At 47.3% G+C, this 558,273-nt stretch overlaps 2 protein-coding genes and 2 long non-coding RNA genes across 7 annotated transcripts; 3 read left to right on the top strand and 1 right to left on the bottom strand.

Annotated features, from left to right (window-relative positions):
* Positions 1–121,726: 121,726 nt before the first annotated feature.
* On the bottom strand, positions 121,727–123,299 carry LOC309533401. Its single transcript, XR_014220213.1, has 2 exons — positions 122,969–123,299; positions 121,727–122,509 (listed from the first exon to the last, which is right to left on the bottom strand). It is a non-coding gene; the product is annotated as an uncharacterized lncRNA (long non-coding RNA).
* A 553-nt stretch (positions 123,300–123,852) lies between these two features.
* Positions 123,853–424,724, top strand: LPP (LIM domain containing preferred translocation partner in lipoma). 3 transcript variants are annotated; one of them, XM_082224279.1, is made up of 12 exons: positions 123,853–123,953; positions 135,085–135,260; positions 190,978–191,076; positions 248,351–248,552; positions 302,608–302,726; positions 311,444–311,566; positions 335,941–336,597; positions 369,679–369,802; positions 383,022–383,191; positions 419,658–419,836; positions 421,339–421,459; positions 421,895–424,724. In XM_082224279.1, the coding sequence occupies exons 4-12, from the start codon at positions 248,360–248,362 to the stop codon at positions 422,021–422,023; spliced, it is 1,815 nt and encodes a 604-aa protein (XP_082080405.1). In that variant the 5' UTR covers positions 123,853–123,953; positions 135,085–135,260; positions 190,978–191,076; positions 248,351–248,359; the 3' UTR covers positions 422,024–424,724. The 3 variants fall into 3 exon arrangements, with proteins under 3 accessions (XP_082080405.1, XP_082080406.1, XP_082080407.1); XM_082224280.1 differs by lacking the exon at positions 135,085–135,260 and having other exon boundaries at positions 123,864–123,953; XM_082224281.1 differs by lacking the exons at positions 123,853–123,953; positions 135,085–135,260 and adding an exon at positions 156,138–156,342.
* On the top strand, positions 239,287–430,106 carry LOC309533369. Its single transcript, XR_014220176.1, has 2 exons — positions 239,287–239,626; positions 428,854–430,106. It is a non-coding gene; the product is annotated as an uncharacterized lncRNA (long non-coding RNA).
* An 80,657-nt stretch (positions 430,107–510,763) lies between these two features.
* Positions 510,764–556,096, top strand: TPRG1 (tumor protein p63 regulated 1). Of its 2 annotated transcripts, none has more exons than XM_082224635.1 (6): positions 510,764–510,916; positions 519,519–519,728; positions 521,726–521,817; positions 528,482–528,658; positions 548,276–548,429; positions 555,341–556,096. In XM_082224635.1, exons 2-6 carry the CDS (start codon positions 519,528–519,530, stop codon positions 555,533–555,535), a joined length of 819 nt encoding a protein of 272 aa, XP_082080761.1. In that variant the 5' UTR covers positions 510,764–510,916; positions 519,519–519,527; the 3' UTR covers positions 555,536–556,096. The 2 variants fall into 2 exon arrangements, with proteins under 2 accessions (XP_082080761.1, XP_082080762.1); XM_082224636.1 differs by having other exon boundaries at positions 510,780–510,916; positions 519,462–519,728.
* The last annotated feature ends 2,177 nt before the right edge of the window (positions 556,097–558,273 follow it).

The raw sequence follows: 558,273 nt of genomic DNA, 5'->3' as shown, positions 1-558,273 counted from the left end.
CATGTACAAAAGCCAATACTATATAGTGGGCATCATCCTCTGTTATGCTCAAGAGACGCTGGCTAGATTAGGGCAAGCCATGTGATATATAAGATGCTTCCCCATTGCTGTCTGCCCTGCAGCATCTGCCGCCTGAAGCAGCTGCCTCACTCTGCCTAATGGCAGGGCCTTAGGAAGGCCTTGGGCAGAATTTCATAGGAGTCTCTCTATTTCCCATTTTTCCAGGGTTGTCCAGCTCTCCACATTGCTTTGAAAATTAAAGCCCTCATGAAAATTGAGCAGCATTTTAGTGTGAATTCCCCCCTGCATGATCCGAACCCCTGCAATGCAGGAATCTTTTGCCCAACCTGGGGCTCAAACCCACAGACTTGAGATTAAGGGTCTCATGCTTTACTGACTGAGCTATAGAGACCATCTCAATCTTCTACACTGACTGCCAGTACGTTTCTGAGCAAAAGTGTTGGTGAGGATCTATAAAGCCCTAAAAGGCCTTGGCCCAGAAGGAGCGTCTCCACCCCCATTCTTCAGGCCGGACACTGAGGTCCAACGCTGGGGGCCTTTTGACGGTTCCCTCCCAGCAAGAAGAGAGGTTATAGGGAACCAGGCAGAGGGCCTTCTCAGTAGTGGCACCCGCCCTGTGGAACGCCCTCCCATCAGATCAAGGAGATAAACAACTATGTGACTTTTAGAAGACATCTGAAGACAGCCCTGTTAAGGGAAATCTTTAATGTTTGATGTTTTATCGTGTTTTAAGCCGCCCGGAGTGGCTGGGTAAACCCAGTTCGATGGGTGGGGTATAATAATAATAATAATAATAATAATAATAATAATAATAATTTCCTGAACTTTTGAAGAACACCCACACCCACCCTATGTTTTCTAGTTAGTTAATTAATTAGTTAGTTTATTTGCTTTTAAATTGCTTTATTGAAATTACAAAAGAAAAATATGTAACAAAATTATACGTAATAAATATTTTTTTTAGTAATTATTACATTGTATTAAATTCTTGAAATTCCAATAACTTCCCGCCAACCCCTTATGCCTCTAAACATTGTTTTACCTATCACACCTTTTATTTCAGTCTTCTTATTCATTATATTTTCATTATAAAATATATATTTTATTGTATTTTTGGTTTTTATGGAAGCCGCCCAGAGTGGCTGGGGAGGCCCAGCCAGATGGGCGGGGTATAAATAATAAATTATTATTATAAATTATTATTATTATATCTAATAATGGATTGAAGTTGAATCCTGACAAGACAGAAGTACTGTTTTTGGGGGACAGGGGGCGGGCAGGTGTGGAGGACTCCCTGGTCCTGAATGGGGTAACTGTGCCCCTGAAGGACCAGGTGAGTAGCCTGGGAGTCATTTTGGACTCACAACTGCCCATGGAGGCGCAGGTCAAGTCTGTATCCAGGGCAGCTGTCTACCAACTCTACCTGGTACGCAGGCTGAGACCCTACCTGCCCGCGGACTGTCTGGCCAGAGTGGTGCATGCTCTGGTTATCTCTCGCTTGGACTACTGCAATGCGCTCTACATGAGGCTACCTTTGAAGGTGACCCGGAAACTGCAACTAATCCAGAATGCGGCAGCTAGACTGGGGACTGGGGGCGGCCGCCGAGACCACATGACACCGGTCTTGAAAGACCTACATTGGCTCCCAGTACGTTTCCGAGCACAATTCAAAGTGCTGGTGTTGACCTTTAAAGCCCTAAACGGCTTTGGCCCAGTATACCTGAAGGAGCGTCTCCACCCCCATTGTTCTGCCCGGACACTGAGGTCCAGCTCCGAGGGCCTTCTGGCGGTTCCCTCATTGCGAGAAGCGAAGCTACAGGGAACCAGGCAGAGGGCCTTTTCGGTGGTGGCGCCCACCCTGTGGAATGCCCTCCCATTGGATGTCAAGGTGATGGACAACTACCTGACATTCAGAAGACATCTTAAGGCGGCCCTATTCAGGGAAGCTTTTAATGTATGATATTTTAGTGTTTTTTGGTTTCTGTGGAAGCCGTCCAGAGTGGCTGGGGAAACCCAGCAAGATGGGCGGGGTACAAATAATAAATTATTATTATATTATTATTATTATCTCATGTATATTATCTTTTCTAGAACCCATCCAATCTATCACAGGAGTTATTCTACAGCTGCCACAGACCTCATATTATTACGATATTCCTTAAGATAATTTTTGTACGTACTCCATTTTCTAATGGAGTTTGTTCCGTACGGTCTCTCAGTTTTTCTGTTAGTCTTGCCAATTCAGCGTACTCCAACAATTTATTTTGCCAATCCAATTTTGCCGGTACCACCCTTCCAGTTAGGGGCTATCAATATTCTCGCAGCCACCGTAGTGTAGAGAAATATTTTCCTTATATTTTTTGGTGTATCTGGGCCTGTAATCTCCAGGAGGAAAGCCTCTGGTTGTTGTTTTTTTTAAAAAATGATATCTGAAACATTCTTTTAAGCTCATTGAAGATTATCTCTCAGAATGCCTTAATTTTCTTGCATGTTCTCTAATGTAGACAACCTGCCCCCTAAAGAACAAACTCCACGGCTTCTCTTGCAAATGCTTATTGCCCAACTCTTGGTGGCTCGGCGGGTCGGGAACTTGGCAAGCTCCGAAGGGGTGTGCTGTTTTACGAGTCAGCAGCCAGTGCGCGCGGAGAGGGCTGTGGGTGGGTGTGCCATGGCTAACACACCTCTTTTTCTCTCTGTCTCCGGCAAAGCTAGTTGCTGATCAGAGCCCTTCTCTGAAGCTTCTCCTCTGGTGCAAAGCCTGCGTAGCCATTGGCACAGGCTCTCCGAGTTATCTTTATGGGCCTTGACCTTTGGCCGACGTGGAAGAACAGCCCCACCAGCTCTCGCCCCCAAACCCTAATCCTCGCTGTCTCAAATTCCAACTCCATTCCCTGCGGAGCAGATGTTTTGCTTCTTGAGGGGGAATAGGCAACGTTCTGCAAGGGACGGTCTGTGGCTCAGAGGCAAAGCGTCTGACTTGCTAGCAGAAGGTCCTGGGTTCAATCCCACCCACCCCCATGGCGTCTCCAGGTAGGGCTGGGAGGAACCCCTGCCTGAAATCCTGGAGCTCAACAAACCCCTGTGTTGCAAACATAGCACAACAAACAATACAGGCAACACGAAGACCAGTTTACTAGACAGCACTGCAGTTCTTATTGCATAGTATACATGATTTAGTACACCAAAAATGAAATATGTACACTGGGTGTCCATCAATATGCAGATGATACCCAGATCTACCTCTCTTTCAAATCAGAACCAGTGAAGGCGGTGAAGGTCCTGTGTAAGTGCCTGGAGGTTGTTGGAGGATAGATGGTGGCTAATGGATTGAGGTTGAATCCTGACAAGACAGAAGTACTCTTTTTGGGGGACAGGGGGCAGGCAGGTGTGGAGGACTCCCTGGTCCTGAATGGGGCAACTGTGCCCCTGAAGGACCAGGTGTGCAGCCTGGCAGTCATTTTGGACTCACAGCTGTCCATGGAGGCGCAGCTCAATTCTGTATCCAGGTCAGCTGTCTACCAACTCCACCTGGTACGCAGGCTGAGACCCTACCTGCCCGCGAACTGTCTCACCAGAGTGGTGCATGCTCTGGTTATCTCTCGCTTGGACTACTGCAATGCGCTCTACGTGGGGCTACCTTTGAAGGTGACCCGGAAACTGCAATTAATCCAGAATGCGGCAGCTAGACTGGTGACTGGGAGCGGCCGCCAAGACCACATAACACTGGTCCTGAAAGACCTACATTAGCTCCCAGTACGTTTCTGAGCACAATTCAAAGTGTTGGTGTTGACCTTTAAAGCCCTAAACGGCCTCGGTCCAGTATACCTGAAGGAGTGTCTCCACCCCCATCGTTCTGCCCAGACACTGAGGTCCAGCGCTGAGGGCCTTCGGGCGGTTCCCTCATTGCGGGAAGCAAAGCTACAGGGAACCAGGCAGAGGGCCTTCTTGGTAGTGGCGCCCGCCTTGTGGAACACCCTCCCATCAGATGTCAAAGCGATAAACAACTGTCTGACATTCAGAAGACATCTTAAGGCAGCCCTGTTCAGGGAAGTTTTTAATGTGTGATATTTTAGTGTATTTTTGATCTCTGTGGAAGCCGCCCAGAGTGGCTGGGGAAACCCAGTCAGATGGGCAGGGTACAAATAATAAATTATTATTATTATTATTATTATTATTATTATTATTATTATTACTTGTGAATACTCTAATATATTTGAAAGCGAATGAACACACGTCTGTCAATCTTTGAAAGTCCGTAGAAGCATAATAAGTCTGTGGCGGAAACAAAGTAATAGATGCTATCCTGTCGGCTAAGCGGTAAAACTTTTTAGGTGTTCATGGTGCTGAAGTAATAAGTGAAGAACAACGTAGGAAAGTGATCCCGGATAATCTGACTGTTTCGCTGGAATCTGTTGCCTGTATTGTTTGTTGAAATCCTGGAGAGAGCTGTTGCAAGTCAGTGTACTGGGCTAGATGGGAGCAATGGTCTGACATGGTACAGCAATACCTCCAGGGCCGTCTTTACCTAGGGGTGCAAGGGGTGTGGGGCACCCAGGTGCTGAATTCTGGGGGCAGCTTCAGCCAAAATCCTCCACTGAAGCCGCCTAAGCTCTTAATGATCTACCTGTTATGAAATAATAAATAATTTTGATTAAGCTAGAAAAACAAAATACATATATACCTAGGTATTACCGAAGTGCATACCTACTGTTTCACTAAAGGACTTTCGACTTTGTGCGCTCAATTACCAAAAACGCACTGCGCCAGCGGTGGTGCTTGTCATTCACAATGGCGGCGCTTGTCAGACTCAACAACGGCGCTTGTCACTCACAATGGAGCTGTGCACATGAAATTAACTCTTACAAAATATTGTGTTACGTATTGTATTGAGCTGCTGTGAGGCAGCGGGGTGAGGCAGCGGAACCTTTGACACGACTGATGTTTCTCCTAAGTAGGTGCCTAAACCATACTTATAAATTTAAGTGTGGTGGTGTTGCATACTTAAGTATAAGTGTATTGTAAAGAAATGAGTAAATAAAAAAGTTTGTTTCTTTTTCCTCCCTTCTTTCGTAAACGAGAGATATGGTGTAAGCGTGGTGTCTGACATAAGCATAAGTTAATTTGGGGGTGCTAGGCATATCTTTGTACCTTGGCGGCACATATGCTAAAGGCAGCGCTGGGTATCTTGGTTCTCAAACTTAATCCATTCCGGAAGTCCGTTCCAAAACCAAAGCATTCCAAAACCAAGGTGCTCTTTCCCATAGAAAGAAATGCAAAATGGATTAATCCGTTCCAGACTTTAAAAACAACCCCTAAAACAGCAATTTAACATGAATTTTACTATCAACGAGACCATTGATCCATAAAATGAAGGCAATGATCAATGTAAAAAAAGTAAAGGACCCCTGACAGTTGAGTCCAGTCTCGAACGACTCTTGGGTTGCGGCTCTCATCTCACTTTACTGGCCGAGGGAGCTGGCGTTTGTCCACAGACAGTTTTTCCAGGTCATGTGGCCAGCATGACTAAGCTGCTTCTGGCGAAACCAGAAATAACTCACACAAGGACATGGATATTGTTCTTTAGTCACTTAGTCGTGTCCACCTCTTTGTGACCCCCTGGACCAGAGCATGCCAGGCACTCCTGTCTCCCACTGCCTCCCACAGTTTGGTCAAACTCATGCTGGTAGCTTCGAGAACACTGTCCCACCATCTCGTCCTCTGCCGTCCCCTTCTCCTTGCACCCTCCATCTTTCCCAACATCAGGGTCTTTTCCAGGGAGTCTTCTCTTCTCATGAGGTGGCCAAAGTATTGGAGCCTCAGCTTCAGGATCTGTCCTTCCAGTGAGCACTCAGGGCTGATTTCCTTCAGAATGGAGAGGTTTGATCTTCTTGCAGTCCATGGGACTCTCAAGAGTCTCCTCCAGCACCATAATTCAAAAGCATCAATTCTTCAGCAATCAGCCTTCTTTATGGTTCAGCTCTCACTTCCATACATAACGCCTGGGAAAACCATAGCTTTAACTATACGGACCTTACACGGATATTAGGTTTATGTTATTGGGCAATTTTGGCCACAACTTTATTGAATTACAGAATGTGAGCGGTATTGGCTTCGGCATTGATTGGACCTGACTATATCTGACTCCTGCCTGCTGCGGTAAGTCCGGTAAGGGTAAACCACCGGAAGGGGGAGCCCTGTCAACACGTACCAACTCGAGCTCCCCCAGGTGTTCCCATCAGGGTCATGTCATCGCCCTAGCCCCACCCCGGGCTTTGGACAAGATCCATACCCCCGGATTCCTTTAACGGAATACCCTTAAGCATGGAGGGGCAAGTGATGGCCACACCTCCCCTCCCCATCACAAGGTCAAACAATGCCTAACCGCAACCCTAACAAAGTTGTGACGATTGCTACGAGGTAGGCGGAAACCAAATGGCCGGTGCCAATTTGCCAAGTGGAAAAATTCCTACCAGGCCCCTTGGACAACCAAGGCCACCAACCGAGGTCCATAGCAAGGCCAGTGCCTAACCTGCAAAATAGGGAGGGAGGGAGGGTGATTGAGGAAGCGAACCAAAGAGGAAGTCCTCCGGCTTAAATGGTCCTGGCCATGCCCCCCTGCTCTGACGTGGCCAGGATCCCCTGGGCAACGGGGGATGGGGAGGCCACACGGTCCACTGCAACTCCTCCCCACTGGGAAGTGGAATGGATTTGCCCACATCTCAGGAGCTTCCCAGCTTTACTGCTGCTCCATGAAGGAGTCCCAAGCCATTTATCTCCCCACCCCACCCCATCCTATCACTTCCCTTCCCTTCTCACCCTTCCGCCTCCTCTTTCCCAGATCCCTCAGATGGGCACAGAGTCTTCCTTCCCAAAGCCCTTGATGTCCCAGCCAAGCATCCCAGCAGGCACCAAATTGGCGCAGCTCTCTGGGTGGCAGGCTGCCAACTGCTCCCAGCCTTGCTTCTCCTCCTCCTCTCTTTGCTTTCTTTTCTCAAGCACCTCAACTTTCCCAAACGCCGGGAGAGCGATGCCAAGACCCCACCCAGGCTGAAGGGGGGGGGGGAAGACGGGAGCAGGATGGGCCGGTTCTGTTGCCAGAAGAAAGGAGAACTGGCCAAGGCTTCATCTGATCTGAGTTGACCTCCTGGAGCTGTCCTTGGAGAACCCAAAGCTGTGTTTGGAAGGTGCAGCTTCCCTTTGGGAGGTTAAACAAGGATTGCTAGGGGAGACCTGTCAAGTGGTGTTTGTTGCCCTCATCTCGCTAGATGGCAACGTGGCTGTCCTCCTTCAGCTTCTAATCTTGATCGGATGCCAACTTTAGGAAGGCAAGCATGAGGGCGACCTAGATATTAGCCAGCACTGACATAAATGTGTGGGGTACCCCACCCATGGAGAGGTTGGGTGTCCTCACACCTAAAGCAGCTCAATTCATTTCCTGTTTGCTCAGCGAGATTCTCAAGTGCCTCTGCCATGACACACAAACCCTGCTACTGGGCACCTCGAAAGCCCAAGATTTGGGAAGGGCTATAGCTCAGGGGCGGAGTATCACTGCTTGGAATGCAGAAGGTTGCAGGTTCAATCCCCCCTGGCTGCTAAGGTTACCAGATTTTTCTCAATGAATCTGGAGAGACTTTAATTAATTAATTAAATACTACGCATTCAGGACATGGATGCTGCAACGATGGCGGTGGCAGAGGGGCGGCCGCCACCTTGACCTCAACCGCCACGTTTCTCCTTCCTCCGAGGCTTCTATCTTCTTTTTCCATGAGCCTGGGCAGCCCCTGAGTTGTTGGTTCTTTGGTGGTGGTGGTGGTGGGGAAGCAGTGCGCGGTGGGTCAGGCATGGAAGGCAGAGAAGGAGGACCCAGAGCGGTGGTGGTGAGGCTTGGGCAGCGCAATGCCTCCCTTCCCACTGGGGCAGCCCCAATCCCACTCCTACTTGCACGCAAGCAGGAGGAGGCGGGGATCCCTCAGCTGGGAAGTATGAAGTAATGAAAACCACAAGAAGAGGCCTCTCTCCTCTTGCAATTGGTCTCCAGAAACATTGCTGTCTCCAGCTGCAAAGGCAGAGGATACTAACATGGTTAGTAGCCATCAAGAGCTCTCTCCTCCTCCAAGAATTTGTCCAATCCTCTTTTAAGACCATCTAGGTTGGCCATCACTGCTTGCTGTGGCAGCGAGTTGCTGCATGAACATGGACTTTATTTTTCTGTCCTGAATCTTTCAACGTTCAGCTTCATCGGATGCCCGCAATCGGAAACATAGCTCCTCAAGAGTCCACATTCACACGGAGAAAGCATTGCACCCCACATACAGTGGTACCTTGGGTTACATACACTTCAGGTTACATACGCTTCAGGTTACATACGCTTCAGGTTACAGACTCAGCTAACCCAGAAATAGTGCTTCAGGTTAAGAACTTTGCTTCAGGATGAGAACAGAAATCATGCTCCGGTGGCGCGGCAGCAGCAGGAGGCCCCATTAGCTAAAGTGGTTCTTCAGGTTAAGAACAGTTTTAGATTAAGAACGGACCTCCGGAACGAATTAAGTACAGTGGTGCCTCGCAAGACGAAAAGAATCCGTTCTGTGATTCTCTTCGTCTAGCGGTTTTTTTGTCTTGCGAAGCAAGCCCATTGACAGATTAACGGATTAGCGCTATTAGCGGCTTTTAGCGACTTATCTGCTGATCGGATCAGCTGATAAGCGGCTTAGCACCTTAGAAAAAGGGGGGGAGGGGGAAAAACCAGCAGGAACTTGCAAGACATTGTCGTCTTGCGAAGCAAGCCCATAGGAAATTCGTTTTGCGAAGCACCTCCAAAACGGAAAACTCTTTCGTCTAGCGAGTTTTCCGTCTTGCGAGGCATTCGTCTTGCAGGGCACCACTGTACTTAACCTGAGGTACCACTGTATATAGGTGCTCTGCAGACGTCTAGATAAATATTCAAAGGTCAAAGGATGGAGCTTGCTTCCATGAGGTCACACACTCTGCCCTGCCACCGCATCCATTCAGTGAGCATGTACAGAAGGCCCATCAGGGTCTTCCTGTGTGTTTCAAGCTTGAACTTGACTGCCTCAGTCACTGTCAACAAGGGTAGGAAAAACTGAGAAACCCAGATGCAGTTTGACTCTTCACTTGAAGGCTGAGATATCAAAATGAAAGTCAGTGTGTTTCATTTAGGACAGCATTCTGCATTGAAAAGATGAGCGAGTTTCGCCCACAGGGCCATTTTCCAGTTGTGGTGATTTTTTTTTGGGGGGGGGAGGGTGCAACTGTGCAAAACACAGTTTTAGAAAGGTTATGCTTTCATTCTCTCCCTCTCTCTCTGGTATGATGGCTTGAAATTTGATTTTCTGGGTCCTCTCATAAACATGATAAATAAATGTGCAAATCTCAGCATGAAAGTTAGCCTGTATATTTAGGACAAACTTCCTCTTTCAGTTGATGTCTCAATGTACTAAATCTCATTTGCGAATCGCTCACAAGAAACCTCTCACAAGCGATTTCACACTCTCAAAGGTCAGCAACGAGAAGATATATAGAAAACAATCTTGTGTATAAAAACAATTAAAAACAATCTCTAAATGTATGAAAACATGTTCAAAACTCAATTCTCGCCCCCGGTGTGGTTTCAAGAGGGTGAAGACAGCCCGTGGGTTAAGGACAGGAGAATCAATTTCACTTTCTCTCATTTTCTCATTATTCAGATCTTAAGTGCATTTGTCCACAATTTCACATCAGTTTCACATCAGTTTGTGATTTCAAAAAAAAAAAAAGTGCTCATGAAAATTCATCATTATTTTTAGTGCAAATTTCCCCTGATATACACTTTATTTATGTATTTATTTATTTATGTATTTATTTATTGAATTTATTTACCACTCTATACCCAGAGGTCTCAGGGCTGTTTGCATTCTTGCTTTAAGCATGTAGGCAAGCATTCTACCCTAACAGAATACATTTTTTTGTACGCTATAGAATCCTAGAATCATAGAGTTGGAAGAGACCACAAGGGCCATCGAGTCCAACCCCCTGCCAAGCAGGAAACAGTTCCACCAATTAGATGCATTCTTGTCCAGATTGCAGGACCGGAGAACTGCGTTGCAAAATTCAGAGAAGTGTGGTATCTGAAAGGATGGCTGTGCCTTCATTTGCCTGCTGTTTCAGAAAGTGAAAAATTGGGTGGTTTCACCTTTAAATGGGAACTTAGTTGAATTTCTCCTCCATCCATTGTTCCTTTGTTTTCCTAAATGGATTAACTTGAGAAAGAACTTAAACAGATTCGCCTTCCTAGATGGGAAAGAGCCCACTGTGTCTGAATGGGGGCAGCTGGAGCATTTGGAACAGGGCAGTATACTTACTCTCTCTCTCTCTCTCTCTCTCTCTCTCTCTCTCTCTCCTTAAAAAGGAAATACATATACCATCCTCCACCCCCACTTCCTAACATCTAAATCTAAGCAGGAGTGAATTCTGCTGCAAACACTCTCTGCTTAGGACTACCACACAGTTCATTGTTTGAGATGGCTGCAAATTGGCAAATAAATCATTGGGCGATTCTTAAATGCCGCACAAGGGGAGTGAGGCTTCCCAGAGGTAGAAAAAAAGCATTGCTGTGGGTGGGACTGTCCTGACAGCCTCTGACATGGCTAGATTCAGCTCATGGGGTGTCTCTGTCCCAGTGCAAGCACAACTTGGAGATGGTGTTTATGTGGTCCATGTTGCATAAGTGTACAGTAAGGTTGGAAGTACAACAGCTTTCTAAACAAGCATTTTGGTTTCCCTGAGAATGAAGACAGATGTACGAATGCCAGTGTCCTGGAAGAAGCAAAGATCACCAGTGTCAAAGCGATGATTCTTCAACACCAACATTTTTGGACTGGTCATGTTGTGCAGATGCCTGGTGATCGTCTTCCAAAGCAACCACTCTACAGTGGTACCTCGGGTTAAGTACTTAATTCGTTCCGGAGGTCCGTTATTAACCTAAAACTGTTCTTAACCTGAAGCACCACTTTAGTTAATGGGGCCTCCTGCTGCTGCCACGCTGCTGGAGCATGATTTCTGTTCTCATCCTGAAGCAAAGTTCTTAACCTGAGGTACTATTTCTGGGTTAGCGGAGTCTGTAACCTGAAGCGTATGTAACCTGAAGCGTATGCAACCTGAGGTACCACTGTATAAAGAACTTAAAAATGGAAAGCATAATGCTGGTGGTCAACAAAAGAGGTTCAAAGACTGTCTCAAGGCAAATCTTTAAAAATGTAGTATAAACACCGACAACTGGCAAACACTGGCCTGTGAGCGCTCCAGTTGGAGAACAGCCTTGACCAAAGGTGTCAGGGCTTTGAAGATGCTTGAACTCAGGATAAAAGGGAGAAACGTGCTAAAAGGAAGGCACGCTTGGCAAATCCACACCGTGATCAACTCCCGCCCGGAAACCCATCGTGGAAGGACGTGTGGATCCAGAATTGGCCTCCACAGTCACTTACGGACTCACTTTTAAAATCTTGTTTATTGAAGACAAAAGCAACTACTATACGCCATACTCAATAAAAGCGCTAAGAGGAAGGCACACTTGGCAAACCCTTACTGTGATCAACTCCCGCCCCGGAAACCTATCTCCCCACTGTGGAAGGACGTGTGGATCCAGAATCGGCCTCCACAGTCACTTATGGACTCACTGTTAAAACCGTGTTCATGGAAGATAATCATACTAGGCTATGAGGGATCACCAAAGAAGCAGCAGCAGCAGCAGAAATAAGGGGGGAAAGCCAGAGAATAGTAATAGTAATAGTAGTAGTAGTAATAGTAATAATAATAATAATAATAATAATAATAATAATAATAATAATAATAATAATAATATAATGCCTGTTGTCTTTGTCCATGGAGTTTTCTTGGCAGGGATACTGGAGTGGCTTGCCGGTTCCTGCTCCAGGTGGATCACGTTTGGTCAAAACTCTCCACTATGACCTGTCCATCTTGGGTGGCCCTACACGGCATAGCTCATAGCTTCTCTGAGTTATTCAAGCCCCTTTGCCATGGCAATGCAGTGATCCATGGAGGAGTAGACTCTTGAGACTGCAAGAAGAACAAACCTATCCATTCTTAAGGAAATCAGCCCTGAGTGCTCACTGGAAGGACAGATCCTGAAGCTGAGGTTCCAAGACTTTGGCCACCTCATGAGAAGAGAAGACTCCCTGGAAAAGACCCTGATGTTGGGAAAGATGGAGGGCACAAGGAGAAGGGGACGACAGAGGATGAGATGGTGGGACAGTGTTCTCGAAGCTACAAACATGAGTTTGACCAAACTGCGGGAGGCAGTGGAAGACAGGAGAGCCTGGCGTGCTCTGGTCCAGGGGGTCACGAAGAGTCGGACATGACTAAACGGCTAAACAACAACAACAAAAACGCCCCCCCCAAAAAAAACCTGCCAGTATTCTGGTGGCACTTAGCTCCACATTCAGGGGAAACAAGCAATCTCTCGGTTTCATGACTCGGGGTCCCACGTGCTGGAACGCCTTTTGCAAGTCAGGGAGAAACTATCAGCTTCCTTGATCAGAAAGATCATGCAAGACTCTGCGGGTAATCCCAGGACAAGCAGATCTTGCGTGTCACATTCAAAGGCTGAGGGTGGCGTCACTCTGATGGGGACCCAAACAGGAAAACACCTCTCTTGCCCAATCCCTTGGCTTCTCTGCTGCATGTGAAGCCTTGACCAGCCATTTCCCCCTCTGCTTTCAAAGGTTTTGTTTTTCCCCTTTCTATTTCATGTGCAATGCTTTGAACTTGTGAGTCTCGAGCCTTAAGAGGGGTGTTGTGCTGTAGTGGTTAGAGTGTCATACTAGCGCCTGATAGAGACCAGGGTTCAGGAACCAGCTGTCTGAGCTGCACATTTGCTCCATCCCAGTGGATCTTGCCCTAGGATTGCTCCCTTATTGAATTGCCTGGAAAGGTCAGTGGCAGCGGAATATACAGAATTACATTAGCTGCAAGAAGGATGCTTTGTTGGAACACAGAGTAGCTCACACACTCCCTATTTGAGAATATTTTGCAGCTCTCAGCAGATTGACACATCACCTTAGAGAACAAAAACCAAGGTGTGCAGGTTTTGTGGTGAGATGGAAAGACTTCGCTGCGTGTTGCAGGAAACAGACGGTCGCAACCCAACAAAAGCTACCCATTCAAAATGCATCGAGATCCTGGGAATGTAAAAAAGTAAAGAACTTCTGGGAAATGATATATAATGAGATGAAAAAGATATTGAACATACATTTTTTAAAAAACCAGAAGCATTTTTACTTGGTATTATAGGTCAGGACATTAATAGGCAAGATGTTAAATTGTTTTTATATGCAACAACTGTGGCAAGAGTATTGTTAGCCCAGAAATGGAAACTAGAAGAAATTCCGACAAAAGAAGAATGGCAGACGAAATTAATGGACTATGCAGAATTGGACAAAATGACAGGAAGGATTCGAAACTTGTGGGACCAGGGATTTACAGAAGATTGGAAGAAGTATATGAATTATTTGAAGAGCAAGTGTAATGAACAATTTACGCTAGTAGAACTACAAGAAGTTTTGTAAGGAGAAATATACGAAGTGTTACAAAGTAGAAAAAGATAGAGATATTGGTTATGATTTTGAAATGTAATAGGGAAGATAAGAAATGCATACTGAGAGATTAGATTGGAAAATTTTCAGACAGGATTGATGGAAGTCAAAAATTTGAATAAGATGTAAAAGTATGTTTAATTACTGTTGAAAATGATATATTAAAAAAACTAATAAAAATTATATATATATATAAAAAGAAAACAAAATGCATCGAGATCCGACGGAAACAGCTCTGGAAATATTATAATTCAGCAACTATTGTGTCTTCAACAGGGCAACACCGTTCTCCTTATGAGTATGGCGTGATTTGTCTGAGTCGGTGACATTTTGCAACTGATGGTGACCTTTGATAAAAACTATGCTGTATCAAGCATGTTCATGGAAAGAGTGGGTAGCTGAAAGATCTAGACACCCAGCATGGGAAAGGCTGTGGCTGTCAGCAACAATGGGGTCCTGCCAGGGCAGTGGAGCTCAGGTACTACTACTGTTGTTGTTGTTTAGTTGTTTAGTCATGTCTGACTCTTCGTGACCCCATGGACCAGAACACGCCAGGCACTCCTGTCTTCGTACTGCTACTACTACTACTAAAATATTATTTATACCCTGCCCATCTGGCTGGGCTTCCCCAGCCACTCTGGGCAGCCTCCAACAGAATATTAAAAACATGATAAAACATCACACATTAAAAACTTCCCTAAACAGGGCTGCCTTAAGATGTCTTCTGAATGTCAGGTAGTTGTTTATCGTTTTGACATCTGATGGGAGGGCGTTCCACAGGGAGGGCGCCACCACCGAGAAGGCCCTCTGCCTGGTTCCCTGTAACCTCACTTCTCGCAATGAGGGAACCACCAGAAGGCCCTTGGCGCTGGACCTCAGTGTCCGGGCAGAACGATGGGGGTGGAGACGCTCCTTCAGGTATACTGGACCAAGGCCATTTAGGGCTTTAAAGGTCAGCACCAACACTTTGAATTGTGCTCAAAAACATACTGGGAGCCAATGTAGGTCTTTCAAGACCGATGTTATGTGGTCTCAGCAGCCACTCCCAGACACCATGCTGGGAATGTAAAGAAATGGAAAGTACATTTTACCATATGTGGTAGACTTGTAGAGTAGCTAAAGAATTTTGGGAGATGATACATACAGTGGTGCCTCGCAAGACGAAAAGAATCCGTTCTGCGAGTCTCTTCGTCTTGCGGTTTTTTCGTCTTGCGAAGCAAGCCCATTAGCGGCTTAGCGGATTAGCGCTATTAGCGGCTTAGCAGGCTTAGCGGATCAGCTGATAAGCGGTTTAGCGGCTTAGCAGATCAGCTGATAAGCGGCTTAGCGGCTTACCGGATCAGCTGTTAAGCGGCTTTGCGGCTTTGCGGATCAGCTGCTAAGCGGCTTAGGATCAGCTGATAAGCGGCTTAGCGGCTTGGGGAAAAGGGGGGAGGGGAAAAAACCCGCAGGAACTCACAAGACATTTTCGTCTTGCGAAGCAAGCCCATAGGAAATTCGTTTTGCGAAGCACCTCCAAAACGGAAAACCCTTTCGTCTAGCAGGTTTTTGGTCTTGCAAGGCATTCGTCTTGCGGGGCACCACTGTAATGAGTTGGGGAGGGGGATATTTAAGACGACAATCCCAAAGAGACCTGAAAGCTTTTCTTTTAGGGATAACTGGGTCAGACGTACCAAAGAATGAAATGAACTTATTTCTGTATGCAACTGCTGCAGCGCAAGTATTAGGTAAAAGTAAAGGGTAAGGGGACCCCTGACCGTTAGGTCCAGTAGCGGATGACTCTGGGGTTGGGATTCTCTCATCTCACTTTACTGCCTGACGGATCCGGCGTATAGCTTTCAGTTCATGTGGCCAGCATGACTACCAGAACAAATTTCCTCTGACCATGGAGCGTCATGGTTGGGAATCAACTAGGAATCAACCCTGCCTGAGATTCACTAAACAGGGCAAGAAAATCCAGTGAGTTGAGGGCCACACAGGTGATTTTTTTTCTTGGGCAGACGAAAGTCTGCAAAGGAAAGGGTTAAACCACTCCTTGACCTCACTGGGTTCCTTCTGAGATCACACGCAGCTGCTTCATTATATGACCAAAGTAGTTTTACTCTCGTTTCAAAAATAGCAATCGGTATTTAAATTGGCGGCTTTAAGAACTGTGTATTTTTGACATACATGTGTCATTCTGGGGGGACCAAGAAGAGAGTATGCTTTTAAAATAATAATGATAGTAATAGTAAGTCATAATAATAACCTTTCATGAACACTTAATTATTGTCATTATTTCTTTCCCGTTTTTGTTACTTGATGTCAAACAATTCGAAGAGAAGGGAGAAATCATAATAGTAAAAGAACAAAAAAAACCAAAACAATCCACTAGATGAAATAATATTTGGGTGGAATTTGTCATCTGTGTGGCTGTATTGTTATTATTTCGATTTATTAATCACTTTCCGCCAAAGCCTCAAGGGGATCACACAATATCAAACATAGATTTTTAAACAACGGAAAGAACATGTGAATATAGGTTTTAGATCAATACAACACAGTTATATGCATACAGCATGTACTTACATTAAAATTCCTGTTGTTCAGATCTACAAATGGGGAAAAGCAATAGTTTGAAAGTGATGAGCCTAGTTTCAGTGGTTTTTTTGGCACACATTTTTTGCGATAAATGGGGCATTCCCCACAGTGCATGAAAAGGGGGGCGGGTGTGCAGTGGGGCAACAGCTCTCCATTAAGACAATGTCTGTCAGTTGCAGCGTTTATAGTAATCTGCTCTAGATTAAATTTTACAACAGAAAAATAAAAATATCAAAATTATATTTCATTTCCTTGAGCTTTTTTTTTTGCCTGATCAAATGTGCTTCCAATCAGGCTATTGCTGGAGTTTATTCTTGACTAAATCTCAGGGATGGCTCATAGAATCACAGAATTGTAGAGTATAATAATTTAATAATTTAATAATTTAATAATTTAATAATTTAATAATTTAATAATTTAATAATTTAATAATTTAATAATTTAATAATTTAATAATTTAATAATTTAATAATTTAATAATTTAATATTTATACCCCGCCCATCTGGCTGAGTTTCCCCAGCCACTCTGGGCGGCTCCCAATCAGTGTTAAAAGGACCCAAATGGCCCAGGAGAAAGCAGAACAGAACTTTCCCCCTCCTCTCCCCCTCCGCCTCCTTCTTCCTTTTGGGAGAGCTATTCTGAGTCCCTCATACAGGCTCGCTTTGCATGTCAGTTATGCTATTTCTGAATCTATTTATTTTTATTTTTCTTCCGGTGACCAGAACCCCATCGCCAGCTCTCGCTTCGCTCCTTTCTACTTCCTCTCACTTTCTGGCTCTGAAGCTTCCTTTGCTGCGCAGCTGCCTCTCTTTCTCTGCAATAAAATAAAATTAAAAATTAAAAAAAAAAGATTGGGTGCTGATTATTATATTTTTAGTTCATTTTCCAAAATATGTGTGTGTGTGTGTGTGTGTCAAGCTAATAAGGGACACCAGCGGCTTAATTTGTGTTGGCGGTAATGTTTTGTTTTGTTTTGTTTTTAAAAGAAGAAGAAGAATAGAACAATTAAAGAACCACTAAGGAAAATTAGCAGCAATAATTTGAGACTTTGAAAAAATAATAACAACAGTAGACTTCCTAAGCATCTATGAAGGCTCGTCCAAACAAGTATGTTAATAATAATAATAATAATAATAATAATAATAATAATAATAATAATAATAATTTATTTATATCCCGCCCTCCCCAGCTGAAGCCGGGCTCAGGGTGGCTAACAACGATAAAATAATACAACATTCTAAAATCATTTCATTATAAAATTTCAAGTGCCGAAAAGAATGTAGGGAAGTCTCCTGTCTGATATCAACAGGCAGGAAGTTCCGAAGTGTAGATTTTGTCACACTAACAGGTTGAGTTCTTATAAACGCAGAATGAAGTAGTTGAGGGGTCGTATATTGGATAAGGCAATCTTGCAAGTTTTTTTTTTAAATGATATTTATTAGTGTTTCACAAACAATAAAAACAAATTCCAACATTTAAATTAATATTTTCAAATCTTATATTTTCTTCACTAGTTTCTTGACCTCCTCACACCTCCCATTTTGTATTCCAGTTCAAATATTAGATTCAGCAAATCCTTACCCTCTAACATTTATCCTTACTCCATATATTAACCTATTATTATAAATATCCGTTTCCAATTATCAATCCCTATTTACATTTTCTTAAGCATCTCTTTGCCAGTACCACTTCTTTTCAATCAAACGTCATTTCAACATTCCTTAATTTTACAGTGCTTCTGCAGGTAATCTTTAAACTTCTTCCAGTCTTCCTCCACCGACTCTTCTCCCTGGTCACGGATTCTGCAATCTCGCAAGTAAACTGTCTTTCTTTCGTGGCTGAGGAAAACCCCTGTGTTGCAATACAGAAGAATCTGAAAGCAACACGTGGCTAAAAATGTATTACCAATCATTTGATCATGCTATAAAATGTACAAATCATAAACATCCACATATGAGACATGCATAGTTATGCAAAAGTTCATTGGAAAGAAATACTAAGCGTAATCAATCGCTATAAGGGAGCAAGATGCCTTTCAATAGTCAATATCCAGCAATATTGCAGCAATATTGTAGGCCCTCAAAACGTAGGAATAATGTACAGTGGTACCTCAGGTTAAGTACTTAATTCCGGAGGTCCGTTCTTAATCTGAAACTGTTCTTAACCTGAAGCACCACTTTAGCTAATGGGGCCTCCTGCTGCTGCTGCGCCGCCGGAGCACAATTTCTGTTCTCATCCTGAAGCAAACTTCTTAACCCGAGGTAATATTTCTGGGTTAGCGGAGTCTGTAACCTGAAGTGTATGTAACCCGAGGTACCACTGTATTCGAAGCGCTGTAGGATGCAGCAGTAAACAGCAAACAGAACGGTTTTTCCAGGATAAGTAAACTTGTGAGTACTGATCCATAGTCATTATTTGTACCTGAGAGGACAATTTGTTTGGAATTTGTGAAGAATCATCCTTGAAACCCGATTTACTGAACAGCTTGTTTTGGACCTGGAAAGGGAACTTGGGGGTCACGGTGGATGACGGCTCAATCAAAATGATGACTCAGAGTGCGGCAGCTGCAAATAAGGTGAATTCTATGCTGGGAATTATTAGGAAAGAGACTGAAAATAAAACTATTAGTAACGGCAATTCCCTTGCAGAAATTTACGAGGTGGGAGTGCCGTCAAAGGACCTAGAAGTGAAACTTGCCTCTTCAGAACTATGGAAGAATTGTCAACGAGAGCAAACATTTCACATGCAGATCTCCAAAAACAAAACAGAAAGCAGAATAAAGTATTGTGACATTCAACCCTGTTCAAAAACAGTTTGCGGCAGGTAGAAAAGCAATTCCGAAGAATTTACTTATCATGTCGTGGATCGAAGAGGAAAAGATAAATTTAGAAGTTTCTATGTTTGGAAAAGAAGAAGAAGAAGAAATGGGATGCTCAGCTACCAAGGCTGCCATCGAATAAAGATATTCAAACAATCATAGAAAAGTTGAAAGTTAGCCCATTATTCTTTCACTTTTGATAAATCACATTACCTATTTGAGTAAGATAGCAAAAGGAATTGAACTGAAAAGACCGAATCTGGAAGTGGGGGAGGTGTCAGAGAGAATGGAGGAAAAAAATATTTTCGAAATTCTGTCATATATTGTCAAAACAGTATTACTAATGAAAGCGTTGTTATAAAAATAGAGCAAAGATACCGAAACATTGGTTACAGAAGAAGTGTGATTTTTTTGAGTGATAAAAGAGCAACTTTCATGGCACTGTAAAGAATCTGTTAAGAAGCCGCCAAGATGGTGTTGGGCCCCTGTGGAAAGCAGAGCAACATGGGAGATGCATAGAATCGTTGATTTGTAGAGTTGAAAGGGAACCTCAAAGATCATCTAGCCCAACCCCCTGACAAATTGCCTTCCAACCTCTGCTTAAAAACCCCTAATGAAAGGTGAGTCCATCACCTCCTGAGGGAGTTTGTTCCACTGTTGAATGGCTCAAAAAGTGCTTCCTGATGTTTAGTCAGAATCTCTTTTATTGTAACATCAATCCATGAGTTCGAATCCTACCCTCTGGAGCAGCAGAAAACCACCTAGCTCCATCTTCCATGGGACAGCCCTCGAGATATATATATATTTTATCACACTGTATATTTCATAAAAATTTAACATTAAATTATGTAATTTTATTTGAGACGCACATAGTTATAAAAGAGTTCACTTGAAATAATACTTCCCCCCCTTTTTTTACACAGTATCAATACACAGTTAATGATTAAGTTTACAAGTTAGCCACATGATAAGTTCACATTATCTGCCGGAGCTTTTCCACTTTAGGCTTTTGGAGTATTGAGAGTATGTGCTTCACACGTGGCAGAAAAATTATGTAAAAATTAGGCTCCTCTGGATCACGCTTTATTTCTCAGAATTTAGTATGTCTCATGAAAATTGTAAGTTCAAGGGAGAAACATGATCTTTGGGCAGAAAAAAATATTCGTAAGGCCATAGGAACACACTACAAATTCCCCAGAAGCTAGGGAAACTTATCTAAGCTGTTTATCAGCTCCATCTGGTACGCAGGCTGAGACCCTCCCTGCCCACAGACTGTCTCGCCAGAGTGGTGCATGCTCTAGTTATCTCCCGCTTAGACTACTGCAATGCGCTCTGCGTGGGGCTACCTTTGAAGGTGACCCGGAAACTGCAACTAATCCAGAATGCGGCAGCTAGACTGGTGACTGGGAGCGGCCGCCAAGACCATATAACACCGGTCTTGAAAGACCTACACTGGCTCCCAGTACGTTTCCGAGCACAATTCAAAGTGTTGGTGCTGACCTTTAAAGCCCTAAACGGCCTCGGTCCAGCATATCTGAAGGCGCGTCTCCACCCCCATCGTTCTGCCCGGACACTAAGGTCCAGCGCCGAGGGCCTTCTGGCAGTTCCCTCGCTGTGAGAAGCCAAGTTACAGGGAACCAGACAGAGGGCCGTCTCGGTAGTGGCACCCGCCCTGTGGAACACCCACCCATCAGATGTCAAAGAGATAAACAACTATGTGACTTTTAGAAGATACCTGAAGGCAGCCTTGTTTAGGGAAGCTTTTAATGTTTAATAGGTTATTGTATTTTAGTGTTTGTTGGAAACCGCCCAGAGTGGCTGGGGAAACCCACCCAGATGGGCAGGGTATAAATAATAAATTATTATTATTATTATTATTATTATTATTATTATTACTAAGAAGCTCTGTATTGACATGTATTTTAAAATGAAAGGCATAAGACTAGAATATGGTGATACCAGACATACTGTTAGCCCCTGCACTCAGGGCTGATTTCCTTCAGAATGGAGAGGTTTGATCTTCTTGCAGTCAATGGGACTCTCAAGAGTCTCCTCCGGCACCATATTGCACTAGCCCTTGAGATATTTGAAGCTGGCTCTCATATCTCCTCTCTTCCAGGCTAAACATTCCCAATTCCCTCAACCGTTCCTCATCAGGCTTGGTTTCCAGGCCCTTGCTCATCTTGCCTGCCCTCCTTTGCACGTGTTCCATCTTGCCAATGCCCTCCTCAAAATGTAGCACCCAGAACTGGACACAGGACTCCAGACATGGTTTGACCAAGGCAGAATAGAGCAGGACTCTTCTTCCCTTGTTCTGGACACTAGGCATTAGACCAGGCATGGCCAAACTTGGCTCTCCAACTGTTTGGGGACTACAACTCCCATCGTCCCTAGCTAAGAGGACCAGTGGTCAGAGATGATGGGAACTGTAGTCCCAAAACAGCTGGAGGGCCAAGTTTGGCCATGACTGCGTTAGACTGTTGATGCAGCCTGGAATAGCATTTCCTTTTTTTTTTTTTTTTTTTTTTTGCTGCTGCATCACACTGTTGGCTCTGTTGGATCAATCCACCAACTTCTGATGGACAATTTAGAAGGATTGGGTCCAGTATCACTGAAATATACTCCGAATCGAGTATGGATTTCATGCTCTTTATTCAGCTCATTGCAGTGAGGAATGGAATTCCCCCCAGAATGTCTGCCTTATATACATTATTTACACAATGGGCCTCACGTGATTGGCTAATTCCGGGATTCTCCTGTAGGCCAATCAGGTTGCCGATTCATTTCCACCTGGAGCTGGATTGGGTGGCTCCTGCGGACCAATCAGACTGCTGCATTCTGGATCCTATTGTTCTAGGACCAATCAGACTGCTGCATTCTGGATCCTATTGTTCTAGGACCAATCAGACTGCTGCATTCTGGTTCCTATTGTTCTAGGACCAATCAAACTGCTGCATTCTGGATCCTATTGTTCTAGGACCAATCAGACTGCTGCATTCAGAATCCTATTGTTCTAGGACCAATCAGACTGCTGCATTCAGAATCCTATTGTTCTAGGACCAATCAGACTGCTGCATTCTGGATCCTGTTCAACTCAGTGCATAACAATCCCTTTTGCTGTGCATGTGTGCCAGTAGCCATATTCAGCAGAGTTACATCTCACCGCAGCTCCTTGTTTGGAAACGTCTTCGGGGTGAAGGTACACACAGTAGACAATAAACACTCATCGACCCCATAAAGTCAAGTGTGGAGGTTTACTTGACAGGCATAAAAGCATATTGGTAGCAAATATATACAGACATTCACCACTGCCATCGCCAAGGCACGCTAAGAAGAAGAAGAAGAGTTTGGATTTGATATCCCGCCTTTCACTCCCCTTCAGGAGTCTCAAAGCGGCTAACATTCTCCTTTCCCTTCCTCCCCCACAACAAACACTCTGTGAGGTGAGTGGGGCTGAGAGACTTCACAGAAGTGTGACTGGCCCAAGGTCACCCAGCAGCTGCATGTGGAGGAGCGGAGATGCGAACCCGGTTCCCCAGATTACGTGACTACCGCTCTTAACCACTACACCACACTGGCTCCGACAAGAGTCCGACAAGAGCCTAAGACTCTCTCTCCGCTTCTCTTAACGCCAAAAAAGAACAGTTTTCAAAGAAAACATCCTTGCACAGACATAACAATCTCAGCCTTCTGCTGCTTCTTCAAACTCCTTCTCTGTTCTTCCCTATTTCTGGAACAAATGCTTCTCTCTCACACAGAGCGAATATCCAACAGACTCATGCTAAGCTTTTGGTCTTTACTGAAGATGTCTTGCTCTCCAATAGCAGTTGCCCACTCTGGGAAGCAGGAGGTTAGACAGCCATGGCTCAAGGAAAGGGGTCTCCTTTAATGTTCTTCTGCTCTGGGCAAAATTTCAGAGCATACGAGGGCCCTTGAGAAGCCACCCCAGTTTCGGAATGAGGCATTTCTGACAAAATTTTACTGTTTGTGTTGCTAGAGTGCTAGCACATGTCAGCGAAAGGTGGAGGAGAAGGAGAGGTGGGGGCGGATGGAAGGAAAGCTCTCCAAAGCTCACAGAAGATTCAGCAAACTTAAAAACTGTGTGCCGATGTTTGAATTTATACTTCAACCAAACATTTAATTGCCCAATTTTTAAGCCAACCCTACTGTTGCATAAAACGGTTCTTAGAAGAGTCCAGGGTGTGCAAGAATGGGATTTCAGTTCCTATGTCCTTGTTTCTCAAGACGAGCTGAGAACAAGGTTCTGTTTTCTTCCTCTTTTCGGTCTGTTTCTCAAAACCACCTTGCAATATGTCCAGATTTCAAATTGCGGTAACACCGCCGGGATTTGACACTCAGTGTTTTGACCCTTGGCATGAAATATTTGTTTCATAAAGATTACACACTACTTGATTGCTGAAGAACTTCAAAACAGTTTACAAACAGATTATTATTAAGTATTATTATTATTATTATTATTATTATTATTATTATTATTATTATTATTATTTCTTCTGTTTGCATCCCATCTTTCCTCTGAGGAGTCCGAGGGGGCTTTCATACATAGAATCATAGAATCATAGAATGATAGAGTTGGAAGAGACCACAAGGGCCATCGAGTCCAACCCCCTGCCAAGCAGGAAACACCATCAGAGGAGAGTTAGGAGCTCTCCTCTGCACTGCAGCCCCTCCCCAAAGCAGAACACAAGCCTATGGTGTCAGATTTCAAAACTAGTCATTTACTAACCTCTTTCAGCAGGTAACTCAAAACTGGAGAATCCTCAACCATTTGGATTTTAAAGAGAAAGAAACATTTGTTAATTAAGTTGCAACAGAGGACCTTATTACAGGGAACCAGCTTAGCTCGGCTCTGGAAAACGTTAAACTCATTTTGGCAACTTTTGCTTTAAGATTTGACTGGTAACACCTTCCCACAGGGAACTCCCCAAAGTTAAGCAGAACAGGATGCTGGACTAGATAGGCCATTGGCCTGATCCAGCAGCCAGACTCTTCTTCCTAGGCTCTTATCTGGTTGTGCATAATACCACCTGCTGAAGCCCATTCAGCGACTCCCATTGTCTGGAGTGAGGGCTGATCTGTTTGTGCATTTGCAAGCCAGCAACTTTTTTTTTAAAAAAAGGCATCCCCTGAAATAGAGACAAAAGTAGGAACAGGAATTTACTAGGGAGAGTAGGCAAAACAAAGAAGCAAACAGGGAGAGTCCCCTGCTAAACTGAAGCATGTGTGATTTGCATGGACACCAATACTTCTGGTTTCTAGATGCAAAAGCTCAGGGGTTTCTAGATGCTGGACCTCAGCATCCAGGCGGAACCTTCCCCTTAAATAAATTCAGGCAAGACTCAAAATTTTGGTTTTGTTTTTGGCAGAATTTAGTCCGCAACTTTATTGATTACAGCAAGTGAGTGGTTGCATAGGTTCTGGATTGACTAGCTCCCTGCGCCGTAGCAGGTAGTGCTGACCCAGGGCACCAGCATAGGTCAGCCTAGGGTGAACACCCAGATAGCCGGAAAGCCAGGAACAGGCTATGTCCACCACCCAGATTGTTAAGTTGTGGGTGAACATATCAGATGACACAGCAATTCTTCAAACAGCTCTTTTTTATTCACAGGCCAGAACAGAACTGGGCTGAAGGGTTCAGCCAACCTGCTTATATAGAGCTCAACTACAAAGCAACAGTAACAATTTTCTGTAACTATCCAATCACTGAACGTCACTTGCAATTCCTTATTTGCATATGTGGACCTGAGTGAAAACTATCTACAGTATCCCCCTGCTGGCCCACTGTGAGAACTTCAGTACATAACACAGATGTCCCCCTGGACTCAGGCACGGGCACAACCTTCTCACAGAGTTGACCAAACCATTGAGTCCCTGGATTCCTTTAATGGAATACCCTTCACATAGGGATGGCGAGAGCGTTCTCCCATCCCTATCACCTGAACCAGAGCCTTTCCAAAACCTTACGAGCTGTGTCAATTTGGTACGCGGCAGGCAAAACCCGAATGGCAACAGCCAATCAGCCAAGTGGGGGAAATTCCTGCCTTGCCCCTGTCCCAACGACAGACGACACATGACGGCATAGCGAGGTCAAGCGCAAAACCCTAAATATAGGGAGAGGTGGGTGGGTGTTCCAATGCACTGGCCCAATGAGGAAGCTCAGGGTCATGTCCATGGGCATATATAGGCCCATCGATCTGTTTGACTAGCATCCCATTGGCCTGATTAAACCCTGCATCAAAGGACCTACCAACTGGGTCTTGTGGCTATCCAGTCATACCCACCCACAACACAGGGTTTGGTTGCCAGGTCGCACCGCAACACGTGCCCTCTTTAAGGGAGGACCCGATTTGCTGGAAACGGCAGAAGTGGAGAGAGTTGCTCTCGTGCTTGAATCCTGCTTGCCATTTTCCCTGGGGCATCCGGTTACCCTCTGTGCAAACAGAGGTCTGTATGGGCCACTGGCCTGATCCTGCGGCAGGCTATCCTTATGAGAAGGAGATTCCCCCCCTCCCTTTCTCATACCATTAAAATTGAGGAGAGGAGATGATTTGCCAACAGGCTGAATTGTGGGGCAGAGGGAGCTGTTTACACAAATCCCATTAATTATAACCCACTAAGTAGATTGCAGGGGAAACCCCAGAGAAAGAGGGCGCTGATTTGCATGCATTTTGCATTTGAAATTTATATGCAGAGCAGCTGATTTGGAAAACCGTGACAAAGAGGGCGTGAGCACGTGCTTTGCATGCAGAAGGTATGAAGCATCTCCAGGCCGGGCTGGGAACCTCTCCTCTCTGAAACCTATTTTCCTATTATGTTAAATAGAAATTCTGCACAGCCTAGTGGGAAAGACTGTGTGTCCACTGAGATCGCTACTTGGATAGATGGGCCACCTCTAGGCCAGGGGTCTGCAACCCACGGCTCCGGAGCCGCACGTGGCTGTTTCAGTGCTACCATCTCCACAGGGGCAAAGACGTTTCTCAGGTGGGATTTTTTATATATATATAATTTTTTATTGGATTTTCACAATTTATATTAACACAAACAATACACAATACACAATACAAACATACAAACATAAAAAACAAACATGTATAATTTCATATCCAATTTTCTTAAAACTTATTTCACTGACTTCCCCATACCTCCCCTTTCTGCATTCCAATTTCCAAATTTGTTTCAGCAAATCCTTCCCCTTAATTTCATCTAATCGTTTCCTTTCCTTTTCTTTTACTTAAACTTTTTCAGTTGTAATCCCTTACTTTCTATAACCACAACATTTTAGCACTCATTAATTTTACAATATTTCTTAAGATAAATTTTAAATTTCTTCCAATTTTCTTCCGCTGTCTCTTTCCCCTGGTCTCAGATTCTGCCAGTCATTTCCGCCAGTCCCATGTAGTCTATCACCTTCATCTGCCATTCTTCCAGAGTGGGTAGCTCTTGTGTCTTCCAATACTTTGCGATCAGTATTCTTGCTGCTGTTGTAGCGTACATGAAAAAGGTTATATCCTTCTTTGGCACCAATTGGCCGACAATGCCCAAGAGAAAGGCCTCTGGTTTCTTAGGGAAAGTACATTTAAGTACCTTTTTCAATTCATTATAAATCTTTTCCCAGAAAGCCTTAATCTTCGGGCACGTCCACCAAAGGTGAAAAAAAGTACCTTCAGTTTCTTTACATTTCCCTCAGGTGGGATCTTTTGGAATCAACCCTCAAGTATCGCAGATGGCAAAACATCCAGTCTTGCAAGTGTAAAAGCATGTCTGCATTTTGGGATATTAAGTTTGTGCAGATATGGGGCCAGAGAATCAAAATGGAGAGGTGGAAACTGAACGTACCAAGGGCAGAATTTCCATATAGTGGCCAGGTTGTTCTGATGCTCGATATCTTTTGAGACATTGACCAATTAGACTGTTTGCTTTAGTGGGGCCCATAGTGAGTAGGTATTGTGGGGATAGGCCACAAGAGTGAAGTTTTTGATAGACAGTTTTAAGCCAGGCACTTTTATGGGAGTCTTGAAGTACTAGGGATAGTAAACCAGGGAAACTCTGGAACATGTGGGGAAAGAAAGGGAGGAGTTCTGTTGCCAATGCAGAAAATTTAAGGAAGTGTTTAAGAGACAGCATGGGTTTCTCAATAATCAAGTCATGCCCGATCTCTTTATTTTTTAAGAGTTACAAGCTTGGTGGATCAGGGGAATGCAGTGAACATAGTATATCTTGATTTCAGTAATGCTTTCGACCAAGTCCCCCATGACATTCTCATGGAGAAACTGATAAAATGTGGGCTGGATTTGTAGATTTGTAGCTGGTTGACAGACTGGATGTTTTCCTGGGGGAAAGTGACAATTGGGGTACCACAGGGTTTTGTCTGGGGGCCTGTCGTTGTTCAATGACTGTACAAGCAACTAAGATGAAAGAATTGAGAAGATACTCAACCAATTTGCAGATGACACCAAACTGGGGGGGGGTAGCTAATGTTGCAGAACCAGAATTCAAATGACCTTAACAGATTGGAGAACTGGGCCCAAACTAACACAATGAATGCCAACAGTGACAAATGTAAAGTTCTGCACTTAGGCAGGAATAACCAGCTGCATCAATATAAGATGGGGAACACCTGGCTCGCCAATAGTACATGTGAAAAGGATCTCGAGGCCTTGGTGGACCACAAGCTTAACACAAGTCAACAGTGTGATGCAGCAGCAAAGAAAGCGAATGCTATTCTAGGCTGCATCAAAAGAAGTCTAGTGTCCCGATCAAGGGAAGTCATAGCACCACTCTGTTCTGCCTTGGTCACACCACACTTGGATTACAATTTCCAGTTCTGGGAACCACAATTTAAGGATGTTGAGAAGCTGGAACATATGCAGAGGAGGGTGACTGAGATGATCAAGGGTCTGGAAACCAAGCCTGATGAGGAATGGTTGAAGGAGCTGGGTATGTTTAGCCTGGAAAAGAGGAGACTGAGAGGAGATATGACAGCCATCTTCAAATATCTCAAGGGTTGTCCCCTGGAAGATGGAGCAAGCTTCTTTTCTCCTGCTCTAGAGAATACGACCCCAACCAATGGATTCAAGTTACAAGAAAGGAAATTACGACTAAACATCAGGAAGAACTTTGTGGGAATAAGAGCTATTTGACGGGGGGGGGGACTGTCAGGAGGTGGTGGGCTCACTTTCCTTGAAGGTTAAAAGCAGGAGGTAGATGACCATCTGTCTTGGATGCTTTCGTTAGCATTACAGGGGGTTGGACTAGATAACCCTTGGGGGAACCTTCCAATTCTAGTAGTAGTTGTAATTTGGTGATTTGATGTTTTATGGAATTATTATTATTATTATTATTATTATTATTATTAAATCTATTTGTCTTTTTGTAAGCCTCCCTGTGGCTTGGACAAAAGAGGGCCATAGAATAATCTATATAGATAATTCCTTGCACTAAAGGAGCAAGATTATTATATTTTTTTAGCACTACTCTGCATGCGCACTGATATTTCTAAACTGCACCTATACAGGTAGACTGCCATGTCTTAACTGGCTTTAATTTCAGGCAGACTTTGAAGTCCTCGGCGAAGCAGCCTGAACGGTTGTTTATGCACTTGAAAGTTTGAGTGGGGGGGAAAAGAAGACTAGAAAGCAAAAAGGAACTTGGCTACGAGAAAGTTCGGAAATGGACCGAAAATCTTGTGAAATGCCCCTTTCTCTAGAGGGGAAGAAGAATACTGGAAGAGAACAGAGGGCTTCCTACTTTTGCTGGTGACGAGGGGGAAGTGGGATGACGAGATGCAAAAGAGGAGAGCCCATCTGGAACCTGAAGAATTACGCAAAAGGAGATTTTGCAAAAGCAGAATGCTTACCATTTATCTAGCTGTGATCCTCACAACGTTTCTGCAAAGCAAACCAAAAATTACACTGGCAGAAAATTGTGATTCTATGAATTTCCTGGCCTGGATCAGACTAGGGTCATCTGAGGACTGCAGTCTAGAACGCCGTCCAGTCTTTCAACGCAGAGGCACCAAACTGAACGACTCGCTCGTAGGACAAGCGCCTTGTGCATGAAAAGGTCTCAGGTTTAATTTCTGGCCTCTCTGGCTGGGCTGATCTGGTTACAGGAAAGACCCCTTCCCACACCCCGAGACCTGACCCCTCGCTGAGATCCACTGCCAATCAAATTGGCAAACATGGGCTAGGTGGACCAATGGTCTGATAAGGTACCTTCAAATATCACCTCTGCAGACTGGATTACTGCTTTGGCCCTTCTCGTCCACTTGGGCTCTCTTACTCTAACCCAAACACCATCAGCAGCAGTTTCCCTATCCAAAACTAAATCTGGTCACCTCACCTCAAAAAGGATATTTTGAGAAGGTTCAGAGAAGGGCAACCAAAGTGACCCAGGCGATGGAGCGACTATGGAGGAAGCTTGCAGCTTTTGGGACCTTTTATTTAGAGAAAAGGCGAGGGAGAGGGGACATGATAGAAGTTTACAGAAGTATTCATCGAATATCTCGTATTCCTGGAACTCATGAACATTCAGTGAAGATTCAGGGCAGAGAAAAGAAAGTAACCCCTCTATGCAGGACAGAGTCAATAAACCGTTTCCATTCCTCTATAAGAAGTGTCCTAGGATTAAGGCTTTCTGGGAAATGATATATAATGAATTGAAAAAGGTATTTAAATATACCTTCCTGAAGAAACCAGAGGCCTTTCTCCTGGGCATTGTCGGCCAATTGATGCCAAAGAAGGCCAGAACTTTTTTTATGTATGCAACAACAGCAGCAAAAATACTCATCGCAAAGTATTGGAAGACACAAGATCTACCCACCCAGGAAGAATGGCAGATGAAGTTGATTGACTACATGGAATTGGCAGAAATGACTGGCAGAATCCGAGACCAGGGAGAAGAGTCGGTGAAAGAAGACTGGAATAAATTTAAAGACTACTTACAGAAACATTGTAAAATTAATGAATGTTAGAAGGATGTTGGATAGAAATTAAGCGGTTTCCAGCTGTAATGCTTTAAGAGATATGAAAAAAAGAGGTTTCACAAATGGGTAAAAGTTTAATGGTAAGGATTTGCTGAACTAATAAATCGAACTGGAATACAAAGAAGGGAGGTATGAGGAGGTCTGAGGAAATAAGTGTATGGAAGTTATGTTATTGAAAATTAATGTGTGTTTTTAACTGTTTTTTATTTTGTATGCTTATTTTTCTTTTTTCTTGTTATATCTTAAAAACTTTTAATAAATATCTTTTTTTAAAAAAAAGAAGAAGTTTATCTGGATTTCTTATTCTTCCGGTGAGTTTCACCATTTCTGCATATTCCATAAGTTTTTGCATCGAATCTTCCTTTGCTGGGACTTCTTCTTTCAATTTTTGGGCAAGTAACACTCTTGCTGCTGTAGTCGCATACATGAATAAATTTCTATACAATTTAGGTAGTTCTATCCCTATAATTCCCAAGAGAAACGCTCCTGGTTTGTTTGTTTTTACAAATGTTATTTTAAACATCCTTTTCCTTTCATTATATATCATTTCCCAGTAAGCTTTAACCTTCCTGCAAGACCACTGCATATAATAAAAAGAACCTTCTTTCTCTTTACATTTCCAACACTTATTTGACTTAGCTTTATACATTTTTGCCAGTTACCTCGGTGTCAGACAGCATCGATAGATACGTTTAAAGAAGACTGGAAAATGTTTGCTGGATATATGGGGGGGGGAGCTGTGTACATTTGAAAACGTTGGCAGCATTAAGATAAATTCAACAGTGTAAACAAGTCTTGATGGATGCATTAATGGAATACTGAACGGTTTAGTTTATGTAAAATATGCAGGGATTTAAGATATGCAAACTCAACTGTGGAAAGAGAAGAAGGGAAGTCATTGACATTTTAAGGTTGTTTAATGAATATTTTAAATTGTAAAATAGAAAACTTAATAAAAATTATATACAACAAGAAAAAAGAGAGAGAAATACTGGTAACTAACTGACCAATCACATTGGTTCTGCCCCCGCCCCATATAAAATCCTGGCTACACCCATGCTGGACTCGATGGGCTGGTGGTCTAATCTAGCAGGCTATTCCCATGTTCTTATTAACCAGTTAAGCATTACACGAAGGAAGGCGGAGCACACCTGCTGTTTGTCATCACAGTGTACCCATCAGCGCTGGATTGTATCATCTAAACAAGTTATAGTTTAGGGCCCCACTCTCTTGGGGCCCTAAGCTAAAATTTAAAGGGGGGGAAACTGGATGTACATTTCCAAAATATAAGATAAAAACTGTTAAGTTGTGGGTGAACATATCAGACGACACAGCGATTCTTCAAACAGCTCTTGTTTATTCACAGGCCAGAACAGAACTGAACTGAAGGGTTCAGCCAGCCTGCTTATATAGAGCTCCAGTACAACGCAACTGTAACAACTTTCCGTAACTATCCAATCACTGAGCGTCACTTTCAATCCCTTATTTGCGTATGTGGACCTGAGTGAAAACTATCTACAGTATCCCCCTGCTGGCCCAGGGTGAGAACTTCAGTACATAACAAAAACAATAAAATAAAACCTACATCCAGCAAGAGTGTTTTGTGTTGTGTCGGCTCCTATGATGTAAGTCATGGGCCCTGCCTGCTAGCCTGCTCCCTCAAATATCCCTGGTTTGCTCTTTTCTATACCAATTACTTTGATAAAATACATATTTTGTTATGTGCAAACGGCTTGAGATACCTATGAGGTCCATCAATTACCATATAGGATATGTTCAACACAAAAACAGCGACTTTGTTCTTGACAAAGGACAGCTGGAGATAGAAAGGGCCCCATTACCTTCAGTAGCTTAGGGCCTCATCAAACCTAAATCCGGCGCTGGTACCCATGCGGGAGTCTGCCGTGCTGCAGGATCTACCTCCAGGTCTTGATGAGACCCAGGAGGCATCTTGGCCCGGGTTCAGGGAATGCAGAGGGGGCAGAAGAGGGTGTTTAATCTACAGCATGTCTGTGTAAGCTCCTGACTTTTACTGCTGTAATGTGCCTTTGGTGGAGACGCCTTTGAAGAGGATGCAAAGCTACAGCTGGTTTGAAGCAGGATGGCTCTCATCCAGGCAGGTTGGGCGGGTGAGATGATATGCTGGGTCTCTTTGATAGCTTTCCAGGCACAATTGAAGTTCACAGCGTTTTTCTCTCTCTTTCCCTCCCCACGGTGGCTAAAGGGTGGGTGCGTGGGGACAAATCGCCACCTTCGTTTCAGCTGGGTTCTACTGTGGCTGAGAACTTTCTCAGCTACCCCCCCCCCCCGCTAAAAGCTCTGCGGCGCAAAAGGCTCACTCACCCATCAAACGCATCGCCAGCCCCTGCGCACAATTAAATCCACACAATCTGGTCCGAGCTCCGAGCAGAGAACAGGTGCAATTAATCATATGGAAATATATTTATATGAATGAAACTGCTTTGTGCAGTTTCTGCAAACAAGGCATAGGTAATGTAGGGTTAACAGACATCCCCGTTTCCCGGGGACAGTCCCCAGATTTGTGAATAAGTCCCTGGACAAATTCCATCCCTGGAATGTCCCGGATTTCACCTAATATCCCCGGGAAATGCAGCAGCGGCAGTCTCAGCAGCCCGGAGCAGTTGGCTCTGGCTGGCTTCAGGAGCTGCTTGGAAGTCCCCATATGATGGTGGAGCAGGGGCTCAAAGGTTCAGCTTCCAGGCTGCCTCCACCTTTCCTGACCCCAGCAACTAAGGTGTGAAGGGAGGCTTCATGCTGCCTATCAGAGCAGCTTCCCAACTCCTACTTGCGTGCAAGCAGGGTGGAGATCTCTCAGCTGCGAAGGGAGGCTTCACGCTGCCTATCAGAGCTTGCGTGCAAGCAGGAGGGGCAGGTATCTCTCAGATAGGCAACGGGAAGCCTCGCTTCCCAGCTGAGAGATCCCCACCCCCTCCTGCTTACACGCAAGTAGGAGTTGGGATGGGGCTGCTCCGAAAGGCAGTGTGATACCTCCCTTCCCTTTGCCATCGACATCGCTGCAGCATCAACATCCCAAACATGTAGTATGTATGTATGTATGTATGTATGTATGTATGTATGTATGTATTTAAAGTGTCTCCGGATTCATTGAAAAAAACTGGTAACCTTAAGTTAATGTATAGGATTCACTGCCACAAGACATTGTGGAATCCTATACTTCAGACCCTCCAAGATGTCCCTGATTTAGAGAAGCCGTCCCGGTTTCTGATTTGATCCTGGAATGTCCCACTTTTCCTTAGGGTGTCCCTATTTTCAATGGAGAAATGTTGGAAGGGATGGAGTTATCCAACCCCTGAGCAGTCTGAAGGCAATCCTGTAAAGGGAAGTTTTTTGTTTTTTTTAAATGTTTAATGTCTTATTATGTGAGTGCGGCTTTCTCCTGATCGAAGTGCAGAGTGTTTGAGGACCGGGACATTCACAGAGAAACCAAAATGCTTGTTTACAAAGCTATTGTACTACCAACCTTACTGCATGCTTGTGAAACATGGACCATTTATAAATGCTATCTCTAACTCCTCGAAAGATTCCATCAGCAATGTATCCAGAAAAATTTACACATCACTTGGGAAGACAGGCGAACTAATATCAGTGTACTGGAAGAAGCAAAGATCACCCGTGTTGAAGCAATGATTCTTCAACATCAGCTTTGTTGGACTGGTCATGTTTTGCGGATGCCTGATGATCGTCTTCCAAAGCAACTACTCTATTCCGAACTTAACAATGGAAAGCGTAATGCTGGTGGTCAACAAAAGAGGTTTAAAGACTGTCTCAAGGCAAATCTTTAAAAATGTAGTATAAATACCGACAACTGGGAAACACTGGCCTGTGAGCGCTCCAGTTGGAGAACAGCCTTTACCAAAGGTGTCATGGGCTTTGAAGTCACTCGAACTCAGGACACAAAGGAGAAACGTGCTAAGAGGAAGACATGTTTGGCAAATCCACACCGTGATCAACTCCCTCCTGGAAACCCACCATGGAAGGACGTGTGGATCCAGAATTGGCCTCCACAGTCACTTACGGACTCACTGTTAAAACCGTGTTTATGGAAGACAATCTTACTCAGCTATGAGGGATTGCCAAAGAAGAAGAAGAAGAATGTTTTTATATATGTCGGAAGCTGCCCAGTGTGGCTGGGGCAACCCAGTGAGATGTGTGGGGTATAAATAGTAAAATTCTCATTATGGAATGGGATGTCCCTATTTTCATCGGAGAAATTGTAGAGTTTGAACGGAGACCCCAAGGGTCATCTAGTCCAACCCCCTGCAATGCAGGAATCACAGTTTAAAAATCCCCGACAGATAGCCACTCAACCTCTCTTTAAAAATCTCCAAGGAGAGGCCACCACCTTCAGAGGAAGTCCGTTCCATGGTCAAGCAGAAAGTTTTCCGTAATGTTAAGTCTTTGTGTGCCCCCTCCGCAAGAGGTCCAGAGGTGGCAACACGAGAACGGGGCCTTTTCTGCAGTGGCTCCCCATTTGTGGGACTCTCTCCCTAGGGAAGCTTGCCTGGCGCAATCATTGTATATCTTTAGTTGCCTGGCGAAAACCTACCTGTAACTAGCCCAGTGGGTGGAATGTTTTTAATGTCTTTTTCTTTCCTCTTGGTTTTGACGCATCTGTGCAGGGTGCATTGTCTGTTTTATTGTAAGTCACTTTGGGTTGCCCTGGGCAAGGTTTAAAATGAAATGAAATGAAATAAGGAAAGGAAAATAAATAATAATAAAATTAAGAATGACTTTCCCAAGTTTGATCTGAATCTGGCCTGAGCTTTTGCATCTAGAAACCAGAAGTATTGGTGTCCATGCAAATCACACATGCTTCAGTTTAGCAGGGGACTCTCCCTGTTTGCTTGTTTGTTTTGCCTACTCTCCCTAGTAAATTCCTGTTCCTACTTTTGTCTCTATTTCAGGGGATGCCTTTTTTTAAAAAAAAAAAAAGTTGCTGGCTTGCAAATGCACAAACAGATCAGCCCTCACTCCAGACAATGGGAGTCGCTGAATGGGCTTCAGCAGGTGGTATTATGCACAACCAGATAAGAGCCTAGGAAGAAGAGTCTGGCTGCTGGATCAGGCCAATGGCCTATCCAGTCCAGCATCCTGTTCTCACAGTGGCCAACCAGATGCTCAACAAGCTCCTCATCCCCTGAATAGAGACAAAATTGTTGTTGTTGTTTAGTCATTTTGGACTCACAGCTGTCCATGGAGGCACAGGTCAAATCTGTGTCCAGGGCAGCTGTTTACCAGCTCCATCTGGTACGTAGGCTGAGACCCTATCTGCCTGCGGACTGTCTCGCGAGAGTGGTGCATGCTCTGGTTATCTCCCGCTTGGACTACTGCAATGCACTCTACATGGGGCTACCTTTGAAGGTGACTCGGAAACTACAACTAATCCAGAATGCGGCAGCTAGACTGGTGACTGGGAGCGGCCGCCGAGACCATATAACACCGGTCTTGAAAGACCTGCATTGGCTCCCAGTACGTTTCCGAGCACAATTCAAAGTGTTGGTGCTGACCTTTAAAGCCCTAAACGGCCTCGGTCCAGTATACCTGAAGGAGCGTCTCCACCCCCATCATTCTGCCCGGACGCTGAGGTCCAGCGCCGAGGGCCTTCTGGCGGTTCCCTCATTGCGAGAAGCAAAGCTACAGGGAACCAGGCAGAGGGCCTTCTCGGTAGTGGCGCCCGCCCTGTGGAACACCCTTCCAGCAGATGTCAAGGCGATAAACAACTACCTGACATTCAGGAGACATCTTAAGGCAGCCCTGTTCAGGGAAGTTTTTAACGTGTGATATTTTATTGTATTTTTGGTTTTTATGGAAGCCGCCCAGAGTGGCTGGGGAGGCCCAGCCAGATGGGCGGGGTATAAATAATAAATTATTATTATTATATTATTATAGTCATGACCCCCTGGACCAGAGCATGCCAGGCACTCCTGTCTTCCACTGCCTCCCGCAGTTTGGTCAAACTCATGTTTGTACCTTCAAGAACACTGTCCAACCATCTCGTCCTCTGTTGTCCCCTTCTCCTTGTGCCCTCCATTTTTCCCAACATCAGGGTCTTTTCCAAGGAGTCTTCTCTTCTCATGAGGTGGCCAAAGTATTGGAGCCTCAGCTTCACGATCTGTCCTTCCAGTGAGCACTCAGGGCTGATTTCCTTCAGAATGAAGAGGTTTGATCTTCTTGCAGTCCATGGGACACTCAAGAGTCTCCTCCAGCACCATAAAGAGACATAATAGGAACAGGAATTTGTGAGGCACAGTTAGCAAAACAAATCAATCCAGAGGGGCTGTCCCTGCTATATTGAAGCAAGTGTGATTTGCATTGACCCCAATACTTCTGGTTTCTTGACGCAGACCACCAGAGCGCAGGGATCAATGCAGGGGGGTATTTAAAAGTTTGCTTTATGCCACAATTCACTCTCCACATGCTTGTTCTATTGTGCACCCATGACGATTTGTGCTCCCGCTTTCAATGCTTTTTCAGCCTGAAAATTTGTTTGGCGTGGCCATGCGCCTTCATTTCCAATCACCGTGCCTATTCTCAAACTTCCTGCTGAAATCCCGTAACTTTCTCTACACCACAAACGTCCCGGTTTGTTTTGGTTCTGCTTTCGTCGTACCACAGCTCCTCTGCAGAGGGATAATGCGGTAACTTTGGGGAAGCGTTGCAGGGCAATGCAGGGCAATGCTTGAATCTTGGGGAGGCGGTGGTTCGTATGTTCGGGAAATTGGCAAGTTCCCTACTCTGGATGGGGTTGGACACCCTCTGGGGGAGCAAGTGCATAGCTGGCAGGTGGTCTTAGATACACCTTTGTCACCAGAGGCCCAAAAATGCCTTCTGTGGCTAGGAGGACCTTTTGTGAGCTCTGTCTGGTTCATCAACTATGCCTGTTCCCAGCCTGACCTCTGCATTCCATGCACCATGCATGTCTCGATTTTTCAGGGACGGTCCCATAATGACAGAAGCCATCTCGGTTTCTGATTGGATCCTGTTGGAATGTCCCTGTTTTTCCTTTTCCCTCCATGTCTCAGAGAACAATTAAAAGTGGTGTGCAAAAATGGAGTCCTGTTTCTCCTGAAAATAAAATCCCTGCACCAAACAAAGGAAACAGTGAAGCTGGCCTACGAAGCCCTTCCTACGAAGTTGAAGGAAAAGGTCACCAATCTACTTTAAATTCTTTCACCGCAACGCTTCCACGGCCAGCCATTTTTTAGGAAACCCAAGGAGTGTTGATTCCTTGACTGTAAATGGAGCCAGACACTGTCTACTCAGAAGGAAGTCCCACTGTATTCAATGGAGCTGACTCTAAGGCAACTAGGCACATCCGACTCTGACAAGGAGACATCCAGGTAAAATCTCTGTTTCATCACCCTTCTTCAGGTTGGTCCAAGTACATTGACAAACAGACAACTTTGTTGAGAATTCAATTGCCTCCATCAATGTACTTGGACCAACATGAAGAAGGGTGACAAAGCAGAGATTTTACCGAGATATCTCCTTGTCAGAGTCCTCCTCGTACACAGTTTCTCAACTACAAGATTTAACACAAAGAATCTACACTCTGGTCTTCAGTACATTACAGCTGAACTCTTGAACCTGGTGACATTGAATAGTAATCTGTAAGATTGTATATATCTCTTCAAGACTGATCTGAGTGTGTGTTTGTGTACATCTATCATCTATCTATCTATCTGTCTATCATCTATCTATCTATCTATCTATCTATCTAATCTATCTATATCTCTATCTATCATCTATCTATCTATCATCTATCTATCTATCTATCATCTATCTATCTATCTATCTATCTATATCTATCTATCTATCTATCATCTATCTATCATCTATCTATATCTATCTATCTCTATCTATCTATCATCTATCATCTATCTATCTATCATCTATCTATCTATCTATCTATCTATCTATCTATCTATCACCTGTCAACTTCGTTGGACTGGTCATGTTGTGCGGATGCCTGATTGTCGTTTTCAACTACTCTATTCCGAACTTAAAAATGGAAAGCGTAATGCTAGTGGTCAACAAAAAAGGTTTAAAGACTCTCTCAAGGCAAATCTTTAAAAATGTAGTATAAACACCGACAACTGGGAAACACTGGCCTGCGAACATTCCAGTTGGAGAACAGCCTTCACCAAAGGTGTCATGGGCTTTGGAGACACACGAACTCAGGACGCAAGGGAGAAACGTGCTAAGAGGAAGGCACGCTTGGCAAATCCAAACCGTGATCAAATCCCACCCAGAAGCCTATGTCCCCACTGTGGAAGGACGTGTGGATCCAGAATTGGCCTCCACAGTCACTTATGGAGGGCACAAGGAGAAGGGGATGACAGAGGATGAGATGGTTGGACAGTGTTCTCGAAGCTACCAGCATGAATTTGACCAAGCTGTGGGAGGCAGTGGAAGACAGGAGTGCCTGGCGTGCTCTGGTCCAGGGGGTCACAAAGAGGCGGACATGACTAAACGAATAAACAACAACAAAATTTTCTTCAGAGAAATGTTGGAGGGGAAACATGCATTGGTACCCTCAATATTAGATGACTGTAGTGTTCTGTATGTGGCGTTGCCCTTGGGTTTGGTTTGGAAACTGCAGCTGGTGCAAAATGCTGAGCCCAGACTGCTGACAGGACCTTCTGGTCGAAAACATGTGGCACCAGATGGAGGCAGGGATGCTTCTGAATACCAGTTGCCGGAAACCAAAGGAAGGAAGAGCTGCTTTTGTGCTCAAATCCTGCTTGTGGGCTTCCCTTTCAGGCTGGCCACTGTGAGGAGAAGTTGCTGGGCTGGATGGGGGCCTCTGGGGGCTGATCCAGCAGGGACTTCTTATGTTCTTAGGAAACCTTCGAGTCCACCACCTTCCAAAGGAGTCCATCTCACTGTCCAATGGCTCTTACCACGAGAAGGTCCTTCCTAATATTTAATCGGAATCTCATCTCTTGTAGCTTCCAATCCATTTGTTTGAGTCCCTCATCTAGAGCAAGAGAAAACAAGCTTGCCCCATCTTCTTTGTGGCAACCAAACTGAACGACTCGCTCGTAGGTCAAGCGCCTTGTGCGTGAAAAGGTCTCAGGTTTAATTTCCGGCCTCTCTGGCTGGGATGATCTGGTTACAGGAAAGACCCCTTCCAACATCCCGAGACCTGACCCCTCGCTGAGATCCACTGCCAATCAAATTGGCAAACATGGGCTAGGTGGACCAGTGGTCTGACTCAGTATAAGGTACCTTCAAATATCACCTCTGCAGACTGGATTACTGCTTTGGCCCTTCTCGTCCACTTGGGCTCTCTTACTCTAACCCAAACCCCATCAGCACCAATTTCCCTATCCAAAACTAAATCTGGTCACCTCACCTCAAAATGGGTATTTTGAGAAGGTTCAGAGAAGGGCAACCAAAATCACCCAGGTGATGGAGCGACTTCCCTATGGAGGGAGGAAGCTTGCAGCTTTTGGGAGCTTTTATTTAGAGAAAAGGTGAGGAAGAGGGGACATGATAGAAGTTTACAGAAGTATTCATGGAATATCTCGTATTCTTAGGAAACCTTCGAGTCACTGTTGATTTTTCAGCAAGGCACATCCATTGTTGCACTTGAAATTCATGGAATCGTAGAAGAGCAGGAATCACAACTAAAGCATCCTCTTACTTTCTCATTTGTTTTGCCCCTTTTTGCATTTTTTTAAAAATAAAATAGCCTGCTTGAAATTTAATTGGCACACCTTGCAGTGCAATTCTCTCAGTGTACCCATCGTTATACGAAATACACACATTTCTTCAAGCAACGTTCCCTGATATGATGCATATTTCCATGTTATTCTCACTAATATATCTATTTTTTAAAGTGCACTTTCCCCTAATATATGCATTTTCAAACACACTACTGTCCCCCATCTAGAGCAAGAAAAAACAAGCTTGCCCCATCTTCTGTGTGGCAACCCTTCAGGTTTTTTGTGGGGTTTTTTGAGTCTTTAACTTTTTAATTTTTTTAAAAAAGCAAAGCCATAAGAATACATGGTTTTTAGAGTCTACACACATGTTTACATTTACAAATTATGCTTTAATCCATATTGTGACTTTTGAGTTTCCACGTTATTTGATTTTTTCAGACTTCATAGCAGCAGAAATATTCAATACCCCTGTTTCCACAGTAGTCAAAACACCATTTTTTTGAGTAACCCTTGATCTAGTCCATCCAGTCTTTTCCTTTTCAAATCTTGCTCTTTCAAGATGGCTCTCATATCTCCTCTCCTCTGTGGACGTATGCTAATCTGCAACCTCTGTAGCCCATGGATTTGAGATCTCCATTTGGTAGCTACTTGCGTCATATGACCCACGTGGAGTGGGAAGGAGCCCCCATCTGATACCCCCCTCCCCATGCTGCAAAGCTCATGTTGGGAAGGGTTTTTCCATGCCTCTCGTGACTGTCGCTTCCAAGAGAGGGAAGGCAGTGCCGTGACGGGATGGCCCCGGGCTAATTCCGACCTGATTCGACCCCACCACACGGCAGGAGACGTTCATCTTCCCCGGCAAGCAGAGTGGTGGCAGCAGATGGCTTTTCCTCTTCCCAGATTGCAACAGCCAAAACAAATCTGCATGCCCAGCTGAAGGCAGCGGGGAAGAGAAGAGAAAATAGACAGGTTGGGTGACTCAGCACCAGTGACTCAGCTGGGGAGCAGGAAGGGGGGGCTGGGAGGAGAGTGAGAGCGAGGAATCGGTGGGTTGCTCCTCTTCAATGAAGGCTGCCTTGTGTAGCCATCGCCCACACACTGCAAGGTCTTGGAGCAAGTCCTTTTGCACAATACTTGGAGGAGCACGTTTACAAGAGATTTAAAAAGTGTGGGTGGACATTTTCCATCTTGCATGCGCATATATATATATATATATCCATATCTATATCTATATCAGAAATTTTAATCTCTTGCAGCGAAACCTTTCAGCTTCCTCCGTCAGTTGCTCTGATAAGAAGCAGTTTCGAAGGTGGCTGTTGCAGATCTTTAAGAACATAAGAAGAGGTTCTGGATCAAGCCAATGGCTGATGTATTCCAGCATTATGTTCTCACAAGGGCCAACCAGATGCTTATTATGGGAAAGCAGGATTTGAGCATGAAAGCAACTCCCCCCTCCTTTGGTTTCCAGCACTGTTGCCTCCACTGTGGAGCCAGACCATAGCCAACATGGATAAAAGCCTTCGATGGCCCACTCCTCCTAGGTTAAGCTGTCTAATTCTCTTCCAAAGCCCCCCAAGTTGGCAGTTGTCAATGCCTGCTGCATTTCTCCCTCTCTAATAACACTACAACTCACTGGAAGATTTGAGACAGATAAAAGAAAGTGCATAGTTAGACTGGGGAACTCTTTCCCCCAGGACCCAGGGAAGGCCATCCATTTGGATGGCTTTGAAAGAGGATTCGACAAGTTCATGGAGTAATAATAATAATAATAATAATAATAATAATAATAATGATTTATTATTTATACCCTGCCCATCTGGCTGGGTCCCCCCAGCCACTCTGGGCGACTTCCAACAAAATATTAAACTACAATAGTGCGTCAAACATTAAATGCTTCCCCAAACAGGGCTGCCTTCAGATGTCATCTAAAAGTCTGGTAGTTGTTTTTCTCTTTGACATGTAGTGATACACCGATTCCACAGGGCAGGTGCCACCACAGAGAAGGCCCTCTGCGTGGTTCCCTGTAACTTTGCTTCTCGCAATGAAGGAACCGCCAGAAGGCCCTCGGCGCTGGACCTCTTGAAAGACCTACATTGGCTCCCAGTACGTTTCTGAGCACAATTCAGAGTGTTGGTGCTGACCTTTAAAGCCCTAAATGGCCTCAAAGGCCCAGTAGACCTGAAGGAGCATCTCCACCCCCATCATCCAGCCCAGACACTGAGGTCCAGCTCCGAGGGCCTTCTGGCGGTTCCCTCCCTGCGAGAAGTGAGGTTACACAGAAACAGGCAGAGGGCCTTCTCGGTAGTGGCACCCGCCCTGTGGAAAGCCCTCCCATCCGATGTCAAGGAAATAAACAACTATCTGACTTTTAGAAGACATCTGAAGGCAGCCCTGTTTAGGGAAGCTTTTAATGTTTTATTCTGTTGGGAGCCACCCAGAGTGGCTGGAGAAACCCAGCCAGATGGGCGGGGTATAAATTATTATTATTATTATTATTATTATTATTATTATTATTATTATTATTATTTATTATAGTTTTCTTGGCACAGGTGCAGAGGAAGGTGCCTTACACGGAGACAGACCAATGGTCCATCTGGGTCCACACTCGTTGGCAACAGTTCATCAGACTCTCCGGCAGGGAATGGTCTTTTCCATCTGATCCTTTTAATCAGAGACGCAGGGGGACTGAAGAGCTGGGACTTACTGTCCAAGCCATGGTCCAAGTCTTCTCCAAGCCCACCCACCCTGCTCTTCTCCCTGCATAGCCTCCGAGGGACAACCCCTGAACCGCAGCATCTTCCGGCTGTTGCGCAAGAGGGGAGCCAGGCACGATGTCTCACGCTCTTAGTCACACTCCCTTTCTTGCAGGGTAGTTTCTCTCTCTCTCTCCCCCATCCCCAGGCAAATGCTCTGTGGGTCATCGCTGACTTGTCTCTGTCGCCACAGGGAGCTTTTGCTCTTCATGCTCACGTGAGGGTTTCGCAACGCACCCACCCTGCTCTAGGAAAGAAACTGAAATCTGGGTCAATGGGGCCATTTGGCACGGATCCAAGGAGAGTTTAGGAGCAGTTCAGAGGGCGCATCAAGCAAAAGCTCAAGGCAAGCCCAGGCTTCAGGGCTTTAGCTGAGATTCACCTGCATTGCTGGTGGGTTGAAGCGGCTACAGGTGACTCACAAGAGGTTGTAACAGCCAGTTTGCATGAGGGCAGAAAGGGGGAACTCCCTGAATATCCCAGATGTTTTGCTCACCCCAAACAGAGATGCCTGCTGGGACAGGAAGAGGGGCGTATCCGTGGAAGGCAGAGATTGAATTCCAGTTTGCTTCATAAGAACATGAATACGTAAAACGAATCTGCTGAATCAGGGCAATGGACCGTCTACCTCAGCACCTGTTCTCTGTTTAATTTTTTATTGATACAGCAAGAAAGGAAAAAAGAGAAAAAACAAATACCAAATTACACACAAGAATAACAATAGATACTGACTTTTCTTAACAAACAATAAGACATAAATTGGTCTTAACACTAAAGACCCAACTTCCGGTCTATTCCATATTTCGATTTTATATAACTTATTGCCAGTACACACTTTTATCGTTATTAATTTTTTTCTTAATATATCTTAATTCTTATACCTGCCTTGCAACTATTACGGAAGTTCCTCGAATGCTGCAACCGAGTTTAAACTACTTTATTTATATTTCAAATATTCTTTGAAAACCTCCCCTTTTGAAACAAATTCCTGCTTTGATTTCTCACAGTGGCCAGCCAGATGTCTGTGGGGAAACCAGCAAGCAAGACCTCAGCACAAGAGCAAGTCTCCCATCAGGCCAATGGCCCATCTCATCCAGCTTCCGAGAATCCGAGAATCTTAGAAACATAGAACTGTAAAGTTGGGGGGCGGGGAATCCCATGGGTTATCTGGTCCAACACCCTGCAATGCAGGAATCTCAACTAAAGCATCCATTACAACCTCTGCTTTAAAATCTCGGAGGAAGGAGAGTCCACAACCTCCCAAGGGAGACCATTCCATGGTCTAACAGCGCCTACTGTCAGAAAGTTCTTCCTGACGTTTACTCGGAATCTCCTTTCTTTTCACTTGAAGCCATTGGTTCAGGTTTTACACTCCAGAGCAGGAGAAAACAAGCTTGTTCCATCTTCCATGTGACAGCCCTTTAGATGTTTGACGATGGCTATCATATCATATCTATTATGGTGCTGGAGGAGGCTCTTGAGAGTCCCATGGACAGCAAGAAGATCAAACCTCTCCATTCTGAAGGAAATCAGCCCTGAGTGCTGACTGGAATGACAAATCCTGAAGCTGAGTCTCCAAGACTTTGGCCACCTCATGAGAAGAGAAGACTCCCTGGAAAAGACCCTGATGTTGGGAAAGATGGAGGGCACAAGGAGAAGGGGACGACAGAGGACGAGATGGCTGGACAGTGTTCTCGAAGCTACCAGCATGAGTTTGACCAAACTGTGGGAGGCAGTGGAAGACAGGAGCGCCTGGCGTGCTCTGGTCCATGGGGTCACGAAGAGTCAGACATGACTAAATGACTAAACAACAACAACAAGAAGATAACTCTTATTAGAATAATTAGAATATTAGAAGAAGCAAGAAGCAAGCCTGCTCACAGGTGCCAGGCCACAGCAACTCTGTGTCACAAAGAGTCTGACACCACTAAACGACTAAACAACAAATCATATCTCCTCTCAATCTCCTCTTAGCTAGCTCCCTCAACTTTTCCTCATAAGGCTTGATTTCCAAATCCTGGATCATCTTGTTTGCTCTCCTCTGCCCTCTTCTGACAGTGACCAACCAGATGCCCTTAATGGGAAACCTCTAAGCAGAAGTTGAGCACAATGACGCTCTCCTCTCCCAAGGTTTCTAGCAACTGGGGTTCAGAAGCTTTAGGCTTCATGTGAAGCTGTTCTAATCCTTGGATTCAACAAGTGTTAAAATATAAGCCAGGCTAGCTTCCTGTGTTGAGGTGATAGCCTGGGTGATGGGCCATTAAGGAGAACAAAGGCACGGGGATCTGTGTGAGATGGCAAATGGTTGCCCTCAGCTCACGGTTCATTAGAAGGACAGCGTCTGAGTTTAGGGCTGAATTGCAGTAAGATGACCTAGAAGAAAAGCACCAAACTGGAGAGAGAGTCAGGGCAATGTTTGAGAGAAATGTCCAGTTTTTGTTTCAAACCAAGGCTATGGGAGAAACAAGACCCTCTTGGAGTGTTAATGCCGTCCATCATAGCCTCAGGTTGTATATATTTGTAAATAAACCATATATCACAAATATACCACAGTGTGTACTGAGCCTCATTCCCCCAAAAAACTTGAACCCCAGGAGCCTGGAAACCCTGGAATATCACACAATTAGGGGATTGGGGTGGTGTGCAACACTGGTGTCAGAAGTGGGATTTGTGTTTCCGGAAGGAGCACCAGTGAGCGAAGTTTGACTGAGTCGAAGTGGAGGGAGAAATAGCAACATTCCTGGGCCAGCTGAGGTTAATGAGGATGCAGAGTGTCAACGGGCAGCTGAGGGGCTGAAATTGCAAAGAGATGCAGTCAGCAGCTGAAGACAAGGGGGAAGATGATGCTTCAGAGAGGAGTGAGTTGGATAGAGCTGAGCAGCTTCTGCTGATTCATTTCTCCACTCTCTGTGAGCCTGCTGAGGAAGACGGGAGGCAATAAGGTTGCATGCATGAACAGGAGGCGTCGGAGGTCCTTGCCAACGCACAGGGGGAGCAGCCAGCACCTGAGGAAATGGCAGTGGAAGAAAGCATGCAGAAAAAGCTTGAGGCGTGTGCATGCACATGAGGAGCAGCCAGCAACTGCTGATTTGGAGAGAGAGCAACGTTTGACAGCAGTGTTTGATTTCTGTTTGAATTAATTTTTATAATGAATGATTTTAGAATGTTGTTTATGTTGTACTTTTGTACTGTTTTATTGTTGTTAGCCGCCCTGAGCCCGGCTTCAGCTGGGGAGGGCGGGATATAAATAAAATTTATTATTATTATTATTATTATTATCCAAGGCTACGGCTATGGGGTAAACAAGACCGTTTGGGGTGTTCATGCTGCGAACCCCTCTATTGCAAGGTCAGGTTGTATATGCATGCAAATAAACCACATATCATAAAGACGCCACAGTCTCCTCTATGCCTCATTCCCAAAGGAAACATGAACCCTGGGACCCCTGAAATCTCGCGCCACTTAGAGATTGGGGTGACATGCAACATGAGTCATGCAAGGCTGTAACAATCCATTTGCATGAGCGCAGAAAGGGGGAAATCCCTGAACATCCCAGATGTTTTGCTCACCCCGAACAGAGATGCCTGCTGGGACAGGAAGAGGGGCGTGTCAGTGGAAGGCAAAGAGTAGATTCCAGTTTGCTTCATAAGGACATCAATACACAAAAAGAGTCTGGTGAATCAGGCCAATGGTCCATCTCATCCTGCACCCTCTTCTCGCAGCAGCCCTCCAGGTCCCCTTAACAGGGTTCAAGCAGTGTCCAGTTCTGGGCACCACAGTTCAAGAAGGACACTGACAAACTGGAACGTGTCCAGAGGAGGGCAACCAAAATGATCAAAGGCCTGGAAACGATGCCTTATGAGGAACGGCTAAGGGAGCTGGGCATGTTTAGCCTGGAGAAGAGGAGGTTAAGGGGTGATATGATAGCCATGTTCAAATATATAAAAGGATGTCACATAGAGGAGGGAGAAAGGTTGTTTTCTGCTGCTCCAGAGAAGCGGACACGGAGCAATGGATCCAAACTACAAGAAAGAAGATTCCACCTAAACATTAGGAAGAACTTCCTGACAGTAAGAGCTGTTTGACAGTGGAATTTGCTGCCAAGGAGTGTGGTGGAGTCTCCTACTTTGGAGGTCTTTAAGCAGAGGCTTGACAACCATATGTCAGGAGTGCTCTGATGGTGTTTCCTGCTTGGCAGGGGGTTGGACTCGATGGCCCTTGTGGTCTCTTCCAACTCTAGGATTCTATGATTCTATGATTCTATAAGCACGAGAGCAACTCTCTCCCTTCCTGTGCTTTCTAGCAACTGGGATTCAAAAGCATTCCTGCCTCTCTTCTTTTTATTTTATTTAAGCCGAGAGGGAGAGAGTTTGTATTTTATCTTGCTTTTTGCTGCAGGGAAAGAGTAACAGGAGCTTCCTGCTTCCCTGTAGCTCAGCTAGCAAAATCCTAGAAACAGGAGAGACCGAGTTCTGCTCTGCTAAGTGTGTTGACAGAGCAGATGCTCAGAATGCAGGTCAGAATCAAGCGAAGGCTGATCCCGGGAGAATCCCTAGTGCTGAGCCTTTGCGGCAAAGGGGTAGGTCCCAATTCCCCATCTTTTCCTTGCCAACAAATGTCTGTATAGTTCAAGCTATGGTTTTCCCAGTAGTGATGTATGGAAGTGAGAGCTGGACCATCAAGAAGGCTGATTGCCGAAGAATGGATGCTTTTGAATTATGGTGCTGGAGGAGACTCTTGAGAGTCCCATGGACTGCAAGAAGATCAAACCTCTCCATTCTGAAGGAAATCAGCCCTGAGTGCTGACTGGAATGACAAATCCTGAAGCTGAGACTGCAATACTTTGGCCACCTCAGGAGAAGAGAAGACTCCCTGGAAAAGACCCTGATGTTGGGAAAGATGGAGGGTGCAAGGAGAAGGGGATGACAGAGGACAAGATGGTGGGAAAGTTCTTGAAGCTACCAGCATGAGCTTGACCAAACTGCGGGAGGCAGTGGAAGACAGGAGTGCCTGGCGTGCTCTGGTCCAGGGGGTCACGAAGAGTCGGACACGACTAAACAACTAAACAACAACAACAACAAAGACACAGACTGGAATTTCAGACTGGAATGTGTGGCTCTGTGTTGCTGAGATTGGTGATGCATCAACTGAGGGCTTATACACAACCTGCAATTGCTATTTGTTGCACTTCTGCTTTTAAAGAGTGGGGTTGTGTTTTTTTACTATTATTTTTTGGAAGATCATAGCCAGGTTTCTTGCAACACACAGTGAAGACTGGTGAATGTTACATGACAGCATTGCAATTGTGGATGACATACAAACTGCGGGACAAGGACAACTGTGACTTTAAGGAAGAATGGGAGCTTTTTAAAACTTATCCCAAAAGACAACAAAACGAATTGGACTCCTTGGCAGGTTTTGAATAAACAAACACAAATTTATTAGTTGATAACATGGTAGATAGATAATGTAAGGACATGTATAACTTTATAACATGCAGAGAGTAATATGTGTTGAGAAATCAGAGAGAGGAGCTGGGGAAAGTCTTGGGGGGAGGGTTTGAAGGGAGGAAAGGTGGAAAAAATAAAGAATATGATATGTTTTGACAATTTGTTATTTGGAATTTGTTAATAAAAACATTTTTTTTTAAAAAAGCATTGCAATTGTTGGATGCAGATTTTTGCTGAGTGATTTTATTCTGCTATAAACCTTTCGGAATTTTGTCTATATGCCAATATAGTTTTGAGAACGATGGACTGAGCAGGTTATTGTGGGTGACGCTACAGGAGGCTGGGGAGAGAGAGAGAGAGAGAGAGAGAGAGCTCTCAGACATGGAGTTTTAAAGCAGAGACCTGGGCCTGGAAAGAGTAGGGCAGAAGTTAAATGTGGATAAGCCCTGAGAGAAGAACAGCTTCTTGCTTTGAAAAACCCTGACTTTCTACCTCTTTCTGATGCTTCCCATATGCCCATTGACCTTGCTCATCTGTTTTTGCTGAGAAATTCATTTGTGAGCAGGGGAAAGGAATGCGCTCACACGCACATGCGGCGTTGCAGCTGGGATTCTGTGTTGGCCGAGCTCAGCTCAATGCAACACACACACAAAGAAAGATTTCTTGGGAGTCCTGGGCGGCACGCTTTGGTCGGAAGAGAATGGAAGGGGGGAAAGGCCACCCAAATGATCCAGGGTTGGAGCGAAAGGTCGTAGCGTTTTGACTTTTTAGTTTAGAGAAAAGGCAAGTAAGAGGCGACATGATAGAAGCTTGTACAATTATGCCTGGCATGTGGAGAGTGGATGGGGATTCCCCCCCCCTCCTTCTCTCATAACGCTGGAACTCCTGGACATCCAGTGAAGAAGATGGTTGGAAGATTCAGGACGGATAAGAGGGAGGACTTCTTCACAAAGTGCATGATGGTTAAACTGTGGAACTCACTGCCACAGGAGACAGTGATGGTCACCATCTTGACTGGCTTTGAAAGAGGATTAGACAAATTCAGGGAGATGATGATGGTGATGATGATTGTTAAGTTGTGGGTGAACATATCAGACGACAAAGCGATTCTTCAAACAGCTCTTGTTTATTCACAGGCCAGAACAGAACTGGGCTGAAGGGTTCAGCCAACCTGCTTATATAGAGCTCCACTACAAAGCAACAGTAACAACTTTCTGTAACTATCCAATCACTGAGCGTCACTTTCAATCCCTTATTTGCATATGTGGACCTGAGTAAAAACTATCTACAGTGTCCCCCTGCTGGCCCAGGGTGAGAACTTCAGTACATAACAATGATGATGATGATGATGATGATGATTTATTTATACCCCACCCATCTGACTGGGTTTCCCCAGCCACTCTGGGTGGCTCACAGCATATATCAGAACATAGCAAAACATCAAACAATAAAAGCTTCCCCAAACAGGGCTGCCTTCAGATGTCTTCTAAAAGTCAGATAGTTGTTTTTCTCTTTGACATCTGATAGGAGGACGTTCCGCAGGGCGGGCGCCACTACTGAGAAGGCCCCCTGTCTGGTTCCCTGTAACCTCACTTCTCGCAATGAAGGAACCACCAGAAGGCCCTCAGAGCTGGACCTCAGTGTCCGGGCAGAATGATGGGGGTAGAGACGCTCCTTCAGGGATACAGTACCAAGGCCATTTAGGGCTTTCAAGGTCAGTGCCAACACTTTGAATTGTGCTCGGAAACGTACTGGGAGCCAATGACTGTCTTTCAGGACGGGTGTTATGTGGTCTCAGCAGCCGCTCCCATTCACCAGTCTAGCTGCCGCATTCTGGATTAGTAGTAGTTTCCGGGTCACCTTCAAAGGTAGCCCCATGTAGAGCGCATTGCAGTAGTCCAAGCAGGAGATAACTAGAGCATGCACCACTCTGGTGAGACAGTCTGCGGGCAGGGAGGGTCTCATCCGGCGTACCAGATGGAGCTGGTAGACAGCTGCCCTGGACACAGAATTGACCTGCGCCTCCATGGACAGCTGAAAGTTCAATAGAAGGATGTTGATGGCTCTTAGGCACAATGGCTGTGCTTGTGTCTGAATACCAGTTGCTGGGACCCACAGGAGTTCCACTTGTGAGAACAGGATGCTGAACTAGATGGGACACTGGCCTGATCCAGCAGCCCCTTCTTATGTTCTTACATTCTATACAGACAGAAGTGGTCTACCAGAAAATCATAAATGCAGGGAGCAAAAGTGGAAGAGTTATGTGCCACCCTGTCCTTGTGGCAGTTTCTGGCTGTTAGTGCTTTTTTGGGGGTGGTATTCAGTCAGTTTGGAGTTCCTGTGCAACAAAGCCACTCCCCCCCTCCCATTGGAGTTTTTGCAATAAGGGGGGGGTGATGGTGGATGCACTGGGACACTTGAGAGAACAACACTTGCAGGACCCAACTTTGTCTAAGCTCCCCACCAACAAGCAAGAATGGATAGGAGACCTGGACATACCCATGGTCTGGTATAACTGTAAGTTTTCAGTCTCTGCTGAACTTCATACAATCTGTGCTTTATCGAATCCTAGAACTGTAGAGTTGGAAGGGAACCCGGGGGTCATCTAATCCAACCCCCTGCAATGTAGGAATCCCGGCTAAAACATCCAGGACAGATGGTCAAAATCTACAGTTGTTCCTGAAGCAGAGTGTTTTCTGCCACCTCAGTCAGTAGCAGTAACTCATCTGTCATCATCAGCAAGATCCCCCATCCCACTGTCAAATGCTTTGACTTTTGTGTAATCTCACTGTATACAAGTTGTACAAGTGACAATAAAGTATTTCAATTCGAGCTGTTAGCAAAGCATTGGTTATGTATTCAGTGTTCTGTGTTTGCCTGAGATTGAGTCTGGACTAAGGAATCTGAGCTCCTGATTCGATCCATGTTGTCCAGTCACAGAACATTTCAGGATTTGGGCCTCTGCCATTGGCCCTTGAACTCTGAGCCGTGATTTGCAGCTTGGAAGTTTAGACAGCCAATCACGTTGGGCATGGGAGTGGCCCAGGATTTCAGGAATGTATATAAGCTTTGCCCCTGTTTCCCAGTTATGTAGTTAAATAAAGGTTCTTGCTATTATCACTGTGTCTTGCCTCGTGGGAACCCACCTACATTTCAGCGTTTTTGCTCTCAATTCTTTTCCCCCACTTCATTTCCTGTCTAAGGACCCATCTGCCCTATATGTTCAAAGCTGTAGCATGCCACTTCAAAGAGCCAAGGCCCCCCACGAAAGAATCCCAGGAACCTCAGCCCATCACGGGTGCCACAATCTTCCAGAAAACCCTCCTATTCTCACAGAGCTACAACCCGTGTTATATTCTTCGTTGCAGAGTGCCTGGCACTCCAGTGAAATAATAAACAAACATTAGGCCAACCCATAGCAACCACAACATATGGGATTTTCCAGCCTTTGTTATCCAATGTTCTGTGACCCATCCCATGACTAGAAGAAGCCAAGTCCGTTGTGCAATAAAGGATATTTGATTTATGTCTTTAATTCAGATCATAGGATTGAGTTTTTCTTGGCTCGGAATCTGGGTTCCTTTCGTGCAATTTTCTAGCTGTGGCGGCAGTTGTTCGTTTTGTTTTGTAAAAAAAATCATTGAAAGTGCCCTGCATTTCACAGGTTTTCTTTCAGAAATCTTTGCAACAACCCTCTGAGGAAGACCAGGACAATTATCCTCATGTCCCCATGACTTGGAACGCTTCTGCACATCAGAGAAGGTGCGTGGCCCAGCTGAACAATTCTTTTTCCAAGACCACTTTTTTCCAAGCAAAAGACTTGGAGGGCAACCAAAATGATCAAAGGCCTGGAAACGATGGCTTATGAGGAACGGCTAAGGGAGCTGGGCATGTTTAGCCTGGAGAAGAGGAGGTTAAGGGGTGATATGATAGCCATGTTCAAATATATAAAAGGATGTCACATAGAGGAGGGAGAAAGGTTGTTTTCTGCTGCTCCAGAGAAGCGGACACGGAGCAATGGATCCAAACTACAAGAAAGAAGATTCCACCTAAACATTAGGAAGAACTTCCTGACAGTAAGAGCTGTTTGACAGTGGAATTTGCTGCCAAGGAGTGTGGTGGAGTCTCCTACTTTGGAGGTCTTTAAGCAGAGGCTTGACAACCATATGTCAGGAGTGCTCTGATGGTGTTTCCTGCTTGGCAGGGGGTTGGACTCGATGGCCCTTGTGGTCTCTTTCAACTCTAGGATTCTATGATTCTATGACTGAAAAACAAAAAAAATGTTGGCAGTGGTAAGGCTAGAAACCACATGATGCATTGTAACAGCAAGAAAAAAACCAGCCTACATGAACATAGGGACACAGGTGGCGCTGTGGGTTAAACCACAGAGCATAGGACTTGCTGATCAGAAGGTCAGCGGTTTGAATCCCCTTGACGGGGTGAGCTCCCGTTCTTCGGTCCCTGCTCCTGCCAACCTAGCAGTTCGAAAGCACATCAAAGTGCAAGTAGATAAATAGGTACCGCTCTGGCGGGAAGGTAAACGGTGTTTCCGTGCGCTGCTCTGGTTCGCCAGAAGTGGCTTAGTCATGCTGGCCACTTGACCCGGAAGCTGTACGCAGGCTCCCTCGGCCAGTAAAGTGAGATGAGCGCCGCAACCCCAGAGTCGGCCACGACTGGACCTAATGGTCAGAGGTCCCTTTACCTTTACATGAACATACCTATAGTTAAACTGACAGATGCCAAACCCAGGCAACACAGACAGAAGCATTGCTGATTATTGATTTAGATACAAACAATCCAGTTGAATACTGAACTGAATTCAGTCATACTGAAACTGCTCTCTTTTGGGTCATGGCAATTCTAGTTCACTCCAGAGTGTCCCTGATTTCCAGGGGCAACCCCAGATTTACAGAAGCCGCCCCGGTTTCTGATTTGGTTCCAGAATGTCCCGTTTTTCATTGGGACGTCCCTATTTTCAGTGTTTTTCTTCTTCTTCAAGGGTATGCAGTACCGCTACACGCCTCTCTTTGATTAAAAAGTGTAGCACTTACTGTAACAACTTCATGGTGAATTCCGGCACCTATTTTTCTAGAAAAAAGCACTACTTATTTTCATTAGAGAAACGTTGGAGGGCATGGAGTTATGCAACCCCCCAAGGAGATAAGTAACTATACAACCTTTGGAAGACACCTGAAGGCAGCCCACTATAGGGAAGTTTTTTAATGTTTAATGTTTTATTAAATTTTTACATATGTCGGAAGCCGCCCAGAGTGGCTAGGGCAACTCAGACAGATGGGGGGGGGTATAAATAATAAAGTAATTTTTATTATGGAACAGGACGTCCCTATTTTCATCAGAGAAACGTTGGAGGGTATGTGAGAGTAGTTCATAGTTGAATGTGCTCTGTAAGAAAGCCAGACAGGCTGTATCCAAAGTGTTGTAATTACAAAGTTCAGCACCATATATGGAGGACACCAGGCTAGGGAGGAGAGGACATTGGCATTGCTCATTAACAGCTCTAGCTTCCAATATAGGGCCTGAAATAAGTGGCTTGAAATGTGGCTATTAGTGGGGGCAGAAGACCCACAGCCTTCAGGACCTGTTGGGCTGCAATTTGCTAAGGACATTCCCCTTTGGATGGAATACCACGTCTCTGAGTCTCGTGCACTTATGTGAAAAAAGGTTATGAATATGTTGGTTTTGCAATGCAAGTTAATGGGAATACTGATGAGTCAGATTTTCTAATCGCAATTCAGATCTGGGGTCTGTACTTGCAGCGCAGGGGGTTGGACTAGATGACCCTTGGGGATCCTACAGTTCTATGATTATCTGCTTTGAGTAGAACTTACTTGGTTGTGATCTAAAGTGGCTTTAAATTTAAAACAAAAACAAAACCAAAAAAGGCAAGAAATTCACTCTGGAAGGATGTAATCTTTCTTACCGGTCAATTTTGCCAAATTCCAAGGTTCAAAAAATTCACTGCGCAGAGGCAGGGACACACACAGAAACACAGAGACACCTGTTGCCATTTCCTGAACTGTGTTTGTGTTGAAAGACTTTGCACTTTTGTTTCCTCTGTGGCGGGTTTGCCAGCCTTGCACATTTGAAAAGCGTCATCGAACCATTTCCTCATCAGATAACATCATCACACCTTAATGATTTCGTTCTCCACGAGTCATTGTTGACAGTTTTGTCAGCTTAGATTCATACCAAAGCAGAGAGTCAAAGGGGGTATTTTCTTCTTTCTTTCTTTTCCGCACCCTGGAGCTGCCACACAATAATATATGTTGCTTAAAAGTTTTTTTAAAAAGCAAAGCAAAAATTGGGAGTTCCTGCTCTGTCAAAACATTTGAGGCGTTGGGGAGAGGAGAGAGACAGGTCTGATAAAGGGAGAGAGGAGTTTCAAAGAGTAGGATTTGGGATTCCTTGCAACCTTTCACCTTCCTTATCTTGAAATGATTAAAGTGAGATGGTAGCGAAGGGAGATGGTTTGAGGGAGGAATAGCAAGAGCAAGATTTATAAATGGCATCTTGAGTAAGATTGAAAATATGAAGAAGCCTCGCTCTGAGTTGAAACCTTTGTTGCTGCTCCTTGGGCTGCAAGCAGCTCGCCAGGGCCACAGGGACCTCACCTGACCCTTTTACCTGGAGGTGCCAAAAACTGAACTTGTATAACCTTGTATAGGTAGAACACCTGTATGATTTGGACACTGAGCTATGACCCCTTCCAAGACCAGCTCTGCATCTCAGAGACATTTTCGGTAAAGCGAAATTGATGACTTTTCTTTCCAATTTTGGAGATCTTCGTTTTTCTTAGCCCTCCAACAAAAGAAGCCCACTTTGCAAGATAGTCTCCAAATTTTCTCCACGTTCCCTCCCATGGGGCCTGCCATCCTGCACTCCCACAGACAGATAAAAAGAAACACACACACACACACAGAGAGAGAGAGAGAGAGCGCGCGCAAACTTTGGTGAGACCCAACTTCAAGAGAAACTGTTGGAGAATTTCTGCTCTCCCTGGAGAAATTGAGTACAGTGGTACCTCGGGTTACAGACGCTTCAGGTTACAGATTCCGCTAACCCAGAACTAGTACCTCGGGTTAAGAAATTTGCTTCAGGATGAGAACAGAAATCATGCTCTGGTGGTGCAGCGGCAGCAGGAGGCCCCATTAGCTAAAGTGGTGCTTCAAGTTAAGAACAGTTTCAGGTTAAGAACGGACCTCTGGAACGAATTAAGTACTTAACCTGAACTACCACTGTATAACAAACAGGTATATTGGGCCAAGGCCGTTTAGGGCTTTCAAGGTCAGCATCAACACTTTGAATTGTGATCGGAAACGTCCTGGGAGCCAATGTAGGCCTTTCAGGACTGGTGTTATGTGGTCTCGGCAGCCACTCTCAATCACCAGTCTAGCTGCCGCATTCTGGATTAATTGCAGTTTCCGAGTCACGTTCAAAGGTAGCCCCACGTAGAGCGCATTGACATCCGGTTGGCCACTGTTAGAATAGGATGGTGGCCTAGATGGCCCATTGGCCTGATCCAACAATGTTCTTCTTAGGTTCTTAAATAATAATAAATGGAAGCCCAGGAGCAGCCCACAGAACGGTATAATAATTTGTGATGGTCTTTCCAGGAACTGCATCTTCTGAGGAATTCAGAGAAGCTAGGGGAATGCTTTGCATGGAAGGCCTTTGCGTCACTCCCTGGCCCTCTGTCTTCCAAGGACCCAAGAGCAGATCACGGTCTGCTCTGCCCCTGCAGCCCATCCACCCCGGAGAGCGATTTCCCAATGTGGTTAATGTGGCAACCATAAATCACAAAGGCGAGCGTAGGAAACGCAACTGCGGTTGTCTTAGTCACCCACAGTTAAGCAAGCGGTGGTCAGTTCCCGAGCGCCACCAAACGGAATGTGCCCAGCGAGGCCTGGAAAGTCACAAGACAGGAGTCGGCGCCGTCAGGGCTGTGGCTTGGTGGCGCAACAGGGCTTCTCGTCGCCTCTTCCCCACAGACTGCTGCTACTGTCATCCCACAGCCCTGTACAATATCTACAGTATTATATAACAGCTGGCTTGTTGTCTTTGTCCATGGAGTTTTCTTGGCAGGTATACTGGAGTGGCTCGCCGGTTCCTGCTCCAGGTGGATCACTTTTTTTGTGGGAGAAAAGCAATGACAAACCTAGACAGCATCTTAAAAAGCAGAGACATCACCTTGCCAACAAAGGTCCGTATAGTGAAAGGTATGGTTTTCCCAGTAGTGATGTACGGAAGTGAGAGCTGGACCATAAAGAAGGCTGATCACCGAAGAATGGATGCTTTTGAATTCTGGTGCTGGAGGAGACTCTTGAGAGTCCCATGGACTGCAAGAAGATCAAACCCCTTCATTCTGAAGGAAATCAGCCCTGAGTGCTCACTGGAAGGACAGATTCCTTGCGCCCTCCATTTTCCCCAACATCAGGGTCTTTTCCAGGAAGTCTTCTCTTTTCATGAGGTGGCCAAAGTCTTGGAGCCTCAGCTTCAGGATCTGTCCTTCCAGTGAGCACTCAGAGCTGATTTCCTTCAGAATGGATAGGTTTGATCTTCTTGCAGTCCATGGGACTCTCAAGAGTCTCCTCTAGCACCATAATTCAAAAGCATCAATTCTTCGGCGATCAGCCTTCTTTATGGTCCAGCTTTCACTTCCATACATCACTACTGGGAAAACCAGAGCTTTTACTATACCGACCTTTGTTGGCAAGGTGATGTCTCTACTTTTTAAGATGCTTGTCTTCATAAGCTTATCATCCTGGTCAACCTCTTCTGCACTGTCCCAGTTTTTCAATATTCTTCTTAAACAGGGGTGCCCAGAACTGGACACAAGACTCAAACTGGGGCCTGACCAAAGCAGGATAGAGTGGGACTATTCCTTCCCTTGAACGCTCAGATAATACTCTATATCTTTCTGGTTGCCTCACCTCCCGAAAGGTGTCATAGAGTTGGAAAAGCTTGGAGAAGGACCACCAAAATTATCAAGGGTGTGGAGTTGCTCCCCTAGTAGGAAAGGCTGCAGCGTTTGGGACTTCTTAGTCAGGCAATATGATGGAAGTTTATAAAACGATGCATGGCCTAGAGAAAGAGGCTAGGGGAAAGCTTTTCTCCCACCAGAACCTGTTGACACCGCTAAGCTGAATGTTGGAAGATTCAGGACAGATAACCTCTTCATGCAGTTAAACTATGGAACTCCCTGGAATGATACAGAATTCAGTTTGTAAGTGTTGTCCACTGACATGCCTTGAGCCACCTGAACTCATGAACCACGGGTGGTTTGCGAACTTCAGACCCTCCAAGTGTCCCTGTTTTTCCAGGGATCGTCGCAGATTTAAAGAAGCCATCCCAGTTTCTGATTTGATCCTGGAATGCCCCACTTTTCCTTAGGTAAAGGTAAAGGGACCTCTGACCGTTAGGTCCAATTGTGGACGACTCTGGGTTTGCGGCGCTCATCTCACTTTATTTATTTATTTATTTTAAATGATATTTATTAAAGTTTCAAAAAAGGTTACAAAATTAAGAAACAGAGGGGGGAAAGGAAAAGTACAAAATACAGAAAAATAAAAACATTTAAAAACAAATCAATCTTTCCATATCTTGTCTTTCATTTACTTGTTTCCCTGACCTCCTCACACCTCCTTTTTTTGTATTCCAGTTCAGTTTGTTAATTCAGCAAATCCTTTCCCTCTTTGTTTTTATCCTAATCCTTTAATTTAATATATTATAACTTTGAATTCTCACCTGTTAACAAACCATTTTTACATACTCCTTTGTAACAGTGCTGCAAAAACCACTTAACTTCATTCTGACATCATTCTAACATTCATTAATTTTGCAGTATTTCTGTAAATAGTCTTTAAATTTCTTCCAATCTTCTTCCACCAACTCTTCTCCCTGGTCTCAGATTCTGCCAGTCATTTCCGCCAGTTCCATGTAGTCCATCACCTTCATCTGCCAGCTCATCTCACTTTATTGGCCGAGGGAGCCGGCGTAAAGCTTCTGGGTCATGTGACCAGCATGACTAAGCCGCTTCTGGCGAAACAGAATAATAATAATAATAATAATAATAATAATAATAATAATAATAATAATAATTTTTTATTATTATTTATACCCCGCCCTCCCCAGCCAAGGCCGGGCTCAGAGCGGCTTACAAGCAATAATAAAAACAAGATGAATGATTACAACTTAAAAACAAAAATAAAATACAACATTAAAATAATGGAACATTAAAATATTAAAATGTAGCCTCATCGCAGGAGAAGGAAAAGAAAAAAGAAAATGGGGGGGAGGGAATCAAATTGGCTCCAAGCCAAAGGCCAGGCGGAACAACTCTGTCTTACAGGCCCTGCGGAAAGAAATCAGATCCTGCAGGGCCCTGGTCTCATGAGACAGAGCGTTCCACCAAGTTGGGGCCAGTGCTGAAAAGGCCCTGGCTCTGGTTGAAGCCAATCTAACTTTCTTAGGGCCTGGGACCACTAGGGTGTTGTTATTTATGGACCTTGAGGCTCTCCGTGGGGCATACCAGGCGAGGCGGTCCCGTAGGTACGAGGGTCCTAGGCCGTGAAGGCAGCGGCGTAGCGTGAGTTCTCAGCACCCGGGGCAACGCAAGTAATTTGCGCCCCCTAACCCGGGGCAAGGCAAGTAATTTGTGCCCCCCCTAACCCGTGAGTTGCCGCTGGCGCTGCCGCCCAAACGACGCCGCTTGCCCGGAGGAGGAGGGGGGCAGAGAGGCGAGGAAAATGCAACTGCCCAGCAGCTGCAGCAGCACCGGCGGAGGCGGGGCTGTGAGGAGGGGCTGCCTGGCGCGTCCTCCGCGGCGAGCGCTGAGAGCCGCTGCCTGCCGGGCGCCTTCAGCCCGGACGCGCGCACAGCTCGGCGGTTCCGCGAGACATGTGGCTCCGCTACAGCCTGCGCCCGAGGCTCTTCGGCGACTCCGGAGGCAGCGAGCGCCCCCCCCAGATGTTGCGCCCGGTGCAGCCGGCACCCCTGGCACCCCCCACGCTACGCCACTGCGTGAAGGGCTTTAAAGGTCAAAAGCAGCACCTTAAATCTGACCCTGTACTCCACCGGGAGCCAGTGCAGCTTGTAAAGCACTGGATGAATATGCTCCCATGACAGAGACCCCGTGAGGAGCCTTGCTGCAGCATTCTGTACCCGCTGGAGTTTCTGGGACAGCTTCAAGGGCAGACCCGCGTAGAGCGAATTACAGTAGTCAAGCCTGGAGATGACTGTCGCATGGATCACTGTGGCCAGGTTGGGGCGGGAAAGGTAAGGGACCAACTGCTTGATGCGGTGAAGGTGGAAAAATGTTGCCTTGGCTGTTGCTGTAACCTGCGCCTCCATGGAAAGGGAGGCGTCAAGGATTACACCCAAACTCTTAATGGAAGGCAATGGCACTAATTGGGGCCCCGCAAGAGAAGGGAGTTGGTCCCTCATCCCCATACCATCCCGACCCAGCCAGAGGACCTCTGTCTTCGAAGGATTTAGTTTCAATCGGCTCCCACGAAACCATCCAGCCACAGCTTCCAAGCATCTGGTCAGTGTGTAAGGGGCTGGGTCGGTGTGGCCATCCATCAGCAGATAGAGCTGAGTGTCATCAGCATATTGATGACAGCCCAGCCCAAAGCTCCGGATAATCTGGGCAAGGGGGCGCATAAAGATGTTAAAAAGCATCGGGGAGAGAATTGCGCCCTGTGGCACTCCACACACCAAGGAGTGGCGTGACGACATTTCCCTCCCTAGTGCCACCCTCTGTCCCCGACCAGAGATAAAAGAGCACAACCAGTTACGGGCTATGCCCTGTATCCCCACGTCTGCGAGGCGATGGTCCAGAAGATCATGATCGACCATGTCAAAGGCTGCTGACAAATCTAAAAGGATCAGCAGCCCTGACCCGCCTCAATCCAGTTGTCTACGGATATCATCTGTTAGGGCAACCAGAGCCAGAAACGCCGTTTACCTTCCCACTGGAGTGGTACCTATTTATCTACTTTCACTTTGACGTGCTTTCGAACTGCTAGGTTGGCAGGAGCAGGGACCGAGCAACGGGAGCTCACCCCATCGCGCAGATTCGAACCGCCGACCTTCTGATCGGCAAGCCCTAGACTCTGTGGTTTAACCCACAGCGCCACCCGTGTCCCCTTTTCCTTAGGACGTTCCTATTTTCATCAGAGAAATGCTGGAGGATATGAGACCTCCGTTTGCAAACCCCAGATCCTGTTCACCTGGATGAAGCTTGCAGCGACACCAGATCTAAGCTGCTTTCCTTCACGAAGGGAATATGGGGGGAGAACAACATGCTGAAATGTCTGAGAGAGGTTGTGAACGTGAGCAGCTTACAATGTCTGCATCACCAGGCCCAAGTCCAGCCCAATTTCCGTCTTGAGAAGTCACTGGGTCAGTGTTCTGTAGGTGTCCCAACAGTTCCCTTTCCTTCATCTATGACTTCCTGGCTGTTTCTGGATCAGCAGTTCAAGACTCGCAATGGAAAAATACCTGGTTTGAGTTTACTGCTGGGAGCAAAGGGTGTGTGTGGCTGGGCAGGGGCGAGGGTGGGAGTGGCACGGCCGGCATTCCTCGGCCATTGGCTTCCGCCTTTGTACGGCGTCTTGCCTCGGTGTTTTCGAGCCACTAAGGTCATTCCTAGTTAATCGTTGGCTAGGAATCAATAGTCGTGGAGCGATGGCTGGGAACGATAAAATACATTTTGCACAATCAGATCTCTGCGCAGTTTATCTCCCGGGCTTCCAAGTCAGCGCAGCCGTCCGTTGTTTGGGCTGCAGCTGTGCAAATTCCCCTTTTGGAAAGCCTTCTCTGCAGAGGCGAGAAAGGCTGGCTCAAAGGGGATTGAGGTACCCCAAGCCTCCTTGACTTGGTGCCAAAATAAACCCAGCAAAGGCAGGTTACAGAAGAAGAACGGGGACTCGCCCAGTCCAAAATGCTGTTGTCACAAATGGGAAACCTGAATCGAGGACCTGAGTGCAGAGGCAACTCTCCCCAGTGCAATCACTGGGTAATAATAATAATAATAATAATAATAATACAGTGGTACCTCAGGTTACATACGCTTCAGGTTACAGACTCCGCTAACCCAGAAATAGTGTTTCAGGTTAAGAACTTTGATTCAGGATGAGAACAGAAATCATCCTCCGGCGGCGCGGCGGCAGCAGGAGGCCCCATTAGCTAAAGTGGTGCTTCAGGTTAAGAACAGTTTCAGGTTAAGAACAGGCCTCTGGAACGAATTAAGTACAGTGGTGCCTCGCAAGGCGAAATTAATCCGTTCCGCGAGTCTCTTCATCTTGCAGTTTTTTCATCTTGCGAAGCACGACTATTAGCGGCTTAGTGGCTTAGCGGCTATTAGCGGCTTAGCGGTTTAGCGGCTTTAAGAAAAAGGAAACAAACTCGCAAGAACTCGCAAAACATTTCGACTTGCGAAGCAAGCCCATAGGGAAATTCGTCTTGTGGAACGACTCAAAAAAGGGAAAACTCTTTTGTCTTGCGCGTTTTTCGTCTTGCATGTTTTTCGTCTTGCGAGGTACCACTGTACTTAACCTGAGGTACCACTGTAGATTTTATGAAATGAATGAATAAATTGTCTGCTCCATTTCCGCCCGGACGTCTCGGGGTGGAAGGATGACTTATAAATGAAATTGTTAAACTACGGAACTCCTTCCCACAGGAGACAATGCTGGCCCTCAACTTGGATGACTTTAAAAGAGGATAGGATGAATTAAAAGAGAATTGGCAATGAAGGCTGTCCAGGGGCGGAGCTACCTGCCCCAGCACCTGGAGTGGTGCAGGGGGCGAAGCTAGCCGGCCTGAAGGGGCGGGGCTAGCTGTCTACTGCCCACATGGCAAGCATGGGGGTGCGCTGCTAGCAGCCCGTGGCAGCATTGTCCCTAGCGGCCCACCGCCTGCGCAGCGAGCAGGGTGTGTGTGTGTCGCGTGGTGATGTCACCCACCCTCACGGCTGATACCAAGTGACACCCAGTGCCCGCCTTCCTCTGCCGGTGGGGCTGTCAATGACTACCGTATTTTTCGCCCTATAGGACGCACTTTTTCCCCTCCAAAAATGAAGGGGAAATCTGGGTGTGTCCTATGGGGCGAATGCAGGCTTTTGCTGAAGCTTGGAGAGGGAGAGGGGTCGGTGCCCACCAACCCCTCTCGCTCTCCAGGCTTCAGGAAGACAACCGCAGCCTAGGCAGCCCTGCGGGAGTTCCCGCAAGGATGCCTAGGCTGTGGATAGTAGCCTGTTTCCCGGAGCGCCGGGCGCCCTGAAAGCACACATCCACAGCGTGGGGAGCCTTGCAGGAGATAGCAGCCTACTGCCCGGCGGGCGGGGCGCCCTGAAGCAGAGCGCCCCTCGCACCGGGCAGACATCGGCCAGCCCCACAAGCTCGGGGGACAGCAGGGAGGCGCAGCGCCGCCATCCCGCTGTTCCTTGACCTTGTTCGGTTTCCCCGACCTGCTTTTGGGGGGGAAATAAAGGGGAATTCCCCCCCTTTATTTCCCCCCAAAAAAACTAGGTGCGTCCTATGGGATGGAGCATCCTATGGGACGAAAAATACGGTACTAGCCAAGATGGTTCTGCTCTGCCTCCACAGGAGGCAGCAATGGTAATGTTGCTCAGAATGGAATGCCCTAAAAGGTCCCCCACCTCTCTGATCTAGTATATTTGGAAATAAATCAACCACAAAAAGAAAAGCCCTGCGAAGTTTCCAGAGGTCTCTTCTCCAAAGGCAGTCAAAACCTGGCAAGCGTTCTCCCTACAATACTTCACTCCTCATGGAAGTGGGGAGCACGCAAAGATATATGATGTTGTTGTGGTTCTTGTTGTTGTTGTTTTTGTTGAGTCGTTTAGTTGTGTCCACCTCTTCGTGACCCCCTGGACCAGAGCACGCCAGGCACTCCTGTCTTCCACTGTCTCCCGCAATTTGGTCAAACTGGTAGCTTCAAGAACACTGTCCCACCATCTCGTCCTCTGTCGTCCCCTTCTCCTTGTGCCCTCCACCTTTCCCAACATCAGGGTCTTTTCCAGGGAGTCTTCTCTTCTCATGAGGTGGCGAAAGTCTTGGAGCCGCAGCTTCAGGATCTGTCCTTCCAGTGAGCACTCAGGGCTGATTTCCTTCAGAATGAAGAGGTGTGATCGTCTTGCAGTCCATGGGACTCTCAAGAGTCTCCTCCAGCACCACAATTCAAAAGCATCCATTCTTCGGCGATCAGCCTTCTTTATGGTCCAGCTCTCACTTCCATACATCAGTACTGGGAAAACCATAGCTTTAACGCAAAGATAAACTACAACTAATCCAGAATGCGGTAGCTAGACTGGTGACTGGGGGCGGCCGCCGAGACCATATAACACTGGTCTTGAAAGACCTACATTGGCTCCCAGTACGTTTCCAAGCACAATTCAAAGTGTTGGTGTTGACCTTGAAAGCCCTAAACGGCCTCGGTCCAGTATACCTGAAGGAGCGTCTCCACCCCCATCATTCTGCCCGGACGCTGAGGTCCAGCGCCGAGGGCCTTCTGGCGGTTCCCTCATTGCGAGAAGCAAAGCTACAGGGAACCAGGCAGAGGGCCTTCTCGGTAGTGGCGCCCGCCCTGTGGAACGCCCTTCCAGCAGATCTCAAAGTGATAAACAACTACCTGACATTCAGAAGACATCTTAAGGCAGCCCTGTTCAGGGAAGTTTTTAACGTGTGATATTTTATTGTATTTTTGGTTTTTATGGAAGCCGCCCAGAGTGGCTGGGGAGGCCCAGCCAGATGGGCGGGGTAGAAATAATAAATTATAACTATAAGGTGGGGACACCTGACTTAAGGCAGTAAACGATGTGAAAAGGATCTAGGGGTGCCAGCGGACTGCAAACTGAACATAAGCCAAAAGAGAGCAGTAATAATAATAATAATAATAATAATAATAATAATAATAATAGACCCTTGCAGTAGCACCTTAAAGACCAACTAAGTTAGTTCTTGGTATGAGCTTTCGTGTGCATGCACACTTCTTCAGATACACTGTGCATGCACACGAAAGCTCATACCAAGAACTAACTTAGTTGGTCTTTAAGGTGCTACTGGAAGGAATTTTTTTATTTTGACTATGGCAGACCAACACGGTTACCTATCTGTAAATAGACCCTTGGTTTAACTTCCAACCCTACTTTGCCAATTCCATGCAGAATCACAAAATCCTGGCTTTAAAATGCAGCATCGTAGTCACACTGAAGCTGCGGTCAAAGGCAGGAAAAGGTGAGAAGGTTATTTGCCCGTCTTAGCTTGCAGGTGGGAGCGCTGCATCCTCATGTTAGCAGCCCAGCATATGATGGTATTTGGATTCTCCCCTCCATTGCTTTGGCACGTGCGTGTGGGGGTTTTGTGTGTGTGTGTGTGTGTGTGTGTGTGTGTGAGAGAGAGAGAGAGAGAGAGAGAGAGATGCATTTGCATCCTGGCATTGCGCCTGACCTGAAACCAAAGGCCTTTCTGGGCTGATAATGTGAATCATGTAATGAGGCGAGGGACACTGAGCGGTCGTTGCACTTCCGGGCAGGAGGCGATGCCAGCTGGTTCACGAGTGGAGAGGGGTCATTTGGGAGATAAACAACTGCACAGGAGTCACACAGCCTCCTTGCATGAAGAAGACGCCCCTTCAATTCTCCATGGAGGTACAAACTTAATAATAGCAAACTTAATAATATTAATAATTTCATTACAGTGGTACCTTGGTTCTCAAACTTAATCCGTTCCAGAAGTCTGTTCCAAAACCAAAGCGTTCCAAAACCAAGGCGTGCTTTCCCATAGAAAGCAATGCAAAACAGATCAATCCGTTCTGGACTTTTAAAAACAACCCCTAAAACAGCAAGTGAACATGAATTTTGCTGTCTAACGAGACCATTGATCCATAAAATGAAAGCAATGAACAATGTACTGCAGTCACACAATCAATCAATCAGTCAGTAGCTGAACCGGGTTCCACACAGTCACAAAAAAGAGCCGCAAAAACAAAAATGCAGAATAAATAGGCACTCAAAATGGAAGCGTAACACTCAAAACAGAGCACGTTTGGATTCCGAAATAAGTCTGCAAACCGGAACACTTATTTCCGGGTTTGCAGTGCTTGGGTTCCACGTTGTTTGAGTACCAAGGCGTTTGAGAACCAAAGCACCACTGTATTTATACCCCACCCATCAGGCTGGGTTGCCCCAGCCACCCTGGGCAGCTAAAACCCCTTTAATTGTTATTCCTGCTTCTCTCAAGACTGCTGTTGCGTCTGTGAAGGAGAAGAGGCATCCCTCACTGAATTCTCAACCGTTTCACCAACCTGCTGGCCCCTGATTCTTTGTGAGAGGCTGTGATCCTCTCTGCATGGTATTTTGTGTTTGTGCTTATATCCCACCTTTACATTATAGCAGTTCCCTGCATGTAATAAACTAGCAAGTCAGCATTTCCCATTGACATGAAATAGGAGGAAACAGTTGGCAAAAATGAGATTTCAGGAGCACAGTTCTTAAGCTAAGGATACCAGACATTTTTCAAAGAATCCAGGGACACTTTTTTTTTTTAAAGGGGGGGAAGTTATTTTAAAAAATAATTTTATTTTATTTTTTTAAAAAGATGTCATATCTTCTCTTCTGTGGTCTCCTCTGTCGGGCAGCCTTCCTCTGGGCCAGGGGTCTGCAACCCGCGGCTCCGGAGCCGCATGTGGCTCTTTTACACCTTTGCCGCAGCTCCGGGGCAGATACTAGCGAGGGGAGGAGGCGCATTGTGCACCCCGACACTCCCCACTGTGGCGGGCGTTGTATGACTGTGACGTCGCATGGGGGCGGTGCGTGTGTTAGTCACGCACCGTCCTGACGTCACCTTCCCAGTTTTGCGGCTCCCAGTTTTTTTTCCTTCGGAAACGGGTCCAAGTGGCTCTTTTTGTCTTAAAGGTTGCAGACCCCTGCTGTGGGCCCTGGCCTGCTCTCCTGGAGCGTTAGCCACAGAGGAGTAGACTTGGGTCAGGCCTGGGCTTGGCCACGTGTCCTTGTCCTCCCAGTGCTCTCCTACCTCTCCTCCTCAGCGGTGGCAGCAGCGGCACAGCAAGGTCGGGGCTCCCCTCTTTTTTCTCCTTCCTCTTCCTCTTCCTCTTCCTTCTCCTTCTCCTCTCCTCCTTCTCCTTCTCCTTCTCCTTCTCCTTCTCCTTCTCCTTCTCCTTCTCCTTCTCCTTCTCCTTCTCCTTCTCCTTCTCCTTCTCCTTCTCCTCTCCTCCTTCTCCCTGCATTCTCTCAGGGGTTTTCCTGGCCCCAGAACGCCACTGGGAAGTCAGCCGAGTGGCTAGGCGCTCTTGTTCCCGGCTCAATTTGGGTCACAGAGTGAGTGTGTCAGCGGTTCCCCCAGTTGACGTGCTGGGCACCCCCAGTTCCCCCTTGGCAGTGGCGGCAGCAGTCTCAGCAGCCCAGAGCCAGCCTGGCAGCGCAGTTGGCTCTGGCTGGCTTCAGGAGCTGCTCACTGCCATGGTACCCACCATTTTGCCTCGCCGGAAGTCCCCATATGATGTGTCTTGTGCAGTTGAACCGATCACACAACATTCATTCCCTGCTAATAAATCTACAACACTTAAAATATAAATCCAGGGACATTAAATGAGATCCGGGGACAGATTTGTAAATCCGGGACTGTCCCCGGGAAACGGGGATGTCTGGTAACCATATCTTAAGCACGATGGTGGAAGGAGGGACAGGCATGGAGCAAGAAAAGGCAGGAAGTGTCTGAGAGGGCAAGAATGGAAGAATATGAATGTAAGAAGCCGCAGAAGGAAGATGGCCTTCCCTGCCTTCTGTGGGAATGGGTTCCACAGTTTAAAGGGCTTTCCTTTATTGGGGTCCTGAATCTTCCAGCCTTCACCTTCACGGGATGCCCCCAAGTTCCAGTGCGGCCAGCCTCCCTTGCCCTTTCTCATTGCACTCTTGGCTCGAGGTTTAAAACGCAATAACCCTGGTTTGGCCGCTGTAGCTCTCAGCGAGGAACCAGGAGGAATGGAATTAAGGTCTCGGTTCATTAAGTGAACATGGAACACAAAGCAGCCGTTTAACTGGAGGCAGTAATCGTCAGCTCATTGTCATTAGCTGGCTAAGCAGAAAGAGGAAGGGCAATGGGAGGCACAGAGCAGAACTTCGCTGCAGCCTCACGGACTAGAGAGATAGAGGAGCCTCAGAATCATAGAATTGTGGACTTGGGAGGGACCCTGAGGGTCATCTAGCCCAACCCCGGCAATGCAGGAATTTGCAGCTGTCTCATATGGGGCTCAAACATCCTGTGTAGGGCAGAAACTGCTGCTTGCCTTCTATCACTGTGCCATTGAGAGCGTGCTCACTGATGGCTTATGTGTGTGGTACGGAAGCTGTACTGCCCAGGACAGGATGGGGTTGTGCAGGGTTGTTAAGGCAGCAGAGAGCATTGTTGGCTGCCCACTCTCCACCTTAGAGCAGATTTATGCCACAAGGTGCCATAGGAAGACACTGGACATAGTAAAAGATCCATCGCATCCTGGTCACTGTCACTTCGAGCTCTTGCCGTCGGGACGGAGATACAGGACGATGAAGACAAGAACGAGCCGTCTTAAAAACAGCTTCTTCTCCAGAGCGATCTCGGCCCTGAATGGGAAGCCCGGACTTTGAAAGTCATCTAATCTCCCTTGCTGTATTATACTGTATTGTTTAATTAGTGTTTTTATGGAGCAGTCAAGTAATTCCGTTGTCCCCGAAGGGGGCAATGACAATAAAGATTATTATTATTATTATTATTATTATTATTATTATTATTATTATGAATTCAGCATACAGTCATACCTTTGTTGTCGAACGCCCTGGAACTTGAGGTTTTGGCTCCTGAATGTCGCAAACCCGGAAGCGACTGTTCTGGTTTGCGAACTCTTTTTGGGAACCAACCGTCCAACAGGGCTTCCACAGCTTCTGAACATTTTGGAAGTCAAACGGACTTCCAGAACGGATTCCGTTTGACTTCCAAGGTACGACTGTATATTGGGAACAGCTTGGTCTCCTAGAACAGCAGCACTGGGTTCAACATAGGGATGGGCAAATCTATGGAAGAAGCTTTGTAAGTTCCTTTTAGATCAGCGGTGGGGACATTGAGTGGGGACCCCTAACGTTCAGCCCGGACACCGAGGTCCAGCTCCGAGGGCCTTCTGGCAGTTCCCTCATTGCGAGAAGTGAGGTTACAGGGAACCAGGCAGAGGGACTTGTCGGCAGTGGCGCCCACCCTGTGGAACACCCTCCCTTCAGATGTGAAAGAAATAAGCAGCTATCCTATCTTTAAAAGACATCTGAAGGCAGCCCTGTTTAGGGAAGTTTTTGCTATTTCTCGCTGTATTGTTTTTAACACTTGATTGGGAGCCGCCCAGAGTGGCTGGGGAAACTCAGCCAGATGGGCGGGGTATAAATAATAAATTATTATTATTATTATTATTATTATTATTATTATTATTATTATTATTATGATGCAACACTTCAGATTTTCCTGGAACCCCAGTTTATACTACATTCCTGCTAAACAGAGTGAGGATCCGACTAACTAAAACAGTGATTGGTACTCGAGTTTTTTGATCCGAAGCCCACTGGTCAAATACAAATGTGACAGGGTCAATATTAATGTGACATAATGTGACTGGGGCAAACAAAACACCAATTTCAATAAGTGGAGATACATTTTTTTTTCTTTTCATGGTCTGCATCTGTATTGGGTTCGAGATTGCTTTTATGCATGAAATTGTTACTGTGCATGTGCTTATGGTTGACGTTATTTTGTTAAATACCAATGAGAGGTTTCACAGGATGCTAAGGCCCATCCTGGGACAAGTGAGGTTGGGGGGTCATGATGCCGGGGTGTGGGGTATGGGGGCAGCCAGGAGGCAGAGCCTGGGAAGGTGAGAAATGCCATAGCCACAAAGGTCAAAGGCAATAGGAAGAAGAGTAGCAGGAAGAAGATAGCATCTCCATGCCTTTTCTTATCCTGCTCTGGGGACTTTTAGATAAAGCCACTTCCGCCCTTCAAAGGAGGTGGAGTTGCGGTCTTCATGGCCCCACCACGTTTGCAGCGACTGGGGGGATTTCCGGCCACGTCATCCCCTGGCCAGCCAACCAGATGGCTCTGGGGGCGTGGCCTGCCCTACTTAAGGCAGGACGCAGCCGGGGATCTCCCTCTTTCCCCGCCTGCCAGCTGTTCCTGTTTCCCACCCTCCCACCCTATAGGGTTTTCATTCCTTGACCTTGCTATGGACCTTGGTTGGTCGCCGTTGAGGGGCCTGGTAGGAATTTTTCCACTTGGCAAATTGGCACCAGCCACTTGGTTTTTGCCTACCTCGTAGCAAATCATCACAACTTTCTTGGTATTGGCGGTTGGGCATTGGTATTGCTCTGTAGATGGAAGAGGGGAGGAAACGCCATCACCTGCCCCGCATATTGAAGAGTAGTCAGGTAAAGGATTCTGGGGGGCGTGGCCCTGTTCGAAGCCTGGGGAGGTGAGGGCCTAAGGCACGCCCCCTATAGGTGACCCCGGGGGAGTTCCTAGTTGATGTGCATCAGCAGGACTCCCCCTACTGGAGATTGACCCTTTCCGGACTTCAATCGGACAGGCTGAAGATGGATATAGTCGGTTAGGACCAATGCCTAAGCCAATACCGCTCATCACCTGTAACCAATAAAGTTGTGGCCTTATTTAGCCCATTAACCTTAATAATTGTGTCATGTGTCATTATTTCCATGGGGAGGGGGACTGGTCATGCAACGCCACTCAGCACAAAATAAAGATACAGCTCTCCCTCTCCCTCTCTTGCAGCAACAGGTCACAATCTGGTACGCAGGATGAGACCCTCCCTGCCCACGGGCTGTCTCGACAGAGTGGTGCATGCTCTGGTTATCTCCCGCTTGGATTACTGCAATGTGCTCTACGTGGGGCTACCTTTGAAGGTGACCCGGAAACTACAACTAATCCAGAACGCGGCAGCTAGACTGGTGACTGGGAGTGGCCGCAGAGACCACATAACACTGGTCTTGAAAGACCTACATTGGCTCCCAGTACGTTTCTGAGCACAAGTCAAAGTGTTGGTGCTGACCTTTAAAGCCCTAAACGGGCTTGGTCCAGTATACCTGAAGGAGCGTCTCCACCCCCATCGTACTACCCAGACACTGAGGTCCAGCTCTGAGGGCCTTCTGGCAGTTCCCTCACTGCGATAAGCTAAGTTACAGGGAACCAGGCAGAGGGCCTTCTCGGTAGTGGCGCCTTCCCTGTGGAACACCCTCCCACCAGATGTCAAAGAGAACAACAACTACCAGGCTTTTAGAAGACATCTGAAGGCAGCCCTGTTTAGGGAAGCTTTCAATGTTTGATGTATTGTAGTATTTTAATATTCTTTTGGAAGCCGCCCAGAGTGGCTGGGGAAGCCCAGCCAGATGGGCGGGGTATAAATAATAAATTATTATTATTATTATTATTATTATTATTATTATTATCCACAGAGTACCAAACTGACCAGCCGCTGGTTGGAGTGGGGGAAGGAAGAACAGCCACCTTCTCAAACATCACTTTTAAGTTCCAAAGAGATGGCTGAATGGCCCACAAAGGCAAGGCAGAGTCCTGTGGCCCCTTAAAGGCTAATGCGTTTATCTTATCAGACGCCATCGATCGTGGGCACAGCGCAAAGAGGAGAGTGGAGGGCCTTTTTTCACAAAGTGCAGCCAAAAGGTCAGAGCATGCGAGGGATTACATTGCAGAGCATCGAGGGAATCAAGGTCGTGCCACATATATATATGATCTTATCTGAGGGAGTGTGACCTAACTGGCAAAACAAGATGCGTATAGAATACGAAAACAGCTCACAGGGGACAATGACTTTCTGTAGCAAAGCAGGCCAGGCCCAGCTCAGCCTGACGCTGCTGTATTTGAGAGATGAACTGCAACTCAGCAGATTTGCCCTGCAGCCTCCTCCCCAAAGCCGGTTGTTTGTTTGTTTTGGATCACACCTGTTACTATCAAGGACAGCCGTGATGCAAACCATTTAAGCTGCATCCCAAGCGCTCGTTTTCTCTCCCTTCCTGCACGCATGTGCAATTTAGTTTTTGTTTGGTGCTACGTTATGTAATTTTGCGGTTTTATATTGGAAACTGCCCTCTGGTCCTTGGATGAAGGGTGGGATAGAAATTGGAAGAAGAAGAAGAAGAAGAAGAAGAAGAAGAAGAAGAAGAAGAAGAAGAAATAATAATAATAATAATAATAATAATAATAATAATAGCCCTGGTCAAGCTTACTGGGTTGTTGTAAAGACTGGGGATGGATGAATCTTCTCGCTTCCACGGGAGACAGTGATAGCTACTCTTATGTTCCCTCACTTTCTCCTGTTTTCCCAATCTAAAATTCCATTCACCAAATTGATACATCAGCTTGTGAATTTTCTTCAAAATCCTCATGAAAATTCAGCAGCATTTCACTGAACATTTCTCCTAATATTCACATTTAGCTGTGCAATTTTGCATGATGTACACCTTTTCTTTGGGGCAAGCTATTCGCCACTAACATAATGGATTTCTGTAATTCATTTTCACTAATACGTGTGTTTTAATGCACACTTTGTGGCTGTGTTTCAGTTTGCATCTTTGGGGAAGCAAAAATTACCCAGGTTTGCATTAAGAAGCAACCTGTACCATCTTTCTCCTGCATACCTAGGAAGGATTAGCAAGTTATCTTTGTGAAGTGCTTTGACCATTCAAAAAGAAGGTGGATTGAGAGAGAGAGTCAGAGACAAACTCTTGTTTGATTTGAAAGCTTGAAAAACAGGCAAACATATTTTTCTCCTGTTCTGTGCCTGTATTGGTGTTCTACTCTCTGCAAATCGATTTCCTTATGCCTTCAAACTGGAACTGACTGCCCACTATTTCTAAATCCTCCCATTGCTCTGCTTTTGGCAGTTTGCAAAAGATGTGCCACTTTGCAAAAGACTGCCTTTCCTTGCTTTATCCTACATATCACATGCCTGCTTTAGTTTAAGAAGGCTTAGCCTGAAGTGTGTGATGGAAGATTAATTGAACAAATCTCAGAAATGGCTTTTTGCATGTTTTGTGTTTTATCTTGTTTTTAGAATCTGTATTCATTTTTCCTCACACTGGTTTGATAGCCTCTGGTTGTGAAGCTGGTTAGGAACAGAAGAACACAAGAACAGACCATGTACCCTAATTTTTCAGGGACAGTCCCGGATTAACAGAAGCCGTCCTAGTTTCCAATTTGATCCTGGAATGTCCCTATTTTCTTTTCTTTTGTTATTAATTGATTCCAAAAAGAAAACAGTCAACAAAAACACTTTAACACATTACAAAAATATATAATAGTTTCATATTACATATCTTCTATGGCGACTTCCCATCACCCCAGCATAATTCCTTAGTGCTTCTTGGTTTGTCGCACTTATCTTTATCACTAATAATACATCTTAGTTCTCTTAGATTTCTACGGTTTCCTACTTTCCTACGGAAGTAACTCCAGGCCTGCCAACGAGTTCAGGTTTTCGCAGTGCTCCCTGAGATACTTTCTATACATGTCCTAAAGGTAAAGGTAAAGGGACCCCTGACCATTAGGTCCAGTCGTGACCAACTCTGGGGTTGCGGCGCTCATCTCGCTTTATTGGCCGAGGGAGCTGGCGTACAGCTTCCAGGTCATGTGGCCAGCATGACTAAGCCGCTTCTGATGAACCAGAGCAGCGCACGAAAACGCCGTTTACCTTCCTGCCGGAGCGGTACCTATTTATCTACTTGCACTTTGACGTGCTTTCGAACTGCTAGGTTGGCAGGAGCTGGGACCAAGCAACGGGAGCTCACCCCGTCGCGGGGATTCGAACTGCCAACCTTCTGATCAGCAAGTCCTAGGCTCTGTGGTTTAACCCACAGCACCACCCGCGTCCCTGTCCTATTCCCTCATAAATGTTTGTTCAGTCAGGTCCCTTAATTTTCCCATCATTTTTGCTAATTCTGCAAACTCTAACTGTTTTGATTGCCACTCTGGTTTAGTCGGTGTTACATCTCCTTTTCAGTTTCTAGCTATTAGAATTCTTGCTGCCATGGTGACATAGAAAAATACATTCCTCCCCTTTTTGGGTATATCTGTGTCTATTTAAGGGGAAGCGGGAAATGTAGAACTGAATATTCCTGCATTGCATGGGGTTGGACTAGATGACCCCGGGGTCCCTTCCAGCCCTGAAGTTCTATGATCCTATGATACAGAATCATAGAATCATAGAATCCTAGAGTTGGAAGAGACCACAAGGGCCATCGAGTCCAACCCCCTGCCAAGCAGGAAACACCATCAGAGCACTCCTGACATATGATTGTCAAGCCTCTGCTTAAAGACCTCCAAAGTAGGAGACGCCACCACACTCCTTGGCAGCAAATTCCACTGTCAAACAGCTCTTACTGTCAGGAAGTTCTTCCTAATGTTTAGGTGGAATCTTCTTTCTTGTAGTTTGGATCCATTGCTCCGTGTCCGCTTCTCTGGAGCAGCAGAAAACAACCTTTCTCCCTCCTCTATGTGACATATAAAAAGGTCTTCAAGAGCAGCCCCTCTGAGCATCCCTTGTACAGTCATACCTTGGGTTACAGATGCTTCAGGTTGCGTGTTTTCGGGTTACGGATGTGCCGAAACCCAGAAGTACCAGAACGGGTTACTTCTGGGTTTCTGTGCTCGCGCATGCACAGAACCACTAAAATCACGCTTTGCACATGTGCAGAAGCGCCAAATCGCAACCCGTGCGTGCACAGACGCGGTGCTGCAGGTTGCAAACGTGCCTCCTGCACAGATCATGTTCGCAACCCAAACGTCCACTGTATATGATCTGATTCCAGAATGTCCTGCTTTTCCTCAGGATGTCCCTCTTTTCATCGGAGAAATGTTGGAAGGTCTGGAGTTATGTGACCCCCGAGCCAAGGAGATAAGCAACTATACAACCTTAGAAGACAGCGGAAGGCAGACCTGTATATTGTTTAATGTTCATCCACAGAGGCTAACCAGATACCTGTGAAAAACCTCCTCCTCCTCCTATTTTTGGTGCAACGTGCATAAAAGGATGGCAGTTCATCTTCCCTCTGTGCCTCCACACCTGAAAGAATTTTATCCCAGATTCATTAAAAATAACGGTGGTGATGTAGCTTACCCTTTTGCAAAGGTGTGCTGTCCTGTGTGCCGTCCTGCACCGACTGGTCTTTTTTTTTTAAGGAAAGGACTTTTAAGAGTGCTGTGCTGTTTTTGCCATTTGCATTTTAATAAATTTCTTTTTTATATATTGTTTTAATTCAATTAGAGTTTAATTACTGTTTAGTGTCTATATCATAGAATCAGGGATTTTGTTTTAATGTTTGAAGTTTTATTCTGTTTTAAATGTTCTGATGAAAGCTGCCCAGAGTGGCTGGGGAAACCCAGCTAGAGAGGCAGGGTAGAAATAATTTATTATTATTATTATTATTATTATTATTATTATTATTATTATTATTATTATCATTATCATCATCATCATCATCATCATCATCAAGTTAGAAGGGACCATGAGCATCATCTAGTCCAGGGGTGGTCAACTCCCAAGAGACTGCAGTCCACTCACAGAGTTAAAAACTGGCTGTGATCTACCCCTTTTTGGGGGGTTAGGGTCAAAGTTGCTGAGTTTTTTCAGGGAGAAGGTAAAATGTTGAGCTTTTTTTAGGGGAGCCACAGTTGTTCAGCTTCTTGTGGGGAATGATCTACAAGTGATCTACCGCAGATGTCCCGTGATCTACTGGTAGATCACGATCTACCTGTTGGACATGCCTGATTCTAGTCCAGTGATTCTGCAATGCAGGAATCTCTTCGCCCATTGTGGGGCTCGAACCCACCCCCCTGAGATTGTTTTTAGTTTCTTCTATTTTATCTGTGCTGTTTTAATTTGTGTAAGCTGCCTTGAGTCTATTAGTATTATTATAATAATAGTGAAAGTGAATTGAAGCAGGGGATCATGGGAATCAGAGTTTCTGCCGTGAGCACGAAGAAACAGAGAGAAAAATGGTGCCAATATCATTTCACTGGCTGCTCCAAATTTGTGGGAAACCAGGCAAGATTGCCATTGCAGCTGTTCACGTTGAAGCAATACCTCAACCATGATGGGACCTGATTAGAGGCCTCCCCGTGAAGCCATCGTTAGGTAACAGCACCTCAGGTCACCTGCGGTCGGAGAAGGATATTTGCGAGATAGTAAATATTTGAGGTCCACACTCTTTGCGGCCAACAAGCCTGGCATGGAAGTCGGAGAGGCCTTGACATTTGCAAGGGGAAATGCAAATCTGGGACATCTTTGGTTGTGTTTTGCATAGCGAATGTCAGCCCAGCGCAAATCCCCAGCTGCTTTGATTAGGAATTTCAGTGAACCCGAACCGCTATTCAAACCATGCCAGGGAGCCTGATACAGAGAGACAGGCACAGAGGAATAGCCTCTGTTCCTTTCATTTAAGACACCCCAGTGGAAAACAGGAGGGATGCAGCCAAAGAAATTCCACAGAGAGAGAGGAGAGCCACCTCACCAACCCCACCAGCTGCCCCGTCAGCTGTTTTAGGCAAGATCCCTCGCTGGCACCCCTGGGAATCTGGAGTCTCCAATGGGCAGCCAGTTGCTAACCCCCGATACAAATCAATTCGTGAGTCATCCACTCTGCCTTTGATCTGCTTCCATGTCACGGCCATATTTCTTGGTCCTTGGCTATGCCAGGACCACAAACACGATGGTTACCATGGCCAAGACAGCTGGCAAAGTTCATCCAGCAGCCTCTGCCCATCTCTAGACAAGATTTCTAATCCAATTCTGGGCTGCGTCAACAGAAGCCAAGGTGTCCAAATCAATAATGTGTTTATTCCTAAATATCAAAATGTTGTTGTTGTTTAGTCGTTTAGTCATGTCTGCCTCTTCGTGACCCCCTGGACCACAGCATGCCAGGCACTCCTGTCTTCCACTGCCTCCTGCAGTTTGGTCAAACTCATGCTGGTAGCTTCGAGAACACTGTCCCACCATCTCATCCTCTGCCGTCCCCTTCTCCTTGTGCCCTCCATCTTTCCCAACATCAGGGTCTTTTCCAGGGAGTCTTCTCTTTTCATGAGGTGGCCAAAGTCTTGGAGCCTCAGCTTCACGATCTGTCCTTCCAGTGAGCACTCAGGGCTGATTTCCTTAAGAATGGATAGGTTTGATCTTGCAGTCCATGGGACTCTCCAGAGTCTCCTCCAGCACCAGAATTCAAAAGCATCCATTCTTCGGCGATCAGCCTTCTTTATGGTCCAGCTCTCACTTCCATACATTACTACTGGGAAAACCAGAGCTTTAACTATACGGACCTTTGTTGGCAAGGTGATGTCTCTGCTTTTTAAGATGCTGTCTAGGTTTGCCATTGCTTTTCTCCCAAGAAGCAGGCATCTTTTAATTTTGTGGCTGCTGTCACCAAGACTCTGGTCTTGGAGGGGGGGCAAAACAGCCTTGCTGATTCTAATACCCGCAGCTTGTTCTGTCATCTCTTAGGCATCTGTTGTGCTGACAGCATCCTTCAGCCACTACCTGTTCAGCACAGAGCACCTCACACAAATGTCTCCTCACTTCTTTGCCAAGGAGCACAGTGCGATTAAGAAGGTCAATGGGATAACGCAAGAGCTGATCTGATCACCAGGAGAAGCTGTCATTACACTCACGGCAAGAGGAAGCAAACTGCTCTTCTGTCTCTGCACAACAAAGAGATTGCCAAAACCCGACTGTTCTTGTTATTCTTATTTTGGTCCTGCAAGAAGGGAGAACGTGGTCGATATTTATTCCTTGCATAGGAAGGCAGGAGATGAATCATAGTGTCCCACACCACCCCAATCTCTGAGCGTTGCAAGATTCCAGGGTCCTGGTACGCTTACCAGGGTCTGTGTTTCCTTTGAGCCTCTGAGGCACAGTGGAGTCTGTGGTGTCTTTAAGATATATGGTTTATTTGCACATATTTACAACCTGCATTAGATGGAGAAAGTGCAGAGCATTTGCATCTCAGGAACGTCGTGTTCCTCCCATTGCTGCAGCGTCAAATTCCAAGAAATGTCAAACATTATGTCTGATCTTCTCTGCGGCATAAAACAGGCTGCCCCAGCCAGCCCAGATCCTGCTCCGCCCTCCATCCAGCTCCCCAAAGCACTTGCAAAATGAACACTCTTTCCCTCTTCGCTTACATTATTCACCCTGAAATCCTAGCCCCTGTGGACTCTGCCCACCAGCGCACAGCTGGAGGAGGTAACGCTCTCCTCCTTGCCTGACAGTCTTCACTCTCTTATGATGGTTTGCTTGGTGGACCATCTTTGTTTCCTAACGCTCTCCATTCAGCTCACCCTGTCAGGTTGGCTCAGCTCCTTACAAAAACTGCATCCAGCAGCCTTTGGCACAGTTCAGTCAAACCTCAATGAATTCGAACTTTTACTAAACCCAAGAATTACGAGTGTCCTGCACCCACAAAACTCTGGCACCCCAAGAAATAACCATTTCTCCTCTCGTCATGCTAAGTTGAACTGGTTTCCTCCTTTCCCTGGAGGGTGTAAAAGAAGGGGGAGATGGAGGTGATAAAGTGGGAGGCTGGGAGGGGGTCCTGGGCCATCACTGTAAACGGTCTGGTGAACTTCCGGAGGTCTCCTCCAGTCAGCATTCTCAAAGGACTGTAGAGTTGGAAGAGACCTCAAGGATCATCTAGTCTAACCCCCTGCAACACAAAAATCTCAACTACAGCATCCATGACAGATCCAGCCTCTGCTTTAAAAACTTCAATGAAGGAAACGATGCCTTATGAGGAACGGCTAAGGGAGCTGGGCATGTTTAGCCTGGAGAAGAGGAGGTTAAGGGGTGATATGATAGCCATGTTCAAATATATAAAAGGATGTCACATAGAGGAGGGAGAAAGGTTGTTTTCTGCTGCTCCAGAGAAGCGGACACGGAGCAATGGATCCAAACTACAAGAAAGAAGATTCCACCTAAACATTAGGAAGAACTTCCTGACAGTAAGAGCTGTTTGACAGTGGAATTTGCTGCCAAGGAGTGTGGTGGAGTCTCCTACTTTGGAGGTCTTTAAGCAGAGGCTTGACAACCATATGTCAGGAGTGCTCTGATGGTGTTTCCTGCTTGGCATGGGGTTGGGCTCGATGGCCCTTGTGGTCTCTTCCAACTCTATGATTCTATGATAAGCAGAGCCCATCAGCTTTCAAGGTCGCATATTCCACTATTGTTCTTGCCATCAGAAAGTCCCAATAATGTTTAGCTGGAATATCCTTTCTTCTCATTTGAATCCATTGTTTTGAATTGTAGAGTTTTAAGGGACCTCAAGGGTCATCTAGTCCAACCTTCTGCAATGTAGAAATCTCAACTAAAACATCATGAGTTTGACCAAACTGCGGGAGGCAGTGGAAGACAGGAGTGCCTGGTGTGCTCTGGTCCATGGGGTCATGAAGAGTCGGACACAACTAAATGACTAAGCAAGACCAGAGTCCTCTTTAAGCCGATAGAAGAGAAAGCATCAAGTCAAATCTGGTGACAGCACCGAGAGTTCCAATCAAAAATGCAGATTGCATTCAGACATGGGAAATATCTAATTAGTGCTCCTGGTTTCAATGCTGGTGCGTCTGTCCCTAATGTTCTTTTCATACTGCAGTAAGTGGAAGTGTGGATTTTTGATTTTCTGCTAAAGGCAAATTCTATGCTAGGGGTCATTGGGTAAGGGACTGAAAATAAAACTGTCACTATCTTGATATCGGTATACAAGACGACGGTGCGACCGCATTTGGAAAACCATGTGCCGTTCTCGTCGCCTCGCCTCAAAAAGGATATCGTAGAGTTGGGGAAAGTTCAGAGCAGGGCCGCCACAAAGTTTGAGGGGGTGTAAAGACTCCTTTAGGGGGAAAAGTAGCAGTGTTTGGGAACTTTTAGTTAAGAGAAAAGATGAGCGCTCATCCAGGCTTGTGCTTGTCCAGCACCTATAAAACATGAGTTCAAGTGGTTTTTCTGCTTGCCTCATGCTTTCCAGGCATGGGTCCAAGTGGTTCTGCCCCTGGCCTGTTGCTCCCCCCCCCGGAAAAAGCTGCGCTTTAGCCCTAAGTCAGGGGGAAACGTCAATCCAGAGAAGATGTGGTTCACGTTTGCTCGCATGCAGAAGTAAACATCATGTTTCCCCAGGGGAAAGTGGTGGGTCAAAGGGGAATCTGGATGAGCCCTGAGAATAATAATAAATAATAAAATAATAATATTTTATTTATATCCCACCCTCCCCAGCTGAAGCCGGGCTCAGAGCGGCTAACAACAATAAAATAATACAGCATTCGAAAATCAATTAATTATAAAATCAGTTCAAATCAAATTGATGGCAACCATTGGGCTAGAGTTCTGTGAAGAATTACCAAAGAAGGGGGTCAGGCTGTGCCTTGGCCAAAGGCCTGGTGGAACACCTCCGTCTTGCAGGCCCTGCGGAAAGATGTCAAGTCCCGCAGGGCCCTAGTCTCTTGGGACAGAGCGTTCCACCAGATCGGGGCCACAACCGAAAAAGCCCTGGCTGTGGGTGTGGCCCGGGACCTCCAGGATGTTTTTGTTTGAAGACCATAAGAAGTGACATCATAGAGGTGTATAATATTAACCATGGCATGGAGGAAGTGGTTTTCATCCTCCTAGCACAGGAACTTTCAGACATCCCATGAAGTTGAAGGCTGGAAGATTCAGGATGGGTAAAAGAAAGTCCTTTGGACAGCACACCATTAAACTATGGAACTCACTCCCACAAAGCCCAACCTAAATGGCTTTAGCATCATAGATTCATAAAGTTGGAAGAGATCCCAAGGGTCATCCAGTCCAACCCCCTGCAATGCAGGAATCTCAACTGTAGCTGGAGTCAGTCCAGAATCTCAACTGAAGCATCCATGACGGATGGCCATCCAACCTCTGCTTATAAACCTCCAAGGAAGGAAAGTCCACCACCTTCCGAGGGAGACTGATCAACTGTCAAACAGCTCTTACCCTCAGAAAGTTCTTCCTTTTGTTGAGTTGGAATTTCCTTTCTTGTAACTTGAAGCCATTGGTTCAAGTCCTGCCCTCCAGAGCAGGAGAAAACAAGCTTCCTCTATCTTCCATTTGACAGCCCTTGAGGAGAGTCCCATGGACTGCAAGAAGATCAAACCTATCCATTCTGAAGGAAATCAGCCCTGAGTGCTCACTGGAAGGACAGATCCTGAAGCTGAGGCTCCAAGACTTTGGCCATCTCCTGCGAAGAGAAGACTCCCTGGAAAAGACCCTGATGTTGGGAAAGATGGAGGGCACAAGGAGAAGGGGACGACAGAGGACGAGATGGTTGGACAGTGTTCTTGAAGCGACCAACATGAGGGAGGCAGTGGAAGACAGGAGTGCCTGGCGTGCTCTGGTCCATGGGGTCACGAAGAGTTGGGCACGACTAAGTGACTTAACAACAACAATCATATCTCCTCTTGGTCTCCTCTTCTCCAGGCGAAACATGCCCATTTAAAACAGGATTAGACAAATTCATGGAGCCTATGGGTGGTTACCGGCCACTATGGCTATTCCCTATGCCCAAGGTCAGAGGCAGCGATGTTCCTGAATCCCAGTTGCTGGAAACCGCAGGAGGGGAGTCATGGAACTTTGAAGTGTCAGGCATAGCTCTAATGGCTTTAGCCCAAACGTAGCAGAGTTTTCCTGCACAGCGAAGAAGCAAGTCGAGGTGGAAATGACTAGTCAGCTAGACTCAGAATAACTATTTACAGGATTTATTAAAAGGAAAAATAAAACCAGCAGAGTTTCTGCATACAAAACAAAGCAAAATAAATCCTTTCTTTCTCTCTCTCTCTCTTAACCATACACCGCACTTCTACTCCTTCAACACACCTAACCCCAAACTGTGCTAGCATTCCTAGATAACAGAGTTGAGTGCTGGCCGTTAACCAATCAGAGTAAGTAGTTTCTAGGTCAAGCAGACCTTGGCTTTCTGCCAAGAGTAAATTGACACTGCCTTGAGTTAATTGTGTAAAGCCAGAATCTGTAAGTTCCCATGAGAATCAATTAACAGAAACTGAACAGGGAGAAGTTTCTTGTGCTCAGATCCTGCTTGAGGGTTCCCAACAGAGACATCTGGTTGGCCACTGTGAGAACAGGAATCTGGAATCGGTAGGCTGGCCTGATCCACCAGGCTCTTGTTACGTTTTTAAATTTAATTCACACCAGTCAGCGTGGGGTGACACAAAAGTGCTGCCAGTGTGGTGTAGTGGTTAAGAGTGGTAGACTCGTAATCTGGTGAACCGGGTTCGCTTCCCCGCTCCTCCACCTGCAGCTGCTGGGTGACCTTGGGCCAGTCACACTTCTGTGAAGTCTCTCAAGCCCCACTCACCTCACAGAGTGTTTGTTGTGGGGGAGGAAGGGAAAGGAGCATGTTAGCCGCTTTGAGACTCCTGAAGGGGAGTGAAAGGCGGGATATCAAATCCAAACTCTTCTTCTGCTTCTTCTTCTGTCCCTGAGCATCTCTCCCCGTGCCCCAGTGGCATCCATACACCGGTCCCTCCCAGAGTTCCCCCATGAAAACAGCAGGAAATAGAAGGCTGAAAAAAATATATATATTTACAAATAAAGCTGTATTCGAAGGATGAAAGGACATATGATTTCTGACATGACTGAGAATCGCAAAGCCAGGGATGGAGAACTTTAAAGCGTGAAGATCAGAAGGTGGAAAATATGAAAACAATGAGAAGAGGCAGGAATGAAGGTTTGGAGATATCCTTCAGAGGTCCAGACTATGGAGAGCCCAGAAAAATCAACAATTACAATTTGGTCGGTTTTTTTATTTTAGTTTATTGTTTTTAATTGGATTATGATGCAGATATGTTGACTGGCTGTTTTTATTGGAAAATCAATAAAAATGATTTTAGAAAAAGAAAAGAGCAGGAAAGAACTGTGTGCCCAGAGACCGCCCCAAATTTCATCACTTAATGCCTGCAATTTTCTGGGTTGATGGGCTGCAAAGAATGGAAGCAATGAACACGAATCTTCCACTAGAGTTTCGGAAGTGGCTCTTATGTCTTTTGAAAGCTAAGATGTAACGCAGAAATTAACAGTTAGGGAAATGCCAAGGGAATGGAATAAACTGTCGTGTATATCTCAGTAGCATTGCAACTAGCACAAAATGCTGCAACCAAGGTGCTGAGAAGTGCTAGGCCTCAATCTTCTGCCTATATATATATATATATGCTTTCGTAGATTTTCACGGGTACAGGAATGCAGGTTTTGGTGTCTTCGGGTGTCTTCCCGTGTAAGAGTCGGGGTGTCTGTGCGACGTTTCGACGAGGTCTCACTCGTCATCTTCAGGCTGGTGCTTTCGGCTTCTTGTTACTGGAACAGAGCAGAATCTGGTGTTTGAGTTCCTATAAATACTGTTGAGGGGTGTGGTGTATAGCCTCCAACGTTCTGGGCAGAGAGGAAGTTCCTAGATTAGTGTGCCTCTTCTTCTTTTGTTCCTTAATTACTTGAGGGATATCTTGAGTGATTTCATGAGTGATATTCTGAATACCACTGGGTGGGTCATTAAGTGTAGATTAGTTGCTAAAGCTTTTGTGTCTTGACCTCTTGAGCTTGTGAAGAGTTTTTCTGAGAAGATGGCTGTGCTGCATTTAGTTGTGCTCTGGCTTGGCTTCGTGTATAGGGGCGAGCTGTGGTTTTGTGCCTTGTGCCAGCCAGATCTGTGTAGGGATTGCAGGGGGGTGCAGCATCCGGAGGTGCCACTATAGTTTGGCTACTGGATGGAGTCTGTAATATGTCTGTGGAGAGGGTCTGGGTTTGGGTCTGGTGTGGTTGATTGGTGACGGCGTTCTGTGTGCCTCTGGTTCTGGTGTCGGTTTTTGTGGGGAGGGCTAATTTCCAGATGTCTGGCAGGCGGGACGTGTCGTCACGCTTGTTCATGTTGTGAGGGTGTTTCTCTATCTCGATGGCTTCCATGATTATTCTCTTGTGGTGATGTTCCATGTTAAAGAGCAATTTGGAATCTGCAAAATTAATTTCGTGTCCTGTTTCTTTCATGTGTTGGAAAAGAGAGGAAGTTTTTTCTTCTTTTTTGACGGCATTCTTGTGTTCTGCGATACGTGCATTTATTCGTCTGTTTGTTTGTCCAATGTACGTGGCTGGGCAGACTTTGCAGGGTATTTCATAGACCCCTTGGTTTTCCAGCTGGATTTTGTCTTTTGGGTTTCTGAGGATATTGGCTATTTTTTGGTTGGTGCAGAAGGCTGTTTTGATATTGTGTTTATGGAGGATTTTGCTGATTTTGTCTGTAGTGCCCTTGATATAAGGAAGGAGGGCCATGCCATTGTTTTCTTCTGTGTCTTGGTTTTTGGGGGGTGTTTCTTTTTGGATTAGCTTCGTAACCCTGTTTTTCTGGTATCCATTGGCGATTAACACATTTGAGAGATTCTGTAACTCAGTTGTCAAGTGGTCTTTGTCAGCCAGGCGTTTGGTTCTGGAGATGAGAGTCTTGGCTACGGAGTTTATTTGTGCAGGGTGGTGGTGTGATTGTGCATGTAAGTAGCGGTTGGTGTGTGTTTTTTTCTGGTAGATAGTGTGTCCTAGGGAGCCATCAGGTTTTTTGTAGATTAGGACGTCAAGAAAGGGGAGTTGGTTGTTGTCTTCTATTTCCATAGTGAATTGTATTTTGGGGTGTAGGCTGTTGAGATGTGTGAGGAAGCTATCTAGTTTTTCTTTCCCGTGTGGCCAAATTACAAAGGTGTCGTCAACATATCTGAGCCAAAGTTTGGGTTTGTGTTCTGACTTGTCTAAAGCATTGGTTTCAAAGTGTCCCATGTACAAATTTGCGATGACCGGTGAGAGGGGTGATCCCATAGGTGCTCCTTCTATCTGTTTGTATCTTTGTCCATTGTGGATGAAGTACGTGTTGGTTAGGCAGTGGTTGGTCAGGTCCAGGATGTATTTGGGGGGGTTGTATTTGTTTTGAATGGCTGTCAAGGCTTCATTAATGGGCACTTGAGTGAAGAGAGATACAACATCGAAGCTCACAAGTAGGTCATCGGGATGTAGGTATTGCTTCTTTATTGTTTCTATGAACTGGAAGGAGTTAGTAACGTGTGAAGCGATGGATTCTGCATAGGGCTGAAGTTGCTTAGCGAGAAATTTAGCGAGATTTTGTAGAGGTGAGCCTATGGAGCTGACTATTGGTCTGAGTGGTGTTCCTTCTTTGTGTATCTTGGGGAGACCGTAGAGTTTGGGGCATCTGGAAGATTTTTCTCTGGGGATGATTCTTAGCTGGATTTCTTCACTGATAGGAGAGGCTTTTATTTTGGATTTGGTGGTTTTTTCCAGATAGGTGGTGGGATCTGTTTTTATAGGTTGGTAGGTAGGGTCTTGGAGTAGATTTGATAGTTTTGCTTGGTAGTCCGATGTGTTCATCACAACAGTGGCGTTGCCTTTGTCTGCTGGGAGAATGATTATGTTGTTGTCTTTCCTCAGGTTGGTGAGTGCTTTCTGTTCTTCTTTGTGTAAATTGCTTCTGGGTGGTTTGCTGGAGCAAAGGATGTTGGTGACTTCAAGTCTGATTTTATTGGCTTCATCTGGGTCGATTTTGGTCAGGCTAGCTTCGACTCCGCATATGATGTTTTCCGTGGGGATGCGTCTGGGGGCGACTGCAAAGTTGAAACCTTTGGAGAGTACTTTGGTTTCAGTTGGGGTGAGGATCCTGTCTGATATGTTATGTACTGTTTGTTTCATGGGTTGTTGTGGAGGGTGGCTGGGTTTCTGGCGTTTCTCTAGTTTGTAGAGTTTGTTGGTGTGTCTGTCTGTCTTGTGTGAGGTCTCAGTTTCAGCTCTCCAGACGGCTAGTTGTTTGCATTTGTCCCAGAGTGCAGGGTGGATTTTGTTGCATAGTTTGAGGTGAAGAGTGAGCAGATCTTTGTTGGTTTGGTTTAGTAGGTATCTTTTCTTATGTATTTCGTTTCTGATTAGGGATAGTTCAGTTCGTTTCAGGATCCTTTCGGTAGCTGGGGTTTTAGAGTGGAATTTAAGTTGGAAGCATGTGGGAGTTAAGTTGTTGTCTCGGCAGTTGCGTAGGAACAGGAGATCACATAAGATGGTGGCTATCTTATGCAATCCCTACACAGATCTGCAATCCCTACACAGATCTGCAATCCCTACACAGATCTGGCTGGCACAAGGCACAAAACCACAGCTCGCCCCTATACACGAAGCCAAGCCAGAGCACAACTAAATGCAGCACAGCCATCTTCTCAGAAAAACTCTTCACAAGCTCAAGAGGTCAAGACACAAAAGCTTTAGCAACTAATCTACACTTAATGACCCACCCAGTGGTATTCAGAATATCACTCATGAAATCACTCAAGATATCCCTCAAGTGATTAAGAAACAAAAGAAGAAGAGGCACACTAATCTAGGAACTTCCTCTCTGCCCAGAACGTTGGAGGCTATACACCACACCCCTCAACAGTATTTATAGGAACTCAAACACCAGATTCTGCTCTGTTCCAGTAACAAGAAGCCGAAAGCACCAGCCTGAAGATGACGAGTGAGACCTCGTCGAAACGTCGCACAGACACCCCGACTCTTACACGGGAAGACACCCGAAGACACCAAAACCTGCATTCCTGTACCCGTGAAAATCTACGAAAGCATATATATATATATATATATATAGGCAGAAGATTGAGGCCTAGCACTTCTCAGCACCTTGGTTGCAGCATTTTGTGCTAGTTGCAATGCTACTGAGATATACACGACAGTTTATTCCATTCCCTTGGCATTTCCCTAACTGTTAATTTCTGCGTTACATCTTAGCTTTCAAAAGACATAAGAGCCACTTCCGAAACTCTAGTGGAAGATTCGTGTTCATTGCTTCCATTCTTTGCAGCCCATCAACCCAGAAAATTGCAGGCATTAAGTGATGAAATTTGGGGCGGTCTCTGGGCACACAGTTCTTTCCTGCTCTTTTCTTTTTCTAAAATCATTTTTATTGATTTTCCAATAAAAACAGCCAGTCAACATATCTGCATCATAATCCAATTAAAAACAATAAACTAAAATAAAAAAACCGACCAAATTGTAATTGTTGATTTTTCTGGGCTCTCCATAGTCTGGACCTCTGAAGGATATCTCCAAACCTTCATTCCTGCCTCTTCTCATTGTTTTCATATTTTCCACCTTCTGATCTTCACGCTTTAAAGTTCTCCATCCCTGGCTTTGCGATTCTCAGTCATGTCAGAAATCATATGTCCTTTCATCCTTCGAATACAGCTTTATTTGTAAATATATATATTTTTTTCAGCCTTCTATTTCCTGCTGTTTTCATGGGGGAACTCTGGGAGGGACCGGTGTATGGATGCCACTGGGGCACGGGGAGAGATGCTCAGGGACAGAAGAAGAAGCAGAAGAAGAGTTTGGATTTGATATCCCGCCTTTCACTCCCCTTCAGGAGTCTCAAAGCGGCTAACATTCTCCTTTCCCTTCCTCCCCCACAACAAACACTCTGTGAGGTGAGTGGGGCTGAGAGACTTCACAGAAGTGTGACTGGCCCAAGGTCACCCAGCAGCTGCATGTGGAGGAGCGGAGACGCGAACCCGGTTCACCAGATTACGAGACTACCACTGTTAACCACTACACCACACTGGCTCCGACAAGAGTCCGACAAGAGCCTAAGACTCTCTCTCCGCTTCTCTTAACGCCAAAAAAGAACAGTTTTCAAAGAAAACATCATTGCACAGACATAACAATCTCAGCCTAAAACCTGCATATATATATATATATATATATATATATATATATATATATATATAGCTACTGAAATCTGCATTTTATTGAAAGTGTTAAATACATGTTTGATCTCAAAGTATGCATTTCTGACCATGTTTCAGCCTAAAACAGGCAGTTCTTCATGCATTTTGTTTGTCACCACCCCACCCCCTCAAAAAAACTTTAGGGTTTATTTCTCCAAACCTGCTCAGACTCCATATACGATAACTGACATTTGGAGGAATTTAGTTTGCTATTGTGATGCAGAACCAAATGCTAGAAATTTCCTCAAAGGACATCTAGCCCAACCTGCTGGAGAACCGCTCTTTTGGTAGCCTCCTTAATTTTTTGTTTGTTTAAAACAGAGATAGAAGCTCTTCGAAATAAAGCAGAACTCGTGTCACCTGCTTCCCTTGCCTCCTGAGTTTACAATGCTGAGAATCCCATTATGTACTGGGTCCCTGGTAGGTTTGAAAAAATGCAGTGTGGGTTGGGGTGTGTGGAGGAGAGATGCCACCCACCCACAGAAATAACTTCTGCTTGAAGTGCTTTTGTGCGCAAGTTTGCCTAACGCATCTCTTGAGGAGCCTGAGATGTTCTCAGTGCCTTTGAGGCTCCGGTTAAGTACCAATTGCCATGTTCCTGAAACACACTTAGCAGATAGAAGTGTTTGTTTCCTTCCATCGCTGGCGGATTTTATTATCCTTCTGGCGTATAATCGCATCCCATTTGGGCCGTTTTCATCTTTCTCTTAGACACGGCCCCAAAAGAGAGAGGAAATCTATAAAGGAGGACAAAGAAAGGCGCTGCAAAAGAACAAGGGAGCCTCCAGGGATAGGCCTTCAGCCTCGGGGCATCAAGGATCAATGGGAACCTGTTGTTGTTGTTTTGTCGTTCAGTCGTGTCCGCCTCTTCGTGACCCCCTGGACCAGAGCATGCCAGGCACTCCTGTCTTCCACTGCCTCCCGCAGTTTGGTCAGACTCATGCTGGTAGCTTCCAGAACACTGTCCCACCATCTCGTCCTCTGTCATCCCCTTCTCCTTGTGCCCTCCATCTTTCCCAGCATCAGGGTCTTTTCCAGGGAGTCCTCTCTTCTCAGGAGGTGGCCAAAGTCTTGGAGCCTCAGCTTCAGGATCTGTCCTTCCAGTGAGCACTCAGGGCTGATTTCCTTCAGGATGAAGAGGTTGGATCTTCTTGCAGTCTGTGGGACTCTCAAGAGTCTCCTCCAGCACCAGAACTCAAAAGCATCCATTCTTCGGCGATCGGCCTTCTTTCTGGTCCAGCTCTCACTTCCATACATCACTACTGGGAAAACCATAGCTTGAACTATACGGCAAGGTGGCGTCTCTGCTTTTTAAGATGCTGTCTAGGAGAGATCAATACAGGTTAACCCAACCTTGTGCTTTCCAGGTGCATTGGACTACAACTCCCATCAGCCCATGCCAACGCAGGTGAACTCAGCATCATAGGAGCCAACTCCTAGGGGACACGGGGGCTTCGGCCCCCACAATAAAATATTTGAATATTTGAGGGGTGCGGCGGGTCCCCCAAAGTTGATGGGTGTTCAAATTCAAATGGTGTGTGTGCACTGCAACATGTGATTGATTAGGTATGTGGGGCAGGGCTTACCTGGGCGCCCACAATGTTTTATTCAAGTTGGCCAGTTCAGCAGTGCCAGTTTCTTCTGTGGCTCAGCTTCCATGGCTCTGACTGCTGCAGAACCAGGGGAAGTCCAATCGCATGGTCATAGAATCATGGAAGTTTTGTAGAGTTTTTAATAATTTGTTGGGAGCCACCCAGAGTAGCTAAGGCAACCCAGTCAGATGGGCTGCTGCTGCTTCTTCTTCTTCTTCTTCTTCTTCTTCTTCTTCTTCTTCTTCTTCTTCTTCTTCTTCCACACACACAGACACACACACACACACACACACACACACACACACACACATAACCTCAGATATGCAGATGACACAACCTTGATGGCAGAAAGTGAGGAGGAATTAAAGAACCTTTTAATGAGGGTGAAAGAGGAGAGCGCAAAATATGGTCTGAAGCACAACAGCAAAAAAACGAAGATCATGGCCACTGGTCCCATCACCTCCTGGCAAATAGAAGGGGAAGAAATGGAGGCAGTGAGAAATTTTACTTTCTTGGGTTCCATGATCACTGCAGATGGTGACAGTAGTCACGAAATTAAAAGACGCCTGCTTCTTGGGAGAAAAGCAATGACAAACCTAGACAGCATCTTAAAAAGCAGAGACATCACCTTGCCAACAAAGGTCCGTATAGTTCAAGCTATGGTTTTCCCAGTAGTGATGTATGGAAGTGAGAGCTGGACCATAAAGAAGGCTGATCTCTGAAGAATTGATGCTTTTGGATTCTGGTGCTGGAGGAAACTCTTGAGAGTCCCATGGACTGCAAGAAGATCAAACCTCTCCATTCTGAAGGAAATCAGCCCTGAGTGCTCACTGGAAGGACAGATCCTGAAGCTGAGACTCCAGTACTTTGGCCACCTCAGGAGAAGAGAAGACTCCTTGGGAAAGACCCTGATGTTGGGAAAGATGGAGGGCGCAAGGAGAAGGGGACAACAGAGGACGAGATGGTTGGACAGTGTTCTCGAAGCTACCAGAATGAGATTGACCAAACTGCGGGAGGCAGTGGAAGACAGGAGTGCCTGGGGTGCTCTGGTCCTGGTTTTTTTAGCCGTGACATTGTTTTGCAAGCCTGGCTAGTGCTGAATGATAATCCTGCTGCACCCACCTGGAACTGTCATGGTCACGGCGTGTCTGTGTGCGCAAAAAGATGACTCCCTTTGCCAAGGGTGTCTCTGGCGAAAAAATCCTAAATGAGCCGCAGACTAGAAGAGACTTCGCTCGGTGTTTATTTTTAACCAGCTGCAAAATTCTGCGCTGCACCATTCTCTGCACCCTGAATAGATCAGCTGCCGGTTTACTGCTGTAAGCTGGTTTAATTTATGGTGCTGATGTCACACACTTTGTTAGAGACACACATGATGGTTCTCCAATACGGAGCCGACAAAGTGGGTGCTGTGATTTCCCAGCGGTTTGACTTCACCCTCGGAGGTGCACTCCATTGTCTCTTGAGAGAGTTGGTTACCAACAACAACATCACCAGCCATCATCATCACCAGCTCCTTCCCCTCCCTCCACGGGCCGAGTTTGACCAGTGCACGGGGCCACCATGCTGTCAATCGGCTGATGTCATGGTGATATCAATCGGTCAGTTTTTATCCATGCACTTTGAAGTTAAGCAACATTGGTGTGGTGGTGCTTGGGAGTTCTGGCAACCAGCTGAACACTCAGGGAGGGGGTGAAACAGGGCAAGAAAAGTGGGTGGCTTAGGAGGGAGTCCTGAGAGCATTCAAGGGCCCCTGAGGCTGAAGTTCCTCAGTCCAGTTTTCTTTTTGCCCTGATCCCTTTAAGAGATGGATGAATGAACAGATAGATCAGATTCAAAACAGCCTCGTGTTGCCATAGTAAAGGTAAAGGGACCCCTGACCATTAGGTCCAGTCATGGCTGACTCTGGGGTTGCGGCGCTCATCTCGCTTTATTGGCCGAGGGAGCTGCCGTACAGCTTCCGGGTCATGTGGCCAGCATGACTAAGCCGTTTCTGGTGAACCAGAGCAGCGCACGGAAACGCCGTTTACCTTCCCGCCGGAGCGGTACCTATTTATCTACTTGCACTTGGACATGCTTTCGAACTGCTAGGTTGGCAGGAGCTGGGACTGAGCAACGAGAGCTCACCCCATCGAGGGGATTCGAACCGCCAACCTTCTGATCTGCAAGTCCTAGGCTCTGTGGTTTAACCCACAATGCCACCTGCTTCCCTAAGCCCTAGTAGGGTGGACTATAAATAAGTTTGGCAGACATCTGTAGGAGATGCTCTTAGCATCCAAGGCAGGAACTGGGCAAGATACTATTTCCCCAGGGAGCTGCCATCACACGCTGCCATTCTGCACGTCTGGCAAGGCTGACACCTTTCCGAGAAAAATGCAAAAAAAAAAAAAAAAAAAAGGAAGAAGAAAGCATACCAGGCCCTGAGCTATAATTTCTTCTGAGAGTGCCAAGTAATGGAAGGGGATGGCTGAGGAGGAACCAGCGCACCTGTAGTTGACAACGCCATCGCTGCCGCTTTGATGAGAAGATTGGCTGTCTGTGACAAGCGCTCTGATATGAAAGGCTTCAGTGAGGAAAGAGCTTCTGTGCAATGGACCCAGTGAAAATCAGGCTCTGCCTTGCCCTTCTCCCTGCAGGAGGTTAAATCTTCCCAGTTTCCCCAATCCGTGCCACCATGGCAGGTGCTCAGCAACTTTTTGAATGAGTCACACTAAGCTGGTGTGTGGGAAGGGAGGGGACAGAAAGCGAATCTTCTTTGGTGATCCCTCATAGCCGAGTAAGATTGTCTTTCATAAACACGGTTTTAACAATGAGTCCGTAAGTGACTATGGAGGCCAATTCTGGATCCACACATCCTTCCACAGTGGGGACATTGGTTTCTGAGCAGGAGTTGATCACGGTGTGGATTTGCCAAGCGTGCCTTCCTCTTAGCACGTTTCTCCCTTGCGTCCTGAGTTCAAGTGTCTTCAAAGCCCATGGCACCTTTGGTAAAGGTTGTTCTCCAACTGGAGCGCTCACAGGCCAGTGTTTCCCAGTTGTCGGTGTTTATACTACATTTTTTTAGATTTGCCTTGAGACAGTCTTTCAACCTCTTTTGTTGACCACCAGCATTACGCTTTCCATTTTTAAGTTCAGAATAGAGTGGTTGCTTTGGAAGATGATCATCAGGCATCCGCACAACATGACCAGTCCAACGAAGTTGATGTTGAAGAATCATTGCTTCAACACTGGTGATCTTTGCTCCTTCCAGGACACTGGTATTAGTTCACCAGTCTTCCTAAGTGATATGTAAAAAATTTCAGAGGCACCGTTGATGGAATATTTCAAGGAGTTGGAGATTGCGTTTATAAGTGGTCCTCTCTGTGGGAAGTTAAATCTTCCCAGTTTCCCCAATCTGTGCCACCATCGCAGGTGCTCAGCAATTTTTTGAATGAGTCACACTAAGCTGATTTGTGGGAAGGGAGGGGAGAGAAAGGGAGGGCCCCCTTCTCTGGACACAGGTTGTTCCATCATTTCTCTGTGCATGGATGGAAAATTAGATCTCCGCAGGATCCTTTGTGTTCGTGTGTCAAGAAGCAATTATGTTAAGTACTTTGAATAAAGCGAGGAGTGTCTGACAAACACTTGCTATTTTTCCAATCATGCGCCTGCCGGTGACTACAAAATGTGCCAGAACAGTGTTCTTTATGGGATGGAGTGTGCTCGCCTGGCAATATGAAAATAAGAGTTGGCTTTCGCAGTGGGAGGAATGATGTTGATTATTATTTTATGATGATGATGGCTATTTATACAGAAGGCATCAAGCCTGCACAGCCACCTAGCAGAGCTTTTCTGCAGGCAAGAGCTGACAGGTGTTTGGCGAAACGTAGTTTGCGAGTGCATTGCAAAACATTTGCTCACTTTAAAATAAGGGATAGGGGATTGGTTCAGTTTGGTTCTTAGCTAGATCACACTTCTTGATGCATTGCGCAAAATGAGCTTACAGATGAGCTGAGAGTTAAGAAGGGCATGTACAGTATGAGAAATGGAAGAAAGGAGGAATCACAAAGGAGGAGTATAAATGAGGAGCCAGCAGTTGCAGGGGAGGAAGTCAGGCTGGCTAAAGCTCAGAATGAGCTCAGGCTTGCAAGAGAGGATAAAAAAGGTTTCTTCAGCTATGTCCAAAGTAAGAGGAATGTTATGTACTGAGTTGAATAGGATCCAAAATGCAGCAGTCTGATTGGTTCTAGAACAATAGGATTCAGAATGCAGCAGTCTGATTGGTCCTAGAACCATAGGATCCAGAATGCAGCAGCCTGATTGGTCCGCAGGAGCCACCCAATCCGGCTCCAGGTGGAAGTGAATCCGCAACCTGATTGGCCTACAGGAGAATCCTGGAATTGCCAATCACGTGGGGCCCATTGTGTAAATAATGTATATAAAGCAGACATTGTGGGGGAACTTCCATTCCTCCTCACTACTATGAGCTGAATAAAGAGCATGAAATCCACACTCAACTCCAAGTTTATTTCAAGGAAGAACTTGCAAGTGGTTGGTCCTCTGGGTGGGGAAGACGGATAAATGCTATTGGATGACAGAGAAAAGGCAGAACTACTCAACACCTACTTGGCCTCTGTCTTCAAAGGAAAGCAATGCCCAGCCTGGTGATAACAAAATATAATAATGATGGCGATGCTACTATTTATACCCCACTCATCTGAATGGGTTGCCTCAGCCACTCTGGGTGTCTTCCAACATATATAAAAGCATAATAAAACATTAAGCATTAAAGAACTTCCCTATACAGGGCTGCCTTCAGATGGCTCGGGGGTCAGATAACTGCATACCCTCCAACATTTCTCCAATGAAAATAGGGACATGCCGCGGACAGCAAGAAGATCAAACCTCTCCATTCTGAAGGAAATCAGCCCTGAGTGCTCACTGGAAGGACAGATCCTGAAGCTGAGGCTCCAAGACTTTGGCCACCTCATGAGAAGAGAAGACTCCCTGGAAAAGACCCTGATGTTGGGAAAGGTGGAGGGCACAAGGAGAAGGGGACGACAGAGGGTGAGATGGTGGGACAGTGTTCTCAAAGCTACCAGCATGAGTTTGACCAAACTGCGGGAGGCAGTGGAAGACAGGAGGGCCTGGCGTGCTCTGGTCCAGGGGGTCATGAAGAGTCGGACATAACTCAACAACAACAACAACAACAACAACAAAAAGTGGGACATACCGGGATCAAATCAGAAACTAGGACAGCCGCTGTAAATCCAGGGATGTCCCTGGAAAATAGGGACATTTGGAGGGTGTGTAAGAGATGCTTTGGCTGATATTCCTGCATTTCTGGGGGTTGGACTAGATGACCCCGGATGTCCCTTTGTACTCTAGAATCCTACTTGAAAGCTGACTGGAGGAGGCCTCTGGAAATCCACCAAACCGTCTACAGTGGTGGCCGAGGATCCCCTCCCAGCCTCCCACTTTGTCCCCTCCATTTCCCCCTTCCTTTACACCCTGCCGTCCCCACCTCCAAGAGGAAGCCAGCTCAGCTTAGTGTGACGGGCAGGACGCAGAGGTTAAAGGTCACAAGGACCCCAGGAGAGGGAAAGGAGGGGTGGCGCCGTGTGGCGGGGGTAGCAGCCCACTGCTGCAAATGTGGCGTGACAGGACTGAGCACCGACACACGCACACAGACTCCTTGCCAACTCGGGTGTCGCAGGTCAGGTGCCAAGCGGTCTGCCGCCCGCCTGCCTTCTCCGGACCCCGTCCCCCCAGGTAGCGGCTGACCGCTGGCCTTGTTTCGCCAAGCCTGCGACTCGAGAAGAGAAAAGTTTCCTAATCAGCCGAGACAAGAAGCACATTTGCCCCCAGCAGTGACATTTTTAGCAGGGACACTTGACTTAAAAAAATAAATAGAAGCAAACGTGTTCTCTCGTTCCTCCCGCCAACAAGCTCTTTGCCTCTTGGACACTGCTGTTTCTTTGCTTAATCTCCTCTTTTCTTCGCCCCCTCTCTGCCGCCCTTTTCTGACCCCCTTCCCTCCTTTTTCCGGAAAATCACAATAGCCTTTGAATGCACAGCTTTGCACCTTGTGAAACACACCACGGCCAGAGAAGCCACACAGAGAATGGGTTGCACCCATAATCAGAGTAAATCACATTCAGAATAGGCTCGTTGGAAATATTGGAGCTAAGGTTGCCATTTTGAGCTGAGGATGCTTGTTACTATTATTCATTAATTTATTTTTCCTCTTCTAAACCACCGTCTCAAAGCAACTGTCCTGTTTTTTAAAGGGACATTTTTTTAACAGTGCTTTGATGTTTTTATTATCCTTCTCTTAATAAATTCATTTCCTTATGTCATTTAAATTTTATTAGCATTTAAAAGCATTCTGGTTGGTTTTTTGAAAAAAATATTTATTCTCTTTTCTGTTACACATTCTCCACTGATACATAGACTGCATACAGAATACATAAACTAAAACAATCAAAACTAAACAAATAAATAATCTTGTGACATTTGATAGTTTTCTAACAACTGTCTTTTATATCAGCTTTTGGCTTTTTACATATTATCTGGGTTGTTTTTGATTTGTGAAGACCACCTTGAGTTCTGCTCCAGGAAAAAGGCAGGATAATAACGTAATAATAATAATAATACATAAGATAACAGAAAACAAGAAGTGCATTTAAAACACACCAAAAACCCTAACAAGTTGACACTTGTGCTAAAGACTCATCCATCCATCCATTTTATTATTGTTCATTTCAATTGCGTGGACAGGCGGAGACCCCCCAACCCCAGGCCGGCTCCCGCATGGAATAAAGACACATAACAATGTGTTTGTTGTTGTTCTTGTTTAGTCATTCAGTCATGTTCGACTCTTCGTGACCCCCTGGACCAGAGCATGCCAGGCCCTCCTGTCTTCCACAGCCTCCCGCAGTTTGGTCAAACTCATGCTGGTAGCTTCGAGAACACTGTCCCACCATCTCGTTCTCTGTCGTCCCCTTCTCCTTGTGCCCTCCATCTTTCCCAACATCAGGGTCTTTTCCAGGGAGTCTTCTCTTCTTATGAGGTAGCCAAAATATTGGAGCCTCAGCTTCAGGATCTGTCCTTCCAGTGAGCACTCAGGGCTGATTTCCTTCAGAATGGAGAGGTTGGATCTTCTTGCAGTCCATGGGTCTCTCAAGAGTCTCCTCCAGCACCATAATTCAAAAGCATCCATTCTTCAGCGATCAGCTTTTTTTATGGTCCAGTTCTCACTTCCATACATCCTATTGTCTTTGTCCACGGAGTTTTCTTGGCAGGGATACTGGAGTGGCTTGCGGGTTCCTCCTCCAGGTGGATCACGTTTGGTCAAAACTCTCCACTATGACCTGTCCATCTTGGGTGGCCCTGCACAGCATAGCTCATAGCTTCTCTGAGTTATTCAAGCCCCTTCGCCCCGGCAAGGCAGTGATTGCGTTATGGGATTAAAATTGGCCACAACTTTATTGGGTGTTTATCCCTCCTTGGGCGTTTATCTCTCCCAGTCCCCGGCCAGGGAGCTGGGGAACATCAGGGATATCCAGATCGAGTGGGGATTGGGCTGGCTCTGGAGAACATCTGTTCAAGCAGAGAGCCCCCCCCCCATTCACCGCAACATGGGGGAGACCAATCAAAGCCTCTCGACTTATGGCCAACGACTCCCCTCAGAACAACCCCTTTAACGGGGAACCCTGGGATTGCCGCCATGGGGGGGGGCGTGGGTCCCTGCTTCACGCCCCCCCCCCATTTTAGGGAAGAAAGACTAAAGGATTCCACCCAGTTCTGCTGTCTGCTTGCTGCCTCCCCCCCCCCAGCTGTAAGGTGGCTGAGGCCCCACAGCACGTGGCAGTGCCCATAGGGACCGTGGCGCCGAGCATGGGGGCCTCAGCTGTCCTGCAGCTGGGGGGGGGGAAGCAGCAGGCAGGCAGCAGAACTGCTCGATATCGCCCTGCCCCCAGGCACGCCGCACCAGGCGCCCAGAAACTTTATTCCGCCGCTGGCAGGCGAAATTTTCAGAAGTCAGTTATATGGCAGCTCATTTGGGAAGTGCTGGTTATTATTATTATTATTTTGCGATTTTCCATAAAAAGATATTTTGCAACAGATCTGGCTTTTCCATTTGTTTGTTTGTTTGTTTTAATTTTTTATTAGATTTTAACAATAGAAAAGTGTAGAAAAATACAAAGACAGAGAAAATACAAAATCACAAAATACATACTACAAAATACAAAAATACAAACGTTAAACACGGAAATACAAGTTACAAAATACAAAAATACATACACTAAGCACAAACAATGAAAAAGAAAAAACACATATAAGAAAAACACAAAAATTCCCTCTTTCTTAATTTACATCTTAAGTTCACTTATTTTCCTGACTTCCTCACGTCTCCCATTCTTGTATCCCTTTTAGAAATTAGTTCAGCAAATTCATATCCCATTAATTAATCTATTATTGGTCTAATCTTACATTTTACCTTGTTGCTAGAACCCCAGCAGTTCATTTCAATGTCATCAGCATTCAAAAATTTTATAATATTTCTGCAAATAGATTTTAAATTTCCTCCAGTCTTCTTCCACTGACTCTTCTCCCTGGTCTCGGATTCTGCCAGTCATTTCCGCCATCTCCATGTAGTCTGCCATTCTTCCAAGGTGGGTAGGTCTTGTGTCTTCCAATGCTTTGCGATGGGGATTCTTGCTGCTGCTGTGGCATACATAAAAAAAATTCTATCCTTCTTTAACACCGATTGGTCCACTATGCCCAGGAGGAAGGCCTCTGGTTTCTTCGGGAAAGTATATTTAAATACTTTTTTCAGTTCATTATATATCATTTCCCAGAAGGCCTTGATCCTTGGGCACGTCCACCAAAGGTGAAAGAATGTACCTTCAATCTCTTTACATTTCCAACATTTATTATCGGGCAAATGGTATATCTTTGCTAGCTTGACTAGGGTCATGTACCACCTATACATCATTTTCATAATATTCTCTCTTAAGGCATTACATGCCGTAAATTTAATCCCGGTGGTCCACAACTTCTCCCAGTCAGCAAACATAATATTGTGACCTATGTCTTGTGCCCATTTTATCATTGCCGATTTTACCGTTTCTTCCTCAGTATTCCATTTCAACAGCAGATTATACATTCTTGAAAGTATCTTAGCATTGGGTTCTAACAATTTTCCATCTGTTGTTTGGACCCAGCACAGAGCATGCAGATCTCTGTGTCTCCAGCTTCCAGCTCAGCTCACAACCCTGACTCTGGCTATTGTCCTACCTAGCAGACAGGTGAGGGGGTGGAAGAAGAACCTGCCAATTGCCCGAGGGCCTCATCGCTTGCAACCTGGCTGTTGCAACGTGACACATTCTTTGGAGAAGCTTATGAGGACATCCAAGTGGCCAGCTGAGCCAGCTTGTCTTATAAAGAAACCAGTTCAGCAATAGAATCTGACCTTCGCTGGGTACAGGACCCCCACCCCCAAGAATTGGAAGGGATGCAGGGCATCATCTAGACTGACCCCCTCTCCACAAACCCACAGCATCACATCAGGAGCTGGCGAGCCTTCAAGGCTGTGGAGAAGCTAACCAGAGAGCTTACTGGCTATGGGTGGATTCGAATCTGGGGCTTGCCTGTCAATGCCAGCAGTTCCCTCCCTCCCCCGGCATATTCCTCACCGGCGCCTCTGTACCCAGCAGTTTCAACAAGGCAGCGATCTTTTACTTCCCGCAAAGCCCAGGAGGTGAAAGGCAAAGCGCAGTCCTTAAAAGTCTCCCTGCTCAAGAGCCCTTCCACAAATCCTTTGGCATTCAAGGACGCCGATGACAAGATGGCAGTGACTCAGGCTCTGTTGAAAGGCAGGCGATAAATGGAGGCGGTGATAGGAATGAGATCCGGCAGACAGGTGGATTGCCCCATGAGGCATCGAGAGAGTGACACGACATCTCTGGGCCAAGACGATAATCGCAAACATGGGATGGGTGTCTGGTTTCAATGCCTACCACACCTTTTAAACCAAGTAGGGGAAAGGTGCCAGACCTAGCATGGTGAAATATTCATTTGTTTGTTTTATTATACCCCACTTTTCCTCAAGCGCAAGGTGGCGTACGTGGCTTAACCCGTCCCCAGTTTATCTTCACAGCACCCCTGCAAAGGAGGCTAGGCTAAGAGAGTCACTCAATCAGCTTCCGGGCTGAGTGAGGGATTTGATTCCTGGTCTTCCTAAGCTCAACATCAAAAAAACCAAAGATCATGGCCACTGGTCCCATCACCTCCTGGCAAATAGAAGGGGAAGAAATGGAGGCAGTGAGAGATTTTACTTTCTTGGGCTCCATGATCACTGCAGATGGTGACAGCAGCCACAAAATTAAAAGACGCCTGCTTCTTGGGAGAAAAGCAATGACAAACCTAGACAGCATCTTAAAAAGCAGAGACATCACCTTGCCAACAAAGGTCCGTATAGTAAAAGCTATGGTTTTCCCAGTAGTGATGTATGGAAGTCAGAGCTGGACCATAAAGAAGGCTGATCGCTGAAGAATTGATGCTTTTGAATTCTGGTGCTGGAGGAAACTCTTGAGAGTCCCATGGACTGCAAGAAGATCAAACATCTCCATTCTGAAGGAAATCAGCCCTGAGCGCTCACTGGAAGGACAGATCGTGAAGCTGAGGCTCCAAGACTTTGGCCACCTCATGAGAAGAGAAGACTCCCTGGAAAAGACCCTGATGTTGGGAAAGATGGAGGGCACAAGGAGAAGAGGACGACAGAGGACGAGATGGTTGGACAGTGTTCTTGAAGCTACCAGCTTGAGTTTGACCAAACTGCGGGAGGCAGTGGAAGACAGGAGGGCCTGGCCTGCTCTGGTCCAGGGGATCACGAAGAGTCATAGAATCATAGAATCATAGAGTTGGAAGAGACCACAAGGGCCATCGAGTCCAACCCCCTGCCAAGCAGGAAACACCATCAGAGCACTCCTGACATATGGTTGTCAAGCCTCTGCTTAAAGACCTCCAAAGTAGGAGACTCCACCACACTCCTTGGCAGCAAATTCCACTGTCGAACAGCTCTTACTGTCAGGAAGTTCTTCCTAATGTTTAGGTGGAATCTTCTTTCTTGTAGTTTGGATCCATTGCTCCGTGTCCGCTTCTCTGGAGCAGCAGAAAACAACCTTTCTCCCTCCTCTAGGTGACATCCTTTTATATATTTAAACATGGCTATCATATCACCCCTTAACCTCCTCTTCTCCAGGCTAAACATGCCCAGCTCCCTTAGCCGTTCCTCATAAGGCATCGTTTCCAGGCCTTTGACCATTTTGGTTGCCCTCTTCTGGACACGTTCCAGTTTGTCAGTGTCCTTCTTGAATTGTGGTGCCCAGAACTGGACACAGTACTCCAGGTGTGGTCTGACCAGAGCAGAATACAGTGGCACTATTACTTCCCTTGATCTAGATGCTATACTCCTATTGATGCAGCCCAGAATTGCATTGGCTTTTTTAGCTGCCGCGTCACACTGTTGGCTCATGTCAAGTTTGTGGTCAACCAAGACTCCTAGATCCTTTTCACATGTACTGCTCTCAAGCCAGGTGTCACCCATCTTGTATTTGTGCCTCTCATTTTTTTTGCCCAAGTGCAATACTTTACATTTCTCCCTGTTAAAATTCATCTTGTTTGTTTTTGCCCAGTTCTCTAATCTGTCAAGGTCGTTTTGAAGTGTGATCCTGTCCTCTGGGGTGTTAGCCACCCCTCCCAGTTTGGTGTCATCTGCAAATTTGATCAGGATGCCCTTGAGTCCATCATCCAAGTCGTTGATAAAGATGTTGAATAAGACCGGGCCCAAGACAGAACCCTGTGGCACCCCACTAGTCACTCTTCTCCAGGATGAAGAGGAACCATTGATGAGCACCCTTTGGGTTCGGTCAGTCAGCCAGTTACAAATCCACTGAGTGGTAGCATAGTCAAGACCGCATTTTACCAGCTTCTTTACAAGAATATCATGGGGCACCTTGTCAAATGCTTTGCTGAAATCAAGGTAGGCTACATCCACTGCGTTCCCTTCATCTACCACGCTTGTAATTCTGTCAAAAAACGAGATCAGGTTAGTCTAACATGACTTATTTTTCAGAAATCCATGCTGACTATTGGTGATCACAGCATTCCTTTCTAGGTGCTCACAGACTGTTTGCTTAATGATCTGCTCCAGAATCTTCCCTGCTATTGATGTCAGACTGACTGGGCGGTAATTGTTTGGGTCCTCTCTTTTCCCCTTTTTGAAAATAGGAACAACATTTGCCCTCCTCCAGTCTGCCGGGACTTCACCTGTTTAGTCGTTTAGTCGGACACGACTAAACGACTAAACAACAACAACTTCCAGGTCCTAGTCCTTAATTAATCCCCACAACAGCCCTAGGAGGTAGAATAGGCTGAGAGGCAATGATGGGCCTCACCCAGTGAGATTAGGGGCCGAGCAAGGATTTGAACCCAGGCCTCCCAGAGCCGGTCCAGGCATTAGGCAGGGTGAGGTTGCTGCCTCAGGTGGGGTAAGCCCCCAGGGTGGCACCCTCACAGGCGCCCCACCTGCCCTGACGCTGACGCCATCGCCGCCGATTTCAGGTGAGATCGTTTTGGGCAAGATCTCGCCCGAGGACTTGTGGAGTGTGCAAGATCTCAGGGGATTTGGGGTGAGACTGGCATGATCTTGCCCGAAATTGCTGCCAGCAGTGGTGCTGCTTCTCTGCCAAATAGGGGGATTGTGAACTGATGCAGAAATCGGAGGGCTACGCTACGTCTGCAGCAAGAATCCTGGTGGCTAAGTACTGGAAAGAGAATCAGTTACCCACTAGGGGAGAGTGGCTATGTAAGCTCTCAGAATACTTAGAATTAGGCAAATTGACAGACATAATAAGACAAAAACCAAAAAGTGAAGTAAAAAAAAAATGGGAGTGCCTAAATGAATACCTCAAAAGTCAAGGTTCGAGGACAGAAATCTGGCTGAGTCTGGAATAATCTTGTGAAGCGAAAAGATATGAAAGAGGGATTCATATCTAGATGTTAGGATAGAGATGACAAAGAAAACAGGAAAACAGGAAGACACAATGAGCGATAAAGGAGGTGCTGTGGGATTGGTGGAAGTCAATGTCTTGTTGTCGTTGTTTTAGTGTTTATAATATTAACTTGTAAGATATGGATTTGTTTTTTGTTTTTGTTTTGTTGTTGTTGCTTTCTTTAGTTTCTGAATGTTGATTTTTGTGTGTTGTATATTGTTATTTTTCGATATCTTTCGTGTTATTGTTGAGTGGAAAACACTAATAAAATTTATATTTAAAAAGAAAAAAGGGGAAAAAAAGAAATTGGAGGGCTGACCCTTGAAAAAGGAAGAAGAAAACGAAACTCACAGACCTGTCATGAGAACATAATAAGAGTCTTCTGGATCAGGCCAATGGCCCATTGAGTCCAGCCAGCATCCCTTTCTCCCAGTGGCCAACCAGATGCCCATTATGGGAAACCTGCAAGCGGGATTCGAACACAGGAGCGACTCTCTTCCTCCAACTGTGGAGGGCCCAGCACAGCCATCCTTGCTAGTAGCCAGACAGACAGACATAATTTTATTTGCAAGCCACTGTTTCACAGTTCAAACCATGCTCAAGGCGGCTCACACTATGAAAAAAACCCAAGCGCAACAAAACAACAGGGGCCGTAAACAATAAACAAAATGTTTAAAAATACAAAACCAATCTGAACAATTTCTGCATGATTCTAGATTCAGGTAGGTAGCCATGTTGGTCTGACACAGTCAAAATAAATTTAAAAAATTAAAAATTGTCCAGTAGCACCTTAGAGACCAACTAAGTTTGTTCTGGGTATAAGCTTTTGTGTGCATGCACACTTCTTCAGATACCTGTGCAGTGGTACCTCGGGTTAAGTACTTAATTCGTTCTGGAGGTCTATTCTTAACCTGAAACTGTTCTTAACCTGAAGCACCACTTTAGCAAATGGGGCCTCCCGATGCCGCCGCGCCACCGGAGCACAATTTCTGTTCTCATCCTGAAGCAAAGTTCTTAACCTGAAGCACTGTTTCTGGGTCAGCGGAGTCTGTAACCTGAAGCGTATGTAACCCAAGGTACCACTGTATCTGAAAGTATCTGAATCTGAAGTATCTGAAGAAGTATGCATGCACACAAAACCTTATACCCAGAACGAACTTACTTGGTCTCTAAGGTACTACTGGACAATTTTTTAATTTCTGCATGAATAATAACAGAATCTAAAATAAAGATATTTATTTTTAAACCAACAGCAACAACCCTATTGCAACAAACTACCCCCCCCAACAACTGCCATCCAAAACAACAGCCTAGCCCAAGCATCTGTTCAAGCATCAGTCTCAGCTTTTGTAGCTGGAGTCAGTCCGGACCCCACCCTCCCAGGCCAGGTGGGAAAGACCTGCAAGGCAGGGATCAGGTCTTCCAGGACTCCCAGCCAAGAAGGTCTGCCATCGATCACCCTCCCCTAAGGTCAGACTTGGCCTCAGCTTTGCTGTTTTGCAAGTCCGTTGTGTGTCCTCGTTGCAGCATTCCTTTTCACCACCCTCTAGCTAATCTGCTCTACAGATCTTCCTCCATCAGGAACACCTTCTCTGCATTCCTGAGCCTGCCAGATACTTTTCACCTTTGTTTGGGAGGGGATGGAATGTACGCAGCTTACCTGAGCAGCTTACCTGAGAAGGCAGGGATAGAATGGCCTCTAATGATACGTTGAGGCAGCGCATGATTATTCCTTTTAACGTAATGATTGTTTGTGCTGACGGGACCAGCAGAAGATCTCCTGGGACATGCCGTATTCAGAGCAAAACCTTTTCTTCCTGGAGATCAAATCCACACTTGGGTATTCTGTTGTGTGTCAACTCCACCTCTATCTCTCTTTCAAATCAGAACCAGCGAAGGCGGTGAAGGTCCTGTGCGAGTGCCTGGAGGGGGTTGGAGGATGGATGGTGGCTAATGGATTGAGGTTGAATCCTGGCAAGACAGAAGTACTGTTTTGGGGGGACAGGAGGCGGGTGGGTGTGGGGGAATTCCCTGGTCCTGAATGGGGCAACTGTGCCCCTGAAGGACCAGGTGTGCAGCCTGGGAGTCATTTTGGACTTACAGCTGTCCATGGAGGCGCAGGTCATTCTGTGTCCAGGGCAGCTGTGTACCAGCTCCATCTGGTACGCAGGATGAGACTCTCCCTGCCTGCAGACTGTTTGGCCAGAGTGGTGCATGCTCTAGTTATTTCTCACTTGGACTACTGCAATGCGCTCTATGTGGGGCTACCTTTGAAGGTGACCCGGAAACTACAACTAATCCAGAATGCGGCAGCTAGACTGGGGACTGGGAGCGGCTGCTGAGACCACATAACACCGGTCTTGAAAGACCTACACTGGCTCCCAGTATGTTTCCGAGCACAATTCAAAGTGTTGGTGCTGACCTTTAAAGCCCTAAATGGCCTTGGTCCAGTATACAGTGGTACCTCGGGTTAAGTACTTAATTCATTCCGGAGGTCCGTCCTTAACCTGAAACTGTTCTTAACCTGAAGCACCGCTTTAGCTAATGGGGCCTTCTGCTGCCACCTTGCTGCCAGAGCACAATTTCTGTTCTCATCCTGAAGCAAATTTCTTAACCTGAGGTACTATTTATGGGTTAGCGGAGTCTGTAACCTGAAGCGTATGTAACGTGAAGCGTATGTAACCTGAGGTACCACTGTACCTGAACTAGCGTCTCCACCCCCATCGTTCTGCCCAGACACTGAGGTCCAGCGCCGAGGGCCTCCTGGTGGTTCCCTCCCTGCGAGAAGCCAACTTACAGGGAACCAGGCAGAGGGCCTTCTCGGTGTTGGCACCCGCCCTGTGGAACTCCCTCCCACCAGATGTCAAAGAGAAGAACAACTGCCAGACTTTTAGAAGACACCTGAAGGCAGTCCTGTTTAGGGAAGCTTTTAATGTATAATAGGCTATTGTATTTTAATATTCTGTTGGAAGCCGCCCAGAGTAGCTGGGGAAACCCAGCCAGATGGGCGGGGTATAAATAATAAATTATCATTATTATTATTATTATTCCTCCCAGCACAATTACAAAACTGAAGAGCGAAGACTGACATAAATTCTCTAGTGTTGGGGAAGTGGTTTGAACTCTCTCCTCCTCTGCTTTCTGGGTCATCTATTCTGTGGGGCAGAAGATCAGACCGTGTGTGGAGTTCAGCCCCTCTGCCTTTGAACACCTGCCTGTCTTCAGCTTTACTTAAAAGAGCAAACTCCCAAGAGTGTTTCAGCCACCGCAGCAACAGAGCAGAGAGTCCCAGGGCGATTGGTGAGGCTGCTCCAGTGTTTATCACTCACTGCAGTCGCTTCCTCCCCAAGGGCAAAGGGGGGGGGCAGGGAGCCGCAAGAGGAACAGTTGGCAAGGCTTTGAGCTGCCAAGAAAGTGCACATTAGGTCATCTGCGGAGATGCGCAGGTAGTTCTCGAGAAAGGTGTCGCAACGGTTGTTGATCCAGGTGAAGCTGCGAAACAAAAGAGTCCGATCCAGGAACGAAGAGCGAACAGAGAGGGTGTGTCTGGAAGTGCTGTCGTTTTAAGATGCTGTCACTCAACAGGCCTGCAAAACCAACAATGCCCGGGCCATTTCCATAGTTTTTATTTTCACGCTGTGCAATCTCTGTGAGTTTCTAATGTAAAACAGTGCCGTGATGTGCTTGCCAGGCAAAGGACAGCGGCTGTCAGGAAGATCAAGACACACAGGGATGACACAGAGACACAAGGATAGGTCACTTTTCTCTGTCCTGAATCTTCCAGTGTTCAGCTTCCTTGGACGTTCACGAGTTCTAGCGTTATGAGAGAAGGAGAAAAACTTTTATCAAGCCACTCTTCTCCAATGGACTCCTGCAATGCGCTCTACGTGAAGCTACCTTTGAAAGATCTACATTGGCTCCCAGTACGTTTCTGAGCACAAGTCAAAGTGTTGGTGCTGACCTTAAAAGCCCTAAACGGCCTCGGCCCAGTAGACCTGAAGGAGCGTCTTCACCCCCATCATTCTGCCTAGACACTGAGGTCCAGTGCCAAGGGCCTTGTGGCGGTTCCCTTCCTGCGAGAAGCCAAGTTACAGGGAACCAGGCAGAGGGCCTTCTCGGTGGTGGCACCTGCCCTGTGGAACGCCCTTCCACCAGATGTCAAAGAGAAAAACAACTACCAGACTTTTAGAAGTCATCTGAAGGCAGCTCTGTTTAGGGAAGCTTTTAGTGTTTAACAGACTACTGTATTTTAATACTCTGTTGGAAGCCACCGTGGAGAGACCCAGCGAGATGGGCGGGGTATAAATAATAAATTATTATTTTATTTTATTTTACTTTATTTTACTTTATTTTACTTTATTTTACTTTTTATTTTATTTTATTTTATTTTATTTATTATTGCCTTTTCTCTAAAGTAAAAAGTCCTGAATGCTGGAATCTTTCTTCAGAGGGCAGTCCCTTCATCCTGCTGAACATTTCAGTGGTCCTTTTCTGCAACCTCCTCTCTGAATTCTGGCCCTATATCTGAATGTGCCTAAGGACCGTCCCTTTCCAGACCCTAAAAGGAGCTCCCGGAGCCCATCCCCTGCTTGGCTCAGTGGAACTTTACACAGGCAGTGAAAACTGAGATGTCCCCATTTGCAAAGGGATTTTGCTATTTTTATGTAACGAGCCGAGCCCAGTGAGGAAACCTTTTGTTTCCTGGACAAAATGCCTGAATTACAGATGAGGAAATTTCAGCGGATAATCTCTAAAGCAAACAAGCCAGGATAAGGGAAAGCCAATCCCTTTGCTGAGCTAGAGAGGTGTTTTCTCCCACCCAAACTTAACACCTCTCCCTGCCGTTTTATAACCACAACCGTGAGCAAACAAACAAACAAACAAACAAACAGACAGACAAACACTTGGAGCCAGTTTGCACTCAGAAATATTTGGCTGGAGGATTTGTGTGGCAAACCTTGACTGGGGTTTCCGGCCACTTAAGAAAGACTCCCTTTTGTACACCTGAAGCATTTAAGGGCAAGCAGGAATTGAAGAACTGAAGATTCCTGCATTTCAGGGGGTTGAACTAGATGACCCCTGGGTCCCTTCCAGCCCTGCAGTTCTATGATCCTATGATATAAAAAGGTCTTCAAGAGCAGCCCCTCTGAGTGTCCCTGGTTTCTGATTTGATTCCAGAATCTCACGCTTTCCCTTAAAGGTAAAGGTAAAGGGACCCCTGACCCTTAAGTCCAGTCGTGACCGACTCTGGGGTTGCGGCGCTCATCTCGCTTTACTGGCCGAGGGAGCCAGCGTACAGCTTCTGGGTCATGTGGCAAGCAGGACTAAGCGGTTTCTGACAAATCAGAGCAGTGCACGGAAATGCCGTTTACCTTCCCGCCGGAGTGGTACCTATTTATCTACTTGCACTTTGACGTGCTTTCGACTGCTAGGTTGGCAGGAGCAGGGACCGAGCAATGGGAGCTCACCCCGTCACAGGGATTCGAACCGCCGACCTTCTGATCGGCAAGTCCGAGGCTCTGTGGTTTAACCCACAGTGCACCCCACATCCGCTTTTCCTTAGGACGTCTCTATTTTCATCAGAGAAATGTTGGGGGGTATGGAGTTATGCGACCCCTGAGCCAAGTAGATAAGCAACTATACAGCCTTTGGAAAACAGCTGAAAGCAGATCTGGAAGTTATTTAATATTCAATGTTTTATTATTTTATATGTGTTGGAAGCCGCCCAGAGTGGCTGGGGCAATCCCGTCAGATGAGCAGGGTATAAATAGTATTATTATTATTATTGATGTCCCTATTTTTATGGGAGAAATGTTGGAGGGCATGCAAGAGATGACTACACCAGGAGTTGGCTCTCCCTGTCACCTTCCTCCTCCTCCTTAGCCTCAGAAGTTGCCCTTGTAAAACTCAACAAAGGAGAGAGGAACAGAGCCAAAAATCGAGGATTAGCTGGCTCCTCCTCTTGTTGGCTGCGCCTAGCAGTGCCTCTGGCTCCCCCTGCTGTTTGCCTCCCTGCCTTCTCCCCTATCAGCCCCCAAAGGCTGCAGCTGCCAATGCTTTTGCGTAGCTGGAAATGATGTATCCTACTGACACCGGTGGCACTTTCCCTCCCTGGGGCGGCGTACTTTTGTTCCTCCGGCCTAACGCACCATTGGCACATAGCCACCGGAACGTTGTCCTGCAGGATGGACTATTGCCTTCCAAAGACTGGAACACACACTGCACCCCTGGATTACGACGAAGGATCACCACAGGCAACCACTTCGAGCGCAGCCTGTGCAAAGCGAACTAGCTGGCTATCCTCACCTCTGAAGCGACGAGAAAGCCCCTGGCAAGGGGGCGGGTGGGTGATAATTTTTCATAAACAAGGCTGAAACGCCCAACTCATTTCCCGCTTGCTCTACATTATTTTGTCAGTACATTTTGCTAAGAGCTCTGGGTTTAAACAGGGCCTGTCTGTTCCTTGGCTTCTCGCGGAGGTAATTTTCTTCTCTTGACAGCTTGTCCAACGTTCTCCGGTGCCAAGAGAGAGAGGAAGACGGGCTCCTTTTCTGCCGACTTCGCTGCTGTTCCAACAAGCTGCTGCCGTTGTTCATCTCCCTGCCATGCGAAGAGGCTGGCTGGGGCTTCCCAGATTTTTCCTTCCAGTTCCGGACCCATTTCCCCTGCCAGATATAATTCCTTGATTTCTGAATCAATACCCTGCCCTTCCTCTCGAAGGAGAGTGGCGAGGAAAGCGGCGATGACATGATACCATTTCTGAAATATTAAAAAGGTAAAGGTAAAGGACCCCTGACCGTTAGGTCCAGTCATGGACGACTCTTGGGTTGCAGTCCTCATATAGAATAGAATCATAGAATCATAGAGTTGGAAGAGACCCCAAGGGCCATCGAGTCCAACCCCCTGCCAAGCAGGAAACACCATCAGAGCACTCCTGACATATGGTTGTCAAGCCTCTGCTTAAAGACCTCCAAAGCAGGAGACTCCACCACACTCCTTGGCAGCAAATTCCACTGTCGAACAGCTCTTACTGTCAGGAAGTTCTTCCTAATGTTTAGGTGGAATCTTCTTTCTTGTAGTTTGGATCCATTGCTCCGTGTCCGCTTCTCTGGAGCAGCAGAAAACAACCTTTCTCCCTCCTCTATGTGACACCCTTTTATATATTTGAACATGGCTATCATATCACCCCTTAACCTCCTCTTCTCCAGGCTAAACATGCCCAGCTCCCTTAGCCGTTCCTCATAAGGCATCGTTTCCAGGCCTTTGACCATTTTGGTTGCCCTCCTCTGGACACGTTCCAGTTTGTCAGTGTCCTTCTTGAACTGTGGTTCCCAGAATGAACTGTGGTGACCAGAAATCACCCATATCACTTTACTGGCCGAGGGAGCCGGCGTACAGCTTCCGGGTCATGTGGCCAGCATGACTAAGCCACTTCTGGCGAACCAGAGCAGCGCACGGAAACGCCGTTTACCTTCCCACCGGAGTGGTACCTATTTATCTACTTGCACTGGTGTGCCTTTGAGCTGCTAGGTGGGCAGGAGCAGGGACCGAGCAACGGGAGCTCACCCTGTCACGGGGATTCGAACCACCCACCTTCCAATCGGCAAGCCATAGGCTCAGTGGTTTAGACCACAGTGCCACCCGTGTTTAAAACAATTGAAATCATCTAAACATAGGAATGTAACCCAAAAGCAGGAATTTGAGCACCAGAAACTGCTCTCCTACTCTGATTCAAGTGGGATTCAGAAGCATCGCTTCCTCTGACTGGAAGCGGAGCAGAGCCATGGCTAGTAGCCATCGATAGCCCTCTCCTCCCTGCATTTGTCTAATCCTCCTTTAAAACCATTTATGTTGGCGGCCAGCACTGCCTCTTGTGGCAGGGAGTTCCACAGTTCCCCTCTGCGCTGCATGAAGGAGGACTTTCTTTCCTCTGTCCTGGTTTCTCTGGTTGTGGGGTGTATGTGTATGTGTGTAAACAGCGACGTTGGAAGGAAATGGAATTCAAGTTCCCGCAGTGATAATTACACGGCTGTTCACACAGAGAAAACAGTGTTTGACAACATAATCTTGGGATTGATACGCCAATTAATTCGCACGGTAGTGTAATAAAACTCCATTGTGCAGATTCAGTGAACAGGTGAAAGCGCTGTCTCTCTCGAGGCGTTGCAATAAAACACCCTTAAGAGCTCACTTAAAAGGGGCAACGAGGCTTTCCCACGATTTAGGCACCTCACCCTAAAGAGGCTTTTTTGCACAAACACCCTTTTTTAACTCTACAAGTCGCACCATGGCTGGAGGGGGCACAACAAGAAAAGCCCTGGAAATGGGTGGCAATTGTGTGTTGATTCATATGAGAAAATCATTTTCAAGCTTGTTTAGGGTTTTAAGGGAGAAAATCAACTTCTCAAATGGAGCCCAGGAAATAGATTGGCAGATACTATTAGAGAGTAGCATCACTAGTTCTGTTTTTTTGTTGTGCACGGGCAATGATTTATGCTCATGACGCTATTGGGAGATTTATATGCGACCTCACTTTCAATACGGTGGGCGTCTGCAAAGGCGTCAGGGTGGGTGCCCTACACCCTTGTGCAAATTAGTTGAAACAAACAATGTCGTTTATTGTACAAAACTCACAAATACATGTACAAAACTCACATATACAGTCATACCTCGGGATGAACACGCTTCGGGTTAGGCAAATTTGGGTTGCGCTCCGTGGCAACCCGGAAGTAGCAGAGCGCGTTACTTCCAGGTTTCGCCGCTCACGCATGCGCACACCGTCAAAATGACGTCACGTGCATACACAGAAGCGCCAAAATGCAACACGCGCACACGCAGACGTGACGTCACGTCTTGCGTTCCATTCGGGATGCGAACGGGGCTCCGGAACGCATCACGTTCGCATCCCGAGGTACCACTGTACATACATTATTAACGGATATGACCTCCGCTATTTTTAAGCAGCATTTGAACACGGTTTGGCATGGAGTCTACTAGTTTTGAACAGTCACTGTTGATTTTCGGATCCCTGTACCACACTTGAATCAGCGCCTGAATGAGCTTCTCCAGAGTCGTATAGTCTACAGCATGGAGGCGACTTTTGCATACAGCCCAATTCTCAATGGGATTTACATCTGGGGAATTCCCTGGCCAATCAAGTACCTGTGTTTGCTGCTCTGTCATGAATTTCTTCACCACTTCCGATGGGCTAGGTCCTGCTGCAATATCCCAGTACTGTCAGGATACCTCTTTTCCAGCTCTGGAATAATTCTCTTTTGTAGAACCTCAATATATTGTGGTGAGCGCATCATTCCTTCTATTGGCTGCAGGCTTCCAACACCATAAGGATCAACCGACTTTTTGTGTTTGGTTTAAGTACAGGATTACGAGTAAGATAGAAAACATGTTTTGTTTCAATTAATTTGCACAAGGGTGTACAGTGGACGTTCGGGTTGAGAACGTGATCTGTGCGGGATGCATGTTCGCAACCTGCAGCGTTCGCAACCCATGTCTGCGCAAGAACGGGTTGCGATTCAGTGCCTCTGCGCATGCCCGAAGCGCGTTTTAGCGCTTCTGTGCATGTGCAACTGTCGAAACCTGGAAGTAACCCGTTCCGGTACTTCCGGGTTTTGGCGGTCCACAACCCAAAAAAAGGCAACCTGAAGCGGCCGTAACCCGAGGGATGACCCGAGGTTACAGACTCCGCTAACCCAGAAATAGAGCTTCAGGTTAAGAACTTTGCTTCAGGATGAGAACAGAAATCGTGCTTCAGCGGTGCGGCAGCAGCAGGAGGCCCCATTAGCTAAAGTGGTGCTTCAGGTTAAGAACAGTTTCAGATTAAGTACGGACCTCCGGAACGAATTAAGTACTTAACCCAAGGTACCACTGTACTTACGGTAATTTCCAATTAGCAAGTGTCCTGTAGCTTCCTGCTGAAATCCTGTAACTTTCAATCCCGCAAATATTCCAGGGTGCCTATGTTTTCTGTCATCTTTGTCCATGGAGACAAACCTAGACAGCATCTTAAAAAGCAGAGACATCACCTTGCCAACAAAGGTCCGTATAGTTAAAGCTCTGGTTTCCCCAGTAGTGATGTATGGAAGTGAGAGCTGGACCATAAAGAAGGCTGATTGCCAAAGAATGGATGCTTTTGAATTCTGGTGCTGGAGGAGACTCTTGAGAGTCCCATGGACTGCAAGAAGATCAAACCTATCCATTCTGCAGGAAATCAGCCCTGAGTGCTCACTGGAAGGCCAGATCCTGAAGCTGAGGCTCCAAGACTTTGGCCACCTCATGAGAAGAGAAGACTCCCTGGAAAAGACCCTGATGTTGGGAAAGATGGAGGGCACAAGGAGAAGGGGATGACAGAAGACGAGATGGTGGGACAGTGTTCTCAAAGCTACAAAAGTGAGTTTGACTAAACTGCGGGAGGCAGTGGATGACAGGAGTGCTCGGGTCCAGGGGGTCACAAAGAGGCAGACACGACTAAACAACAACAACGACGTTTTCTGTCCCACTTTTGCCTCACTACATAGGAAGACTGACCCTCCAGATGACAATAATGCGATAAGGTTGGGGACGCCTTGCTGAACAACCAACCAGGTGGAATGATGTGCATTATGATTGACACATGGCAGAACCCACAAACAAAAAACCTCACCAGCTTGGAGGGGCCGAAAAATGGATGTTGAGTCAGTGTGCAGCATCTGTTAAATGGATAGATCCCATGCTAGGAATAACGAGAAAGGAACTGAAAACGAAACAGCCGATATAATGACGCCGTTAAAGAAATCGACCACATTTGGAATACCGTGGGCAGTTCTGGTTACCTGTCTCAAAAAGGATACTGTAGAGTTGGAAAGGGTTCAGAAAAGGGTAGCCCAAGTGATTGATGGGGAGACTCCCTGATGAGGAAAGGCCACACAATTAATGGCCTTCAATTTAGAGAAAACATATGTTCAAAAATACAGTAAAGGTTTGCTATCTATGCTAGCATTTGATTGACATTGGAATGAGTTGAGAAATAAGACTAAGAGCACATATTGATATAGGAATGTATTAGATAAAATGTAAAGAAATATACAATAATAAGAGTACATTCATTTGTAAACAAGGAATATACAGCAGGATAGACAGGAAGTCTAGTGTGTTGGTATGTGTATGATTGGGGGGATTGTTTTTATTTTTTCCTATTTGTTCTATTTTTTTGTTTCATTTTCTTTCTAGGTACATAAAATTTGTATATAATTTTTGTATACATGTTGGAAATTATATTATAGTAAGTCCTGTAATGTAATATGACGTCTACCGATGTAATATAAGAATGTTAACAAATAAATAAAATGCAAATTCAAAAAAAAAAAAAGTTTAGAGAAAAGGTTGGACATGCATATTCCTGCACTGCTGGGGTTTGGACTTGATGATCCTCAGGGTTCCTTCCAAATCTAGGATTCTATGAAAATTATGCATGACAAGGAGAAGTATATATAGAGAAAACCTCCTCCAACGTAACAGTAGAATTTGTAGGAGTCCAATGAAGCTGAATGTTGGAAGACTCAAGGCAGGTAAGGGTACTTCTTCACACAGCCCACAGTTGGACTATGGAACTCCCTGCCACAGGAGGCAATGATGGGCGCCACCATGTGCATCTTTAAGAGAGGACTGGACAAATGAATGGAGGAGGGTATGGATTTTGGTGGCTGCGGGTGGCGCTGTGGGTTAAATCACAGAGCCTAGGACTTGCAGATCAGAAGGTTGGCGGTTTGAATCCCTGCGAAGAGATGAGCTCCCATTGCTTGGTCCCTGCTCCTGCCAACCTAGCAGTTCGAAAGCACGTCAAAGTGCAAGTAGATAAATAGGTACCGCTCTGGCGGGAAGGTAAACGGCGTTTCTGTGCACTGCTCTGGTTCGCCAGAAGCGGCTTAGTCATGCTGGCCACATGACCCGGAAACTGCCTCGGCCAATAAAGCAAGATGAGCGCCACAACCCCAGAGTCGGTCACGCCTGGACCTGATGCTGAGGGGTCCCTTTACCTTTTAGCTGAGCTCTGCCTCCACAGTTGGGCACAGCAATGCTTCCTATTACCAGTTGCTGGAAATTTCAGTAGGGGAGAGCGCTTTGGGGGATTGGGTCCCGTTTGCGGGTTTCCTGTAGGCATCTGCTTGGCCGCTGTGAGAACAGGATGGTGGAGTAGATGGGTCAAGGGCCTCATCCAGCAGCCTTTCCTTTATGCCCTTAATATATATCCCTGCCCTTTGCCCTGTGCGATTTCTCAATCTCAAACCAGGGCAACGCACCAACTCCACGCCCATTGCAACACAATCCCTCTGGCAATCTAATTGTCTGACAGGTTTCTTTTTGCTCCACATCTGTGACCTGGGAAGATCCTGCCTGATCCCAACGCCGGTGCCTTTGTTGGCGAGCACAGAGTGAGCGACACAGGAGAGAGGAAATACAGGAACGAGGTAAAGTGATATCTTTATATCAGGGCATCTTCTGTTTGTGTAAAAAACATTAACATGACACAGAGCTCCCTAGGCAGGCCTCAACAGCTGGGCCCAGGGAAGATTTCTGAAATATACTGGGAGTCGAGAGTGGATCTCATGCTCTTTATTCAGCTCATAGTGGTGAGGAGGAATGGAAGTTCCCCCAGAATGTCTGCTTTATATACATTATTTACACAATGGGCCTGACATGATTGGCTAATTCCGGGATTCTCATGTAGGCCAATCAGGTTGCGGATTCACTTCTACCCGGAGTTGGATTGAGTGGCTCCTGTGGACCAATCAGACTGCTGCATTCTGGAGCTTATTGTTCTAGGACAAATCAGGCTGCTGCATTCTGGACCATAGTGTTCTAGGACCAATCAGATTGCTGCATTCTGAATCCTATTGTTCTGGGACCAATCTGACCGCTGCATTCTGAATCCTATTGTTCTAGGACCAATCAGACTGCTGCATTTTGGATCCTATTCAACTCAGTACATAACAATTTCTGTGTAGCCTAGAAATACACCTACATACGTTCTTCTGGCAAAAGATGGCAATTCATTGTCCTTGCTTTCTTCCTCTGCCTTCAGCCATGCTATTCTTGAACCCCATCCCAGCTCCCCTTTGCCAAAGAACTTGGCTCATCCCTTCTCAAGAGCCACCTCCTAGTTTTGCCAAGGCCCTTTCCCGCTTTAAAATAGGAGTGTGTAGCCTTTGACCTGCCAGCTATTGTTGAACTACAATTCCCATGAGCTCTGATGCACCCTGTTTTTGTTTTTTCTTAAGGGGTGATGCCAGAGAAAGGGAACAACCTCATCCGGACTGATTCCAGCCACTTGCAGTTTTCCTAACGGCTTATATCGAAAAGCAATTGCATTCAAAGCAATGAGCAAACTGGGGGCGCTTTCTGAGACAAGCAAAGAGTGTTTTAAATCAGTAAAAAAGAGACAGAATTTTAAAATGAATGACTAACAACCTAAGGATCAGGCCAAAGGGGGCTAATCCAGTCCAGCATCTCGTTTCCCCAGTGGCCACCCAGATGCCACAAGGGAAACCTGCAAGCAGGATTTGAACACAAGATCACTCTCCCCTTCTTTGGTTTCCAGCAACTGCTATCCAGAAGAATCGCTGCCTCTGATTGCTGAGGGCAGAACTCAGCCATCCTGGCTACTATCCACCAAGAGACTTCTCCTCCATGGATATCTCCAATCCCCTTTTTGCAACCATCCAAATTGGTGACCATCACTTCCTCAATATAGTTAAAGCTCTGGTTTTCCCAGTCGTGATGTATGGAAGTGAGAGCTGGACCATAAAGAAGGCTGATCGCCGAAGAATGGATGCTTTTAAATTATGGTGCTGGAGGAGACTCTTGAGAGTCCCATGGGCTGCAAGAAGATCAGACCTCTCCATTCTTAAGGAAATCAGCCCTGAGTGCTCACTGGAAGGACAGATCCTGAAGCTGAGACTCCAATACTTTGGCCAGCTCAGGAGAAGAGAAGACTCCCTGGAAAAGACCCTGATGTTGGGAAAGATGGAGGGCGCAAGGAGAAGGGGACAACAGAGGACGAGATGGTGGGACAGTGTTCTGGAAGCTACCAGCAGGAGTTTGACCAAACTGCGGGAGGCAGAGGAAGACAAGAATGCCTGGTGTGCTCTGGTTCATGGGGTCAGAAAGAGTCGGACACAACTAAATAACACTTCCTCCTGTGGCAGTGAGTTTCATAGTTTAATCTAGAAGAAGAAGAAGAAGAAGAAGAAGAAGAAGAAGAAGAAGAAGAGTTTGGATTTGATATCCCGCCTTTCACTCCCCTTCAGGAGTCTCAAAGATCACTCAAGATATCCCTCAAGTATATATATATATATATATATATATATATATATATATATATATGCAGGTTTTGGTGTCTTCGGGTGTCTTCCCGTGTAAGAGTCGGGGTGTCTGTGCGACGTTTCGACGAGGTCTCACTCGTCATCTTCAGGCTGGTGCTTTCGGCTTCTTGTTACTGGAACAGAGCAGAGTCTGGTGTTTGAGTTCCTATAAATACTGTTGAGGGGTGTGGTGTATAGCCTCCAACGTTCTGGGCAGAGAGGAAGTTCCTAGATTAGTGTGCCTTTTCTTCTTTTGTTCCTTAATTACTTGAGGGATATCTTGGGTGATTTCATGAGTGATATTCTGAATACCACTGGGTGGGTCATTAAGTGTAGATTAGTTGCTAAAGCTTTCGTGTCTTGACCTCTTGAGCTTGTGAAGAGTTTTTCTGAGAAGATGGCTGTGCTGCATTTAGTTGTGCTCTGGCTTGGCTTCGTGTATAGGGGCGAGCTGTGGTTTTGTGCCTTGTGCCAGCCAGATCTGTGTAGGGATTGCAGGGGGGTGCAGCATCCGGAGGTGCCACTATAGTTTGGCTACTGGATGGAGTCTGTAATATGTCTGTGGAGAGGGTCTGGGTTTGGGTCTGGTGTGGTTGATTGGTGACGGCGTTCTGTGTGCCTCTGGTTCTGGTGTCGGTTTTTGTGGGGAGGGCTAATTTCCAGATGTCTGGCAGGCGGGACGTGTCGTCACGCTTGTTCATGTTGTGAGGGTGTTTCTCTATCTCGATGGCTTCCATGATTATTCTCTTGTGGTGATGTTCCATGTTAAAGAGCAATTTGGAATCTGCAAAATTAATTTCGTGTCCTGTTTCTTTCATGTGTTGGAAAAGAGAGGAAGTTTTTTCTTCTTTTTTGACGGCATTCTTGTGTTCTGCGATACGTGCATTTATTCGTCTGTTTGTTTGTCCAATGTACGTGGCTGGGCAGACTTTGCAGGGTATTTCATAGACCCCTTGGTTTTCCAGCTGGATTTTGTCTTTTGGGTTTCTGAGGATATTGGCTATTTTTTGGTTGGTGCAGAAGGCTGTTTTGATATTGTGTTTATGGAGGATTTTGCTGATTTTGTCTGTAGTGCCCTTGATATAAGGAAGGAGGGCCATGCCATTGTTTTCTTCTGTGTCTTGGTTTTTGGGGGGTGTTTCTTTTTGGATTAGCTTCGTAACCCTGTTTTTCTGGTATCCATTGGCGATTAACACATTTGAGAGATTCTGTAACTCAGTTGTCAAGTGGTCTTTGTCAGCCAGGCGTTTGGTTCTGGAGATGAGAGTCTTGGCTACGGAGTTTATTTGTGCAGGGTGGTGGTGTGATTGTGCATGTAAGTAGCGGTTGGTGTGTGTTTTTTTCCGGTAGATAGTGTGTCCTAGGGAGCCATCAGGTTTTTTGTAGATTAGGACGTCAAGAAAGGGGAGTTGGTTGTTGTCTTCTATTTCCATAGTGAATTGTATTTTGGGGTGTAGGCTGTTGAGATGTGTGAGGAAGCTATCTAGTTTTTCTTTCCCGTGTGGCCAAATTACAAAGGTGTCGTCAACATATCTGAGCCAAAGTTTGGGTTTGTGTTCTGACTTGTCTAAAGCATAGGTTTCAAAGTGTTCCATGTACAAATTTGCGATGACCGGTGAGAGGGGTGATCCCATAGGTGCTCCTTCTATCTGTTTGTATCTTTGTCCATTGTGGATGAAGTACGTGTTGGTTAGGCAGTGGTTGGTCAGGCCCAGGATGTATTTGGGGGGGTTGTATTTGTTTTGAATGGCTGTCAAGGCTTCATTAATGGTTTTTTCTAGATAGGTGGTGGGATCTGTTTTTATAGGTTGGTAGGTAGGGTCTTGGAGTAGATTTGATAGTTTTGCTTGGTAGTCCGATGTGTTCATCACAACAGTGGCGTTGCCTTTGTCTGCTGGGAGAATGATTATGTTGTTGTCTTTCCTCAGGTTGGTGAGTGCTTTCTGTTCTTCTTTGTGTAAATTGCTTCTGGGTGGTTTGCTGGAGCAGAGGATGTTGGTGACTTCAAGTCTGATTTTATTGGCTTCATCTGGGTCGATTTTGGTCAGGCTAGCTTCGACTCCGCATATGATGTTTTCCGTGGGGATGCGTCTCGGGGCGACTGCAAAGTTGAAACCTTTGGAGAGTACTTTGGTTTCAGTTGGGGTGAGGATCCTGTCTGATCTCTCTTCACTCAAGTGCCCATTAATGAAGCCTTGACAGCCATTCAAAACAAATACAAAACAGGGTTACGAAGCTAATCCAAAAAGAAACACCCCCCAAAAACCAAGACACAGAAGAAAACAATGGCATGGCCCTCCTTCCTTATATCAAGGGCACTACAGACAAAAGCAGCAAAATCCTCCATAAACACAATATCAAAACAGCCTTCTGCACCAACCAAAAAATAGCCAATATCCTCAGAAACCCAAAAGACAAAATCCAGCTGGAAAACCAAGGGGTCTATGAAATACCCTGCAAAGTCTGCCCAGCCACGTACATTGGACAAACAAACAGACGAATAAATGCACGTATCGCAGAACACAAGAATGCCGTCAAAAAAGAAGAAAAAACTTCCTCTCTTTTCCAACACATGAAAGAAACAGGACACGAAATTAATTTTGCAGATTCCAAATTGCTCTTTAACATGGAACATCACCACAAGAGAATAATCATGGAAGCCATCGAGATAGAGAAACACCCTCACAACATGAACAAGCGTGACGACACGTCCCGCCTGCCAGACATCTGGAAATTAGCCCTCCCCACAAAAACCGACACCAGAACCAGAGGCACACAGAACGCCGTCACCAATCAACCACACCAGACCCAAACCCAGACCCTCTCCACAGACATATTACAGACTCCATCCAGTAGCCAAACTATAGTGGCACCTCCGGATGCTGCACCCCCCTGCAATCCCTACACAGATCTGGCTGGCACAAGGCACAAAACCACAGCTCGCCCCTATACACGAAGCCAAGCCAGAGCACAACTAAATGCAGCACAGCCATCTTCTCAGAAAAACTCTTCACAAGCTCAAGAGGTCAAGACACGAAAGCTTTAGCAACTAATCTACACTTAATGACCCACCCAGTGGTATTCAGAATATCACTCATGAAATCACCCAAGATATCCCTCAAGTAATTAAGGAACAAAAGAAGAAAAGGCACACTAATCTAGGAACTTCCTCTCTGCCCAGAACGTTGGAGGCTATACACCACACCCCTCAACAGTATTTATAGGAACTCAAACACCAGACTCTGCTCTGTTCCAGTAACAAGAAGCCGAAAGCACCAGCCTGAAGATGACGAGTGAGACCTCGTCGAAACGTCGCACAGACACCCCGACTCTTACACGGGAAGACACCCGAAGACACCAAAACCTGCATTCCTGTACCCGTGAAAATCTACGAAAGCATATATATATATATATATATATAGCAAATTTAACTAGATTGAAGTGTCCTGGAGGGGGAAAGTGGGATTTCATTTTTGCCCCCTTTCCCTTTTGTTGTAATTGTTATATATTGCAAATTAATAAACCAAGCCCTCAAGGAGGGGGTGTTATGGGCCCTGGAGTCACTCCCAAGGCCTGTCCGCAAGGCAAGGAGGCCTGAAGTTCTCCACAAAGGGAGTCCTCCATCTCCAGCTGTTTGGTCCAAGCATCTGACACCCGAAAGAGATACTGCCACTAAACTTGGAGGTTCCATTGAGCCATCATGTTTGCTTTGCAAGCTCGTCCAATCCATTTGAAAAGCCACCAGAGCCCATTGTGGCTTCTCAGGGCAATGAATAATAATAATAATAATAATAATAATAATAATAATAATAATAATAATAATAATTTATTTATACCCCACCTATCTGGCTGGCTTTCCCCAGCCACTCTGGACGGCTTCCAACAGAACACTAAAATACAATAATCTATTAAATTTTAAAAGCTTCCCTAAACAGGGCCGCTTTCAGATGTCTTCTTTAAAAGTTTGGTAGTTATTTTTCTCTTTGACATCTGGTGGGTGTTCCACAGGGCGGGTGCCACTACCGAGAAGGCCCTCTGCCTGGTTCCCTGTAACTTGGCTTCTTGTAGCGAGGGAACCACCAGAAGGCCCTCGGCGCTGAATCTCAGTGTCCGGGCAGAACGATGGAGGTGGAGACGCTCCTTCAGGTATACTGGACCGAGGCCGTTTAGGGTTTTAAAGGTCAGCACCAGCACTTTGAATTGTGCCTGGAAACATACTGGGAGCCAATGTAGATCTTTCAAGACCGGTGTTATGTGGTCTCGGCGGCCGCCCCCAGTCACCAGTCTGGGTGCAGCATTCTGGATTAGTTGCAGTTTCCGGGTCACCTTCAAAGGTAGCCCCACATAGAGCGCATTGCAGTAGTCCAAGCGGGAGATAACCAGAGCATGCACCACTCTGGTGAGACAGTCTGCGGGCAGGGAGGGTCTCATCCTGCGTACCAGATGGAGCTGATAAACAGCTGCCCTGGACACAGATTTGACCTGTGCCTCCATGAATAGATGTGAGTCCAAAATGACTCCCAGGCTGCGCACCTGGTCCTTCAGGGGCACAGTTACCCCATTCAGGATCAGGGAGTCCTCCACACCTGCCTGCCTTCTGTCCCCCAAAAACAGTACTTCTGTCTTGTCAGGATTCAACCTCAATCTGTTAGCCACCATCCATCCTCCAACTGCCTCCAGACACTCACACAGGAGCTCCACAAGGCAGTTATGCATGGGTCATTTTCAAGCAGAACATCTCTCTCTATTTGTTGAATTCCCTCACACTCTGGACAGAGCAGTCCAAGAATTCTGCCTGCCTCTCTGGGCAGATCCCCTTGCCAGAGGGTTTCTGGCATTCCCCCTGCCTGTTTTCCTCCAGCGAGGTTGATTTGCCACGCTCATGCCTTACATGGTCAAAACGGCCTTCGGGGAAACATAGGAATTTTGGGTCCTGACGTCAGCCCCGCAGCCAGGGTTTTGGGTAAAGTGCAGGAGGCTAGAAGTGGGTGGGGAGAGGAATGGGGGGGGGAGGCATTAACCCAAGAGCAGGAGCTGCAGGCACATTTCACATTCGCTTGGGGGGCAGACCTGGACGCCCCTCCCTCCCTCCCCCTCATTCCAGGGATTCACCTGGAGGAAAGGAAGCAGGCCAGGTAAGGTGTGGTGCCAGAAGATGCTGGTGAGGGAGGAGATTTTAATTGGGGGGGGCTAAGAACGGTGGGATGTGGTGATTCAGAGTGGAAAAGGAGGAGAGGAAAAGGATGAAGGAGGCAGGCAGGGACAAGGAAGGAGGAGAGGCGAAGATGGAGTGGTCCATGGCAGGTGAATGAAGGAGAATGAGAGGCAGGGTGGTGTAGTCGTTAGAGTGTAGGACTAGGACCTGGGGGACCAGGGTCTGAATCCCCCCACCCTTGGGGTACCAGCCGCTGCCTCTCTCAGCACAGCGTACCTCGCAGGGAGACCCCTGGAAGAAAGCTGCTATGTATGTAGGCAATGCTTTGAACAGCTGCCGAGATGCAATGCAGTGGTACCTCGGGTTAAGTACTTAATTCGTTCCGGAGGTCTGTTCTTAACCTGAAACTGTTCGTAACCTGAAGCACCACTTTAGCTAATGGGGCCTCCCGCTGCCGCCGCACTGCCAGAGCACGATTTCTGTTCTCATCCTGAAGCAAAGTTCTTAACCCAAAGTAATATTTCTGGGTTAGCGGAGTCTGTAACCTGAAGCGTATGTAACACGAGGTACCACTGTATTTGATCATGTCCACAGTCTGGTGGTATTGCTTTAGTGGCAAAGCTAGAGAGGTCCCTGACCCCAGGAAACTTACTATCTAAAGTGAGACAGCAGGCAGCCCAGTGGAGACGAGGGAAGGAAAGGTTCAGAGGGGCGAATGAGTTTTGTTGCGTTAGATGGGGATAAGGACCGGGATGATGATGTGAAGGCTTCATGAGCCAGGCCTCACTGCATTTTTGTGCCAGTCGCTGCCTCTCAGCTGACCCTACCTCAAAGGGTTGTTGTGGGGAGCAACTGAGGAGTGGGAGACCCATGGACGCCATTTTGATCTCCTTGGAGAGGAAGGTGAAGACATAAATGCTATATAAACAATACTACGCAAGCGACTCAGTCTCGACAGCTCAGCAGGTTAGGGTGTGGGGCTGATAACGCCAAGGTTACAGGTTTGATCCCCGTATGGGGCAGCTGCAGATTCCAGTATTCCAGGGGGTTGGACTAGATGACCCTCAGGGTCCCTTCCAACTTGACAATTCTAGGATTCTATGAACTCAGTAAAGGCAGAATGTCATCTGGTCTCCGTTGTAAGCATCGCGCAAGCAAACCGGGATGGAGGTTGCCCGCTGTGAGAACAGGGTGCTGGACTAGTAGGGCGGCTGGCCTGATCCAGCCAGGCTCTTCTTACGAGAAGGGAGACCATGGAAGAGGAAATGAGCAAAAGGAAACTGGGGCAAAAGCAGAGCAGGGCAAAAAGCAGGCTGGATTTTGAAAGCGGGGAAGAGAAGAAAGCAGGGAGCAGGAGGAGAGAGAGAGAAGGGGAGGGCAGCACACCGCCATAACTCAAGCATGGGCTAGCTAAGTAGAACCTCCATGCATAGGCACAGTCTACCTGCCACAGTCCCAGGAGGCTGGGAGTGGTGTGGTCTTCCCTAGACTAGAGGCACCTGGCTCCCATGAATGTTAAAGGGATGTTGGATTGAAAACCAGCGGTGTTGGTTAAAAGATTAACAAGAATATGTAAATATGGATTGATAATGGTGGAAAATATATATTTATTATAGGTTAAGATGTTGAGTAAGGATAAATGATAGAGGGTAAGGATTTGCTGAACTAACTATCTGAACTGGAATACAAAAAGGGAGGTGTGAGGAGGTCAAGAAATTAGTGAATGAAGTATAAGATATGAAAATACTAATCTTTTTTCTGTTTTGTTTTTTGGTGTTTTTTCTTCTTTTTTCTTTATTCTGTTAACTGTTCTCTATTGTGTACCTCTATGTGTTGTTTTGCATTTTCTCATTTTTGTAGTTTTTTTGGTTTTTGTATTCTATGTTTAAACTTTGAAGTTTTTGATTGTTTATGATATGTTAATAAATATTACTTTTTTAAAAAAAAAATAGAGGCACCTGCCTCCCAACCACCTTGGGAAGTGCAAGGCTTGGGTGGGGTGACCCCTTCTTTGGTCCTACCCAGCAGGGCTCATTGCGGGGTGAAATGGGGCTGGACTGAGTGCAGAAGGCGAGGGAGCAGTAACACCCCCCCCAAAAAAAAGAGGCTCTGTTTTTGAAACAGGCAGGAATGCGAAGGGTGAAGCCTCTGCTTGATGCGAGCCAGCCGTTTTCCCCCCAAGGGGAAGTAAAAGTGGCAAGCGAAGTGGGGCGAGGAGCTGGGTTGGGGGCTGGGGTCGGGCGCCCCCCTTCCCCCTCGGCCCCAGCTTGCAGGGAGAAATGGGGCTGGGGTTCGCGGGGGGGGGGAGGGCAGCAGAACCTCCCACCCACCCCCAGGCCCTTTCCAGAGGCTCTGTTCAGCCGCTTCAGTGGCGTAGCGTGGGTTGTCAGCACCCGGGGCAAGGCAAGTAATTTGCGCCCCCTAACCCGTGGATTTGCGCCCCCTAACCCGTGGATTTGCGCCCCCTAACCCTAACTCCCAGATGTTGCGCCCGGTGCGGCCGGCCCCCCCTGCACCCCCCACGCTACGCCACTGCTTCAACCACGCTGGCATCTCCGGAGGCTCCCTGGTTGAAACCCCGGAGATGTAGTGCGGGAAATATTGAGCTGGATGCAGCTTCCACCGTTGCAACAGGCAGGAATCCCACCGGTCGAGCGTTCCCCGGCGGCGGGGAGGCGGGAATAGGGACCGCGGAGGCTGCGTCCCTCCATCCTTCCAGCCTCCTCCTGCGCTCGGCGGCGGCGGCGGGCGGAGCGAAGCGTCCGCGGGGCGGAGGCTGCTGTGCCGTCCGGGCTGCGCTGGGCTGTCTCGTCCGCCGGCTCCTCCTCCTCCTCCTCCGCTGCTCCGCCGCCGCCTCCTCCTCCGCCGCCGCCCGAGGCTCCCTCCCCGGGCCCGGCGCCGTCCGCTGCCCGCCCGCGCAACGCTCCGCTCCGCCCGGCGCAGGTACGCCAAGCTGCCGCGCCTCGCGGGCGCCGCCATCGCCGTCGAGGGCGCAGCAGCGCCCGCTTGGGCTGCTCTCCCTGCGGGGCCGCGGACGCGGGTGGGGGGGGCGAAGGGAAGGGGTGGGGTGGGGGTTCCCCAAGCTGTGCGCGCCCCCTCCCACTTCCCCCTTTCTCCGTCTGCGTGGGGATTTTGGGGAGGGGGAAAGCTTGGGCGCTCCACCCCCCGGAAGGAGGATCCGGGAGGGGGAGTAAAAGGAGTTGGGGGGAGGGAGGAAACATGGGGCACCGCCCCCAAGGAGGATTTGGGAGGGGGGTTAAGAGAGAGGGGGGAGGAGTTGGGGCAGACACCCCCCTAGAAGGAAGATCTAGGAGGAGTTAGCGGAGTTGTTTTGGGGAGGGACTTTGGGCACCCCTAGGGGAGTCTGGGGACGGAAGGGAGATGTTTTGGGAAAGATATGGGGCAGCCAGGGGGATTTGGGAGGGGGTGGGGTGTTAAGGGAATGCAGGAGGGGACCTGGGATAGCCCCCCCCCCCCATAAGGAGGACGTGGGAGGGGGAATTAAGGGAGTGGGGAGAGATTTAGGGCAGTCCCTCCTCAAAGGAGGACGAAGGAAGGTGAGTTAAGGGACGAAATATGGGCACCGGGATTTAAGGTGCTGAGGGGTTGTTTGCCCTTTTGGGATCCGGGGAGGGGGCGCCCAAAGGGTCATGGGGGGCTGTGGCGGCTGCTGGCCCCCTTTGCAAGAGAATGTGGGCCCCTGGCTCAAGGAAGTGACCTAGCTTTGTGGCTGAGCACTTACCTCTTTCAACTTTCAACTTTCCCAAATGAAGGATGCTGAAAAGTTGTATCGCGACATATATTGTTGCAACGTGAGTTATAAAAGTTGCCATGTCAGTTATTTTAGTTTGTTTGTTTCTTACTGCTATTATTTAGCATCACCCGGCATTTTCAGAAGGCAAAATTAAAATTCTCTGTTTTCCCCCCCAAAAGCAGCTGATGTGCTTCTTCATCAGATGTAATATTGCCAAGCTAACTGTTGCCCAGTTGCAAAAATAACAGCAGATTTGAGTTCATCGCACCCAAAAATGTATTTTAAAGAAATTGGCAAAAGTTAAGTTTATTCCCCTAAACCTGATATGCCTTGAGTGAAGAAGGCCCAGGTTGGACTGGGAAAGACCCCTAGATTGCAACCCTTATTTATTCCTAGAATCATAGAACTCGTATGATTCTATGAGTTGGAAGGGACCCCAGGGGGGGTCATCCATTCTGACCCCCCTGCAGTGCAGGAATCTCGGCTCAAGCATCCATGACAGATGGCCACCCAACCTCTGCATAAAAATGTCCAAGGAAAGAGAGTCCACCATGTCCCAAGGGAGACTGTTCCACTGCCCTACAGTTCTTTCTGTCAGAAAGTTCTTCTGAAAGTTTAGTCGGAATATCCTTTATTGTAACTTGAAGCCATGGGTTCGAGTCCTACCCTTCCAGAGCAGGAAAATACAAGCATGCTCCCTCTTCCATGCGACAGCCCTTGAGATATTTGATTTGTATACCACCCTTTTATCCAAAGATGTACAACATGAAGAACATAAATTTATGGATCATCATCATAAAAACCGTAGAATTGTAGAACTCCCCGCAGTGCAGGAATATTCCTCTGTGGGGATTGAACCCACAACATTGACATGATCAGTGCCACAACGGAGCTAACTTCCTTGCAAATAATAATAATAATAATAATAATAATAATAATAATAATAATGATAATTTATTTATATCCTGCCCTCCCCAGCCAAAGCCGGGCTCAGAGCAGCTAACAACAGTAAAAATAGCACAGTTTACATAAAATCACAGTCAATTAATTGAAACACATTCTAAAATCAATTCAGAATCAAAGTAATGGCAACCATTGGGCTAGAGTTCTATGAGGATTACAGAAGGAGAGAGGGGGTCAGACTGTGCCTTGGCCAAAGGCCTGGTGGAACAGCTCCATCTTGCAGGCCCTGCGGAAAGATGTCAAGTCCCGCAGGGCCCTAGTCAGACAATAATAACAATAGATAGCATAATAAAAAATAACCATAATAACAGTCCCCTCAGCCATAACTTTAAAAGGACTTACCGTATTTTTTGCTCTATAAGACACACTTTTTCCCTTCTAAAACGTAAGGGGAAATGTGTGTGCGTCTTATGGAGCGAATGCAGGCTGCGCTGCTATCACAGAAGCCAGAACAGCAAAAGGGATTGCTGCTTTCACTGCGCAACGGTCCCTCTTGCTCTTCTGGCTTCTGAGATTCAGAATTTCCCCCCCTTGTTTTCCTCCTCCAAAAACTAGGTGCGTCTTGTGGTCTGGTGCGTCTTATAGAGTGAAAAATATGGTAGATCATTTATAGGCCAAAGGCCTCGGGAAAGAGGAATTTTTTTTCACCTGGTGCCTAAAGACACGTAATGATGGCAACCAGGCGAGCCTCTGGGGAAAGCATTCCACAGTCAGGGAGCCACCACAGAGAAGGCCCTTTCTTATGTGGCCACCGTCCAAACCCCTTGAGATGGGGGGGGGCATAGCGAAGGGCCGCTGATGACAAGGGCAGGATCCAGGTTGGTTTGTATGGGAGAGGCGGTCCTTGAGATATTGTGGTCCTGAGTCATGTAAGGCTTTATAGGCCAGCACTGGAAACTAACCAAGTAGCCAGAAAACACTATTATCATGGCTGTGAAGGTTATTGTGATTATTGGGTCATTCATTCATTCAGACTAGATGATGCTGAGCTTGCGAGGCTTGCAGAGGCCAAAGGGCCATAGCTCAGCGGCAGGTTGGGCTGAGAGAAAGGCTCTGTCTGAAATAATAATCATAATAATAGAGTGGTACCTCAGGTTACATACGCTTCAGGTTACAGACTCCGCTAACCCAGAAATAGTGCTTCAGGTTAAGAACTTTGCTTCAGGATGAGAACAGACATTGTTCTCTGGCGGCGTGGCAGCAGCAGGAGGCCCCATGAGCTAAAGGTTAAGAACAGTTTCAGGTTAAGTATGGACCTCCGGAACGAACTAAGTACTTAACCCGAGGTATAATAATAATAATAATAATAATAATAATAATAATAATAATAATAATAATAATATATTATTTATACCCCGCCCATCTGGCTGGGTTTCCCCAGCCACTCTGGGTGGCTCCCAACAGAATATTAAAATACAATAGTCTATTAAACATTAAAAGCTTCAGATGTCTTCTAAAAGTCTGGTAGTTGTTTTCCTCTTTGACATCTGGTGGGAGGGCGTTGCACAGGGCGGGTGCCACCACCGAGAAGGCCCTCTGCCTGGTTCCCTGTAACTTGGCTTCTCGCAGTGAGGGAACGGCCAGAAGGCCCTTGGCGCTAGACCTCAGTGTCTGGGCAGAATGATGGGGGTGGAGACGCTCCTTCAGGTATACTGGACTGAGGCCATTTAGGACAGCTGCTGTCCGTCGGTGTAGACAGTACTGAGCTGGGTGAACTAATGTTTTGAGGCAGCTTCGCAGGCTATCCTCACCTGCGCAGAGTCAGGAGCAGAGACTTCCTTTCTCCTGGTTGCTGGGAGCAAATTGCAAAGAGGCTTGTGTTCATAAAAAGGCCTTCCTTTGCCTTCTCCTCTTCCCAGGCCTCGGCGGGTCGTGTTGGAGAAATGGGCCTGTGATAGCTCGGTTGGTAGATGTAATAGGTATGAGTTACTCGTAAGTAAACTGGTGCCTTTCTCGGTTAATTTGCCTTGTTAAACCTTTCTGACTGCACAGCCCCTTCTCATCGTGGCTGCCTCAGTCACTGGCAGAATCCATCAGTGGGCGTTTCTTGAACCTCTTCCAGCATAAAAGTTGTTTGACACCCAGTCTCCTCCTCCTCTCACTGCGTGGGAGTCTTCTGCGCAGGGAGGGCGTGGGTAGCGGAGGACCTGGGCTCTCCTCACTGATGTCCAGTGAAGAGTCCTGGAGCCCTCTCTCCACTTCCCCCATCTGCCTCCCTTTATCCCTGGTGTTGCGCTGATTGGCTTTCCCGTCTACTGAGCTGTTTCTCCCCCTGGTGCTGGGTCCTTCGCCAGCATCATCTGGGAGCCTCCCCTTCGCCTCTCGCTCCAATGTCAGTTCCCTGACAGTAGAGCACGAGACTCCTAACCTGAGGTTCGTGGGTTTGTGCCCCATGTTGGGTAAAAGATTTCTGCACTGCTCGGGGTTGGACTACATGACCCCTGTGGTCCCTTCCAACTCTGCGATTTCTATGAACACGTGGCTGAGCATTTCCTTTTCTTCATTTAGTAAATTGTATGTGACACTGAACTGACGAAAGCCTCCAAGAGGTTCCTTTGCTTATTCTGATTTATTGCCTCTCTATCCCACCTTCTTGTCCAAGGAGCTCAAGGCAAACATACATATTTTCCCCACAAACAACAACCCTCTGAGGTAGGATGGCTGAGAGAAGGCCGTGACCGGTCTCACACCTAGTGTATTTCTTGGCTGAGTGGGGATTTGAACCCAGGTTTCAGCCTGACAACTGCAGCACACTGCCATCCGGTTTACACAGGAGGATACAAAATGTTTGTTAAACACTCCAACTCCAAACGTTGTCAAAAAAGAGGAGGTGTAAAAATAAATAAATATTGAAATATAAACCTGATCAGCAGCTTAGGAAAAAAAAATATGCACGTACTGTAACAAAATGGCATGTTAAAGTTATGTGTCTGGGTTAGCTTGCCTAAATTAAATACATAAATAGATAAATTATTTTGTCAGGTGCTGGAAAAAAATCTGCACACGTGTGTAGCACTCTTTCATCTGGGAACCTTTCACTCTTTGCCGCAAGCGCAGAACTCTTCACAGAACTCTAGCCCAATGGTTGCCATCAATTTGATTTGAACTGATATAAAAGGATGTCACATAGAGGAGGGAGAAAGGTTGTTTTCTGCTGCTCCGGAGAAGCGGACACGGAGCAATGGATCCAAACTACAAGAAAGAAGATTCCACCTAAACCTTAGGAAGAACTTCCTGACAGTAAGAGCTGTTTGACAGTGGAATTTGCTGCCAAGGAGTGTGGTGGAGTCTCCTACTTTGGAGGTCTTTAAGCAGAGGCTTGACAACCATATGTCAGGAGTGCTCTGATGGTGTTTCCTGCTTGGCAGGGGGTTGGACTCGATGGCCCTTGTGGTCTCTTCCAACTCTATGATTCTATGATTCTATGATTCTATGATTTTATAATGAATTGATTTTAGAAAGCTGTATTATTTTATTGTTGTTAGCCGCTCTGAGCCCTTCTTCGGCTGGGGAGGGTGGGATATAAATAAAGTATTATTATTATTATTATTATTATTATTATTATTATTATTATTATTATCATTATTATCATTAAATTGGAAAGGGATCCCCAGGTGTCATCTAGCCCAACCCGCTTGTGAGGCAGCCACAATTTAAGCTCATATCTGTGTAAAGGGTGTGATGGTTTGTGTGTGTGTGTATGATATTGCCCCTGTCTGAGTTTAAGGGGGGATTTTTTTTCTGCATAGACTTGTGACCTCAAGGACTCAAGAGACCTGCTTTTTGGGGTTTGTGGTGCGCTACCCAAGACTGCGTAGCCACAAAGGGAGGAGTTTGCAAGGAGCTTGGGGGGGGCATCAGTTGTGGTGATCACAGCTGTAGAGTTTGAAAGGTGCAGAAATCCTCATGAGGCCTGTGCAGGCCTGGCTTATGGATGATGCCAGGTGTGCAGAGCGCAGGTGAGCGATGCCTTCTGTAGGGTGGGGTGTGTGTGCAAAGGAAAGGTTGTGGGCTCTCCATCTATTTGTGGCTGGAGAAGGACAACGGTTTGGTTTTTTCCGTTGCCTGTGGTGATCTCTCTCATTTCGACTGTGCCTCTGTCTTTCCTGGCCGACCAGTTTGGTGGCTTCTAACTTTGCAAAAAACCTCCGAAGTCTGTTTAGCGGAGATGAGGGAGGGATGAGTATGTGCACCGCATCTAGCGATGCTTCAAGTCAAGCCACTTATTCCCCTGAAATCTCTCCGCAGTCCTTGCGGCCGCTGGTGCGTGTATTGATTTGCCACATCCGAAACACCCGGATGAGCCTCTGTTCAACCTGTTGAACGGTTCAGCTTGCCCCACTTGGAAACTGGGGCTGGTAACTTTGCCAGCTGGAAATCGTGTCTGTCGAAGCGGCTGAGTCAGCAAGAGGCTATCAATGTGCAAATTGATGCCAGAGATGTGCAAACGTGACAAAAATGTGCAGGTCTATGACACATCGATGTGAAAGTGTGTCTGTGGGGGGGGGGGAGAGAAATCTCTGTTTTGAAATGCTGATCTCCTGGTTGTTGTGGCGGGCCGATGCCCTAGTTCATTTGGCTTGCAAAATAATCTTATGGCACAACATCTCTCCGTGTCAATAATCTAAAAAGAGTGTGCTTGTTTTGTGTGCATGTTAACTATCTGGGGTGCGTGTGTCAAGCATTTCTGCTGAGCGAATGGTACAGGGGCAGGTGTGCTTAGACAGGCAGAGGCTGCACATGGCTAGGTCATGCCATGCCAATATGTGCAGCAGATATGAGCAGGGAATGGCCGTAGCTCAGTGCTGGAGGAACAACTGCCTGGCAGGTAGAACGTTGCAGGTTCAAGCCCCAATGGCATCTACCGATACGGCTGGGAGAGACTTCTGCTTAAAATCCTGGGACGCTGCTGCCGCTCAGTGTGGACAATCCTGTGGTCAACTTGAGCACAGCACCCTGATCTCACAGCGGCCAACCCATTGCCTCTTGTTTTCTCCCCTTCTGGAGGGTAGGACTCGAACCCATGGCTTCAAGTTACAAGAAAGGAGGTTCCAATTCAACATCCAGAAGAAACTTTCTGACAGTGAGAGCTGTTCGACTGTGGAACAGTCTCCCTTGGGAGGTGGTGGACTCTCCTTCCCTGGAGGTTTTTAAGCAGAGTTTGGATGGCCATCTGTCATTGATTTTTTTTTAGCTGAGAATCCTGCATTGCAGGGGGTTGGACTGGATGGCCTTTGGGGTCCCTTCCAACTCCTAAGATTCTTCTGCAGGCAGGACCCAAGTACGATAGTACACACCCAACGAGAGGTTCGTTGTTGTCAAATTTATTGCTCTCCTTTCACCAGGAGGTCCCAAGGCAGGTTGCAGCAATGATTAAGAATTATTGTTGTCGAGTTGTTTAGTCATGTCTGACTCTCTGTGACCCCATGGATCAGAGCACACCAGGCACTCCTGTCTTCCACTGCCTCCCGCAGTTTGGTCAAACTCATGCTGGTAGCTTCCAGAACACTGTCCCACCATCTCTTCCTCTGTCGTCCCCTTCTCCTTGTGCCCTCCATCTTTCCCAACATCAGGCTCTTTTCCAAGGAGTCTTCTCTTCTCATGAGGTGGCCAAAGTCTTGGAGCCTCAGCTTCAGGATCTGTTCTTCCAGTGAGCACTCAGGGCTGATTTCCTTCAGAATGGAGAGGTTGGATCTTCATGCAGTCCATGGGACTCTCCAGAGTCTCCTCCAGCACCAGAATTCAAAAGCATCCATTCTTTGGCGATCATCCTTCTTTATGGTCCAGCTCTCACTTCCATACATCACTACTGGGAAAACCATGGCTTTAACTATACGGACATTTGTTGGCAAGGTGATGTTGGAAGTGAGTGATGTCTCTGCTTTGTAAGATGCTGTCTAGGTTTGTCATTGCTTAAGCATTAAGATTAAGAATTAGGCACAGTTAAAACACAGCACCGTCGCAGGGCCTGAAAACACACACGGAAAGCCTGGGGAAAGGGGCATCTGCAGCATTTCCTGAAATCTCTGTTTTCCCTGAAGGATGGAAGTAAAAGGAATTGTTATGGGGTAGAACCTCCTGCTGCCTTGCAGAATAACAATGGGAGCATAGATCCTCAGTCCATCCAAGGAGCTTACAGTTTCAAGGAGAGAGAAGGAAGGATGCCATTAACACACACTTCCAGCATGAGAAACAATTAAATTGCGAACCAGCAGTGCACATATTAAGAATGTTTGCTGTGGTTGCACCATGCCTTATGATAATGGCAGCGGTGATAACAAAAAAAGAGAGCTGTCAATCCTCCCTTGTTTGAATTTGTTCCAGCCGCAGTGGCTGCTTCCTGCCTCAACTATTGGAGTCCGTATTCCTTTGGATGCCAGATCCTGGGACCACAGCAGGGCCTGATCCTGCTACAGGGCTCTTCCTATGTCCTTACGCTTTGGGGGTGCATACTTAGCTCATAGTCTCCTTGAATCAATCACCAAAGCATATACCCATCCCATTTGCACATAGCACTAAGCTGAACCATGGATTTGTGTCCGAACCTGAGCACCTGGTTTGTTCCCCCCAGACAAACCATAAGCGGTAAACCGAGGACGAACCATGGATACAAACTCATGGCTCCTCTGGAGTGAGACAAACCATAACCCCGGGTTCAGGCACAGTGCTGAGCTAAACCATGGCTTAGCTCTGGTTGGTCTGATAATTGCACAACTAGGTGAGGGGTTAAGTGGCTGTGATTTTTATTGTGAATACCTATAATAAAATCATTTATGGCGATCTTCAGCACATGGGTGAAGACACCTTGTGTTCACACAGGCCTTTATGTTTCAGAGTCTACAGGTTTTTTCCATTTTTTTTCCATTTAACATTTTTAAAATAGTTTTAGAGTCATAGAATTGTAGAGTTGGAAGGGAGCTAAAGTGTTACCTGGTCCAACCCCTTTGCAGTGCAAGAAAGCACAGGTAATTACATCTGCATGCTCGCACATTCATGGTTAGTCATGGTTTGGCTTAGCCTTAGGGTTATTGCATAGAACACATTATTATTATTACTTCTTTATTTCTACACCTCTTTATATTTTTAAGAAAAAAATCTCAAAGCTGTTTACAGCCTACATTAAAGTATCAGATAAAACAACCCCAGATAAAACATCACTGAAGAAAGTTAAAGTTAAAATGCACATTTAAAACAGCATAATTAGCAAGAGAATATTTTATTATCATAAGCAGAGAACGTATCTGCTGCTGAGGCTGCCTATCCAGTGGTGGTTCATGGTGGCAGTGGAAAGTCTGGCTCGATGACCTGGGTCTGCACTAAGAGGAAGCCAAAATGTTCTCTGGATTTTTCAACAGCGGCAGCTTTTGTAGCTGGAGTCAGTCCGGGCTTCACCCTCCCAGGCCAGGCGGAAAATCAAGGCAGGGAGCAGATCTTCCAGGACTCCCAGCCAAAAGAGCTTGCCATCTGTACCAGAGGAATGGACTGAATTGTGTTTGGTGGGGAAAGCCTTCTTGTTCTCCCTCAGTGGCCCCAGGGCTCATTCCTATTTCCCTCAGGGAGGGGTGGCGCATGTTTTGCACGATAGAGCGCAAAACGCCAAAAGGAGGAACAGTCCTTTCAGGTGGTTTCCCATCGCCTGCTCTGCTTCTCCAGAAGGGAGTGGCAGATTTCCCCAGCTAGATGAGTCTTCTCCTGATTTTATTTTTGATTTGTGCTCTGTTTGAGCTGCCAAACCATGTTCCCCTGCTCCTTTGCGGCTCACTTGGCATCTCAGCTCTCTCTCGGGGGCCTTTCCCAGTGAGTAGAAGGTGCTGATATGTGGCAAACTCAGCCGACCGTCACTACATTTCCAACATGAGATTGTCTCTGGCTGTGGAAGACGAGTCGGATCAATCTTTGCAGAAGCTCCTCCCAAATATAGTTTGCTGGGATTTCGGGATTAGTATCCCCCTGGTAGGGACACGGGTGGCGCTGTGGGTAAAACCTCAGTGCCTAGGACTTGCCGATCGCATGGTTGGCAGTTCGAATCCCCGTGACGGGGTGTGCTCCTGTCGTTCGGTCCCAACGCCTGCCAACCTAGCAGTTCGAAAGCAAGTAGATAAATAGGGACCGCTTACCCACGGGAAGGTAAACGGCGTTCCATGTGCTGTGCTGGCTCGCCAGATGCAGCTTGTCACGCTGGCCACGTGACCCGGAAGTGTCTGCGGACAGCGCTGGCTCCCGGCCTATAGAGTGAGATGAGCGCACAACCCTAGAGTCTGGGAAGACTGGCCCGAACGGGCCAGGGGTACCTTTCCCTTTCCCTTTATCCACCTGGTAAGACTTTTGTTTTGGTTGGCCTCTAACTCTTCCCGTCACCTTTGCTAGCTGCAAGTATTCTACCATTAGTTTTTGCCAGTATTCTACCATTAGTGTTTGCCAGTCTGATATATTAGGTCTTCAGATACCTGAAGAAGTATCTGAAGAAGGTGCTACTGGAAGGAATAGTTCTGCAAAGCCATTTCCCCAAATGTAACGCATTATTGCATGCTCTTTTCACTAACACATACATTTTGTCCCCTAGCAAGTGCATTTTTCTGTGCCCTCCTTAGCCAGAGAACAGCACTGCAAGATATAAAAGGTAAAGGGACCCCTGCCCATTAGGTCCAGTCGTGACCGACTCTGGGGTTGCGGCACTCATCTCGCTTTACTGGCTAAGGAAGCCGGCGTACAGCTTCCGGGTCACGTGGCCAGCAGGACTAAGCCTCTTCGTCTCACCAGCAAGCTTTCTGCAGTGCAACTAAACTGCAAATAGCCAACAGGCAACCCCCTGTTTTAGGGGCTACTGATATGTGCATGATAGCTCACAGCACCGATCCCGGAAGTAACCTGGAAATGTCATAAAAGGTGTTTCTAAAAGGGCAAAGCGGGGGAGGGATGGGCTGGCACAGGGTGCTTTCAGACTGTTTCAGTTGCATGCGATTTCACACAGGGTCGCAATGACCCGGAATGCAACCCGCAAGCAAATCAGGGGTTGCCTGTATATTAGGCGTAACTGGGCATACCACAAAATATATGTATCAGCAGAAATCCACATTCTCAGTGGTACTCACTTTCAAATAGATTTTTGCAGGACCAATGCAATGAACGCACTTGTGCATGAGCAAACCCGTCTGAGCTCTGAGACACCAGCTTCTTGGTGCTTAGGATTGCAGTCTGAATTAAAGGTACAAACAACACAGGAGATGAATAAAAATGAAGTCTCGGTGGTTTCCCCGAGGCATCTGGTGTCTGGGCAGGCGGCCGGTCCCTTTCCTAAGGTGCAGGGTAGAGGACCAAAGATCTGATTCTCGCTCTGTCGCTTGCGGTTGCTTTTAGACAGAATGCACTGGCAGAAGACCCTGGCAAAGTCTTAATGCACATGGACCTATCTGAATTGCCAGCAGGGCACTGAAGGTCTCAAGGAGGAGGACGAGGAATCTTGCCAACTTTCTTACGGTTTACGAAAGCACCCTCAGCTCGTCAATTGGTGCTGGCTCTCTCAAGGCCGCCAGGTGAGTGGCTTGATCTCTGAAGGTTTTGTGATTTACAGATACTGGGTTGGGCTAGGCAAAGGACAGGACAGGTAGCCGTGTTGGCTCAAGAAAAACGCCGGATCCATCGTCAGGCGAGGCTTTAATTAGACCTGCCAAATGTCACATAATAGCATTTCAACACTGTTTTTAACACTTTTCTGAGCTCTTAAGGCTAGAACTTGTGGACTTCCAGAAACACTGAATGTTGGATTCCACGGGAAGGTTCAGGACCAGGGCTGGATTTAGGTTTGATGAGGCCCTAAGTTCCTGAAGGTCATGGGGCCCTTTATATGTCCAGCTGTCCTTTGTCAACCACAAATAGTTGCTTTTTTGTGTTGAATATATGCTGTATGGTAATTTATGGACCTCATAGGGATCTCAAGCCATTTGCACATGTTGCCCTGCAACCAGTCCATGCAGAATGTAGGCGCCCTATATATAGAAAGGAGCAAACCAGGGATATTTGAGGGAGCAGGCTAGCAGGCGGGGCCCATGACTCACATCATAGGAGCCGACACAACACAAAACACTGTTTCTGTATGTAGGTTTTATTTTATTTGTTTTTTATATTTTTATATTTTGGAAATGTACATCCAGTCCCCCCCCTTTAATTTTTTTGGGGGCCCCCAAGAGAGTGGAGCCCTAAGCTAGAGTTTGTTTAGCTTATACGTAAATCTGGCACTGCTCGGGACAGATGAAAGGAGGGACGCCTTCACGCAGCGCCTAATTCAACTGTGGAACTCCCTCCCACCTAGGTGGCTCCATGGAATCATAGAATTGTACAGTTGGGAGGTATCCTGAGGGCCATCTAGCCCAACCCCCCTGCAATGCAGGAATAAGAGGATCACACAAATCCATGGGGCAGGAGAGGGCTATCAATGGCTACTACAGTCAGGGCCATCTTAAGCATATTCGGCGCCGTGGTGAAAGATCCTTCCAGCGCCCCCCCGGAAGCTCCAAAACAAGGGAGGGGCAGTAGAAAATGTCATTTGCCTTTCCCAACACCCTGTTCCATGGCGTGGCGATCCGGCAGGAGAACGTGCTGGCGGACATGCTCTACGGCATCAGGGCTCCCGAGAAGGGAGGCTGGGAAGGCTGCACACTGCCTTTTGCTAGGAAGCAGAAGGAGGACAACGACCTCTGCGTGGATTGCTCTCCTCCTGTAGAGGCTTGGGAAGGAAGCTGCAAGCCCATCCGCCAGCCATATAGTTGGCAGGGCACAGCTGGTGGGCGTTCAGGGAAAGGGGAGGCCTCCAGCAAAGCCGCGCAGCTCCCTCACTCGCTGGGGCGCCCCTGAGAGGCCGGCGCCCTGGCGCAACGAACCATTAACACCAATGGGAAAGACGGCTTTGACTACACTGTGGGAATAGGGTGCTGGACGAGATTCCTGCATTTCGGGGGTGGAGTGGATGAGCTTTGGGGGGTCCCTTTCAACTCTGATTCTATGACTAGATGGGCCATGGGCCTGATCCAGACGGCTCTTCATATGTTTTTGACATTGAAGCAAGTGGGAGGACAGTAGGAGGAAACAAAAGTGGTTGATATTGTAGCCGCAGAGTTTTCATTCCGTCTCAGGGTATGTGGGAGGTGGTAGCAGATGATGAGATTGGGTTGGACCATGTGGGTGCCAGGGAGCCTCTGGGATGCAACCCAGGCTTGCTGGGACAAAGAAAATGACAGGGGTCAATCACTTTTGGAACTATACCACCCAGCTGTGCCTTGGATCTTAGGCAGAAGGCACAGGTCATCTGGAAGATTGAGAACAGAAGCAAAAGTGAAACTAGACAACATTTATAGTAACAAAGCTGGAAATGAATTTTAGACTGCATACTAGGGCGACAGCATACTGAGCAATATGGCCAGTCTTCAATATGGCGTTATATCAGCAGCCAAACATTGCAATACAGTAGTCCTTCCAGTTACGTTACCCTCTGGTTACGTAAACTTCAGGATGCGAAAGTGGCAAACCTGGAAGTATTTGACCGAGTTTCTCCCCGCACACATGCGTAGAAGCAGTCCTCAGGCTGTAGAAACCTCGGGATCCAGCCAAACCTCCAGAACTGATCCCATCCACAACTGGAGGTACTACTGTATATTGATATACCACGATATCCGAAATAAGGAAGGAACTATGCAGAGGTGAACAGGTGAATGTCCTGGCAACTGCTACTAAACCGGATAAATGACAGTATTATCAGTCATCACACACTCAGTTTCATCAGCAGGCAAGCCAGAATGCATCCCAACAGGACTTTGGGTTTTGGACTTGGCTCTCAAATGGTGATATTTGGATTAATCAGGTTCGGCAGGCAATGAAGAGCACATCTTTCCACCATGGTTAGCTGATTTCTGATTTCCACTTTTTATATGGTTCATATTTTTAGGTACAGTTATTCTGAGCCACTTTGATTAATTAGCAGTATATGAATATTTTTCTATAAATAAGACTGATAAAGTGAGAATGGACAGATTAGCCCATCGCTCACTGGTCGTTCAGATTATGCCAGCAAATCTATGTATCCTTTCGTAGCATTGGATGCTAGGTAGGGATGGGAGCAGTTTGGTTCAGTTGGCATTTCAGGGTGAATCTTCCAATTCGGCGCTTTCCAAAGCAACAGGAGATCCAAAACTTGGCCGCCTTTCGAAATTTGCCCATATTTGAATTCTGCAATGCAAAATGCATGTGTCAGGGGAAAACTGAGCTTAGCAAGAGCTATTTTAGTGCAACTAACACCTGGAAACGTTTGTGTTTATTTATATATTTATTTATTTATATGCCGCTTGAATGTAGAAAGGCAAGAAAACCCTCAAAGTAGTTGAAACGCATTACATTTGGGGAAATTCCTTGCAAAAATATGCACATTGGTCAAAACTGCATGCAAGGATGTGCTCATTAGGAGAAATTTGCCCTGAAATGCTGCTGAAATTTCCATGAGGGTTTTCTCTCGCTATAGAAATTGCAGATTGTTGCAGCAGGGTGGAGAACTGAATTTAATGTTGGAAACATGGCAGACTGAGGGAGCCGTGATGGACGAGCCCTTTCCTCCCTCGTACTGAATGGCCCTCTGCATTTTTCTGGGGCCTTAATATGACTCTGACTCGCAGGCTCCAGTGGATGGCTACCTTGAGCTGGCCTGGCTTGTCCTCTGCTCCTGAATGCTCCCAGAACTACCTAGGCAGGGCATGGGAAAAAGCACCACACGATCCCCGCAGTGCCAACACGCTCCTCTCCAAATGGTCCACACCCTTCCGATTGCTGCAGACAGTTTCCCCCCTCCTTCCCCGTTTGCTTTCCTGACAGCCGTGTGAATTTCTTTAATGCAAATCCTCTGGCGGGATGTTCTGTGCTCTGCCTTTTGGCGCTTGTCCCTGCTGGATTCTCTGTTGATTTATGGATTCCGTTTGTCGGAGAGCAGAAATCGGAAGGGCGTTCCTCCCCCTCGTGGCGGGAGAAGCATCCTTGCTGTATCCAGACCTTCCTAGAGAAGCTTTCTGTTCTGAACGCCTCGTCTTTCCTTCTGAATGTGACCGTTGACCCAACTTGATGGATCCTCAGCTGTGGCTCGCGATCTGCAAGCAAGTCACTAGAACCGTTGGCTCCCACCGAAGCTGAATTTTGGACGATTCAGGACAGATAGAATGAAAGGTCTTCTTCACGCAGCAGGAGACAATGATGGCCACCAACCTAGATGGTTCAAAAAGCTTTTCACAGAGGCGAGGAGCTGTGACTCCTTGGACATGACACTGTATAGCTTCCTGGCCAACAGCACAGAGTGAAAGCTCATTAAATAACCAAGATCACCCAATCGCTCAGCAAACAATTTAGGAGGAAGGCTTGACAAATAGGTCATTGGGAAGCACCTCTCAGATCTCACGAAAATGATCGACCTATGCCTGGGTTGTAGTGCTTTAGGCCATTTGAGAAGTCCCACCCAAGGAGGGGGGGAAATGTGGATGTAGAAAACCAAGATGTCAGGGACAGCTTCCCCCCTGAGTTGCTGACTTTCTACATGCAAGGAATTTTTTATTTGTGGGATGGAGCATTGGTTTGAACTAGTTCACACCCTGTTTTAGTGACCTCCCAACTGCTTAGAACTCCTTGTTCACACTCAGCGCCCGGCCAGAGGACAGACAACTTGACGGAGAACAGCAGGCGATAAAGAGTTTTCCAAACATGGGCATGAGAAAGAAGGATGTTGCAAGCGTTTCATATTAAAGGAATTGTGGGCGAAATCTGAAAAAGAAGAAGAAGAAGACGTTTTGAGTGTGTGTCCATGTGCCCCTCCCTCTCCCCCTCCTGGAGAGCTTCTGAGTTTTGCAAAATAGAAGCAAAACCAGTCCCAAACAGAAGATAAAGTCAAACTGAAAACCACAGACCCAAAAAAACCCCTTGAGACAACATGTTTTTGGTGCTGTGAGTGCATGCCCAAGAAACTGGGTTAGGCGGGTGTGATAATTTGGTTGTTTTTGCTCGGGAGGCCTGGAGGAATACAGCGTGCGGTTATGTTACTAATCCTGATACTAAGAAGGTTGCCTGATTGTCGAGATTAAAGAGCATTTAAGATGAATGTCGGAGGCACTTGAGTTGCAATTCTGCCTTAATCCCGAGGAGATTAAGCTCAGCGGTAAAGCGCAAGTTTTGCAGGCAGAAGGGCTCAGCCTCCACCTTTGGCATTGCCAGCTGAAAGGTCTGTGGAATCATAGAATCACAGAAATGCAGAGTTGGAAGGGACCCCCGGGGTCATCTAGTCTAGCCCACTGCAATGCAGGAATCTCAGTTATAGCATCCATGACAGATGGCCACCCAACCTTTGCTTGAAAACCTCCAAGGAAGAAGAAGAAGAAGGAGGAGGAGGAGGAGGAGTTTGGATTTGATACCCCGCCTTTCACTCCCTTTAAGGAGTCTCAAAGCGGCTCACAACCTCCTTTCCCTTCCTCCCCCACAACAAACACTCTGTGAGGTGAGTGGGGCTGAGAGACTTCAGAGAAGTGTGACTGGCCCAAGGTCACCCAGCAGCTACATGTGGAGGAGCAGAGACGCGAACCCGGTTCACCAGATTATGAGTCCACCGCTCTTAACCACTACACCACACTGGAGAGTCTACAACCTCCCGATGGAATCCGTTCTTACCGTCAGAAAGTTTTTCCTGACTTTTGGTCGGAATCTCCTTCTTTGTCCTACCCTCCAGAGCAGTTTGTTCCCTCTTCCATGTGACAGCCCTTCACATATTTGAAAATGATTCTCATATCTCCTCTCAGCCTCCTCTTTCCCAGGCTAAGCATACCCAGCTCCTTCAACCGTTCCTCATCAGGTGCCTGGTTTCCAGACCCTTGATCATCTCGGTCTCCCTCCTCTGCACACCTTCCAGCTTGTCAACATCCTTCTTAAATTGTGGTGCCCAGAACTGGACATAGGACTCCAGATGTGTTTCCTGGATGCCAAAGACCAAAGGAGGCAGGGGCTGGTGGGCCAAATCCCCCTAAGAACTGACTTGCAGTTTCATAACTTTTTAAAAGGAGGCTGAGACTCATTGGGAGAGCAAATGTTCTGCATGTGAGCACCTACTCTTAAAAGGACCTCAGGCAGTAATATAAGGGTGGGGGGGGACATAAACTCTGCATCGGTTGTTCCCAAACATTTCTGGGGTGCTGCCTGCTTGGTTCCATAAACTCACCCCCTGTCCTAGAAAATGCAGTCTTCAAAACAGTGGTTTTTGCACAGCCCCTTATTCAGCAGCCGATTCCTATGTTCTTTATAAAGACCCCTGAGTCTCCATTTTGGCTTCCGGGATCTTTCGAAGCACTTAACTCAACTGTATTGGTGAACTTCGTAAACCACCACAGCAACACGCCCCCCCCCCACTGAGTGCTTTCACTTGGTTTCCACATGGTGGCTGTAACGTTTAAATAGGGAAGCTTCAAATATCTGCACCTCTGATGATTGTGAAGCAAACAAGGTGCATTTGCTTGTTGCAGATAAATACTCCAAGGAGCTTCGGGAAAATGTGTGTGTGTGTGTGTGTGTGTGTGTGAGAGAGAGAGAGAGAGAGAGAGAGAAAGAGAGAGAGAGAGAGAGAGAGAGAGAGAGAGAGAGAGTGGAAGCAGCAACTTGGAGCAGTTGACTGTGCAAAACCTGCAAACAGGATCCAAACAGAAGAGCCCTCTCCTCTCCTGTGGTTTCCAGCAACTGGTGTTCAGAAGTATGGCTGCCTCTGCCTGCGGCTTATACTTTTGCAAAGGAAAAGAGCACAGGGCAGTAAGCCAGCAGCTACCCTGGAAGGTTGAAGATGAAAGCAACTTACTTGCAAACGCAGACCAGATGGGGTCACGCTGACTTTGGGAAGATGCGAGAAGCGTGCGAGGCTTCGAGCGACCTTGCACGTTAACCCTCCCTTAGCCGACAGCATTGCAGGAGTTTAAAAAATGGGGTTTAAAAGCCAGGAGGGTCATTGGAGCTCAGGTGGTCAAACTGCCCAGTCAGTGCAGGGGTCTTGCAACTGCAGCCTCCTCCCAGATAGATGACTGACCAATGTCTGTTTAAATACTTGTATCGAAGGAGAGCAGGCCACCTGAGGATGTCAATCATGTATCTTTCTGGGGAGAAGTCTGTTGCGCTCGAATCCTGCATACAGGTTTCCCACAGGGTCTTGGGAGAACAGTCTGCCATTCTGGCCCGGTCCGGCAGGCTCGTCGTATCTTCTTCCGTCCTCAAAATTTCGCTGCAATCTCTTTCCCCCGATGTTTCCACCTCCTGGTTTCTCCCGTGTCTTCCAGAGCAATAATCACCCTGTTCCTTCTTGCACATTGCAAGCCTTATGATATTTCAAAATGGCAGCTCTCTTGTCTCCTCCTGAGAAACAGAAGCCGCTCTTCCACGCCTTCACACCGGACTTGGTTCATCAAAGCTTCTCCAATTCGAACCCATGTCCTCTTTTAGCTGTGAGCTCTGAGCAGGCCAGGGGAGAAAGAACACACCCAATGGCTTAAAACAGAGGCGGGGGTCTCACAATGGAGGAAAATACCCCGGGTCTTCCTGCGTTCTTTGCACATGCCTCTCCGGTGCTTACAGGTCTCTGCCGGCTGAGATCCGCCTGCTTCTAATTTCTTCTCCTGCAAGCAGGTGTCGTAATTACATGGTTGTAACAGCAGCAGCGAAGGGGGTGGAACCCGGTTCCCGGATCAAATGTACGCTCGAGGGTTTCCTTCATCCGGATCCTTGGCAGTCCCCATTAAATCTAAATATCCGCTGGCAGTCTCTGATAGGTCTGCTTGCAACTTTGCAGCCTCCTTGGGGCAGGGGACCTGGCTATCTCCCGGCACACCTGGCAGGAAGGTGCTGTCGGTGATGGTGTTAAATTGCACCCCTGTGTGGTAGGCCAGTAGGTCAGCAAAAGGGGTTCAGCTGTTGTCTGTCCACATACTCCATAATGACGTTTGTGGTGAAGCCTAGAGATGGGAATGTAGGTATGATGTGACACCTGTCAGTTTCGCAGATCAAAGCAACCAAGTGGGTGCATATGGGGCAAGGTACAGTGGTACCTTGGGTTACATACGCTTCAGGTTACAGACGCTTCAGGTTACAGACTCTGCTAACCCAGAAATATTACCTCAGGTTAAGAACTTTGCTTCAGGATGAGAACAGAAATCGTGCGGCGGCAGCGGGAGGCCCTATTAGCTAAAGTGGTGCTTCAGGTTAAGAACAGTTTCAGGTTAAGAACGGACCTCCAGAACGAATTAAGTTCTTAACCCGAGGTACCACTGAAAAAGAATTGTACATCTCGTCCAGCCTCCTGCAGTCGAGGGAGTTTGGTATGTTTAGCCTGGAAAAGAGAAGACTGAGAAGCGATATGATCGCCATCTTCAAATATCTCAAGGGCTGTCACGTGGAAGATGGAGCAAGTATGTTTTCTCCTGCTCCAGAGGGCATTGCAGGGTGTTGGACTAGATGACTGGATGTCCATGGAGGTGCAGGTCAATTCTGCGTCCCGGGCAGCTGTCTACAAGCCCCATCTGGTACACAGGCTGAGACCCTACCTGCCCGCGGACTGTCTTGCCAGAGTGGTGCATGCTTTAGTTATCTCTCGCTTGGACTACTGCAATGCGCTCTATGTGGGGCTACCTTTGAAGGTGACCCGGAAACTACAACTAATCCAGATGGCAGCAGCTAGACTGGTGACTGGGAGCGGCCGCCAAGACCACATAACACCGGTCCTGAAAGACCTACACTGGCTCCCAGTACGTTTCCAAGCAAAATTCAAAGTGTTGGTGCTGACCTTGAAAGCCCTAAATGGCCTCTGCCCACTATACCTGAAGGAGCGTCTCCACCCCCATTGTTCCACCCGGACACGGAGGTCCAGTGCCGAGGGCCTTCTGGCGGTTCCCTTACTGCAAGAAGTGAGGTTACAGGGAATCAGGCAGAGGGCCTTCTCAGTAGTGGCGCCTGCCCTATGGAACACCCTCCCATCAGATGTCAAGGAAATAAGCAACTATCTGACATTTAGAAGACATCTGAAGGCAGCCCTGTTTAGGGAAGTTTTTAATGTTTGATATTTCATTCTGTTTAATATTCTGTTGGGAGCTGCCTAGAGTGGCTGGGGAAACCCAGCCAGATGGGCGGGGTATAAATAAAATTATTATTATTATTATTATTATTATTATTATTATTATTATGACTCTTAGGGTCCCTTCCCACTCTACAATTCTATTCCATGAATGCAGGAATCACAGCTAAAAAAATCCCTGACAGATGGCTATTCAACCTCTGATGTAAAATCTCCAAGGAAGGAAAGTCCACAACCTCCCGAAGGAGTCTGTTCCACTGCCGAACAGCTCTTCCCGTCAGAAAGTTCTTCCTAACGTCTAGTTGGAGTATCCTTCCTTGCCGTTTGGAGGGTCCTCCCCTCCGGGGCAGGAGAAAACAAGCTTATTCCCTCTTCCATATGACAGCCCTTAAAATATTTGAAGATGGATAGCATATCTCCTCTCAGTCCCCTGTTTCCCATGCGAAACATACCCAACTCCTTTGGAAAGAGCAATACCCGTATGAAGAATGTGATTTTGTGATGATGTGATATCTGTGCAAGAATTGGAAGGCCCCGTTCCTGCATGTGGAAGGGGCCTGGATGAACGATGTGGCTTAGCTCTTGAGTTGGGACTTTTCGGGAAGTGAGACGTGTGGCAGACCAACTCCTTCAGGGACAAATGTACCCCTGGGAGCACCCCACAGCCTTTCTGATTCCCTTTTTCTTTAATCAACAGTGTTTCTGACGTCCAGCCTCCGTAGCTGGACCAGGGGGCGGGCACCGGTTTTGTTTTCCCTGCGCAGCCCCTGCTAATAAGAGAGTCGCGTTTGATTTGGTTATTTCAGCTAATTGCGAGGCACCAGGAGAGGCTGCCTTTCCACAGTAATTATCCGGGATAAAAAGAAGAAAATTGCACCTATTACCAATTTGCTTCCTCACTCCTACTGGGCCTTGATCTGCAGAGCCCGAGAGACTAATGCGGTTGCCAGCAGTTTTCATTATGAATCGTGTCAATTTAAAAGGGACTGTAAAAGCCCCCCTCTCCACGACTCCAAGCCTGGCAGGAGTAATTTTGTGCAGTGCTCCAGCGAAGGCTAGGGATTGGTCTAGGCTTGGGGTGGGGGGCACTGGTTGGCTGGCTGGCTGCCAGCCCCTTCTGCAGGCAGACTGGAGAGTTGGGGGAAAGCTAGACTGCTCTCTTCCCCTAGTTTTAAGCCTGATGCTAGGTAAAGGTAAAGGGCACCCCTGACCATTAGGTCCAGTCGCAGATGACTCTGGGGTTGCGGCGCTCATCTCGCTTTATTGGCCGAGGGAGCCGGCGTACAGCTTCTGGGTCATGTGGCCAGCAGGACTAAGCCGCTTCTGGCAAATCAGAGCAGTGCGTGGAAACGCCGTTTACCTTCCCGCCGGAGCGGTACCTATTTATCTACTTGCACTTTGACGTGCTTTCGAACTGCTAGGTTGGCAGGAGCAGGGACCGAGCAATGGGAGCTCACCCCTTCCCGGGGATTTGAACCACCTACCTTCTGATTGGCAAGTCCTAGGCTCTGTGGTTTAACCCACAGCGCCACCCGCGTCCAAGCCTGATGCTACAGCTTTGCAAAAGCAGCCTCCTCTAACCAGGAGCCCCGAAAATGTTTCTAAAGACAAATCAAAAGAGCATAAGGTGGGGCCTCTTCCCACTTTTATGATTCCGTGATTCTAAGTTTGTGGTCCATTGCTGCCAGCTGTATGTGTGAAGGAGGCCTTAGTTAAACTGCAAAAGGGTTGTGCTTCTCTGCAAGGATTGTGGCTCCGTGGCAAAGCATCTTCTCTGCACACAGAAATGTCCCATGTTCAGTTCCCCAACATCATTTCCAGGCAGGGGAGGGGGGACGAATTCTGCCTGAATCCTTGGCAAAGCAAGTCTCAGCAATACTGAGCCGGACGGATGACGAGTGAAGGCAGTTCCTCTGAGGACAGTTGCCTGGGGGAGACGGGTATGTTTTAGGCTGGAGAGAAGGAGATTAAAGAGGCCATGCTGACAGCTTCCAAGTGTTTAAAAGTATGTCGGGAAGAAGCTAGGGAATAGTTGTTTTTGCCCATCAAGCGAGGATCAGACAAGAGGCAGGGGATTTGAAATCAATGTTGCCGTTACGCGGGGAGATCAGTGCGATTTCGCCTGTCCTGTGAGGTTGCTCGCCTGCAAATGTTAGCAGAAGTATGCAGAGGTATCTTTCAAGACCAGTTTAAATGGCAGACAATTGGAATGGGGATCCCCTTAGGATAAGTGTTCCAACCTTCAAGATCAGCTCACCAAGCAGGCAAGCAGGACGTCGTTCCCTTTTCCTAACTTTTCCTAAGAGAAACTTTTCCTAAGAGAAAGCTGGTCCAGTTTTTCTTCTTCTTCTTTTTAAAGAGCATTAGATAGATCAGATGCAATATAAAGAACAGTGCTGTAACGAAGCAGAAAGATTACACGGATAAATAAAGGTAAAGGCAAAGGTACCCCTGCCCGTACGGGCCAGTCGTGTCCGACTCTAGGGTTGTGCGCTCATCTCGCTTAAGAGGCCGGGGGCCAGCGCTGTTCGGAGACCCTTCCGGGTCACGTGGTCAGCATGATGAAGCTGCTCTGGTGAGCCAGCACCAGCGCAGCACACGGAAATGCCGTTTACCTTCCCACTATAAAGCGGTACCTATTTATCTACTTGCACTTAAGAGTGCTTTCGAACTGCTAGGTGGGCAGGAGCTGGGACCGAATGACGGGAGCTCACCCCGCCGCGGGGATTCGAACCGCTGACCATACGATCGGCAAGTCCTAGGTGCTGAGGCTTTACCCGCAGCGCCACCCGCGTCCCTTACACGGATAAATATTGCCCTATAATTCCTACCACCCCTAATGATTTTTATTGTTTTTTTGTTTAAGTACAAGAACAACATACAGTCATACCTCGGGTTATGGACCGCCGAAACCCAGAAGTACCACAATGGGTTACTTCCGTGTTTCGCCGGCTGCGCATGCGCAGAATCGCTAAATCGTGCTTTGTGCATGCTCAGAAGTGCTGAATCACAACCCGCACAGACGCGCAGCTGTATAACCACAGTAAATTGTTCAATGGTTCAGTGGTACCTTCCTGTTAAGTTTCATATGCAAGACATAATACACACGCAATATGTTTATGTATTATCAATCCAAGTAGCCTCTCCGCAGAGAATCTTGTGTTGAGGGTGGAACAAAAATATTTTCTGTCTCTTTTATGAAGGAAAAGGAAGGAAGCCAGGTCTCACCAAAAGTGTCTATCCTTGAAATGCCTTTAGTTATCCTTCTGTGAATTTCACCGTATAATTTACTGTTTCAAAATACAATAGAGTCCACCGTAAAGCAAATCTGTTCAGTGCTTCTTCTTTTATACTATTTTATAATAATTTGTTTCACAAATTTATGTAGCACATGATTGTAAAAAACACATACCTTCAAATACAGTTAACAATACAATTATCACAAAGGAAAATTAACAGTAACAATGTAAAATTTTGTAAATTGAAAATAACCATAAGCTGAAAACCGATTCAAAGTTGCATCAACTTTCTAAACATTTGGGTAGTGTGGCACTTTGCTGATTATCCCAGATTTTTTGAACCATTCTGAAACTAAAGGTGCCGCTCAGCACCCCGTAACCCCCCCCCGAAATGTTCAAAATACGTAAAAGCCACTTCCAGATATATAGCGGAATATGTTGTTGTTTAGTCGTTTAGTCGTGTCCGACTCTTCGTGACCCCATGGACCAGAGCACGCCAGGCACTCCTGTCTTCCACGGAATATAGTGCAAGTTTATTGCTCATTTCCATGTAATTCGCTTCCAGGGAAGGGGAGACGGGGACCCTTTTTGCAAATAAGACGGAACTATTGATCGCTTCTATTTCTATGCTGTTTTTTATTCAAATAAATTCCAAAGTGGCTTACAAGCAAAAGATAAAAATAACATAATGGAACATCACGAATACAGCATAAATCGTATAGAATACTTAACCAATCATCACTAAAACTATCCCAAATTCCCAATGAAACAATTACCACCTATGTAACACTATTGCCAAAACAACTAAACAATAATATAAACATCAAAAATAATATTATAGGATTCGCAAAGTACAGCAGCATTCATATCTATAAAACAATATTAAGAACATTAACAAAATAGCAACAAAACATAGTGTTGAATTTGTACACATTTTTCGCCAATAAATGATTTTTATTGGTTTTACATATACCGTATTTTTCGCCCCATAAGATGCACCGGCCCATAAGACGCACCTAGTTTTTTTGGGGGGAAATAAAGGAAAAAAAAATTATTTTCCCCCCCAGGTGCGCTGCGCTACACCAGGAGCTTGGGGCGTGCGGAGCTCAGCGCGCCCCAAGCTTCTGCGTGCCAGCAAGGTCTCTGCTAGCGTGGGAGAGCCGCGCCCCAGGGAGAGCCGTGAGGTCAGCGCGCCCCAAGCTTCTGCGTGCCGGCAAGCAGTCCGCTAGCCTTGGGAGAGCTGCGGGGCTCTCCCAGGGCTAGCGGATCGCTGCGCTACACCAGGAACTTGGGGCGTGCTGAGCTCAGCGCGCCCCAAGCTTCTAGGTTCGCGCAAGCAGTCCGCTGCTGCCCCAAGCCTGGCGCACCCGGTGGGACCTCCTGCCGGGTGCGCGAGGCTTGCAGACACTCGCCCGAAGCAGGGAGAGCCCTCCGGAGGGCTCCCCCTGCTTCGGGCGACAGGCTGCCGCCCCAAGCCTCGCGCACCCGGTGGGACCTCCTGCCGGGCGCGCGAGGCTTGCAGGCATTCGCCCCATAAGACGCACCCCGATTTCCCCTTCATTTTTGGAGGGGAAAAAGTGCGTCTTATGGGGCGAAAAATACGGTAATCACATTACATAACATCGTAGCCTCTTATTTTATCTCTTTGGCTCGACTGAGCCTGACAACTTCCCTCCCTCCCGTCTGATGGTTTACAAAATGTAAACTTTACATCTTTACATTTCGCTTCGTTTCCTATCCTGTTATATCATTACCTAAAATATTTTATTACTCACCCTGAAAAGGTCGCTATTTCATCTTACGTATAACCCCGCTAGTGATGTTAACTGCTTACACTTGTCTTTCAAATACAGTGGTATCTCGGGTTAAGTACTTAATTCGTTCCGGAGGTCCGTTCTTAACCTTGAACTGTTCTTAACCTGAAGCACCACTTTAGCTAATGGGGCCTCCCGCTGCTGCCGAACTTTGCTTCAGGATGAGAACAGAAATCATGCTCCGTCAGCACGGCAGCAGCAGGAGGACCTATTAGCTAAAGTGGTGCTTCAGGTTAAGAACGGACCTCCGGAACAAATTAAGTACTTAACCCGAGGTACCACTGTATTCCTGTTGTGTTTTGTGATTTTCCTGATGTTTTAAGTGAGCCGGAACTGGTCTGTGACCGTAATAATACAATTCCATTTAAAGCTCAAATATAATGCGGGAATTAGCAGGGGAACCTTGTGAAAACTGCCGTGGGAATGCGTGCCGTGGAATGAAACTGCCGTGGGAATGCGTGGTTGGTTGGGATTGTGGGCTGGTATTACCCAAGCTAGGCCTCTGCCAGAGCCACCAACCCTTTTACTGGTTTTGGAGGTATTATAGCTGCGTCTTTTGGGAGAGAGATAAGGAGAGACTCTCTGCTCAGGGTGCAGCAGCAGCCCTTGCTCAACACCTTGCTTACCTTGGCTGGGCGTGGAAGGCGCTAACTGTGGGGTTAAGGGGAAAGGTCGACGCTTAGTCATTCTGCTCTTGCCAGCAAGGCATTCGCTTTTCGGGAGAGACTCCCTGAGGCAGACACACTTGGTGCCTTTTTCACACTTCACCACTTGACTCGATTTCACCCAGTGGCGCCGCCGATCCACCTGATCTCTCCCACTGCCTCTCCCTGTGGGATGTCTTGTCGCCACGGACTGGCGGAGGCATTGAGTCCCAGTACATCTGACCGTGGCACATCTGGTGCCCTGGGCAACGGGAGAGCGGGGCCGGGCACCAAATAAAGAGAAACTGAGCTTTTAATGTCATGGGCCCAGTCCTGTGGAACTCTCCGCCACTGGAGATTCAGCAGGTGCCTTCTGTGCCAAGTTCTAAGCGCCTGCTGGGAACGTTTCTATTCCTCCAGGCCTGTGCAGGCAACATCCTTTCACAATGGTTTATTGAGGCTTGCTCCTTTAAAATTTGCGGCTTTTAATTTTTTAAGACGTTTTCATGCTTTTATTGTATGGTTTTAAAAAAATCTTTTTAATGCTGTAAACCACTTTGACTTTTTAATGATTTGTTGCTAAATAAATAAATAAATTTGGGTCCCCAAAGCCATTAATAAGTTTAATTTGCAGAGGCTATTCATATTCCACATAGCCATCAGGGATCAATTCATTAGATGCACATTTTAATGGGAACCTAGCTAATCCTCATTTCCTGCAAACTGAAACACAGCCATCCTTTGACATTTGCACCGCTCTGCATTTTGCAAGGCCTTTCTCCAGCAGCCGTGCGCGGGAAAATGTGCATATTTGGAAAAATAGCGCATAGAATGCATCACATGTAAGGATAACTGGCTGCAAAATTTGTGTGTTAGTCAGAAGTTCCTATTAAAGTGCTTAGTAATTTTTTTATATATACTTTTAGTATTTTACAAATACCTTTCATAGTTTTTATTCCTGTGATCTGCATTGGACCACTGCGTGCCATGTATGTTGTTGTTTAGTCGTTTAGTGGTGTCCGCCTCTTCGTGACCCCCTGGACCAGAGCACGCCAGGCACTCCTGTCTTCCACTGCCTCCCGCAGTTTAGTCAAACTCACTTTTGTAGCTTCGAGAACACTGTCTCACCATCTCGTCCTCAGTCGTCCCCTTCTCCTTGTGCCCTCCATCTTTCCCAACATCAGGGTCTTTTCCAGGGAGTCTTCTCTTCTCATGAGGTGGCCAAAGTCTTGGAGCCTCAGCTTCAGGATCTGTCCTTCCAGTGAGCACTCAGGGCTGATTTCCTTCAGAATGGATGGGTTTGATCTTCTTGCAGTCCATGGGACTCTCAAGAGTCTCCTCCAGCACCAGAATTCAAAAGCATCCATTCTTTGGCGATTAGCCTTCTTTATGGTGCCATGTATAAATCTGTTTAAATCGAATCTCTCCCCTGTTCCTAACTCTGACGTCCCTCCTCTCTTAACTCTGGTCCAAGCTGGAGAATTGGTGAGAATATCTTTCCTACTTCTCTCCAGAGATGACAAGCCTATTCAGGTGGTGCCTTGCTCTCTCCAACTCTCCTGTGCCTTGAGGGTGAGATCCTGATTGCGGACAGCTCTCAGTCAGTTCTAACATGGCAGAAGTAAACACCGCTGCCTTTCGTGTTTCCCTTGCACCCGTGTCTTCTTGTTGATGGATGGGGCAAAAGGACTTGTGTGCTTGAGAATGGAGGTCCAGGGGTTTGATGTTACACTATTTCTCTCTACTCCTCTGACCTTTGAGATGCAGAATCTGTTTTGATGAATGGAGAGGCATCGCTGAGTGGCAAGGGGATTGCAGCTTTGAGGGAGCTTATGGGGTTGGCAGCAGTGGGTGGAGCGATGGCACTGACACTCTGTACAACCTGCAGTGCAAAAAGGACAAGGTTTTTACATCTTAAATTTCACATTTAAGCAGATAGATGGCCTTCTGTCCTGGATGCTTTAGCTGAGATGATGATGATGATAATTATTATTATTATTATTATTATTATTATTTATACCCTGCCCATCTGGCTAGGTTTCCCCAGCCACTCTAGGTGGCTTTCAACAGAATATTAATATACAATAGTCTATTAAACATTAAAAGCTTCTCTAAACAGGGCTGCCTTCAGATGTCTTCTAAAAGTCTGGTAGTTGTTGTTCTTTTTGACATCAGGTGAGAGGGTGTTCCACAGGGCGGGTGCCACCACCGAGAAGGCCCTCTGCCTGGTTCCCTGTAACTTGGCTTCTCGCAGCGAGGGAACTGCCAGAAGGCCCTCAGAGCTGGACCTCAGTGTCTGGGTAGAACGATGGGGATGGAGACGCTCCTTCAGACATTCCTGCATTGCATGGGGTTGGACTAGATGACCCTTGGAGTCCCTTCCAGCTCTACAGTTCTGTGATTCTATTATCTCCCCCTGTGCCATCTGAGCAGTTTCTGTTCAATCCAGCAAGAGTCATTGTCACCTATTGTACCCCTGATCCAGTTCCCACCCACCAGAAACTGTCTTTAAAAAGCAGAAAAGCAAGCTAGCCATGGCTGATCCTGGTAGAATCATAGAATCGTAGAATTGGAAGGGACCCCCAAGATTCATCTAGTCCACCCCCTTGCAATGCAGGAATATCAGTTAAAGCATCTGAGACAGATGGCCATCTAACCTCTGCTTAGAAACCCCCAAAGAAGGAGAGTCTACAATCTCCCGAGGGAGTCCGTTCTGCTATCAAACAGCTCTCCCTGTCAGAAAGTTCTTCCTGAAGTTTAGTCTGCATCTCCTTTCCTGTAACTTGAAGTTGTGGGTTCGAGTCCTACTCTCCAAAGCAGGAGAGCCCTCTTAATGTGACCTGGAATCACGGAACTATAGAGCCAGAAGGGACCCGAAGGGCCATATAGTCCAACCCTCTGCAACACTGATGTGGCAGCCTGTTGCAACCGTGGCACAGCCGACTTGGGACACAATCATAGAATCATAAGATTGTAGGGTTGGAAGGGACCCTGAGGGTCATCTAGTCCAACCCCCTGCAATGAAGGCATCTCAGCTAAAGCATCCAGGACAGATGGCCGTCCAACCTTTGCTTAAAAACCTCCAAGGAAGGAGAGATCTGAAGAGCTTCTGGCAGAATACCTTTTCAGGAGTTGCATGTCTGCTTCTGTGTAATACAGTCATACCTCGAGTAACAGATGCTTCAGGTTGCGTTTTTTTGGGTTACAGACTGGCAAAACCCGGAAGTACGGGAATGGGTTACCTCTGGGTTTTGGCAGCCGTGCATGCGCAGAAGCACTAAATCACGCTTTGCGCATGCTCAGAAATGCTAAATTGCAGCCCGTGCGTGCGCAGACGCGCAGCTGTGGGTTGCGAATGATGCAGGTTGTGAATGTGCATCCCGCATGGATCACGTTCGCAACCCAAGAGTCCATTGTAAAATAATAATAATAATAATAATAATAATAATAATAATAATAATAATTTATTTATTTATTCTTTATTATTTATTAGGGACGCGGGTGGCACTGTGGGTTAAACCACAGCGCCTAGGACTTGCCGATCAGAAGGTTGGCGGTTCGAATGTGACGGGGTGAGCTCCCGTTGCTCAGTCCCTGCTCCTGCCCACCTAGCAGTTCGAAAGCACGTGAAAATGCAAGTAGATCAATAGGTACCGCTCCAGCGGGAAGGCAAATGGCGTTTCTGTGCGCTGCTCTGGTTTGCCAGAAGCGGCTTAGTCATGCTGGCCACATGACCCGGAAGCTGTATGCCAGCTCCCTCGGCCAATAAAGCGAGATGAGCGCCACAACCCCAGAGTCGGCCACGACTGGACCTAATGGTCAGGGGTCCCTTTACCTTTACCTTTATTATTTATACCTGCCCTGGCTGGGTTTCTCCAGCCACTCTGGGCGGCTTCCAACAAAATATTAAAAAATACCTTAAAAGTGTAGGACTTGATACGATCCTGTTCCGCACCAACCTGTATCAGACTGGCGTGTGCTTGCGTCCTCCCCACCTCTGGGTCTGTGCGGCCTAGGGATCAGTTGTGCAGACTGGCAACGCCCCTGGCACACACGCACAGCCCGACTTTCCTATCCCTCCCTGTGAAATCTGAGCGATATCCTGTGCTGCCGCCAGATCCTCTCTGCTGCTGGCCTAAGCCCCCCCTGAGCCCTGCAGTAGTACATCATGAAGCCAGTTTCTGAGCAGATCCTTGCCATATATGGCCAAAGCCCAGGACTCCTGCTCCTTTGCCTGCAGAACTGATAAGTGTCTTGTTTTAAGAGAGCAGCCACAGTCTGCCCCCGCAATCTCCAGCTGCGTCACAGCCTTTTTCTTCTGGATTGCGCATTCTTTAGATTTTCGGCCCTCACATCGCGGAGAGAGGACTGTTTGCACTGGGAGGGCTGTCTTGTCTTCTGCAACTGGCCCCCAGGGAAAATAGATAAATAAAATAGAGGGCATATAAAGGCTGCAGTCCCATTGAACTCTCTCGCCCCAGGGCCCAAGGAGGGGAAAATCCCAAGGCTTCCCAATCCAGGGAGGGGGGAGAATTACATTTACAAGGCAAAGCATTGTAAGCCACTCTTGGGCTTTATGTGTGTGTCCTCTTTTCCGTTTGAGCTGGAGAGGGGGTGCATGGAAGGATTATTTATTATTATTATTATTAAATTTATATATAGCCCTATACCTGGAGGTCTCAGGGCGGTTCACAGAACAAAAGCAAAATATAAAACCACAAAACATATAATTAAAATAAAAACAACAACCCAATACACCCCCCAAGATCGGTGGGGGCTGATCTTGTACTTTCTTTTTCTTTTATTTGATGCAGTTACAAACTTGGTAGATCAGGGGAATGCTGTGAACATAGTGTATCTTGATTTCAGTAAGGCTTTTGACAAAGTCCCCCGTGATATTATTGCGAGGAAGTTGGTAAAATGTGGGTTGAGTGAGGTAACTGTTAGGTGGATTTGTAGCTGGTTGACTGACCAAACCCAAAGAGGACTCATTAATGGCTTCCCGTCATCCTGGGGAAAAGTGGCAAGTGGGGTGGCCCAGGGTTCTCTCCTGGGCCTGTTGTTGTTCAACGTCTTTATAAATGACTTGGATGAAGGAACTGAGGGGATGCTCATCAAATTTGCAGATGACACCAAACTGGGAGGGGTAGGCAATGCCGCAGAAGACAGAATCGGGATTCAAAATGACCTCAACAGATTGGAGAACTGGGCGCAAGCTAACAAGATGAATTTCAACAGGGACAACTGTCAGGTTCTGCACTTAGGCAGGAAGAACCAGATGCACAAATATAGGATGGGGGGGGGGTCACCTGGCTTACTAGCAGTACATGTGAAAAGGATCTCAGGGTCTTGGTGGACCACAAGTCAACATTCCAACCAGCCCCACCCAGCATGGCTGCTGTACAGGGATGATGGACGTTTGACGGTTCCATCAACACCTGAGCTATATAGGCAATGCAGTGCCCATGTGCCCAACCCCAGGTGTGGACCTGGTAAAGTTGCTGCTTTGCTGAAAGCCATGTTGTTTATGCCAGAGCTACTGTGGTCGTCAGCACATAGAATCATAGAATCATAGAGTTGGAATAGACCACAAGGGCCATCGAGTCCAACCCCCTGCCAAGCAGGAAACACCATCAGAGCACATGACAAGGCCATTGGCTGCCTGTGAAGCCCTGTGCTTTGTGAGAGCTGCTGATCAGCTGGGGTTGGCGCTTGGTTTCTGCCAGGTGATGGGCAGACAGGTGGCCCCCACCACCTCTCCAACGTGGGAGAGATAAGGATTCAGCCAGCTGCCCAGATCCAATTGCCCACCTGCACTGTTCCTACAGGAGTGAATGGATGCACATAGTCTGAGGAAAGTCCTTTCCAGCTCTGGATTCGACAGTTTGCAAAAAAAGAGCGTGGCAGTTGCTCTGTTGCATCAGATAGATTTGTGGAGTCATAGAGTCGAAAGGGACCACAGAGGGCCATCTAGTCTAGCCCCCTGCAATGCAGGAATCACTGCTAAAGCATCCCTGGCAGATGGCCGTCCAACCTCAGCTTAAATCCCTCCAAGGAAGGAGAGTCCACCACCTTCCGAGGGAGACCATCCTGCTGTTGAGCAGCTCTCCGAAACTGCTTCCTAATGTTGAGACGGGATCTCCTTTCTTGCCATTTGAATGCCCTCTGGAGATCAAGCAGTCCAGCGCCCCGTTCCCCCCAGTGGCTAAGCAGATGCTGTCAGGAATGGCGACCGTCGTCGAGAGGTGTTCTGCCTCTGAGCGTGAGACTTCCACTTTGCTAAGAGCTGCTGACAAGACTCTCAGGGCTTGCTGAACCCACTGAGGAAGAGAAACCTGCAGGAGCTGGTGGCCTTTGCAACGCCTTTCGTAGTTCGTAGTTCCCTGCAACATTGGCAAGGCGCTGACCTGGCACTGTCCCAGCACCCATCTCGACGTTAATCATTGACCCACAGCGGGGGAATTCCGCCTCTGGAGCGGCCGTCCCCAAGTTGCCCGAAGAAGGGCGATTTTCCTGACATCCTTTGGTAGTCGTGATCTCCATATTTGGAAATGTTTACCCATGCTCTGATCTATTGGAAGGGGAGGGGAGGTGACTCAGGGCCTGGTGGAAGCGAGATTTGAATTCCTCCAGGCAGGAGAAGTTTCCCCCCTTCCTTCTTTCTTTCTTTCTGCCTGCCTCTCTCCCTCTTCCTTGTGCTTGTGGTCACTCCGGGAGTTTCGCTCACTCCTGGAGCCGGTTCCAAATTTGTTCCGCTCTGGGACAAGGCGTCCCCTCGGGGAGGGAGAAGAGCCCAGCCTCCAGTAAGTACCTCCTTATTGGCCTCGTGAGCGGAATGGCGAACAACCAGGGTGGCAGGGTGAGGGGTCACGACGGAGCTTGCATTGTGCCATGTGGGTCCGGTTAGCGAAGAGGCAAAATGCCCAGTGCCAGACAGCAAGGGAGGGCAAGGGGAGGAGGAGACAGGCAGCTGTGCTTCAGAGTCCTTTCCGGCAGGCTGTCAAGGTCCTTGCCAGTGAGACTCAAGGCTGGCCTTGGCATAAATTGGCAGTGCCAGCCATGGTTTGCAGTCCGTTGTTGCCATTTGCCTTGAGTCCCAGCAAGGCGTCAAAACAGACTTTATGGTTCCTGACATGCTTTGTCTCCAGAAAGAGCTGCCTGCCCATGTATGGTCCGTTGAGCCGGAGGACTTATTCATTGCCCAAGTTAATATTTATCTCTGATCCATCAAAGGAATGGAGATCTCAACAGGAACAGTTTCTTCAGCTCGCAACTTGTTTTCTGTTGGTGCCGCAATCGCCTCTTGTTTTTCTCCAACGTGCCAGCCCACATTTTGCATGCAAAAATTTAGAAATCTGACCAGATAGGGAGTACGCAGGAAGCTACCTTGCAATGAGGGAGACCATTTAACTTAGTATTTCCTACACGGACTGGCAGCAATGGGTTTTGGGCAGGAGGGTCTCGCAATCCTGCTTGGCGATGCTGTTGCAGATTGAACCTGTGGGATCTTTTGTATTCGAGGCAGATGCTTTGACCCTGAGCTACGGCACGTCCCCTGAACCCCTCTCCTTCCCTTTTTCCTGAAAGGAAATTGTTTTGTGGACAGTCAGGGAGCCAGCAGGAAAACCCTGGATCCCCTACTGCTTCCTGGCTCCCAGGGGGAAATGGAGGCAAGCCCCAGCTTCCCTCCTTTATCTTACTTTGCAGGGCTGCTGTGACGCTGGCCACAGATTCAGGGCATGCGGGAGAAAGTTCCCATAGTGCATTGTTCCCCTGTGGAACTCACTGTCACATGAATGTGACGGTTGCAGGATTCGGTAGCTTAGAAGGTGGAATTGTGCAAGAGAGGGGCTCTTTTGTTGCAGAAGGGGAATGTTTTTTTTTTTTTGGGGGGTTGTGGAATACCCAGAGGACACCAGGTTGGGAAGGACTGTTCCAGGTGGTCCTCTTGATCTGAACCAGTGTCCTTAAGATTTTAGGGTGCATGCCAAACCTCTGATCTGGGTTGTGTGTGTGTGTGTGTGTGTGTGTGTTGGAAGGGGGGCAGGTCTGATTCCCCCCAGCCTAGAACAGCTACACTGGCATCTATCTGCCCATGGAGGGGTGCCATTTCTCTGCCGGTGCCCAGCTCCCTGCTTTGTCCGGGTTGAATTTCTGTGAAATGGGCGTTACAGGGGAGGAGCTGAACTGCTCAGGATCCACTGGGTCGTGAGTTGCCCCCAATTCTGTCACTTCAGCAGGCCCAATTCGGGCCCAATGACTAGGCCAGCTCCGAATTGGCACCTTGTTTTTATTATTGTTATGACTGATAGCATTTATACCTTGCCTTATCCTCCCGAGGAGCTCAAGGTAGCGTATGTGGTCTCCTTGTTCTTCAGCTGATCCACACAACAGCCCTGTGAGGTGGGCTAAGCGGATAGGCAGTGTGACTGGCCCCCAAGGTCAGCTCAGTCAGCCTCATGGCCGAGTGGAGATTTGAACCCTCATCTCCCCCAGGTCCTAGTCTGGCACTCTAACCATTACACCATACTGCCTCAGAACCTAGCCCAGAGCAGACTTTCATTTGCCCCCTGCCTTTTGCCCCAGTGGGAGGGATTAACCGCCCCACCCCACTGCCCAGCCAAAGTCCCGGGTTCAGTTCCTGGCATCCCCAGGTAGGAGGATAAAACTTTGCTCTTCCTTTTAGTTCTGTCCCCTTGGTGCGTTTATTTTCATAGACTCACAGAATTGCTGGAAGGGACCACGAGAGTCTGGGGCGCGGGTGGCGCTGTGGGTTAAACCACAGAGCCTAGGACTTGCCGATCGGGAGGTCGGAGGTTTGAATCCCCACGACAGGGTGAGCTCCCATTGCTCCCTCCCTGCTCCTGCCAACCTAGCAGTTCGAGAGCACGTCAAAGTGCAAGTAGATAAATAGGTACCACTCACAGCTGTTTGCGTTGTTTCGTTCTTTGCTTTGATAAACCCCTTTCTGGGTGACGTTTGCTGGACTTGGGAGGGCGGGATGCAAAACGTTCTGAACATGAAAAAAAAAGCAACAAAAAAGCCGTTTCTGCCACTTTGAAATAAACTCTTATAAGGCCAAGTACCCCTGATGCAAATCCCAGTTTCTGGAAGCCATAGGAAGGGAAAGTTGCTCTCGTGCTGGGATCCCACTTGCTGGTTTCCCACTGTGGCATCTAGTTGATTCCAACAAGAACAGGACAATGGACTTGATGGCTCATTGGCCTTATTCAGCAGATGGTCTGTATGTCCTTATGCCAGTTCTGGGAGGTGGAGAGGTGTTATGTACTAAGTTGAATAGGATTCAAAATGCAGCAGTCTAATTGGTCCTAGAACAATAGGATTCAGAATGCAGCAGCCTGATTGGTCCTAGAACAATAGGCTCCAGAATGCAGCAGTCTGATTGGTCCACTGGAGCCACCCAATCCAGCTCCAAGTGGAAGTCAATCCGTGACCTGATTGGCCTACAGGAGAATCCTGGAATTAGCCAGTCACATGGGGCCCATTGTGTAAATAATGTATATAAAGCAGACATTCTGGGGAAACTTCCATTCCTCTTCACCACTGCGAGCTGAAGAAAGAGCATGAAATCCACTCTCGACTCCAAGTGTATTTGATCCCAGAGATCCCTGTTGGATCAACAGTGCCATAATACATTGGGTGACCCCCAAAGGGAGAGATCCCAAAGGACATCACCCCTTGGGGTTTGGCCCCTCAGGGTCTCCAAAGGGTGAAGGCACTCCTCTCCCTTCTTTTGTGTGTTTGTGTGCACGCACACATTTTCGCTCTCTGGTGTTATTGTGGAACAAGGGGGTGGGAGGTTTCTGCCGTGGGTGTTGTGGGCAGTGACTCATGCCGGAGCCTGGGTGGGTGAGGACCGGGGTTGGAAGTTGTAAAGAAGCTCACAAGCCACAGAGCGAGGTGCACATTGCGTGAGAGACAGCGGAAGGCTACGTGGGATGGCCCAGGTGATTGAGGGGGTGAGAACTGTCGATCGGGGTGTTTTCTAGTTTCAGTCAGCTGAATGGTCTATTTTTTTAATCTGGGTCTTCAATTAAATTGGAAATCTTGGGTGTTGCTCTCGTCGTTGTTTTATTTTATGCTGGAGTTGTTAATTTGTTAGTTATTTCTTGGATTTGTTTTTATGGAGTCTGTAATTTTTGCGTCTTGCTATCTTGTGTGTTACGTGTATATTATTTGTTGTTGTTTAGCCATTTAGTCATGTCCGCCTCTTCGTTACCCCCTGGACCAGAGCACGCCAGGCCCTCCTGTCTTCCACTGCCTCCCGCAGTTTGGTCAGACTCATGCTGGTAGCTTCGAGAACACTGTCCCACCATCTCGTCCTCTGTCGTCCTCTTCTCCTTGTGCCCTCCATCTTTCCCAACATCAGGGTCTTTTCCAGGGAGTCTTCTCTTCTCCTGAGGTGGCCAAAGTACTGGAGCCTCAGCTTCAGGATCTGTCCTTCCAGTGAGCGCTCAGGGCTGATTTCCTTCAGAATGGAGAGGTCTGATCTTCTTGCAGTCCATGGGACTCTCAAGAGTCTCCTCCAGCACCAGAATTCAAAAGCATCCATTCTTCGGAGATCAGCCTTCTTTATGGTCCAGCTCTCACTTCCATACATCACTACTGGGAAAACCATAGCTTTAACTATACGGACCTTTGTTGGCAAGGTGTTGTCTCTGATTTTTAAGATGCTGTCTAGGTTTGTCATTGCTTTTCTCCCAAGAAGCAGGCGTCTTTTAATTTCGTGGCTGCTGTCATCATCTGCAGTGATCATGGAGCCCAAGAAAATAAAAGCTCTCACTGCCTCCATTTCTTCCCCTTCTATTTGCCAGGAGGTGATGGGACCAGTGGCCATGATCTTCGTTTTTTTTGATGTTGAGCTTCAGGCATATTTTGCACTCTCCTCTTTCACCCTCAATAACTTTATTTCATTATTTGCTCTGGGATGGAAATATTCAGTGGGAAGCAGGCGATAAATTTGTGCTGGCTGATAAATATGCATCTTCAAGGACAAAAAGCCATTTCAAAGATGTCCTTTTTAATCTTTAACACCTGTAGAAATGAGGGAGGGAATTCAAGAGATTGCAAAAATAAAGAGGATGGGTTTTGCAATTCAACCAAAATGCGACACTTTACATTTGACTTTAATCCCCAAATTTTGAGTTTGATCTTCAAAACGTTGCATTTGAATAGTGAACTTGCCAAAGCTCCCAAATCAGGCCTGCAGCCAGATATCCTATGGCGAATGATCTAACCTCTGGGCCTAATCCCACTGTAGTTAGATTAAGTTGTGATTAAGTGCTATATAGCGGGGTGGGAATTTAATTGGCTTGGTTAGTTGAATGGTATTATTGATGTATCGTGGCCCGGAAATGTGTTGATTTTCTTCTGCCTAATTTTCTCCCATGTTATTTTTTTTTAAAAAAAGGTTGAATTTTGTACTTAGCTGACCTTCCTTTGTAATATTTTTCATGGTTGTTTTCTGTGCCTATTAGGAATTTTCATTGTATTTTTGCAGATGATCTTTTAAGGTGCAATGTTTATTTTGGTGCTTGAAAGAGGACGCTCTGTTTAGTTGTTCATTGTGTTTTACAAAACGTAGCCACTCCCTGGTTGTTGTTTTTAAAAAATTAACCATAATAATGGCCAAGTGACTGATCACGTCCAAAGTCCCTCACTACAGAAGGGCACCTTCTCATATGTGTGTGCTAATTTTTTTATATATAAAGTTACAAAGCAGCCACTTATCAAACACTCCCTTGCCTCTGCATTTGCCATTTAAGATATTTTAACCTATTGTGTGTCGAGGTCCCCAAGCCATCCCAAATAACTCACACATCACATGGAATTTTTGTTTAAGGTTTTTGGCATAATTTTGGCCACAACTTTATTAAAATACAAAAAAAGTGAGTGGTTGCTTAGGCATTGGTTGCGACTATCTGCCCCCCAGTGGGGGACAGACTGACATTCCGCACGATGCGAAAGTCAGAAAGGGGGAATACATTTTGGGGATAGCGACGGAGCAGGGAACCTGCCCTCAGCCCTCCCCAAATGCAACCAGGGGTTCTTGCTTGGCCCTAGCCCCTTGACAGGGTTCGGACAAAAGCATGGCGAGCCCCTGGGTTCCTTTAATGGAAAACCCTTGCAGCAGCAGCATTGGAGGGGCAGGCACAGCCAATCCATGCCCCTCAACCAACCAAACCCTAAACCAATGCCTAACCGCAACCTTACAAGTTGTGACGATTTGCTACGCAGTAGGCAAAAACCAAATGGCCCCAGCCAATCAGCCAGATGGACAAAATTCCTACCGGGCCCCTGCCCCAAGAGCAGACCACCCCATGACAGGCATAGCAAGGTCAAGCGAACAACCCTAAATATAGGGAGGGGGGACGGGCAATCCGATGCACGGAGCGATAAGAGGAAGCTCTATGCTTTGTGCAGGGAGTTTTAACAATTCTGGCTGTCAATCACAGAATGGCAACATTAACTTCTTCCCAACAACAAGGGAAGCCCAATCACAACTGTGGCCAGTGATCAATTAGCCCGCCCCACAACTTTGGAGTGTCTTGTCGGCCCCCACCGCAACACGTGCTCTCCATGAAGGAGAACACGCTTCATGCAAACTGCGGAGAGTTTTGTTCTAATAATGCGCAGTATATAAACTGTCTGATGAAATAAAATGCATTCAAAAGGTTCTCCCAGCTTAGGAAGTTCCACACATTTCTGTATGGAGAAGCACAGGTGGAAGAGGTGAATTCAAGTGTTCATTGGCTACTGGGTGTCCTTTTTCAGGTGAAGCAATTCTCTCTACGAAGTAGGCAAAGTTGACAAGACTGGAATTGGAATGGCTGTTGTTGTTTTAAAAAAAATCCCTGCAGTTAAATGATGGGGTGAATGTGGAGGAGCCTCTTTTTTGGGGAAGCCTCCCAGGGGTTTTGATGAAAGTTAGAAATCAAAAGGGCGGCATTTGTTTGGGGTCTGAGGCAGGCCAATCTCTGAGGGTGCGTCTCTGATTTTGATGTACTGGACAGACACCTTCCTCAGGCAGACTGTACAGCTTTTTAAAAAAATAATGTTCGAGGAGGAGAAGAATGCTAGGACTGTGTCGTAAAAGTGAATTATGCTGCGTGTCGGATGCTGTCTAATGAGGTTTACGGTGCATAATAATAATAATAATAATAATAATAATAATAATAATAATACCCCTCTCTCCCCAACCAGAGCCGGGCTCAGGGCGGCTAACACCAGCAAAATTACAGTAAAAACAGAATGGGTGGGGGGGGAACCAATTTAAAATGCAGCCTCATTTTAAAAGTAGCCCATAGATCAAAACCATAAGGGGAGGGAAGACATAAAGGTCAGACTGAGTCCAAGCCGAAGGCCAGGCGGAACAGCTCCATCTTGCAGGCCCTGCGGAAAGATGTCAAGTCCCTCAGGGCCCTAGTCTCTTGTGACAAAGCGTTCCAACAAGTCGGGGCCAGTGCTGAAAAGGCCCTGGCCCTAGTTGAGACCAATCTAACCACCTTGCAACTTGGGACCTCCAAAATGTTGTCATTTGTGGACCTCAAGGTCCTCTGCGGGGTGTACCAGGAGAGGCGGTCCCGTAGGTACGAGGGTCCTAGGCCGTATAGGGCTTTAAAGGTCAAAACCAACACTTTAAACCTGACCCTGTACTCCACCGGGAGCCAGTGCAGTTGGTAAAGCACTGGATGAATGTGATCCCGCAGCGAGGACCCCGTAAGGAGCCTCGCCGCGGCATTCTGCACCCGCTGGAGTTTCTGGGTCAGCTTCAAGGGCAGTCCCGCATGTGGATGGTCAGTGGTTTGTTAATGGAGCCATGGATGGCCGAGTGCTGTTGAAAGTAATCTGTTGGAATCCTGTGGATTATTAGGGATCTGGTGCCTGGCAATGATTTAGGAGAGCTGCACATTTCCCGCCCCCCCCCCCATTTTCTATAATAGGCGGATTCGTGCCACAGTGAGTGAATCTTTGTAAGTAAGTCTGTTTGCATCTCATAGTTCAACTGTGGAACTCCCTACCACAGGAGGCGATGGCGGCCACCAACCTGAACAGCTCTGAGAGTGGATTAGACAAATTCCTGGAGGAGGAGAGGGCTACCGATGGCTACTGGCCAAAATGGCTTTGCTCTGCCGCCGCAGCTGGAGGCAGCCGTTCTTCTGGATTGCTGGAAACCACGGAAAGGGAGAGGGCTTATGTGGTGGAATCCCACAGGCAACTGTGGGAACAGGATTCTGGACTAGATGGGCATTGGCCTGATCCAGAAGACACTTTTAACGTTCTAATGTTCTTATGTAGATAATACAGGACTCTTTGCTGCCTTGGTGTGTTTTCAGGTGATTTTCTGCCACCCTGAGGCCTAGTAACGTAAACGTGCGTGGTGGAAATGCAAAGATCTTGAGATTTCCCCTTTTTCAGATCTAGGATGAGATGGCTGTACTTTGCATTGCGTGGTGATTCATAGTAAGGCAGATTGGTAAATCCCCGCCTCTCCTTCTTTGAGTAGGAGTCCCTTTACCGCTTCTGCCCTTTAGAAACGAAAGCAAAATTGCAATTAACCTGTGTAGCAGAGTGATTGCTTGATTTTTGTTTTAAAGTAATATTTATTGAAATTTTACAAACAATAAAGAGTTTCAAAGTTTAAACATAAAAATAAGAACAAAGAATAACCCTAATAAAAGAAAAAAAGAGCTACAAGTATACAAAAACAAAACACATGAAAAATGCAAAATAGAAAGCTGTTAAAAAGAAGAAAGAGACAGAAAGAAAGAAATCAATATTTTCATATCTTATACTTCATTTACTAGTTTCCTGACCTCCTCACACCTCCCTTTTTGTATTCCAGTTCAGATATTTAGTTCAGCAAGTCCTTTCCCTCTATGATTGCTTGATTTTTGCCTTGACAGTGGACCCATTTATCTTCCTTTAGTTGCATCATCCCTGCCACAAGCAACTATTTTGCGGGCAAATTTTTTTCCTATAAATTTTTATTAGTTTTTTAACATACCATTTTCAACAGTAATTAAACTTTTACATCTTATTCGATTTTTTGACTTCCATCAGTCCTGTCTGAAAATTTTCCAATCTAATCTCTTAGCATGCATTTCTTACTTTCCCTATTACATTTAAAACTCATAACCAATATCTCTATCTTTATCTACTTTGTAACACTTTGTATATTTCTCCTTACAAAACTTCTTGTAGTCCTACTAGCATAATTTGTTGGTTACAATTGCTCTTCAAATAATTCATATACTTCTTCCAGTCTTCTGTAAATCTCTGGTCCCGCAGATTTCGAATCCTTCCTGTCATTTTGTCCAATTCTGCATAGTCCATTAATTTCGTTTGCCATTCTTCTTTCGTCGGAATTTCTTCTTGCTTTGAGGAAGATAAACTTTCCTAAACCTGGGCTGCCCCCAGCTTTGCTTCAAGAAGCAGACTCCTGATTTGCCCGTAAACTGGGCAGCAGAGGGCAAGACTGGGATTCAGAAGTGGGGGTACCAACCACCTTTGACTGGCTTTGGTAGCCATTATTTTTGGTTGTGTTCTGCCCCCCCCCCCAAGGGGCAGGGAATTGTCCAGCCGCTCGCTTTAAGCCGCCAGCCCAAAGAATTAAGAGAAATAATTGATAATATTTATACTCCTCCCTCCTGACTGGGTTGCCTCAGCCAGTCTGGGAGGCTTCCAGCATGCATAAAAACATAATAAATCATTAAAGATTAAAAAGCTTCCCTATTGAGGGCTGCCTTCAGATTTCTTTGAAAGGTTGTATAGTTCCTTATTTTCTTGACTGGGGGGGGGGGGGAAGGGTCACATAATTCCATGCCCTCTAACATTTCTCTAATGAAAATAGGGACGTCCTAAATGGTCAAAGGCCTGGAAACGATGCCTTATGAGGAACGGCTAAGGGAGCTGGGCATGTTTAGCCTGGAGAAGAGGAGGTTAAGGGGTGATATGATAGCCATGTTCCAATATATAAAAGGATGTCACATAGAGGAGGGAGAAAGGTTGTTTTCTGCTGCTCCAGAGAAGCGGACACGGAGCAATGGATCCAAACTACAAGAAAGAAGATTCCACCTAAACATGAGGAAGAACTTCCTGACAGTAAGAGCTGTTGGACAGTGGAATTTGCTGCCAAGGAGTGTGGTGGAGTCTCCTCCTTTGGAGGTCTTTAAGCAGAGGCTTGACAACCATATGTCAGGAGTGCTCTGATGGTGTTTCCTGCTTGGCAGGGGGTTGGACTCGATGGCCCTTGTGGTCTCTTCCAACTCTAGGATTCTATGATTCTATGATTCATATGTCAGGAGTGCTCTGATGGTGTTTCCTGCTTGGCAGGGGGTTGGACTCGATGGCCCTTGTGGTCTCTTCCAACTCTATGATTCTAGGATTCTAAGATTGGATGCCTCTTTGCCTGGGTGTGTTGAGTTTCTGTGCAGATGGAGGCCCTGACGCTTTTTATTTTTGAGCGGGCTTCATGTGTACCAGAAGAATAACAAAGCCAATTCCATCTTTTATCTGTTGCCTCTCTGGGGTCTGCTTCTGGGGTGGAGAGCATAGCACCTGAGCCTGCAGGATAGCTCAGTGGGTAGAGCATGGATAGACTCTGAACCTCAGGGTTGTGGGTTGGAGCCCCATGTTGGGCAAAAAGACTCCTTCATTGCAGGGGGTTGGACTAGATGACCCTCAGGGTCCCTTCCAACCTGACTGTGCTATGATTCTATTATCTCTTGTCAGTCTTAGCATCAAGACTTGTGGGTCTTGTGCATCAAAAAACCAAATCTCATCCCAGGCAATACAAATGAAAGCTGAATTTTTCAGGTTGTATGTGCCTTTCAAACTGAGAAGTTTTATTTGTCTGATTTTTGTGTGAGTCATTATTTTGCCCAATTTGTTTCCCACTTGCTTCTAATGGGGTCCACAAATTCACTTGCTGTGGCCAGCAATCCCTCCCTATCCTGGTCCCCACATTTTTTTTAGGGGGGGTTAATATTTTTTTTAAATTGCCTTAATATTTTTCCTTTAAAAATGTCTTTTTAAAATTAAGATTTTATTAAAGCTTTTCCATAATAATAATAATAATAATATAATAATAATTTATTATTTATACCCCGCCCATCTGGCTGGGCCTCCCCAGCCACTCTGGGCGGCTTCCATAAAAACCAAAAATACAGTAAAATATCACACGTTAAAAACTTCCCTGAACAGGGCTGCCTTAAGATGTCTTCTGAATGTCAGGTAGTTATTTATCGCTTTGACATCTGATGAGAGGGCGTTCCACAGGGAGGGCGCCACTACCGAGAAGGCCCTCTGCCTGGTTCCCTGTAGCTTTGCTTCTCGCAATGAGGGAACCGCCAGAAGGCCCTCGGAGTTGGACCTCAGCGTCCGGGCAGAATGATGGGGGTGGAGACGCTCCTTCAGGTATACTGGACCGAGGCCGTTTAGGGCTTTAAAGGTCAGCACCAACACTTTGAATTGTGCTCGGAAACGTACTGGGAGCCAATGCAGGTCTTTCAAGACCGGTGTTATATGGTCTCGGCGGCCGCCCCCAGTCACCAGTCTAGCTGCCGCATTCTGGATTAGTTGTAGTTTCCGAGTCACCTTCAAAGGTAGCCCCACGTAGAGTGCATTGCAGTAGTCCAAGCGGGAGATAACCAGAGCATGCACCACTCTGGCCAGACAGTCCGCGGGCAGATAGGGTCTCAGCCTACGTACCAGATGGAGCTGGTAAACAGCTGCCCTGGACACAGATTTGACCTGTTTCTCCATGGACAGCTGTGAGTCCAAAATGGCTCCCAGGCTGCGCACCTGGTCCTTCAGGGGCACAGTTGCCCCATTCAGGACCAGGGAATCCTCCACACCTGCCCGCCTCCTGTCCCCCCAAAACAGTACTGTAGTACCAGAATGCAACCTCAATCTGTTAGCCGCCATCCATCCTCCAACCGCCTCCAGACACTCACGCAGGACCTTCACCGCCTTCACTGGTTCTGATTTAAAAGAGAGGTAGAGCTGGGTATAATCGAATCTAAAGCAAAACAAAAATAGAGGGAATAAGAGAAAAAACCAAAGGAAAACAAAAATGTAAAGAAGAAAAAAAGAAAAGAGGAAAAGAGGAAAAAATAAAAACAAGAGGACTTTTGATTTTCTCTCTCAGTTACATAAAAGAAACTATTCAAAATATTCACCCTAGAATTGCATCCAAATAATCTGCTTTCTGCTGGGCCATGTTTCCCCAATCTGCCTAAAAAAATCTTGTACAAATATGCATTTTTGGGGTGGCTCCCCTGCCCCCAAGCCTGTTGACTTGTCCGTAGGTTGATAACCATTTTGCCTACAATACAAAGGGCACTTGCAGCCCGAACATTGTGAAAAAAGAGGGAATGGGGATTAATGGCAGCGTGATGAACCTCAAGTGCTGTCGGCCCCCAAGAAGTGCATGTGTGTACAATCAGTGTGACGCGTTTCCTGGTTGACGGATCTTTCCTATAAATGCCCGGCGCCGAGTTCTAGTGGCGCGATAATCAGTGGTGGCCGCAATTACCTCCTCCTCCTAGTTGTGGATGTGAGGACAGCAAGAATGGCTTTTATGCTCCTGGAGTTCTGTGGTCTTTAATCTCCTTCATATTATCGGGCGAAAAGTGCTCCCAGGCTCCCTGTATTGTCGCATTAGCTAGACAATGGCCACTTTTATCATTGCTCCTCTCCTGCAAGATGCACTCACAAATGCTTCAGGTAGAGGGAAGAGGGAGGCATAAATCACTCCATTTCAGTTTGCCTCTGTTTGTGTTTTCGCCCAGTCTTAAATTCAGCTCTCCACATTTCCACAGCAATCTGCATCCCTCCCCCGCCCGTTTTTTAAAAAAATAATCCTCATGGAATCTCTTCTGCAATTTTCTCCTAACAAACACATTTCACATGCAATTTGGCCCAATATAAACATTTTTTGCAAAACATTTCCCCCCAATAGAATGCACTTATGTATGTTCCCACCCCTTTGAATATGTGTATTTTTTTAAAAGCACGCTTACTCACTCCCAAGACATGTCAATTTTTGTTAGTGGGTTGTGTTGCAAAATTCGGAGAATTGCGGTGATTTCAAAGGGTAGCTGTGATTCGTTTTGCGTGTTGTGAATTAGGTGGAGAGGCAATTGCATCTTGCTGTCCCCAATTGCAGAAACCAGGAATTGTCGTTGGCAACATTGAATTCGCAGCTGGTACTTTCAAAGCAGAACGCTGCAGCAATGCTTCTGTTGCACACTTTGGGGGTGCATGTTTCCTTTAAACATTTTGGAGGGCAGGTGGCATAGTGAGATTCTCCCTCCCCCATGAAGTTGCCTGGAATTCTCTTGGGACGTGGAAGGAGTGAGGAAGATTAGGAGATCTTGAGAAATGTGCTTGGCATTCAGAAGCGCCTGATCCAGTCATTCTTATTTCAATAATAATAATAATAATAATAATAATAATAATAATAATAATAATAATTTATTTATACCCCGCTCATCTGGCTGGGTTTCCCCAGCCACTCTGGGCAGCTCCCAACAGAATATTATACAGAATAAAACATCAAACACTAAAAACCTCCCTAAACAGGACTGCCTTCAGATGTCTTCTAAAAGTCAGATAGTTGTTTATTTCCTTGATATCTGATGGGAGGGCGTTCCAATAGGGCGGGTGCCACCACCGAGAAGGCCCTCTGCCTGGTTCCCTGTAACCTCACTTCTCGCAATGAGGGAACCGCCAGAAGGCCCTCGGAGCTAGACCTCAGTGCCCGGGCTGGACGATGGGAGTGGAGACGCTCCTTCAGGTATACTGGGCCTTTGAGGCCGTTTAGGGCTTTAAAGGTCAACACCAACACTTTGACTTGTGCTCGGAGCCAATGGAGGTCTTTCAGGGCCGGAGTTATATGTTCTCGGCACCCACTCCCAGTCACCCCTCCGTTCGCAGCCCTGAAATGACCTCTCTGGGACACAAGCCTGGGCAGTGTATGTGGAGGTCTTGGGCTACCCAGACCACAAAGACTCCCTCTCTGTCTGGCTGAAGTGGTCCAGAGGAAAGCAGAGCAATGTGTTTGGCACTAGCTTGGCTGCAGGAAGGAGGCATGCAAGACGCCAACTATTTTAGGAGCTCTGTGCCGAATTTGTGTGGGGTTTCCTCCTGAGCCTTCCAGGTGGATGTGGATTGTCGGAAGCCACAGACGGTCAGACAGTTTCTCCACCAATTCTCTTGATTGGGAGCAGATCTCTTTCCAGGGGCTCAGGCAGAAACATGACTTGCACACTGCCTGCTTCCGGATCCTTTTAAATGGAGGTCTTGGGGGTTGAATTGCAAAGCATATCTTCTGCTCTCGCTGCAAGGGATGCAGGTGAGGGGGGAAATTCTCCAGGAGCCCCTGCCGCCAGTTTAGAGAGCACTGGGCTAGATGGACTCAAGTTCTGACTCAGAGAAGGAGAGCTGCATGAAGTTCCTATGGCAGAGCCTTCTCCGTCATGGCCCCACAACTCGGGAATTATCTCCCCAGGGAAGATCTGACAGCTCCCTTTCATATGGGCTCCGAAACCCTTTGTATTTGGGAAGGCACTTTTTACGGCGGATTTATTCCTGTTTTAACTAATCATCTGGTTTTACCGCTGTGGCATTTGCTGTGTCTTATTTGCAAGAATATTTCTGCCTCTTTTTCTGGAATGCACTTTCATAAGCCTGTTAAATGCAGGTTATATATAGCCATGGACCGTAGCTCAGCTTTGGAGCAGCTCTTTTGAATACAGAAGGCGCCAGGTTTTTATTTATTTCTTCATTTACTGCATTCACACCCACCTTTTCATCCCAACGAGCTGAAAGAGGCATCCATGGTTTTCTCCTTCCTCATTCAACCCCCCCCCCCAACAACGCTGTGAGGTTGGTTAGCCTGAAACGCAGTGACTGGCACCCAAACTCACACCCAGTGAGCTTTATAGCTTAGTGGGGATTCGAACCCTGGTCTCCCACTCTTCAGACACTGGTTCAATCCCAGACATCTCCAGGTACAACTGGAAAAGATTCCCTGCCTAAAATCCCAGAGAAACGCTGCCAGGAGCTAAAGGGACCCGTGGTTCTTGGTTCCCTGTGTTCCTAGAGGTAAAGGGACCCCTGACTATTAGGTCCAGGCGTGACCGACTCTGGGGTTGTGGCGCTCATCTCGCTTTACTGGCCGAGGGAGCCGGCATACAGCTTCCGGGTCATGTGGCCAGCATGACTAAGCCGCTTCTGGCGAACCAGAGCAGCGCACGGAAACGCCGTTTACCTTCCCGCCAGAGTGGTACCTATTTATCTACTTGCACTTTGACCTGCTTTCGAGCTGCTAGGTTGGCAGGAGCAGGGACCGAGCAACGGGAGCTCACCCCGTTGCGGGGATTCGAACCGCCGACCTTCTGACCGGCAAGTCCTAGGCTCAGTGGTTTAACCCACATCACCACCTGTGTCCCTGTGTTCCTAGAAGTAGCTGAATAAAACAGATTTCCAAGTGAAGCTCACCCACTTATACCGAAAGTGGGGATCTGTGTTTGAACACAAACACACTTTGGAAGCCCACAAACTTTTGCACATTAGAGAGGTCTGAGGTTTGTGGCTTAGCAAGAAAGGTTAAGGATCAAGGGTTCGGTAAACCCCAACCTCCTGGCTATGATATCCGAAAGCCCCCTGTGTTAAACCTCAGGCGATCACAATCTTGCATGGAGAGATGAGATTAGGAGAGGTTGGGGTAGCCATGCAAATCCCCCCTCTCTTGATTGAGCCTTGCAGCAAAAGAGACACTGTGAGATCATACTAGATAAGAGTTTCAAAAAGCATGGGGGAAATGCAGAGAATACTTCACAAAACAGTGCCCTAAAATACATACCTGGACATGTTTCGATTAGTGTCTGCAGGTGACTTTGTGGATATTTAATTAGAAAAAGCTTAATAATTACCGTATTTTTCGCACCATAGGGCACACCAGACCATAGGGCGCACCTAGTTTTGGGAGGCGGAAAAGAAGAAAAAATTATTCTGAACCCCAGAAGCCAGAACAGCAAGAGGGATCTGGCTTCTGGGATACCGTGTGGCTGTTCTGGCTTCTGGGATAACCGCGCCAAGCCTCTTCAGGGCAGCGGGATGAAGGCTCCCCCTGCCCGAAGAGGCTGCGCAGGGCTAAAGCAGAAGCCAGGACAGGCGCGTCACTGAAGGGGCACTGCACAGTTCTCTCTCTCTGCGCAGCGCCCCTCCTTCACAGGAAAGGGAGGGAGAAGGTGCAGCACCCTTCAGCGAAGCTGGAGAAGGAACAGAAGGAGACCCTTCTGTTCCTCCTCCGGCTTCCAGGACAGGCGCATCGCCGCTAAGCCAAGGAGCCTGCATTCGCTCCATAGGACGCACACACATTTCCCCTTCATTTTTGGAGGGGGAAAAGTGTGTCCTATACAGCGAAAAATACGGGAAACAGCTTATAAGAAGTAAATAAGGAGGCCATATACAGGATAAAGGAAGTATTTTATTTGGTTGTTCGGCTCCTTCGGCCTATAGAGCGAGATGAGCGCCACAACCCCAGAGCCGTCTGCGACTGGACCTAACGGTCAGGGGTCCCTTTACTTTTACCTTTTTATGTTATGCTTATTGTATGTTATGTTCATGTTTAATGAGGGTGGGTTTCTGTATTGGGAGGTGGGAGGTTATGTTGTAAATAAAATTTCTAATAAGCAAAAACAAAAACAAAAGAGACACCGCGAGTTCAAAGCAAAGGGGGCTTTGGGTCAGGTGTGGCTCAGGGCGTTCCTGGAATGCCGATCTTCCTTATTTATTGCTGTGCTGCAAACGAACCCCATAAATGTATATGGCACTTAGCAAACAGACGAGGGCCAAGAATTCCACGCCTGGGAAATTTACAGCCCGAGAGGAGCCCAGACAGGTAGAAGGAGCAAGAATATTGCTGCCGTGTGATAAGAGCGGTTCGTAGAAATGCAGACCTCCTCCTCTGGGGGTCGGCAGGATCCTGTTTGGGCTGCATTGCTGCAGACGGCAAGAGAGGGCTCACTCCGCAGAATGTTGTTGTTGTTGTTTAGTCGTTTAGTCGTGTCTGCCTCTTCGTGACCCCCTGGACCGGAGCACGCCAGGCACTCCTGTCTTCCACTGCCTCCTGCAGTTTGGTCAAACTCATGCTGGTAGCTTCGAGAACACTTTCCCACCATCTCGTCTTCTGTCGCCCCCTTCTCCTTGTGCCCTCCATCTTCTCCAGCATCAGGGTCTTTTCCAGGGAGTCTTCTCTTCTCATGAGGTGGCCAAAGTCTTGGAGCCTCAGCTTCAGGATCTGTCCTTCCTATGAACACTCAGGGCTGATTTCCTTCAGAATGGAGAGGTTTGATCTTCTTGCAGTCCATGGGACTCTCAAGAGTCTCCTCCAGCACCAGAATTCAAAAGCATTAATTATTTGGCGATCAGCCTTCTTTATGGTCCAGCTCTCACTTCCATACATCACTACTGGGAAAACCAGAGCTTTTACTATACGGACCTTTGTTGGCAAGGTGATGTCTCTACTTTTTAAGATGCTGTCTAGGTTTGTCATTGCTTTCCTCCCAAGAAGCAGGCATCTCTTAATTTCGTGGCTGCTGTCACCATCTGCAGTGATCATGGAGCCCAAGAAAGTAAAATCTCTCACTGCCTCCATTTCTTCCCCTTCTATCTGACAACCTCAGATATGCAGATGACACCGCAGAATGTTATTGCACACAAAAAGGCAAGGTGCTGGTCCTCATGATCTCAGAGACGGCTGAGTGGCAGCGTTGTTGCTAAGGGTGGGTCAAGAGAGTCGTAGGTTTAAACTGCAATGCAGGAGAATCTCAAGGATAAAGCCCTAATTGTAGGAATACAACAGCCCTGCAAGGTTGGTCGTTAATGTGGCTCACATATTATTTATGGGAGGGCAGAAACAGAGGTGTAAGAGGACCAGGAGAGCGTCTCGGATCAGGCCAGTGGCCCATCTAGTCCAGCCCCCTGATCTCACAGTGGCCAACGGGGTGCCCTAATGGGAAACCCGCTAGCAGGATTCAAACACAAGACCTCTCTCCCCTCCTCTGGCCTCCAGCAACTGGTATTTAGAAGCTTTGCGGCACCAAAAACACATGTGGCACTCCACGCAGAAAGCAAAAATGTCTACGTACAGTTCAAAATAAAAAAAATCCTTCCAGTAGCACCTTAAAGACCAACTAAGTTAGTTCTTGGTATGAGCTTTCGTGTGCATGCACACTTCTTCAGATACACTGAAACAGAAGTAGCCAGATCCTTCTATATAGTGAGAAGGTGTTTTACTACAAAGGAATTTCAGAAATAGAGTGGAAAGAGAAGCTGCTGAATTGCAACTCATTACCAAACTTAAAACCATGGAGAGACCTGGTCTGAACAAAGACATTGGATTCTTATCTCATTATACATGACTAAGCCATTTTTCACCTTCTCACCCCTTGCCTTTTCCTGTAAGACCTATTGCAGTCATTAAGAGTCGTCAACAGGCTCATCTCAGCTATCTGCCAATCTCCCATTCCCACCACCCTTCTGAGTAATATCCCTCCCCACCTTCTCACTATATAGAAGGGTCTGGCAACTTCTGTTTCAGTGTATCTGAAGAAGTGTGCATGCACACGAAAGCTCATACCAAGAACTAACTTAGTTGGTCTTTAAGGTGCTACTGGAAGGAATTTTTTTATTTTGACTATGGCAGACCAACACGGCTACCTATCTGTACGTACAGTTCATCAGCCTAGCCATCCTTCCTGACACGCTGGTCTTCAAAACAACAACAAACCTCTGGTTACGTGAAACATATTCAATAAACACACAAGACGTAACCGGCTGTACGTTTGAAAAAATAATATATACTATTCATTGTATTGAATTGTAGATTTCAACAGAAGTAGCTCATAAAGTTCAATGGAAAAAGTAGAAGACCCAGTGGATCAGTTCATTCTCTAATCAGTTTATGCATAAGGTGAAAGTGTCTATTCCACCTGTATGTTCATAGAGTCCAACTATCCACACGAAAGGTTGTTGCAGTTCCACAGAATCCTTTCACAGGCCCCAAGACAAGGATTTCCAGAATATTAGCCTTGTTTCGCTGTCCTGGGCTTCATCAGTGGTACAAACTCTAGGTAATGCAAATAAACACAATATCGTAATCTCACACATTTTTACAGCAAAAATAATATAAAAACTGTCAACAACCGTACATACCATATATGATATGACAGGACAGTGGATCTCATATCATAGTAGTAGCTTCTGTAAGCAGCGACTTTTACAGAGTGGGCTCCTTCTTATGTTCTTAATTTCATTTATATCTGAGTCATCCTCCGAGGGAACTTGTGGTGAATGCACGTTGTTCCCATTTATCTTCCCAGCAACCCTGGAAGGTGAGCCGGGCTGGCATGTGACTGCCCCAAGGTCGCAGTGTGACCGAGTAGAGACCTGAACTCTGCTCTCTCTGGTCACAGTCTGAAACCGTGATCACTATACCACGCTGCCTCTACTTTTTAAAAAAATAAAGATTCTTTATTGATACAAGAAAAAAGAAAAAAAACACAAATACCAAATTACACACAGGAATAACTATAGACACATAATTTTCTTAGCAAACAATATAACATATATTGGTCTTAACACTAAAGACCCAACCTCCCGTCTATTCCATATTTCGAGTTCATATTACTTATTGCCAATACACATGTTTATCATAATTAAACTTATTCTTAATATATCTAATTTCGTATATATACCTTGCAACTATTACTCAAGTTCCTCGAATGCTGCAACAGAATTTAAACTACTATATTTATTTTTCAGATTTTCTTTGAAAACCTCCCATTTTGAAACAAATTCCTGTTTTGATTTATTCTTTATTTTTTCTGATAGGCCATCTAATTCGGCATATTGTGTTAGCTTTTGGATCCAATCTTGTGTAGAGGGGATTTCATTACTCTTCCATTTTGCCGCGATCAGAACTCTTGCTGCCGCCGTCGCATATAAAAAGATACTCTTCCTCTTTTTATACCACACTGCCTCTAGCAGGCTCCTCCCCACACCCCGTGGCCCTTATTTCAATGACGGGGTTCCCCTGCAAGAACCACCGACATGGCAATGAGGGGAGAAGGGTGTGTGTGTGTGTCAGGGGTGTCCCTGAGACGTTTGCCCTGGCTGCTTGAACTTCCTCGACAGCTAGCTAGTAGGCAGGGAAGCCCTTGCAACGCTCCACAAAGCCATCATTATTTAAAACCCAGAAGCCCACACGCTCCGCTGCCTTTCCTTCTGCGGGATTTTCTCATTTCCTCAAAAAACCGCCCGGACTGGTCTGCTTCCCTGCAAAAAGCTCTTTTGGGTTTCCTGGAGAGAACGTCTCCTCGCCTGACGCAACGAGGCAGTTAATCCATCGCATGAGCGAGGCCATGTGTTCCTAGGTGGGGTGGGAGAGCCCGTAGGGAAATGCGTCAAAAATAAAAAAGCAATAATAATCCGGGGATCCTGCTCATCAGCTTGTCTCCATAGGCTGCAGTTCTTTCCTGTCTGCAATGGAGATAACAAGGCCTTTGGTTCTTTTGCAGCAAAGGGATGTGAGCACACGGGAGAGTTTGTCTTTCTCTTTCTCTCTCTCCCTCTTGATCTCCCTCAAAATAAATCCAGCTCGAAGGAATTGCGCTCTCCGCATGACTACCTGAGAGGCCTCGCCGACAGCCCCAAGCAGCGTCGAGCGTGCAAAAAAAGGCTGTCAGGTTTCTTTGCTTCTTGGGCAGCCTGGGCTGCCACAACAGCTTTAAAAATAAAATAAAGTAACTTGGTTGACAAGACGCTTGGCTTAAAATTTATCCTGTGGGGGTGCGGGGAAGCGCTATGTGAATAGGAACAAAAGTCAGGTGACACAGCAGCGGTTTGTGGTAAGTGGTGACTTCGTTTAAAAATGAAAACCATAGTTAGGATTCTAGTCCTCATGGTTATGGAGAGATAAAGTACTAGAGGAAGGCTGCAGTTGAGGGATAAGGGGCAGCAAAGGCTTCTTGAGCCAGGTTCAGTTTTAAGGTGGTGTCCAAAGGTCATTGGGAAAGTTAGCAATTTAGGGTGATCTGCAAGGGGGGGTGAGGGGGTGAGTCACAAATGTTGGTGCTAGGATTAGGGATAGGGTTAGATTCTGTTTGCACTTATCGGTACTTTTTGAAACAGAAAACCGAACTGAAACCCAACCGTCTTTTGAAATTTGTACCTCTTCTGAATTTTGCAACTTGCTTCTCTGGGCAAAACGTGTGTACAGAAATGTCCATATAGTGTAGAACATGAGATACAAAATGGTGTTGCGTCTTTGCGATTGCTTGCAAAACTGGGCCTGGCAGGCAAAACGGCATACGGAACAGGCACATTGAGAGAAAGGCACACTGAAACATTGCAGATTTTTGTGAGGGTTTCTCCTTTTGAGAGAGAGAAAATCGCAAGCTGGTGTGGAAATGTGATGGGAAGTGAGCTGGTGCCTGGTGAAACGAGGAACGGTGCAAAACCCAACCTGGCAGGTCCTTCCATCCTTAGGGAGGGTATCCGTCTTGGATGAGTAAAGGTTTTTGGATTGTAGCTCGGGCATAGGCTGGTCTGCCTTCTGCTAGAATAATAATAATAATAATAATAATAATAATAATAATAATAATAATTTATTATTTATAACCTGCCCTGCGGAAAGAAATCAGATCCTGCAGGGCCCTGGACTCATGAGACAGAGCATTCCACCAGGCTGGAGCCAGTGTTGAAAAGGCCCTGGCTCTGGTTGAGGCTTATCTGACTTCCTTAGGGCCCGGGACCTCTAGGGTGTTGCTATTTATGGACCTTAAGGTCCTCCGTGGGGCATACCAGGAGAGGCGGTCCCATAGGTACGAGGGTCCTAGGCCATGAAAGGTCAAAACCAGCACCTTAAATCTGACCCTGTACTCCACCGGGAGCCAGTGCAGCTGGAAAAGCACTGGGTAAATATGCTCCCATGGCAGGGACCCCGTGAGGAGCCTCGCTGCAGCATTCTGCACCCGCTGAAGTTTCTGGGGCAGCTTCAAGGGCAGCCCCACGTAGAGCAAATTATAGTAGTCAAGCCTGGAGGTGACTGTCGCATGGATCACTGTGGCCAGGTCGGGGCGGGAAAGGTAAGGGACCAACTGCTTGATGCAGCGAAGGTGGAAAAATGTCGCCTTGGCTGTTGCTGTAACCTGCGCCTCCATGGAAAGGGAGGCGTCAAGGATTACACCCAAACTCTTAACAGAAGGCAATGGCACTAATTGGGCCCCCGCAAGAGAAGGGAGTTGGTCCCTCATCCCCATGCCATCCCGACCCAGCCATAGGACCTCTGTCTTTGAAGGATTTAATTTCAATCGGCTCCCACGAAACCATCCAGCCACAGCTTCCAAGCATCTGGTCAGTGTGTCCAGGGCCGAGTCGGTGTGGCCATCCATCAGCAGATAGAGCTGAGTGTCATCAGCATATTGGTGACAACCCAGCCCAAAGCTCCGGACAATCTGGGCAAGGGGGCGCATAAAGATGTTAACAGCATCGGGGAGAGGATTGCGCCCTGTGGCACTCCACACACCAAGGAGTGGTGCGACGACATCTCCCTCCCTAGCGCCACCCTCTGTCCCCGACCAGAGATAAAAGAGCACAGCCATTTAAGGGGGAAACACAGAAAATCCCAGGTCAATCTTGACTGGGGGTTGGACTCGATGGCCCTTGTGGTCTTTTCCAACTCTATGACTCTATGATTCTATGCTCCTGCCATTGGAGGTGTCTTGCCCAAGAAGGCCCTCCACGGTCTCTTGCTGGAAGGGGGGGGGCTTGACCCTTGCTGACCCCTGGTGCCGTCCTTGGGCAGCTGAGCCCCCTCTCCTGTCTAAGAGACAGGACATCTCTCTTCCTCCTGTCAACAAGATATATGCATCTCCCTCCCTGACCCCTTGAGGGGCTTTGCCAAGGAGGATGCTTCCAGTGGTGCCGCAGGGTTTGAACTCAGCGGGACCCCCTCGGAAGCCCCTGCACTGCAGATTCTTACAACCTGACCTGCGTCGCCTGCAAATGTTGTACATCTTATGTGCGCTCCCTGGCTGTGCGCAGATCTATATATAACTCTCCACGGTGGGAGGTATTTTGGCTGATACACTCGCAGCTATGATCCGCGGCGAGAGATTTAAAAATATCTCGCTGAGAGCACACGGTGACAGAAGCCGTCGAGAGGGCCGTGCGTGGCAGAGACCGCAGAAAGAGGCTCATGAAAGGGAGGAGAGATAGAGAGAGAGAGAGAGAGAGAGAGAGAGAGAGAGAGAGAGGGAGGGAGCGCTTGTTGCTATCACTCTCTGCATTTGTCTCCTGGACTGTTTGCTACTTTTCTTCCCCTGGCAAAGCTCCTTGTTTTTCTCCTGCCAGAAACGTTTTGTGCTTCCAGTCGGGGGGGGGGAGCAGCTGTCTCTCTTCCCCTCCCTCCTAATTCCCACTTCACTGGTTCTGATGTCGGTGGGCAGCGTTCTAGGCAGTCTCTCTGGAGCCAAGGAAGCCCCGAGCCACAGGAGAGGTCTGGGTTGCTCTCGCATTTAGCCAACAGTCAGGGTGGCGCATGGTTTGAGAGGGCACATCCAGCCTAGAGAACCTCTCCACCTAGAAGGACGGATTGGTTTTCTTTCCAGAGAGCTGGGAAGTGGGTCGTTCTGCCAAAGATGGATTGTTTGCATGCTTCAAAGCGGCACATTCTAGGGCATTGGCATTTGAGGAAACAGAGCCTAGGACTTGCCGATCAGAAGGTCGGCGGTTTGAATCCCTGCAACGGGGTGAGCTCCCATTGATCGGTCCCTGCTCCTGCCAACCTAGCAGTTCAAAAGCACGTCAAGGTGCAAGTAGATAAATAGGTACCACTCTGGCAGGAAAGGAAACGGCGTTTCCGTGCGCTGCTCTGATTCGCCAGAAGCGGCTTAGTCCTGCTGGCCACATGACCCGGAAGCTGTACGGCAGCTCCCTCGGCCAGTAAAGCGAGATGAGCACCGCAACCCCAGAGTCATCTTCGACTGGACCTAACGGTCAAGGGCCCCTTTACTTTTACCTTTAAGCTCAGATAAATCTAGGCAGAAGGCATTTCGGATGCACTGGGAGCACTGGGCGCAACCCTGGAGAGTGTGCAGAGAGAGAGACTCAAACTACACACAATGTTCATCACACGTTCTTTCCATACAGGCACCCCTTTTAGTTTGAATCCATGATGATTTGTGCTCATGATGGTTTCGGGGTGCTCATACATGATCCCACTTTCAGTTCCATTTGCAGCCAAAAAATTTTGGGGCTTCATTTCCATCCAGTGCATGCCCCCGTAGCGTAGCTGAAACCCCATAACATTCCATAGCACAAATGATGGGTTTTCGGTCCCACTTTTGTGGTGCAATAGCACAGGGGTGGCAAACTTCCAAGAGACTGCGATCTACTCATAAAAACTGGCAGTGATCTACCCCTTTTTGGGGGGTTTGGGTCAAAGTTGTTGAGTTTTTTCAGGGAGGAGGTAAAATGTTTTTTAAGGGAGCCACAGTTGTTCAGCTTCTTTGGGGGGAAACCAATGATCTACCAGTGATCTACTGCAGACGTCCAGTGATCTGCCGGTAGATCACGACCTACCTGTTGGACATGCCTGCTATAGCATAAGGCAGCGCCCCCTGCAGGAACAATAATGTGTTAACATTGGGGAAGCATTTCAGAAGAAATAAATGAAGCAAAATAATGTGTGGACAGTCCGGTGTAAATCTGCCACATATGTGTTACTAATTGCATCCATGACAGGTGGAGGAATATACCTGCAAGATCAAAACCAGTTGGGAGACACCCCCCCCCAGTCTTTCCTTCCACCCCCAGGGCAACCTCCTGTCTGGGTGATGGAGGGTGTGAAAGTAGTGGTTAGAAGTTATGCCAAAAAAAAAACCAAAACCCTGAGAATTTGTTAGTGTTATGGCCAGATCCGATTGTTAGGGGACAGGTGGTTGCACAGAGAGGGATAAAACCATTGGCATACCTTCCAGTTCTACAATTCTGTATGTTTCTTCAGATTTGGCTCATGTTAGGATCTTGAAACCGAGCCCAACTCATTTCCAGGGCTCCCCGTAAGCTGCGAGGGAAATAAACGGTCTTGCGTCTTGAACCCGGGGCTTCACCTACCATGAACTCTGGGCCTTGGGCTTGGAGTCTTGTGGCCTTAGCCCAGAGAGTTGCTCACAACTGTGTCTCTGCGCTGCTGAGAGCTCTTTTTAAGCATAGATATGTTTTTTGCAAGAGAGCCAGTGTAGTGTAGCAGTCAGAGTATTGGACAAGGACCTGGGAGAGACTTGGGTTCGAATCCCCCACTCGGCCATGAAGTTCACTGGGGTGACCTTGGGACCCTCCCTGCCTCTCAGCCCAACCTCCCCCTCAGGGTTGTTGTTGTGATTAAATGAGGAGGGGGAGAACCATGTTTGCCTGACCTTGAGCTCCTTGGAAGAAAAGGAGGGATTTAAATGCAATGAATGAATGAATGAATGAATGAGTAAGGAAAAGGAAAGGGACCACGTAAAACGGAAGGGACCACATCCGTGGTCTAGTAGAGAGATGCTGAGAGTCGCGACAAAGGTGGTGTGTAGGGAATAAATGGAACTGGCGAGACTCTCTGGATTCAGCTCAAAGTTGTGGTCCGATTAGGCACACTCTTGCCTTACTCGAATCCTTGAGGACTCCTTGTTTAAAACATATAATTTTTATTAGATTTCCTGCTTTACAATTTTGAATATGCATTTAAACAACCGTGAAATATCAATGACTTCCCTTCCTCTCTTTCCATGGTTCATTTTGTATACCATAAATCCCTGCATATTTTACATAAACTAAACCATTCAGTATTCCATCACTGCATCCATCAAAACTTATTTACCCTGTTGAATTTATCTTAATGCTACCAATGTTGTCAAGCATACACAACCCCCCCCCGACATATTCAATAAACATTTTCCTTGAGGGCTCTTGAGGGCAGCCCCGAAGGTTGAAGGTTCACATCTTCTTCTGGCTCCCAAATCCAGCTCACTCCGTTGCAAGCATGTCACAAACGCTACCAGGGATCTGGGCGTCCGTGAAAAATTCGAGGTGGGTGAAAAAAACGACTCCTGGCACAGCCAGGGGCACGAGCTAGCCGGGGCGTGAAAAACGAGCCCAGGACAGAGTCGGACGAGGATACCTAAGTCAGAGGCCCCGTGCGACGCGGCTGGGCACCCACCCCTGCCATGCGCCATCTCTGGAAGTTGTTGGCAGCTGCGAGACCCAGAGCACATCTTGTACATTCCCCCGGCTTCTCGGAGACCGCGATGTAAGCCTCCTGTCCTCAGCCTCCGCTGTAGGAAGGCACGGGATGAGCCGGAGGAGACGAGAGCGGCCGTGGCAGTTTTATGTTCCCCTGCTGGGCGTCTAACGTGGCTGGCACTTAATTATGGTGGCACCTGCTCCTCTCGCTCGGTTTTCCCTCCCCGGAGCGAGACGTCGTGGGCTTGTTTAGCCAGGCCGGAGGCGCTGCCTGTAAACAGGACGGGCTGTGGGGTTTCCGCTCTGCCTTGTCGGTGTAACCTTAGACCCTTCTTCCCAGGCAGAGCTGACACTCCAGAATAATCCCTCTCGTCATGCGCCTCGCCTGAGCTCATCTCCAGAGATGCTTCTGACCTTGTTCGCACCAGCGGAAAGGCGCCATCGCCGGGGGATTAGCCCCAGAACCTGTTTGCAACGGGAGGGGCTAGATCATCTCTGTTTAACATAAAAAATAAGCTGCTTCTCTTTCCTGGTCGGCCTGTTAATGTTTGAGTACTGCGGTGAGACTCCCTCTTCTAAAATCTACCTAAGACTAATAAACTTATAATAATAATTTTATTATTTGTACCCCGCCCATCTAGTCCAGCATCCAATTTACTATGGTTTAGAGATGGGTGGATCTGTCAATTTAGATTTCTTTCTGTTTCTCATCCCCCACCCCCAATCTTTAGGTTTCTGCATTTGTTTGTGATACTTCTTATTCTTTTTAAAAATCCTCACAAGAATTCACCAGCATTTCTTTCGATGTGTCCTGTGGTGTACACTTTTTGTATGCAATTTTGCACGATAATACACTTTTTTTTGCACAAAATGTTTTCCCCTGTCATACTGCACATTTGTATGTTATTTCCACCAATGCTTGCATTCTTCTGCACACTTTCCCCATGTCTATTCATTTTTGCACACATTAACTGGCTTGAGAAATGCACAGCCAGATTTGGAGAAATGCGAGTTTCTTTGGATCCCTATATTTTGTTTCATGTAGTGTTTGGGGAGGCACAAAGTGGATTAAAAAGGTAAAGGACCCCTGACCGTTAGGTCCAGTCGTGGCCGACTCTGGGGTTGCAGCGCTTATCTCGCTTTACTGGCCGAGGGAGCCGGCGTACAGCTTCCAGGTCATGTGGCCAGCAGAACTAAGCTGCTTCTGGCGAACCAGAGCAGCGCAGGGAAATGCTGTTTACATTCCCGCTGGAGTGGTACCTATTTATCTACTTGCACTTTGACGTGCTTTCGAACTGCTAAGTGGGCAGGAGCAGGGATGGAGCAAGGGGAGCTCACCCCGTCGCGGGGATTCGAACCACCAACCTTCTGATCAGCAAGTCTTAGGCTCTGTGGTTTAGGCCACAGCGCCACCCGTGTCCCTTCTACAAAGTGGATTACTTTCCCTTTAAATGAGAACAGCGTCAGATTTCTCCATCCTTTTCCGTGATGGCAAGCTGGACATGAGCTCAAATGCGCCTTTCCGAATTTGCTACCCTTGCATGGCTGCTGTCACTTCTTGGCCCGCCAGACCTCCAGCCCCAACCAAACAATGTCCCTATGGAGAAATACTGTTAGTTTCCTCCACAAGTGTCTCTAAACCAATTCTCATTCCATGATAGATGTGATACCTTTCAGATGCCTCAGTAAGGGGAGGCTGTGCTTTATTAAAGTCCTCTCTGTATTGGTTCTCTGTAGTACCATATTCAAAGAGGAATTCAAACAAATAGCCAGCACGTGTAGACACAAAGTCAGAAAAGCTAAAGCACAGAATGAACTCAGGCTTGCTAGAGAGGTTAAAAGCAACAAAAAAGGCTTTTATGGGTATGTTCGTAGCAAAAGGAAGAACAAAGAAACTGTGGGGTCACTCAGAGGAGAAGATGGTGAAATGCAAACAGGGGACACAGAAAGGGCTGAACTACTCAATGCCTTCTTTGCCTCAGTCTTCTCCGATAAAGAAAACAATGCCCGACCTGAAGAATTTGGAGCAAATGATTCAGCAAAGGAAACACAGCCCAGAATAACTAAGGAGATAGTACAAGAATATTTGGCTAGTTTAGATGTATTCAAGTCTCCAGGGCCAGATGAACTGCATCCAAGAGTATTAAAAGAACTGGCAGATGTGATCTCAGAACCACTGGCAGTCATCTTTGAGAATTCCTGGAGAACAGGCGAAGTCCCGGCAGACTGGAGGAGGGCAAATGTTGTCCCTATTTTCAAAAAGGGGAAAAGAGAGGACCCAAATAATTACCGCCCAGTCAGTCTGACATCAATAGCAGGGAAGATTCTGGAGCAGATCATTAAGCAAACAGTCTGTGAGCACCTAGAAAGGAATGCTGTGATCACCAATAGTCAGCATGGATTTCTGAAAAATAAGTCATGTCAGACTAACCTGATCTCGTTTTTTGACAGAATTACAAGCCTGGTAGATGAAGGGAACGCAGTGGATGTAGCCTACCTTGATTTCAGCAAGGCATTTGACAAGGTGCCCCATGATATTCTTGTAAAGAAGCTGGTAAAATGCGGTCTTGACTATGCTACCACTCAGTGGATTTGTAACTGGCTGACTGACCGAACCCAAAGGGTACTCATCAATGGTTCCTCTTCATCCTGGAGAAGAGTGACTAGTGGGGTGCCACAGGGTTCTGTCTTGGGCCCGGTCTTATTCAACATCTTTATCAACGACTTGGATGATGGACTCAAGGGCATCCTGATCAAATTTGCAGATGACACCAAACTGGGAGGGGTGGCTAACACCCCAGAGGACAGGATCACACTTCAAAACGACCTTGACAGATTAGAGAACTGGGCAAAAACAAACAAGATGAATTTTAACAGGGAGAAATGTAAAGTATTGCACTTGGGCAAAAAAAATGAGAGGCACAAATACAAGATGGGTGACACCTGGCTTGAGAGCAGTACATGTGAAAAGGATCTAGGAGTCTTGGTTGACCACAAACTTGACATGAGCCAACAGTGTGACGCGGCAGCTAAAAAAGCCAATGCAATTCTGGGCTGCATCAATAGGAGTATAGCATCTAGATCAAGGGAAGTAATAGTGCCACTGTATTCTGCTCTGGTCAGACCACACCTGGAGTACTGTGTCCAGTTCTGGGCACCACAATTCAAGAGGGACACTGACAAACTGGAACGTGTCCAGAGGAGGGCAACCAAAATGGTCAAAGGCCTGGAAACGATGCCTTATGAGGAACGGCTAAGGGAGCTGGGCATGTTTAGCCTGGAGAAGAGGAGGTTAAGGGGTGATATGATAGCCATGTTCAAATATATAAAAGGATGTCACATAGAGGAGGGAGAAAGGTTGTTTTCTGCTGCTCCAGAGAAGCGGACACGGAGCAATGGATCCAAACTACAAGAAAGAAGATTCCACCTAAACATTAGGAAGAACTTCCTGACAGTAAGAGCTGTTCGACAGTGGAATTTGCTGCCAAGGAGTGTGGTGGAGTCTCCTACTTTAGAGGTCTTTAAGCAGAGGCTTGACAACCATATGTCAGGAGTGCTCTGATGGTGTTTCCTGCTTGGCAGGGGGTTGGACTCGATGGCCCTTGTGGTCTCTTCCAACTCTATGATTCTATGATTCTATGATTCTATGATTCTACCGACCATAGACTCATGGAAGGAACCTCAGCGGTCATCTAGTCCAACCCCCTGAAATGCAGGAATCTCAGCTGAAGAAGGCCACCCAACCTCTGCTTAAAATGCTCACGGAAGGAGAGTCCAGTCTGTTCCCTGATCAGCTGGACAGCTCAGTTGGTTAGAGTGTGGTGCTGATGATGATGCCAAGGTTGCAGGTTTGATCCCCGTTTGGGACACTTGCATATTCCTGCCTTGCAGGAAGGTGGACTGAATGATCCTCAGGGTCCCTTCCAAATCTGTGATTCTATGGTTCTCCTATCAAAACAGCTCTCACAGTCAGAAAGTTCTTCCTAGCTGGAATCTCCTTTCCTATTATTTGAATCCGCTTGTTCAGGTCCTGCCCTTTGGAGCAGCGGAAAACCGGCTTCCCCACAACCCCATTTGACAGCGCTCCAGAGATCCTGGAAGATGACTCTCACCTCTTGGTCTCCTCTTCTCCAGGCTAAACATACCCAACTCCCTCAACCATTCCTCATAAGGCTCGGTTTACGTGTCAGTAACATGACACAGTCTTTGGGACCTCAGCTACTTCCAGTTGGGCTGAACGGAGTTTCTGATTCCTCGCCCCGTCTGCACACCCCGTGCTCTGCGGGGTGACAGGATGGCCGAATGTAGCTGGGGGGGGGGTGAGCTGAGAGCTTAGAAGGGAGGGAGACCAGCCACCTTCCTGTGTGCACAGAAATAGCATTCACTCTCTTCTGCAGCAGGATCTTTCTGGTTCCTAAATGTTGGGAATATTGAGGGTTAAAGAGACACATGTTTCTGACACTGTGCGTTAAACAATTGGCTCAACCTCTAGAGTTAAGTGGACGCGGGTGGCTCTGTGGGTTAAACCACAGAGCCTAGGACTTGCCGATCAGAAGGTTGGCGGTTCGAATCCCCGCGACGGGGTGAGCTCCCGTTGCTCGGTCCCTGCTCCTGCCAACCTAGCAGTTCGAAAGCACGTCAAAGTGCAAGTAGATCAATAGGTACCACTCAGGCGGGAAGGTAAACGGCGTTTCCGTGCGCTGCTCTGGCTTGCCAGAAGCGGCTTAGTCATGCTGGTCACATGACCTGGAAGCTGTACGCCGGCTCCCTTGGCCAATAAAGCGAGATGAGGGCCGCAACCCCAGAGTCGGTCATGACCGGACCTAATGGTCAGGGGTCCCTTTACCTTTACCTTTACCTTTACCTAGAGTTAAGTATGTAAGGAGGCAAGCAGCTGGGACATGGCTGGTTGGTGTATCAGAGTAGATCTGGTGGGACCCACTTTTCAGGGACAGATGGAGCAACGCCCATGCCTCCATCCTCAAAGGCAAGGCTGGAATTGAAAATGGGATTATGGCATTGTGGGTGGGTGATGGGGCACATTCGCCATCCTGGCAATTTGAAAAGGAGCCTTGAAAGAGACATCAGTTACCTTAAATTTAGACTCCCAATTTACATTTTTGCAAAAACGAGCTGGCGTTGAGAAACCCAAGGGCAACAGAAACGTATTTCTCAGACCAAGATCCAAAAAAATAAATAAATCAGCGTGAATAGCCTGAAAGTAAAACTGGCCAGGAGCCAGTGGGAAAACCAATTTGGTTAGTGTTTTTCCTCTCCTCCCCAAATTCTTGAGGCTGAAAGGAGAAGAGAGAAGAAAATAAGAAATCAAAAGAGCTGAATTCAGAGGGAGGGGAAAGACATGCGGAAGCCCTGTGTGGGAAAGTTTTATACTGCATTTCATTTTGTTTCTTTCAATACAGCTGCATTTCTTCCCAAACACACAACTCGGATTGCACATAGCACCCTACAAATAATTGAGTGGACACGATCCACCAGGACGTCTTTTGCACAAGCCCTTGGAAATTGCTGGGACTTGCGCGAGTCTTGCTTTTGGGCCCGTGTTGCTTCTAAAGAAGAATAAAGTTTAGGACAACTTATGGCACAAACAGGGAGGTGTTAGGGAGCAAGACACTGAGTCCCTAGTTCCTCTAAACTTCCCCAAAAGTACATGTTTGAAGGAGAACCACTGTTTGGGGGATGCCTCATCTTAAGACTATTTTGACATGGAGCCTCTGGACGACTGGGCTGCCATGTTCCGGGGCCTTCTGTAGTGTTAAAAAAAGCGAGTGGCGAAAGCAGAAGAGATTGCTAGCCTGTCGTATCGCTTGCTTGTTTTGCTTCTTGTCTGCTGCGCGGATGCCTTGGAAATGCAAACATTTCCCTGACTGCAAAGGCATTTCACGGCTCGCTCGCCATGAGGCCAGCGACGCTAGGATGCTTTGAGCCTTGCTGTTCAGTTCGTGGAAAACAGGATCGCGTTTCGCCATGCCTGTCTCTAGTAAACACATTGCTCGCCTTTCTGGAAGCGGCTGTGACTCAATAGAAGGCCAACTTTGTACGTTTCTGGGGGGGGGAGGGGGCGATTATGCAGCCGTAGAGCAACATGCGCAGCTTCCAGAAGGGCTCCAGGTCCTCAGTATCTCCAGTTACAAGGCTCAGGGGAGGGTCCTTACCTGCCCAAGACCCCAGAGAGCCACATTAAACCATGTGGAAGTGGAGGAGCCCTGACTGTAAAAGGCAACGTCGAATGTTCATACTTGGCGGTTTGGAATAGCACCAAAGTATGTTTGACCTCCTTTGCAGTGGCTCGATTCGGTGTTGCTGGAATTCTGCAAAGTCACTGTCTTCCTTGATCTTGCTATGAATTGCTGGTTGGCTTCAAAATTCAGGGAAGCAATTTGCACACGTTTCTGCTGAGCGGCCCCCAACATGCTTGTGGGCACATTGCGGGCCATGCTCAGTGCACACAGTTCCAGTGGCGCGCCGGGGGAAGGGGGCTTGCTTTTGCTCCCCCACCCCTAATCATGAGCTATACACCCCCAAGACTCTCCTGCAGCTGCAGATGGATGTCTTGCCTTTGGAGAAGTTTTGTGCAACGTTTTAAGACATCGTTTCTAAAATGAGGCATCCTAGGGCTAATGCCTTGATCCTGTGGAAGTTAGGCATGCTTGCCTGAGGTGTTTCGGCTGCTGTTACTTATGGGTTCAGGGCAGCAGGTTTGAGTGCCGGCATGGAAAAGAGAATGTGGAACTGAGCCCTGGCTCAAGCTGTAGCCCAGGGGTCGGCAAAGTTTACCTCGCCTGGATCAGTTCACTCCAGCCAAGATCCCTTCATGGGCCGGATCCCGCATGCGTCCACGATTTCTGGCGTCTGTACAGACACAATTTCTGGTGTCTGAGCATGCGCAGAAACGATTTCTAGCACTGTGGAAGCAAGTCCCCGTGCTGCGCTGCACCAGTTTAGCACAGCATGCGGGGACTCGCCGAGGGGGTGGCTTGGTTCAGGGGTGGCTTGTGGACCAGTTCAATGCCCCCCGTGGGCTGCTTGTGGCCCGTGGCCCTTAGGCTGCCTACCCCTGCTGTAGCACTTCAGCCTTGCAGTCCCTGTTTGGTTATGTGAAAAAGTCACCTGAACAGGGGAGCTTTTATGCACATCTCTGCATGTGCAGCTGCCATTCATTTCAGGGGGACCTCATGCAAATGATGGTCCTGATATATTTACCTGGTAAAGCTTCCTCCAGGCCATATGCTCTTATCCAGTTTCTGGAAAGGGTTGATTCAGGACTGCTGGGATTTGCAACCCCGATAATCTACTCTAACAATGTAGGTTCCTGGTCCTCATTTGTTAAGAGTTTGAAACCAGGAGGTGGTGCCCGTGAAAGGTCCAGGCAGTGTCGCCAAATGGTTACAGACCCTTTAAAATATCAGAGTTCAAAATGAATCCCATAACTTTGATGATTGCTTTGCAAACAGTGGTTTAATAATTTGCACATTTTGACCTAGGAATTTGGAGCCGGATTTGGTGGTTGTCTATTGCGTTTTCCTTAGGAATCACTATCCTTTCAGGCTTAATACCTTATTGTTGAGGTCTGCTGTAGTCAGAGCTTTTTAAATTCCTTGCATCTGTTCTCCCAACACGTGCTTCAGATATTGTATTCTGGGGTGGGGGAACCACTCAGCTTTTGTTTGAGAAATGCCTAGCCCCTTATATTGATGATATGATAGCCATGTTTAAATATATAAAAGGATGTCACATAGAGGAGGGAGAAAGGTTGTTTTCTGCTGCTCCAGAGAAGCGGACACGGAGCAATGGATCCAAACTACAAGAAAGAAGATTCCACCTAAACATGAGGAAGAACTTCCTGACAGTAAGAGCTGTTTGACAGTGGAATTTGCTGCCAAGGAGTGTGGTGGAGTCTCCTACTTTGGAGGTCTTTAAGCAGAGGCTTGACAACCATAGGTCAGGAGTGCTCTGATGGTGTTTCCTGCTTGGCAGGGGGTTGGACTCGATGGCCCTTGTGGTCTCTTCCAACTCTGTGATGTCTACCACTTAAGAAAAGTTGCAGGTAACTGTGTTGGTCTATTAGGAAAGCAAACAGATATTCCCACAAAACAACAAGAGGATAATGTCTTTATTATCTCACAAAGGGAAAGTTGCTCAGGTGAACTTCATTGGGCATTCAAATCATGCATAAGAAGGTTTCTTGAGCCTGACAATGTATTGGACAAGTGTGAGAATCATAGAATTGTGGAGTTGGAAGAGACCTCCGAGGGTCATCTAGTCCAACCCCCTGCGATACAGGAATCTCAATTAAAGCATCTCTGGCAGATGGCCACCTAACCTCTGCTTAAAAACCTCCAAGGATGGAGAGTCCACTGTGTACCTCCTGAGGGAGTCTGTTCGACTGTTGTACAGTTGTTAGTGTCAGAAAGTTCTTCCTAGTGTTTAGAGTCCATTGGTTCAAGTTCTCTGGAACAGCAGAAGACTAGCTTGCTCCATCTTGCATGTGACAGCGCTTCAGTTATCTGAAGGTGACATGACAGCCCATATATTAGCAACACTGGGGATGAGTTTTGAGGGTGTGTTGATACCTTAACATTAGTAAAGGTAAAGGTAAAGGGACCCCTGACCATTAGGTCCAGTCATGACCGACTCTGGGGTTGCGGCGCTCATCTCGCTTTATTGGCCAAGGGATCCGGCGTACAGCTTCCGGGTCGTGTGGCCAGCATGACTAAGCCGCTTCTGGTGAACCAGAGCAGTGCACGGAAATGCCGTTTACCTTCCTGCCGGAGCGGTACCTATTTATCTACTTGCACTTTGACGTGCTTTCGAACTGCTAGGTTGGCAGGAGCAGGGACCGAGCAACAGGAGCTCACCCCATCGCGGGGATTCGAACCGCCGACCTTCTGATCAGCAAGTCCTAGGCTCTGTGTTTTAAACCACAGCGCCACCCATGTCCCACCTTAACATTGCCAAGTGCTTAACCTGGTTAACAATAATGGCTTTGTTTTATTTCCGCAACACCCAGTCCCTGCCAGGTAGGCCAAACAGCCCGTCAATGTTCGAACGCAGGACTGTTTTGAGACTAAACCTCTTTCTTCTGTTTGTTTGCTTGCTAGGCCCAGTTGGTTCTCCAGAGCTCTCCTCCTGAAATCGCTTCCCAACAGACAACATTCCTTTTTAAACTGTGGGATCCAGAACTGAGCAGCAGACTCCAGGTAAATCCTTGCCAGAACTGAAATCTGCAGTGCTGATTAACTATTGCATCTTCTGATCTGCACAAGGAACAGCTAATACGATGTATTGGTTTAAAGGCATGAGAAACTGGGTTCAAATCCTCACGCACCCTCAAAAAATCACCATCTGATCTTGGGCCAGTCCTGATTTTGATCTTGCAGCCTCTCCTACCTCGAAGGGCTGTTGTGAGGCTAAAACAGGTGATCCCTCAGATTCCTGGAGGAAAGGCAGGATAGAACTGCCAAAGATGGTTGCATGGGATTATTGAACGTGGACCTCCATGCCAAACAAAATTCCTTCCTTTAAAAAAACTGCACACCAGGGAGAAGGCTGAGAGCAAGAGAACTCATTTCCCTGACACCCGACTTTTCCGTGTCCTTGCATCACACGCTACCCTCTCGTTTGATTTTCGGTCCAAGGTTGAATGTTTTCGTTTCTGCTGTTCTGGTAGCTTTGTGGCCCTGGCAAAGGTGATTTGGGGTCAGCAGAGCGGCTTTACAATGTGTGTGTACACAAAAACCCTCTCCGAAGTGATGGAGCATTGATTTCTTCAAAGGTTTGCCTTTTTCCACGGCTCTTGTTGCCCTTCCTTTGCTACGCTTCTCTCTCTCTTCTTTCGCTCTTTAGTAAAGTAAATAATGCATGCAGGATGCAAACGAGGACTGAAATTTTAGAAGGGCTGACCCAACACATTACTGCAGATCAATCCCTTCGGTTACGCGAAGCACTTCTTTAGAGGAGGAAAGGAACTCTGGTGTCGAGAAAAGAGCTGGGGTTTATTTTGGGACTCGGTTTAGCTGCTTCTCCCTGCATATGGGGCAGAGGGGCGAAGATTCCTCGTCAACAAACAACAAGCGCCGCTTGTGCCACTGGCCTCATTCCCTCGCGCTGCCCAAATTCATACCTTGGAACCCTTAGGGTGCAAAGCCAGGGGCACCCCCAACCTTTTTGCTCCTGGTGAGAATGCAGAGAGGGCGGGGAATAATCTGCAGCCGGGTCCTGGAATTGTGCATGCCACTTCCTGTACTTCATTGCAAAGTTTGGTTCCTTCCATCACTGAGCATGCCAGCGTCTTTGCAGTGCCTTTCAGGATGAGACTTTCCTTCCCCGAGTACATTTCCAGAACCCTCCTGAGTTTGCCTGTCTAATATGTTCCCAACCTCACTATCCCTGTACCAAATTTAGTTTGCAGCAGGGATGGCTCATTGTGGAAGGCTGCCTGCCTGGGCTGGCAAAATACCAGCACCCCAGTTCCCCCCCTTCATAATTTTTGTTGTTGTTGTTGTTGTTTAGTCGTTTAGTCATGTCCGCCTCTTCATTACCCCCTGAACCAGAGCACGCCATGCACTTCTGTCCTCTTCCTCCCGCAGTTTGGTCAAACTCATGCTGGTAGCTTCGAGAACACTGTCCCACCATCTCGTCCTCTGTCGTCCCCTTCTCCTTGTGCCCTCCATCTTTCCCAACATCAGGGTCTTTTCCAGGGAGTCTTCTCTTCTCATGAGGTGGCCAAAGTACTGGAGCCTCAGCTTCAGGATCTGTCCTTCCAGTGAGCACTCAGGGCTGATTTCCTTCAGAATGGAGAGGTTTGATCTTCTTGCAGTCCATGGGACTCTCAAGAGTCTCCTCCAGCACCATCACTCAAAAGCATCAATTCTTTGGCGATCAGCCTTCTTTATGGTCCAGCTCTCACTTCCATAAAATTTATACTTGATTGAAAAAATAAATAAATCTGAAATAACCTCCAAATGGATCACAAAAAGATTAAACAAGAAAATAATAATAATAATAATAATAATAATAATAATAATAATAATAATAATAATAATAATAATAATAATTTATTATTTATACCCCACCCATCTGGCTGGGCTTCCCCAGCCACTCTGGGCGGCCTCCAAAAGAATATTAAAATACAGTAACACATCAAACATTAAAAGCTTCCCGAAACAGGGCTGCCTTCAGATGTCTTCTAAAAGTCTGGTAGTTGTTGTTCTCTTTGACATCTGGTGGGAGGGTGTTCCACAGGGAAGGCGCCACTACCGAGAAGGCCCTCTGCCTGGTTCCCTGTAACTTCACTTCTTGCAGTGAGGGAACCGCCAGAAGGCCCTTGGCGCTGGACCTCAGTGTCCGGGTAGAACGGTGGGGGTGGAGACGCTCCTTCAGGTATACTGGACCGAGACCGTTTAGGGCTTTAAAGGCCAGCACCAACACTTTGAATTGTGCTTGGAAATGTACTGGGAGCCATAAATAAAGGGAAAATGGCAACAATGGTTTAAAATGTATAAGAAGTTAAAATACTCAAAGCAGGTTAAAACTCTCAGCAGCTTCCTAAGCATTTGGACAGGCTTGTTTAAACAATAATGTTTTTAGCGAGTGCCGAAAAGAATGCAGCGAAGGGACCTTCCTGGTGTCAATTGGCAGGGAGTTCCAAAGGTGCTGCCACACTGAAAGACTTGAGTTCTGAAGGTGTCTGCATATTGGGGGAGGGGAACGCATTGCCTCGCTCTCTTTTCTTTATCTTCGAAATTCTCTTGTATTGTCGCTTAAACCCCCTGCTCTCTTTTTCTGATATTAATATTTTATTGGAAGAATTTCCTGTATAAAAAGAAAGAGTGATTAAGAGGAAAAGGAAGGAAGAAAAACGCGGATGAAAATAGAAATGAAGGGAAAATGCTCAATACATATGTGCTTAGTCCTATTACCCTGGTAGAAATATATTTACCAATAACCTAATATATTCTGTGTAAAGTCTTTCCAAATATCATTATATTTATCCAAAGAAAGGTTGCATCTGTATGCAGTCCATTCATACGTTGTTAATATTGTCATATTTTCAGGCCATTGATGAAGGGGAATAATAATAATAATGATAATAATAATAATAATAAAATTTATTTATACCCCACCCATCTGGCTGGATTTCCCCAGCTACTCTGGGCAGCTTCCAACTGAATATTAAAAACCCGATAAAACATCAAACATTAAAAGCTTCCCTAAACAGGGCTGCCTTCAGATGTCTTCTAAAAGTCAGATAGTTGTTTATTTCCTTGACATCTGCTTGGAGGGCGTTCCACAGGGCAGGGGCCACCACCGAGAAGGCCCTCTGCCTCGTTCTCTATTCTTCTAGTTCACCAGTTTCAATCTCTTAGCCATCATTACTGGACCCACAGTTTCGCCAGCAGCAACTGGCCTGGCTATCAGCCTTCTCTCCCAAGATCATGAGGACCAGAATCTTGACTTTTATAAAAGGGCCGGTTGTCTGAATGCCGTTCTGTGGTGATCTGAGCTCGTGCTGGGCGGCTCTTCCTGTTCCGTCTATAGCTCCCCAGACTCAGGAAGCTAAGATGACGGGGAGAATTGTTTGTCGGAGGCAGACGCAGCTGTCATCTAAGCCCACTTAGCCTCAAAAACAAGTCCTTGAAGAGTCTGCCTGCAGCAGTCTGAATGTTTTCAGCTGTTTGAGCTGCTCCCCGGTCAGACAAAAGCAATCTGTTGCCTGTTCTATAAAGGGAGGTTTAAGAGCGGAGAGTCTCAAGATTGGAGAAAGGGGCTTTGGAAACGGAGGGGAGATGATGGTTATTTATAAAATCGAGAACGGTGTGGAAAGGAAGAATTCCGGGGCCAATTCTACTGACTCACAATACCCCTTTGTATCAATCACCCGCTGACTGGCGACAAGTCTCTGGTGAGCAGGTCCACACTCAAGACATAAACCCAAGGAACGGCTTGTTGTGGTAGCTGCCGGCAAAAGCGCTTTGGGGGAGAGAAGAAAATATCAGAAAGAAGAAAGGATTAGGCAACTTCACAGAGGTTTGATAGAACCTCCATAGCCAGAGGCAGTTTAGCTTAAGTTACCAAACGTCAGGGACAAACACGAGGAGATGCAGGAAAATTTCCTGCAGGCATTTTCTCTATTCTTACTTAAACTGTCTTTGGGAAACTAGGAAGGTGCCTTATAGTGCGTATGACCATTGCTCCATCTAGCTCAGGCATCCCCAAACTCGGCCCTCCAGCTGTTTGGGGACTACAACTCCCATCATCCCTAGCTAACAGGACCAGTGGTCAGGGATGATGGGAACTGTAGTCCCAAAACATTTGGAGGGCCGAGTTTGGGGATACCTGATCTACCTCAATATTATCTATCCTGACTGACAGGGACTGACCAGGTTTTCTGACAGGGAATCCTTCCCAGCCCTACCCAGAAACCACTGAATCAGAGAATTGCAGAGTTGGAAGGGAACCCCTAAGGTCATCCAGTCCAACCCCCTGGAATGCAGGAATTTCAGCTAAAGCATCCCTGACAGATGGCCAGCGGATCTCTGCTTAAAAACCTTCAGTGGAGGGAGAGCCCATCACTTCCCTGCTTTCCTGACTGGGGCTAATGGTTGTTGTATCTCACAACTGGATAAGAGTGGTGGACTCGTAAACTGGGGAACCGGGTTCGCGTCTCCGCTCCTCCACATGCAGCTGCTGGGTGACCTTGGGCCAGTCACACTTCTCTGAAGTCTCTCAGCCCCACTCACCTCACAGAGTGTTTGTTGTGGGGGAGGAAGGGAAAGGAGAATGTTAGCCGCTTTGAGACTCCTTCGGGTAGTTTTAAAGCCGGATATCAAATCCAAACTCCTCTTCCAAACTCCAATGTGCCCTATGCTTGGCTTCCCTTGGGCTGAGTCCGGAAGCTGCAGTCAGTGCAGAATGCTGCAGCACGATTGCTGACAGGAGCGAAGCCTTGTCCACATGTGACACTTGGGCTCAGATTTGTGACTGGGCCAAGTTCAAGTGCTTATTCTTAGCCTATAAAGCCCCTAACAACTTGGGGCCAGTTAACCTGCAAGATCTCCTTTCCCCATATTTTCCCCACTCGATAACTTCAGTTGGAACAACTGGCTGGATAATCCTTGCTCCGCTTTTGTAAGAACTCAGTCTTGCAGCACCTTAACGTTGGAACTCCCTGCCTATTGATATCAGGGAGGCCCTTTCCCTGTATTCTTTTCAGCGCCCGCTAAAGCATTTTTCTGTAGGCAAGGCCTTTTCTGTAGGCATCGCCCTTGTGGTCTCTTCCAACTCTATGATTCTATGATTCTATGATTCTAAGCCTACCAGGTGTTCAGAAAGCTGATGCCCTTTTTAACCTGCTTTTAGTCATTGTAGAGGGACGCGGGCGGCGCTGTGGGTTAAACCACAGAGCCTAGGACTTGCCAATCAGAAGGTTGGCAGTTCTAATCCCTGCAACGGGGTGAGCTCCCATTGCTCGGTCCCTGCTCCTGCCAACCTAGCAGTTCGAAAGCATGTCAAAAGTGCAAGTAGATAAATAGGAACCGCTCTGGCGGGAAGGTAAATGGCGTTTCTGTGCGCTGCTCTGGTTCACCAGAAGCGGCTTAGTCATGCTGACTACATGACCCAGAAGCTGTACGCTGGCTCCCTCGGCCAATAAAGTGACATGAGCGCCGCAACCCCAGAGTTGGTCACAACTGGACCTAATGGTCTGGGGTCCCTTTACCTTTACTTTTACCAGTCATTTTAACCTTTCTGATGTTTGGAATCACTGCCGTCAATTCTTCCTCGATTGTAGTTTTAGCGTTTCCTCTGTTTGGTGAACTGCTTTGCGCTCTCCCCCTTTGCACTCAAGGGTTGTATTAACCTTCTGCAAAGCAAACTGATGTCTGTAGGGCGGCAGGTTGGGGAAGCTGGCCCCCTTTGCTCACGTGCCTCCTATTCCTAGAGGGACACGCTGGCTTTCCAGCAAAGACAAACAGAGGTGGAAACCTGAGCGCGCCTTGTTGCCGCATGTGGCTGCTCCGTGACCCGGGGCCTCGCCACGCTCGGCTCCATATACGGCTCGGAGGAGCGAGACGATGCGGAGGCTCTGGGAACGAGAGCGCAGCTCTGAATACCAGACATACATTAAATTCTTCCCGGCTGTGCTTCCCCCTCTGCTTCCCCATTAATTCAGAACATGAGCAGGGCGTCGCAGACAGAGAGAATCCAATGTTCCGAGTGTCACCTCCAGGGAACACTTAACTCCTGAGCATGTGTGTGCTTAAAAAACAACAACAGTCTCCTGCATATTTGAAGGCCGTATTGTCCCCAAATGCCCAGGGGCTTCTTGGCACACCGTAGGCAGGTAGCCTTTTTGGAAAGGATTGTGAATGGAGAAATCCGAGGGCTCCCTTGGACAAAAAAACAAGGACACCAGCCAGGAATACCAGAGCAAAACAGCAGCCAGTAGGCTTGGTCTTGATTGAAGACTGTCGTGACAGGACTCCCACCTGCCACCAGGTGAAAACAAAATGGAAGCCCAGAACAAAAGAAGACCCCAACTTTTATTAGTTACTAATCCCCCAAACTACACCCCTAGAACTACATCACAACTACATCATGACTACATCACTGACACATCACAAAAAGGAGGGGTTGAGGGAGGAGTTGTGGAGGTAACCTGAGTATCTTGTCACCTGGCTGGTTCCTCCTTTTCCCCTCCCCATCAGTCATATCCAGAGGACAAAGGGGAGCTGGCAGTTTCCTGCCCCCAGAGGGAAGATCTGATCATTGTCCTTTGTTCCAGTCCATGTTGAATCCACTCCCATATGCAAGTCTTTTGTGACCTGGATGGTCTTCTGTCTGGGACCATCAAGGTTGTCATGCCAACTGGGTAGGGCTCCTGTGTATGTGCTGGTACGGTTAAGAGATTATGGCCGTCCTGTATCAAACCATCCCCCTTTGATAGTCCTTCCTTCATGGAGCAAAATAAAAGTGGAGCGCTGTAAATCTGATGTATGGTTGATTTACCATGAATTTATAACAGAAACGGCGTGTATGTTGTGTGTGTGTCGTGTTTGTACAAACTGAATGATTGGAGAGGGGGAGTTCCTGCAACAGGATGAATCTTGCTCTCTTTCGCTGTCTGGCTCTGCACCATCCCTAGTCCTCTCTCCTCGCTCCCTCGGCCTCCTCTCACGGGCAGCTGCCAGCAGAGGCTGAAGGGAGCCAGTCTGCAGGAGATATTCCCTCAGAAAGCCCCAAGCTGGCCATCCAAACGGAGCCCTGCCAAATCAGGACAGTGGGTCATCCATTCCAGCATCTTTTTCTCGCATTGGCAACCAGATGCCTCTTTTGGGAAACCTGCAAGCAGGACCCGAGTGTGACAGGGACTCTCCGCTCCCGTTGGTTTTCTAGCAATGGGGATTCAGAAGCGTCGCTGCGTCTGACTATGGGTGCAGAGTGTGGTCATGGTGGCTCCACTGCAAGGAGGACGGGGGCAGACAGGAAGAGTGTCCATACTGGACAGGACCTAGCTGTTGTTGCTGTTTAGTTGTGTCTGCCTCTTTGTGACCCCCTGGACCAGAGCACGCCAGGCACTCCTGTCTTCCACGGCCTCCCGCAGTTTGGTCAGACTCATGCTGGTAGCTTCGAGAACACTGTCCAGCCATCTCGTCCTCTGTCATCCCCTTCTCCTTGGGCCCTCCATCTTTCCCAGCATCAGGGTCTTTTCCAGGGAGTCTTCTCTTCTCATGAGGTGGCCAAAGTATTGGAGCCTCAGCTTCAGGATCTGTCCTTCCAGGGAGCACTCAGGGCTGATTTCCTTCAGAATGGAGAGGTTTGATCTTGCAGTCCATGGGACTCTCAAGAGTCTCCTCCAGCACCAGAATTCAAAAGCATCCATTCTTTGGCGATCAGCCTTCTTTACGGTCCAGCTCTCACTTCCATCCATCACTACTGGGAAAACCATAGCTTTATCTATACGGACCTTTGTTGGCAAGGTGATGTCTCTGCAGGACCTAGCTAGGAAGGGGCATATAGAATCATACAATGGCGGAGTTGGAATCATAATTTATAATAATAATAATTTATTATTTATACCCCGCCCATCTGGCTGGGTTTCCCCAGCCACTCTGGGCGGCTCCCACCGAATATTAAAAACAATACAGTGTCAGACATTAAAAACTTTCCTAAACAGGGCCACCTTCAGTTGTCTTTTAAAAGTAAAATAGTTGTTTTTCTCTTTGACATCTGGTGGGAGGGCGTTCCACAGGATGTGTGCCACTACCAAGAAGGCCCTCTGCCTGGTTCCCTCTAACTTGGCTTCTCGCAGGGAGGGAACCGCCAGAAGGCCCTCGGAGCTGGACCTCAGTGTCCGGGCTGGATGATGGGGGTGGAGACGCTCCTTCAGGTATACAGGACCCAGGGTAATCTATGCCAACCCTTTGCTATGGAGGCGTCACAACAAAAGCATCGCTGGCAGATCTCGGCGCACTAACTCTGGCTTCCATCTCCGGGGGAAGCGGGTTCAGGTGCTGCTCCCCTCTGCTTGAGAACTTGGTCAAGGCCTTAAGAGGACGGGCGCAGCATCATCCTTTGGTGAGCGGATGAGAGAGAGGGAGGGAGGGATGGTGACGAGCCCCTGCCCATTCCAAAATCAATTGAGGAAGGAGCAAAGTGTCTCATTACCGTCTCTCATCCCTCCTGCAGCAACAATAGGTGGTGAAATTGTGAGAGGAAATTAATCACGGAGACCAAACCCTTATAGCCTCTGTGTTTTCCCGGAACTGTGGAAGGTAATTAGCAGGTCTGACTATCCCCTGGGTTCAATACGAGATTAGCTGTGTGGCGTAAATGGAGGTGGCTTTCTTTTTTGTTTTTTTGTCCTTCTGGGGGTAAATTTGAAGGAACGGATTGCTGCGAAATTCAGCGGTGCCGATTCTGATTTAACCTTGCAGGGAGGACTAAAAAAAACACTATCCCATATATCTGCGGCAATTAAAAATTTAATTCAACATGCCACTCGAAATCTTGTTTTCTTATGAATCATCCCTTTAATTGAATATGGTGAGCTTGGGGAACCTTCCTAGCAAGAAAAGGTGTTTTAATTTGGCCTGGGCCAAAAAGTTCTTGTAGGGAGGAGACTTCCGGGTTAGCGCGATCGGCTAATGGCGGATTCCCTCCGAGCTCCGGAGGGAATCGGCTCCGTGGAAGACAGGTCGTGCCGCGGCGGCGACGCGGGGACCCTCAGAAATCACAGGCGCGGATGCCTGTGGACTTGGTGACTCGGCAGGCACCCTTGGAGAAAAAAACAAGGACACCAGCCAGGAATACCAGAGCAAAACAGCAGCCAGTAGCAAGAAAAGGTGTTTTAATTTGGCCTGGGCCAAAAAGTTCTTGTAGGAGACAAGCCTTGTAGGCTCAGGCAAGAATGCCAGAGTCAGGGAAATCCCTGTTATAACATTGGTAGCCACTGTTATAACATTGCTTGCCTCCATGGCCAGAGGCAGCCCTGCTTCTGAATACCATAGAATCTCAGAACCGTTGAGTCAGAAGGGACCCCCAATGGTCATCTAGTCCAACCCCCTTTGGTGTGGGAATCACAGCTAAAGAATCCCTGGCAGATGGCCACCCAACCTCTGCTTAAAAACCTGGGGGAAAAGAAACCTTTAAAAATGGGCATAATTGTGTAGGCCGCCTAGTTTTCCCCGGCGTCTCCAAGCGTGAGGCTTTGGGGAAAGGCAGAAGGGGCGGGTGCCCCCAGAGGCAGGTATATCTCGGTCCCCCATCTCAATCTGAGAACCTGCGCTTGCTTTTGTGTAAAGGACCTGCGCTGCCTCCTTCAGCCGCTGCTGGGAATGCCAGCCTTGGGGGTTAGAATTATAGAATCATAGAATCATAGAATGATAGAGTTGGAAGAGACCCGAAGGGCCATCGAGTCCAACCCCCTGCCAAGCAGGAAACACCATCAGAGCACTCCTGACATATGGTTGTCAAGCCTCTGCTTAAAGACCTCCAAAGTAGGAGACTCCACCACACTCCTTGGCAGCAAATTCCACTGTCGAACAGCTCTTACTGTCAGGAAGTTCTTCCTAATGTTTAGGTGGAATCTTCTTTCTTGTAGTTTGGATCCATTGCTCCGTGTCCGCTTCTCTGGAGCAGCAGAAAACAACCTTTCTCCCTCCTCTATGTGACATCCTTTTATATATTTGAACATGGCTGTCATATCACCCCTTAACCTCCTCTTCTCCAGGCTAAACATGCCCAGCTCCCTTAGCCGTTCCTCATAAGGCATCGTTTCCAGGCCTTTGACCATTTTGGTTGCCCTCCTCTGGACACGTTCCAGTTTGTCAGTGTCCTTCTTGAATTGTGGTGCCCAGAACTGGACACAGTACTCCAGGTGAGGTCTGACCAGAGCAGAGCAGGGTTGTGGCTGCTCTGGGTAACTTAAAAAAAACGCATTAGAGGAGCTTGGTCTCTTTGAAGCCGTGAGAACCCTTAACAAACTACAACTCCCAGGATGCTTTGAGGCATGGGGGGGGGGAGTCATGGCTGTCTATAGCAGCCTGGTGCTGCTTTAAATGTGCAGCGCAGCTGGGACTTTGGTTTAGACACCACCTCCCTGGTTCAGCTTCATATTCCCCCCATTCTTTGTCCTGCCTTCTGGCTGATAAGAGTCGATTCTTTGACATTAAGCAGATTTATAGGGGGCTGGAGGGAACTCGTGAGTGTGTTTTTTGGGGGCCTCTTAGCATTTTAGTGCTGGAAGAGACCTTTGAGGTCCCGCAGACCAAACCACTACTAATCTGGGGGAGGGGGGTACAGACATCCATCATAAAGTATGTCTGAATCCATCATAAAGTATGTCAAAGAAAGTTAATATTCACCTAGAGTTAAGTGCGATTATTTTATTTTTTTACTTAAAAATAAAATTGAAATTAAGGACATATTGATTTTCTATATATTCCCCGTTAAGTGGCATCCTTCAAATGCCATATCCATAAATACGAATAAGGTTTTCTGATTCCAATTTTCAGGTAAGATTAGCTTATCACCGAGCGCACCATCTGCTATGTGTTATACTTCACATTTACATCCTCTCTGGGTTATTATCATAATTGAGCTGCTTCAGAAACAATATATATATATATATTCACTCATCAAACAGACGCCTTTCCCTCCCTGGCAATTTGTCACTTGAGGCTTTTTAACTTAATGTCCCACGAGTCTTATTTATTATCTTACTAAAATTGGGAGGATAAATTATTAATTTGTTCTAGGCGGGGAGGGCGTCTCTGCGCGCGTCGGGTGCTTGCCGGTAGATGCCAAAAGAAAAAAGAAAAATCAACTTGGAAATACTTTAAGGACTTTTTACTTTTGTTCTGCCCTGTGAATAAAACAGTCAGGTTGTTAAACAGAAAAGAGAAGGGGATGGTATGGCTTGCTTCACTTTGCTAAGATGAAAAAATGAAAGAAAAGAAGGGCAAACTACTTCTTTTTTTTAAAGGCAGGAAGGAAGCCCCAAAGCTGGCTTGCGGGTTTCGAGTTTGCTCTGAATGAAATGACTGTTAGTTTCGTTTGAGGTCTCATCCCCTGTGAGGGAGGGCTTGGGAAAAATCTGTAGGCTGGGCAGCCCTGGTTAAAAAAGTTCTGCCAACCAGAACTACAGTCGAAGTCTTTCCAAAGTGTCTGGTCGTTCTGGCGGGCAGATTTTCTGATATAAAATTGGATGCACTTTGAACACCTGAAAAGAGAGTATGTGTATTTTTGTTGTTGTTGTTTAGTCATTTAGTCGTGTCCGCCTCTTCGTGACCCCCTGGACCAGAGCACGCCAGGCCCTCCTGTCTTCCACTGCCTCCCGCAGTTTGGTCAAACTCATGGTAGTCGCTTCGAGAACACTGTCCCACCATCTCGTCCTCTGTCGTCCCCTTCTCCTTGTGCCCTCCATCTTTCCCAACATCAGGGTCTTTTCCAGGGAGTCTTCTCTTCTCATGAGGTGGCCAAAGTCTTGGAGCCTCAGCTTCAGACTCTGTCCTTCCAGTGAGCACTCAGGGCTGATTTCCTTCAGAATGGAGAGGTTGGATCTTCTTGCAGTCCATGGGACTCTCAAGAGTCTCCTCCAGCACCAGAATTCAAAAGCATCATTTCTTGGTGTGTTGCAATTCAGCAAGGACTTCCTGCCCTGAGAGAAGATCCAGCCTCCTGCATATTTAGCAGATTGGGGAGTTTCACTCTCTTGGAAGAAAAAGGGTCAACCCCCAGAGTCCTGGATTGGCAACCAGGAGAATCCTAGAGGCATTTTGCTGCAACTCTGTATTGGGGTTTGTGGTGTAGCCGGACACATACTGGCACCTCAGAGGGCAGAGCCCAACTCATGTCCCCTCTCCCCTGCCAGTAAGCTGAACACTGTGATATTCTGCAGGGAGGAAATAATAATAGTAGTAGTAGTTGTAGTAGTAGTAATAATAATAATAATAATAATTTTTATTTATACTCTGCCTACCCTAGCCTTGACTGGGCTCAGGGCGACTAACAACCGATATAAAAACAAATTGATTGAAATACAACTTAAAAACAAGGTTAAAAGACAACATTAAAACATTAAAATACAGCCTCATTTCAATGGAAACTCAAAACAAAAACTTTTTGGGGGATGAAAATGTCATCTTCACCAAGGCTAACTTAGGAAGGGGGTTGAAGTTAAAATTGCCACTGTAATAATGCAACATTACAAAGATGTGGGGTGTATTGCAGAGCTGGAAAATGTTCAGAAGAGGGCAGCCAAAATGATCAAGAGGCTTTAGGGTTGCAGCGTTTGGGATGTTTCCGCTCAGAGAAACGGTGAGGAAGAGACTACACATAGGAAGTTTATAAAATTCTGCATCGCTTGCAGAAAATGGGCAGGGGAAGGTTTTTCTCCCTCTCTCATAACACTTGGACCTTGTGAAAATCCAACGACGCTGAACTTTGGAAGATTCAGGACAGAAGAAAGGAAGTCCTTCTTCAGGCAGTGTGTAGTTAAACTATGGAACTCATTGCCACAGGAGGACCACCCACCTAGATGGTTTGAAAAGAAGATTGGACAAATTCGTAGGGGAGGAGAGGGCTATCGATGGCTATTCATGGCTATGCTTTGCCTTCCATAGTCAGAGACAGCAATGCTTTGGAATACCAGCTGCTGGAAGCCACAGGAGGGAAGAGTTGCTCTTGTGTTCGAATCCTGCTTGCGGGTTTCCCATGGGGGCATCTGTTTGGCCACTGTGAGCTGCTGAACTAGATGGCCTGGTCTAGCAGACACTAATTATGTTTTATGAGGGAGACATATTTGCGTTTGAGCATTATTAGGTTACTGCAGCAAACTTTTTCAGCAGGGGGCCGGTCCACTGTCCCTCAGACCTTGTAGGGGGCCAGACTATATTTTTTTGGGGGGAGAAGAATGAATTCCTATGCCCCACAAATAACCCAGAGATGCATTTTAAATAAAAGCACACATCCTGCTCATGTAAAATCACGCTGATTCCCGGACCGTCTGTGGGCTGGATTTAGAAGGCGATTGGGCCAGATCCGGCCCCTGGGCCTTAGTTTGCCTACCCATGGGTCACGGGTTCAATCACAACACTGCAAAATTCGTCACCGGAGAAAGCAGCCAATTACTAACCCAGAAACCGAAAGTTAAGACTGTGTGGCCAAATTTCCCCCTTGCTATGGTTAGGAAATTCTTGCCATCCACTTCAGATCGTAATCTAAGCACAATTAGAAGCTTGCAGTCAAGGAATGGTCTCAGCTCTTCATTTCCTGTATACTCTTGCTTTCTTCATTCCATCGACAGCTGTACTTCAGCCACCTTCCCTCCAGGCCTTCTAACCCCTGAGCAGTCCTACTTCCTGGGCGACTTTTCAGGTCTCGGTCAATCTTTGCCCCAGTGACTGCGTGGGATTTTAATCCCTGCCAAACTGACAAGTTTCACTTCCCTCTCAGAAGTTGGGCTACCAAAATTCCAACAGCTTTCCTCTGTGAGCAATGGAAGTCTTTGTGAACGCAGCAGGCCAAACCACAATTAAAGAAGCGTAACTTTGGTTTATTGGGCGATGACTGAATTGACTAGGCACTGAATTTGACTAGGCAGTGGACTTTAGGAAATCTAAACTGAATATTCAGCCACTTATTATTGAGGGGAGGTGCGTGGAACAGGTCTCGGTGTTTCAATTTCTGGGAATGGAGTTGAGAGATGACCTAACCTGGGGAGAAAACAGCAAAGACCTGATGAAGAGAGCACAGCAGAGGTTATATTTTCTGAGAATCCTCCGGAAAAACAATCTCTAAAAAGGACCTGTTGATGACATTTTACCATTGTACTGTGGAGAGCGTATTAACTTATGGTCTGTGTGTGGTTTGGGAGCTGCACAGTCAGGGAAAAAACAATGCTGTCCAGGGTTGTCAAGACTGCGGAGATAATAATTGGGTGCACTCTTCCCACCTTGGATCAAATCTACGCTTCCAGGTGCCATAAGAAAGCTGCAGAGATAGCGCAGGATAGTGCACACCCCGGAAATGATCTCTTTCAGCTTCTGCCTTCTGGAAGAAGGTACAGGGTTATAAAGACGAGGACTAGCCGCCTGAGAAACAGTTTCTATCCAAATGCGATTTTGGTTTTAAATGTAGTGTAAGGAGTCTCTGGATGAGTGGGGCACTGTGGGTTAAACCACAGAGCCTAGGACTTGCCGATCAGAAGGTTGGCAGTTTGAATCCCCGCAACGGGGTGAGCTCCCGTTGCTGGGTCCCTGCTCCTGCCAACCTAGCAGTTCGAAAGCACGTCAAAGTGCAAGTAGATAAATAGGTACCGCTCTGGCGGGAAGGTAAATGTCGTTTCCGTGTGCTGCTCTGGTTCGCCAGAAGTGGCTTAGTCATGCTGGCCACATGACCCGAAAGCTGTACGCCAGCTCCTTCGGCCAATAAAGCAAGATGAGCGCCACAACCCCAGAGTCGGCCACGACTGGACCTAATGTTCAGGGGTCCCTTTACCTTTACCTAAGGAGTCTGTATGGGAGTATATTGTATTTAATTATGGGGTATCAGAGTTTTTAGGGTTCTAACCAGGTGGGGATAGCTGGGATAGCAGGCTTGTTGGTTTTTGAATGTCTGATGTAGATTTTTTTCAATTTCGTTGTTCTGTATGGGACAATGACAATAAAGATTATTGTATCATATAGCAAATCAGATTTGGAGGTGGGCTTGCAAATCATGGTTTGATGTGATGTCTGAATATAGAGACCCGAAAGAGAAGCACATCAAAACTATAGGTTGTGTCCACAATGCGAAAACATGGTTTGGGTACTAAACTGGGGCTAGCGTAAACCGTGCTTTGGCATGATGGTGCCGTTGAACTTCCATGTTGCGGGTGGAGAACATGTCCTTCTAGATGTAGTTTGACTCCAACTCCCATCAGACCTGACCAGCACAGCCAGTGATCTGGGATGTTGGGAGTTGAAGTCAAGCAACGTTTTGAGACCACCATTGCTATATTGATACATACAGAAGTGGGAGAAGCCATCTCAGTTCCTACGAGGTCTTCCTTTCAGCAAGGTTGGAGAGACACTTGCCAGAATCCTTCAGACCAACATAATGCCCCCGTTTCGTATTTCTTGGACCACAACTCCAGCGGTGCTGTTGCTGATGGGAATTGTAGTCTCAAAAATCTGGAGGGCACGGGGTTGGCGAAGGCTCTTTTTAGGCATAGGACACACCCAGTTTTAGCAAGGAGGGAAGACAAGATAACCTGGTTTGAGGAGTCTGTGGCCAATAATGGATCCATTATCTAACCTACGGGTCACAACAATATAGGATACCAAAGGGCTCTGTGGCAAATGGGTCGGAGAGCCCATCAAATTCAGAGGATGCTTAGCACATTAAGTTTTTACAGCGTCCAGGGCCTGCCAGCTCTCTTGGTTCCCCTTTCAGGTGCCAAAACCTCCTGTACGACGAAGCTTTCAGGCTTTGCTAGTGATTCGTAGCATGGCTTGCTTAGAAACAATAGTTGCAGACTCACACACCACTCTGGTATGTTTAGTTAGACTTTCATATCCACTAAGAGGAGATGGGGAAGTCCCGCGCTGGCCTTTCCAGCATAGGGGATCTTTTACGGTGAGTTTTATGCACGGATGAGGTTTTGTCTCGGTCTCGGTGTGGTCCCTGTAAGCCTGTGGTGTTGCAGTGTGTCATGCGATTCACCGAGTGTGGTTAAGAACACACTAGATTCGTAGAATCAGAAGGGACCTCAAGGACCATCTACTCCAACCTCCTTCGATTCAGGAATCGCAGCTAAGAAGAGCTAGATGGACCAATTGTCTGACTCGGTACAAGTTGGCCTCGGATGTTTCTGTGTTTCTGTGTAATAGCGGGGCAGTCTCTTGGTGTGGTGTAGTGGTTAATAGCGGTAGTCTCGTAATCTGGGGAACCGGGTTCGCGTCTCCGCTCCTCCACATGCAGCTGCTGGGTGACCTTGGGCCAGTCACACTTCTCTGAAGTCTCTCAGCCCCACTCACCTCACAGAGTGTTTGTTGTGGGGGAGGAAGGGAAAGGAGAATGTTAGCCGCTTTGAGACTCCTTAAAGGGAGTGAAAGGCGGGATATCAAATCCAAACTCTTCTTCTTCTTCTTGGTTCCATTGAGGAGTGTGTTAAGTTGTGGGTGAACATACCAGACAACACAGCGGTTCTTCAAACAGCTCTTGTTTATTCACAGGCCAGAGCAGAACTGAACTGAACTGAAGGGTTCAGCCTGTTGGAATTCTGCCTGGGTCAGAGGAATGTGCCACAGCGTAGGCACCGGCAGATATTCCTGTCGACCTCCCCGCGTCTCCACTCTGCTGATAAGCAGGCGAGGTCTCGGCGTGCTGCAAGCAAAGCGTCATCCAGAGAAGAAAACAAACAGTTGTTATACTTATAACATTCCCCTGCTTTATGGTAACACAGCCAGCCTGCTTATATAGAGCTCCACTACAACGCAACTGTAACCACTTTCTGTAACTATCCAATCACTGAGTGTCACTTTCAATCCCTTATTTGCATATGTGGACCTGAGTGAATACTATCTACATATGCAAATAAGGGTGAGAACTATCTACATATGCTGGCCAGGGTGAGAACTTCAGTACATAACAGAGTGGACAGAGGTCGACGGTGCCTTCCCTTCCATCAGGATGTTTGCAAACATTCTGTGAGGTCACAGCAGTCTTGCCAATGGCTTGCTGCACGCAGCACATGCCCAGGAGTTAGAATTGAGCTTATTTTGTATATGAAGAAGAAGAAGAAGAAGAAGAAGAGTTTGGATTTGATATCCCGCCTTTCACTCCCCTTCAGGAGTCTCAAAGCGGCTAACATTCTCCTTTCCCTTCCTCCCCCACAACAAACACTCTGTGAGGTGAGTGGGGCTGAGAGACTTCACAGAAGTGTGACTGGCCCAAGGTCACCCAGCAGCTGCAGGTGGAGGAGCGGAGACGCGAACCCGGTTTCCCAGATTACGTGACTACCACTCTTAACCACTACACCACACTGGCTCTATGAGAGTCAGCAATATGTACACTGCACCCGTTTCAGGTGTTGCTGCTGATGGGAACCCCTTGTAAAGGGAGATTAATTACAAGGGAATTAACGGACCCCTCCCAGCTCCTTCCTACATCTCGAGTTTAGCTGCAGGCCTGCTCTGGATAAACCACTCTTCTTTATTTTTTATTTGCAAAGCCATTATCTAGTCCCAAGAAGCGAGGAAGGAGAAGGAAGTAAGGTAGTCAGAGAGCAGATGCTGGGATGACTCAGCTGGCAATTTATGATCCTGGCCTATTTCTGTCCCATTTTTAACACGCGCCTGTTCCTTTCTCTTAACGTTAGATCATTGCTGTGCAATAATGCCGTCCTCAGCTGCGGAAAGCAAGGAACACTTTCTTTTCCAAAGCTTTTTTCTCCCCTCATTACCAGGCTGCTGGGGGCCAGTGACCCTTCCGCGCAGCCTCACATTGTCGCAGGTTACACCGAGTCTCGCTTCAAAGCCGCTTGATCTCTCGGTTGTGAAATGCTGCTTTGAATCCAGGGCCCCTGTTTCCTTCAGGTGGGAGGTCAGGATAGATGCGCATGGCGGATTAGCCAGCACAAAAGCTCAGGCGGCGGTGGAGGGGCCATAGGGCAGGAGTTGCACAGCGAGAGCAAATTGCAGCAGCACCTTGGTTCTCAAACTTAATCCGTTCCGTAAGTCCGTTCCTGAACCAAAGCATTTCAAAGACCAAGGTGCGCTTTCCCATAGAAAGTATGGGGGGGGGAGAGAGAAAAAATCTGCTCCAGACTTTAAAAAACAACCCCTAAAGCAGCAATTTTGGGACGCGGGTGGCGCTATGGGTTAAACCACAGAGCCTAGGACTTGCCGATCAGAATAATAATAATAATAATAATAATAATAATAATAATAATAATAATTTATTATTTGTACCCCGCCCATCTGGCTGGGTTTCCCCAGCCACTCTGGGCGGCTTCCACAAAGACCAAAAATGAACTAAGATGTCACACATTAAAAACTTCCCTGAACAGGGCTGCCTTAAGATGTCTTCTGAATGTCAGGTAGTTGTTTATCGCTTTGACATCTGATGGGAGGGCGTTCCACAGGGTGGGCGCCACTACCGAGAAGGCCCTCTGCCTGGTTCCCTGTAGCTTTGCTTCTCGCAATGAGGGAACCGCCAGAAGGCCCTCGGCGCTGGACCTCAGCATACGGGCAGAACGATAGGGGTGGAGATGCTCCTTCAGAAGGTTGGCAGTTCGAATCCCCGCGACGGGATGAGCTCCCGTAGCTCAGTCCCTGCTCCTGCCAACCTAGCAGCTCGAAAGCAGGTCAAAGTGCAAGTAGATAAATAGGTAACACTCTGGCGGGAAGGTAAATGTCGTTTCCATGCACTGCTCTGGTTCGCCAGAAGCGGCTTAGTCATGCTGGCCACATGACCTGGAAGCTGTACGCCGGCTCCCTCGGCCGATAAAGCGAGATGAGCACCGCAACCCCAGAGTGGGTTAAACTCTGTGGTTTAACCCACAGTGCCACCCATGTCCTAAGGTTGTGGTTAGGCATTGGTTTTAGAAAACTCACATTTTTTGTATTTTAATAAAGTTGTGGCCAAAATGATGCCAAAAACCTTAAACAAAATTATGGTGTGAAGAGTGAATTTACCAGGGGTGGCCTGGGGACCTCGACACACAACTCCAGTATTGCAGCAACGGCTGATGCCCCCACCTGGATTCACCTTCGGTGACTCTCCTTTGGGACTAGGGAGCCACTGTCTACCTGCCTTCCTCAGGTGGAGTTCCGAGCCCCCAAACTGTGCTCAGACCTAGGTATGGCAGGGATGATGAATAAGATTTTCTGCTGCGTAGATGGCCGTTTGTTGACAAAGTGAGCAAGCATTCTCTCCTGTTAACTTGTGTGTGTGTGTGTGTGTTACTTCTGTATGCTATCCCTTACAAGTTTTTATTTTTGCTTCATTATTTTTGGGTTCGGCTTCTGATTCCCCCCCAAAGATCCCCCCCACTCCCATCTTTTTATAGAAGATTGAGTGTTGTTTGGGGAGACCTTGGTTAACAGCTTTCCTGCTCACTAAATGTCATCTCGTTTGTTCCAAAGTAAAAATGGAGAGTTAGAAATGGAAAGTGTGTATTTTGTGGGAGGCTGCTTGTGGGGAAGCTGAGCGGCATCCCAAAGTCTGCTAGCAAATTTCTTAACTTATAGGGGATTCTGGCTACTGCAGCTCAGCTTTCTTGCACAGCTACTTTCTTAAAGCCCATCCAAAGTTTGCTTACGGACATAAAATAGCAAGAGATGGCAACACAATAACACAGAACTGAACACTGAAAATCAAACAACTCCTCCAAACACAGTCTACAATAATAATAATTAATAATAGCCGCGGGGCGGGGACCATAATTCAACAGAGCCCAAACTTAACCTGTCTATTTTTGCACGATTTGCACCTGGTTTAATTTGCATATATTTGCAATTAAATTGATTTCTAAATTTTCTAGCCCTGTTGACCCAAAGGTTTTGGAGCAGCAGTGGCATTAAAGAGGGTTTCACACATTATTTTTTGGGGGGTGGGCATATAGCTGAGAGTGTGTTGTTCGCAGGCAACAAAGCTGTTCCTCATTAGGTGCACGATTGAAGGTTGTGGGTTCAGTGAAAGATCTTTGGCAAATCAAGTTAAAATGCAATGGCGATCCTTTCAGAACTCACAAATGCATGCATGCGTGGACTCATACAAAAGTTTAAGCCAGTGGTCCTAGTGCGCAGCCTATCACTCTCTGGACCAGGATACATAAAAGCAGGGTGTTGTTGTTTTTTCTAGAAAAGGAAGTGCCGAAACTTGTTGACCTTTTTTCTAGATAATCTAGAAGGAGCTGGCATGCTACTGCTGCTGTTTAAAGCACTTTATAATATTTTTAACTGTGTTTTTACATGCCTAATGCTTTAACTCTGTTTATTGCTGTAGATGTTACTACATTGCAAATTGTTTTGGGATGGCTCGTGGGAAGCAGTAAATGAAATTATTATTATTATTATATATCTTTATTGCGGTCCAACAAAACAGTTTCAAAACAAGATACAGTTAAGACAACCAAACAACAGGCGAAAGAGACTAAATGAAATTAGTAATAATGATAATAATAACCAATGTGCGCTTCTTTAAAAGGAAAATGCGTGCCCAGTATCATTTTCAAACCAGGCCAGATGGAGAGAGAGAGAGAGAGAGAGAGAGAGAGAGAGAACCAGAAAATCAGTTCTGCTCTTATATTTTTCCTCCTTTCCTTTGGCTCACAACCCTGCTGGACCACGGCCTTAAAACGGACTTCCTTTGATAGTTTCCTTTTTGCAAAATTAAAAAAAAGCAGGGAAACGAAAAACCGAGGCGGATTAGGAGAAGAAAAGGTTAAAGATCAGGTGTGGATTTTGATTTGTGGCAGGTCCCTGTTAACGACTGATACGGCCAGGGATTAAGTGCAACATTAAAAGCAGCAGAGCTGGCTTGTCAGGAGAGGGAGGCTGCGATCCTGCTCACAATATATGACCCGCACACTGGCGGGCGGATGCAATAATTAATTTGCTTCGTGGAGAACCTTGTCATTCCAAAGTGATTTCTCGCGCCTCTTGGATTACTGCTGGACAGGACAATTAGAATTTCCTCCACAAGTCATGTTCGTCAAGGTCGGAAGTCCTAACATCTTACTTGCTTGGGAATTCTTGCCAGAGGGTAATGTTTAACTAATTCCGGACCCTCCCCGCCTGAACCCACACGTTCCAATTTTACATGACAAAGCTAAAGGCAGAAGCCTTTGCACACACAAAACCTATTCTCTAGATTTGCGCACCTCTCCCCAATTGACCTGCATGTTGCAGCGTTTTTATTATTCTTATTTTGATCACCGTTTACCCCCTGGGTAGCCTTGCAGAATGCAGACAAATTCATGGAGGAGGAGGCTGTCAATGGTTACCAGCCACAAGGCTGCAGCAGCAGTAGCCGCAGCAAAAAAAAAGAGGGGGAAAAAGCTAATTTTTAGCTGCATTAATAATGTTCTGATCAAGGAAAAGAATTGTTGTTTAGTTGTGTCCGACTCTTCATGACCCCCTGGACCAGAGCACCCCAGGCACTCCTGCCTTCCACTGCCTCCCGCAGTTTGGCCAAACTCATGCTGGTAGCTCCGAGAACAGTGTCCCACCATCTCGTCCTCTGTCGCCCCCTTCTCCTTGTGCCCTCCATCTTTCCCAACATCAGGGTCTTTTCCAGGGAATCTTCTCTTCTCATGAGGTGACCCAAGTCTTGGAGCCTCAGCTTCAGAATCTGTCCTTCCAGTGAGCACTCAGGGCTGATTTCCTTCAGAATGGAGAGGTTGGATCTTCTTGCAGTCCATGGGACTCTCAAGAGTCTCCTCCAGCACCAGAATTCAAAAGCATCAATTCTTCGGCGATCAGCCTTCTTTATGGTCCAGCTCTCACTTCCGTACATCACATGATAGAAGTTCATAAAATAATAGGTGGTTTGGAAAGAGAAAAGTTTGCTAAGTTCACCAAGAGACCAGAAGACTTTTTATTAGGTATCATAACAACAGAAATTAAGAAGCGGGTTTGACTGCTATTCTGCAGCCAGGATTCTAATTGCGGGAAATTGGAAAAGCGAAACCATCCCCGCAAAAATTGAATGGCAAGCCAAATTGATAGAATATCTACGGTTAGCAAGGATGACCGGAATAGCGAGAGGAAACTCGATACAAGATGTTAATAAAGAATGGATAGTAATTAAAGAATACCTCTTATATGTACAATCATACCTCATGTCATGTTTTCTTCAGGTTACGTTCTTTCAGGTTACGCCCTGTGGCCACCCGGAAGTACCGGAAAGGGTATCTTCTGGGTTTTGCCGCTCACACATGCACAGATGCACAAAATGACATCACGCGCATGCGCAGAAGCGGCAAATCGCAACCCACATGTGCGCAGATGCGCCAATGCAGGTTGTGCTCTTTTCATGTTGTGAATGGGCCTCCAGAATGGATCCCGTTCGCAACCAGAGGTACCACTGTATTTTAAGGTTTCTGTATAATAAAGGATTATAAAAAATAAAAAAGGAAGGAGAGAAGTTTGCAGGAGGATAAAAGACTCGAGAAGAGAGAGTAAAAGCAACGGACATTAGGAAAGTCTCATGCTTATCAAACTTCTCCAAGATGGGTGAGGCTTTGGAGTCTGTAAGTTTTGTTCTGGTCTGACGTGGGTCAGCTCCCGAACCTGGTATTAGGCACATTACTTGTGCCCGCTCCTTAAAAATAATATGCTAATCTGTAGAAATTGTTGAGAGGAGTTTCGCCCATGCCAGTTTTTCTCCCCACTCGGTTATTTAATGTGGCACCAGCCTGCTCTGGTTTACAGCCCACGCGGCAGATTGGCATTGAAACTTGCCACTGACTTTTGCCGCAAATGGAGACGCGGTTGAAGGAGGCACAGAACTTCCCCTGGAGGGTTTTTGCAGTGTGTTCGCATCCTTCTTTTCCATCCCCGCTCCACATCCTTGCAGATCCTTTCGGCCTGATCTGAATCCTCGAAACGTGCCCGGGGTTTTGGCTCCTCGGAGGCCACCATTGCTCAACAGGGGAGAATAAACTACGTGCCGCACGCGTCATGGGTTCGGAGTGGCTGCATCCGCCTCAATCTTTCCTCTAAAGTTTTGCAACATTGCTCAGCTCTCTCCCCATGATTTAAAAAAAGGCAAAACAGGAAAAGAAAAGAAAAAGCAAGCTGATTTCATTTCGAGAGTGATGGGGGAGGGAATTGAGAAAGCAAGAGCCTTTACAGTAAGTCTCGGGTTTTCAATGACAGAAACTCGACTCTTAGAAGTCTCTGGGTGTTGCAGAAACCCACTTTCACATCACGAAAGACAAAAAAACTCCCCTGAAGTTGGAAATATCTGCAGGACGTCTCAGAAACCACAGAAAGTAAAAGGGTGCTCTTATTTTCCCCCGCCACTCGGGGGGCTTGGTCCTTTCTTGATAGAATGATCTCCAAATATTCCTGGATGTTCAGACTTGCTGAGCTGCCTAAGGCTGCTGCCGGAAGGTGTAGACTTGTTGATATGCACAGCTCAACTGTGGTGTACCTAGACTGTACACTTGTTGTACACTGTATGTGGGTGACACTGTGGTCTAAACCACTGAGCCTCTTGGGTTTGCCAGTTGGAAGGTCGGCGGTTTAAATCCCCATGACGGAGTGAGCTCCCGTTACTCTGCCCCAGCTCCTGCCAACCTAGCAGTTCGAAAGCACACCAGTGCGAGTAGATAAATAGGTACCACTATGGTGGGAAGGTAAATGTGTTTCCATGCTCTCGGGCTTCCGTCACGGCGTCCCTTTGCACCAGAAGCAGTTTAGTCCTGCTGGCAAACATGACCCGAAAAGCTGTCTGCAGACAAATGCTGGCTCCCTTGGCCTGAAAGCGAGATGAGCGCCACAACCCCATAGTCGCCTTTAACTGGACTTAACTGTCCAGGGGTCCTTTACCTTTACCTTTTACGAGTGTACAGCTCAATTATTTGTGTACACAGATACAGTGGTACCTCGGGTTAAGAACTTAATTCATTTTGGAGGTTTGTTCTTAACCTGAAACTGTTCTTAAGCTGAAGCACCACCTTGACTAATGGGGCCTCCTACTGCCGCCACGCCGCCGGAGCACGATTTCTGTTCTCATCCTGAAGCAAAGTTCTTAACCTGAAGCACTATTTCTGGGTTAGCGGAGTCTGTAACCTGAAGTGTCTGTAACCCGAAGCGTCTGTAACCCGAGGTACCACTGTACACCCATTGAATGTAACATGGCAGCCCACCTGAGTAGGGATGCAAGAAGACATAGTTTACTGTTCAGCCCTTTGTTGAATTGCCAGAGATGCATTTTAAATAAAAGCACACATTCTACCCATGTAAAAACACCAGGCAGGCCCCACAAATAAACCAGAGATGCATGTTAAATAAAAGGACCCATTCTACTCATGTAAAAACACGCTGATCCCCGGGCCTTAGGTTGCCTACTGTCAGGGAACTGACATCAGAGCGAAAGGCGAAGGAGAGGCTCCCCGACTCTGCAGGAGAAGGAACCAGCACCAGGGGGAGACACAGCTTGGTAGAGGAGGGAGATCGGCGTAACACCAGGGATCAAGGAGGGCAAATGGGGGAAGCGGAGGGAGAGCTCCGGGATTCTTCCCTGGACATCAGTGAGGAGAGCACTGGTCCTCCACTACCCACGCCCTCCCTGCGCAGAAGACTCCCACGCAGTGAGAGGCGGAGACGACTGGGAGTCAAACAGCTTTTATGCTGGAAAAGGTTTAAGAAACGCCCACAGACAGATTCTGCTAGCAACTGAGGCAGCCAGGCTGAGATGGGCTGTGCAGTCAGGACGGTTTAACCAAGGCGATTAAGCCCCCTAACGGGGACAATTTACACATGAGTAACTCAAACCCATTACACCTACCCATGGGTTAGAGTGTCAATATAGGAGGACCAGGGAGACACAAGTTCGGAAACCCCGCTCCCTGCCTTTCAGCCTAGCTTACCTCTCAGGGTTGTTGTGGGGGTTAAATCAGCAGGAGATGCTGGACTCTCTGGAGGCTTTTAAGCAGAGGTTGGATGGCTGTCTGCCAGGGATTCTTCCGCTGTGGTTCCTGCATTGCAGGAGGCTAGACTGGATGGCCCTGGGGGGTCCCTTCCAACTCTCTGATTCCATAATATAGTAAACACATTGGAAGAATAATTTCTCTCTGTCTCTTCTCTTTCTCCGAACCCCATAAGACAAGCCCTTTGGAGGTGTGGGGGGGGGGGTTCCCCAGGCAAAAGCATCACACACAGTTCTTATTGTTTCCTTCCATCCTGAGAGAGCAACTCTCCACACCCACACACCCCGGAGAGGGAAGATACGGGGTGTGCAACCTTTCAGAAAATAGTTTTGGAGCAGTTTGGAGCTGTTCTGCGTGTCTGAAGTCACTCTGGGAGATCGAGGGATTTGCAGGAAAGGTCACTCGGAAGAAGAGGGAAAACAGGCTTGTTTGGAGGGGGGCAGGGAGAGCAAGGGACATTCTCTCTCTCAAGCTGTGGATTTCCCCTTGCTATAATAAAACCTGCAGCATCTTCTCCAATGGCTCTGCGGAGAGTCGTAAGTTCTGCCACTCACGCTCTGTTAATCCCAGCTTGCCTTCTCTTATTTGATTAAGAAGCTGGAAAGAAAGAAGACTATGCGAGCGATTTCCCCCGCCCCCTTGAGCTGTCATGCGAGGGAAGTTTCGGCATAAATGCCTCTTGTGGAGGTGGCCCCGAAAAGGCCGCTTCCAGAATGGGGAGGTCAGGCCAACGGGGATTTTCTTTCAAAAAGCTTTCTTCTTTCTGCTCGCGAAACGGCCGCACCGAAAACGCAGAACGTTGCATTTGCTGGTCCAGAACCCGTCCTCTCGGAAATGCCAGGAGCCCGCTGGGCTATTGCATTCTCTGCTGGCAGTTGGCAGGGGACCTGAGTTGCATTTCCTGGATTTGAGCTGCAGAGAAGCAGATGGAAGGCCAACGACATCTTTCTAGCTGGCAGGAGATTTCGGCAACAAAACATGCTACTGCCTAGGAACAGGGCAGAGGCACCGGGCTCTTTTTTGGGGGTGTCTGGCATGTTCCAGCTGGTGCCCCCTGTTTTGGCTCCTCCCTTTGCATGGCCAAGTGGCGATTCGAACCCAGGTCTCTCCCTGGTCCTAGCAGTCGAACACTCTTAACTGCTGAACCACGCTGGAGAACCTTGATTTGACTTACAAGGGTAGTGGGTGGCGATTGCAACTGCGCTCTGGGGGAGAGGAAAGAGCCCCCAAATCTCCCCAGTTTGCTTCATTATCCCCCCCCAAGAGAACTGAGGCACGCCCCAAGGATTTTGATCTCCCCCAGGGATCTGCCAGGGGATCCAGTCAATCACTGGGTCTTCTTCAGCAGCGCAGGCCTGTCCCAAGGCACAGTTGCAAAAAAGTGGGAAATGAAATTGTTGTTGTTTAGTCGTTTAGTCGTGTCCGACTCTTCGTGACCCCCTGGACCAGAGCATGCCAAGCACTCCTGTCTTCCGCTGCCTCCCGCAGTTTGGTCAGACTCATGTTTGTAGCTTTGAGAACACTGTCCAACCATCTCGTCCTCTGTCGTCCCCTTCTCCTTGTGCCCTCCATCTTTCCCAACATCAGGGTCTTTTCCAGGGAGTCTTCTCTTCTCATGAGGTGGCCAAAGTCTTGGAGCCTCAGCTTCATGATCTGTCCTTCCAGTGAGCACTCAGGGCTGATTTCCTTAAGAATGGAGAGGTTGGATCTTCTTGCAGTCCATGGGACTCTCAAGAGTCTCCTCCAGCACCAGAATTCAAAAGCATCCATTCTTCGGCGATCAGCCAAAGAAATGGAATAATGGAGTTTATTGCAATGGGTTCAGAAGCTCCACGTGTCCTGATTTTCCTGGGACAGTCCCATAATTATGAAAGGCTTCTGATGTGATCCCAAAATGTCCCTATTTTCCCTGCCAGCCTTGCTGCTTGGGAAGGAGGGCTTCCCTGGGTGGGAAGAAAAGGCAGAGCAGATCACAAGAAAACTTGATCTTTTAAAATAATAACAATAATAGAAAACGCCTTGTGCATCTGCGTCTAACCTTGTCTTCTTCCAAAAAATTATTTGTTGGTGTGTAAATCCACCAAACAATAAAATAAAATTGGGTTTATGGGTTTTTCTCAGGACGGTGGAGGCCGTGTGATGTATGCCATTGGTTTGGTGGGGCTGGCAGTCACCCTGGGAGGTGGGGGGCAAAAAGAGGGGGTTTGAGGAGGGTCAGGTGGTGAGGGCATGAGAAATGCCCCTATTTTCATCGGAGGAATGTTGGAGGGTATGTGAGTTATTGGGGGGGGGTCTGTGAGTCGACCCTCGGGGTCCCTTCCAGCGCTACGATCCTGTGACTCTTCTCCTGCGCCACTTAGACTTGTTGTAAGCAAACGGTGTGCAAACTGTCAGAATAACTAAAGTAACCCCGCAAAGAAAGAAAGAAAGAGAAACTTCTGGAGATCTGTAATTAACACAGCCAGCCCATGACTGGAGCAGGTTTGCCGCGAATGAGCATCTTTGCTCAGCTTTGATGGTTGTGATTCAGAAAAAAAAGTTATTAAACAGACAGGAGGTAGGAAGACTATATATAAATACGCAAAGCTGTGTTTCAAGTCAGCCTGCGAGGAAGGAGTGAAAATTGCATCTTTATTTCTCTCTTTTCTGAGTCATCTTCAAAGGACAGATCATAATGATACAGAGGTTTGGCCCAGAGAAGGCTAATGTTTTGGAGACTGTAGGAGAGGAATGCCAGCCTTTGCAGCCCCAAATTTGGGGCTCTGTGTGGGCTCTGTTGTATGTCTCTGTTGTTTAACCATTGGCAATTTTATTGACTGACTAATGGATCTGTAAGATTTCTTACCAGCCTTCCACCGCAAGCTCCCAGGGTGGGTTACAGCAATAGAATATGCAATTATATATGGAAAAACGAAAGCTTCGCGGCGATAAAAGAAGGGGAATCATTTGAATGGGGCAGAACCGTATTGGTTTTGCAAAAGAGATGGGTCCCACGAAAGAGAAACTTGATAAGTGTCAAGGCCAGGACAGAGGTCCCTCTTTGGAAAAGGGTGAAAGTTGTATAATGAAAATCAAAGAATAATAGAAGTTTGAAGGGACCACAGGGGTCATCTAGTCAAACCCCCTGCAAGGCAGGAATCTTTGCCCAATGTGGGGGTTGAGCGTGTGATGACCTGGGACTCGGACTCAGAGTTAGTCTCAGTCTGCACCGGATCCTTTGCCTCAGGCATCATCTGAGCCAAGTCTGGGGCCTGATCCTGAAGAGCCCTAGACTGCGCAGGTTGCCTTGCAACAAGCAGGTAAAGGGACCCCTAATGATCAGGGGTCCCTTTACCTTTTTAACCTAGCAGAAAACGTGGCTAAATCTTTCAGATATTGCTTTGAAGGAAAAAATAAAGACTTCTACTCTGGCCACCAGCATTCCAAGATTTCAAAGGAAGGTCTTTCTCCATCACCTACCATGTCAGGTATGAGGATCATGGAATTGCCGAGTGGGAAGGGACCCCGAGGGTCATCTAGTCCAACCCCCTGCAAGGCAGGGATCTCAGCTGAAGCATCCATGACAGATGGCCATCCAACCTTTGCTTAAAAACCTCCAATGACAGAGGGGCTACCTTCTTCCAAGGAGTGGATTCCGTTGTCAAAGAGCTGATAAAGTGATTCCTACTGTTTAGCCAGAATTTCCTTTCTTGAAATTTGGAAAGAAAAGAAACTTGCTCCATGTTCCATGTCTCAGCCTTTCAGAGATTTGAAGATGGCATGATACTCCTTATAGCAACAATCAGTGCCAGATTTACGTATAAGCTAAACAAGCTGTAGCTTAGGGCCCCACTCTCTCTCCCCCCCCAAAAAAAATCACTTTTAATATACCAATACTTCTTCTTATTTGTATTTCAGTTCAACAATTACTTTGATAAAATACATATTTTGTTATGTGCAAATGGCTTTAGATACCTACCTATGCGGCCCATAAATTTCCATATAACATATATTCAACACAAAAAACAACGGCAATTTGTTGTTGACAAAGGACAGCTTTCAGGCCGAGGGAGCTGGCGTTTGTCTACAGACAGCTTTCCAGGTCATGTGGCCTATGCAGCCTAGGACCCACATACCTACGGGACCGCCTCTCCTGGTATGCCCCGCGGAGGACCTTAAGGTCCACAAATGACAACATTTTTGAGGTCCCAGGTCGCGAGGTGGTTAGATTGGTCTCAACTAGGGCCAGGGCCTTTTCAGTACTGGCCCCGACTTGGTGGAATGCTCTGTCACAAGAGACTAGGGCCCTGTGGGAGTTGACATCTTTCTGCAGGGCTTGCAAGACAGAGCTGTTCCGCCTAGCCTTTGGTTTGGACTCAGTCTGACCCTGATGTTTCCCTCCCCTTACGGTTTTGATCTATGGGCTACTTTTAAAATGAGGCTGCATTTTAAATTTCATTTTAACCTGTATTTTAAATTCGATTTCCCCCCCTATTGTGATTTTACTGTAATTTTACTGGTGTTAGCCGCCCTGAGCATGGCTCTGGTCGGGGAAGGCGGGGTATAAATAAAAAATAAATAAAATTTATTATATTATTATTATTATTTATTATTAAACGACTTCTGGCACAATGGAACACTGTGACGGAAACCAGAGCAGCGCATGGAAACGCCGTTTACCTTCCCGTCAGAGTGGTACCTATTTATCTACTTGCACTTTGATGTGCTTTCGAACTGCTAGGTGGGCAGGAGCTGGGACCGAGCAATGGGAGCTCACCCCGTTGCATGGATTCGAACCGCCAGACTTCAGATTGGCAAGCCCAAGAGGCTCAGTAGTTTAGATCACAGCGCCAGCAGCATTTCAATGACCACTGTGAGAACAGGATGCTGGAATATATGGGTCACTGGCTTCATCCACAAAAGGCTCTCCAGATATTCTTAAGGTACCGTATTTTTCACTCTATAGGACGCATTTCCCCCCTCCAAAAATTGAGGGGAAATGTGTGTGCATCCTATGGAGCGAATGCAGGCTCCTTGGCTTCAGCGATAGCAACGCTAAGCCTCTGCGCTCCGGAGCCTTCGCATTGATTCCGCTGAAGCCTGGAGAGCAAGAGGGGTCGGTGCGCACCGACCCCTCTTGCTCTCCAGGCTTCAGGGATAGCCCCCTGAAACCTTCGGAGCGCAGCACAAGTTCCCGCTGCATTCTGGAGGCTTCAGGTTCCTTTCACTGAAGCCAGGAGAGTCTTGCTCTCCCGGCTTCAGCAAAAGGAACCCGAAGCCTGAGGAACAAAGCGGGAACTTGCGCTGCGCTCAGAAGGCTTCAGGGATAGCCGCGCACAGCCCCTCCAGCAGGGAGAGGCTGCACGCGGCTTTGGCTTCTTTATCCCCGCGCAAGGCTAAAGAGGAATCCAAAACAGCGAGCGGGATCCATCCCGCTCGCTGCCTTGCCTTGTGCCATAGCCGCGCGCAACCCCTCCGGCAGGGAGAGGTTGCGCGCAGCCTGTATGCTGCTCTTTGGGGCTGGGGGGGGGGGAAATAATTTTTTTTCTTGATTTCTCCCTCTAAAAACTAGGTGCGCCCTATGGTCCGGTGCGCCCTATGGAGCGAAAAATATGGTCTTTAATTTATTTATTTAATGGTTATGATTATCATGAACTATAGCAGCTGCTTTACACAAGAGGTGTTGGATTTTTTAAAGCAGAGGTGGGACGGTCATGCATGATCTAGCTGAGATTCCTGCATCGCAGGGCAGAAGTCTTTTCTTCTTCCTTCAAAGCAGTATCTGAAAGGGAGCCCTGGTGTCCCTTCCCACACTAAGAGGCCTATTCTTCTTCACTCTCTCTGCGGAGAGGGGTCTGAAGGCTGGGATCAAAGAACACCTGGCATCTTCCTAACACCACAGCTCCGTCTCTCTCCCTCTCGACGCAGCAAAGTCAGTTTCCAAGGCACGAAATTCTGCCTGAGCAAAAATGTGCGACTTACCCCCTTGTTACCATTCTAAATATACCCCAGTTGCCAAGGCAACAAAGGGGAGACTGACGGGTCTCGCACACGTCCTGCATCTATCTAATTGTCAGCATTTCAAGACTGACTCAGAAGAAAACATCGCCCGAGATGTCTTATCGCCATGGTTACCACCGGCTTAAGCTACAGGTGTTTTCAAGCTGCCAAGCCGAAGTCCACCGACTGATTGAGGGTCGCAGGTGCTGCTGGCTGCTAAGTTGTGGGGTGCAGGGAGAGGGTGGAAAGGCTCTTGCAAGCCCCCAAAAGAAAGGGGAAAGGGTAAAGGACCCCTGACAGTTAAGTCCAGTCGTGGACGACTCTGGAGTTGCGGCGCTCATCTCACTTTACTGGCCAAGGGAGCCAATGTTTTTCCACAGACAGTTTTTCCGGGTCATGTGGCCAGCATGACTAAGCCGCTTCTGGCGAACCAGAGTAGCGCACGGAAACGCCGTTTACCTTCCCGCCGGAGCAGTACCTATTTATCTACTTGCACTTTGACGTGCTTTCGAACTGCTAGGTGGGCAGGAGCAGGGACCGAGCAACGGGAGCTCACCCCGTCACGGGCATTCGAACCGCCAACCTTCTGATCGGCAAGCCCAAGAGGCTCAGTGGTTTAGACCACAGCGCCACCTGCGTCCCCGTTCTGCTAGGTTACTGAGATGCTAAGGAAAAGAAAACAAAAGAGCATCTTGGCAAACGCTTCATTTTTGGGTGTGCTTGTGCCGCTTGTGTTTGGCAAGTGGGAGGTGGGAAGAGAGGACAAATATTCATGTAGCACGGAGGGCATGACCTTAATCTGGCAATATTTGTAGGCACTCCTTCAACCTACAAAGAAGGCTGGCTAACTTTGGACATCCTGGGGCAAGACTCTGCCTGCTGAGGTTAGAGGTGAAATGAGCAGTCCCTGAGGGTCCATGCAAGCAACTGGGTACATTGGTCACTTGGTCAGTCTCAGGGTCACATTTAAGTGCAGTTGCCCTAATCACGATCTGGTGCCACCTTGAGAGCAGCTTTGGGGAACCTTTGGCCTTCCAGATGCAATACAGTGGTACCTTGCTTCTCAAACTTAATCTGTTCCGGAAGTCCGTTCCAAAACCAAAGCGTTCCAAAACCAAGGCTCGCTTTCCCTTAAGAAGTAATGCAAAATGGATTAATCCGTTCCAGACTTTTAAAAACAACCCCTAAAACAGAAATTTAATTCTACTATCTCTACTGTTGTTCTGTTAATGGTTCTCTTGGCTTTGCAACTTTTATCCATTTCCGCAGTCACACAATCAATCAGTAGCTAAAATGTGTTCTACACAGTCACAAAAACAAATGAACTGAAAAAGCCACACAAACAAAAACACAATTCTTTTAAGCAGAAACAAAAGCACCCCAAAAAGCTCAAAATATATAATCGGAAGTGGGGGACTCAAATCAGAAATGGAAGACTCAAACAGGAAGAGGAACACTCTAATTGGAAGCGGAGGACTAAACATGGAGCATGTTTGGCTTCTGAAAAAGTGTTCGCAAACTGGAAAGTCACTTATGGGTTTGCAGCGTTCGGGTCCCAAGTTGTTCGTGAACTAAGCTGTCTGAAACCAAGGTACCCCTGTAAGACAAAAATACAAACATATAACAAAAATAAGAGTATACCTTTGAAAGAAAGAAAGAAAGAAAGAAAGAAAGAAAGAAAGAGCAGTATATCTGAGAGAGGCTTGATGTCAGACTAGTTACAGGTAGGTAGCCATGTTGGTCTGCCGTAGTCAAAACAAAATAAAAAATTCCTTCCAGTAGCACCCAAGAGACCAACTAAGTTTGTTCTTGGTATGAGCTTTCGTGTGCATGCAAAATTCTTCAGATACACTGAAACAGAAGTCACCAGACCCTCCCCACCCTCTCACTATATATAAGGGTCTGGTGTGTATGCACACAAAAGCTCATACCAATAACAAACTTAGTTAGAATCATAGAATCATAGAGTTGGAAGAGACCACAAGGGCCATCGAGTCCAACCCCCTGCCAAGCACGAAACACCATCAGAGCACTCCTGACATATGGTTGTCAAGCCTCTGCTTAAAGACCTCCAAAGTAGGAGACTCCACCACACTCCTTGGCAGCAAATTCTACTGTCAAACAGCTCTTACTGTCAGGAAGTTCTTCCTGTTTAGGTGGAATCTTCTTTCTTGTAGTTTGGATCCATTGCTCCGTGTCCGCTTCTCTGGAGCAGCAGAAAACAACCTTTCTCCCTCCTCTATGTGACATCCTTTTATATATTTGAACATGGCTATCATATCACCCCTTAACCTCCTCTTCTCCAGGCTAAACATGCCCAGCTCCCTTAGCTGTTCCTCATAAGCCATCGTTTCCAGGCCTTTGACCATTTTGGTTGCCCTCCTCTGGACACGTTCCAGTTTGTCAGTGTCCTTCTTGAACTGTGGTGTCCAGAACTGGACACAGTACTCCAGGTTAGGTTTGACCAGAGCAGAATACAGTGGCACTATTACTTCCCTTGTAGTTGGCCTCTAAGATGCTACTGGAAGGATTTTTTTATTTTTTTTTTTGACATCAGACTGGTAAAGCACTTAGGAGCATTATGAAAAGCAACTTTCACATTGTATATTTTGCACAAAAGAGAAAATTTCACCGAACAGCACAGGAATTTCATGGCCCTTTGTGCCTTTGACAACACGCAGTTTACGAGTTACTGTTTCTGCTCATGCTAAGCTTCCCATATTTTTAACCCAAAGCAAAAGTCACACGTCTTGTAAGGCTTTCCATTTTTAATCCATTCCATTGTTAATGTTGATTTATCCCTCGTTCTTCACCCCGGGGTCTCAGGGTGGGTTGGAACTTTCAAACAACATTGAAAACAGTTCCATACAACTTGCAATCGTAAGAAATAAGGTGGGCCCTGGAAACATCCACCACAAGGGCCAAAAGCCACAGTAAAAAGGTGCGTCTTCAGCATCAATGAAGGTGCCAGGCACACCTCTGTGCGAAGGGAGTCCCAGAGTTTAGGGGCCACCACAGAGAAGGCCCTCTCTCCCTGGACTGGCACTACCCTGAGCCTCTGAGGGCACAAGCACTGACAAGGGGGTGCCAAGCTCACCACCCGAGAGCACCTGCGGGGAAGGAGGCGGCCTCCCAGGTACAGTATTTGGGGCTTGAGTCGTTCAGGACTTTAATCACCAACATGAACATTGCGCCTGGAAACAATCTGGAAACTGGTGCACCCATTTTAAAACAGGAGTTATGAGCCCCAGACAGGAATCTGCATTTTGGATCAGCTGAAGTTTTTGAGTCATTTGCAAAGTCAGCCTCGCCATAACACAACTTGGAAGTTACCGCGCCGAACTACAACTCCCAGCACCTCTGACCATTGACCATGCTTGCTTGAACTGATGGGAGTTCAGCCCTACCTGGAGGGCCTAGGAGAGGTGGCCAATATGTTTGGGGGTCTCTTTTCTTTAAAAATGTGGACTCGCTTGAATATTGCTTCCCGGTTATTGTTATTCTGCTACAAGGTGTTTCTTCATTTGGTAGATTTAGGTGCTATCTTCCCTGCTGGCATGCTGGAGGCGACTCGTGAAACATGTCACTGCACAAAACAATCTTTCCAACCAGTTGCCTTCCAGATGATCCGATGGCAAATGCAGTCCCAGACATCTGGAAGGCTACGGGTTGGGAGACGCTGCTGTCAAGAAAAGCAATTCTGTGCTAGCGTCGTAACAAACATGGGGGCCTTTGTAGGGAAAGCGATCCTTACTGGAAGCTTGGTGGACCTCTTTCTCTCTCTCCATTCTGCTGCCTCCTGTTGGCTCAGAATCTTTCGATTGTAGAAGCAATGATGGGGAAATGGAGGCTGGGGGTTTGCCCCACTCTCTGCTGACATCAGTTTCTTTGACAGCAGAAGAACTGGAAAAACGTAGTCTTCTTCGGGCATTTTTGAGCTCCTGAAGTCCTCCAAGTATGCTACTGCAATGCACTCTGCATGGGGCTACCTTTGAGGGTGACTCAAAAACTACAGCTAATCCGGAATGTGGCTGAAAGACTGGTGACTGGGAGCGGCTGCTGGGATCATAAAACACCGGTCCTAAAGGATCTAAACTGACTCCCAGTACATTTCCGAGCACAATTCAAAGTGTTGGTGCTGACCTTTAGAGCCTTAAACAGCTTCAGCCCTGTTTACCTGAAGGAACGTCTCCACCTCCATCGTCCAGCCCAGACTCTGAGGTCCAGCTCCGAGGGCCTTCTGGTGGTTTCCTCAGTGCACAAAGTAAAGTTACAGGGAACCAGGCACAGGGCCTTCTCAGTAGTGGCACCCGCCTTGTGGAATGCCTAGGAGATAAGTACAGGGGAGTTTTTAATGGTTGATGTTTTCAGCAACACCACCATCATCTTGTCATGCATGTAAAAGCCCTGTGGGTCAGTACTCTCTCCCCATCATTTGCATCTGGGGATGTGGTCAGGCAGATAGCAAGCCTAAAGCCGCTTAGTGAGTTCGTGGGACATCCTGAATCGCAGCTCAAATGTTCTGCAACGTCACAGCTCAGTTTTTTGCTTCCACCTTTTCTCAGATAGCATAGAGGTTTGTGTGTGTCAGGGGGCTCAGGCCCCGAAGCTGAATGTCACCCTCCAGACCCCTCTCTCTGCATCTTGGGGTGCTTCCTTCCCACGCCACACCTCTCAACAGCCCTGGGTCAAGTTTTCCTCGAGTGCTTTTCCCTGGGTAGAATATCTCTTTGAACTGCAATTGTTTCATTGGACTGGATGACCTTTGGGCCCTTTCCAACTCTGCAATTCTGTGAACTGTGATACTCTGTTTGGAGCGAACATGCAGTAAATCACACAGAGTAAGTGAAGTTAACTCTTTATTTGAAAAATAAAAAACAGCATCTGCACAGCAATTTTTTCCTGGCAGTCCATGAAAATCAGTTGCCAAGACTGAAAGCTTCCTAAGTTCCCCAAGCAATCTGAGACTGTGCCTGCATGCAGCTAACTTCTCTGCTCTTTTCATGTCTCTTCTGGTTCTGGGAGACCAGGGGGAGGGGAGTTTATTGCAGCAGGAGGAGGAGACACCCAAGATACTTTACCAGCCGGACTCATCTCTGCCTCTTGGCCTCCCTCCTTCCACTCTCCTGCTTCAGCTTCTGCCTCTGATTCTGGACTTCTCTCTGCCACAGACTCTCCCAGCTCACTAAGCCCTGTTTCCTCTTCAGCTTCCAATACCCTCCTCTTCCCAGTTTTCTCCCTCTTCTCCCTCTGACCACCCATCGTTGTCCCACCACCAGTCCCTGGGCTCTCTTTCTTCTCTCTCTCTCTCTCACACACACACACACACACAGTGGTACCTTGGATTAAGAACTTAATTCGTTCTGGAGGTCTGTTCTTAACCTGAAACTGTTCTTAACCTGAGGTACCACTTTAGTTAATGGGGCCTCCTGCTGCCGCTGCATGATTTCGGTTCTCATCCTGAAGCAACGTTCTTAACCCAAGGTACTATTTCTGGGTTAGCGGAGTTTGTAACCTGAAGGATCTGTAACCTGAAGCGTCTGTAACCCGAGGTACCACTGTGTGTGTGTGTGTGTGTGTGTGTATTTAAATTTTCTAAATTACATTTCAAAATATTCATTTAAACAACCTTAAATCAATGACATCCCTTCTTCTGCTGTATTGTTTTTAACACTCAATTGGGAGCCGCCCAGAGTGGCTAGGGAAACTCAGCCAGATGGGCCGGGTATAAATAATAAATTATTATTATTATTATTATTATTATTATTATTATTATTATTATTATTATTACTCTTTTGGTGGTTCATTTTGCATATCCCTGCATACTTTACTTGAACTAAACCATTCAATAATCCATTGTTACATCCATCCAAACTTATTTACACTGTTGAATATATCTTAATGCTACCAGCATTTTCAAATACAGTACCTCTGGTTGCGGATGGGATCTGTTCTGGAGCTCCGGTTGGATCCCGAGGTTTCCACAAGCGGAGGTGCCTGTTCTGCGCATGTGCATGGTAGAGCACTTCTGTTCATGTACGTATGGCGAAACCCCGAAAAATACTTCCAGGTTTGCCGCATATGTATCCCAAAGGATATGTAACCGGAGGTGAACACAAGTAGAGGTACCACTGTATACACAACTTCCCCCCATATATTCAACAAACATTTTCCAATCTTCTTTAAATGTATGTTCGTCTTGTTCTCTTATTCTAAGTCTGCAAGCTGCACATATTCCGTGAGCTTAAGTTGACATTATTTGGTTGGGACCTTGCTCATTTTCCATTTTGGGGTTAACAAGACATGGGCCGTGGTAATGGTGCACATAAATAGTCTTTTTTGACACCTGGGAATTTCCTTCTGATAGTCCCCGGACTCTGAACCTTCTTCCCTTGGTGATATTCCAACTGGTTCCTCTGTATCCAACCTGTCCATTGCACCCTTCTCTTGCTTGTCTGGTCGGAAGACGAGGCATTTGTGCATGAGGCTGCAAAAAGCGCCTGCTTATGAAACATCCAGGGATCCACCTCCTTTTGCCCCCGGCTCCACCCGCCACAGGCACGTGGTCCCCGGCAGATTCTCCTTGAAGTTATGTGGTCCTCAGTCTCTCTCGCTGCAAGAGGGAATGCACCACGTAATCTGCAGCAATGTCGCAGCAAGTTCACATTCATTTTGGCTGCACCGAGGGAACGGCCAGCAGTAGGATGTTGATAAGTTCTGCCGATTCCATCAAACTCACAAGTGTTCAATTCGGCTTCAAGAAACAGTGCATTGCTTGGTTTCTTGGGGGACGAGAAGTGGGGGCAGAGAGGGAACTTCCGCAGCCGATGTGAGCTAGCTTGCTTTCAGGGCAAGGTACGTGAGATACAGCACAGCGCTGTAGGAATTCAGCTGATAAATAATTTGTGCCTGCGTCGGAAACCCAGCAGCTCCTTGTCTTGGCGTGACGAGGATCCTCGCAGACGGAGCAAAAGGACGCCTGGCAGATGTGCAGCTCCATCAAACACATGCTTACTTGAAAGTAGGTCCCACTGTTTGCTGGCTTAGGTTTGCAGGCTTAGAATCGTAGAATTGTGGAGTTCTAGTCAACCCCCTGCAGTGCAGGAATCTCAACTAAAGGTCTCTTTAAAATACACAGTTCTATGATTCTACAGGGATGCGGGATTCTGAAGGGACGCAGGTGGCGCTGTGGGTTAAACCACAGAGCCTAGGACTTGCTGATCAGAAGGTCGGCGGTTCGAATCTCCGCGACGGGGTGAGCTCCCGTTGTTCGGTCCCTGCTCCTGCCAACCTAGCAGTTTGAAAGCATGTCAAAGTGCAAGTAGATAAATAGGTACTGCTCAAGTGGGAAGGTAAACGGCGTTTCCGTGTGCTTCTCTGGTTCACCAGAAGCAGCTTAGTCATGCTGGCCACATGACCCGGAAGCTGTACGCTGGCTCCCTCAGCCAATAAAGCGAGATGAGTGCCACAACCGCAGAGTCGTCCATGACTGGACCTAATAGTCAGGGGCCCCTTTACCTTTAGTTTATGATTCTACAGGAGGGACATGTGTGGCATTGTGGTCTAAACCACTGAGCCTCTTGGGCTTGCCGATCAGAAGGTCAGCGGTTCAAATCCCTGTGATGGGGTGAGCTCCCGTTGCTCGGTCCCTGCTCCTGCCAACCTTGCAGTTCAAAAGCACGCCAGGTGCATGTAGATAAATAAATACCGATCCGGCGGGAAGGTTAACGGCGTTTACGTGCGCTGCTCTGCTTTCGCCAGAAGCGGCTTAGTCCTGCTGGCCACATGACGTGGAAAAGCTGTCTGCGGACAAACGTCGGCTCCCTCGGCCAGTAAAGCGAGATGAGTGCTCCAACCCCTGAATCATCCGCGACTGGACCTAATGGTCAGGGGTCCCTTTACCTTTACCTTTTTATGATTCTACAACCCAAAGAGTCCCGTGTTGCACTAGTCTCCCTGTTAATACGCACAGTTTGGGCCACTGCAGTGTTCGGGGTGCAGCTGTTTCAACGAGCCTTTCTTCTTCCAGTGCTCCTGATCTTCCTCCCCATCAAGTCCTCATTTATCTCCGGCCTGCAAATTGCAAAGGACGCCAGGTGGGGCTTGGCCATCTTGTTTACTACCAGCAACTGCGGGCATTAATAAAGGGGCGAGATGGAGAGGCAGGCAGGGGATTAATAAGAGTGCGTCAGAATGCGGTTCAAGGCCTGCTTCTCCTAGTTGCCGGGATACAGGAGTTTAATGGCTCTGTCGCTCCGGCTAATTTTGCTCTCTCAAAAGTCCGCTCCAGAGCTGGGAGGAATGAAGGCTACGATGACAGCAATGGACACTCGCCATGCCAGATGCTTTGGTTTTGTAACGATACAGGTGATGTTAGCTTTTCCCAACCCGGCATCCTCCAGAGGTTTTTATGGCACCATAGTGTTGGAAGGGATCCCAATGGCCATCTAGTCTGACCCCCATGCAGGGCAGAAATAAATCATTCTGCCTGGCTGGCCCTGGCCATCCAGAAATAATGTCTGGAGAGACCACATTGCGGATGGCTGACCCGATGCTCTCTTGTTTTATTTAAAGCCCACCTCTTCGGAAATGTTCTGGGCACGCTTGCAAATCAAAACAGAGCACACAGCTTGACATAATTCAGGGCATCATAAACAAAGATAAAAACAGCAAGGCCAGTGTGGCAGCAATGAAACGGCCTGCTTGGAATCTGGAACAGCGATTCAAGTAAGAATTTGGTGGATTAAAAAATGGTTGTGCAAATGAAACGGGCTTTGTCTGGCCCTAGGAGCTCAAGACAATCAGTGCTGGGTGCATGGACTCTGGGAATGGCAGGGAGCATTCCAACAGATATGGTGCCACCACGAGAAAGGCCTGTTTTCAAGCTTCTATTTGCCTAAGCTCAGTAGACTAGACGTGTTCACAGGTGACGTTCAATGAGTGTTCAATACGTCTACCCATGTACAGTCATACCTCATGTTACGTCCGCTTCATGTTACGTTCTTTCAGGTTACGTCTCGCGGTAACCTGGAAGTACCGGAAAGGGTTAGTTCCAGGTTTTGCCACTCACGCATGCTCAGAAGCGGTGAATTGCAACCTGTTCGTGTGCAGACATGCCGCTGCGGGTTGCCCTCTTTTCATGTTGTGAACGGGCCTCCGGAACGGATCCCATTCGCAACCAGAGGTACCACTGCACACAGTAGTGGAGTCATATGCATCAACAAGTGTGCACCATTTTCCTGCAAAGACTTGTCCAAGACAGCATGTACCTGTGAATATGTGGGAGGAAGCCAATACAGTGGTGCCCCGCAAGATGAATGCCTCGCAAGACGGAAAACTCGCTAGACGAAAGGGTTTTCTGTTTTGGAGCTGCTTCGCAAAACGAATTTCCTATGGGCTTGCTTCGCAAGACGAAAATGTCTTGCGAGTTCCTGCGGGGTTTTTCCCCCTCCCCCCTTTTTCCCAAGCCGCCAAGCTGATCCTAAGCCGCTAAGCCGCTTAACAGCTGATCCGCTAAGCCGCTAAGCCGCTAAGCCGCTAATGGGCTTGCTTCGCAAGACGAAAAAACCGCAAGACGAAGAGACTCGCGGAACGGATTCTTTTCATCTTCTGAGGCACCACTGTACGTTTTTAAGTTGTTTAAACAGTTTTTTTAAAAGTTTTTTTCATTTGTGCAACCTGCCCAAGGTCCTTAGCCTGAGGGGCAGGTAAATAAATAAATAATAATTTATTATATAATATCAGGCACAGCTGATAAAAAGGACTCCCCGTGCCAGTAATGTGGTGACCAGGAGTCAGTTATGACCCTGCAAAGGCCTTCTTTAGCTGTGTGATTCCCGCATTGCAGCGGGTTGGTCTAGATGAACTCTATAGTTCTCTGATCTTTCGTCGCTTGTGGTCCTCTCTGTCCCTTTCCCCCTTCTGGAGTTTAGGCGCTGGGGGAAGGATTGCAGGAGCAACTCGCATGAACCACTCTGTTCCTCCGCATTTGATTCCCGCCCTCCCTCCTCCCCCCCCCCCGACCGCCATCACCAAAAATACATCCTGCTCGGCGGCTCACGACTAACAAAATATTTTTGTTTCCTTTTCCCGAAAGCATATGGGGAGCTCCAGGGAAGCATATGGGCCTTTTCAGGAAAACATATTGGTGAATGGACAAATTAGAGCAGTTGCCAATCTGCTTTGGGTGTCTGGCGAGACCACCAACCACGGCGACTCCGCTTAGATTTCCCGCAAGACTTCCCAAGGTGGAAGCCAGGCAAGCAGGAGGGATGGCAAGAGCTCCACACGCTGATGCAGAAACAGAGGCATATGCAGGGATCGGCGCTTACGTTTTAAAAGAACGGTGCAAATCCTGATTGCCCTCTCTGGGTCTGCTCACTGATCAACTGCCACGGTGAATCGGGCCCCCAGCAGGAAGTCAGCTTAGAAATATGGGGGAGTGTGTGGGGGGAGCTCACTTAACTTTGTGTGTAAATTTGTGGACATACCTAATCTGCAGTTTCTGAAACTATACAAGCGCAGTGTCTGAAATTCACACTTCTTTGAATTTTGTAATGCGGTTCCGCAGCCAAGTCGTGTGTTCGAAAATGCATAGGCCAGTGCATTAAATTGCATATAATAGGGGGAATAGCTTACCAAACAAACAAACAAACAAAAACAAAAACCCTGTTGTATTAGGGAAAATTGCTAGCAATGATGTCTTTATTAGGCAAAATGTCATAAAAATGTGTAGATCAAAATGCCCAAATTCTCCAGCTGGGTTTTGATGAGCCTGGGATAGCATGAGACTTTTAATCTCAGGATTGTGTGTTCAAGCCCCACGTTAGGCCAAATATTCCTGCATTGCAGGGAGTTGGGTAGGTGACCCTAATGGTCCCTTCCAACTCCGCAATTCTGTGATTCTAAGCAAAATCTGTGAAATAAAATAAACAAGCATGACTGCGATCTACTTTCAGAATTAAAAACTGGCAGCGATCTACCCCCATTTTTTAGGGGTTCAGTGCATGGCAATCACAGCATTAAAATCCCCAGTACTCTTCCCAAATGACAGTTCCCAGGATTCTTTCAGGGGCAAACAGTGCATATGCAACCTTCCACCTGCTCTGAGTATAAAAATGGCTGCACATTTAAAGTCCTTGCTTGGTTGCTAATTCCCAGGGCAGCTGGGGGATTCGCTGGAGGCTCATGCGCCCACACGCCGTTCCCTTAAAGAGGCGCTTTGCCTCGTAGGATCTCCTCCCCACCACGCTCTGCTTTGCGAATCTTCCCTACTTATAGACGGAGCAAAACTAGCAAATCCTAAACGTTACAGTCCTCTGGGGGGCGGGGGAGACTCGGCTCTGTTCTTTGTCACAATATTGAACACGAGTTGCTATTTACAGTAATGAATCGAAATGTCAGCTATAAAAATACGGAGTGTCAGAGCGCTCCTGCTTCGCTCAAAAAAGTTTGATTTGACAGTTTGTTAATCATACGACGATTAAACGTGTTTCGCGGCGTTGGCTGCCCAGATCTTCCTTCCTTCTTTCCTTCTCACCACCAACCCTTCCCCTTCCCTCCCTCCTTCTCTCTGCTGTTAAGCCATGGTTGACCATGCCAGGGGGCTGATGGGATTTGTAGTCTATCAGAATCTGGAAGGTGCCAGGCTGAGGCGGAAGGCTGCTGCAGCGATAGCTGTGTGACAGACGAGCCTTGTTCTCAACTTTACTTGGCTTCATTCGGCTCTCGCTTGGACCTCTGGCCCTGTTTTCCTGCCCACCTCACTTTCCCACCGACTCATTACAGAGATTGTGCAGACTGGGGAGTGGCTGTGGGCAGGTGTGCAATTAGCAAGGCATGAAATTCAAAGTCCCCTCGGCGCAAGCAGGGAGAATTGCTGGCTGCCAAGCTCCTTATATTGGATAATTAAGGCGCATGCAAGAGAGCCTCTTCACTGCCTCTTTCCAGCAGTCCTGGCCCAGGTACTATTTAACTAATAGAAACGCCTTTTTCTCCCGCAACCTCAACCCCAACAGGACCTGGGTTTCAAATTCTGCCTGTGCCTCAGTAAATCCGCGTTTTGGGCAGCGATGAACCCTTCGGTTGACAATTCTGGCAATGTTTTGAGGCCTGGGAGGGAATCGATGGGCAGGGAGGATGAGTTCTCTGCCTCAGGACTAAGCCACTTCTGATGCAAGGGAACACCGAAACCAGAGAAGCGCACGGAAACGCCGTTTACCTTCCCGCCAGAGTGATACCTATTTATCTACTTGCATTTTGACGTGCTTTCAAACTGCTAGGTTGGCAGGAGCAGGGATCAAGCAACGGGAGCTCACCCCGATGCGGGGATTTGAACCACCGACCTTCTGATCGGCAAGCCCTAGGCTCTGTGGTTTAACCCACAGCGCCACCCGCGTCCCATATTCGGGACCATAGAAAGCCCCTAAAACAATACAGCAGGATCCTGAAAGGCAGAGCGTCAATCCAGCCCGTCCCCTGGCCTTATCTTCAGAGGCCCTTCTGGGTGTGCCACGTCCCATGCAGAGCCGTCTGGTGGCAAAGATGAGGCCTGATGAGGAACGGTTGAGGGAAGTGGGTAGATTTAGCAGCCTGGAGAAGAGAAGGCCGAGAGGTGACCCGAGAGCCGTCTTCAGATAGCTTCAGGGCTGCCACATGGAAGGTGGAACAAGCTTGTCTCCTGCTGCTCCAGGGGGCAGCCAGTGGATTCCAATTGCAAGAAAAGCGGCGAACCGCATGTGCATTGTAGGTAACCTGCAAGCAGGATTTGTTTGTTTTTTTTACTATTATTTATTAAATTTGTATACTGCCCTTCATCTGAAGAGTTCAGGGTGGTTCACAACATAAAAATACAAGATAAAAACACAAAATATGTTTAAAAACCACAACCCAATACCACGCCCCTATGCTGCCATATAAGAAAGGATCTGAGTGGTTTATGGTTTTTTAAAAATGCAAATAATTATGACACACATGGAATTTGAACAAAACAAAACCAGCAACAGCATCCAGGGTCCTTTATATTCCACGAAGACGCCCTCTAGCCCCGGACAAGTGGCTCCCTCGAACCTCAGCTGCAAAACAGGTATTCCAGTGGTCCACCTACCAGGCTGGCATATGAGCAAACCACCCCCAAGGATTGCAAAGAGCTTTGCTGATTAAAATTAGGAATAGTGGCATCCACAGTCAGTGAGCTGGTATCTGGACAGATGTGGTCCTTGTAGTAGCCAACTATCCACATTGCAAGTAGGCTTGCGGTGGCTGCTCCACAAATCTCTCTGGGATCTGTCAGTGTCCATTTCCCCTACAAAATTTCCTGTAAAGAGGGAATTGTTCCATTGGTTGAGGGAACCAGGGCCTTGTTGATGGCCTTGTTTGTTCTTACCAAAAGAGCAAGGCACAAGAGAGCCTTTTCTCCCTTCCTGTGGTTTCTGGCAACTGGTATTGAGAGGCATGGCTGGCTAGTAGCCACTGGTAGTAGTAGTAGTAGTAGTAATAATAATAATAATAATAATAATAATAATAATAATAATAATTTGTTATTTATACCCCACCCATCTGGTTGAGTTTCCCCAGCCACTCTGAGCGGCTCCCAACAGAATTAAAAGCACAATAAAACACCAGACATAAAAAACTTCCCTAAGCAGGGCTGCCTTCAGATGTCTTTTAAAAGTCAGATAGTTGTTTATTTCCTTGACATCTCGTGGGAGCGTGTTCCACAGGGCGGGTGCCACCACTGAGAAGGCCCTCTGCCTGGTTCCCTGTAACCTCGGCTTTTCACAGGGAGGGAACCAACAGTAGGCCCTTGGATGTGGACCTCAGTGTCTGAGCTGAATGATGGGAGTGGAGACGCTCCTTTAGGTCTATTGGGCCGAGGCCGTTTAGGGCTTTCAAGGTCAGCACCAACACTCTGAATTGTGCTCGGAAACGTACTGGGAGCCAATGTAGGTCTTCCAGGTTCTCTACCTCCATGAATTTGTCTAATCTGCTTTCAGAGCCATCAAAACTGGTGACCATCACTGCCTCCTGAGGTCAGCAGGTTGCAGTTCTCCTGCAGCCTGAAAGCAATCCAGGATGAAGATTGCTTCCAGAATTAACTTGTGGCAGATTTCCCTCCCTCTTGAGATCAGAGTGTCATTAATAGTGAACGGCTATCATTTCTGGCGCTGTGGGTAAAAGCCTCAGCGCCTAGGGCTTGCCGATCGAAAGGTCAGCGGTTCGAATCCCCGCGGCGGGGTGCGCTCCCGTTGTTCGGTCCCAGCGCCTGCCAACCTAGCAGTTCGAAAGCACCCCCGGGTGCAAGTAGATAAATAGGTACCGCTTACCAGCGGGAAGGTAAACGGCGTTCCGTGTGCTGCGCTGGCTCGCCAGATGCAGCTTTGTCACGCTGGCCACGTGACCCGTAAGTGTCTCCGGACAGCGCTGGCCCCCGGCCTCTTGAGTGAGATGGGCGCACAAACCCCAGAGTCTGTCAAGACTGGCCCGTTCGGGCAGGGGTACCTTTACCTTTTACCTTTATCATTTCTGTCAAAACCAAACTCCCCAAATCTTGCACAAACTGACACCCCCACCGTAAATGGTATTATGTACCAAGTTTATTGCAAATCCTCCAAACAATTTTGTGGTGCCGAAGAAAACATTTTTGACATTTGCAAAGAAGACCTCTATACCATCTGTGTTAATAATCCTAAGGAGTTTTCCCCAAGAAAACGTATTTGTGATGTTCCATTATGTTATTTTTATCTTTTGTTTGTAAGCCGCTTTGGGATTTATTTGAATAAACAGCAGCATTAAAATAAAATAAAACAATTCTCAGTACTTGTGAAATATACCCAGGACAGCTAACAAGGAGGGGGAGGACGCACTGATCCTGCACCTCGAACGAGTCAGGTGGGGCCACAAGGAATTTGCCCAAAATCTGAAGTCCAAAGGATGGGGACTTGAGTGCCAAAGCTCTTTCTCGCCTTTTTGGTGAGAATTTGAAATTTAAAGGCAGCTGATACAAACTTTTTCAAATAGGAAAATATGTTATTGCAAAGAGGGGGAGACAATTACAAACGAATTTCATCTATATATGTAAACATAATTTTGTATTATAAAGTGTTCTGTTCCTGTGCAAGAAGTCAATTATGGCCGGAAGAGGGTTGCATGGAATTAATAGCTTAGGCACACTTGGTTACAATTACATTTTTAAGCAAGGCGTCCAATTGTATGTGTTAAAATTATGCACAAGGTTGGACAATGTCTCCAAGTTTTATATTATAGTAATTAGCAAACAGACCCGTTTCCCCCATAAATTTGAAAGGCTGTTTGTGCATTTTAAGGCCACAACCTGGGACTTTCGCCTGTCCCACAGCATCTATTGTGTTGTCCTTTCCTGGGTAGTCTGCAAATTGTCTCTCCTCCACCCTAGACAGATTCTTTCTTCCGCCTTCTGCAACAAATTCCTCTCCTTGATACCAAGCAGGTGAAGGCAGCAAAATCATTTTTCTCCTGGTTTACTTAATTATGTCCATGGCTACTCTGTGGTGGTTAACATCAGCTGAATTGTGGTGCTGTGGGTTAAACCACAGAGCCTAGGACTTGCCGATCAGAAGGTTGGCGGTTCGAATCCCCGCAACGGGGTGAGCTCTCGTTGCTCCGTCCCAGCTCCTGCCAACCTAGCAGTTCAAAAGCACGTCAAAGTGCAAGTAGATAAATAGGTACCACTCTGGCGGGAAGGTAAACAGCGTTTCCGTGCGCTGCTCTGGTTCGCCAGAAGTGGCTTAGTCCTGCTGGCCACATGACCCGGAAGCTGTACACTGGCTCCCTCAGCCAATAAAGTGAGATGAGTGCCGCAACCCCAGAGTTGGCCACGACTGGACCTAATGGTCAGGGGTCCCTTTATCTTTTTACTGTTTAAGGATGACCTTTTGGTTTACCTGCAGGTACACAACTCTTCACATTTCCACATGCGTTTGTGATTTTAAGCGAGACAAACTCACGGAAACCCATCAGTGTTTTCATCCTACTTTCTTCCGATATGCCCAATTTCCTTTGCAATTATGTACTTTTGCAGGCTGTTTGATAGACCGCAATGCATATATTTTTTTGGCCTGTAATTTTCACTAATCTATGGATTTATCTGTACACTTTACCCAACCCAGTCCATGCATTTTTTGCTGGAGAGCTGCATTGTGAAATTCAGAGAATGGCAAATTTCAAGGGATTTCGTTTCATTTCTCATATTGTTTCAGGAAGTGTGGAGCCGATAGGTTCAGCTTTGGCCCCGATCCAGTGCAGAACCAGGCGTGCTCAAGCCGTTTGATTCTGACAGGCTGGAGTGTGTCTTGCTCTCTTCTGGATGACGCCCAGGGGCTAGTAAACATGGACCCCCCAGAGCATATTTTTGTTAACAGGCTCCTTCATCATGGAGCATTTTCTCGCCTTTCAATTTTTTTATTTTTGCAAAGCAGTTTCACATCATGATGAACGACCTTGGGTGGCCAGTGGTTATACACCAGGCCACCGGGATGGACTTCTGTCATCATAGCCACTCTCCTTTCTTGGAAGCTGCAAAACAACAAAACAACTCTCTTTTTTTGCAGTTTGCATGTGAGGCAGAAGGAAAATAAAAAACCCCGAACCTGACCACAATCAATTTCAGATTCAAAGAGTTTAAAGTTAATTTTCTTTGTTGAGGTTGCAGCCTCTGAGACCGGAGTTTTCTGGACGTAAAGAGAGTTGCTAAGAGATTTCTGGCTGGGGGAAGCAGTTTCTAGGATGCAGGATCACAGGAGACTCCCTTGCACTGAGTCAGACCATTGGTCTGTCTTGCCTAATGTTGTCTACACTGACTGGCAGCTGCTATGCAAGAGTTCAGACAAGGGAATTTCCCTGACCTACCTGGAAATGCCACAAATTCAACCCAGAACTTGTTGCTCTACGGCTTCTTAGTTTGTGCATTTGTGATGAACACCAGAATAGCCCTGCTGGATCTAGCATCCTCCCAGTGGCCAAACCAAATGCCTCTGGTAAAACCCACAAGCATGACCCATGTGCAACTGGTATACAGAGGTGCGATGCCTCTGATAGTGGAAAGATAACATAGCCTTCATGTCTAGTGGCTGTCGAAAGCCTCATCCCCCATGAATTTTGTCTTTTCAAGACTTCCAAGTTGCTGGCCACTGCTACGTCTTGTGGCAGGGAGTTCCACAGTTTAAGTATGTGCTGTGTGACCCCCTGGACCAGAGCACTCCAGGCACTCCTGTCTTCCACTGCCTCCTGCAGTTTGGTCAGACTCATGTTTGTAGCTTTGAGAACACTGTCCAACCATCTCGTCCTCTGTCGTCCCCTTCTCCTTGTGCCCTCCATCTTTCCCAACATCTGGGTCTTTTCCAGGGAGTCTTCTCTTCTCATGAGGTGGCCAAAGTGTTGGAGTCTCAGCTTCAGGATCTGTCCTTCCAGTGAGCACTCAGGGCTGATTTCCTTCAGAATGGATTGGTTGGATCTTCTTGCAGTCCATGGGACTCTCCAGAGTCTCCTCCAGCACCATAATTCAAAAGCATCCATTCTTCGGTGATCAGCCTTCTTGATGGTCCAGCTCTCACTTCCATACATCACTACTGGGAAAACCATAGCTTTAAGTATACGGACCTTTGTTGGCAAGGTGATGTCTCTGCTTTTTAAGATGCTGTCTAGGTTTGTCATTGCTTTTCTCCCAAGAAGCAGGCGTCTTTTAATTTTTGGCTGCTGTTACCATCTGCAGTGATCATGGAGCCCAAGATAGTCTCCTATTTGTGTTTCCTAAAAAGCCCCAGATGTTGTAACTTTTCCTCCTAGGAAAGCTGCTCCATCCCTTGATGGCTTGGGCTGCCTTTTCAAATTCTTTGCAATGCTCTTTTTGAGGCAAGGCTGTGGACGTAGACCAGAGGGCCACTAATATTTATTTATTGCATTGCCCCCCTTTTCCTCCCAGAAGCTCAAATTGTCATAAATGGTTCTCCACCACTTCCTCATTCAATCCCAGCAGCCACCCTGTGAGGGAGGTTAGGCTGAGAGGCAGTGACTGGCCCCCCAAGCTCACACCCAGGGAGAAAGCTTCATGGCCCAGTGGGGAGATTTGAACCCTGGTCTCCCAGGTCCTAGTCAAACTCTCTAACCATGGCGACTCTCCATTCTAGTCCAGTCTTAACACACCCACCCTCCAAAAAGCCAATGCAATTCTGGGCCGCATCAATAGGAGTATAGCATCTAGATCAAGGGAAGTAATAGTGCCACTGTATTCTGCTCTGGTCAGACCACACCTGGAGTACTGTGTCCAGTTCTGGGCACCACAATTCAAGAAGGACACTGACAAACTGGAACGTGTCCAGAGGAGGGCAACCAAAATGGTCAAAGGCCTGGAAACGATGCCTTATGAGGAACGGCTAAGGGAGCTGGGCATGTTTAGCCTGGAGAAGAGGAGGTTAAGGGGTGATATGATAGCCATGTTCAAATATATAAAAGGATGTCACATAGAGGAGGGAGAAAGGTTGTTTGCTGCTGCTCCAGAGAAGCGGACACGGAGCAATGGATCCAAACTACAAGAAAGAAGATTCCACCTAAACATTAGGAAGAACTTCCTAACAGTAAGAGCTGTTCGACAGTGGAATTTTCTGCCAAGGAGTGTGGTGGAGTCTCCTCCTTTGGAGGTCTTTAAGCAGAGGCTTGACAACCATATGTCAGGAGTGCTCTGATGGTGTTTCCTGCTTGGCAGGGGGTTGGACTCGATGGCCCTTGTGGTCTCTTCCAACTCGTATGATTCTATGATTCCTCTGCTGCAGAGGGACAGACCAGCTCACAACTGATCATAGCTGTCAACATTTTCCCTTTTTTAAGGGAAATTCCGAATAGGATTCCTCGCCAGAAAAGGGGAAAGTTGACAGCTATTCAACTGATCCTGCTTCCAGATCGGCCGTCCCAAAGCTCCAAGCCCCTCTTGTCCCGACTTGCGCCTTAGCGTGCCACGAGTTTTGCCCAGCCGTGCCAAAACCTCCAGAACCATAGGAAGGAAAACTATTTTCAAATTCATTTTGCCGCTGCTAAAGGCAGATGGCAGAAGGGAGATGCAGAAACACATTGCCCTGTGCTGCCATTTGCAGATGCGAAGGCAGCTCTGGCGGAGAGTGGCTGCTTTCTCTTCTATTTTACCCATATTAGGAGAGGCAATTTTGCTGCTCTGGTTCATTTTCTTCCCAAACAATTTACGGCGGTTTAGTAGCAATCGAGGCTCCCCGCTGCGAGGGCTTGTTTTGCTTCCCTAAACTGGGACAATTTGAGCTCTGAGCTTGGCAAGGCTGCCCGGCGTCCTCCTTCCTCCGGTTTTCAATCTCTGTTTCAACATCTTTTGCAACCCTTTTGTGTCCCTTTGAGCTGGCAAAGGCTGCAAGCAATGAAGAGAAAAGCCTTCTCTCCCTGGCCCCCCCTGGCCCCCCCAAACCCCACTCACCCTGTATCCATGCCTTTTCTCATTGCAGTGCAGAGGGGCCGCAGGACAATGTTGTTGCAACAGAGGCATGCGATGGAGATATGGGAAAAATTGGGTCTGCGCCTTCCCTGGGGTGCTGCAACCAGCTTGCAGCATGGAGAGTTTGGGAAGAACGTTAACTAGCTGCAGAACTGCCGAGGTTATAAAAGGCTATGCCAGGGCCAAAGCAGATATAACTTTTTAAAGCAGTAAGGCCAGATGTCAATTCAGGGTGGGTGAGTACACTGGTGCCCCGCAAGACGAATGCCTCGCAAGACGGAAAACTCGCTAGACAAAAGAGTTTTCCATTTTGGAGGTGCTTCGCAAAACGAATCTCCTATGGGCTTGCTTTGCAAGACGAAAATGTCTTGCGAGTTCCTGCGGGTTTTTTCCCCTCCCCCCTTTTTCTAAGCCGCTAAGCCGCTTATCAGCTGATCCGATAAGCTGATAAGCCGCTAAAAGCCGCTGATAGCGCTAATCCGCTAATCCGTCAATGGGCTTGCTTTGCAAGACGCAAAAAACCGCTAGACGAAGAGAATCACAGAACGGATTCTTTTCGTCTTGCGAGGCACCACTGTACATAGATCAGGGGGTCAGGATCCAAGCAGAATGCGTTAGCTGCAACAGTGCAGACTAGCTGCCCCTGGTCCCTATCACTGTTTTGCATTTCAATTAAAGGGTGTTTTGTTTTAAAACTCATAAAGCAGATAAATGCAGTGATTCTTGCTCAGGTCTCTGCTCGCGGGTTTTCATCTGGTTGGTCGTTGTGAGATATGGATGCTGGACTCGATTGGACCAGGGGGCCTGATCCTGCAAGGCTCTTCTTGCATTTTTAATCCTTGACTCTCAGTGCTAAAGGTTGCAGATCAGCAGATTGACATTCTGAGTTGGGGGGCGGCGTGCATTCCCTTCCACCCAATTCCTTTCCCCCCAAAAAAAGATATTTATTAAAGTTTTGTAAAGTATAACAGTGAAAATCAAAAATAAAAAGAAACAAAATACAAAATACAACATAAAAACAGTTAAAAAACAAATAATTTTCCATAACATATCTTCCTTATGTTTATTTCCCCAGACCTCCTCATACCTCCCTTCTTTGTATTCCACTTCAATTTGTTAGTTCAGCAAATCCTTACCAGCTCCTAAAGCATTACAGCTGGAAACCACTTAGTTTCTATCCAACATCCTTCTAACATTCATTAATTTTACAATATTTCTGTAAATAGTCTTTAAATTTCTTCCAATCTTCTTTCACCAACTCTTCTCCCTGGTCTCGGATTCTGCCACCCTTCCACCCAATTCCTATCCGCCCCACCTCCGAGATGCTTCGAGGCTTCCAGTACAGATTTCGTCAGATGAAACCGTTCCCGTCAGCCCTTCTTCCCCAAACTGGGTTTCAGATCCAAGTCTCGATTGCTTGCATTTCCATATTAAGCCAGAGTTCAGCCTTGCTGCAAAGGGGCCACTTCCCCCAGTTGGGAGCCCCTCCAAACCGCAGTGAGATTTTCCCTCCTCCACAGACAGGGTTTTGCTTTCCAGTCCATTCTCTCTGCTTCCTAAAACGCGAGTTTCATTTCTGTGTCCTTCGGCACTTCTAGAAACTCATTCCCGAAAGTAAAGAGAGAGGGGTGTGGAGGGGAGGAAGCAGCCCAGGAATCTATGACCCCACCAAACTGGCTGCCATTGCTTGTGGGCAGTGAGGAGACTCAAACCCCCTTCAGCAGCTGAGCTTCAGCAGGCTTGTGTGTGTGTGTGTTTGTGTTTTTCTGAGTGCTAGTAAAATTCATGTTAAATTGCTGCTTTGTGGGTTGTTTTTAAAAGTCAGGAACGGATTAATTCATTTTGCATTGCATTCTATGAGAAAGCGTGCCTTGGTTTTGGAACGCTTTGGTTTTGGAACGGACTTCCGGAAGGGATTAAGTCTGAGAACCAAGGTACAACCAAGGTATACAGCCTAAGAGAGATGTCCTCCTTGCTGGATACAGACCATCTTTTGCCTTCCCCATCTTTGCAGGGGAGCTGTTTCTAATATGCCCATTTTAATGAGCGATCTCTCCTGCAACGATTACTCAACCTTTGACGGCTGGCAGGCTGGAAGTGTGAGCTGACTGTGCTGCATTATCAGTATTGCACTTGAGCCGACGCTGAGCGGGGCGAAAGGTTTCTATATGTGGCGCGTGGTCTGAGACAACTCATCTTCACATGCATCTGATCCCCGGAGCCTGGCTCAGTCACATGCTGGGCATGAGTAGTGCCAGCCACAAGGAAGGACTGCTCAAAATGCATCCGGTAGTCTCAACCCTAGAGGAGGGTCACCCGTCCTCCAGCTGTTTGGCATCAATCTGAAACTTGCCTACGCTCTGAACAGTGCTTTGGCATCCCATAATTTTTTTAAGGGATGTGCATGCGTACATCTCCCTCTATGAACCTGCCTGGGTGCTAAGATCATTGAGTGAGCAGCTTCTCACAGTCTCTCCAACATCGGAGGCACAGATGGTGGCGATGTGAGAGACAGGGCCTTTTCTTTGGTGGCTCCCAGGTTGGGGGATTCCCTTCCAAGAGAGGTTAGATTGGCTTCCTCCTTGTTATCCTTCTGCTGACAGGCTGAGATCTTCCTCTGGAAACTAAGGCGCTGACAGTGCTGACCGTCGGGCTGCCGCCAAAGCACATTATATTTTACTTGCTGGTTCTAAAAACCTTGCAATGCATTTTCACTTGTTGCTTTCATCATTCTATGTTTTGCATTGATGTTTTTACATGCAGGCATCGTTTTATATGTACGCTACCATGCAGCAATTCAAGCCAAGCTCAAGGCTGCTTACGACCTGGGAAAAATCCCTAAGTGCAACGTAACAAAAGTAGCCAAACACAATAAATGAAACATTTTTTAAAAAATGCAGAACCGAAACAGTTTCCACATTTATCACAGTATCTAAAATGAAGATGGAAAATAGTGGAGAAGGCGGGCAGCAAGTCTTCCAGGACTCCCAACCGAGATGTTATTCCACCTTTGCATAGTTAAAACTGTGTTCAAGGTGGCTTACAACATTAAAACAATTACAGTGGTACCTTGGCTGTCAAACTTAATCCATTCCGGGAGTTGGTTCGACTCCCAGAACGGTTCGAAAACCAAGGCACGGCTTCTGATTGGCTACAGGAGCTTCCTGCACTCAAACGGAAGCCATGGAAGCTGTGTTGGACATTTGGCTTCCAAAAAACGTTCGCAAACCAGAACACTCACTTCCGGGTTTGCAGCATTCGGGAGCCAAAACGTCTGAGTACCAAGGCATTCCACAACCAAGGTACGACTGTACTTATAACAGAATAATAATAATAATAATAATAATAATAATAATAATAATAATAATTTATTATTGATACCCCACCCATCTGGCTGGGCCTCCCCAGCCACTCTGGGAGGCGCCCAACAAAATATTAAAATACAATAGTCCGTCAAACATTAAAAGCTTCCCTAAACAGGGCTGCCTTCAGATGTCTTCTAAAAGTCTGGTAGCTGTTTTTCTCTTTGACATCTGGTGGGAGGGAGTTCCACAGGGTGGGTGCCACTACCGAGAAGGCCCTTTGCCTGGTTCCCTGTAACCTCACTTCTCACAAGTAGGAAACCACCAGAAGGCCCTCGGCGCTGGATCTCAGTGTCTGGGCAGAACGATGGGGGTGGAGATGCTCCTTCAGGTATACTGGACTGAGGCCTTTTAGGGTGTGCCACCTTGAATCACAACTTGGAGGAAAGGAAGGATAGGAATACCTGAAATAGAAAAACAAAGAGCCCTCCACGAAAGACCCAGATTGTTGAGTGAGCTACAACAATGTGATGCTGAGGAGTAATTGGGTGATGGCTTAGTTGTAAATTCATGTTTGCTGACCCTAAATAGCATGGGGAACTAAGGGGGCATCTCTTGAAAAGCTTGTCTTGCCTATATCCATCCCCACAGAGCTACAAGGCACCTCATTCCTTGCAAAGTTTGCGTCTCATTCCTTGCAAAGCGAATCTTGGCTGCGTTCGCCGTTGAGGAACGAACATGTGTCCACTTACGAGACTGTAATTGTTGGATAAGCAGAAGCGGTTGTATTTAGAGTGAAACCACCGGGAACAAAGGATCCCTCTTGAGTCTCTCTTGTTGGGGAGGCGGCCTGGCCGTTGCTGGCAAATGCTTCTCTTTTTCATGTGGCACCTTTTAAGGGAGGCTTCCTGAAGGGTTTTGGGTTTTTTTGCCGTTACTCGAAGATTTGCTCGCTCGCAGAAGAAAAGAGCATGCCATCTGTTTGAGCAGGCGATGGAATAACGAGACAGATCTGTAGCTAAATAAGTTCACATCTGCTGGGAGGAACCATCAAAAGACAACTGAAGGTTCTAATGAGAGCCACATGCCGATGAAACCCGAGAAATATTGAGGGAGATTGGCTGCCAAGAATTGTGTGTGTGCGTGTTTGTGTGTCTCTCTGTGTCATCTGGGCCAGCTTGCTTTCGTTCTTCTTCTTCTTCTTCTTCTTCTTCTTCCTCTTCTTCTTCTTCTTCTTCTTCTTCAGCTTTTCCTTTCCGAGTCACGCAGAAGCAGAGAGAGGGCGAGATCTAGGTGACAAGACGCCATCGCTGCCCTCAAATCTCAGCCTTATATCAGCAGTTTGGGGTTGTAGCAGAGAGGTTTGCTGATGTGGGGCAACAGACAAAAGCAAATGGGGGAGCCCTTCCCCACGAGACTGTAAGAAGAGGTTGCTGGATCAGGCCATTGGCCCATCTAGTCCAGCTTCCTGTTCTCACAGGGGCCAACCAGATGCCCCAAAGAGCAAAATTATCCCCCATCACGACCAAAAACGTTCTGCTGTTATTTTGCAACATTGCTCCTTCCGTGGGAGCACAGAACTTGCAATTTCAGTTCCGAAAATGTATATATTCACAAATTTTAAAAAAGTGGAGAGGGGAAACTTTTCTCTCCCTCATTGTACTAAAACTCATGGGCATCCAAATTAGCTAAATGTTGGAACATTCGCTTTCTAATGTTGTACACCACCCTGAGAGCTTTTGATAAAGGGTAGTATAGTGGAGTCTCTGGTTCCAAATGGGATCTGTTCTAACATGAAAAGAGTGCAACCTGCAGCGGCGCATCTGCGCACGCGCAGGTTGCGATTCGCTGCTTCTGTGCATGCATGTGGTGTCATTTTGCACTTCTGCGCATGCGCGAGCGGCGAAACCCAGAAGTAAGCCTTTCCAGTACTTCCGGTTGCTGCGGGACGTAACCTGAAAGAACGTAACATGAAGCGGACGTAACATATGACTGTATAGAAATTGAAATAATACTCATGCTAATAACAGGAAGGATTCACACAGCATGTAGTTAAACTAGGGAACTGGCTTCTGCAGGAGGCAAAGGTTGTCCCCAACTTGGATGAAAGAGAATTAGCTAAGTTAGTGGAAGAGGAGAATCCACAGCCAGAAGTAGCAATGCTTCCCAATATCAGTTGCTGGAAACGGCAAAAGGGCGCTCTGGTGCTTGATTCCTGCTTGCAGGTTTCCCAGAAAAGGCTTCTGGCTGGCCACTGTGAGAACAGGATCATAGCTGTCAACTTTTCCCTTTTCTTGTGAGGAATCCTATCCGGAAGAAGGGAATTTCCCTTAAAAAAAGGGAACAGTTGACACGGAACCAAGAGAATTAAAGCAAACTTAGATAACTCAATTGGGTGGAGTGTGGTGCTGATAACGGCAAGGTTGCATGTTAGACAGCTGCATATTCCTGCATTGCGTGGAGCTGAACTCTGTGATTCAGCAGACCCAATTAGGAACCTGGAGTTTATCAGATACTACTGAAATTTGGGACTGCAGAATGGGACGCGGGTGGCGCTGTGGTCTAAACCACTGAGCCTCTTGGGCTTGCCAATCAGAAGGTCGGCAGTTTGAATCCCCGTGGTGGGATGAGCTCCCTTGCTCAGTCCCTGCTCCTGCCAACCTAGCAGTTCGAAAGCACGTCAAAGTGCAAGTAGATAAATAGGTACCAATCTGGCGGGAAGGTAAAATGGCGTTTCTGTGCGCTGCTCTGGTTTCGGTGTTCCCTTGCACCAGAAGTGGCTTAGTCCTGCTGGCCGCATGACCTGGAAAAACTGTCTGCGGACAAACGCTGGCTCCCTCAGCCTGTAATGCGAGATGAACACTGCAACCCCAGAGTTGTTCGCGACTGGACTTAACTGTCAGGGGTCCTTTACCTTTCCCTTTTTACTGCAATAGAACAGAGCTCAACTTAACGTGGTTGTTTTGAGTCTGCCGCTTAAGAAGAAGGCCTACCCAGAGGAAAATCGGAACAAAGCTTAGAGATGAGCTCAGATGCAGCACACAGAGAGTCATAAAACATCAAAACATCTCCAAGCATCCTTCTACATGCACCAAGAAAGGTTACAGGTCGTGAGCAGCAAAACAAGTAACATATTGCTAACTTCACCCCCTAATTATCTTGGGGTGCCAGACCATTTGGGTCTCAAATGTCCTGCATTATCACTGTTTCCTTAGCGACCAGGCCATCAACAGGGTTGTTTATTGTCAAGTCCCTATCTTTTCCTTAGAACCTCTCAAGGAGATGCCGGATTTCACCCTGGTGCTAACTCAAAACAGACCTAGCAAAACATCCCGAGTGACTATTTCTGCTGCTTTCGGGGTCAGATAGGGAAGGAATGCAGCGTACGAGTCCTAAAATGCAGGCACACAAAAACAAGCCTAAGACATTCTAGCCAGAGGTTCGATACACTTAATACTGGAACATTTTTGAAATCAACAAAATTCATACCCTGGGTCTCAAATTCTTACATCACATGGAACCCACAAGCCAACAGTCTTCTTGCTTTTCTCTTTCCCCAGTACTGAGTGATGTCTCACCCATCATGGCTGCCCCCCAAGAACCCCAGCGAGCCCGTGGGCCATGTGACCGCGAGGATGGAGACCACCCATTCTTTCGGGACCCCCAGCATCTCCATATCCACTCAGCAGACCCCAAAGAAGTTTGCGCCAGTCGTGGCCCCCAAACCGAAGTACAATCCCTACCGAGCGGCTGAAGGGGAAGGTAAGAATTGTTGGTTGCCGTAGTTTGTAGGATGCCTCCATATATTAAACAGCGATAACGTACGATAAGTCTGTGAAACAGTAATAAATACAGCGGTATCTTGGTTCCCGAACTCAATCCGTTCTGGAAGTCCATTTGACTTCCAAAATGTTTGCAAACAAAGGCGCGGCTTCTGATTGGCTGATTGGCCCTGGAAACAATGGCAACAACCAAAGCAGACATTTGACTTCTAAAAAAAGTTCGCAAACTGGAACACTTCCGGATTTGCAATATTCAGAAGCCGATTTGTTCGGGATGCAAGCCGTTCGGGAACCAAGATACCACTGTGATGGAGAGAGAAGGGGAGTCAGTGTCGATAGAAGGAGGGAAGGAAAGTGGCAGTTGCGGTATACGGTTCCTTTTTAATTGTGGCATTTTTATCCTTTCGCTATTTCATTTTTTAAAACTTCCCTGCAAGGTGCTCTAAGAACCTGTTGATGGGGAGGTAAAAACCGAATCAAACATACCCATAAATAAAACAAACTGCAGCTCCTCACAAAGGTGATTCAAATCTCTCCGGCAACAGCTATGCGGCCTCACTCCGTGGAAGAAGCAGACGATTCGAAGCACCGTGCCGCTCACCCCACGTCGCTCCGGATCCCTGAAACTGGGTTTCCCTGCGGGTAGGGGAGGCGCAAAAGGTGCCCGCCGAATCCCACGCTCACAGGCTTCTCCCGCCTGTGATTTTTACGGGTCTCCGCCTTCGCCGTGGCGGCCAGACCCAGATTTCCACGGAGCAAATTCCTCCCGGTCAGAGGAATTCAGCCATTACCAGAGGCACCTCCCCAGAAGTCCCAACCATCTCATCCTCTGTCGTCCCATTCTCCTTGTGCCCTCCATCTTTCCCAACATCAGGGTCTTTTCCAGGGAGTCTTCTCTTCTCATGAGGTGGCCAAAGTCTCAGCTTCAGGATCTGTCCTTCCAGTGAGCACTCAGGGCTGATTTCCTTCAGAATGGAGAGGTTGGATCTTCTTGCAGTCCATGGGACTCTCAAGAGTCTCCTCCAGCACCATAATTCAAAAGCATCCATTCTTCGGCGATCAGCCTTCTTTATGGTCCAGCTCTCACTTCCATACATCACTACTGGGAAAACCATGGCTTTAACTATACGGACCTTTTACAGATAGGTAGCCGTGTTGGTCTGCCATAGTCAAAATAAAAAAATTCCTTCCAGTAGCACCTTAAAGACCAACTAAGTTAGTTCTTGGTATGAGCTTTCGTGTGCATGCACACTGTGTATCTGAAGAAGTGTGCATGCACACGAAAGCTCATACCAAGAACTAACTTAGTTGGTCTTTAAGGTGCTACTGGAAGGAATTTTTTTATACGGACCTTTGTTGGTAAGGGGATGTCTCTGCTTTTTAAGATGCTGTCTAGGTTTGCCATCGCCTTTCTCCCAAGAAGCAGGCGTCTTTTAATTTTGTGACTGTTGTGCAGAGCACCCTTAAGCCTCATCTCGCCCCTCCTTTGTGGGCTTCTGAGATTCCACAAGGGCCTGCCCACACCTTTTCCAAATCTTTCCTTATCCATAAGGGCTAGAAAGCTGAAAGAGGGAATGGAATAATAGAATCATGGAACTGCAGACTTGAATGGGACCCCAAGGGCCAACTAACTCAAACCCCCACAATGGAAAAGTTAGAAAGCGCCAATTCTATACTTGAAGGGTATTAAGAGAGCCTTGGGGTGAGGGGGATATTTTCGGCTGGTGGGGTCAACCATCTGGCATCCGACCCACCAGCCCACCTGTCGAAATTGGCTTGCAGAGGTTGGCGTGGGTGCCGACAGTGACCAAGTAGGATTTGGGGGGCTCCACCTGCTTCCTGCTTCTCATCCAGCCCCACACCAACTGTGTGTCTCCCTGCCCCACACCCGACACCACGTAGGAGATCAGTTGTGGGGCAGGTGGGTGTGTTTGGTGGGCAAACGACCTCTTGGGGGGCAAATGGAGGTGGCTGGAGGGACAGGGGTTCTCACCACCCTGGGATGGAATTGAGAGTGACCAGATGGAAGGCACCTTGGCTTGTGGGGTGAGGTCCCAGACGCACCTGTGGGCCTGAGATTCTGCCCCTTTCTTGTAAGCCGCTCACTATCTCTGCGATGTTGGACGGGGTTTCCCTTCTCCTTCCAGAAACATAATTAGCTCAAGAATAGAACTGCTATTTCTTACTCGGCTCTGTCGGTTAGTTACTCCGATAGAAGCCATCTGGTTTCTTCTTACAAACTTGTATCCAAAGAAACGGAGGATTCCCCCCTCCCCTGCATACGATGTTAGTCTCTGTGAGCGTTTAGAGCCTTTTCTTTTGTGCTCGGCTGCACCCGAATAATTTTTGTTTTTTGGGGGGGAGACACAAATTCTGTGCATTCCTCATTCCTCTTGCTCCTTTGCAGTTTTCTGTCCTATCCCCCCCCCCACAGGGTAAAACCTTGCTTGTCCCATGCTGGGCGGCTGTGATGCTTCTGTCAGCTTTCAGCTGCCCTTTGGAAACTGCTGTCATAGAATTGCAGGGCTGGAAGGGACCTCAGCAGGCATCTAGTCCAACCCCTGCAATGGAGGAATCGCGGCTAAAGTATTCATGACAGATAGCCATCCAACCTCTGCTTCAAAGTCTCCAAGGAAGGAGAGTCCACAACTTCTCAAGAAAGTCTGTTCCTCTGTCAAATGACTCTCACCCTCAGAAAGCTCCTCCTGATGCTTAGTCAAATATCCATTCTTGTAACTTGAAGCCATGGGTTCGAGTCCTACCCTCCAGAGCAGGAGAAAACAAGCTTGCTCCATGTTCTGGGTGACAACCGTTCAGATATGTGAAGATGGCAATTCTATCCCCTCCCAGTCTCCTCTTCTCCAGGCTAAACATACCCAGCTCCTTCAACCATTCCTCATAAGGTTTGCTTTCCAGACCCTTGGTCATCTTTGTCGCCTTCCTCTGCGCATGTCCAGTGTCATGGGATTTCACCAAATACTTCTCACATACCTTAGGCTGGGGGATTAGTTGTGGGTTGTTGTTTTTCTGGCAGGGAGTTATTTCTGCTGTTGCTGTTGGTTTTTTGTGTCTCTATTTTAGATCTTGTGATTTATGCAGAAATGGTTCAGTTCGTTTGTGGGTTTTGAAATATTGTTAATGAGTACTTTTTTTACGTTGCAGCTATGCAATTTTTCATGTTGTAAGCCGCCTTGAGCAGAGCTTGAACTGCGGGAAGTCGTCGCACAAATAAAATTGTGCATGTGTGAATGCATAAGAACTAGAAATTTAAAAAGATGGAGGACTGGCAGTCAAAAGTTTCCAAACTCTTGTGTCTGATAGGGATTTATATGTTGATGCTCACTTGTACATATTGTCTGCAATTTGGGCGAATTAAGTTTCCTCAGATCAGCACTCCAAGGTGAATGTTGAATTTACATCTGGGACTCTACGTTGTTCTGGGACAAAAAAGCGAAATGCTGCAAACATGATTATTTTTATTTTAATGAACTTGCAAGATTTTAGAACCATGTTTTCCTTTTGGAACATAAAAATGGGCGTGTTTCTGATTGACATTGAAAGACCTACATTGGCTCCCAGTACGTTTCCGAGCACAATTCAAAGTGTTGGTGCTGACCTTTAAAGCCCTAAACGGCCTTGGCCCAGTATATCTGAAGGAGCCTCTCCACCCCCATCGTTCTACCTGGACGCTGAGGTCCAGCACCGAGGGCCTTCTGGCAGTTCCCTCGCTGCGAGAAGTGAGTTTACAGGGAACCAGGCAGAGGGCCTTCTTGGTGGTGGCGCCCGCCCTGTGGAACGCCCTCCCACCAGATGTCAAAGAGAACAACAACTACCAGGCTTTTAGAAGACATCTGAAGGCAGCCCTGTTTCGGGAAGCTTTTAATGTTTGATTTATTATAGTATTTTAATATTCTTTTGGAAGCCGCCCAGAGTGGCTGGGGAAGCCCAGCCAGATGGGCGGGGTATAAATAATAAATTATTATTATTATTATTATTATTATTATTATTATTATTATTACACCCTTGTGCAAATTAATTGAAACAAACAATGTTGTTTATTGTACAAAACTCACATATACATACATTATTAACGGATATGACCTCCGCTATTTTTAAGCAGCATTTGAACACGGTTTGGCATGGAGTCTACTAGTTTCAAACAGTCACTGTTGATTTTAGGATCCCTGTACCACACTTGAATCAGCGCCTGAATGAGCTTCTCCAGAGTCGTACATTCTACAGCACGGAGGCGACTTTTGCATACAGCCCACCAATTCTCATTGGGATTTACATTCGGGGAATTCCCTGGCCAATCAAGTACCTGTGTTTGCTGCTCTGTCATGAATTTCTTCACCACTTCCGATGGGCTAGGTCCTGCTGCAATATCCCAGTACCGTCAGGATACCTCTTTTCCAGCTCTGGAATAACTCTCATTCATGGAACCTCAATATATTGTTGCGAGCGCATCATTCCTTCTATTGGCTGCAGGCTTCCGACACTATAATGATCAACTGACTTTTTGTGTTTGTTTTGAGTATAGGATTACGAGTAAGATAGAAAACATGCTTTGTTTCAATTAATTTGCACAAGGGTGTACTCTGCTGAATATCTGGGCAAATATATAAAATTTATCTTACTAATAATAATAATAATAATAATAATAATAATAATGGCAGCTATCCTCTGCTGCTCTGCTCATTCTGATATAGAGATCGGGAAAGTGGTTTCTCTGTTTTTTTCCAAGCATTTGGAAACCGATGCGGGTTTTTAAAAAGTCCTTTCCACTCTGCTTTACGGCATTCCTAAAGCGAGTGACATGGGTCAGTCAAAGAAAACTTGCTCACTGGAACACCAATAATTCCCTTTGCCAGCATATAGCCTGGTCTGCTTAGTTTAAATAATCTCTGCAACCTTTTCATGCCAAACCCTCATCTTATCTGCAACACACAAGAAAGAAAGTACATTACCCAGTTAACCCATCACCTCTAGAACTTGACTGTTTTACTTACCTGTCTTGGAGGACCTGTGCAAATTATAAGAACAAGAGAATAATAATAACAACCTCAAAGTGCAAATGTCACTCCTGTAGCGGACTGACTTTGGTTTTGGTTATGACTGCAACTAGTTATAAGTAAATTATAGCTATGATTTTTGAATCTTGTTTTATTTTGCTCCTCTATTTGAAGGTTTTGTTTAATATTGCCCAGGTTCAATATCCCGCAGATGTATTGCAACCAAAAATGAGGGGCTTTGTGAGAGTGGTATTGAATTTCCTTTGTGTACAATTTCAAAAGTTTAAATTACATTAGAGAGGAAAGGAAAAAGGGGGAAAGAAAGGAGCTTACTCATGGTCTGTGCTCTGCTGCTGCAGCAAAAAACCCACACGGCTGAATGACGCAGATATAGATGGAATAAATTGCAAATTGAAGGGGGAGACTTGAAGAGGGACAGGAGATTTCTCCTTAGAACGGCTAAGGCTGATTCTGAAGAGCCCTCCAGAAGTCATTGATTTTTGCCTAATGGCATCTGCTCCCTGCTGGCCCAACGGATAATGGAGCTGGCTGGTGATTTGCGGGGGCCTGAAGACTAAACCAAGACAAGACCCGCCTGCAAGGCCAGTTTGTAACTCCCCACCTTGAAAAAGATTCCTTGTTGTTGTTGTTGTTGTTTTCTATCCCACCCTTCATCCGAAAATCACAGGGCTGCTTACCACTATTATTAGTATTATTATTATTATTAGGACTATCCTAGGATCATAGAACTGTAGAGTTGAATGGGACACCAAGGGTCATCTAGTCCAACCCTCTGCAATGCCAGAATCTCGTTGTCGAAGAAGTGCAATATCCCTTTTCAGGAGTGGCAATCGGGACTGTCTCAAGTGTGGCTGCACCATAGGAACAATGGAAGCTGCCTAATACAGAGTGAGATCAATTGGTCTATCTTGTTGTTGTTGTTTAGGCGTTTAGTCGTGTCCGCCTCTTCGTGACCCCCTGGACCAGAGCACGCCAGGCACTCCTGTCTTCCACTGCCTCCCGCAGTTTGGTCAAACTCATGTTAGTAGCTTCGAGAACACGGTCTATCTAGATCAGCCTTTCTCCACCTGTGGGTCCCCAGATGTTGTTGAACCACAACTCCCATCACCCCTAGCTAGCAAGATCAGAGCTCAGGGATTAGGGGAGTTGTAATCCAACAACAGGGGATGCGGGTGGTGCTGTGGGTTAAACCACAGAGCCTAGGACATGCCGATCAGAAGGTAAGTGGTTCGAATCCCCACGACGGGCTGAGCTCCCCCCGCGGGGATTCGAACCACCGACCTTCTGATCGGCAAGTCCTAGGCTCTGTGGTTCAACCCACAGCTCCACCCGCATCACCTTGATATGCTTAATCCTGCATAAATAGGGATTTGATCCTCCCCTGCTTTCTTGCAGCCCCAAAATCTTTTGGGGGGAGTAGGGGCTGGGGGCACATGGCCCTTAAAAGCCAGGAGCTCCATCTCTTTTGAAAACCATGTCAAATTAGTGGCCAGCACCCCAATCAAATGCTATATTTAATGTTTTCGCCTCGTCATCATTGCAACCTCTTGCCTAGTGATTCATCCAGACAGTCTCCTGTCTGTGAACCACAGGATATTAATTTGAGCAAAAGGGTGTGTGTGTGTGTGTTTTTGGGGGGGCGAGAAATCTTGGAAAGGGGGCGGGAAGCGAAATTAAAAATCCTGACATACTTAGTGATGGCATGAAAATTGTGTTTTTGAGAATAGCTACTGCCAGTACATCTCTCCTCGGCTATATTAAACCTGTTTTGAAAAACGATAAAGGTTACTCTGTCTATATTTACCCATGGTGTTTGTGCTTAATGAAGGTACAACATTCTAGCAAAGAGAAAATGCTTTTAATGACAGAAAGCAGCAGCTCCTTCTAAGCCTTTCAGGAGCCCAAAATAGTCATTTTTATTTTATTTTATTTCTCCTTCACCATCTCCCGATTCTTAAAGAGATATTAGACCTATGTGCTGCCCCATCAATGAACATCAGCCTGCTGCAGGATCAGGCCAGAGGACCTTCTAGACCAGCATCCTGACCTCACAGTGGCCAATCAGATGCGCCAATGGAAACCCCAAATTCGGGACTCAAGCAGAAGAGCAACTCACTCCACTTGTGATAATCATCCACAGGAGCCATTATAAAATAAAAATAAATAAAACTTTATTTATATCCCACCCTCCCCAGCCGAAGCCAGCCTCAGAGTGGCCAACAACAGTAAAATGATACAACACTCCAAAATCAGTTCATGATAAAATCAGTTCAAATCAGATTAATGGCAACCATTGGGCTAGAGTTCTATGAGGATTACAGAAGGAGAGAGGGGGGTCAGACTGTGCCTTGGCCAAAGGCCTGGTGGAACAACTCTGTCTTGCAGGCCTTGCGGAAAGATGTCAAGTCCTGCAGGGCCCTAGTCTCTTGTGACAGAGCGTTCTACCAGATCGGGGCCATGGCCAAAAAAGCCCTGGCTCTGGTTGAGGTCAGGCTAAACTCTCTGTGGCCCGGGATCCCCAAGATGTTTTTGTTTGAAGACCGTAAGGTCCTCCATGGGACATACCAGGAAAGGCGGTCCCATAGGTACAAGGGTCCTAGGCGTATAGGGCTTTAAAGGTTAAAACCAGCACCTTGAACCTGATCCTGTACTCCACCGGGAGCCAGTGCAGCTGGTATAGCACCGGGTGAATGTGCTCGCGCAGCGAGGACCCCGTAAGGAGTCTCGCCGCGGCATTCTGCACCCGCTGGAGTTTCTGGGTCAGTCTCAAGGGCAGCCCCACGTAGAACGAGTTACAATAATCCAGTCTGGAGGTGACCGTCGTGTGGATCACAGTGGCGAGGTCAGGGCGAGAGAGGTAAGGAGCCAACTGCTTAGCTTGGCGGAGATGAAAAAATTGTGGCTCATAGCCATTGGTAGTGTCATCCTGCATGGAACTGTCTCATCTTTTCAAGCTGTCCATGTTGGTGGCTGCCAATAAATCTAGTGGAAGAGAGTTCCAGAGTCTAACCCATGGTTTCTTGGACTTTTGGAAAAGGGAACACAGGGACATATCTACCTATTTGGTGGTCATGCCCAAAGATAATGCAATGCTTGGAAAGACGTGTAGCTGTACAAATACCCATTACAGGGTATGTGGTAGCCTTGAGACCATTTGCCATTCTTAGAGAGTGTTAATATCAGTAGGAACAAATAGGTCTCTTGCTAACAACAGGCAAATTTCACAATGGCAATGCCCCCCAGTCCCTCCTCTTAAGGAGTGGTTTGACAGTAGTGTGAGATAATGGATAAAATAACTATGCAAATCAGAGCTGCTCCACTCCCTAATTTCAAGGACAATTTGTCGGGGAAATGGTTCTCATTTGTAGCTTGTGCTGACTCTAAAGGGTTGTGAGTAAAATATAGGCAGAGCTCATTCATTCATTGTGAAGAGTGGTCTGTAACTGCAAGTCAGAAGTACCTCCTAGTGGTGCAGCAATAAAACTGCCAGCACATTTGCAAAAGCTAAGCAGGGCCTGGTATGGTTTCACATTGGACGGGGGACCCTTTGTTGCAATTCCTGCCTTGCAGGGGAGGGGGGTTAGACTAGATGTCCCTCTGGGGTCCCTTCCAACTCTACCATTCTGTGATTCTATGGTGCATTCACACTCTATACAGTATTGCAATTTGTGATGCAGCACGGCTGCATCTTATGCAGGAGTTTGGCTCCCAGGGTTTTCCATGAAAAAATGCATATACTCAAACCTTAGAGCTGGCCCCAGAGAGCTTAAAAGCTGTTTTTGTGTCTGGTAACGCAAGCAGACGCAGCACAAAAAGAGTTTTTAAGGTCTCCGCCGTGGAGAGCAAAGCTTGTTCAGAAAATGGGCTTTGGGAGACTAAGGATCCTGGTGCAAGATCTTACTCAGATGCCCCTGCCTGATCTCACAGGAGCATCCCAGAGTTGGTGCCTTGACCCACAAGCAAGGCGGACAATTTGACAGAAACCCATCCGGTGACCCCAGGTCTTTTAAGCTAAGTTACAGGGAACCAGGCAGAGGGCCTTCTTGGTGGTGACACCCACAATGTGGAATACCCTCCTGTCAGATGCCAAGGAAATAAACAACTACCTTTTAGAAGACATCTGAAGGCAGCCCTGTTTAGGGAAGTTTTTAATGTTTGATCTTTTACTGTGTTTTAACCTAGCAGTTTGAAAACATGTCAAAGTGCAAGTAGATAAATAGGTACTGCTCCAGCGGGAAGGTAAACGGTGTTTCCGTGCGCTGCTCTGGTTCACCAGAAGCGGCTTAGTCCTGCTAGGCACATGACCCGGAAGCTGTACGCCGGCTCCCTTGGCCAATAAAGCAAGATGAGCGCCGCAACCCCAGAGTCGGCCACGACTGGACCTAATGGTCAGGGGTCCCTTTACCTTTACCTAATCTCCTGTTAGAAGCCTCCCAGAGTGGCTGGGGAAACGCAGCCAGATGGGTGGGGTATAAATAACAAATTATTATTATTATTATTATTATTATTATTATTTAGAATATGCCATTCCAACCAGCCCTCCTTCGGCTGAAATTGTGCAGGTCTAAATGTGTGTTAAGATGCGATCTCATGGTACATCAGGTTAGACTTCCAATGAATTTGATCTTTGGCACCCCGGAAAAGAAAATGTGTGCAGTGGTACCTCGGTTTAAGAACTTAATTCCTTCTGGAGGTCCATTCCTTCTGGAGGTCCGGAACACGACTTCTGTTCTCATCCTGAAGCAAAGTTCTTAACCCGAGGTACTAGTTCTGGATTAGCGGAGTCTGTAACCTGAAGCATCTGTAAGCCAAGGTACCACTATAAATGAAAATGGTTAGTTCTGTTTGAAATGGGTGTTTACATTGATGAATGGTTGCTTAGTATAATTTTTTTTTGGGGGGGGATCCAATGAAGACATTTAACAACAACAACAACAACAACAACAACAACAACAACAACATAAATAATGAAAGAAAAGCTGGAAAAGTTCACAAGGTGATGTTTGTTTGGGAATACAGGAGTTTTTTTCCATCCTTCTCAGTCTTTCCTCCTCTCACTGCTGAACATCCCAAAGGAAGGGAACTCCTTCGAAGCTGTTATTTTGGTTTTCTTCCTCTGAGGAGCGATGGTGTGGCGGGCAGGTGTGGAGGACTCCCTGGTCCTGAATGGGGCTACTGTGCCCCTGAAGGACCAGGTGTGGAGCCTGGGAGTCATTCTGGACTCACAGCTGTCCATGGAGGCACAGGTCAAATCTGTGTCCAGGGCAGCTGTCTACCAACTCCATCTGGTACGCAGGCTGAGACCCTCCCTGCCCGCAGACTATCTCGCCAAAGTGGTGCATGCTCTGGTTATCTCCTGCTTGGATTACTGCAGTATGCTCTATGTGGGGCTACCTTTGAAGGTGACCCAGAAACTACAATTAATCCAGAATGCGGCAGCTAGACTGGTGACTGGGAGTGGCCGCCGAGACCACATAACACTGGTCTTGAAAGACCTACATTGGCTCCCAGTATGTTTCCGAGCACAATTCAAAGTGTTGGTGCTGACCTTGAAAGCCCTAAATGGCCTCAGCCCAGTAGACCTGAAGGAGCATCTCCACCCCCATCGTTCTGCCCAGATGCTGAGGTCCAGCTCCGGGGGTCTTCTGGCGGTTCCCTCACTGCAAGAAGCGAGGTTACAGGGAACCAGGCAGAGGGCCTTCTTGGTGGTGGTGCCCGCCCTGTGGAACGCCCTCCCATCAGATCTCAAGGAAATAAACAACTACCTGATTTTAGAAGACATCTGAAGGCAGCCCTGTTTAGGGAAGTTTTTAATGTTTAATAGGTTATTGTATTTTAGTGTTTTGTTGGAAGCCGCCCAGAGTGGCTGGGGAAACACAGCCAGATGGTCGGGGTATAAATAATAAATTATTATTATTATTATTATTATTATTATTATTATTATTATTATGGAGTTGACAATGTGACTGGGGAACCCAGGAGGTCCCAGGGGTGGCAACAAGTTGACAGAAAACCGAACAGCGATATCAACTTGACCTTGCAGTGCAGATGCATTCTGGCTTGGTGGAGGGCCCTCTTAGAGATCAGCCGTGCATAAGGGGAGGATGATAACATTTATTAAGTTATGAGGAGCGTGTCTGCAGTTTGACAGTGATGCACAGGAAGCGCTCCATTTTACCTTGCCTTGATTTTTAATGCTTGGCCTTCGCTTGTTATTCAAGTGCCCTGGAGAAGACGTTTTTTTGTTTTTGCCGCTGAATCGAGCAGCCTGGTTACGTAGGAACTTAGGAAGCTGCCCTTGTACCGAATCACAATATTGACTCACGAGGCTTGGTACTGTCTACACTGACTGTATACACAAAATTGTGGTCTGACCAAGGCAGAAGAGAACAGTTCTTTTACTTCCCTTGATCTGGACACTCTACTTCTGTTGATGCAGCCTAGAATAGCATTAACCTGCATCACATTGTTGACTTGAGTTAAGCTTCTGGTCCACCAAGACCCCGTGATCCTTTTCACATGTACTTCTAGCAAGCCAGATGTTCCCCATCCAATATTTCTGCATCTGGTTCTACCTGCCTAAGTGCTGAACCTGACATTTGTCCCTATTGGAATTCATTTTGCTCCCAGTTCTCCAGTCTCTTAAGGTCATTTTGAGCCTTGATTCTGTCTTAGCTACCCCTCCCGGTTTGGTGCCACCTGCAAATTTGATGAGCATCCCCTCAATTCTTTCATCCAACTTGTTTATAAAGACTTTGAACAGCAACAGGCCCAGGACAGAACCCTGCAGAACCCCACGTCTCACTTTAATGTCTTCCCACTAATCATGTTTTCATCCTTACTGCAAGCCTCCCAGAGTGGCCAGGGCAACCCAGTCAGGTGGGTGGGATTCAATCAATCAGTCAATCAATCAATCAATCAATCAATCTCTTTGATTTGTTGCACTTGGGCATCATACTGCCTTAATCCACTTTGAATGCACAAATCTAATGTCCTTGACTGCTTTGGCAAACAGTGAGGTTCTGGAGGCACCTTCTGCTTAAAGGTTCTCAGATCAGGAGGCAGGGGAGTTTTAAGGCCCATTTTTTAATTTTTTTAAAAAGAGGGATGGAGATGGAGAGACTGCCAAGTGGTGCTTCCAGATCTCCACAGAGGCCACTCCCTGCCCCCTGCCCGCCCCACCCCAGCCAGGGTAGTGGAGAGTTTAATGTGCCTCATCGCCCCACAACATGCCCAGCGTTTGAGGCTGCGCTCAGGCAGCCTTTGCCGCTTGCCATAATCGGGTCAAAAGAGAACGCAAAGTATTAGTGCGTTCCTTAGCAACTGGTCCCAGGAGAAAGGAAGAAAAAGAACTACGCAAACAAGAAAGACTACCTGGGCCAGGGAAATGGAAATATAACATATAGTTCTTTCTTTCTTTCCTTTTCTCTAAAGCTCTCCTGGGAAGGTGGCGGGGAGAATCATTCCTCTCGACAGAGGAGGGGCATTTGTCTGTCAAATAAAGCTTCCCCTCTCCATCTTTTCACCTGCCATTTATTTCCAACAAACCATCCCAGTGCAATAATGGAATCGCCTGAGGCCATACTTTGAAGGAAGCGGACTGCAAGGTGCTTGTTTGGTTAATCACCCTTTTTTTTTTTTTACTTCATTTATTATATCCCACCTTTTTTCTCCAAGGAACTCAAGGGGGGGTGTATACGCATCTCTTAATCTTCATTAAAAAAATATTAATATGTAAAGCGGGGAACATTTGAATAGAGCAATCCCTAGAAAGGTGGAGGCTGATTCGGAACGGATCTGTCTGGAATGCCTTTCCTTGTTCGTATAGAAGTGATCCTGCAGACGATCTGTTGCCGAAAGCCTTTCTGAGCTGTAGTGACAGGCCTTGGGCGTGCGTTTCGGTAGAGGGATTTCTCTCCCACAGCAGAAAACGGTGCGTGAGACATCTCCGAGAGCAAGAAAACCTTGACATTTAGTTGGATAAGTGTGGCGTTGCTTGTGCAGACATGGGATGCTCAGAAAACGGCTCAAGGGTCTCTGGCGGAGAACAGCTCCAGGATGTGGGTCCTTGATCCCATTTCCTTCCCCGGCGTCTGCTGTGCCATAATAATAATAATAATAATAATAATAATAATAATAATAATAATAATAATTTATTATTTATACCCCGCCCATCTGGCTGAGTTTCCCCAGCCACTCTGGGAGCCTCCCAATCGTGTGTTAAAAACAATACAGCATTAAATATTTAAAACTTCCCTAAACAGGGCTGCCTTCAGATTTCTTTTAAAAATAAGATAGCTGCTTATTTCCTTCACATCTGATGGGAGGGCGTTCCACAGAGCGGGCACCACTACCAAGAAGGCCCTCTGTCTGGTTCCCTGTAACCTCACTTCTTGCAGGGAGGAAACTGCCAGAAGGCCCTCGGAGCTGGATCTCAGTGTCCGGGCTGAACGATGGGGGTGGAGACGCTCCTTCAGATATACTGGACCGAAGCCATTTAGGGCTTTCAAGGTCAGCACCAACACTTTGACTTGTGCTCAGAAACGTACTGGGAGCCAGTGTAGGTCTTTCAGGACCAGTGTTATGTGGTCTCGGCGGCCACTCCCAGTCACCAGTCTAGCTGCCGCATTCTGGATTAGTTGCAGTTTCTGGGTCACCTTCAAAGGTAGCCCCACATAGAGCGCATTGCAGTAATCCAAGCGGGAGATAACCAGAGCATGCACCACTCTGGCAAGGCAGTCCGTAGGCAGGTAGGGTCTCAGCCTGCGTACCAGATGGAGCTGGTAGACAGCCGCCCTGGACACAGAACTGACCTGCACCTCCATGGACAGCTGTGAGTCCAGAATGACTCCAAGGCTGCACACCTGGTCCTTCAGGGGCACAGTTGCCCCATTCAGGACCAGGGAGTCCCCCACACCTGCCCAGACTGGCTCATGTAGGAAGATTCAGTACAGATAAAAGAAAGACACTTAACCCATGGAACTCTCTCCCACATGAGGCAGTGAAGGTCACCCAATTGGATGGCTTTCAAAGAGGATTAGACAAGGTTACCTTTGTGGGAAAAAACAGAAGCTTTTCTTTTAGGTCTGATGGGTGGGGAAGTACCTACTGAAACAGGGGGGGAGGATTGCTTATGTATGCTACCCCGGCTGCTTTATGCTTTATGATTTATGCTGAAAGATGGGAGGAAGACGTGGTTTCAACTGAGGAAGACTGGCCATTTAAATTAAAGGAATATGCAGAAATGGCAGAACTCGCTGGAAGAATAAGAAATCAAGAAGAGAGACTTTTTAAAAATAGAATGGGGGGAATTTATTGATTACTTGAGGAAACACTGTTAAACAAATTATAACATTAGCAGGATTGATATAAACACATGCAGATAATTAAGGGGAGGATAAGGGAAAATTTTTTAAGTATTTTTGAATTTGATATGCAGTTATATAAAGACAGGAAAAAAATAACCGCAGAAGGGAGTGGAAGGAAGTCAAAGGGGAGGTAAATTAGATTTGTTCTGGCTTTGTTTTTCTGGATATAATTTTTGTTCTGGTTTTGTTTTTCTGGATATAATGTTTCTTAAAGTTGAAAATGAAAAATATTTTTTTAAAAATAAAATAAAAGAAGATTAGACAAATCCATGGAGGAGGAGAGGACTATCAGTGGCTACTAGCATTACAAAGATGTCTGCAAGCATGAAATGAAGGTTGTCAGTACCAACCCTGCCGGTGACTGCAGTGCCTGGAGGCAGACAGTCAGGTCCTGTGTCTGTCGCGGTGACCAGAGGAGGAATGTGCACTGGGATAAGAAATGCCATGGTGCATCTCTGCAACAGCCCGGCCGGACCCCTTCCTCTGCCCCGGCTGCAACAAAACATGTCTCTCCCACATCGGGCTGTGCAGCCAACAGTGGGCGCAGTTTGACTTCAGTCCCAAAGGCACACTCCTCCCTTGTCTTCTGAGAAAGATGCCTAATAATAATAATAATTAGGCTGTGGGTTAAACCACAGAGCCTAGGACTTGCTGATCAGAAGGTCGGCGGTTCGAATCCCCGCGACGGGGTGAGCTCCCATTGCTCGGTCCCTGCTCCTGCCAACCTAGCAGTTCGAAAGCACGTCAAAGTGCAAGTAGATAAATAGGTACCGCTCTGGCGGGAAGGTAAACGGCGTTTCCGTGCGCTGCTCTGGTTTGCCAGAAGCGTCTTAGCCATGCTGGCCACATGACCCGGAAGCTGTACGCCGGCTCCCTTGGCCAATAAAGCAAGATGAGCATCGCAACCCCAGAGTCGGTCACGACTGGACCTAATGGTCAGGGGTCCCTTTACCTTTATAATAATAATAATAATACTAATAATAATAAAAATAATAATAATAATAACCAGGAGAGCACACTGGCTACTGAGCAGTAGCTCAGCTACCAATGCCGAAAAGCTTCCCTTTCTTGCCTCATTGGCAGAGCAAAGAAAGAAAAAGTTTTCTTCCCCGGTCTTCAGCAAGAGAAGACTTTCTTTTGCTATTTTTAGGACTACCGGTAAGAGAGACTTCCGGATGTTTTCCCCTCGCTGCTCTGCAGAGAGAGAGAGCCCCGGGAAGCTGGCGGCGGTGACTCAGGCCAAGAAGGGAGAAGACGCTTCCTCAGAGCTACCAGGCAGTGTGACCACGGCCAAATGCAGAACTTCAGCAATGCTGAATTTCCTTTAGGCTCTGCCACATTCCCCACCCTCCATGCTGAATGATGAGTTCCCTATTTTTGCTATTTGTGACCTGGGCTTAATTTCTCCCTCTCTCTCTCTCTCTATCAGGGATGGATTGAGGTTTGATGAGGCCCTAAGTTCCTGAAGGTCATGGGGCCCTTTCTTTGTCCAGCTGTCCTTTGCCAACAACAAATGGTCGCTGTTTTCTGTGTTGAATATATGCTATATGGTAATTTATAGACCTAATAGGTATCTCAAGCCATCTGCACATAACAGAATATGTACCGTATTTTTCCCTTTATAAGACGCACTTTTTCCCTCCTAAACAGTAAGGGGAAATGTGTACGTGTCTTATGGAGTGAATGCAAGCTGTGCAGCTATCCCAGAATCCAGAACAGCAAGAGGGATCGCTGCGCAGCGCTCCCACTCACTGTTCTAGCTTCTGGCTTAGCCGTGCGAAGCCTCTTCAGGGCACGGGGACCCTTCATCCCGCTGCCCTGAAGAGGCTTCGCAGCTATCCCAGAAGCCAGAACAATGATCCCTCTCGCTGTTCTGGCTTCTGGGATTCAGAATATTTTTTTTCTTGTTTTCCTCCTCCTAAAACTAGGTGCGTCTTATGGTCTGGTGCGTTTTATAGAGTGAAAAATACAGTATTTTATCAATTGTTGAACTGAAATACAATTAAGAAGAAGTATATTAATAGTGAAATACAGTTAAGAAGTATATACCAGTCCGTGCAGAATGTAGGCACCCTATATATAGAAAGGAGCAAACCAGGGATATTTGAGGGAGCAGTCTATCAGGTGGGGCCCAGCAAAACACTGTTGCTGGATGTAGGCTTTATTTTATTTGCTTTTTATCTCATATTCTGGTAATGTACACCCAGTTGTAATGTTTCCCTTTAATTTTTTGGGGGGTCCCCAAGAGAGCAGGGCCCTAAGCTATAACTTGTTTAGCTTATACATAAATATGGCACTAGGAACAAGCATGCTTCCTGTTGCTCCAGAGTGCAGGATCCGAGCCAATAGATACAAATGGCTCGGAAGGAGATTCCGACTGGACATTAGGAAAGAACTTTCTGACAGCAAGAGCTGATGGGCAGTGGAACGGACTCCCTGGGAAAGTGGGGCGACTCTCCTCCCTCGGAGGTTTTTAAGCATTTGACATGGATGCTTGGGTTGCGACCCCTGCTTCCGTGGAGTTTCGCGGCACATGTGCTGCCACACCGAAAGAGCTAAATGCAAATTCTGTGGTACCTGTCACAGGACCAGTTCCACAGATGGAAGCGGTCGACTGGCCCCGTACGGGTTAAGACTGGTCCCAAGTTGTCGAGGGCTTAATATACAAACACTGACACCTTCAGCTTGGCCAAGTAGCAAACGGGAAACCTGTTTGGATTTCTGAGTGCAGGAATTAGATGCTGACAAGGCCTTACCCCAACCAGCAATCGTGCTGCAGAATCCCGCACTAACTGTGCAGGATGTGATCCGTGAGAGGCAGTCATGTTTTCTTCTTCTTCTTTGGCAATCCCTCGTAGCCGAGTAAGTTTGTCTTCCATAAACACGGTTTTAACTATGAGTCCGTAAGTGACTGTGGAGGCCAATTCTGGATCCACACGTCCTTCCACAGTGGGGACATTGGTTCCCGGGCGGGAGTTGATCCCGCTGTGGATTTGCCAAATGTGCCTTAGCACGTTTCTCCCTTGCGTTCTGAGTTTGAGTGTCCTCAAAGCCCATGACACCTTTGGTCAAGACTGTTCTCCAACTGGAGCGCTCACAGTCCAGTGTTTCCCAGTTGTCAGTATTTATACTACATTTTTAAAGATTTGCCTTGAGACAGTCTTTCAACCTCTTTTGTTGACCATCAGCATTATGCTTTCCATTTTTAAGTTGGAAATAGAGTGGTTGCTTTGGAAGATGATCGCCAGGCATCTGCACAACATGACCAGTCCAACGAAGTTGATATTGAAGAATCATTGCTTCCTTGCAATGCTAGAGAAGACATGCGAGGGAATGTTTGGTCCAGCCAGTTGAAAACTTCCTGTTCCTCCTGGCTGGGGCATCCTTCCTTTTGCATGTGATAGAAGGTGGGCGTGACCTAAACTGTCCAGGTAACAAGAGAACGAGTCACACAGCACACCTCTCTCTTCCTTTTCACTTCCTTCTTCACTTGACCAGCTTTTAGCTAGGACTGCTCTGCTAGCTCTCAGCTAGCAGAAACACAGGGATTATTCCCCCATATGGGGCAGATCCACATGTACATATTTGTAATTAAGTGCCTTCAGGAATCCAACTGTAAACTGATGTAAGTAACCTTCTTTTATTGACTTTGAATAAGATTGTGGCGTCTTTATTCTTTCAAGTGGGATTTAAAGGGAACTTGCTAGGAACTATACAATTCAGTCTGAGACAGACTGAATTGTATAATAGTGAGAGGCTCACACAAGCCTGCAACCAGCTATCTGCTGTCGATGAAAAGGGGAATGTAACTCTGCTACATAAAGAAACTTGCTAGCGCAACTTAGGAAGGATATTAATTAACAATACATCCTCTCCTGCCAGCCTGAACATCCCCACAAACTGCAGCTTTCAGATCATGTGCAAAGGAAGCCCCATATAGACCTTTTTGGGGTCCTGCCCACAATTCTTTTCCTATGCATTTGAGCTCGGGCCCTATCCTGTCCTTGGGTACCTACTCCATCTTTGGCTCTGTCCTTTCTCCTCCGCACAAGTCCTGCTTCTCAGACGAGAGTCGCCAACTTTTTGCAAACTCTAAATCAGACCTCACAGCTCTCTCTGTCTCGGTCTCTCTCTTTCTCTGCTGCTTTTATTATTATTATTTTTTGTTAAAAAAAAAAAGCCTACAATTAAATCCATAGGTTCTTTTGTCTGCCTGGCATGGTATTCGTCACTCTCTCTGATTGCACCCTCGTTCCTATGGAGACCAGTGCATCTTCGCTCATTTTCTCGTCTCTGCCAGAGAGGGCATCTGGACAGGTGGGTGGACGTGGTCTGCCAATGATTGACCCATCCACACCAGGAAACCTGCAGTGCTCAACTAAGCGGCTGGAAGAGAGCAGGAGAGGTGAAAAGCATGCTTGCGGCACCCACAAGGGTACCAATTAGTGCGCTCAGTCATAGAATCACAGAATTGTAGAGTTGGAAGGGACCCCTGGGGGTCATCTAGTCCAACCCCCTGCAACACAGTTAAAAAACGACTACCTAGCTCTGCAAGGGGGGGGGGGCAGGGTGGAATCAGCTAATATATTTGCAGGTTGGTTTAGGTACCGTATTTTCCACTCTATAAGACACACCTAGTTTTAGAGGAGGAGAACAAGAAAAAAAATGTTCTCTCCCTCTCTGCTCAGCGCCTCTCCAGCAAAGCGGGAGGAGAAATGAAAGGGGCTCCATTTCTCCTCTCACTTTGCTGAAGGGGCGCTGCGTAGAGAGGGAAAGATGCGCAGTGGCTCTCCAGCAAAGCAAAGCCTCCGGAGCGCAGCGGGAGGAGCGCTCCTCCCGCTGCACTCCGGAGGCTTTGGGCGGCTATCCCTGAAGCCAGGAGAGCAAGAGGGATTGGTGCGCACCGATCCCTCTTGTTCTCCTGTCTTCAGCGAAAGCTGCGCAGCCTGCATTTGCTCCATAAGACACACACACATTTCCCCTTACTTTTTAGGAAGAGAAAAGTTCGTCTTATAGAGTGAAAAATACGGTATGTTAGAAATTCTACGTGTGTATTTTTGCAAGTGGGTGGAGGGCAGGCTTGTGGTTTCCCATCTGCATTGGCACACTGTTGCCATCACGGACAGTTCATAGGCGTTTCGGCTTCGGAAGCGTGTGGGGTGGTGCGGGGGTCTCAGCGGTCAGCGCAGCTGCTGTGGGTCAGGCGGGAGGTTTGTTGGGTTGAAGGGAAAGTTACTCGTCTGGGGGCAAGGAATGAGTCCGAGGGTTGAGCGGGACAGGATCAGGGCCTTGAGGAAGAGGAAGAAATTTTTTGCAATTTATTAATAAATTGTTTTGGGAGTGGGAAGGAATGGCAAGTTGGTGAAGGCTAAATTTTAATGGAGACTCTCAATCACTGGGTTGTGGGTTCGAGTCACACACCGGGTGAAAGATTCCTGCATTGCCGGGGGTTGGACTAGATGACTCTGGGTGTCCCTTCCAACTCTACAATTCCGTGATTCTATGTTCTGATTTGAAGCCGGATTTCGGACTGTCAGTCTCTGATGTGCCTCTGCATATCATTCTTATCCATATACAGTGGTATCTTGGTTCTCAAACTTAATCCATTCCTGAAGTCCATTCCAAAACCAGAGCGTTCCAAAACCAAGGCACGCTTTCCCATAGAAAGTAATGCAAAATGGATTAATCCATTCCAGACTTTTAAAAGCAACCCCTGAAACAGCAATTGAACATGAATTTTACTATCTAATGAGACCATTGATCCATAAAATGAAAGCAATAAACAATGTACTGTACTGTAAAATAAATAAGACAGTATTGTAGATGATAAAAATTATCATCCACACAGTCACAAAAACAAATTAACCGAAAAAGCCTCAAAAACAAAAATGCAAAATAAATAGCAAAAACAAAAGCGCTGAACTTAATCCGGAAGTCCGTTTGACTTCCAAAATGTTCGAAAACCAAGGCGCAGCTTCTGATTGGTGCAGGCGCCCCAGAAACAAGAGCCGACAGCCACATCGGACGTTTGGCTTCCAAAAAACGTTTGAAAACCAGAACACTTACTTTTGGGTTTTTGGTGTTTGGGAACCAAGGTGTTTGAGAACCAAGGTACCATCGTATTGAAAGCCCATTTATAAATTGCAATGTGTCTCTGGCTTTGCACCAAAGCGAAGTTTGAGAGGTAGTGTTGCGTAGTGGTTAGAGTGCCAGCCGAAGGACCCATCCACTCTTACATTTTGCCCCTGCTTCCTGAGCAAAGGCCTGCGGTTTCCCAGGCCATGTCTTTATTCTTGTCCCACCACGTTACCCAGGAAAACCCGCTCATTAACGCCGTTCAGGTTTTCCGTGGATTACTGAGAGCATTAAAGAACAGAAAGCAGCAAGGGACCCCCCCCCCCCAAATGCTTTGACACGAAAAGTGTGGACCTGTGCTTAGAAAGTGTGGAGGGGAAACAACATGTCTGGTCCCTAAAACCTGGGAGGGACCAGGGTTCAAATCCCCACCGGGCATCTTTTTGGGCGCCAGTCTCCACCTCTCAGCCTGCTACACCCCCTTCCTGTCCCTATCTCTTGCATCTCCTATTACCCAGGAAGCTTTGTTGTTGTTGCTTAGTTGTTTAGTTGTGTCCGCCTCTTCGTGACCCCCTGGATCAGAGCACGCCAGGCACTCCTGTCTTCCACTGCCTCTCTCAGTTTGGTCAGACTCATGCTGGTCTCTTCGAGAACACTGTCCCACCATCTCGTCCTCTGCCGTCCCCTTCTCCTTGTGCCCTCCATCTTTCCCAGCACCAGGGTCTTTTCCAGGGAGTCTTCTCTTCTCAGGAGGTGGCCAAAGTCTTGGAGCCTCAGCTTCAGGATCTGTCCTTCCAGTGACCACTCAGAGCTGATTTCCTTCAGAATGGAGAGGTTTGATCTTCTTGCAGTCCATGGGACTCTCAAGAGTCTCCTCCAGCACCAGAATTCAAAAGCATCCATTCTTCGGCAATCAGCCTTCTTTATGGTCCAGCTCTCACTTCCATACATCACTACTGGGAAAACCATAGCTTGAACCATACGGGCTGTTCTGGGGATTAAATGAGAAGAGGGAGAATCGTGTCTGCCGCCTTGAGCTCCTTGGACAAAAAGGATGGGACATAAATGTAACACAATAAATAAATAAATAAATAAATAAATAAATAAATAAATAAGATTCCTCCACGCACAGATGACGGGAGAATCTGGGTGGAAACATGCTGAGAGGCAAATTCTTTGGCTTGGTGGAGAAGTTATAGATTCGTCGAATCGTTTATTTGCATTGCTGGAAATAAATGATTTGCAGTCCAACCCCCCCCCCACCCCACAATGCAAATTTATACCCCAGCTACCCCACACGGAGAGTGGGAAGATCCAAAATCTGCTCTGTGATTTGTGTGAACTGAGACGGGGAAAACCCCGATGCGAAACTTTGCACAAAGCTATTAAAAAGTGAGAGTGCTCAGAAGTGTTAGCAATTTGCTTAGGATTTCCCCACGATTGTTAATAAACAGAAGCAGTAGCTCTTTTGAGGATTCAAGATGCCTTATAGGGACAATCCCGTCGTCATGTGGCATTCGTGGGAGATTTGTGGTTCCTCAATAGCTCTTCGGGAGAGACGTCTGGTCATGCTGGGGGGGATCAGCGCCAATTTCACATAAGCCCCTTCTATCCTATTTCTGCATTAATTTGCAGTTTTGGGGTTGTTGTTTTTTTTTAAAAAAAATAAGCATGCAAGTTCATACCTGTCCATGCAGAAAAAACCCCACCTCTAGTTGCGATTGTAATTTGTTTTAAAGTGTTAATGTTGTATTTTTCATCCACGTGACTCTTTTGGCGAAGGGTGGGTGAATAATAATAATAATTATATGGATGCAAATAATTCATGCTTAAATACTTGTTTGATTATGTAATTAAATGCGGTTCTGTGTACTCTAAATGCTCATTTTATCTCGATTTCCCGACATATCCTATGATGTGAGAAATATCTCTTATCGTAAAGAGGGGCTTTTAATGCATGTCAGGCCGTGTGTGTGTGTGTGTGTGTGTGTGTTATGTGTGTTGCCTTCTTTTTTAAGGCTGAGAACTGAGTTGCAAAATGCAGAGGAGTGCAAAATCTGAAGCTTAATTGCATCCTGATCCTCATATTCCACCAGGAGGTGCGATTTGGGTCCATTTCCTTTGAAAGGCAGAACAAATGAAATCTCCTTCCCTGGTAATGGGAAAGAAAGATTGCTCAAAGAAAGATTGTTGTTGTTGTTGTTGTTGCTGTTGTTGTTGTTTCATACCCCATCGCTTTCCCTGACAGAGACTCAAGGCCTATAATTCAGTCACAGTTCTGCAGCCACAATTCACACACACACACACACAGTCATGTCTAGTGTCAAGTGTGTCCCACAATGCTCTGAGTGCAGAGATGCCGACGCCATAAAGTTGTGCATGGGTGCCATTCTAGGATGTGCCATTTTAGGGGGTGAAACTTAATTTTTGCAAATTTATTCGGTGAGAGGTCTTAATAATGCTTTTTGGGGTACAAGGAATTCAAATCTGCCATTATTTTTGCAATGTGACAGGATTTCGCTCGGTAAATAGACATTTGATTGAAAAGCACATCAGCTGCTCTCGGGAAACTGAAGAATTTTAGTTTTACCTTCTGGGGGTGTAATGCCAAATCATAATAATATATTTGCAATCATTCTACGGCTTCTTAAACGTGTGTCGGTGGAAGGGGTGGTATTATGGTGATATAAGAATTGGAGACCCAAGGTATATGTATATTTTTTATTTTAATAATGTTTCAATGTTTCACTCTTAATTGCATTTAATCTTTTAGATAGAATGCATGAAAGGAAAAGTGTGATTTCTGTGTGAGGCTCCTGTGGGCCTGCATTTTACAAACAAGAAACTCTATCTAACCCCATGAAAGCATACTGGAACATGATCTATAATGAACTTCAGAAAGTGTTTAAGAACACGTTCCATAAGAAACCAGAAGCTTTCTTGCTAGGTATTTTAGGAGAAGAGATCCCTAAGAAAGACCATACTATGTTCTTATACGCAACAACAGCGGCAAGGATTCTTTTAGCCCAGAAGTGGAAACAGCAAGAAACTCCAATAGCAGAAGAATGGCAGAACAAGAAAATCGAATATACAGAGCTGGCAAGACTGTCTGGGAAAATCCGAGACCAGCGAAACCAACAGTTTGAAAAAGAATGGAGTAAATTTATTATTTATTTGAAATAACATTGTTCTGCCATTCTTCTGTTTTAAGAAGGTTTAGCTGTTTTATAACTCTTCATGTGCTCTGCCTATAAAAGCCTCGTTCGAATTCTCCTCGAGGCAGACCTTTGTTGTTGTTGTTGTTATTGTTTAGTTATTTAGTCGTGTCTGACTCTTCGTGACCCCCTGGATCAGAGCACGCCAGGCACTCCTGTCTTCCACTGCCTCCCGCAGTTTGGTCAGACTCATGCTGGTAGCTTCAAGAACACTGTCCAACCATCTCACCCTCTTTCGTCCCCTTCTCCTTGCGCCCTTCATCTTTCCCAGCATCAGGGTCTTTTCCAGGGAGTCTTCTCTTCTCCTGAGGTGGCCAAAGTCTTGGAGCCTCAGCTTCAGGATCTGTCCTTCTAGTGAGCACTCAGGGCTGATTTCCTTCAGAATGGAGAGGTTTGATCTTCTTGCAGTCCATGGGACTCTCAAGAGTCTCCTCCAGCACCAGAATTCAAAAGCATCCATTCTTCGGCGATCAGCCTTCTTTATAGTCCAGCTCTCACTTCCATACATCACTACTGGGAAAACCATGGCTTTTACTATACAGACCTTTGTTGGCAAGGTGATGTCTCTACTTTTTAAGATGCTGTCTAGGTTTGTCATTGCTTTTCTCCCAAGAAGCAGGCGTCTTTTAATTTTGTGACTCCTGTCACCATCTGCAGTGATCATGGAGCCCAAGAAAGTAAAATCTCTTACTGCCTCCATTTCTTCCCCTTCTATTTGCCAGGAGGTGATGGGACCAGTGGCCATGATCTTCGTTTTTTTGATGTTGAGCTTCAGACCATATTTTGTGCTCTCCTCTTTCACCCTCAATAAAAGGCTCTTTATTTCCTCCTCACTTTCTGCCATCAAGGTTGTGTCATCTGCATATCTGAGGTTGTTGTTGTTTCTTCCGGCGATCTTAATTCTGGCTTGGGAATCATCCAGCCCAGCCTTTCATATGATGAATTCTGCATATAAGTTAAATAAGCAGGGAGACAATATACAGCCTTGTCGTACTCCTTTCCCAATTTTGAACCAATCAGTTCTTCCATATCCAGTTCTAACTGTAGCTTCTTGTCCCTCATAGAGATTTCTCAGGAGACAGTTGAGGTGATCAGGCACTCCCATTTCTTTAAGAACTTGCCATAGAGTGCTGTGGTCAACACAGTCAAAGGCTTTTGCATAGTCAATGAAGCAGAAGTAGATGTCTTTCTGGAACTCTCTAGCTTTCTCCATAATCCAGCGCATGTTTGCAATTTGGTCTCTGGTTCCTCTGCCTCTTCTAAATCCAGCTTGCACTTCTGGGAGTTCTCGGTCCACATACTGCTTGAGCCTTCCTTGTAGAATTTTAAGCATGACCTTGCTAGCGTGTGAAATGAGTGAAATTGTGCGGTAGTTGGAGCATTCTTTGGCACTGCCCTTCTTTGGGATTGGGATGTAGACTGATCTTCTCCAATCCCCTGGCCACTGCTGAGTTTTCTAAACTTGCTGGCATATTGAGTGTAGCACCTTAACAGCATCATCTTTTAAAATTTTTAATAGTTCAGCTGGAATACCATCACTTCCACTGGCCTTGTTATTTGCGGTGCTTTCTAAGGCCCATTTGACTTCACTCTCCAGGATGTCTGGCTCAAGGTCAGCAACCACACTACCTGGGGTGTACGAGACATCCATATCTTTCTGGTATAATTCCTCTGTGTATTCTTGCCACCTCTTCTTGATGTCTTCTGCTTCAGTTAGGTCTTTACCACTTTTGTCCTTTATTATGGTAATCTTTGTACGAAATGTTCCTTTCATATTTCCGATTTTCTTGAACAGATCTCTGGTTCTTCCCATTCTGTTGTTTTCGTCTATTTCTTTGCATTGCTCGTTTAAGAAGGCCCTCTTTTCCTTGCTATTTTTCAGAAATCTGCGTTCAATTTCCTGTATCTTTCACTATCTCCCTTGCATTTTGCTTGCCTTCTCTCCCCCGCTATTTGTAAGGCCTCGTTGGACAGCCACTTTGCTTTCTTGCATTTCTTTTTCATTGGGATGGTTTTAGTTGCTGCCTCCTGTATAATGTTGCGAGCCTCCATCCATAGTTCTTCAGGCACTCTGTCCACCAAATCTAAATCCTTAAACCTGTTCCTCACTTCCACTGTGTATTCATAAGGGATTTGATTTAGATTGCATCTTACCGGCCCAGTGGTTTTTCCTACTTTCTTCAGTTTAAGCTTGAATTTTGCTATAAGAAGCTGATGATCTGAGCCACAGTCAGCTCCAGGTCTTGTTTTTGCTGACTGCATAGAGCTTCTCCATCTTTGGCTGCAGAGACTATAATCAATCTGATTTCGATGTTGCCCATCTGGGGATGTCCATGTGTAGAGTCGTCTCTTGTGTTGTTGGAAAAGCGTGTTTGTGATGACCAGCTTGTTCTCTTGACAGAACTCTATTAGCCTTTGCCCTGCTTCGTTTTGATCTCCAAGGCCAAACTTGCCAGTTGTTCCTTTTATCTCTTGATTCCCTACTTTAGCATTCCAATCCCCTATAATGAGAAGAACATCCTTCTTTGGTGTCACTTCTATAAGGTCTTGTAAGTCTTCATAGAATTGGTCAATTTCAGTTTCTTCAGCACCAGTAGTTGGTGCATAAACTTGGATTACTGTGATGTTAAAAGGTCTGCCTTGGATTCGTATAGAGGTCATTCTATCATTTTTGAGATTGCATCCCAGTACAGCTTTTGCCACTCTTTCGTTGACTATGAGGGCCACTCCATTTATTTTACGGGTTTCTTGCCCACAGTAGTAGATATGATAGTCATCCGAACTGAATTCGCCCATTCCCGTCCATTTTAGTTCACTGATGCCCAGGATGTCAATATTTATTCTTGCCATCTCATTTTTGACCACATCCAACTTACCCAGGTTCATGGTTCTTACATTCCAGGTTCCTATGCAATATTTTTCTTTACAGCATTGGGCTTTCCTTTCGCTTCCATGCATATTCGCAACTGAGCGTCCTTTCGGTTTTGTCCCAGCCGCTTCATCAGCTCTGGATCTACTTGTACTTGTCCTCCGCTCTTCCTCAGTAGCATGTTGGACACCTTCCGACCTGAGGGGCTCATCTTCCAGCGTCATAACTTTTATATGCCTGTTGTCTTTGCCCATGGAGTTTTCTTGGCAGGGATACTGGAGTGGCTTGCCGGTTCCTGCTCCAGGTGGATCACGTTTGGTCAAAACTCTCCACTATGACCTGTCCATCTTGGGTGCCCTGCTTGGCATAGTTCATAGCTTCTCTGAGTTATTCAAGCCCCTTCGCCACGGCAAGGCAGTGATCCATGAAGGGGAGGCAGACCTTAATTGGCAGCTAATCCTGAACCACCATGTTAAGTTGAGCTCCATTGCAATAGCTGCAATAAACGCCGGGTCCCTCCTGGATCATGGGCTTGACTTAATTTCCTTGGTTCCGTGTAAAAGGTTGTTACCCCTCACTCGGGTAATGAACAAAGCAATGAAGAAGTGAATTAGTTCCACAATGGTGACACCACAGCACCGTGAACAGCCCAGTGACGTTTGGAATAATAATAATAATAATAATAATAATAATAATAATAATAATAATAATGTGTTGCCCATGTGCTGACATCACAGAGTGTCAGTAAAGCCACTTCACACAGAAGTTGAGGCATTCTGAAGTGGCCAAAACTCTTGCCTTATTTTACAGCAATAACTGGGGAATTGGCAAGGCTGCTGAGTGGGCAGGGGGCATCTCGACAGTGAAATTTATTCTCACCCCCCTCCTGTTTCTCACACTTTTCCCACTCAACGTTGCTTTGGGTTGGGCAAGGAGAAAGCCAGTTCTAGATGGCGAATAAATGTTAGCACTGTTTTAATCATGACCCTTATATGTATATCCCCATGGCAACCACATTTCAGCCTGTTCCTGCCTGGGTTGTCTGTTGCCTAATATTACTAATCCGCGATGAAAAAGGTCCCTTTGCTTTCTACAGCTCTGAAGCCCAAGTTTGGCTGCTCCAACTTGCTTTGCCATCCGTCTACGGAAAGAGCAGGATATAAATAAATGCAGTTATAATAGCAATAATAACCACAGGGTTCTGCTGATTGCCCCTGATCAGTTTCAGTTGCTTAATCCACCCACCCAACCCAAAACCCATTGGATGGTGGCCTTCTTGGAAACCATAGCTAGCGGCAAAATTCTGTGGCTCTAAGCCAGAACACCTGTTTTAACCAGCCCAACAGCAGGGAGAGAGTTGGTGAGAGATCCCTCAACACTTTTGTGGGGTCTTTTTTGGGGAAAAAGGAATGACAAACCTAGACAGCATCTTAAAAAGCAGAGACATCCCCTTGCCAACAAAGGTCCGAATAGTTAAAGCTATGGTTTTCCCAGTAGTGATGTATGGAAGTGAGAGCTGGACCATCAAGAAGGCTGATCGCCAAAGAATTGATGCTTTTGAATTATGGTGCTGGAGGAGACTCTTGAGAGTCCCATGGACTGCAAGAAGATCAAACCTCTCCATTCTGAAGGAAATCAGCCCTGAGTGCTCACTGGAAGGACAGATCCTGAAGCTGAGGCTCCAAGACTTTGGCCACCTTCTGAGAAGAGAAGACTCCCTGGAAAAGACCCTGATGTTGGGAAAGATGGAGGGCACAAAGAGAAGAGGACGATAGAAGACTAGATGGTTGAACAGTGTTTTTGAAGCTACCAGCATGAGTTTGACCAAACTGCGGGAGGCAGTGGAAGACAGGAGTGCCTGGCGTGCTCTGGTCCAGGGGGTCACGGAGAGGCGGACATGACTAAATGACTAAACAACAAACAGTGTGGTTAGTTCATTGTTCGGTTCAGAAAACCACCCCACCCATCCCTGAAACTTCACCAAATGTCTCACCAAAGCTCCTTTCGCTTCCCTCTGAAATGCCTCCACTCTTTTTAGAACTTTGAGACTTCCTGCATTACAGAGGGTTGGACTAGATGACCCCTTGGTGTACCTTCCAGCTTAAAATTCTCTGATTTTATGAGGCTGTGGAGGGATGGAAACAACAGAAGGAGGGCCTGCCCCAGAGGCTGCCCAGCCGATGATATGAGAACAGAAGGAGCTTTCTTCTTCTTTTTTTCTGTTGTGCAAATACTCTGGCGCTGCTTTTGAGGACGTTTTTGACGAGGATGGCACGAGATGACCTTTCCGGGGGCCGGGGAGGGATTCTCAGCGTCCTCCCCCCATGCCATTTCCAATGATAGGCATCCCATCTGTCCATGTGTGGTGTTTCCGAGGGGAGGAGAGCCGGAGAACGAAAGCCGCAATTGTTTCATATCACAATTATTATGGAAGCTTTAATTCTTGGGGTTGGTGCTTACGGAAGGAAGGAGTCAGGTCTTTGCTCCTGCCTGAATGATCACTGTAAGGGGAGATGCCACATGGCTGACTACATCCTACAGAGAGATCGGGCTGCCCAGCACTTTGCCAACCATGGGAGAACAAACATCACCAGAACATCAGGAGAGCATCTGCTGGGTCAGGCCAATGGCCCATTTAGTCCAACATCCTGTTCTCCCAGCGACCAACCTGATTCCCCACTGGAAAACCCACAAGCAGGACTCAAACCCCTTCCTGGGGTTTCCAGCCACTGGTCTTCAGGAGCATTTCTGCCTCTGATTGTAGACTCAGAGTAGAGCCATCCCGGCTAGGAGCCATCAAAAACCTCCTCCTTCTCCATGAATTTGCCTCCTCCTCTTTTAAAGCCATCTTAAAACTTGGGACCCAAAGTAAGAAAGACAAATTCTCTTTCGTTTGGTATGACTTTATTAGTTTTGAGATGATATATAGTGGTACCTCGGGTTAAGAACTTAATTCATTCCGGAGGTCTGTTCTTAACCTGAAACTGTTCTTAACCTGGAAGCACCACTTTAGCTAATGGGGCCTCCCGCTGCTGCTGTGTCGCCGGAGCATGATTTCTGTTCTCATCCTGAAGCAAAGTTCTTAACCTGAAGCACTATTTCTGGGTTAGTGGAGTCTGTAACCTGAAGCGTATGTAACCCAAGGTACCACTGTATATTTTTTAAAATGCTTTTTATTGGTGTTTCATTTAATACAAACAAACAAAATACAGTAACATTCAACAATCATTTACCCACATTCTTTCCCCACACTCTGCTAAGCACTGACTTCCTTCCCTCCCTTCAACAGGTTTTCTTATGTCAGTTACTTTCCCACAGTTTGTTATTGTAACCAATCCTATCTACATCGTCAGATTTATTTCAGTCCTGCCAGAGTCTTCAGATTTCTACAGTTACTATTTATGTACTCCATAAATTTACTCCAATCTTTTTGGAATTTTGCTTCCTCCTGATTTCAGATTCTACAGGTCAGTTTTGCTAGTTCCGCATAATGCACCATCTTCGTCTGCAACTCCTCTATTGTTGGTAATTCTGGTACTTTCCATTTTTGGGCTAACAAAGTTCTGGCAGCAGTTGTAGCAGACATAAATAACCTTTGATCTGTTTTTTCTATTTCCTCTCCCATCAAGCCTAGCAGGAAAGCTTCCGGCTTTTTCGGGAAAGTGTATTTAAATATCTTTTTCAATTCATTATAAATCTGTTCCCCACCCCAATCCATTGTATACAAATGAATAAGGTTAATCCAATATGACCTAATTACTGGATTCTGCTTCTTTTGTGGACATAAACATAGAAGGCACTCTGGAGAGTCCCATGGACTGCAAGAAGAACAAACCTCTCCATTCTGAAGGAAATCAGCCCTGAGTGCTCACTGGAAGGACAGATCCTGAAGCTGAGGCTCCAAGACTTTGGCCACCTCATGAGAAGAGAAGACTCCCTGGAAAAGACCCTGATATTGAGAAAGATGGAGGGCACAAGGAGAAGGGGACAACAGAGGACGAGATGGTTGGACAGTGTTCTCGAAGCTACAAGCATGAGTTTGACCAAACTGCGGGAGGCAGTGGAAGACAAGAATGCCTGGCGTGCTCTGGTCCAGGGGGTCACAAAGAGGCGGACACGACTAAATGACTAAACAACAACACTGCAATGGAAAGGGCGACTTCTTTTTTATTTTTTAATATATATATTTTAGCAAAGGCGCTCTAGAACCAATTAACCGCAGGAGAACGAGTGACTGTCTTAGCAGTCCGAGGGACGGTGCACAGACAGGAATCCTTTTGAAGCCGTGCAAAGGCAAACTGGAGAGTGCAGGGTGTGGAACAAGAAGTTTTGCAAAGGTGAAACCGTATATGGAGGGACATGAAAAATTCATCGGGGAATTTAAGCTACTTCCAAAACGCATGAAATATTAAATGTTCCTGCCGAGAAGAGTGTGGTGTCGCTGATCAGTACAGCCTAGCCTACTTCATTCTCCTCCACCTCCCTGAGGTTGCTTCCAGTTGCGTTCTACTCATGAGTTGTTGTTGCTGTTTAGTCATTTAGTTGTGTCCAACTCTTTGTGCCCCCATGGACCACAGCACGCCAGGCACCCCTGTCTTCCACTGCCTCCCGCAGTTTGGTCAAACTCATGCTGGTAGCTTCGAGAACACTGTCCCACCATCTTGTCCTCTGGCGTCCTCTTCTCCTTGTGCCCTCCATCTTTCCCAACATCAGGGTCTTTCCCAGGGAGTCTTCTCTTCTCATGAGGTGGCCAAAGTCTTGGAGCCTCAGCTTCAGGATCTGTCCTTCCAGTGAGCACTCAGGGCTGATTTCCTTCAGAATGGAGAGGTTTGATCTTCTTGCAGTCCACGGGACTCTCCAGAGTCTCCTCCAGCACCAGAATTCAAAAGCATCCATTCTTCGGCGATCAGCCTTCTTTATGGTCCAGCTCTCACTTCCATATATCACGACTGGGGAAACGATAGCATTAAGTATACGGACCTTTGTTGGCGAGTAGACCCATTGAAATTAAGGGACCTGAGTAAGGACAGGAGAGGAGCCTGCTCAGTGGATTGAGTGTCTGCCTTGCAAGTGGAGGCTCCCGGGTTCAGTCCCCAATGGCGTATCCAGGCAGGGCTGGGAGAACATCTCTGTCTGCAATCCTGGAGAGCCATGGCTGCCAGTCAATGTAGGGAATACTGAGTGAGATGGACCAATGGTCTGACTCTGCATTAGGCAGCTTCCGATGGTCCTGGGAAGGCTCAGCCACCAATCGGGTAGTTCTTAGCCCTGTTTCCTGTGGTTTCCCCACCCTGCCTGACTCGCCGACCTGCTCCATGTCTGTGTGCACCCAACACATCTGAGACTCAGTTTGAATCAAGATTTAGGCCACAGACAGACCCAGTAAACAGCCGAATAAAGAAGGGGGCCACCACCAAAAAAGGCCTGTCGTGTGTTCCAGCTGGGGTAATTGTACATTACTATTACCAGTGCTTTTTTCTAAAAATAAAATAATGTTTAAGGGTACTCTCATTTTCACTCACCATTTTATAGTTCAAATCGGGGGAAATAAATACAGTAAATGGACAAAAGTACAAAGATTCACAAAAATGTTTAGGGGTATGCACCCCCCCCAGAAAAAAAACACTGACTATTGCTACAGTGGTGCCTCGCAAGACGAAAAGAATCTGTTCTGTGATTCTCTTTGTCTAGCGGTTTTTTTGTCTTGCGAAACAAGCCCATTGACAGATTAGAGGATTAGCGCTATTAGCGGCTTTTAGCGGCTTTTAGCGGCTTATCGGCTGATCGGATCAGCTGATAAGTGGCTTAGCGGCTTAGAAAAAGGGAGGAAAGGGAAAAAAACCCCGCAGGAACTCGCAAGACATCCATATACAAGGATGTCTTCAGACGTCTTCTAAAAGTTTCAGCTGCACAATTGAGTGGAGAAAAAGAAAATCCACGTGGCCATGATTTCTGGAGCTCATTGGCTATCGATTTTGTACTTGACACCCCACAAGTGGCAGATTTAGAAGCAAGTCCTCTGAGCTGATCTCAGCGATGGGCAGATTCATATAGGGGTGCAGGTGGTGGAGTAAACCAGCCCCAAACTCTGAAGGGCTTTAAAGGCCGTAGGGAGCAGTTTGAAATTGGGCCCCTAAGTGAACAGGGGCCGGGGTGGCAGCTGTGGTCTCGGAACAATCTGTTCCACTTGCCCCCAACCCAATGGAGAAACATCTGGGCAGCTGCATTTTGCACAGGGTGGAAATTTCCAGACTGTCTTCAAAAACAGCCCTATCTAGACGGCATTGCAGAACCTTACAGTGGTACCTCTAGTTGCGGGCACGATCCGTTCTGGGGTGCCGTTTGCACCCTGAAAAGTCCGCAACTAGAGCAGTGCTTCTGCACAAGTGCGGAGTGCGATAGAGCGCTTCTGTGCATGTGCAAAGCACGGAGAACGCTTCTGCGCATGTGCAAAGCACGCAGAACACTTCTGTGCATGCGCAAAGCACACAAAATGCTTCTGCGCATGCATGCGTGGCAAAACCCGGAAGTATACCCTTCCAGGTTTGCCTCATTCACAAGCCGAAAAGACGCAACATGAACCTAACGCTACACAAAGTATGGCTGTATTTCCGTTGGATTTGAGGGCCAGTGGGGGGGGGGAAACCCTGAAAGATCTTGAATAGATAGGAGTGTTCTCTCCTTCAGGCCTCTTGAAGTGAAGCAACCAAACCCCAGATTGCCTAAAAGCTTCTGTGAAGATGCCTGTGGACCATTTGGCTCCTGGGGAAGAGCACCCTGGCTGGATCTCTTGAGAGGGAGAGAGCCTTTCAGCCTGCGGTCGAGGGGGCTGGCGGGGTGTCAAGTGTCAGGTCCAAAGTGGGGATCGATAGCTGATGAGCACCAGAAAGCTGGGGCAGGTGGGTTTTCTTTTTCTCCATTTGCGCTGCTCAAATGTGAAGGAATGGAAGGAGGAAGTACCGTATTTTTCGCTCTATAGGACGCACTTTTCCCTCTCCAAAAATGAAGGGGAAATGTGTGTGTGTCCTATGGAGCGAATGGAGGCTTTCGCTGAAGCCTGGAGAGCGAGAGGGGTCAGTGCGCACCGACCCCTCTCGCTCTCCAGGCTTCAGGCAGCTATCCGCAAGCCTTCTGAGCGTGTTGGGAGTTCCCGCCGGGCTCCTAAGTCTTGCGGATAGCAGCCTGTTCTGGGGGCTGGGGTCAGGGGAAGCTCGGGCTTCCCCTACCCCAGCCCTGTGGCTAAAAATGAAGCCAAGACAGTGAGAGGGATCCATCCCGCTCGCTGTCTTGACTTCTGCCAAAGCCGCGTGCAGCGTCTCCCGGCTGGAGAGGTTGCACGTGGCTAAAGAGGAAGCCAAGACAGCGAGTGGGATGGATCCCGCTCGCTATCTTGGCTTCTTTGCTCTTTGGGGCTGGGGGGGGGGAATATATATTTTTCTTTATTCCCCCCCCTAAAAAGTAGGTGCACCCTATGGTCTGGTGCGCCCTATGGAGCGAAAAATACGGTAATCTAGAGAAGTTCATGCAACTACTGAAAGCGAAGTGGGGATGGGGCCTCGAGGTTGCTGGATGAGGCCATCTAGTCCAGCATCCTGTTCTCACAGTGGCTGACCAGATGCTGCTTTTACGCTCGAATCCTGCTTACTGGTTTCCCATAGGTATCTGGTCGGCCAAGATGAGAACAGGACTAGTGTGGCCGTTGGCTTGATCCAGCAGGCTCTTGTCAAGTTCTTATGTTCCGTTCTTAGGGTCAAGAATAGGGCTGTGGAATTTGCAGGGGGTTTGTGTGAGTATTTTGGCAGGGGATGCATGCAGGCAGAAAAGGCAATTGACGTAGAAGGCGGCCGGTCAGAAAGAGAAGGGCTGTGGCATCTGAATTGAAGCTTTGCAGAAGCTGTTTCTTTGGCAAACGCCCATCCTTTCCATAGCCAAGCCCAGAAGACCAAAGGGGGTGTCTTATACCATGGTGACCCACAAAAGATAATTTGGATTATTTTCAGGCTGTTTCCTCTGGGAGAGAAGCACCGGTACCTCCCAATTGGGGCCAAAGGCCCAGCTCTACTGCTGAACTAGATTCAGAGGACGAGTCTGTCTTTGCCATCTGGTCTTCTGTAAGCCAGTGGCTATAGAACCAGGCACGGCCTCTTTAAGCACCCAGTCAGCTAGCCAGCTCCTCCCCAGCCACCCGGCCACCCTCCAGGCCTGGTCAGCCTAAATAAAGGCTTCATTCCGGCTTGGCTTTCTGCAAAGGCAACATCTCCCAGAGCTGCTTTAGCAGGGGCAATTGGAGCTGTCCAAAGTGCTGCCTGTTCTCTTCTTCACCGGACGCTACCTGCTTCCTCTCCAAAACGCAAATGTGCTGGGCCCGGGGGTAATCCGTGAAATGTGGTCCAGGACTGGTCCAGAATCTGAAGGTTCCACGAGGAGTCAGTTCAACAGGGCCAAGGCAGGATGTGAGGCAGGAAACCAGGCAAGGACAGGTACAGGATCTCAGGCAGGATCTGGCATACAGCAATGTTGCTCCAGAACCTGGGGCAGGGTCCGACAACCTTTTATCTTTGTCGGGGTAGTGGCCGGTCCTGATCCCCCAGCGACTCACCTACCTGTCTCGCCCGAAGGCAGGCACTCCTCCTGCGAGTCCTCAGGTCTCTCCTTCTCTCAGACCTCAGTCTCTGCAGCTCGGGAGACGTCGGTGGCTGACTAGACCCAGGGGCCGCCTCAGCCTCCCCTGACCCAAGTGGAGCAGCTGTAAGTGATGGCCCAGCTGGAGGCAACGAGGTCATCCCCACATCTGGAGCCAGGGCAGGCTCAGGCCCCTGACTCGGTCCAGCTGGTGCTTGTTGCAGGGGAACCTGTGCAGACTGGGACTCTTCAGGATCAGGCCCCAGACTTGGTTCAGATGATGCCTGAGGCAAAGGATCTGGTGCAGACTGAGTCTCCTCTGGTTCCGAGCCCGAGCCTGAGTCCCAGGCCATCACATCAAGCTGTCACTGATCTGGACAGTCATGGATGGACACATGCTGGGAGTGGGGGTTTGTGTGACCCTTGTCTCCTCTTTCTCCTCCTCCTCCTCCTCCTCATCTTCTATCATAGAATTGTAGAGTTGGGTGGGACTCTGAGGATGCAATGCAGGAATCTCAACTAAAGCATCCATGACAGGTGGCCATCCAACCTTGGCTTAAAAAATTCCAGTTGTCCTAGGTTGGCCATTCAACTGTCAAACAGCTCTTGTCAGAGGGTCCTTCTTCTTCTTCTTCTTCTTCTTCTTCTTCTTCTTCTTCTTCTTCTTCTTCTTCTTCTCCTCCTCCTCCTCCTCCTCCTCCTCCTTCTTCTTCTTCTTCTTCTTCATCTTCATCTTCATCTTCACCAGCAAGTGTGCCCATAAAACTTCTGGTTCTGATCTCAGCTCACCCAGAGATCTCCTTCTAACTTGCAAGCCCAGAGCGTATGGCTTAAATATCACCACGCACATTTTCAAAAACCATCTTGGCTGCTGCTCATATCTGGCCTAAGCGATGCGTCAGTCCCCTGCACACGCCTGAGTGGAGGGCTGCCATGTGTGCCCGGGCGAAGCCGAGTGTTTTTCGATTGGGTAACCATCCACTTGGAATATTCCCGGCACGTCTCACTGCCCTAATCCACCCGGAATTTGACGGCTTCAGGAACGGGAGGAAAACATCCACATACGCCTTCGGCGGAGGGCAAATTATCGACTTCTGAAGCTGGAAACAGCAGAGCGGATTTCTGTTTGTTCAACATTTGGCTTCTTAGAAAGATGGTGTCGCGAGGGAGTTACTTAAACAAATTGCTTTATTATTACAACGTGGCATGGAAGAATTAAGGAGTGTGTGTGTGTGTGTGGAACTGAACTTCTCCTTTTATCTCCCGTCAGAAAAGTTACTTCATTATCACTTTCTCTTCGTGTAAGCTCCTTGCTTTTAAGATGTAGCCTACCTCCTAGGGTATCACAGTTATTTATTCTGAGTTTTAGCCCGGATGTTTTCCACGTAGGCAATATTTAAACCTTTTTTCATGTAATTATTATCATATCTTTGGGAGGTTTGTGCCAATTGGGCTGCATCTCTTTAATGTGCTGTCAGTGATGGAGGGGAGAAGAAGCAGTCAGGCTGGCTCTGGGCGTCCTCAGAGCTTCCACCTATGGGGAGGTACCCTGCCTCTCTGGGAACTATAGCGCAGAATTGGTAAACTCGGTGCAGAGTTAAGAGCCGTTGCTCACCCTTCACCAACTGGTGCCCTCCCGATGTTTTGAACCTCAACTCCAGCAGCCCCAGCTGGCATGAAAAGTGTGGTGTAGTGGTTAGAGCGCTGGCCTAGGACCTAGCAGACCAGGGTTCTAGTTCCCAGGTGGCCATAAAGCTCACCAGTCTTCCAGCCTAAAATGGGCTGGAATTCCAGGCTAAAATGGGAAGGGGAGAACCCCACACTCACATACCTCCTGGCTGGGCCATGCTGTAGAATTGGCACTTTCTGGGAACGTGACGGAGACTATAATAGGTGTGATGGCCTGGGAATTGGATTCAGAGGCTGAACCTGAGGAATCCCAGCCTGCACAGGAGTCCCCGCCTCCAGAACCAGCTGAGCCCGGGGCCGGGGCCTGTGCCTGAAGGGTCCTCACCTGTGCTGGATCCTCAGGTGCAGGCATCAGCTGAGTCTGCTCTGGCTGCCTGCAGGTGCTCCACTCTCAGCCCTCTGGGTCCGGTAACCCTCCAGCCTATCCTGAGCTGCAGAGGCTCAGGGCAGAGAGGCGGAGGGAACTAAGTTCCCGCAGGAGGAGTGCTCGCCTCCAGGCCAGGAGAGGCGAGTCACCAGAGGATTGGGGCCACCCTATGCCTCGGGGCAGATAAAAGCCAGCCAGCCAGCCCCAGCCCCAAGTTGTGGGAGCAACATCGTTGGTTGTTGGTTCCAGCCTGATCCCTGACCTGCTTCCCTGCCGGAGCTCCTGACCTCACCCAACGCCCTGCCCTGCACCCAGCTTCGACTTCTACGGACTGCCTTCCTATTGCACCATCGACCTCGGACTGGACTCGGACCTCACCTCTTGGCTAGCCCCCGGGACCAGTACAATAGGATTAATAAAACAGGACGGGCATTGTAATAGGATCAAAAGTGAGAAGGACTTTGGGAACACATTCAAAGCCAAAAGAAAGGGCATCTGTTTGTCCCCCTCTCTTTAGAAACTGGGAGAGAATGAAGGCTACCTATGACTTCTAGTAATAAATACGTAAATAGACACAGAGCTTGTGCAGAAAGCACTCTTGTGCAATTGAAAGCGAGGGTGGGCAACCTCAGAAGGTGGGTGCATTTTATGTGCTCCACCTCCGAATGTGTGAACAGCCTTGCGTTTGAAGTGATATGAAAGCTTTTGTCTGCTGTGTTCGATCTCCAACGGCTCTGTCATCTTTTCCCTTGGCGGTGGCTTCAATGGCCTTGATTTTAAATCAGCCCACTTTGCCGCCTGTCCTGACCTTGCACGGAAGCCGGAGCAACGATTGGTCTTTAAAAACTCTCCCCTGGGTGGCAGCAAAGCTGAGCCTGGCCAGGGGTTGGTGGAAGGTGTGCGTCTCTGCGGCCGAGCAGGGTGTGGGATTGGGAATCAAACCAGGTATGATTTATCAAGGAGCACCCTCAGGGGGCTGCTTTTGTAGTTGGCTAGTTGGATGGGTTCATTGGCTGGGTGCATTGATATCCACTCGCTGGATCATCACCTTGTCGCTGTGAGTGGGCTTGCATGTTCCTATGACCCTTGTGAGCGAAGCCGTCGGGAATCTCGTACTCCCAGCAGGGTCACCCAAGGCAGTAAGGTCATAGGGAAGGAGCTAGACAAAGACTGATCCAAGAAGTCCTCAACCGCAGAACAGGCGGACGATAACAAGCAGTATGTTACAACGGCTGTGAAGGTGGATGAAGGCTGCAGCAGATAGGAATCCACCAGTTTGTTGTGACTACTTTATGCCATCAGAACAGAGCCCTACTGCAAAGACTGTGCGTTGGTTAGCATGCACTGATCTACACACATAAAACAAATTCACATACAGGGGTCTTCCAAAAACCCACCGTGTTTATGGAAGACAATCTTACTCGGCTACGAGTGATCGCCAAAGAAAGAAAGAAAGATTGATGATAGCACCAGAGAATTGTAGAGTTGGAAGAGACCCCCAAGATTACAGAATCATAACGCGGTAGAGTGGGAAAGGACCCTGAGGGACATCTAGTCCAACCCCCTGCAATTCAGGAATCTCAGCTAAAGGATCCCTGATAGATGGCCATCCAACCACTGCTTAAAGACCTCCAAGGAAGAAGGTAAAGGTAAAGGACCCCAGACAGTTAAGTCCACTCGCGAACGACTCTGGGGTTGCGGCGCTCATCTCGCTTTAGTGGCTGAGGGAGCCGACGTTTGTCCGCAGACAGTTTTTCTGGGTCATGTGGCCAGCATGACTAAGCTGCTTCTGGCAAAACTAGAGCAGCGTACAGAAACACCATTTACCTTACCGCCGGAGCAGTACCTATTTATCTGCTTGCACTTTGACGTGCTTTCGAACTGCTAGGTTGGCAGGAGCAGGGACTGAGCAACGGGAGCTCACCCCGCTGCGGGGATTTGAACCGCCGACCTTCCAATCGGCAAGGCCAAGGCTCAGTGGTTTAGACCACAGTGCCACCCGTGTCCCCAAAGGAAGGAGAGCCCACCACCAATATTGCAAAGGAATACTGAAACATGGAGAGCTGAACTTAAACTTGGAGAAATGTAATTTGGGAGACACCGGAAATGACAAATTTGTACATCACTCTTTGCAATGTGGGGAAATCTGGTTCCTTCGGAGGAAATCTCGCCACCCGCTGTGACCGATGTGGTTTGCAGGTTAGTAAGGGACCGGCTGGCTTTGAAATCTGCAAGTCCGTATGGTGGATCAGGTACAGCCACGGTACAGACGAGAGAAAGGTTATACCTTGTGTTGCCAAAATAGCTTGTACCGCCTGGAACGGCCTCCGCAGAATCCGCGTGGCCAGAACGCCTTCCGTTTGCGTGCCTTAATTGCGGATAAATACTGTGCTGTTTGAAGAAATGTCTTTTAAAAGCCAGATCCCTGGTTCGCTGTCGGGATCAGTGGGGCGCTAATGCGCCTGCCTCCCGGCTGAGAGCACCTAATTCAGCATCTCATCTTGCCGGCACACTCTCGGCCTAACTGATTTCGCCTCTTGACGGGCTTGAAATCAACAGGAAGGCTAATTGCCATTCCTGCCGCATCAGACGACGAGTCCTGGAGTAATTTGCCCCAGATAAGAAGCAGACAAACCAGCCCTTCTAATGTGATCCCCCGAAATGTCTTCTTTGCTTCCGAATTTTCTCTCCTCCCTGCTAGGAGATGCTGGAGAAGGTTAAAGCTGCTTTAGTCTTGATAGCTTCGAACAAAGGGCGACCCCCTCACTGCACACTGGCTCACAGTGGAATCTCACTGCAGGCTCGGGGTCAACCCTACACAAATCTGGAGTCCCTAAGACGGTTGGATGGTGCCAGTGCGGTGTAGTGGTTAAGAGCGGTAGACTCGTAATCTGGGGAACTGGGTTTGATTCCCTGCTCCTCCACATGCAGCTGCTGGGTGACCTTGGGCCAGTCACACTTCTCTGAAGTCTCTCAGCCCCACTCACCTCACAGAGTGTTTGTTGTGGGGGAGGAAGGGAAAGGAGAATGTGAGCCGCTTTGAGACTCCTTAAAAAGGGAGTGAAAGGCAGGATGTCAAATCCAAACTCTTCTTCTTCTGTGTTGTTTTTGCTGCATTAGCAGCAACAAAATGAGCTCTCCAGGTCGCAAGCCTGGGCAGCGTTTCTGGGGGTCCTGGAGCTGCCCAGGAGACAAAAGCCCTCTCTCGGCCTTGCTGATGTGGCTCAAAAGAAACTCCCAATCACTTTCTAAACACCAGCTTGTCTAAACTTAAGTTTGTCGAAACAAAAATGTTTTTAGCAAGTGCTGAAAAGGGTAAAGCGATGTTGCATACCTAATAGTGATAGGCAGCAATAAAAATACATGAGGCCTCTCTGCAAATTCCCCCCCCCAAAAAAAATATATTTGGTGGCATCTCAAAGCCAACTCAGAGTATGGACCCTCACTCTGCATGAACTTTATGGACCTTTGGAGACAGAGGAGATTGGATTTCACATATGCGCACAAAAACCATATACACTGGGCACCAGCTCTGCCCCCAGTGGCTGGGGAAACTCAGCCAGATGGGTGGGGTATAAATAATGAATTATTATTATTATTATTATTATTATTATTATTATTTCAGATTGGTTGATATTTGATCCCCTTGCAAATTCCTGTATTTGGCCCCCTCCTTTGTGCCATTTGGACATTTTTGAATTAGGGGTCGGCTGAAAGCAACACAGGGACGTGGGTGGCGCTGTGGTTTAAACCACTGTGCCGCTTGGACTTGCCAATCGGAAGGTCAGCGGTTCAAATCCCCGCGACGGGGTGAGTTCCCGTTGCTCGGTCCCTGCTCCTGCCAACCTAGCAGTTCGAAAGCACATCAAAGTGCAAGTAGATAAATAGGTACCACTCTGGCGGGAAGGTAAACGCCGTTTCTTTGCACTGCTCTGGTTTTGCCAGAAGCGGCTTAGTCATGCTGGCCACATGACCTGGAAAAACTGTCTGCGGACAAACGGTGGCTCCCTTGGCCTGTAGAGTGAGATGAGTGCCGCAACCCCAGAGTTGTTCGCGACTGGACTTAACTGTCAGGGGTCCCTTTACCCTTACCTAGAAACCAACACAAAGGAGGGATGGATCTCGTTCCATGCTTATGTTAGCCTTGCTGTTAAGAAAACCTGCCACTGCCTTTCGCATCCTGCGAGCAGCTCCTCTCCAACAGCTTGGATTTCCAGGAGGGTACCTCACCTGATAGACGAAAACCAGAGCCGACAAGCTCACGGCGAGGATATGTGAGAAGCTGCCCCCCGGAGAGCCTGTTTAGACTCAAGCCGTGTCTTCAACCATCTGGTACCAACAAGGCTTCCTAAATCACGGCTTGGGCTGCTTGTTCCAGACATCAATATTATTTATGTATATAATCAAATCTCTATAAACAGCCGCAGCGTGTGTTCGGGAGCCTACCGGAATATATCTCAGCACAAGAGAGGCAAACACCAGAGGCGCAGAACTTTATAGGGAAGGGGAGAAAACATCCGCCAAGCTGTCAAGGTTGTAATAAAGCCATCTTTATTTAGTGGCACCCTGGCCATTGCCAGGGTCTCAGTCGGGCGCTGGTGATGTGCAGTGTGCGTTCTGAACGCCGCACAGGTACGGAGTAGGCCTGAAATTTAGGCAAGGGGTTTATGTTCTGGGGACTTGCACACAAAGGCATCATCACGCAAGTTCGGGAAGACACACTGGGATCTCCCCCTCTGGAGATTTAGCATTGGGGGGCAACTTCCCTCAGTGGAAATTCAGAAAGTGGGCCAAAGATGTGACAAAATTGGGAGGGAGGTGGCTCCCTTTTCTGTCCCAGCAGCAGCAGGACACATGGAACGGACGTCTCCAGGGTGGCCGGGCGGGCTGTGAGTGGATAGCCGGCCGCCAGCCAGGCAGTGAGAATTCTGTCCCACCTTAAGGAACAGACGTGTGGAATTGTTGTGTGTCACATGTCTGTTTACATTCCAGCACAGTATGCTGGGAACGTCCGTTTGTGTATAGCTTTCTGTTTTACTTTGGACACAAAGGAAATCAGACATGTTTCCTTTTGTCCTGATCTACGCTTAATAAAAAGGGACGTGGGTGGCGCTGTGGGTTAAACCACAGAGCCTAGGACTTGCCAATCAGAAGGTCGGTGGTTCAAATCCCCGTGATGGGGTGAGCTCCTGTTTCTCGGTCCCTGCTCCTGCCAACCTAGCAGTTCAAAAGCACGTCAAAGTGCAAGTAGATAAATAGGTACCGCTCCGGTGGGAAGGTAAACGGCGTTTCTGTGCGCTGCTCTGGTTCGCCAGAAGCAGCTTAGTCATGCTGGCCACATGACCTGGAAGGTGTACGCCGGCTCCCTCGGCCAATAAAGCGAGATGAGCACCGCAACCCCACAGTCGGCCACAACTGGACCTAATGGTCAGGGGTCCCTTTTCCTTTACCTTTACCTTATGCTTAATAAAACCTGCTTGTAAATATGCTCATACAGCCTCTCGTGCCACTTCTGTCTGCGCAGCGTTTTCTCTGCTGAATAGCGTGCTCAGTCTACTAAAGCCTTGGTCACAGATTTATGCTGCACCAAGGACCGGAATATGCCTGGCACCTCAACCAGTGGGCTGGGGCCGGCTGGGGGCCTGCCAATTGCCCCCATTTTCTTGGGTGCATGCCAACAGTCGGGCCCTCCCTTGCCAGGATGGAGCCCCCTCTCATTGCCCACCCCTTTCAGCATCTCGTGATGGCGCGCCACACGCTTCTCATGCCATGGCTGCCATGTGCAACAGGTTGCTGCTGTTCTGGGTTGTGCCCTCAGATCCTTCCTGCCCCAGGGCTGCCGGAGAACCCCCAGCCAAGGTTCATCAGTACGGAAACAGGCTAGCAGCACAGCGGCTTCTGGGCCTGACAGGCAGATCTTCCAGTGGGCACACTACAAGCTAGTTGCAGTGCCCCATCTCTTTCGCACCTTGCCCCGGGCACTGGCAACCGACGCTACACCACTGTCTCCCTGACAGCTCTCCTTTCCTTAATGGGCTCTGTGGCAGTTGTGTGAGGCTTCTGGGAGGCCGTGGGAGATCTCTCACAGGCTTCCCAAGATCTCAGATGGCCCCACGGTATCTTGTGGGATCCCACAACTTTCCCAGAGCCCCATAGGCAAAGTGGAGGGCTTATAAACTCTTTCCATGCCACAGAAAGAGCTTTTTAAGAACTCCAGCTTGCTTAGCAGGGATCTGGAAAGGTCCACTGGAACGGGCACACTGTGAAAGGCCTCAGATGGCAATTGCAGAGTCTGAGGCTCCCAGCTTTTGCTAGAGCAGGCATGTCCAACACATAGATCATGGGGGGGGGGGTTCCAGGTAGATCGTGGGATCTCCAGGGTGCTCCTGATTGATACCCCAGAAAAGCTCAACAACTCTGGGGCACCCCTTCCCAAAAAAGGATCAACAACTCTGATCACCCCCCCAAAAAAGATCAACAACTCTTGGCAATGGGTAGATCACTGCCATCAATGAGTAGATCACAGTCTCTTGGGAGTTGGACGTGCCTGTGCTAGAGCATTGCTTCTCAGACTTTTTTCTTTTTTTTATAAAATTTTTATTGATTTTACAAAAGCTTTTATAACAAACAAACATAAAGAAAACAAACAAACAAACAAATATAATTTCATAATATCCTTTCATAAACTTCTTTCCTCGGACTTCCCCATACCTCCCCTTTCTGCATCCTCATGTCCAAATTTTATAGCAACTTATAAATGTTTTTCCCCGTCCTAATTCAACATAGTCCTTTCTTAATCTAATCTTGTATTACTGCAACCCTTTCTCTCTATAAAATCTCGACATTCTAAACTTCATCAAGTTTATAATAGTCCTTAAGATAAATCTTAAATTTCTTCCAGTCTTCTTCCGCAGTCTCCTTTCCCTGGTCACGAATTCTGCTCGTCATTTCCGCCAATGTCATATAGTCAATCACTTTCATCTGCCATTCTTCCAAGGTGGGTAGATCTTGTGTCTTCCAATACTTTGCGATCAATATTCTTGCTGCTGTTGTTGCATACATAAAGAAGGTTCTATCCTTTTTTGGCACCAATTGGCCGACAATGCCCAAGAGAAAGGCCTCTGGTTTCTTAAGGAAGGTATATTTAAATACCTTTTTCATTTCATTATATATCATCTCCCAGAAAACCTTAATCTTCGGGCATGTCCACCAAAGATGATAAAAAGTACCTTCAGTTTCCTTACATTTCCAACATTTGTTATCAGGCAAATGGTAAATTTTTGCTAGCTTAACTGGGGTCATGTACCACCTATAGACCATTTTCATCACGTTTTCCTTTAAAGCACTACATGCCGTAAATTTAATACCGGTGTTCCACAACCTTTCCCAGTCAGCAGACATAATATTATGACCAATATCCTGTGCCCACTTAACCATAACTGATTTAGCTGTTTCGTCTTGTGTATTCCATTTCAACAGCAAGTTATACATTCTTGACAAATTCTTAATATTGGGTTCTAACAATTCTGTCTCAAGTTTTGATTTTTCCACCTGGAAGCCAATTTTCCTGTCTTGTTTAAAAACCTCCATTATTTGATAATAGTGGAGCCAATCTTGTACTTTGGGTTTTAGTTTTTCATGGCTCTTTAATTTCAGTTTCTCTCCATCCTGTTCTAGAATCTCACAATACTTTGGCCATCCGACCTCCATATTGACTTTCTTGTGGGCCTTAGCCTCTAAGGGTGACAACCATCTAGGGGTTTTGTTTTCCAACAGATCTTTATATCTCATCCAAACATTAAACAACGCTTTCCTTACAATATGATTTTTAAAGGCACTATGCACTTTGATTTTGTCATACCATAGATATGCATGCCAGCCAAATGCATTATTGAAACCTTCTAAATCCAAGATATCTGTATTCTCGAGGAGCATCCACTCTTTCAGCCAGCAGAATGCTGCTGCCTCATAGTACAATTTTAAGTCCGGCAGGGCAAATCCCCCTCTTTCTTTTGCATCTGTTAATATTTTATATTTTATTCTGGGCTTTTTGCCCTGCCAGACAAATTTCGCAATGTCTTTCTGCCACCTCTTGAAACAGTCCATCTTGTCAATAATCTGCAAAGTTTGAAATAAAAATAACATTCTAGGCAATACATTCATCTTAATCACTGCAATTCGGCCTAACATTGACAATCTCAAATTTGACCATATTTCTAGATCTTTTTTAATTTCTAACCAACATTTTTCATAATTGTCTGTCAGGGGGTTGATTAGCTGCTTGTGCTTAAAAGTGTGCCCCTTCAGAGTTTGTGCGGCCCCACAAGTCTCTGTGCGTGACAGAGCTCATCAGACATGTCTGCTCTAGTCACTGGTGGAGTCCGACAGTGGCTGTTTGCGGAAACGCCTCCAACAAAGAAGTTCCTTAACGGAAACACGTCTCCTGGACTCACGACGTGACAGCTTCCGACGAAGCATGGGTCTCCCTGCAGTTGCTTCTGACACCTCCCCACTATTTTCGCTAGAAGTGTCTCTCACCCCTTTCTCTCCCCTGCTTCCTGCCTGCGTTGCTGCGTCTCTCTCAGTATTACTGAGATTCCCCTCCAGAGACCCCGTGCTCCCCCTGCTGGTCCCTGCTTTGGCTGTTGAGTCTCTCCCAGTCTCTGGGAGCCCTACCACCTCCTTTCCCTCTGATGTCAGTTCCCTGACATCCACCTCCCCTCCAGGGCCCCCTTCCCCCCCGCCCCCTCCCTCTCCTCTGGGCGGTGAGGAGCTGAAACCCCGAAACGAATCCTCTTCATCTTCAGACGTCTCGAACATCTCCCTCCATCGGTCTTCGTTCCGACTCGCTGAATCCTCCTCCACCTCGGAATCAGCGAACCCCTCCAACTCTTCTTCTTCGTCGGTGGTGGCGAAGTATTCCCTCCGGAACCTCGCCACTGGCTGGGGTTTACGAGGGAATCTCTGATGAAAGGCTTCAATCAGAACCTCGTCATCTACATCCTCTGCCCTGACCCAGGTGTTTTCCATTCCAGCACCGCTTGAACCTTGCTGGGGTCCATAGCCAACCCCTTATCGGACAAGCGGTACCCCAGGAATTCCACCTCCTTGGTATGAAACTGACACTTCTCCAGTTTCACCCACAGTCTGTTGGCTTGCAGCCTGCTCAACACTTCCCTGACGTCTCTCACATGTTGCTCCTCGTTCTCCGAATACACCAACACGTCATCCAGGAAGGCCACGCAATTCTTGTAGAGCAAAGGCCCCAGCACGTGGTTCATAAAACTTTGAAAACACGCGGAGCCTGTTTGTAATCCAAAAGGCATCACGAGATATTCAAATGCCCCCAAAGGGGTGAACATGGTGGTCTTCCATTCATCCCCTTTCCTTATACGTATCAGGTTGTACGCCCCCCTCAGGTCCAGCTTTGTAAAATTCTTTCCTTTTCGCACCCTGGTCAAAATATCATCAATCCTGGGCATGGGAAAAGCCGCAGGCTCAGTCACTGCATTTAACTGTCGAAAGTCACATACCAGCCTCGGCTTGTCCGTGTTTTTTTTATCCACAAAAAACACTGGGCTACCCCCCGCTGCCTTAGACTCCCTGATGAAGCCTCTCTTCAGGTTCTTGTCAATGAACGCTCTCAACTCCTGCATCTCCCTGTCTGACATGGCATACAGCTTGCCTACAGGAAGCTGGGCTCCAGGGAGTAGATTAATCTGGCAATCAAAGGGCCTATGCGGGGGTAGTTGATCAGCTTCCTTCTCGCTGAACACATCGTTGAAATCAGCATACTGTGGTGGCACCGTCCCTTTCTCCATCACTTCAGTCCCTGCCAGGGTGGCTTGGGTCCCTGCTGAACCCCTTTCCCCCCTGCAGTGTTCTAAGCAATGTGCTGAACCGAAGGAAACCACTCTTTGATGCCAGCCCACCAGCGGATCATGTAGGGCTAGCCAGCTCATTCCCAAAATAATGGGAGCGCCTCCCAAGGTGGCCACATTAAACGCTATCAGTTCTGTGTGCCTTGCCACCCTCATTATCATTGGGACGGTCTGCAAGCTGACTCCTCCTCCCAACAGCTCCCTGCCATCGATTGTGGTCACCTGCAGGGGGTTGCTTAAAGGGATAGTCTGTATCTGATGTTCAGCAGCAAACTCCTTGCTCATAAAATTGCAAGAGCTGCCGGAATCCAACAGCGCCTTTATTTGTAGGGGGTGTCCATTTTGCAGCTCTAGCGACACTTCAATCACTAGGGCAGGTCGAGGAGCTTCTGGTACGGGCACTTTCACTGCTCTTGAGCCTGGTTGCAGTGCCCTGACGGCAACCAGGCGTTGGCTTTTACTTGCTCCGTTTCTCCCTGCTCTCCTCCCTCCACTGCCCCCACCATCCCTTGCCATTCCTTCCTCTGGGGGCAGACTCTGGCAAAGTGGCCTGGCTGTTGGCAGAGATAGCATTTCCGGGCTCCCTTTCCCTCCTTCTTCGCCCCCTCACTGGGCTTTGAAACTGCGCGCGCGCGGGCTGTTCCGATTTCCATCGGCTCTGCCGGCGGGAAAGCTGGCTCAGGAATGTCTGGAATGCGTAACTCCTTCCAACGTTCCCCTCTCCCTTCCCGCCTCTCCAAGGCTCTTGCCTCCTGGCGCGCTCCAATGGTCAGCGCAGACTTGGTCAGCTGATCCATCGACACAGCCCTGGGGCTCCTGGACAGCTCGTCTTTCACAGCTGAAGAAAGACCTTCTTCAAACAGCATCTGAATGGGTGCTGCCGATAAATCCCACCCCAATCTGTGAATCAGCATGGTAAATTCAGTCCAGTACTCACGGACAGATCTGCTTCCCTGCTTGCAAGCCATCAGCTGTCTGCGCACCAACCCTTCCTCAATATCACTGGAAAACATGATATCCATTGCACGAAAGAATTTCATAGTGTCCTTTAGGATATCGTTGTGCGTTGCCATCAGGGGCCGAACCCAATCACGCGCGCCCTTCTCAAGATGCCCAATTACGAAAGCAACTCGCGATTCCTCATCAGGGAACTCATCAAACTGCACATTCAGGGCATATTGCATCTCTGTCCTAAAGGCATGATAGTCCTTGGGGTCCCCCCCAAACTTCTGCACCAATCCTGGTACCTTTCTGGGGAACTGAGTGGTTCTCCCCTTCTTGTCAGCATCCTGCGCCCTCCTCTCCTCCAGCCTCGCCGTCTGCAGCGCAAGTTGGACTTCCAATGCTCGGTATCTTTCCTCCAAGCTTGGATCAGCTCCTCCTGCTCCGGCTCCTGCTGGGTCGCTCATGATGCTTTCTCCTGCACAGGCAGCGTACAAAGACTGTCGGACTGCTGTCAGGGGGTTGATTAGCTGCTTGTGCTTAAAAGTGTGCCCCTTCAGAGTTTGTGCGGCCCCACAAGTCTCTGTGCGTGACAGAGCTCATCAGACATGTCTGCTCTAGTCACTGGTGGAGTCCGACAGTGGCTGTTTGCGGAAACGCCTCCAACAAAGAAGTTCCTTAACGGAAACACGTCTCCTGGACTCACGACGTGACAGCTTCCGACGAAGCATGGGTCTCCCTGCAGTTGCTTCTGACACCTCCCCACTATTTTCGCTAGAAGTGTCTCTCACCCCTTTCTCTCCCCTGCTTCCTGCCTGCGTTGCTGCGTCTCTCTCAGTATTACTGAGATTCCCCTCCAGAGACCCCGTGCTCCCCCTGCTGGTCCCTGCTTTGGCTGTTGAGTCTCTCCCAGTCTCTGGGAGCCCTACCACCTCCTTTCCCTCTGATGTCAGTTCCCTGACATCGTCCTTATACAAATTCAAGTTTTTAGATGTTAAATTAACCCCTAGATATTTCACCTTCTTAACCACCATCAGACCTGTCTCTTCTTGAAACTTATTCTTCTCTATATCTGTTAGGTTTTTCCCTAAGACTTTAGTTTTTTGTTTATTCAATTTAAATCCAGCTACCTGTCCGAATTGTTGGATTATTTCCAACACTCTTTTTGTACTAGTGTTTGGCTCTTGCAAGGTCAATACAAGGTCATCTGCAAACGCTCTTAACTTATAATGTTTAGTTCCGACCTTTACACCTTTAACTTGCTGGTCCTCTCTAATCATGTTCAGCAACACCTCCAGGACCGAAATAAAAAGCAATGGAGAAATTGGGCACCCCTGTCGTGTTCCTTTTTCTATCTTAAGTTCCTCAGTTATTACATTGTTTACAATCAGCTTAGCTTTTTGTTCGGAATATATTGCTCCCACACCATTCTCAAATCCTTGTCCTACCCCCATCCCATGAAGATTCTTTTTCATAAAACTCCACGAAATATTGTCAAAGGCTTTCTCCGCGTCCACAAATATCAAAACTGCTTTAGTATTTATGTTCACCTCTAACTTTTCCAAAATGTCTATTATATTCCTAACATTGTCTGAGAGGTGTCTCTTTGGGAGAAAGCCTGCTTGGTCTCTGTGAATCTTCTCCATCAGTACTCTTTTAAATCTTTTTGCTAAAATGTCTGCAAAAATTTTGTAATCCACATTGAGTAACGAAATTGGGCGGTAGTTCTTCAATTGAGTCTTTTCAGTCTCTGTCTTTGGTATGAGTGAAATATATGCTTCTTTCCACGATTCGGGTGCCTTTTTTCCTTCTAAGATCTCATTACAGACGTCCTTTAACGGTTGTATCAGCCATTCCTTTAAAGATTTGTAGTATCTGGAAGTCAGTCCATCTGGCCCTGGAGATTTGCCCAGTTGCATGTCCTGAATGGCACTCTCTATCTCTTGTTCTGTTATTCTCTGGTTTAGATCCACCTTGCTTTGATGAGAGATTTTTTGTAATCCATGTTTATTAAGGAATTTATCTATGTCCTCCTCGTTTTGTAATCCTTGGGAATAAAGTTTTTTAAAATAGCTCACAAAACAATTTCTTATCTCATTTGGTTTAGATATAATCTTTCCATCCACTTCTAAACTTGTGACTGTATTTAATTTCTGTCTTTTCTTGAGTTGCCATGCCAGAAGTTTACCACATTTGTCTGCCGACTCAAAAGTCTTTTGTCTCATTTGCTTTATTTTCCACTGTATCTCTTGGTTCATCAATTCCATATATTGTGTTTGATACAACTTAATCTCCCTCAAAATCTCCTGGGACTTTGGTTTTGACCTTAATTTTTTCTCTCCTTCTTTTATCTTTTCCAAAAATTTTTCCTTTTTCTCATTCTGCTTTCTCTTCTTTATTGAATTTTGTTGAATCAAAAACCCTCGCATCACAGCTTTACTTGCGTCCCAGATCACTCTTTTTTCCACATCGCCCTTTAGATTGATTTCAAAATAGTCCTTTAGAGCTTTTTGGGCCTTCATGTGGATCTCTCTATCTCGAAACAGGGTGTCATTCATTCTCCATCTAAACTGACCAGTTGTTGTAAATTTCATTTCCATCTTCACGGCGTTATGGTCGGAACAGGTTTTTGGGCAGATTTCTACCTTCTTAATCTTCGGAGCCATTCCACTAGTAACCCATATTTGGTCGATTCTGGTCCAGGTCATCTTTGCTTGGGAGAAAAAGGTTCCCTCTCTTTCAAGAGGGTTCCTTGTTCTCCAAATGTCTATTAAGTCCATATTTTCAGTCATTTCGAAAAAAGTCTTCGGGAGTCTCCCTTCTTTAGTAAGTGTCAGTCTTTGTGTCTTGTCCATGTTTGTAGAAACCACACCATTCATATCTCCCATGATTATCATATTATATTCCAAATAATCCGTCAAAGTTTCATGAAGTTTTTTGAAGAATTCTGCTTTGCCTTCATTTGGTGCATAGATCCCAATTATCAAAAATTTTTCTCCTTGTACCTGTATCTCCACCGCTAAATATCTTCCTTGTTCATCTTTAAATATCATTTTTGGAGCCCACTTCTCTTTTACATAAATCACAACTCCTCTTTTTTTCACTTTGTCCGACGAAATAAATTCTTGTCCCAATTTTTTATTCATAAGCAGTCTCCTGTGGGCTCTAGTTATGTGAGTTTCCTGTAAGCAAATCAAGTCCAATTGTTCTCTGTACAAAATATGGAATACTTGTCGTCTCTTCAAAGGCATGTTCATCCCATTACAATTCCAGCTAAGGAATTGCAGGGCCATCTTGTTATTTTTCTGGTATTCCTCCAACAGCTCCCAATTGTTGTTCCTCCTCTGTTGGTGGTGGAAGGTTCTGTCCAAACGAAAGGTTCAAGATATCTATTACACTCTTTTGCTCAGCAATTGGGTCTACAGTTCCTTTCTGTAAGTCTTCTTGATTTCTTTGCAGGAACCTGTCTTTATCCTGTATCGTCTTTATTTTCACCTTCTTCCCCCTGTAGTCAAAGGACAGTCCCTGTGGAAATTCCCACCTAAAGAGAATGGTGTTCTTCTTCAGCAAGTAAACCAAAACCTTATAAGAAGCTCTCAAGTCCAAAATATGTTTAGGAATATCTTTAAAGATCTGTATCGGTGAGTTCCCAATTTGTAAGGCCTTTTCAAAATGCAGTCTTAAAATTTTGTCTCTTTCCTCCTTCGATCTCAAGGTAATCAGACAGTCTCTCGGTGCCTTTCTGTTCTGTCTTCTGCCCAGTCTAAATGCTGTTGTGATTTTAAATTCGTCTTCCTCTAAATCTTCCCAGGCATCAGCAAACTCTTTCATTAAAAAATCCGTAAGATTGTCTCCTTCGTCTTCTGGAATTGATCGTAATTTCAAATTCCTTTCTTTTCTTTGTAATTCCCACAATGCCAGAGTTGCGTCGTGGTCGTAGACCTTCCTGGCAATCGGTTCTAATTTTTCCTGGGTCTCTCCAGCAATAGTTCTGGCTTCCTCCGCAATTTGGCGTGTGGCAGAATTTTCTTGGGTAAGCCTATTTATAGATTCTGTATTCAGGTCCAGTCTTGTTGTTAAATCTGTCAATTTCTGTGAATTCTCTGTCAATTTCTTGGTATTTTCTGCCGTCTGCTTTGTTAAATTCTCCAGAGATTGGTTTATCTTAAGAAGGGCTTGCGATACTGCATCCATGGAGACTGCTGTACCTTTTTCTTGTCCTGTTGTCACTGTAGGAGTTATGCCTGAGATCGAGCCTCTTTTCTTGTGTTGCTGTAGCTGTTGTTGATATTGCCTTGTCTTGGCTCTCGTGCTTATCTCGTCTGCTGGGCCACTCATATCCCAAGGTCGTTTCCCACGAGAGCCTTCTCCTAAAGGAAAATTCCACTGTCCCAAAGCGTAGCAACTTTTAATTTACCCTCTAGAGGGAGCAAATCAAAATGTCCGCAAACCAAGGCAAAGAATATTTAAAAAGCAAATTTATCAGGAGGCTTCTATATGTATATTGCAACACTTTCCCAGTAAATAAAGTCCCAGCCTTCCCTGATATATTGTGTCCACAAAGTCCCAAAACTTTGTAACGAATAAACAATGAGACTTCCACTTTGTTACTTTCACAGGAATCTGAGGTCAGTTCAGTGTTCCTTTGTTTTATAAGTAGTTTGTGCCAGGTTGAAGGCTGCAGAGAGTTTCCTTTTCCTTTAAGTTAGTCATGCAGCTTATAAAGTCACTTTTTCCTCCCCTCTGCCCTGCAAGCTAGAGGGGATAGTCAAAGTCCAAATGTCGGATTCAAGCAGTTAAAAACAATATCCCATACGGATGCAGCTTAGTAACTTTCGTTGCTTTAATTGTCATGCAGTCGGGGGAAGGCAGACTTCCTTAATTTTCGCCTTTCCCGTTTTCAGCCTAATCTCAGGTAGTTTTGACACGAATAGAAGTTCAATCTTACTCACGGGTCTTTTTTGTCCAAATTATTCAGGAAGGGAATCGGCGCTCTCCACTAATGGCGACGCGGCTTCACCCTGCGGGCTGGGTAGCGATTCTCAGCACCGCGCTCCCCGTTGTCGTTCCGGAGCCTTTAAAAAGGCTCTTTCTGCGGTAAAGGGGGGCGCTTCAGGTGCCCACCGAATCTCCTTGTTCACAGGCTCCGTTCCTGTGATTTTAGGGGTCCCCCGCTTGCCGTAGCGGGTCAGACCCGAACTCGCAGAGCCGTCCTCTCTCCGGAGCTCGGAGAGGGAGCAGCCATTAGCGCTGGCGCCGAACCGGAAGTCCGCTTCTCAGACTTTTTTCTCTGAAGTACACTTTCAGAATAAAAATTTGCTTATGCCACACTGAATTTTGTATTGATAAGATATATATCGGAAAACAAAAAGGAACAGCTCCCAGCAGTGCTTGATTTATAACACAGAACACAGCGGTCACAGGACAGCCAGAAAGTATAAAACAACGCAGCTACATAAGAAGATGAATCAATCCCACAATATAACTATCAATGAGCCTCTTGCAGACGTAGCTTGAGTATTTTATGCAAACCCAATGAGAAGGGTGATCTTGCTTTTGCTGGTTAAGGTCTCATTTGCGACAAACCAACTCTCCTTTCCTCATCAACACAAAGAAGCCTTTGTATTTTCCAATCTTTCATATGTGTCAGAGCTGGAAATCTCTGCTCACAGCAATATGTCGTGGAGAACTGTAGAAGAACAGCCAATGCTCTTGAAGAAAGATATAGATACTGTTTCTGGTTGCATATCCCACCAAATTACTTTGATATTATCCTGTCCTATACTAAACTGAAATGTTTCAAGGTTTCTTTGATTGTCCTCAAATGTTCCCTCCACACTTGCCTTCTTTTCCTGCCAAACCCTGGGGGAACCTGTGGCCTAGGGGGATATTGTATTTATCTTGCGTTCAGCTTGATCATTGATGGGTGTGGTTCAAATAATAAAATTATTATTATTATTCCTGTCATCTATAGGTGACTTCCCACCACCACCACCACCTCCACCTCCTTCTGATGATCTTGGGAATCCTCCTCCACCACCGCCCAGTGCCTTTCTTCCTCCTCCTCCTGATGAAGCCATGTTCAATGTTCAGGTAAGAAGGCATCCATGGTGCTGCCAAGGGCACGGATTGGGTTCTTGTGGTGCCCGGCTGTGGTCAAGGCGAATCAAGTGCCCATGGTGCTAGGTGCTGTACAGCAGCAGTGGTGAGCACCAAAAGAAAGAGCTGCTTCACGTGGCTTGTAGTTAAACTGTGGAACTCCCTGCCACAGGAGGCAGTGATGGCCAAATTTGTGGAAGAATTGTGCTTGAGTTCTGCTTGTGATTTCCCCTTTGGTGTATCTGGTCGCCCACGGCGAGAACAAGATGCTAAATGGGCCATTGGACTGACCAACAGGCCTCTTCGTATTTTCTTAGAACGGTATCTAAAAAATCCCAGTCTTACATGTGAAAAGGATCTAGGAGTCTTGGTTGACCACAAACTTGACATGAGCCAACAGTGTGACGTGGCAGCTAAAAAAGCCAATGCAATTCTGGGCTGCATCAATAGGAGTATAGCATCTAGATCAAGGGAAGTAATAGAGCCACTGTATTCTGCTCTGGTCAGACCTCACCTGGAGTACTGTGTCCAGTTCTGGGCACCACAATTCAAGAAGGACACTGACAAACTGGAACGTGTCCAGAGGAGGGCAACCAAAATGGTCAAAGGCCTGGAAACGATGCCTTATGAGGAACGGCTAAGGGAGCTGGGCATGTTTAGCCTGGAGAAGAGGAGGTTAAGGGGTGATATGATAGCCATGTTCAAATATATAAAAGGATGTCACATAGAGGAGGGAGAAAGGTTGTTTTCTGCTGCTCCAGAGAAGCGGACATGGAGCAATGGATCCAAACTACAAGAAAGAAGATTCCACCTAAACATTAGGAAGAACTTCCTGATAGTAAGAGCTGTTTGACAGTGGAATTTGCTGCCAAGGAGTGTGGTGGCGTCTCCTCCTTTGGAGGTCTTTAAGCAGAGGCTTGACAACCATATGTCAGGAGTGCTCTGATGGTCTTTCCTGCTTGGCAGGGGGTTGGACTCGATGGCCCTTGTGGTCTCTTCCAACTCTATGATTCTATGATTCTATTGCTTTCTCATTATATGTTAAACCATCACTTGTATTTACTTTATTTATAATGTTAGTCTTCCTTTCCTTTTTAATTCCCCCCCCCATACTAGCACTGTTGTTGTTTAGTCATTTAGTCGTGTCCACCTCTTCGTGACCCCATGGACCAGAGTATACCAGGCACTTCTGTCCTCCACTGCCTCTCGCAGTTTGGTCAAACTCATGCTGGTAGCTTCGAGAACACTGTCCCACCATCTCGTCCTCCATCGTCCCCTTCTCCTTGTGCCCTTCCATCTTTCCCAACATCAGGGTCTTTTCCAGGGAGTCTTCTCTTCTCATGAGGTAGCCAAAGTCTTGGAGCCTCAGCTTCAGGATCTGTCCTTCCAGTGAGCACTCAGGGCTGATTTCCTTCAGAATGGAGAGGTTTGATCTTCTTGCAGTCCATGGGACTCTCAAGAGTCTCTTCCAGCACCATAATTCAAAAGCATCCATTCTCACTGAGTGATGGACTCTCCTTGCATGGAGGTTTTCAAGGACATATTGGGTCCCATCTCTCAGGGATTCTCTAGGCGTCCTTTCTGCACTGCAGGGGGTTGGACTAGATGACCCCTGGGGGTCCCAATTCTATGAGAAGATGAGACTTGGCAGGGCGAGTTCTCCCATGGCTCAGTTACGGAGGGCGAAGATGGAATTCCCGTCAGAAGTATTTTCTGCGGCGACGGGCGCATGCGGATGGTGTCTCTGCCTGACCCGCTGGTGACATTCTGTCGACTGGCTGAGAACGAGAGCTTCTGGTTTGTTGAGAATCTCCCCCCAGTCATGGCTGCCGGACTTGTCCTGCGCCAGGAAGCCTCCCTTCCCCTCCTCCTACGATTGTTCGGCGTGCCACCTTGCCGCCAGAGACCGTTAATTCTATTTAATGGCTAATTAAACGCTAATTCATGCTGCATTTGGAACAGGATTAAGGTCGGCGGGGGTGGGAGCCAGCAAAGAAACGGGAAGCTCTCACAGTGGCCATAATTATCGATAATGAGCTCTGGGCTGTAATTTTATTAATTAAAAGGGGAGAGAAGAGGCAATATCCTCTGGAGCTGTTCTCCGTCAGAAAGAGCGCTGGTGCCGGGAAGAGGTTTAATGACCTTTTCGGATGGGCTTGGGTCTTGATCTTCATCCCCAGATGGGATGCAAGTGGGGGGGGGCAAAGGAGCTCGGGGGGTTGGGGGGGCAGAATATGCCGCACACCTCTTTTCCCTCTAACTCTGAAAACACACCCCAAGACACAGAGGTTTTTCCCCAAAACAGTGTAATTTCCAAGCCAGATGCAGCTTTAATTCTAGCCAAGCAATAATGAGTTGTCTTTACAACAACATAAACCGATTTGATGTGCAAAGTAGTTTCTCTGTGTTATTCCGCCTCCCTGCGACCGAGATAACATCCATGGGTCTCTTGTTTTTCCTGCATTTGCTATTGGTCAAATGCATCCAGTATTGATGCGTTAGTATAATTCCCCAGAAAGCAGGGTTAAAGTGACCTGAGGGTAGCTTTCATTTTAGAATTCTTCTTTATATATAATTTTTATGGAGTTTTCAATTTTACATTTCAAAATATCCAGTGACTTCCCTTCTTCTCCTTCCATGGTTCATTTTAAGTATTGTACATTCCTGAATATTTTACTGTAACCATTCAAATCAGTTTTCCACTTTTACATCCATCAAAAATCATTTACTCCGTTGAATTGATCTTACTGCTGCCAGCGGTTTCAGGTGTATACAGTTATTTTCCAGATATTCAATAAATGTATTCTACTCTTCTTTAAATATATGTTCTTCTTGCTCTGTTATTCTACGTGTTGAGTCTGCAAGTTCTTCATACTCTGTCAATTTAAGTTGTCAATCCTCTTTAGTTGGGGCTAACAAAACATAGGCCACAGTTGTTGCATACATAAATAACCTTTTCTGACACCTAGGAATTTCTGTCAGGGTTATTCCCAACAGGAAGGACTCTGGTTTTGCGGGGAAAGTAGTTTCAAAAATGTTTTTCAATTCATTATAAATCATTTCCCAATATCCTTTTACCTTGTTTCATGCCCACCACATGTGAAAAAAGGCTCCCTCTGCTTCTTTACACTTCCAACACATATCTGATTCTGTTTCATAAATCTTAGCCAACCTTCTCGGAGTTAGGTACTATCTATGAATCATTTTCAAATAATTCTCTTTCAGTGAATAGGTAAAGGTGAAGGGACCCCTGACCATTAGGTCCAGTCGTGGCCAACTCTGGGGTTGTGGCGCTCATCTCGCTTTACTGGCCAAGGGAGCCGGCGTACAGCTTCCGGGTCATGTGGCCAGCACGACTAAGCCGCTTCTGGCGAACCAGAGCAGCACACAGAAATGCCGTTTCCCTTCCCGCCGGAGTGGTACCTATTTATCTACTTGCACTTGACGTGCTTCCAAACTGCTAGGTTGGCAGGAGCAGGGACCGAGCAACGGGAGCTCACCCCGTCGCGGGGATTCGAACCGTTGACCTTCTGATCAGCAAGTCCTAGGCTCTGTGCTTTAACCCACAGCGCCACCCACGTCCCTATCTTTCAGTGAATAACTTGCAGTAAATTTCAGGGTGCTTTCCCAAAGTTTCTCCAAGAGGTAAAGATCTATATTGTGTCCTATATCTGTTGCCCAGTGTTTCATTGAAGCTTTAACTTGCTCGGCTTTTGTTTCCCATTCTGATAAAAAATTACGCATTTTAGACAGAGGTTTATCCTTATTTTGTTTCTTTTTCAAATTGGGAGCTTTGATCCAGAAATCCATTCTTTCTATCTCATTTAAACATGTCGTATATCTGGTGAATTTGCAACCAATCTGTAACTTGGCTCCTTAAGTTTTCCATTGATTTCAGTCTGGGTTACCCCCCACCCACTGTAAAATCCAGCAGATCCCTGTAAATTGCCCATTGTCTGTCCATATTAACTTTTAATTGTAATTGCTTCATTGGGAGATGCCTGTTGTCTTTGTCCATGGAGTTTTCTTGGCAGGGATGCTGGAGTGGCTTGCCGGTTCCTCCTCCAGGTGGATCACGTTTGGTCAAAACTCTCCACTATGACCTGTCCATCTTGGGTGACCCTGCACGGCATAGCTCATAGCTTCTCTGAGTTATTCAAGCCCCTTCGCCATGGCAAGGCAGTGATCCATGAAGGGGTATCTCATTGAGAGATAACCATAAAGGTGTTTTTTTTTTCTTTCCGGCCGATTTTTATATTTCTCCCAGTCTCTATACCGATTCTTCCTAAGAATGTGGTTCAAAAAACTCTTATGGATTTTAGCCTTCCCATACCAAAGACATGCATGCCAACTGAATTTTAATTTATGACCTTCTAAATCTAAAATGTCTGCATTGTCCAATACTATACATTCTTTCAACCAACACAAACAAGCTACCTCATAATACAATTGCAGATCTGGCAGGACATAGCCTTCTCTTTCGTTTGTATCTATCATCCAATGGCATTTCAGGCCCGGCTCAATGGAGAGGAATCGCAACTCTCCTGGTTAGCAGGGTGACTTGAGTACGTTCTCAGAGTTGACTCAAGAGGGATCGTGTCCCCATTTTTAAAGGACAGCAGCTGCCATGCCTCGCTCCCCCCCACTCCCCTGGCTTCATTCTCAGCACACAAATATGCAGCACATCTTGGATGAGAAGCCCAAGATGAGCTTTGCTTCCAGACTGCTTCCTTCCTTACTCTGCTATCCTTGTTTTTTTCGGGTTTTTTTTAAAGATATTTATTAAAATTTTCAAGATATTACAAAATGAAAAAAGAAAAAAGAAAAATACAAAATAATAATAAAAAACAGTTAAAAACAACTCAATCTTTCCATTACTTATTTTTCATTAGCTTGTTTCCTGGACCTCCTCGCGCCTCCCTTTTTTGTATTCCAGTTCAGTTTGTTAGTTCAGCAAATCCTTCCCCTCTTTATTTATCCTAATCTTTAATCTTAAAATATTGTGACATTAAATTTTTACCTATTAGTAATCCATTTTTCATATTCCCTTATAGTATTACAGCTAAAAACCACTTAATTTCTATCCAACATCATTCTAACATTCATTAATTTTACAATATTTCTGTAAATAGTCTTTAAACTTTTTCCAATCTTCTTCCACTGACTCTTCTCCCTGGTCTCGAATTCTGCCAGTCATTTCCGCCAATTCCATATAGTTCATCACCTTCATCTGCCATTCTTCCAGAGTGGGTAAATCTTGTGTCTTCCAGTACTTTGCAATAAGTATTCTTGCTGCTGTTGTGGCGTACATAAAAAAGTTCTATCCTTCTTTAACACCAATTGGCCGACTATGCCCAGGAGAAAGGCCTCTGGTTTCTTCAGGAAGGTATATTTAAATACCTTTTTCATTTCATTATAAATCACCTCCCAGAAAGCCTTAATCCTTGGGCACGTCCACCAAAGGTGAAAGAATGTACCTTCACTTTCTTTACATTTCCAACATTTATTGTCGGGCAAGTGATAAATTTTTGCAAGCTTGACTGGGGTCATGTACCACCTGTATATCATTTTCATAATATTCTCTCTTAAGGCATTACATGCCGTAAACTTCATACCTGTGGTCCATAACTGTTCCCAGTCAGCAAACATAATGTTATGTCCAACATCTTGTGCCCATTTAATCATAACAGATTTCACAGTTTCATCCTGAGTATTCCATTTCAACAGCAAGTTATACATCCTTGACAAAATCTTTGTTTTGGGTTCTAACAGTTCTGTTTCCAATTTTGATTTTTCCACCTGGAATCCATTTTTTTTGTCCAAATTGTATGCCTCCATTATTTGATAATAATGAAGCCAGTCTCGCACTTTGTTTTTTTAATTTTTCAAAACTCTGCATATCCTTGTTTTTTTCAATAATTTATTATTATTGGGGAATTATATAACCCATCAGTGTCTTGACAGCGGTTGTAAATTGATGCTTTGTTGCCTGAGATCCAAAGGGCCTTGGTGGAACAGCTGGGCAAGGGGAGCGTCCCCCCCCAAATTTCTCCCCCCTGCTGCCCAAGAGCATCTTCTATTACCACCCAACAAGCCAGATTTCAAGCTGCTCAGAGAAACCTCCAGTGCAGAACAAAGCCCCCAGCTCCTTGCAGAGCAAAATGGGGAAGTGCTTTTGGCACCCCTGGTCTCCACCGTTCATAAGTGAGGTGGGCTGTAACGCAATAGCAAAGGATCTGCTTTGAATGCAAAACGACCCAGGTTGAGCCCCCTGCATATCCAGGGAATGCCCCCTGCCGGGGGGGGGGCAGTCAGTGTAGAAACACATAGCTCAATCAATGGCCTGGTCTGGTACGAGGCAGCTTCCATCGCCACCCTTCAAATTGCTGAAGGCTTTGCAGAATCACACCCAGCAATTACGCCCCAGAACACACTGTAACCCCATCCCTTGAGAGACGCGTCTGAATTCTTAAGCTGGGGAAAGGCGGAGATCTGTGGCAGAGTTATCTCCCTGACATTCAGAAGGTCCTGGGTTCAAATCCTGACCTCTCCAGGTAGAGTTGGGATCATCTCTTGCCTGAGACCCTGGAGAATCTCTGCCAGCCCAGTGTAGACAATACTGCAGCATTTTTTCCTGGTTGTTCTCAGGTTGTTGGTGAGACGTCACCATTATTATCACCTTTTCCTAGATTGTTTCTAAATTCTTTGGGTTCCAAGTTGTTTTTATCACAGAGGCACTGTCGTCGTCATTGTCATCGTCATTGTCATCATCATCTATTATTTATAGTTTTCCCAACCACTCTGGGTGGCTAACAACAGAATTAAAAGCACAATAAAACATCACACATTTAAAAACTTCCCTATACAGGGCTGCCTTCAGGTGTTTTCTAAAAGTCTGGTAGTTGTTGTTCTCTTTGACATCTGCTGGGAGGGTGTTCCACAGGGCGGGTGCCAACACCGAGAAGGCCCTCTGCCTGGTTCCCTGTAACTTGGCTTCTTGCAGCGAGGGAACTGCCAGAAGGCCCTCGGAGCTGGACCTCAGTGTCCAGGCAGAATGATGGAGGTGGAGATGCTCCTTCAGGTATACAGGACCGGAGCCATTTAGGGCTTTATAGGTCAGCACCAACATTTAGAATTATGCTCAGAAACGTACTGGGAGCCAATGTAGGTATTTCAGGACCGGTGTTATGTGGTCTCAGTGGCCGCTCCCAGTCACCAGTCTAGCTGCCACATTCTGGATTAGTTGTAGTTTCCGGGTCACCTTCCAAGGTAGCCCCACACAGAGTGCATTGTGGTAGTCCAAGCGAGAGATAACTAGAGCATGCACTACTCTGGCCAGGCAGTCTGTGGCAGGAAGGGTCTCAACCTGCGTACCAGATGGAGCTGGTAAACTGCTGCCCTGGACACAGACTTGACCTGCACCTCCATGGACAGCTGTGAGTCCAAAATGACTCCCAGGCTGCGCACCTGGTCCTTCAGGGGCACAGTTGCCCCATTCAGGACCAGGGAGTCCCCCACACCTGCCCGCCTCCTGTCCCCCCAAAACAGTACTTCTGTCTTGTCAGGATTCAACCTCAACATGATTTGTATTACATTTTTTTAAAAAATGATATTTATTAAAAGTTTCACAATTACAGAAAAAAGAAAAAAAGACAATAAAAAGTTACAGTACATCAAAAAATAAAAATAAAAAACAATACAGCAAAACAATTAAAAAAAAACATTTAAAAACAAAAACATTTAAAAACACATCCAGTATTTCCATACCTTTGTCTTTCATTTACTTGTCCCATCGACCTCCTCACACCTCCCTTTTTTGTATTCTAATTCAATTAGCTATTTCAGCAAATCCTTTCCATCTTTCTCAATTTTTGTTCTATAATTTACCTTAACACAATCTCTGTATTTGTATTACAAATCTTTGGATTTGTATTACATTTTTTCCTGATTTTCCTCTCTCTCTCTCTCTCTCTCTCTCTCTCTCTCTCTCTCTCTCTCTCTTTCTGAAGTACCCATTTCAGCGGCATCAGTATTCTCGCCACCTTTCCTCCTGCCAGGCCCACAGCAAGGAGGGTTGTTTGAGGACAGGGGTGGCAAGCACAGTGCAAAGGCAGAAACACTACAATTCCTCATATATATCTAATTTTGACATAGGTGAATGAAGAGTTGTTGTTTTTGTTTAGTCGTTGAGTCGTGTCCGACTCTTCATGACCCCTGGACCAGAGCATGCCAGGCACTCCTGTCTTCCACCGCCTCCCGCAGTTTGGTCAAACTCATGTTCGTAGCTTCGAGAACACTGTCCCACCATCTCGTCCTCAGTTGTCCCCTTCTCCTTGTGCCCTCCATCTTTCCCAACATCAGGGTCTTTTCCAGGGAGTCTTCTCTTCTCATGAGGTGGCCAAAGTCTTGGAGCCTCAGCTTCAGGATCTGTCCTTCCAGTGAGCACTCAGGGCTGATTTCCTTCAGAATGGAGAGGTTGGATCTTCTTGCAGTCCATGGGACTCTCAAGAGTCTCCTCCAGCACCAGAATTCAAAAGCATCCATTCTTTGGCGATCAGCCTTCTTTATGGTCCAGTGAATGAAGAGAACTCCCCCCAAATGGGCTGTGCAGAAGACCCCACAGGCCATAAATTCACCTCTGACTCCACCTGTCTCCACCCTTAATGCCAAATTCCTTCATTTCTTTGTGTGTTCCTTCGCTCTTCGTCTAGGTCAGCGCCGGCGGCAAGACCCTGGAGGAGAGGCGTTCCAGTCTGGACGCGGAAATCGACTCCTTGACCAGCATCTTGGCTGACTTGGAGAACAGCTCGCCTTACAAGCCGCGGACGCAACAGGTCAGAGTTTGGGAGAGATGGCAGAGGGACACAGGGTCCAGCGGCCACACTCAGCCTCTTCTCTCGGACGGGGGCTTGCGTTGGGGCCGTACATTGTCACATGCTGCCTGTTGCATTCAAAACAGACTGTGAAAAAGTGGCAAGGTATTTTTTTATTTTTCATAAATGCCACGTAGAGCAGCACGCTGGTTCCTACCACATCAGTGTTCCGCGCCTCTATTCTGTTAGCAAACTGCCTTGAGAACGATGCAAGCCACTAGTGAATCCCTCCCCTTTTAGCAGGTGAAAGACAAGCTTTCCTTGGAGGTTTTTAAGCAGAAGTTGGGTGGCCCATTGCCGCGGGTGCTTAATAAGAGTAAGAATAAGAATAAGAATAAGAATAATAAATGTTTATTTATATCCCACCCTTCCCGGTTCAAAAACCGGGCTCAGGGCAGCTTACAGCAAATTTAAAACACTTAATTGATGCAACAAAAAACAGCGTAAAATACAGTATAAAACGTGGATAACAATAAATTCAGAATTCAAAAATCAATGGGGGGGGGGGGTTCATCCAATAAACATTAGATGATCACCAGGGCTAGCTGGCTCAATTAGTCCTATTTGGGCCAGCGAGGAGACCAGGGGAGAATTAGCTGTGGGATCCCAGAGCAGGTAATCTTCATAAAAAGTGGAGGGGGAGGGAAGGAAGGGGAATAAAAGATCAGGCTGAGTTCAAATTAAAAGCCAGGCGGAATAGCTCTGTCTTACAGGCCCTGCAGAAGGAGGTTAAATCCTGCAGGGCCCTGGCCTCCTGGGACAGAGCATTCCACCAGGTCGGAGCCACCACTGAGAAGACCCTGGCCCTGGGGGAGGATAATCTGACTTTCTTAGGGCCCGGGACATCTAAACTATGGTTATTCATGGACCTTAAGGTCCTCTGTGGGGCAGACCAGGAGAGGCGGTCCTGTAAATACGAGGGCCCTAAGCCACAAAGGGCTTTAGCTGAGATTCCTGCATTGCAGGGGGTTGGACTAGATGTCTTTCGGGGTACCTTCCCACTCTCGGATTCTATGATTCTGTGAATGCTTGCAGGCCAGGGCGATGGTAGCAGGCGCAGCCTTGCTTTCCCCTCCACGTTTAAGTGCTATGCACGGGGCTTCTGCACAGATACCTGTGAAGAGAAACCAGGCAATTTGCTTAAAAAGAAGAAGCAACAGCCTCTCTTGGTCGCTGTGCCAGAGAATCTTTCCCTTCTGACTGCCGCTGTCGCTCCTGCGATCTGAGCTTCAAGTTGTGTTCTCTCTCTCTCCCCCTCACCCCCTACAGCCCCTCTTTGTTGTCTAATCCCCCGGGCTGAAAACGCTCTGGAAACAGCTCTGCTATCAGCAGGGTGCCTGCGTCAGCACCGTGGGGTGAAACCGGGGTGAGGTGGGTGGCAGGGATGAGTCACACAGGAAGCCAGGGCTTCGGAAGAGCAGTTTTCTGTTTGCGCGCCCAGAAGGAGAGTGTAAGGGGCTGCCCTGGAGGGATGGGACTCTGGGGATATTTTCCTGGAGGAGGAGGAGGAGGAGGAGGAAGAGGAAGGAAGAGGGAAGCCCTCTCCCCTAACGCTAGGATTTGTGGGTACCCAATGAAGCTGAAACTTGGGAGATGCAGGATGGATAAAATAATGTCCTTCGTTCACCTGTGGAACTCACTCCCACATGAGGCAGTGTTGAGCAACAACTGAGATGGCTTTAAAAGAGGATTGGGCAAATTCGCGGAGGAGAGAACTATCGACAGCAACTAGCCAGGATTGCTATGCTGTACCTCCACAGTTGGAGACATAAAAAGGGGGGACCCCACTGTATGAAAATATACGCAAGTGGGGGGGGGGACAGGGATTCAGGCCCAGGTAAGGTGCAATATAAGGTATAATATATAAAGCAAGTAAGGTTCAACAAATGTACCCGCAATTACAAAACATACCGTATTTTTCCATGTATTAGGCGCCTAGAGTTGTTGACTGCCAGTCGCCCACCCAGTTGCTGCAGCGTCAGCCAATCAACACTAGCCCTTGCCGCAGCAACCAATAACACGCCCAACAGCCACTGGCAGCTGCGGCAGCAGCCAATCAAACGTCCACCCTATGCACTATCCATGTAGAAGACGACCCCCACTTTTTAGCTTGATTTTTAAAGAGAAAAACCTAGTCTTATACATGGAAAAGTACTGTATATCCTGCTTTAGGAGTGCCTCAATAAATTCCCTTCTGGGGAAACATCACCTTCAGAAAAAGCACATATAATTTTTCGCCATTTGGCGATTGAAATCTGACCCATACAACAGAATCAATACTCTTAAGAGAAGAAATTAAGTTCGTCCATCTCTTCGGCACGATTGCACCGCATGGGCTGAATGCTTCCTTTGATTTGGGTTGCTTCTTGGAAAATCTCTTTCAGAAGCCTCTGGTATTTTTTCTATGTCCACTATAAATGCTCACTAGATGGCTCCCTCTATGCTGTGCCGGCCAGTTTGCAGCAGGCACCTCCCTTGCACCCTTTGTGGGACCTTACTAACCTGACAGGGTGAGTCAGCAAGCTCACAGCCTCGGAAAGTTTGTTTCTTAGGGTTTGGCTTGGGTTGCTGTTGTGTATACTTCTCAGCTGGAGTTTTCCTCTGAAACTGGGATTACTGGCTTCCAGTCCTTTTACCACAGCTGCTCTGCCACTTCCAGGAACTTTCTTGCGCCAGGGATTTGAAAAAAATATGTCATTTTAGTTTTGGACTTGTGCTGATAACTCTGGAGTATGCACTGTATGTTTTGTAATTGTGGGTACATTTGGCGAATCTGATTTGCTTTATATTGTCCCTTACCTTGGCCTGAACCCCTGTTTTCCCCACTTGTGTGTATCCACATTTGGAAGCAGTTTCTGAATACCCGTCGTGGGAAACCACAGTAATCCAGCTGTTTTGGAGTACCTCTCCCATCAGCCTCAGGCAAAAAGCAGAGAAAGCAGTTTTGCTTGCTATTGTTTATGAAGGGGCTTCAAAATATTAATGGTCATTATTCAAGTGCCTACAAGGCATATGAAATGAAATATAAAAAACTCACTTGGCGAACCGGCTAAAAAGCTCACAGCTGACTTTTCCTCCCAACTCATTTGTATCTACCTTCAAAATCCTTTATTAGGCATAACACACCACACATTAACAAACAAACATCATATACAGACTGTATAGAATACGGGCTCAGCGAACACAATTTATCCTAGTCCTATTCTTAACTCCAAGAAATGAATCAATATACAAAGATAATATAATACAACACAGCAACATCACCTACCATTAAAACCACTAAGTCTCTTTATCATGGCCCATTCTTTCTTCATGGACAGCACTTAAAAATTCAGCCGCTATTAAAGTAATTTGATCATCGCTGTCCGCCAGCAGGTCCTGAACAGTTGGTTGTGTAAAAATCTGTCTATTAAATTTTAGGGCCTCAAATAATTGTTTTCTGGCATAACTGCCAAAATCACAGGAAAAGAATATATATTTGTATCTATGGAACTCCCTCCCACAAGAAGCAGTGACGCTCACCAGCCTTGGGTGGTTTTGAAAGAGGATTGGACAAACTCATAAGGAGAGTGGCTACTAGCCAGGACAGCTCAGCTCGGGTCAGCCACTGTGGTCGCAGGCAGCGCTGCTTCTGAATTGCTGGAAACCACAAAAAGGGAGAGCGCTCCCGTGTTCGAGTCCTGCTTGTGGACTCTGGTTGGCCCCTGTGAGGGCAGGGTGGCCTGAGCCCCTTGGGCCTGATCCAGCAGGCTCTCCTTATGTTCTTACCTGGGTGGGGAGAGTTGTCAGAGACATCACCTTGCCAACAAAGGTCCGTATAGTTAAAGCTCTGGTTTTCCCAGTAGTGATGTATGGAAGTGAGAGCTGGACCATAAAGAAGGCTGATCGCCAAAGATTGGATGCTTTTGAATTCTGGTGCTGGAGGAGACTCTTGAGAGTCCCATGGACTGCAAGAAGATCCAACCTCTCTATTCTGAAGGAAATCAGCCCTGAGTGCTCACTGAAAGGACGGATCGTGAAGCTGAGGCTCCAATACTTTGGCCACCTCATGAGAAGAGAAGCCTCCCTGGAAATGACCCTGATGTTGGGAAAGATGGAGGGCACAAGGAGAAGGGGACGATGGAGGACGAGATGGTGGGACAGTGTTCTCGAAGCTACCAGCATGAGTCTGACCAAACTGCGGGAGCCAGTGGAAGACAGGAGTGCCTGGGGTGCTCTGGTCCATGGGGTCATGAAGAGGCGGACACGACTAAACGACTCAACAACAACAGAAGCAGCAACAACAACAATCATCCCTGGCATAAAACAGTGAGGCTTAGTTTCTGCAGCTATCTCTTGGAAGTCTCCGAATTCGTTTCCTATATTATGTTATGTTGCTTTTCTCTTTCTATTCTGCCTTTCGGTCCCAAAAGGCCCCCAAGGCAGCTCACAATGAGCAAACAAATGTGAATCCAAACAATGCAAATGATGCAAATTGAAAAAGAACATTTCAAAAATGGGGTACCTCCTTTGCTGTCACTTGAGGCCCAGGTGGTCTCAGTGGCACTGAGGGCCTTCCATCAGCTTTGGCTGGTGGCCCAGCTGTGCCCCTATCTGGACAGGGAGAGCTTAACTTCTGTTGTCAATTGTAAGCTCTGGGTTAGATTACTGCAATGTGTTGTATGCTTGTGAAACATGGACCACTTATAAAGGCCACCTCCAGCTCCTCGAAAGATTCCATCAACAGTGTCTCTGAGAATTTTTACACATCACTTGGGAAGACTGGCGAACTAATATCAATGTACTGGAAGAAGCAAAGATCACCCGTGTCAAAGCAATGATTCTTCAACATCAACTTCGTTGGACTGGTCATGTTGTGCAGATGCCTGATCATTGTCTTCCAAAGCAACCACTCTATTCCGAACTTAAAAATGAAAAGCGTAGTGCTGGTGGTCAACAAAAGTGGTTTAAAGACTGTATCAAGGCAAAGCTAAAAAAAAAGGTAGTATAAACACTGACAATTGGGAAACACTGGCCTGTGAACACTCCAGTTGGAGAACAGCCTATACCAAAGGTGTCCTGGGCTTTGAAGACACTCGAACTCAGGACACAAAGGAGAAACATGCTAAGAGGAAGGCATGCTTGGCAAACCCTCACCATGATTAACTCCCACCCAGAAACCAATGTCCCCACTGTGGAAGGACGTGTGGATCCAGAATTGGCCTCCACAGTCACTTATGGACTCATTGTTAAAACCGTGTTTATGGAAGACAATCTTACTTGGCAAAGAGGGATCGCCAAAGAAGAAGAAAACCTGTGTGGCTTCCTCTGAAGACAGTTTGGAAACTTCAGCTGGTGCAGAATTTGGCAGCCACTGCGGCAAGACAGTTTGAGCAAATAACAGCGATCCTGGCCCGACTACACTGGTTGCCAATCAATTTCCAGGACAATTCAACAGTTCAGGACTGCAATGCCTCAAAGACTGCCTCTCCCCTATGGGCCTAGTGATCACCATCTATTCTAGACCCTTCTTCATGTGACTCCTCCACGAGAGGCTCAGAGGGTGGTAACACAAGAATGGGGCCTTTTCTGTGGTGGCTCCCCATTTACAGAATGCTCTGCCCGGGGTGCCTTCATTACATCTCTTTAGGTGCCAGGCAAAAGTGTCCCCCTTCTCCCAAGCCTTCGGTTGATAAAACAATCTATGGCCTTTTGCGATAGGGGGTGTTTATTGGCCCGCTTTGTTCCTGTTTTTGTTGTGCATTTTGTGTTCTCATTTTGCATTTTTATGTTGTGAACTACCCTGTGATTTTTTTTGGATGTTGGTCAGTATACAGATTTTGATGATGATGGTGATAAAAAACAACTTAGGCAGCAGCTTGGCCTTTTAAGGGTCCCTTGCCGAGTGCGTTGGGCTAGGCAGCTGGGAGAACTGGTGCCCCTTGATGGATCCAGCAGTCTCCCCCTCTGTAGTCATTTGCCCCAACAGACTGGCCTGTTTTCAAGGATGGGAGGAGTGGGGGTACAAGAACATTCCTCTCCCTGGTTTGCACACCTGAGAAGGAGCATTTCCTTCATACAAGGTGACGTACATCGTTCTCCTCCTCCCACATTTAGCCCCCACAACAGCCCTGAGAGGTAGGCCAGGCTGAGAGTGAGTGACTGGCCATCGAGTTAATGGTTGAGTGAGGATTCGAACCCCAGTCTCGTAGCTCCTAGTCTGACACTCAACTCCTGGTTATATGCCCTCCCCTATCTGGAAGTTCTCCTCTCAATTTCGGACATGCGTTTGGCTAGCGTTGTGATGAAAAGGCACTCTGCATATGCTCCGTAGCGCTGCATTATTCCTTTGTGACCTGGAGCTGTAAATAGGTTCGGGGGCTGAGCTCTGGTGAGCCCCCCCAGTGAGACAGCGTCTCCATCCTGTGTGGTATGTGAGTGTTTTAGGGAGCAGGGGGAAAGGCAAAACGTTTCGTCTGCGGCGCTGTTTATCTGCCAGACCCTGCTCCCTCCTGGCAGGAATAAATACATGATGCGCTTTTAAAGCTCCAGACTGCTTTGGAACAATTGCAAGATGTTCTCAGTACAGAACAGTTTAGCTGTGGGTGGAGGATACATCTCTCAGACACTTTGTCAGAGAGCCGTCTGCGCCTCTTCCCTCCCTCTCTCTTCCCTGGGCTTGCTTTTTTAAAAAAGAAACAACACAAAATATATTGATTGCCTTTTGCAGCGCTGGCTGCCTGGAACATATTGAGATCTGTTTGCGGATGTCTGGACGTGCCTTTGCTTTCTGTATATATTAAAGTTTCATTGACTTCAAGAGGAGAAACCAAAACTCATTTTATCTCTCTCTGGATGAGAGAGGTGGGAACTGGTCCCATCCAGAAGGGAGGAAGGGATCGGGCTGGTTTCAGGACGCTGCAGCTTGTGTTTGTATAGAACCCTAGAATTGTTGACTTTGAGGGGACACCAAAGGTCATCTATCCCAACCCCCCCCGCAATGCAGACATCTCAGAATCCCTGACAGACGAGGGTCAACCACCTTCCATAGAACTGCTCTTACCGACAGAAAGTTCTTCCTGTTGTCTAGTTAGTCCTTTTCTTGTAGCTTGAAGCCATTGGTCCTCCTTTCTGGAGCAGCAGAAAACAAGCTTGCTCCAAAGAAGATTCCACCTAAACATTAGGAAGAACTTCCTGACAGTAAGAGCTTTTCGACAGTGGAATTTGCTGCCAAGGAGTGTGGTGGAGTCTCCTTCTTTGGAGGTCTTTAAGCAGAGGCCTGACAACCATATGTCAGGAGTGCTCTGATGGTGTTTCCTGCTTGGCAGGGGGTTGGACTCGATGGCCCTTGTGGTCTCTTCCAACTCTAGGATTCTATGATTCTATGATTCTATGATCTTCTGCCAGCGAGCATCTCTGTTCCTTTCTTCTGGTTCCCCCTCCCTCATTATTATTTTTTAAACCTGCTTTTGTTAATTTCCAAGACAGACCAATCCCACACCTGAGTTCTGGGGGACCATGACTCAGTCGCAGAGCAGTTGCTTTGCATTTAGAACATCCAAGGATCAGTCACCGGCCACTTAAGGGAGCTCAGCTTGCAGGACCTTGGAGAGCGGCTGCCAATCTGAGTAGACAGGGCTAAACTAACTGGTCAAAAAGGGGATACCAGGCACTTTATTGACCAGTAACCACAGGAAGGGCCATAGGTCAGTGGCAAAGCATCTTCTTTACATACAGAAGGTCCTAGGTTCCATCCCCGATGACATTTCCACCCAGGACTGCCTGAGACTCCAGAGAGCCAGTCCAAGTCAGTGTATGAGCCTTCTGAGCTCGGTGGCCCATAGGTCTGTACAGTGGTAAAGGTAAAGGTAAAGGTACCCCTGCCCGAGCGGGCCAGTCTTGACAGACTCTGGGGTTTGTGCGCCCATCTCACATCTATAGGCCGGGGGCCAGCGCTGTCCGGAGACACTTCCGGGTCACGTGGCCAGCGTGACAAAGCTGCATCTGGCGAGCCAGCGCAGCACACGGAACGCCGTTTACCTTCCCGCTGGTAAGCGGTACCTATTTATCTACTTGCACCCGGGGGTGCTTTCGAACTGCTAGGTTGGCAGGCGCTGGGACCGAGCAGCGGGAGCGCACCCCGCCGCGGGGATTCAAACCGCCGACCTTTCGATCGGCAAGCCCTAGGCACTGAGGCTTTTACCCACAGCGCCACCCGCGTACAGTGGTACCTTGGGTTAAGTACTTAATTTGTTCCGGAGGTCTGTTCTTAACCTTAAACCGTTCTTAACCTGAAGCACCACTTTAGCTAATGGGGCCTCCTGCTGCCGCCGCAGCCCGATTTCTGTTCTTATCCTGAAGCAAAGTTCTTAACCGGAAGCACTATTTCTGGGCTAGCGGAGTTTGTAACCTGAAGCGTATGTAACCTGAAGCGTCTGTAACCCGAGGTACCACTGTATAAGAGTATCAGCCTTACATGCTGAGCTGCGCTGGTCCATTCTGCATTTTTCCAAATACAGTGGTACCTTGGGTTACAGACGCTTCAGGTTACATACACTTCAGGTTACAGACTCCGCTAACCCAGAAATATTACCTTGGGTTAAGAACTTTGCTTCAGGATGAGAACAGAAATCACGCAGCAGCGGCACGGCAGCAGGAGGAGGCCCCGTTAGCTAAAGTGGTGCTTCAGGTTAAGAACAGTTTCAGGTTCAGAACGGACCTCCAGAACGAATTAAGTTCTTAACCCCAACATTTCCCAGCTTCTCCCCTCTGCAGCCTCTGAACTATGTCCTTCTGCAAACCACTGTTCTAAATCTATACTGTCTCCCTCTTCTCTGGGAAGTGCTGGAGGAGGGGGGGCAGCAGACTCCACCGTTCCTCCTCTTCGGACCAGTCCCTGACAGCAAGTCCTACATTTCAAGGGGTTGGACTAGATGACCCTCGGGTGCCCTTCCAGCTCTGTGATTCTGTGGACCCTTGTCTCCAGCTCCCGCCTGCCTCCTGGCTCATTCCTCTGCTGGCTCTCCCTCCCCCCTGCGCTTGCCCTGCCCGCCCCTCCACCTTCTGTCTGTCTGATTTATCTCCCCGCCTGCCCACGCAACATACACACAGTACAAGGAGTTTTACATCTCCAGTACAAAGCTGCAGTGAAGCGACTGACAGCAATGCACAGTATTATGCCTGACCTGACAATTAGGCAGACTTATTACTGTGTCAGCTTGCCAGATGGATCATCTCCTAGGCGGGCAGCACGTTTCGTGTGTGAGCTTATGAATTTGCTGCTTCTTGAGTTATGTTTCCCCGGGTTGCCGGGGGGGGGGGCAGAAGAAAGGGGAAGCTGATTGATTTGAACTCAGCTGCCCCCCTCCCCAATGCACTTTCAAGCGTGCTCAATGACAGCGAGGGGCAGCGGAGTCACCCCGAATCCTAGAGAGCATTGATTTGCGCCTTCAGAAGGTTGAAGAAAGCAGCTAAAGGGGTGGAGGGAGAGAGAGAAGGGAAGGGAAGGGAAAGGGGCTGGTTTTTTAAAGTAAAAATAACTCCTTTATCTCACCCACTTGAGGGAAGCCTGGTTTTCACTGGTTTTCTTCAAGCACCAATTCTGACGGGGACCAGGGTTGGAAGTTGAGGAAGAAAACCACCCAAGAGAATCGGGCTCTTTTTGCTTGCACCAGTTGCTGTCCTGGCCAGATCTGATTCCCAGGGAACAGGTGGGATTGTCGCACAGGGAGGGATGCCTTTGCCTCCAGCGCTTGCAATGATTGGAGAAGTTGGTGAACAGCACAAACTCCATCTTCTGGGTGGGAGATGCAAAGTTCTTAGCATCAGGGCACCTTCCCATGCTCTCTGACCAGCTTGCACAGCTGCACCCTCCAAAGTCATGGGTGGAAGGCCCACCCCTCGCAAAAGACCCTTGTGGTTATGGGGACCTCGGCAGGGGGTGAGCTTTTTAAAATGGGGAGAGGCATGGCCTGTTTATCTCAAGAGCTTCCAGTGTCTAGGAGAACTTTCCCCAAGCCACACGAAGCTGCCATTTGATGGGCAAGCATCTAACAAAAGAATTTAAGCAGCACCTTCTGGATCAGGCGAAAAGAGGCCCATCTCATTCAACATCCTGTTCCACAGACACCGAACAGGAAAATCAGGATCTGAGCACGAGAGCTCTCTCTCCTCCTGCGGTTTCCAGGAATTGGGATTCAGAAGTGTTGTACTCTCTGAGTCAAAAAGAGAGTGTCAAATTTAGATTGGCTTGGAAAGGAAAAGAGTCCATTGCTTATCTCTGTGCCCATCCGAGTTGCTCCAAAAATGTGTCTCTTTTCTCGGGTTGTAAAGTCTTTTGGTGCTGGAGGAGACACTTGAGAGTCCCATGGACTGCAAGAAGATCCAACCTCTCCATTCTGAAGGAAATCAGCCCTGAGTGCTCACTGGAAGGACAGATCCTGAAGCTGAGGCTCCAAGACTTTGGCCACCTATTGAGAAGAGAAGACTCCCTGGAAAAGACCCTGATGCTGGGAAAGATGGAGGGCACAAGGAGAAGGGGACGAAGGAGGACGAGATGGTGGGACAGTGTTCTCGAAGCTACCAGCATGAGTTTGACCAAACTGCGGGAGGCAGTGGAAGACAGGAGTGCCTGGCGTGCTCTGGTCCAGGGGGTCACGAAGAGGCAGACATGACTAAACAACAACAACAAAGTCTTTTCTATATAGCAGTTACATATGATGGAGGGGGGGAATGTGTATCTTAGAGGAATGAGCAGACAATATGCATATATTAGTGGAAAGCCACCTGCTAAGGCTGCAATCGTAACCTGTGGTGTGAGAAAGGTAAACAGATTAGTGGGGCCAACATCCCATGTATTTGTCCTGCCATTCAGAACAGAAAAATACAAAATAAGAATACAAATACAAAATGTGCAATAAAAGAAAAACAAACCAATAACCCCCACAAATACATTTAAAAAGCCGTAGAATGTCCATCAGCCAAATGCCTTGCTGAAGAGAGACGCTTTGTCTGCTGGCACCTAGAGATATGTAACGAAGGTGCCAGGTGAATTTCCCCGAGGACAGCCTTCCGCAAACGGGGAGCCAATTCAGAAAAGGCAATGGAAACGTGTTGCTGAGACGGCTAAATGCACATAAGGTGCGACCATACCGTGTTTTGATATTTCCCGTCCTTATTCTGACTCCTTTTTCCAGACAAAATTGGAAATGAATATAGAATCTACTCTTCTCCCATAAGAAGATAAAACTTTATTCATATTAGCCAATGGCCATAGCAACAATAAAACATTACAGTATACGCAGAAAAGGAAATTTAAGAGCACAATTTAAAATCCTGAATCAGCCATCAGTTAGTAACCCTTATTCCGATTGCCCCTGCTATGAACCTCGCAACATTTGCTGTTATATGCTCGTTTTGATCTGATAGAAGAAAGGACATTGTGGCAGTGGTTGTGCGCCCTGGGATGGTTAGTATGAGTGGGGTGATGATCTGGCTCCTCAGGTCTTTGTAGAGAGCACAGGACAGGAGGACGTGTGCCGCTGTTTCGGTGCTACCATCTCCACAGGGGCAAAGACGTTTCTCAGGCGGGACCTTTTGGAATCGACCCTCAAGTACCGCAAATGGCAAAACATCCAGTCTTGCAAGTGTAAAAGCACGTCTGTATTTTGGGATAATAAGTTTGTGCAGATATGGGGCCAGAGAATCAAAATGTGGCCAGCTCAGTAGCAAGTGAGCAGCTCAGATCTCAGTGGCACCGTGTCAGAAAGGGTGGAGCCCAGCATATAACTCAGCCAGTTCCTACTCTTCAACCTCTCCAACCACCAACCTCTGGCCCTCTGCCGTGAATGCTTTAGTTGACATTCCCCCATTGCAGGGGGTTGGACTAGATGACCTGTGGAGGTCCCCCGCAACTCGACAACCCTACGATTCTATGAGAAACCGAGCCTCGCATTCTGTTCTTGCGCTACTTAGCCAGCCGTTCTCCTTTGGCGCACGGATCTCCTTCAGGGGAACGAAATTGCAGCGGTGTGTCTTCAGAGGGGGAGAACTGGGCCAAATCACGGTGTTTAGCCATTTGGCGAAGCACAAGGCGACCACGCCGAGGCCCTCTGGAAATCTGGCTCGCAATTGCTGGAGATGCTGGTGAGGCGTCTTACCAGGCAGCAGATAATTAAATGTAGCATCGGGTCGGGCGTGTAATTGCTATGTATCCATCAGCTTGTCTCTGCCTCTAATAATTTCAGTGCCAGAATATGATTTCTGCATGAATATGTTCCATCCCCCTACCCCAGATCCCCCAACTTGCAGGCAAACGTGTAAAGGTAGCAGAGATTTCTGCAGATAAAAAAAGCAAAGCATCGCAACTGAGGCACGTTCTGGCTGCCCACCTGCTGAACCCACAAAGCTCCTTGTTGTATGAAAGCCCCCACCTCTCCACCCATCACTAAGAAGGGGAAATTTCCTAGTCTGTAGTAAACTGCACAAGCAAGTGGGATGTTGAGATGACGATGATTGTTGTTATTATATCTGGGTCAGAATAAAATCAGACTATAGAGGGACGGGGGTGGCGCTGTGGGTTAAACCACAGAGCCTAGGGCTTGCCGATCAGAAGGTCGGCAGTTCGAATCCCCATGACATGGTCAGCTCCCGTTGCTCGGTCCCTGCTCCTGCCAACCTAGCAGTTCGAAAGCACGCAGTGCAAGTAGATAAATAGGTACCACTCTGGCAGGAAGGTAAATGGCGTTTCCGTGCACTGCTCTGGTTCGCCAGAAGCGGCTTAGTCATGCTGGCCACATGACCCGGAAGCTGTACCCTGGCTCCCTCGGCCAATAAAGCGAGATGAGCGCCGCAACCCCAGAGTCAGTCACAACTGGACCTAATGGTCAGGGGTCCCTTTACCTTTACCTTTATAGAGCCACAAAGATCTCCGTGTGCCCCATCACAGAGGCCATTCTTGCTCACTAGAAATCCAAGCGGCCTCTAGGATCACTAGACATTTGCACAGCTTGGGACACAAGCAAAGCAGCTTGGCATCCTCTGTGGTTGTGCAAATGCACATTTTCTTCACAGCCAGCAGCAGAGAGGTCGGGAGCAGAGAGCTTAAGGAACAAAACCGTTCCAAGCAGAGCTGCCTTCCTCCTGGCATTGAGAGCATCCTAAAAACTGTCTTCTGCTGGCCCAGGCCAGTGGTCTGTTGAGTCCAGTCCCCTGTTCTCACAGTGGCCAACCACTTGTCCCCGTGGGAAACCCGCAGGCGAGATCCAAGCGACAGATCCCTCTCCCTCCCCTGCTGCTGCGGTTTCCAACGACTGGGATCCTTTTCATAGAATTGTACAGTCATAGAATCATAGAATCATAGAGTTGGAAGAGACCACAAGGGCCATCGAGTCCAACCCCCTGCCAAGCAGGAAACACCATCAGAGCACTCCTGACATATGGTTGTCAAGCCTCTGCTTAAAGACCTCCAAAGAAGGAGACTCCACCACACTCCTTGGCAGCAAATTCCACTGTCAAACAGCTCTTACTGTCAGGAAGTTCTTCCTAATGTTTAGGTGGAATCTTCTTTCTTGTCGTTTGGATCCATTGCTCCGTGTCCGCTTCTCTGGAGCAGCAGAAAACAACCTTTCTCCCTCCTCTATGTGACATCCTTTTATATGTTTGAACATGGCTATCATATCACCCCTTAACCTCCTCTTCTCCAGTCATACTTCATGTTGCATTTGCTTCATGATACGTTTTTTCAGGTTGCGTCCCACAGCGACCCAGAAGTACCGGAAGGGGTTACTTCCGGGTTTCGCCACTTGCACATGTGCAGACACGCAAAATGACATCACACGCATGCGCAGATGCGGCGAATTGCGAAGCGCAGACGCGGGTTGCGTTCTGCTCAGGTTGCGAACGGGGCTCTGGAACGGATCCCGTTCGCAACCAGAGGTACCACTGTAGTTGGAAGGGACTGTGCGGGGCCCAAAGCAAGGCCGCAGGAGGAAGTGATGAAAGAAAAGACTGCTTCGCACAGCACAGAGTTAAACTATGGAACTCCTTGCCACAGGAGGAAGGGATGGCCACCAATTTGGATGGCTTTAAAAGAGGATGAGGCAAATTCATTGAAAGAGGAGAGGGCTATGGATGGCTCCTAGCTAGACGCAGCATTGTTCCTGAATGCCAGTTCCAAAGCGGGGCCCAAACCCACAGCGCTAAGATTCAGAGCCTCACATTCTACCAAACTGAGCTATCCCTTCAGTCCAGAAGCACTGCAGCCTGCTTCTTCCTTGCAAGTGGGGAGAGGTGCTCAATGGCTGCAGGGAGAGAGGAAAGCCATTGGTGCAGGATTCTCCCTTGCCGAGCATCCTTCCTGCCAATGTCACGGCTTCTCCTCCCCCCCCTTGCTTGTAGTGCGACTAAGTAGCGGTGACGGCATTCAGTGGCTGCCAGCATTAATTATTTCCGCAGGCTCTGTTTACTTTCTTGTGCCTCGGGGGAATGTTGTACGTACAGATCGCGGCGGCTCCCGTTCCATCTCGCCGGCGAGCATCACTGACGCAGCAGTGCTCCCCGGCATCATCCTTCTGCTTCCCTTCATGCGTAGGATTTTTATGAAAACACACACACACACACACACACAAACCCCACCACCCTGCTCTCGTTAATTCGGTCGCATCCACGGCAGGGAGAGACCCCAGGTTACCCCAGTAACCAGTGCTGGCTGGCAGGCTAATCCCCGCCATCTATTCCGGCTCAGGTCTAATGAAATTAGCACGTCTCTGACGTCCGTTCCCAGGGAGGCGATTCTGACGCGGCGACCCCAGCAGGGACCTGCGCCCTTAACAGTTGTGCTCATCTTTGTGGCAGGACCTTGGCGAGGAGCGTGCAAGGATCAGGCCTCGCACGCTTGGCTCGTGGTGTTCGGAACAAAAGGTGCCAGAGACCTGGAGCGGGGGGGTTGACGCAAGTGCTGCCTGCAGCTTGAGCAAGCCGTATCAGGCCTCCCATGGGCCCCTCCATATGAATTAGAACTCGAGGCTTTTGCTTTTCGCCATCTGCCGTCGCAGCGCAGGAGGAAGGGAAGGGAGTCTGGGCCTGGCGGTCTCGCTTCTAGACAACTGAAGAGGAGAAAGAGAGACAGAGCGCAAGGCTGGGCTGGGTTTGTCCCTTCCTTGGGAGCTTTAGCGCTGCACCCGGTTTTCGTGATTTCTTTCCGGTGCAGATGTTGCCAAGGGGCAGAGAGGGTACCATTCCATTCCTCCCCATCGCATAAACAGACAAACACAAACCTGCCATCCACTCTTTCATGTGCTTTTCAGATGCTGTTCTGGGATAAAGTAAGAACGAGAGCCTGCAGGATCAGGCCAGTGACCCAAATAGTTCAGCGTCCTTTTCTCGCAGGGGCCGACCAGGTGCCAGCCGGACACCCACAATTCAGGATCTGAGCAGTGGCAGATGTTGGGGACTCAAATTTCAGCAGTGCCTTGTGCATCCCCAATCCCCAATCTCACAGTCCATTCCAAATAATAGTTGTGTCGTCTCTGGTGGCACCCTGAGGCTCTGTGCTCAGCGCCACCAAACCAGTTGGACCAATCTGCCTCTAATCTGAGCCAGTGCCGGATTTAAAGGTAAAGGGACCCCTGACCATTAGGTCCAGTCGTGACCGACTCTGGGGTTGCGGCGCTCATCTCGCTTTATTGGCCAAGGGAGCCGGCGTACAGCTTCCGGGTCATGTGGTCAGCATGACTAAGCCGCTTCTGGCGAACCAGAGCAGCACACGGAAACGCCCTTTACCTTCCCACCGGAGCGGTACCTATTTATCTACTTGCACTTTGATGTGCTTTCAAACTGCTAGGTTGGCAGGAGCAGGGACCGAGCAATGGGAGCTCACCCCGTCGCGGGGATTCGAACCGGTGGCCTTCTGATCATCAAGTCCTAGGCTCTGTGGTTTAACCCACAGCGCCACCCATGTATAAGCTAAATAAGCTGTAGCTTAGGGCCCCACTCTCTTGCCCCCCCTCAAAAAAATAAAGGGGAAAAAAACCCGGATGTACATTTCCAAAATATAAGATAAAAAGCAAATAAAATAGCCCACAGCAACAGTGTTTTGTGTTGTGTAGGTTCCTATTTGTTATGTGCAAATGGCTTGAGATACCTATGAGGTCCATAAATTACCATATAGCTTGTATTCAACACAAAAAGCAGCGACGATTTGTTGTTGACAAAGGACAGCTGGACATATAAAGGGCCCCATGACCTTCTGTAGGGCCTCATCAAACCTCAGTCCGGCCCTGATCTGAGCACAGGAACAATTCTTTCCTCCTGTGGTTTCCAGCAACTGGTATTCAGAAGCATCGTAGTCATTGATAGCCTCTCTCCCTCTGTGGATTTGTCTGATCCTCTTCCGCCGCCACTTTCTCCTGCAGCAGCGAGTTCCACAGTTTCACCCTGTTCTGTGTGAAGGAGGACTTCTTTCAGCCTGCCCCGAATCTTCCCACTTCCAGCTTCTTGATTTTGCTGGACTGCCTCTTAACTTCGGCTGCAAGCTGCCCTGGGAACATGAGGTGCTCATCCGGTAAAGGCATAAGCGCGCATTTGAGGTCCAAGGCTCTTTTTCCGCTCCCCATCTGCACAGCGCGGGGATCTGGGGCCCGAGACTTCGTAGGTGGCTTCAGAGACCAAAGCTAATCCTTAATGGCGGGGAAATTAATGGCCTACCCGTGTTAATGCGTTAGATAAAAAAGCAGCCAAAGCTTTAATTGAAGTTCATCCCCTCGTGAATTTCCCTTTTCTGGCACAAAAGGCTTGAAATCAGCAGAATGGCCTTCAGGAAGCTTGTTATTTGAATGGGTTATTATATGGCTTTTATTATATAACTTGCATCTCATTTATGTTTAGAGGGAGGAGAGGGGCTCTCTCCCCCCACCCTCCCTGCTCAGATACGGGTATAAATATATCCTTTATGCGAAGAGCAAGTTCAGCCCTCTAAAGCAGGATCAGGCCACTTTAAACAGTCATGGCTTCCTGGGGGCTGTAGGTTGTTAAGTGGGTGCTGAGACTTGTTAGGGAGACCCTTGTTTCCTCCCCCCCCCCCCGTTACGATTCCCAGAGCGGTTTAACAGTCAACCAATCTCCTCTGGGGGCTCTGGGAATTGTAGTTCTCTGAGGGGGATGGAGCAGGGTCTCCTAGCAGCTCTCGGCATCCTGAACAAACTACGGTTCCCAGGGTGCTTTGGGAGGGAGCCACAGCTGTTTGAGGCAGCATGCTATGGTTAATGACAACAACAATAACAATTTTTTATTTATACCCCACCCATCTGGCTGGGTTTCCCCAGCCTCTCTGAGCAGCTCCCAACCCAATACAGCATTAAACATTAAAAACTTCCCTAAACAGGGCTGCCTTCAGATGTCTTTTAAAAGTCAGATAGATGCTTATATCCTTGATGTCTGATGATAAGGCGTTCCACAGGGCAGGAGGCACTACTGAGAAGGCCCTCTGTCTGGTTCCCTGTGGCTTTGCTTCTCGCAATGAGGGAACCGCCAGAAGGCCCTCGGAGCTGGACCTCAGTGTCCGGGCAGAACGATGGGGGTGGAGACGCTCCTTCAGGGATACTGGACCAAGGCCATTTAGGGCTTTCAAGGTCAGCACCAACACTTTGAATTGTGCTGGGAAACATACTGGGAGCCAATGCAGGTCTTTCAGGACCAGTGTTATGTGGTCTCGGCGGCTGCCCCCAGTCCCCAGTCTAGCTGCCGCATTCTGGATTAGTTGTAGTTTCCGGGTCACCTTCAAAGGTAGCCCCACGTAGAGCCCATTGCAGTAGTCCAAGCGGGAGATAACCAGAGCATGCACCACTCTGGAGAGACAGTCTGCGGGCAGGGAGGGTCTCATCCTGCGTACCAGATGGAGCTGGTAGACAGCTGCCCTGGACACAGAATTGACTTTTGCCTCCATGGACAGCTGTGAGTCCAGAATGACCCCCAGGCTTCACATCTGGTCCTTCAGGGGCACAGTTGCCCATTCAGGACCAGGGAGTTGCTACGTGCTGTGCTGAATTAGGGCCTCTCTGGGTTTCTGGGGGTCACACCTGAGCCATCCCTCCTGCCTCCTGCCCAGGAAGAACCAGATGTGCTTACAAGCTCATTTTCGGTTTCCGCCAGTGCTGAGTCACCGACACAAAAGCAGGGGTGGAAACGCCTTGCATTTGCAGAAACATGTATGCTTTCCAGAGAATTCTTTCTGCCACCCCCTCTGTTTCTCATGCATTGTGAAAAGAAGCTGTTGTTGAAAGAGACAATGGGAATTTTTTGTTCAAAAGTGGGACACTAAGTACATGGATGGATGAATATCCCGATTTTGGTTTCTTCCACATCTCTAGATCAGTTCTTTTTCTCTCTTTTTTAAGTTCCTCCAAAATCCACCAGCGTTTTGTTTATTCATTCATTTCGCAGGATTCACACACACTGCAGGGTTTTAGTTTTTTTAAAAATAAAAAAACTAAACTAAACGAAGCCAACCTCTCAAAGCACTTCCCAATGAGAGAGAAAGAGGGGACAAAATTATGGGTAAATGCAGTTAAAAGCAACCATTTGCAGCACTGAAGTGATTTTTAAATGAATTAACTTTTAAAAGTTGGCTAAAGCCTAAGAACAGATTAAAGCACACATCAACACTAATACAAGGTAGAGTTGTATTTTTTAAAAAAATGGTTTGCTTTTTTAAAGAAAGAGCCAAAAAGGGTACAGCAAAGTCACCTGTCTGATGTCAAGTGGCAGTGCAAATGATGCACATATTTTCACCTAAGGCACACCCTTTCGCTTAAGCATTTTTCTGAGTTTCGAAGTCATTTTTCTGAGTTCACTTTGTGCTTTATTTCAGAAGGTACAGATCAGGCAGACGGCAGAAAACATCTGTAGGAATTTAAAAAAGGGATTTTCAGTATGTGCGGTTTAATGCCGCCAAATTTCTGAGCCATCCTTCCCTGTGATCGTATGGCCTCCTTGCTGTTCGCTAAGACAAGATATTGGAGGGAAAGGCCTTGCTTGCCACTGGTTTTGTAAGACTTCCTATTTATTTAACCAGAATCTAATCAGCTGCAACCGCTGTAATGGCACTCTCCAAACCAAACATAGACAGCAGAGTAGAGAAGCTTCATCATGTCAGTTATCTTCATTTTCAAAATGTTTTGCTGTGGTTAACAGTTGCATTCAGAACTAAAAATAGGAAATGGCAAGATGGAAATTAAAACCAAAGTAAATATCTGGCTGAGCCAGCCTCGGTGATTATGCAGTTTGTAGGGTCGAGTGCCAGGTCTTAATTAAGTTTCTCCCCCCTCCTTATTGATTTATGCTTCATTCTGATTTATTCCCCATAACATTTGTTACTACGTCTCTTTCCCCTGTTTATATTGCGAATGACCTGTGGTTAAAAGCAATAAATTTGAACCCAGCTGAGTTCTATTATTTGTGCATTTCCAGCTTCTGAAGACATCTGTGCTTCAAAATTGCTTCTTCCCACCTAGCCAGGGAAGCAAACAGTGGCAAACCAGTAAACATGTCGCGTCAGGGTCATCCTCAGGGTCGGATTTAGGTTTGATGCGGCCCTAAGCCACTGAAGGTAATGGGGCCCTTTATATGTCCAGCTGTCCTGGACAGATCTCAAGCCATTTGCACATGTTGCCCTGCAACCAGTCCATGCAGAATTTAGGCACCCTAAATTCTGGGACATGATTTTTAAAAAATGAAAAAAAAAAAACTTTAAATACACCTTCCCAAAGAAGCCAGAGGCTTTTTTGCTAGGGATAACAGGGGATGAATTAAGAAAAGGGGACCACAATTTATTTACATACGCCACGACCGCCACTAGGATTCTAGTGGCTCAAAAATGGAAAACCCAGGAAATCCCAACTTGAATGGAGTGGCAGACGAAAACGTTTGAATACGTAGAGTTGGTGAAAATGACCTGTAAGATTCGGAACCAAAAAGTAACAAAGTTCAAAGAGGAATGGAGTAAATTTGCTGAGTATATACAGATTAATTGTAGAAGCTTAAAGACTGTAAATCTTGGGGCGTGAACAGAGTGTAAATAAGAATCTGTAAGAGTGGATGTTAATTGTGAAAGCCGATGTAGGGAAGGAGGGAAGTCCGGGCGCGATAAATGTTGAATGTAAATGTTTTATTTATTTTTGTTTTGGAAAATCAATAAAAAGCATTTTTTAAAAAAAGAATTTAGGCACCCTATATATAGAAAGGAGCAAAGCAATGATATTTTAGGCTAGCAGGTGGGGCCCATAACTTACACCATGGGAGCCGACACAACACAAAACACTGTTGCTATATGCAGGTTTTATTTTCTTCGTTTTTATCTTATATTTTGGAAATGTACACCCAGGGGTTTTTTCCCCCTCTAATTTTTTTGGGGGGCCCCTAAGAGAGTGGGGCTCTAAGCTATAGCTTGTTTAGCGTATATGTAAATCCGGCACTGGGAATCCTACAAGGGAGGAAGCTGATATTAGGATTTGTGGACATCCAATGACACTGGGGTTGCCATGGATCTGGGATTTATCAGACATATCTGGAATACTGCAGTCGGAAGCAGCGTCCGGGTGGAAATAATAAAAAATGTATAAGGAAATCTGGACGTAGGGCAGCCCATGTCGGCAGTGTCGTTTTTGGCGATTTCCCTTTTTAAAAAGCCCCAAAACTTACTATTTTTGGCCAAAAAAAGGGGGGAGGGAGCTCAATAATTTTGCCCAAAAAGGTTTTTTGTCCGGATTTTCACGTTTTTGAAATATGGCAACCCTAATGAATCTGAATGCTGGGAAATTCAAGAGAGATGAAAGAAAGGACTCCTTCACACAGCACAGAGTTAAACTACGGAACTCCCCGCCACAAGAGGAAGGGATGGACACCAATTTGGATGGATTTAAAAGAGGATGAGACAAATTCATGGCAGAGGAGAGGGCTATGGATGGCTCCTAGCCAGAGGCAGCCTTGCACCTGAATGCCAGTTGCTGGAAACCCCAGGAGGGGAGTTGCTGGTCTTGTGTTCGAATCCTGCTTGTGGCTTTCTCATTGGGGCAGCTGTTCAGTCACTGTGAGAAGAGGATGCTTGACTAGATGAGACACTAGCTTCACCCAGCAGGCTGTGGGTTTTTTTTTTTATGTTCCTGTGTCCTGGGATTCAGTGTGTTGGCCACTGTCCACATAGGGACGCAGCTGTCTCGCAATGTTTGCCTCATTCCTGTTGCCAAAAAAGCCTGCGTAATTTATGTCTCCAGGAAAGTGTGCCTTAAAAATATATGTCAAGATAAGGTACAAAAATGCATTAGAACGAGCAAAACAGCGTACAGAAACCTGCTGATTAGGACCAGGGCGCTTTAAAATGCTAACATTTCGTGATGGAGTACATGGAATTGGCAGAAATGACTGGCAGAATCTGTGACCAGGGAGAAGAGTCGGTGGAGGAAGACTGGAAGAAATTTAAAGACTACTTGCAGAAGCACTGTAAAATTAAGGAATGTTAAAACGATGTCTGATGGAAAATAAGTGGTATTGGTAAAAAGATTTTTAAGAAAATGTAAATAAGGATTGATAACTGAAAAATTGGTATTTATAATAGGTTAATATCTTGAGTGAGGATAAATGCTAGAGGGTAAGGACTTGCTGAATTTAATATTTGAACTGGAATACAAAATCGGAGGTGTGAGGAGGTCAAGAAACTAGTGAATGAAGTATAAGATATGAAAATACTAATTTATTTTTTGCTTTGTTTTTTGGTTTTTCTTTCCTTTCCTTTTTTCCTTCCATTCTTTTGTTAATTGTTTTTTATTGTGTATTTTTTATGTGCTTTGGTTTTGCATTTTTTCATTTTTGTAGTGGTGCCAGTCGGACTGGGGCGGTGATGCACACTGGCCTGAATTCTCCTCCTCGCAACTATGCCCTTGCACCTAGAAAGCCAGCATGTCAGGGAGAAAGGGCAACTCACAACCCCTCTTGCTAGAATCTGGTTTTCTGCAAGGAGGGAATGTGTTTGCACGAGCCGTTTGGCACACCGTTTGGCACAGGCTGACACGCAAACACGCACAGCCGTGAGAACAAAAAAAAGGATGTGAGGAATCTTTCAGGATGCAAACCTGTGCCTGTTATTTCCTTGTTGCTTCCTCCAAGCGCACCTTTCTTGAGATGCCTCCTCCTCCTCCTGGCATTAATTCCTTTTCTGAGCACCCCCCCCCCATCCCAAATCCCTCTGCCTTCAAGTTTGGCTCTTTGACAGAGGCTGCTTTGTTCTGCCTTAGTGAGATATCGATTTTTTTCTTTTTAAACATCAGTAGCCGGCAATGCCTTTTAGCTCTTAAAAAACACATACAAAAAGACCTTCGTTTTTCTTTAATGTGGCTTTATCGCCGGGTTTAAAGCAAAGGTGAGCCAAACTTTCCCCTGCATCTAACACCCCTTTCCTACACCCTCCCCGCTCCAAAAACTGCTCCCAGGCAGCGGAGGCAGAGCTTGTTCTCTCTGTAGCTTGATCTCTCCTTCCTGCCAAATCACTTTTTTCTTTTTTGCAGATGCAACTTGTAAATGAAAGCAGGAAGGGAAATTAACCTGGCTTAACCTGGATTTTTTTTTTATTTTTTTTTTACCTTTCTCCCAAGAGTCCAAAATGAAGACATCAGCGCTGAATGGTGTTTCAGGAATTTTTAGCAATAGAAATTGCTAAAAATTGGAAAAAAGAAAGTGTGCCAACAAAAAAGGAATGGCAAGACAAACTGTTAGAGTATATTGAACTGGCTAGATTAACAGAGGCAATTAGAGCTCACACTAGACAAGAGTTTCGAAAAGCATGGGGAAAATTCAGAGAATATTTCACAAAACAGTGCCCTAAAATACATAGCTGGACTTGTTTCGATTAATGTCTGCAGGAGACTTTGTGGATATTTAAGTTATAATTAGAAAAATCTTAATAATTATTCATAAAGGAAACAGCTTATAAGAAGTAAATAAGGAGGCCAAATACAGGATAAAGTAAGTCTTTTATTTGGTTGTTTGTACTATTGTATGTTATGCTTATTGTATGTTATGTTTACGTTTATTGAGGGTGGATTTCTGTATTGGGCTTGTGGGGGGTTTATGTTATGTTGTAAAATTTCCAATAAATTTTTTAAAAAAGAATGGTGTTTCAGGGAATCACAGAATCTTAGAATTTTAGAGTTGGATGGGACCCTGTGGGTCATCCATGCCAACCCCTTGCAGTGCAAGAAGCATCTCAAATATAATTTAATCCTGGGATTTTAATGTCTGGGGTGAGTGGTGACTCTAGATGGGAGGAAATGCCCACTTTCCCCCACTTACAACTAATTATACCGTCGTACCTTGGATGTCGAATGGAATCCATTCCGGAAGTCCAGTTCAACTTCTGAAATGTTCGGAAACCAAAGCGCAGCTTCTGATTGGCTGCAGGAAGTTCCTGCAGCCAATCAGAAGCCATGGAATCCCCGTTGGACATTCAGCTTCTGAAAATAGTTCGAAAACCAGAACACTCACTTCCGGTTTTTGATTTTTCGGGAGTCGGAACGTTCTACTCCCAAGGCATTCGGGAGCCAAGGTACGACTGTATATATAGGACCCAATTCTACTTTTGGACAGGTCACCGATCTTTAGATAGCCAAAGTCCAGTTGCAGGAACTCATGAATGATGAATGAAACTTTTTGTGTGTCAGCCATCAGCCATAGCAGCAAAGGAACATTGCAATATACACAGAACAAAATAAAACGTCAGTGTTATAAAACATGGTTTAGGGTCCTGAACCAGCAGTCAAGTAGTGGATCTTATTCTGATTGCGCCAGAATAAGATCTTCTTTGGTTGGGACCTCGTGAACAAGGCTGCTCTTAAGCCCTCTTAGCTTGGACAAAACGTAAAGGTAAAGGGACCCCTGACCATTAGGTCCAGTCGTGGCCAGCTCTGGGGTTGCGGCACTCATCTCTCTTTACTGGCCGAGGGAGCCGGCGTACAGCTTCCGGGTCATGTGACCAGCATGACTAAGCTACTTCTGGCGAACAAGAGCAGCGCACGGAAACGCCGTTTACCTTCCCGCCGGAGTGGTACCTATTTATCTATTTGCACTTTGACGTGCTTTCGAACTGCTAGGTTGGCAGGAGCAGGAACCGAGCAACAGGAGCTCACCCCGTCGTGGGGATTCAAACCACCGACCTTCTGATCGGCAAGTCCTAGGCTCTGTGGTTTAACCCACAGCGCCACCCGCGTCCCTAGCTTGGACAAACCAGTATGTAATGGGGCAAATCTTCAGGCGCATGTTATTCCTGACCCGAATTAATGGTCTGTTGCTATTGTCTCTATTCCCACATGCAGGGCTCTGGGATTCCGGGCGGATCTCCCATCGCTACGCCTCCGATGGCCACCCCAGTCACTGGCCACAAGCGCATGGTCATCCCAAACCAGCCTCCCCTGACGGCCACCAAGAAATCGGCATCGAAGCCTGGCTCTCAGCCCATCCCGGTGACCCCAGTCGGCACCTTGAAACCTCAGCCGGTTCCGGCGTCTTACAGCACGGCTTCCACCCCAAACCGCCCGACCTTCAATGTGCAAGTGAAGTCGGCCCAGCCGGCCCCCCACTTCCAGCCACCAGCCCCCCAGTATAGCAGTCTGGCCCCCAACCAAGCGGCTCAACCCGCGTCTACTCTGGGTCCAGGGCCCTACGTGCCGTCTCAGCCCCGGGCCGCGGATTATGGCTACGCGCCCCAAACCGCCCCTCACCCAGAGCCAAGCTATGGGTACGGGGGCCCCCAGGGCCGCTACCAAGAGCCGGCCTACCCCGGAGGCTACGGAGGGAGGATTGGCTCGGATCCATCCTACGTGCCGCAAAATTCCTGGAAGCCGGAGGCGACATACCCTTCTCCCGGGTCTGCGGCCCAGAATCCCACAGGGCAGTACCCGTCGTCTGGAGCCAAGAAAACCTATATCACGGAACCGGCCACCGGTCCTCAGCCCCCTCTGCTGCAGCCAAAGGTAAGAGGCAGCGTCCGACCCCGGCGATGGGTGTGGGAAACGGGGAAGGGCATGGGTCTTGATTCCCACGGGCAGGTGGAGCTGGTGATTGCATTTCTGTACAGTCATAACCTCATGTTACGTCCGCTTCATGTTACATTCTTTCAAGTTATTTCCCGCGGCGACCCGGAACTACCAGAAAGGGTTACTTCCAGGTTTCGCCACTCGTGCATGTGCAGACGCACAAAATGACGTCGCACGCATGTGCAGAAGCAGCGAATCGCAACCCGCGTGTGTGCAAACATGCCGCTGCGTGTTGCGCTCTTTTCATGTTGTGAATGGGCCTCCAGAACGGATCCCGTTCGCAACCAGAGGTACCACTGTATTTCGCTTCACACATTCAGAGGCGCCCCAAAGCAATTCGCAAGAAGACAGGGTGATGTGTGACACACATTCAGATAATTAGAATCATAGAATCATAGAGTTGGAAGAGACCACAAGGGCCATCGAGTCCAACCCCCTGCCAAGCAGGAAACACCATCAGAGCACTCCTGACATATGGTTGTCAAGCCTCTGCTTAAAGACCTCCAAAGAAGGAGACTCCACCACACTCCTTGGCAGCAAATTCCACTGTCCAACAGCTCTTACTGTCAGGAAGTTCTTCCTAATGTTTAGGTGGAATCTTCTTTCTTGTAGTTTGGATCCATTGCTCCGTGTCCGCTTCTCCGGAGCAGCAGAAAACAACCTTTCTCCCTCCTCTATGTGACATCCTTTTATATATTTGAACATGGCTATCATATCCCCCCTTAACCTCCTCTTCTCCAGGCTAAACATGCCCAGCTCCCCTAGCCATTCCTCATAAGGCATCGTTTCCAGGCCTTTGACCATTTTGGTTGCTCTCCTCTGGACACGTTCCAGTTTGTCAGTGTCCTTCTTGAACTGTGGTGCCCAGAACTGGACACAGTACTCCAGGTGAGGTCTGACCAGAGCAGAATACAGTGGCACTATTACTTCCCTTGATCTAGATGCTATACTCCTATTGATGCAGCCCAGAATTGCATTGGCTTTTTTAGCTGCCGCGTCACACTGTTGGCTCATGTCAAGTTTGTGGTCAACCAAGACTCCTAGATCCTTTTCACATGTACTGCTCTCAAGCCAGGTGTCACCCATCTTGTATTTGTGCCTCTCATTTTTTTTGCCCAAGTGCAATACTTTACATTTCTCCCTTAGTAATTAGTAATACAGCAGTTATTTATTTATTTATTTGTTGACTTATTTCGTGAAATTTATAGGCCGCTTGATCTCAGAACCCTCGAAGCAGTTCACAAGAAAAGACAACACAATCCAATTATCAACAGGGAGAATTAGCAACAACAATGCAAAAAGTTAAGATAACAATAGACTAAAAACAGATTTAGGACTTTCATCAACTGTCTAAGCGTCTAGGTAGGGTTGTCTAAACAGGAATGGTTTCAGCAGGTTTCTGAAAAGAGTGCAGTGAATTAATGAATGTTAGAATGATGTTGGATAGAAACTAAGTGGTCTTTTGCTGTAATGCTATAAGGGAATATGAGAAAATGGTTATTAATAGGTAAAAAAAAATTAATGTTATAATATTTAAAAATTGAAGATTAAGATGAATGAAGAGGGGAGGGATTTGCTGAATTAACAATTGGACCTGGAATACAGAAAAGGAAGGTGTGAGGAGGTCCGGGAAATAAGCAAATGAAAAATATGAGATAGAAAGATTGAACTGTTTTTTAACTATTTTTATTTTGTATTTTTCTTTTTTCTTTTTCTTTTTTATTCTGTAATTTTCTTGAAAATCTTAATAAATATTTTATTAAAAAAAATGAAAAGAGTGCAGTGAAGGCACTTCCCTGATGTCAATAGGCAAGGAGTTCCAAAGTCTAGGAGTTGCCACACAAAATGGCTAAGTTCTTCCAAATGTGGAACAGGTCTTATGCGGCCCCTGTAGAGGTACAAATTCCACCGACTGAAGCGGTCAAGGGGGCAAATGTTGGGTGAGATGATATCGTAGGCAAACTGGTCCTGAGTTGTTAAGGGCTTCATATACTAATAACAGCATCTTGATCTTGATCTGGTAGCAAATCACCAAGCCGTGCAGATCTCTGAGCAGGAGCGTTATATGCCTGTCAGCCCTCCCTCCTCTCTGCATCCTGCCCGAACTGCAGCTTCTGGTTCAAGCGCAAAGGAAGCCCCACGCACAAATCCAAACATGCAAATCCAAAATATTAAAAGTGTTCATCCAAAGAAAAGTAATCTGAAAGAGCTCCAAATATCCACAGTTGGAGGCAGCAGTGCTTTTCAGGACCAGGAAACCACAGGGCAGGAGTCTGCTCTTGTGTGTGAACGCTGCTTGTGGGTTTCCTGCAGGCAACCTTTTGGCCTTTTTGAGAGCAGGATGCTGGACTAGATGGGCCTCTGGCCTGATCCAGCAGCTGTTCTTCTTATGTTCCTAACCCATGGTCCATATATAAAGCAAACCCCTTCCACCTCTACACTTCTGTGATTCTAGAAGATTTACAAGTGGGATAAACTTCGGAGAGCCCATCCTATTCTGCGCAAACAAAGCCGCCAGCAAGTCTTGCTAAATGATTTAGGACCAGGTGTGGCTGTGTGTTGCTTTTACCCTTGCAAACATTGTTTTCGGAAGACGCGCTTTGCCTGCCCTTTGGCAAATCAGGGATTTCCATGTCCGTCTTAAGCACTTGCAGTCACCCCCATCTAACCAGCAGCATTTCGGTGTGCAAATTGGAATTTCCATTTCCACCTTCGCAGGCTGAAAACATGTTGCTCCTCTGATGCCACCGTGAAAATGTGTTTTGTATGTGCGGGTGATATGAATAACATCAACATTGGGAGGGGAAGGGGTTTTTTTGCAGACCAGGTGCACACACCTTGCATGCGCCGAATCATCACCTTGCCATGTGCCCCGGAGTGTCACCCTGTTCCCCTGTGCCTCTGCTGTGCTTGCTGTCCTTCACTGGAGGCTTTTAAGCAGAGGTTAGATGACCACATTAGGGATTCCTTAGTGGTGATTCCTGCGTTGTGGGGTTAGACTAGATGGCCCTTGGGAACCCCTTCCAACCCTACAATCCCATGACTCTGTGCACAGGGTTGCTGGAACTCTGCAAACAATCCAGCCTGCATGAACAAAAGGCCTTAGTCGGTCCATGGGATGTGCTAAGCAAACTTCTGGTTCCAGGTCAAAGGGTTGCATCTAAAGTTTTGACTTTGGCTTTTCCAATGGGACAGAACCCCCTCAGAGTTGATTTTGGATTTGTCCTCCTCTTGAGGAACGCTTAAGCAGCTCTGATGATGCTAAACATGGGGTTGCCTGCGCTTCAAGCAGATAATTCAGCTAATTAACTCAGTGTGTTCCTGGAGCAGGCGAGGGCAGAACCTCTTCGAGAACAGCAAGACAGCAACTGAAACCCGCAGCTTTGAAGTGCAACCTTCCAGACCCTTGACCATCTTGGTCACCCTCCTCTGCACACCTTCCAGCTTGTCAACATCCTTCTTAAATTGTGGTGCCCAGAATTGGACACAGTATTCCAGGTGTGGTCTGACCAAAGCAGAACAGAGTGGGACAATTATTTTCCTTGATCTGGACACTAGACTTCTGTTGATGCAGCCTAGAATAGCATTAGCTTTTTTGTGGGTTGTTTGTGTGCTAGCAATGTACTGCACATGAATGTGCAAGAGGCCCAGTACCTGGATGCTCCTTTTTTAATCCTCTTAACTTAACTTTGGGACAAGCCTTCTTTGGATTCATCTTTCCAGTTAGCTGAGGAATCAGGAGTGGGTCTAGTTGGAGCCACAAGCCCTAGAAGAACTCTCTGAAGAGTCATTGTTAGTTTTCTTTGATTCTTACATTTTTCATACGGATGCAGATATGGATAAAGCTAATATTTCCTGCCCTCCTTCTTGAGGCTCCGAGCAGCTGACAGACAATGTTGTTGTTGTTGTTTAGCCGTTTAGTCATGTCCAACTCTTCGTGACGCCATGGACCAGAGCACGCCAGGCATTCCTGTCTTCCACTGCCTCCCGCAGTTTAGTCAAACTCATGCTGGTAGCTTCGAGAACACTGTCCCACCATCTCGTCCTCTGTCGTCCCCTTCTCCTTGTGCCCTCCCATCTTTCCCAACATCAGGGTCTTTTCCAGGGATTCTTCTCTTCTCATGAGGTGGCCAAAGTATTGGAGCCTCAGCCTCAGGATCTGTCCTTCCAGTGAGCACTCAGGGCTGATTTCCTTCAGAATGGATACGTTTGATCTTCTTGCCGTCCATAGGCCTCTCAAGAGTCTCCTCCAGCACCAGAATTCAAAAGCATCCATTCTTCAGTGATCAGCCTTCTTTACGGTCCAGCTCTCACTTCCATACATTACTACTGGGAAAACCAGAGCTTTAACTATACGGACCTTTGTTGGCAAGATGTTGTCTCTGCTTTTTAAGATGCTGACAGACAATAGCCTGCATCAAAACTGTTTCTGCTGCAAATTTCTAATAAATCTCTTTCCTCTACGCCAAATCGTCTTTGTTCAGCAGTTCAGCTGCCAACTTCCTTTACCTTGGACAGATTCAGAGAGGAGAGGGCCATTGGTGGCTAGTAGCCACAATGGCTATGGTCTGCCTCCACATTTGGAGGAAGCAGTGCTTTTGAGTCCTAGTTGCTGGTAATGGCAGGATGGCTCTTGTGCAAGGGAGCAGACAAACCTGTTTGCCAGCATTCTGCCAAGATGCTCTTGCATTTCTGATGCCCCCAAAGGGGCAGAGGAAAGAGGGCATCTGGCCTTGCAGATTCTGATTCCTTTTTAGAGCCAGCGTTACCGAAAACCAGACATTTTCAGAAGGCATTTCCTTGCATAACGAAGCCGTAATAACGGGGAGTGTTTGTCCTGTGGGCCTTATTAGGCCCCTTCCGTTCGATGCGCACAAGCCATGATTTGTTTTTCCACTTTCCTTTCGGAAGCCTTGTTACCGAGCTGTGCAAAGCGTACCTCCTCTCATTTCCCTAGCAATGCCAGCACCTCTCGCCGAAGCCTGCAATTAGACGCTTTGCAGAATAATAGGGCTAAAAGGGGAATGGCAGGATCTTGTCTGTGGCCTCCAAACCGACCCCATTTGTATAAAATTATACGGGAACACAAAAGATTAAGCGCTCGCTCCGGTGCGCGGATGCGCCCTCTCAGACCAGCCGCTGCTCACGGTCTTTTTTTGGTAACAGAACACTTTGTACTTTGGAGATAATTGACTGTGGAATATAACATTGTTTATTCAAAAGCAGGTCACGCAGAAGAGAGCCTCTTGCCACGCTCCTGCCTTGCACCTTGCCTTTGATGCCCATGCAAATTCATGAGCATGTGTGCCTCCGTACAGCCTAATATAGAGAGAAATATATATATTGTTTTAAATCACACATGCGATTCAATTTCAGCCTAAGCTGGGTTTGCAGTTAGGTGGTGCCCAGTGCTTTTTTTTCTGGGGGTACGCATACCCCTAAACATTTTGTGAACTTTTGCACAGTACTTTTACTGTATTTATATCCCTGAGTTGAACTAGAAAATGGTGGTTTTCTTGAGTCAAAATGAGAGTAAGGTAAAGGGACCCCTGACCATTAGGTCCAGTCATGGCCGACTCTGGGGTTGTGGCGCTCATCTCACTTTACTGGCCAAGGGAGCTGGCATACAGCTTCCGGGTCATGTGGCCGGCATTAATAAGCCGCTTCTGGCGAACCAGAGAAGCACACGGAAACGCCGTTTACCTTCCCACCAGAGCGGTACCTATTTATCTACTTGCACTTTGACGTGCTTTCAAACTGCTAGGTTGGCAGGAGCAGGGACCGAGCAACGGGAGCTCACTCCGTCGTGGGGATTTGAACCGCTGACCTTCTGATCGGCAAGTCCTAGGCTCAGTGGTTTAACCCACAGCGCCACCCGCGTCCCTCAAAATGAGAGTACCCCTGGACATTTTTTAAGAAAAAAATCACTGGCAATGCCTCTCCCTCTGCTAAACTGCGATGTTCAGGGTGGGAGCCTAGAAGCTGGTCTGGTCACCATCAAAGTAAATTTGTCTGGTTTTTAGGTTGTATTCTAAGCTGCACATTGTTTGAGGAAGTGGGACACAAAGTAGAACAAACACAGAAAAAGACCTAGTGGCTTTGATGCTTTGCAACATCAGAGTGAGACCTTGCCTGAGGCTTCACGGCAACCTGCAAGCGAGCTGCTACCTGGCACCTGAGACTTCACCTGACATTGTAGTAACATAAGAAAGGCCTGCTTGGTCAGGCCAGTGGTCCATCTAGTCCAACATCTTGTTCTCATAGGGGCCAATGCAGATCCCCACATTGGGAAACCCCCAAGCAGCATTCACACACACAATCAATTCTCCCCTCCTGTGGTGTCCAACAACTGGGATTCAGAAGCAACTGGTATTCAGAGCAGAGGCATCCTGGCTCATAGCCATAGCTGTCAACCGTCCCTTATTCGGCGGGACAGTCCCTTATCCCAGCGCCGTGTCCCGCTGCTGTCCCTTATTGATGATGTCCCTTAAATTTCCCGGGTTTCAAAGGAAGCAGCTCCTCTCCCTCCCTCCCTGCCGGCCAGGGAGGAGGGAGGCTCCAACTGGGTTGCTTGGCTGCCCGGCCCACCCACCCCCCTCCGGCCTCCTCTCACCAGCCTTGGCCCCGGGAGCCCCTCCCCACCGGGACTGAGGAGCCTTGAGAGGAGAGCGAGGGCAACCATAGAGAAAGCAGTTCAGAGAGAGGAGGAGGAGGCAGGTGTTCCAAGGGCTAACCATAGAGGGGGAAAGTGGAGGAAGGACCGCAAGCGCTTCTCCCATAGATTTGTAGTGGTAGACTAGCATAGATGGTCTGATCTGCGGGTTTACTTCAGGCGCTATTTCCCGCCCCACCTGATGGAATTGAGAGCTGCAGATGGAGCACAAGAGAAAAGATACAGAACTGCAGCAGCATCTTCATAGCTTGGACTTCGTTTTGCGCGAAAAGTGGTTGCTGCTTGTAGTTATTTAATTGCAGTGTTTCATCAGCTGGTGTCTTGAGCAGCAACCTCTGGAAACAAAGGGCTAAAAACTGGCACTGCTCCCCCAAATTATCTGGTCCCTTTTAACTTCGTATTTCAGCTGGTTGACTAAAATTCCTGGCTGCTGATCCCTTATTTTCGAGGCTTCTGGTCCCTTATTTTCAAATCTGTACGTTGACAGCTATGCTCATAGCAGCTGATAAGTTTTTTCCTCCTCCATGAATTTGTCTCACCCTTTTCTCAAGCCTTCCAGGTTGGTGCTGGCACCACTGCCTCCTGGGGAAGTGAGTTCCACAGTTTACCGTATTTTTCGCTCCATAAGACGCACTTTTTTCCTCCTAAAAAGTCAGGGGGAATGTCTGTGCGTCTTATGGAGTGAATGTGCGGTCGATCGCTGGCTCCCTTTCTGGCCCCTAGCCCAGGCCTCCATTGTTGAATGTTCTGCACATGACTGGCTGATTAGATTATCTGTCTGGAAACTGTAGAAACAGCTCCTGTTCCTTTCCTAAATAATCTGCAGAACTGTGAGTTGAACCCCATAAAAGCAGGATTTTTTCCCTTTGCAAAGTAAGCTCCACAACTGTGAGCTGATCCTCAAAAAAATGGGGCTTTCCCCCTTTTCTCCTGTAAAAACGAGGTGCGTCTTATGGTCAGGTGCGCCTTATAGAGCAAAAGGTACAGTAACTATGCTCTACACGAATAATTCCTGTCTGTTGTCTGTCATGAGCATTCCAGCATTCGGCATCACTGGACGTCCACAAATTCTAGTGTTAACGAGAAAAAACTTCTCTCTCTGCACTTTCTTCTTGCTAATACAGTCCGTCAGGCTGGCAAGTACCGCAGAGAGGGACTTCTCTGTTTTGAACCCATCATTATGGAGCTTCCTTCTTTGGAAAGTTCTCTTGGCAGCCTTATTGACTGCTTTCAAATTGCCTCTTGTTTCTGTCCACTTTTAACTGATTAATCTGAAGCTGGTCCAGAGTTTCTAGGTGCAAATAAAGCACCAGTGTTGTTTTCTCCCTGCTATTTTCCCCTTTATCTTATTTTTTCCCCTGTTTTACTGCTGGATTTTCAATTGAACTGTTGTCGTTGTTGTGTGTGTTTCGCCCTTTTAATCTACCTTGTTGCGTGAGCTGCCTTGAGAGGGCTGGGTGCCCTATGAAAAGCAGTATATAAAAAATTAAATTAGCTTAAGGAAGAATTTGAATTGTTCTCTAGACAGTGCCCACTATAAACATCCGTGTCTTGCGTACTTTTGGATCTGTTGGCTGGGTAGTAGACCTGCGTTTGAGTAAGTCCAAAAGGCCAATATTTGAGGTTCCTATTGAAAACAAGGAATATTCTGCTCGGTATATATTTTTTTCAGTTATCCATGCAACAACCCTGCAAAATAAAAAAATTCCTTCCAGTAGCACCTTAAAGACCAACTAAGTTAGTTCTTGGTATGAGCTTTCGTGTGCATGCACACTTCTTCAGATACACGAAAGCTCATACCAAGAACTAACTTAGTTGGTCTTTAAGGTGCTACTGGAAGGAATTTTTTTATTTTGACTATGGCAGACCAACACGGCTACCTATCTGTAACTACAACCCTGCAAGGTAGGGACTATTATTGCCAAGTTGCATTGGCAGTGGGAGGAGCAGGCTTCTTCTGGGCAACTGGTGAGTTGCTTGGGGAGAGATCTCAACTGGGGCATCAGCTGTGGATTTCCATCCTTTCAGTGACAGAACTGGCAAAACTGCAGCCCCCCCCCCCCCGGAAAGCCAGACTCTTCTCATTATGCAACATAAGGTAAAGGTAAAGGGACCCCTGACCATTAAGTCCAGTCGTGACCGACTCTGGGGTTGTGGCGCTCATCTCACTTTATTGGCCGAGGGAGCCGGCGTCCAGCTTCCGGGTCATGTGGCCAGCATGACTAAGCCACTTCTGGCGAACCAGAGCAGTGCACGGAAATGCTGTTTACCTTCCCGCTGGAGTGGTACCTATTTATCTACTTGCACTTTGACGTGCTTTCGAACTGCTAGGTTGGCAGGAGCTGGGACCGAACAACGGGAGCTCACCCCGTCGCGGGGATTCAAACCACTGACCTTCTGATCGACAAGTCCTAGGCTCTGTGGTTCAACCCACAGCGCCACCTGCATCCCATTATCCAACCTATCCTATTATTATTATTATTATTATTATTATTATTATTATTATTATTATTCCCATTTTAACGCTTGCAGGCCATTGCCATCATACCCGTTTTGGGTATGATAAAATGTTAAAAGCCCCAGTTAAACAGAGAAGGGAATTGATCAAAGTGTTGAAGGTTTTGGAGGTGTTTTAATTTCTGGGGTGGTTCCCCCCCCCTTTTTCCCCACCCCAGTCTTCAGGAGCGATGGCAGCTTCTGCAAAATTATTTATCTTCTATTTTAGACCTTGGATAGTGACTCATTGTGCCCTGGAAATGTAATGGCTGTATTTTTTTCTCTCTCTCTCTGTTTCTCCCTTTATTTTTCAAGCGGCGGCTCAGTGCAGCGTTAGAGGCCTGGGCACTTACAAGCCAAGGCGCCTGTCAGAGTCAGCCCGGTGCTCTAAAAATACAATATTTGCTTTTACCTTTTAGCTGTCAACAAGTTTTCCTTCCATCCTGTCTGTGTCACACACGCACGCACGCAAATAGCAAGTCGGGGGGGGGGGGAGAGAGGGAGAGTGGCCTCTTAAGAAGCAGATCCAGAAAATTTGCCCAGAAGGGAAGCTTTTTGGAAGATGGTCTTTCTTCTCGTATGGCAACTCAGATGTTGCAGTGTTCTCCCCGGTGCTCGGATCCTGCTGCAGAAACCCAGTGCCGCCTCTTGCAGATAAGTGTTCCAGAGAGGTGACCCTCCGTTGGGCAGACACTGCACATGTCAAGCACTATGATGCCCCTTCACTCTCATGGCTGCTCCCAAAGAATCCTGGAAACTGTAGTTTGTTGTGGGTGTTTGGAGACAACCCCCCCTACCATTCCCAGGAGATTAAACAATCAAGCCTTCTTCCTGGGGAACTTTGGGAATTGTAGCTCTCTGGGGGAGGGGATAGGGGGTCTCCTAACATCTCTCAGCATCCTTGGAAAACTACAGTTCCCACATCTGTCTCTCAAGTAACCTATTATTGAGCTGCACAGGGGTGTCTTCCAGTAGCACCAAACGCTTGAACGTGGGCCTGTGGCAGTGCAAATCTGACAAGCGGAGTTTAAAAGCCAACAAATGTTTTCACTTCTTGCTCTCTCTTGGTTGAGAAAATGCCTCCTCTTTCCCCAAAGGACTGGTGGATCTTGCTTGGGGCTTCCTCTCTCTGTGTGTACGTAACATTTGCGTGTCAGTGCGAAGGACAGGAACAGGTGAGGCAGCGGGGGGAGATAGGCATTTTGTCTAATCCTCTTTTATAGCTATCTAGGTTGGTGGTCATCGGGGCCTCCTGTGGCAAGGAGTTCCACAGTTTAACTCTGTGCTGTGTGAAGAATGACTTTCCTTTTACCCGTCCTAAATCTTCCAACCTTTACTATAATAAAATATTTTTTTTTTATACCCCGCCCTTTCCGGTTCAGAAAACCGGGCTCAGGGCAGCTAACAACAAATTTAAAACACTTAATTGATGCAACAAAAAACAGCATAAAATACAATATAAAACTTGAATAACAATAAATTCGGAATTCAAAAATCAGTTTTGGGGGAAATCCATCCAGTAAACATTAGTTGTTCATCCATGCATTATTGGATGTCCACTTTTCCGGGGCCATGTATAATTTTTATGAACATCTATCAGGTCTCCTCTAAATTGTTTGCCCTCTAAGCTAATGGCTTCTTTGGTCATTCCGAGAAATCATTAAGGTAAGGCCTCTTCAGTCTTATTCGCATCCCTGCAATATTTCTGGGTGCCTCAAAAAGGAAGGAACCGTTTTCGGCCATCAGGGACATCCATGAGGAGCCCTCCTTTCCTAACCTGTTTTACCCTCATTTCTTGGGGCCATCAGTAAATGGAAGGTGTTGATTTTAGAAAACCTCCCCAGCTATTCTTGGTGGTGGGTTTTAGCCGCTGCACGCCTTAGCGGCTTCCGGGAAGAGGAACCCACAGCAAGAGCAGATTGTTGACCTTTACGAAACCAACCTTTGTTTATTGTACGTTTTTATCCATTCCCGTCTCAGCCTGGGAGCCTCCCTCCTTTTAAGGCTTGCTAATCAGAGATTGCGGGTAATTCAGCGAAATAGCACCAAAGGCCACCGCGTGGCATTAAAGGTGGGAGAAAAGCAATGACAAACCTAGACAGCATCTTAAAAAGCAGAGACATCACCTTGCCAACATAGGTAGGTATAGTTAAAGCTCTGGTTTTCCCAGTAGTGATGTATGGAAGTGAGAGCTGGGCCATCAAGAAGGCTGATCGCCGAAGAATGGATGCTTTTGAATTGTGGTGCTGGAGGAGACTCTTGAGAGTCCCATGGACTGCAAGAAGATCCAACCTCTCCATTCTGAAGGAAATCAGCCCTGAGTGCTCACTGGAAGGACAGATCCTGAAGCCGAGGCTCCAATACTTTGGCCACCTCATGAGAAGAGAAGACTCCCTGGAAAAGACCCTGATGTTGGGAAAGATGGAGGGCACAAGGAGAAGGGGACAACAGAGGACAAGATGGTTGGACAGTGTTCTCGAAGCTAGGAACATGAGTTTGACCAAACTGCGGGAGGCAGTGGAAGACAGGAGGGCCAGGCATGCTCTGGTCTGTGGCGTCACAAAGTGTTGGACACGCGTAAACAACAAAAAGAGCAGGCTTCTTCAACCTTGGCCCTCCAGATATTTTGAGACTACAATTCCCATCATCCCTGACCACTGGTCCTGCTAGATAGGGATCATGGGAGATGTAGGCCAAAAACATCTGGAGGGTTGAGGAAGCCTGGCTTAGAGTATCCGAAGTCTCCATCAGATCCACCAGCAAAGGTAGGACCAAAGGTTGCTAGGTGAGAGAAGATGGAGAATAATGGAATGGCCGTCCTAAGGATTTCCTGTCTGCAACTGGAACATAGAAAAATGCCTTGAACTGAGTCAGAACAGGATAATAGCCCTGTGGCTGAATCAGGCCAAAGGCACATCTAGGCTGCCCTGTTTAGGGAAGTAATTAATAATAATAATAATAATAATAATAATAATAATAATAATTTATTTAAGTCCCGCCCATCTGGCTGGGCTTCCCCAGCCACTCTGGGCAGCTTCCAACAAAAGACTAAAATACAATAACCTATTCAACATTAAAAACTTCCCTAAACAGGGCTGCCTTTAGATGTCTTCTAAAAGTCCGGTAGTTGTTGTTCTCTTTGACATCTGGTGGGAGGGCGTTCCACAGTGCGGGTGCCACCACCGAGAAGGCCCTCTGCCTGGTTTCCTGTCACTTGGCTTCTTGCAGTGAGGGAACCGCCAGAAGGCCTTCGGAGCTGGACCTTTAATGTTTGATGTTTTATTGTGTTTTTACTATTCTGTTGTTGTTGTTGTTATTCACATGGCAGCTCCAGTGTCATGTTTGCTTAACAATCACCGTATTTTTCGCTCTATAAGACGCACCAGACCATAAGACGCACCTAGTTTTTGGAGAAGGAAAACAAGAAAAAAAATATTCTGAATCTCAGAAGCCAGAACAACAAGAGGGATCGCTGCGCAGCGAAAGCAGCAATCCCTCTTGCTGTTCTGGCTTCTGGGATAGCTGCGCAGCCTGCATTCGCTCCATAAGACACACACTCATTTCCCCTTACTTTTTAGGAGGGAAAAAGTGAGTCTTATAGAGCAAAAAGTATGGTAGTTTCCAAATTATGTTTTTTCTTTCGCATCATGTAAAAGCCAGTTCTGGAAAACAAATTGAATATCGGACTATATAGTGGCAAGGTGCAAGATGGTTGAAGGTCTGGCAACCAAGCCTTATGAGAAACTGTTGAGGGAGTTTGGGCCTGTTTAGCTTGGAGAAGAGGAGACCGGGAGAAGAAATGAGCTGACGCCAAACTGGGAAGGGTAGCTAATGCTGTCAAAGACAGAATTGGGATTCAAGGTGACCTTAACAGATTGGAAAACTGGGCACAAGCTAACGAAATGAATTTCTGAAGAAGTGTGCATGCACACGAAAGCTCATACCAATGACAAACTTAGTTGGTCTCTAAGGTGCTACTGGAAGGAATTTTTTTATTTTGTTTCCACTACAGCAGACCAACACGGCTACCTACCTGTAACTAATAGGGACCAAGTTTAGGCAGGAAGAGTCAGATGCACAAATATAGGATGGGGGGCACCTGGCTTACTAGCAGTACATGTGAAAAGGATCTAGGGGTCTTGGTGGACCAGAAGCTTGTCAGGGGCCAACAGTGTGATGCAGCAACAAAAAAAGTGAATGCTATTCTAGGCTGCATCAATAGAAGTTGAGTGTCCAGGCCAAGGGAAGTAATAGGTAAAGGTAAAGGGTCCCCTGACCATTAGGTCCAGTCGTTACTGACTCTGGGGTTGCGGTGCTCATCTCGCTTTATTGGCCAAGGGAGCAGGCGTACAGCTTCCAGGTCATGTGGCCAGCAGGACTAAGCCGCTTCTGGCGAACCAGAGCAGCGCACGGAGACGCCGGTTACCTTCCCGCTGGAACGGTACCTATTTATCTACTTGCACTTTGACGTGCTTTCGAACTGCTAGGTGGGCAGGAGCAGGGACCGAGCAACAGGAACTCGCCCCGTCACGGGGATTCGAACCAGCAACCTTCTGATTGGCAAGTCCTAGGCTCTGTGGTTTAACCCACAGCGCCATCCGCGTCCCAAGGGAAGTAATAGTCCCCCCTCTATTCTGCCTTGATCAGACCACACTTGGAATACTTTGTCAAATTCTGGCCTCCACAAATTAAGAAGGATGTTGACATGAGAAGAACGGTGCCTGTAGCTCTTATCTCATATCTCAGGTTTTACAAGTGCCGTAAACTTGCTATTTTAAAAAAGAATGGAGGATGGGAATTGGGGGGGTTATGATTCATGTGGAAAATTTAAAATGGATCTTGTGCCTTCCTGGCAGGGTGGGGTCTCCTGGGGTAGCCCTTACTGTATTCCTTGCTTCCTCTAAGCCCTGTGCGGTTGGAACCGGACCGCGCTCTTAAATATGTGGTCTAAAACCATTTAGGCAACAGCTAAACGAGACAGACCAGAAGTGACGCAGGAACAGAATTTTGTCTGATGCTGTTAAATGCCCGGGCCTGTTCCCTTAACAGGGCCAGACAGTGAGGAATTAAAATAAATAAGTGTGTTAAATTTGAAAGCTCCCGAGGTGTGCTTCAGCCATGAGGACGGAGGGCTCTCCCGGGCCTGTCGGAGCCTTTCAGGGAAGCTCTCCATCTTCTCGGATGCCGCACGCCTCATTAATAAACATTAGCCTGGCAGTTAAAAGAAGGGCGCTATCTACATTTAATGAACTCTGGGATGGGCTTGGGAGACACAGCCCATCGATAAGGTGTCAGCAGCCCTGACGCGAGACAAGTTCATCTGGGGGCTCGGACGCCAGCCCAAAGTCTGGGAGGCAATACTAGGTAAGTGGCTAGGCAGAGCTGTTGACACACAGACACACCCACCCCTCCAATTATAAGGGGGGGGGAATACCCCAGTATTGGTGGCCGATGATGAACCATTTTCCAGTGACTAAACTGAATTCCTTGTTGCATTTCCTGTAATTGCAGTCCGCGTTGCATGGGTGTGAGCACGTAGGGGAAACAAATTATTTTCTTAAGGAAATAAAAAGCCTGCAGACTTTTGAGTTCAAGCTGCTAGGTAAATCATTTCTTCTTCTTTTTTTTAAGGAGAAGGCGGCAGCCCTGAGTTTTCAGTTTCCTCCTTTAAACAGGGATAAACATCTGCAAAAAGAAGTTTTGTCTTGCAGGTTCGGGAGGTCACTCTACATGGTGGTTTGAGCTCCTTCCCATTCTTGCAGTCCTGTATTAGCAAAGGTCAGAATCTAACAGAGGAGTCTATTGCTGAACTGGTCAAATAAGAGTCTTTGTAAGTCAAGGGTCTTAGCTGGTCACTTGAGTGTCCTCATCAGCATCCCAAAGGAATAAGCTGGGTTGCAAGAGCTACAACTGATAGGTGAGGGGATGGAGGAAGGATCCACCTGTCTACTAGGTAGGAGAATAGCCAGTCAGGAAGCAAGCAGGAAGCCGGAGACACAGAGATCTGCTTGCTCTGTGCTGGATCCCAATCTGCGACTAATGGATTTGCAGGATCTGTTGCAGTGTTGATGCTGCGATCCCCTCCATCCTATGCTCAGGTTGTATGTATGTGCAAATCAATGTCATAAAAGCAGCACAGTCTCTAGTGACCAAGATGATCAAGGGTTTGGAGATGGCTGAGGGGGCTGAGTTTGCCTGGGAAAGAGGGGCCAGAGGGAAGAGCCATCTTCAAATATCCCATGGAAGAGGGAACAAGCTTGTTTTCTTCTGCTCTGGAGGGCTGGACCAGAACCATTGGATTCAAGCCAGAAGAAAAGAGAGTCCGACTAAAGATCAGGAAAAACTTTCTGACATAAAAAGCTGTCCAACAGTGGTGGAGGTTTTCAAGCAGAGGTTGGATAGCCATCTGTCAGTGATTCATTAGTTGAGATTCCTGCATCGCAGGGGGCTAGACTAGATGTCTCTCAGAGTCCCCTCCAACTCTACTATTCTATGATTCCATGAAATCTATAAAAATACAAATGCTATAAAAATATCAAATGCATACTGTACAACAAACATTCCAGGTTATTCAGGATAAGACCACCTGATCTATCTGTCTGTCTGTCTGTCTATCTGTTTGTTTGTTTATTTATGCATTTTTCAAAATTTTAGTACATGCATCATACATTTACCATTACAAATCTCACCTCTCAACCCTTTCCTTTTATAAAAAATAATTACTGTCCTGGTGTGCAGGGCAGAGATTTTAGGGTGCTGGCACCCACAGTTTGACTCACACTCCCATTGGACTTTAGTTTCCATCAGCCTTTGGTCTTTCCAGTGCTTCCCCAACCCTTTTTCATCCAAGCAGGTCTATTTAGGGGAGCATCACTGGGCACGGGCCATGCTAGTTTTGCTGGTGGATTTAATGCATTCTTAGCGGTTTAAATTTGTCCAGTGGTCTTTAAAAACCTTTGAATAAATAAATAATACGATTTCCAACCTAAAACACACCTATCTGAACACTTTTAACTTTTTCTTTTCTTGTCTTCCACTGTTTGGTACATTTTGTAAGCTGAAAACTACAGCAAAAATACAGGGAAGCAGAAAAACCACAGATAGATAGATACCTGTGATGCTGTCTGCCTATCAGCCTGGAAAGTGTATGCCATCTTGTTATTTTTCCTTTAATAGTGTGGTTTATACATATTTCACTTTACCCCATATGTGCCCACTTAATCACTTCGATTGGTGGAACTGGCAGAGTTACAGGTACATTTGCAAGAACATGCTCTGCATTTGTAGGTAAAGGTAAAGGTAAGGTTAAGGACTCCTGGACGGTTAAGTCCAGTCAAAGGTGACTATGGGGTTGCGGCGCTCATCTCGCTTTCAGGCCAAGGGAGCCGGCGTTTGTCCACAGACAGCTTTCTGGGTCATGTGGGCAGCAGGACAAAACCACTTCTGGTGCAACAGGACACCATGACGGAAACCAGAGCGCACGGAAACACTGTTTACCTTCCTGCCACAGTGGTACCTATTTATCTACTTGTACTGGTATGCTTCTGAATTGCTAGGTTGGCAGGAGCTGGGACAGAGCAACAGTCGCTCACCCTGTCACACAGATTCAAACCGCCAACCTTCTGATCAGCAAGCCCAAGAGGCTCAGTGGTTTAGACCACAGCGCCACCCGCGTCCCTAACCTGTATTTTTACCTGCATTTGTAAGAACTTGTTTGTTTGGTTTGGCAGCCCCCCTGCCTGTTGGGTCAGATAAACTGGCCCCAAGTTCTTCAGAGCTTTACAGTGGTACCTCGGGTTACATACGCTTCAGGTTACAGACTCTGCTAACCCAGAAATAGTACCTTGGGTTAAGAACTTTGCTTCAGGATGAGAACAGAAATCATGCTCCGGCGGCGCGGCAGCAGGGGGAGGCCCCATTAGCTAAAGTGGTGCTTCAGGTTAAGAACATTTTCAGGTTAAGAATGGACCTCCGGAACGATTTAAGTACGTAACCAGAGGTACCACTGTATATACTAAGAGCAACATCACAGAATTGGCCCTGTGGCAAACAGGCAACCGGTACGGATCTCTGAGCACCTGCTTGCTGCCAAGGTCTCGGCTCGGTCAGCAATCGTGCTGCAGCGTTCTGCGGCGAGTTGTTTGTTTTTAGGAAAAAGAAAACGAGCTTTCCAAGAGTCGGTCGGCACAGAGATGCAAAGGTCTTTTTCTGCGTGTGCGTGCGGCTTTCGAGGGTTTTGCCTCTCCACCCTCCCCGACTCAACCCCCACCAAGTTTTGCATTTAGGAATCTCGCCGGATTAGCAGCGGGTTGGCCCTGTCTCCTGCGAAGCCAGGATGCCGGCATACGGGAACAGCAGCGAAGGGCGGCCTGGTGTGATGCGAGGACAAGTGCCTCCCCCCGTCCAGATTGGCATGAGCGCCGGGGGCAGCGTTGGGAGCCCAATATTGACTAATTATTTAGCTGTGAATGGCAGCTGTGAACATTGTGTTCCTTGCGCATGGCTTCCTGCATTTATTGTGAGTCTAATTACAAAGGCAGGGGTTGGAGGGGGGGCAGGATTCTGTGCCTTCCTGCTCTGCTGTCAAGAGCTCTGGAGCTGCCCTGGCCAGCTGCGCAGAGAGGGGAAAAGGGCAGGCGATGGGGGGGGGGCGATTGGGGGGGGCGAGGGCCACAACTTGTGGAATTCTCGAGTCAAATCTTTTTTATTAGGTTTGCGGATTTAAATGCAAACATTAAACATCAACGTCATCATTTAGAATTCCCTGAATCCTTTGACTCCCCTCCACGGTTACCATTATCAATCTTTTTCTAACGGCTTCTCTTATTTTCTCAAATAATCCATTTCTACCATATTTTCCCCCCCAATTGCTTTATTAAGATTAAAAAGAAGTAACAAACAAATGGATTAACCAAAATAACAATATTTGTTACATGACATCACAGTACGTTCTTAAGTTTCCGGCGACTTCTTTGAAGGCTTTTCAGCAGAGGTTGGATGCTTTAGTTGAGATTCCTGCCTTGCAGGAGGTTGATCTATATGGCCTTCGAGGTCATTTTCAACTCTACAGTTCTATGGTCTCTCCATGATGATTGAATTCCTGACACCTGGGCTCCAGTGTGTGGCTCTGGGCCCTACACAGCTCAACAAAGTGGTGCAAAATGAGCCAGGAGTTAGGTTCAGCTGAGATATTGGGCCAAACCATAGTTGTTGTTGTTGTTTAGTCATTTAGTCGTGTCTGACTCTTCGTGACCCCCTGGACCAGAGCACACCAGGCACTCCTGTCTTCCACTGCCTCCCGCAGTTTGGTCAAACTCATGCTAGTAATAATAATAATAATAATAATAATAATAATAATAATAATAATAATTTATTATTTATTATTTATACCCCGCCCATCTGGCTGGGCCTCCCCAGCCACTCTGGGCGGCTTCCATAAAAACCAAAAATACAATAAAATATCACACGTTAAAAACTTCCCTGAACAGGGCTGCCTTAAGATGTCTCCTGAATGTCAGGTAGTTGTTTATCGCTTTGACATCTGCTGGAAGGGTGTTCCACAGGGCGGGCGCCACTACCGAGAAGGCCCTCTGCCTGGTTCCCTGTAGCTTTGCTTCTCGCAATGAGGGAATCGCCAGAAGGCCCTCAGCGCTGGACCTCAGCGTCCGGGCAGACTGATGGGGGTGGAGACGCTCCTTCAGGTATACTGGACCGAGGCCGTATAGCTTCGAGAACACTGTCCAACTATCTCGTCCTCTGTCATCCCCTTCTCCTTGCGCCCTCCATCTTTCCCAACATCAGGGTCTTTTCCAGGGAGTCTTCTCTTCTCATGAGGTGGCCAAAGTCTTGGAGCCTCAGCTTCAGGATCTGTCCTTCCAGTGAGCACTCAGGGCTGATTTCCTTCAGAATGGAGAGGTTGGATCTTCTTGCAGTCCATGGGACTCTCAAGAGTCTCCTCCAGCACCAGAATTCAAAAGCATCCATTCTTCGGCGATCAGCCTTCTTTGGGGTCCAGCTCTCACTTCCATACATCACTACTGGGAAAACCATAGCTTTAACTATATGGATGTTTGTTGGCAAGGTGATGTCTCTGCTTTTTAAGATGCTGTCTAGGTTTGTCATTGCTTTTCTCCCTAGAAGCGAGCTTCTTTTAATTTCGTGGCTGCTGTCACCATCTGCAGTGAACATGGAGCCCAAGAAACCGTAGTTAGAGAAGTCTAAACATGGTTTGGTTCCATGTTGATCTTGGAACTGGTCTAGTCTGCCTTGCAATCTGCCAACAAATCAGGAGCCGGAAACATTTTTTGAAGAGGATTTGCAAAGCATAGTGTGGGCCAGCATTGGCCAACGTGGTGCCCTACAAATGTTTGGGGCAGTGCACTGTCTAGGGCAGTGGTTCTCAATCTGTGGGTCCCCAGATGTTGCTGGACTAAACACCAGGAAGGACTTTCTGGCAGTAAGAGCTGTTTGACAGAGGAACGGCCTCCCTCGGGAAGTTGTGGACTCTCCTTCCTTGGAGGTTTTTAAGCAGACGTTGGATGGGTGTCTGCCATGAATACTTTAGCTGAGATTCCTTCAATGCAGAGGGTTGGACTAGATGACCCTCGGGTGTCCCTTCCAACTCTCCGATTCTATGATTCCCTGACTAGGTGGGCCATTGACCTGATGCATGGGCTTCTTAGGTTCTTAAGGTGAGCACGCTTGCCTCGGTGAGTCTTGGGTACAAATTCCCGCCTCCGCCACGGACAAATGTTGAGGTTTTGAATGAGGTTTGCGCTCTCTCTTTCTCTCTCATTTGCAAATCTGCAGTGATGCTCACGATCTGCTGTGCAAGGTTGTTGTGAGGGCAACTGCATTCGGGACTGCGGAAATGTTATCGATTGATTTTCCAGCGCAGGCTCAGAGAGGGACGCAGAAGCCTGGCCTCAGAGAACACGTCTCAGTGCAAACATGCAAGCACGCACTAAAATACTGTAGAAACCATGCATTCCAAAACATCCAGGGGTTATATTCGGAAGAATTTGAAGGTAAAGACACACAAACACACAGAAACACACACCGGAATAAAGTAGTGCACTTGTAAAATGAATTCTGTACCAGGTTGTAGGTGCGCAAAGCTCTCCTGGCAGCACTAAATAAGAAACACATGGTTTGGTATTGTTTGTTTGTTATCATGGTATGTATTTTTGTAGTTTTATGTTGTAAACTGCCCTGTGATCTTCGGATGAAGGGCAGTACAGAAATTTTAATAATAATAATGATGATGATGATGGTGGTGGTGATGATGATAAAACATACAGATAAAGTAAAATTATTAACTGAACAAATCATTTTTGGGAGGTTTTGGACTGGCTTGCATGGAGTCAGCTGGGGTGGGACGGGACATGACCCTTTGCTTTGGGGGACTGAATCTGATGTTCGTTTGTCCCTCCCCCACCCCAAAATTAGTATGTGTCTCTCTGCTTCTTCCCGACTCAGCTAAATATTTTTCCAGATTATTTTTTAATGCAGGTTTCTATCCCTCCCTTCTCATGACCATGCCCCACTCAGGGCAGCTTGCAAAAATTTAAAGGGACAATGCAATAAACTACATGTTATCAACAATAATATGAATAGAGAAAAACATGCAAGAAATAAAAGACACCACACTTAAAATCCATTTAAAAGACCAGTCACGAAATTAAGACGCCTGCTTCTTGGGAGAAAAACAATGACAAACCTAGACAGCATCTTACAAAGCAGAGACATCACTCACTTCCAACATCACCTTGCCGACGAAGGTCCGTATAGTTAAAGCTATGGTTTTCCCAGTCGTGATGTATGGAAGCGAGAGCTGGACCATAAAGAAGGCTGATCGCCGAAGAATGGATGCTTTTGAATGATGGTGCTGGAGGAGACTCTTGAGAGTCCCATGGACTGCAAGAAGATCCAACCTCTCCATTCTGAAGGAAATCAGCCCTGAGTGCTCACTGGAAGGACAGATCGTGAAGCTGAGGCTCCAAGACTTTGGCCACCTTATGAGAAGAAAAGACTCCCTGGAAAAGACCCTGATGTTGGGAAAGATGGAGGGCACAAGGAGAAGGGGACGACAGAGGACGAGATGGTGGGACAGTGTTCTCGAAGCTACCAGCATGAGTTTGACCAAACTGCGGGAGGCAGTGGAACACAGGAGTGCCTGGAGTGCTCTGGTCCAGGGGGTCACAAAGAGGCGGACACGACTAAACAACAACAGCAACAAGCAGAGGTTGCTGATCCCCTTTTCCTCCACCTGTTGCCTCTTCCGATGCTACTGTATGGCAGGTATTTCCCTTGCAAAGCCCCCTGCAGATCAAAGGCAGTTCACCTTTGGCCCTGCAGATGTTGCTGGACAGGCTAAATACCTCTCAGGACACATCACACCTTTTAATGGCCCTGTTTCATTCTCAGTCAGGGCAGCGATAGGCTTGGATTTCTCCCACCACCACAATACTTGCTTGTAGGTGAAATGAGGACCCCAACCCTGGTCTGTTGCGCAGGACCACAAAACTAGGAGGTGGGGAGGAAGGAATGCACCCTGTTTTAGAGCCTGATCTTCAGCGTGTGACACCAGACAACTTTGGGGTAAGAACACATGGGAAGCGAGCCTCGGTTTGTTAGTAGGCATTCAACCTGTTCACTGGAATTTCTTCCAGGCAGCCAGACAGAGAGGATTCAAACTGGAAGAAAGTCAGACTTCCTTTTATTTCTGGCAGTGTGCTGAAGGTTACAGGCCAGTGGACAGGAGAACGTTTAAAAATGGAGACCTCGATGCTGATCCTTGCATTGCAGTGGGTTGGACTAGATGACCCTTAGGGTAGAATCATAGAATCATAGAGTAGGAAGAGACCACAAGGGCCATCGAGTCCAACCCCCTGCCAAGCAGGAAACACCATCAGAGCACTCCTGACATATGGTTGTCAAGCCTCTGCTTAAAGACCTCCAAAGAAGGAGACTCCACCACACTCCTTGGCAGCAAATTTCACTGTCGAACAGCTCTTACTGTCAGGAAGTTCTTCCTAATGTTTAGGTGGGTCCCTAGCGTAGGGTCCCTTTGAACTCTACGCTTCTACATTCCTCAGGCCGCACTCCTGCTTTGTCCTGCGTTGGCCACCACCTGCGCCCTGCATGCCCTCCTGTGTGGACCAGGATGCTGAAGAAGAGGTCCGGATGCGTCCGCCGTCAGGCAAATCCCACCTCGTCATCCGGAACGGGTTGCGTGAGCCAGGCTCCTGCTTACGTGCTGAATGAAAGAGAGGTACAAATAGTCAGGGGAGCCGGCGAAAAGGAGAGAAGCGCGGCTCGTAGTGTTTCCAGAGCAACCAGCAACACCAGAGAGAGAGATTCAGCATCCGATCTCATTTATCGGCACAGCTGTGCGGATCACATGTTCTTTCCTCCAGGCGCATGCATGGAACAGCGCACGGGGCTGCAGTGCGGCTGGAGCAGTCGACACACATGTCGCCACGGATCGCCACAGTCCCCAAAGGCAGGCTTCCCCTGGATGGATGGATGGATGGATGGATGGATGGATGGATGGATGGGGTCACTTTTGTTGAAAGGCAGGGGCTTGTTTGGTATTTTGCTCTCTGCCAGAGAAAGTGGCCATTTCCACCTAAAAAGAGGGGCCAACCAGATGCCTCAATAGGAAACCCACAAGCAGGATTCGAACCCAAGAGCAACTCTCCCCTCCTGTGGTCTCCAGCATTGCTGCCTCTAACTATAGAGGCAGAACAGAGCCATCAAGACTAGCTGCCACTGAGACCCCTCTCCTCCTCCATGGATTTCTTGAATCCTCTCTTAATCCAAGTTGGTGGCCATCGCTGCCTCCTGTGGCAGGGAGTTCCACAGTTTAACTATGCGCTGCATGAAGAGGGGCTTCATTTCTTAATAATAATAATAATAATAATAATAATAATTTATGGAGAAGGGGATAGAGAGGGTATTTAAATGGGAATAGAAACTGCAGCTTGCTGTACAAATGTAAGATGCCCACTCGTTGCCTTATCCACTTTTGCTTCTGGGTTAGCGGACCAATATCATGTGACCCCTGGAAACTTGTAATAATAATAATAATAATAATAATAATAATTGCCCCAGTCACTCTGAGTGGCTTCCAACTTATATAAATGTGGCCCACTGACTGCACAGGATTCTACACCTCTGGGTAGGAATCCAGATTTTAATTGATTGAGGAAATTTGTATATCTATACACATTTGCATACCACTTAGTATTTCACAAATGGTGTTGCTGTCGATAGGAACAAATATATTGTGTGAAGGAAGGAAACATAAAGTTATCTCCACTTTGGAAACTGTATGGCCGCTTTTAATAAAGACGAGGGGAGGAAGGGGCCCTTTTTTTGCATCAGATGAAGATTTTTAAAAAGGAAGGGAGAGAGAGAGAGAAAGGAAGGAAGGAAGGAAGGAAGGAAGGAAGGAAGGAAGGAAGGAAGAAAAATACAGTTCCAGATTTGACTAAGAGGACATCAGGGGGACTGCACTGATGAGTCAATAAATGCATGGCCTTTGGGAGAAGTGAGGAAAAGAGACAACTCAACAAGATCCATGTTTAGCTGTCAAAACATTCCCTGGCGCTCAATGGCTTATCTGAGCACACTGCTGCCACCCTGCCTGCAGCTCAAGGGGGTGGGGGTGGTGGAGGCAGCTGCAAATGAACTGATCTCGATAATTGGTCAAGAAATTGCTGGCAGGGACTAGGCGTGCACAGGGAGGCAGAGGTGGCGCCCAGTCCAGCTTCGGCCGAAGAAGCAGAGGTTACGGTACGTTCCTGGCATGAACAAAATTAGAAAATGTTGTTCATCAGTATCTAAGAAGCAATGGATGTTCCAAACGTAGAACAGTTTTTTTCCGGATGATGAACTGTTTCGATAGTATCTCTTCTCAGCTGGCGATGATGTCAAATAAAATCCATTACATTCAAATATCATATGAGATGAACAGGTACACGCAGTTACAAAACAAACGCTGCAAATATGGTTGGCTGGCATCCATCTGTCTCTGGAGACAATGGAGCATTGCACCTTTGGGGGTGAAGTCAAACCGTTGGAGAGTTGCAGCGCCTGCTGTGGCTGTAGAGACCGATAAGGGAGAGACATGATTCAGCTAGGTAGCTGTCTTGGTCTGACACAGTAAAGGTAAAAGTAAAGGGACCCCTGACCATTAGGTCCAGTCACGGATGACTCTGGAGTTGCGGCGCTCATCTTGCTTTACTGGCTGAGGGAGCTGGCGTCTGTCCACAGATAGCTTCCAGGTCATGTGGCCAGCATGACTAAGCCGCTTCCGGCGAACCAGAGCAGCGCACGGAAACGGCGTTTACCTTCCCGCCGGAGCGGTACCTATTTATCTACTTGCACTTTGACATGCTTTTGAACTGCTAGGTTGGCAGGAGCTGGGACCGAGCAACGGGAGCTCACCCCGTTGCGGGGATTCGAACCACCGACCTTCTGATCGGCAAGTCCTAGGCTCTGTGGTTTAACCAACAGTGTCACCCGCACCCCTTAGTCTGACACAGTAGAAATATATATATAAAATTTTTAATTGTCCAGTAGCACCTTAGAGACCAACTAAGATTGTTCTTGGTATGAGCTTTCATGTGCATGCACACTTCTTCAGATACACTGAATGACTCCTTCAGGGGCACAATTACCCCATTCAGGACCAGGGAGTCATCTTAATTTGCCAGCCTTCATGTCGTGTTTGCAGATGTCTTTGTAGCACAGAGCTGGTGTGCCAACAGGCCTGGCGCCTGCCGCCAGTTCTCCACAGAGCCCCTCTTTGGGGGTCCTGCCATCTGTGGACATGACCAAGGTGCTGGGACAGGATAGATGGAGAAGGGTTGCGAAAGGAGGTGATAGAATCAGAAAGGGAGGCAATAGGGGCATTGACAGGGAGAAGGTGAAGCAGCTCTTAGCCACGTGCAGAGGGCTATGTTCAATCCTGGCATCAGCTGTGTTGTGTGCATGTTTAAGGGGGCATGTTCAACATAGGAGATGGCAAGCCAGTGCAGAAGGCTGAGCAGGTAGAGGAAACAAGATTTTGTGGATTTGGGTGGGGGGAGTTTTCCTGAGACTTTGCAGGCACCATAGGAGGTACTGGTAGGCACTGAACATTGACCATCCTTCCTCCAGTTTGCATTTCACCTCTTCCTGTTCAAACAATGTCTAGAAAAAGCAGCAGCTTCTCTCCATCGTTGGTCATTCCTAGAAACAAATGCGTTTGGTTTTGCTTATTTTTTTACACCGACAGATGTTTCTGAAGACGTTTGCTGTGATCTACCGGCCAGCAAGGCAAAGAATGAAGGAGCCCGTGTCCTTATTTTCCTCCCCTTCACTTGTACGGAAAATAGGGAATCAACTTTGCACAGAGGGAGGGAGGGAGAGCACCAAGGTGCCTAATAAATACCAGGCGGAGGTGGGATTCGAATTCAGGGCCTCCGGATCCCAACGCTTCGTCCGCGGGGCTGCCCTTGCGCTCAAAGACACAGCCTCAGTTCGGTCTCCCGAAGCGTTGGGACTTTGCCAAGAAACTTCTGAGGGCGCCGGCCAAACGGGAAATCATTTTTATAAGTACATTGGATGAGATAAATGATAATATGCCTGACAGGCTCTTGGCTTGGCCTTCTCCCCCTTGTGCGGAGTGTGGAACTTGGCTCAGCCGCTGCCTTCAAAAAGAAGAAGACGTTATTGTGGATTGTTCCCTGGCAGGGAGACGTGTGAGCGTCTCCGGCGGGGATGAAGCCCTTTCTGTCATTAGATGCTTAAGTCACATTTGCAGGGCTGGGTTATCCGTAAGGCATAGTAAGCCCCAGCGAATGCTTGCCTGCGCAGAGGAAGAATGGGCTAATCCTGCGCCCGCCCTCCATACAGCTGAGTGCCTGGCAACTGCTCAGAGAGTGCTGAGGCTCCTTCAGAGGCTGCCAGGGGACAGGGGACGGTCTCACTGTATTGTCGAACTGTAGAGTTGCAAGGGACCCTGAGGGTCATCCAACCCAACCCCCTTCTGGTAGTTTTCTTTCTTTCTTGTTCATTCATTTCACACACTGCTTCGTTGTAGAAACGAAACAGAACTCAAAGCAGATTACCGAGAGAGAGAGAGAATTATCAATGAGAAAAATTGTTGTTGTTTAGTCATTTAGTCATGTCCAACTCCTCGTGACCCCCTGGACCAGAGCACGCCAGGCCCTCCTGTCTACCACTGCCTCCCCCAGTTTGGTCAAACTCATGCTGGTAGCTTCGAGAACACTGTCCCACCATCTCGTCCTCTGTCGTCCCCTTCTCCTTGCACCCTCCATCTTTCCCAACATCAGGGTCTTTTCCAGGGAGTCTTCTCTTCTCATGAGGTGGCCAAAGTCTTGGAGCCTCAGCTTCAGGATCTGTCCTTCCAGTGAGCACTCAGGGCTGATTTCCTTCAGAATGGAGAGGTTTGATCTTCTTGCAGCCCATGGGACTCTCAAGAGTCTCCTCCAGCACCAGAATTCAAAATGAGAAAAATTAGCGGCTATAATTCAAGGCTTCTGAAAAGTTAAAATAACAGTAGACTAAAAGCAGATTGTGGGACGCGGGTGGCACTGTGGGTTAAACCACAGAGCCTATGAGTTGCCGATCGGAAGGCCGGCAGTTCGAATCCCGTGACAGGGTGAGCTCCCGTTGCTCGGTCCCTGCTCCTGCCAACCTAGCAGTTCGAAAGCATGTCAAAAGTGCAAGTAGATAAATAGGTACCACTCTGGTGGGAAGGTAAATGACGTTTCCGTGCGCTGCTCTGGTTCGCCAGAAGCGGCTTAGTCCTGCTGGCCACATGACCCGGAATTTCTACACCGGCTTCCCCAGAGTCGGTCACGACTGGACCTAATGGTCAGGGGTTCCTTTACCCTTTACCTTTAAAAGCAGATTAAAGCTCGTGCCAGCTTTCTGGGAAGGCTGCTCTAGTCAAGGATGTTTCCGTCAGGCACCGAAAGGAGAGCAGTAGTGAAGGAGCCCGCCTGGTGTCATGAGTCAGGGAGTTCCAAAGTTGCATGTGCTGCTACACCAAAAGACTGAGCAGCATGTAAACTGTCAAGAGACACCCACCACCACACAAAAGCAGTCTGGGAGTGTCCAACATTAGGGACCCCCCTGCCCTTATATCCTCACCCCCCTAATTTTTATTAATTTTTCTGCTTTACATTTTAGAATATTCATTTAAATTAAAATATCAGTGACTTCCCTTCTTCTCTTTCCATGGTTCAATTTGCATGCCATAAATCCCTGCATATTTTACATAAACTAAACCATTCAGTATCCCATGATTACATCCATCCAAGTTTATGTACACTGGTGAATTTGTCTTAACGCTGCCCACGTTTTCAAATATACACAGTTTCACCCATATATTCAATAAACGTTTTCCAATCTTCTTTAAAGGTACGTTCTTCTTGTTCTCTTATTCTATGTGTTAGGTCCGCAAGCTTCGAATATTCCATCTATTTGAATATTTCATCATTCTTCTTTGGTTGGGACCTCGCTCGTTTTCCATTTGGGGGCTAGCAAAACACGACCTGACCTTATATCCTGACTCCTCTCACCCACTTTTCCAAGTCCCAGAAACCATCCGAGTTGCATCATGGATTTTTGTAACTCGCTGTACGTGGGGCTGCCCTTGAGACTGACCCAGAAACTCCAGCGGGTGCAGAATGCCGCAGCGAGGCTCCTTATGGGGTCCTCGCTGCGAGATCACATTCATCCGGTACTATACCAGCTGCACTGGCTCCCGGTGGAGTACAGGATCAGGTTCAAGGTGCTGGTTTTAACCTTTAAAGCCCTATACGGCCTAGGACCCTCGTACCTATGGGACCACCTCTCCTGGTATGCCCCACGGAGGACCTTACGGTCTTCAAACAAGAACATCTTGGAGGTCCCGGGCCACAGGGAGGTTAGGCTGGCCTCAACCAGTGCCAGGGCTTTTTCGGCTGTGGCCCCGATCTGGTGGAACGCTCTGTCCCAAGAGACTAGGGCCCTGCGGGACTTGACATCTTTCCGCAGGGCCTGCAAGACAGAGCTGTTCCACCAGTCCTTTGGCCAAGGCACAGTCTGACCCCCTCTCCCCTTCTGTAATCCTCACAGAACTCTAGCCCAATGGTTGCCATCAATTTGATTTGAACTGATTTTATAATGAATTGATTTCAGAATGCTGTATTGTTTTTCTGTTGTTAGCCGCTCTGAGCCTGGCTTCGGCTGGGGAGGGCGGGATATAAATAAATTATTATTATTATTATTATTATTATTATTATTATTATTATTATCCTTGCCCGTCTCCAAACTCCCAAGCTAGCTGGGACCGGTATGGAGTCATGATAGATGCTGTGAGAAGAGGGCAACCTGGGTGTATCAGGTAGAAAGCAGGGAGCATACAGGGTAGGTTCTGGGACACCATTTCATGGAATCTTAGGCCCTCAGAGTTGGAAGGGACCCTAAGGGTCATCTAGTCCAACCCCCTGCAAGGCAGGAATCTTTTGCCCAGCGTGGGGCTCAAACCCATGTTCCTGTGATTAAGAGTTCCATGCTCTACTGGCTGGACTATCCTGAGTTCTGTTCCAAGCCACACTAATACCGAAAGCCATCTTCCTCAAAAAAACAACCTTGCAAATATCATGCGCATCTGAAGAAGCGGGAGGCAAAGGGGGGGGACACACACGAAAAAGGGGGGAAAGTAAATATCAGCAAGGGATGTTTTTTGGCAGCTTTTCAGTTCTAAATTGAGCTAATTCTACCTTCTGAAAGGAAGATAATTTCCATGTTTCTTTGGTTGAGAACACATAATTGAAGTTATTTTCCTTCCAAGAAAGGAGCCTCTGGAACATCGTTTGCAAATGGACAGGAAAAAATGAATGTATCTGGCGCTGCCGGAGCCGCGGGGCGTTCATTGCGGCGCAGTTTCTGAAGGCTGCTGCCACTTTCGCAAAGGTGTTTATCACTTGCTCAGGTGTCTTCCTCCCCCTCTCCTTTCTCCGGCCCCCCTCTTTTCGAAGGGAGAGCGAGGGTGGGCCGAGCCAAAAAGCGAATGGCGCTAAACCTAGTGAGCCTTGGGAAAGTGGAAGCAAGATTGTTATCAGGAAGGTTCAGAGTGAAAATTGGAGGAAGAAAACTCGAGGATCTCTTAAACTGACCATTGCTTTTGGGGGAGGCGGCAGCCACTGTCTCCTTGGCCTATGGATTCCTCCTTAAAACCGGCATCTCAAAAGCCAAATGTTAACAAAAGTGCTGAGATGGAAGAGATCAAAGTTGTAAGAGTTTATGAACTTCCAGAGTGGTTTATTGCGATCTCTGCTGCTCGTTTTGGTTTTTAAAGCCCCAAACGGCTCAGGCCCCAAATACCAAAAAGGCTTCCTCCTCATCGCAGCCTCCTGTGGGAGTGAGTTCCACAGTTTAACACTGCTCTGCGTGGAGAAGTCTTTCCTTTTATCTTTTAAGCTGGAAGGTGTGTAGCCAAGATGATCAATGGTCGGGAAACCAAGCCTTATGAGGAACGGTCGAAGGAGCTGGGGGTGTTTAGCCTGAAAAAGAGGAGATAGAGCCATCTTCAAGTATCTGAAGGGCTGTCCCGTGGATGATGGAGGAAGCTTGTTTTCTCCTGTTCTGGAGGGTAGGACTCGAAGCAAGGGCTTCAAGTTACAAGGAGATTCCGACTAAACATCGGGAAGGACTTTCTGACAGTAAAAGCTGTTCGACAGAGGAACGGTCTCCCTCTGGAGATGGTGGACTCTCCTTACTTGTAGGTTTTTAAGCAGAGGGTAAAGAACGCGGGTGGTGCTGTGGGTTAAACCACAGAGCCTAGGACTTGCCGATCAGAAGGTCGGCGGTTCGAATCCCTGTGATGGGGTGAGCTCCCGTTGCTCGGTCCCTGCTCCTGTCAACCTAGCAGTTCGAAAGCACGTCAAAGTGCAAGTAGATAAATAGGTACCGCTCTGGCGGGAAGGTAAATGGAGTTTCCGTGCGCCACTCTGGTTCGCCAGAAGGTTCGCTTAGTCATGCTGGCCACATGACCCGGAAGCTGTACGCCAGCTCCTCCCTTGGCCAGTAAAGCGAGATGAGCGCCGCAACCCCAGAGTCGGTCACGACTGGACCTAATGGTCAGGGGTCCCTTTACCTTTAAAGGTAAAGGACCCCTGGATGGTTAAGTCCAGTCAAAGGTAACTCTGGGGTTGCGGCGCTCATCTTGCTTTCAGCCCGAGGGAGCTGGCGTTTGCCCACAGACAGCTTTCTGGGTCATGTGGCCAGCAGGACTAAACCCCTTCCGGCACAACGGGACACTGTGACGGAAACCAGGGCATACAGAAATGCCATTTACCTTTCTGCCACAGTGGTACCTATTTATCTACTCACACTGGTGTGCTTTTAAACTGCTAGATTTGTAGGAGCTGGGACCGACCAACAGGAGCTCACTCCGTCGCGGGGATTCGAATCGCCAACCTTCCGATTGGCAAGCCCAAGGGGCTCAGTGGTTTAGACCACAGCGCCACCCGCTCCCTAATGCAGAGGTTGGATGGCTTTAGCTGAGATTCCTGCATTGAGCGTTTGGGTCGCTTCCAACTCTTAAGATTCAGTGATTCCCTAGAGACCCTCTCAGCTGCTGAGATTGGCAGAGGGGCCCCTCTTGAGAGTCCCTGCACCCTCAGAGGCTTGGGGTAATAGGGACCCGGGCGGTAGGAGAACCTCCTCTTCTCTGCCGGACAAAGAGGACCATGATAAGGTCCATTTTATGCAGTGAAGAGGAATTGTGGGCAAATGTCGGTTAATGCCCAGTGGTTGCCATTAATTGGAATCTTGAATTGATTTTAGAATGAATTTATTTTAGACTGCATGTCAATTACAGTGGTGCCTCGCAAGACGAAATTAATTCGTTCTGCGAGTTTTTTCGTCTTGTGAATTTTTCGTCTTGTGAAGCATGGTTTCCCATAGGAATGCATTGAAAATCAATTAATGTGTTCCTATGGTCAAAAAAAAGTCCAAACAAAGCCAAATTTGGTACAAAAAGAGTTTATTAAGTGCTCTTTAAAGTCACACATACTGTAAAGAGCATTTCAAAAATTGAAGGAACAATAATTCCAGATTCTTGCAAACCCCTCCCCAACACCAAGTCCTTGAATTCCAAACACCCCAACCCAAAATCCAACCCCCCCCCAAAAAAGTTTAACTTACCAAATGGCTGCAAAAGAAGTTTTGGAAAAGCTTCAAAAATCACCAAAGTCTTCAAAAACCTCAAAAAAGGCTATCACACCGCGTGCTATGAGTTGCTCCTCAAAGTCAAGTCGCAACTGCACCTCTTCAAGCAATGCACCCTGTATTACTGTAACGGTTTTAAGAAAAAGGAAACAAACTTGCAAGACGTTTCCGTCTTGCGAAGCAAGCCCATAGGGAAATTCGTCTTGCGAAGCAACTCAAAAAACGAAAAACTCTTTCGTCTTGCGAGTTTTTCATCTTGCGAGGCATTTTTCTTGCGAGGTACCACTGTAATTGATTGTGATTTTATGTAAACTGTGTTACTTTTATTGTTGTTAGCCGCTCTGCGCCCGGTTTCGGCTGGGGAGGGTGGGATATAAATAAAATTTTAGTATTATTATTTATTATATGCTGCCCTGTGATCCCATGGGATGAAGGGCAGTTTAGAAATGACAGTGACGATGAAGATGATGATAGGATATCACAGAGTTGTCGGGGGGGGTACGGAAAACCTCACACATCGTCTAAAATCTGTTTGCTGCTAGTATGAAAAGACCGCACTTACAAGCAAGCGCAGTTTGGGTGTGGGGAAAAGCTTTCAGCTCCTAAATGGTGAACATAATAAGTGCACACAAAGAAATGTTTTCGCCGTTGTTAAATCACGATAAAATCCAAGAACAGCAATGCCGAAGGGGAGATTTCCCAAAATGTTGCCTGTGTACAGCAAAACCATGGTTTTTTATTTTAAAAAATCTTTCAATTCCCTCACCCAATTTTGTACCAAACTATGCGGAAAAGTCACATTATGCAAACTGGGACTAGATTGATGTAGATTTGCTTCCAACTGCGCTCATTCTGAGCACTGTGGAGCTCTTTGGCCAGGGGGAGCGGGGAGCCTGAGTGCAGGGAACATGCAAATCAGCTGGTTTTAGTATAATTGAAAGTATTGCCCTTAAGAGATGGAGTCCGTTAATGATTAGAGTGGGTCTGATGAAGAAGCCATGGTGTAGGCAGACATTTTGTCTCTCTCTTTTTGCATCTAACCAGAGAAGATTTGGGGGGGCAAAGGAGGCCAAATTCAGAAAAATCCCATTACCATAATTCAGAATAGATTGTCCCAATGTGGTGGTCCAAGAGCCTCTGAAAAGTGGACCATGCAGCCACTCGTGAATACCTGCATCCCACCCCCTGGTATTTTTTTTTTCAGGTGAAGATGCCCATTCAGAGTGAGGGCAGTGCTAGTTCATACACGATTGCCTTCGCTCTCCACTGGCTTTGTGACAACATTGATTGTGATTTACTCTGCAGCACCGTCAGGCTGCTGTGTGATCCCTGCGTAATCCCAAACTGGGTTATTTTATTTTTTAATGGTGTTGCATTTTCAGCTGATTGCAACGAAAGAGATGGGGGAGGGACAGAGGTCTTGCCTATTTACAGATGCCACCAGTTGACACCATATTTTGAAGAAATCGCCATGCATTTGGCTGCTTTGCCATATGTTTAATAAATAACCTTTCCTCCATGGGCCTACTTATCAGTCCATGTACAGTTTCGCTCAACAGCATGCCCCTGGTCCAAAAGGAAACGTCAAAACTTGCCTCTTTTTCCTCTTCCAGAGTGGACATGGCGGTCCCAACCCTGCCTCAAGTGCTCCTTTGTTCAGACCGGAGGACGAGCTGGAACACCTGACCAAGAAGATGCTGTACGACATGGAAAACCCACCTTCCCAAGAATACTTCGGTAAGCGCTCCAACCTCTCCCGTGTTCTGGTGGCAGAGAGTTCCACAAGCCATTGGTGCATGGTGCAAAAAATAAAATAAAATGGTTAGCTACCAGAGCTAATGAACTTAGCCATGCCCATGGTACAGTTTTGTACAGTGGAGGCCCGTTGCCCCAGGGTGCAGGAGGGGTGGGGGTCAGCCAAAAAATGAAAACAGAGAGGGGACGGCCCAGCGACATTGACTCTAATTTGCATCGAACATGTTTCCCCCAACCCCTCGGGGATTCAGTGCTGCGGTAATCGTAGCAGGCCAGATAGCTGCCCACTAATCGTATCATTAGGTCAAATTTAGAAAGCTGCATCAGAGCATATTAAAAGTCGGTTGAGAGCAGATAGGTTTTGAATGCAGCAATCTAATTAACCTTACTGGAGAGCTCCAAGGCATCGTATTAAGTCATGGAAATAATTTGTTCCAAATAATTACATTCGAAAAGCCAGCAAGGATCATTCGGCGGGTCAGCCTCTGCTCAAATGGTGGGCCGCTGGCTCCCATCAGAGACTTTTCTTCCTCTCACATCTCGGGGGATTCCCCCCCCCGGTGTTGTGTTTCGGATGCCCCCCCCAAAGGGGACTGTTGTTCTTGAGAGATGGGTGGAAGCTCATCCCTTTAAAAGGACCATTTATTTAGGGATGCAGGCGTCCTGTCTCTCTGGGAACTGTGGAGGTTTAAGGTCGTGGGTTGGGGCTGAAGTTCGTGGCTCAGGTGAGGATGCTTGCTAAAGTTGGTTTCGGGAAAGATGCTCAGTTGTTCCAGCAGTGAAGGCTTGGACACTCAGAAAGGCCAGTGAATTTTCAGGATGAGTGTTGGGGCTTGAGCAGGTTCGCATGACCCCTGTCCTGCGCAGAGAGAGAGAGAGAGAGAGAGAGAGAGAGAATGAGGGCAATGGGGGGGGTTGGGGGGTGTAGAGGGAAATAAGCCAAAAGGGGTGAGATAGAGGGGCAAAGCACTCCCCACACAGTCAGTACAGACCTCTGGCAAGGACAGATTTTTCCCTCCCCTGGGCAGGATGTGCTGGGCCCGGCGGTAACCCCAAAAACGCGGTCCAGGTCCGATCCTGAATCCAAGGGTTCCGCGAGGAGTCAGTCCGACAGGGCCAAGGCAGGACACGAGGCAGGAAACCAGGCAAAGTCAGGTACAGGATCTCAGGCAGGTTCTGGCATACAGCAATGTTGCTCCCGCAACCTGGGGCGGGGTCCGACAGCCTTTTATCTTTGTTGGGGTAGCGGCTGGTCCTGATCCCCCGGCAACTCACCTCCCTGTCTCGCCCAAAGGCAAGCACTCCTCCTGCGAGTACTCAGGTCTCTCCTTCTCTCAGACCTTGCTCTCGGCAGCTCGGGAGACGTCGGTGGGTTACTAGACCCAGGGGCCGCCTCAGCCTCCCCTGACCCAACCGGTAGTGGAGCAGCTGTAAGTGATGGCCCAGCTGGAGGCAAGGAGGTCATCCCCGCATCTGGAGCCAGGGCAGGATCAGGCCCCTGACTCGGCCCAGCTGGTGTTTGTTTCAGGGAAACCTGTGCAGACTGGGACTCTTCAGGATCAGGCCCCAGACTTGGTTCAGCTGATGCCTGAGGCAAAGGATCCGGTGCAGACTGAGTCTCCTCTGTTCCGAGTCTGAGCCCGAGTCCGAGGCCATCACACAGGGAAGGAATAGGGGTGAAGGAGAACGAGAGAGAGAAAGGGGGTGGCAGAAGGAGAGAAGGAGAAAATGGGTGGCAGGAAGAGAAAGGGGGCATCCTAGCCCTGCTCACCACCAGCAGCATGCAAGCCCCCCCCCAAAAAAAAATGTCTAAGCTCTCCTTCGACATTCAGGAGGCAGTGATGCTCCTGAATCCTGGTTGCTGGAAACCACTGGAAGGGAGAGGGATTTCTCACTCGGATCCTACTTGCAGGTCTCCCTTTTGGCCACTGTGAGAACAGGCTGCTGGGCCAGGTCAGCCACGGGCCTGATCCAGCGGCTCTCCTTAAGTTCTTTGATTCTCAGACGTCTGGTTCACACATCGTGCTAAGCCGTGGCTTAGTTCACCAAAGCTAATGTTGGCACAGCACATAGTTGAGCTGTGGAACCCGCTGACACGGAGGCAAGGGTGCTCACCAACTTGGATGGCTTTGAAAGGAGGATGGAGACCAATTCATGGAGGACGCGAGGGCTATCCCTGGCTGGCAGCCACAATGCCTCTGCTTCTGTTGCTGGAAACTGCAGGAGGGGAGAGGGCTCTCGCACTCGGTTCCTGCTTGCAGGTTTCCCTTTGGTCGGCCCATGAGATCAGAACTGGCCTGGTCTCGCAGGCTCTTTTTACATTCTTACTACCTAGGAAGAAATGCAGTTCTTAACTGGGAGGGGGAAAACATCCCTCATTCCTGCCTTAGATGCTCCCCCCCCCAGTGGAAATAAAGACACAATTAGGTTAATGGGATAAATAAGTCCACAACTTTATTGGTTACAGGTGTTGAGCAGTATTGGCTTAGGCATTGGTCCTAACCGACTATATCCGGCTTCAACCCGTCCGCTTGAAGTCCGGGAAGGGTTAACCACCAGTAGGGGGAGTCCGGCTGATGCACATCAACTAGGAACTCCCCCGGGGTCATCGATAGGGGGTGTGCCTTAGGCCCTCACCTCCCCAGGCTTTGGACAGGGCCACCACCCCCCGGAATCCTTTATCAGACTACCCTTCAATATGTGGGGCAGGTGATGGCACTTCCTCCCCTCTTCCATCTACAGAACAATACCAATGCCTAACCGCCAATACCCAGAAAGTTGTGACGATTTGCTATGAGGTAGGCGGAAACAAGTGGCTGGTGCCAATTTGCCAAGTGGAAAAATTCCGACCAAGCCCCTCAACGGCGACCAATCAAGGTCCATAGCAAGGTCAAGGAATGGAAACCTTATAGGGCGGGAGGGTGGCAAAACAGGAACAGCTGGCAGGCGGGGAGGCCACGTCCTGGTTTAAATGGGCAGGCCACACCCCCAGAGCCAGCCGATTGGCTGGCCAGGGTGTGATGCGGCTGGGAATCCCCCCAATTGTGCAGGGCTGGGCTCTAGCTGCCGCGCATGGTGGGGCCGTGAAGCCCGCAACTCCACCTCCTCTGTAGGGCGGAATTGGCTTTCTCTTGCATTTTGTCCTTCAGCACACCAAAGGAGTGTGACTGGTTCGCTTGCACTGGGTGCAACTATACTTTAGAACGGAGTGCAAGGGGGGTGGAGAAGCAAATGTTGGTGTTGCTCAGGGCACCGTTGAAATTTGAGACCCTGAGGTCTGCCAGTGAACACACACCCTCCACCCAAACACCTCAGGTCTCTGCAGCACCCACACACCTTTCCAGGCTGCAAGCTGCCCAACCAGTCCACCCTCCCCATTTCATCTTGGAGGGTTGGAGGCTGAGCTCAGAAGCAGGCCAGCCCCGTGTCGCATGGCTCCTGAGTCCTGCCTGTTCTTCCGTTTGATGGAAATGAGAGGCAACTCTCATGGACATTCGGGATGGAGTCCGAGCCAATACAAATTAGAGGAGGAAATTGCATTAGCCCACCGACTTGTCAGCATTGGGGAGGGGGTGTTCCGCTTTGCTTCGGGAGCTGACAGCGAGCTACCGGGCAAGGAGGTGGGTGGTTGCAAGGCTGGAGCATCAACCAAGCGGTCACGGTTTCGAAAGGCTGCTTAAGACCTTCCAGGGCCAGCTGCAGATATTTTGCTGCCTGACGGGAAGGACAGACGGTTGTTATGCAGCCCCGACAAGTCACAATCAGAACCCCAGCAGGGTTGCAGTCGGATCTTACTTCAAGGCTGGTGTGAAGAACACAAAGACATAAGACGAGCCTGCCGGATCAGGCCAGTGACCCATCTGGTGCAGGATTCTGGTCCCACGGTGGCCAACCTGCGGGAAACCTGCGAGCAGGATCCGAGCTCATAACAACCCTCTCCTCTCCTGTGGTTTCCATCAACTGCGGATTGGGAGCCACAAGTGGAGCAAACTTCTTTGGCGTCTGCTGAGATGCTGGGGGGTCCTGAAAGAATGAGTCTTGCTGGGGTTCTTGGGGGGCAGCCATGACCAGGTGAAAGAGAAACGAAAGAGCATTGGCTTATTAATGCCATGCCTTTTATAACACCCTTCCAGGGGGGCTTAAAGCGGTGAAAAGGACCACTACAAAAGCAACATATCAGAGCATAAGAAGACCGCACAGGGTCTGACCCATGGCCAATCTGATCCAGCTTCCTCTTCTCAAAGTTTCTGAACAGATGCCTCTTCTGGGAAGCCCTCAAGGAGGACCCGGGGGCAAGAGAAACTGGGGTCCAGTAACTGGCATTCAGAAGCATCACTGACTCCAACAGTGGTCACAGAGCAGAGCTAGTAGCCATTCAAGAAGGACACTGACAAACTGGAACGTGTCCAGAGGAGGGCAACCAAAATGGTCCAAGGCCTGGAAACGATGCCTTATGAGGAATGGCTAAGGGAGCTGGGCATGTTTAGCCTGGAGAAGAGGAGGTTAAGGGGTGATATGATAGCCATGTTCAAATATATAAAAGGATGTCACATAGAGGAGGGAGAAAGGTTGTTTTCTGCTGCTCCAGAGAAGCGGACACGGAGCAATGGATCCAAACTACAAGAAAGAAGATTCCACCTAAACATTAGGAAGAACTTCCTGACAGTAAGAGCTGTTCGACAGTGGAATTTGCTGCCAAGGAGTGTGGTGGAGTCTCCTGCTTTGGAGGTCTTTAAGCAGAGGCTTGACAACCATATGTCAGGAGTGCTCTGATGGTGTTTCCTGCTTGGCAGGGGGTTGGACTCGATGGCCCTTGTGGTCTCTTCCAACTCTAGGATTCTAGGATTGTATGAAAAGCCCTCTCCTCCCTGAATTTGTCTGGCTGACCACTGTGAAAACAGGATGGTGGACTAGATGGGCCACTTGATTGATCCTGCAGGCCCTTCCGATGTTCTTAAGACGATAAGAATGGCCGTAGCAGGGAGGGGTCAGGCCAGAGATTTGACTGCACTAATTCAGAATACTGGGGGGACTGGCACTTTTGAAAGTTCCCTGCCCCCTGTTATAAAGTCCTTCTAAACATACAGCTTACACACCAGGGAGGCATGAATGGTTTTCCAGCCCTTTTTGTTCTGCATCTTTCTTGTTTTCCTATATGCTGGGACTTCTTAAGATGGGGCATTCCTAACTGTGATCTCACACCTGCTGCTACCTGCGAAGATTGGGCTTTGTGCCCCTGGGGCAGCTTTCTGGAGGAGGGGAGCCTCTACTGTCTTGCAGAGCCCCCTCTGCAGATGGCCCAGGGGTGGTGCTGCGGCCCCCTGCTCTTCAGGGGGTCAGACAATTCACCCTGTAAAGCTGATGGCTAGGGCTGATTTAGCATATGCAACGCTGGGGTGCAAAAAACTGCCCTGTGTCCCCAATTGGGGGGCAGGCCAAAGTTGTTGAGCTTTTTAGGGGGGCACACAACTCTCTCCCATGCCGCACACAGCTCTCTCTCGACGGCCCTTCAATCCCAGGTGCGCAGGAGGGCAGAACTGACCAGCTGCCTCAGCACCCTGTGCTGCTCCCAGGGGCTAACTGAGAAGCAAGGTCCGAGTCCAGTCCGAGGTCGAGGGTGTGGACAGGGTGCTGGCAGGAACAGGTTACCAACAACGTTGCTCCCGCAACCTGGGACTGGGGCTGGCTGGCTTTTATCTGCCCCGAGGCATAAGGCGGCCCGATCCTCTGGTGACTCGCCTCTCCTGGCCTGGAGGCGAGCACTCCTCCTGCGGGAACTTAGCCTCTGCAGCTCAGGAGAGGCTGGAGGGTTACTGGACCCAGAGGCAACCTCCGCTTCCCCTGACGGGGCTGAGAGTGGAGCACCTGCAGGCAATGGGTCCTCCATCACCTCAGGAGCCAGAGCAGACTCAGCTGACGCCTGCACCTGAGGATCCGGCACAGGTGAGGACCCTTCAGGCTCAGGCCCCAGCCCCGGCTCAGCTGGTTCTGGAGGCAGGGAATCCTGTGAAGGCTGGGATTCCTCAGGTTCAGCCTCCGCGTCTGAGTCCCCGGCCATCACACACCCACAGCAAAAAGAAACCTGTGGCGCTCCGACACACTCTGCTCCACTCGGCAGCAGCTGTCGGCTGGCCTGGGTCTTCAATCTCTGGACTCCAAAACTCAGCCCCGGACTCTCGACCTGTCGCCCCCAAGAGCCCTGCACCCCTAGCGCCTATGGGTAAGCCAGCCCTGCTGCTGGCTATTCAGCACCTCCCAGGCTGGTCATCGCTTTGTTTGAAGACCACCAGCCCTGACCCCACTTTCCTGCATTGGCAAGGGGAAAGAGTGTATGCCCCCTGCCCAAAGGTGGTCCTGTGATTCACATGCGCCTGCGGTTGCTGAAGGATCACTTTCCTTTGTGTGGAAACGATCCGGAAGGGTTAATCCCAGGACCAGATAAGGGGCAGGGGGAAAAGAAGCGCTTGACAGCCACCAGAGGTTTTAATTGAATGTCGGTGCTGCTGGAATTTGCTGTCGCACTCAGAACTCCGGATAATGCTCCATTGTTATGAAAACTGATAATCCAGCCTTAGCAATGGGTTGTTTCTTTCAGCGTGACAATCAGCTCTGTCATTTTGGGGGTGGGCATGTTTCCGTTGGGTGTAGATTGTTCCCTACACTTAGTCTCTCTCTTCCCCACACTTCCACCCACACCTTTTCCCTTTTGAAAGGAGAGGGGGGGCACCTTTTAGCTGCGCTCATTCTCGGATAATTTTGGAACGGTGCGGGAATGGAGGATGAGATCTCGGAAGGCCACGGCAAAGGGAGAGGCATTAGCAATCAGATGCAATTTTGCGCGCTGAATGAGTGCTTTGATCAAGCGATGCCTTTCATATCTCTCTCCTCCTAAAATACAAAATATGCCGTAGTTGGAGTATTTTGGGATGAACCGAGCAGCAAACATTTCTGCTCTGCAAAGAAAACTCATCTGAAACATCAACCCTGGGAAATTACCTGGGAGTCACAAGATCTTCTTGAACCTGACCAGGTGGGAAGCAGGCAGTCTGTGGCCTTGCCCTGCTGAATCACAAAATCCTAGAACTGTGTAGTGAAAAGGGACCCAAAGGGTCATCTGCCCCCCTGCAGTGAAGGAATATTTTGCCCAGCAATTCAGGCCAGGAGCTGGCAGGGAGGGGCATTGTCACCCCGCCAACATCCCGGCAGAGGCATCACTGCTTTTTACCCAGAGGGGCAAGGAGGTTGTTACTGTTCAGGAGCACTGGTGAGACCACCACTTTGGCTCTGCAGGGGTACTCACGCACCACCCCCTCCCTGATGCCTCACCTCCCTTCCTCCCAGAAAGCAACAGCAAAAGAAGCTAAATGCTGGAAGATTCGGGACAGACAAATGAAAGTGCTTCTCCACAAAGTTAAACTGTGGAACTCTCTCCCATTGGAGACAGCGGATGTCTTTAAAAGAGGATTGAAGGAGGAAGGCTACAAAGCAGAATGGCTGTGCTGTGTCTCCACAGTTTGAGGCAGCGATGCTTCTCAATATCAGTGGCTGGAAACCGCAAGAGGAAAGCGTTGCCCTTGTGTTCGAATCCTGCTTGTAGGCTTCCCTTTGCTGCGAGAACAGGATACTGGGTTTGATGGGCCCGATCCCCCAGGCTCTTCTTACATTCATAAGTCTACAGGCCTCCCAGCTCTACTGAAAGCCTTCATAGAATCACAGAACAGAGTTGGAAAAGACCATGAGGGTCATCTAGTCCAACCCCAATGAAGGAATTTTTTGGGTCCAGTGTGCGGCTCAAACCCACGACACTGAGCATAAGGTCCTGGTGCTCTTCTGTCCGAGCTATCCCAGCTCAGCTTGACTTCTGTGGCCGCATTGCATAGTTAAAACATTCAACAACAACGAGAAGAAAGGCAGACCCAACGCTGCTCTCTTTCCCCCTCCTCTTCGCAGAACACCGTGTCCCAACTATTCTTATCCCTCGCCGTCAAATGGCTGTCGTGAGCAGAAGGTCTTAAAAGATTAAAGTGTGGTCACCGGTGGCCTTTGACTGGAAGGGAAATCCATAAGAGCAAAGCTCTGTGTGTGTTTGCGCGACACGCACCATAGCCGGGATTCGGGGCGGGCGAGGGTTCGACAAGGACCAGGAACGGAAATCTTGTTAGGCTGCTGACTAGAAACGCTGTTCTGTCATCGATATTTCTTCATTAGGAATAATGATTTTTCCACGTCCGCTGCCAGTGGGTTCCCGGCCGTCCAAAAGCCGGGATGTGCCATGAATCTCTAAAGCGCACTTATCGGAGGGACTCCGAAAGCGGCGAGAATTCAGAAGGCGGCGAAGGAGGGGGGCAGGTTGCACGCACTGCGACGCCGCAGGAACAGCGGTTATTGATGGCACCTGTGGGAGCCCTTAGGTGGATATTTCAGTCTGATGTATTTACATAAGAAAGATGTCCTGGCTCAAAGACGGCGTGTTCTGTTTCTCCAGCTCTCCGTCATGTATCACTCTGCAGCAGCGGTGGGGGCTCTGGGGAGCGGCGGAAGCAGGCGCATGTAACCGTGATGAAGGCATCTCCTTGCAAGCCAAAGAAGCAGGGAGGGATGGCTTTGGCTGCTGCATCATCTCGGAGCGTTCGCCCGCCCGTTCCTTCCAATGCCTTGCCTGACCTCTTAAGAACAGTTCTTGTTGTTGTTTAGTTGTTTAGTCATTTCGTGACCCTCTGGACCAGAGCACGCCAGGCACTCCTGTCTTCTACTGCCTCCCGCAGTTTGGACAGACTCATGCTGGCAGCTCCGAGAACACTGTCCCACCATCTCATTCTCTGTCGTCCCCTTCTCCTTGTGCCCTCCATCTTTCCCAGCATCAGGGTCTTTTCCAGGGAGTCTTCTCTTCTCATGAGGTGGCCAAAATCTTGGAGCCTCAGCTTCAGGATCTGTCCTTCCAGTGAGCACTCAGGGTTGATTTCCTTCAGAATGGATACGTTTGATCTTCTTGCAGTCCATGGGACTCTCAAGAGTCTCCTCCAGCACCATCATTCAAAAGCATCGATTCTTCGGAAAATAGCCTTCTTTATGGTCCAGCTCTCACTGGACCAGAACAGTGCTATCATTGATTAAATTGATGTGCCCCCATCCTTCCAAAAATCACAGGGCAGTTTAGAATGTAACAATGTAAGGATAGCATGCTGGATCAGGCCACAGGGCCTTTTTGCCCAGCATCCTCTTCTTACAGTGGCAAGCAGGACCAGAGCTCAAAAGAAACTCGCACCTTCATCTGGTTTCCTGCAAAGCTACTTCCGCCCTTCAAAGGAGGTGGAGTTGCAGGCATCACGCTCCCCCCCCCCGCACGCGATTGGGGGGATTCCCAGCTGCATCAGCTCCTGGCCAGCCAATCGGCTGGCTCTGGGAATGTGGCTTGCCCTACTTAAGGCAGGACGCAGCCAGGGATCTCCCTCTTTTCCCGCCTGCCAGCTGTTCCTGCTTTTCCCACCCTCCCGCCCTATAAGGTTTTCTTTTCTTTGACCTTGCTATGGACCTTGGTTGGTCACCATTGAGGGGCCTGGTAGGAATTTTTCCACTTGGCAAATTGGCACCTGCCACTTGGTTTTTGCCTACCTCATAGCAAATCGTCACAACTTTCTGGGTATTGGCGGTTAGACATTGGTATTGTTTTGTAGATGGAAGAGGGGAGGAAGCGCCATCACCTGCCCCACATATTGAAGGGTAGTCTGATAAAGGATTCTGGGGGGCGTGGCCCTGTCTGAAGCCGAGGGAGGTGAGGGCCTAAGCCACGCCCCCTATTGGTGACCCTGGGGGGAGTTCCTAATTGATGTGCATCAGCAGGACTCCCCCTACTGGTGGTTAACCCTTCCCGGACTTCAAACGGACGGGTGAAGTCGGATATAGTCGGTTAGGGCCAATACCACTCGACACCTGTAACCCATAATGTTGTGGACTTAAGGTAAAGGTAAAGGGACCCCAGACCATTAGGTCCAGTCGTGGCCGACTCTTGGGTTGCGGCGCTCATCCCGCTTTATTGGCTGAGGCAGCGGGCGTACAGCTTCCGGGTCATGTGGCCAGCATGACTAATGCTGCCTGGTTCCCTGTAACTTCACTTCTCGCAATAGGGGAACCGCCAGAAGGCACTCTGTGCTGTGTGAAGAAGGACTTTTATCTGCCCCGAACCTTCCAACATTCAGCATCCTTGGGTGTCCACGAGTTTTAATGTAATGGGAGAAATTAGTGTACTGGACTTAGTCATGTTGATTCATATCAGCGGGTCCTCTCTGCGTTATACTTACTAGAATGCCACCCTCTATAAACATGAAATAGGTAAAGGGACCCCTGACCATTATGTCCAGTCGTGGCTGACTCTAAGGTTGCGACGCTCATCTCGCTTTATTGGCCGAGGGAGCCAGCGTACAGCTTCCGGGTCATGTAGCCAGCATGACTGAGCCGCTTCTGGCGAAATCAATGCCAGAGCAGCACACTAAAACGCCGTTTACCTTCCCGCCGGAGTGGTACCTATTTATGTACTTGCACTTTGAGGTGCTTTCGAACTGCTAGGTTGGCAGGATCAGGGACCGAGCAACAGGAGCTCACCCCATCGCGGGGATTCAAACCACCGACCTTCTGATCGGCAAGTCCTAGGCTCTGTGGTTTAACCCACAGCGCCACCCGTGTCCCAGACATGAAATAGAAGTTTACAAAAATCCAGAAATAAACATTACCAATGAAAATGATCCACATTTAAAGCAGACTAATGAACGGGGGTGGGGAGTTCTAGGATGCATTAAAATTTAAAATAGAAAAGAAATGCAAATGCACAGTAAAAATAATCCACATATAAACCACCATTAGCAATGTAACAAACTAACTGAGATAGCATCCTTTTCATGCAGAAGTTGCTGTTCTTTGAGACACTTAGAATCTCCTGGTTGGCCTCTGTATGGAAGCAGGAGACTTTACCAAGCAACCCCTTGGGTTGACCCAGCAGGGCACTTCTGACATTTATTTTATTTTTAAAAAACATTTTTTTAATTGTTATTCTTTAAATTTCCTCAAACATTCCTCCAAAATGCATTGTGAAAACCTGTGCATACATTGCAGCCTCTAACACTGGACATCTGTAAAATATGTCCACAGGTTAATATGGGAGCTGGTCTTTAGTTTGTTGTAGAATTTGTGAATGAAATGAAGCTCCGCCCTCCTTGCGCAAAGGTGTCTCTCTTCTTTGTTCCTCTTAAATTGTGGGTCATTTTTTCAGTCAGGGCCTCCCGTGAGAGCGAGTTCCACAGTTTAAATATGCGCTGCATTTTATTTCACTTTTAATCTGCATACCGCCTTTCTATATTACTATGCACAAGGCCATCTACAAGCTGAAGAAACAGCAAAGTAGACAGCAAAGTTCACACACATAATAAACAATCTGTTCCAATACAAAAAGTCAAACAGTAAAACTAAATATTAGCAAATAATAATTGAACAGTTTACACTTCTCAGTTTTTACTAAACTGTTGTTGTTGTTGTTTAGTAATTTAGTCGTGTCTGCCTCTTCGTGACCCCCTGGACCAGAGCACGCCAGTCACTCCTGTCTTGCACTGCCTCCCGCAGTTTGGTCAAACTCATGCCGGTAGCTTCGAGAACACTGTCCCATCATCTCGTCCTCTGTCGTCCCCTTCTCCTTGTGCCCTCCATCTTTCCCAACATCAGGGTCTTTTCCAGGGAGTCTTCTCTTCTCCTGAGGTGGCCAAAGTCTTGGAGCCTCAGCTTCAGGATCTGTCCTTCCAGTGAGCACTCAGGGCTGATGTCCTTCAGAATGGAGAGGTTGGATCTTCTTGCAGTCCATGGGACTCTCAAGAGTCTCCTCCAGCACCGTAATTCAAAAGCATCAATTCTTTGGTGATCAGCCTTCTTGATGGTCCAGCTCTCACTTCCATACATCACTACTGGGAAAACCATAACTTGAACTATACGGACCTGTGTTGGCAAGGTGATGTCTCTGCTTTTTAAGATGCTGTCTAGGTTTGTCTAAACTGTAATCAGCAAAAATAACTGCAAGTCACAATGCATGAAGAAGTCCTTCCTTTTCTCTGTCCTGAATCTTCCCATATTCATCTTCATTGCTTGTCCGCAAGTTCTAGTATTAGCCGAGATGGAGGAAAGCTTTTCCCGATCTGCTTCCTCCGTGCCGGGTCTAATTTCGTAAACTTCCGCCCTGCCTCCTCTTCCTCCAGCTAATGACTGCTCCCCACATTAAATGGGAGGCGCCCTTTACGTGGTTGCACACAGTCCCTGGACCCTATTCGGCACCATTAGCACAGGCTTGGCTTCACCTCCCCCCAAGTGGGATACCTGGAGGTCTCTGCCCACCTCAGTCAGTTGCCCAATCCCGCCTGGGGAAGCGTTGCCAAGGTGATCAGGCCAGGTAGGGGGAGGGACCACCTGCCCACACAATAGAGGGAGGATCTTACCTGGGAATTGTCAGTTGGCTCCAGAGCTTCTCCCACCCTCAGTTAAGACTTCTTTTGCAGGTTAACCTTTTCTCCACAGGTATGTGGGCGCTGCTACGTCAAGGTCACTGTTGAAGGGCCGGAAAGGAATTCCCCTGCATTGGCAGGTTTGCCTTTCCCGTAGCAAAACGTCACAACTTTGTCAGTATCAGGCCTTGGGCAGAATCCTTTAGTCTCTCTTCCCTGAATGGGGGGGTGTGTGCAGCGGTGACCCATGCCCCCCCTCTTTGTGGCAGCGATACCAGGGTTCCCCATTAAAGGGGTTGTATTGAGGGGAGGCTTTGGCCGTATGCCTAGAGGTTCTCATTGTTCTCCCCTGAGATGGCAGCGTAATGGGGGCAGACTCTCTCTGCTTGAACATATGTTCTCCAGAGCCAGCCCATCCCCCCCACACACACTGGATAACCCTGATGCTCCCCAGTTCCCTGGCGGGGAATTGGGAGGGATAAACGCCCAATGCCTGAGCCAAGGTCTACCCACATCTGAAACGTAATAAAGTTGTGGCCAATTTTAATCCCATAGCACGTTGTCTTTGAGTCGTTATTCCACACGGGGTGGGGGCGCCCAGGGCTTGGGGGACTCCACCTGTCCATGCAAATCCGGTTGATGCCCCCTTACGTTCCCATGGGGGTCTCCTTCGTGGCCAAGCACCATGAGTGGTCCCTAACTCCAGGCCCCTCTCTGCCCTCCAGGTCGCTGTGCCCGCTGCGGGGAGAACGTCGTGGGAGAAGGAACCGGCTGCACCGCGATGGACCAGGTCTTCCACGTGGAGTGCTTCACCTGCGTGACCTGCGGCAACAAACTGCGGGGCCAGCCCTTCTACGCGGTGGAGAAGAAAGCCTACTGCGAGCCCTGCTACATCGTAAGTGCCTCCGACCGCTCTCTGCTTCTGGCGGAGCTGGGTGTTCATTCATTGTGTTTCTATCCCACCTTTTCCTTGAAGGAACTCTCCCCCTCCTCATTCAGTCCTCACAACAACCCTGAGCGGTAGGCTTGGCTGAGAGGCAGTGAGCGGTAGCCAAAGCCACACCCCATCGAGCTTCATGGCCAAGTGGGGTTTCGAACTCCAGCCTCTCCCAGATCTTAGTCTGGCGCTCTAACCACTCCACTCCACTGACAGGTGTCTCTTTGGATTCAGGAAGACCGTTTGTATGTTCTGTGTCTCTCTGATTCTCGAGTCCCCACTTACACCAGGGTCCCCATGTGAGATGTACCTGCCCCTGGGGTGCAGTGGGATTATCTTTGGGGTGCACCAAGATGCAAGGGGGTGGCACAGGACACTGGAGGTCATACCTGTTGATGTCGATGCTCATTGGCTGTCTCGAGGACTCAGGTGTGAGGAATCTTCTGAGGAATTAATTTCTGGGAATCCCCAAAGCATGCACCGCTTTGTGTCCAGCTAAGCTACTTGGATAAAGTATCTCCTTTGACCCAGATGACGAATGCCTATTTATTGCATTTCTAGCCAACCTTTTTCTTGATAAAGAGCTCAAGGCAGTGCACCTAGTGCTCCTAAACTCCACATTTTATCCTCGCGGCAATCCTGCGAGGTTAGTTAGCCTGAGAGTGAGTGACTGGCCAGAGGTCTCTTCCATTCTACAATTCTATGATTCTATGAAGTCAAGGACTTAGACCTTTCTGGAGCAAAAGGGGACCCTTTGATGGATTCCTCTTTAGCATGTGTTTTGGGTAGGTAAGCCAACCCCGCCCTTTGCACAACAGAAGAGTCAAGAAACCCACTTTATACGGTGGTCAGGAAGGGGAGACCACGCAGCAGTGTCAAAGTCAAGTCCCGTAGCCTCTGCTTCTCTTACCCTTCAGCATTAGATAAAAATTTACAGCAACATAAAACTAAACGTTTATGGTCAGCCTCATTGCATTTATGTTTCTTACTGGAAAGGAAGGACAGTTTCTTTGGGAGGAAGGTTCCTGGGGAAGCTGTCTTTATTTCACTTTCATTTCATTGGCCAAGGTGGGAAGGAAGGACGTTGTGCAACTTCAATCCCAAAGAGAAAGACTATGTAGGAATGTGGCAGAGTATATGCTTGGCCTACAGAAGGTCTCACATTCAGCTCTTCCCATCTCCGGTAGTGAGGTGGAAAAGACCTCTGCCTGATGTCCCAGAGAGGTCAGAAAGGAGAGCAAACTAGGCAAGGAGTTCTGTGGGTCACTGAGCCCCTGCCCCACTTGACCAGTGGACATTCATAAAATTTGGGACAATCCCAAAATTTATCTCCAATCCCAGTCAGTCCCCAAGTTCAATCCCAGTTCAAAGGATCTTGGGTTGGCAGACATCTGAGAAAGACATCTGAAGCCACCTATCATATTGGACAAGTTGGGGTTACAAGGACCAATCTCCTGACTTCGTTCCAAGCATCTTAACTAAGCTGTTCCCCTGTGTTGTTTGGAGGCCAGCCCTGTCACTCACAGGATAGCCCCTCCCTCTGGCTGAGACAGACAGGATCTAGCATCTTTAGAGTCCTATTCCAGGGGAAGGACCTTCACACCCCAGATCCTGCCTAGGATCTTTTGGAAGAGCCTGGGATCAGCCAGGGGGACATTGTAGCTACACACGAACCACTGCAATTGGGGGGGGCGGTTAGCAATGAGGTTTTGTGCCCACATCACCCCTACGTTAGGAATTAGGTCACTGGCCTTACAAATCCAAGGAAGGGAGGTTGGTATATCCTGCTTCCCCAGATGAGCAACTTGGAGGGAGATCAGATTCAGGACCCTGGATAGTTCACCTGCAGCTGAGACCAAACATCTATGTTGTCTCAGCAAGGTTCTGAGTCTTCTTCTGGTTCTCCTCCTCCTCTGCTTCTAGTTCTTCTCCTCTCCCAAAACAGCATAAGAACAGCCTGCTGGGTCAGGCCAATGGCCCATCTAGCCCAGCCTCCTGTTCCCACAGTGGCCAGAAAGATGCCGCTAAGGGAAATCAGAAAGCCGGCTCAAGAGCAACAGTCTCCCTTCCTCTGGTTTCCAGCAACGGGATTTCAGAAGCATTTCTGTCTCTGACTGTGGAGGCAGATCATAGCCTTCATGGTTAGTAGCCATCAATAGCCCTCTCCTCTATGAATTTGTCTAATCCTCTTTTGAAGCCACCGCTGCCTCCTGTGGCAGTGAGTTCCATAGTTTAACTTCCTTTTGTTGCTTTATGCTGCCGCAAGGCCGAGGATGGGCCCTATTACCACTCCCTACCAGCAGCTCACTTCAGTCACAGCCTTTCCTTGAGCTTCATACCTCTCAAAAAAAGCTCAATTGCATATCTACGGCTGGGTGGTCTCCATCCCTGGAGTGCTACTTCCTGGCCAGTTGAAAAGTCTTCTTCTGCAGCTGTTGGCTCCTTTGGGGCTAATGGAGTTTCCAACTGTGAGGCATCTTTCCCCAAGGTGACTGTGGACCAGCCATGGCGAGAGTCTCCTTCAGGCACAAGGAAGGGGAGGCAGTTCTGGTGACCCACATGAGATGGACCAGGGCATCCTTCTCCTCAGAGCTACAGCTTCCAGAGGACTCTGTCTTGGAGGAGGCCTGGTCCAGGGTCACGATCCTGCGCTCGCGAGAGCGGAGAAATCTTTCAAAGGGAAAGGGAGGCCCTCCCTCCTGTCTCGCCCCAAATCTGCCATAGCTTTGAGGTGCATCTGCCTCAGGCAGCCCAATAATGGTTTTGAGATTATTTAATCTCATTACTTACGCACTTCATTAGCCTGAGTGAATTGCTGGCGAAGGTTCAGTAAGATTCCTCCGTTCGGAGATAAAAGGATGAGCAAGAAAATGCAAGAGGATCCTCGTCCTCTCGCCCGCTTTCAGATTTATCATCTAATCTTTGTTAAAGCATAAAAGAATGGTAATTGGCCGGCGGCGTGAGCCTGATCCTCAGCGCGGCTTTGAGCGCTGGAGGGGCAGGATGACAACCCTCGTCGAGGACAATTGTCCCAGAGCACCGCAAGGACATCTTGCAAGCAACCACCGAGGGTCCCCAGGGGCTCCAGAAAGCTAGCGACATTTAAGAACAACCGGGCATTCAAAGGAAATGCAAATACAAAATAGAATAATAGAATTGTGGAGTTGAAAGAGGTCCACGAGGGTCATCAACCCTCTGCAATGCAGAGATCTCCATGGAAGGACTTTCCATTCCACCGTCAAACAGCTCTCACCACCACAAAGTTCTTCCTAAGGTTTAGTTGAAATCTTCTTTCTCGTAACTTGAATCCATCGGTGGTGAGTTGAACCTCCGGAGCATTTGAGGGATTAACTATTCATCAGTTAAACATCAGGAATAACTTCCTGGTGGTAAGCACAGCAGAATAGACTTGGTCAGAAGGAGGCAGACTCTCCTTCCTTGGAGGTTTTTAAGCAGAGGTTGGATGGCTAGCTGAGATTTCTGCATTGCAGGAGATTGAACTAGATGGCCTTTGGGGTATTTGAAGATCGGTGTCATACGAACTTTCAGTCTCCTCTCCTGCAGGCTTTGCTGTTGTTTAATCATTTAGTTGTGTCCGACTCTTCATGACTCCCTGGACCAGAGCACTCCAGGCACATCTGTCTTCCACTGCCTCCCACAGTTTGGTCAAACTCATGCTGGCAGCTTCGAGAACACTGTCCAACCATCTCATCCTCTGTCGTCCCCTTCTCCTTGTGCTCTCCATCTTTCCCAACCTCAGGGTCTTTTCCAGGGAGTCTTCTCTTCTCAGGAGGTGGCCAAAGTCTTGGAGCCTCAGCTTCAGGATCTGTCCTTCCAGTGAGCACTCAGGGCTGATTTCCTTCAGAATGGATAGATTTGATCTTCTTGCAGTCCATGGGACTCTCAAGAGTCTCCTCCAGCACCAGAATTCAACTCCTGCAGGCTAAACATGCCCAACTCCCTTGATCATTCCCTTGATCATTCCTGTATTTTTGGTTTCTATGGAAGCCGCCCAGAGTGGCTGGGGAAACCCAGCCAGATGGGTGGGGTACAAATCATAAATTATTATTATATTATTATTATCAGAAGGAAAGTTATGAGGAATATTCAGAAGGTGGTGCCTGATGTTCCTGTGGATTCAACAGCCAAGAGCCCCCTACTGAGACCCACCCTCTTTCTCCTGGGTAGGGAAGGAAAAGGAATCGGTGTAAATACAACACTCCTTCCCCAAAATGCCACTCTCGCCTTGAACTAGACGGGGAATTGGTTGCTTAGGATGAAAAGCAGGACAACGGCCGTGGGCTAGCCCTGCGTGGTTTGCATTGCAAATGCTAAATCTTCTAATGCGTTTCCAATTATCTGGCCTGCACCTTCGCTCAGTCTCTCTCCATTTGCCATTATTCATATTGTCTGAGAAGCCTTGCTGGTCTCTTCCCGCCCCTCTCTGCCTCCCCCAGGATGCTAAAACGGTCTCACAAATAACCTGGGGTGGTGGTGGCAGAAACATGTCCATGCCGCCACGTGGGACGAGGAATGGGCAAATCTGTGCATCTCAGTTTCAAGTTGTTTGCACCAACTAGCGTTTTTTATTGTATTTCTTTTTTTTAAATACCCTTTAGAAGAATGGTAAGCCTTTTAGTGCTGATGTCTCCTAACAGACAGGCATTTGCATGCAATTGTGTCTAATATACATGCTTTCGCAAAGCAAGTATACACACTTTGCCGTAATAGGTGCATTTCTTGGACGTATTACACGGCTGGAGAGCTGCGCTGCAAAATTCAGAGAAGTCTGTGTTTCAAAAGGTGGCAAAATCGGTGACAGGGCACCCAGAGAGGGAGAGGGAGGAGAGGAGAGGAAGGATTGAGAGAATGCAGTGCAATGACTAGCAGGGCAATCCTGCTTGGGTCTACTCATCAGTAAGTCCTATTGTGGGCCAGGTAAGTGGGGTTAGGATTCCAGCCTAAGAGAGAGAGCTCGGAACCAGACAGTCCAGATCTCGCCTAGAACTTAAGCACACCAAGAGGCCCAAAGTTGAGATTCCAACAGGGGGTTGGACCTTATGGCTCTCAGGATCCCTTCCAACTAGATTTCCACCACCACCAGCAGCAAACCTGTGCCTGCCACCTGTGCCCATTGTTGCAGAATTTCTGCCCTGCCCTTTAGCCAAAGTAGGGTGGGGAAGGACTTTCAGGAAAGCTCACATAGTTTCTTTGATTCTCTGTAATGATAGCCCAAGCACCATTTTTTCAATTGCAAAAAACCCGCTGCCTGTGAAGGCACTCAAGAGCAGAGATACAGTGGTACCTCGGGTTAAGTACTTAATTCGTTCCGGAGGTCCGTTCTTAACATGAAAATGTTCTTAACCTGAAGCACCACTTTAGCTAATGGGGCCTCTTGCTGCCAGAGCGCGACTTCTGTTCTCATCCTGAAGCAAAGTTCTTAACCTGAAGCACTATTTCTGGCTTAGTGGAGTCTGTAACCTGAAGCATATGTAACATGAAGCGTATGTAATCTGAGGTACCACTCTATTATTATTATTATTATTATTATTATTATTATTATTATTATTATTATTACCAATAATACCCCACCCATTTGACTGGGACTCCCCAGCCACTCTGGGTGGCTTGCAGCAGAATATTAAAATACAATGATTCATCAAATATTAAAAGCTTCCTTAACAAGGCTGCCTTCAGATGTCTTCTAAATTCCGATAGTTGTTTATTTCTTTGACATCTGTTGGGAGGGCGTTCCACAGGGCGGGTGCCACTACCAAGAAGGCCCTCTGCCTGATAATCAAGGGGAGAAGCGAGGGGGTTCTTCTTCCTTTCCCCAGCCATCAGTTTTCTGCCCCAGTGGCTTCCCTCTTTCCCATGGGGTTTCCCATAGTTTCCTACTCTTCCAGCTGCTCAGCTCAACCCTACCAGAAGCAGATTTTCCTGACTGAAAGGGACCTTTCATCACCCACCATTTCTGTACTGCATGTCGTCTCAAGTCCCTTTCCCCTCCCAGCCCATGTGCAATATGGGCATTCGTAGATTCACAAAAACACAGGAATCGACAGATGGCCATCCAACCTCTGTTGAAAAGTCTCCAATGAAGAAGAGTCCAGCACTGACCTGTTGGCATGCAGAGGTCTGGGAGGCCAGCTGGCTAGCCCCGGCCGGGCTGTTCCCTTCCAGCCATCCTGCTGCATGGACCATCACTTCTGCACCAACGTAAATCAGCGACCCGGGCTTCAAAGCCAGGGCACACTATCAGCAGATTGAACTGCGCACCCAGAATAGGCGTGAGGCTTGTGGAAGCATACTACAACTACGGATTTATTAATCATAAATCAGGACAAAGAAACATGTCGCCTGTCTCTCATGTCGTCTCAGAGAGAACAGCTAAAAGCAAAAGCTATACACAACGGAAGTTCCCAGCATACTGTGCTGGAATGTAAACAGACATGTGACACGTAAGAATCCCATGTCTGTTTCTTAAGGTGGAATGGAAATGTCAACATGACCTCCCTTGCAAGATTGTTGTAAAGACAACTCTAGTCATGCAAGCAAAGGGCTTTGAACACCACAAAGCCCTGAGTCCCTCTAGACATCATTTTCTATGGAGCTTTCATGACGATTTGTGTCTGTGATGCTGTCAGGACAGTCATACGTTGATTCTGGTTTCTTCTTCTTTTTTAGAATATATATTTTATTGGACAATTTTAGCAAACAAATTATCAATCAACATAACCGTTTACATTCCCCCCTTTTTTTCCTCCCTCCCCTCCCTCCCCTTCCTCCCTCTCTCCCCCCCCCCAGCAATTCCCTTAGCTCCCCTCCCTGGTTTCTTCGCACATATTATCCATTGCATATTATAAAATTGTACATATCATTGCCTTATCTACCATATATTCAACTGGTAACTTTGTGAATGTTTATTCAAAACCTGCCAAGGAGTCAAAGTTGTTTTGTTGTCTTTTTAGTTAATTTGTAAAAAGGTCCTAATCTTCCTTGAAGTCACAGTTGTCCTTATTACGTAGTTTGTATGTCAACTTAGCCAATTCCGCATAGCTCATCAATTTTTCTTGCCACTGTTCTTTCGTTGGGATTTCCTCATTCTTCCATCCTTGTACTAACAAGAATCTTGCCGCTGTTGTAGCGTACATAAATAGATTCTTTGTTTTTTGGCAGGTCTTGTCCTACAATCCCTAATAAAAATGCTTCAGGTTTCTTTATAAATGTCATTTTAAACATTTTTTTCCCATTCATTGTATATCATTTCCCAAAAATTTTTAACTTCTCTACATTCCCACCACATATGATAAAAAGTACCTTCCTTTTCTTTACATTTCCAGCATATGTTCAACCAGGTTTTGTACATTTTTGCTATTTGTACTGGTGTGATATACTATCTGTACATCTAGTTTTCTTTCAAAAGAGAACAATCTGTAAATTTCAGAACTACTTTCCACTGTGGATATGTTGATTCCGGTTTAAATGTTGTTTGCATCTGCAAAAGTTTCAGGGGAGACATACCGCTTCATTTCCAATCAGTTCATGCCTGCGTAACTTTTTCCTGAAATCCCATAACTCTTCATGCCAGAAATGTTCTGCTTTTGGGTAGGTGAAGTCATCCTGCCTTGGTTGCACTATAGCACAAGAGTGCCCCTCTGGACAGCAATAATCTAGTATCGCTGGGGAGTTGGAATGGCTAATAAAGCAGAATAAGGTGCAATATGATTCCATTAGGGACGTGGGTGGCTCTGTGGGTTAAACCACAGAGCCTAGGACTTGCCGATCAGAAGGTCAGCGGTTCGAATCCCCAAGACGAGGTCAGCTCCAGTTGCTCAGTCCCTGCTCCTGCCCACCTAGCAGTTTGAAAGCACGTCAAAGTAAAAGTAGATAAATAGGTACCGCTCCGGCAGGAAGGTAACGGCATTTCCATGTGCTGCTCTGGTTCGCCAGAAGCGGCTTAGTCATGCTGGCCACATGACCCGGAAGCTGTACTCCCTCGGCCAGTAAAGCGAGATGAGCGCCACAACCCCCGAGTCGGTCACGACTGGACCTAAAGGTCAGGGGTCCCTTTACCTTTTTATGATTCCATTACTAGTGCACTTGTTGCAGAAAACTGTCATCTGGAGGGACCCTCTGCTTAAATACTCAGCAATATTTTTATCAGCGGCTGGGATGCCTGAGCTGGATGCCTGAGCTTGGGTTGGGTGAGCCTTAAATATTGCCCAACGTCTCATTTCCTTCCCAGAGATACGAACGCGATCATAATCACCATTCTTACAGCACCTTATCTGCCAAATAGCCTAAATTGAGTTCTGCCACACCGCCCCACTGCATGGAAAAGCAGGAAACCTGAATCAAGAGGCTTTCACATTCCGCTTGTTTGGAATGAGATGCGAACTCCTCTGTGCCTCTAAGCAAATCTCTGCTTGGAGAATGTTTGCCTGCTAGTAACAGGAAAGGGGGGGGGGTGCAGGTGGCATATTAATTTCTGCGAGGAGACCTGGCAGCCACAGGTTTGCTGGTGGTGACAGTGGGCAAATCTGTGGCAAACAGAAAACAAGGGTGCGTAATAACCAATAATGTCATCATTAGTCTCTTCGGTGTGTAGCTTACCATGCACAGATTGGGTCTGATAATAATAATAATAATAATAATAATAATAATAATAATAATAATAATTTATACCCCGCCCATCTGGCTGGGTTTCCCCAGCCACTCTGGGCGGCTTCCAATAAAACACTAAAATACAATAACCTATTAAACATTAAAAGCTTCCCTAAACAGGGCTGCCTTCAAATGTCTTCTAAAAGTCTGGTAGTTATTTTTCTCTTTGACATCTGGTGGGTGGGCATTAACAGGGCGGGTGCCACTACCAAGAAGGCCCTCTGCCTGGTTCCCTGTAGCTTTGCTTCTCACAATGAGGGAACCGCCAGAAGGCCCTTGGTGCTGGACCTCAGTGTCCAGGCTGAACGATGGGGGTGGAGACACTCCTCCAGGTCTACTGGACCAAGGCCGTTTCAGGCTTTAAAGGTCAGCACCAACAGGATGAGATGGTTGGACATTGTGCTCAGAAATGTACTGGGAGCCAAGGTAGGTCTTTCAAGACTGGTGTTATGTGGTCTCGGTGGCCGCTCCCAGACGCCAGTCTAGCTGCCGCAATCTGGATTAATTGCAGTTTCCGAGACACCTTCAAAGGTAACCCCATGTAGAGTGCATGGCAGTAGTCCAAGCGGGAGATAACTAGAGCATGCACCACTCTGGCGAGACAGCCTGTGGGCAGGTAGGGTCTCATTCTGCGTACCAGATGGTAAACAGCTGCCCTAGACACAGAATTGACCTGTGCCTCCATGGACAGCTGTGAGTCCAGAATGACTCCCAGGCTGCGCACCTGGTCCTTCAGGGGCACAGCTACCCCGTTCAGTACCAGGGAGTCCTGAGGGCAACCAGGGAGGTTCGGCTAAGAGCTGATACCTGGCCCCAGGTTTCCCAGTGAGGATTCGAGTGGGGATTCGAACCCTGCTCTCCTGGGTCCTACTCCGACACTCTAACCATTGCTCCACACTGCCTTTCAATTCCCCCAACCCTGCCCTGCTTGATGCCCCCCCCGGCTGCTGCTCCCGCTGCCTCCGCTCCCCCAGAAGGTCTGAAAAGATGCAGCAGAGCCACGGCAGCAGTCTTGGGACGGAAAGGGAAGGTTAGTTGCAATATCCTTGCATGCGCTGTTATAAAAGATTGACGAGCGCGATGCTTGCCTTGTGCCAGCTGTCAGCTTTCCAGCCTCAGTACTTATCAGAAGGACGTCGCCCAAGGACGAGCGGCTTGCTCAGGCTGGGGACACGGCTTCGCTAGGCAAATGCGCCGTTTGCCGATGTCCTGATGACATTCTCCCAACCAGGACCATTTTCCCCTGCGACGTCATCTCTGTTCCCTGTGACCTGTTGCAGCCGCTCGTTTTTGCAAGGATAACGAGGCAAGTCAGGTCTTCCTTTCTGCTGCTCCCCTGGAGCTCCCTTGATATATATACCGTATTTTCCGTGTACAACACAACCTCATGTCTAAGATGCCCCTTATTTTTGGGGACTCAAAATTAAGAAAATGGGGGAGGGGAGATTGCCCAAAGTTGTTGAGCTTGCATGCATCACGATAACCACTTATCATCTGTCCCATCGCCGACACAAGCCGCCACTCGCCCGCACAATTAACGAAACAACAGCCAATAAACACCACCGCTTCCACAGCCACCAGTAACAATCTCTGGGTCACAGCAGCAGCCAATCACGCATCAACCCTATGCACTATCCTTGTACAGAAGAGAAGAAGAGTTTGGATTTGATATCCCGCTTTATCACTACCCTAAGGAGTCTCAAAGCGGCTCACAATCTCCTTTCCCTTCCTCTCCCACAACAAGCACTCACTGAGGTGAGTGGGGCTGAGAGACCTCAGAGAAGTGTGACTGGCCCAAGGTCACGCAGCAGCTGCAGGTGGAGGAGCAGAGACGCGAACCCGGTTCCCCAGATTACGAGTCTACCGCTCTTAACCATTACACCACACTGGCTCTCGACCCAACTTTTAAAGCTTTTTTAATTTTAAAAAACCCTCGTCAAACACATGGAAAAGTGCAGTATATTGATTACATTTGTACAGTCATACCTCGGGATGAATACGCATCGGGTTAGGCATTTTCGGGTTGCACTCCGTAGCGACCCAGAAGTAACAGAGTGCGTGACTTCTGGGTTTCGCCGCTCGCGCATGTGCAGACTGTCAAAATGACGTCACGTGCATGCGCAGAAGCGCCGAAACGTGGCACGCACAGACGCGTGGACACAGGTTACGTTTGCTTCGGGATGCAAACAGGGCTCTGGAACGGATTCCGTTTGCATCCCGAGGTACCACTGTATCCCGCCTTTTCCTTCTCGGGAATAATAATAGTACAGCCCCTTTAGTGTCTTTGGTGTCATTGTTACACACCTCCAGAATCTCTGAGCGGTGAGAGACTTCAGGAGTCCCAGGCACTTGCCCAGGACTTCGTTTCATTGCAATGAAGGTCAGCAGAGACTGTGGTGTCTTTAGGATATATGCGGTTTTATTTACATATATATCCAACCTGTGTATCGTGTGCCTCACAGCTTTGGCATTCAGCAGATCTTGCTTCTCCAGCAAGCTTTGGATTCAGCACAGAGCAAGCAGATCTCTGTATCTCCTGCCTCCAGCTTACCTCCAACACAGCTCCCACACAACTCTGGCTATTCTAATTATTATTATTATTATTATTATTATTATTATTATTATTATTATTATATACCCTGCCCTCCCCAGAGCCGGGCTCAGGGTGGCTAACAACATTAAAACAGTAAAAAACATAATGGAGGGGGAAAACCCAATTTAAAATACAGGTTAAAATGCAATTTAAAATGCAGCCTCATTTTAAAAGTCAAAACCATAAGGGGAGGGAAACATAAGGGTCAGACTGAGTCCAAACCAAAGGCCAGGCAGAACAGCTCTGTCTTGCAGGCCCTGCGGAAAGATGTCAAGTCCCGCAGGGCCCTGGTCTCTTGTGACAGAGCGTTCTACTAAGTCGGGGCCAGTGCTGAAAAGGCCCTGGCCCTGGTTGAAACCAATCTAACCACCTTGCGAACTGGGACCTCCAAAATGCTGTCATTTGTGGACCTTAAGGTCCTCCGTGGGGCGTACCAGGAGAGGCGGTCCCATAGATGATAATAATATTAAATCATCATCATCATCATCTTATTATTATTTATACTCCACCCATCTGGCCGGGCCTCCCCAGCCACTCTGGGCTGCTTCCAACAGAATATTAAAACCACAGTAAAACATATAAAACATCCTACATTAAAAACTTCCCTAAACAGGGCTGCCTTCAGATGTCTTTTAAAAGTCAGATGGTTTTTTATTTCCTTGACATCTGGTGGGAGGGCGTTCTACAGGACAGGCGCCACCACCGAGAAGGCCCTCTGCCTGCTTCCCTGTAACCTCACTTCTCGCAGGGAGGGAACCGCCAGAAGGCCCTCAGAGCTGGACCTCAGTGTCTGGGCTGAACGATGGATCTCAAGGTGGTGTGTGTGGCTCTCTCCCCCTCGTCTTTAATCCTCACAACAACCCTGTGAGGTAGAGGTTAGGCTGGGAGTCAGTGACTGGCCCCCAATGTCACACCCAGCAAGCCTCATAGCTGAGTGGGAATTCGAACACAGGTCTCTCCCAGGTCCGAAACTCTAACCACTAAGGCCAAACCCTGTCTCTGTGGTCTCTTACTGGGTCTGAATCTGTTTGGAAGCCGTCTGTTTGCAGGATCAGGTCTAAAAGAGTTCCCCTGCCAAGTCTTGCTGACATACTAAATTGTGTCGCTTCGCAGTGCTTTGTCCCCAGTTTCCTATTCTTTTTATTGTTATTTTTTAAAAAACAAAACAAAACCTGGTTTTAGAGGGTTTGACCCCAAATGGAATAATTTACAGCAAAATACATATACCCTTGATAACTGCAGATGGTGACAGCAGCCACGAAATTAAAAGACGCCTGCTTCTTGGGAGAAAAGCAATGACAAACCTAGACAGCATCTTAAAAAGTAGAGACATCACCTTGCCAACAAAGGTCTGTATAGTTAAAGCTCTGGCTTTCCCAGTAGTGATGTATGGAAGTGAAAGCTGGACCATCAAGAAGGCTGATCACCGAAGAATGGATGCTTTTGAATTCTGGTGCTGGAGGAGACTCTTGAGAGTCCCATGGACTGCAAGAAGATCCAACCTCTCCATTCTGAAGGAAATCAGCCCTGAGTGCTCCCTGGAAGGACAGATCCTGAATCTGAGGCTCCAAGACTTTGGCCACCTCCTGAGAAGAGAAGACTCCCTGGAAAAGACCCTGATGTTGGGAAAGATGGAGGGCACAAGGAGAAGGGGACGACAGAGGATGAGATGGTGGGACAGTGTTCTCGAAGCTACCAGCATGAGTCTGACCAAACTGCGGGAGGCAGTGGAAGACAGGAGTGCCTGGCGTGCTCTGGTCCAGGGGGTCACGAAGAGTCGGACACGACTAAACAACAACAACAACATATACCCTCGCAATAACAACAGGAATTGATAATAATAGGAGTAACTGTCGTTTTAAGGCAAGCTTCTCTGGGGCCCGATCCAACGTTCCTACTCTCTTGGTGTCAAATGGGGCTTGGACAGGAAAACCTTTCTTGCAGTTTGTGCCTTCGCGTATAAAAAGAAAGCAGATGCCAGATCCATACTGTAAAGAACAGCTATTTTTAAAATAATATAATTCATTTGCTGTTTCTTCCATAAAAGAGATTATGAAGAAGAATAGCAGCCAAGTAAGAATGTAAATCAGATGCAAGAAGAACATTTAGAGAATATATATATATATATATATATGCAGGCACATTTTAAAAAATCCTGTATTTTTGTTTTTATCACAACCCAAATTGGAGAGTAATTTACGGAAAGTGCTTGTCTGTGTGTGCTGTTCCCAGCGCTCAGTAATTTGAATTTTAACTGCTCAGTGGGATCATTAAGACTATTATGTTTGTTTCCCAAAGAGTATAAAGAATTCTGAGTGACTACTTGAAAAACAAAAGGGTGGGGAGAAGAAAGATGAAATTCATTAAAATGCCGCTCACACTCTTTGAACTGAAGAACACCTGAGACCGTTCAGGATTTCACCCTCTGTGGGCACTTGGCTCCCTCTGCAGGTATAGATCAAATACATTGCTTAGGGTTGAATTTGGGGGAGCTGGGGGCTTTTGTTTTGCCAGTGTCAGAAAGTAAAAAAAGGTAAAAAGGTAAAGGACCCCTGGACGGTTAAGTCCAGTCAAAGACGACTATGGGGTTGCGGCGCTCATCTCGCCTTCAGGCCAAGGGAGCCGGTGTTTGCCCACAGACATGTGGCCAGTAGGACTAAACCGCTACTGGCACAACGGGACACTGTGACCGGAACCAGAGCGCACGGAAACACTGTTTACCTTCCCTCTACAGTGGTACCTATTTACAGTCATACTTCGGGTTGAAGTAGCTGCAAGTTAAGTATTTTTGGGTTGCACTCCGTGGTGACCCGGAAGTAACAGCGCGTTACTTCCGGGTTTCGCCACTTTCGCATGCGCAGACGCTCAAAATGACGTCATGCGCGGAAGCGGCGGAACGCGCAGACGCACAGTCATGTCTTACGTTTACTTCAGGATGCAAACAGGGCTCCGGAACGGAGGTACTGCTGTATCTCCTTGCACTGGCGTGCTTTCGAACTGCTAAGTTGGCAGGAGCTGGGACAGAGCAATGGGAACTCACCCCATCGCAGGGATTCGAACTGCCAACCTTCCACAGGAAATGATATTATTTTGAAATAAACCAGAGAAGGAGGTTGAAGGAAGTTGGGGGGAATGGGGGAATTTAGGAATTTTAAAAAAGCAAGGAGGATGTTTGCCTTTTGCAAAGTGCAAAGTTGGTCGAATTAAGGAGAACAGCAGGTGCACCTGTGGCGTGGGCTGAGAGGGAATTGTCAGCCTGGAAGGACGCCATAAGAAAGGCAAACAAAGGAAACCACATGGTGGACATTCCAGCATGGATGGAGGATGTGAGAGGCTTTTTGCAGGTGCTCAGGACCAACTTTCCATCCCAGGCAGCGGGATCACCTTGACTGTGGAATCTCAAGGCTAGAAAAGTCAAACCACCCCCCACCCCCGGAGAATAATGGATGGAGGGTAATGAGATGCAGCCGCTTGCAAACAGAACTCCTTGCGTTTTGGGTGAGCTGCTTGTGGCGCCTGCCAAGGCAGAGAAGCAAAAGACGCTGCGTCCTTCTTTTCACGTGATGTTCTAGCACAGCGGCTGAAAGTCCGAGCTCCAGTTCCTGCCCCGTCCTGCAACCTTGGAGAACTGCCACCAGTCATTATGGACCAGAATTGGAGCTGGACAAAGGTCTGGGTTGCTCTCTGCCCCACCCTCCATGGACCAAGTTAGACAGGTGAAGAAGGCTGCCTACCCTCTGATCTCCTGATGTCACGGTGACATCCATTTTCACCTACGCAGTGAGAAATTATCGTATTTTTCACTCTATAGGACGCAATTTCCCCCCTCCAAAAATGAAGGGGAAATGTGTGTGCATCTTATGGAGCGAATGCAGGTTCCTTGGCTTCAGCGGTAGCAACGCACAGCCTCCGAAGCGCAGAGGGAGAGCTCCCCCCGCGCTCCTTGGCTTCGCGTTGCTTTCGCTGAAGCCCCCGGAGCTTAGGGAACTCCCGCAGCAGTCCAGGGGCTTCAGGCAGCTATCCGAAGCCTTCGGAGCGCAGTAGGAGTTCCCGCTATGCTCTGAAGGCTTGCGGATAGCCGCCTGAAGCCTGGAGAGTGAGAGGGGTCGGTGCACACCGATCCCTCTTGCTCTCCAGGCTTCGCTTCCCTGGAGAGGCACTGCACAGTTTTCCCTCTCTGCGCAGCACCCCTTCAGTGAAGCAGGAGGAGAAATAGAAGGGGCTCCATTCCTCCTGCCGCTTCGCTGAAGGGGCGCTGAGCAGAGAGGGGGAGAATTCCCCCCTGTTCTCCCCCTCCTATGGTCCGGTGCATCCTATTGAGCGAAAAATACGGGAATACTGTGCGAGTGCAAGCTCACCACGTGCTACGCTTTGAAGATCCAGCATTCAGCTGGTCGCCAGGGCTCTGAGTGCTGCACACAGCTCCCAGAAAGCACCAAACATCAGTGCTTGCAAAAAAAACAGCTGGGGCTTTGCAGGGGCTCCCAATCAGCTGATCATTGGCACCCCCAAACCCTTTTTTTGGTCTGACCTCATTTTACTTGCCAGGTGTAGGGCAGGTGGGCATGGAGCTCCAATAGAGAGTTCTGTTGCTTTCACGTCTTGTCTGGGGACACTTCCTGGGAGTGTCTGGCCACAGGGAGAAGTTCTGTTGCTGAGACCTTTCACAGAATCTTAGAGCTGGATGGAGCCTCAAGGGTCATCTAGTCCAACCCGCTGCAAGGCAGGAAACACGACTAAGGCACCTGTGACATATGGCCGTCCAACTGCCATTTAAAAACCTGCAACGAATGAAAAAGATGCTGAAATATACATTCATTAAAAAACCAGAAGCATTTTTACTTGGCATTGTAGGGGAGGATGTTAACAGACAGGACTGTAAGTTGTTTTTATGTGCAGTAGCGGCAGCAAGAATACTATTGGCACAGAAACGGAAGCAAGAAGAATTACCGACGAAAGAAGAATGGCAAATTAAATTAATGGACTATGCAGAATCAGATAAATTAACAGGAAGGATTCGAAACCTGCGGGACCAGAGATTCTTAGAAGACTGGAGTAAATATTTGAACTATTTGAAAAGCAATTGTAATAAGCAGATTACGCTAGTAGGACTGCAGGAAGTTCTGTAAGGAGGATTATATGAAATATTGCAAGGAAGGCTATGAAGAGAATTATTAGTTAATGATAATCAAAAGTAATAGAGAAATTAAGAAATGCAGAATAAGTGATAAAGAATGGAAAATCTTCAGAGGTTGTTGACGGAAGTCTAAAATATTGTATAAGATAAGAAGTTATGTTAAATGACTGTTGGAAATGATATGTTAAAAATTAATAAAATTGTGTGGACGCGGGTGGTGCTGTGGGTTAAATCACACAGCCTAGGACTTGCTGATCAGAAGGTCGGTGGTTCGAATCCCCGCGACGGGGTGAGCTTCCATTGCTCGGTCCCTGCTCCTGCCAACCTAGCAGTTCGAAAGCAAATCAAAGTGCAAGTAGATAAATAGGTACCGCTCTGGCGGGAAGGTAAACGGCGTTTCCGTGCGCTGCTCTGGGTTGCCAGAAGCGGCTTAGTCATGCTGGCCGCATGACCTGGAAGCTGTACACTGGCTCCCTCGGCCAATAAAGCGAGATGAGCGCGCAACCCCAGGGTCGGTCACGACTGGACCTAATGGTCTGGGGTCCCTTTACCTTTATATATATATATATATATATATATATATATATATATATATATATTTAAAAACCTGCAATGAAGGAGAGTATACCACCTTCTGAGGGAGTCCTTTCCACTGTGGAGCAGCTCTTACTGTCAGAAAGTTCTTCCTGATGTTTAGTCGGAACCTCCCTTCTTGTAACTTGGAGCCCTTGATTCAAGTCCTACCCTCCAGGGAAGAAAACAGACTTGCCCCCTCTTCCATGGGGTAGCCCTTGAGATATTTGAAGATGGCTCTCATATCTCCTCTCAGTCTCCTCTTTTCCAGCCTAAACATACCCAGCTCCTTCAACCGTTCTTCATTCGGCTTCATAAGACCCTTGATCATAAGACCCTATACGGCCTAGGACCCTCGTACCTACGGGACCGCCTCTCCTGGTATGCCCCACAGAGAAACCTACGGTCTGCAAATAATAACATCCTCAAGGTCCCAGGCCTCAGAGAAGTTAGGCTGGCCTCAACTAGAGCCAGGGCCTTCTCGGCTGCGGCTCCAAACTGGTGGAATGCTCTGTCACAAGAGACTAGGGCCCTGCGGGACCTGACATCTTTCCGCAGGGCCTGCAAGACAGAGTTGTTCCGCCAGGCCTTTGGTCAGGGCGCAGCCTGACTCCCTCCTCTGGCAACCTGCACAGAATTTTGCTTAATTGGTTGCCATCAATTTGATTTAATTAATTTTATAATGAAATATTTTTAGATTGTGTGATTATTTGACTGATTATTTGATTGTTGTTAGCCGCTCTGAGCCCGGCTTCGGCTGGGGAGGGCGGGATATAAATAAAATTTATTATTATTATTATTATTATTATTATTATTATTATTATTATTATTCGTCTCCCTCCTCTGCACACCTTCCAGCTTGTCAATAACTTTCTTAAACTGCGGTGCCCAGAACTGGACACAGGACATCATGTTTCCTCAACTGTTCCAATCTGTCAGTAACTCAGGACCAGCTGAACAGAGAGGAGAGATGCTGTTGTAGTTTCTAATGTATTTATTTAAAATATTTCATCTTCAAAGGTCTCTCTCCAGGATTCAGAAATGCTGGCACATTCACACCCTCACCCTCCATGTCCAGCTTGGGCGACACAAGGCAAGAGAGGAACGTTTGGAAACAGCCCCTCCCCCATCGACCCCTGATGCAGGAAGGACCCCCTGCCTTCTCTGTCCTATAAGCCCTGAGACACAAGACACAGCATCTCAGCCTGTTTCTTGTGCCCTCTCCATTTAGAGGTCAGCCATTCATGAGCTGTGATTCCTGTGGAGTAGATAAACTCGACGATTTATGGTGGGGAAGAACGGAACCATTGCACTCATTGCCTAAACTTCATGGAGCAGAATGAAGCCATCCCACCCACCCCTTCTCTAGCAGAAAAGGGGGGCCTTGAGGTCCAGAAGTGACTTCGTAGGTGACATTAGCCAGAAGTGTCCAAATACGGTAACACAGAAGAAAGACCGTGCTTAACCTTTGTCTCTCCTGCCATTTATCTGCTCACAATCACCCTCCACAAACTGATTTTCTCTCTGCAAGGGAAGAGAGATTCGTAGATCCCTCATCCCTTTTGCCCTTGTGGCTGGGAAATCAGCTAGGAGAGGACCCTTTGGACTGGGAAAGCATCCGCAGGCAAGACGGTTAAGCAGCCCACTGCCCCTCTCCCACTTAAAATCACCCCGGGCTGCTTTGCAGTGTAAAACCTCCAGGAACTGCTCACCTGCCTACGGTTGTAGCTTCTAGTATATCTGCTTTCATTTGCTGGTGGAAATTCACAGAGCTGCTGGGCCAGAGTCTCTGGTGCCAGCCAGACCACAGTTTCCCCTTTGTAATTTGGAAAATGAAGCTTTTGCCTTGTCATCTTTTTTTGTGTGTACTTTATTAATTTTTAATTCCGTTAAGTGTTTGTGGATGGGGGAAATGCATGGGCTGTAAGTGCGATCTGTTATTCCATTCCTGTGCTCCGTTGCAAGGGGCAAAATATCAATAACAATAAAGGAGTTGTTAGCCGTACTGAATACTGAAAAGGGCTGTGGGTGCGCAGGGTAATAAATGTGCTATTCGTGTGACTGTGGGTGTCTTTTGCCGTAAAGAATCACTCTCTACTTTGAATTACAAGCACCCTCATTTTCTGAAACTCTTATGCTATATAGATATACATGCACATCTTTTTCTGAACTGGCAGCCAGGTTATCACTTCATGCTTCTGCCTCTTCTTCCAGACTTTCCTTCCCCATCACTTCATTTTTTTTATTCTTTATTCTTTTTAAACCCTTTTTATGGAGCCCTTACATCTGTTAATAAAAACCCTTAATTCATTCTGAACATTTTACAGCCACTCCAGATAAAAGTTTAATCAGATGGAATTATTGCCCTTCTAATATTCCCTTAACCTTTGCGTTCCAGATCCACACCGTATCACTTAAAATTTTAAACCCCCCATTTACGGACTGAGCTTTTTCCCCTCCCCACTTTCCTCTCGGAGAAGTTTTTGGCACCTGGAAAGTGCCCTGGCACATCCTCTGGGTCGCGGGATACTAAACCCGTGTTCCATCCAGGCCTCCTGTATGCCCCGTTAATTATCTTAATGGTGACATGCTGTTTTAAGAGACACCTTTATTAATCCCACTAAATCTCCTCTTTTTATTGTTGCTTAAACACTTTTTCCTATCCATTACGTAGATGTGTTTAAAGCAGCCTGTCTGCTGGAATGAATGGCTCCATAACTCCGCACAAACTGCCCCGGTGCGTTCCGATTTCGCGCCCTCGGCAGAAAGGGAGAGGGATGGAGCGGGGAGCGAAGGGGTGTGTGGGAGACGATGTCCTGTTCTTTGCAGAGCGTCCCTTTCCTCGCAAGGCGAGGCTGCCATCAAATCTGGGTGGCGGAGGCGTTGTGAGGAACAGGCTCCCCGCCGGAGCCACAAATCCTACCCCGCGGCTGCTAATGATATGTTAAATTATGGCAACACAAAAGCAGTTTAAGCTCCTCATTTACTCTGTGCTTCAGCACCGCACATTTTCTTAGCTTTGGGCGTTCTCCTCCTCGCTCGTCTCCTTCGTACGTTTCATACGGCGTCGATCGTACGGAATCGTAAGTCAGTTGCAGCAAGGCCGGCCCAGCGATGTTTCTGCAAAGGATTTATTGGTACTCCACAAATAATTGTTGTTCAACTCGTAGGTTTCCAGGGCTAGTAAGTCAAGAGCTGGGAGATGGATCCAGCGGGAGGGTGTAATAACCAATGTGGGGTGAGTTTCTCCTTGGGGGTTGATTAATCAGTCGAGTTAATGTGTTTATATACTGCTTAATGCGCATAAGAGCCTCTAAGCAGCTTACAAAATAATAAATACAATATGTAGCAAACAGGAAAAAAACGAGAAACTACAATATTATGCAGTGCAGCACTGAGCAAAGCTACACTAAATCTATGGCAACTCAAAAACATAGCAGCATATTTTGAGACATTTTGGATTCAGGGATCCTCCTCGGGCCGAGGCACAGTCCTAACTTGCAAAATTCTGCACATCACACCAAAACCCTTCTTTACATTGACACCATCATTAAAGGAAACCCTGCGACTCCATTCAGTCTCACTCATCAAATTCTACTCCCAGACCTCCACCAATACGCCCAAAGACAACATTCACCCCATTAGTGCACACAAGAACTGAAGTTCAAGTACAGAGGCTCACATCCCATTCAAAGCTTGTTGTTGTTGTTGTTGAGTCGTTTAGTAGTGTACGACTCTTCGTGACCCCCTGGACCAGAGCACGCCAGGCACTCCTGTCTTCCACTGCCTCCCACAGTTTGGTCAAACTCATGCTGGTAGCTTCAAAAACACTGTCCCACCATCTCGTCCTCTGTCGTCCCCTTCTCCTTGTGCCCTCCATCTTTCCCAATACTAGGGTCTTTTCCAGGGAGTCTTCACTTCTCATGAGGTGGCCAAAGTCTTGGAGCCTCCGCTTCAGGATCTGTCCTTCCCTCAGGGCTGATTTCCTTCAGAATGGAGAGGTTGGATCTTCTTGCAGTCCATGGGACTCTCAAGAGTCTCCTCCAGCACCAGAATTCAAAAGCATCCATTCTCCGGCGATCAGCCTTCTTTGTGGTCCAGCTCTTACTTCCATACATCACTACTGGGAAAACCATAGACGTTATTCAGTAATGTGTTACTGGACAGATTCGGAAGAGTCCATGGGAGCATTCCTATTGGCTTACTTGCAATACATGTAAAACGGATCTAAGGACCTTGGTGGACCACAAGCTGAACATATGTCAACAGTGTGATGCGGCAGCAAAAAACAGCTAATGCTATTCTAGGCTGCATCAACAGAAGTCTAGTGTCCAGATCAAGGGAAGTCATTGTACCGCTCTATTCTGCCTTGGTCAGACCACACTTGAAATACTGTGTCCAATTCTGGGCGCCACAATTTAAGAAGGATGTTGACAAGGTGGACGGTGGGCAGAGGAAGGTGACCAAGATGGTGAAGGGTCTGGAAGCCAAGCCTGATGAGGAACGGTTGAAGGAGCTGGGCATGTTGAGCATGGAAAAGAGGAGGTTGAGAGAAGATAAAGGTAAAGGTACCCCTGACCATTAGGTCCGGTCACAGGCAACTCTGGGGTTGTGGCGCTCATCTCGCTTTACTGGCCGAGGGAGCCGGCATACAGCTTCTGGGTCATGTGGCCAGCATGACTAAGCTGCTTCTGGTGAACCAGAGCAGTGCACGGAAACGCCGTTTACCTTCCCGCCGGAGCGGTACCTATTTATCTACTGGCACTTTGATGTGCTTTCAAACTGCTAGGTGGGCAGGAGCTGGGACTGAGCAACGGGAGCTCACCCTGTCACAGGGATTCGAACCGCTGACCTTCTGATCTGCAAGCCCTAGGCTCAGTGGTTTAGAGGAGATTGAGAGGAGATCACCATCTTCAATTATCTCAAGGGCTGTCCCATGGAAGAGGGAGCATGCTTCTTTTCTCCTGCTGTGGAGGGTAGGACTCGAACCAATGTCTTCAAGTTACAAGAAATTAGATTCTGACTCAACAGTCAGTATAAGAGAGCTTCCTATGCCTCTCATAGGCTGTGTTTACTATTCCCACCCTTGCTTCTTCCCACTTCCTTCATCTCGTAAAATAATAGTAATCGCGTTTTCAAGATTGATATAAACAGATTGCAACAGTATGTGTTCTCTCTCTCTCTCTCCCTCTCTCCAATGGACAGATAAATATATTCCTCCTGCAAAGGAACAATGATTAAATAATTCACGAGGTGCCGCAAACCCAGGAGTAATAAGTGCTCCGTTTTCTTGGGTAAATTCCGAGATCCCAAAGGAGCTCATTGGTCCGCCTTTCTTCCTAATGTTCAATAATTTTCTGCAACCTGGCACTGGCCCCTCGAGCCCGCCAGAAACTTCCGCTGGTCCCCTCCCTCCACACCCACCTCGAAATACCTTGCAGGTGTCAGGGGAAAGAGAGGGAAATTCATGGACTTAATTTCCTCCAGTTCTTCTGCTCCAAAGGCTGAGCCTGCCTTGAAATTGTATCCCTTATCTCTCTGCATTCAAACTCGCCTGTGTGCGTATCTTTCCAACTTTCCCCCCAGAAAATAAATCCTCAGTGGTGGTCCAGTTGTGGTGGTCCGGCCTGCTTCACCCTTCCATCCTTGTGCTTTTTCCTCCTCCAAATGTCTCCCCCAGCTATTTTTCGCTCCACCAGGGAAAAGATGACTCTTCATATCTCCCACTCTCGATGGCGAAATGTATTCGGGGGAGATGGTTTTTCAGCAGGGGAGGAAAATACCTGGAACCGAGGGAAAGTAAGCAGACGGCTCTCATCCCACTCTCCTCAGCCTTGTTTGCTGCTTCTGAGGCCACTTTTTGCATTTCCTAGAATCGTAGAATTGTAGAGTTGGAAGGGACCCAAGGGTCATCTAGTCCAACCCCCTGCAATGCAGGAATCACAGCAAAGAAGGTCGCTGACAGATGGCTGTCCAACCTCTGCCAAAAAACCTCCAAGGAAGGAGAGACCACCATCTTTCGAGGGAGACCGTTCCACTCTTTAACGGCTCTTACCATCAGAAAGTTTTAGTCAGAATCTCCTTTCTTGACCTGGTGAAGGTCCAGTGTGAGTGCCTGGAGGTGGTTGGAGGATGGATGGCAGCTAACAGATTGAGGTTGAACCCTGACAAGACAGAAGGACTGTTTTAGGGGGACAGGAGGCGGGCAGGTGTGGGGGACTCCCTGGTCCTGAATGGGGCTACTGTGCCCCTGAAGGACCAGGTGCGCAGCCTGGGAGTCATTTTGGACTCACAGCTGTCCATGGAGGCACAGGCCTATTCTGTGTCCAGGGCAGCTGTCTACCAGCTCCATCTGGTACGCAGGATGAGACCCTTCCTGCCCACAGACTGTCTGGCCAGAGTGGTGCATGCTCTAGTTATCTCTTGCTTGGACTACTTCAATGCGCTCTTTGAAGGTGACCCGGAAACTGCAACTAATCCAGAATGCGGCAGCTAGACTGGTGACTGGGAGTGTAGACGCTCCTTCAGGTATACTGGACCTAGGCTGTTTAGGGCTTTCAAGGTCAGCACCAACACTTTGAATTGTGCTCGGAAACGTACTGGGAGCCAATGTAGGTCTTTCAAGACCGGTGTTATGTGATGCTTCTGAATCTCAGTTGCCGGAGAGCACGGGAGGGGATAGTGGTCTTGTGTTCAAATCCTGATTTGGTCCTGAGTGGTCTTGTGTTCAAATCCTGATTTCTGGCTTCCCCTTGGGGCATCTAATCAGGCCCTGTGAGAACAGGTTGCTGGAGCAGATGAACCACTGGCCTGATCCATTAGGCTCTGCTGAAGTCCTTTCATTTCTGTGACCAGGCTGCCTCCAGCCACAGAGAGCCCAGAATGTGCAGAATGCAAGATTTGTGCTTGCAACCCTAAGTCTGGAAACACGTGTCCTGTTGTGCTGCAGAGGAACAGTCTCCCTCGAGTGGTGGTGGACTCTCCTCCCTTGAAGGTTTTCAAGCAGAGGTTGGATGGCCGGCTGTCAAGGAATGCTTTAGCTGAGATCCCTGCATTGCAGAGGGTTGGGCTAGATGACCCTCAGGGTCCCTTCCAGCTCTAGGTTCCTGGGTTCTACTGCTCAATTTGTGGGCTTCCCATGAGGGTGTTTTGTTGGCCACTACAAGAACAGGACACTGGTCTAGTTAGGCTGCTGGCCTGATCCAAGAGGGCTCTTATGTTTGTAAGTGTGAAGGAGATCACGTTTCTCCTAATTCCCTCTGAAAGCAGGGAGGTACAGTATTCGGGCACCAGAACCTTCTCGTTTCATGCTGAAGCGAAGACCCTGAGAGAGAGAGAGAGAGCCGCTGGTGGGTCTCCGCAAGAGATCTTCTTTCCCCCGCATTCATCCAGCGGTGTCTTCTTTGGCCATTATAATTTATAACCAGCAATTGGCGATTTTATCACCCAGCTAATAATAATAAAAGAGTCAAGCGTAGACTGTGCTTGCTTCCACCTCTGAGAGTTTTTATGATCTTTTAACGAGCTTAATTAATCTGGCTGTCATTGTTGGAGCTGCGTGTTTCTCAGGGAGCGAAGGCCCTCTGCTGTTCCCAGACACAAAACTCCATCTCAGGCATGCAGAGATTCAGGATTAGAAGCCTCGAAAACCCTGGTCTTCTGTGGCCTTCCCCCAGTAACGAACTGGGTGCTCCTGGGTCTTGGACGAAAGGGAGTCCAGAGATAAAAGGACAACGGTTACGAGGTCAGGGAAATCTTCCAGGATAAACCCGCACCTCCTCTGTGTTCCAGTAAGCCTGCTTGAATGATCTGGGAGTGGTCAGATCATGCAAACCTTTGCTGCAGTCATGTTTGGTATACTGGGTACCGTTCTGGATGCCTCACCTTAAAAAGGAGGAAGAAGAGTTGGAAAGGGTTCAGGAAAAGGCAAGCAAAATGGTCCATGGGATAGAGAGACCCCCTTATGAAGGAAGGTTACAGCGTTTGGGACTTTTTAGACTAGGGGAAAGGTGAGTTAGAGGCATCAGGATCGATGTTTATATAAAGATGTGCAGCAGGGAGAACGTGGGTAAAATTCTCTCGTAAGCTAGATCTAGCTGGCATCCATTGAAGCCGGGTGTTGGATGAATCAGAACAGATAAAAGAATAGTCCTTCTTCAGGCTGTTTGTTGGCATCCATCTGTCTCAAGATGCAATGGAGTGCGCCTCTGGGGGTGAAGTCAAACAACAACCGCTGGGGTGCAAGCCTGGGCACTGTGTCCGGAGGTCCTGGGCTGCCCAGGCGACAGGACCCCCCTCTCAGTCACGCTGATGTAGTTAGACTGTGGAACTCACTCCCACAGGAGACAGGGGCTGCCAATAACCTGGATGGCTTTAAAAGAATTAGACAAATTCTTGGAGCCATTGATGGCTACTAGCCAGAATGGCTGTTTTCGACCTCCATAGCTGGAGCCAGTGTGGTGTAGTGGTTAAGAGAGGTGGACTTGTAATCTGGGGAACCGGGTTCGCGTCTCCGCTCCTCCACATGCAGCTGCTGGGTGACCTTGGGCTAGTCCCACTTCTCTGAAGTCTCTCAGCCCCGCTCACCTCACAGAGTGTTTGTTGTGGGTGAGGAAGGGAAAGGAGATTGTTAGCCGCTTTGAGACTCCTTGTTGTTTGTTTAGTCGTGTCCGACTCTTCATGACCCCCTGGACCAGAGCACGCCAGGCACTCCTGTCTTCCACTGCCTCCCACAGTTTGGTCAAACTCATGCTGGTAGCTTCGAGAACACTGTCCAACCATCTTGTTCTCTGTCGTCCCCTTCTCCTTGAGCCCTCCATCTTTCCCAACATCAGGGTCTTTTCCAGGGACTCTTCTCTTCTCATGAGGTGGCCAAAGTATTGGAGCCTCAGCTTCAAGATCTGTCCTTCCAGTGAGCACTCAGGGCTGATTTCCTTCAGAATGGATAGGCTTGATCTTCTTGCAGTCCATGGGACTCTCAAGAGTCTCCTCCAGCACCAGAATTCAAAAGCATAAATTCTTCGGCGATCAGCCTTCTTTATGGTCCAGCTCTCACTTCCATACATCACTATTGGGAAAACCAGAGCTTTAAGTATATGGACCTTTGTCGGCAGGGTGATGTCTCTGCTTTTTAAGATGCTGAGACTCCTTAGGGTAGTGATAAAGCGAGATATCTAATCCAAACTCCTCCTCCTCCTCTTCTTCTGAAATAAAATAAGTTTCCCAAACTCCTTAGCTGAAGCAGCATCAAAAATATGAAGGAGATCCACATACGGTATCTTGAAATAAAAATTTAGCATCCTGGATGATTGGCTGGCATCTGTATGTCTCGGGAGACAATAGAGGAATGTACCATTGGGGGTGAAGTCAAACGGCACCAATACAGGAGAGACATGTTTTGTTGCAGCTGGGGCAGATGAAGGCGACCGTTGGGCTGCTGCAGATGCACCATGGTCAACTGGTTGTCCCAGTGGGAAGTCTGCAAGCAGGACCTGGGTGCAAGAACACTCTTCCCTCCCGTGGTCTCCAGCAAATGGTATTATTCAGAAGCACATTGATCCTGGTCATTGGTGTGGGGCTCTTCTCCCTCAGGAAGTGAGGGAACCAAGCCTCACAGCTCATGAGGTCCTTTGGTTGGTGAACTATTTCCCCAGGAGACTCCTTAGGGCAGTGATAAAGCGGGATATCAAATCCAAACTCTTCTTCCACTACTACTACTACTTCTTCTTCTTCTTCTTCTTCTTCTTCTTCTTCTTCTTCTTCTTCTTCTTCTTCTTCCACTTCCTCCTCCTCCTCCTCTTCTTCTTCTTCTTCTTCTTCTTCTTCTTCTTCTTCTTCTTCTTCTTCTTCATCCCAGTTGCTAGAAACCACAGGAAGGGATCTTGTGCTCAGATCTTCCTTGCTGCTTTCCCACAAGCTGATTTCCAGAACAGGATTTCACTAGATACGTCATTGGCCTGATCCTGAAGGCCCTTCTTACGTTCTTAACCCTCTTGTTTTTAGCATCAATGCTGTCATTTCTTCATTTTGGTGGCCGCCAACTCTCTTGACCTTACAGTGTTCACAACTGAAAAGGATTCGCGTAGCAATCTTGACTGATTTATCTGCAGAATGCTTCAAATCTCTGCACATATCTGGTTGGTGGACCTTGGGGTCAGCCCATCAATGATGCTTCAAGTTGTCCCCCAAAGCCTCTGGGTGACTGTAACAGATATTGACTGTAGCAGCTGCTACAGTCACCCATAGAGAGCAGCTTTCCAACCTTCTCAGCGTTGTCACTCACTTATCCTCCAGCAGCGTATGACTTCTTGCAGCAAGGAGACAGAGGATCAAAGAAACTGCAATAAAAAGAGGAACTTCTATAACTTCTATAACCTCTCTCTTGCTGAAATAGGAAGCCACTTGCTGCTATTAGGTAATTCAGTAATGGTTCTGAGTGGGTTTCTGGGGAAAGAGTTCCATTGGTGCCGGTAAAGGTAAAGGGACCCCTGACCATTAGGTCCAGTCGTAGCCGACTCTGGGGTTGCAGCTCTCATCTCGCTTTATTGGCCGAGGGAGCCGGCGTACAGCTTCTGGGTCATGTGGCCAGCATGGCTAAGCCGCTTCTGGAGAACCAGAGCAGAGCACGGAAACGCCGTTTACCTTCCTGCTGGAGCGGTACCTATTTATCTACTTGCACTTTGACATGCTTTCGAACTGCTAGGTTGGCAGGAGCAGGGACCAAGCAACAGGAGCTCACCCCGCCACGGGGATTTGAACCGCCGACCTTCTGATCGACAAGTCCTAGGCTCTGTGGTTTAACCCACAGCGCCACCCGTGACCCGTTGGTGCCGGTAGGAGCTGTCAAAACCAGCAGCTGCCACAAGCACCTGCAGGCTTCTAGGTGCATGTAGGTTTCTCATAGGATTCTGTGTGGAGTGGCCTTTTATCAAGGGGAGATTTTGCAGCTGGGAACAATTCATAGAATCATGGAATAGCAGGGATGAAAGGGACACTTGGCAATGCAGGAATCTCAGCTAAAGCATCCGAGACAGATGGTCATCCAAACTTTGCTTGAAAACCTCCAAGGAAGGAGTCTACCACCTTCTGAGGGAGTCCATTCCTCCGTCAAACAGCTCTTGCCACCAGAAAGTCCTTCCTGGTGTTTAGTCAGAATCTCCTTTCTTATAACTTGAAGCCATGGGTTCGAGTCCTACCCTCCAGAGCAGGAGAAAACAAGTTTGTTCCCTTTTCCATGTGACAGCCCTTGAGCTATATTAATATGGCTCTCCTATCTCCTCTCGGTCTCCTCTTTTCCAGGCTAAACATACCCAGCTCCTTCGAGCGCTCCTCATAAGGCTTGGTTTCCATTCCTTTTCCGTTTCTTATATTTCTATGCCCCTTGTCACTCACACGAGTCACAAAGCGGCTTACAATCAATAAATAATAAAATAATAGAAGATCACAAATACAGTCATACGTCACGTTACGTTTGCTTCAGGTTGCATGTTTTCAGGTTGCGTCCCACGGCGACCCGGAAGTAACGGAACAGGTTACTTCCGGGTTTCACCGTTCGCACATGCGCAGACGCACAAAATGATGTCATACGCAGAAGCTGCGAATCGCGACCCACGCGTGCGCAGAGGCGGGTTGCGTTCTTTTCAGGTTGCGAACGCACCTCTGGAACGGATCCCATTCGCAACCAGAGGTACCACTGTATTTAGATAAATCATATAGAATACTTAACTAATCATCAGTAAAAGAATCACATAAGGAAAACAAGCCCAACTAATAAAACGCAATTAGCAAACAAGCAAACCAAAATAAGCTAAACAGCACAACCACAACAAAAGTCATATTATAAGATTCAGAAAGCATTGCAGAACGCATGCTTCACGAAAGATAATAATAATAATTATTATTATTATTATTATTATTATTATTATTATTATTATTATTTATACCCCGCCCATCTGGCTGGGTATCCCCAGCCACTCTGGGTGGCTTCCAGCAAAACACTAAAATACAATAACCTATTAAACATTAAAAGCTTCCCTAAACGTTGTTATTAACAACGTTAACAAACCAGCCACCAAAAGACAAACTAAGCAGTGTTGAATTCACACACACACACACACTCCAAATCCCCAGGACTCGACGCAGACTCAACTCTGTTCTGAAGGCAAGGCAGGTGGAGAAAGCCATTGCCTGATGGCCGGCGCAAAGTCTCATTCGCCTTGATCATCTTGGTTGCCCTTCCAGCTTCTCCATGCCCTTCTTAAATTGGGCTGCCCAGAACAGAATGCAGGACTCAATGTGAGGTCTGAGCAAAGCAGAACAGAGCGGGGCTATTACTTCCCTCCATCCAGACACACCGCTGAGGAGGCAGCGTCGCAACCACATATTTATGGCCATTGGCTATAATTTTATTGAGCAACACAAAGAGGAAAATGAAGCGAGAACCTGAGAGGGTTTCTGAGTGCCGCTTTTGTGCGAAGACACACCGGCTGCTGATAGATCTTCTTTTGCCCCGGAAAGAAATTGCTCATCCCCCAAATGGGCCGTGGAACGAGAAAGCGTGAAGCGTGACAGGGACGCTTCAGCCCAAATGGGTCAATTTCCTGCCATTTCCCCCCATAATTGCATGTAGAGCGTATAGCATTTAATATACCAGGCAGAGGCAGGAGACACACACACACACACACAGAGTTTCCATTCTCCTTACTCCTGTTATTTTATTTCTTTTACGGTTGGAGTGGAAACGGTTTCTGAGCTCAGCCCTGCCTTACAGAGCCACTCTTGCCGGCTGGCTAGTAACCATCCATTTCCCAGCAAGGGCTTTTTATTTATTTATTTTACCTGCATCGTAAGATTTATGCCTCACCTGATAGTTTAAAAACAAACAAAACGAAAAAGATAAAAAAATCCCGAGAAACATTTGCAATATAGCTTTGAAACGTACAGAAAGTTAAGAGATTGAAACGACGATTGTTGTCCTGGGATATCTCAGTTGGTAGAGCGTGAGACTCTCGGGGACGTGGGTTCGAGTTTGGGCAAAAGATTCTTGGTTTATAGGGGGTTGGATGGAATGACCTTCCAACTCGACAATTTTATGATTCTACGAGGCTTCGACTGTTGCCTGCAGGCATTTCTGCTCCTTGTCGATCTTCCCCTGGAATAATTTTCCTGGGTGGCTTTTCTGGAGAGCTTCTCCGTTCCCCGATGATCTTGCCTGCCCTCCAGAGATCAAAAAAGCCCAGCGCCAGAAAGCTGTGCAAGCCTGCAGGTTGACTCTCGCTAGCCACCTCCCCGGCTGCCTGCGCCACCCCCCCCCCCTTGCACATTGCCAGAATCTGGCTTGGCAGCCTCATTTTTTCCACCCATGAAGAGGTGCAGAAATAGCCAAAGTTCCCCAACTGCCCAGAGGCACTTTGGGAACCGGTTTGCGGTGAGGGGTAACTGGAGTTTAAATCTTAGGACGACCGCACATGTTTCCAGAAGCCTGGTGATTAGATGGAGCAGAGTTTTATAGACTGTTTCTGGCTTCGGGGCCTCGGTGTACTTTTCAAAACAAAGGCTAACAACAGAAATATCTTAGTTTGAGGTCTGGAACGTGTGTCTGGTCACTGTAGGAGCGGACAGGGGACCTAGGGGTCGTCTCTTCGATTTTTGACATGCCCCACCCCATGGAACAGGCCCAGGGCTGCCGTGAAGCGGACACGGAGGCAGCTCTAGAGAAGCGGACACGGAGCAATGGATCCAAACTACAAGAAAGAAGATTCCACCTAAACATTAGGAAGAACTTCCTGACAGTAAGAGCTGTTTGACAGTGGAATTTACTGCCAAGGAGTGTGGTGGAGTCTCCTTCTTTGGAGGTCTTTAAGCAGAGGCTTGACAACCATATGTCAGGAGTGCTCTGATGGGGTTTCCTGCTTGGCAGGGGGTTGGACTCAATGGCCCTTGTGGTCTCTTCCAACTCTATCATTCTATGATTCTGTGTCGTGCACCTGTTTGCAAAGAAGCATAGGAAAGTGGAGTTGGGCCACCGAGGGTCATCTAGTCCAACCCTCTGCGGTGCAGGAATCGCAGGTATAGAATTCCTGGCTGATGGCCATCCAGACATTGCTTAAATGCCTCCGGAAAGGAGAGCCCACCACCTCTTGTGGGAGTCTGTTCCGCTGTCAAACGGCTTTTACTGCCAGAAAGTTCTTCCTGAGGTTGAGTCAGAATCTCCTTTCTTATAACTTGAAGCCACGGGTTCGAGTCCTACCCTCCAGAGCAGGAGAAAAGAAGCATGGGATAGCCCTTCAGATATTTGGAGATGTCTCTCCTATCTCCTCTCAGTCTCCCCTTTTCCAGGTTAAACATACCCAGCTCTTTAAGCGCTCCTCATAAGGCTTGGTTTCCCGGCCCTCGATCATTTCTTTAAAGAAAAAAAATATATACTTTTCAAATTTATACATTTCATTAGTTTTACAATCAATTTCACATTTGGAAATGTGACTTCCTTCCCCCTCTTTCTGCGGTTCCTTAAATTTATTTTTAAGTATCTTCTGCATATCCAAATTCATTTAATTTCCTCACTTAATCTACTTTAAATATATACTCTTATAAAACTACAGGTTATTACAATAATCCTGCCAATGTTTTTATCTGCTTGCAATTTATCTGTAAATATTCAATAAACCATTTCCGTTCATTTATAAAAAGTTGGTTATCTTGATTTCTTATTCTTCCAGTAAGTTTCGCCATTTTTGAATATTCCATAAGTATTTGTACCTATTCTTCCATTGCTGGGACTTCTTCTTCATTCCACTTTGGGGCAAGTAGCATTCTTGCTGCTGTAGTAGCATACATGAATACATTTCTATACAATTTAGGTAGTTCTGTCCCTATAATCCCCAAAAGAAAAGCTTCTGGATTCCCCCACAAACGTTATTTTGAACATCTTTTTCAATTCATTGTATATCATTTCCCAGTAAGCTTTTAACCCTTGATCATCCCGGTTGCCCTCCTCTGCCCACCTTCCAGCTTGCCAGTATCCTTCTATTCTTTTGAGCATGTGCAGAGTTGCTTTTCCTCTCTCCAAAGGGACCCCAGCCAGCTCCCTCTCAGCCTTGGACTTGAGGTCGGGGCATCTTAATCTTCTGGTCTCGCCCCCAGGAAGGCAAAGAGCGTTTGACACAGAGGTGCGGCATGCTACGTGCCACGGAGGCCGAGCAGGAAGCTAGCAGCCGCTTGCCCTGAGCTGTGTGTACAGCTGTTAAGATGTTAGATCGCAGCTTGACGCTCAGGAAGGCTTGCCATCAGAACACATTTACATCATGGAGGGATTAATTTGTCTATCCTGTCATCCTGGTGGGAGCAAAGCAAATTCCACAGCAAGGGCGATTCTCCTCCCGAGAAAGAGGAGGAGAACAACAGAATAAAAACAGAGGCTGCTGTAGATCCAGAACTGCGTGCAAGGAGGGAAGAGGACCAAGCAATAAAGTTGCAAGGGTAAATTTCATTTATTTAAAACTATTTTGGGGACGCGGGTGGCACTGTGGGTTAAACCACTGAGCCTAGGACTTGCCGATCAGAAGGTCGGCGGTTCGAATCCCCATGAAGGGGTGAGCTCCCGTTGCTCGGTCCCTGCTCCTGTCCACCTAGCAGTTCAAAAGCACGTCAAAGTGCAAGTAGATAAATAGGTACCACTCCAGCGGGAAGGTAAACGGTGTTTCCTTGCACTGCTCTGGTTCGCCAGAAGCGGCTTAGTCATGCTGGCCACATGACCCGGAAGATGTACGTAGGCTCCCTTGGGCAGTAAAGCAAGATGAGCGCCGCAACCCCAGTGTCGGCCACGACTGGACCCTAACATTCAGGGGTCCCTTTACCTTTAAATCTATAGCAGTGGTTCCCAAATGTTTCTGGGTGGCTGACCACCCTAGTTCCAAGAAGTCATTCCAAATACCTTTATGCTGCTCTGGAAAAAAAGCATTATTCAGAATAGTGCTTTGCACAGCCCACTAAACAAGATTATAGCAGACAACAAGGCATGAAGAATATTTTGAAGAAAGCACAAGGGTGAATGGATGAAATATTTCCTAGAATCCTAGACTTGTAGAGTTGGAAGGGACCCAGTCCCGACCAGGGAAAGAATGGCAAACCAAGTTGATAGGGACTATGCTGAAATGGCAAAATTAACCGGAAAGCTCAGGAACTAAGAGGACAAGAACTTTAAAAAAGAATGGGGGGCGGGGAATTATTATTTATTTAGGAGACCATTGTAAGCAGAGGAAAACATTAGCAGGATTTTAATCTCACTTGTAAGGTAACAAAGACTACCGACAATTTAGACGGGTAAAAATGTGGATAATCAACTGATATGCAGATGTAAATATTGATATTAGGACCCATGAAGTGGAGGGGAGGGAGTCGCGAGATTCAGAGTTATCTTGTTATATGGCTTATTTAATTGATTTTGTTATAAGTTTACATTTTTAAAAATCAAATAAATATTCCTGTTTTTAAAAAAGAAGATCATAGCAGACAACGTTGCATGAAGAATATTTTGATGCGTTCGTACTAAAGAAAACACAAGGGTGAATGGACAAAATATTTCATAGAGTCCTAGAATTGAAGGGTTGTGGGTACCCCAGGGGTCATCTAGTCCAACCCCCGGCAACGCAGGAATCTCAGCTAAAGCATCCCTGGCAGATGACCACCCAACCTCTGCTTAAAAACCTCCGAGGAAGGGGAGTCCTTGCCACTGATGAACGGCTCTTACCACCAGGAAATTCTTCATAAAGTTTGGCTGGAATCTCCTTTCTTCTGACTCGAATCCATTGCTTTGGGTCCTTCATCTTCCACATTTGGAGACAGAAATGTTTCCAAATCCCAGTTGCTGGTGACCGCAGGAAGAGTTGTTCTTGTGGTCGGGTTCTGCTTGCAGGAATCTGGCCAGCCACTGTGAGAACAGGATGCTGGACTCAATAACAATATATTATTATTATTATCATCATCATCATCATTATTATTATTACTTATACCCCGCCCATCTGGCTGCGTTTCCCCAGCCACTCTGGGCAGCTTCCAGCAAAATATTAAAATACAATAATTCATCAAATATTAAAAACTTCCCTAAACAGGGCTGCCTTCAGATGTCTTCTAAATGTCATATAATTGTTTATTTCCTTGACATCGGACGGGAGGGCGTTCCACAGGGCGGGCGCCACCACCAGTAAGTCCCTCTGCCTGGTTCCTTGTAACCTTGCTTCTCACAGGGAGGGAACCGCCAGAAGGCCCTCGGCACTGGATCTCAGCGTCCGGGCTGAACTATGGTGAGGAGACACTCCAGGTCTACTGGACCGAGGCCATTTAGGGCTTTAAAGGTCAACACCAACACTTTGAATTGTGCTCAGAAACTTACTGGGAACCAGTGTAGGTCTTTCAAGACCGGTGTTATATGGTCTCGGCGGCTGCTCCCAGTCACCAGTCTAGCTGCCACATTCTGGATTAGTTGCGGTTTCCGGGTCACCTTCAAAGGTAGCCCCATGTAGAGCGCATTGCAGTAGTCCAAGCAGGAGATAACCAGAGCATGCACCACTCTGGTGAGACAGTCTGCAGGCAGGAAGGGTCTCATCCTGCGTACCAGATGGAGCTGGTAAACAGCCACCCTGGACACAGAATTAACCTGCGCCTCCATGGACAGCTGTGAGTCCAGAATGACTCCCAGGCTGCGCACCTGGTCCTTCAGGGGCACAGTTGCCCCATTCAGGACCAGGGAGTCCTCCACACCCGATCACCCCCTGTCTGATCTAGCAGGTTCTTCTTGTGTTGTTAAGCTTAAATCAGGACTGCACAAGTTGGGTGATTCCTCAAGCCCAGTTCAGCTTTGGCAGCTGCCATCTGGAACCAGACAAACTCCCTGCCTGGAATTGGAGAAATGATGGCATGTGGGAGCGCTCAGTTTTCTAGCCCTCGACAGGCTGCAATGAACGGATTGGTTCAGCTTGGCCAGTCACCAGTTGCAGAGACCCACCATGTCGGATGGCCAAGGGTGACTGGCCATGTGCATCCCGACAGCTTCCCCTGTCCAGTGGAGAGAGGAGCTCAGCGTTTCCTGTTTCTGATTAAAATTGAACGGCCGCATTGTAAGAGGCTGGCACCGCAATGAAAAGCGGCTGTTACCATCGTGGGTGAGTGCAACACACGTGACGTGTGTCCGTGGAAAAGAAAAACATTGAAATTAAAAACCAAGACACGTTTTAAACATGTCAAACCAGCCACGTTGTCTTTGTAGGCAACGATTTCAAGGTTGCCAGGAGAAGGCAGCGTGGCGTAGTGCTTAGAGTGCCAGGCTGGGACCTGGGAAACCAGGGTTCACATTTCTTTCTGTTTTAATTGGTTTTCACATATTACATTACAATACAGATGTACCGTATTTTTTGCTCTATAGGATGCACCTGACCTTAGGACGCACCTTGTTTTAGAGGGGGAGAACAAGAAAAAAATAATTCTCCCCCTCTCTCCTCAGCACCCCTTCAGTGAAGCGGCAGGAGAAATGGAGCCCCTTCCATTTCTCCTCCCGCTTAGCTGAAGGGGCGCTCTGCCTTAGCTGAAGGGGCACCTAGCCTTCAGCGAAAGGAACCAGAAGCCTCCTGAGCGCAGCGGGAACTCCCACTGCGCTCCGGAGGCTTGAGACAGCTATCTTTGAAGCCTGAAGGGTGAGACGGGTCGGTGCACACCAACCCCTCTCGCTCTCCAGATAGCGTCGGGTTCCTTTCGCTGAAGCCTGGAGAGAAGACTCTCCTGGCTTCAGCAAAAGGAACTAGAAGCCTGAGCGCAGCGGGACCTCTCGCTGCGCTCCGAAGGTTTAAGGCAGCTATCTCTGAAGCCTGGAGAGCGAGAGGGGTCTGTGCACACCAACCCCTCTCACTCTCCAGGCTTCAGCGAAAGCAACGCGAAGCCTCCAGAGCGTGGAGGGAGCGCTCCGTCTGCGCTTCGAGGGCTTCACGTTGCTATCGCTGAAGCCAAGGTGCCTGCATTCGCTCCATAGGATGCACACACATTTCCCCTTCATTTTTGGAGGGGGAAAAGTGCGTCCTATAGAGCGAGAAATACGGTACCAAAACCAACACCATTTCTTCCCCATCCCCCCATACATTTACATGTATATTTCCTCAATCCATCCTATTATTCTTTTCTCCTTTCTCCCACTTCCCTGAAACATGAAGCTCCTTGGGCATAACCACCCCCTGCCTCTCAGCCTAGCCTACCTCATAGGGTCGTTGTGAGGATCAAAGAGGGAGAACTCTGCACGCCCCCTTGAGCTCTTTGGGGGAGAAGTGGGGACTTAATGCAACAAGTAAATAAAATAAGCATTCTTCGTGCATCCAAGGCCTGAGAGCATGCCATGTCTAGGAGCGAGGGGCCTGGGGAGATTTGCAGGCTTGGCGCGACTGACGGTCTCCGGCTGCCTTTTCTCTCTGCAGAGCACCCTGGAGCAGTGCAGCGTCTGCGCCAAGCCCATCATGGAGCGCATCTTGAGAGCCACCGGCAAGGCTTACCACCCTCACTGTTTCACCTGCGTGATCTGTCAGCGCAGCCTCGATGGGATCCCCTTCACCGTGGACGCTGGCGGAAACATCCACTGCATCGAGGATTTCCACAGGTGGCTGCGCTTCTCTTCGCCTCTTTTTGGGGGGCTCAGGGAGGGGAAGAAGCAGAGGTTTGCGTTTGGGCTGGTGTTTAGGCCTTTTGCGATGTGGGAGGGACTGCTATTATCTTCTTATTGTGCTGCAAGTTCATTTCGGCTCGGCCAAAAGCATCTGTGGCGTTCGTACAGAGCCCCCAGTCGTTTCACGGACTATTGACCTGTACACCACTACTTTATCCTTCCACTGCCACCAATTTTGTGGGGGAGAAACCCAGGGTTCCCCGGTAACGTATTGAGTCACAGTCAGGTAGAGTTAACAATGAAGATTAAAGTTTATTTCAAACAGAAAGAAGTTGCATGGCGAGTTCCCGCTCCCCCCCAGTGGAAATAAAGGCACATGACACAATTATTAAGGTTAATGGGCTAAATAAGGCCACAACTTTATTGGTTACAGGTGATGAGCGGTATTGGCTTAGGCATTGGTCCTAACCAACTATATCCGACTTCAGCCTGTCCTCTTGAAGTCCGGGAAGGGTTAACCACCAGTAGGGGGAGTCCTGCTGATGCACATCAACTAGGAACTCCCCCCCCCCGGGGTCACCAATAGGGGGCGTGGCTTAGGCCCTCACCTCCCCAAGTTTCAGACAGGGCTAAAGGACAGGGATTCTGCCCCCCAGAATCCTTTATCGGACCACCATTCAATATGTGGGGCAGGTGATGGCACTTCCTCCCCTCTTCCATCAACAGAACAATACCAATGCCCAACTGCCAATACCCAGAAAGTTGTCATGATTTGCTATCAGGTAGGCAAAAACCAAGTGGCTGGTGCCAATTTGCCAAGTGGAAAAATTCCTACCAGGCCCCTCAATGGTGACCAACCAAGGTCCATAGCAAGGTCAAGGAACGGAAACCTTATAGGGCAGGAGGGTGGGAAAAACAGGAACAGCTGGCAGGCGGAAAAGAGGGAGATCCCCGGCCGCGCCTCCGTTAAATAGGGCAGGCCACACCCCCAGAGCCAGCTGATTGGCTGGCCAGGGGGTGACGCGGCTGGGGATTCCCCCAATCACGTGGGGGGAGCGTGAATCCCGCAACCCCACCTCCTCTGCAGGGTGGAAGTGGCTTTTTAAAATATATTCGAAACGCTGTCACTCTCTTCCTTCTCAGTCTTGTCCCTGTCTCTAACTCACTCTGACTCCTCTATCTCCGCCCCCCCCCCCAAAAGAACCAACCGAACTAGGGTTAGGGTTAGGGTTAGGGTTAGGCTCTGCCTCTGGGCTTTCTTATTGGTCAACCTATTAACCCTTTTTTCCCCCAATACAAACATATCCCCAAAGAATGGGGAAAGGCCACAGCATCCTTTTCAGTGTACCACCCGCCCATCACTTGCTGAACATCGAAACCTCGGGTGGTGATATTCTTTGCTCGAGTCCTGGAACTTCCAGCGTCAGTGCAGGATGCACAGATTCCGCTTGGCTCAATGAGCAGAGCTTTCACAGCAAACTTTCTCCGTTCCCTAGGAAATTCGCTCCCCGCTGCTCTGTCTGCAAAGAGCCCATCATGCCCGCACAAGGCCAGGAGGAGACTGTGCGCATTGTGGCCTTGGACCGTGACTTCCATGTGGAGTGCTACCGCTGCGAGGTCAGTATCTTCTGCGCATGCAGAGGATATGCTGTGCATAGATCAGTGGTAAGGGTCCCCTGGATGGTTAATTCCAGTCATAGGCGACTGCAGGGTTTCTGTGCTCCATCTTGCTTTCAGGTGAAGGGAGCCGGCGTTTGTCCACAAGCAGCTTTCCAGGTCATGTGGCCAGCAGGACTAAACTGCTTCTGGCGCAAGCCTGAAACCTTAAGTTGCTGTTTTAGGGGTTGTTTTTAAAAGTCTGGAACAAATTAATCCGTATTGCATTACTCGCTATGGGAAAGCAGTGCGCCTTGGTTTTGGAATGCTTTGGTTTTGGAACGGACTTCCGGAACAGATTAAGTTTGAGAACCAAGGTACCACTGTAGAGTCATTGTGAAAAGGTGCCTGCAAACCTGAAATCGTTTAATGCGTCTTTCTCACCCTCTTGTACAGGACTGCGGAGGCCGTCTGTCCGAAGGCGACAACCAGGGCTGCTACCCCTTGGACGGCCACATCCTCTGCAAGATGTGCAACTCTGCCCGGATCCAGGCCCTGACGGCAAAGTCGAGCACCGACCTCTGAAGGCCCCCGGAGCCTCGCGCCATCCTCCCCCTCTCACACAGCTGGAAGGCTTTGGGACAAGCAGAGCGGCTTGCTGGGGGCTCCACATTATGGCGTCTCCCTCCCCATGTCTACACTACAGATTTAACTCTTTGAGCCTGCAATCCCTCTCTGCAAGGCACCCTGGGAAATGTAGTTCTCTGGGGCTCTTTCCGAGAAAGGTCTCAGGACACCCCCGCGAAACTACAGTTTCCAGGATGCTTTGAGGAATGCCATGATGCTTAAACTGGTTTGAAACTGGTAGATGTTTATAGTGCAGATGGAACCCCCCCCCAACTCCTCGGCTGTCTCCATCCCCTTCTGGTTTCATCTCCTCTAAATCCAAAACCCATTAGCTTGTCCTATGCATTTTATCCATTCCGGCGCTCCAGCCACAGATGCTTACGCCTTTTCCTTTTCTTCTTCACACGAGCCATCAGATCCTGAGCTTCTTTGCACATTAATATATGGGGGGGGGGGACGACGAACGGGGACACTTTATATCTATTTCTATAGCCTCATATGATAACGTATTGCAATATTTCACTAGTGCCTTAAAGACAACTATGCAGAGTAAGGAGTTAGGGCTGCGATTCAGGGATGGGAAAGGCGATTCGGGAATCTGCGGGGGCTTGCGAGGGAACGTGCTTGGCACTTGAACAGCACTCAAGGTCCGCCTCTGTCGCACCTCCATGGACCCAACTTGCTGGGTTCTCGCGACCAAAACACAGCTTTTAGAGCTGGGACCACAAGCACACCATTTACTGTAATCTCCGCCTGAAAAAGGGGGGGGGGAGTTTTCTGAGGGGAAGGTAAAAGGACCTCTGGACAGTTAAGTCCAGAAACACACGCTCACACTACAGCTGGAATAAAAAAATCTCGCACAGATTTGATCCTCAGCAGTTCTTAAGGGCTGAAATTTCGCAAATTCCAAAGCTCCGATTTGCGGACAGGTCCCTGAGAGACACTTAACTCGCCGTAAGCCTTGTAGGGCAGCAGTATTAAGTATGGCACTTGTCAAGTGCAGTGACTTATGCCCGCTGCCTCCCCCCCAAAAAATAACCCTCTAAATATCTAAACACTAACAAAAGAAATGTTCTATCCTTGAGGTCCAAGGTAAACACATTCACCAGTTAGAAAGGTAAAGAGGGCAATGTACCTGCTTCAAATATCCTTCTCCCTGTTGGGCGTGGGAGCCCAGTACCAGAACTGGGAAGAGGATTCCAGCGAAGAAGGGGTACCATTTTGGTTCACGTGCTGTCCCCACAGACCCTGAGTGTGCTGCATTCAGGGCCAGTGCTGCAGTGGCGCCTCCCTGCCCCACCTGTGACTGTGTTGCAGAGGACCAGTAAAGGAACCCCTGACCGTTAAGTCCAGTCATGGACGACTCTGGGGTTGCAGCGCTCATCTTGCTTTACTGGCCGAGGGAGCCAGCGTACAGCTTCCGGGTCATGTGGCCAGCATGATTAAGCCACTTCAGGCGAACCAGAGCAGCACACAGAAACGCCATTTACCTTCCCACCAGAGTGGTACCTATTTATCTACTTGCACTTTGACGAGCTTTCAAACTGCCAAGTTGGCAGGAGCAGGGATCGAGCAACGGGAGCTCACCCCATCGTGGGGATTCGAACCGCCGACCTTCTGATCTGCAAGTCCTAGGCTCTGTTGTTTAGACCACAGCGCCACCCAAGGGGTCAGTAAAGACTGTTCTCAGGCATGTGTAGCTTGCAAGGACATCTCTTCCTTGGTTTGAAAGACGAGCACCCCCAGTTATAAGAGGTGGGAAATGAAAGTAGGGCCCTGAGGGCGATATTCTCCTGTCCAGAGGTTTGCGACTGGGGTTGGACTAGATGACCGTTGTGGGTCCCCTCCAACTGTACAGTTCTACATCAGCTAGCTCTGCACTGCAACCTAGCAGTTTGAAAGCACACCAGTGCAAGTAGATAAATAGGTACCGCTGTGGCGGGAAGGTAAACAGCGTTTCTGTGCGCTCTGGTTTCCGCCACGATGTCCCGTTGTGCCAGAAGCCGTTTAGTCCTGCTGGCCACATGACCCGGAAAGTTGTCTGTGGACAAACGCCAGCTCCCTCAGCCTGAAAAGCAAGATGAGCTCCACAATCCCATAGTCACCTTTGACTGAACTTAACCGTCCAGGGGTCCTTTACCTTTTTGCCTGCACTACAGCAGTCGCTTTCGACCTCTCTCCCAGAGACCCGGGAGTTTTTGAGGGATCTTTGGATGGGAAGGTCAGTAGCGGCAGTGTCCGAGCGTCCGAGAGTCCTGCGTTCCATCTCTACACACTCAGAGCAGCCTGGTCGGTGTTGCAAGCAGAGGTGTCCCCTGGGGTGTACTCCAGAGCCCGCTGCAATTGGCGGACAGGGTCTTCTGTAAATACCGTATTTTTTTGCTCTATAGGACGCACTTTTCCCCCTCCAAAAATGAAGGAGAAATGTGTGTGCATCCTATGGAGTGAATGCAGGCTCTCGCTGAAGCCTGGAGAGCGAGCAGGGTCGGTGCGCACTGACCCCTCTCGCTCTCCAGGCTGCAGGCAGCTATCCGCAAGCCTTCTGAGCGTGGCAGGAGTTCCCGCTGGGCTCTGAAGGCTTGCGGATAGCAGCCTGTTCTGGGGGCTGGGGTCGGGGGAAGCTTGGGCTTCCCCCACCCCATCCCCTCGGTTGGGGGGGGGAAATAAATTTTTTTTCTTTATTCCCCCCCCCTAAAAACTAGGTGCACCCTATGGTTCGGTGCGCCCTATGGAGCAAAAAATACGGTAAGTCAATGTGGGCAAAGGTTTGAAATCTCTGCCCTGCAGCAAAACACTATAACCTCAGCAGCGGGGTCACTCCCCTTGCCATAAACTCCATAGCAAGGTAATCCCCCTTGCTTGGAGAGCAGATGCCTCAGACGTGGTCCCTCTGGGAACAGGGACAGCAGGGGGAGGGTAGATCACCCGTCTTCCCATTTCAAAAAAATGGCAATAGGTTTCCTTTGGCTAAAGTTAGAATCTGGATTTAAGTGGAGATAAGAGCTACAGGCTATTCCACCCAATGTTTTATCATTCAGTCGTGGTTTGCCTCTCTCCATTAACACAGAAGAACTGTGTCACTCCAGATAGCAGGAAGGTTATCCTCTAGCTGAACCGGGGAGCCAGGATCCTTGCACCTCTAGAGCTAGCTTCTCAGGGAGAAGGCTAAGTAAGGACCCTGACATACTAATTTTCTTCTTGCGGAGATGCATGCATGAACCTGCAGTCCTAAATGCTGTTAGCCCAGCCATTGCTGCACCGCATAGTTCTCCAACCCTCGCATTTCAGCGCTTAGACATTTCTCTCTCTGGAGAAGAGCGGGGCAGCGTTTCAGCCTGCTAAGGAGCTGAGTCCTTGCCGAGAAATGTAGTAAATTAAGCAGAGTGCAACTGGGTGTTACGCTCATAGGGCTTAGTCACCATAGCAGAGTATATTTATTACAAAGCTTTATTTAACCTATTGCAAAGAAAACACACACGCACACCCCTCTTTTTTTGCCAAAGAAACCTTGGCCACGATCCACTAGGAATGCCTTTTGCATGAGCCCTGCACCAAGGAAGGAGAGCACCAATGCATTTCAATGGTGCACGTTCAGGGGATGTTCCTAGTGGATTGGGCCCGCGGGTGGTTGCTGTGGTTTTTCTCTAAAGTATGCAATATTTTTTATTCCTGAAAAGTTTATAACCTAAGATTTCCCTGCGCCTTTCCCCCAAATATATAGGATTTTTTATATATATAAAAATTATAAATGTATGTATACTTAACAAGAAATATATATGTCTACTATTTTGATTAAACTTTTTATGTATGTAAGTTAGGTCGCGATGAGCCGAGGGCAGTGGGAACGTCGTTTGGATGTTCTTGTAGATGAGTTGGTGCCTGGACAATTGCACTCTTCGTTTTAAGACGAATACTTAGCAATCAGTAGACTTAACCCTTATTCCCTCTGATAATAAATAGGAAACCCTACAAAAAACCCATACAGTCCAAGTTTAAGAGAGCCTGAGGTCCCAAACCTCAAGATACGCTATTGCAATCACCACTCCTTTGCTAGACCCTTTGAAGCAAAAAGTGTCTGGATCAGAACCTTCTCTGCTGTTGGGCTAGCTGCCTGTATTTTATTTTATTTTGCTTCATTGTACACACTCGTTGGAAGGAAATATTGATTGCGCTGTAACCCTAATTCCAGTTACTGGGAAGGGGTGCCGAAATGAGATTTAGGAGAGAGGTTTGTGAAGCTCAAGGCGATGTCCAGGTTTCACCCTTCAGCTATGCTTAAGGCAGGACGGAATCCAGTACAGTGGTGCCCCGCAAGACGAATGCCTCGCAAGATGGAAAACTCGCTAGACGAAAGAGTTTTCCGTTTTGGAGGTGCTTCGCAAAACGAATCTCCTATGGGCTTGCTTCGCAAGACGAAAATGTCTTGCGAGTTCCTGCGGGGGTTTTTTCCTCCCCCCCCCTTTTTCTAAGCCGCTAAGCCGCTTATCAGCTGATCTGATCAGCAGATAAGCCACTAAAAGCGCTAATCCGCTAATCCGTCAATGGGCTTGCTTCGCAAGACGAAAAAACCACTGGACGAAGAGAATCACAGAACGGATTATTTTCGTCTTGCGAGGCACCACTGTATAAACGAAATCCGACTGGGCCATATCTGGCCCCCGTCCAGATGTTTTGGGCCACATGTCCCATCAGCCGAAGCCAGCACAGCTTGTAATCCCAAACAGCTGGAGGGAGGCCAGTTTAAGGCTAAGGCTGGATTCACAGAGAGATGGCACTGTGGCTGCTCGGTGGAGCCTCCATGTGCAAGGGCAGTGTACCTCTGAACTCCAGAACGGGGAGCGTTTTTCTTTCTAGTGCCTCTGATGTATTATTTGCACTCAATTCTTTTCCCATTTTGCCTTGTCTGCTCAGAGGTAAGTCCTGCTGCCTTCAGTGGGGCTTACTCTGAGTAAAGTAGGGTTAGGATTACAGCCTTGATGCAAAACCAAGGTCAAGGTTTCTCATGCTGTGTCACTGGCAGGAAAAGGAAATGCTTTTGTGAACAATGTGACGACCACCAATCTCTCCATCTTCTTCTGCTCCTTCTTTCTTTCTAATGAACATTGAAGAGACTGGGCACTTTCTGAGTTTTGCGTCGCCCAGCACTGCAAGGGGTCAGACTAGATGGGCCTTGGGGATCCCTTCCAACTCTACATTTCTATGATTCTGCGAGAAAGGGCACATCTTTGAATGCATTGCATCGTAGAGCTGGGAGGGAGGGACCCCAGTGGCCATCTAGTCCAACCCCCTGCAATGAAGGAATCTCTTTTTTAAAAATATGTTTTATTAGTTTTTAACATAACATTTTCAACAATTATTAAACATACTTTTATACCTTATACAATTTTTTAGACTTCCATCCATCACATCTGAATTTTTTCCAATTTTTCACCTAATTTACATTTCTGACTTTCACTACTGTATTACATTTAGATATCATAACTAATATCTCTCTTCTTCCTCTTCTTTGCAATATTTCCTGTTTTCCTCCTTACAAAACTTCTTGTAGTCCTACTAGCATAATTTGTTGATTACAGTTGCTCTTCAAATAATTCGTATATTTCTTCCAATCTTCTGCGAATCTCTGGTCCCGCAGGTTTTGAATCTGTCCTGTCATTTTGTCCAATTCTGCGTAGTCCATTAATTTCGTCTGCCATTCTTCTTTCGTCAGGGTTTCTTCTTGCTTCCATTTCTAGGCCAACAAAACTCTTGCCACTGTTGTTGCATATAAAAACCACTTAATATCCTGTCTATTAATGTCCTGACTTATAACACCAAGTAAAAGCAATGAAGGAATCTCAGCTCAAGCAACGATGACAGTGAGCCCTCCAGCCTCTGCTCTAAAACCTCCAAGGTAGAAGAGCCCATTTTCCAAGGGAGTCCGTTCCACTGCCAAACAATTCTTAGCGTCCTTGTTTTCCTCCTGCTGCCCAGTACATATTTGCTAAATCCAATAGTCCCTTCATTTCATACGAAGGTCAAATGCGGACGCCCTGAGATGCTAAAGTCCTCAAACAAGCCGCGTCCTCTGGTCCTCCGTGTGAAATCTCAGGGGCGCTGCTGTACATTGCATTTTCAGCTTTGACCGGCCAGGCTTAGAAGGGGCTGGTGGAGAGGAGGGGTGTTTTTTTTTGGGGGGGGGGAATCCTGAGAGAGCATTTGATGGTGGCTGCCTGGGAAACTGCACAAGTCAGCTTTTTCAGAAAAAAATAAACCGCTTATTGTAATTTGCCAGATCTGATGCACAGCTGACAGGCACCTTCCTGCGGGCAGTGGGGTTACAATAACTCCTGCTGGCCAACCCACCACCAATGCAGAAGGAGGGGGGGGGGACGTGTCTCTAGCCAGGAATTATATTTAGCCTTTTGGTTGCATAACAGTCGGCCAGCTCCTCTCTCTCTCTCTCTCTCTCTCTCTCTCTCTCTCTCTCTCTCTCCTCTGTAGGTCCTTTCCCTGACAGCACACAGCCCCTTATCGATGAGCAAGCTTTATTTTTAACAAAATAAATCAAATATCTGCATTGGGTGCATTCTCCAAATCTCTGGCACGCTGAATTATTTCTCTCCTTTTGAGACCAGGTGCATTGTGAGAGTTGAGCTGATGTGAATTTCTCCCCTGTACAATCTGCAGGCAGAAAGCAGGTTGTCAGAATGTGGGGCAAAGCTGATTTCGGCCTGCAAAAGTCCTAAGTATTTTATCTTTGGCAGGCTGTTGGGTGTTTGGGGTTTTGTTTTTTTGGGGGGGGTCAGCTGTTAAACTAGAATCACATAATTGTGGAGTTGGGAGAGACCCCCAAAGGCCATCTATCGCAACCCCCTGCAATGCATGGAACTTTTAAAGGTCCATGCTATTTCAAAATGTTTAAAAAGCTGGGGGGGCGGACTTAACATCTCTCTCCCCCCAAAAAAAGCTTAGACTTAGAATGACAGTTAAACAATTCTGCATCTGGCCACGTTCTGCAGATGAAAAAGTGAAGTGGTCTGGATTTGATAAAAAATGGTTCTCTCTTGGGCTGGTGAAGCTGTGCCCCGTCAATGCCACCTCGTTAAGTTTTCTGTTAAAAATAATAACGATGCAAACAGGGGGGAAATTGGTTTAAAACAAGCGAATAAAACCAGTTGCAGCTCAGGACAGTACTGAAAACCCCGCTAAGAGAGAAATCAAAGCAGAGGGTCAGGATAATTCAGTTTGAATTCCCGCAAGATCTTCCTAAAAAGTTTCCACCCTCTGGGGCCAGCAAATAAATGGAAATGCTGTACAGATGGGGCTCCCCGTAGAGGATTTTCTGTGCCTAAATGTCACACTAGACTAGAAGAAACTCTTGTATTCTTCATGCCTTTGAGGAAGAAGGAAACTCGCAGTAGATCCTTGTCCTTTTTTCTTTTCCCTTTCTTTTTTACTGAGCTGTGGGCTCTTGTCTAACACAAACGTAGATAAGGTGGTTTTGAGACCTAAGCCGGAATTTCTCAGAATGTGTTTTTTCTTGGGGGGAAATTCTCCACCTTGCGGTGTTTGGCGTTCCCATTTCCCCAGGCCTAAAAAACAAGTCCGAGAGACTGCCCTGAGTTTCCCGGAGACCACATTGAGACACATGGTGCGTCACAAATTCAGCAGGCCTGTTCCTAGAGCCTCAACCCTGCAAAGTAATGCACTGTGGAAGGAAATGGATGAGTCCTTGTTCCAAACATCAAGTGCAGAGAGGACTGAATTTATTTAATTTATGGATTCAGTCCATTTATATACGGCGCTTTATCAAAAGATGCGTGCAACATTAGAAACATATTGCAAAACTTCCATGATAAAAGCACAGCTAAGCCCCTCTCTCTCTTTTGTAATTGGTCCAGGGATTTGTGAACTTAATGCACATATAGCCAGAGAGTTGCATGCATGAAATATTTAGGCTCTCCTATTTCTGGGGTGTTTTTGGATTTTGCATTTGTGGGACCCCTTGTAAACATCTTCAGAGAGGCAGGGGTTGAATTAAAAACATGCTTGCACTAAAGGCGGTTGGAATTCTTACTTGTGGAGAATATCCTTGGGTACTTTGCATATGCTACAGTCCTAATTACTAAAATTGATCTGTGTAATCCAGAATGCGCACAGGTTGAGGAGCATTAGAGGAGAAGTTAATAAAATTGTTTCAGTGTTGAGAACAGGAAGCAGGACTAGATGGGCCCTGGGCCAGATCCAGCAGGCTGCGTTTACATTCTCCTGTGCAATCCAGAGGAAGGTTCCTTGCGCCATTGCCCGTGAAATGTTAGTTGCTCAAGAGCTCTCCCAGATGCTCTTATGCTACGTAGAAATGCCTGAAATGTCTTCGGGTGGGATGCATCCCACTCGAAGACATTTCAGTCATCTCTATGTAGCATGAGGACACCAGGTCCTGTGGGATCCCACCAGCGAGGGCTGTTAATGGAAAAACCCGAGGGCTCCCTTGGACAAAAACAAAGACACCAACCAGGATTACTTGGAGCAAAACAGCAGCCTGTAGGCTTGGCCTTTATTGATCTGTTGCAACAGGGTGCTCCCCTCACCCGCAGGAGAGAGGAGGGACCCAGAAAAATGGTGTGCAAGGCCTTATAAAGACTTTTGAAATTGCCACCCTGTAGACCAAGACCACCCCCCAGAAACATCATACCTACATCACAGAAGGGGTGTAACCTAAGACCACCTCTCAGATACATCATACCTACATCACAAAAAGGCGGTCTAAAACAGAAATTTTAATATTGTTTTTCTCCTGTTGTTGTTTATCTCCTGTCTGGCAGGGTACTTGATTGGATTTCCTGGGTAGCCTGGCCAGTCTTTTGTAATGATAAATACTTAGTTCCTGGGCCATGTCACAGGCTCACACCCTATTCAAACACAGACATACCCTCAAGACAGAATTTGTGAAGGAAAAGGCAATAGGGAGGCTTTTCCAGTTTGACCTTGCAGAGAAAACATTTGCTCAGTTTAGGAATAAAAATGGTTCCAGGTCTGTCTTCCTGTGCTGATCTATGTATGTGCTTGGTTGGTGAACATTACCATATATCTAAGACCATAAAATTCCTACCACAGGGCAAATCTATTCATTTATTTATTTCCGAAAATTCACACACTGCTTGCTTGTGGGAAGAGCCTCAAAGCAGTTTGCAAAAAGATGAAACAATCACCAGGGAGAAATTCCCACCATTGTTAAAACGGAACAAAAGGTTAAAACGCCAAAAGAAGTTAAAGCTCACATCAACTTTCAAAGCAACTGGAAACATTTAATTTTTTTTGCAAGCACCAGAAAGAATGCAGAGAAGGCGCCTGCTAGTATCAATAGGCAGGGAGTTCCAAAGTGTAAAAGATCGAGTGCTTTCAAATGCGGAACAGGGAACAGGGCCAATTTGGCGATCTCTTAGGTAAACTGGTCCCAAATTGCTTAGCCCCTCATCCTGTTCTCACAGTGGCCAAGGATATACCTGTGGTAAATCTGCAATCAGGATTCGAACACAAGACCCCTCTCCCTACCCCTAGTTTTCAGCAAATGGGGTTCAGAAGCTGTAAACTAAGATAGTTGTTTGGTTTGCATGAAATGGGCAAAGGGTTTGTTTGTTTGTTTGCTGCGAGAAACGAGTTCCAACTGCAGATTTTTATTTTTATTAAAAAGGAAGAGCACAGGCCAGTCATTTTTCATGTTTAGGATTTCTCTCTCTCTCTCTCTCTCTCTCTCTCTCTCTCTCTCTCTCTCTCTCTCTCTCCCTTTTATCTCCAGCATCTTCTCATAAAACTTAGGCATGAGAAAAATGCTTTAATGTGGAACATTCCGTGAACTGAAAGTCCCATAACTCCTGTGCAAATATTGGCTTGAGCTTGTGGCTTCAGCTGGAGGCAGCAGGCCTGGTGTTATTTCTGTGGGGAGGGGGAAGTTAGGAAGTTTGCATTCAACATTAAAAGTGGGGGAAATACCCAGTGGATCGTTTTCTGCGTTTCCTTTTCTCTTGGCAAAATTGTGCGCGCACACACACACACACACACACGCGCGCGCGCGCGCACACACACACACACACACATATATATATATATATATATATATATATATATATATATATCCCTCTTGCCATAAATAGAGTCAAAGCATCTCTATTTACAGTTGTGTCTTTATAAAGCATGATTCTCTTGCTGGGGGGAAAGTGAGAAGGATGTTATGCTCTACCCCCCCCCCAGCTGCTATTGATGGGGCTGTGTGCAATGATTAACTCTGGTTAGGCGAGACACTTCTTTCTAATTCCTAGTTCCTTTTCGTAGCTCAATTCCATCTCCCAGGTGGTTGGTTCATTGCTTTGCAATATACAGCCGTACGTTGGAACTCAAACGCCTCGCCAGTCAAACATTTTGGCTCCTGAACACCGCAAACCCGGAAATGAGCGTTGGCAAATGTTCTTTGGAACCCGAAGCTTCCTGCAGCCAATCAGAAGCCACGCTTTGGTTTCCAAACATTTTGGAAGTCAAACAGACTTCCAGAACAGATTCCATTCGACTTCCGAGGTACGACTGTACATGCTTTGAATCACCAAATCTGCAGCGGTTACAGTGAGTTTATGTGTGTGCATATTTTAAAATCTATTATTATTATTATTATTATTATTATTATTATTATTATTATTATTCCATGGTTATAAGATGAATAGAAAAGTCCACAGTTGCAATATAAGTATTTTAGTCTAAGATGGGCAGGCAGCCCTTGGTTCAAATCTCACCTGTGCCATGAGTAGAAAAAATGTAGTATAAGCACCGACAACCGGGAAACACTGGCCTGCGAGCCCTCCAATTGGAGAACAGCCTTTTCCGAAGGTGTCATGGGCTTTGGAGACACACGAACTCAGGACGCAAGGGAGAAACGTGCTAAGAGGAAGGCACGATAGGCAAATCCACAGCGTGATCAACACCCACCCAGAAACCAATGTCCCCACTGTGGAAGGATGTGTGGATCCAGAATTGGCCTCCACAGTCACTTACGGACTCACTGCTAAAACTGTGTTCATGGACGACAATCTTACTCGGCTACAAGGGATCGCCAAAGAGGAAAAAGGCAGTCACTACCCTCTCAGCATCATCAACCTTGTCCTGCACACACACACACACACACACACACACACACACACACACACCCCTACCTGTCTTCCAGAAAACTCTTGAGAAAAGTGAGATTTAGGACACCAGAATGATCTGGGCTGCTGCTTTCTGTCACACAAACACCAGCGCTCTTAAACACAGTTATTGCGGCACGAGGATTACTTACTTGTAAGGTGTGCACACAGACTGGAGGGGAGGATCGTCCCCCCTCTTAAACTGAGAGCTCTCCTAGCATATTTATAAAAGATATAAAAATGAGATGAATTACTCTTTTGTATGCCTGTTCTCTATCGTTAACCTTCCCTGAACCACAGATTCCTGATTCAACAGCACATACTTTTGTATTCAACAGACACAAAGTGCCTTATTGCTATATTTTTAGGAGAAATCAAAGTATCTCAAGCATATATTTTCTGTACGTTGTTCTTGTATGCAATTATACAACTATGTGCCTTTCTGCCTTTTCGCTCTGCTCTTTGGGTTATCCTTTTGTTGCATCCTTTAAAAAAAAATCAAGTTATACTTTCAGGAAAGAAAGAAAAAAAATCCTCTCTTTTTGTAAGAATAAAAATACACAGCATTTTCTGAAGGCTTGCTCTTACTTTTTTTGGAGGGGGGAAGGACACAAAAATTGCAGATGGTTTGAAGAACATTTTAGCGACCTAATAAACTCTCAATACACTTTGGTTGGGCCTGTGTGTCAACCTCTTCTTCCCTTTTCCATTTGCAGCTGCTTTCTTTACCAGGAGCGAAACATGGTTCGTTACTTGGCTGGTTGGGAGGGGTGAGCCTGGGGTGATTTCAGAGGATGCTTACAAACATTAGGACTTGTCGCAAAGCCCCAAGTGTGTAGATTGAATTTATTATTTCGGTCACAGACCAGTTCCAGCCCACATACAATATCAAGGAAGTCATAAAACACAATAGGGATACATTTGAATTTGCAATTAGGTATAACAGGGACAATACAGATAAAGCAACAGTTAATATATATATATAAATTAAAACTTAGTCACTAACATATAACCTAAAATTATCATTTAAGGCCTTAATCATTATGATAGCGCAGCTTGTTCCCTAAGTTTTCTGGCAAACGCACAGAATTTGGCTACCCTTAACGTGATCTCAGGATCCTTGTCCTCTACCAGGGATTTTAGACACTGAAGTTCGGATTCATTTGGAGATTTTTGCACAGCAGGGGTAATAAATACCGAGCGTATATCCCCGTAGAAACGACAGCGTAACAAGGCATGAGAGACAGTTTCTACCTCCATCAAGCCGCAGGGGCAGATATTCGTTCCGCGTACGGTTTACCCTCGAATCTGCCCTGCAATAAGGCAGATGGCAGCACGTTGAATCTAGCGAGGGTAAACGACCATCTGTATTTGGGTTTTTGTCATTTTCACAAATGATTTGCTGGGGTAAATCCTCTCCCATTATCTTTGATTGCTGGGTGTTTATTCATCTTGCTCGTGTGGCAGCCCCAAGTGTGTCAAAGTTTGCCATCTAACGCCAGCACCCTGCTCCAGACCATTTAAATTTGAAAGTGCATTCTATCAAGAGGTCTGGAAATCATATCAGAACTACATTATTAGCCTACATTAAAAAAAAGATATTACTATGTGGCAAAACATTTCTTTAAAAATCTCTAAATGGTTTTCTCAAAGGCAGATATAGAAGCAGACTCGGAGAAAGGTAGACCTCATACAATTAAAAACAGGAGGAGAGTCTAGATGCTGGATCGTTCCCTAGATCGAATGGGTGGGAGATGGCCTGCTCTTGATGGGGTTACACTTGCTCTGAAGGAGCGGGTATGTAGCTTGGGGGTCTTCCTGGATTCTTTGCTGTCGCTTAAGGCTCAGGTGGCCTCAGTGGCCTGGAGTGCCTTCCATCAGCTTTGGCTGCTGGCCCAGCTACCCTCCTATCTGGAAAAGAATAGCCTAACTCCTGTCGTCTGTGCTCTGGTAACCTATAGGTTAGATTACTGCAATGCGTTCTACATAGGGCTGCCTCTGAAGACGGTTCGGAAACTTCAGCTGGTGCAGAATTCAACGGCCAGGTTGCTCACCAGAGCAAGACGGTTTGAGCATATTGCACCTATCCTCGTCTGACTGCACTGCCTACCAATTAGTTTCTGGGCCCAATTCAAAGTGCTGGTTTTGACCTATAAAGCCTTAAACAGCTCAGGACCGCAATACCTCAAGGATCGCCTCTTTCCATATGAACCTCCCCGGACCCTAAGATCATCATCTGATGCCCTTCTTCATATGGCCCCTCCTCAAAAGGTCCGGAGGGTGGCAACACGAGAATGGGGCCTTCTTTGCAGTGGCTCCCTGTCTGTGGAATGCTCTCGCCAGGGAGGTTCACCTGGCACCTTTCTTATACACCTTTAGGTGCCAGACAAAAACGTTCCTTTTTAAACAGGCCTTTGGTTGATTCTAGAAGTCAGATAGTTATTTATTTCCTTGACATCTGACGGGAGGGCGTTCCACAGGGCAGGCGCCACCACCAAGAAGGCCCTCTGCCTGGTTCCCTGTAACCTCACTTCTCTCAGGGAGTGTACTGCCGGAAGGCCCTCGGAGCTGGACCTCAGTGTCTGGGCTGGATGATGGGGATGGAGACGCTCCTTCAGACATACTGGACCAAGGCCATTTGGGGCTTTAAAGGTCAGCACCAACACTTTGAATTGTGCTTGGAAACGTACTGGGAGCCAGCGTAGGTCTTTCAGGATCGGTGTTATATGGTCTCAGGAGCCACTCCCAGTCACCAGTCTTGCTGCTGCATTCTGGATTAGTTGCGGTTTCTGGGTCACCTTCCAAGGTAGCCCCACGTAGAGCACATTGCAGTAGTCCAAGCAGGAGATAACCAGAGCATGCACCACTCTGGCCAGACAGTCTGTGGACAGGGAGGGTCTCATCCTGTGTACCAGATGGAGCTAGTAGACAGCTGCTCTGAATGCTTAGTCAGGATCTCCTTCCTTGCCATTTGACTCCATCAGTTCAGGTTGTCCCCCCTGGGGCAGTACCTTCCATGTATCTGGTCTCTAAGCATGCACAGAATTGCCTTGCCTGTTCTATTCCATTACAGATAGAAATAAGGATCTCGCTAATGTTATCTCCGTGCTTAATTAATGGGTAGCATTTGCCACCAGCATATGAGGCAATAAAGGGTTTTAATGGGTGATTAAATACTGACTTGGAGGGCTTTAATTGCTGGAAAAGGCAGCGTCTGCCCGCCAGATCTGAATCTGCTAAGGCTGTTCCTGCAGGACAATGACCTACAGTAAGCAAGGAAGCCTTACATGAACAAAGCAGGCATTTCGCCTGAGCCTCAACACAGAGTCTTCCTAGGCTTTCACACATGGACTGGGGCATCCCTTTCTCTTCGCATCAACAAACGAGCTTGGAATGGAGAAAGATGCAGAACAAAGATGTCTTCTTCATAAAAGATGTTGCGAGGAGGAGATATGCCAGCCACTTGTACCTCTGTGGCCAGCCCCGCAAGGGCAATCGGTAGCACCCTACTTCCCTGGCAGATTTTATTGGGGGAGGAAGTGTGCTGCCGTCAACAGCAACATTTGAACCTAAATTAGGGGGTGTGGGTTGATGAAGCGGGCAAGGAGTTCCCCTTGGGATTTGGGAGGGAAGAGGAGGTTCCACCAGAGATGAAACGACTCTGGAATTCCCCAGGGAACAAAGATTTAGAATAATGGAATCGCAGAGCTGAAAGAGACCTCAAGGGTCATCTAGTCTAACCCTCTGCAATGCAGGAAACAGCTCAAGAATCCCTCACAGATGGTCATCTACCCTTGGCTTTAAAATCTCTGAGAGCTCACCACTTTCCAAGGGAATCCACTCCACTGTCTCTACAGCTCTTAACCTCAGACAGTTCTTTCTGATGTTCAGTTGGAATCTCCTTCCTTGTAACCTTACACCATTCCTTGGGGTCCTACCCTCTGGTGGCTCCACCTTCCTGTTAGAATTCCTGCTCCGTGATTGCAGTCATGGGATTGTTGTCTATCACATGACGGTGTGTGTTTTGACTCCACAGAGTGGGAAGTGACGGAGACAGGATGTTTGTGTTACTGTGTTCCGTGAAGTGGGAATGTTGTCCTTTGTTCCTTTTCTCTTTGCTGTCTGATGCTAGAGAGAGAGGGAGCCATGTTGCAGTGCTCCGTGTGTGTTTATATGTAAATAAAGTAGATTAGCCAAAATGCTGAGTTGCTGATGTCTGTTATACAAGGTGCGCAAACTCTGTGGATCCCTAAGTGTGCCAGTGTCGCTTGGCATCAGTAGCTGTGATGTTCGGGCAGAAGAAAGCTTTTGAAGCTCCCGAATGATTAACCATGAGAGAGAGAACATGCCATTCGGGCATGTGTCTCTGCCAGGGTCCTACTCGAGTGTAGGCTGAACTCCTGACCCTTCCACCATCATCATAATCATTATCATCATTTTATTTGCATGTCGCCTTTCCATAGTTGAAACTATGCTCAAGGCGACTTTCAACATGGCAAGATTTACATAATTACAAACATAACAGAAGTCATAAACAATAAAAAACATACATCAAAACCTAATGGAAACAATTTCCACGTAAATCATAAGATCTAAAACTAAGGATACAACAATAATATCAAAAACAGCAACAGCTCTCTCAACCCCCAGGAAACAATACTTCAGCCCAAGAGTCTGTCCAACAGCCTCAGTTTTTGTAGCTGGAGTCAGTCCGCACTCCACTCTCCCAGGCCAGATGGGAAAGGGCCAGCAAAGCAGGGTGCAGGTCTTCCAGGGCTCACAGCCAAGATGGTCTCATTTAAAACAACAGAGATAAAAATAAAAAAAAGTTTAAAAGCAGCTGCAGTCCTTGTGGAGCCTGTCTAGCCCCACCCCAAGCCAGGTAGAGAGAGGCAAAGGCAGCGTCCATCAGGCCTTCAGGAGGCAGTCCCTCCATGTGACAGCAGCCTTTCAGATATTTGGTGACTATCTCCTGCTCTGATTTTCTCCAAGCTAAACAGACCCAACTCCCCCCTGAACCATTTTTATTGACCTTTCAGGTGATTCCCCCATGTCCATCTCAGACACAGAGGAGTCAAGCCCACATCTCCTAGACCCAACCTCCTCTTTTGGGAGCAAAGGTTTTGCATTAAGACCTGTGAAAATTCAGACTTTCTCATTATGGGACCGAACTGCAGTTGTCAACCCAGCCACATTGAAGGGGGTGGGGGTGGGAATGGCCCCTGACCTCTCCCCACCAGCACTGGACGTCTTCCTGAAAATCAGCAGGTAGTCATAATACTCTTTGCATAGAAGGGCCAAGTCGATAACAACCCGAAACTAGGATTCCTACTGCATTTCTTTCACAATGAAACATCAATGTAAATTTTCACAAAGCATTTTTAAAAATAAAAATAAAAAAACCCAAACTCCTTTTGCTCTGCTCCCCAATCCATTTCTTCACACCCAGGGCAGCCCTCCTGCCCTCTGCCAGCCCCTCGGAGCCAGCACATCACATGGAGCCAGGTCTTTGGGGCTGCTGTCTCTCCTCTCCTCTCCCGCTTTCCAGCAAATGTCAAGTGTCCTTGAAAAAGCAAAGATCCCCAGTGTCAAAGCAGTCATTCTTCAACATCAACTTCGTTGGACTGGTCATGTTGTGCGGATGCCTGTTTATTATCTTTTATAGCAGCTACTCAACTTAAGAATGGAAAGCGTAATGCTGGTGGTCTACAAAAGAGGTTTAAAGACTCTTTCAAGGCAAATCTAAGAAAAGGCAGCACAGTCATACCTCGGAATCCGCTCTGGAAGTCTGTTTGACTTCCAAAATGTTCAGAAACCAAAGCACAGCTTCTGATTGGCTGCAGGAAGCTCCTGCAGCCAATAGGAAGCCACAGTAGCCCTGTTGGACGCTCGGCTTCCAAAAATAGTTCGCAAACTGGAACAGTCACTTCCGGGTTTGTGGCGTTCAGGAGTTGAAACACTCAAGAACTAAGCTGTTTGAAAACCAAGGTATGACTGTATAAACATGGATAATTTGGAAACACTGGCCTGCGAGTGCTCCAGTTGCAAAAGAGCCTTGACCAAAGGTGTCATGGATTTTGAAGACACTCAAACTCAGGACGCAAGGGAGAAACGTGCTAAGAGGAAGGCACGCTTGGCAAATCCTCAATGTGATCAACTCCTGCCCAGAAACCTATGTCCTCACTGTGGAAGGATGTGTGGATCCAGAACTGGTCTCCACAGTCACTTATGGACTCACTGTTAAAACCGTGTTCATGGAAGACAATCTTACTCGGCTTCGAGGGATCACCAAAGAAGAAGACAAGCTGTCCAAGGGAGGAGGCTAGCAGTGGCAGCCATGGAGAGGCAACAGGGTGCTCCCTCGCTGCCCCTCGCACTCAGGACAAGCACAGGCTGATCCTTCTTGATGAGCTCAGCAGCGACAGCAGTAGAAATAGGGAGCTTCCGGAATTAAATCAGAAGCTGGCGAGGGTTTCATAATTCTGGGGCTGTCCCTGGAAAACTGAGACACTTGGAGGGTACGTGGCTGGCCATTATGAGGACAAAGTCTGGATTGGACGGGCCACTCACCTGATCTACCGGGACTTTTACTATGTCTACATTAGGAAATATTTTGGGATTGCTTTAGTTAGAAGACCTTTTCAGCTCCATCCTCCAACTAAACATTAGGAAGAATTTTCTGAAAGTGGAACAGACTCCCTCGGAAGCTGGTAGATTCTCCTTCTAGGGATGTTTTCAAGCACAAGTTGGATGGCCACCTGGCAGGGATGCTTTAGCTGTGATTCCTGCATTGCAGGGGGTTCAGCTAGATGACCCCTGAGGATCCCTTCCAACTCTACGATTCTATAATTCTCTCAGTGACTCAGTTAATAATAATAATAATAATAATAATAATAATAATAATAATAATAATAATAATTTATTTATACCCCGCCACTCTGGGCGGCTTCTAACACAATATTAAAACACAGTAATGCATCAAACATTAAAAGGTTCCCTAAACAAAGCTGCCTTCAGATGTCTTCTAAAAGTCTGGTAGTTGTTTATTTCCTTGACATCTGCTGGGAGGGTGTTCCGCAGGGTGGGTGCCACCACCGAGAAGGCCCTCTGCCTGGTTCCCTGTAGCTTGGCTTCTCGCAGGGAGGGAACCGCCAGAAGACCCTCGGAGGCGGACCTCAGTGTCCGGGCAGGATGATAGGCGTGGAGACGCTCCTTCAGTTATACTGGGCCTTTGAGGCCATTGATGGCTTTCAAGGTCAGCACCAACACTTTGTCTTGTGCTCAGAATCGTACTGGGAGCCAATGTGGGTCTTTCAAGACAGGTGTTATGTGGTCTTGGTGGCCGCTCCAAGTCACCAGTCTAGCTGCCGCATTCTGGGTTAGTTGTAGTTTCCGGGTCACCTTCAAAGGTAGCCCCACATAGAGCGCATGCAGGAGTCCAAGCGGGAGATAACCAGAGCATGCACCACTCTGGCCAGACAGTCTGCGGGCAAGGAGGGTCTCAGCCTGTGTACCAGATGGAGCTGGGAGACAGCTGCCCTGGACACAGATTTGACCTGTGCCTCCATGGACAGCTGTGAGTCCAGAATGACTCCCAGGCTGCACACCTGGTCCTTCAGGGGCACAGTTACCCCATTCAGGACCACGGAGTCCTCCACACCTGCCTGCCTCCTGTCCCCCAAAACAGTACTTCTGCCTTGTCAGGATTCAACCTCAATCCGTTAGCCGCCATCCATCCTCCAACCGCCTTCAGACACTCACACAGGACCTTCACCCCCTTCACTGGTTCTGATTTGAAAGAGAGTTTGTTGATGGAAAGCTGTTTCTTTCCCCACATTTATTTTTTAATGTAGAACACGGTGAGGAGATGGGGAGGGGGGTGGATGTTTGCCAACGCTCCTGCTCCCCCCGCCAACCCACCCCCTGGTTGCAGGAATTTCCTAGAGAAATCCGCTCTTCGAAAATCCTTGGCAAGGAAGGAGCGGAAGGCAGCCTTGGCGCACACCCCCCCCTTCTCCTGCTGGCATGACCGAGCCTCATATTTAAATGTTGACGAGCTTCTTGCTGCCAATTAGCAAGGGGAAAGCACAGACTGTGTGCTAAACCGGGGCTGGCGGTGGCTCCCCAACTGCCACACTGTTTGTGCAACTTTCTGCCTACCTACTTCCTCCTTGGTGGAAGAACCTTCCGTTGGGAAGAATCTGCAGGAGATTTTTGGAGAGAGGTTGGACGGCCGCTTGTTGGGGGTTCTTCAGCTGTGATTCCTGCCTTGCAAGGGGTTGGGCTAGATGGCCCCTGGGGGGCCCTTTCCATCTCTACAAACCCATGGTTGTATGACGTCAAAAACTTGTGAACTTCCTTGGGATTCTTAAGTTGTGGCTCCTGCATTGTAGACACTAGAAGACAGTTTCCTCTGCTGTGTGGGCTACTAAATTCTAGCCCCAATTGTGGGCTACCTTCTGATTTATTATTATTATTATTATTATTATTATTATTATTATTATTATTTGTATCCCACCCTACACCCATAAATCTCAGAGTGGTTCTTACCATCCCCTTTAAACCTCACACTTCCAAATACCCAGAGTCTCTGTTTCTTATATATATATATATATATATATATATATGCAGGTTTTGGTGTCTTCGGGTGTCTTCCCGTGTAAGAGTCGGGGTGTCTGTGCGACGTTTCGACGAGGTCTCACTCGTCATCTTCAGGCTGGTGCTTTCGGCTTCTTGTTACTGGAACAGAGCAGAGTCTGGTGTTTGAGTTCCTATAAATACTGTTGAGGGGTGTGGTGTATAGCCTCCAACGTTCTGGGCAGAGAGGAAGTTCCTAGGTGGTGCCACTATAGTTTGACAAGAATGCCGTCAAAAAAGAAGAAAAAACTTCCTCTCTTTTCCAACACATGAAAGAAACAGGACACGAAATTAATTTTGCAGATTCCAAATTGCTCTTTAACATGGAACATCACCACAAGAGAATAATCATGGAAGCCATCGAGATAGAGAAACACCCTCACAACATGAACAAGCGTGACGACACGTCCCGCCTGCCAGACATCTGGAAATTAGCCCTCCCCACAAAAACCGACACCAGAACCAGAGGCACACAGAACGCCGTCACCAATCAACCACACCAGACCCAAACCCAGACCCTCTCCACAGACATATTACAGACTCCATCCAGTAGCCAAACTATAGTGGCACCTCCGGATGCTGCACCCCCCTGCAATCCCTACACAGATCTGGCTGGCATAAGGCACAAAACCACAGCCCGCCCCTATACACGAAGCCAAGCCAGAGCACAACTAAATGCAGCACAGCCATCTTCTCAGAAAAACTCTTCACAAGCTCAAGAGGTCAAGACACGAAAGCTTTAGCAACTAATCTACACTTAATGACCCACCCAGTGGTATTCAGAATATCACTCATGAAATCACCCAAGATATCCCTCAAGTAATTAAGGAACAAAAGAAGAAAAGGCACACTAATCTAGGAACTTCCTCTCTGCCCAGAACGTTGGAGGCTATACACCACACCCCTCAACAGTATTTATAGGAACTCAAACACCAGACTCTGCTCTGTTCCAGTAACAAGAAGCCGAAAGCACCAGCCTGAAGATGACGAGTGAGACCTCGTCGAAACGTCGCACAGACACCCCGACTCTTACACGGGAAGACACCCGAAGACACCAAAACCTGCATTCCTGTACCCGTGAAAATCTACGAAAGCATATATATATATATATATATATATATATTTGTTTTGGTGTCTTCGGGTGTCTTCCCGTGTAAGAGTCGGGGTGTCTGTGCGACGTTTCGACGAGGTCTCACTCGTCATCTTCAGGCTGGTGCTTTCGGCTTCTTGTTACTGGAACAGAGCAGAATCTGGTGTTTGAGTTCCTATAAATACTGTTGAGGGGTGTGGTGTATAGCCTCCAACGTTCTGGGCAGAGAGGAAGTTCCTAGATTAGTGTGCCTTTTCTTCTTTTGTTCCTTAATTACTTGAGGGATATCTTGGGTGATTTCAAGAGTGATATTCTGAATACCACTGGGTGGGTCATTAAGTGTAGATTAGTTGCTAAAGCTTTCGTGTCTTGACCTCTTGAGCTTGTGAAGAGTTTTTCTGAGAAGATGGCTGTGCTGCATTTAGTTGTGCTCTGGCTTGGCTTCGTGTATAGGGGCGAGCTGTGGTTTTGTGCCTTGTGCCAGCCAGATCTGTGTAGGGATTGCAGGGGGGTGCAGCATCCGGAGGTGCCACTATAGTTTGGCTACTGGATGGAGTCTGTAATATGTCTGTGGAGAGGGTCTTGAAATCACCCAAGATATCCCTCAAGTAATTAAGGAACAAAAGAAGAAAAGGCACACTAATCTAGGAACTTCCTCTCTGCCCAGAACGTTGGAGGCTATACACCACACCCCTCAACAGTATTTATAGGAACTCAAACACCAGATTCTGCTCTGTTCCAGTAACAAGAAGCCGAAAGCACCAGCCTGAAGATGACGAGTGAGACCTCGTCGAAACGTCGCACAGACACCCCGACTCTTACACGGGAAGACACCCGAAGACACCAAAACCTGCATTCCTGTACCCGTGAAAATCTACGAAAGCAAATATATATATTTATATATATATATATATATTTGCTTTCGTAGATTTTCACGGGATCACCCCTCTCACCGGTCATCGCAAATTTGTACATGGAACACTTTGAAACCAATGCTTTAGACAAGTCAGAACACAAACCCAAACTTTGGCTCAGATATGTTGACGACACCTTTGTAATTTGGCCACACGGGAAAGAAAAACTAGATAGCTTCCTCACACATCTCAACAGCCTACACCCCAAAATACAATTCACTATGGAAATAGAAGACAACAACCAACTCCCCTTTCTTGACGTCCTAATCTACAAAAAACCTGATGGCTCCCTAGGACACACTATCTACCGGAAAAAAACACACACCAACCGCTACTTACATGCACAATCACACCACCACCCTGCACAAATAAACTCCGTAGCCAAGACTCTCATCTCCAGAACCAAACACCTGGCTGACAAAGACCACTTGACAACTGAGTTACAGAATCTCTCAAATGTGTTAATCGCCAATGGATACCAGAAAAACAGGGTTACGAAGCTAATCCAAAAAGAAACACCCCCAAAAAACCAAGACACAGAAGAAAACAATGGCATGGCCCTCCTTCCTTATATCACCAATCAACCACACCAGACCAAGGCAAGGTGCTTTTGCGAATACAGGAGCTGCCTCTGGTGGGCTTAACCTGGACTGACCCCTTAGACAAATGTGGGGAATAGGGCTGAACGTGGGGCTCTGTGCCCCTCTAGTGGTTGGTCCTGGGAATGCAGCCACCTGAAAAAGAAGACCCCCCCCAATGGGAGGAACTGGGCAGGGTGAGGGACAGAGCCCATCTCTCCTGGTCTTCTATACCTTCAGCACTCCTAACAGGGCCTGGTACTGGGGGCCTTGCAACCATGATGGCCTGAGACTGCCCCCTCCTGCCTCTTGGACTCAGGTGGGGGGGCGTGGGGGGGGAGCAGGTCACCCCCTCCCCGTAAGACTGTAGGATATAACCGACTGTTATTCTGAAGCACCAATCATTGCAGATCACACACAGCTTCTGCCAGCTGGGAGAGGTCATCTTTGATTCCAGCGCAGGACTAAATTTGGGGGTTCCGCTCGACGACCCAGCTTCCAACGAAACCATGATTTGCTTCATTTGAGCATAGCTCGAATGGCTCACCCACCAGGGAATCTTGAGCTGCGGTTCTTGTGTCGCAGGGGGTTGGACTAGATGACCGTTGGGTGCCCCTCCCAATCCAGAAGGTCCCAGGATCAGTCTCCAGAGACATTTCTAGGCAGGGCTAGAAATGGCCCCTGGAAACCACAGGAGGGGAGAGGGCATGAGGGGGTCCATTCTGCTTGCTGGTTTCCCACGATGAGAGCAGGATGCAAGGGCCACCGGCTGATCCGTCAGGCGATTCTTATGTTCTTAGGCTGGGATTCTTTCACTGGATTCCTGCATTGCTGAGGGTTGGTTTGGATGACCTTTGGGAGTCCCCTCCGACTCTACGATTCTTCCATGCCTTCTTCTCACAGCAGTTCCATAGAGTGGACCTTTAAAACTGGCTGAGAATGTCCTCCAGCTCTTTCTCTCTCCCCCCCTCCCACTATCACTGCTCCCCACATGCACAGCAGGAATTGTGTCGCTCTGCTAGGGGGCGTCCAGTGTGCTTTTGGCCCCCACCCTCAGCCCCCTGCTCTTCCTCTTCCTCCTCATAACCAGAAGGCCTTCGCTTTCCACCTCATGGGGCTGCTGGGGACACCAGGCCAGAGAATGCAAACTTCTGCATTTGGCCCCTCTGATTTAAAGGAGGGAGGGAGGGGGACACACGTCGGTGGGTGGGGGTCCAGGAGGCTGGCACCCGCAGCGCCAGAAGCCAGCTGCCACATCCTGGCACCCATCCCCTCTCACACACACCCCCAATGTCCTCACAGGTCCCTCTCCCTCTCTCCTCCCTGCCCCAGCCTCTGGCACCCCCCAGAGCAGGAAGTTGGTTCTCAGCTACCAGATCCTCTCCGACGCCCCCCTCCTGCGGGGATTTGGATCCAGGGAGAGTCAGGAGGCCTGTTGGGTCTCCACGGAGGAACTGTTCAATTATCTCAGCCGCGTTTGCCGGGGGATCCGCTCCCCTCTGCGGCGAAATCGCGCTTCGGAGAAGCATTTCCAGCTCGGAGGTTTAAATTTAGCAAGCGGTGCTTCCCCTTTTCCAAAGCTAGATTCAACCCCCCCCTTCTCTCTCCCTGCCTCTTTGTCGCATTACACGGTAATCCGAGCTGCCTTGGCTGACCTCCAAGGAACAGAATGTACTTGGCAAGGAAGCCGCTCTTAATGTCTGCAAAATGTCGGGAGCCGCAGCCAAGAACCGCTAACTGGGTCATTAACCTCTCAGAGAAGGGTGAGGACTATCGTTCCCGGCCTGCCTTCCTCTTGCCCGTGAGAAGGCCCCGGATGCCGGACACGGATAGGGGCCGGGACAACTGGGTCGCCGCGCTGGGCCACAGGGTCCGCTGATGCGCCTGAAGCGAAGGATCCCAGAATCACAGCATTGTAGACTTGGAAAGGGTCCCCCAAAGGCAATCTAGTCCAGCCCGCTGCACTGCAGGGGTCGCAGCTAGAGCACTTGTGACAGGTGGCCACCTGACCTCTGCTTAAACCCCTCCAGTGAAGGAGAGAGTCCATTCCCCCGTCAAGCAGATCTTGACATCCGAAAGTTCTTCCTAATGATGTCTCTGTGCAGATTTATGGGGCTGAATGGGGTCAATGAAAGCGACACAGACCGTGTGTGTGTGTGTGTGTGTGAAACGAGAGATGTGAGAAAGATATGCTTCACTTTGCATTCAAAGGTGAATCTGCCCAATTCACCCTTTTTATGAAACGAAGCCGGCTAAAAGAAAGTCCTTCTTCATGAAGCATTGAACAAGAAAAAAATCTAAAGACTGAGGAGACAGGCTTCAGGAAGGATCGATCCACAGTGGATCACAGGCTTGTCCTACAGCACTTGGTTAGAAAACACACAACTGGTTGGAGGTGCACATTATGCAGACTTTAAATCTGCTTTTGATCTCATACCTTCTTCTTCTTTGGCGATCTCTCGTAACTGAGTAAGATTGTCTTCCCTAAACATGGTCTTAACAATGAGTCCATAAGTGACTGTGGAGGCCAATTTTGCACATGACTTGGGAAGACAGGCGAACTAATACCAGTGTACTGGGAGAAGCAAAGATCACCCGTGTTGAACCAATGATTCTTCAACATCGACTTCGTTGGACTGGTCATGTTGTGTGAATGCCTAATCTTCCAAAGCAACTACTTTATTCCGAACTTAAAAATGGAAAGCGTAATGCTGGTGGTCAACAAAATAGGTTTAAAGACTGTCTCAAGGCAAATCTTTAAAAATGTAGTATAAACACTGACAATTGGGAAAGCCTTGCCTGCAAACACTCCAATTGGAGAACAGCCTTGACCAAAGGCGTCATGGGCTTTGAAGACTCTCAAACTCAGGATGCAAGGGAGAAACGTGCTAAGAGGAAGGCACGCTTGGCAAACGCTCACCAGGATTAACTCCCACCCAGAAACCTATGTCCCCACTGTGGAAGGATGTGTGGATCCAGAATTGGCCCCCACAGTCACTCACAGATTCATTGTTAAAACCAGGGGTCAGCAAACTTTTTCGGCTGGTTCATTGTCCCTCAGACCTTGTGGGGGGGCTGGATTATATATTTTTTTTGGGGGGGAATGAATTAATTCCTATGCCCCACAAATAACCCAGAGATGCATTTTAAATAAAAGCACACATTTTACTCATGTAAAAACATGCTGATTCCCGGACTGCCCACGGGCCAAATTTAGAAGGCAATTGGGCCAGATCCGGCCCCTGGGCCTACTCATGGTTAAAACGTTGTTTATGGAAGACAATCTTACTCGGCTACAAGGGATAGCCAAAGAAGAAAGAAGAAGACAAATATCCGTCCACACTGGAGACATAGGTTTCCAGGTGGGAGTTAATCCCGGTGAGGATTTGCCAAGTGTGCCTTCCTCTTAGCACATTTCTCCCTTGTGTCCTGAGTTCGAGTGTCTTCAAAGCCCATGACACCTTTGGTCAAGGCTGTTCTCCAACTGGAGCCCTCGCAGGCCAGTGTTTCCCAGTTGTCAATGTTTATACTACATTTTTTTTAGATTTGCCTTGAGACAGTCTTTAAACCTCTTTTGTAGACCACTAGCATTATGCTTTCTATTTTTAAGTTTGGAATAGAGTAGTTGCTTTGGAAGACGATTATCAGGAATCTGCACAACATGACCAGTCCAACCAAGTTGATGTTGAAGAATCATCAATGAGTTTGAGCATCTTTGAAGCCCATGAAGCTATGGGGCAAGCTTGTAGAAACAAATATAGATCATTGCTTATTGACTATGCAGCACATAGCTAAACTATTGAACTCACTGCTTGAATCCTGCTTTCTGTTTTCCCACAGGCAACTGTGAGAACAGGATACTAGACTGGATGGGCCTTTGGCCTGTTCCAGCAGACCCTTCTTATAGGAGAACCAAAGCACAGCCGTCCTGCAAAATTCGCACCTCTTTGAATTTTGCAGAGCAGATCTCCAGCCAAGCGTTCTGCATGGCGATACTTATAACTGGGGTAAAATGTGCATCAAAATGCATATCACCATGCAAATAATATACAGAATGCATTATATCGGGGGAAATTGCTTTGAAAAATGTATATAATTGTATATGATGCGTAAGTACATGTAAAAAGTGTATATATTAGGGGAAAATTGTACTAAAATGCAGGCAAATTTTCGTGAGGAACATGGGAAGCTGTCTTACATCGAATCAGATATATTGGTCCTTCTAGTTTTGTGTTATCTGCCCTGACAGCAGGAACTCTCCAGGATTTTAGGTAGAAGGGTAGAAGAAGAAGAAGAGTTTGGATTTTATATCCTGCTTTATCACTACCCTAAGGAGTCTCAGAAGACAGGAGTGCCTGGCGTGCTCTGGTCCATGGGGTCACGAAGAGTCGGACACAACTAAACGACTAAACAACAACAAAGGAGTCTCAAAGCTGCTAACATTCTCCTTTCTTTTCCTCTCTGCCAACTCTACCTAGAGATGCTTCTGGGGGTTGAAGCTCAGACATTCACCTTGCAAGGCTGATGCTCTACCCCTGAACTGCAGCCCTTTTCCAGAGGGTCAGAGATTTCGCCTTCCCCAAAACGTTGGGCTCAGGAGAAGGAATCCGGATGCAAACTGCATCTTGGGCTCAGGAGACCCCGTCCACAGCAGTCGGCCAGCCGGAGGAAAATTCTCCTGCCCAAAGCTCACTGAGCTGGTTCTGCAAGAATATCCGATGCCCTGAGCTAATCTGGGAGGAAATTTAATAACTGCCCCCCTTAAAATTTATCTACCACTTGCTTGGTGGGGGGAGGGAAACCGCGCCTCGAAGCAGTTTACAAAAGGAATAAAACAAAAAGAATATTGGTAAAGACAAAATATTTTAAAAAAATAATCCCCCCCACATTGCAGGGGCTGGGGGTTGGACTAGATGACCCTCGGATACCTTCCACCTCTATGATCTTGCATCAGCATTCTTAATATCTGGGTAAGCTTCTCTGAACAGAGATGTTTTTAGCAGGCAAAGGCAATTGACAAGGAGTTCCAAAGTGCAAAGGCCGCCAAACTAATTGATTGATTTTTTACAGGAGCAGAATGTATCTGATGCCCCAGTCACTCTGGGCAGGTCCCAACAATATATTAAAAGCACAATAAAACCCCAAACATCAAAAACCTCCTGATGCAAAACTGCCTTCAGATATCTCCTAAATGTTATATAATTGCTCATCTCCTTAACATCTGATGGGAGGGCGTTCCACAGGGTGGGCACCACCACCGAGAAGGCCCTCTGCCTGGTTCCCTGTAACCTGGCTTCTCACAGGGAGGGAACTGCCAGAAGGCCCTCAGAGCTGGACCTCAGTGTCCAGGCAGAACGATGAGGGTGGAGATGCTCCTTCAGGTGTACTGGGCTGAGGCCGTTTAGGGCTTTAAAGGCCAGCACCAACACTTCGAATTGTGCTCGGAAACGTACTGGGTATTAGCTTCTGGGTAAATGTAAACAGTGTGTCTTCACACAGCACATATTTAACCTGTGGAACTCACTGCCACAAGACATGCCGATGGCCCCTGCATTAGGCAGCGTTAAAAGAGGATTAGATAAATCCATGATGGAGGAGGAGGAGATGGCTATCGACGGCTATTAATGATGATTACTAAATGAGGCTTCCTTGTTCAAAAGCAGTATCGCTATATACCAAATGTTAGGGAGAGAAACAATCCTGTTTGGTACTGTTACTTCGTCTGGCTGCTGCTTTCTGGGTGCAATATTTTCACACAGCCAAACAGGAGTTATCTTTTTCTGGATAGGAGGGCATAGGTGATCCCACCTAATTTAGGATCCTGGAGCGAGCCAAGGTGCTGACATCACGTCTACATTTCATAGCCACTCTCAGTGTTGCTGTTGTTATTTATTTCCTAAAATTCATTCACTGCTTGATTGTAAAACAAACAAACAATAAACTCTCAAAATTTACAAAAAAGATAAAACCATAAAATTGCCACTAAGAAAAATTCACAACAATAGCTCGAGACTTTCAAGAAGTTGAAACAATAGACTGTAAAGAGTTTAAAACTTGCATCAATATTATAGGCACCTGGCCAGGCTTGTCTAAACAAGGATGTTTTAAGCAGGTCCAGTGAAGGAGCCTCCTTGGTATCATGAGGCAAGGAGTTCCAAAGTGCAGGTGCAGCTACAGATTGAGTTCTTACACATGTAGAAGGGGAATTATGTGGCACGTGTGGCAATGCCAATTCCACCGATCGAAGCGGTCAATTGGGCAGATGTGGGGTAAGGCGATCTCTCGGGTAAAGTGGTCCCACATTATGAAGTCCTTTATATATTCATAGACTCCTAGAATTGTGGAGTTGGAAGGGCCCCCGAGGGTCATCTAGTCCAACCCCTTGCGATGCAGTGACACCTTGAACCTGGCAGCAAGTTGGCAACCAGCACAGATCTCTGAGTGCCAGTGTTTGATGCTGACAAGGCAAATGAGGGCCATGGAAAGTGAGGGCAATGGAAACAAACGAGGGGAGATTCCCACCAAATAGTCCTGGAAAAGGGGAGCCCCTTTTTCAGCGGGGTCAAAATCTCCCTCCTAAAATCAAGCCTTTGCAAAGCCCTGGTGGGGACTTTCCAATGAGTCTGGTTCAGCCAAGCCCTGATAAGTTGAGAGAAAATATCCCAGAAAATATCAGGCCCTTGCAAAATGTGGGGCTGAGTTTGGGTCCCTCTTGGCCTGACCTCGACGGGCCTTTCTCGTGTTCCCAAAGTCAGAGAGATGCCATGGATAAGATTTGGGGAGCCTCTCTTTGCAAGAAGGCCCAGATTTGCTCAGATCTCCCAGAAGCTGCTTTCGTTGTTGTTGTTGTTTAGTCGTTAATCATGTCCGCCTCTTTGTGACCCCCTGGACCAGAGCACGCCAGGCCCTCCTGTCTTCCACTGCCTCCCGCAGTTTGGTCAAACTCATGCTGGTAGCTTCCAGAACACTGTCCCACCATCTCGTCCTCCGTCGTCCCCTTCTCCTTGTGCCCTCCATCTTTCCCCACATCAGGGTCTTTTCCAGGGAGTCTTCTCTTCTCATGAGGTGGCCAAAGTCTTGGAGCCTCAGCTTCACGATCTGTCCTTCCAGTGAGCACTCAGGGCTGATTTCCTCAGGAATGGATAGGTTTGATCTTCTTGCAGTCCATGGGACTCTCAAGAGTCTCCTCTAGCACCAGAATTCAAAAGCATCCATTCTTCAGCGATCAGCCTTCTTTATGGTCCAGCTCTCACTTCCATACATCACTACTGGGAAAACCATGGCTTGAACTATACGGACCTTTGTTGGCAAGGTGATGTCTCTGCTACAAATTCTATGCTCCCTTCTTTCCTCTCTCTCCCCCCCATCTTCTTACTAGCCTGCCCTCTGCTGCCTGCAGAAAAATGGTGCGTTTTCACCTCCCCCAGCTCAATAGCTGCCGATAGCAGAATCTGTCCATTTCAGTTTCAGTTTTTCCTCATTTTTGCATCCCTTAAGTTCAGTTTGCTACAAAAAAGCTTGCATTTTTTAAAAGAATCCTCATGGAAAATTGTTGATGTGAATTTTCTCCGGTATGCACATTTTAAAAAATGCAATGTTATTTATTTATTTGTCGCATTTATTGCATTTTCTCCAAAGAGCTCAAGGCGGTCTGTGCGTTGCTCTCCCCTCCCTTGTTTAATCCCTGCCACAACAACGCTGTGAGGTCGGCTAGGAGGAGAGGCAGAGACTGGCACACAAACTCACCCATTGGGCTTCATGGCTGAGTGGGGGATTCGAACCCTGGCCTCTCCCAGGTCTGAGCCCGATGCTCTAACCACTACACCACACTGCCTGGGTGAATTTTGCCTTCATAGTATTGCCGTACTTGCTGCTTGAGTTTCTTACAGGGTGACTCAAAGCGAACTGACATGAAACCCAATTCAAAACAGCAATCAGTCCCTAAAGAGGCAAGATAAAAGACTAACAAGCACGAATAAACAAACAGGCAACTGCAGGTCTTGCCCCACAGAAAGAGGGCACAATATCCTGAAAACTAGGGGCCAAAAACCCTGAGAAGAAAAATATGGAGGGCATTGCTTGGCGCCTCAAAAAGGAAATTGTAGAGTTGGAAAAGATTCAGAATAGGCTGCAGAGTATAGGCATCATGGTGAGCAGCCATCAATAGCCGTCTCCTCCAAGAATTTGCCCAATCCTGTTTGAAAGCCATCTAGGTTGGTCTTCTTCTTTGGTGATCCCTCATAGCAGAGTAAGAATGTCTTCCATAAACACGGTTTTAACAATCAGTCCGTAAGTGACTGTGGATCCACACGTCCTTCCACAGTGGGGACATTGGTTTCCAGGCAAGAGTTCATCACGGTGTGGATTTGCCAAGCGTGCCTTCCTCCTAGCATGTTTCTCCCTTGCGTCCTGAGTTCGAGTGTCTTCAAAGTTCGAAGTCGGTAGCCCTCACTGTTTCCTGTGGGAGGGAGTTCCACAGATTAACTTCCAGCATTCAGCTTCATTGAATGTCCAGGAGTTCCAGTGTTATATGAGAAGAGGAGAACAACATTTCTCTCCCCAATTCCTCCATCCCATGAATGGTTTCGTAAATTTCCCTGTCGCCTCTTTCTCGCCTTCCCTCTAAACGGAAAAGCTGCAGCTTTCCTTGACCATTTTTCCTTCTCTTTTCTACACCTTTCCCGTCTGTATGATATCTGTGGGGGTCCTCTGGAAATTTGCACATTGGGATTGTAAAGTAATTTTAAAAAATTGGGAAATGATATACAACAAATTGAAGAAAATGTTCCATTTAACATTTGTTTAAAAACCTGAGGCATTTTTGTTGGGGATTGTAGGGAAAGACCTGCCAAAAAAGTTGAAAAACATCTTCATGTATGCGGCAACAGCTGCGAGAGTTCTGGTAGCACAAGGATGGAAGACTGAAGAAACCCCAACTAAAGAATCATGGCAAGAAAAATTGATGGACTATGCAGAACTGGCAAAACTGACATATAAACTACGGGAAAGGATAACTGTGACTTTAAGGATGAATGGGAACCCTTGACAAAGTATCTGAAGATGCAACAAAGCGAACTGGACTCCTTGGCAGGTTTTGAATAAACATTCACAAACTTTTTATTGATAACAATCAGCTAAATAGTTTGAGGATTTATACAACTGTGTAACATGCAGAAAACAGCATTTTTAGAGAAATCAAAGACTGGAACTGAGGGAAGTCGGCGGGGTGGGGGTGGGTGGGTTTTGTGTGGGAGGGGGGAGGGAGGAAAAATGGGGGGGGAAACAAGGATGATATGTTTTAGGATAACATGTCTTGTTATAATTTTGAATAAAAAAGAAATTTGCACATGTTCAGGAGTGCCCTGAGCCTTGCTGCCTCCGATATCCCAGGACTTCAGACCTGCCCTGAAAATGGATTTGCTGGAAGGGCCGCGCAAAGCTCTGCTTCAAATTACATCCTGGAAGACGGCGGATTTCTCAAGTGTGGTCTTTGCGCATTTGCGAAAACGATCTGCTAATAACTCCTTAACCAGACAGCTGGAGGAACTTCATTTCTCCTTAGTTAAGAGACTTTCTTTTTTTTGCACTCCACGTTGGGCACTTTCTCTGTTTTCAAGACCCACCCTGATGCCAACTTTTTATTAACTACCCCTTGATTACCTTGCCAAACGGGTAATTAAATGCCTCCAAAATTCATTATGGACTTGCTGTATTAAGAGGAACATAATTAAGGGATGCCAGCCGCAGTTTATTACCTGCGCTCTGATTTATCTCGGAGGCGATTCATTAAACGTTCGTGGCAGCCTTGTTTGGATCAATGGAGGCCCGAGAGTCAATAAGCACCTTATTAGAGCCAAACGAGGTCCTTAATTGGGAGAAAAGAAATGTCTTTGGAGCAAAAACGTCTGGAGGAAAGACGCCCTAGGTAAGGTTGCCACATCGAGATTCTGCAGGGTCTCCTGTGCCTCTATGCGTTGCAGCAGGACAGATAATTTTATCAGAAGTTGCTCCCCCTGACCCCGTCACAGTTGCGTGACATCAGGATAGAGTGGTGCAATGAGGCAGAATGAAATGGATCTAGCGGTCTTAGTGGACTGCAATCTTCACATAAGCCAGCAGTGTGATGCAGCAGCAAAAAAGGCTAATGCTATTCTAGGCTGCATCAACAGAAGTCTAGTGTCCACATCAAGGGAAGTCATAGTACCGCTCTATTCTGCTTCAGTCGGATAACATTTGGGGTCCTGTGTCCAGTTCTGGAGAGACATCACCTTGCCAACAAAGGTCCATATAGTTAAAGCTATGGTTTTCCCAGTGGTGATGTATGTGTTACGGTGAGAGCTGGACCATAAAGAAGGCTGATCGCCGAAGAATGGATGCTTTTGAATTCTGGTGCTGGAGGAGACTCTTGAGAGTCCCATGGACTGCAAGAAGATCCAACCTCTCCATTCTGAAGGAAATCAGCCCTGAGTGCTCACTGGAAGGACAGATCCTGAAGCTGAGGCTCCAGTACTTTGGCCATCTCATGAGAAGAGAAGACTCCCTGGAAAAGACCCTGATGTTGGGAAAGATGGATGGCACAAGGAGAAGGGGACGGCAGAGGACGAGATGGTTGGACAGTGTTCTCGAAGCTACCAGCATGAGTTTGACCAAACTGCGGGAGGCAGTGGGAGACAGGAGGGCCTGGCGTGCTCTGGGCCAGGGGGTCACAAAGAGTCGGACACGACTAAACGACTAAACAACAACAACAGCAACGTCCAGTTCTGGGTGCCACAGTTTAAGAAGGATGTTGACAAGCTGGAAGGTGGGCAGAAGAGAGCGGCCAAGATGTTCAAGGGTCTGGAAAGCAAGCCACATGAAGAACGGTCGACATATCCTTCTGACAGTGAAAAGGCCATAAATGATTTTTCAATAGTGCTGCAGGTAAGTATCCTGAGCCCTGTGGATCTCAGTGAGATAAGCTAAATGTTCTATGTGGATTTTGGTGTCGTAAGACCAGATGGGTGGGGTATAAATAAATAAATTATTATTATTATTATTATTATTATTATTATTATTATTATTAGGAACCTAAGAAGAGCCATTGGCCCACCTAGTCCCGCCTCCTGTTCTCAAAGTGGCCTGCCAGATGCCTGTTGGAAACCACCAAGCAGGATTCGAACACAGGAGCAAGTGTCCCCTCTTGTGGTTCCAGCAAGTGAGATTCAGAAGCATCGCTGCTTCCGACTGTGGACAGTCCCCTCTTTTAAAGCCATTTAGGACTATAGGCCATGGCTGGCTCCTCTGTCATCAATCACGCTCGAAAATATGCAATTTGACGAGGTAGGCAGGGATTGCCAATGCTGGGCGAAAAATTAAGATTTTGTTTCAAAGGGGAGCGGAGGGAATGAAAATTAGGAAAAACAACTAATAAAAAGTCTGAAATGCAGTCCCATTCGCAGCGTGAGAGATTAAGGAGACATATTTCCTCTTCTCGAAAGCTTGGAAGAGCCTTAAAGGAATCTTCTGAAAACCTTCCAGAGCTAATTCTTTTCTTTCTTTCTTTCTTTCTTTCTTTCTTTCTTTCTTTCTTTCTTTCTTTCTTTCTTTCTTTCTTTCTTTCTTTCTTTCTTTCTGTGTTTAAAACATTTTGTCTTTTCCTCCTTTCAAAACTTTAAAGAGGTTCCCAGAGGAAAATTGGGCACGGCCACACGGGGGGGGGGGGTGCGTCCCCTTTTATTTCCCCCTCCTTTTCTGAGCGAGGGAAGCATAAACAAGCGAACAGAGAAGGCAAGGAGGAGAATAAAATGTTTCTTGGAAATGGACGATGAGCGAATCGCTTGGCCGAGCCTTTTCTCTTTGGGGAGAAGAAAAGGAGAGAATCGGGTCAATGTGGCCGAAAGACAGTCGTGGAGGCCTGGCCTGGCCAGCTCCCCACAGGCACAACACCCCCCCCCCCACTTTCCCCACCCACCCCTTTTATTTCGTTCCCTCCCCGCCCCTCCTCTTGAGGGTGCAATCGGCACAGCCCCAAATTGTGCACCCTGCTTTTGAGGGCACCCACGATGCCAACTTACAACACACTTCCAAGGTTCCTTGGGAAATGGGTGCCAGGTCAAAGATCTGGAGAGAGAAAAAGACCCTAAATCAACACAAACAGCCCTGAAGCCCAGCTCTGCTCACCCCAAACCCTGTTTGCATGTTCGTGGAAGTTTCAGGAAAGGGCTTTCCAATTTTCCACCGAATTCACGAAAATACTAATTATATGTCCAATTTATTTGGGGGGGGGGAGAGAGAGAGTTGTGAGAAATAAGTCCTCCCCCCCCCATTTCTCCTCTGAGGGCCATTAAACCTTTTTTATATATTTTTATGAAGAGCATAAACAGCATGGAAATCAAAGAATTTTTTTTTACGAGTGTTTTGCTTGGGTGTTTCTCCCCCCCCCTCCTTTCCTTTTTTTACATCGCTGTGATTTTCCAAAACATCTCCTCCAATGTTGGGAGCTGTTTGCCAAGGGAACGATTAAAAAAACAGGAGAGATCCAGCTTGTTTTTCCTGAGGGCGAGCACAATGGGGACAGACGGAGCACCCCTCCCTGCTCACCAGCTTTCTGGGCTCTCTGCGGTGGGCAGGCAGATCCCGCAGGCGCCTCCTCGCAGGAAATCCTATTAGCCAGGCTTTTCTCCATTTCCAGGTGCTAAAATTGCATTCCCTCTCGCTTAAGGATACGCTGGGGGTTTGTGGCTGAGGCGAGGGACTTCTTCTTCCAAGCCTCCGCAAGGATCCTGTCCTCATCGAGGCAATGAACTCGTGTCCAGGCTGCAACATTTCAACTGGCAAATGATGGGGGAGAGTTATCCGATGGAGGTTCTTCATACACGGGAGTAGGGCAAGGGGGAAATATACCATGCACACTGAAAGCTAGCATGTCATCGAGACATTTCCTCCTGATGTGCTGCCTTTCTATGTGCAGGGCAGGAGTTTTTTGCCAGTTGGAACTACCTGGAACTCAGTTCTCCCAGGAGCATACCCTCCAGCACTTCTTCGGTTAAAACAGGGATGGCCTATTCCATAATAATAGGGTTGCTTTAAGGCAGCTTCCTGTACATTCCTGGAAACAACTGGTATCTGAAGTTTTGGGGAATCCTTCCTGCAGCTGTACCTCTCTTTCAAATCAGAACCAGTGAAGGCGGTGAAGGTCCTGTGTGAGTGCCTGGAGGCGGTTGGAGGATGGATGGGGGCTAACAGATTGAGGTTGAATCCTGACAAGTCAGAAGTACTGTTTTTGGGGGACAGGAAGTGGGTGGGTGTGGAGGACTCCTTGGTCCTGAATGGGGTAACTGTGACCCTGAAGGACCAGGTGTGCAGCCTGGGAGTCATTTTGGACTCACAGCTGTCCATGGAGGCGCAGGTCAATTCTGTGTCCAGGGCAGCTGTGTACCAGCTCCATCTGGTATGCAGGCTGAGACCCTATCTGCCTGCGGACTGTCTCGCCAGAGTGGTGCATGCTCTGGTTATCTCTTGCTTGGACTACTGCAATGTGCATGGGGCTACCTTTGAAGGTGACCCAGAAACTACAACTAATCCAGATTGCGGCAGCTAGACTGGTGACTAGGAGCGGCCGCCGAGACCACATAACACCGGTCTTGAAAGACCTACACTGGCTCCCAGTACGTTTCCGAGCACAATTCAAAGTGTTGGTGCTGACCTTTAAAGCCCTAAACGGCCTCAGTCCAGTATACCTGAAGGAGCGTCTCCACCCCATCATTCTGTCCAGACACTGAGGTCCAGCTCTGAGGGCCTTCTGGCGGTTTCCTCATTGAGAGAAGTGAGGTTACAGGGAACCAGGCAGAGGGCCTTCTCAGTGGTGGCAACTGCCCTGTGGAACGCCCTCCCAGCAGATGTCAAGGAAATAAGCAGCTATCTTATCTTTAAAAGACATCTGAAGGCAGCTCTGTTTAGGGAAGTTTTTAATAGTTAATGCTGTATTGTTTTTAACACTCGATTGGGAGCCGCCCAGAGTGGTTTGAGGAAACTCAGCCAGATGGGAGGGTTTAAATAATAAATTATTATTATTATAGCAAATCCTCTTTCCAGGAATGCTTGCATCCTGCAGAGGACTCTGGCAGGGCAGCCCTCTGGGTGAACAGTCCCACTGGGCCTGAAGGTCTGATAACGCATCCCAAAACTCACCCCACACTTCCCAGCAGCTGTGCACATTGTAGAGAAAAATCAGCCGCAGGGGCCAAGGAGCTTCTCCAGAACTGCTGAGCTCCTCGCTGTGGAATCCCTCCATCAGATTCCGAGGAACGGCAAAGTTCCCTGGAAGACAGAAGATTGTTTTTCTTACAGGCATAGATTTATAAATAAGAAAGGATTGCTGGATTATATTCCTAGGAAAAGACAGAAGGGTTTGTTATGGGGCACGGAGGGAGGCAGACCAGAAAGCCCCATTCTCACCCCCTTTGACGTTTCTGTGTCACATGTTGCAATCTTCGCGTGTGGCTGGGACTGAGCCTGCGTGTCCGATGGACTTCATTATTCCCATATGTGGAAAATGTTCAGCTGTGGCGTGTCTTTTGCCAGGCACTTAAAGTCCATTTATCTCCTTGCCCTAGATTTCTGCCTGTCACTCCTTGAGGCGCTGCTTTGGGACGACGCTGCCTCCTTGGGTTCTAGATCTTGCAAAAACCCATCTCCCCAAATATTTTTGCCTCCAACCCTGCAAGTTCTCTTTTGCCCCATGCTTCTTTGACTTGTCTCAAAATAAACAGGCAGGATGGGCTGTGAATGTGGGATGCGGGTGGCGTTGTGGGTTAAACCACAGAGCCTAGGACTTGCCAATCAGAAGGTCGCGGTTCGAATCCCCGCAATGGGGTGAGCTCCTGTTGCTTGGTCCCTGCTCCTGCTAACCTAGCAGTTTGAAAGCACGTCAAAGTGCAAGTAGATAAATAGGTACTGCTCCAGCGGGAAGGTAAACGGCATTTCTGTGCGCTGCTCTGGTTCGCCAGAAGCGGCTTAGTCATGATGGCCACATGACCTGGAAGCTGTACGCTGGCTCCCTCGGCCAGTAAAGCGAGATGAGCGCCACAACCCCAGAGTCGGTCACGACTGGACCTAATGTTCAGGGGCCCATTTACCTCTACTTATGGGCTGTGAATACAATGCACCCATGAAACAGCACAAAAAGGCTTAGTTAACTTAGGGGCAACGATACACAGGAACCGATGGTTGAGTGATACATCAGAAAAAGGCCACGGAAATGGAAGAGTCAAGCTGGCATCTGAAATGAAGCAATGCTTGAAAGCGAAAGTTCTGCCACCCACTGTTCCCAGCTTAAATACATTCTGTCTTGTAGAACTTAAGAACTTAAGAAGATCAGGAGAGCCTTCTGGCTCAGGAGAAAGGGGACCCAATTAACCCAGCATCCTGGACATATTGGAGGTTTCTACACAAAGTTTGGATGGCCACCTGTCAAGCATTCTTGATCTGTGATTCTTGCATCGCTGGGCGCTGGACTAGATAAGCCTCAGGGTCCCTTCCAACTCGACAGTTCCATGATTCTGTGATTCTGTCCCGTTCCCGCAGGAGTCTACCAGATGCCCCAATGAGAATCTCACAGGCGTGTGGCAAGAGAAACGGATGGACTACATGGAACTGGCGAACCTGACACACAGACTATGTGGCAAGGACAACTGTGATTTTAAAGAAGAATGGGAACCTTTTACAAAGTATTTGAAGAAACAACAAAATGAACTGGACTTCTTGGCAGGTTTTGAATAAACATTCACAAACTCTTTATTGGCAATATACAGATAGATAAATCAAGGCTCTTTACAATTTTATAATATGCAGAGAATAACATGCGCTGAGAAACCAGAGAGAGGAGCTGAGGAAGTCTGGAGGGGGTGGGAGGGTGGTTTTTTCTTTCTTTTGGGAGGGGGGAGGGGAAAAAAGGGAGGGAGGTTGATGTATTCTTGATAAACTGTTATGTTGAAATTCCTAATAAAAATACCGTATTTTTTGCACCATAACACTCACTTTTTTCCTCTTAAAAAGTAAGGGGAAATGTCTATGCATGTTATGGAGGGTACCTACGGGTACCTACGGGTTACCTATGGGTTAGCATGCCTACGGATTTTCCTCCTCTAAAAACTACATGCATGTTATGGTCGGGTGCGTGTTATAGAGCGAAAAATACGGTAATATATATATGCTTTCGTAGATTTTCACGGGTACAGGAATGCAGGTTTTGGTGTCTTCGGGTGTCTTCCCGTGTAAGAGTCGGGGTGTCTGGGCGACGTTTCGACGAGGTCTCACTCGTCATCTTCAGGCTGGTGCTTTCGGCTTCTTGTTACTGGAACAGAGCAGAATCTGGTGTTTGAGTTCCTATAAATACTGTTGAGGGGTGTGGTGTATAGCCTCCAACGTTCTGGGCAGAGAGGAAGTTCCTAGATTAGTGTGCCTTTTCTTCTTTTGTTCCTTAATTACTTGAGGGATATCTTGAGTGATTTCATGAGTGATATTCTGAATACCACTGGGTGGGTCATTAAGTGTAGATTAGTTGCTAAAGCTTTCGTGTCTTGACCTCTTGTCTTGACCTCTTGAGCTTCTTCACAAGCTCAAGAGGTCAAGACACGAAAGCTTTAGCAACTAATCTACACTTAATGACCCACCCAGTGGTATTCAGAATATCACTCATGAAATCACTCAAGATATCCCTCAAGTAATTAAGGAACAAAAGAAGAAAAGGCACACTAATCTAGGAACTTCCTCTCTGCCCAGAACGTTGGAGGCTATACACCACACCCCTCAACAGTATTTATAGGAACTCAAACACCAGATTCTGCTCTGTTCCAGTAACAAGAAGCCGAAAGCACCAGCCTGAAGATGACGAGTGAGACCTCGTCGAAACGTCGCCCAGACACCCCGACTCTTACACGGGAAGACACCCGAAGACACCAAAACCTAATATATATATATATATATATAGAGAGAGAGAGAGAGAGAGAGAGAGAGAATATCCCACAGCCCTCTCCCCTCCTGCAGTTTCCAGCAACTGGGATTCAGAGGCCTACTGCCTCCCAGAGCCTCATCCTCCATGAATTTGTCTAATCCTCCTTTAAGGCCAGCTTTAGCCTCCTTAGATGCCCATGAGTTGATGGTGCCCCAAGCCTCTTTGTGTTACAAACCTCATGCCACAAAACATGTGTTCCTCTTTTAAGATGGCATCATCACAAGGCTCTGGCTTTGCTCTCTTTCGTGTTTTAATTAAAGATTTCACCACGTCTCCACCCTTGCTCCAGAGAGCCACAAAATGTTGTAAAAGTAGAGTCTTCCCCAATGTGAACAGCATGTAAACTCTCTTCCAGCCTTTTCGAGCCTTGTGCCCTGCAGATGTCTTGGGTTGCTGTCAGGAGGGGCAGAAACTCTATCTGTGGTCCCTTTCACAGATTCATAGACTTTAACAACAACAACAACAACAACAACAACAACAACAACAACAACAACAGCAACACTCTGCCCATCTGGCTGGGTTTCCCCAGCCACTCTGGGCGGCTTCCAGCAAAGACCAAAAATACACTAAAATGTCACACATTAAAAACTTCCCTGAACAGGGCTGCCTCCAGATGTCTTCTGTGACATCTGGTGGGAGGGCGTTCCACAGGGAAGGTGCCACTACCGAGAAGGCCCTCTGCCTGGTTCTCTGTAACTTGGCTTCTCGCAGTGAGGGAACCACCAGAAGGCCCTCGGCGCTTGACCTCAGTGTCCGGGCAGAACGATGGGGGTGGAGACGCAAGGGACTGCAAGAGTCATCTAGTCCACCATCCATGACAGGTGACCATCCAACCTCTGCTCAAAGACCTCCAAGGAAGGGGAGTCCACATTCTGCTGCCAAACAGCCATCAGAAAGCCATTCCTGCCATTTAGTTGGAATTTCCTCTTGTAACTTGAAGCCAATGGTTTGGGTCCTACCCTGCGGAGCAGAAAAAACAAGCTTGCTCCATTTTCCATGGGGGGGGCAGCCCTTGGGGTATTTGAAGACGGCTCTCATATCTACTCTCAGTTTCCTCTTTTCCAGGCAAAACATACCCAGCTCCTTCAACCGTTCCTCATCAGGCTTGGTTTCCAGACCCTTGGCCATCTTGGTCGCTCTCCTCTGCACACCTTCCAGCTTGTCAAGACCCTTCTTAAACTGTTCAGGAGTATTTTTTTTGGTGTGGATTTTTAATAAGCCTGTTATGTACTGATGTGAATAGGATCTAAAATGCAGAAGTCTGATTGGTCCTAGAACAATAGGATTCAGAATGCAGCAGTCTGATTGGTCCACAGGAGCCACCCAATCCAGCTCCAGGTGGAAGTCAATCCGCAACCTGATAGGCCTACAGGAGAATCCTGGAATTAGCCAATCACATGGGGCCCATTATGTAAATAATGTATGTAAAGCAGACATTTTCAGGAGGGACGCAGGTGGCACTGTGTGTTAAACCACAGAGCCTAGGACTTGCCGATCAGAAGGTCATAGAATCACAGAATCATAGGGTTGGAAGAGACCACAAGGGCCATCGAGTCCAACCCCCTGCCAAGCAGGAAACACCATCAGAGCACTCCTGACATATGGTTGTCAAGCCTCTGCTTAAAGACCTCCAAAGTAGGAGACTCCACCACACTCCTTGGCAGCAGATTCCACTGTCGAACAGCTCTTACTGTCAGGAAGTTCTTCCTAATGTTTAGGTGGAATCTTCTTTCTTGTAGTTTGGATCCATTGCTCCGTGTCCGCTTCTCTGGAGCAGCAGAAAACAACCTTTCTCCCTCCTCTATGTGACATCCTTTTATATATTTGAACATGGCTATCATATCACCCCTTAACCTCCTCTTCTCCAGGCTAAACATGCCCAGCTCCCTTAGCCATTCCTCATAAGGCATCGTTTCCAGGCCTTTGACCATTTTGGTTGCCCTCCTCTGGACACGTTTCAGTTTGTCAGTGTCCTTCTTGAACTGTGGTGCCCAGAACTGGACACAGTACTCCAGGTGAGGTCTGACCAGAGCAGAATACAGTGGCACTATTACTTCCCTTGATCTAGATGCTATACTCCTATTGATGCAGCCCAGAATTGCATTGGCTTTTTTAGCTGCCGCGTCACACTGTTGGCTCATGTCAAGTTTGTGGTCAACCAAGACTCCTAGATCCTTTTCACATGTACTGCTCTCAAGCCAGGTGTCACCCATCTTGTATTTGTGCCTCTCATTTTTTTTGCCCAGGTCGGCGGTTCGAATCTCTGCGATGGGGTGAGCTCCTGTTGCTTGGTCCCTGCTCCTGCCAGTTTGAAAGCACGTCAAAGTGCAAGTAGATAAATAGGTACCGCTCCAGCTGGAAGGTAAACGGTGTTTCCATGTGCTGCTCTGGTTCGCCAGAAGTGGCTTAGTCATGCTGGCCACACGACCTGGAAGCTGTACGCCGCAACCCCAGAGTCGGCCACGACTGGACCTAATGGTCAGGGGTCCCTTTACCTTTACCTTAAGGGTTTTCAGGGGATACAAACAACTGCCAGAAACTGCAAAGTTAAATATGCAAGCAAGAATGCCTCCGACTCAGCAAGCTATGGAGAACGGTGAATCCCTTTGACTTCCCTTACAAAAATCCCCGGGACCTTTTTGTCCGCAATTTAGCAAGCTTAATTCACCTTGGAGTGGCTCCTTTCACTCACTCTGACTGAAAAAGGGGAAATGTCATGGCCATTTTTAGATTTCCCATCATAGTAAATGGGGAACAAAGTGCTTTCATATGTACAGGGCTTTCATATTTAAGGTGGGGAAGGGCACAGAAACATGCTGGAATTTCTTTAGAAAAACCAGTGTTATGTACTGAGTTGAATAGGATCCAAACTGCAGCAGTCTGATTGGTCCTAGAGACTCCTGAGACTCAAAGGCAATGGAAACTCCAGTTTGCTTTCTTTTATTTCTGAAAACCTTGACGACGGAAAAACTCGAATCGCGCCATGTTCTGGGGTGGCAGTCAGGATACGACATCATGTCCACCTTGCTTCCTTTTTTTAATTAAATGTTTTATTTATGCTTTTCAAGTTTATACATTTCAATAATTTCACCATCATTTTGACATTTCAAAACTTGACTTCCTTTCCCCTCTTTCTGCGGTTCCTTAAATTTATTTTTAATATCTTCTGCATATCCAAATTAACTTAATTTTCTCATTCATTCCTCTTCTTTAAATATATACTCTTATGAAACCGCAGGTAATTACAATAACCCTGCCAATGTTCTTATCTGTTTACAATTCATCTGTAAATATTCACTAAACCATTTTCACTCTTTTATAAAAAGTTGGTTATATAGATTTCTTGTTCTTCCGGTAAGTTTCGCCATTTCTGCATATTCCATAAGTTTTTGTATCCATTCTTCCTTTGCTGGGATTTCTGCTTCTTTCCATTTGCGGGCAAGTAATAGTCTTGCCGCTGTAGTCGCATACATAAATAAATTTCTAAACAATTTAGGTAGTTCTGTCCCTATAATTCCCAAAAGGAAAGCTTTTTGTGTGTTTTTTTTACAATGTAAATCTCCTGACTGATTTAGAATGACACTTGAAGTATCAGGAAACTATAAAAGTAAAATTTCATTTTGATAAGTAACAAAAAAATAATAAATCAGTGCGTATAAATTAATAAGATGTAAAAAGTACAATGAAGTGAATCGGAAATTAATGAAAATCTGAATTTATTGTTATTCCTGTTTATGTTATATGCAAATTGATTTGTAATAATGAATTGTAATAATAATAAGAATAAATAATAATAATAATAATAATAATAATAATAATAATAATAATAATAATGTTGTTTAGTCGTTTAGTCGTGTCCGACTCTTTGTGACCCCATGGACCAGAGCACTCCAGGCACTTCTGTCTTTAATAATAATAATAATAATAATAATAATATAGAAACAGTGGTGGACTCTCCTTCGCTGGAGGTTTCTCAGCAGAGGTCGGATGCCCATCTGCCAGGGATGCAACAGCTTCAATTCCTGCACTGCAGGGGGTTGGACTAGATGGCCCTTGGGGATCCCAACTCCTCAGATCTACGATTCTGCGATTGCCCTGCCAGATCCTCTTGCTTGGCTCCCACCTGTCATTTCTCACCCAGGGTCCCAGAGGTTGTGCTTGGATGGAGGCGTGGAATATTTAGTGAGGCCTTTGCAGGAGACCAAAACACGCCCCGTCGTTCCTCCAGTGGCTGCCTGCTGAAGCCGACTCATCCCACAGCTGTCTTGGCACAGGTGGGAGCAAAGCACTCTCCAGCCAGAGATTTTGTGGCTCCGTTTGAGGCTCGGCTGGGCCTCAGATGACGGCTGAACTCACCAGAAGTCCCTCCCCTCCCTTTGCTCCATATGGAAGAGTCCCAAACTGAGATGTCAATGGCTTCTTCTTCTTCTTCTTCTTCAGCGATCCCTCATAGCCGAGTCAGATTGTCTTCCACAAACATGGTGTTACGTACTGAGTTGAATAAGATCCAAAATGCGGCAGTCTGATTGGTCCTAGAACCATAGGATTCAGAATGCAGCAGTCTGATTGGTTCTAGAACAATAGGATTCAGAATGCAGCAGTCTGATTGGTCCTAGAACAATAGGATTCAGAATGCAGCAATCTGATTGGTCCTAGAACAATGCAGCAGTATGATTGGTCCGCAGGAGCCACCCAATCCAGCTCCAGGTGGAAGTGAATCCGCAACCTGATTGGCCTCCAGGTGAATCCCAGAATTAGCCACTCATGTGGGGCCCACTGTGTAAATAATGTATATAAAGCAGATATTTTGGGGAAACTTTCATTCCTCCTCACCACTATGAGCTGAATAAAGAGCATGAAATCCACTCTCGACTCTGAGTATATTTCACATGGTTTTAACAATGAGTCTGCAAGTAACTGTGGAAGCCAGTTGTGGATCCACATGTCCTTCCACAGTGGGGACATTGGTCTTTTACAACTGCTAGGTGGTGACCCCACTGGGCGCAGTGATCCAGTCAGGGGGAAAGGGAGGCAGACTATGTTTAGGGCACCTTTTCGAGCCCCTCCCCCTTTTTGGGGTGAGCAGAGTGGATCCTAAAATGGGCTGCTCAGTCATGGATACAGCTGCTGAGCTGCTCAACTGCCTCATTCCTTGAGTCAGAATGACTGAATCTGTATTCACCACCCATGTGCTGGTTCATGACTAGGGGCTTCCAGATTTCACGATCCTGCCCCCGTTACCATTTGGCGATCGCCATGGGACTTTTGGGGTTTGGGTTTGGGATGGGTTTTTGGAAGACGCCCGTGCTATTAATTTGTTTTATGTGTGTAGATCAGTCTTCGCAGTAAGGCTCTGATCCGATGGCGTGAGTACTCACGACGACCGGTAGACTCTTATCTGCTGCGGCCTTCATCCGCCTTCACAGCCATTGTAACATACCGCTTGTTATCATCCGCCTGTTCTGCCGTTGAGAACTTCTTGGATCATTCTTTGTCTAGCTCCTTCCCTTTGGCCTTACCGCCTTGGGTGACCCTGCTGGGAGTACAAGATTCCCAACGGCTTCGCTCACAAGGGTCATAGGAACATGCAAGCCCACTCACCACAACAAGGTGATGATCCAGCGAGTGAGATGTCAATGGCAGATCCTGCTGAGTACTAAGAAAGAAATGAAAAACATTGATTAGATCCATGTGGGTGACAGGTTTGATCCTAAACCTATGGGGTCATTCAGTTCAGTTCCTTTTGCACTTGTTGGGTGGGGACTGTGGCTAGAGCTATAAGTCTTGGGTCCAGGGCTATTGGGAGCTTCTCATATTATCCTCCCCAGGCTCCGAGTTCGGGGGGAGGCCCTTCTCTTGGCCCAGCCACCATCTCAGGCCCGCTTGATGAGGACGTGGGAGAGGGCCTTCTTGGTGGTGGCTTCTCCCAGGCAACTTTGGAACTCCTTTGCTAGTTAGCCTGGCTCTCTCCTTGATGTCCTCCTTCCGGCAGGTAAACATTTTCTTGTTCCAACAGGCTTCTGGAAACAGCTTCTAAAGGAAAGGGATGGTGCTGTGGTGTTCTTAGATTAGAAAGAGAGAAAGAGAAAGAGCGCTGCTGAATTGTGAAAGACCAAAGTCCACCTCTGTTTTGAATACCAGGAAACCAAAGTTTCATGCTAAATTGTAGATCACTTACTAAGAACGCATTTTACAGATGGCAGCGTATGTACGGGAACACAAGTTTTCTTTTCAAAGAACAAAATTGAACAAGGCCTTTCCCTTGTTTATTCCCAATCTTTTGGAATTTGGGGATATACTGTCTCTGAACATGCAGGTTATCTAAAGCTTTCTTAAAGGTAAAGGTAAAGGGACCCCTGACCATTAGGTCCAGTTGTGGCCGACTCTGGGGTTGCAGTGCTCATCTCACTTTATTGGCCGAGGGAGCCGGTGTACAGCTTCCGGGTCATGTGGCCAGCATGACTAAGCCGCTTCTGGAGAACCAGAGCAGCACAAGGAAAGACCGTTTACCTTCCTGCCAGAGCAGTACCTATTTATCTACTTGCACTTTGACGTGCTTTTGAACTGCTAGGTTGGCAGGAGCAGGGACCAAGCAACGGGAGCTCACCCCATTGCGGGGATTCGAACCGCCGACCTTCTGATTGGTAAATCCTAGGCTCTGTGGTTTAACCCACAGCGCCACCCGTGTCTTTTGGAATTCGGGGATATACTGTCTCTGAACGTGCAGGTTCTCTAAAGCTTTCTTAGCTAATGCTAATAAACATGTTTAGAGCTCTCTGCTTTTGTTCTTTTTAAAGTCACCTAGCTAATGGCCACCCTCATTTCTTGTTGGACAGTTAATTTTATGCAATTTTATGCAACATTTATGTTGTTGTTTTTTAAAAGCAACAATTAGGGAAATGCCAAATGTCAGTGGAAGTGCACAATATAATAACCTCCTTAAATTCCTCTCCTAGCCAGGACTGCCAGCTGGGCCAGTGTCCCATTTTGGTGCTTCAAGCAAAGGCTACTTTTCCAAGTGCGTTGACCAGGAATAACACACCCTGCTTTGCTGTTGTATAATGTTTTCGTCCCGCAGGATCCAGATGTTTCGATTCTGGCTGGCAAAACGAATCTGCCCGCCAAAGTTACGTTAACCAACCGGCCCCTCTCTCCTTCCCCGCCTCCAGCAAGTAGCTCCCTGGATGACAAAAGCTTTAATATGAAAACCGGGCAATAATCCCTGCTAAGAAATGTAAATCTTTGATACTTTCCAGGGTTGGCTGCCTAACCCAGCAAATGCGAGCCTAGTGTCAGTACGGGCAAAACAGTGTGTTTTGACAGACAGATGGAAGCCATTATTCCCCTGACGCCTGAGGCCAGTGTAGATGGGCGCTGATGGTTTTAAAGCTCAGCTTTGCCTGACCCTGTCCAAAGTCTGGAGATGAATTATGTAGGAGACCAAGGGGCATGTGTTTGGTAAACCTTGGAGTGCCAAGTTTGGAGTTTTGGCTCTTCCAGACTGAGATGGGTAAGCCAGAATAAAAGCAGGCAGAGCTTGCAAAAGGCAGCCTTTGGTGCCCACCTAACAGAGGACAGAGCAGTTTTCATGAAATCGGGATTTCAGTAGGTCGGCTCTTGATGGGGCTACACTTCTACTGAAGGAGAGGGTTCATAGCTTGGGGGTCCTCCTGGATCCTCTGCTGTTGCCTGAGGCTCACGTGGCCTCGGTGGCACAGAGGGCTTTCCATCAGCTTCGGCTGGTGGCCCAGCTGTGCCCCTATCTGGACAGGGAGAGCCTAACTTCTGTTTGTACTCTGGTAACCTCAAGGTTGGGACACGGGTAGCACTGTGGGTTAAACCACAGAGCCTAGGATTTGCCGATCAGAAGGTCGGCATTTCGAATCCCCGCGACGGAGTGAGCTCCCGTTGCTCGGTCCCTGCACCTGCCCACCTAGCAGTTCTAAAGCACGTCAAAGTGCAAGTAGATAAATAGGTACTGCTCCGGCGGGAAGGTAAACGGCGTTTCCGTGTGCTGCTCTGGTTCGCCAGAAGCGGCTTGGTCATGCTGGCCACATGACCCGGAAGCTGTATGCCAGCTCCCTTGGCCAGTAAAGCAAGATGAGCGCCGCAACCCCAGAGTCGGCCACGACTGGACCCTAACATTCAGGGGTCCCTTTACCTATTAACCTCAAGGTTAGATTACTGCAACATGCTATATGTGGGGCTGCCTCTGAAGACAGTTCAGAAACTTCAGTTTGGCAGAACATGGGACAGAAAGGATCTCAGAGGTCATCTGCTCCATTTTGAATACATGCACGATTAAATCTTCCTGTTTTGAATTTTATGGTGTTATTTTCCTTAGTAGGGGTCTTGCAAAAAGCTTTTCTGAACAAGGTCTTCTGTAAGGTAGGGTAAGGGGCAGTGAGTTGACGGAACCAAAAGGACAGCGGCTGGAAAATATCTGGGAACCGCTGACCCCGCATAATTTCATATTTTCATATTTGTGGTTCCGGACCCCCGATAAATCTGGCGGCCCACTTCAGCTCCTGGGAAGAGTGATCCAAACAAAGGACGACACATGTCCTTTCCAGAGGCAAACAGTTGCCTGGTAACTCTGAGCGGTGGAAGCATCGGCAGAGACAAGCGCACTTCACTGGAAGACGATTCATTTGTTCCAGGGATCCTGAGTGGCTTTGGAAAAAAAACAAAGGGAGAGTGAGCTGCTCAATGGAGTGAGCTGTTTTCTGCACAGGAGGAGAAAAATTGACTCTGCAAAATGCCTGCTCCACCAGCCATTTGGCTCAGAGCAAAGGAGAGCTTCTACATAATAGAATTAACACTCGCTGCTGTAGCACATTGCGACTGGCGGGGGGGGGGATTACAGAGCAAGATGCATTGGCGGAGCTTCTTGCTACGCATTAACTCAGTGGTTCCCAAAGTGAGCGCTAGCGCCCCCTGGGGGTGGGGGTGGGATTACCAAGGGGGCACGGAGAGGAAAGGGGGTGGCAGGGGGCACCGGAGGTGTGAATGACTTTCAGGCATTGAAAACCTGGAACCACTGGGTGAAGTTCATCAATTTTGTGGAATTCATTAAAGAGTTCTAATTGGATTTTGAATAAATGTGCAGTTGCTCCTTACTGTTTTGAACTTTATGGTGTTATTATCTTCCTTAGTGGGTCGTGAATGCTGAATGATGATTTTTATTGCGTGATTTTTATGGAACCAAGGGGGCAGCGGCTGAAAAAGGTTTGGGCACCAATGCATTAACTAACGAGTTAATGATCTTTGTTGCAGATGGTCAGGCTGCAAACCCACAGACACTTCCTTGGGAGTAAGCACCCAGATTTGCTTCTGAGTAAATACATAGGATCATACTGTCAATTTTTGCTGCTCTCAGTTTCTATTCCTCCCCTCCCCCCAATCTTAAGTTCGGTTTTCAATATTTCAGCATCATTTCGAAAATTCGCAAGCGTTTCAGTGCAAAATTCTCTGAATATGAGCATTTTTTTTTTGCCAAGCAATTTTCTCTATTATGATGCATTTTTAATGTTATTACCACACACACATTGTCATGCACAGATTCCCATATGATGTACGCATATTATTTGGCTGGAGAACTGCGCTGAGAGTTTCAGAGACGTGCAAATTTCAGAGGTTAGCTGGTTTTGTGCATTGATTTGAGACATGCAAGCAGAGTAGATTTGCATTAAAACTCAGCTGAACTGAATTTCTCCCCTGACCCTAGCCAAGTCAGTGGGATTATCTCTCTATCTATCTATCTATCTATCTATCTATCATCTATCTATCTATCATCTATCTATCTATTATATTTATTCGTACCCTGTCTTTCTCCCTGAAGGGACTTAAGACGGCTTACAGCTAAAAGCATTTATTTGGCAAGGGCCACAGCTGAGTGGAAGAGCATTTGCTTTGCCTGCAGAAAGTCCCCAATGGCACCTGCAAGTGGACCTGGGAACGTCCCCTGCCTGTGAAACCATGGAGAGCCACTCTGTTGACAAAACGAAACTGGCTCAGAGGAAGAGGCACCTTCATGGCTCCTTGCCAGGACGGCTCTCTGCTGTCTCCACAGTCAGAGCCAGCCATGCTTCCTAATACCTGTTGCTGGAAGCAGCAGGCGGGGAGAGTTGCTCCTGTGCTTGGGTCCTGTTTGTGGGTTACCCATAAGGGGCATCTCGTTGGCCACCTTAACAAAAGGATGCATCAACATGGGATGCGAATGGGAATGTAGTTTGTGAAAAATTCTGAAACTTAAGGAAAATTAATTGGCCAAAAGAGAGAACAGGATGCATTACGAATTGTTGTTGTTGTTGTTGTTGTATCTGGCTGGGTTCCCACCATGAACACATTGTTGTTGTTTAGTCGTTTAATCGTGTCCGACTCTTCATGACCCCATGGACCAGAGCATGCCAGGCCCTCCTGTCTTCCACTGCCTCCTGCAGTTTGGTCAAACTCATGCTGGTAGCTTCAAGAACACTGTCCCACCATCTCAACCTCTGTCATCCCCTTCTCCTTGTGCCCTCCATCTTTCCCAACATCAGGGTCTTTTCCAGGGAGTCTTCTCTTCTCAGGAGGTGGCCAAAGTCTTGGAGCCTCAGCTTCAGGATCTGTCCTTCCAGTGAGCACTCAGGGCTGATTTCCTTCAGAATGGGTAGGTTTGATCTTCTTGCAGTCCATGGGACTCTCAAGAGTCTCTTCCAGCACCAGAATTCAAAAGCATCACTTCTTCGGCGGTCAGCTTTCTTTATGGTCCAGCTGAATCATATAACCATGAACCCATATAAAAACATAAAAACATCAAATATTAAAAACTTCCCAATACAGGGCTGCCTTCAGATGTCTTCTAAAAGTTACATAGTTATTTATTTCCTTGACATCTAATGGGAGGGCTTTCCACAGGGAGGGCCATAAATTCTAATGTTCATATTATCCCACGGATCCCTAAGAAAGCACAACACAAAGGTCTACAGAGAAATAAAGAAACACAGCTTACATAACTCTGTATGAAATTATATAGAACTTCTCAAAGGCAGAATGTATAAACAAGACATTTGTGTTCCACAAAGGGTCCGTTTCTTTAGATATAGCCTTTACATAATGTATGCAGTGCCAAAACCATGTTCAAGTGCAATATGGGATGTCTCAAAACCAAAGTTCTGTCCAAAAGAGAAAAGAATCTGTACAAGTAGACTTGTTGCTAAAGGATAATCCACAGACTATTCACATCCCTGGCACTGTTGTAGCGTTGCTCTCAATCCAGGGCCGGATTTAAGTTTGATGAGTCCCTAAGCTACAGAATGTAATGGGGCCCTTTAGATGTCCGGCTGTCCTTTGTCAACAACAAATTGTCACTGTTTTTTGTGTTGAATAAACGCTATATGATAATTGATGAACCTAATAGGTATCCCAAGCCATTTGCACATGCAGAATGTAGGCACCCTATATATAGAAAGGAGCAAACCAGTGATATTTGAGGGAGCAGGCTAGCAGGCGAGGCCCATTACTTACATCCTAGGAGCCTACACAACACAAAACACAGTTGCTGTATTAGGTTTTATTCTATTTTATTTTTATCTTATATTTTGGAAATGTGCATTCAGATTTTTTCCCTTTAATTTTTTGGGGGGCCCTCAAGAGAGTGGGGCCCTCAGCTATAGCTTGTTTAGTTTATACATAAATCCAGCACTGTCTCAATCACTCAAACCGCAGTGACAGTGCCCCGTCTTTGTGAAAATCGCAAGCATGACTCCAATGGCCAGATCACTGGATGCAAATCTCTGTTTTGAAGGTCTTCCTCCAATTGACCCACAATGGAATGGTAAGACGGCAAAACACATGCTCAAGTCGTGAGCAAAACACCTGCACAAGTAGACTGGAGAAGGCACTCTGCTCATTCTTTGAGGGCTGAGGAAGTAAAGGAGAGAAAAAAAATTGTTTTTCAAATTAAAATTTTGAAGAGATATATCACACAAAAATCATAAAAACAAGATTCCAAGGAATCTACTGGACTTCCATCCTCCTCTTTGTTTGTCCTATTATTAATCCTTTCCTCCCACATCTTCTATGATAGTCCAAATCCTTTACCTCTTCGATTGTGTCCAGAATTCAACCTTAAGCCACAAGTGTTATTCCAATCCTGCTAACGATTTTAACTGTTTACAATGGTCCTTAAGGTAAGTTATAAATTTTCCCCATTCCTTGTTAAATTTTTGGTCTTTCTTCCTGATTTCTGATTTTCCGGTCATTTTAGCCATTTTGGCATAGTCCATTAACTTCATCTGCCAGTCTTCTCTAGTAGGGACTTTATCTTCTTTCCATTTCTGGTCCAGTAACATCTGTGCAGCCATGGGCGCATACATAAATAGTCTTTTCTGCTCCTTTGAGATTTCGGCACCTAGAATTGCTAAAAGGAAGGCTTTGGGCTGTTTAACAAAGGTTGTTTTAAACATTTTTTCCCAAACTTGTAATATATTATTTCCCAAAAATTTCTCCAATTGGTTATTAAATTCATACACTGTCCTTCACTCGGAGAAGCTTACAATATAAAAATGCAAGACCACAACACATAGTAGCAAACAAAACCACAGGACACTGAAGTTTGGAGCATAAGAATAGGCAGCTGGATCAGGCCAATGGCCCACCTATTTATTTTATTTATTATTTATTATCTATACCCCGTCCATCTAGGAGTCTTGGTTGACCACAAACTTGACATGAGCCAACAGTGTGACGCGGCAGCTAAAAAAGCCAATGCAATTCTGGGCTGCATCAATAGGAGTATAGCATCTAGATCAAGGGAAGTAATAGTGCCACTGTATTCTGCTCTGGTCAGACCTCACCTGGAGTACTGTGTCCAGTTCTGGGCACCACAGTTCAAGAAGGACACTGACAAACTGGAACGTGTCCAGAGGAGGGCAACCAAAATGGTCAAAGGCCTGGAAACGATGCCTTATGAGGAACGGCCAAGGGAGCTGGGCATGTTTAGCCTGGAGAAGAGGAGGTTAAGGGGTGATATGATAGCCATGTTCAAATATATAAAAGGATGTCATATAGAGGAGGGAGAAAGGTTGTTTTCTGCTGCTCCAGAGAAGCGGACACGGAGCAATGGATCCAAACTACAAGAAAGAAGATTCCACCTAAACATGAGGAAGAACTTCCTGACAGTAAGAGCTGTTGGACAGTGGAATTTGCTGCCAAGGAGTGTGGTGGAGTCTCCTACTTTGGAGGTCTTTAAGCAGAGGCTTGACAACCATATGTCAGGAGTGCTCTGATGGTGTTTCCTGCTTGGCAGGGGGTTGGACTCGATGGCCCTTGTGGTCTCTTCCAACTCTATCATTCTATGATTCTATGATCTGGCTAGGTATCCCCAGCCACTCCTGGTGGCTCCCAACTGAATATTAAAAACACAATACAGTATTAAACATTAAAAACTTCCCTAAACAGGGCTGCCTTCAGATGTCTTCTAAAAGTCAGGTAGTTGTTTATTTCCTTGACATCTGATGGGAGGGCGTTCCACAGGCCAGGCGCCACCACCAAGAAGGCCCCCTTCCTGGTTCCCTGTAATGTTGGTTCTCGCAGGGAGGGAACCGCCAGAAGGCCCTCAGAGCTGGACCTCAGTGTCCGGGCAGAACGGTGGGGGTGGAGACTCTCCTTCAGGTATAGTGGGCCTAATCCACCATCTCAAAGTGGGGCAGTTGCCTGTGGGAAATTGGCAAGTGGGATGCCAAAACAAAAGCAGCTGTCCCCAGCGGTGGTTTCCAGTGCATTGCACAGCTGTGTTCAAACCATTCCAGCCCCCAGTCCTAAATGTTTGCATGGCTGCAGCCCGGCGCAGTTATGCATGCCGAAGGCCAGTTCCAATCAGCAGGCCGGGGGAGAAGAAAAAGGGAAATCAAAACAGAGCACTTTGTGCCCCGTGTGACAGACAGCAGTGCCTTCTGACACCATGCGACACTCTTGTCAAGTGCCTAGTCCCTGTGGAGCCAAGGAGAGAGCAGCCCTCCCTCTCTCAGATTTGCAGAGGTATGCGGGGAGAAGGCTGCCCTCCTTATATACACATGAGCGGAGAAAGCTTTGCTGTTCTGCTGCTTTAGCAAGCTATAAAACCTTACGAGTTTGGATTTGTTTAGCGGGGCGGCCTGGAACGTGCCTTTCGCTCTGCGTGGCGCTCCGGGGAATCGGTAGCACCGCAGAGCTCCTGGCCTGCGCTCAAGCCATTTTGGAGGCTGCAAACATTTATTTTTTTAAAAAATAATGCTGTACACAGAACGAAGCACACCCCCCCCTCCCGAAAAACAAGGTCAGCGTGACCCAGACTCCAGGCAAAAATCCACCGTGTCTTCCTGCTCAAACGAGCTGTGGAAACAAACTTGCCCTGCGCGGCCAAACCGCTCCGAAAGAAAGCAAACAAGGCCTCCATAGAGACAAGCCTGAAAGCTTCTCTTTCGACCCAGAGGAGCACAATTCTGCTTGAGGGCTGCTGCTGCTGCTGCAAGGGTTGGAGAGAAGCAGCCCTGGACCAGAGGGTGAGCCTGGGGCAGGCCGGAGCCTCTTGGCCGGGAAGGAGGGACGTCTTGTCCGAGGCCAATTCATTTCATTTCTTTAATTAGACCATCGCCGAGGGTCAGCCTGGAGCCTCAAATCCTGTGCTTGCAGCCCGCAAGCCCTGCTTTCGAAATGCATGGCCCAAAGCGCGTGAATCCACTTACGTGGAGCCCCACGGGGGCTAGAAAGGTCTGGCTGGGTTTTGCAGAATAACACCCTAGCATAAGGACAACGCTGGATTAGGCCAATGGCCTGTCTGGTCCAGCATCCTGGTCTCGCAGTTGCCCATGGGAAACCTACACGCAGGATTTGGCCACAAGAGCTCTCTGCCTTGCTCCTTGCCCATTTCAGAATGACAGCTTTCTCACGAGCCAGTTGAAATGTTTCCAAACTTTCTGCGTCGTCACTAAAGCTCAGGCAGTCACTGGGAGCGGCATACCATATGGCTAGGTTATTGCAATTATTTATTAAAGTTGTCAGTCGGTTTATCTTGCCCAGGGCAATCCAATGTGACTTAAAACCAAACGAATAGACAATAAACCCCACCTAGATACGTTGAAACCAAGAGGAAAAAGAAATACATTTTTTTAAAAAAAAAAACCATCCCATCCACTTCTAAAAGGCCACAGGTGGTTAAAAGCCAAAGGACTGGTTATGGAGGTACATTTATGCCTGGCACCTAAACTTATCCTCCCTCCAACATTTCTCGGATGAAAATAGGGACGTTCTATTCTACATCAGTATAACTGCTTGTGCATTTCCTCCTGATCAGGTTATTAGAGGAAACGCATAAAACTGGAGTATTTTAAGCACAGAAATCTCTGGATTTTTGCATTTTATTTTGCGAAGCCTGGGGGTGGAGGTGGGGGCAACCCTCAAAACAATAAATACAAGTAGCAACGATACTGATATAGAATAGAACATCCGAATCTTCATCTGAGGAATGTTGAAGGGAATGAACTTATCCCAGAGGTCATCACAGAATTGTAGAGTTGGAAGGAATCTTTTGCCCAACGTGGGGCTCAGACCCACGGCGCTGAGATTAAGAGTCTCGTGCTCTACTGACTGAGCCAGCCCAGATGAACCTCCCCAGGGAACGCATTCCACCAGTGGGAGCCGCTGCAGAAAACGCCCATTCTCGATGCCACCATCTGAACCTCCTGTCGAAATGGTTGTCCACTGTAGGGACAGGATGATGGTCTAGATGGGCCATTGGTCAATCCAGCCGGCTCTTCTGATCTTCTCCGCTTCCTATGTTCCTAGGAGGTGGAACCCCACCCACCGTTTCATGGGGACAGGTTGGGTGACTTGCCATCCAGTAGGTACCACCTCTTGAAGGCCCTCTGTACCCCCAGCGTATGACTTCTGGAGGCCCTGGCGACTGGGGCAAAACCCGAAGCCCGCTCTGCGTGTGTGTGCTGAAGCCGCGTGCTTACACGCAGCTGCCGAAAGGCGATGGCCGAAAATAGAGACACTTCCTGGTAAACAGGGGCAACTGGAAGGTCGGTGGGCACCTTGTATTTCTCCGTTTTACAGTGTTGATCTGGCTACCCAGGCTGGAGACAGGCTCCTGGCCTGCTTGGCCCGTTCTTCTGACGCTTGGCAAGCGAGGGCCTTTGCTTTCCGAAAAACACCAGGCCTTGGGTTTTCCACCATCTCTCTCCCCTCCTACTGCTCCTCCTCGCTGGCAACTTCTGGTGGTCCTGTGAGCAGGCCTTACCTCGAGCAACCTCTTGCAAAGAGCTATGAATTTTTGAAAAGGGCCCTCTTACATCTCGCCAGAGCTCTTTAACTCTCTCTCTCTCTTTTTAAAAAAGATCAGATCTGCCCGAGAACTGCGCCGACTGAGGCTGTGTGTTGCATGCTACCACTGCAGTGCTCGGGGAGACGGGAAAGTAGGTCACGGTGTCACTTAAGGCTGCCGTGTACTAATGCCGACCCGGCAAGTGGAGCGAAAGCGTGCCAGGGTTGGAGATGATAGATGGCCGTCTCGGTGGTATAAACAGGCAACGGGGGGAGGAGGCGTCAGAGGGAGCCGGGCTCTCTGGCCAAAGGCACCGCGGTCAGTTTGCAACTGGCCCAGCAAAACTTTTTCGTCGGGGCTGTGCTAGCCACGTTCCTCCGACTGCTCTCCTCGCCTTCCCCATCCTTCTCTGATATTTGTTCCCTCCTCTGAGTGGTTGCGCAAGCACTGCGTTTGTGGCGCCCTCTGCTGGAACGGATCCGAGGCTGAAATAAAGACTGCGAGAATGAGAGTTCCCGGCGTGAAAGTGCAAAACCCAAGGAATTGGGGTGTATGTTTGTGTTCTCCTCCAGGAAAGGCGGCTGTGGCTTTGAAGGAAGTCTAGGTGCATTTCTGGAGAAATAAAAGACAAGGCAGATAAAAGAAAGCGATTCTACATGTAGCTGTAGATAGCCACTTCCTTCATGAATGAGTTGGTCTTGTCCTCTTTTAAAACCATCCGAGTAAGTGGCCATCACTGCCTCCTGTGGCAGGGAGTTCCACAGGTTAACTATTCTTGTGAGCCACCTTGAGTGGCAGAAGCAGGAAGCCAGCCTAGAAGTTATTAAAATACTGCAGGGGCAGAGACTTCTGAGTTTGCTGTGTTTTGCATCGGATGGTTTGTCCAGTTCTGCTCTGTGGTTTTGAAAGGCCTCCCACCATAGAAACTTTGGTTGCTTCACTGATGCTAAACAACGTTCAAAATAGCTTCAGGAATGGGGAGGAGGAGGCAGTGCGGGGTCCAGAGCACCACTGGAGAAGCAGGGCAAGGAGGCAGGGATATGGGCACAACTGCCCTGGCACCACGTCAAATGATGATGTCAAGTGGATTTTCTCCTCCTCCTCCTCCTCCTCCTCCTCCATCTTGCAGAAGAACAGGTTGTTCCCTTCAATTTGGGGCTTGATTTATTAATGAAAACCGTGTGGTTGCCAGTACATGGTGCTCACCTATACGACTGCAGACGCCGGATGCTTCCCTCGTCCATTAAGCCTGAGCTTTGAAAAACAAATTGTCAAAATGCACAGAGAAGCTTGCTTAGCATCTGAAAGCCTTGAGGAATCAAGTCACCCTGCATGCCCTGCAGGTGGTAGTCACCCAGCCAATATTATTATTATTATTATTATTATTATTATTATTATTATTATTATGGTGAGGCCACCAGAACTCTACACAGTATATTCTAAACATGGCTGCACGACAGATTTGCACAAGAATATTGGCAACTTCAATTCCTTTCCTAATGTTCACTTGCATGGAATCTTCCTTTTTCACGACCGAAACACACTAATGAACTCCCTGTGTCTTTCTTCCCCGTATGTTTATTATTATGACCTTTGGTGAAATGCATGGATTCTCTCCATCTCTGAGTCCCATCAGTGGACATTTCAGGACAGCGGCTGATTCAGAAACGTGGGATGTCTGTGAAGCTCAGTGGCAAGAAATGATTGAGGGGAGCGGAAGATGGACAGATGAAAAAAGAAGGCAAAGAGATTGGCGTTGAGACAGGCGGCAGGGAGCCGCATCGTTCTACCAGGACACTGAGGTCCAGCACCGAGGGCCTTCTGGCGGTTCCCTCCTGCGAGAAGCCAAGTTACAGGCAGGGGCCGCTAGGGGCGCATTGGAAGATGGCCGACAATACCATCTCTCCGTCTCACACGAGGTAATTAAGAGGCTGATATGGTAGTATGCAGCCTCCCTTGTTACCACAAGGGAATGGGGAATACTGCCTCACCTGCCGTTGCCATAAATCACCCCCGATTCGAAAGAAGGGGGTGAGGGCACTAGGCGCACAGCCCTCGCATGGGATGGCTCTCCCTGACGCTGTCTCTGATTGCGCGGCCTGGTTGCAGGAGCTCAAAATAAACAATTAGAGAGAAGCAAATGCACATATTTCGAGTGAAGAACGGGAGTTAAGACTGCTAATGGAAGTAACCTCTGTGAAGTGGAGCGACGGGCTGGATTCAACAACATATTAAGAAGAAGATACATCAATGGGTCGGCATGTCGGAACGGGACTGAAAGGGGGGGGGACTTTTCTTTTTTTTTATCTTATGTGAGTACCTAACAATCCTCCCCCCAAGAAGAATCGTTGCAATTACTGATTACAAGCAGGATGATTAAGAACTGTGTGGAAATAAATTACTAATCAAAGGCATGGCTTGTGGAATATCTGGAAAGGAATGAAAGGCCTTTGTGATGCAGTTATAAAAAGAGACTTGTTAGGGCAGGCCTGGCTATGGGATTTATGATCGAGGGGGAGGAGACCATGGCTTGTTATTATATCGGACTGTGAGTTTGACCTGGCAGTACCCCCTTAGAAGATTGAGGGGAGACGGACAGACCTGCGAAGATTAACGGGCAGACTTTAAGAATGTTTTGTACGGAAGTGCGGAAATGGGTCTGACTGTTTGAATATGGCTCTTGGAGGAATGAAAAATCCACACAGGATATAACAACGTTTGTTTTCAACCCGCTTGTGGAGACTATCAGAGGTCACAAAGAAAGGAATATATGACAACAACAAGAAGATAAGCAAAATAATAAAGAGAAGATTGAATAGAACTGTGAATACTATCTGGACAGAACTGTGAACATTAAAGCAGCAGCAAGAGAGATGTTAGGATCCGTTTCTGGGCTCGAAGCATGGGCACCCCCAACAAAAATTTAAAAATTTGGCTGTGTAATTTGGAACTAATGTGATTTGATTGGTTTGTTAACAAAAATTATATTAAAAAAAAAGAGAAGCCAAGTTACAGGGAACCAGGCAGAGGGCCTTCTCAGTGGTGGCGCCTGCCCTGTGGAACTCCCTCCCACCAGATGTCAAAGAGAACAACAACTACCAGACTTTTAGAAGACATCTGAAGGCAGCCCTGTTCAGGGAAGCTTTTAATGTTTAAAAGATTATTGTATTTTAATATTTGGTTGGAAGCCGCCCAGAGTGGCTGGGGAAACCCAGCCCCACAAATAAGAGACAATTGCCCTTTTCGATGGCAGAACCGCCCCACTTCAGCGCTGCCATTAACCTATGGCTTGCCAGAACCCCAGCTGTTTGGCTGCCAGGCTGCAAGCATGAATGGACTCAGATTTTCCGATCACCGTGTTGCTGTTCCCAAACTCTGAATGAAGCGCCGGCCCTCCGGTGAGATCACTAAATTAGGTGGCTGCACCAAGAGACTAATTTATGACATCGTCCCTGAGGTGGTGGCAGCCCGGAACACACACAGAGTAATAAGGTCTCTTGAGAAAGACGCTGACATCCTCTCTCCGCCCCCTCGCTCCTTCCTGTGGAAGTGCCGGGCCTCAGGTGGCCTGGAAGCAGGGGTGGCGTCACAAATGCACACGCCTTCGGGGCGCAGAGGGGCAGCCCCTCCTCTTCCCGCCCTGCTCCCAGTCTGTGGCTGCTCAGGGAGGAAATGGGAAAAGGTCTGCCCACAGAATCTGCAAAGCAGGGCAGTCAATTGTCATTGTAATCAGTATAATAAATGAAGATTCTCGCAATGTAGCAAAAGGACTGTTCTGATCTATCATCTATCTATCTATCTATCTATCTATCTATCTATCTATCTATCATCTGTCATCTGTCATCTGTCATCTGTCATCTATCATCTATCATCTATCTATCTATCATCTATCTATCTATCATCTATCATCTATCTATCTATCTATCTATCTATCTATCTATCTATCTATCTATCATCTATCATCTATCTATCTATCTATCTATCTATCTATCATCTATCTATCTATCATCTATCACCTATCTATCATCTATCCATCTATATCTTTCTATCTATATCTATCTATATCTATCTATATCTATCTATATCTATCTATCTATCTATCTATCTATCTATCTATCTATCTATCTAATCTATCTATCACCTATCTATCATCTATCTATCTATATCTATCTACAGTCGTACCTCTGGTTATGAACTTAATTTGTTCTGGAGGTCCATTCTTAACCTGAAACCGTTCTTAACCTGAGGTACCACTTTAGCTAATGGGGCCTCCCACTGCCGCCGGAGCACAATTTCTGTTCTCATCCTGAAGCAAAATTCTTAACCTGAAGCACTATTTCTGGGTGAGCAGAGTCTGTAACCTGAAGCGTATATAACCCTAGGTACCACTGTATCTATCATCTATCTATCTATCTATCTATCTATCTATCTATCTATCTATCTATCTCTATCATCTATCTATCTAATCTATCATCTATGTAGCTATCTAGCTAGCTATCATCTATCATCTATCTATCTATATCATCTATCTATCTATCTATCTATCTATCATCTATCTATCTATCTATCATCTATCTATCTATCTATCTATCTATCTATCTATCTATCTATCTATCATCTATCTAGCACCTATCACCTATCATCTATCTATCTATCTATCTATCTATCTATCTATCTATCTATCTATCTATCTATCTATCATCTATCTATCTATCTATCTATCTATCTATCATCTATCTATATCTATCATCTATCATCTATCTATTGATCATCTATCTATCTATCTATCTATCATCAATCTATTACTGTTTGAATATTGCATCTATATTCCAACTTTCTCCAACCAGTCCAAGGTGACCTGCATTGTTCTTCCCTTCCTCATTTAATCCACACAACAGCCCTGTGAGCTAGGTTAGACCGAGAGTGACTGACCACTCCCCAACGTTACCCAGTGATCTTAATGCCTTGAGTGAGGATTCGAACCCTTGTCTCTCATATCATAGTCTGGGACTCTAAGCACTACACCACACTGATGAGGGTCAGGGTTTGGATCTGTCCATTTTGACTTCCCCCCCTCCACAATCTTAAAGTCCACGTCATATTTCCGCATTGTATTTTCAACTTTTTAAGAAAGAAAAAAAATCCTCATGGAAAGTTATCAGTGTGCATTTATCCTAATTGATACATGGTTGCAAACATTTCCCCTGTGCATTTTAAATGTGATTTTGACTAAAATATGCATTTGTAGGCAACATTTCCCCCTAATAGATACTCTTCCGGTATATGTTTTGGGGTTGGAGAACTGCTTTGCAAAATTCAGCCAAGTGCGAATTTCAAAATACGTATAGAGCTCACCTTAAAACACCAAGGCAGCAATCCTGTGCCAAAGAAACAGGCGTGAAGGCAGCATAAAGTTGCACCAGATCCAAAACCTGCACGAAGGCAATTGCTGAAGCTCTTCCTATGTCTGGCAGAGAATCACCCCCAAAGTGAATGAATTGCTCCCCAATCTCTTCTTGCAACCAGGAAATTCATATGATATTCTCCCCACCTGCATTTCACCTGCGATTAAGGATCCTATATTATTTTCCATGCCATGTGAATTTTATTTTTTTTTTAAAAAAACTCATTTGAGCCCCTTCCTGGCACAACCCAGCGCCAGCACTGCAGAACACCTAAAGGCGGAGATTAATTCTGGTGCAATCACCTCCGTGTCTGTGGCATCAAGAAGGGCAGTTTGACATAACCAAAAGGATGGTGGCAGCAGCCACAAAATTAAAAGACTCCTGCTTCTTGGGAGAAAAGCACTGACAAACCTAGACAACATCTTAAAAAGCAGAGACACCACCTTGCCAAACAAAGGTCCATATAGTTAAAGCTATGGTTTTCCCAGCAGTAATGTATGGAAGTGAGAGCTGGACCATAAAGAAGGCTGATCACCGAAGAATTGATGCTTTTGAATTATGGTGCTGGAGGAGACTCTTGAGAGTCCCATGGACTGCAAGAAGATCAAAACTCTCCATTCTGAAGGAAATCAACCCTGAGTGCTCACTGGAAGGACAGATCATGAAGCTGAGGCTCCAAGACTTTGGCCACCTCATACGAAGAAAAGACTCCCTGGAAAAGACCCTGATGTTGGGAAAGATGGAGGGCACAAGGAGAAGGGGACGACAGAGGACGAGATGGTGGGACAGTGTTCTCGAAGCTACGAACATGAGTTTGACCAAACTGGGGAGGCAGTGGAAGACAGGAGTGCCTGGAGTGCTCTGGTCCAGGGGGTCACGAAGAGGCAGACACGACTAAACGACTAGACAACAACAAAAGGCTGCTGGGAGTTCAAAAAGCAGTCCCCTGTGATCGGCGGGGATCTTGCAGGTTTTTTCCTCCCACTGTCAGTCTTCATCCCAGGCCTATCCATCTTCCCATCAAAGAGGCCGCCAGAGTGGATTCTCCCGAACGGCTGCGTTTCGCTGAGTGTCTCTTGGAATAACCACTGAAGTCTCTTAGCAGGAGCTAAAATAACCTCTCATCCAATATAGATGAGGTGCCAGAGTTCAAATTGCTGGGAAGCGCAGTTGGAGTCAAAGCATTTCAGGGAAGTTGCTCTGTGGGTTCTGAGACTCTCGCAAAAGCCTTCCTCAACATGGCGCCCTCCGGACGTTTTGGATACAATTCCCATTAGCCCCACCAGTTCTGTAGCTGGGGATTGCGTGGTGAGTTCCCACCCCCCCCAGTGGAAATAAAGACACATGACACAAATATTAAGGTTAATGGGCTAAATAAGGCCACAACTTTATTGGTTACAAGTGATGAGTGGTATTGGCTTAGGCATTGGTCCTAACCGACTATATCCGGCTTCAGCCCATCCGCTTGAAGTCCGGGAAGGGTTAACCACCAGTAGGGGGAGTCCTGCTGATGCACATCAACTAGGAACTCCCCCAGGGTCACCAATAGGGGGTGTGCCTTACATCCTCCCCTCCCCAGGCTTCAGACAGGGCCACACCCCCCGGAATCCTTTACCGGGAGATCCCCGGCTGCGCCTGCGTTTAAATAGGGCAGGCCACGCCCTCAGAACCAGCCGATTGGCTGGCCAGGGGGCGACGCGGCCGGGGATTGCCCCGATCACGCGGGAGCTGGGCTCCAGCCTCCACACACATGGTGGGGCCGTGACGCCCGCAATCCCACCTCCTCAGAAGGGCAGAAGTGGCTTTGATAGATGGCCACTGATATCTCACGTGAAAAATTGGGGTTCCCCATTTTTTTCCAGGACGCCTGGAAGGAATCGTAACAGCACCTTTGATTCAGCTCAGCAGCTAAGTGGCAATTAATGAGCAGCAGTATAAGGTGCCAACAATAGTGCATCTTGCACGCCTTTAAAATAAAAATAAAACAAATAAAAATATTTGTTACATTTGGGTTAAATTTACTTGTTCGACCTAACTGGTTTATCCTAGAGAAAATAGTAATGCAAGAAGAGGAGGATTTTCTTATTTATTTACCGTTGCTGGAGACCTTGAAGAGAAATTAAATGGTACTGGCAAAAAAATATCTTCAGTAGTCAATAATGCCCTGCCCGCTAACATACCCTTAAACCCAAACATCTGTTTATTAACACATTTTAAAAGACTGGTGCCAAATAATAGAGACATTACCATTCAACAGGGTTGTACTGTAGTGGTATGCCTTATATACATCAAATATTTGAAAACAAAAGGAAATCCCTTCATTCTGGGAATGTACATTAAGCTTTGGGTTCTAGGAGTATTAAGTAGGATTACATGGACTTTGTGGATCAAGCAAGGAAGATGCCAAGTAAATAAATTTGTGGAGGAGCAAAAGGCTTTCAGGGAGTATTGGAACAGCAAATGAAATATGAATTTCTGTAATTCCTTTCCCTATATAGAAGTTGAAAGTATATAAGGACAGGACTTTATTGCTGAGTTTATGCTGCATGACTAAGTATTGTGGATGCTGCAATTTGAAATGTACTGGATCAAAGCATTGTTCAACTCAGTAATAAATATTTGTAATTTAGGATGTTTTGCATCTGCTAGTCATTTAAAGCACTATGAAATGAAAGTTTTCCTCCTTTTAATGTTTTTTAAATCCTAAGGTGTTTTTTTTAGAAAAAGAATATTGCTGGTTAGGTATGATATGTGTGTAAATAAAATGATACATGTAAGGTCAGTGACCAATTTATGATTTATTTTCTGGGAAGTGGTGGCTTCCCTTCAACAAAATCATCGGCTGGAAGAAAGAAAACATTTCTTCTTGTTTGTTTCTTGAGCCGAAATACCCCTAGCGCACCTGTGCATGGCTTGAGGTCGCTCACAGCACATTAAACTTCACAATCATGGCGTCGTTGCATCAAAGGTCAAACAAAATAGATAAATTCAGTTTCTCGAAGCTGCAGCAAGGACCCAAAAATCCACTTATAAGGTAGACGTCTGCTAAATGATATGCCAAGCTCATCCATTTTGTTGAATTAATTAAGCTAAACAGTAGCGACTGGATTTTCAATAAATGTACAATTAATTGTTACCGTTTTGAATTATATTGCATTATTCTCTTCCTTAGTACAAGGCACTATTCTGCAAAAAATGTTTTTTTATAGGGAGCACTGGAGATGAGTTTACGGAACCAGGGGTAGACCATTGGTTAGAGCGCTGCCTGCACCAGGGTTATCTAACACAGAGTCCTCCAGCTGCTGCTAAACTACAACTCCCATCATCTCTGACAATCAGCCTGGGCTCATGGGAAACAGAGTCCAGTCCGGTGGGCAACACCTTGTCTCTCCCTGATCAACGTTGACTAGCGGAGGCTCTCAGAGTCTCTCCTAGCCCTAGCTGGAATGAAGTTATATGGCCTTAGCAGAAATGCTATAAAGAATTAAGTAAAAATAGATTGTTAATGGGTTAAAGTGGAAATTTAAGGTTAGATTGTGTTCAGATAAATTATAGAACAAAAATTAAGAAAGATGGAAAGGATTTGCTGAAATAACTAATTGAACAAGAATAGAAAAAAGGGAGGTGTGAGGAGGTCGATGATACAAGTAAATGAAAGGTAGAGATATAGAGATATTGGATGTGTTTTTTAAATGTGGTTTTTGTTGTTGTTTTGTTGTATTGTTTTTGTTTTTTCTCTTTATTTTTGATGCATTGTGAACTTTTTATTGTTTCTTTCTTCTTTTTTCTGTAATTATTAAACTTTTAATAAATATCTTTAAAAAACAAACAAAACAGAGTCTCTCCTAGCCCTCATTGGAGGTCCCTTTGGCGATTGAAGGTGGAACCTTTAGCACTCAAAGCAAGTGAAGGCGGTGAAGGTCCTGTGTGAGTGCCTGGAGGCGGTTGGAGGATGGATGGTGGCTAACAGATTGAGGTTGAATTCTAACAACACAGAAGTACTGTTTTTGGGGGACAGGAGGCGGGCAGGTGTGCAGGACTCCCTGGTCCTGAATGGGATAACTGTGTCCCTGAAGGACCAGGTGCGCAGCCTGGGAGTCATTTTTGACTCACAGCTGGCAGGTCAGTTCTGTGTCCAGGTCAGCTGTCTACCAGCTCCATCTGGTACGCAGGATGAGGCCCTACCTGTCCGCAGACTGTCTGACCAGAGTGGTACATGCTCTGGTTATCTCCAGCTTGGACTACTGCAATGCGCTCTACGTGGGGCTACCTTTGAAGGTGACCCGGAAACCACAACTAATCCAGAATGCGGCAGCTAGACTGGTGAATGGGAATGGCTGCCAAGACCACATAACACCGGTCTTGAAAGACCTACACTGGCTCCCAGTATGTTTCCAAGCACAATTCAAAGTGTTGGTGCTGACCTTGAAAGCCCTAAACGGCCTCGGCCCAGTATACTTGAAGGAGTGTCTCCACCCCCATCATTCTGCCTGGACACTGAGGTCCAGCGCTGAGGGCCTTCTGGCGGTTCCCTCCCTGCAAGAAGTGAGGTTACAGGGAATCAGGCAGAGGGCCTTCTCGGTGGTGGCACCCGCCCTGTGGAACACCCTCCCATCAGAAGTCAAGGAAATAAAGAACTATCTGACTTTTAGAAGACATCTGAAGGCAGCCCTGTGTAGGGAATTTTTAATATTTGAAGTTTTATTCTGTTTTTAGTGTTCTGTTGGGAGCCGCCCAGCGTGGCTGGGGAAACCCAGCCAGATGGGTGGGGTATAAATAAATAAAAATATTATTATTATTAAAGCAAGTGCTCTAAACGAGGGCTCTGCCCCTTCTCCAAACCTCCTGCCCTTAGAGTGACTTTGAATCCCTTTGTGTTCCCGCCTTGTCCCTCTGTACCTTGGAAGATCATCATCCCATTCCTCTAGCCACACGTAGTCAAGGTTTGCTGCTCCACCATGAGCAGACGGGGAAAGTGGTCCCCATTTGTCTTGATAATGTGATGTGTCCTCATGAATCACTTGGCAGGAGTCCCACCGATGCTCCGTGCCAGGATCTCACCTCCCTGTCTTATTGATTGTGGCAGCTCAGACCAACTTTCTGCCAGAGTTTGGGTTGAGGAAGCTTCCCCTTTGCATTTCACTTTCTCCTTAAGCTATTTTGTACATCTCCCAGCTCAAAGCTTGTAGGAGTGTGAGTGTGATGGCTTGAAAGTTAGGAATTGCCTGCTGGCAAATTTCAGGGCATGGGGCAGGGGGATTTTGGAGGGGCAGTTCCAGCAGCAGGGGTTGAATTCTGCTTCCATCCCTGAATTGAAGTCCCTTCCTGAGACATTGCTCAAAATGACCCCCTCTCCCCCCAATTTTGCCGCACAGGAACACGGCGGCGAAGCTGCGCTGGTCTCATTTCCAATCAGCTCTTCAACGCTCTACATGCAGCACAGAGTTAAACGGTGGAACTCACTCCCACTGGAGGCAGGGATGGTTTTAAAAGAGGATTGGACAAAATCATGGGAAATGTATAGAACTACTTCAAATCTGTGTTGGGAATGTAAAGGGAAAGAGGGTATTTTTTACCATATGTGGTGGAAGTGTCCAGTGGTAAAAGCTTTCTGGGAAATGATATACAATGAGTTAAAGAAAATGTTTAAGAAAACCTTTGCTAGAAAAACCGGAAGCTTTTCTGACAGCTATAATAGGTGAAGATAAGAAAAGAAGGTAAAAGACTTTTTAAAGCACTCAAGGACCACAGCGAGATGGAAGGAGGGAGAATTGCCGTCTAGAGAAGAATGGCAGACGAAATTGATGGAATATGCAGAGATGGCGAAACTGACGGGAAAGATCAGAAACCAGGAAGATCAAGTATTTTTAAAAGACCGGAATACATTCTTAATATACTGTACTTAAAAGACCACTGCAAACAGTTAAAATCATTGGCAGGGATATAATGACACTTGTAATGTGAAATGAATTGTGGTAACTATGGATATATAACAGATGGATAATGGTAAAAGATGCAGAAGATCTTATTTTAAAAATGGAACCCATGGAGGAAGAGAAGGAGGTCCGAAGATTTGAAAGAACCTTTTATTTTAATGTTTTGAAGTGGTTAAAGTTAAAATGTATAAAATTATGTAAAACCAATAAAAAAATTATATATGAAAATTCATGGAGGAGAAGGCTATTGACTGCTAATCACCACAATGGCTCTGATCTGCCTCCACAGTTGGTAGAGCACTGAATATCGGTTGCTGAAAAGTGCAGGAGGGGAGAGATGTCCTGTGCTTGAATCTTGCTTGTGGGTTTCCCATTTGCACCTGGTTTTGCCACTGTGAGAACAGGTTGCTGGACTAGATGGGCCAGGGGCCTGTTCCAGTAAGCCAGGGGTCAGCAACCTTAGGCCCACGGGCCAGATGCAGCCCACGGAGGCTGTTTAACTGGCCCACGTCCGCCCCCAAAGTGAGCCGCTCGCTCGGCGAGTCCCCGCGCTCTGCGCTAAACCAGCACAGGGACTCTCTTCCATGGCTCTGGATATTGTTTTTGTGCATGCCCAGACGCTGGAAATTGTGTCTGTGCATGTCCGCAACCCAAGAAATCGCTTCTGGTGAGAGCCAGTGTGGTGTAGTGGTTCAGAGCGATAGACTCGTAATTTGGTGAACCGGGTTCGCTTCCCCGCTCCTCCACATGCAGCTGCTGGGTGACCTTGGGCCAGTCCCACTTCTCTGAAGTCTCTCAGCCTCACTCACCTCACAGAGTGTTTGTTGTGGGGGAGGAAGGGAAAGGAGAATGTTAGCCTCTTTGAGACTCCTTAGGGTAGTGATAAAGCGGGATATCAAATCCAAACTCTTCATGTTTTTCTGCGCAGGAGCGGTTTTCGGTGTTTGGGCAAGCGCAGAAGCGATTTCTGGCGTCGTGCTGCACCTGTCCAGCCAACAGAGGGCTCTGCGGGAGTGATCCTGCCCATGCCCGGTAAACCCTGCCGACCCCTGCAATAAGCTCTCATCATCTTCTGAGGTACTTGTGCTGTAAGACTTTAAAAGTTTGCCCCTCTCCTCTTCCTGCTGACGATGGTGGTGGTGGATGAAATCATCACCCGGAGAGGCCAGGTTGGAGATGCGTCTCTCGCTGGGCCAGAACATAATCACACTCAGCTCATCCAGCAAATTTAACTTGGGAAGAATGCAATGACGCAAGCTGGACTCCCGCCAAAGCCTTGAGGTTAACTACCTTAGTCTTGGATGGGGGAGAGACAAACAAGACACGTGTCGTATATTTAATGCCTGAAACAGGTCAGGGTCTTCATTTTATGTCTGTTCTGGAAACGGTATGTCTTGTTCCGCAGGGTCACCTCACGCCATCATCCCAGTACCAGCTTGGCACAGCACCCTCTCCTCCTGAGTAAGAGAGCCATTAAGGAGGGGAGGACTCAGGAGGGGACTGATTCTTGGCACATCCATCAAAGTAGATGGCATGCCACTGTCCTTAACAGCATCCCTGGGTAGGGATGGGCAGATTGAGCAGAAAGTCAGACCTGCTTCTCCTGTGGCTTCCTGGCTCTGTCGGCCGTTGTGCCGGATCCCTTTTCTGACTGCAGGATGCCTTCTCTTTTCCCAGGGGGGCAAATGGGTTGTCAGCGGCATTGCTCCTATGCAAACATGGCCTGCAATGCTCTATGTGTCTACTCCGAAGGAAGACAAGTTCAAGGGGACTTATACTCCCGGATATATGTGCCCAGGGTGGTTTTTATATTTATTGAAAGGGCACTGAAGGAAGCCACGAATCACAAACAAACAAACAAACAAACAAACAAACAAACAAACAAACAAACAAACAAACAAAGGCCTATTGGAAAAGAAGTGTTTTCGCCTCAAAATACATAGTGTTTTCACCAGGCATGCTTCCCGGCGAGACAGCACAGAGAAAACCCATTCTCATATTGACATCCTCCATGTATCTCTTGGAGAAGGGCACATGGAGAAGGGCTCAGATGACGAATGCAAGGTTTGTTCATGTGAGGAGAAGTGGACCTTGAGGTACTGGGGTCCTCAGGCAGATAAGGCTTTATAGGTCAAAATGACCCTTGAATTGAGCCCAGAAACAAATTGGAAGCCACTGCGGTCCTGCCAGAATTGGTGACCAACCTCTTAAACGATCTTGCTTTGGCCAATGAGATGGGTGTCAAACTCCACCCCAGCTGTAGTTTCTCAACTGTCTTCAAAGGCAGCCCCACAAATCACACATTGCAGTAATCTAACATCATAGAGGTTCCCAGAGAGGGGCAACAGAAGTCGGCTGTTCGAGTCCAGAGAGGATTGCAGCTGGGCCAGCAGTTGAAGCTGTCGGATGGCACCCCATGCCACCGAAGCCACGTGACACTCAAGTGACGGATCCAGGAGTGTCCACAAGCTACGTACCTGCTCCCACAGAGTGTAACTCCATCCAGAGCTGGCCACCTCCCATCCATCCCTCCAATGAAATTAGACTTAGACATGCTCTGTTGTACCCAAGGGAAAAGTTGCAGTGGGTGGGTGGGGGTGGGTGGGGGGTGCTTGAGTTTGGAGACCCCCTGGGTTTTGTTCTCCAAACAAACGACTGAGCTTGCCGTGTCCTGAACTCGGAGCAAGCAAGCAGCCAACTCGAACTAAACAGCCAGACCTTTCCAGGTCTCTAGCTATTTCCTTCCTAAATGTTAAAAATACCTGCTAATGTAACTTTAACAAGCAGGTAGGAAATGTCACCTCCTTGGTGGCAGCGATGACGCTGATTAAGGCAGACAAATCACATGTGAGTAGAAAATTGCCTTCCTGACTCACGGACCAGCGCTCATTTGCTTTCCCTCCATTATAGATAATATCCACCCGAATCTCTCCTGTGTGTGGTGACTGCTTCACGGATGCCGTACGCTTGTTTTGAAATTGTTCTAATTTTTCAGAGTAGAAGTGGGAGAAAGAGATGTTCCCGCTTCTCTTCTGGAAACGTCTCCACTTTCCAAAGTTTTTGCTGCTGTTTTTGCACCATTTCAGGCATTATTTTCTGCTGGCATAAGCTGCCTTGGTTCTCGCCTGCTTTTGGGGATGTGGCTGCCAAGAGAAGGGAATGCATGTGCTAGCCTTCTCTAACCTAGTGCCCTCCAGAATTGGACTTTGACGACTCCCATCGTCCCAAACCACTGGCTTTGCTGACTGGGGCTAATGGGAATTGTAGTGTTATGTACTGAGTTGAATAGGATCCAGAATGCAGCAGTCTAATTGGTCCTAGAACAATAGGATCCAGAATGCAGCAGTCTGATTGGTCCTAGAACAATAGGATTCAGAATGCAGCAGTCTGATTGGTCCACAGGAGCCACCCAATCCAGCTCCAGGTGGAAGTGAATCCGTAACCTGATTGGCCTACAGGAGAATCCCAGAATTAGCCAATCACTGGGGTGGGTGGGTTATAGGTTGTTTTATCCAATGCCTAAGCCAATACCGCTCACATGCTGTAACCAATAAAAGTTGTGGCCTTTTTCAGCCCATTAACCTAAAATTCTTGTGTCCTTGTCTCTTATTTACCACCACGCGGGTTTGGTTCCTCGACCCACAAATGTCCTGCATTTTTCTTTGCCATGCTCTGGCTGCCACAGTTGGTGGTAGCAACGTTCCCGAATCCCAGTTGTTGGAAACCGCAAAAGGGGAAAGGGTTTCTGAGCTCATATCTTGCTTGTAGGTTTCCCCATAAAGGGCATCTGGTTGGCCAGTTTGAGAACAGGAGGCATAGCTGTCAACTTACAGATTTGAAAATAAGGGACCAGCAGCCTTGAAGATAAGGGATCAGCAGCCAAAATAAGGGATTTTCTGGGCACAGGTATGTTCAACTTCTGAGCCCCTCCGAGCCAAAGGCAGAAAGCCCAGCCAGCAGCCAAATGAAGCCTCAAGCGGTGGTTCCCACAGTGCAGCAACCCGGCAAAGGGGATGCAGCAAGGAAAACCACCGTCACCTCTCCGCTGGGAAGCGCTGAGCAAAGGCGAGTCCCCAGGCATCACGGCCGATTTGATTGACACAAGGCATGCAAGCTCCACCCCCCAGTTGTTCTTAGACTCCTTATTGGGTGAGCAACGCAGCCAAGCAACCCAGTTGGAGCCTCCCTCCCCCCTGGGAGAGCGGGAGAGGAGCTGCTTCCTTTGAAACCCAGGAAATTTAAGGGACATCATCAATAAGGGACAGCAGCGGGACACAGCGCTGGGATAAGGGACTTTCCCACCAAATAAGGGACAGTTGACAGCTATGACAGGAGGTTGGACTCAGTGGGCCTTTGGCCTCACCCTGCAAACTTTAAAGAAAAGGAGGGAATCCTCAGGGGCAGTGGGTTGGTGGTCCCCCACCCCACAAAATCACTTCCCAGCGTGGTTCTTTCTTTATTCCCCACCAGGCTGCATTTACACAATGTGTGTGATGGTTCTTCCCTATTAGCATTTGACTCATCAAATGTTATTACAATATTTATATACAGTCTCTTAGCTGGAATATTTGCAGAGCGGCCCACACGCCGGCTGCAGTAAACATCACATCCCCAAAGCAGCATTGAATGCAAAAGGACAAAATCACACACAGCTGCCACCTGGCCTTTTGCATTATTTTTTTTGCACCCGCCAAAGGCATTTGACACCCCCCCCCAATAATTTTGAGAAAGCGGAGAAGGATAGGAACATCAGCTTTGCGCACCTCCGTGGACAAGGTGATTTGAGAAAGGTTTTCATGCAATAATTTGAACTCTGATACACCAGCTTTTTCTTCTTTTGCGATCCCTCATAGCCGAGTAAGATTGTCTTCCATAAACACGGTTTTAACAATGAGTCCATAAGTGACTGTGGAGGCCAATTCTGGATCCACACGTCCTGCCACAGTGGGGACCAGCGGCGTAGCGTGAGTTCTCAGCACCCGGGGCAACACAAGTAATTTGCGCCCCCTAACCCGGGGCAAGGCAAGTAATTTGCGCCCCCCCTAACCCGCGAGTTGCCGCTGGCGCTGCCGCCCAAACGACGCCGCTTGCCCGGAGGAGGAGGGGGGCAGGGAGGCGAGGAAAATGCAACGGCCCAGCAGCTGCAGCAGCACCGGCGGAGGCGGGGCTGTGAAGAGGGGCTGCGTGGTGCGTCCTCCGCGGCGAGCGCTGAGAGCCGCTGCCTGCCGGGCGCCTTCAGCCCGGACGCGCGCACAGCTCGTCGGTTCCGCGAGACATGCGGCTCCGCTACAGCCTGCGCCCGAGGCTCTTCGGCGACTCCGGAGGCAGCGAGCGCCCCCCCCCAGATATTGCGCCCAGTGCGGCCGGCACCCCTGGCACCCCCCACACTATGCCACTGGTGGGGACAGAGGTTTCCAGGCGGGAGGTGATTTGCCAAGCGTGCCTTGCTCTTAGCACATTTCTCCCTATCGGAGGAGCCTCACAACTCCTACTTGCGTGCAAACAGGAGGGGGCTGGGATCTCTCAGTTAGGCAACGGGAAGCCTCGCTTCCCAGGTGAGGGATCCCTGCCCCCTCCTGCTTGCAGGCAAGTAGGAGTGGGATTGGGGCCACTCTCTGCCCTCCTTCTCCGCCTTCCATGCCTGACCCACCACCACCAAAGAACCAACAACTTGGGATGCCCAGGCTCATGGAGAAAGGAGATAGAAGCTTTGGAGGAAGGGGAAACATGGCAGTTGAGGTCAAGGCGGTGGCCGCCCCTCAGCCACCACCATCGCTGCAGCATCAATGTCCCAAACATGTAGTAAGTAAGTAAGTATGTATGTATGTATGTATGTATGTATGTATGTATTTAAAGTGTCCCCGGCTCCATTGAAAAAAATATGGTAACCTTAGCCAAAAAGTTAACCCCCTCCCCCATCTTCACTAACCAGGTGCACCTGCCTTACACAAAGAAAGCCCATGGTTGAGTTTGCCATGGAATATCCAGGTAGGGTTGGGAGAGGATCTTTCCTGAAACCTTGGAGAAGCTCTGCCAGCCAGTGCAGGCAATTGTTGTTTAGTCGTTTAGCCGTGTCCGCCTCTTCGTGACCCCCTGGACCAGAGCACGCCAGGCCCTCCTGTCTTCCACTGCCTCCCACAGTTTGGTCAAACTCATGCTGGTCTCTTCCAGAACACTGTCCCACCATCTCGTCCTCCGTCGTCCCCTTCTCCTTGTGCCCTCCATCTTTCCCAACATCAGGGTCTTTTCCAGGGAGTCTTCTCTTCTCCTGAGGTGGCCAAAGTCTTGGAGCCTCAGCTTCAGGATCTGTCCTTCCAGTGAGTACTCGGGGCTGATTTCCTTAAGAATGAATCGGTTGGATCTTCTTGCAGTCCATGGGACTCTCAAGAATCTCCTCCAGCACCATAATTCAAAAGCATCCATTCTTCGGCGATCAGCCTTCTTTATGGTCCAGCTCTCACTTCCGTACATCACTACTGGGAAAACCATAGCTTTAACTATACGGACCTTTGTTGGCAAGGTGATTTCTCTGCTTTTTAAGATGCTGTCTAGGTTTGTCAGTGCTTTTCTCCCAAGAAGCTGGCGTCTTTTAATTTTGTGACTGCTGTCACCATCTGCAGTGATCATGGAGCCCAAGAAAGTAAAATCTCTCACTGCCTCCATTTCTTCCCCTTCTATTTGCCAGGAGGTGATGGGACCAGTGGCCATGATCTTCGTTTTTTTGATGTTGAGCTTCAGACCATATTTTGCGCTCTCCTCTTTCACCCTCATTAAAAGGTTCTTTAATTCCTCCTCACTTTCTGCCATCAAGGTTGTGTCATCTGCCTATCTGAGGTTGTTGATATTTCTTCCGGCAGTCTTAATTCTGGATAGGGATTCATCCAGCCCAGCCTTTCGCATGATGAATTCTGCATATAAGTTAATATTTGCAGGCAATACTAAGCTGAAATGGGCCCTTGGTTTGACTCTAGATAAGGCAGCTCCCTATGTTCCGAAGCTGTTGCATCCTGAACTCAAACACAGCAAGCCTCCAATCTGAATGAAACAGCCAAATTCTCTGCAGGCTTCGAGTTTTTGTTTATTTGCGAATGTTACAAATCCCTGTTCATGGCACTCCAACTTCCACCCAGGAAATGCCACCTCCTTGGTGCCGGAGATGACAGTGACCAAGGCAGACAAATCGCAGGTGAGTAGAAAATTGCCTTCTCAGCTCACAGATCAGCGCTCAGCCCATCCACTCCCTCTCTATTATCGACAATTTCTACCTGGACCTCTTCTGTGTAACACCTGCTTCATAGATTCCCTATGCGTGTTCCCCCGCGGGGATGTTTTGAAATGGTTCTAATTTTGCAGAGTAGGAATGAAAGAGAAGAGGGCTTTTATTTTGCCAGAAGTGGCACTCATCTGTCAGACAGCTGTTTTGCTGGAGAGGTAAGGATGAAAAAAAAACAGGGGGAAAGGATCAGTGACTCTAGCACATCTGCTCTGTGTGGAGAAGGTCCCAGGCAGAGGAGGCTGGTCCAGGAAGGAAGATGCTCTGCCAACCTGCCTGCCACCAGCCAGCCCTGAGGCTATCTCCTTACCAAAGAGTTTCTGGATCCGGCCAGTGGCCTCTCTAGTCCAGCATCCTGTTCTCACAGTGGCCAACCAGACATCCCTGGGAAACACAGAAGCAGGATCTGAGCACAAGAGCAACACTTCCCCCTCCTGTGGTTTCCAGCAACCGGGATTCAGGCAGAGCAGAGCCATCCTGAGAAGTCTTCACCTCCATGAATTTGCCTCATCCTCTGTCAAAGTCAATTGCTCCTCTTAGGAGCAATGGATCCAAACTACAAGAAAGAAGATTCCACCTAAACATTCGGAAGAACTTCCTGACAGTAAGAGCTGTTTGACAGTGGAATTTGCTGCCAAGGAGTGTGGTGGAGTCTCCTACTTTGGAGGTCTTTAAGCAGAGGCTTGACAACCATATGTCAGGAGTGCTCTGATGGTGTTTCCTGCTTGGCAGGGGGTTGGACTCAATGGCCCTTGTGGTCTCTTCCAACTCTAGGATTCTATGATTCTATGATTCTAAAGCCATCTAGGTTGGTGGCCCACACTGCCTCCTGTTGGTGGGAGTGCCGCAGTTTAACGATCCTGAAATATACTCAGAGTTGAGAGTGGATTTCATGCTCTTTATTCAGCTCAGAGTAGTGAGGAATGGAAGTTCCCCCAAAATGTCTGCTATATATATATATTATTTACACAATGGGCCCCACGTGATTGGCTAATTCTGGGATTCTCCTGTAGGCCAATCAGGTTGCGGATTCACTTCTACCCGGAGTTGGATTGGGTGGCTCCTGCAGACCAATCAGACTGCTGCATTCTGAATCCTATTGTTCTAGGACCAATCAGACTGCTGCATTCTGAATCCTATTGTTCTAGGACCAATCAGACTGCTGCATTCTGGATCCTATTGTTCTAGGACCAATCAGACTGCTGCATTCTGGATCCTATTGTTCTAGGACCAATCAGACTGCTGCATTCTGAATCCTATTGTTCTAGGACCAATCAGACTGCTGCATTCTGGATCCTATTGTTCCAGGACCAATCAGACTGCTGCATTCTGGACCCTATTGTTCTAGGACCAATCAGACTGCTGCATTCTGGATCCTATTGTTCTAGGACCAAACAGACTGCTGCATTCTGAATCCTATTGTTCTAGGACCAATCAGACTGCTGCATTCTGAATCCTATTGTTCTAGGACCAATCAGACTGCTGCATTCTGGACCCTATTGTTCTAGGACCAATCAGACTGCTGCATTCTGGATCCTATTGTTCTAGGACCAATCAGACTGCTGCATTCTGGATCCTATTGTTCCAGGACCAATCAGGCTGCTGCATTCTGGATACTATTGTTCCAGGACCAATCAGACTGCTGCATTCTGGGTCCTATTGTTCTAGCACAAATCAGACTGCTGCATTCTGGATCCTATTGTTCTAGGACCGATTAGACTGCTGCATTCTGGATCCTATTCAACTCAGTACGTAACAGATGCACTGCATGAATAAGTCATTTCTTTTATCTCTCCTGAAACTGGTCCAGGGGTGGACCAGGGTCTCAGCTTCTCTCTCCTCCGTCTCAGCCTTGCCCTTGAAGAACCTGGCATGCAGGAGGAGGATGGGGACAGAATGAGATTATTATTTTTTGGCTCTGCCTATTGCTAGCTCTGGTGCCCCCTACTGTTGGCCTCCCTGTCTTTCACCCTACCAATCCCACCGGTCCCAGGTCCAACCCACAACATCTCAAGGTTGGCCTTGGAGATTCCTGGGTTTCCACTGAGATTCAACATAGACAGCATTTGAACCAGGCGGAGCACAGGTTTGACCTTGGGCCGGTTCACACCTGCTCCGAAAATCCCGATTTTCGATGCAGAAAAGGAATGTTCTATCCCCTACTCAATGGCAGAGGAGAACTTACAGATCACTCCACCTGGCCTCTCCTGAGACGTCATCGTTGGAGGAAGGTGCACTGGCAAGTCCTGGGAGGAACAGTCCTGAGGAACAACAAGACACCGGCAAACGCAAACACCAGCTTTTGCCTTCCATGCTTATTTTCTAAAGTGTCGCTCGGCTATTTGGGGGACCGACAGTAGTATTAGCTAAGACGGATGCTCTGCACAAAGCAATCAGCTAAAATGCCCAGGATCCTTGCCAAAACAAACACAGGAGCAAACAGGCTGGCAGAAATCCAGAGCCAGTGAGGTCTGCAACTAGTGGTGCTCCCTGTGTATCTCCACTGGGTTACAGAGTCATAGAATCGAGGAGTGGGCAGGGGACTGCAGTGGGTCATCTAGTCCAACCCCCTGCAATGCAGGAATCACAGCTAATGAATCCCTGGCAGATGACCATCCAGCTTCTGATTAAGATTCTCCAAGGAAGGAGAGTCCACCAACTTCTGAAGGAGTCCATTCCACTCTCCAATAGCACTTTGCCTCAGGAAGTCCTTCCAGATATCCAGTACATTTCAGAGATGTACATTTCCTGATGTCCAGTACAGAGAGCCAGTGTGGTGTAGTGGTTAAGAGCGGTAGTCTCGTAATCTGGTGAACCGGGTTCGCGTCTCCACTCCTCCACATGCAGCTGCTGGGTGACCTTGGGCCAGTCACACTTCTTTGAAGTCTCTCAGCCCCACTCACCTCACAGAGTGTTTGTTGTGGGGCAGGAAGGGAAAGGAGATTGTTAGCCGCTTTGAGACTCCTGAAGGGGAGTGAAAGGCAGGATATCAAATCCAAACTTTGGAAGATGCAGCAGCTACCTACTCTGGAAGAATGGCAAGCGAAGGTGATCGAGTATATGGGAATGGCAGAGATGACCGGCAGAGTCCGCGACCAGGGGAGAGAGACGGTGGAAGAAGACTGGAAGAAATTTAAAAAATATCTCAAAGACTGTTGTAAAATTGATGATGGCTGAGATGTTATGGTTATAAGAAATAGAGAATTGCAGCTGTAAATCATAATCTTAAAGAATGCATAACGAAAATGAGCGAATTAACTGAACGAAGGGTTGCTGAGAAAGGGTTAATATAAGGATGCAGAAAAAGGGAGGTATGGGGAAGTCCGGGAAAGAAGGTTTTGAGAATAAGTTTAAGAAATTATACATGTTTATTTGTTTGTATGTCTTGTAGGGTTTGTTTTGTTATTTGTTTTATTATATGTTTGGAAAATTAATAAAAATTATTATAAAAAAAGATATCAAATCCAAACTCCTCCTCCTCTTCTTCTTCTTCTTCTTCTTCTTCTTCTTCTTCTTCTTCTTCTTCTTCTTCTTCTTCTTCCGAGCACATTCAAAGTGTTGGTGCTGACCTTTAAAGCCCTAAACGGACTTGGTCCAGTAGACTTGAAGGAGCGTCTCCACCCCCATCGTTCTGCCCAGACACGGAGGTCCAGCGCCAAGGGCCTTCTGGTGGTTCCCTCATTGCAAGAAGCCAAGTTACAGGGAACCAGGCAGAGGGCCTTCTCGGTAGTGGCACTCGCCCTGTGGAACGCCCTCCCGTCAGATGTCAAGGCAATAAACAACTATTTTACTTTTAAAAGACAACTGAAGGCAGCCCTGTTTAGGGAAGTGTTATGTACTGAGTTGAATAGGATCCAAAATGCAGCAGTCTGATTGGTCCTAGAACAATAGGACCCAGAATGCAGCAGTCTGATTGGTCCACAGGAGCCACCCAATCCAGCTCCAGCTGGAAGCGAATCTGACTGGCCTATAGGAGAATCCCAGAAATAGCCAACCACATGGAGCCCATTGTGTAAATAATGTATATAAAGCAGACATTCTGGGGGAACTTCCATTCCTCCTCACCACTATGAGCTGAATAAAGAGCATGAAATCCACTCTCAACTCTGAGTATATTTCAGGACACTTTTAACGTCTGATGCTATATTGTTTTTAATATTCAGTTGGAAGCCGCCTAGAGTGGCTGGGGAAACCCAGCCAGATGGGCAGGGTATAAATAAATTATTATTACAGTGGTGCCTCGCAAGACGAAATTAATCCGTTCCGCAAGTCTCTTTGTCTTGCGGTTTTTTCGTCTTGCGAAGCATGGCTATTAGCGGCTTAGCGGCTTAGCGGCTTAGTGGCTTAGTGGCTATTAGCGGCTTAGCGGCTTAGCGGCTATTAGCGGCTTTAAGAAAAAGGAAACAAACTCGCAAGAACTTGGAAGACGTTTTGTCTTGCGAAGCAAGCCCATAGGGAAATTCGTCTTGCGGAATGACTAAAAAAATGGAAAACTCTTTCATCTAGCGAGTTTTTCGTCTTGCGAGGCATTCGTCTTGCGGGGCACTACTGTATTATTATTATTATTATTATTATTATTATTATTAGGCCTAACAATTAGGCTCCTAGTCAGGATGACTATGTTCTACCTTCCACAGCTGGAGGCAGAGATGCTTCTGAATACCAGTTCCTGGAAGCCACAGGAAGGGTCCTGTTTGCGGGATTCCCAATAGAGGCATCTGATTGGCTGCTGTGAGAACAGGAAGCTGGACTAGGCGGGCCATTGGCCTCATCCAGCGGTCTTTCCTTTTATTATTATCATCATCAAACCTTTTATTGACATCACATCCAAAACATATCAATATAGAATTCCCACTTCCCCAGCGGCACAAAACATTTGCTAAAAGAAATGAGGCAGAGCAGTCTATCGTCATATCTCAAATAGAGCTATTTAGCCACTAACTTGGTGAGCTCCTGATCATTCCCCAGTAATAGAAAATGTATGATCTGGTTTCCATTTGGGGATACAGAGTTGATCTAGAAATTGCTGGCGGAGATCAGCATATAGTTTAAAACTGAGAACTGTATGTGAAAAGGTTTCCTTCTATTAGTCAGAATCTCCTTTCCTATAATTTGAATCCGTTGGATCAGGTCCTTCTGGAGCAGCTAAAAATGAGGAGTAGTAGTAGTAGTAGTAGTAGTAGTAGTAATTTATTTGTACCCCGCCCATCTGGCTGGGTTTCCCCAGCCACTCTGGGCAGCTTCCAACAAAGATTAAAAATACATTAAAATGTCTGACATTAAAAACTTCCCTAAACAGGGCTGCCTTCAGATGTCTCCTAAACATCAGATAGTTGTTTATTTCTTTGACATCTGACGGGAGGGTGCCACCACCAAGAAGGCCCTCTGCCTGCTTCCCTGTAGATTTCCTTCTTGCCAGGAGGGAACTGCCAGAAGACCCTCAGAGCTGGACCTCAGTGTCCGGGCTGAACGATGGGAGTGGAGACGCTCCTTCAGGTCTATTTGGCCAAGGCTTGCTCCATCTTCCATGGGACAGCCCTGGAGATATTTGAAGCTGGCTCCTCTCCGTCTCCTTCAGCTCCTTGGAGAAAAGACTGGGAAAGAAAAGCAATAAATACTTACAAATAATCTTTGGGTCGGCACAGTTAAAGTGGATTAAGGGGCTCTTTCGCCCCGGTGCAAGAAATCCACATTGCCAGGGGTTCAGGAGCAGAGGCGCGGGAAAGGGAGGAAACAGAGAGCGAGGGGGAGGAGTCCGAAGGAAGGATGAGTGATGACAACGACCCGAGATCTCTGAGTCTTTCCAGTGAATCGGAAGATTCACAGAAAGGGGCGCCAGTGGCCAGAGCAAGGGGGGGCCTAGGGGGACACCCCAGGAAGAAGGGACCAGAGGGGGTTCAGAGAGCAGCAGTTGGAAATCGGGGCCAGCGTCACCAACAGAACGTAGTGGAGAGGAAGGGCACCAGGTACCGAGCTCTGGCAGCTCGCAGCAGGAGGGAGGGCATGAGTCAGGAGTGGCCACACCTCCATCGGGGAGCGAAGAAACGGTCAAGCGGAAAGTGGAAAGTTGGGCGCGCGCACCAAGTTCAAATGCACAGGAAGGAGGCACAGTAAGCAGCCCGGAAAGGGAGCCAGGTCCTAAAGCCCGCCGCAAGGAGACAGAAGGGTCCGGGGGGTCAGCGTCAGAAGAGTCCAGGAAGGAAGAGACCCCGGGGGGCAGAGGGACCCAGAGAAGGAAGGAAAGACGGAAGAGGTGGAGTAAGGCTAGGGTATTAAGTTGGTGCACAGGAGGCGGAGACTCAGACGGAGCTTCGACGGTCTAACTTCTAAGACGTAGAGCTGCACGCTGCGGCTTGAAAATGGAAACTGTAACTCAATAAAGACTTTTATAAAGTAAACGCTGGCTAGCGTGATCCTCTGTGAGCTGGGATCTGGAAGCAGCTCTGACACACATGAAACACGTACACTCCTGTTTCTGGTTAGGAGGGTGACAGACACTGAAAAATGTGGGATGAACCAATGATTAATGGGAAGACAAGCCAACACCCTGAAAGCAATTCAGGATGATACGTTCCTTGTTGTGTAACTGCCCCGTAAACAAATCAGAACATCGCAAGAACACTGGAGAGACCCACAGGCAGGATTTTAGCACAAAAGCCACTCTCTGCTCCTGTGATTTCCAGTTTTCTGAAGTATTGGTGCCTGTATCAATAGCCCTCTCCTCCGTTATGAATCTGCCCAGTCCTCTTTCAAAGCCAGCCAGGTTGGTGGCCTCCTGTGGCAGTGAGTTCCATAGTTTAACAAACAATAAAGAGCCGACATGGTTTGAGCATCATGTAAGCTTTGTGCAAGCAGAACAGGATTCTGGAGGAGCCCACTAGTGGAAAAAAGCGGGGGGCATATTCTGACTCAGCTTTTGAGTGGCATGTCAGAGGTTTGCACACTTAATAAATGGAAGTGGATATAAACCTCCTCTCTGATGTGGACATATTTCACCCTGTTTAACCTGCACTTATCTCTCGAGCCTTTATACAAATAATGTTGGCTCTCTGCCTTTGCAATGGGAACAAAATCTTCTGGCAAATTGAGCAGAAGAAGGAAGGTTTGTGTGTGAGAGCGAGAGAGAGGGAGAGAGGTGAGATCAGCTTACATCTTTTCTTACTTGATAATAATGAACTGGCACGCATCCTGCCCTCCTTGTCTCCTTCTCACTGCCAGAAAGAAGGATCCAATGCAGTTGACCTCAGTCAGTGCGTCTTAGTGGTTAGAGCAGGGGTCTGCAACCCGCGGCTCCGGAGCCGCATGTGGCTCTTTTACACCTTTGCCGCGGCTCCGGGGCGGATACTAGCGAGGGGAGGAGGCGCATTGTGCGCCCCGACACTCCCCACTGTGGCGGGCGCTGTACTGGCTGTGACGTCGCATGGGGGCGGTGCGAGCGTTAGTCACGCACCGTCCCAAAGTCACCTTCCCGCCCGCCCGCTACATTGTAAGGGGCATGTACGCTGGTCACTGCATTGAAAGGGGAGTGAAGAACACACACACACAAAAAGGTAACTTGTTAATTTAACGTTTATTTCTATGAGGAGGAGTAATTCTGAGGGGTCAAACAAATAAATAATAAAAAGTGACAAAAAAGTTATTTTTATAATGACAAGTTTTGCGGCTCCCAGTTTTTTCTTCTCTGGAAACGGGTCCAAGTGGCTCTTTTTTGTCTTAAAGGTTGCAGACCCCTGGGTTAGAGTGTCAGGACTCAGCTATACAGCTGCACATGAAATGTTTTAAGTGCGTTTTAAGTGCACTATACAGATGTGGCACTAGATGGCTGTGATAAGCTTAAGACAAATTCAATATATATTCAATTATACACACACACACACATTTTTGAAAAAAAAAAGCATTCTTACAGTGTTTTTTATACGTATCTAGATTCCATCTCAGATTAGGACCTGGGAGAGACCCGAGTTTGAATCCCCGCTTGGCTATGAAGCTCTCACTTTTGCACCAGTCACTGCCATTTTCAGCTCTAAGCTATTTATTCATTTCATAAAATTCATACCCCTCTTGATTGTAAAAAAACAAAACTGCAAAGTGGTTTACAAACCGATAAATCAGTAAGATAGCATCTCCGTTGCTCAGTTGATAAGAGCACGAGTTTCTTAACCCCAGGGTCCTGGGTTCGAGACCCACGTTGGGCAAAAGATTCCTGCACTGCAAGGGGCTGGACTAGACGACCCTCATGGTCCCGTCCAACTCTACTACTTCTGTGATTTTGTGATTCTAAGAAAGATGTGCAGCAGTTTCAAATACACACAAAGTAAAAATATGGAAACAGGTTAAAACTCACACCAACTTTCTAAGTCTACCTGGCAGGGTTGTTGTCGAGATCGAAGGAGGAAGGTGGAGAGGGGGGAACCCTGTATGCCACCTTGAGCTCCTTAGAGAAAAAGGTGGGACAGAAACACAATCAATAAATACAGAAATTGGACTACTGCAATGCGCTCTACGTGGGGCTACCTTGAAGGTGACCTGGAAACTACAACTAATCCAGAATGCGGCAGCTAGACTGGGGACTGGGAGCGGCCGCCGAGACCAAATAACACTGGTCCTGAGAGATCCGCATTGGCTCCCAGTACGTTTCTGAGCACAATTCAAAATGTTGGCGCTGACCTTTAAAGCCCTAAACGGCCTCGGTCCTGTATCCCTGAAGGAGCGTCTCCACCCGCATCATTCTGCCCGGTCACTGAGATCCAGTGCTGAGGTCCTTCTGGTGGTTCCCTCATTGCGAGAGGTGAGGTTACAGGGAACCAGGCAGAGGGCCTTCTCAGTGGTGGCACCCACCCTGGTGGAACGCCCTCCCACCTGATGTCAAAGAGAACAACAACTACCAGACTTTTAGAAGTCATCTGAAGGCAGCCCTGTTTAGGGAAGCTTTTAATGCTTAATAGTCTATTGTATTTTAATATTCTGTTGGAAGCCGCCCAGAGTGGCTGGGGAAACCAAGGCAGATGGGCGGGGTATAAATAATAAATGATGATGACGATGATGATGCAGAAATTACTCCTGGCAACCTACAGGTCTTTTGCCCTCTCTTCTGGAGGGTTCAAGGTTGACGGAGGCTGACAGAAGCAGGTCCCTCTGAGTTATGTGAGACTGACTCCTGGAAGCTAAGTCTGCCTAGGATGTAGCTTCAGGGATCTTGATTTTGAGGGGAGCTGATCCCAGAGTGGTTTGCCCCCGATCAACGTGCCAGGCATCGTCTCTCAGAGAGGAAGCCGAGAGGAATCAATAGCAGCAGAGAGCAGGTTGCACAAGAACTCAGGAAGCTTTCCCTGTTGCCAGAAGCAATTCATTCACAAAAACCTGACAGAGACGAACTCATGACGCTGAGTCATGCTGAGTCAAAGAGCAGGAGTCCGGTCTAGACTAACCTGGTGCCCTCCAGACATTTCAAACTGTAACTCACATCAGCCCGCTGCCAGCGCAGGCATTAACAACCCCAAACACCTCCAACCGGTGCAGTGTCCCCAGTGCCTCTCCTAGCTCAACTAGTTGTTGTTGCTGCTGCTGTTGTTTAGTTGTTTAGTCGTGTCCGCCTCTTTGTGACCCCCTGGACCAGAGCACACCAGGCACTCCTGTCCTCCACTGCCTCCCGCAGTTTGGTCAAACTCATGCTGGTAGCTTCGAGAACACTGTCCAGCCATCTCGTCCTCTGTCGTCCCCTTCTCCTTGTGCCCTCCATCTTTCCCAACATCAGGGTCTTTTCCAGGGAGTCTTTTCTTCTCCTGAGGTGGCCAAAGTCTTGGAGCCTCAGCTTCAGGAGACATCCCCTTGCCATTAAAGGTCCGTATAGTTAAAGCTGTGGTTTTCCCAGTAGTGATGTATGGAAGTGAGAGCTGGACCATCAAGAAGGCTGATCGCCAAAGAATGGATGCTTTTGAATTCTGGTGCTGGAGGAGACTCTGGAGAGTCCCATGGACTGCAAGAAGATCCAACCTCTCCATTCTGAAGGAAATCAGCCCTGAGTGCTCACTGGAAGGACAGATCCTGAAGCTGAGGCTCCAAGACTTTGGCCACCTCAGGAGAAGAGAAGACTCCCTGGAAAAGACCCTGATGTTGGGAAATATGGAGGGCACAAGGAGAAGGGGACGACAGAGGACAAGATGGTGGGACAGTGTTCTCGAAGCTGCCAGCATGAGTTTGACCAAACTGCGGGAGGCAGTGGAAGACAGGAGGGCCTGGCGTGCTCTGGTCCAGGGGGTCACGAAGAATCAGACACGACTAAACGACTAAACAACAACAATTTCCAACACACACACACACACACACACACACACTTTTCTCCACTCACACAGAACTGCAGGCCTGTTCGCAAGGCGCCAAACCTGGCCTCTTTCTCTGCAGGCTGCCCAGCAGCAGCTGAAACTGAGCAACTCACATCATTTATCCTTTCATTGATAAGTCAGCCCATCTCTCAAACACTCCTTGCCAGAGTCCCAGACCTCTCCCTTTTGCCAGCAGCGATCGATAGTCATAAAGTTTCTGTCCGGGTGCCATCTGCTCTTTGGCTACAGGTTTTCAGTTTGGAAAAATCTAGATGCTTAGGAAGGAACAAGTGTTTGGGACGGGCAAGGAAGAGGAGGGAAAGCACCGCTGAATTGGGGAGGGGTCGGCCTGGAGGCCCAGTGGGTCCAAATGGGGAAGGGGTCCAGAACACCTCTAACAGCCCTCCTCATTTTTTAAAGAAAAGAAATAAGAGGACAAGGAATGAAATATATCACCAGGTTCCCCTCCATATCCACACCAGCCCGTGGGCAGCCGTCTGCTGCCATCTTCTGGACACATCGAGGTATTGAGACTTAAAGGAAAGGTCAACACAAAGACATTCAGCCAATTCACAAAAAGCCAGAGAGCTCAGAGCGGATGAGTCCTTTTCATTCACAGCAAACCTGCCCAGCGCTGCAGTGCTTTCAGCCCTGCAACTAGCAAGCACAGAGCTTGCATTCTGCAAATCCTGGCCGAATAGTTCGAGTGCGAGTCCTGCTTCGCAGTGGGTTGGGATAGATGACCCCCGGGAGCCCTTGGCAACCCTAGGACTCTCTGATTCTAAGTGAACTTGGTTGTTGCTGTGATTCTTAAAAAGCCCTGCTAGTTAAACGCTGGGAACCCTTCACGATGTATATAGAGAAACAATGCACTGAAAAGAACTCGCTTGCAGGATTTGATTAAGACGCAATCAATTAATATAAACAGAAAATATAAATATGAGGGGGGGGAATGTTAAGAAAATGTTAATAAGGTATGATCTTAATTTCAATATATAAGGTATATCAAATTATAGGCAGAAGAAATGGATATGTGATAAACCAGAAAGGGAAGTTGGGGGAAGTTTATAGAAAATATAAAATGTAATTTGTGGTGTTGTTTTTTTTAAATTTAGTATTGAATAGGTTAAACTTTGTTGGAAAACCTTAGTAAAAACATTTTTTTAAAAGCCCTGCGAGTTATATGCAAAATTATGCATGCAATGCAAATAAACGACTCAAGCCTCGTTCTCTTCTGTATTTCTGCAGCATAAATTATAATTATTAATAGCTAAGTATTTTTATACGTTTATATATATATATATATTGCTGTATGTATCTGCTTATGTGCTGGTTGCTTTAGGAACCCGGGAGTGCAGATGCACGTAAAATTAGTGTCTATAAATGCATATAATGCGTGCAAATGCTTCCTATTGCTACAAACTGTCCCCAATCTCTAAGCGGTGAGAGACCCTGGGGTCTCCAGTCAATTACTGAGATTCCAGTTTCCTTGGAAGGAACCTTGGTGGAAACTGTGGAGTCTTTAGGATATCTGGTTTTATTTGCACATATGTAGAACTTGAGCATTAAGGGGGGGGGCCAGCCTCACAGGACGAACACCCCAGCAGATCTTGCTCCCACTTTTACAACCTTTTTTCTCTAAACCGAAAAGTCCCAAATTCTGCAACCGCACCTCCATCCCCTTAGAGGGTTTCCCTAGAGGGCAATCTGCGCAGATCAGCCCCTGACCACTCTAGAGGCAGGTGAGCCCTGTGTTTGGGGCAGGCCAAAGTTATCTGTTTATTTCACAAGTGGTGTAAAAAAAATACAAATAAATACATTACATAAACGGTAGCATCTATGATTTAGTGTGGCGACACCTAAACTGTGGAACTCCCTGCCTTTTGATATAAGGCAGGTGACTTCAATGCACTCTTTCCCCTGTCTGCTAAAAACATTTTGGCTTAGACCAGAATTCCCAGATATCTTGGAACACTGATGTGTTTTTAGTTCCTTTCCGGTTATTTTTTTTAAAATGTTAACATTTTTATTCCTCTATTCTTTGAAGCCTTTTTAAAAAAATTGCAAGTGGTATATAAATTTTATGAAATAAACAAAATATAAGAAAAGTTTTTAAAAAACCCAACCACCACCACCACCAACTGATTTTAGATGTGTTCAAAATGGGGTTGGCGTAAAATGCATGTTTACAGCAATAGCTCTGTCAGTAGAGCATGAGGCTCTTAATTTCAGGGACGTGGGATCAAGCCCTATGTTGGCCCGAAGATTCCTGTATCGCAGGGGGTTGGACTAATTTTTTTAAATTATTTTTTTCTTTATTCAAAATTATAACAAGGCATATTATCCAAAAACATATCATCCTTGTTCCCCCCCATTTTTCCTCCCCCCCAACACAAAACCCACCCACCCACCGACTTCCCTCAGTTCCAGTCTTCGATTTCCATAAAAATGCTGTTTTCTGCATGTTACACAGCTGTATAGATCCTCAAACTATTTAGCTGATTGTTATCAATAAAAAGTCTGTGAATGTTTATTCAAAGCCAGCCAAAGAGTCCAGCTCGCTTTGTTGCATCTTCAGATACTTTGTAAAGGGTTCCCATTCATCCTTAAAGTCACAGTTATCCTTGTCCCGTAGTTTATAGGTCAGTTTTGTCAGTTATGCATAGTTCATCAGCTTTTCTTGCCATGATTCTTTAGTTGGGGTTTCTTCAGTCTTCCATCCTTGTGCTATTAAAACTCTCGCGGCCGTTGTCGCATACATGAAGATGTTTTCCAACTTTTTTGGCAGGTCTTTCCCTACAATCCCCAACAAAAATGCCTCGGGTTTTTTAACAAATGGTAAATGGAACATTTTCTTCAATTTGTTGTATATCATTTCCCAAATTTTTAAAATTACCTTACAATCCCACCACATATGATAAAATGTCCCCTCCTTCTCCTTACACTTCCAACATATATTTGAACTAGTTTTGTACATTTTCCCTAACTGCACTGGTGTCATATACCATCTGTACATCATCTTCATGTAATTCTCCTTCAGTAGGGAACAATCTGTAAATTTTAAGTCAGTTTTCCATAATTTTTCCCAATCTTCCATCATAACGTTGGACTAAATGACCCTCTGTCATTCTACTGCTGCTTGCCTGGGCAGGTTGCCAACTTCGCCCCAGGGAAGACCTGGAGTGCTCTTGTGCCTTGAACCAAAGCCTATTGCTCAGGAATGGGCAGCTGAAGTTTGCTGCGACCTTTACCTTCAATGGATGCATGCTGGCTGTTTAGCTGTAATAAAAACAAACAAAACAAACAAACACACAAACAAGCATACCGTCAAAGGGCTCAGCTACTGGTCATAAAAACTAAAGTTGGAAATCCTGTTCCTTCCCACTCGGAATGTGCTTGTGGCCTCTGAACTCTGCTACGACTGACTGTTGCAAACACTCCCATCATTTGCATGCAATTCTCCCTTAAACCTTGGTTAAGAACAGCAAACGTTCCAGCTTCCCCGTCGGGCGGCAGGGAGAACTTTATTCCAGGCATGACACCCTCACACACATTTACAAAGTTGTGGGCCGGGCGCACGGGGGGAAGTGCCACAGTCTTTTTGCGAGCCATGGGCCGATGTGGCAACAGAAAGGCGCTTTGTGCATGCTCAGAGGCGCTACTTCACACTTTCCAAGTCGAATTTCTGGCAACCAGAGAAATAGGCAGGAGGGATATTTGGGCTGTTTTTCTTTTCATTGTGCATTTTGTGTTTTTATATTGCTTCGTATGTCGTGAACCACCCTGAAATTAATTCATTCGATTTATATTCCGCCCCGCCCTGGCAAATCTCATTACTGTAATTAATTAATAATTGCAAAAGCATATGCTTGCTTGGAAGATTTGCAGAAACCCCATGCAAACACCCCCGTTTTTAACTTCTTCGGCTCAGGGCGTCGCCTTTCTTCCACCCAGAGCTGCACCTTGCAAACCAAACAGGTGTAAACTGACCCGGGGTTCCACCCTCTCCCAGCCCAGGTGCCAATGAGGGCTTCTTCCGCACCTGTGGGGCCTCGATAACAAAGGGAGCAGATCCAGCCCTCCTCCCCTGACACCTGCCTACGTGGGAACACCTTGGGCAGCCTCCCTGGCTTCCAGCAAGCCGCTCTTTCCACTTCCTTATCAGGCTTCTCTGACCCGGCAGGGCAGTTTGGGCAGGTAACCTGAGCCTTTGTCCTGCTGCGGATCCGTGCAGAGAAGTTGCTGCACACCTGACGCAGGTAAGGGCAGCGGGGGGTCTCTTCTCCTTGGAGTTACTGTATGAAAGCTTCTCCTTTGGAAAGGTGAAGCTGTTGTGGTGCTGTCAGGAGAAGAGGTGTGTGAATTTGTGTGGGAGAGAGATTGAGAGAGAAAGAAAGATTGCAATTCTATCCCACTTTTTTTTCTCCAAGGAGCCGCAGTCGGCGTACATTGTTCTCTTACTCCCACGACAACCCTGTGAGGTAGGTTAGGCTGAGAATGAGGAGCGGTCCCATGGCTATACCTAATAAGCTTTGTGGCTGAGCAGGAATTCGAACCCTGGTCTCCCACATCTTCGTCTGACACTCTCCTTCTTCTTCTTTGGCAATCACTCGTAGCCGAGTAAGATTGTCTTCCATAAACACGGTTTTAACTATAAGTCCGTAAGTGACTGTGGGGGCCAATTCTGGACCCACATGTCCTTCCACAGTGGGGACATAGGTTTTTTGGGTGAGAGTTGATCATGGTGAGGGTTTGCCAAGTGTGCCTTACTCTTAGCACGTTTCTCCCTTGCGCCCTGAGTTCGAGTGTCTTCAAAGCCCAGGACACCTTGGGTCAAGGCTGTTCTCCAACTGGAGCGCTCACAGGCCAGTGTTTCCCAGTTGTCGGTGTTTATACTACATTTTTAAAGATTTGACTTGAGACAGTCTTAAAACCTCTTTTGTTGACCACCAGCATTACGCTTTCCATTTTTAAGTTTGGAATAGAGTGGTTGCTTTGGAAGACGATCATCAGGCATCTGCACAACATGACCAGTCCAACGAAGTTGATGTTGAAGAATCATTGCTTCAACACTGGCAATCTTTGCTTCTTCCAGTAAACTGGCATTAGTTTGCCTGTCTTCCCAAGTGATGTGTAACCATTGCACCACACTGTCTCCACACTGAGAGACGGTGTGTGTGTCTTCAGGGCACTGCAGATTTTGCTCCGAGTCTGAAACAGCTGCTTGCTGAGCAGGCCAGCACACTTGACACTCTTGGCTTGGCCTGCTTCACAGGGTGGTTGTGAGAATATAACAGCGATACTTTTTTGGTCGGGGGAGAATCCATACCCAAATATCGAGCAATTCCTTCTCTCTCCCCTCCCCATTTATTTATAACTCAGTTAGTTATCTAATTTGAGCTTTTATAACTCAGTTAGTTATCTAATTTGAGCTTCACAACCAAACTGTCAGGTAGTTTAATCTGAGAGGAAGCAGATTAAGCAATGACATTATGAAAAAATTGTCTAGTGAGCTGTGTTGCTCCGTTAGGAAGAATTCAAAAGTCACAGCAGAGTCACAGCTTGCTTGGGATCAGCAAAAAATATCAGGCGAGCATTGGGGTTCCTTGAGGTTGGATATTAAAGGAAACAATATGGCTTTTTAAGATGGCATGTGGAAGGAAGGGCAGAAAAACCTGAAGATAGTGGAAAGCTCTAACGCTTGCAGCCAACCTAAACGGGGTCCAGAGAGACTTAGATCGTGCAAAAAAAAATTCCAGGTTGGGCCTGGGAGAAAAAGCCAATTGTGCTGTCAACACAAGGATTTCCACCTGGGCAGTGGAAATTTCTTGCTTCTCCTGCATGTGGAGGGCTTGGAGGGAGACCAAGAGCAGATATGGGACATGGGGGAGTTGTTGCACAAGGCAAGAACTCTAAGATATCTGATAATTCAATGAAATACTTCTTCATGAAGTCGTAGAAGCGTAGCTGGAAGGGATGCCAAAGGTCATCTAGCTCAATCCCCTTTCAATGCAGGAATAAGTGCATAGTTAACCTGTGGAACTCCCTCCCACAGGAGGCAGCGATGACCACCACCCTGGATAGCTTTAAGGGAGGGTTTGACTAACTCAGGGAGGAGGAGAGGGCTGCCAATGGCCACGGTTGCAGTGATGCTTTTGAATACCAATTGCCGGAAACCGCGGGAAGGGAGAGTTGCTCTTGTGTTCGAATTCTGCTTGCAGGTTTCCCACTGAGGCATCTGGCTGGCCATTGTAAGAACAGCATGCTGGACTAGATGGGACATTGGCCTGACCCAGCAAATTCTCATTCTTGTCCTTACATTTTTCGGATGCAAAATGGTGGAGGGGGAAAAATCCCAGTGTATATCTCAAGCTACAATTCTGGAACTGGTGAGACGGGGACACAAGCCATGCTATCCAAATTGCCTCCTCTTCTCTTCTGAGCTCTGCTCCCTTCCACCGGCTGGCCGGCCGCTGGCCTCCTGCAGAGCTCAGCCTTGCCAAACTCTGGGACATTGAATATTAGCTAATGGCAGTGAGGCGACTTTCCCTCCCGAGGCAATATTGCTAAGTGTTTCCCCTCCGGGGTCCCAGTCGGTGCCAGGAGAGCCTGCAGGCAGAGGTCGCTCTGACTTTGCAGCAAGAGCCCACAAAAGGATGCCAGGGAGATGCTGAGACGCTTTGCAAGGGAAGGGGGGTTGTTGGCTGAAGGTGAACTCTGTGAGGATGCGGAGAATGGCAGGCAGGGTTGGCTGGGGGGTCTGATGCGGAGCGATAGAGGGGCCCAAATAAATGGCATGCAGCCGTCCAGGCTTCACCATGTGCCTCACAGAGGTGTTGCTCAAGGCCTGGTTTAGCTTGCTCTAAAGAGTGGCCTCAGGCCCAGGATGTGAATCTGCGAAATGGGTATAATGCAGCCGGAAGGGGCCGGAGTTGAGGCTGGGCACCAGAACACGCTTTTGATACCAGGACTCTGCTAGGGGGAGGAAAACAATAGGAAAGGTGACAGTGCCTCTGAGCATGCGCGGTGTACCTTGCCAGGTGAGCAGAGAGGGCTCAGTTGAACAGAAGAGGTCCAGGATGGAAGCTCATTCTGTGATCCTGCTCAGGGGTGGGTCATTTACACAATGGAAAATATTGGCTGGGGCTGTTAAATAAATAGATGCACGAATTGCCTTGGACATGTGTCTCCACGTGATTTGCAAACATACCATAAAAAGGGCTAAAACAGTTTTGAAAACAGTGCAAACAACAACCACTAGAGGAGGTGACCAGTTGGAAAAGCTTTTTTGGGGGGGAAATGTCTTCAAATTCTTTCTAGAAAGCACAGAAAAGAAAGTCCTTTTTCATTCAGTGCAGGAGGCAGGGTGGCCATGAGCCTAGATTTTTTTTTAAAAAGAGCCTTAGACAAATTAATGGAGGAGGAGGACTGTGGAGAGTGTATTAACTTATGGTCTCTGTGTGTGGTTTGGGAGCTGCACGGCCAGGGAAAAAACAATGCTGTCCAGGGTTGTCAAGACTGCAGAGAGAATAATTGGGTGCACTCTTCCCACCTTGGATCAAATCTATGCTTCCAGGTGTCACAAGAAAGCTGCAGAGATAGCACGGGATAGTGCGCACCCCGGAAATGATCTCTTTCAGCTTCTGCATTCTGGAAGAAGGTCCAGGGTTATAAAGGTACAGGACTAGCCGTCTGAGAAACAGTTTCTATCCAAATGCGATTTTGGTTTAAACACAGTGTAAGGAGTCTGTATGGGAGTGTATTGTATTTAATTATGGGGCATCAGAGTTTTTAGGGGGCTGACCAGGCTGGGATAGCAGGCTTGTTGGTTTTTGAAGGTCTGATGTAGATTTTCTCAATTTCGTTGTTCTGTATGGGACAATGACAATAAAGATTATCATATCGTATCGAGACCTTTGAAGGCTACTAGCCAGGATGGTTGGAGGTGGCGGTGCTCCTGGATGCCAGACACAGAAAAAGAGAGTGTTTCTCTTGTGCTCAGATCCTTCTTGTGGGTTTCCTAACAGAGGCATCAGCCCCTGTGAGAACAGGATACTAGACTAGATGGGCTAACGGTCTGATCCAGAAAACTCTCCTTATGTCTTTATGGTGCCTGTTGTATCTCAACATGGACCCTATTCCCCTAAACAGGGGAGGCCACACTGAGAGCCTTGCTCCGACTTCCTGTAGAGCAAGTTTCTGATTTGGGAAACTTTCCAGCAGAATGCAATGACCTACTGGGTATTTAGGTGGTTTCTCATGTTACCTGGTCCTCAGCCATAAAGTAAAGGTAAAGGGGCCCCTGACTATTAGGTCCAGTTGTGACCGACTCTGGGGTTGCGGCGCTCATCTCGCTTTACTGGCCGAGGGAGCCAGCGTACAGCTTCCGAGTCATGTGGCCAGCATGACTAAGCCGCTTCTGGCGAACCAAAGCAGCGCACGGAAACGCCGTTTACCTTCCTGCTGGAGTGGTGCATATTTATATACTTGCACTTTGATGTGCTTTCGAACTGCTAGGTTGGCAGGAGCAGGGACCGAAGAACGGGAGCTCACCCCGTCGCAGGGATTTGAACCGCTGACCTTCTGATTGGCAAGCCCTAGGCTCAGTGGTTTAACCCACAGCGCCACCCATGTCCAGCCAGTATGGTGCTGTTGGCTAAATAGGTAAAGGACCCCTGGATGGTTAAGTCCAGTCAAAGGCGACTGAAGTTGTGGCACTCATCTCGCTTTTCAGGCCAAGAGCTTGTCATGATTGTGGACGCCTGAAACGCTCAGTTTGCCTTGGCTCTCCCCAAAGAGCAGGGCCTTGTTTACCCAGGAAGGCGATCGCTGAGTCAATTCTGAGGTCCACACCCCTGATAGCTATTTCAGGCCACTGTTTGTTAGCAGAGAATGGTCAGCCCCACCCATCTATGGGTGCCTAGCTCTGTTCTCAGGTATGGTCAGTGGCAGGATGGGAGACCTCGTAATTGCATGAAGTCACCTTGCTCTTAGCCAGTCCATTGACCCATCTAGTCCAATACTACCAGCTCTGGCTGCCAGAAGTTCAGGGGTCCCCAGCAGAGAAAGGTCATTCGCAACCTGTAGTACCTGCGAGACTTTTAAGTGGAGATGCTGGGGATTTGAACCTTCTGGATGAAAAGTAGATGGATCTCTGGGAAACGGCCTGGACCGACTGGCTAAACCAGGTGAGGGGAGTCAATGGGTCTCAAACCATCAGAGAATTAGGGACTTCCCCTGCATTCAAAGTGAGACTGTGGGGGATAGAGCAGAGGAGACCAAGAGCAGGTCCAATGGTCAAGCAGTTGGTTACTGCATGTTCTGTGGAGGAAAATGAGGGGTAGATGGGGCCCATCCACTTGGAAAGGGAGGCCATCTAGGAGAAGAAAACCTCTGCTGCCTTGCGGCTACACTCATTAGTGAGTGTATTTAGGAGTAAACCCCACAGAACAATCCATGCTGAAGTATAGGTGGGTTCCCACGAGACAAGATGCAGCGATAACGACAAGAACCTTCATTGAACTGCATAACTGGGAAGTGGGGCAAAGCAACTGGTACCTACGGGACCGCCTCTCTTGGTATGTCCCACGGAGGACCTTACGGTCTTCAAACAAAAACATCTTGGAGGTCCCGGGCCACAGGGAGGTTAGGCTGGCCTCAACCAGAGCCAGGGCTTTTTCGGCCGTGGCCCCGATCTGGTGGAACGCTCTGTCCCAAGAGACTAGAGCCCTGTGGGACTTGACATCTTTCCGCAGGGCGTGCAAGATGGAGCTGTTCCACCAGTCCTTTGGCCAAGGCACAGCCTGACCCCTTCCTTTGGCAATCCTTACAGAACTCTAGCCCAATGGTTGCCATTAATCTGATTTGAATTGATTTTATAATGAAATGATTTTAGAATGTTGTATCATTTTACTGTTATTAGCCGCTCTGAGCCCGGCTTCCAAGTCGCGAATCCCGACTCAGAGTGGAAGGGCCAATGGCAGAGGCCCAAATCCCGAAATGTTCTGTGATTGGACATCATGTATCGAATCAGAACACAGAAGAAGAAGAAGAGTTTGGATTTGATATCCCGCCTTTCACCCCCTTTAAGGAGTCTCAAGCGGCTAACATTCTCCTTTCCCTTCCTCCCCCACAACAAACACTCTGTGAGGTGAGTGGGGCTGAGAGACTTCAGAGAAGTGTGACTGGCCCAAGGTCACCCAGCAGCTGCAGGTGGAGGAGCGGAGACGCGAACCCAGTTCCCCAGATTACGAGACTACCGCTCTTAACCACTGCACCACACTGGCACAGGAGCTCAGATTGCTTAGTCCAGACTCAAGCTCAGCCAAATGCAGACCATTGGATACATAACACATGTCTGCTTCCTTGCGGAAAAACTTCAGGAGAAGAAAGGACGAAGGAGTAGATCCTACACAAATCCCTTGCTCTGCTTTCCTTTGGATCACATCAGCCAGGCAGAGGGGGGGGGGGCTTGTCATCTGGGTAGCCCAGGACTCCACACACATTGCCCAGGATTGCACCCTGGGGAGGTCACTTGGGTGCTGCTAACACAGCGGTTTGACTTCACCCTTGGAGGAGCACTCCATTTTTATCTTGAGACAGACAGAGTCCAACTGCCACGGTAGCCAATTAAGTGCTTGATCACATAAAGAAAGTGGCTGAGATGAACTAGCTGTGGCTTTCTGCCAGCTGCAACAACTCTGTTTGAAAGAGTCCTCTGTTAGAAGGTTTGTCTTTTCCAAATTCAGATTAACGATAAGGAGCTGTCGGAAGGCAGAGCAGGGGAGGGGCGTTGGCCGTGAGCACCTGCACAAAAGACTCAGCAGGTAAACAGCTCACCTGGTGGCAGAGGGAAGCAATGACTTTAGCCTATGCATTGGGTGTCTGTTGTATTTAATCAATTTGCTGCTGTTTTCTGCGCTGTTTTTTATATCTCACCTTGAGACAAGCAGGTGTAAAGTGTACAAGGGTCAGCAAACTTTTTCGGCAGGGGGCCGGTCCACTGTCCCTCAGACCTTGTGGGGGGCCGGACTATATTTTGAAGGGGGGGGGATGAACGAATTCCTATGCCCCACAAATAACCCAGAGATGCATTTTAAATTAAAGCACACATTCTACTCATGTAAAAACACGCTGGTTCCTGGACTGTCTGTGGGCCGGATTGAGAAGGCGATTGGGTTGGATCCAGGGCCTTAGTTTGCCTACTTATGGTGTAAAGATTTCCAAGAGCTTCAATCCTCCAAAAACATTAAAAATCATTTTTAAAAAGCCCAATAAACATTGAGAGGGCACCAGCCCTGAAATATACTCGGAGTCGAGTGTGGATTTCATGCTCTTTATTCAGCTCATAGTGGTGAGGAGGAATGGAAGTTCCCCCGGAATGTCTGCTTTATATACATTATTTACAAAATGGGCCCCATGTGATTGGCTAATTCTGGGATTCACCTGTAAGCCAATCAGGTTGCGGATTCACTTCCATTTTGAGCTGGATTGAGTGGCTCCTGCGGACCAATCAGACTGCTGCATTTTGGATCCTATTGTTCTAGGACCAATCAGACTGCTGCATTCTGGATCCTATCAATCTAGGGCCAATCAGACTGCTGCATTCTGGAGCCTATCGTTCTAGGACCAATCAGACTGCTGCATTCTGAATCCTATTGTTCTAGGACCAATCAGACTGCTGCATTCTGGATCCTATTGTTCTGGACCAATCAGACTGCTGCATTCTGAATCCTATTGTTCTAGGACCAGTCAGACTGCTGCATTCTGAATCCTATTGTTCTGGACCAATCAGACTGCTGCATTCTGGATCCTATTGTTCTAGGACCAATCAGACTGCTGCATTCTGAATCCTACTGTTCTAGGACCAATCAGACTGCTGCATTCTGGATCCTATTGTTCTGGACCAATCAGACTGCTGCATTCTGAATCCTATTGTTCTAGGACCAGTCAGACTGCTGCATTCTGAATCCTACTGTTCTAGGACCAATCAGACTGCTGCATTCTGAATCCTATTGTTCTAGGACCAATCAGACTGCTGCATTCTGGACCCTATTGTTCTAGGACCAATCAGACTGCTGCATTCTGAATCCTATTGTTCTAGGGCCAATCAGACTGCTGCATTCTGAATCCTATTGTTCTAGGACCAATCAGACTGCTGCATTCTGAATCCTATTGTTCTAGGGCCAATCAGACTGCTGCATTCTGAATCCTATTGTTCTAGGACCAATCAGACTGCTGCATTCTGAATCCTATTGTTCTAGGACCAATCAGACTGCTGCATTCTGAATCCTATTGTTCTAGGACCAATCAGACTGCTGCATTCTGGATCCTATTGTTCTAGGACCAATCAGACTGCTGCATTCTGAATCCTATTGTTCTAGGACCAATCAGACTGCTGCATTCTGAATCCTACTGTTCTAGAACCAATCAGACTGCTGCATTCTGAATCCTATTGTTCTGGGACCAATCAGACTGCTGCACTCTAGATCCTATTGTTCTAGGGCCAATCAGACTGCTGCATTATGGATCCTATTCAACTCAGTACATAACAAGCCCGTTCATTAAAAGCGGTCAGTTTCCCAAAGCCTCTTGGCATAAGTGCAAGAAGGAGGCAGCCAATCTCATATCTCTAGGAAGGGAGTTCCCAAGTTCCACCCGTGTCCCCACCCAGCATGCCTGTGAGGGGGGTGGGGTGGAGAGAAGGGCGTCCCCCCCCCCAAGGATTTCACAGCCCTGGGCAGGTATGTATGAAGGAACTTGGTCGTCCTATCTGGACCTAAGCTGCATCTGTTAGAGGCGCAGGTGGGCAAAGGGCAAGCTGCTGTGTTAACCCTTTGGGTGCCTCTGCTTGCTTCGAAGGCGGCTGGAATGTCAGGCAGTGGAAACTACCAAGAATTCAAAACAGTGGAGATGCAACAGGATCTGGAAGAGAAGAGCAAGGGAAATCCCGGTGCTGGAACCGCGCAGGAACCGGATTCAGGATTCTTCCCGCCGTCTGCTCCCAAGACCATGCTCTACCCGCGCCCTCACGCCGACCCCTACGATTCAAGGAAATACTTTGCCACAAGGGTGAGTCGACCCTTTTCATTTCTGGGAGGGGTTGCGGGTCCTGCAAGAAAAGGCACGGAATGGAATCGTCGAGTGGGAAGGGACCCCGAGGGTCATCTATTCCAACCCTCTGCAATGCAGGAAAGAGCCCTCCGTTTCAGAGGTGGGCCTCTTTCCCTTGTACATGGTATCCTTTTTTTTTGCAGGGGGGCGGGTGGGGCAGGTGGGTTGCGTGGCGAGTTCCTGCCTCCCCCCTCGGAAATAAAGACACGGGACACCAGAATTTTAGGTTAATGGGTCAAATTAGGCCACAACTTTATTGATTACAGAAATTGAGCGGTACAGTGGTGCCTCGCAAGACGAAAAGAATTCGTTCTGTGATTCTCTTCGTCTAGCAGTTTTTTCATCTTGCGAAGCAAGCCCATTGACGGATTAGCGGATTAGCGCTATTAGCGGCTTTTAGCATCTTATCAGCTTATCAGATCAGCTGATAAGCGGCTTAGCGGCTTAGAAAAAGGGGGGGAGGAAAAAACCCCCGCAGGAACTCGCAAGACATTTTCGTCTTGCGAAGCAAGCCCATAGGAGATTCGTTTTGCGAAGCACCTCCAAAACGGAAAACTCTTTCGTCCAGCGAGTTTTCCGTCTTGCGAGGCATTCGTCTTGCGGAGCACCACTGTATTGGCTTAGGCATTGGTCCTATCAACTAACCGGCTTCAGCCTGCTTGCTTGAAGACTGGCAAGGGTTAACCACCAGTAGGGGGAGTCCTGCTGATGCACATCAACTAGGAGCTCCCCCGGGGTCACCGCTCGGGGGCGTGCCGTAGGCCCTCACCTCCATAGGCTTAGGGCAAGGCCATGCCCCCCGGAATCCTTTACCGGACTACCCTTCGATTTGGGGGGAAGGTGATGGCGCTACCTCCCCTCTTCCATCTACAGAACAATACCAATGCCTAACCGCCAATACCCAGAAAGTTGTTACGATTTGCTACGAGGCAGGCGGAAAACCAAGTGGCTGGTGCCAATTTGCCAAGTGGAAAAATTCCTACCAGGCCCCTTAATGGCGACCAACCAAAGTCCATAGCAAGGCCAGAGAGCCTAACCTAACCTGGGTGGGAGGGGTGGGAAAACACGATCAGCTGGAGCGTTGAAAGAGGGAGATCCTTGGCCATGCCAGCCCTAAATAGGAGGGGCCACCCCTCCTGGACCAGCCGATTGGCTGGCCAGGGGATGACACGTCCAAGGATTCCCCAGGTATCGCGGGGGCGCAACCCCACCTCCTCTCCAGCTCAGAAGTGGCTTTAACAGTCTACCCATGATCCACTGTGTGTAGAATTTTGAAGCCAGGGCAGAGGCCCGAGATCTTTGCTATGCAGTTAATGCAGGGTTGGAGGGACGCGGGTGGTGCTGTGGGTTAAACCACAGAGCCTAGGGCTTGCCTATCAGAAGGTCGGCGGTTCAAATCCCCACGACGGGGTGAGCTCCCGTTGCTCGGTCCCTGCTCCTGCCCACCTAGCAGTTCTAAAGCACATCAAAGTGCAAGTAGATAAATAGGTACCGCTCCAGCGGAAAGGTAAACGGCATTTCCATGCACTGCTCTGGTGTGCCAGAAGCGGCTTAGTCCTGCTGGCCACATGACCCGGAACCTGTACGCCGGCTCCCTCGGCCAATAAAGCGAGATGAGCGCCGCAACCCCAGAGTAGGCCACGACTGGACCTAACGGTCAGGGGTCCCTTTACCTTTTAAGACGGGGTGAGGAATATTTTTTCAGCCAGGAAGATAGGAAGCTGCCTTATAGTGAGTCAGTGTGGACTATACTGAGCTGTTTTGTTTTTTAATTTACAATGGTTGTCACCCACCCTGGGACATGCCCTCAGTTGGAGTTTCTGGTTAATGCTCAACGCTTCTTCTTCAATGGTTACGACGGTGCACAAAGACCAGGCCATGCCTGTTCTTTCCCTGTGCATGATTTCCCTCTGTTCCTTCTCTCCTGTGATCTCCTCTCTCCTTTTGTTCTTCAGCCTGGAGCCTTTGATCAAGCCATGGATGACCTCAGGGCCCATGTGACAGCGAACATGGGGGAAACGGCCCACAGCTTCTGGCTTCTGGCTGAGTACGCCTCTCTTCCTTATTTATTTATATTTATTCGAAGCATCTTTGTCCCGTTTTTCAGCTTCCAGAGTGGCTTATGTGCAATCAAAACATGACAGTCTCTGCCCACAAGCTTGCAATCTAAAGCAGGGGTCGGCAAACTTAGGTCCGTGGGCCGGATCTGGCCCAATTGCCTTCAGGATCTGGCCCGTGGATCAGTTTGGGGAATGGGGTTCTGTTCTTTCCCCCCCCTCTTTTTTTCCCAGCTGCCATTTTTCCCCAGCACTGCCATTTCCCCCCTCCCTCTCACGCACTGCAGTGGTGCCTCCTCCCTTAATAATAGTAATAGTAATAATAATAATAATAATAATTTATTATTTGTACCCCACTCATCTGGCTGGGTTTCCCCAGCTACTCTGGGCGGCTTCCAGCAAAGATTAAAAATACATTAAAATGTCCTACTTGAAGTGCGAGCAAAGGCGGGCACCAGTCACGGCCAATCGCCTGCAAAGCTGTGTGAGGCCCTGGCCAATGGGTGGCTGGCGGCTGCGCAGCGGCTCAACGAATGAAAAGCTGTGCCGGAGCCCACCTCATGAAGGAATGGGAGTACGGGCAGATCCCGGTACTCTGCCCCCCCCAAAGTCTGAGGGACAGTGGACCGGCCCCCTGCTCCAAAGGTTTGCCGGCCCCTGATCTAAAGGGACACAACACACAAGGGGAAAGGGATGGGGAGGGAAGAGGAAGGTAACAGGTAGAAATTGATTAGACAGCCTGATTAGACAGCGCTCTGACATTTCCCCACTCCGATCCTGTTAACAAGGCAAAGTCTGCCTCCTTCTGAATTTGAGCAATTTTATCTGCAAAGAACTTTGCAAAATACTTGCAGGAGATCTTGGGGTCTTTACCAGACCCCAGTGGCAAAGGTGGTTCTGTTAAATTGCGAACCACCTGAAAGAGTCTCCTGCTGCTATTTTCTGCAGATACAAAAGAGGCAGTGAAAAAGGTCCTCTTCACCATCGCTATCGCCACTTGGTAGGCTCAACGTTGAGCTCTAACCCGTATCCGGTCCGATTCAAAATGAGTTTTCCACCACCGGCGCTCTAGCCGTCTCAACGATTGTTTCATTGCCCTCAGATCCGTGGAAAACCACGGAGCTGTCCGTTCTCCATGCAATCGGAGAGGGCGCTTCGGAGCCAGACAGTCAATAGCCCTGGTTAACTCTGTATTCCAGCGGGCCACCAGGGAACCAGCTGAAAGGCCATCAACTTGGGATAAAGCATCCCCTACCACTCTCTGGAAACCATTTGGATCCATTAAGTGGCGGGGGCGGACCATCCGAATCGGTCCCACCTCCCTGCAGAGGGGAAGGGTCACGGAGAAGTCCAGTTGCACCAGGAAGTGATCTGGCCATGGCACTTCTTTCGTCTCGCTTTTACTTAGTGTCAGATCACAAACATCAATAGAGGTAAAACCAGGTCTAAGGCTTGTCCGCGACTATCAGTTGGGCCAAACCTATTCAGGGACAGCCCAATGGAGGCCATGCTTTCCACGAAGTCCCGAGAGGCCCCTAGCAAGGTCGTGTTGGCATGGATATAATAATAATAATAATAATAATAATAATAATAATAATAATAATAATAATAATAATTCCCTTAGGTTAAATCCCCTACCAAACTAGGTGTCGTCTTATGGTTCTAGGAAACTAACAATCTTATTTCTTTCGGCCAAAGGTTTTCAGAAGAGAATTCTGTGTAGAATTTCCCTCTTCCATTTTCTAACCCTTCCAGAATCTTCTCTTCCTGCTGCTGCCGCTGCAGAACTAGTCCGCAAAATGGCACCCTCAATTTTGCCTCCTGAAAATCAGGCGGGTAGAGAATTTTGGGGTCCTGTTTCCACTCGCCCCCAAATTGCACTCCCACTGAGCCCTTCCCAATCTACAAACACTGTTTGTAAGCTGGTTGGGGCAGAGACCTGTCTGTTAGTTATAAGACCTGTGGGGTCACTGCATTGATTTCCTCATGCTTTGCAACCATTTCAAACACCCCCTCCCCCCCCCGGACATCTTCCCCTGCACACCATTACCTATTTTTCTTTTAGATTATAGTGGATATTTTTTCTGTTGCTATGGAGAGAGCTATGCAAACTGACAGGGTTGTATATATAAATAATAGCAATCCCTCCTGACTTAAAAAATCTCCTTATGCTTCCTGCAAAAGTCCTCAAAGTTGTGGCTTTAATTACAATTTCTCGGTTGCCGCTGAACAGCAACCCATCCCTCAAGGCAACGCATGGCGATTGGAAGGAACACCTTGGCAGATGTTGTTTTCTCCGGAGACCATGTAATTATAAGCCATGCAAATCTCAAACAGTTGCCTATAAGGAGCTATAAAAAGAATCGTATATGGTATAGATACCTGGTGAATCATTTGACCAGGATTTGCTTTTTTGCAGTTTCAATACTGCCCCCTGGTGGGTGAAGCCTGAATTCTCGCATATATCGTTTATTTTATTTATTTCACAAAACTGACACACTTCTTGATTGTAAAGAGGAAAAACACCAACTTCAAAGATAAAACAAGGAAATCAAGAAAAACTGGCAACGATACTTTAAAATATACAAAAAATGGAAAATGCTAAACTAGATTAAAATTCACACGAATTTTCTAAGCATCTTTGTAGTTTGTCTAAACAGGAATGTTGTGGTTTAAAAAAACATCCACGGGGGTTCGGGATAATTGATTATCCAGCACGGAGATTGTTTTTCAGTCTGGAATGAAAAATTTATCAGAGAGTGGGATATATGCAGAGTATATGTGAAAAAACACTGTCAAAAGATCAATCCTTTGGCAGGTGTCTTGGTTGACCACAAACTTGACATGAGCCAACATGAGTCTTGGTTGACCACAAACTTGACATGAGCCAACAGTGTGACGCGGCAGCTAAAAAAGCCAATGCAATTCTGGGCTGCATCAATAGGAGTATAGCATCTAGATCAAGGGAAGTAATAGTGCCACTGTATTCTGCTCTGGTCAGACCACACCTGGAGTACTGTGTCCAGTTCTGGGCACCACAACTCAAGAGGGACACTGACAAACTGGAACGTGTCCAGAAGAGGGCAACCAAAATGGTCAAAGGCCTGGAAACGATGCCTTATGAGGAACGGCTAAGGGAGCTGGGCATGTTTAGCCTGCAGAAGAGGAGGTTAAGGGGTGATATGATAGCCATGTTCAAATATATAAAAGGATGTCACATAGAGGAGGGAGAAAGGTTGTTTTCTGCTGCTCCAGAGAAGCGGACACGGAGCAATGGATCCAAACTACAAGAAAGAAGATTCCACCTAAACATTAGGAAGAACTTCCTGACAGTAAGAGCTGTTCGACAGTGGAATTTGCTGCCAAGGAGTGTGGTGGAGTCTCCTACTTTAGAGGTCTTTAAGCAGAGGCTTGACAACCATATGTCAGGAGTGCTCTGATGGTGTTTCCTGCTTGGCAGGGGGTTGGACTCGATGGCCCTTGTGGTCTCTTCCAACTCTATGATTCTATGATTCTATGATTCTATGATTCTAGGTCTTGATTGAGGTTCGTTGTGTAAGTAGGATAATTTTATAAAATTAAATTTATATAAGTCAAATAACATAGAGAAAGTAAAGCTTAAGCGTGTATTTAAGGAACTTAATTCGGGAACACAAGGGGAAGATTGGAGGTCTTGTCAAATTTAATCACAAATGGATGTGCAAACCAAGTATTAGTAAAAGAATGAATAATGGTTCATTTTTCATTTCTTATTTTGCCTATAACTTCTATTGCATATTTCTGTTATAAAGTTTTCAACCAATAAAGCATTTAAAGAAAGAAGAAGGAATGAAGACCTTGTGAATGAGGCAGGGGTGTGAAGGTTTTCTAGATGGTGCAAAAAAAGAATGGATTCATGAACACAGAATCGCAGAATCTTGGCATTGGAAGGGGCCCTAAGGCTTATCTAGTCCAACGCCCAGCAACACAGAAATCACAGCTGAATGATCCCTGAATAATCACCCAACCTCTGCTTAGAAATCTCCAATGGAAAATCACGTTGGAACTCAGAACTCCTGACACAAATTGGCAAATTTGTTTCTGATAATGCTAATTATGCAGAATGAAAGATCTCTTCCGCTATATCAAATTTAAAAGATTTTGCAAGAGGAGATGGTTTTCGCAGAGCCCGGAAGGCACCATTTGCCAGCCTGGTGCAACCAAGGAGGGGGAAGGAAATTCAGTTTGCCTCCTCTTTTTGTGTGAGCTTTCCTAACTCAGACTCCCCCAAACAACACACAAACCTAAATGCTGCTGTTCTGAGATCCCCCTTTCCCATGCGTTGCAGCGGGTTGGACTAGATGACCCTTGAGAGGTCGCTCCCCACTCAAAGATTCAGTGATTCTATGTTAACAGCTCATTCCTTCCTTCGGTCTGCCAAAGTTCAACCGGGACTGCGTTGACACCTAGGGCCATTCCTGGACCGAGAGAGCCTGGCCACCGTAGTTTGAGCATTGGTTACTGGATTGCCGCAACGCTCTCCATCTGGGGCTTCCCTTGGGATTGATCCAGAAGCTGCAGTCAGTGCAGAATGCTGCAGCACGATTGCTGACAGGAGGGAGGCCTTGGCAGAATGGAACACTTGGGCTCAGAGATCTGCTGCTGGCCCGAGATCACGGTGTTACAATTAGAAACTGTTGTACGTTGAATTGGCAAAAGTGACAGGGAAACTGAGAGGTCATAACGCTCAAACATTTATAAAAAAAGGGGACATGTACAAAAAAATACCTTAAGGAATACTGTAGTAATATGACGTCAACGGCAGGCCTTGAATGACTTCTGTGATTATGTGGACATTTATAGAATAATGTTAGTAATGAAAATTAACAAAGGTATATGGAACAACTGATTGGTTCAAAATTGGGGAAGGAGTACGGCAAGGCTGTATATTAAGCCCCAGCTTATTTGACTTATATGCATCATGCAAAAGGCTGGACTGGATGAATCCCAATCTGGAATTAAGATTGCCAGGAGAAATATCAACAACCTCAGATAGGCAGATGACACAACCTTGATGGAATAAAGTGAGGAGGAATTAAAGAACCTTTGAATGAGGGTGAAAGAGGAGAGCGCAAAATATGGTCTGAAGCTCAACATCAAAAAAACGAAGATCATGGCCACTGGGCCCATCACCTCTTGGCAAATAGAAGGGGAAGAAATGGAGGCAGTGAGAGATTTTACTTTCTTGGGCTCCATGATCACTGCAGATGGTGACAGCAGTCACGAAATTAAAAGACGCCTGCTTCTTGGGAGAAAAGCAATGACAAACCTAGACAGCATCTTAAAAAGCAGAGACATCACCTTGCCAACAAAGGTCCGTATAGTTAAAGCTATGGTTTTCCCAGTAGTGATGTATGGAAGTGAGAGCTGGACCACAAAGAAGGCTGATCGCCGAAGAAGAGTTTGGATTTGATATCCCGCTTTATTACTACCCGAAGGAGTCTCAAAGCGGCTAACATTCTCCTTTCCCTTCCTCCCCCACAACAAACACTCTGTGAGGTGAGTGAGGCTGAGAGACTTCAGAGAAGTGTTACTAGCCCAAGGTCACCCAGCAGCTGCATGTGGAGGAGCGAGGAAGCAAACCTGGTTCACCACATCACGAATCCACCACTCTGAACCACTACACTACACTGGCTCTTGAAGGATTCATGCTTTTGAATTCTGGTGCTGGAGGAGACTCTTGAGAGTCCCATGGACTGCAAGAAGATCCAACCTCTCCATTCTGAAGGAAATCAGCCCTGAGTGCTCACTGGAAGGACAGATCCTGAAGCTGAGGCTCCAATACTTTGGCCACCTCATGAGAAGAAAAAACTCCCTGGAAAAGACCCTGATGTTGGGAAAGATGGAGGGCACAAGGAGAAGGGGATGACAGAGGACGAGATGGTTGGACAGTGTTCTCGAAGCTACCAGCATGAGTTTGACCAAACTGCAGGAGGCATCGGAAGACAGGAGTGCCTGGCGTGCTCTGGTCCAGGGGGTCATGAAGAGGCAGACACGACTAAACAACAACAACAACAACAAAATGAACAAGATAAGTAGTAGATGCATGGTGTTGTGACAGGAAGTCATTATAGAAGAAAGAAGAATTTATTGTGATTGGATGTAACACTTATTACCGATTTTATTTCTCAGGACAAACTTTTGTTTGCTTTTTAAAAAACCAATAAAGCATCTAAAACTAAAAAACAAGGCGTTACTATTAGTATACAAAACCCTTCACTACTTGGGACCAGTCTACCTGTGAGATCGTCTTACCCCATATGCTCCTACCTGAGCACCTGGAGTGATGGAATTGGCACTTTGGCAACACTTTGAAACTCCCTGCTTATTGACACCTTCATTGCACCTTCACTGCATGCTTTTTGGACTGAAGACATTCTTATTTGGGCAAGCCTACCCACACTGAGAAAGTTTGAGGGAATTTTAATTTGTTTTCACCTGTTCTATTGCGGTTCTAGTTTTCTGTACGTTTTCAAACATGGTGGCATTTTCTAAAATTTATTGCATTATCTTGTTTTGCAAACCGCTTTGAGGTTTTCTCCTCTGTTATAGTGGTATATAAACTTTATTATATAAATGAACTTTGCTGGGTCTCCTTTCTTTGCCCTGCTCCAGGATAGACCACTGGAACAACGAGAAGGAGCGTGTCGTGGTCATCACAGACTCCGCCCTCCTGGTCTGCAAATACGACTTCATCATGCTCAAGTGCTTGGAGCTGCAGAGAGTACCCCTCAGCTACATCAACCGCATCTGCCTGGGCCCTTTCACCTTTCCTGAGAAGTCCTTGGACAGGTGAGGCACACACCTGCAGGTGGTCAGCGTGATTATTCGGGGGGGGGGAGGGAGGAGGTTGTGATGGCTCCAACCTGCTTTTGATATTCACTGCTGAAATGGAGCCTGAATGTTCATGGAATCACAGAATCGTAAAGCTGGAAGGGACTTGACATGAGCCAACAGTGTGACGCGGCAGCTAAAAAAGCCAATGCAATTCTGGGCTGCATCCATAGGAGTATAGCATCTAGATCAAGGGAAGTAATAGTGCCACTGTATTCTGCTCTGGTCAGACCTCACCTGGAGTACTGTGTCCAGTTCTGGGCACCACAGTTCAAGAAGGACACTGACAAACTGGAACGTGTCCAGAGGAGGGCAACCAAAATGGTCAAAGGCCTGGAAACGATGCCTTATGAGGAACGGCTAAGGGAGCTGGGCATGTTTAGCCTGGAGAAGAGGAGGTTAAGGGGTGATATGATAGCCATGTTCAAATATATAAAAGGATGTCACCTAGAGGAGGGAGAAAGGTTGTTTTCTGCTGCTCCAGAGAAGCGGACACGGAGCAATGGATCCAAAGTACAAGAAAGAAGATTCCACCTAAACATTAGGAAGAACTTCCTGACAGTAAGAGCTATTTGACAGTGGAATTTGCTGCCAAGGAGTGTGGTGGAGTCTCCTACTTTGGAGGTCTTTAAGCAGAGGCTTGACAACCATATGTCAGGAGTGCTCTGATGGTATTTCCTGCTTGGCAGGGGGTTGGACTCGATGGCCCTTGTGGTCTCTTCCAACTCTATGATTCTATGATTCTATGATTCTATGATTCTAGTTGAGACCAATCTAACCACCTTGAGACCTGGGACCTCCAAAATGTTGCATTTGTGGACCTTAAGGTCCTCCGCGGGGCAGACCAGGAGAGGCCTATGAAGAAGGACTTCCTTTTATCTGTCCTAAATCTTCCAGCATCCTTCTTCACTGGATGCCCATTGCATGTCTCCTCCGCCCGGCCTTTTCTCTAAACTGAAAAGCCCCAAATGTTGCAGCCGTTCCTCTTGGTGGGGAGTTTCTCCATCCCTTCAATCAATTTGGTTGCCCTTCCCTGAGCCTCCTCCAGCTCCCTTGTTAAAGGCTCCCTCTGGAGAGACTACGCAGCTGGCAAAACTCCCCTGTTCCAGCGAAGGAGACCCAGCGGTGAGCGAAGCAAATGGACCTGGCAAAAGAGGAGGGAGACTTTGGTGGGGCAGACTCTCCTAGGCTCCACTCCCAACGTTTTCTGGGTTTAGGGTTATGCGGTAATTATACGCCGTTCCAGGCATCACGAGGTTTGATTTTAAAATATATATTAAAAAGATAATCTTCATCATAACACACGGTCCTTAAGAAAATAATTGCCGAGGTTCTTATGAATGGCTGCATGTGAATGGCACGGACAAGTTTGAACACAGCACACATTCCAGTCGTGGAAGAGGCTTCTTACCTTCGCTTCCAACACCCAACGCCTTGTGATTTTTGCAGGCTGCTCTTTTCATTTCCCAGTTTGAAAAGGCCCCTCCTTTCCTGTTTGTTTTAAAAATGCCAGGCTTCGTTTTGCTGTGTGCATCTGGGGGGCAATCCTCTCTCGCAGAAGATGCCCAGTTTTGAGCAAGTCTCTGCACTCTGCACTCTTCAGGGGGACACAGCACATCTTCAAGTGCACAAACAAGACTCTGCTTTTACCCTCCTGCCTGGGGAGTGCTACTTGGAGGGCTTTAAGAGAGGATTGGACAAATTGATGGAGGAGAGGACTATCATTTCCTGGAAGCCCCGGGATGGGAGAGGGCTCCTGTGTTCAAATCCTGCTAGGGGGTTTCCTGCAGGCATCTGGTTGGGTGCTGAGAGAACAGGGTGCTGGACTGGAGGGTCCCCTGGCCTGACCCAGCAGGCTCTTATTAGGGTCTTACATTTTAAATGTAAGTCACTTAGTCGTAATTAGGTAATATGCAGCTTTCCCATACAGGAATCAAACCTACAACCTTGGTGTTATCAGCACCACACTCTAACCAACTGAGTTATCCAAAGCACATGACAAGTTGTTATAATAATACAGTCTCATACCTTAGTTTTCAAACAGCTTAGTTCCTGAACGTTTTGGCTCCTGAACGTCGGAAGTGACTGCTCCAGTTTGCAAACTAGTTTTGGAAGCTGAACGTCCGACGAGGTTTCCTCAGCTTCTGATTGGCTGCAGGAGCTTTCTGCGGCCAGTCAGAAGCTGTGATTTGGTTTTCAAATGTTTGGAAGTCGGACAGATTCTGTTCGACTTCCAAGGTACAACGGAAATAATAATAATAATAGTTTGATAATAGTGCAATGTGGAATGTAGCCTCTCCCCAAGAAATAGGCAGAATCAGGTTCATGTGCTAGGAGAAAGTTCTGGTTTTAATATTCCAGAATTGTTGGTGGACATTAATATATTCATATCTGTTTACGAATAAACTTTCCCCCTCTAGAAACAAGTTGCTTGAAACAGCTTACCAAACAAAAATGCAAGCATACAAATAATGCTCTTTCCAGAAAGCAATTACCAGGTGCTGCACTTTACAGACTAACATGCTCCCAGAAGACTGATTCCCTGCCCCAAGGATCTTCCAGTTTAATATAGCAAAAGGGGGCCTGAGACTCCTGGCCAGTTGAGCTGTGGGTTCCAGTTAAGCTACGTTTCCCAAGTGCTGTGCAAAATCGCCCTCCCCATGCCAGCCATCTCTCGCTTCCTTGGGCTGGTGGAAAGGAGGGGAGGGAGAGAGAGAATTGGCTTGAGGTCACTGTTCCCAAATTGCTCTGCCCACCGCATGCCAAAGTCAGGCTCCTCTTACTGACTCTCCTCGGGACGTGCCCAAACTTGGTTTCCGAGTGGCGAGGCCAAGCTGGTGGGGTTGTTGTGGCCGTGTTGTGCTAAGGTAAGAGGGGAAGAAGGCATCCTGTTCACATAATGGAGACGGAAGCAGTCCGCTTGGCACACCTGCAGAGCGCTGAATGCTGCAGAGATTAACTTATTCAAACATTTGGCCTCCTCTCACGAGTGACCTTGCAGTGACTCTCCCATACCTGGAAATGGGTTCCAAAGGGAGAGTGGTTTGCAGATCTGCCCAGCACCTGGAGATTGTTTAGAGGCAGGGCTTCTGGAAAAGAAGGAAATTCATAGAATTGTAGAACTGTTGGAAGGGGCCATGAGGGTCTCCTCGCCCAAGCCCCTGCAATGCAGAAATCTTTTTGCCCACGGTGGGTCTCAAATCCATGCTTGTCCAACAGGTAGATTGTGAACTACCGGTAGATCACTAGACGTCTGTGCTAGATCACCAGTCGATCAGTGGCTCCCCCCAAAGAAGCTACTGTAAAAAACTTTGACTCCCCTAAAAAAGGCTCAACATCTTTGCCCTGCAGCCCTAAAATGACCTGAACCACCAAAAACAGGACTTTCCTTCCTAAAAAAAAGCTCAACGTCGCTTTCCTCTCCCCTAAATAAGCTCAACAACTTTTATGTGAACCCCCAAAGCAGGGCTTTCCTTCCTAAAAAAAAGCTCCTGAACCCCCCAAAAGGGGGTAGATCACTGCCAGTTTTTAACTCTGTGAGCAGATCGCAGTCTCTTGGAAGTTGACCACCCCTGCTCTACATGTATTAGATAAATTCAAGAAGGATAAAGCTATCAGTGTACTAGACAGGGTGGCTCTGCTCTGCCTGAACAATGGAAGGCAGCAATGCTTCTGAATATCCGTTGCTGGAAATCAGAGAACGGGAGAGCTGTGTTTGAATCCTGCTTGTGGATTTCCCATTGAGGCATCAGGCTGGCCACTGTGAGAACAGGATGCCAGACTAGAATGGTCCCTCTTTCGCCTAATCCAGCAGGCTCTCCTTGGTTCCCAAGGTATATATAGGGCCTTGGATAGTGGCAACCTAGCAGTCCGAAAGCACGTCAAAGTGCAAGTAGATAAATAGGTACCACTCTGGTGGGAAGGTAAACAGCGTTTCCATGCGCTGCTCTGGTTCGCCAGAAGCGGCTTAGTCCTGCTGGCCACATGACCTGGAAGCTGTACGCCGGCTCCCTTGGCCAATAAAGCGAGATGAGCGCCACAACCCCAGAGTCGGCCACGGCTGGCCCTAATGGTCAGGGGTACCTTTACCTTTACCTTTACCAGCACCTTGTCTTTAGCCCCAGAACTCGCTGGCAGGCAATGCAACTCTTTCAGCAGTGGTGTAACCTGATGGTCCTATCCTGCCCCAGGGGTTTAAGACTGAGATAGGCCACGCACACTCTGAATATTCCTTGGGACAAGAGTCTGCCTCTCTTGGCATGGGTGTTAGTGTATAAAACACAGATGGGTTCAAGACTACACACTTTCTGAAACAAAGCACAACCACCCTTGAAAATCCACACTTCTCTGAATTTTGCAGTTCACTTCTCCAACCAAGTAATGCGTACATAAATGCACCTATTAGTGAAAGCAGCATTAGATAAGGGGAAATTGCATTGCAAAAAGTGCATATAGCAATTATACAAAACTAGTGTACACACTATTACTGTAAATATGCACTAATGTGCTTTTGAATTTGCTTTCTAAAAAAAATAAAAAATAAATAAATTGCCAACGGGTGTAGTGTAGTGAATTTAAGACTGGGAAAATACGGAAATGAGAGAAAACCAAGACTTAGATTTGGTCATCACACAAGTCCTTTGGAGCTGGTTAGAATCATTTTTGGGGTTCTTTCTCTCCCTCCCAAGACCCAGCTTGCAGTCACAATGTACAACATGCCCCATGGTAGATTAAGGCCTAGTTTGGCGCAGTGGCGCAGTGAACAAGCACAGTACCTGTGCTACAGACTTGCCATGTTTGAGAAGAGATGGCGTCCCACCCCTGCAAAGGAGTGTTTGCTGCAGGCAACTCACACATGAGCTTATGTCAGAGAGAATAATCTATCCTTTTTGTGCGTGTGTGTGTGTGTGTTTGGGGGGGGAATGGAGATTTTGTAAGCCAAAGAGTATGGGGAAGTCTGTACCACCCATTATTCCACGGATGAGGCAATGCTGTTCACGGAGAGCCAAAATGCCCTTGGCTAGTGATCTCATGCGCTTGAGAAGGCTGGGTGCCTGCTGGTTTTTGGACAGGGGATTAGGCAAGACTGCAACTGAGTTTCACTCTGTTCTTCAGCAGGGGGCAGTCTTCCCTCTGGCTACAGGAGGGATGGATGTCCCCAAGGGAGGGGGGCGTGCAAGGAGAACGAAGGCGCTCCCGAGGGTTATTTCCAGGCAACATGTCAAACCATTTTCTCCTTGCTCTGCCCTTGAGGGCTCTAAATATTCACCCCGGAGAGAGTACAAATTCTAAGGCCGGGGAGAATTTGCTGGCCGAGGTCCTTGTGTTTGCTGGAAGGGATAGAGGATTCCTGTCCTTCCTCTAGCCCACCCTCGCTGGCCCAAGGATGGCATGTGCGCAATCTAAGAGTCTTCCACCCCACTGTATAGCATTGCAAGAGATTTGGGGCTGGCGTGGAGACAGCTCTCAGATTGTATAAGACTTAATGGGCATGCCTGAGATGCTCAGATGGCCCCAAGCACTGAGAAGAGGTTGTAGCTTAGGGAACAGAGGACCTTTTGTTGTTGAGTCGTTTAGTCATGTCCGACTCTTCGTGACCCCCTGGACCAGAGCACACCAGGCACTCCTGTCTTCCACTTCCTCCCGCAGTTTGGTCAAACTCACGCTGGTAGCTTCAAGAACACTGTCCCACCATCTCGTCCCCTGTCGTCCCCTTCTCCTTGTGCCCTCCATCTTTCCCAACATCAGGGTCTTTTCCAGGGAGTCTTCTCTTCTCATGAGGTGGCCAAAGTCTTGGAGCCTCAGCTTCAGGATCTGTCCTTCCAGTGAACACTCAGGGCTGATTCCCTTAAGAATGGATACGTTTGATCTTCTTGCAGTCCATGGGACTCTCAAGAGTCTCCTCCAGCACCATAATTCAAAAGCATCACTTCTTCGGCGATCAGCCTTCTTTATGGTCCAGCTCTCACTTCCATACATCACTACTGGGAAATCCATAGCTTTAACTATATGGACCTTTGTTGGCAAGGTGATGTCTCTGCTTTTTAAGGTGCTGTCTAGGTTTGCCATCGCCTTTCTCCCAAGGTGCAGGTGTCTTTTAATTTCGTGACTGCTGTCACCAGAGGACCTATTTGGATGCAAAAAGCTCCAGGGTCAACCTGTGCCAGCAGCTGCAGGAGGGCTGCAGCCAGGGGTCAATGCAAGCATAAGAACACAGGGAGATCTGTTGGATCAGGCCCATTCTTACAGAGCAGGACCAGATACCCCAATGGGAAACCAGCAAGCAGGATCCCAGCGCAAGAGCAGCTCTCGCCTCCCGTGGTCCCCAGAAAGCAGGATTCAGAAGCTGCCTCCATCCGTGGGGGCAGAGCAGAACCAGCCTTGCTAGAGCCATCGATAGCCCTCTCCTCCTCCTCCATGAATTTAATGGATCTTCTTTGCAAGCCATCCAAGTCAATGGCCATCACTGTTTCCTGTGCCATAGGAGGGGAGAGGGCTCTTGGGCTCCAGTTCTGCTTGGGGGTTTCCCAGAAGGGTATCTGACCGGCCACAGGACGCTTGGTGAGATGGGCTCCCTATGGCCTGATCCAATAGGGTCCTCTTAAGTTCCTATCAGGCCAAAGGCCCAGACATCCTTAGTTCATTTGTTAAGAGCATGGCGCTGATAACGCCAAGGTTGCAGGTTCGATCCCAGTATGGGACAGCTGCATATTCCTGTCTTGCATGGGGTTGGACTAGATGACCCTCAGGGTCCCTTCCAACTCTCTGGTTCTAAGATTCTATTCTATTCTTGGTGATCCTGAGAGGTAGAATGAGGAAAAACCGTTGACATCTATCATATTTTTCGCACGTTTTTCCTCTTAAAAACTAAGGGGAAATGTCTGTGTGTCTTATGGAGCAAATGTGTGGTCCCTGGAGCTAAATTGCTGGAGTCCTGCTTTCCTGGCTTCTGGGATTCAGATTTTTTTTTTCTTGTTTTCCTCTTCCAAAAACTAGGTGCGTCTTATGGTCTGGTGCGTCTTATAGAGCGCAAAATACGGTGTTTCACTTGTGCTCCATGTCTCCTGTAAAAATACGATGTCATAACCTTGGATGAATTTAACAAAGGACAGGTCAGATGCCTTTTCAGGCCAGCTTGCGATATTCCATGTTAGAAGGCTAAAGTTGGCTTTGGCTTTGCTGAAGTCTAGTCTTTGTCAGTGGTCTTCTGAAGAACTTTTGGAGTTTGCCATTTTTTTGTGGCAACTGGCTGTCATTTATTCTGGTGGTATCCTTACATGGTGGTCTCTGTTATACCAAATTGCAATTCAATGTATTCCTGTTGTGTTTTATGATTTTCCTGATATTGTAAGTGAGCCGGAACTGGTCTGTGACCATAATAATAAAATTCTAATTCTAATTCTATTCTATTCTATCCACCATCCTGTTCTCACAGGGGCTCAGCAGATGCCCCATTGTGAAGGCCACAAGGTGGACATGAGTGCCGCCCCCAACTTGGTTAGAAGTTTTCGAGCTAGGAAAAGGAAGTGTCAGAGCCCCCCAGACTGGTTTATTGCTTTTGTGGGGGTCTTGGCTGACTGACCGAACCTAAAGGGTGCTCATCAATGGTTCCTCTTCATCCTGGAGAAGAGTGACTAGTGGGGTGCCACAGGGTTCTGTCTTGGGCCCGGTCTTATTCAACATCTTTATCAACGACTTGGATGATGGACTCAAGGGCATCCTGATCAAATTTGCAGATGACACCAAACTGGGAGGGGTGGCTAACACCCCAGAGGACAGGATCACACTTCAAAACGACCTTGACAGATTAGAGAACTGGGCCAAAACAAACAAGATGAATTTTAACAGGGAGAAATGTAAAGTACTGCACTTGGGCAAAAAAAATGAGAGGCACAAATACAAGATGGGTGACACCTGGCTTGAGAGCAGTACATGTGAAAAGGATCTAGGAGTCTTGGTTGACCACAAACTTGACATGAGCCAACAGTGTGATGCGGCAGCTAAAAAAGCCAATGCAATTCTGGGCTGCATCAATAGGAGTATTGCATCTAGATCAAGGGAAGTAATAGTGCCACTGTATTCTGCTCTGGTCAGACCACACCTGGAGTACTGTGTCCAGTTCTGGGCACCACAATTCAGGAAGGACACTGACAAACTGGCACGTGTCCAGAGGAGGGCAACCAAAATGGTCAAAGGCCTGGAAACGATGCCTTATGAGGAACGGCTAAGGGAGCTGGGCATGTTTAGCCTGGAGAAGAGGAGGTTAAGGGGTGATATGATAGCCATGTTCAAATATATAAAAGGATGTCACATAGAGCAGGGAGAAAGGTTGTTTTCTGCTGCTCCAGAGAAGCGGACACGGAGCAATGGATCCAAACTACAAGAAAGAAGATTCCACCTAAACATTAGGAAGAACTTCCTGACAGTAAGAGCTGTTTGACAGTGGAATTTGCTGCCAAGGAGTGTGGTGGAGTCTCCTACTTTGGAGGTCTTTAAGCAGAGGCTTGACAACCATATGTCAGGAGTGCTCTGATGGTGTTTCCTGCTTGGCAGGGGGTTGGACTCGATGGCCCTTGTGGTCTCTTCCAACTCTATGATTCTATGATTCTATGTCAGTGAAATGACCACAGACCATTTGTAGTGGATTTATACCACTGATGGCTGTTGGCTGTGATGGCTATGCTGTGTCGCCATGGTCAGACACAGAAAGGCTTCCAAACACCAGTTGGCGAAAACCACAGGAGTGGGGAGCTGTGTTCGAATCCTGGAGATTTCTCATTGAGGCATCTGGTTGGCCACTGTGAGGACAGGATGTTGGGGAAGATGGGCCCTGCAGCCTGATCTAGCAGGCTCTCCTGATATTCTGCGTGTTTCAATTTCGATTACATCCTGGGTTTGGTGTGTTGAGGACGGGGCTGAGCTGGTTGGCTTTTTTTGGTTCCTCCCCACTTTGTGATGATTCAAGGATCCGTTCTGTTGGACGGGGTGCAGGGAAGAGAGAAGCCGGGACGTTCTGGATTGGCGATGCCATTTGGAGCGTGCCCGGTCTTGCTCGTCAATCTGGCACGAGTCTCCCAGCGGAGGAAAGCAGATGGCTGCCATCACGTTGGAAGAGAAAACGCCACTGGGAGCCAAGTTTGTGGGTTTGGTGCTACAGCCTCCCCATTGCCCCCCCTCTCCAGATTGAGAATTAAAATAAGAAACAAACATCCAACCAAGAGGATCTAGTTAAATGCCCTCCTCGCACCTGAGTCATGCTGATTATTTAGGGTGTGCTTTCTGCCCCTTCAGGGGTTTGGTGTGTTCCTGCCAGCCCAGCCCAGCCCGATAATGCCAAATCAGTCCCTTGGCGATGTCTGACTCCATCTCACTTTCTCTGTACCTCTCAGGAGGCAATTTTAAAAGGCCGTTTCCCCTCCTTTGGAGCAGGGCTTTTTGACCCTCTGGCCGCCTCTGTCCTTGACCCAGTCTGGCTATTCTGATGTTCTTATGATTACCGACAAAACTTCAATGTTGGCCATACTGGGTTTCTGGTAGCAGCAGCTGGGACACAACATCTCCAGCAAGATCAAGTCCTCTCTCCTCCTTGTGTCACACCAGGCTCCTCTTTGGGGCAGTTTCACCAGGTGCTTACCTGTGTCATTCACCTGGATGGGAGAGAAAGAAGGTGTAGAGCCAAAGCAAACTGCACAAGTGCACTCAAAGAATGTCCCCGGGTTTAATCAAAGAGCTGGTTCAAAGATGCAGGTAAAAGGTAAAGGTGGGGTTGTGGTGCTCATCTTGCTTTCAGGCCCAGGGAGCCAGTGTTTGTCCACAGACAGCTTTCCAAGTCATGTGGCCGGCAGGACTAAACCGCTTCTGGCACAACAGAAGCCAGAGTGCATGGAAACACTGTTTACCTTCCCGCCACAGTGGTACCTATTTATCTACTTGCACTGGTGTGCTTTCGAACTGCTAGATTGGGAGGAGCTGGGACAGAGCAGCGGGAGCTCACCCTGTTGTGGGCATTCGAACTGCTGACCTTCTGATCGGCAAGCCCAAGAGGCTCAGCGGTTTAGACCACAGCGCCACCCACATCCTCTGAAAGTTGCAGAGCAGAGCTAAGTCAGGGAACAGTAGCACAACAGAAAGGGGGGAATCTGCTCACCCCAGTCACAAAATCTAAGGTGGATTATGAGCTGGCATGCCTGAGAATCCCAACTGAAAGAGGAGCAAAAATGGCCAGCGTTTGCTCATTGGACTAGATAATCCTCACGGTCCCTTCCTGTTCTACAATTCTGTGATTCTATGTCATTTATTATGCCCTCCAGTTTTGCATTGTGTTTCCTTTGCATAGGAATGAATGGAACAGCAGGCTGCTCATTAGTTAAGTGTGTACAATTCCACCACAGGAGCAAGGCAAATAAGGTAGCTTTTTATGTCAGAAGTCAAACTGCAGCAGAGTTGAAAGAGAGCTGTGTGTGGCCAACCCAGATCAGAAGAGACATTGATGCCTTCTTGCAACCCTATCTATGAGTGTCGTGAACTATCCTAGCTTTGTTTAATATATAATATAATATAATATAATATAATATAATATAATATAATATAATATAATATAATAATATAATATTTATACCCTGCCATCTGGCTGGGCTTCTCCAGCCACTCTGGGCAGCTTCCAACAAAATATTAAAATACAGTAATACATCAAACATTAAAAGCTTCCCTAAACAGGGCTGCCTTCAGGTGTCTTCTAAAAGTCTGGTAGTTGTTTTTCTCTTTGACATCTGGTGGGGGGGGCATTCCACAGGGCAGGTGCCACTACCGAGAAGGCCCTCTGCCTGGTTCCCTGTAACTTGGCTTCTCGGAGTGAAGGAACTGCCAGAAGGCCCTCGGTGCTGGACCTCAGTGTCCGGGCTGAACGATGGGGGTGGAGATGCTCCTTCAGGTATACTGGACTGAGGCTGTTTAGGGCTTTGAAGGTCAGCACCAACACTTTGAATTGTGCTCGGAAACATACTGGCAGTCAGTGTAGGTCTTTCAAGACCGGTGTTATGTGGTCTCAGCGGCCGCTCCCAGTCACCAGTCTAGCTGCCACATTGTGGATTAGTTGTAGTTTCAGGTCACCTTCAAAGGTAGCTCCACATAGAGCGCATTGCAGTAGTCCAAGCGAGAGATAACCAGAGCCTGCACCACTCTGGCAAGACAGTCCGTGGGCAGGGAGGGTCTCATCCTGTGTACCAGATGGAGCTGATAAACAGCTGCCCTGGACACAGAATTGACTTGAACCTCCATGGACAGCAGTAAGTCCATAATGACTCCCAGGCTGCGCACCTGTCCTTCAGGGGCACAGTTGCCCCATTCAGGAGCAGGGAATCCCCCACACCCACCCGCCTCCTGTCCCCCCAAAACAGTACTTCTGTCTTGTCGGGATTCAACCTCAATCTGTTAGCCACCACCCATCCTCCAACTGCCTCCAGAACCAGGGACTCTGTCATGTGGTCTGTTCTAAAGAGCCCTGCCTTCCTCTGGTGAGGAGGAGGATGGGGGGAGACGGCCTTTACAGATTTGAAGTAAGATTCAGATGCTAACACAGTCAGATTTTGTGCATGGAATGTGGGGAGGCTGCCACACACACACACACACACACACACACACACACACACACACACTTATTGGACCCACAACTTTTGACTTCCCTCCCCAATCTTGCCGATTCACGTTAAGCAGTAGTCCCTGCTCACTTGCTTAACTCCCAAACCCGTTTGTTTGCTTAAAGTGTCGCATTAGAATGTCCTCCGAAATGCATTTTGCCGCAAAGGGGATTCATTGCAGGAAGCCCCCAAACCCCCAGCCTGAAATGCTTCCCCTAAGTGATTTATCTCCTGAAACCATGCGGGTAATTAGAGGAACACAAAGAGGAGATTCGAAAATCCTGGTGGGATTATCGCCAAAAGTCATTGTCTGCAACGCTGGCCCTTAGGGTTGACGAGAGCAGCAGCAGCAGCAACAACCACCAAGCCCAGGGCAGGAATTGGACACAGGCCTCTTTCAGGAAGACAGGGGAAATCGTGGACGGTTGCCCTTATCATGCCAAATATGGCATGGTTGTCGTGGCTGATAGCTCTCTCCTCCATGAATTTACCCAGTCCTCTTTTCAAGTGATCTACTTTGATGGCCATCAGTGCATCTTGTGGGAGAGAGTTCCATAGCTCAACAGTGTGCTGCGTGAAGAAATAAACTTCCAGGAGAGATGGAAGGAAGATTGGGGAGGGGAAATGAGACATAGCCAGGATACTTTGGGCCTAAGGGTCCATTAATTCTAGCTTTGCCTCTCTCTCTCAGGAAAGAAAACGCTCTTCAAAAGCATGAATAATATCTCACTAAGTCGCTAGTAAAGCCCTCTTTCCATTTCCCACTTTGATTTTGGGACGGCACTTAGGCTGCCTTGTAAACTGGACTGCTGAGCACTGTAATTATCCCGGTCTTTGGCTGCGTCGCTTCAAGGGCGTAGTCTCTGCTCAGAGTTGCACCGCCCTGCAAGGCAGAACCAGCGCATGAGAAAAGGGAAGCGAGAGGCAGGAGAGGGAGGCTGGAGAGAATGGCCGGCGTCAGGGGTTCTTCAGCTGTGAGGGGTAGCTCAGTCAGTAGAGCATGAGACTCTTGAACTTGGGGTCATGGGTTCGAGTCTGGCATCAGGTTAAAGATTCCTGCATTGCAAGGGGTGTACTAGATGACCCCGTAGCCCCTTCCAACTCTGTAAATCTGTGCTTCTGTGATTATGCACTGCAGAGGGTTACATGTTGCTGTTGTTTAGTCGTGTCTGACTCTTTGTGACCCCCTGGACCAGAGCACGCCAGGCCCTCCTGTCTTCCACTGCCTCCCACAGTTTGGTCAAACTCATGCTGGTAGCTTCAAGAACACTGTCCCACCATCTCGGCCTCTGTCGTCCCCTTCTCCTTGTGCCCTCCATCTTTCCCAACATCAGGGTCTTTTCCAGGGAGTCTTCTCTTCTCATGAGGTGGCCAAAGTCTTGGAGCCTCAGCTTCAGGATCTGTCCTTCATAGATCACTGCCTTGCTGTGGCGAAGGGGCTTGAATAACTCAGAGAAGCTATGAGCCATGCCGTGCAGGGCCACCCAAGATGAACAGGTCATAGTGGAGAGTTTTGACCAAACGTGATCCGCCTGGAGCAGGAACCGGCAAGCCACTCCAGTATCCCTGCCAAGAAAACTCCATGGACAAAGACAACAGAGGGTTACATCTAAGAAGGCCCATCTAGTCCAGCGTCCTGCTCTCACAGTGGCCAACCAGATACTTGTAGGAAGCAGGATCTGACCATAAGAGCGCTCTCTGACCAGTAGCCTTCAGTAGCCCTCTCCTCCATGGATTTTCCCAACCCTCTTTTTAAAGCCATCCAAATTGGTGGTGAGCACCGCTTCCTGTGGCAGAGAGTTCCATAGTTTCATTAGTGTAGGCCAGTGGTTGCGTGGCGAGTTCCCGCCCCCCACCAGGGAGAAATAAAGACACTGAACACCAAGTATTAAGGTTAATGGGCGAATTAGGCCACAACTTTATTGATTTCAGGAATGAGAGGTATTGGCTTAAGCATTGGTCCTATCGACTAGCCGGCTCCAGCCTGATTGCTGAAGGGTTAACACCATACGGGGGAGTCCTGCTGAGGCACGTGAACTAGGAGTTCCCCCGGGTCACCGCTCGGGGGCGTGCCTTAGGCCCACACCTCCATAGGCTTCGGACAGGGCCACGCCCCCCGGAATCCCTTATCGGCCTGCCCTTCGCTTTTGGGGGGAGGTGATAGCGTTTCCTCCCCCCCACATCCTCTTAACCCCTCCTTACCAATGCCTAACCGCCAATGCCGAAGAGTTGTGATGATTTGCTACGAGGTAGGCAAAAAACCGATTGGCTGAAATTGCCAATTGGGAAAAATTCCGACCAGGCCCCTTGCGGCGACCGACCAAAGACCATAGCAAAGTCAGAAGCCTACTTAAAGGGAGGGAGGGTGGGAAAATGGGATGGCTGGCGCAGCGAAAAGAGGGTGAGCCCCGGCTGCGCCAGCCCTAAATAGGGCAGGCCACGCCCCCCAGCCACCCGATTGGCTGGCCGGGCGGACAACGCGCCCAGGATTCCCTCGGTCTCACGGGGGCTGCAACCAGCCCCTGCGCATGTGGGGTGGGCGTGAAGCCCGCAACCCCACCTCCTTGCCAGGTCCGAAAGTGACTTTCTCAAAAAAAATTTCCCTGGCCACACTTTCAGAAGAAAAAAATATTCATGCTGCACCTTTTTTTTTTTTAATTAATAAGAAATACATTTTGCCGGAGGGGGGGTGGAGTGGAGAATTCCTAGCAGTGCTTGATTTATAACCTAGAACACAACTACTTTATAATATGATCATGGGGCATCCATAAAGTATAAAACAATGCAGCTACACAAGAAGATGAATAATTTCCCCGATATAATGATAAACGAGCCCCTTATATACATTCCTTAAGTTGTTATACAAACTCGATGAGAGGTGTGAGCTTGCTTTTGCCAGGCAATCTCATTTATATAAGGTCTAATTCGAGTGAAAGCAGCAATCCCTCTTGCTGTTCTGGCTTCTGGGATAGCTGCGCAGCCTGCATTCACTCCATAAGACGCACACACATTTCCCCTTACTTTTTAGGAGGGAAAAAGTGAGTCTTATAGAGCAAAAAAATACGTTTTTTAATGCTATGCTATGCTATAATGTTTAAATGTCTAAATAAAAAAATTCCTTCCAGTAGCACCTTAAAGACCAACTAAGTTAGTTCTTGGTATGAGCTTTCGAGGTGCACACGAAAGCTCATACCAAGAACTAACTTAGTTGGTCTTTAAGGTGCTACTGGAAGGAATTTTTTTTATTTTGACTATGGCAGACCAACACGGCTACCTATCTGTTTAAATGTTACTTTGCCTTTGAGTCTTCCTGCCCCCCTTGCCCTCCTCTCCTTTGAAAACCACTGCTATTGCCTCTGGTGTTCCTTCCAGATCATCGGTTCAAAGAGTTCAGTCGTGTGTCCCCTGGAGCCTCTGCCCCCCCCCCACAGCAGCTGCTTTTGGGGTTTTGGAGGAGCTCAGGCCCGTGGATAGAATTGTAAGCACTCTCTGAAAAAAACACACACACACAAATTTGGTTTTGTCTGACTCTGCCAACCTCTCGGGGGACCGACTTGTCATTATGGGGGGGAAGAAAGAAACTTCCCCTGATGTCATGCAGTCAGCAAAACCCACCAGCGCCCACTTGCCCTCCGAGGTGCCAACCTTTCACTTCCTTTGGGTCACTAACATAAACAAACATGGAGGCTGCCGCGTCCTGCATTGCTGGGGAGAGAAGCCTTTGTGGGTTTTGACGGAGGAAAGGGTTTGGGCTACCGGTTCTTCCTGCATGTTTGTGTCCCGCCCCCCCCCACTCCCCCCCTTGCTGTGCTTCCACGCCCAGCCTGCGGAGCAAGAATTCGTGTCTGCATTTCCTCATAAATCTTGGCGTTCCGCCTGGGGCTACCCTTTTAATTCCCTCTCTGAGGTTTGCAGGGAGGAGAGGCTCAGGCAGACAAAGAGGATGGGAGCCACCATTGTGCTGCTTTAGTCATCGGAATGGGTGCTCCTCTGTAGCTCTGGGTGAGGGAAGAAAGGTGCTTGCAAAAAAGGACAATAGAGGGGAAATTTGGGAAAAGACTTGAAAGCGCAATATCTGAAGAAAGAAAGGAATGGACTCTTGGTGAACTTATTGCTCTGGTGATGACGTTTTGATTTTCGATTTAACCACTAAACCATAGAATTGCCCCCCCCACTTCCCTCCCTGACCATTTCATAGAAAAATAGAATAACTGAATCCTAGAATCCTAGTGTTATGTACTGAGTTGAATAGGATCCAAAATGCAGCAGTCTGTTTGGTCCTAGAACAATAGGGTTCAGAATGCAGCAGTCTGATCGGTCCTAGAATAATGGGATCCAGAATGCAGCCGTTTGATTGGTCCACAGGAGCCACCCAATCCAGCTCCAGGTAGAAGTGAATCTGCAACCTGATTGGCCTACAGGAGAATCCCAGAATTAGCCATTCACGTGGGGCCCATTCTGTAAATAATGTATAAAAAGCAGACATTCTGGGGAAACTTCCATTCCTCCTCACCACTATGAGCTGAGTAAAGAGCATGGAATCCACTCTCGACTCTCGACTCCGAGTATATTTCACCTAGAATTGTAGAGTTGGCTAAGCAGGAATCTCAGCAAAAGCACCCATGACAGATGGACAACCAACCTCTGCTTAAAAACCTCCAAGGAAGGAGAGTCTACAAGCTCCAGAGGGAGACCATTCCACTGTGGAACAGCTTTTGAAATTTAGTCAGAATCTCCTTTCTTGTAACTGGAATCCATTGGATTGGGCCCTATCCTCTGGAGCAGCAGAAAGCAAGCTTGCTTCATCTTCCATGTGACAACCCTTTTGATCTTTGAAGATGGCTATCATATCTCCTCTCAGTGTCCTGTTCCCCAGCATCTATGACAGATGGCCATCTGACCTCTGCTTAGAAACCTCCAAGGAAGGAGAGCCCACCAACTCTCTAAGGGAGGTTGTCCTGCTGTTGAACAGCTCTTGCCATCAGTCGTTCTTCCTAAGGGTTAGTCTGAATCTCTTTTCTTCTCATTTGAATCCATCGGTTTGGCTCCTACCCTCTGGAGCAGCAGCAGAGAAGATACTTGCTCCCTCTTCCATGGGACAGCCCTTGAGATATTGAAAGATGGCTATCATATCTGCTCTCAGTCTCCTCTTTTCCAGGCTAAGCATTCCCTCAACTGTTCCTCATACGGCTTGGTTTCCAGACCCTTGATCATCTTGGTCGCCCTCCTCCGCACACCCTCCAACTTGTCACCATCCTTCTTAAATTGTGGTACCCAGAACTGGACACAGAAGTCCATAATGGAGCAGTACTATTATTTCCCTTGATCTTGATGGTAGACTTCTCTTGAGGCCACCTAGAATTGGTCAGGGGCAATGATTCCTCTGGCTAGCAGTTTCCGGAAACCGCAGGAGGGAAGAGTTGCTCTTGAGTCCGGATTGTGTTTGTGGGTTTCCCAGAAAGGGCAACTGTGAGAAACAGGATGTTGGAGTAGATGGGCCATTGACCAGAAGGCTCTTTTTATGTTCTTTAGCTAGATAGAAAATCAGAGGCGGAGCTTGAATATCAAAATACTAAATATCGGAAATTGGCAAAGAGGCAGGAGACGAGATCTGTGCTTTGTTTTCGTTTTTTCACTTATGTTCTGAGCCAGGTGCTTTCTGAATGGGAAAAAACAACAACAACCAGGACTTGGGAAACGTTTTGTCCCTGAGACGCTTTTTGCTTTTCGTGTTCCAGAACTTGGAAGCCATCAAAGAGCCCCCGCTTGTGGGATTGTCTCAGGGAGGGAGCAAAATAAAGGTTTATTTAGCTCATTTCTCAGACAATACAAACCCAAGCTAGAGTTTTGGCACCCACAGCAGAGGTGTTTGGGAGGTTTTACAGTAATTACATCTGAAATGGGAAACTTGTCGTCCCCCCCCCCTATTTTTTTTCTAAACATCTAATCTGTCTCTTTTACTTAAGAAAAATAAAAAGTAGCATTAGTTTCAGTGTACCTACAAATACTTCTTTTTTTAAAAAAAGCAACCCCCCACATTGCACACACAGAGAGAATCATAAACAGTTGAGTCTAGTTCCTTTAAATCGGTGTGTTCCTGTATCCACCCCAAACTCTCACAACTCACAATGCTTCTGTTTTCCACCCTTCTCAACCTCATAGAATGGTAGAGCTGGAAGGGACCCACAAGGGTCATCTAGTCCAACCCGCTGCAAGGCAGGAATCTCAGCTAACAAATCATGGACAGGTGGCCATTTGACCTCTGTCTTCTGCTGCTCCAGAGGGTAGGTCCCAAACCAATGGCTTTGAGTTGCAAGAAAGGAGATTACGACTAAACACTAGGAAGATCTTTCTGATAGTAAGAGCTGTGGAACAGTCTCCCACGAGAAGTGATGGACTCTCATTCACCAAACATTTTTCAGCAGAGGTTGGATTGCCGTCTGTCATGGATAATAATAATAATAATAATAATAATAATAATAATAATAATAAATTATTTATACCCCTCCATCCCCAGCCAAGACCAGGCTCAGGGTGGCTAACACCAGATATAAAAACAATTGATTGAAATACAACTTTAAAAACAAGATTAAAATACAACATTAAAACATCAAAATGCAGCCTCATTTCAGTGGAAACTCAAATCAAAAACTTTTTTTGGGGGGTGAAAACGTCAAGTCTTCACCAAGGCCAACTATCCAGACTGGTCCTACGTGGGCCAGAAAAAAGCCAGGGAAGTCCCCAAGTAGGAGCTCCATCACAAAGGGATAAAGGAAAGAGGGAGAGGCGATCAAGTTGATTCCAAGCCAAAGGCCAGGCGGAACAACTCTGTCTTACAGGCCCTGCGGAAAGAAATCAGATCCTGAAGGGCCCTGGTCTCATGAGGCAGAGCGTTCCACCAGGCCGGGGCCAGTGTTGAGAAGGCCCTGGCCCTGGCGGATGCTTCAGCTGTGATTCCTGCACTGCAGGGGGTTGGACTAGATGTCCCTCGGGGTCCCAAATACACAACTCTATGATTCTTTTTAAAAAAAGATATTTATTAAACTTTCAACATATTACAAAAATAAACAAAAAAAGAAAGAAGAAATAAAGAAAAAAGGTAAAAAATAAAAATACAAGATAAAAACAATTAAAAAAACAGATTGGTCTTTCCATGTCTTATCTTTCATTTGCTTGTTTCCCCGACCTCCTCACACCTCCCTTTTTGTATTCCAGTTCAAATTAGTTAGTTCAACAAATCCTTTCCCTCTTTGATTTCATCTTAATCTCTTATCTTAAAATATAATAACTTTAAATTATCACCTGTTAACAATCCATTTTTACATATTCCTTTTAACATTGCTGCTAAAAACCACTTAACTTCAATCCAACATCATTCTAACATTCATTAATTTTGCAGTATTTCTGTAAATAGTCTTTAAATTTCTTCCAATCTTCTTCCACCGACTCTTCTCCCTGGTCTCGGATTCTGCCAGTCATTTCCGCCAGTTCCATATAGTCCATCACCTTCACTGCCATTCTTCCAGGGTGGGTAAATCTTGTGTCTTCCAATACTTTGCAATAAGTATTCTTGCTGCTGTTGTAGCATACAACTCTATGATTCTTGTGCCTCCTCTAGCGTTCTCATTCTATGAAACAAGAAAGCCATTGTGGCACAATGGTTAGAGCGTTGGACTAGGACCCGGGGGATCAGCGTTCGAATCCCCAAACAAGCCACAAAGTTCACTGGGTGACCTTGGGCAAATTACCACCTCTTGGCCTAATCCACAGGGTTGTTTTGAGGGTGAATTGTGGGTAGAGAACAACCGTGTACACCAGTTTGAGATGCTTGGGAAGTAAAGGTGGTATATAAATGAAAGAAACAAACCAATTGCCGTCCTTGGTCTGTCTGCCGAAAAAGACAGCGCCTCCTCACCTGTCCAAATGTTTCGCTTTCCAGGAGGGAGGGAGAAGGCCTGAGGATCTTCTGGGACAAACAGCGAGAGCCATCTCTCCTGGCGCGCTGGAACCCCTTCTCCACCGACATGCCTTACACGACCTTCACAGAGCACCCCGTGAAGAACATCAACCAGAGGTTTATCACCATCTGCCAGGTGGGCCACAATGTGTCAAGAGGACACATAAAATGGATTGGGTTAATAGTAATACTGTGTCAGGCAGGGGAGTTCCCCCTCTCCCTTCGGTATCTCACTGATCAGAATCAACGAGCCGTTGATAGTTTTATAGTCCTTTTTATTACAGCATCATGTTGCCAACACAAACAGACAACCCTCTTCTTCCTCTTCTGAACTGATCTGATCTGCCTGCTGCAGCATTCCCCAACCTTCGTCTTCAGAGTACAGTGGTACCTTGGGTTACATGCGCTTCAGGTTATGTACACTTCAGGTTACAGACTCCGCTAACCCAGAAATATTACCTCGGGTTAAGAACTTTGCTTCAGGATGAGAACAGAAATGGTGTGGCAGTGGCAGTGGGAGCCCCATTAGCTAAAGTGGTGCTTCAGGTTAAGAACAGTTTCAGGTTAAGAATGGACCTCAGGAACGAATTAAGTGCTTAACCCGAGGTACCACTGTATTCCCCGACATACCGAGGGTATAATCCAGTAGCTTCCAAAATGGATATCCCAATGTTAAAAGTAACAATTAAAAAAATAACAGAGAGTTCCCTTGCAGCTCATCTTGAGACCAATCTCTCTCTTGAGAGCAGCTTGGAGAAAAGCAATTCTGAGTGGGGAAACGGCCGGCAGGGAGAGGGTTAAGCCCCTCTCCCCACGCACCCATTCCCCACTCCCATTTGCAGCTTCCATGGACTGCGTTTCTTAAAAATTAAGCTCTGAGGATTGGTACCAACCTATAATTAGAGACCGATGGATCTGTCAATTTAGGTTTCTCATTTTCCCAATCTTAAGCTTGGTTCACACATTTTCACATCAGTTTGTGATTCATTTGATTTTTTAAAAGAGGCGCTCCCATATTAGTGGATCTGCCTGCTAAAGTATTTACATTATTTTTTTAAAATTTTGAAGGTAATTTATAGACCACCTTTCATTTTAAAAGTAACAAGGCAACTCCCAAACGAAAACAAATATAAAATACTCATTTTGTTTGCAATTCTGACTGATGGACACATTTTTGCAAGCAAGTTTCCCAGGTATAGTATATTGTCATGTTTTCGCTGAGGTATACACACACGCTTTTCCTAATAGACACGTTCTTGCACTCCTTTGTTAATTATTGGAGAACTACACAACAAATTGCAGGAAAGTGTGGACTTTGAAGGATGCTCCAGTCACATAGCCAGTTTGAGAAATTTGCATAAAAATGTTCACCAATCCAAATTTCTCCCCCATAAGAATTTAAGAAGAGCCTGGTACAGGATCAGACCAATGACCCATCCTGTGGGAAACCAGCAAGCAAAGGAGAATTTGAGCAAAGGAATCCTTTTCCTCCTGGTCTCCAGAAGCATTGCTGCGTCCAGCCGTGGTCATTGTGGCTAGTGGCAATTATGGTCGGTAGCCACCAATAGCCCTTATTTTCACCTGCGGCTAACCCCAGGTTAAAGAAGACTTGCATGGGCGACTGAGCCCTCCAAATAAATTTCCAAATGGAGAAATGCAGGAGGCATGTGAGGGCGGTTGCAGTAGCCACAGTGGGCATCAGATAAATGTCATGGCATGAAACGGAGATCATTCAATAATGGACTCCTGGTGCCTTAATGTAAACAGGAAATGAGTGGCATATGCCCCCCCCTCCCCGCAGTGTGAAATACAAGCTCCTCAGCCATCGATTTGATACCACACATGCTCAGGTCAAAAACAATATTTCCTCCTCCCTGAATTATCTCCCCATCTGCACGCTCGTAAGGATGTCAGTAATCGGATACCCCTGTGGAAAATGGAACGAGAGAAGGAGTGCGGAGTTGCTTGTTCAAAGGGATGCTCCGTCGCCTCTGAGTGCTTTAATCCAGCTTTGGGGAGCGTTGGGAAGTTTTCCCTTTTTCACCCCCCCCCCCTCGTGGGCGCAAGGAGAGAAAAGAGGTTTTATTTTTCTTCAGCGAGATGGGCTGGATTTCTCGCCCAAGTGGTTTCAGGAAAACATCCGATTTGGAAAGAATGGAACCGTTCACGCTTCAAGAGATGAAGGAGCTGCTAGGAATCCCACAAACTCCGAGGGCAAGGAGGGAGGGAGCTTGCGGGCTCTGAGATTATCTTGGGAGAGCAAGGGGTGAAACCGCACATGGGTCGGACTTCTCAGGTCGCCCCTCCAGCCCCGAACCTTTTATTTGAAGGACTCCAGGTGCAATCGCTTTTCAGCAATCCCAAATACTTGCAGCAGAAAACGCAGGCCGAGCTGTACCTCCGGTGGAAAGGGACCAGCACGTGAGGCACGAACACACAAAACACCGCCTTTTAGGTTTTACAGCAGCAAAATGTGGTCACAATAGGGCAGCCCACCCGAAAGCATGCAAGCAAATAACAAAGTCTACCAGGACAGCGGAGACCTTGGAGTCTGAGCAAAAGCAAACAGATGCAGGAACTTGAAGTTTAAGCCCAGCCTAGACATTTTGGCTTCATAAGCTGCTGTGAGCCAGGTCTGTCCTGTAATAGTCCATTCTGGCTAGATTTTATTGCCCCTTTTAAAAAATCGGGTTTAGTCCAGGTTTCTAGCTGGGATTTGCTGCAGCCACTTAGAGCATCACTGCAGGAAAGCGGGTGGTGAAGGTGGGGAGAATAAATTATTAGTATTTCTGTTTAATGCATTTTTATCTCATGTTTGCGTGGCAAGGTCCCAAACCTTCCCAGGAAGTGAAATAAAGACACATGAAACAGTATTTTTGGTTAGTGGGCGAAAAAGGCCACAACTTTATTGGTTACAGAATGTAAGTGGTATTGGCTTAGGCACTGGAAACCACACGACTATATCCGACTCCTGCCCATCTGCAGGAGTCTTAGAAGGGTTAACCACCAGTAGGGGGAGCCCTGCTGATGCACATCAACTAGGGACTCCCCCAGGGTCACCGCTAGGGGTCGTGCCATGGCCCTAGCCCCCTGTCTGGGGCTTCGGACGGAGACCACGGCCCCGGATTCCTTTAACGGAATACCTTTGGAATTTGGAAGGGTAGGTGATGGCCACTATCTCCCTTCCCCTTCAACCGAATACTCCAATGCCTAACCGCCAAACCTTACAAAGTTGTGACGATTTGCTACGAGGTAGGGGAAGAAACCAAATGGCTGGTGCCAATTTTCCAAGTAGAAAAATTCCTACCAGGCCCCTTGGACAACCAAAGCGACCAACTGAGGTCCATAGCGAGGTCAGGAGATAAAGAGCCTAACCTAAGGGAGGGAGGGAGGGAGGAAGAACTAGCCAAGCGGGGAGGAAAACAGGGGTGAGTCCTTGGCCGTGGGCAGTTTAAATAGCCTGCACCATGCGGCCAGACCATCCGAATTGGACGGCCTAAGGGTGATGTGGCTGAGGACCATTCAGTGGAGCAGGGGAGGGCTTGCTCCCAGCCCACAACGACATCTCCCCAGGAATGGGACATGGCTTTCTCTCAAGTTGGGATTCAAGGGAACACATAAAATTTTTGAAACATTATACAGTGGTACCTCGGGTTATTCTTAACCTGAGACTATTCTTAACCTGAAGCACCACTTTAGCTAATGGGGCCTCCTGCTGCCGCCGCGCCGCCGGAGCTTACAATTTCTGTTCTCACCCTGAAGCAAAGTTCTTAACCTGAAGCACTATTTCTGGGTTAGTGGAGTCTGTAACCTGAAGCATATGTAACTTGAAGCGTATATAACCTGAGGTACCACTGTACAAGGAGTAATAAGAAGAAACAAGTTAAAATATAATAGAACACTTTTGGAACCAGCAATTAAATTCCAATTTGTCAGCCCAGCAACCAACATCTTCTGCACTTTCTGGCCTGTCTGGGCAGGAAGGTCTCAGCCTGCCGGTGGAAGGATAACGAAGGAGGTAGCCAGTCCACTCTCTTGGGAGGGAACCCCTCAATCTAGGAGCAGCCCAGGAAAGGCCCCTGTCTCGATTTGGTTTGGGGCTTTTCGGTGTGGCAGGGTAGCATGACCCAGATTCCAAAGTGCCCTCTCCTTTCCCAAGAAGGCGTCTGCATCACTTCCTGGTGGGCGGCACGGCTAAGGAAAACCCCAAGCCGATTTCCATTCGGTGCCTGGTGCCTGGAGACACCTGTCTCCAAAGATTTGCATTTGCAGATGACGAATCAGTGGCTTTTCTGTGATGTCAGCGTATTTGAGAAGGGTGAGCTGCTTTTGAACTCAAGGGATATTGGCCAACTTCATCACACACTCCTAATGCCTGCAATCGGTTCTTCCGGCTCATCTTGTTGGGATAAGCAACTTTATTGCAGCGCCAGATTGGCATGGCAAGGAAGCCTGTGGCTGCAATTGGCTCAGCTGAGTGGGGGGGGGGTGGCATTGAATGTCCATGGCATTCCTGCTGCTCAGGGAAGAGACCTCTCCAAACATTCACACTCCAGTTTCTGTGGCGGAAGGAAACGTAGCTGAAATGAAAACGTATTTTGGGCCTGATTAAGACCTGGAGGGAGTGATAAAGGTTGAGATGAAGGGGACAGATTCCCACCTGCTTCTTGATGTTCAGGGCCCCCAAAGCAGAGGGATGGGCAAATCTGCCAAATTTGGTTTCTCATTATTTTCAGCCTTAATTTCAGTTCTCCTTATTTCCGCAGCAGCTTATCTCCTTCCTTCCTTCCTTCCTTCCTTCCTTCCTTCCTTCCTTCCTTCCTTTCATTCTTGTCCCCATGAACATTTATTAGCATTTTTGTCCAGATTTCTCCTAATGTACAGATTTGTGAATACAATTTTGCCTAATATATACATTTTTTGCAAAGCAATTTTGGTGCACGCTTCACTCTGGCATGTACATTTTGCACAAGGTACTTTATTGGAGAACGGCATTGAGGGTTTCAGAGAAGTGCAGATTCCACGGAGGGCTGTGTTTGGGTTCCTGCACTGTTTCAGAAAGTGCAAATTGAGTAGGTCCTCCTTTAAGTGAGAACCTGAATCAAATTTCTCACCCCACCCCAGCTGAGCATCACATCTGGCCTGGAACTGAGCTGGCAATTCTCACTACCCATTAATTGCTTAGTTCCAGAAATACAGTTCTTTGCACTGAGGAGCTTGCAGTCTCCGCATCGAACTCTGAAGCGCAGTGTGTGAACCTGTGTGAAGAGGCAACAGGGGGTTAATCATGAACAACATGGCTTTGTTTTCCCCCAAACACCCACCAGCTATTTCTTCCCAAGTTGTGTCTCTCGCTCAGGGCCGTCTTACCCATAGAGGCTAGTGGCACGGGGCGCCAGGGCGCAAAGTTCTGGAGGGCACCAGGGAAGAGGCGGAGGCTGGACGCGGCACCTCCTGGCATCAGCTCGCCACCCTTGCCCGCCTCCGCCATGCCACGCTGAAGCAGCGCCACGCCCGGAGCCTCCATCTGCCGTGGCCAACATGGCACGGAGCAGCCAGCTGAGCCGGGAAGTGCCACATCCAGCCTCCACCTCTTTCCCACCAGAGGAGCCACCCTCCGGCTGCTGCCCCCGTCCTCCAGCCCCGCCGGCAGTGCCATCCTCCCTAAAAAACTCTGGGAAACAGGGGGGTGCTGGAGGGAGCTTTGCACCACCACGACGGATATGCTTAAGACGACCCTGCTCTCTGTTTACTCTCGAGATTTTGGCACCTCTCCACGGGGTCTGTCTGCCTGCCTGGTGTATAACCCAACCTCCTTTGTGCTCCCCGAGTTCTGAGGATGCCTCGGCGTGTTAGAAGTCACTGCCATGGACCGCTTTTAATCCTCGATCTCTGAATGGGGGCAGAAAGAGCCAGCATCTTTTGTGTGCACAAGATTCCAAAGGCTCCTGAGAGTTTCAGAGCAGGAACTGGTGTGGGGGGGGAAAGGATTTTTCATGCACCCCATGAACCTGCAGCGTATTTCCAGTGTGGGACACAATGTTCTTTGGGGAGGTGGCAGAGGGGTGGTCGAAGGACAAGTGGAGATTCCTGGTTCCTCAGTACTCTCAGCAGCGAGATGGCCGGGATTCAGTTTCAAATGTTATTTGCTGCAGACGGCCAAGCATCGCTTGGTTTCCTAGGCAGGCTGTTGTTTTCCTTCGGTTGCAAAGACCCACAGAATGCGCACAGTGGCTGGCTGGCCTTGGCCATTCCTGTTGGGGTATTTTTAATACGTGGGCATCCTTAGCACCCAACCACACTTGAGAAATGAGGATGGGGTAGAAATTTGTTTTGGTTTGGCACTTGTAGGCAAGTAGACCTAATTTTGCAGGGTGTGTGAACCAAAGCACAGAGATCCTTCAAGATTCACACTTCTCTGAAATTTGCAATGCAGTTTGCCTGCCAAATATGGCGTACAAGAATGCATATGGTAGGGTGAAGCGTGCATAGAAAGGTATATATTAGAGAGGGTAACATCCAAAAATGTGTTATATTTGAGATTTGCAAAATAAATAAATAAATATGTCTGCATTGGACAAAACAGCATGTAAATGTGTACAGTAGGAGAAAATTGCACTAAAATGCTGCTGAATTTTCATGTGGACTTTTTTTTAAAAAAAAAAAGATTTGCAAAATGATGTGGATATTTGGAGAACTGAAGAGTGGAAAAACTGGAATCTCGGGCAAAACTGATGCAGCTATCTTTCCCCGTGCCTACGTCTCCTGTCCTGGATTAGTTCTCCAAGAATTCCAGGGCAGTTCTGCATCCTTGCGTAGAAGGAGTGCGGGAGATTTGCATTTGTATGTATTTGTGGCTTCCTGCTTCCTGTGGGAGGCAGTTCCACAGTTTGCATTGTGCAGAGAAAGCCTCCTCTTTCTATCTGCAAGGTTAGGATGGCCCAACATAAATTATTACTAGACCAGGCTACAAATATATTGTCCTGTTCAGCAGCTCCCCCCAAAATGTGGCCAGCCTGACCAGATTCTTCTCCTTCCTTTCTGCAGATCTCTGCCTTCACTGCCATGCTGGTTCAAGCAGTCCAGACTGCCGAAAGAACGGATCCCACAGCTGGCCGAACTGCCGGGGTGGAGGTGGCCCACAAGCCCCTCCTCATAGAGACCTACACGGGGCTGATGTCTTTCCTCGGAAACCGAAACAAGCTGGGTTATTCCCTTGCTCGGGGGAGTTTTGGCTTCTGAACGTCCGCCGAATTGGGGGTTTTCCTTTTGTGGTGAGTGTGTTGTGTTTATTCCCCTTGAAATGTTGCTAAAGAGGGTGGGGGTTGCTAATGAAAGGGCTGTGAGATGCATCACCCCCAACTGGCCTTATAATATAGGAAACTGTGTGCTGAGTCCAACCATTTAGCTCATCGTGGGCATCGTCTCAGGCTGGAAGCAGCTCTCCAAAGTTGCAGACTTTCCCCAGGATTACCCTGGGGATTGGACCAGAGAGCTTCTGGATGCAAAGGAGCTGCTCTGAGCTACCGTCCTGGAATGGCAAAACCTCCTTTTGCAGGGTTCAGGGCTACACAGGATTTAACCACAGGGTCTGGAAAGATCTCCCCTGTTGAAAGGAGCCGCAGTTCTCTAGAAGCCTGACAGCTGCCTGCAAGCCAATGGCCCATCTATCCACCATCCTGTTCTCACAGGGGCCAGTCAGATGCCTGGGGAAAACCCACACACAGGAGCCGAACACAAGAGAACGCTCTCCCCTCCTGTGGTTTCCAGCAACGGGCGTTCAGAAGCATCACTGCCTTCAGCTACTGATTACAGATAGGTAGCCGTGTTGGTCTGCCATAGTCAAAATAAAAAAATTCCTTCCAGTAGCACCTTAAAGACCAACTAAGTTAGTTCTTGGCACGAGCTTTCGTGTGCATGCACACTTCTTCAGATACACTGAAACAGAAGTTGCCAGATCCTTCTATATAGTGAGAAGGTGGGGTGGGGTATTACTCAGAAGGGTGGTGGGAATGGGAGATTGGCAGATAGCTGAGATGAGCCTGTTGACGACTCTCAACGACTGCAATAGGTCTTACAGGAAAAGGCAAGGGGTGAGAAGGTGAAAAATGGCTTAGTCATGTATAATGAGATAAGAATCCAATGTCTCTGTTCAGACCAGGTCTCTCCATGGTTTTAAGTTTGGTAATGAGTTGCAATTCAGCAGCTTCTCTTTCCAGTCTATTTCTGAAATTCCTTTGTAGTAAAACAGCTACTTTGAGATCTTGTATAGAATGTCCTGGGAGATTGAAGTGTTCTCCTACTGGTTTCTCTGTTTTGTGATTCTTGATGTCAGATTTGATGTCAGACCCTTCTGAGTAATACCCCTCCCCACCTTCTCACTATATAGAAGGGTCTGGCAACTTCTGTTTCAGTGTATCTGAAGAAGTGTGCATGCACATGAAAGCTCATACCAAGAACTAACTTAGTTGGTCTTTAAGGTGCTACTGGAAGGAATTTTTTTATTCCAGCTACTGGGGCAGAGTATAGTCATTGCGGCTAACAGCTCCGCTAGTGTTCATAGAATTGCAGAATTGGAAGGGAACTTGAGGTTCTTCTAGGTCAGCCACCTTCAGTGCTGGAATGTGGTATCTGAGGAACATCTGAACACGATGCTCCTTGGTTTTTTTCCATTGCAAGCTTCTCTCCTGATAACTCAGGTGTTTCAACACCTGAGCTGGATTGCTTTAGCTGAGATTCCTGCATAGATGGCACTCGGGGTCCTTTCCAGTCTTTGATTCTATGAGCATTAAGAGAATCCTCAGGAAAAATAATCTCTCAAAGGACCTGTTGATGGCATTTTACCATTGTACTGTACTTGAGAGTGCATTAACTTATGGTCTGTGTGTGGTTTGGAAGCTGCACGGCCAGGGGAAAAACAATGCTGTCCAGGGTTGTAAAGACTGCGGAGAGAATAATTGGGTGCACTCTTCCCACCTTGGATCAAATCTATGTTTCCAGGTGCCACAAGAAAGCTGCAGAGATAGCGCAGGATAGTGCGCACCCCGGAAATGATCTCTTTCAGCTTCTGCCTTCTGGAAGAAGGTACAGGGTTATAAAGACTAGGATCAGCCGCCTGAGAAACAGTTTCTATCCAAATGCGATTTTGGTTTTAAACGCAGTGTAAGGTAGTCTCTATGGGAGTATATTGTATTGAATTATGGGGTATCAGAGTTTTTAGGGGGCTAACAAGGCTGGGATAGCTGGGATAGCAGCCTTGTTGGTTTCTGAATGTCTGATGTAGATTTTCAATTTCGTTGTTCTGTACGGGACAATGACAATAAAGATTATCGTATCATATTAAGCTCATTGTATCTAAAATGCAATGACAAGAATAAAGAAAATCCATGGCACATTTCGGTGAATCTGGCCCTGTTGCCAACGCAAAACCACCCTCGCCTAGACCCAGGTTTCCACCTCTACAACCTAGGGATTAGGCAAGCCTACACAGCAAGGCTGTTGTACGAGGCAACGTGGAGTCCTTAGAACACTCTGCGGCTGCAGTCCTAAGCCATTGAATTCCATGGGGCACAATGTGAATTGCATAGGACTGTGCTCTAGGGTGCAATATAAGTGCTATTATTTCAGTGAGAGTGGCTGAACAACAGTTGTTGTAAACCATGGAAGGAAAGAGTTGTGCTCTTGTGCTCAAGTCCTTGTTTGTGGGTTTCCCATAATGGGCATCTTGTCAGTGAAGTTCTACTCAGTATTGATCCAGAGTAGATCCCAATGTATAGTTAGCAGAGTAACAACTTAAACATGTTGCAGGATTCCCAACAAATAGACCAGAGGTCGTTGTATTTCATCCAGCAGAGCTTTACTGCTACTGAAGGCAAATGAGCATAATGGTCACAAATCCATTACATTCAGGATTGGCACTGTCCATAAGAAATCCAGTTGAAGGGGACTTAACTTAATCTTACAATAACTTAAAATAGGAC

The sequence above is a fragment of the Podarcis vaucheri genome (genome assembly GCF_965113315.1).
Source record: "Podarcis vaucheri genome assembly, chromosome: 5".
In the NCBI taxonomy this organism is placed as follows: Eukaryota; Metazoa; Chordata; class Lepidosauria; order Squamata; family Lacertidae; genus Podarcis; species Podarcis vaucheri.
The sequence above is the reverse complement of the archived record's forward strand: the minus strand, read 5'-3'. Positions and strand labels throughout refer to the sequence as shown.

Coding starts and splice junctions, on each gene's coding strand:
- LPP (XM_082224279.1), top strand. CDS start 248,360: ATGTCTCACCCATCATGGCTGCCCCCCAAGAACCCCAGCGAGCCCGTG. Junction 369,803..383,021: donor ACCTTCCCAAGAATACTTCG/GTAAGCGCTCCA, acceptor TCTGCCCTCCAG/GTCGCTGTGCCCGCTGCGGG. Junction 419,837..421,338: donor TGCATCGAGGATTTCCACAG/GTGGCTGCGCTT, acceptor TCCGTTCCCTAG/GAAATTCGCTCCCCGCTGCT.
- TPRG1 (XM_082224635.1), top strand. CDS start 519,528: ATGTCAGGCAGTGGAAACTACCAAGAATTCAAAACAGTGGAGATGCAA. Junction 519,729..521,725: donor GGAAATACTTTGCCACAAGG/GTGAGTCGACCC, acceptor TTTGTTCTTCAG/CCTGGAGCCTTTGATCAAGC. Junction 528,659..548,275: donor CCTGAGAAGTCCTTGGACAG/GTGAGGCACACA, acceptor TTCGCTTTCCAG/GAGGGAGGGAGAAGGCCTGA.